At 45.0% G+C, this 467810-nt stretch overlaps 4 protein-coding genes across 6 annotated transcripts; 1 reads left to right on the top strand and 3 right to left on the bottom strand.

Annotated features, from left to right (window-relative positions):
* Positions 1-17849: 17849 nt before the first annotated feature.
* On the bottom strand, positions 17850-20454 carry LOC117352065. The gene is given in 3 exon segments (XM_033928106.1): positions 17850-18576; positions 18579-20302; positions 20399-20454. Coding segments are annotated over 2 exon segments (2193 nt in total). The 5' UTR covers positions 20290-20302; positions 20399-20454; the 3' UTR covers positions 17850-18094.
* Positions 20455-85559: 65105 nt separating this feature from the next.
* Positions 85560-141513, top strand: IRF7 (interferon regulatory factor 7). 3 transcript variants are annotated; one of them, XM_033928107.1, is made up of 10 exons: positions 85560-85618; positions 88472-88542; positions 98023-98185; positions 107713-107932; positions 112129-112247; positions 116275-116326; positions 120886-121128; positions 123162-123554; positions 140335-140453; positions 140541-141513. In XM_033928107.1, the coding sequence occupies exons 2-10, from the start codon at positions 88526-88528 to the stop codon at positions 140724-140726; spliced, it is 1512 nt and encodes a 503-aa protein (XP_033783998.1). In that variant the 5' UTR covers positions 85560-85618; positions 88472-88525; the 3' UTR covers positions 140727-141513. The 3 variants fall into 3 exon arrangements, with proteins under 3 accessions (XP_033783998.1, XP_033783999.1, XP_033784000.1); XM_033928108.1 differs by having other exon boundaries at positions 120889-121128; XM_033928109.1 differs by lacking the exon at positions 120886-121128.
* Positions 141514-170670: 29157 nt separating this feature from the next.
* Positions 170671-442975, bottom strand: PHRF1 (PHD and ring finger domains 1). The gene is given in 19 exon segments (XM_033927921.1): positions 170671-171599; positions 177087-177215; positions 180897-181157; positions 191841-191920; positions 202149-205324; positions 205326-206394; positions 213973-214124; positions 325420-325539; positions 342098-342285; positions 343781-343899; positions 352945-353074; positions 362442-362617; positions 368213-368307; positions 383208-383326; positions 402842-402925; positions 408928-409154; positions 422607-422702; positions 431697-431808; positions 442841-442975. Coding segments are annotated over 18 exon segments (6456 nt in total). The 5' UTR covers positions 431785-431808; positions 442841-442975; the 3' UTR covers positions 170671-171452.
* An 11377-nt stretch (positions 442976-454352) lies between these two features.
* RASSF7 (Ras association domain family member 7) lies at positions 454353-463877 on the bottom strand. Its single transcript, XM_033928666.1, has 5 exons — positions 463726-463877; positions 461052-461929; positions 457991-458159; positions 457049-457156; positions 454353-454445 (listed from the first exon to the last, which is right to left on the bottom strand). The coding sequence occupies exons 1-5, from the start codon at positions 463826-463828 to the stop codon at positions 454414-454416; spliced, it is 1290 nt and encodes a 429-aa protein (XP_033784557.1). The 5' UTR covers positions 463829-463877; the 3' UTR covers positions 454353-454413.
* Between the last annotated feature and the right edge of the window lie 3933 nt (positions 463878-467810).

The raw sequence follows: 467810 nt of genomic DNA on the forward strand, positions 1-467810 counted from the left end.
AAGATTTATGAGTAGATGTAATTAAATAATTGAAAAAATGGGAATGATGAAGAATTGAGTGCTGGAATGTAGCACACTTAGATGGAACTTTGGTCTTCTAAGTACAGTGCGTTCTCATTATTTGTGCATTTCAGATTAACAATTTTGTTTATCCGTGGTTGCATGCATTGTGACCACTATTTGCACCATGTGTTCGCATATTCGTGGTCCTCCAACCTTAGAAAAAAAGCTTTGTTTCCTTTCTTTTTTACTTCTGGCTTTGACTTTGCCTCCAGAAACGGCCACCAAGCATCAAGGGAGTGAATTAGAAACATAAGAGAGCACGTGACAAGCCTAACAGAATGAGTTACAAGCATCTGTAGGTATAGCTCCAAAGAGAATGGCCACCCAGCATCAAGAGAATGATTTACAAGCATCTGCATGTACATCTCCAAAGAAGCTTGTCATGTGTCTGAGTTATAAAATATATGTTTTAGACATGCTTCATTCTAGCAAATCTGTTTCTGCTGTTGGCTGTGATTCAGTGTGAATGAATCTACAATCCAATCCATCTGGCAAAAAGAGGAAGATATTTGTTGGTCTATTTGTGAAGCTGCGCCGGAAAGTTCCAAAATAATATCTGTAGTTCAGAATCAGTCAGTGGAAAACATACAGCAGTAGCTAAATTTGTGGATAGTAGAAATGGTGAATGAAAAAGAAAGCACAGTGGACAGCATTGTTGTCAGGATGAAAGCCAGAGAGATTTACAAATGTCACCCAGGTGCAGGAAAATGTGAAACCCTTTTCTGTGAATTCAGGTTGGCTAGTGCATTTTAAAAAAACGATATGCACTAAAAAAATGTAAGCCTTTCTGGGAAGGCAGGTTCAGCTGACAACGAAGCTGCTGAGGAATTTAAAACATACCTGGTACGTGCCAGAGGAGTTATTCAATGTGGATGATACAGGCATGTTTTACAAGCAGACTGGAAAACAGACATATATAAAGAAAATGGCAGCAAAAGCCCCAGGCTTCAAGGCATCTAAAGATTGTACCACCTTGCTACTGTGTGCCAATGCCAAGGGTGAATTCAAATGCAAGCCTCTTCCGGTCTACAGAGCCCAAAATTCTTGCACACTTAAAGGAAAGAACCTGAACTACATGCCAGGGCGGGCATCAACGTGGGAAAAAACTGTTCAATGACATGAAGGAATGTGATCCCATGCCGGAGTTCAATTCAAGCGTCTGACAAGCTCTGCGTTTGCCCCTTACACTGAGACACTTAAGGATTTGAGAAGAAAAGGCAAGCAGACAAGGCTGGCACAGCTTTTTCAGTCAATAGGTTGCGAGACTCATGTACTATGGAGCTGCATGCCTATACCTCTCCAGAGGTTGATGTATCAGAAGTTGAACTAAGAGAAGCAAAAGAGGCGACCTTGGTCCTCAGTCTTTTTATTCATTCAAGACCCGACACATACGTGTTTCAGCCATATGGCCTGGTTCAGGGGTCTTATCCTCAATGAGATGCACTTTGTTTTCAAATCTCCTGTTACAGTGAAACAATCTAAATGTAAATAAACGAATGGTGGTTTGAAAGGATGACCTTTAAAAGCTAATCAGCTGTGCATGAGAGCAATGCTGTATCTCCACTAACCCCTTCTTCCTTATGCTTTTCCTGTAAATGTACCCATTTTAAAATTAAGTGTTCTACTTGTGTATTTATTAACAAATAAATCAAAATTTGTCTATCTCTTCTTTAAATTTGAATTTTAAAATCCAAACTGACCCAGTCCCTGACCAGTCCATATTTTGGGGCTTGAATTGTATGGTGCATCAGGGTGGTGTTGACTAAAATCCAGGACTGGTCCTAAATCTCCCTCTTGGAGCTGATGATTTGGCAGCTTTTCAATCTCCCTCTTGGAACTGGAACAACCTCACATGATGCAGCAAGCTTCATACTTTTAACAGTGATCTCGAACATGGAAGTTTTAAAAATAGAGGATCGCTCCCAGTCTTGGAAGATGATACATGAGGATATGTATTTATTTTTTAAACATTTAAACAACTCTAGCTCCATCAGTAGTGGCTTTGTAAAGAGACAGAACCTTTAAACGGTCATTTTGGTTTTCAAGTTCTTTTTTTGGTTTGCTTCAGTGTCAAGAAATGGACAAGTGCTCAGTTCACACCACTGCTGGGTAACTTGGCAGCTCTGTAATTAGAATATTTAACATTTGATGGCTCTGAATAGCTATGGAGGATGTAGGCCAGGAGTGTCAAAGTCCCTCCTTGAGGGCCACAATCCGGTCGGGTTTTCAGGATTTTCCCAATGAATATGCATGAGATTTATTTGATTGCACTGCTTTCATTGTATGCTAATAGATCTCATGCATATTTATTGAGGAAATCCTGAAAACCCGACTGGATTGCAGCCCTCGAGGAGGGACTTTGACACCCCTGATGTAGGCGCTTGTATTAGAGACAAGCCGGTAATAAATTTCCAATTTGCTCTTGAGTTTTAGTTCACTTGTCTTAGACCAGTGATTCCCAACCCTGTCCTGGAGGAACACCAGGCCAATCGGGTTTTCAGGCTAGCCCTAATGAATATGCATGAGAGAGATTTGCATATGATGGAAGTGATAGGCATGCAAATTTGCTTCATGCATATTCATTAGGGCTAGCCTGAAAACCCGATTGGCCTGGTGTTCCTCCAGGACAGGGTTGGGAACCACTGTCTTAGACAATTGTCTGCGCTCATACCAGGCTCTGTGGAAGTCCCTATCAGTATCCTGTAGCCACAGCCAAGGTTGGCAGTGTTGTCTTATAATATGGAACAAATTTGCTCTTTTTTGTATCATAATTAGACATAGGTTTATACTTAACTAGTGTTTAAGCCCGTTAGATTAACGGGTGCTAGATGTCTCCTGCTTTTGAACCTGGGCAGGGGCAGAGGCAGAGCCGGGGCGGGAGGGAGTGACGGTGGGAGAGCAATTTCAAAGCTTCAGCAGCGGCGGCTCCTTGACCAATCCGCGCTTACAACGTCCCCACACTTGTGGTCTGTCTGGCTCCCCCACCAAAGCCCTTCGCAGCGGCAGCCCCTCCCGCATCCGTCCCCGCGTCCCAAGCCTCTCCGAAGGCCGGCTCCCACGAAAATGGTACCCCTCTGTCCAAAGCCGCGGCGGAAGCCTCCCTCAAGACACATTTCAAATCTGACATATTGTAATCACAAAACAGAAAATAAAATTATTTTTCTTACCTTTTGTTGTCTGGTCATTATTCATATCATGTAGGGGTCCCAGGCTATGGTTGGCTTTTGATAACTCGCTTGCCAGGGCCCCTTCTTTCTTCTTCCCTCCCTCCATCCCTGCAGCTGAAGACTGGCACCTCCCCCCAGTGGTCTGAGACAGGAGGGAGCAGTTAGGACAGGGTCTGAGGGCAAAGAGGGGCTCAACAGCACACAACCACCTTTCCTTCCCTCCCTCCATCAGGTGCTCCAGTGGTCTGAGACAGGAGGGAGCAGTTAGGACAGGGTCTAAGGCTAAAGAGGGGCTCAACAGCGCCCAACCACCTTTCCTTCCCTCCCTCCATCAGGTGCAGTGAATCCACCAATGTTAAAAGGAGCCGCGTCGAAATCGGAGGCCTGCCACTGCTGTAGCACGTTCCCCTCTGCCTTGGTCCCGCCCCTTCTCTGACATATGGGACCGCGGCAGAGGGAACGTGCTACGGTGGCGGCAGGGCTCCAATTTCAAAGCAGCTCCTTTTAACATAGGCGGAGCTGAACTGTACCTGATGGAGGAAGGGAAGGAACGGTGGGCCAAATTTCGGCAACGGCAGGAATTGTTTTGCGGGCCAAGCACCGTGAAACTTTGTTTCTTTAGGCAGCCCCGGTTGTTTACTTGGATTCAATGTGAGCCGGGTGAGGAAGGCCGCCGCAGCCTCGCGGCTAGGTAGGGGGACAACAATGGCGCTTATGCTCAAGCCCCCGCCGCAGCTCCTCTCTCGATCCTGGTGCGGTTCGAGAGGGGAGTCGTGGCGGTGGCTTGAACATAAGCGCGATTGTTGTCCCCCTACCTAGCTGCGAGGCTGCGGCGGGGTTTCCATGGCAACCCCATCACGGATCTCAGTGTAGGGCCGGGTCTGGCGGCGCCATGTAGTGCGGAAGCGGGAGGCGGGACCTCAGCACAGCGCCACCGGCCCCCAGGAGCTCGAGGCCGGCTGCGGACATGCCTGGCGTAGCATGGTGCAGGAGGAACAGTGATCGGTGGAGAGCAGGTGATGACAGTGATAGGTGGCGCGAGGTGGAGAGTAGGTGATGACGTAAAATGTGCGCATGCGAACTCGTGTTTTCGGGACGGATCAGGGAACACGTTTTTTTTAGTGCGCATGCGCGGCCTAGCATTTTATTATATTAGATTATACCCTTTATTTCTCACCAGCTACAAGAAAAATATCTCCAGGTGAACCAACACTAACTCCCCCTCCTTCCAACATCTGCAAAGGACTTTGTCCTCAGGTGCAAGGAGAAACATGGTTCTGCTGCTGTTCAAACTGAACTCCCCAGGGCTTCTCAGGTACTTTATCTCTGTTCTGAACATTTGTGTGTTGAGCAGAAACATCTTCTTTTTTTAAATCACCAGTCTGCATTTTAAAACTTTTACTCAGATGATTTCTTGAAAGTTCTTGAATCAATTTGTTATGCTGATTCTAAAAATGACTTCCATTTTGGCCTATCACGTCAGTTTTTACATATAATAAGAAGTCACGTTTTCACGATTTATTGCACAATATAGAAATATCACAATCACAATATAGAAATGAAAAGAACAGCACTGGTAATGCAAGCGTCTGAGATAAACAACACTTCCAAGGTCACACAATAACTAGCAGCAACAGTTGTGCCAGCCTAAAGGCTTACAGGTCTGTATTGAGAAATTTCCCTCCAACAATACTCATTACCTTCTGGCATGGCAGTAAATCTTTGAAGTAAAATTGTGAAAAAAAAACTGTACGTGATAGAAAAAAACTAAGAATAGTTCTGAAATCAGCATAAAAACGTGAGGTAATATCACATATTAGTTTTCAGTCATCTGAAATCATGCAGACTAGTGTAATGGATGAAAGTATAGCAGAAAGAACATAAGGGTTACCTGGGACTTGGAGGACGGGAAGTGGCAGGCTCTACATTCATGTTGCCTGTTTGTGAATCAGTTAAAAAAAGTGACAACTCTCAGCCATTTGAAAGCAGGTGATAAAAGTGAAATGAGGTATACAGTGTTCCCCCGCAAATCGCGGACTCGCTGATCCGCGGTCTGCTTCGACTGCCTCTTCCTGTAGTAAAGTCGGGCTACACCAATCAGGAGATGCTTTGACACGCAGCTCCTGATTGGTGTAGCCTGACTTTACTACAAGAAGAGGCGTTCGGAGCAGACCGCAAGTGATTTTCTTCACCCGCCGGCGCTCCAGTTGCCCTCTCCTGCCTCTTGACAGGCGAAAAACCGCATTTGCGGTTTTTTGAAATTCATGGGGGTTCCTGGAATGGAACCCCCACAAATTTTGGGGGAGTACTGTAGTCACATTCTATTTTTCAGTGTTTACATTTGTTAAGTATTTGATAGTCTGTCTTTCAACAGAGCAAGCAAATAAAAACAGCATGTAATAGAAGGAAAGAAAAGAACCACATCGTAATTGACAGGAAAGCAGAAGCAGTAAAATAGAAACATAGAACATGACGGCAGAAAAGGGCCACGGCCCATCTAGTCTACCCACACTAATGGCCCACCCCCTAACTATCTCCATGAAGAGATCCCACATGCCAATCCCATCTTTTCTTAAAATCTGGCACGCTGCTGGCCTCAATTACCTGTTGTGGAAGATTATTCCAGCGATCAACCACCCTTTCGGTGAAGAATGACAGTGGAGAGATAAAAACCACCTGTGAGGCTACCATCTCCCTATTCCCGGGCATGCCTCCCCTCCACCCTCCCACCCCCAGCCTATTCCATGTCACTCACTCTCACCAAAGCAGATGTTTTCGCAGGTCAGCATCACTAATAATGGCTTATGGGCTTTTCCTCCAGGAGCTAATCTAAAGCCTTAAATTCAGCGTTGCTAATTGCCTTAACCACACCTTCCAGATTCTATAGCTTAGTTATGTGTTGAGTGAAAATATCATTTCTTCCCGGTCCTCCTCATCTCTCCGGTCCAGTCCAGACACTTGGTTTGTCCTCTTTTGCTAGCAGTTGGAGATTGATGTAACCCTTGCTAGCCTAAAGTAGTCAATCCCAGGGTTTTGTTACCCTGAATAAATAAATTTTAAGGGGTCCAGGTTGGGACCAGTATCTCTACTCCACTGGCATTCAGTCAAGTAGTCCAGCCCAGAACGCGCGCATCTCCGACATCTAGGCCTAGGCACTTACACCAGCCCTATGGGTTCAAGTTTATTATAGCGTGATATACTGCTTTAAATACCAAAGCGGTTTACAACATACTAATTTAAAAAAAACAAACAAAAAAAGAGAATAATTAAAAACAAGGGTAAGGACATATAGACCCAAAAATTCAGTTGGCAACACATGGAACAGGAGAGAAATGGGCACTTACACCAGCTCTGTGGTTGGCATAAATACGCCTAAAATATATGTAAGTATTTCACTCCATATGCTAGTATTCTATACTGGAAAGTAGGTGCCAAGTATAGAATTACCCCTTATGTAACTCCTTCCCCCACACTTTTACAAAGTCACACGACAACAGCACTGAAGCCCATTAATTTCCAATGGGCTTTGGTGTGATTACTGCAGGCTGCTGCGCTAATCGGGAGGGTGGGAGGGATAGTAACATAGGGGTCCTTTTACAAAGGCCGTCTTTTACTAAGGTGCGCTAACCGATTAGCACACGCTAATTGCTAACGCGTGTCTGTTAGTCTATGGATAGAAACATAGAAACGGGTAGAAAAGGGCCACAGCCCATCTAATCTACCCAGACTAATAGCGTGCCCTAATTCGATTAGCGCGCTTTAGTAAATGAGGGGGTTAGTTGTGGTAAAGAGTAGCCTTTGCATGCCCGTACCTGGTTTTTCCCCATGTGCTAAGGTTATTTTTGCTGCAGCAGTAAAATGGACAGTTTTCTATTTTTTTTTTTTGTATTAAATAATGTCACCATTAGTGTGTGTGGTCATTTAAAAAAATGTTACCTTTTTAGCAGGAGGAGAAATATTACCTTTTGGTTAGAGCTACAGCCTCGGCACCCTGAGGTTATGGGTTCGAATCCCGCACTGCTCCTTGTGACCCTGGACACGTCACTTAATCCCAATTGCCCCAGGTACTTTAGATAGAGTGGGAGCCCACCGGGACAGTTAGGGAAAAATGCTTGAGTACCCAAATAATTTGTAATCCACATAGAATTGTAGGATGTGCGGAATATAAACAATAAAATTTACCAATACCTATTTTGCAGGTGTTGAGGGTTCATGTGGCAATCCTGCATTAATCAGTTAGATTGTGATAATGTAGCTGAACATAAGCAATGCCTCCGCTGGGTCAGACCCGAGGTCTATCGTGCCCAGGAGTCCGCTCAAACGGCGGCCCAACAGGTCCAGGACCTGTGCAGTAATCCTCTATCTATACCCCTCTATCCCCTTTTCCAGCAGGAAATTGTCCAATCCTTTCTTGAACCCCATTACCGTACTCTGCCCTAATACGTCCTCTGGAAGCGCATTCCAGGTGTCCACCACACGTTGGGTAAAGAAGAACTTCCTAGCATTCGTTTTGAATCTGTCCCCTTTCAACTTTTCCGAATGCCCTCTCGTTCTTTTATTATTTGAAAGTTTGAAGAATCTGTGCTGATTAGCATTGAAACATCCCCTTTCTGCCCCCCTCCCCCTCTGCAGAAAAATTAAAAATTTTTTTAGCATGCAGTTAATGCTCACCAATTTGGCATTTACCGCACGACCCATAATATGCCATTTTAAGCTGCGGTGAGCATGCATTAGATCTTACTGCAGCTTATTAAAAGGACCCCATAGTAAATGATGGCAGATAAAGACCTGTATGGTCCATCCAATTTGCCCAAAAGGCAGCCAGAGTTGAACTGGCTGCTCCATGCAGGTTACCTCCCTCTATGTCCTGTTTAAAGTGTGAAGGCCATTTCAGCTTTGCTTTTCTTCCAGCCTCATTATCTATAGCAACTCATGGACCAGAACCCAGCCCACCAAGTGCTTTTTTCCTGGCCCTTGGAAGCTTGGCAAGTCTTGTGGTGCTTGCAGTGGGATCCTGGCTTCCCTACCGCAGCTCAGCTCTTTGGAAGCATGAGCTGATCAGTGCTGGAAGTTCAGGTTGATCTCACAGCTTTAAGTCTTTCAAGACGTGAAACCACGAGGCCAATCTGAACTTCAGGCACCACGTGGCTCAAGCTTGCAGAAAGCCAAATCGTGCTGAGGAAACAGGAATCCTGTTTCTTCTGCAGCCGAAGCCAGATGAAGGTTAGAAAGGGGGGGGGGGATGATGCACCATTGTATTTTGCTACTGTTTTGAGAAAACACATGGCAAAAATGACGGTACATGTTTTTCAATATATCACACAAGAAAATGAACGAATAACTTGGATAATCTGAAACTCGGGAATCAGTTAAACAAAGTGTGGAGAAAGAAGACTCATATAACTGCACCCTCCCATTACCAAAGTAATATAAGGGTAGGGGCAAAAAATACCATCATGCGTCAGAAAAAAACTCCACACAGCCTGATACACCACATTTTGTCTGATTCCCCAGTTTCAGATTATCCCAGTTATTTGCTCATTTTCTTGTGTGATATATGTGATTTTAACTCTTTTTTTGGGGAAACACTTGGTGCATGTTTTTGGTCATCCAAATGTTACAAAATATAAAATGTGGCCCCCAGTAAAAAAAGGTTGGACAAGCCTGCTCTGTAGGGTTTAGTGATTACAGGAGCATATATACCACAGTTGCCCATCGCGTGTCAATCACGCAACAGCACCGTTTATAGAATCGTGGCTTTGTGAAAGGTAGGTGCCGGAAATGTAGGCCAGAGTTTTCAAGGCCTACATTTTACATGAATCGCAGCTGCAGAGGTGCTTTATGATGCCTTACGCCACTTCTGGTGTTAGGCATCGTAATGTGCCTGTGTAGCCATGATGCAGGAGCCTTTTATTTTTAGGTGCCTACATTTTTTTTAAATGCTATTATTTGTTTTTAAATGGCATTATCCCAGGACAAGCAGGCAGCATATTCTTAACGCATGGGTGACGTCACCGACGGCGCCCTCGGTACGGACCTTTTTAACTAGAAAGTTCTAGTTGGCCGCACCCCGCGTGCGCGAGTGCCTTCCCGCCCGACGGAGGAGTGCGTGGTCCCCAGTTTCTTCGTTTCCGCGGAGCGAAGAAGACGCGTGTGTTTTTTCAACGGCCGTTGAACTCACTTTTTTGCCTTCCCGCTTGCGAATTTTTTCTTAATTTCTTTGTCTTTACCTTCGGGTTTCTTTCCTTTCGATTTGCAAAAAAAAAAACTTTGATTTTTTCTACCCTTTTTTCATTTTGCCCCGGCGGGGCCTGTTGCCATTATCCAGGCCTCGGGGTTCGATTTTGCGGAGGCTGTTTTCCCCTTCATGCCCCCGCAGGTCGGTTTCAAGAAGTGCCAGCGGTGTGCACGCCCGATCTCCCTCACTGACCCACACAATTGGTGTTTACAGTGTTTGGGGCCAGAGCATCGGGCGGACTCCTGCACCCGCTGTGCCACTCTTAAAAAGCGGACGCTTAAAAACCGACAAATTCAACAAAATCTCTTGTTCGGCACCGGGTCGACGATGGACTCCTGGGCATCGACAGCGGTACCACAGAAATCGGCACCGTCTACTTCGACGACGCCCGACCCCACATCGGCGCCGCTGGCGCAAGGTAAGCCGGCTAAGAAGCCTCCCCCTTCCCTCGAGCGCCCACCAGCCACAGTGGCGACACCGACCCTGCCGGCCTCGCGCCGATCCCGAAAGCGCTCTGTCCCGATTTCGGTGAGTGCCTCGTCATCGGCCTCCTCATCGCCGGGACGTGGAGCGGCACCTAAGGAACCGAAGAAAAAGAAAGCGGTTCCGGTGCCTCCCCTGGATGTCCGAATTGCGGCCATCCTCCAGGGTCAACTGCAAGACCAGCTGAAACGTCAGCTCGAGCAACTGTTGCCTACTATCCTGGCACCGCTCCTTCCGGTACCAGACCGGCCCGAGCCCCGTACCGAGCCACCGGTATCCACCCCATCGGTACCTATTAATACCTCCATGCCGATTCTCTCGGCCCAACATCTTCAGGCTGCCACTGCTGATCCTTCTCGGGACCGAGCGGAGCACCATTCTTCCCGGGACCGGGACCGACGCAGGTCCTCTTCTCCCGGTACCGTTTCGGTACGCTCTGGGAAATCTTTGTCCAAGACTCACCATACCGAGCCTTCCACCCCGGTGTCGCGTCATGCACACCCAGAGGTCCGGGACCCAGACTTGTGGGAAGAGTCCCCTCCCGGTACCGAGGAGGATCTCTCCTCCTCTGATGAGGATCCCTCAGCTCCTGACACCACCTCCAAGCCTGAGCAATCCTCCTTCTCTAAGTTTCTCAGAGAGATGTCTGCCGCCCTATCTCTCCCTCTGGAGTCAGACTCCAAGAAATCCCAAGCCTTTCTAGAGGCTCTGGATTTTGAGCAACCTCCCAAGGAGTTTCTTAAACTACCCGTGCATGACATCCTACGGGAGACCTTCTATAAAAATTGGGAGAATCCCCTTACAGTGCCTGGGGCCCCCCGCAAGTTAGATAACCTCTATAGGGTTATCCCTATTCCAGGATTCGATAAGTCACAACTCCCCCATGAGTCTCTCTTGGTTGAATCCACCTTAAAAAAGACTCAGGGCTCCAGTGTCTATGCCTCCACCCCTCCTGGCAGAGAGGGTAAGACCATGGACAAGTTTGGCAAGAGGCTCTATCAGAATGCCATGCTGGCCAACAGGGCGAACAACTATTCCTTCCATTTTTCATTTTACATGAAACACTTGGTCCAGCAGCTGTCCGCTCTCCAAAAGTATCTCCCAGAACGGAAGATCCCGCTTTTTCAACAGCAAATCTCTGGTCTCCTCCAATTGAGAAAGTTTCTGGTCCGCTCGATATATAATTCCTTCGAGCTTACCTCCCGTGCCTCTGCCATGGCTGTAGCCATGCGCCGCCTGGCCTGGCTGAGAGTCTCAGACTTGGACATTAATCACCAGGATCGTCTGGCCAACGCCCCTTGTCTTGGGGATGAACTGTTTGGAGAATCCCTGGATTCCACCACCCAGAAACTCTCTGCGCATGAAACCAGGTGGGACACCCTGATTAAACCAAAAAAGAAGGCTCCGCCTGCACGACCTTACAGGCCTCAAACCTCATACCAGCGCAGATTCTCAGCCAGGCCACTCAATCCGCCTTCCCAACAGTCTCGGCGGCCACGGCAGCAACATCACCAGGCGCAGGCTCGTTCTCAATCCACTCAACCTAACAAGCCTCTGCCTTCTGCTAAGCCGTCTCAGCCCTTTTGACTCTTCTCTCCAGGGCATAGCCAGTCTTCCACCTTCGTTACCTCTTCCACAGCCAATCGGGGGTCGTCTCCTCATATTCTTCAGCCGTTGGGAGGTCATCACATCGGACCAGTGGGTCCTCAACATCATCCACCACGGCTACTCTCTCAACTTCCAGACTCTTCCTCCGGACAACCCTCCCGTAGAGTCTGCTTCTCACTCATCCCAAATTCCCCTCCTCCTGAGGGAGGTTCAATCCCTCCTTCTTCTCAATGCCATCAAAGAGGTACCTCCAAAACAAAGGGGTCAGGGATTCTACTCCCGCTACTTCCTGGTACCCAAAAAGACGGGGGACCTCCGTCCCATTCTCGATCTCAGGGACCTCAACAAACACCTCGTCAAGGAGAAGTTCAGAATGCTCTCCCTTGCCACGCTCTACCCTCTTCTTTCTCAACACGACTGGCTATGTTCCCTGGACCTCAAGGAGGCCTACACTCACATCTCCATCAATCAGAATTCTCGCCGCTACCTGCGATTCCAGGTGCACCACCGTCACTATCAGTACAAGGTGCTTCCCTTTGGCCTCGCCTCATCTCCCAGGGTATTCACCAAGTGCCTTATAGTGGTAGCGGCCTTCCTCAGGTCTCACAACCTCCAAGTGTTCCCCTACTTGGACGATTGGTTGGTGAAAGCACCTTCGTCTCAACTTGTGCTACAGGCTACTCATCACACCATCTCTCTCCTCCATCTCTTGGGGTTCGAGATCAACTACCCCAAGTCGCATCTGCTTCCCACCCAGCGACTTCAATTCATCGGAGCAATTCTGGACACCACACTAATGAGGGCTTTCCTTCCCTCCGATCGTCAACAGACCCTGCTCCACCTCTGTCGTCAGGTCCTCATGCACCCCACCATTCCTGCCCGGCAAATGATGGTCCTCCTGGGTCATATGGCATCGACAGTTCATGTCCTTCCTCTGGCACGTCTCCATCTCCGAACACCTCAATGGACTCTCGCCAACCAATGGTCACAGACTACGGATCTTCTTTCCCATCCCATCTCTGTGACATCATCTCTTCAGCAATCTCTCCAATGATGGTTGAACTCTTCAAATCTTTCCAGGGGTCTACTCTTTCATCCGCCCCCTCACTCCATGACCATCACCACGGATGCCTCCCCCTATGCTTGGGGAGCCCATCTTGGAGATCTACGCACCCAGGGTCTTTGGACCCCACAGGAGCGACAACATCACATCAATTTCCTGGAACTCAGAGCCATGTTCTATGCTCTCAAGGCGTTCCAGCATCTTCTCTGCCCTCAGGTTCTTCTCCTGTGCACAGACAATCAAGTCGCCATGTACTACATAAACAAACAAGGCGGCACCGGATCTCGCCTCCTTTGTCTCGAGGCCCTACGCATCTGGACCTGGGCCACGGCCCGCAATCTCTTCCTCAAGGCGGTCTATATCCAGGGCGAACAGAACTCCCTAGCCGACAATCTCAGCCGCATACTTCAACCTCACGAGTGGACACTGGATCCTCCAACACTCCACTCCATCTTTGCTCGCTGGGGCACTCCGCAGGTGGACCTCTTTGCAGCACCTCACAATCATCAGCTGCCCCATTTCTGTTCCAGACTCTTCTCTCCTCATCGTCTGGCCCCAGATGCATTCCTGCTCGATTGGAAGGATCGGTTCCTGTATGCCTTCCCTCCACTTCCTCTGATGTTGCGGACCTTGTTCAAACTCCGCAAGGACAAAGCCACCATGATTCTCATCGCCCCTCGGTGGCCACGACAACACTGGTTCTCCCTCCTGCTCCAACTCAGCTCCAGGGAGCCCATTCCTCTCCCTGTGTTTCCTACTCTACTTACACAGCAGCATCAATCTCTACTGCATCCCAATCTGTCTTCGCTCCACCTGACAGCTTGGTTTCTCTCGGGCTGACCTCTCCAGAGAATCTATCTCAGCCTGTCCGTCTCATTTTGGACGCCTCCAGGAAACCGGCCACCCTCCAATGTTACCATCAGAAGTGGACCAGGTTCTCCTCCTGGTGTCTACGGCATCATCAGGATCCCACCTCTTTGGCGGTGGAATCTGTACTGGACTATTTGCTCTCCCTGTCCAATGCTGGTCTCAAATCTACCTCCATCAGAGTCCACCTCAGTGCCATCACTGCGTTCCACGAGCCTATCCTCGGAAAACCCCTCACGGCTCATCCTCTGGTTTCCCGGTTCATGAGAGGTCTCTTCAATGTCAAACCACCTCTGAAGCCCCCTCCTGTCGTCTGGGACCTGAATGTGGTTTTATCAGCACTCATGAAACCTCCATTTGAGCCTCTTGCCACAACTTCGCTCAAATTCCTTACCTGGAAGGTGCTTTTCCTGATTGCCATCACCTCTGCCAGGAGGGTTAGTGAACTGCATGCACTGGTCGCCGATCCACCTTTCACTGTTTTTCACCATGACAAGGTGGTCCTGCGCATCCATCCTAAATTCCTTCCAAAGGTGGTCTCCGCTTTTCACCTCAACCAGTCCATTGTGTTGCCTGTCTTTTTCCCTAAACCCCATTCTCATCCTGGGGAACAGGCGCTGCACACGCTGGATTGTAAGCGTGCCCTAGCCTACTACCTTGACCGTACCAGGGCTCACCGCTCATCTCCTCAGCTCTTTTTGTCATTCGACCCTAACCGTATAGGTCGTCCTGTCTCCAAACGAACGCTTTCCAATTGGCTTGCTGCCTGTATTGCGTTCTGCTATGCTCGGGCCGGTCTCTCACTGGAAGGTGCTGTCACGGCACACAGAGTCCGAGCTATGGCTGCTTCTGTGGCTTTCCTCCGTTCCACGCCCATCGAGGAAATCTGCAAGGCGGCCACTTGGTCCTCAGTTCACACGTTCACTACTCACTACTGTCTGGATGCCTTCTCCAGACGGGATGGACACTTCGGCCAATCTGTGTTACAAAATTTATTTTCCTAATGGCCAACCATCCCTCCTCCCTCTTTGTTAGCTTGGAGGTCACCCATGCGTTAAGAATATGCTGCCTGCTTGTCCTGGGATAAAGCACAGTTACTTACCGTAACAGGTGTTATCCAGGGACAGCAGGCAGATATTCTTACGTCCCACCCACCTCCCCGGGTTGGCTTCTTAGCTGGCTTATCCTAATTGGGGACCACGCACTCCTCCGTCGGGCGGGAAGGCACTCGCGCACGCGCGGTGCGGCCAACTAGAACTTTCTAGTTAAAAAGGTCCGTACCGAGGGCTCCGTCGGTGACGTCACCCATGCGTTAAGAATATCTGCCTGCTGTCCCTGGATAACACCTGTTACGGTAAGTAACTGTGCTTTTTCCACTTAAGTTAGGCGCTGGCAGGGTGCCTGCCGGTATGTAACTTAAGGAACCATTTATAAAATATGGGCCTATTTGTCTTCAGATTAATGATGTTTTTACTCCAGTTTATCTATCAGTTTTAAAGTTAGAACATTGTATATTATCTCTTGTTCACTCAAATTCCCTGATCATTTTGTCGTTTCAGGTTGTAGGAATCTCCTAATTTTCACTTGGAAGCATCATGGCTCGAGTTCCTTTCCGAGGTGTGTAAAATTCTCCCTACTGCCAGCTGGCTGTTGCTACTGCGTCCTTGTGTGTGCAGTCTCTGCAAAGGTGGCCCTGGGGCGCTGCTGCTCAAATATGTTTCTTGGCCAATATTTTAATCCCTTTGAGGTGGATGTACCAAAATATGACGTGAGTTTGGAAAGGTGAACTTTACAGAAAACAGCACAAATTTGGCTTTTTGTGCTGTCTTCCACAGAAACCCTCTTTTCTGAAGTTGCTACACAAAACTGGGCTTTTGCAATTGTACATTTTTATGCGTGGAAGTTTAAATTCTGCATTAATGAACTGCTACGATGCAAAGCAATTCATCTGTGTATTCATTAGGGGCTGGATGTAAAGATTCATTGGGTTAAGCTAGATATTGAAGCTGCTTTGGAAACTATAAGGCATACATTTTATTGCAGCAATTAACCTGACTTGTTGGTGGCCCCTGTGGGCTGGGTTGGGAGTGTCCCCCTGTGCTTCTGCCTCATCTGGCTCTGGGGATCAGTATCACAACCATGACCCATAGTGGTAGTCTTCCTGTACTGCTGCTAGGAGGCACCTTAAATGAAATGATCAGTATTACTCAAATGACACATGTTTAATGGTAATACATGTCCTGGAATTAGCTATCCCAGCCATGTCTTGGACTCATTTGGAGCGACCCCAACCTACTCATACAGTCTTTGTTCTAATAAGGTCACTTAGTTGAGTCTCTGGCAAGGCTCGGGAGGAGAGCCTTGAAACCTAGTTGTACTAGGTGGTCTGCAAGGTAACAGAATGATCATCTTGTGTGAACGTATCAAAAATTCTCTAGCAGATCCATGATCCGCTTCTGTTCACTCTCTCGAAACTCCAGGCTTTTCTCATCACCAATATTCCGAGGCTGTAGCTCTAACCACTGCACCACACACTTCCATGGCCGATCTTTGTTGCTCTTATTTATTTATGTTTAGGCCTGCACTGCATTACCTGCTCTGACAGACAGCATGGGTATCCATGCTATTTGGCGCTGCGGGTGATGTGGTACCATGTAGTAAGGGCCAGAGTCTATAAACAGCACCGCTCAGCATGGTTGTCAATCAACTGCTAGGCATTCTTAGGTATCACTAGACATCCTAGATCAGGGGTGTCCATACATTTTGTCTTGCGAGCTGCTTTTAAAAATGGCCAAGTCAAAATGATCTACCAATAATAAAATTTTTAAAAAAACACAAAGCACACTGTAAGCAGAGAAAACGTTAATTATCATTTGTATTCGGGGGGGGGGGGGGTTTCAGAGGTCAAGGCAGATGACTTTAAAATATGCAATGTCACCTCATCAAAAACTATACAAAAATAATAATAATAATAATAATAACTTTATTCTTATATACCGCCAACAATCAGCTCAGTGCTGTCCTCCTGTGGCCATTCCTCAGAATACAGGTATAATCGCTTAATCATTGGTATAAATTTACAGCAATGTTCACTGCACCCCACCTTCTCTGTCCCTCCTCAGACCGGCCAGCTAGCTGGAGGTCTTCTACCTTAAACATTCTGGAATTTATTTTTACCTCTCGCTTATCTATTAAAACATACAAAGGGCAGTAGAAGGATGACAAATGTTCAGTATATTAACTCCTTGCTTATAACATCTTAGAGACATGTATTTTGGAGGCATTGTGCCACAACTGCCAAATTGCCCAGATCCAGAAGGGAGATCATAGGTCAGTTCTGGGTTTCTGACAGCCTTATCCTTGATGTCTTTGATTTTCAGCACAAAGTTCAGTGGGTAAAAGCAGGGACTACGAATCCCATAGTGCGTTAGGATGGAGGTTCAAAACCAGGACTGGCCAAAAAGGCTCCAGCCTGGAACTGGGAAACTTGGTAGCCCTGGGGGGGTCGCTTACCAGCCTTTAGGGAAGACTCCACAGCTTCTGCACAGCCATCCTGAGGGTTGGTCTAGCGAGTCTCACATGACCTTGGATTTGCTGCTCAATCTCAGGTCGACCAAACTCATTCAGTCCTGAATTTTATCCCACTACTTGCAGGGACTTGTTCTAACTGTCTACTGCTTTGTCTTGAGGAAATCAGACTGGCATTCAGTGGCGATAAAAGGTGGACTGGATACATTCGTTAACTAATCCAGAGAGGGATGGAGACTTTGAATATTCTTGTGTTTCCATTGCATTTGAACAGGGTCTTACAGGACTTATCACATTCATACCATTTAAAAGGTTTCTCTTCATTATATTTATACTTATTACATTCAGAACATTAAAGAGGTTTCCCTTCAGTATGTGTATTTATATGATATTGCAGAAACAAAGCATGTCTGAAATGCATATCACATTCAGAACATTTAACGGATTACTCTTCAGTGTCTTTATACTTATAACTTTTAGAACATTTAAAAGGTTTTTCTTCAGTGTCTTTATATTTATCACATTCAGAACATTTCAAAGTTTTGTCTTCAGTGTGTATCTTTATACATATGACATTCAGAACATTTAATAGGTATCTGTTCAGTATGTGTGTCTTTATACTTATGACATGAACATTTAAAAGGTATATGTTCAATCTGTATCTTTATACTTATCACAAAAAGAACATTTAAAAGGTATCTCTTTAGTATGTGTCTTTATATGATATTGCAGAAACAAAGCATGCCTAAAATGCATATCACATTCAGAACATTTAATGGGTTTCCCTTCAGTGTCTTTATACTTATCACAATTAGAACATTTAAAAGGTATCTCTTCAGTATGTGTCTATTTTATTTTATTTTTTTAATCTTTATTCATTTCAAATCTTAAATCAAGTACAATATTGGGCTAGGTTTAGCCACAGCCATGCCTGGCACAAGCCGAGCTTTAGGGCTAGGATTGTGACATACCCTCACCTTTAAGGGTTGATTGTCCCTGCCTGTCAGGGACGTGTGGCCCTCATCCTGCATCCTAGATAATGTGTCTACATTGGTGCTTAGTTTGCCTAGGCGATGCTCAGTATCGTTTCCGGGGTTTATTAAACCTTTTCCCCTGGCTTAGGGCTGATGGGTCTGGGTCCTCAAAATCCTCAGGCCATCTTAAGATTGGAGTCTCATATTGCCCTTCTGAAGCCCTATTGTCATGAATTTTTGGACTTTCTGACCCATCTATCCGCTGAGCTAAGGCAGCTATAACCTGCGTCATACCGCCTAACTCCTCCTTTTTCATTTGGGTGATCTGCTCCTTTAATTCACTCAGGTCCTGCTCCATCTCCTTAAAGATGTCTAGGACCTTCTCGAAGTGTTGGGCATGCTGCTCCAACCGTTCTCCTTGAGCCCCTGTATCTTCAAGCTGGCCGGGCAACAATCCTGGGAGAGGGCTACCTTTGGATGCTCCTACCCCAGTGGATCCAAACCCTTGTTGCCCCCTTCTTGTGTCAGGGAGGTGTTCCCACTGTACTAAGTCAGGGTGCCAAATCCTTTCACATATTACCTGGCTACCCGATCGCCTACCCATATTTGATAATCCGTATCTCCTTGGTTTACTAGGAGTACGGCCACATTACCCCTATAATCTGGGTCAATAACTCCTGCCGAGACATCAATTGACTGGTTCAAAGCTAACCCAGATCGAGGGGCTATTCTAAGATAGGCCCCTGGTGGTGGTGATACTTGAATATCTGTTCGCACCAGGGCCCTCCCTTTAGTAGGGATGGTCTGTTCTTGGGCAGCATACAAATCATAACCCGCTGCCTTCGAATACGCTCTCGTGGGGGCTATGGCTTTATCTGAGAGCGGGGCCCAGCGAATAGTCAGCCTCCAGCCCTTAGCCTTTGGTGTTTTAAATCGTCTTCTCCTCACGGGAGAGGAGGTTGCTCTCCTCACCACCCGACTCCCCAACACACATTTCTCTGCGCTACTTTTCCCTGTTGGAATCGTTATCTGCGATAGGGCCAGCCAATCCCTTCCCAGGATTAATGGATAGGGGGCTGTTTCTAACACTGCAACCGGTATAGGGATTTTCTTCCTATCATACTCTATTGTCACATTTCTCAAAGGGTATTCCCTGGATTCCCCATGAATGCAGGTGATAGGCACCCCTTTATTTCCTCCACTCAGGTCCTCGCCCAAGTCATCCCAAAGTTGGGCAGAGGTAACCGATTGCTCAGCCCCCGTGTCAATAAGAGCCAAGACCTCTTTACCTGCCACGGAGACGACCAGACGATATTCCTCGGGAATCCTGACTCCCTTTCCTTGGATTGCTATCAGGTCTTTTCGTAGCCTACAAGCTCTTTGAGTATGCCCAACCTTCCCACACCGATAACAGGTGAGAATCTTTCCTGACACCGGTTCCTTAGGTTTGACATACCCAGAGGTTTTCCCCGGTTGCCCTGGGCCTATGGTTACCCTTGGTTTTTCCAGAGTCTGCACAGAGGTTGCTCGCTCCTCTTCGGCAGCGCCTTGGGCATCTAAATATGCCTCCGCAACCTCCAGAGTCTGGATCAGGGTTTTACAGCCTTGTCTCCTGACCCAACCCCTCAGACTTTTAGGGACTGACTCGAGGAATTGTTCTCTAATGATTTCTAGAACCAAGGCCCTGGGGTCCCCTAACCAAGAGTATAGCCATCGTTCAGCCAGTTTGGATAGTTTCTGCACCAGTGCCTTAGGTCTCTCCTTCTCTTGCATTATGGTCGATCTAAATCGCTGCCTATAATGCTCTGAAGTATAGCCTAAGTATTCCAAAATATGGCCTTTAACTGCCTGATAATCATTGGCTAATTCTGGGGCTAGGGTCTGAAAGGCTGACAGTGTTTCACCTGCAAGGCAGGGTAGAAGCCTAACAGCCCACTGACCCTGAGGCCAACCAGCAGCAGTAGCTACCCTCTCAAAGGCGGACAGGAACTCATCTGGAGCATCTGCCGGCGTTATTTTACAAAGATTAAGCATCGCAAGAGGGTTAGCTACCCCTTTAGTTTGCTGAGCACCACTCAGTCCAGGCTCACTGCCTGTGTCTGGCGAGGGTCTTTGCAAAAGCTGCGACAGTACCTTGGTTTGCTCCCCCATCGCCAATACCATCTCGTCATGCTGTCGCCTTGAAAGTTCTTGCGACCGATACCATAACTCTTGGTTGGCTTTAAGCACGGCTTGTAAGTCTTCACTCTGCTTCTGTCTCTCGGCGGTTAGGAAAGCCATCAGCTGCTGCTGGTCCATCCTGCCTTAGTGCCTAGAATAGAAGCAAAAAGAAAAATTCTCCAAGTGCGGTACCTTACACCTGCACCTCTGTCTCCCTCACCAAACCCCTTTACCGAGGTACTCTTACCAGAGTGATTGGTGAGTCTACGCCTGGGTTTGTAGGCCTCCTTGGCCTCCAGTCGCTTGTCTGCGTTTCTGTCCTCACAATGCACACCGGCTCCTCGCATACAAGGTCAGACTCTTCCGGAACGTCTCCGCGTTGTCTCCGCTATGCTGCCAGGATCCTCTCCTCTCTCCGAAGACTTCGTTTCCCCAGCTAGCGTGAACCACCAAGTCTGGAACCAGCTGCTTCCGGACAGGAACTAAACAAACAAACTAAAACAACAAGCTAAAAAAAAAAAAAAAAAATCCACAAAGTTTCAAACTTTTTTTTTTTTTTTCCAAAGTTCACCTAAATGTCCAGCAGGAGGCGCTGTATCCCACTCCTGATACCAATTGTGGCGTTGCCGGTGCTCATGTATGGATTTGGCTCCGGTCAATGCTCACGATAGCGCAACTCCGACGTGCTTCCCATAAAAGATGGAAGTCCTGCTGGTCACCGTCCAATATATAAGGACAAAACATTCAAAAACAAGTCAATTCAAAGTTCATTCAAGTCCCCTTTTATTGTGGAGATAAGCTTGGAGTAGACTTCAAGTCAATCTTTCACCAAACCATAAATAAACAGGTAAAACAAAAAACCAGAGCTGGAAACTAATCCGTGACAGCTCTCACCTTCATGCAGGTCATCAAAGTCAATGAAAGCCAACAGTCTTGAATTAGCTGCTTCAGAGGAATTTCCCCATAAAGAGGAATTTCCTTCTTCTAATATTGCGTCTACAACCCATAGCTACTTCTGAGGACTTTCCCCTAAGGAAGAAATTCCTCATAATACCCTATAGTCCACCACCCCTAACTGCTTCAGAGGAATTTCCCCATAAAGAGGAATTTCCTCGCTTTTGTGTCATTTCTACCACCCCTTAGCCCCTTCAGAGGACTTTCCCCGTAAAGAGGAATTTCTTGCACTGCTCGCACATCCACCACCCCAAGCTGCTTCAGAGGAACTTCCCCATAAAGAGGAATCCCCTTGCACTGCTCTAGCGTCTACCACCCTTAGCAGCTTCAGAGGACTCTCCCATAAAGAGGAAATTCCTCACTCTAATATTGCGACTATCACCCCTAGCTGCTTCTGAGGACTTTCCCCGTAAAGAGGAATTCCTTGCACTGATCGCACATCTACCACCCCAAACTGCATTAGAGGAACTTCCCCATAAAGAGATATTTCCTCGCTTTAATATTGCGTCTACCACCCATAGCTACTTCAGAGGAATTTCCCCATAAAGAGGAATTTCCTCGCTTTGGTGTCATGTCTACCACCCCTAGCCCCTTTAGAGGACTTTCCCCGTAAAGAGGAATATCCTCTCACTCTGGTCTTACATCTACCACCCCAAGCCGCATCAGAGGACTTTCCCCGTAAAGAGGAATATCCTCTCTCTGCTCTTGCAGAGAAAATTCCCAATAAAGAGAAATTTCCTCGCTCTAATATTGCGTCTACCACCCATAGCTGCTTCAGAGGAATTTCCCCATAAAGAGGAATTTCCTCGCTTTGGTGTCATGTCTACCACCCCTAGCCCCTTTAGAGGACTTTCCCCATAAAGAGGAATATCCTCTCTCTGCTCTCGCATCTACCACCCCAAGCTGCTTCAGAGGAACTTCCCCATAAAGAGAAATTTCCTTGCTCTAATATTGCGTCTACAACCCATAGCTACTTCTGAGGACTTTCCCCTAAAGAAGAAATTCCTCATAATACCCTATCGTCCACCACCCTTAACCGCTTCAAAGGAATTTCCCATTAAAGAGGAATTTCCTCGCTTTGGTGTCATGTCTACCACCACTAGACCCTTTAGAGGACTTTCCCCGTAAAGAGGAATATCCTCTCTCTGCTCGCACATCTACCACCCCAAGCTGCTTCAGAGGAACTTCCCCATAAAGAGGAATTTCCTCGCTCTAATATTGCGTCTACCACCCATAGCTACTTCTGAGGACTTTCCCCGTAAAGAGGAATTCCTTTCACTGCTCGCACATCTACCACCCAAAACTGCATTAGAGGAACTTCCCCATAAAGAGGAATTTCTTTGCACTGCTCTAGCATCTACCACCCCTAGCAGCTTCAGAGGACTTTCCCCATAAATAGGAATTTCCTCACTCTGCTCTCGCATCTACCACCCCAAGCTGCTTCAGAGGAACTTTCCCATAAAGAGTAATTTCCTCGCTCTAATATTGCGTCTACCACCCATAGCTACTTGCTGTTTCAACTCCTCCGAGTGCTCTGGTAGCTGAATTGGCTTCACAACTCCTCCTGCTGAGTCGACTCCCGAACTCAGTTGGTCAGAAGAGGGAACACCCCGTGACGTTCTCTCCTCCATCTGCTGCTCTAACGCCCCAAGACGACTTGGAGGACTCCACTTCTCCGGAGATATCTTTGTTGCCTTGTTGATCGTGTCCAACGCTGGAGGAAGACGTCCATCAGGCCCGCAGCTGCTGCCAAAGTTTCATCGAGCAAAACACGACGCTTCACCATCTCGAAGATAAAAGCAGCCCCGGAGCTTCCGTGGTGTCTTCTTTTGGCTCTTAAAAGAGCCTTTGCTTAGATTCTAGCTCTTTTAGCTCTTAAAAACAAAGATATCTCCGGAGAAGCGGAGTCCTCCGAGTCGTCCTGGGGCGTTAGAGCAGCAGATGGAGGAGAGAACGTCACGGGGTGTTCCCTCTTCTGACCAGCTGAGTTCGGGAGTCGACTCAGCAGGAGGAGTTGTGAAGCCAATTCAGCTACCAGAGCACTCGGAGGAGTTGAAACAGCAATTGCCTCTACCACCCCAAGCTGCTTCAGAGGAACTTCCCCATAAAGAGGAATTTCCTCACTCTAATATTGCGACTATCGCCCCTAGCTGCTTCTGAGGACTTTCCCCGTAAAGAGGAATTCCTTGCACTGATCACACATCTACCACCCAAAACAACATTAGAGGAACTTCCCCATAAAGAGGAATTTCCTTGCACTGCTCTCGCATCTACCACCCCAAGCTGCTTCAGAGGGACTTCCCCATAAAGAGAAATTTCCTCGCTCTAATATTGCGTCTACCACCCATAGCTGCTTCTGAGAACTTTCCCCGTAAAGAGGAATTCCTTGCACTGCTCGCACATTTACCACCCCAAACAGCATTAGAGGAACTTCCCCATAAAGAGGAATTTCCTCGCTTTGGTGTCATGTCTACCACCCCTAGCCCCTTTAAAGGACTTTCCCCGTAAAGAGGAATTTCCTCTCTCTGCTCTCGCATCTACCACCCCAAGCTGCAACAGAGGAACTTCCCCATAAAGAGGAATTTCCTCAATCTAATATTGCGTCTACCACCCCTAGCTGCTTCTGAGAACTTTCCCCTGTAAAGAGGAATTTCCTTGCACTGCTCTATCATCTACCACCCCTAGCAGCTTCAGAGGACTCTCCCCTAAAGAGGAAATTCCTCACTCTGGTCTTACATCTACCACCCCAAGCCGCATCAGAGGACTTTCAACGTAAAGAGGAATTTCCTCACTCTGCTCTCGCATCTACCACCCCAAGCTGCTTCAGAGGAAGTTCCACATAAAGAGAAATTTCTTCGCTCTAATATTGCGTCTACTACCCATAGCTGCTTTAGAGGAATTTCCCCATAAAGAGGAATTTCCTCGCTTTGGTGTCATGTCTACCACCCCTAGCCCCTTTAGAGGACTTTCCTCGTAAAGAGGAATATCCTCTCTCTGCTCTCGCAGAGGAACTTCCCCATAAAGAGAAATTTCCTTGTTCTAATATTGCATCTACAACCCTTAGCTACTTCTGAGGACTTTCCCCTAAGGAAGAAATTCCTCATAATACCCTATAGTCCACCACCCCTAACCGCTTCAGAGGAATTTCCCCATAAAGAGGAATTTCCTCGCTTTTGTGTCATTTCTACCACCCCTTAGCCCCTTTAGAGGACTTTCCCCGTAAAGAGGAATATCCTCTCTCTGCTCTCGCAGCTAACACCCCAAGCTGCTTCAGAGGAACTTCCCCATAAAGAGGAATTTCCTCGATCTAATGTTGCGTCTATTACCCATAGCTGCTTCTGAGGACTTTCCTCATAAAGAGGAATTTCCTCGCTTTGGTGTCATGTCTACCACAACTAGCCCCTTTAGAGGACTTTCCCCGTAAAGAGGAATATCCTCTCTCTGCTCTCCCATCTACCATCCCAAGCTGCTTCAGAGGAACTTCTCCATAAAGAGGAATTTCCTCGATCTAATATTGCGTCTACCACCCTTAGCTGCTTCTGAGGACTTTCCCTGTAAAGAGGAATTCCTTGCACTGCTCGCACATCTACCACCCCAAACTGCATTAGAGGAACTTCCCCATAAAGAGGAATCCTCTTGCACTGTTCTAGCGTCTACCACCCTTAGCAGCTTCAGAGGACTCTCCCATAAAGAGGAAATTCCTCACTCTGGTCTTACATCTACCACCCCTAGCTCCTTCAGAGGACTTTCCCCGTAAAGCTGAATTTTCTCACTCTAATATTGCGATTATCACCCCTAGCTGCTTCTGAGGACTTTCCCCGTAAAGAGGAATTCCTTGCACTGCTCGCATATCTACCACCCCAAACTGCATTAGAGGAACTTCCGCATAAAGAGGAATTTCCTTGCACTACTCTAGCATCTACCACCCCTAGCCCCTTCAGAGGACTTTCCCCATAAAGAGGAATTTCCTCACTCTGCTCTTGCATCTACCACCCCTAGCTGCTTCTGAGGACTTTCCCCGTAAAGAGGAATTCCTTGCACTGCTTGCACATCTACCACCCCAAACTGCATTAGAGGAACTTCCCCATAAAGAGGAATTTCCTTGCACTGCTCTAGTGTCTACAAGTTTAAGTTTCAAGTTTATTAAATTGTTTGATTAAACGCTTTTCCAATTTCAAAGCGTTTTACATAAAATAAAACAGAATTTAAAATGGACTCACTTATACATAATATTCTACTAAACAAACAAGGGTTACATCCTTTAGACAAGAAGAAAACTGGAAACAATGGGAAAGCGGGGAAGAAATACAATATTTGTTAAAAGAGTACATAAAAGGGAAACAAATTAGGGAAATAAGGTGAAAAAATAAGAGACCAAGAAAGGTCATAAGAATGAGTATTTATAGTCTATATTTAAGGGAAAAGAAATTAACTGATATTATTGTAAAAGTAAACTGTCAGTTAAAGGCTTCTTTAAAAAGAAGACACTTTAAGTTCTTTTAAAATATTTGCAAATCTTGTTCTAATCTTAAGTACAAAGGGAGAGAGTTCCATAACATTGGTGCAGTAACGGAGAAAATTGAAGCACGGCGGGTTCCGATAACTTTTAAAGAGGGAACATTTAAAGTAGATTGTGAAGCTGATCTGAGAACTCTGGACAAACTATATGGAATCAGGAGCCTATCTATGAAAGCAGGTGTCATCTACCACCCCTAGCAGCTTCAGAGGACTCTCCCCTAAAGAGGAAATTCCTCATTCTGCTCTTACATCTACCACCCCAACTGCTTCAGAGGAACTTCCCCATAAAGAGGAATTTCCTCAATCTAATATTGCGTCTACCACCCCTAGCTGCTTCTGAGAACTTTCCCCGTAAAGAGGAATTCCTTGCACTGCTCGCACATCTACCACCCCAAACAGCATTAGAGGAACTTCCCCATAAAGAGGAATTTCTTTGCACTGCTCTATCATCTACCACCCCTAGCAGCTTCAGAGGACTCTCCCCTAAAGAGGAAATTCCTCACTCTGGTCTTACATCTACCACCCCAAGCCGCATCAGAGGACTTTCAACGTAAAGAGGAATTTCCTCACTCTGCTCTCGCATCTACCACCCCAAGCTGCTTCAGAGGAAGTTCCACATAAAGAGAAATTTCTTCGCTCTAATATTGCGTCTACCACCCATAGCTGCTTCAGAGGAATTTCCCCATAAAGAGGAATTTCCTCGCTTTAGTGTCATGTCTACCACCCCTAGCCCCTTTAGAGGACTTTCCTCGTAAAGAGGAATATCGTCTCTCTGCTCTCGCAAAGGAACTTCCCCATAAAGAGAAATTTCCTTGTTCTAATATTGCATCTACAACCCATAGCTACTTCTGAGGACTTTCCCCTAAGGAAGAAATTCCTCATAATACCCTATAGTCCACCACCCCTAACCGCTTCAGAGGAATTTCCCCATAAAGAGGAATTTCCTCGCTTTTGTGTCATTTCTACCACCCCTTAGCCCCTTTAGAGGACTTTCCCCGTAAAGAGGAATATCCTCTCTCTGCTCTCGCAGCTAACACCCCAAGCTGCTTCAGAGAAACTTCCCCATAAAGAGGAATTTCCTCGATCTGATATTGCGTCTACCACCTCTAGCTGCTTCTGAGAACTTTCCCCGTAAAGAGGAATTCCTTTCACTGCTCGCACATCTACCACCCAAAACTGCATTAGAGGAACTTCCCCATAAAGAGGAATTTCCTTGCACTGCTCTAGCATCTACCACCCCTAGCAGCTTCAGAGGACTTTCCCCATAAATAGGAATTTCCTCACTCTGCTCTCGCATCTACCACCCCAAGCTGCTTCAGAGGAACTTTCCCATAAAGAGTAATTTCCTCGCTCTAATATTGCGTCTACCACCCATAGCTACTTGCTGTTTCAACTCCTCCGAGTGCTCTGGTAGCTGAATTGGCTTCACAACTCCTCCTGCTGAGTCGACTCCCGAACTCAGTTGGTCAGAAGAGGGAACACCCCGTGACGTTCTCTCCTCCATCTGCTGCTCTAACGCCCCAAGACGACTTGGAGGACTCCACTTCTCCGGAGATATCTTTGTTGCCTTGTTGATCGTGTCCAACGCTGGAGGAAGACGTCCATCAGGCCCGCAGCTGCTGCCAAAGTTTCATCGAGCAAAACACGACGCTTCACCATCTCGAAGATAAAAGCAGCCCCGGAGCTTCCGTGGTGTCTTCTTTTGGCTCTTAAAAGAGCCTTTGCTTAGATTCTAGCTCTTTTAGCTCTTAAAAACAAAGATATCTCCGGAGAAGCGGAGTCCTCCGAGTCGTCCTGGGGCGTTAGAGCAGCAGATGGAGGAGAGAACGTCACGGGGTGTTCCCTCTTCTGACCAGCTGAGTTCGGGAGTCGACTCAGCAGGAGGAGTTGTGAAGCCAATTCAGCTACCAGAGCACTCGGAGGAGTTGAAACAGCAATTGCCTCTACCACCCCAAGCTGCTTCAGAGGAACTTCCCCATAAAGAGGAATTTCCTCACTCTAATATTGCGACTATCGCCCCTAGCTGCTTCTGAGGACTTTCCCCGTAAAGAGGAATTCCTTGCACTGATCACACATCTACCACCCAAAACAACATTAGAGGAACTTCCCCATAAAGAGGAATTTCCTTGCACTGCTCTCGCATCTACCACCCCAAGCTGCTTCAGAGGGACTTCCCCATAAAGAGAAATTTCCTCGCTCTAATATTGCGTCTACCACCCATAGCTGCTTCTGAGAACTTTCCCCGTAAAGAGGAATTCCTTGCACTGCTCGCACATTTACCACCCCAAACAGCATTAGAGGAACTTCCCCATAAAGAGGAATTTCCTCGCTTTGGTGTCATGTCTACCACCCCTAGCCCCTTTAAAGGACTTTCCCCGTAAAGAGGAATTTCCTCTCTCTGCTCTCGCATCTACCACCCCAAGCTGCAACAGAGGAACTTCCCCATAAAGAGGAATTTCCTCAATCTAATATTGCGTCTACCACCCCTAGCTGCTTCTGAGAACTTTCCCCGTAAAGAGGAATTTCCTTGCACTGCTCTATCATCTACCACCCCTAGCAGCTTCAGAGGACTCTCCCCTAAAGAGGAAATTCCTCACTCTGGTCTTACATCTACCACCCCAAGCCGCATCAGAGGACTTTCAACGTAAAGAGGAATTTCCTCACTCTGCTCTCGCATCTACCACCCCAAGCTGCTTCAGAGGAAGTTCCACATAAAGAGAAATTTCTTCGCTCTAATATTGCGTCTACTACCCATAGCTGCTTTAGAGGAATTTCCCCATAAAGAGGAATTTCCTCGCTTTGGTGTCATGTCTACCACCCCTAGCCCCTTTAGAGGACTTTCCTCGTAAAGAGGAATATCCTCTCTCTGCTCTCGCAGAGGAACTTCCCCATAAAGAGAAATTTCCTTGTTCTAATATTGCATCTACAACCCTTAGCTACTTCTGAGGACTTTCCCCTAAGGAAGAAATTCCTCATAATACCCTATAGTCTACCACCCCTAACCGCTTCAGAGGAATTTCCCCATAAAGAGGAATTTCCTCGCTTTTGTGTCATTTCTACCACCCCTTAGCCCCTTTAGAGGACTTTCCCCGTAAAGAGGAATATCCTCTCTCTGCTCTCGCAGCTAACACCCCAAGCTGCTTCAGAGGAACTTCCCCATAAAGAGGAATTTCCTCGATCTAATGTTGCGTCTATTACCCATAGCTGCTTCTGAGGACTTTCCTCATAAAGAGGAATTTCCTCGCTTTGGTGTCATGTCTACCACAACTAGCCCCTTTAGAGGACTTGCCCCGTAAAGAGGAATATCCTCTCTCTGCTCTCCCATCTACCATCCCAAGCTGCTTCAGAGGAACTTCTCCATAAAGAGGAATTTCCTCGATCTAATATTGCGTTTACCACCCCTAGCTGCTTCTGAGGACTTTCCCTGTAAAGAGGAATTCCTTGCACTGCTCGCACATCTACCACCCCAAACTGCATTAGAGGAACTTCCCCATAAAGAGGAATCCCCTTGCACTGTTCTAGCGTCTACCACCCTTAGCAGCTTCAGAGGACTCTCCCATAAAGAGGAAATTCCTCACTCTGGTCTTACATCTACCACCCCTAGCTCCTTCAGAGGACTTTCCCCGTAAAGCTGAATTTCCTCACTCTAATATTGCGATTATCACCCCTAGCTGCTTCTGAGGACTTTCCCCGTAAAGAGGAATTCCTTGCACTGCTCGCATATCTACCACCCCAAACTGCATTAGAGGAACTTCCGCATAAAGAGGAATTTCCTTGCACTACTCTAGCATCTACCACCCCTAGCCCCTTCAGAGGACTTTCCCCATAAAGAGGAATTTCCTCACTCTGCTCTTGCATCTACCACCCCTAGCTGCTTCTGAGGACTTTCCCCGTAAAGAGGAATTCCTTGCACTGCTCGCACATCTACCACCCCAAACTGCATTAGAGGAACTTCCCCATAAAGAGGAATTTCCTTGCACTGCTCTAGTGTCTACAAGTTTAAGTTTCAAGTTTATTAAATTGTTTGATTAAACGCTTTTCCAATTTCAAAGCGTTTTACATAAAATAAAACAGAATTTAAAATGGACTCACTTATACATAATATTCTACTAAACAAACAAGGGTTACATCCTTTAGACAAGAAGAAAACTGGAAACAATGGGAAAGCGGGGAAGAAATACAATATTTGTTAAAAGAGTACATAAAAGGGAAACAAATTAGGGAAATAAGGTGAAAAAATAAGAGACCAAGAAAGGTCATAAGAATGAGTATTTATAGTCTATATTTAAGGGAAAAGAAATTAACTGATATTATTGTAAAAGTAAACTGTCAGTTAAAGGCTTCTTTAAAAAGAAGACACTTTAAGTTCTTTTAAAATATTTGCAAATCTTGTTCTAATCTTAAGTACAAAGGGAGAGAGTTCCATAACATTGGTGCAGTAACGGAGAAAATTGAAGCACGGCGGGTTCCGATAACTTTTAAAGAGGGAACATTTAAAGTAGATTGTGAAGCTGATCTGAGAACTCTGGACAAACTATATGGAATCAGGAGCCTATCTATGAAAGCAGGTGTCATCTACCACCCCTAGCAGCTTCAGAGGACTCTCCCCTAAAGAGGAAATTCCTCACTCTGGTCTTACATCTACCACCCCAAGCCGCATCAGAGGACTTTCAACGTAAAGAGGAATTTCCTCACTCTGCTCTCGCATCTACCACCCCAAGCTGCTTCAGAGGAAGTTCCACATAAAGAGAAATTTCTTCGCTCTAATATTGCGTCTACCACCCATAGCTGCTTCAGAGGAATTTCCCCATAAAGAGGAATTTCCTCGCTTTAGTGTCATGTCTACCACCCCTAGCCCCTTTAGAGGACTTTCCTCGTAAAGAGGAATATCGTCTCTCTGCTCTCGCAGAGGAACTTCCCCATAAAGAGAAATTTCCTTGTTCTAATATTGCATCTACAACCCATAGCTACTTCTGAGGACTTTCCCCTAAGGAAGAAATTCCTCATAATACCCTATAGTCCACCACCCCTAACCGCTTCAGAGGAATTTCCCCATAAAGAGGAATTTCCTCGCTTTTGTGTCATTTCTACCACCCCTTAGCCCCTTTAGAGGACTTTCCCCGTAAAGAGGAATATCCTCTCTCTGCTCTCGCAGCTAACACCCCAAGCTGCTTCAGAGGAACTTCCCCATAAAGAGGAATTTCCTCGATCTGATATTGCGTCTACCACCTCTAGCTGCTTCTGAGGACTTTCCCCGTAAAGAGGAATTCCTTTCACTGCTCGCACATCTACCACCCTAAACTGCATTAGAGGAACTTCCCCATAAAGAGGAATTTCCTTGCACTGCTCTAGCATCTACCACCCCTAGCAGCTTCAGAGGACTTTCCCCATAAATAGGAATTTCCTCACTCTGCTCTCGCATCTACCACCCCAAGCTGCTTCAGAGGAACTTCCCCATAAAGAGGAATTTCCTCGCTCTAATATTGCGTCTACCACCCATAGCTACTTGCTGTTTCAACTCCTCCGAGTGCTCTGGTAGCTGAATTGGCTTCACAACTCCTCCTGCTGAGTCGACTCCCGAACTCAGTTGGTCAGAAGAGGGAACACCCCGTGACGTTCTCTCCTCCATCTGCTGCTCTAACGGCCCAGGACGACTCGGAGGACTCCACTTCTCCGGAGATATCTTTGTTGCCTTGTTGTTCGTGTCCAACGCTGGAGGAAGACGTCCATCAGGCCCGCAGCTGCTGCTAAAGTTTCATCGAGCAAAACACGAAGTTTAGATTTACGCTTCACCATCTCGAAGATAAAAGCAGCTCCGGAGCTTCCGTGGTTTCTTCTTTTGGCTCTTAAAAGAGCCTTTGTTTAGATTCTAGCCCTTTTAGCTCTTAAAAACAAAGATATCTCCGGAGAAGCGGAGTCCTCCGAGTCGTCCTGGGGCGTTAGAGCAGCAGATGGAGGAGAGAACGTCACGGGGTGTTCCCTCTTCTGACCAGCTGAGTTCGGGAGTCGACTCAGCAGGAGGAGTTGTGAAGCCAATTCAGCTACCAGAGCACTCGGAGGAGTTGAAACAGCAATTGCCTCTACCACCCCAAGCTGCTTCAGAGGAACTTCCCCATAAAGAGGAATTTCCTCACTCTAATATTGCGACTATCACCCCTAGCTGCTTCTGAGGACTTTCCCCGTAAAGAGGAATTCCTTGCACTGATCACACATCTACCACCTCAAACTGCATTAGAAGAACTTCCCCATAAAGTGGAATTTCCTTGTACTGCTCTAGCGTCTACCACCCCTAGCAGCTTCAGAGGACTCTCCCCAAAAGAGGAAATTCCTCACTCTGGTCTTACATCTACCACCCCTAGCTCCTTCAGAGGACTTTCCTCGTAAAGAGGAATTCCTTGCACTGCTCGCACATCTACCACCCCAAACTGCATTAGAGGAACTTCCCCATAAAGTGGAATTTCCTTGTACTGCTCTAGCATCTCCCACCCTTAGCAGCTTCAGAGGACTCTCCCCGTAAAGAAGAATTTCCTCGCTCTGGTCTTACATCTACCACCCCAAGCTGCTTCTGAGGACTTTCCCCGTAAAGAGGAATTTCCTCGCTCTGCTCTCGCATCTACCACCCCAAGCTGCTTCTGAGGACTTTCCCCGTAAAGAAGAATTTCCTCGCTCTGCTCTCGCATCTACCACCCCAAGCTGCTTCTGAGGACTTTCCTCGTAAAGAGGAATTCCTTGCACTGCTCTCGTATCTACCACCCCTAGCTGTTTCAGAGAACCTTCCCCGTAAAGAGGAATTTCCTCACACTGCTCTCAAAAGAGCATATAGTGCATATAATAATCCAGCAAAGAGAAGGAAAAGGCATAAGGCATTTGAATAAAGAATAATAAAACATAAAACAATAAGCGAAAATATTTTAAAATTATGCAATATCATCCAGTAATTATATATACTCTTTCTTAGACAAGATGATAATAAAGATAAGGAGATCTTATAACAATGTTAATCAACTAGGTAAAAAGCTTAACATGATTAATCCCGGCATAATCTATCTAGCTGCTCTTTATTAATTGGTCAAGTTTTTTTGAGTCCAGAAAACTACGAAGGTGTTCCGTTGCAAAATATACATATTTGTTTCCTGCAAACTTTATCACACATTTACAAGGTTGCTTCCATTTTTTTTGCCTCTTCCCTCATGCTCAGGAATAATTTCATCCGCTCTTGAGTGGATTTAGTAACTTCGGGGAAATTCCAAATTTTTTCTGAAAAACAAATTTTGGGAAAAATGGAAATAAGTTTTCATTATCTTGTTTAAATCCTGCTCAAACACCAATGAAACAATCATAGTGCCTCGATATTGAATTTCTTCCTTAGAAGTCTCAGGAAGGAAAATTATGTTCTTACCTGTTAATTTTCTTTCCTTTAAGCGCAACAGATGAATCCAGAGACCAATGGGCTAGCACACATCTACCAGCAGGCAGAGATAGAGAAACTTATTAACAGGTGGTCCTATTGGCTGGCACTCCTCCTGTATCTCCAGTATAGCTCCTTGCCCAAGCATCCGTAACCATCAATAGGCATAGCATGTAAAAAACTTCTTTCCCATAACAAATCTCAAAAGGCAATAATACAGAATACAACCTTCCATAAGAACAAACTTCAAAAGTTGCAAAATAAAAAACCCACAGACAATATCCAGAAAGGTTGAGGCTCTGGATTCATCTGTTGCGTCTAAAGGAAAGAAAATTAACAGGTAAGAACATAATTTTTCCTTCCTTAGCAGATGAATCCAGAGACCAATGGGATGTAGCAAAGCAATCCTCAATCTGGGTGGGAAGCAAATGCAGCCTCCGTAACAATCGAAGCACTAAACGCATCCACCGCATGCACCACAACATCCAACCGGTAATGCTGAGATAAAGCGTTCTCAGAAGACCAGGAAGCCGTGAGACATAACTCCTCCAAGGAAAAAACCCCTGGACAGAGTCCAAGCAGTAACCATCGCTCTGGCGGAATGGTCATGAAATTCTTTCACCAACCGCTCCCCTGCCATCAAGCTAGGGAAAATAATGTCCTCCTGGACCCATCGAGCAATGGAGGCTTTAGACGCCGCCATATGTTTGAGGCGTCCCTTGAAGAATACAAAAAGGTGATCTAAACAACTAAAAGTCGTTAGAAACCTAGCTCACGGAGAACGCTACGCACTTTCAAAAAATGCAATAAAGAAAAGCACGTCTCCCCATTTCTCCGCCCAGGAAGAAGGAAGGAAAAGTGAGAGTGGCATAAAATAATGTATGACCTCTCCTTAGAAAGAAAACGTGGTACAGACCGAACTGACACCCCAGAATTTGCAAATCAGAAAGAGGAATCCCCGCCGAACAAGGCCTCAGAAAACCACCGAGCTGAAGCCATGGCCATAAGAAACCCCATGTTCAACGGCACAGCCTTTTAGAGTGTAAAAAGACAAGGTTGAAATGAAGCCTTTCGTAAACTGCGAAGAAGAACCGGAAGACTGTACCCCAGATAGGGCTTCATAAGAGGTGTACGAATATACTGTACTCCGTTGAGGAACTGAACTACATGAAGCTGAGAAGAAAGTGAAGAGCGAGATACCTACCCCTTGTAACAATCTAAGATCAGCACTTGATGCTGGAGTGAAGTGAACGCTAAGCACTCGGCAATCCACATGTGCCAAAAGAGAAACAATAAAAAACAGAGAACTCTGGAAGGATGCAAAAGTTGAGAAGCACGCAAGAAAGGAAAAACCTCCAAAATGAAGCATAAGCCACAGGAGAAGATGGCTTCATCGCCTGGATAAGAGAAAAAAACCTGCCTCGCATAACCCTTACACTTCAGCCATGACTTTGCAAAAGCTAGGTCGTAATATCAAAGTAGGACGAATATCCAGGTTGATTGGACCCTAGGCGAGTAAATCCGGAGATACCAGGAATCTCAACAGATCGGCTTTCGAAGGCCCCACAGATCCGCATAACAAGGATGGCCCCGAAAGCGAGCTGGCAAATTCATCCAATCATCAGCCAGGGGAAAACACATAAAAAGAGAAATCAGAGGTGAGAAAGAAGCAACGCTGCCACCCCCTCTGACCACCACTCCCTGCGTCTGCTGAGGAAGCTAGGAAGGTTTGAATCTGAGACGAGGCCATAAGGTCTAGTTCTAGTTCCATACAAAGCAAATACAAGGACTGATCAAAAATTCCCAATTTTCAGGATGTAGAAGATTTTGCCACTACTACAACTACTAATCATGCTTTCTAAAGCACGGAAAGGCGAACACAGCGCTGTACCTGTCAACCTACAATAGACGGTCCATGCTCAGATTTTCTGGAGAGAAAGTCTATCCAAACCCTTTTCCTGTCCTGTAAAATGAAGCACTGACAGAAGATGAGATTCCACCCATTGAAGGAGAACAAGTACTGTACTCGCCAACTGAGCACATTACATACCTTCTTGGCTGTAGAGAAATACCACTGTCTCAGCCCTGTCCAAAAAGACCTTTTATAGTCATTCTGGGGGAATGGGCTAAAACTCCTGAAACGGTAGCCTGACCATGCTTCAGTCCAGAAGAATGAACGAGTATGGAGCCTCCTCTTAATACCAGACTCCTTGCGCTGAGGATTGAAGGCACGGCGCCCCCTAACCCACCAGCCTTGGTGAATTTGAGCCAGTCCAGCAAAGACCGGGGCATGCGTTTGAAAAATTAATCTCACTGAGCCACCAACTTATAATGAGCGATGCTCGAGGAGCCTACGAGATACTACAATTGGAGCCTTGAAATACTGGGAAACACAGGAACAAAAGTAACTGCTGGAGCGTTCTCATGTGAAAGCAAGCCAATGTTTGCAGTAGCATCACCACCCTTGATCCAAGAACCTGTACAGAATCCCATACTCATGTTCTAGGTGACTGAAGAAGGCAAACCTGAGACCGTAATCTGTCTCCCCAGACTCTGGGAAGAAACCCATTCCTCTCCTACGTGAACAATAGCCCCTGATATTCCAAGTACAGGAGAAATGAGCTCTTTGGAAAAGTGAAGATTCACATCCAAAGAATTGAAGAAAAGAAGTTCAAATAAAAGAGAACACCCGTTTGTGTCTGACAAATCCATCTGGCTGGAAAACATCCAAATCAAGCAGTCTTCTAAGAAAGAAAGAAAGCTCCTTTTCCGCGAGAAAGCCGAAAGAGCTGGCAGCGGAAGTAACGACCCCTACAAAGTGAAACAGAGGTCAGGGAACGAGCTGGAGAAAACCCGTAAGTTCTGATCAGAATAAAGGAACACTCCTGAGAACCAACTGGTCACACAATGGAAAAAATGACTATGATGGAATTCTGAAAACCGCCTGTAAGCTGCTTCAAAATCCAACCACCTTTAAAGGGGAACCTTTTTTTTTTTTTTTTCAGTAACCAAGGCGGCCCAGGGATGGCAAAAGGTTGTACACCCCTGCTGAAAACCCTGCCACGCTAGAAACAGCAAAAGACAGTCGTGCCCGCAGGAAAATGCGAATAGCCAGTATGCCCCAAATGTACAGTAAGAATTTCCACAGCGCTACCAGAAACACTTAGCGCTGCACATTAAGGAAACAGGCAAATCTACCTAAACTCACCCTTTGGAGACCGTGATAGAGATGAGGAGACACCCGAATGAAACACAGGGTACTCGCCTTCAACCAACATAAGTCACACCGTGATTTGCCTGCTACCGACCCAGTAAGGAGGAAATCTGAAACTGGGTGGTTAAACAGAGAGTAGATGCTCTCTCTCTCTCCCAAGCACCTGCAGAGACTCCCAAAGAGTCAACTTAATTGGGGGAAAAAAAAACTCAGGAGATCTCCACACACTGAGCTGCACCGTCTCAGCAATGCACAGAACTGCCATAACCTCCAACGCATCTGACCCCGAAGGCATAGAAGCTGCGTCAGACGCTAATAAAAGTCCGCTGCCAGAGAAACAAACTGAACGCTGTGGCACTCCCACCAGCGCAGGTGTACAAGCGTGAGCCTCATGCTCCCTGCATGACAGCGGTCCCTAAGAAACAGTTAAAATAACTGACCAGCGGGATAAAATAAACCGAGCCGCAGCAAACACTGACTCCCAGTCAGCCTTATGGAGAACGCTAACCACACTGCGGCGATCTCGGCAGTGCACGATAACAAGCGTGAGACTATGTCACGGACAAATGTGCCAGCCCCAACTAACCTCGCTGAAAAATCATACCCGGAGCCAACCGCCAAGAAATCCGACACGGCTGGTGCCTACAGACCAGAAAAGCAACGTCGCTGAGACACAGCATGAAATCCGCGACATGCACCTCAGAAGAAAAAATAAAGCACGCGGGAAGGCAACAGCTCCTACCACGGTATCTGAATTATATACCCGGAGCCATCAAGCCCTTCTCACACATTCCTCGCCTCCCCAAGTCAGCGTTTTCTAAAATAAACTAGAAAATCCGCCGTTCAAAACCACTAACACAATTGCACAGTTCCAACAACGTGAGTAATCAGATACTAACAACCTCGCTTGCAGGGCCGGCAGAAGCCGGTTGTAGAGAATGACACAGTGACAAAATTCATCACCATTCCCGTCCCCACGGATAACTGCGGTAAACCATCTTCATGTCATTCTCTAAGGAGAGAGGGAAGAATCAGAGTATGAATGGCCACAACCACTGACCCACAAGCTTTGCTTTGAAGAATGCTGGTGTAGAAAGACTGAGGCTGAAATAGACACTAGAAAATGACATGGGATTATTTCCCGCGGTTATCCGCAGGGACGGGAACGGTGATGAATTTTGTCACCGTGTCATTCTCTAGCCGGTTGCTCAGCACTAACAGGGCATAAAGGTTATTCAGCAACTATGGGTTTTTTTATTTTTTAAGGGAAAGAAGAAAATTAGAGACCAAGGTAGACCCTCTATCACTGGAGGGAGGGTGAGGCAGGGACCTGGGGGGGAGGCCCAGATATAAATCCTAAAGCCGGCACCGTTCAGCTGGACACCCCTGTCTCACTGAAGAGAAAATCTCAACAGGAAAATGAGAAATGTTAGCTCACTGAAGAGAAATCTCAACAGGAGAAAATAATTTTCCAGTCACAGCCAGAATTCAGGAGCTAGTTGAATAGTGACCATCACCTGCTGGGAGATAGAGCATACTAAAGATACAGGAGGAGTGCCAGTCAATAGGACCACATGTTAATCAGTTTCTCTATCTCCGCCTGCTGGTAGATGTGGGCTACCCCATTGGTCTCTGGATTCATCTGCTGCTGTTGCTAAGGAATACCAGTTACATTATGTAAATCTAATTCATTAGGGTGAGAATTTTGTGATTTCCATGGTAAGTAATATATTTTATTTATAGGTGGCATACATTCAGGTGAAATTTTTAATGTCTCCATTAAATATCTTTTAAAAGCTTCTGTAGGTGTACCCAAGGTTAGCTTAGGAAAATTCAACATTCAGTCTTCTATTAAAGTTTTCCAAATTTCAATTTTCGTTAAAGAAAAGTTCTATTTTGAACCATGGTAGCAGAAAGATTTTAGTGAAGAAATTTCTTTGTCCACTAATTCAAATTTTCTGTGCATTTCTAATTGAATATTTTGTACAGAAGATAAATCGTCCAATTTAATTGATACCTTAGAGATGTCTTCAGATGATTTCGTAGCCGCTGCTTCAAGTCTCTGAAGGCTCTTCTTAATAGTTCTAAGACTCACTGTCGCGGAGTCTATGTTCTCATTGGCCCCAGTAAAGAGAAGGAAAAGGCATAGGGCATTTGCATATATAGACAAGCATCATAATACATAATAACGTCAAAGGATGATACCCCATACCCAGCAAAGAAAAGGAAAAGGCATATGCATGAGCATATATAGAGAAGCATCAAAATACATAAGGTCAAAGGAGCATATAGTGCATATGAAAACCCAGCAAAGAAAAGGAAAAGGCATATGCATGAGCATATATAGACAAGCATCAAAATACATGTCAAAGGAGCATATAGTGCATATAAAAACCTAGCAAAGAAAAGGAAAATGCATAAGGCATGTGCATATATAGATAAGCAACAAAAATACATTCCGTATTTTTCGCTCCATAAGATGCACTTTTTCCACCCCCAAAGAGGGGGTAGAAAAGTGGGGGCAACTTATGGAGCGAATACTCTTTCCCCCCCTCCCTCCCGGTACCTTTTTAAAGGTGTGGTGCTTTCCTGCTGGACGTCCTTTTTTGGAAGCAGAGCGGCACGATGCAGAAGCGCGACATTTGAGCTTCCTGCCTGGTCTCGCGTCGCACAGTGATTGGCTGATTTCAGTTCTCGATGAGAAGACAGTAAGCACATAGGTCGTGCTCCTACTTCGCGCCGCTCTATTTCCAAAGACAGCAATCCAGCAGGAGAGCACTACAACTGTAAAAAGGTACCGGGGCGGCTTCGGACTGGAGGCCGATGGCGTCACCTGCTGTCAACGTCGGGTGCAGGTGGCATCGGGCGGGCTCATTCGCTGTGGGCGGGCAAATTCGGATTCGGGCGCGCTCCTTCGGCGTCAGGTGCGGACGGCTTCGGTTTCAGGTGCGAGCGGTTAAGGTCGGACTCCTTCATTGCGGGCAGCTTCTGACTGTGGACTGCAGCCGGGCTGCTTCAGCTGCTGGCGGCTTCAGGTGCAGGTGGTTTCTGACTTTGGGCTGTGGGCGGCCAGCTTCGGGTGTGGGCGGCTTCGGATTGTGGGCTGCAGGCGGGCTGCTACGGGTACAAGCGACATCGGGCATGCTCCTTCTAGCGGGCTGCTATGGGTATAAGCGACATCGGGCATGCTCCTTCTAGCGGGCTGCTACGGGTACAAGCGACATCGGGCATGCTCCTTCTACCGGGCTGCTTCGGGTACAAGCGACATCGGGCATGCTCCTTCTACCGGGCTGCTTCGGGTACAAGCGACATCGGGCATGCTCCTTCTACCGGGCTGCTTCGGGTACAAGCGACATCGGGCATGCTCCTTCTAGCGGGCTGCTACGGGTACAAGCGACATCGGGCATGCTCCTTCTAGCGGGCTGCTTCGAGTACAAGCGACATCGGGCATGCTCCTTCTAGCGGGCTGCTTCGGGTACAAGCGACATCGGGCATGCTCCTTCTAGCGGGCTGCTTCAGGTTCAAGCGACATCGGGCATGCTCCTTCTAGCGGGCTGCTTCGGGTACAAGCGGCTTCGGGTGAGCTCGTTCTAGCGGCCGGTTTCTGACTAAGGGCTGCAGACGGGCTACTTCAGCTGATGGCAAATTCGAGCGGGCGACTTTTCTGCGGACGGCTTTTGACTGTGGGTTGCGGGCAGGTGCGTCTTATGGACAGGTGCGTCTTATAGATTGAAGAACACGTCAAAGCAGCATGTAGTTTATATAAAAACATTACACACATGAAGCATAAGGTATAGTCATACCTAAAACAACATTTAAAAATCCAAGTATAAAAACCCAGCAAAGAGAAGGAAAAGACATAAAACATCTGCAAATATAGACAAGCATCAAAAATACATACCTTATTTTTTGCTCCATAAGACACACTTTTTCCACCCCCCAAAAGCAGGTAGAAAAGTGGGGGCGTCTTATGAAGGGAATACACCTTCCTCCCATCCTCCACCCCTGGTACCTTTTTAAAGTTTTGGTGCTCTCCTACTGGACAGCTGTCTTTGAACCAGAGCGGCACGCCGTAGGAGAGCGACCTTTGCGTTCCTGCCTGGTCTCGCATTGGTCAGTATTGGCTGATGTCAGTTTTTGATGAGAAGGCAGAAAGCACAAAGGTCGCACTCATCCTTCGTGCTTTTCGATCTATAAGACACACCTATCCATAAGATGCACCAGCCTGCAACCCACAGACAAAATCCGCCCTCAGCGAAGGAGCCAGCCAGAAGTCGCCCACCCACACATGAAGCTGCCACCAGCCGAAGTAGCCTGCCCTCAGCCCACAATCAGAAGCCGCCTGCAGTGAAGGAGCCCGCCTGAATCCAATCACACCCGAAGCTGCCCATACACAGCCCACAGAGAGAAGCCGCCCAAAACAAAGGAGCCTGTCCGAAGCCGCGAGCACCAGAAGCAGCCCGCCCGCAGCCCTTAGTCAGAAGCCTTCCACAGTGAAGTAGCCCGCCCAAAGCCGCTCGCCCCCGAAGCCGAAGCAGCCCGCCCGCAGCCCACAGTCAGAAGCTGCCCGCAGCCGATGCCGCTAGCAGATGAAACAGCCCACCTGGAGCACACAGTCAGAAGCCGACTGCAGGGAAGTAGCCGGCACAAAGCCGCCTGCACCCAAAGTTGCCAGTAGCCGTAGCTGCCTGCTCGCAGGAAACAGCCAGAATCCACCCGCATCCAATGCCGCCAGCAGCTGAACAGCCTGCCTGCAGTCCACAGTCAGAAGCCGCCCACAGTGAAGTAGCCCGCCCGAAGCTGCCTGCATCCGAAGTCCCCAGCAGCCGAAGACGCCCACCCGCAGCTCTAAGCCGTCCCGGTACCTTTTTAAAGTTCTGGTGCTCTCCTGCTGGATGGCTGTCTTTGAAAGCAGAACTGCGTGAAGAAGAAGTGAGACCTTTGCGCTTTACTGCCTTCTCATCAAAAACTAACATCAGCCAATCAATGAGCGACACGAGACCAGGCAGTAAGTGCAAAGGTCGCGCTTCTGCTTCGCGCTGCTCTGCTTCCAAAGACAGCCATCCAGCAGGAGAGCACCAAAACTTTAAAAAGGTACCCGGACGGCTTCGGACTGCGGGCGGGCGTCTTCAGCTGCTGGGGACTTCGGGTGCGGGCGGCTTCAGGCGGGCTCCTTCGCTGCGGGGCAGCTTCTGACTGTGGGTTGCAGGCGGGCTGTTCGGTTGCTGGCGGCTTCGGGAGTGGGTAGATTCTGACTGTGGGCTGCGAGCGGGCAGCTTCGGCTACTGGCAACATCGGGTGCAGGCGGCTTCGTGCCGGCTACTTTCCTTCAGTCGGCTTCTGATTGTGTGCTCCAGGTGGGCTGCTTCATCTGCTGGCGGCGTCAAGTGCGGGCAGCTTCTGACTGTGGGCTGCGGGCGGGCTGCTTTGAATTCCGGCACAGGCGGCTTTGAGCGGGCTACTTCGCTGTGGAAGGCTTCTGACTATAGGCTGCGGGCGGGCTGCTTCTGGTGCTCGCGGCTTCGGACAGGCTCCTTTGTTTTGGGCGGCTTCTCTCTGTAGGCTGTGTATGGGCAGCTTCGGGTGTGGTTGGATTCAAGTGGGCTCCTTCGTTGCGGGCGGAGGGTGGGCTAGATCGACTGTTAGCGGCTTCGGGAGCAGGCGGGTGACATCACTGCGGACAGTCTTTGACTGTTGACTGTGGGTTGCGGACATGTGCGTCTTATGAACATGTGCGTCTTATGGACAGGTGCGTCTTATAGATTGAAAAACACGGCAATAACGTCAAAGCAGCATGTAGTTTATATAAAAAACATTACATACATGAAGCATAAGGTATATTCATACATAAACTAACATTTAAGAAAGCCAAGTATAAAACCCAGCAAGAGAAGGAAAAGGCATAAGGTATATGCATATATAGACAACCATCAAAATACATAATGACATCAAAAGAGCATATAGTGCATATGAAAACACAGCAAAGAAAAGGAAAAGGCATATGCATGAGCATATATAGAGAAGCATCAAAATACATAAGGTCAAAGGAGCATATAGTGCATATGAAAACCCAGAAAAGAAAAGGAAAAGGCATATGGCATGAGCATATGTAGACAAGCATCAAAATACATAAGGTCAAAGGAGCATATAGTGCATATGAAAACTCAGCAAAGAAAAGGAAAAGGCATATGCATGAGCATATATAGAGAAGCATCAAAATACATAAGGTCAAAGGAGCATATAGTGCATATGAAAACCCAGCAAAGAAAAGGAAATGGCATATGCATGAGCATATATAGAGAAGCATCAAAATACATAAGGTCAAAGGAGCATATAGTGCATATGAAAACCCAGCAAAGAAAAGGAAATGGCATATGCATGAGCATATATAGAGAAGCATCAAAATACATAAGGTCAAAGGAGCATATAGTGCATATGAAAACCCAGCAAAGAAAAGGAAAAGGCATATGCATGAGCATATATAGACAAGCATCAAAATACATAAGGTCAAAGGAGCATATAGTGCATATGAAAACTCAGCAAAGAAAAGGAAAAGGCATATGGCATGAGCATATGTAGACAAGCATCAAAATACATAAGGTCAAAGGAGCATATAGTGCATATGAAAACTCAGCAAAGAAAAGGAAAAGGCATATGCATGAGCATATATAGACAAGCATCAAAATACATAAGGTCAAAGGAGCATATAGTGCATATGAAAACTCAGCAAAGAAAAGGAAAAGGCATATGCATGAGCATATATAGAGAAGCATCAAAATACATAAGGTCAAAGGAGCATATAGTGCATATGAAAACCCAGCAAAGAAAAGGAAATGGCATATGCATGAGCATATATAGAGAAACATCAAAATACATAAGGTCAAAGGAGCATATAGTGCATATGAAAACCCAGCAAAGAAAAGGAAATGGCATATGCATGAGCATATATAGAGAAGCATCAAAATACATAAGGTCAAAGGAGCATATAGTGCATATGAAAACCCAGCAAAGAAAAGGAAAAGGCATATGCATGAGCATATATAGACAAGCATCAAAATACATAAGGTCAAAGGAGCATATAGTGCATATGAAAACTCAGCAAAGAAAAGGAAAAGGCATATGCATGAGCATATATAGAGAAGCATCAAAATACATAAGGTCAAAGGAGCATATAGTGCATATGAAAACCCAGCAAAGAAAAGGAAAAGGCATATGCATGAGCATATATAGAGAAGCATCAAAATACATAAGGTCAAAGGAGCATATAGTGCATATGAAAACCCAGCAAAGAAAAGGAAAAGGCATATGCATGAGCATATATAGAGAAGCATCAAAATACATAAGGTCAAAGGAGCATATAGTGCATATAAAAACCTAGCAAAGAAAAGGAAAATGCATAAGGCATGTGCATATATAGACAAGAAACAAAAATACATTCCGTATTTTTCGCTCCATAAGATGCACTTTTTCCACCCCCAAAGGGGGGGTAGAAAAGTGGGGGCATCTTATGGAGCGAATACTCTTTCCCCCTCTCCCTCCCGGTACCTTTTTAAAGGTGTGGTGCTTTCCTGCTGGACGTCCTTTTTTGGAAGCAGAGCGGCACGACGCAGAAGCGCGACCTTTGCGCTTCCTGCCTGGTCTCGCGTCGCACAGTGATTGGCTGATTTCAGTTCTCGATGAGAAGACAGTAAGCGCAAAGGTCGTGCTCCTACTTTGCACTGCTCTGTTTCCAAAGACAGCAATCCAGCAGGAGAGCACCACAACTGTAAAAAGGTACCAGGGCAGCTTCGGGCTGGAGGCTGACGGCGTCACCTACTGCCAACGTCGGGTGCAGGCGGTTTCGGGCGGGCCCATTTGCAATCAGAAGCCGCCTGCAGTGAAGGAGCCCGCCCGAATCCAACCACACCCCAAGCCGCCCATACACAGCCCATAGAGAGAAGCCGCCCAAAACAAAGGAGCCTGTCCGAAGCTGCGAGCACCAGAAGCAGCCCGCCCGCAGCCCTTAGTCAGAAGTCTTCCACAGTGAATTAGCCCGCCCAAAGCCGCCCAAAGCCGAAGCAGCCCGCCCGCAGCCCACAGTCAGAAGCTGCCCGCAGCCGATGCCGTCAGCAGGTGAAACAGCCCACCTGGAGCACACAGTCAGAAGCTGACTGCAGGGAAGTAGCCGGCACGAAGCCGCCTGCACCCAAAGTTGCCAGTAGCCGTACCTGCCTGCTGGCAGCAAACAGTCAGAATCCACTCGCATCCAAAGCCACCAGCAGCTGAACAGCCTGCCTGCAGTCCACAGTCAGAAGCCGCCCACAGTGAAGTAGCCCGCCTGAAGCTGCCTGCATCCGAAGTCCCCAGCAGCCGAAGACGCCCACCCGCAGCTCTAAGCCGTCCCGGTACCTTTTTAAAGTTCTGCAGCTCTCCTGCTGGATGGCTGTCTTTGAAAGCAGAACAGCGCGAAGCAGAAGTGCGACCATTGCAATTACTGCCTTCTCATCAAAAACTAACATCAGCCAATCAATGAGCGACACGAGACCAGGCAGTAAGTGCAAAGGTCGCGCTTCTGCTTCGCGCTGCTCTGCTTCCAAAGACAGCCATCCAGCAGGAGAGCACCAAAACTTTAAAAAGGTACCAGGATAGCTTCGGACTGCGAGCGGGCGTCTTCGGCTGCTGGGGACTTCGGGTGAAGGTGGCTTCAGGCGGGCTCCTTCGCTGCGGGCGGCTTCTGACTGTGGGCTGCAGGCGGGCTGTTCGGTTGCTGGCGGCTTCGGGTGTGAGTAGATTCTGACTGTGGGCTGCGAGCGGGCAGTTTCGGCTACTGGCAACATCGGGTGCAGGCGGCTTCGTGCCGGCTACTTCCCTGCAGTCGGCTTCTGATTGTGTACTCCAGGTGGGCTGCTTCATCTGCTGGCGGCGTCAAGTTCGGGCAGCTTCTGACTGTGGGCTGCGGGCGGGCTGCTTCGAATTCCGGCGCAGGCGGCTTTGAGCGGGCTACTTCGCTGTGGAAGGCTTCCGACTATAGGCTGCGGGCGGGCTGCTTCTGGTGCTCGCGGCTTCGGACAGGCTCCTTTGTTTTGGGCAGCTTCTCTCTGTAGGCTGTGTATGGGCGGCTTCGGGTGTGGTTGGATTCAAGTGGGCTCCTTCGTTGCGGGCGGAGAGTGGGCTAGATCGACTGTTAGCGGCTTCGGGAGCAGGCGGGTGACATCACTGTGGACAGTCTTTGACTGTGGGTTGCGGACATGTGCGTCTTATGGACAGGTGCGTCTTATAGATTGAAAAACACGGCAATAACGTCAAAGCAGCATGTAGTTTATATAAAAAATATTACATACATGAAGCATAAGGTATATTCATACATAAACTAACATTTAAGAAAGCCAAGTATAAAACCCAGCAAGAGAAGGAAAAGGCATAAGGTATATGCATATATAGACAACCATCAAAATACATAATGACATCAAAAGAGCATATAGTGCATATGAAAACACAGCAAAGAAAAGGAAAAGGCATATGCATGAGCATATATAGAGAAGCATCAAAATACATAAGGTCAAAGGAGCATATAGTGCATATAAAAACCTAGCAAAGAAAAGGAAAATGCATAAGGCATGTGCATATATAGACAAGAAACAAAAATACATTCCGTATTTTTCGCTCCATAAGATGCACTTTTTCCACCCCCAAAGGGGGGGTAGAAAAGTGGGGGCATCTTATGGAGCGAATACTCTTTCCCCCTCTCCCTCCCGGTACCTTTTTAAAGGTGTGGTGCTTTCCTGCTGGACGTCCTTTTTTGGAAGCAGAGCGGCACGACGCAGAAGCGCGACCTTTGCGCTTCCTGCCTGGTCTCGCGTCGCACAGTGATTGGCTGATTTCTGTTCTCGATGAGAAGACAGTAAGCGCAAAGGTCGTGCTCCTACTTTGCACCGCTCTGTTTCCAAAGACAGCAATCCAGCAGGAGAGCACCACAACTGTAAAAAGGTACCAGGGCAGCTTCGGGCTGGAGGCCGACGGCGTCACCTACTGCCAACGTCGGGTGCAGGCGGTTTCGGGCGGGCCCATTTGCAATCAGAAGCCGCCTGCAGTGAAGGAGCCCGCCCGAATCCAACCACACCCCAAACCGCCCATACACAGCCCATAGAGAGAAGCCGCCCAAAACAAAGGAGCCTGTCCGAAGCTGCGAGCACCAGAAGCAGCCCGCCCGCAGCCCTTAGTCAGAAGTCTTCCACAGTGAATTAGCCCGCTCAAAGCCGAAGCAGCCCGCCCGCAGCCCACAGTCAGAAGCTGCCCACAGCGAAGTAGCCCGCCTGAAGCTGCCTGCATCCGAAGTCCCCAGCAGCCGAAGACGCCCACCCGCAGCTCTAAGCCGTCCCGGTACCTTTTTAAAGTTCTGGAGCTCTCCTGCTGGATGGCTGTCTTTGAAAGCAGAACAGCGCGAAGCAGAAGTGCGACCATTGCAATTACTGCCTTCTCATCAAAAACTAACATCAGCCAATCAATGAGCGACACGAGACCAGGCAGTAAGTGCAAAGGTCGCGCTTCTGCTTCGCGCTGCTCTGCTTCCAAAGACAGCCATCCAGCAGGAGAGCACCAAAACTTTAAAAAGGTACCAGGATAGCTTCGGACTGCGAGCGGGCGTCTTCGGCTGCTGGGGACTTCGGGTGCGGGTGGCTTCAGGCGGGCTCCTTCGCTGCGGGCGGCTTCTGACTGTGGGCTGCAGGCGGGCTGTTCGGTTGCTGGCGGCTTCGGGTGTGAGTAGATTCTGACTGTGGGCTGCGAGCGGGCAGTTTCGGCTACTGGCAACATCGGGTGCAGGCGGCTTCGTGCCGGCTACTTCCCTGCAGTCGGCTTCTGATTGTGTGCTCCAGGTGGGCTGCTTCATCTGCTGGCGGCGTCAAGTTCGGGCAGCTTCTGACTGTGGGCTGCGGGCGGGCTGCTTCGAATTCCGGCGCAGGCGGCTTTGAGCGGGCTACTTCGCTGTGGAAGGCTTCTGACTATAGGCTGCGGGCGGGCTGCTTCTGGTGCTCGCGGCTTCGGACAGGCTCCTTTGTTTTGGGCGGCTTCTCTCTGTAGGCTGTGTATGGGCGGCTTCGGGTGTGGTTGGATTCAAGTGGGCTCCTTCGTTGCGGGCGGAGGGTGGGCTAGATCGACTGTTAGCGGCTTCGGGAGCAGGCGGGTGACATCACTGCGGACAGTCTTTGACTGTGGGTTGCGGACATGTGCGTCTTATGGACAGGTGCGTCTTATAGATTGAAAAACACGGCAATAACGTCAAAGCAGCATGTAGTTTATATAAAAAATATTACATACATGAAGCATAAGGTATATTCATACATAAACTAACATTTAAGAAAGCCAAGTATAAAACCCAGCAAGAGAAGGAAAAGGCATAAGGTATATGCATATATAGACAACCATCAAAATACATAATGACATCAAAAGAGCATATAGTGCATATGAAAACACAGCAAAGAAAAGGAAAAGGCATATGCATGAGCATATATAGAGAAGCATCAAAATACATAAGGTCAAAGGAGCATATAGTGCATATGAAAACCCAGCAAAGAAAAGGAAAAGGCATATGCATGAGCATATATAGAGAAGCATCAAAATACATAAGGTCAAAGGAGCATATAGTGCATATAAAAACCTAGCAAAGAAAAGGAAAATGCATAAGGCATGTGCATATATAGACAAGAAACAAAAATACATTCCGTATTTTTCGCTCCATAAGATGCACTTTTTCCACCCCCAAAGGGGGGGTAGAAAAGTGGGGGCATCTTATGGAGCGAATACTCTTTCCCCCTCTTCCTCCCGGTACCTTTTTAAAGGTGTGGTGCTTTCCTGCTGGACGTCCTTTTTTGGAAGCAGAGCGGCACGACGCAGAAGCGCGACCTTTGCGCTTCCTGCCTGGTCTCGCGTCGCACAGTGATTGGCTGATTTCAGTTCTCGATGAGAAGACAGTAAGCGCAAAGGTCGTGCTCCTACTTCGCACCGCTCTGTTTCCAAAGACAGCAATCCAGCAGGAGAGCACCACAACTGTAAAAAGGTACCAGGGCAGCTTCGGGCTGGAGGCCGACGGCGTCACCTACTGCCAACGTCGGGTGCAGGCGGTTTCGGGCGGGCCCATTTGCAATCAGAAGCCGCCTGCAGTGAAGGAGCCCGCCCGAATCCAACCACACCCCAAGCCGCCCATACACAGCCCATAGAGAGAAGCCGCCCAAAACAAAGGAGCCTGTCCGAAGCTGCGAGCACCAGAAGCAGCCCGCCCGCAGCCCTTAGTCAGAAGTCTTCCACAGTGAATTAGCCCGCCCAAAGCCGCCCAAAGCCGAAGCAGCCCGCCCGCAGCCCACAGTCAGATGCTGCCCGCAGCCGATGCCGTCAGCAGGTGAAACAGCCCACCTGGAGCACACAGTCAGAAGCTGACTGCAGGGAAGTAGCCGGCACGAAGCCGCCTGCACCCAAAGTTGCCAGTAGCCGTAGCTGCCTGCTCGCAGCAAAGTCAGAATCCACCCGCATCCAAAGCCGCCAGCAGCTGAACAGCCTGCCTGCAGTCCACAGTCAGAAGCCGCCCACAGCGAAGTAGCCCGCCTGAAGCTGCCTGCATCCGAAGTCCCCAGCAGCCGAAGACGCCCACCCGCAGCTCTAAGCCGTCCCGGTACCTTTTTAAAGTTCTGGAGCTCTCCTGCTGGATGGCTGTCTTTGAAAGCAGAACAGCGCGAAGCAGAAGTGCGACCATTGCAATTACTGCCTTCTCATCAAAAACTAACATCAGCCAATCAATGAGCGACACGAGACCAGGCAGTAAGTGCAAAGGTCGCGCTTCTGCTTCGCGCTGCTCTGCTTCCAAAGACAGCCATCCAGCAGGAGAGCACCAAAACTTTAAAAAGGTACCAGGACAGCTTCGGGCTGCGAGCGGGCGTCTTCGGCTGCTGAGGACTTCGGGTGCGGGTGGCTTCAGGCGGGCTCCTTCGCTGCGGGCGGCTTCTGACTGTGGGCTGCAGGCGGGCTGTTCGGTTGCTGGCGGCTTCGGGTGTGAGTAGATTCTGACTGTGGGCTGCGAGCGGGCAGCTTCGGCTACTGGCAACATCGAGTGCAGGCGGCTTCGTGCCGGCTACTTCCCTGCAGTCGGCTTCTGATTGTGTGCTCCAGGTGGGCTGCTTCATCTGCTGGCGGCGTCAAGTTCGGGCAGCTTCTGACTGTGGGCTGCGGGCGTGCTGCTTTGAATTCCGGCGCAGGCGGCTTTGAGCGGGCTACTTCGCTGTGGAAGGCTTCTGACTATAGGCTGCGGGCGGGCTGCTTCTGGTGCTCGCGGCTTCGGACAGGCTCCTTTGTTTTGGGCGGCTTCTCTCTGTAGGCTGTGTATGGGCGGCTTCGGGTGTGGTTGGATTCAAGTGGGCTCCTTCGTTGCGGGCGGAGGGTGGGCTAGATCGATTGTTAGCGGCTTCGGGAGCAGGCGGGTGACATCACTGTGGACAGTCTTTGACTGTGGGTTGCGGACATGTGCGTCTTATGGACAGGTGCGTCTTATAGATTGAAAAACACGGCAATAACGTCAAAGCAGCATGTAGTTTATATAAAAAATATTACATACATGAAGCATAAGGTATATTCATACATAAACTAACATTTAAGAAAGCCAAGTATAAAACCCAGCAAGAGAAGGAAAAGGAATAAGGTATATGCATATATAGACAACCATCAAAATACATAATGACATCAAAAGAGCATATAGTGCATATGAAAACACAGCAAAGAAAAGGAAAAGGCATATGCATGAGCATATATAGAGAAGCATCAAAATACATAAGGTCAAAGGAGCATATAGTGCATATGAAAACCCAGCAAAGAAAAGGAAAAGGCATATGCATGAGCATATATAGAGAAGCATCAAAATACATAAGGTCAAAGGAGCATATAGTTCATATGAAAACCCAGCAAAGAAAAGGAAAAGGCATATGCATGAGCATATATAGAGAAGCATCAAAATACATAAGGTCAAAGGAGCATATAGTGCATATAAAAACCTAGCAAAGAAAAGGAAAATGCATAAGGCATGTGCATATATAGACAAGAAACAAAAATACATTCCGTATTTTTCGCTCCATAAGATGCACTTTTTCCACCCCCAAAGAGGGGGTAGAAAAGTGGGGGCATCTTATGGAGCGAATACTCTTTCCCCTCCCTCCCTCCCGGTACCTTTTTAAAGGTGTGATGCTCTCCTTCTGGACGTCCTTCTTTGGAAGCAGAGCGGCACGACGCAGAAGCGTGACCTTTGCGCTTCCTGCCTGGTCTCGCGTCGCACAGTGATTGGCTGATTTCAGTTCTCGATGAGAAGACAGTAAGCGCAAAGGTCGTGCTCCTACTTCGCGCCACTCTGTTTCCAAAGATAGCAATCTAGTAGGAGAGCACCACAACTGTAAAAAGGTACCGGGGCGGCTTCGGGCTGTAGGCAGACGGCGTCACCTGCTGCCAACGTCGGGTGCAGACGGCTTCGGGCGGGCCCATTTGCAATCAGAAGCCGCCTGCAGTGAAGGAGCCCGCCCGAATCCAACCACACCCGAAGCCGCCCATACACAGCTCACAGAGAGAAGCCGCCAAAACAAAGGAGCCTGTCCGAAGCTGCGAGCATCAGAAGCAGCCCGCCCGCAGCCCTTAGTCAAAAGTCTTCCACAGTGAATTAGCCCGCCCAAAGCCGAAGCAGCCCGCCCGCAGCCCACAGTCAGAAGCTGCCCGCAGCCGATGCCGTCAGCAGATGAAACAGCCCACCTGGAGCACACAGTCAGAAGCCGACTGCAAGGAAGTAGACGGCACAAAGCCGCCTGCACCCAAAATTGCCAGTAGCTGTAGCTGCCCGCTCGCAGCCCACAGTCAGAATCCACCCGCACCCGAAGCCGCCAGCAGCTTATCAGCGCGCCTGCAGCCCACAGTCAGAAGCCGCCTGTAGCGAAGGAGCCCGCCTGAAGCCGCCCGCACCCGAAGTCCCCAGCAACCGAAGCTGCCCGCCCGCAGCTCGAAGCCGTCCCGGTACCTTTTTAAAGTTGTGGTGCTCTCCTGCTGGATGGCTGTCTTTGGAAGCAGAGCAGCGCGAAGCAGAAGCGCGACCTTTGCACTTACTGCCTGGTCTCGTGTCGCTCATTGATTGGCTGATGTTAGTTTTTGATGAGAAGGCAGTAATTGCAATGGTCGCACTTCTGCTTCGCGCTGTTCTGCTTCCAAAGACAGCCATCCAGCAGGAGAGCACCACAACTTTAAAAAGGTACCGGGACGGCTTAGAGCTGCGGGCGGGCGGCTTCGGTTGCTGGGGACTTCGGGTGCGGGCGGCTTCAGGCGGGCTCCTTCGCTACAGGCGGCTTCTGACTGTGGGCTGCAGGCACGCTGTTAAGCTGCTGGCGGCTTCGGGTGCGGGTGGATTCTGACTGTGGGCTGCGAGCGGGCAGCTACGGCTACTGGCAATTTTGGGTGCAGGCGGCTTCGTGCCGTCTACTTCCTTGCAGTCGGCTTCTGACTGTGTGCTCCAGGTGGGCTGTTTCATCTGCTGGCGGCAGCGTGTGCGGGTAGCTTGACTGTGTACCTCGGGCGGGCTGCTTCGGCTTCGGGTGGCTTTGGGCGGGCTATTTCGTTGTGGAAGGCTTCTGACTATGGGCTGCGGGCAGGCTGCTTTAGGTGCAGGCAGCTTTGGACAGGTTCCTTTGTTTCGGGTGGCATCTGTCTGTGGGCTGTGTACGGGCGGGTTCGGGTGTGGTCGGATTCAGGCAGGCTCCTTCGCTGCGGGCGGCTTCTGACTGTAGGCTGCATGTGGGCTACTTCGGCTGACGGCAGCTTCTGGTGCCGGCGGCTTTGGGTGGTCTGCTTTGGCTTCAGGTGTGGGAGGCTTCCAACTGTGAGCTATGGGCGGGCGGCTTCTGCTTCGGGCGGAATCCTTCAGGTGCGGGCGGTTTATGACTGTGGGCTTCGGGCGGGTGGCTTCGGTTTCGGATGCGAGCGGGTTCAGACGGGCAGATTCTGACTGTGGGCTGCAGGCGGGCGGTTTTGGCTTAGGGTGTGGGTGGCTTCGACCGGGCTCCTTTGGCATCGGGTGTGGGCGGCTTCTGACTATGGGCTGCGGGCGGGCTACTTCGACTGCTGGCGGCTTTGGGTGTGGGTGGGGACTTCAGGCGGGCGAGCACGGCGACTTTTGACTGTGGGTTGCGAACGGGTGCGTCTTATAGATCGAAAAACACGGTAAAAACATCAAAGGTGCATGTAGTTTATATAAAAACCATTACATACATGAAGCATAAGGTATATTCATACATAAATAACATTTAAAAATCCAAGCCTAAAAACCCAGCAAGAGAAGGAAAAGGCATAAGGCATTTGCATGTACACACAAGCATCATAATACATAACATCAAAGGAGGATAAAATGCATATAAAAACCCAGCAAAGAGAAGGAAAACGCATATGTAGATGGTGTAGATGGGCTGGAGTAGGTTTTGATGGAGATTTCGGCACTTGGAACTCAAGCACAGCACCGGGTAGAGCTTTGGATTCTTGCCCAGAAATAGCTAAAAAGAAAAAATTTAAATTAAATCAGGTTGGGCAGACTGGATGGACCATTTGGGTTTTTATCTGCCGTCATCTACTATGTCACTATGAGGATGTAGTATATATAAAAATCCAGCAAAGAAAAGGAAAATGCATATGGCATGTGCATATATAAACAAGCATCAAAATATATAATAACCTCAAAAGAGGCAAACTTGCCCAGTCTGTCTGTATATGGCCGTTTGGGGGAGGATAGGCTGGAGAGGGCTTCAATGGCTGGGAGGGTGTAGATGGGCTGGTGTAGGTTTTGATGGATATTTCGGCACTTGGAACCCAAGCACAGTACCGGGTAGAGCTTTGGATTCTTGCCTAGAAATAGCTAAGAAGAAAAAAATTAAAAAAATTTAAATTGAATTAGGTTGGGCAGACTGGTCTTTATCTGCCGTCGTCTACTATGTTACTATGAAAATGTAGTATATATAAAATCCCAGCAAAGAGAATGAAAAGGCATAAGGTATGTGCATATATAGACAAGCATCAAAATATATAATGTCAAAGGAGCATATAATGCATATAAAATCCCAGCAAAGAGAATGAAAAGGCATAAGGTATGTGCATATATACACAAGCATCAAAATACATAATAACCTCAAAGGAGGATGTAGTGCATATAAAAAAACACTAGATACAAGAAGCATAAGGTATATCCATACATTGCACAGCATAAAAATGCAAGTCTGAAAAACCAGTGAGAGGGCAAAGGAAGCCTGGAAAAGCATCATGGGAAGGGGTCAAACTGCACGTCCTTAACAATCTGAGCTCGGACCGATCCTAATGCTTTTCCCTCCCTTTGCCGAGACTAAAAGCGGCACCGACCTCAGGGCAAAAGTTTTGCCGCTAGTCTCGGCATAGGGAGGGAAAAGCATTAGGATCCGTCAGGAAGATCCGTCAGGTCCGCTTTTTACCCCTTGCCTCAACGCAATAGGAACAATATGGAAAAGCAAGAAGCATAAAGCATTTCTATGGATAGACCCGCTGGAAATACAGGGAGAAAAAAAAATAAAAAAAAGCCGTAATAAAAAAACTAGAAAACACAGGGATTTCTGGTACGGGACAACGCGTTAAAAAAACCGAACTTATAAAACAAAATGTGAATGAATACTTAAACACACTATGCAGGAACTGATAAAAAAAAAAAAAAAATTGGCAACCGTAAAACTGTTTGACTTTTTGACTGGAAAACTGAACAAAACCGCGAAAGACAAAGGCGCGCGCCGCACAAAATTACAGTTTTTAGGGGCTCCGACGGGGGGTTTTGTTGGGGAACCCCCCCCCCCTTCCAGTTTACTTAATAGACATCGCGCCGGCGTTATGGGGAGTTTGGGGGGTTGTAACCCTCCACATTTTACTGTAAATTTCACTTTTTCCCTAAAAAACAGGGAAAAAGTTAAGTTTTCAGTAAAATGTGGGGGGGTTACAACCCCCACAACGCGGCGCGATGTCTATTAAGTAAACTGGCGGGGTTCCCCCCCCCCCCCACGCCCCCCGTCGGAGCCCTAAAAACAGTAATTTAGAACGGCGCGCGCCTCCGCGCTGCGCTCAATTGTCTGGGCGAGTCTTTGTCCCGGAGCGCTTTTGATCTGACACCTACTTAAACATACCATGAAGGAACCCAGAAAATTAATAATAATAAAAAAGAGAAGCGTAAAACTGTTTAACTTTGACTGGAAAACTGAACAAAACCGAACCGGAAAAAAATACTTAAACGTACCATGAAGGAACCCAGAAAGTTATTATTATTAATAATAATAAAAAGACAAGCGTAAAACTGTTTAACTTTGACTGGAAAACTGAACAAAACCGAACCGGAAAAAAAATACTTAAATGTAACAATGAAGAAAGTTAATAATAATAATAAAAAGACAAGCGTAATAAAACTGTTTGACTTTGACTGGAAAACTGAATAAAACTGTACCTGAAAGTGTCGAGTCGAAAAAAGAAACCCCAAAATGGCACAACTGTGGAACACACTTAATGAGACGCGCCGGGGGGGGGGGGCAGGAAAAGACCCACCAAATAGGGAGTATAAAAAGGCAAACGACGAGAAAAAGACCCGCGGGCGAGAAAGCTGGGGTTGCACGGCGGAGGGGGGGGGGCATGAAGAGAGGCCATACCTGAGACATGCAAAAGTCACAGAACATCAGCGAAGCCGCGAGCAGAGCTTTCGCCCGAGCGCTCGAGCAGCAACGCGCAAACTCCTGACTAAAAGCGAAGTGGCGCGAGCGCTCGGGCGAAAGCTCTGCTCGCGGCTTCGCTGATGTTTTTTAACCTTGTGCTCGAGGTCAAGCGGTCACGTGACGTTTCGAGAAAAGGCGCCAAAACTACAATCGAGAAAAACAAGCTCCCAAAAGGAAGGGGGACAAGAAACTAAATAGAAGAGAAAATTCTAGAACCTACCCTAATCTGAAAAAAAAGAAAGGAAGGCCTAAAACACCCCGAGGGCCACCAGCCTGAGTATTAATGGAGTTGAGGTGAGAGTTGGGATGTACTAAATGCAGGGTGCAGGTGAGTGGGTAAGAAAGCTCTGCACGAGCTCAATGAAAAACATACCCAATGCTGTGCTATACTGAACATCCCTTATAGAAAAAAAAATCATGAAGGAGCCGGTGGGAGGAATATAAGGGACATATTATGAGAGACAAAAATGGGCAAGAACAGAAAAATAAAAAAATTTGGCAACTGTGGAATTGCGGCTTCATATAAGAAACATAGGCCAGGGTTTTAAGGCCTACATTTCTGATGACAATTGTGGCTATGAAGGCGCTTTATGATCACTAATGCCACTTCCGGTGATAGCCTCTGGCGATAGCCATGCCTGCAGTGGCATTACGCGTCCTACAGCACCTTTCTAGATGGGAGAATGGCAGCCATTTTGAAGGCACCCTTTGGCGCCTCCGTTTTTTTTAAAGTCAGTTCTTAATTGGTTTTAATTGAGGCTGTCAATTACTCTGCTGTTTCTCACCAATTAAAACAATTAAGTTAGGCGGTGGTAGGATGTCTATGGCCGCCTAACGTAGAGCGCCATTACTAGAATCGGGGCCTATCTCCTATGCTGTGAAGAGCACCCGTCCCAGAATGCCCTTTATAGGATACCTTTCAGCGCTGATATTTTCTTGGTGCTGAATTTTCAGTGCCATTTACTGAATCCGGCTCAATTTGTCCAAAATTATCCATTTAGAAGGGGGATGGGATTCACAGAGATAGGCCCTGATTCTAGTAATGGCGGCCATAGACATCCTACCACCATCTAACAGTTAGGCCCATATGCTCTTGCGTCTTCATTATTTTAATGCAATGCTATTGCTTTAGGATGTTATGGAAAAAAGAATAATGCAGATAGCTTGGATATTTTTAGTTTTTGTGGACTTGAATCTGTTGGGTTCATGTTACTATTTTATCTTCTCTGTAGGTTAGACAAAGCAGTATTTCCTAAAATATGGGAGAATCCTCAGCATGCAGCACAAATATTAGCAGTGGTCCTACAATTTCAATTCCACTGCTGCATTTCATTTTCAACCGAAATGATCTTGAAAATGCTACTTAATCATGTCTTTTTCTCTGAGCTAATGCTGGAAAAGTGCATTATATTCTCTTTAGAGTCAGGCTTTCATTTTAGTTGAGTAAATCATGAGCCATTAAAGATGGATGCAATTCTTAGTATCGACTAAAAGCTTGACTGCCTGATCGTCCAGCACCTGCCCCGTTAGGTTGTCTAGAAAAACCTATAGTTGGAAAAACTGTGTGAATTGAAGTTTTTCCCATGAATTTCATTGTGCGTGATCAGAAAATAATTTTTAAAAAATATTTGTAAAGCCTATTCTGGGGTTGCTCAAAGCCACTGAATACATAAAATCTAGCGGTATTTTATTAAATGAACCTTCCATGTCTGCTCTTTATTGTGGAAAATAACAGAAATGTAACTTACTTTGCTAATACCTAAACACACGCATTTTGGCAAACAACAGTTTCGTTGTGGCAAGCAGGTACACCGAAGCATGTCAGTGGGAGACTTGGTTGGACCTGAACCACATTTCCTGTTTCACGCTCTTGGCATTACCAATGAATGATTGGCAAAGCCAGTGGACAGTGTGGTCTGAAGATCCAAACTTCCGTACCACTGAACAGTTTGTCAATACCATGAAGGTGGTTAATGACACAGCCGAGCGTGGTGTTCAACTGATAACCGATTCTGCCAGTGGCATCACCACAGACTCAGTTCAGCATGAGGCCTTGTTGCAAGGAATTAAACAGCATCACGGGCCTTATCGTATTTCAAGAAGATATTGAGGACTGCCTGTCAATCATTCCAGGGCGCGAGTTACAGAGCCACGCCATGATAGGCGGTTGAAATGTAGGCCCAGAAAACCCAGGTCTACATTTCAGCCGCTAGACCGCAGCAGCTGAGCGTGGCAGGGGGATTCCCCAAAGCCGCAGTTCTGTAGGGCACCGGTTAAAAAATCGCAGATTTGGGAAGTCCCTACCGTTCAGCTGATGGGGGAGCGGCCAAGGCAGGGAACCCCCGAACCCCACCACAAGTCAGCCGGCAGGAGAAATTCCCACTTCCTCCTGGTGACTAGCGGTGAGGTGGGACAGGAATCTTCTCTGCCCTGTCCTAGCCGGCTCTGCATCTCCCCTCCTGCTTCCTGGACCCTGGATCTGTCACAGGCCTCCGTAAGCCCTTGTGGTCCAGTGGTGAGCTGGGGCAGGAGTAATCCTCTTACGCTTCTGTCTTGCTACTGAAAAGGCTGCTGCAAGTTTTCACCCTTAGAGAGCTTACAATGAGTTTTCACACTGCTTTATCGTCTATTATTTAGAAAATATGGTTTTAATTTGCAGTTTCTTAGTTTCCTATCTTTTTTGCTTTTAGGTATGAATACAAGTAGAAGTGAAACGAGTAAAGATCACTCACTAAAGTCCTCTAGGAGAAGCATGCCGTGCTTAGCCCAGAGCCAAACGCATCCTCAGAACCTGAACAAACACTCTTCGTGGCTTCAACCCAATTGGATCTCACCGCAGCCCCTCAGTGCAGAATCACCTGAAATACATGCAGAACAGGAACGAGGTAGAGTGATTTTTAACCATACAAAAAGCTTCATTTGTACAGTTAACTAATGGGCATTAAGCCCTTAATGTGTGGTTAATGCATACTAACAGGTTACCACAGAAATGCGTTAAAGCGTTTTGCAATATTTTTCCTGTTGGCATGCATTAACACACGTATTACTGATTCTGAAAATTATTCTTTGGAGGGGGCATGCCCAAGTTAGAAAATGGGCATTATTCTTGGCTTATAGACTCTCTCTTGTAGGTCTCCACCATCAGCTGCCTTTGTATAGATAGATAGAGAGGAGCCAACTTTTCAAAATTATTGGGGGGGGGTGCTAAACCTAATGGAAATTACCTCTCCCTGGACACAGTCAAGGAGTTTGTTCAATATTAGGGGGGGGGGGTGCTCAAGCACTCACAGCACCCGCAGACTTGGCTTCTATAGATAGCTAGATCAATAGATATTTGTATAGATATAGATAGAGAGATATGAAAGATATATATATATTGGGTTTAGCACCCCCCCCCCCCCCAATAATTTTGAAAAGTTGGCTCCTCTCTATCTATACAAAGGCAGCTGATGGTGGAGACCTACAAGAGAGAATATATATATTTTAATTTACACAGTGATGTAGTAAGTGGGGGACGACAGACTGCCCTGGGCGCCGTCTTGGTGTGGCGCCAGCACCTTTCCTCCTCTCCGTCCCCTGCTCCTTCCCACTCCTCCCCCGCCTCACGCGCACCTTCAATTCACCCCCCACAATACTTCTAGCTCTTCGCCGGCATGAGCAGCAGCTCTAACCTTCTTATCGTGCCAGCCTCGTCACTCCCCTCTGACGTCACTTCCGGGTCCAACGACTAGGAAGTGACATCAGAAGGAGAGCCGATGCTGGCACAGGCAACGAGTTAGAGATGCTGCTTGCACCAGGGAAGCATGTGCGGCGGGGGTGGAGAAGAGGGCGACAGGAGACCCCACCACCCCGGGTACCTCCCACCCTCCCTATGCCACTGTATATATATATATACTTGGTTTTCTGTAGGTGTTTGCACTGGAAGTTGGTTTTGCCTTCCATACAACCCCCACCCGGAAGGAAGCAGTAGATGAAACATGGACGTGTTTGGATTTTTTATAATACGTGTCTCATTTTTATATGTAAAATTTGGACAAAATGTAAAAATTTTAGTCTATGGACACGTTAACGGTTAGCGCATAACACACCTTAGTAAAAGAAGGGGTTAGTGATCTATGAGCTGTCAGTCCCTCAATGTATTAATCTTTCAAAGAAGTAAGATACAGACTTGCTATGTACAGAATTTTGTTTCATTTTGTTGCCAATCTTATAGAAGTTTCATAATAGCTTTGATTGATGGATTTCATTTCTTCCGTAATCTGGCCTGAACTGCCCCTCGAGAACATTAACGATCGAATGAATTAAGTGTGTGTGGTTAATTTTTAATTAGGAAACATCAAGGAGGAATGTTTTAACAAATAATGTTTTACTGTGGATAGGAACAGTAATGGTGACGTCAACAGCAGAGGATCTAACTACACCTCACTAGCTTCCTGTTGAAGGTTCATAAGTTGTCAAGTCCTGCAAAATAGATAACCAGCTAGATCAGGGGTATCAAAGCCCCTCCTCGAGGGCCACAATCCAGTCAGGTTTTCAGGATTTCCCCAATGAATATGCATGAGATCTATTTGCATGCGCTACTTTCAATGCATATTCATTGGGGAAATCCTGAAAACCCGACTGGATTGCGGCCCTTGAGGAGGGATTTTGACACCCCTGAGCTAGATGGAAAAAAATTAAGCGGCTGAATTTGTGTTGTTTGATATTAATGTTTTTCATTCTAGATAAAACGTAATGATATTTGGACGTTTATACTCTTAAAAAAAAAGGCCAAAGCTTTCTTTCCGTACCATGGACAATTTTCCCATTGAATTTTGGAAGACAGTGTAAGGCAGTGGTTCCCAACCCTGTCCTGGAGGACCACCAGGCCAGTCAGGATTTAGGGATAGCCTTAATCAGATTCACATGCTTGTCACCTCCATTATATGCAAACCTCTCTCATGCATATTCATTAGGGCTATCCCAAAAACCCGACTGTTCTGGTGGTCCTCCAGGATAGGGTTGAGAACTACTGGTGTAAAGGATTTGGAAGAGAAACAAGGGGCATAAACCTATAAGGGATATCCTGAATCTTGGAATAATATGATCTATCGCAACCTTAGAAATAATAACACATTATGCTCCCTAGAGTATTGGTAAAGAAACAAGAGTAAATACTTCTTTATTGATATAGGGTGGTAGATGCTTGGATGACCTCCTGGTGGAAATTATTCTTTCAGGAGAAACACAGAGCCATTGAAAAATGAAGGCAAAGAAACAAGAATAAATACTTCTTTATAGGTATAGAGTGGTGGATACATGGGTGACCTGCTAGTGGAAATGATTCTTACAGATAAAAAAAAACTATGGCCCAGATTTTATAAAAACAACACTGATTTTCTAGGTACCAATAGGCACCCATACCTCCGTTAAAAATGCTATCCAAACGGCGTTTTTAACAGGGATTTCAGGCACATATAGGCACTTTAAGCCTTTGAATGCCAAAGTAGGCATGGCCAACGCCCGAAGTGGTGTTTGGTGGCTTAAAGTGTCTACGTAGGCACGATTCACATGAAGATAGGCACTGGAAATGTAGTCCAGGAAAACCCTGGTCTACATTTCTGGTGCCTATCTTTCACATTGGCGTGATTCTGAAGCTGGCACTGATGCGTAATTGACACGTGATAGGTAGCGGCTTATAAGGTGGCCACCAATATTGGTACTAGTTTGAGACTACAGGCCTGTGTGGCCTATCCAGACTACTCATCCATGCCATCTGCTCTCTCTTTCATTCCCTTAGAGATCTTATGGCTTTTTATATATTTATGGGAACTCCCGTCAGCTTCTATTAGTTCCAGTGGATTAGCATAGTAAAATGTAGAAGATATTTGAGTACCGGAGCCTAAGGGTCTGATTTGTAAAAGGTTTAACTTATGCATTACAGTGGGGCAATTATGTGATATAAAACAGGTCTTTGTGATCCACTTTATAAAGAGTGATTCCCATCGTAACAAACTAGGAGAAAGTAGTCTATGAATCATGTCTTGGTATATTTGACTGGTTGCCTTAGCAGCTGTAGAGGGAGCTCCAGAGATGTCATGGAAGCAGTCACACGAGACAAGTTTTAATGGGCAATCAAGTACTCTTAGCCACGGACCACTTGCCTGCAAGTTTGAGGGCTTTTCTCACAGATTTACTGTTTTCAAAGTGCAATCCCTTGAGCAAAATATTTAATGCGGGGAAAAAAGCAATGTCATGGATGATGGAGATCGGCCGTGTTCCAAGTTTTTCTATCGCACTATTTTTTCTTGCAAACTTTCATCCCTTAACTTTTTGACTCTGTACTTTACGGGGTCGATGCGCTGATTTTGCCAAACTGAATATGCATTTCAAAGCTGGGGCTGAGGATCCAAGCACAAGAGGACAACTAGGGAGCAAATGAGTTTACGCTGCTCTTTGGGATCAAGATTTTAGACAACTATTCTTGGTATCTATGTCATACTTGGAGTTCAGAAGACATTTGAAGACTTATGGGGTCTTTTACTAAGGCGCGCACTAATTGATTTAGCACACGCTAAATGCTAATGCACCCATAGAATATAATGGGCATGTTAGCATTTATCACGCTAAATCGGTTAGCGCTTTAGTAAAAGACCCCTTTATTTATTTTCCAGATTTTGGGGTAAAATTAATTTTCTTCATTGTTCTATTAGTGATATAAGTTAATCTTTTGTAAACCGCATAGATCCTTATGGTCTATAAAATCAATTTTTATGTTTTATGTTATATTTAATAAACTTTTTCAGGCTCAGATTCCACTGGAGTCATGATGCAATAACCAGCAAATGTTCTTTTGCAGGAACCTCATTATCCTTTTTTAATGTGAATTTACAGAATAAGGAGGGAAAACCTCTTTGTGCATCTTAGAGTCATGACATCAATGCATTGTGGAGTTGTTCTATAAGTGTGTGGTCAAAGTCTACTCTATAATGGCAACTGGTTGCTCAGATTTCAGTCTAGAATACTAATGTGTCCTGGTATTCGTACACCTTACATTTATGGGCTCACAGTTACAACAGCCATAGACCTGCATCTCAATGGTGCGACCTCACCTTGAGCATTGTGTTCAGTTCTAATCTCCTTACCTCAAAAAAGATATAGTGGCACCAGAAAAGGTTAAAGAAGAGCAATCAAGATGATAAAGGGGATGGAACTCCTCTCGTATGAGGAGATTAAAGAGATTAGGATTCTTCAACTTGGAAAAGAGACGGCCGAGGGGAGATAGGATCGAAGTCTACAAAATCCTGAGTGGTGTAAAATGGGTTCAAGTGGATCGATTTTTTTACTGCATCAAGATTTACAAAGACTAGGGGACACTCAATGAACTTACAGAGTAATACTTTTAAAACCAATAAGAAGAAATATTTTTCACTCAGAGAATAGTTAAGCTCTGGAATGTGTTGCCAAAGGATGTGGTAAGAGCGGTTAATATAGCTTGTTTTAAAAAAGGTTTGGAAAAGTTCCTGGAGAAAAAGTCTTTAAACTGCTGTTGAGACAGACATGGGAGAAGCCACTGCTTGCCCTGGAATACTGCTACTATTTGGGTTTTTGCCAGGTACTTGTGACTTGTGATTTGGAATCTCCAATTCCTGACCTTGCATAACAAATTAGCAATATACACATCGGCCACATGGCCCCTTCCTACTTGTACTCCCCCTCTGGACTCAATCGGAATCTCTCTATGTCGTAATATTTCCCCTACATTGCATCCCCGACAGTAAGCAAACCTAGGAGGGTCTACTAGGTCAGGAATAACCTGTAGCACTGACCAGTGTCGTCTAATTATTTGACATATCTTGTAACTATCTACAGAATAAGGAAGAACACACACCGTACAGTTACTGTCTCTCCCCCTATTAGGCTGCAATAACCACTCACGATGACAATTACCGGCCTGCTTCCAGGCCTTCTTGATTACTTTGTGAGGTTATCCTCTTTGTAAAAACCTATCATACATTTTTTCGGCCTGTCTATGAAATTCCTGATCTTCTGAGCAAATTCTCCGCAACCGGAGAAACTGCCCCACTGGTATACCGTGACGGAGGGGTTTCAGATGGAAACTTTGAAATTGTAACAGAGAGTTTCTATTCGACTGCTTACTAAACAGAGAGTTTTTTCTTACACCTTGTTGTTTAATTACCTTAAGATCTAAAAAGGATATACTCTCTTCACTGCTATTGAACAAAAATTTAATGTTGTTATCAAACCTGTTCAACTCTTCCATAAATAGATGTAATTGAACCCAAGATCCTGTCCAAAAAAATATCATATCATCAATATATCGTTTCCATAGTGAAACCCCTTCGTACAAGGTAGATCTATATACATACTTCCTTTCAAATTGGATCATATATAGACAAGCTATTGATGGGGCAGCTGCTGACCCCATAGCTACTTCCTTTATTTGAGCATAGAATTGTTGTTCAAAACAAAAATAGTTACATCGGATTATAATGTTCACTAACTGTCCAACAAATACTACTTTCTACTTTGATATACCTATCATGTCCAGATAGTAGCTAGCCACTTCAATGGCTGCCTGCTGGAGAATTTTTGTATATAACGCAGCTACATCAGCTGTTACCATCACTGTATCTTCTCCTATCTCCCCCATATCCTCAATTAACCGCAAGAAGTGAGAAGAATCCTGGACATATGATTCAGCTTCAGATACATATTTCTTGAGAAAACCATCAATATACTTAGATAGGGGCTCCAATATGGACCCAATACCAGCCACTATGGGTCGACCAGGGGGATTTAGTAATGATTTATGTATCTTAGGAATAAAATAAATCAGAGTGGCAACAGGCTGCTCCTTACTGAGATACCTATATTCCTTCCAACTAATCAAATTACTATTTCTTGCAGACGTTAATATATTAGAAACATAGAAACATAGAAGATGACGGCAGAAAAGGGCTACAGCCCATCAAGTCTGCCCACTCTGCTTACCCACCCCCTGTCTATGCCCTAATGACCCAATTTTCTTATCTTGACCCTCATTGGGATCCCATATGGGTGTCCACTTTTGTTTTCAATTCCTGTGTTGGATCCCTGTGCAACTTTAAATAAAAGTCCTCATTAGCCAGCTGATTATCAGCCTCCCATTTATATTGTATATAGTCCTGGAGGACAATGCCTCCTCCCTTGTCCGCTCTCTGAATGATAATGGACTGGTCATTTCTCAATGAATATAGGATCTGAAGCTGTTGTTTAGATAAATTATAGTTCGTCCGTGATAATTGTTGCTCCATCCTCAGTAAATCAGACATAACCAATCGTTCAAATGCAGCTATTGACACATCTGGGGGTCCTGGAGGAATCCATTTAGAGTTTGTATACACCATATGTTCATCAATATCACATTCCTGATGATATTCCTTGTCCTGAAAAAATGATCGTAACCGCAGAGTACGAAAAAAATGAAACAAAGCTACACGGGCATCAAACCTGTCATATCGATTGGTGAGAACGAATGACAGTCCTTTGAGTAAAACCTTTTCCTCTTCATAAGATAACAACCGAGAGGACAAGTTAAACACTCCCATATTCATTTGCGCGCGTTCATTTTCTTGGGTTTGGTTGCCCTGGTTTCTTTGGGTTTGATTGTCAATGCTTGTTCTTCCTTGTCTATTGGTTCTATCTGTAAAAAAGACGAAGACAACACTGGGGCATTCGGTTGTATTGATTTTTGTTTAACCGCAGCTGAATCTTCTTCACTCGAAGATTCACTCGTGGACATATTAAACACCACTTTCTTGCCCACCTGTCCGCTTCTATGGATTTTTGGTTTTTTATTCATACAACTGTAGACATATCCTTTTGTATAACCATAAAGCTCTATGACATCATAATGCCGGTGTAAAGAGCCTTAGCCTATAGGAAGACGAGATGCAAATGTTAATAGCCTTAGCCAATAGGGAGAGGAGGCGATAGTAGATGCTGTGGATGGGCCATTTGGCCTTTATCTGTCATCATGTTTCTATGCATATTCATTGGGTAAGTCCTGAAAGCCTGATTGGCTACTTGTGTCCTGAGGACTGGGTTGAGAACCCCTGCTTTAGAGAAATAAGATGCTATCTTCTATTGTGCAAGTGACTAGACTAGCGAGATATGCACGTGAATGTGTTTAGCTATGTGCATAAATGCCAACTATCCACCTAGGCTCATATTTGACAGGTGGGCATGTACATGAGCAGAGGGCAGGTGGATAATGAGTGGGGCAGACACTTACAGATCACCATAAGTTACACATGCTTCTCTAGCATTGAATGAAAGTATTCGCCCTAGCTTAACTGCTTACACGTATACACCTGGTACTCTAGAGTTCTAGAAAGAAAGGAGGTGTCTACGTTCCTTTATGAGAGAACAGCAGAGCAGATCACATAATTAAAATAGGGAAACAGGAACTCCAGTTCGTGAACAGAGAAGAGACGGAGGGAACAGCGGAAGGAATGGAAGCACTCCTTTTGAGAACTGTTCAACTCTTGCAGTAAGAGACACATGATTTTTCAACTCTTACCATGAATAAGATAACATGATAAATACAGGGGTTCTCCCGAGCACAAGACTTTGAATATTGGAAGCAATTATTTTACAGGTAATGCGGTGTCTTATTGGGAGCCAGTGAGAGTCCGTAAGTAGAGAGGTAATGTGAGCAAATTGCTTTGCATTATGAATGAGTTTAATAGAAGTATTTTGAATATTTTGGAGACTGCAAATTTCTTTGTATCTTAACCCTATGTATAGGGAATTGCAATAGTCCAAGCGCTGAATGATTAAGGAATCTACTAGTATATTTAAAGCTGAGAGAAAAAAGGCACAAGACAATCAGTCAGGTTTTCGATCTGGGTTTAGCACTGAAATGATCATTGCATCACTGCTAGATTTCCTTCATACCTTATTCAGTCAAGGCACAAGTGCACTAGTTCTGCAATTAGACTTAAGTAGTGCCTTCGATTTGGTCGATCATGCTCTTCTGATTGACTGTCTGGAGGTCAATTGGTCTTTCAGGCAATGTGTTGAAATGGTTCCAGGATTTTTGAGTAAAAGATCATATCAAGTCTCTATTGACAACAAACATTCCTGCAGCTGGGTAAACTCTTGCGGAGTCCCGCAGGGCTCTCCTCTATCCCCTACATTGTTCAACAATTACCTTGCCTCATTGGGGAACTTACTGCAAAACTTAAAAGTTAAATTCTATATCTATGCAGACGATATCACGATAGTTATTCCCCTTACTACCCTGACTTCTGAGACAATGAATCAACTATCATCCATTCTAAAGCAAATCGAATTCTGGATGACAGAATTCAAATTGAAACTCAGCTCAGACAAAACCAAATTTTTCCTGGCAAGCCCAAACGACAAAATTAAAGACACATCAATCTTCTTGAATGGTCAGGTTTTCCCTATTGACCATTCCATAAAAATTCTGGGAGTGACTCTGGACCGCCACCTTACTCTAAACGTTCACACAGATTTACTGGTTAGAAAATGCTTCTCGATACTATGGAAACTCAGAACCATCAGAAAATACTTTGACGCATCATCATTCCACCTATTGGTTCAATCTTCCATCTTGAGCATGCTCGACTATTGCAACGCCATTTACTTAGGATCTTTCAAAAAAACCATTCTAAGACTCAGAGTTATTCAGAATTCAGCAGTTCGACTGATTTTTGGGCTGAAGAAATGGGAACACATTAGTCCCTATTATCAAAAACTTCATTGGCTGCCCCTGGAAGCAAGAGTTCTGTTTAAAATTTTTCTGTCTTTGTTACAAATCAATATTTGGTCTGGCCCCCACGTACCTGGTTTCCCAATTTAATCTGGATAGTTCTATTAGGCTCACACGTAGAATTCATCTGTTCACCTATCCGACAATAAAGGCCTGCCACTACAAAAGATTCCTAGACAGAACGCTCGCCTTCCAGGCAGGCAAATGGAACGATTGGCTGGGTAAAATTATCACGCATTCCTCATTCTACCTCAATTTTAGAAAATCTGTAAAAACGAATCTGTTTAATCGAATTGTAACCTAAGAATTTTTATAAACTTTCCTTTTCTTCCTTTCTGTAAGCTTGTATGCGATGTCTTTGTATTGTGACCACTTCACTGTTTGTTCAGCTCCTTTCGTTGTAAACTGCCTCGAATCATCATGGTTTATATTTAATAGCAATGCAGTGTAAACTCTTCGCTGATTGTCCAGCACATCTTGTTGTAAACCGCCTCAAACTTTCATGGCTTTGGCGGTATCTAATATAATAAAGTCCTAAGCGCGCTCCCACCTGCGTGCGCCCGTTTTCTGTGCGCTGTAGGGCACCGCAGGTAGGAGTGCGCATGCGCAAAAATCCCCCCCCCCCCCGAGGTGATGTAGGCCGCAGCGGCTGTCGGTGGCTGCAGGCCGCAAGGGCGGATGTCGGCGGCTGAAGGTCGCGGCGGCTGGCGGCGGCTGTAAGCGGCTGTCAGCGGCTGTGGAGTCCTTTGCAGCCCCCCCCCCTTCCCGCGGTCCCGACTATGAACCTGGTGATTCCAGCAGTGTGTGCAGCAGTCTACACACGCTGCTTCGGGCCCTTCTACTGCCCTGATTTGCTCTTCCGCGTCTCTGATGATGTCATCAGGGACGTGCCAGAGTAAATCAGGGCAGTAGAAGGGCCCGAAGCAGTGTGTGGAGACTACTGCACACGCTGCTGGAATCACCAGGTTTGTAGTCGGGACCGCAGGAAGGGGGGTGGCAGTGTCAGTCTTGAAACTGTTCAAAGGCCAAAAGCATAGCTTGGATGAAAAGTAAGCTTCTGGTTATCAGGGCTACAGAAAGTTTGATAAGAAACTATTTTAGAATTTATTACCAAATCAGTTACTATTGAACACTTTTTCTACCATTGTCTTTTGGAATTTATTTTTGTTGTTGTGCAAAGATCTGCAGTGAATTTTGCCATTAATAGTGAATAACTCACTCAGCAAAAACATATTTTGCTGCTCATGTCACATTGCCTGATTCATTAATTTATTTTTATTTTTGCTCACAGTTCAGTGCAGGCAGCATTCTAATTTTGAAACTGACTCAAGATGAATGGATTTGGTCCCATTTTGTTTTAGTAGATGGGGGGCGTGTGCAGAAATTTAGGTGGATATCTTTTGGTGACTTTTTGGGAATTAAATCACTGTTTCCCTATGGGGAGCAGGCAAGGGCTGGTGGTGGACAGCCGAGGAAAAAGAAAGAAAGACAGAAATACAGAAACAAGCTAAGGAGAGAGAGAGAAAGAAATAAAGACAGATACACACACATATATTCTAGCACCCGTTAATGTAACGGGCTATAAGACTAGTATAAGAATAAAATTATTATTATTATATAGAAGTGTCCAGTTATAGGAAGAGGGCAGAGGAATAAGCTAAAGGTTAACGCAGCTGACTGGGACCAGGCTCCAGGCCCAGGCTCCAACCCCTCACCAGTTTCTTGTGACCTTGATCAAGCCACTTAACCCTCTATTTCATTGGCACTGGAAACCTCAGCCTGGGCCTGGCATGGAAACTCTCACCCTGGTGGCAGCCCTTCCCCATCAACCTGTCATAGCTCGGAGCATGTACACGGAGAGCGAGTTATAAAAATGCAGCCCCCTCTCCCCATTGTCCATGTCCAGGTTCCACCTTAAGTGAATTTCTTCAGAAAGTTGGTAAATAAATTCTAATAAATAACTGTGACGTTGTTGTTGGACAATAGCATATACAGTATAATACAGGTGTTGTGACTCAAAATGATGTTTGGGGGCAGAGTTACCCATCTTCCTGCAGTGTGAGTAATTCCGTGTGTGTCTGGAAGTGAACCCAGGTCTTCATTTTTACGCTCTATCTCACTTTCAGATTTTAAGTTATCCTAGGGCAGGGGTAGGCAATTCCAGTCCTCGAGAGCCGGAGCCAGGTCAGGTTTTCAGGATATCCACAATGAATATGCATGAGATCTAAGTGCATGCACTGCTTTCAATGCATATTCATTGGGGAAATCCTGAAAACCCGACTGGATTAGACCCTCGAGGAGGGACTTTGAGATCCCTGTTCTAAATCATCCACTTATCTTCAAGTAACTCTTCAATTTGCATCCAATCTTGGCTAAGGACCTGGATTGGCCACTGTTGGAAACAGAAAGAAGATACTGGGCTCTCCCAATATGGCGATACTCGTATATTCAGTGGCATTATCTGTTAGGTGCCACTCACTGAATATCAAAGTGGGAACTAAATAATTGGAGTTAACTGGATAGCAGCTGCTCCTACCTGCTACCAGAGCTTGGGCAGGCAAGCAAGAGAAAGGAAGCAGCAGGAGAGAGAGAAAGAATTAGAGGGAAGCAAAGCAAGAACAGAAAAGTGCATGAGGGGAAGAAGAGGCAGGAGACTAAAGGGGGAATCGGCGAGAGTTAGCTCCACCCACCCCCGACATCGACTACCGAAGCTTCTCCTTAAAAGGGGCGCAGCCAAGCAAGAGGATGGAAGCAGCAGGAGAGAGGGAAAGAGTTAGAGGAAAGCAAGAGAAATGGGCATCGATATGGCAAATGAGGTTCAATGTGGATAAGTGCAAAAATCTCATGCACGAATACAGGATGTCCGAGGCGGTACTTGGAGAGACCTCCCAGGAAAGGGACTTGGGAGTTCTAATCGAGAAGTCCATGAAGCCATCTGCACAATGTGCTACGGTGGCAAAAAGGGCGAACAGAATGCTAGGAATGATCTAGAAAGGGATCACAAACAGATCTGAGAAGGTTATCATGCCACTGTACTGGGCCATAGTGTGCCCTCACCTGGAGTACTGCGTCCAGCACTGGTCACCGTACATGAAGAAGGACATGGTACTACTCGAAAGGGTCCAGAGAAGGGTGACAAAAATGCTTAAGGGGCTGGAGTTGCCGTACAGCGAGAGATTGGAGAAACTGGGCCTCTTCTCCCTTGAAAAGAAGAGACTGAGAGGGGACATGATCGAAACATTCAAAATGCTGAAGGGAATAGACTTAGTAGATAAGGGCAGGTTGTTCATCCTCTCCAAGGTGGGGAGAATGAGAGGACACTCTCTCTAAAGTTGAAAGGGAATAGATTCCGTACAAACGTAAGGAAATTCTTCTTCACCCAGAGAGTGGTAGAAAACTGGAACGCTCGTCTGGAGGCTGTTATAGGGGAAAACACCCTCTGGGGATTCAAGAAAAGTTGGACAAGTTCATGCTAAACTGGTGAGACTGGACTCATTTGGAGCACTGGTCTTGACCTTGGGGCTGCCACGTGAGTGGACTGCTGGACAGGATGGACCATTGGTCTGACCCAGCAGCAGCAATTCTTATGTTCTTATGTTAACTCTCCTAATAATGGGCCCATAATTTTTATCCTGATGCCACATTATTTAAAAACCGCATTCACTAGAAAAGCTAATTTGAACTAGAATATAGACCTTTCCCTTTTCATTTCCCTTGAAAACATCCCTGCTGCAAGTTCTGCTTTCTGAAACCAGACAACTTTCTTTTCACAATAAATGATCCTTATGAAAAACCCAAGAGGGTAACAATGGAACTCATTCAAGAGATAGTACCAATGAGCCACTGAGTGAACGAATTCCTTATTCTAGTTTCAGAAAATGAAACATGTTAGGCTGTCTCATTATTCAGTCACATTTTTAAATAATAGCTATGATTGATTAAATATCTAGAAATAGTTTCTAGTCAACTCTTCTTTTCTCCCTCCAGGACAAAGAGCATGTCTTTTTTAAACTAGCCTGCTCGTTCAAGCCATGTTTCAAACTGGTAAGGAGTATTAGAGTCGCCAAAGCTTCGGCCTTAGCTGTTGTCCATTTGTGTATCTTTTAGAAACATTTCTAATTCAATTCCCTTTAAAATCATGTTTTTAACTCTTCTTTAATTTCAAACAAAGCAAGACATTGCAAGAAATGCATAAAACAAAGTCTCCAGCACATGCTGATTTCTCTTGTATATTCTGTGTAAATATCCTGAAAACTGGACTGATTGTGGGGTCACAGGACAGGTTTTATGTATGTATTTATTTAGTTTAGGTCCTGATTCTATGAAAGACGCCTACAGTTAGGCGCTTCGATTGGTGCACCCAGCTGATCTAAGGGCCTAATTTAATTTTTGAATTGACGTTGATAATTGAAAGCGCCATTAAAAATTAAATTGTGACATATTAATTTGCCTATAGGCGCCTACCACTTCAAGGTACATGGCAAGTAGGCATGGTTAGAGGTAGATTCGGGTCAGAGTTTAAGCATGGATTGAGATAGATGCCGGTTTGGTGTCTACCTTAGGTGCACTCATTTAGGTCAATAAAACCCTGGCCTAAATGGAGTGCACCTAAGGATTTTAAAGCTTCTCAGATACATAAGGCTCCTCCCACAGGAGGGGCCTTAAACAACCTGGTCCACTCACAGCCTTAGGCCCCTTCCTGGTGCATCCCAAGATGCTCCGGGGAGGGGAAGGCCCACCATTTTGAAAAGTAGGCATCCCTCCAGTCATCCATCTAAAGTAAGGTAAGTGGAAGAAGGGGGTTGGGGGTGTTGCATGGCGATAGGAAAGCGTGGGCATCTCTCCTGCTGCCGAAAGGGGTTGAGGGTTTGTTGGTTGGAGGCGAGAGAGATTGAGCATCTTTCCTGCAGTCGGGGGAGGTGTGTTGGTTGGGCAGGAGACACTGGGCATCTCTCCCACTGCGATGGGCACAGGCAAATTTTGTTATTCTTCGCTACTCTCCGCCAACCTCATTTGAATGAGCATTTTTTAGAAACTGACTCACCTTTTTAAAATTGCTATTATAACGGCTGCGAAAGCAGCCTATTGGTTTTTACACATTTTTTTGAGAATCTAGGCCTCATTCTCCTAGGACAAGCAGGATGAGTCAGCCACATATGGGTGTTGTCCCAACACCTCCCAATTTGCGGATAAGCTCTCCAATAGCTCAGAGAGATTTTTTTTTTTTTTTTTTTTCTCTGAGCATGTGCAGTGCCCGGGCCCCACTGGGCATGCCCGAGCCCTACCCATTTCCCCCTGCTTCCCCCTAATCCCCAGTCTTTAGTTTCCGCCCGTTCCCATCGGTCGGATTTTCTACAGCTCTCCATTACAACTTTTCTACTCATCAACTTGAAGATGCCTGAATCATCTAAAGAAACAACTGGGATGCAGGAGGAGGATGAACACACTGGATCCTCACGAATTGTGCGCCCACTGATTGGATCCGGCGCTCGAGGTTTCTGTGTGGCTTGCATTGTGCGCACATGTCACCACGTGCACGCAAGCTAAGGAAGAGGGCACTGAGAGACTTCATGAAGAGAAGTGAGGCCCGAGAATCTCCCTCCAGCAGCCATCCTCATCGGAGCGTAGCAGCGGGGGATCCACAGACGAATCCGGTGAGGAGCCTCCAGGACGTCCTGGCTCAGTCAACCCCCCCGACTGCAACTTGCCCGGTCGAGAAATCTCTCCCGGAAGTCCTGCATGCTGTCGCTAGCCGTCGGCCCCTGCAGGAAGCCGATAGGAGTCTCACCAGACCGAGAGATCTCTCCAGGAGTTCCTGCATGTTGCTGCTGACAGCCAGCCTCCGCAGGGCATGAAGAGAAGTGAGGCCCGAGAATCTTCCAGCACTCCTTCTAGACTGAATGTGGAATAGGCAAGTATGAATTCTCACATGCAAGTACGATTTGTCACTGTTGACCAGTTGGTTTCTCACTGTTCATTGATTGTCATTGACCAATTTCACTGTTCTGTGAGTTAAGTAGGTCTTCCAGCAATCCTGTCTAGTCTGAAGGTGGAATAGGCAAGTATGAATTCTCATATGCAAGTACGAATTGTCACTATTGACCAGTTATGAATTGTCACCGTTGACCAGTTGGTTTTCTCACTGTTCATTCATTGTCATTGACCAGTTTTCGCCGTTCTGTGAGTTAAGTAGGTCTTCCAGCACTCCTGTCTAGTCTGAATGTGGAATAGGCAAGTATGAATTCTCATATGCAAGTACGAATTGTCACTGTTGACCAGTTAAGAATTGTCACTGTTGACCAGTTGGTTTTCTCACTGTTCATTGATTGTCATTGACCAGTTTCGCTGTTCTGTGAGTTAAGTAGGTCTTCCAGCACTCCTGTCTAGACTGAATGTGGAATAGGCAAGTATGAATTCTCACATGCAAGTACGAATTGTCACTTTGGACCAGTTGGTCTCTCACTGTTCATTGATTGTCATTGACCAGTTCACTGTTCTGTGAGTATTATTGCTCAGTTAACACAGCACTTTATCTAAAACCTTGTTTCCACAACCTTACCTGCTTTGCCTGATTACCCTGCCCGGCTCGGCTTCCACAGCCAGGCGAGGGATGCACAAAGCGCTAAGGCGCAGGTCCAGTCGGTACATCCCTCGGCTAGGGAGTCACCCATATGTGGCTGACTCATCCTGCTTGTCCTAGGAGAAAGTGTAGTTACTTACCTGTAACGTAGGTTCTCCGTGGACAGCAGGATAGTCAGCCACACAACCCACCCGCCTCCCCATACGGCCGACCCGGCCACAGCTAGGAACATCCTGGGGATTAGGGGGAAGCAGGGGGAAATGGGTAGGGCTCGGGCATGCCCAGTGGGGCCCGGGCACTGCACATGCTCAGAGAAAAAAAAAAAAAAAAAAATCTCTCTGAGCTATTGGAGAGCTTATCCGCAAATTGGGAGGTGTTGGGACAACACCCATATGTGGCTGACTATCCTGCTGTCCACGGAGAACCTACGTTACAGGTAAGTAACTACACTGTATCCTTCTACCTAAGCCTCTGGCCAACAAGATTGCCCGATTAAACCCAGTGAGGATGTATCATTCAGAGTGAAACATAGAATTTGAATGCACTGTGATAAGAAAGCTACCAAAAGACATAAGTGCCTTAAAAGTTTTGCAGTAGCAGTTGTTTAAAGGAGAGTTCCTTTTAATGCCATATTACAAATCAGGACAGGGTAGATCTAAGTCCTGAAGTGCAGCATGTTGCAGTAATATCTGTTTGAACTGTTTGACATAAGTGTAGGTGACAAAGCCACACAATTACAGTATTTGCCCAAAGATAGGCCGCGGCTTATACACCTATCAACCCCCCCCCCCTTTTCTTTTCTATCCTATCTTTAAATGGAGTTCCTTTCTTAATGAATGTCTATTCTATATTATACACTGCTTGGATCCTTTTTCAGGATGTTATGCGGTATAGAAAGTTTTTAATAAATGTGATCTGTGCTAATGACTTCAGCACCATCAGAGCATTCTGTACACCCCAACGCTGGCTCTATTCCGGCCTAATTGACTCTAGTGCCAGTGTTAGGTTTTGACTGTTACACCGGAGATAGATGGCTAAGGGGATTGAGCCTTGAAAAAGCAAGCTAGGCGAAACATGTCGGCTTTGATATCCCTTAATAGTGCTGACATCTCTAACCAAGAAGACTTAGCCATATTTTAAGCTAAGTATTCACCTTTATAAGAATTTATCAAATAACATAAATAAGATTAAGCTCTATTAAAAAGTAATAGACCCGATGACGAACCGACACATAAAGCTTAGGACGATGAGAAGTTTGAGTCCTGAGTGGTGCCACTGAGGGTCGAGAAAACTTGAACAAGGTGTTTTCATAGCCTTAAGAAAGTGTATATTCTGGCTATAAGATTGATTTGAGTATACTGGCACCTTGATAAACTTCTAAAAATAGTGCATTGATTTGATTTATTGAAAAAATGGCACTGGAAGAATCTGAATTTAGTATTAGGTTTTAAGCATCGACCCCCATCTGTGCTGTTTGTGCAAGCTTTGTGCATCAGCCAGCCCCTCCTCCCCCCCTATGTTTCTTCAAACAGGAATTGCTGGTCATATTTTGAAAGGAATGCACTCTTAGATCTTTGCCTGCTTCCTGTCAGTGTTTTACAGGACTGTCCAGTCTGGACTGGGTGGGTCAGTAGCTTTGTGCTGTTGAACTTCCTCGCAATCAGGTCTCGCTGCTCTTTAGGAAGGTAATCCCCTCTAAAGCTAAAAGTGATGACAAAATTTCCCCTGCACTGAAAATGAGAACAGGAATCCCCCTTTCTGAACAGTGGCTGGAAATGCTGACCAAAAAAAAAAAAAAAAGCTGATATGAAAACCCGCGCAAAGGAAACTTTAACTTTTGTAAGACACATACTTTCACTCTACGGTCTGTGGGTTTTTTTTCATGCATTCTTTAGAAGTGACCTTTCTTAGTTTCCCTTTTGGTCTTATTCCTAGATCTTTATCAGACATATTTGCACGTTGTCTGGGGGTTAAAGGTTTAAGGCTTGACTCAGATAATATCGAGAAGCGGCAAGAATCTTCACAAGTGAAATCAAACCCCCAAAAGAGAGTGGTGCTGTTTCACTCTAATGGTGTGGTTTGGGCACATTATTGTACACATGTCAGTGCTGATACTTCCAAGAGAGGATAGGCAGGAGCAACCTGCCAAACCTGACCTATGTAGTTGGAAATGCCAACCATGGAAAGCAGTGGCTTTGCATTTTTTTTTCTTTATACTTTAAATGCAGTACCCTGACTAAATCGAAAGTTAGAGATCTGGCAGATCATGTGATTGCCAGGAAAGGAAGTGTCAAACTTGCTAGGGCTGCTGCCTCCTCCTCCTCTGGCGGCTCTGATGCAACAGAGAGCAGAGACTTGGCTTGCAGAGCACAGTTATGGTCCTGCAGGGCTTTCAATGGGAGTTTCCTCTTCTGCAAATACACCTTCCTCGAACTGTGCTTTCTTTGGGTTGGCTGAGCACAAAACCCATTGAAACTGGAACCCAAACACAGGTGACGTTTGCACTATTCAGACCATAAAGGGAGCGTTCAGCCCACACATTCCTTGAAGACACAGAGCACATCCCTCGACCAGCACTGGACAGGTAACATTTACACAGATCCCTCTGTACTGGGCTTTGCAAAGAACCTGCAGCAGGACAATAAGGTAAAGGAGCAAAAGGCTTCAGGCCATCAGGTCAGGCAGAGCATTAGAGAACTTGCAGTTTATTTCTCTGTGAAGGATGGGATTGCCAGTCCACAGATGGGTTTAGCTAGAACTGACTATTCCAAATGCCATGAACATCCCTCAATGTAGGCTAAGGCTCTCATAGATTCCGTTTCTGACGCAATGGTTAGGTTGAATGATTTAAGAGGGAGTGGGAACCTTGATAAAGCCCTTTGAATCGTACGGGCGAAACATGTTGGTGAATCTACCCCCCCCCCCTGAATAGCGTCTTTGCACAAGCTAAGTACTTTTAGCATCTATTTATTTGAAAGGCTAAATGATTTCTTAAAACATTTAAAATAATATTCACACTGGATCCGATGACGAGTGGGAGCATAAAGCCCAGCACAATGAGATGGTTTGAGTGCGTGGTGGCCCGCTGAGGACCAGTAAAACCTATAAATATTATTGAATGAAGTATGGCAAAACTGTGAGATAACATCTTGCAGCTGCTTATCTTTATATGAACATCCCTCAGACATTTGGGGGGGAAAATGCAGATCTCTTATAGAAAAGAAGAAGAGTGGGCTCAGTCTTTAGGACTACAGGCTGAAATTCTATTTTCCCTCTTATTTTCTGAGGAAGGTTACAATGATTTAGGGTGCAGGCTTTATTTTTCCTGTGGCAGATTTGAGAAGGAATCTATCACAAAGACTTAAAACGCTTGCAGCTTATTCAAAACACGGCCATTAAGATCATCTCGGGCGCAAAAGAAATATGATCATGTTACCCCTTTGCTTCAAAATGCCCACTGGTTGCCTGTCCCACACAGGGTAACTTATAAAATCGCCCTCCTGACATTCAAAACTATGCAGACCAATACACCAGCATTCATAGACAGAGTTTTGATTCCATACGACCCTCCGAGATCTTTAAGATCTATTTCTCAATACAATCTTAACATTCCTTCTTTAAAAATTATTGGCACACGTCGCACCTCCACTTTTTCTGTGACAGCCCCTATGATCTGGAATGCTCTTCCTTTAGAAACATAGAAAGATGACGGCAGAAAAGGGCCAAGGCCCATCAAGTCTGCCCACTATAGACCCTCCCCTTAAGATTAGCTAGTGTTATGCCCTGACCCTCTTAGGGATCCCACATGGGCGTCCCATTTATTCTTAAAATCTGGCACGCTGCTGGCCTCGATCACCTGCACCGGAAGCCCGTTCCACCGATCAATCACTCGCTCCGTGAATAAATACTTCCTGGTGTCGCCGTGAAATTTTCCGCCCCTGAGTTTGAGCGGGTGCCCTCTTGTGGTTGAGGGGCCTCTAAGAAGGAAAAAAACTTAAAAAATTTTAAAAGCAACTTAAAGTGCTTTCTCTTTAAAGATGCTTTTAACTGAACTATTGTATTTTAGAGATTAATCTATACTTGTTCTTTTTTATATTTATTTTCCCAGTTCCTTGTGTGTTTACCTTATATGTTCCTCACATTTTCTACATCAATTGTATTTCCCCCCCCCCTTCCCTATTTGTGTCCATGGCCTGTTGATCCATAATTACCTAGTATGTATTGTTGACAGTCTTGAAGTTTTCATAGAAAAGTATGTTTCAATTGTTATATTTTTGTTTAAATGTTATTTTATTCCTTGTACAACGCTTTGTAGTATCGAAAAAGTGTTTAATCAAAAAACTGAATAAACAATATGCTATATATTCATTTTGTCCCAACCTGGAGAAGAGGATATTACTGTAACTCACAACAGCCAGTTAATACAATGTATATGCAGAATAATATATACATGAGGGGGGGGGGGGGACAGATAGGGAAAATGCTTGAAGTAAACAGCTTTGAGTAAAACTACAAAAAGGCCCAATCCCTTTCCCTTATTAACCTTTATTTCTGTTTATGCAGTGGATTGACACAGCAAGGGCGATCCGATCGCCAGAATCACAGCTCCAGTCCAGCCACGTTTACTGAATTTCTGCACTGCTCATGGGAAGGGGAGGGTCATTTTTAAAGGAAACCAATCAGTGAGATTGTAGACAAGCTTCAGCATTGTAGTCCTAAATGTTGGTCTGTCTTTGACCACTAATTACTCCGAAGCTCAGCAGCAAAGCTTACATAGGAGTGTGCACATTTCTGCACACTCCTATGTAAGCTTTGCTGCTGAGCTTCGGAGTAATTAGTGGTCAAAGACAGACCAACATTTAGGACTACAATGCTGAAGCTTGTCTACAATCTCACTGATTGGTTTCCTTTAAAAATGACCCTCCCCTTCCCATGAGCAGTGCAGAAATGTCTGCCATTATCACATGTGCTGTGCTGGAGTTTGCCATTTTCCATTTCAAAATCTAGAATGATAAGGGGCTATAGAGAAGTGAGACTTCATTACCAGCTCCTCATTACTACTTATCATTTCTTCTAGACAGCCCCTGCTCAAAAGAGCTTACAATCTAGTCAAGACAGACAGTGGTCCACCCTGGGTGCCATGTTGGTGGGGGTACCAGCACCCCTTCTCCCCTCACCACGCGCATCCCCTTTCCCTTCCTCCGTACCTCTAGTTATTCACCGCCACGAGTAACAACTTTATTTAAAAAATATATTACTCGCAACCATCCAACAATTCTGAGCGAGTTACAATCCAACATACTGTGGCGGGGTCCAGGACCCGCAAGCAAGGCCCCATACACCCACCACGAACGCTTAGATTCAGCCCCACAGAGTGCCAGTGCCAGTCCTTTATAGATATTTTCCAAAACAGAAAAACACTTTATTTTCCTCAGTATTTCTTCATACAGGGAAAGCAAAAACTCCAAAATAGCCCTGCCGCTCTCCCAAACAGTCCTTGCGGCCCTAAAATATAGCCTTCCCTTCAATAATGTCCCACAAGTTTAGGCTTTCATCATATCTCTCAAAATAAAGCAAAATTATTTCATTCAGACTTTGTCCACAGCCCCTAAACAGGTGACATAAATCCACTTTCCTTGTCTTACAGGCACTACTAGGCAAATCTGCCAACTGCTTTTAATAGCTGCAGTCTTTCAATGGACGCTCTCACAGGTGCCCAGCTCCACACAGCAAATGTCGGTGTGGGAACATACTCCACCCAATTACAGAATAGGGATCCTGTACTCCTCCTGTGTTCCCAATGGCTTAGTGACTCAGGACAGGGACAAACTCTGGGCGTCTGAAGCAGCCTGACTGGTAACTCGGGCTGAGGCTCCCAAGCACAGTACCGGGTAAAGCTTTGGATTCTCGCCCAGAAATAGCTAAGAAGAAAAAAAAAAAAAAAATTTAATTGAATCAGGTTGGGCAGACTGGATGGACCATTCGGGTCTTTATCTGCCGTCATCTACTATGTATGTTACTATGTTAAGTACAGGGATTCCCTCCCCCACTGCTGTCGTCAAATAGCTAATTAACCTCCCTTTTCGTTCTCTATTACAGGATCACTTGTTGCACTTTTAAACAGGAAGGTTTTACAGCTACTCAGCTCTATTCACACCTCCTATCCTCTGGTTCATAACTACATTCCATGTCATAATCTAAGGACTAGATTCACTAAGTGTACCGATCGGTTTGCGACCCGATTGTTCCCTGACCTGATTCACTAACTTGTCTCCCGATCTGATCTACGCATGCATATGAGGGAAATGGCATGCAAATTTTGGAAGGCAGTAATTCACTAAACAATTTCCCCAACACCGATTGGGCTTGCCGATCAGAAAAGAAGTGACTGCTGAAGACCAGTCACTTCTATCCTTGCCGACTCTCCTGCCCTTTAAAACTATGGGCTCGCAATGCCCCCCTCCTTGAACAAAAAAAAAGCCCCCCCCCCCCGCTGCCCGCCCCCTCCCCACATGCAAATTAATATGGCAGGACGGATGTCAACTCTCTCCTGCCATCGCGGGCCCAGCCCACCTCCCTCCCTCCCCGTACCTTTAGCTCAGCTGGCCGGGCTGTGCCCACCCCTTCCCCATACCTTTAAAATCTTTGGGAGCAGAAGGGGTGCTTAGTCCCTCCTGCTTCAGTTGCCTTGTCCAACGAGGTGGAGGAATTGGTCTGTATATTTTCCCAGCATTGCTTGGCTTGTTCCTCCCCTCTGCACTCAGCTGTAGAGATTTTATCTCTCTTGGGCTCCTGCTCTGCTGGCTGCAGGTCAGCTCTCCCAACTCCTCCCCTGTTTTTAACCTTGTGTGTGTCAGGCTGTAATACTGAAGGGTTAAAGGGAATTTTTCTTTCTGCAAGTTGGAACAAGGAATAATAATGAAATACAATAGAATCCTAAGCAGCTGCTGCTGCCTTAGGTCTTCTGATCTGCCCTTCTGCTGTGCATATTGCCTGCTTGTCAGACTTTATAATGTGTTTTTTTCTCTGGGAATAGGTATTGGCTTGTGAAGTAATGCCACTTATTTTACCTCATTGGAATGACTACGAGATGGCATTGTATGTTCCAAAACAGACAATATTTTTTATTGTTAGTATAAAGACTTACAAAATTACAGCAGCAAGGGCATAGTAGAAAGAAACAGATTGTCAGTTCAGAATATGCAATGGAGAGTAGAACTTACACTCATATGCTTAGCAGGGGGCTAGCAGTTCCCTGCAGCATAAGCAAGTGAATCTCTCTGGCTCTACCTGTGATGCACTGTTTTTTTTTTTATAGAGAAATTCTTCCTGCGTTCTTAAAAAGCACATCCCCGAACTCTGGTCATGTACTTTCCTATTAGTATAAAATGTATAACTAACTATTCCTCTCCCCAGTCCACGCCTCTCTCACTTCCCCCTCCCCCCCCCCAGGAGGGGGGCCCGAGCAGAAACAGAGAATTATTTGTGAACTTTCTTCCTCCAGCTCTGAGATCCTTATCACCTTGCAGATGCTAATTTGTGGTTTTACAATTCTGTGCATCTTCAGGATGGCGTCCTTGTAGATAGTCTTATGCAGAAAGTTGGCAAGGGTGACCTCCAGCACCCCAGCTGTGCTGGGTTTCCATAACTTGCTTCAGAGACAGGCCAGCCTGGGTAAGAGTTCTGTCTTGGTATCAGGCTCCTATATCTCATACTCCCTTGTCATCCTGCAGGGAATGTTGCTTGTTATAAATGTTTTATGGCTTTCCAGGGTGTCTGGTATATGTGAAGTCGTACAGCACTGATAACAGCTCAGCAGAACCTTGGAGAAGTATCCTCCCAGCAGGGAATGGAGACAGGAACTTTGCAGCAAAGGCAAGCTGGGTTAGCATTTCAAAGGATACATGTGTTCACAGACAGCAAGGTACAGGCTGGGCTAGGCTATGGGAAAATATAGGTCTGTAGTGTCCAGCATACACAAGTGAGGCCAGTATGTCCAGTTTATCCATCTCACTTGGCATAATGTGGGTTAGCAGCAGAGTCTCTGGATGAGACAGGATCCTGCTTGTCACAATACATAATTTAAAACAATACTTGTAGTACTATCAAACACGTGACAAAATTTATAAGGACACTGTGTTGTCATGAGCTGGCTATCATAAATCTTTAACAAAACAAGCCTCAGAAAGACAGGCAGGAAAACTTAGTGCACGCCAGACAATTCAAGCCAAACGGCTAGAGTTCAAAAATCATAGGCTCCTCTTGTGTCCGGGTGGAATCACAGTAAAAAACTCTGAAATTTGAGAAAACCTGAGCTGCACCCGGGCACAGTCAATAAATCACAGAGCTACAAGACAAAACAGTGCCTAACGTGTGGTGAGACAAAAACAAAATACAAAACCAAAAACAAACATACAAAAAAAGCCAAGTACTTAGAACATAAGAATTGCCGCTGCTGGGTCAGACCAGTGGTCCATCGTGCCCAGCAGTCCGCTCATGCAGCGGCCCTTATGTCAAAGACCAGTGCCCTAACTGAGTCTAGCCTTACCTGCGTACGTTCTGGTTCAGCAGGAACTTGTCTAACTTTGTCTTGAATCCCTGGAGGGTGTTTTCCCTTATAATATCCTCCAGAAGAGCGTTCCAGTTTTCTACCACTCTCTGGGTGAAGTAGAACTTCCTTATGTTTGTACGGAATCTATCCCCTCTTGTTCTCTCTACCTTGGAGAAGGTGAACAACCTGTCTTTATCTATTTAGCTGGGAACAGTAGAAGCTTCCCTTGGAGAGGCTTATCAGCAAGCCCTGCAGCATCAACATTTTAACAGATCAAGGCCTCAGTCCACTACTGCACTTGGTATGATCCTCTGAGTTCTCTCTAAAACACTTCAGGCGTAGCTATTACAGCCTCCAGATACTGCTGTGGCACAAATGGACCAGGGCCCATATTCATTTTGGCCCTGCCCAAAATCTCCACTTTCACAGGTTGAATGCCCAGCCAAAATATAATAAACCCTTTCTCTACAAGAGCCTTGTTTTGCGCACCCGTGCTGCTTCAGGAAAAAGGTTCAGCTCAAACAACAAAAAAGAGCATCTCTTTTGACACCACAGTCGTTGTGTCAGAAGAAATGTTCTTTTTTCTTGTTTGAGTTGAGCCCTTTTTCCTGAAGCAGCACGGGTGTGCAAAACAAGGTTCTTGTAGAGAAAGGGTTTATTATATTTTCTACCATTGGCCGGAAGTGCAACCTATGAAAGTGGAGGAGTGAAGTGGAGAGTTTGGGCGGGGCCATTTGGCTTGAGTTGTCTGGCGTGCACTAAGTTTTCCTGCCTGTCTTTCTGAGGTTTGTTTTGTTAAAGATTTATGATGGCCAGTAGCTCATGACAACATAGTGTCTTTGTAAATTTTGTCAGGTGTCTGATAGTACTACAAGTAGTGAACTTTTTGGTGACAAAATTACCTTATTGACAGTTTTTTGCAAGTTAATTTAAAACAATATCATAAAGCCATAAAAACAATAACATTTCATAAACTATAACAAAACAATAATATTCTTCATAACTCAGTCATTTACCAAAACAAACATACACAACACAATAAAAAAGATTCAGTAAAATAATTCCTACTCAATCATTTACCAAAACATTTCTGGAAGAGCAAAGTTTTAACCAATTTCCTGAACTGAAGTAAACTGGTAGTATTCTTTATATCCAATGGTAATGCATTCCACAATATTACACCCTGCACAGTTAATAAAGCATGCCAAATGCCAGTCAACTTTATCTGTTTAATAGATGAAACCTCAAGACTGATCTTATCTTCAGATCGTAAAGTACAATGAGGATGATATATCTGCAGAAGAGAGCTAAGTAGAATTGGACATTTGTCCTTCAACAGCTTCGAGATTATACAAACCATTTTTTAAAAATTATTATTTTATTTATAACAAACCATTTTAAACTCTATGTGATAAGCAATAGGCAGCCAATGAAGATCACACAAGATAGGTGTAATGTGATCAAACTTAGATATGCCCACAATTACGCAAGCTGCCACACTTTGAGCCAACTGTAATGCTTGAATCATATACTTTGGCAGGCCCAAATAAAGTAATCAAACATAGGTAGAGAGAGTGCGCTAGATGTGGTGTATTTAGATTTTAGCAAAGCCTTTGACAGTGTTCCACACAGACGTCTAATAAATAAAATGGGTGCTCTTGGGATGGGGCCCAAAGTGACAGGCTGGGTCAAGAACTGGTTGAGTGGAAGGCGACAGAGGGTAGTCATCAATGGAGATTGCTCTGAGGAAAGGGATGTTATCAGTGGTGTGCCTCAAGGTTCTGTTCTTGGGCATATTCTTTTTAACATTTTTATAAACAATATTGCTGAAGGGCTGTTGGGTAAGATTTGCCTCTCTGCGGATGATGCCAAAATCTGCAATACAGTAGACACCTAGGATGGTGTAACTCTGTGTTCTTCAACCGCCGGTCCACATTACGATCAATGCGACGTTGTCTTCGGCTGGCTCCCTCTTCCTCAGTGCTGCTGTGCACAAAGCCGTGGGCTTTGTCCATTTAAGGTTATAAAAGTCTCTATCATATCTCCCCTCTCCCGCCTTTCCTCTAAAGCAGTGTTACATATCTCGGTCTTGGAGTACCCCCTTGCCAGTTAGGTTTTCAGGATATCCACAATGAATATGCATGAGAGAAATTTGCATATAATGGTTGCAGTGTATGCAAACCAAGTTTATGCATATTCATTGTGGATATCCTGAAAACTTGACTGGCAAGGGGGTACTCCAAGACCGAGTTGAGAAACACTGCTCTAAAGTATACAGATTGAGATCTTTAAGTCTGTATCCATATGCCTTATGACGAAGACCACACTCCATTTTAGTAGCTTTCCTCTGGACCGACTCCATCCTTTTTATATCTTTTTGAAGGTGCGGCCTCCAGAATTGTACACAATATTCTAAATGAGGTCTCACCAGAGTCTTATACAGGGACATCAATATCTCCTTTTTCCTACTGGTCATACCTCTTCCTGTGCATTCTAACATCCTTCTAGCTTTCGCCGTCACATTTTCAACCTATTTGGCCACCTGAAGATCATCATACACAATCACACCCAAGTCCTCCTCTTCTGTCATGCACTTAAGTTCTTCAGTCCCTAAACTGTACTGTTCCTCGGGTTTTTACAGCCCAAATACATGACCTTGCATTTCTTAGCTGCCAAATTTCAGACCATTCTTCAAGCTTCATCAGGTCTTTTTTCATTTTAGTTACATCAGTGTTCTTCAACCTTTTGACACCTAGAACATTGGGCTAAGTCTTGGGCCAGACCCCGCCTATCTCCACCCCAGACCCCGCCTCCATAATAGTACTAATTGTAACACCATTTTTTCCATTCATTTTTCATATACACACAATATAAACATATTAACAACACATAATGGTTAACCACAAAATTAACCTACACAAAGCTCTCTGTGTGTTTCTAACATAGATAATCCCATGCAAATACGGGATCAAAAACTAAAAGTACTAATATATACAAACAAACCCTAAGATGCAAGACTGCATGCAGTACAATCCCAGAAGAAAACAAACAAATGCTTTTCTTCCTGAACAGTGCAAAATACAGACAGCAGATGTAAATCAATCATTAAATTCAAAAATAAAATCATTCCCCCTATTGTTGTTTTCTCCCTCCCTCCATGCTATGTCTTTCCTTCTGGCCTGCTCCCGCCTGGCCGTTTTATGCCACCCCCGGTGTTATCTTTGGGCTGGCTCCCTCTTCCTCAGTGCTGCAGTGCACAAAGCCATGGACAACGGCTCCTTGTGCGTCCCGCGCCTCATCTGGAAGCCTTCCCTCTGACGTTGCAATGTCAGAGAGAAGGCTTCCAGTTCAGGCGTAAGAGCCTCTGCCCACAAACTGCTTATTGATTAAAGACTTGGTAATTTGTACATCATCCCTGCAGTTCTCTTTTTTGTTTGATGTTGACATACAGTATTACTGCAGTTCTGTAGGAATTTTTGCTTGTGTTTGCCTAGAGACATTTAAATACCTACTTGGAGTAAATGTGCATGAATCGAGTCTCTTTTCATTTGAAAGGAAGCTCTGGAATGAGAGGGCATAGGATGAAGTTAGGCTCAGGAATAATTAAGGAAATACTTTTTTCCAGAAAGGGTGGTAGATACGTGGAACAGTCTCCCAGAAGAATTGATGGAGACAGACTGTGTCTGAATTCAAGAAGGCGTGGGAGAGGTACGTGGGATCTCTTAGACAGAGGAAGATATAATGGTTACTGCGAATGGGCAGACTGGATGGGCCATTTGGCCTTTATCTGCCACCATGTTTATTTGTTTCTATATTCAAAAATTTTCCACCAACAGATAATCTCTTAACCTTCTTAGCAAATGAAGTCTAAAAAAGATCTTGGAAATTAACTTCAACATGTTCCTCACAACTGCGTCAGCTCTTCCGCTGACGTCATTTCCAGGTGGAGCACATAGGAAGTGATGTCAGAGGGAGAGCCTCCGAGGTCGAGAGGAGCACATTGAAGTTGTTATGCGTGGCGGTGAACAACTATGGGGTAGGGAAGTGGGGGCAAGGGCATGAGCATGCAGTAGGGGGGATCGGGGAAGGAGTGGGGGGGAGCAGAAACAAGGGCGGGGGCAGGGTGCCTCTGCCCCGAGCTCCCCTCACCCTTGCTACGCCACTGAAGATAGACAAACATGCAACTTCAATTCTGAAGGCTCTGAAAAACAAACTTAGAGGCCCTTTAACCAAGCTACAGAAAGCACGAATGTGTGCTTACTGTGCTGCCAATCAAAATGGCTTAGTGCATCCCACAGTAAGTTGCAAATGTTACCCACATGCTAAAAAAATCTTTTTTTTATTTTTTAGCCAAGGAGGTGTGGCTGGGAGTTTCTGTGCTAATCAGTTAGCACAGCTACAAGTTTCAAGTTCAAATATTTCAAAGTGTATTATAAATTAATACAAATTAATATATACCTACAAAAATCCGATACAGGCACAAAAGGAAAGGGGGATGAAGTACAATAATTAAAGAAAAAGAGAACCCTGCATAAGGGTGCACTAAGGTCACTTTGTAAAAAGGCCTCTTAATGTGTACCAGTGCATGTTAAATATTTTCACAGCTTATGCATTCTCCTTTGGTCGCTTGTGTTCTTCTTTTTATTGGAGTGTCTGGCACTTCAGCTATTTTCAACTCCTGATCAGCTCGCAAATCCATGAGGATTTTGGGAGCCTTGGTCATATACCGTGAGGGAAAGTTTTAATCAATGGATGAGAAGCCTAGTGTCTAAAACAGTGGGATGAGAATCAGGGAAGTCAGCAATCAAATCTCACTGACAAATCTCATTTAAAATAAAGGAATAGCTTAGACTTTGGACAAGGAAATACCTACCTATACCTGAATGCAACTTGCCAAAAGCTGCCACCAGAAAGATGTACAATAAGGGTCTGATTCTGTATAGGACGCCCAGTGTCAGCAGTCGCCTGAGCAGCTTTTGAGAATCTCATACAGGCGCCCTATACAGAATCGCATCTGTCCTAATGGACAGACACCTAACCCCATCTAACCACCCCGATTCTCTAACCAGTGTCCATGTCACAGATGCCATTTAGAGAATCGCATTGCCGCTGAGCTGATCACAACAAGGGAATCTCCCTGAAGGGAACCCCACTACAAACCAGCCAGTAGGAGGGATGCCCACTCCCTCCTTCCAGCACCCCCAAGCCCCCTCCTGACATTGTCCACGGCAGGAGAGATGCCCAATCTCTCCTGCCGGCACCCCTCCAACATCCCCGGCAGGAAGGATATCCACTCTCTCCCGCCGCCACCCTTGAACCCTCGCATACTCTCCATGGCAAGAGAGATGCCCAATCCCTCCTGCAAACCCCTAAACAATCTCCAGCAGGAAGGATGCCCACTCCCTCCTGCTGGCAACCCCCCAATATCCCTGGCAGGAGGGTTACACACTCCCTTCTGCTGCAGGCTTTTTTAAAATGTGCACAGAACACACACAAGAGCTGTGCCTATAAAAAAAAAAGCCCTCCCCATAGCAGGCTCCCCCCCCCCCCCCCCCCGACGGCCCACCACCATACAAGCCTGGTGGTCTAGGGCCACCTCCCCTCCAACATTCCCTGGTACCCATCTGCAAGAAGCTTCCCCCCTGACAGCCTCCCACCACACAAGCTTGGCGGTCTAATGGGCCATTCACCCCCTCCAACCCCCCCCCCCCCGGGTACCTTTTTTTAAAAGATTGGCAAGAAGAGTGCTCACTCACTCCTTTAGGTAGACTCATCTCTTCAAAATGGCAGGCCTTCCCCTTCCCAGTGCATCCTGGGTTGCACTGAGAAGGGGCCTATGGCCCCTTCCCGGTGCACCCTAGGATGCACTGGGAGGGAGGGGTCAGGTGCCTGGGCCATTCAGGGCCTTAGTCCCCTCCCTGGTGCAACCCAGGATGCACCAGGAAAGGAAAGGCCCACCATTTTGAAGAGGCAGGCCTGTTGGTGGGAAAAAGTGAGCACTCCTCCTGCTGGTCTTCTTAAAAAGGTATGAAAGGGGGTCAGAGCCCCGGCCCAATAGACCACCAGGCTTTTTTATATAGGTGCAGCTGTTGTATGTGTGTGGTCTAGAGTCCTCATTCTCATATTTTCCATTGGTTCCTGCATTTCTTCTAACATGACCACTTCAAAAACTTGATTATAGACAAAAAAAATAGTATTATTAAAGTTCTGCGTGTCTGCCTTCCCCTCTCAGGCTTTCTCCTGGTTGACTCTGAGGCCTTGCTCTTTGCAGCTGGTTCCATCATTTTTAACTTACTTCCCAAGCTCCCCATCCATTTTTGTTATTTGTGTTCCGTTTTTGTTGTCCGTTTTCTTTGCTGTCTATCTTTTTTAGATTCTTCTGAGCTTCAAGAAGCATGATCTGTCCATTACTTGTCTAAAATTCTGTGTACACCTGGTATACAAAGCTATGCAAAGAACAGTTCTAATACTTCTTCAATAAATAAATAAATTGAAGCTGCTTGCTGGAAGTGCTTATAATCAGAAATAAGAAACTGACAGGATTTTTATTGTTCTATAAAGGAGAACATCCACAGAACAAGCTAATCCAGACCACAGCCAGAATTTTGCTGTAACATGGCAGGAAACAACAGGTGAGCTACTTCCAGGAGAATCGGCTGAACATTCAAATCATTATTACATTACATTAGGGATTTCTATTCCACCATTACCTTGCAGTTCAAAGCTGATTACAAAAGAATTATCAAGGAAGTATTACAAAAAGATCTTATCAAAAAGAGATTTGGTCATTTTCAACGAGAATAAGAAGTGAGTATGGCTATTTGTTTAGGATAGTTGGCTTTAGTGAGAGGCGGTGTTTGATACTTGTGCTGTTATTTCTTTTTCAGGGATTTCTTGAAGAGTATGGTCTTTATTTATTTTCTAAAAGTTTTGTAGTCTAGGGATGCCATCAGTAGATTGGCGATTTGGTTGTCTAGTTTGGCAGCTTGAGTGGCTAGTAGGCCATCATATAGTTTTTTTCCGTTTGATTTCCTTAATTGGGGGGTATGAGAATGGGGTGTGAGTTTTCCTATGTCTGGTTGAGGTGCTGTGTATGAGGCGGTTGTAGTTTGGACTGTCTCCGTATAAAGTCTTAAATAGTAGACAGTAGAATTTAAATTGTATTCTTGCTGGGATTGGAAACCAATGCGATTTAAGATACGCTTCTGCAATGTGGTCATGTTTCTTCAATGAGTAGATGAGTCTTAGTGCGTGTTTTGGATTGTTTGTAGTGTTTGTTATTGTTGCAGGGCAGGGGAGATAGAGGATATTACAGTAGTCTAGTAGGCCTAGTATTAGGGACTGTACTATGAGCTGGAATTGTGTTTTCTCGAAGAATTTCCGAACTTGTCTTAAGTTTCTCATGACTGAAAATGATTTTTTTATTGTTTTATTGATTTGCGGTTGCATGGTACAGCATCTGTCAATTGTTATTCCTAGTAATTTTAAAGTGGGTTGTATGGGGTAGTTGATTGCGTTGATTTCAATGTTGGTTATGGTTGGTATTTTGTTGTTTTCGAGGAGGATGAATTTAGTTTTGTCTGGGTTCAATTTCAGTTTGTGATCTTTCATCCAGGTCGCTACTGATTTTAGTGTTTGGTGTATTATGTCTGTCATGGAGGGTTTTGGTTGATCGAAGGGTATGAGAATGGTGATGTCATCTGCATAGCTGAATGAGGTTATGCCTTGTTTATCCAGGTGGGAGCTGAGGGAGGCTACATAGAGGTTGAAGAGTGTAGGAGATAGAGGGGATCCTTGGGTAACTCTGCAGGGGTTTGACCAAGGTTCAGATTTTTCTTTGTATGATTTTCTCTATAGGTTCTTGATTTTAGGAATCCTTCAAATCACGAGTATACTTTATCTGTGATACCTATTGTATCTAGGATTTGTAGTAGGATGTTATGGTCCACCAGGTCGAATGCAGAGGTCAGGTCTAGTTGTATGAGCATCATTTTTTTTCCTGTGCTGAGATGTTGTCTGGCTGTGTCTAAGAGAGATCCTAGTAGTGTTTATGTGCTAAAGTTGGTTCTGAAGCCGGATTGTGTGGGATGGAGTATGTTTTGGTTTTCTAGGTAATTGGTGAGGGATTTGGCAACTAGTCCTTCTATTATTTTGACATAAAGTGGAATAGAGGCAATGGGTCTGTAGTTGGATGTTTGGTCTATTGGTCCTTTAGGGTCTTTGAGGATCAGGGTGATGATGATTTCGCTGAGGTTAGTTGGGTAGTGGCTGCTTATGAGCGTGATTTGTATCCATTTTAGAAGAAAAGCACGGAATTTTGTGCTGGATGTTTTTAGGAGATATGGTGGACAGTTGTTGAGGTCACAGGATGCATGGCTGTATTTTTTGTAGTATTTGTTGAATTCAGGCCATTGAATGTTAGGGGAATTGAGACCATATTCTGTCTGCTGCAGTTGAATCTCTATCTGTGGGGAGAATTGAGATTTATATAAGAGGGGTAGGGGTGTCATTGAGGGTAGCTCTTGCATTTGTGATTTTATTTTGGAAGTGTTCTGCTAATAGAGTGGCTGCTAGTCTTACCCTCAAGCTAGGAATCCAGGCACAGACTGAGTCTTTTGGGAGACCACTGCATTTAGACCCTGAATCCCATCTGTAGGTATTGCTATTGGGAGTGACTAGCTGATTCCCTTCCCCAATAGTGAGGAATGTGAATGCCTCTTCCACAGTATCACAAGCCACATCTGGAAACAGCATATAGTTTTATTATTTATATTCCACCTTTTATACAAGGAGATTATAACAATATATACATACGGTCTGTGTCTGTATATGGCCATTTGTTGGAGGATGGGCTCGGGAAGGCTTCAATGGCTGGGAGGATGTAGATGGACTGGAGTGAGCTTTGACGGCAACTTCAGTAGTTGGAACCTAAGAACAGTACTGGGCAGAGCTTTGGATTCTTGCCCAGAAATAGCTAAGAAGAGGGAAAAAAAAACCAACAAATTTTTAGATTGAATCAGGTTGGGCAGGTCGGGCAGGTCGTTATCTGCCGTCATCTACTATGTTACTATGTAATTAAAACAAACAACAAAATCAAGACAAAATCAGCAGGTCTTATACATGGGTTAAGATTTTAGTTATACAAGTAAAAGATTCTTTATTCGAAATCCTTGGGACCAGGCATATTTTGGTTTTTCGAATGATTATGTTAAGTCAGAAAAAGACAGACCATAAAATTGCCACCAAACTTTTTTTAATTTCAAAACAAGGCACACATTAATTACTTTGAACACTTTGTTGAACTGGCTGACATGTCCCTGCTTCAAACTTTCATGTAGGACAGATATAAAATAAAATATAGCAGTACACATCCCAGCAATTTTCCAACACTGACAACAGCTGATGAATGAGCACCATGTTGTTTATGGAAGGAGTGTGCACGACTGAGAAAAGAGTCACACTTTTCACAAAGGACCCCTTTTACAAAGCTACTATCACAACTTTGTAAAAGGGGCCGAAAGAGTGCACATTACACTTCAAGGTTTTTAAACATAAACTTATTTCAAACAGTCTTTCTTAGCCAAAAACATCTACCATTCATCATCTTCTGTATGCTTTTGGCTATCTGACGATGGTGCATGAGCAGTGGTAGTCTTTTTAAAGACTTCTCCCTGCGTCAGCTGGTCACACATTTTCACCAAATCATCAAATTTCCAGTTTAATAAAAATTTGATTAGATTGCAAAATCGTAATTCAATGCGATTTACAAATAATGATAAAATTGGGGTAAAAAGAAAAACACTTTTATCAAACCAGACAGTTAAAACAATTTTAGATCAACCAACCACATAAGGTAAAAAATAAATAAAGAGTTAAATACATTTATAAACAAATAAAAAGGGCAAGGAGATGAAACAATAGCGTGGGGAAAAGGTTACCTGCTCAATTTTCATCTATCATCATTACTAGTACTCTAACACACTTCCTGAATATATAAAATTTGCATAACTCAGTTAAAAGCGTCCTTAAAAAGCCAGCTTTTCAGGAGACTTTTAAACTTGCTAAGTAATTTTTCTTCCCTTATATTGATTGGGAGCGAATTCCAGATTTGAGGGGCCATGAAGGAAAAGATCGTGTCTCTCCTTGAATAAATGAGTCTCAGTGAAAGGACTAAGAGGAGAGATTTCTCTTCCGATCTTAAGAATTTTGTAGGAATATAAGGGATTAGAAGCCTTTCTAAGAATGCAGAAGCTTTATTCGTTAAAATTTTGTGTGTAAGTAGCGCTATTTTATATGTAATTCTATGATTTACAGGTAACCAATGCTGTTCCTTTAGAAGGGGAGTCACATGATCAAATTTTTTCTTTTTAGTAATTATTTTTATTGCCGTGTTTTGTAGGATTTGTAATCTACGTATTTCTTTGAAGGTTATTCCTTTGTACAAAGCATTGCAGTAGTCAATTTTTGATATGGCTAACAAGTGTATTAAAATGTTCAGAGATGATTCATCCAGAAATGAGGATAGTGATCTTATCAACCTTAACCTATAGAAACAATTCCTGACAAGTGAACTTATTTGCATACAAGAACAGGGGAAACAAAACCACAAAACTCAAAAGAGCAAAACCAAAGTGGAATTGTCCAATCAGAATGGTGCACAAAAAAAGTGTCTTTCAACTCATCTGATAGATCCAAATGCCTTTTTTCATCCAAATTGACTCAATGGGTCATTGAGTCAATTTGGATGAATAAAGGCATTTGGATTTATCATTTATTTTGGATGAATAAAGGCATTTGGATCTATCAGATGCGTTGAAAGACACTTTTTTTGTGCACCATTCTGATTGAACAATTCCACTTTGGTTTTGCTCTCTCAAGTGAACTTATGCTTAAATCTTTTATTGATTTTCAATTTAAATTTCAAGTATTACACTTGTACAGAAAGCAATAATAGAATAGATATTAAATACAATGTAAATATAACTCATAAGTTAATGAATTTACAATTTATGCTCAAGTCCTCAATTTAGGATCCAAGAATCAAAGAAAAAATGGCGAAACAATAAAAAAAAAATACTAATAATTACATAAGAAACTGAAAGCTATAGCGCTGAAATGAGGTCATCAATAGTCAAATTATAGGGCTCAAAGATTGCTTACATTCAGACGAGACATTGCCACAAAGTTTGTCAGTTGGGATGGTTCAAAAAACACATACTTAAGAGTACGGTAACACACAATACATTTACACGGATGTCTCAAATAAAAGGTCGTACCCCAAAGATATAACCCCAGGTTTCAAAAGAAGAAATTCACGGCGGCGCCTTTGCGTCTCGCGTGCCAAGTCTGGAAACATTTGTATTTTGTGACCAAGGAAATCTCAAGTGAACTTATTTGGTCATAGTAATTCAATTTCTGGTCCAAAAAGACCCCGAGTATCTTTACCTTAGTGACTTCTTTAAGCGTACTTTTATTGATATTTATGCTGGCTCCTAATTTCTGTCCCTCCCTACATGGGAATAGCATAACCTCTGTTTTAGATGTGTTTAAAGGCTAACTTGTTGTCATGTAACCATTTGGATATTTTCGACAATTTCATATTAACTGCTGAAATTTCTTCAGCTGAGTTTGGATCCAAGGGATGCAAAAGTTGGACATCATCAGTGTAGGCAAATAGTGTGAACCCAATTGATTGGCTAAGGGTTAACAGAGGAGCCAAAAATACATTAAAAAACAAGGGAGATAAGATTGATCCTTGCGGGATCCCAAAACTAGTTGCAATTGTATTTGAGGATGCATTATTAAATGTCACTTTTGAAGATCGTTCTGAAAAATAGGACTGAAACCATTGGAGAACAACATCAGTTATTCCCAATGATCCGAGTCTACTTAGAAGACGATGGTGATCTATAGTGTCGAAAGCTGATGATAAATCTAGGGATATATAAGAAGAACCGATTGGTGATGATCCCAAACATAGAGGACAGAGGATGTCAGGCCAATTAGAGAGTTTTCGGTCGAATGATGTTGTCGAAAGCCTGTTTGATGTGGATGCAATGTTCCTGTTGGGATTTTTCCTCCGGTGTTCACAAGGTGTTCATCATCACTACTATCCTCAAGTTTGACGTTATTTAACACCATTTAATGCTCAACAGTTGTCAATATTCAGCACTTCATTAATATCGGCTGCCTCTAACTTATTAACATTTTCAGGTGATAGACTTCTGGCACAACAGTGAGGTTTGATATCATCAATGTTTCATCACTGACTTGGAAACCTTCAAAGTCTTCCTCTATAGGTTCATTTTCATCGAATATTGTTGATGGACAAAGTTTATGCCAAGCATTTTGTAATGCTGATCTAATTATATCTTTCTAGGCATTGCAAGTAGCGGAATAGAAATCACTAATGTAATGTAATGTAATAAATGGCATCCTTAAGAATGAACTCCTTGAGAAAGTCTTGAATTCTTAGGCCTCTGGTAATTGCATCAAATATGCAATTAAGAAAACTGTCTTTATACTTGCTCTTCACACAAAGAGAGACGGCTGAAATGCAGGCCCAGAAAACTCTGGCCTTCATTTCAGCTACCTATCTTTGCCTGGGGATCCTGAAATTAGACCGCAGCTTACCATCAGTTGATTGCGGCAGGGGAATCTCTGATTAGCTGAGCTGGCAGGACTCACCGAAACCTAGGAAGAGGGATGTCCTCCATACTCAAAATCAGCAGGAGAGATACCCACTCCCTCTTCCTGATAGCCACACTAAACTCCATAAGAATCAGCTAAGGTCTGTGGAAGAGACGACAAAAAACATTTTGGTGTGGGATTTTTTTTTTTTTTGTTCACAGTGTATTTTAGATACAGGAAGAATTTGTATGTTCCAGGAGAGCTCACATCTGTGTTCTGAAATTAAGGAGTTAAAATGGGGATTGAACCTAGGTCTCAGCTCACTGTTCTTTGGGCTATTCCATCCGCTTGCTTGCTGCTTTCTTAGGAATGGCCATAATAAGTGGAGCTGTCATAGAGCCTGGTATCTATTGTCACTGTCACCTCTTTGGGGGAGGGAGGGGGTCAGTGGCCACTGATGGATTAAGAGTGTCATGCCTTAATCCTTCCAGTGGTCAGCTGGTCAGTTAGGGCACCTTTTTTTTCTCTAGACCTTTTTTTCTGTTCTATTATTGCTGGAAAAAAAGTCAAGATTGTAAGCTGCTCATGTGTGCTCAAAAGTTTTCAAGTTTATTAGGATTTTATATACCGCCTATCGAGGTTATCTAAGCGGTTTTTACAATCAGGTACTCAAGCATTTTCCCTATCTGTCCCGGTGGGCTCACAATCTATCTAACGTACCTGGGGCTATGGAGGACTGAGTGACTTGCCTAGGGTCACAAGGAGCAGTGCGGGGTTTGAACCTACAACCCCAGGGTGCTGAGGCTGTAGATCCAACCACTGCGCCACACACTTCCAACATACCCTCATGAGATTTAGACGAACTGAAGAATTAAATGTCCCTATTTTGAGTTTTGAAAATTGTGACTTAGACATTTTTGCAGGTAAAACGTCCATCTGCCACTCTGTGCTTCATTTGAGATTTTTTTCTCTTTTGAAAGTGAGAGCCATAGTAGATGCTTGCAGATAAAGACCTACTAGCATTTATTATTTCTAAAGCGCTGAAAGGTGTACGCAGCGCTGTACATTTTAACATACAATAGACGATCCCTGCTCAGAAGAGCTTACAGTCTAATTTACACAGGACATTTCAGGGTTGGGGAGATTATGGTAGATGAAATGATACAGTGGGTAAAGGTATCTAAGAGCAGTGAGTGGGAGGTAGGAGTTAAAAAAAGTGGGCTTTCAAAAAAGTGGGCTTTTAGCTTGGATTTGAACGCTGTTAGGGAGGGAGCACGATGTATTGATTCAGGTAGCCTGTTCCAAGCATATGGCGCTGCAAGAAAGAAGGGACGGAATCTGGAGTTGGCAGTGGAAGAGAAGGGTACAGATAAGAGGGGCTTGGCCGATGAACGGAGATCATGGGGAAGAGCATAGGGTGAGATAAGTGAAGAGAGATTTGGGGGGGGGCTTCAGAGCGAATGCACTTGTAAGTTAGCAAGAGGAGTTTAAACTGTATTTGGAGATGGACGGGGAGCCAATGAAGCGACTTGAGGAGAGGGGTAATATGAGAATATCAACTCTCACAGAATACGAGTCCCGCAGCAGCATTTTGAACGGATTGAAGAGGCGAGAGGTGGGCATGTGGGAGGCCCGAGAGAAGTACATTGCAGTAGTCTAAGCGCAAGGTGACGAGAGCATGGACAAGGGTTTTGGTCGTGTGTTCAGAGAGAAGAGGATGGATTTTGGTAATATTATAGAGGAGGAAGCAACAGAATTTGGCAGTCTGTTAGATCTGAGCAGAGAAGGAGAAAGAGGAGTCAAAGATCACCCCAAGGTTGCGAGCCAATGAGACAAAGAGGAGGATAGCGTTATCCACTGAAATAGAGAAGGGCAGGAGGGGGGAGGCGAGTTTAGGTGGAAAGATAAGGAGTTCAGTTTTAGCCATATTCAGTTTGAGATGGCGGCGAGACATCCAAATGGCAATGTCGGACAGGCAGGCTGAAATTCGGGCCTTAAATTCCATAGAGATATCCGGCATGGAGAGGTAGATCTGGGAGTCATCAGCATAGAGGTGATAGTGAAAACCATGAGAGGAGATCAGCATACCAAGAGAGAGGGTATATAGGGAAAAGAGGAGAGGGCCCAGGACAGAGCCTTGGGATACGCCGATAGACAGCGGGATGGCAGTGGAGGAGGGTCCACCTTAACATACACTGAAGGTATGACGAGAGAGATAGGAAGAAAACCAGGAAATAGCAGAACCCGGGAAACCCAGCGAGGACAACACGTCGATGAGGCGGCAGTGATCAGCAGACAGATCGAGAAGAATGAAGATAGAATATAGTCCATTGGATTTGGCCAGGAGAAGTTCGTTATAGACTTTAGCAAAGGCATTCAGTAGAGTGAAGAGGGCAAAAGCCTGATTGAAGCAGGTCAAGAATATTATGAGAGGCAAGGAAGTCAAGGCAATGGCGGTGAACAGCGCATTTGAGTAGTTTGGAAAGGAAGGGGAGGTGGGAGATAGGGTTGGAGGGGGACGTATTGTCAAGCGAGAGCTTTTTAAGTAGGGGCATAACTACAGCATCCAATCTGCACAACAATCACATTCATTATCAATTTATGATTAAACCAATAATAAATATGGTATAAATATTTGGAGTGGAGGAGTGGCTTCAATTCCCACTGCAGCTCCTTGTGACTCTGGCAGGTCACTTAACACTTCATTGCTCCCTGTAAGTCACTTTGCATAAACCACACAGAAAAATCCCATCACGCTTTCTTTGCCATTTCTGGGACGTGGACTGTAGGAGTCCATCTGACACTACTATGACTTTTCCACGCTTTTGTCATGGTCCATGTGATGACTTAACAGCTTCTGAAAAAGATCCAATATAGCTACTGTATAACTGCTATAAATAGAGCCTTTTTTATTTAGCCTCTCATTCATGGAATAAGAAAGGAGGAGAATTTAAAACTGGTTTTAGCTGCAGGACATACTCAGTTCATTGATGAAGTGATAAACTGACCAGTTTGATGGTATGTGGGATCTTGAAGCAAATGTAATTTAGCGCTGTCCCATCTGTGAAATGGAGTTCCTGTTCCTCAGTTAATGTATTTGTAGATTGTAAAGTGCTGAATATTAATTTAAATTTGCAACCTATGGAATATATTCAGACATCATCCTTTATTTATTTATCTTTCTATGAAGCTGCTTTTAATTCCAAACTCCAACCTGCCTTCTAGCGCCAATATCTATCTGTAACTCCCCCACCAGAGCACCTTCTTGTGCAATTTGTCTGTTTTGACTAGATTGTAAGCTCTTTTGAGCAGGGACTGTCTTTTCATTGTTTTGATGTACAGTCTAGTATTTAATGGCTCAGTGATATTGTTTGATCTTTTTCATTTCCCATATAAAACTTTATTATAAATAAAGCACACTGGGAAGTAGAGTATTAAGCTCTGTTTCCTGCTGGTAACTTTTCAGTGGTTTCTGATTTCAGAAGATACCCACGGCCACTCTTCTTGCCATGGTTGATTGAACAGATTGACAGCAACAATTATGAAGGGTTATATTGGGTAGATGAAAAACACACCAAGTTTCATATTAAATGGAAACACAAGTCCCGGAATGACTACAACCCTAAGGACTCTGAACTCTTCAAGGTAAGCCAAGATTCTGCTTGATTTCCTACTCCAAATCTCGGATTGCCCTGATATATATGGGAAAAACGAGCCAAAGACTTTGAATTTCTCCCAAGTCCCGCAAAGCACCTTTCTATGCAAACACCTGTCCCAGCATAATGAAAAGTGCACTTTAATAATAATAATAACAATTTATATAGAAACATAGAAAATGACGGCAGAAAAGGGCCAAAGCCCATCAAGTCTGCCCACTTTAATGACCCACCCCCTCGACTTTACCCCCTTAGAGATCCCACATGCTTATCCCATTTACTTTTAAAATCTTGCACGCTGCTGGCCACAATCACCTGCAGTGGAAGTTCGTTCCAATGATCAACCACCCTTTCGGTGAAAAAATACATCCTGGTGTCGCCATGAAATTTCCCCTCCTCTGATTTTTAGCGGATGCCCTCTTGTGGCCAAGGGCCCTTTATGAAAGAAGATATCATCTTCCACTTCGATACGGCCTGTGATATATTTAAATGTCTCAATCATGTCTCCTCGCAGGACCGTGAAATTCTATGCGGTTTACAATGATTAGAAATGTTACAGATTGAATGGAATAAACAAAGTACATAGTAACATAGTAGATGACGGCAGATAAAGACCCGAATGGTCCATCCAGTCTGCCCAACCTGATTCAATTTAAATTTTTAAATTTTTTCTTCTTAGCTATTTCTGGGCAAGAATCCAAAGCTCTACCCGGTACTGTGCTTGAGTTCCAACTACCGAAATCTCTGTTAAAACCTACTCCAGCCATTCCCCACCAAACGGCCATATACAGACACAGAGCATGCAAGTCTGCCCAGTATTGGCCTTAGTTCAATATTTACTATTATTTTCTGATTCTAAATCTTCTGTGTTCATCCCACGCTTCTTTGAACTCAGTCACAGTTTTACTCTTCACCACCTCTCTCGGGAGCTCATTCCAGGCATCCACCACCCTCTCCGTAAAGTAGAATTTCCTAACATTGCCTTTTAATCTACCACCCCTCAACCTCAAATTATGTCCTCTGGTTTTACCATTTTCCTTTCTCTGGAAAAGATTTTGTTCTACGTTAATACCTTTCAAGTATTTGAACGTCTGAATCATATCTCCCCTGTCTCTCCTTTCCTCTAGGGTATACATATTCAGGGCTTCCAGTCTCTCCTCATATGTCTTCTGGCGCAAGCCTCCTATCATTTTCGTCGCCCTCCTCTGGACCGCCTCAAGTCTTCTTACGTCTTTCGCCAGATACGGTCTCCAAAACTACTTTTAGTTAACTGCTGCTCTCTGAGCCTACTTTTTTAGCTTGCATAAATCCCCTCTCTGTAGATTGTGCGTGACAGTATATGAACAGTACCACAAAAGATTCCTCTAAATGCCCCACAACTATCTGTATAGTGCCAGGACAGTGTAAGAATAGAATGCCCAGCTATACATATAGGCCCGGATTCTGTACAGGGCAACCGGTCTCAGAAGCCAATGGGTGTCCTATACAGAATCATGCCTAAAGTGAACCCGATTCTCTAACTGACACCCACTTCCTCCCTCTAGCACCCCAAACCCACTCCCGATGTTACAGATGCTGGTTAGAAAATTGGGTTGTAAGTAGACGCAGCCACTAAGCTTATCACAGCAAGGGATCTCCCTGCCACGATAGGTTTACTGTCTGTCCATCCCCCCTCAAAATTAACACGGCATGAGGAATGCCCAATCCCTCCTGTCTGGACCCCCCCTGTAGATCACGGCAGGAGGAATGCCCAATCCCTCCTGCTAGAACCCCACCCACCCCCTAAGATTCCAGTTAGCCCAGGTACCTAAGGCCCCACCCATGGCAGGGGCCTTAGGCATGTGGGCCAGTTGGCCCTGGTGCCTAAGACCCCTCCTATGGGCAGGGCCTAAGGCACCTGGACCAATCAAGCCCTTAGGCCCCTCCCTGGTGCATCCCACAATGCACTGGGAAGGGGCAGGACCGCCTCATTTCATACAGAGGTAGGCCTGCCGGCTGGAAGGAGCAAAGACCTGTCCAGCCGGCCTTCTTACAAGGTTAAATGGAGGTCGGGGGGAACCAGGGGGGTCCTGCTGCAGCGCAATCTACAGGGGTTGGGATGGGTATGGGGTGGGCATCTGTAAGACGCGTCTCTTGTAAGTAGACTATATCCAAGTGGTAACACTGAAGTGCTGCCAATATTTTAGACCGTTTAATCGGCAAAGTTATACCCCCCAAAGTCCAAGAGGCAAGTCTAAATGGAGTACTCATATCAGCTAGGGCGAAGATAGAAAGCCCAGCCTCCCCTAGGGCAACAAGTCTCAAAGAAAATAGCGACAGAAAGGAGACAAGTGGAGGGGGCCAAAAGTCTAGTTTCATAAGGGAAACAGAAAAGAGATGCCCTCGGTTAGTAAAAGGACAGGGGCAAGACTCCCCGAAGCCATCCCCGGCAGAAGAAAACAGAGGAACACAAAACAAAAAGGGCACAAAGCAATAATACCAGTAATCCCAGAAGCCAAACAGAAGGACGAATGAAGGAGGACTGACCCACCCCCCAAAACCCAACCCAACCCACCCCAACCCAAAACCCCACCTCCCCAAGCTAACCCCCCCCCATGCTCCCAACAGAGAATGCTCGTCCCGTCCCACCAAGGCAGGCCAAAGCATCGGAGTCATGTTCTGATGTGAGCAGGGCCCCCAGTCCCCCCACCCCCACCTACCCAAGAAAGCCCACAAGCTAAGGCCAAACACCAGAAGCAATTCCCCACACTCTCACAAACCGAATCATCCACTGCAAACACACACTTACAGTTCCTTCCTAGCAGGGACACCCAAAATCAGCCAAATACACTCCAGCAGTATGTTGTAAAGTAGAATACCAAGCCTCAAGAAGCCCACAAGGAGCCACCACAGCCCACCAAATACCCAGACTCAATACAAGTGCCCTCCCCCCACAAGCAATCTCCCCCCCCCCAAGTGAAACAAACCTCAGGCATACCAAACGTAATCATTCATACTCCTAGGCCAGGGGTCTTCAAAGTCCCTCCTTGAGGGCCGCAATCCAGTTGGGTTTTCAGGATTTCCCTAATGAATATGCATTGAAAGCAGTGCATGCACATAGATCTCATGCATATTAATTGGGGAAATCCTGAAAACCCGACTGGATTGCGGCCCTCAAGGAGGGACTTTGAAGACCCCTGCCCTAGGAACTCCAAAAGCCCACAGACATACAATGAACAACAGCAAGGGCTCGATATCCAGAGATGGCAGTAAGTCCCAAACAAATCATATAGACCACACCGCTGGTAAGAACATCCAATAACCGGGCCCCAGAAAGAAAGTCCCCAGAGGTCCAGGATTAACAGCTACTACTTCAGCCTGATCGTCCAGGTAGGCCTGGGTGGCCTCGACAGTGTCATAACTCTTCCACCCGGCGCTCGTCCAGATCTTCAGGAGTGCCAGGTAGAGCAACGTGAAGCGTTGCTTTCGGTCGAACAAAGCTGTACACACCCTCGAAAATCGCCAACGTCGTTCCTGGAGAGCCAGGGAAAAATCCTGAAATAGCCGGATCGGGGTTCCCTCATAACTAAGAGTATTTCTTTTCAATTTGTAGTGCTGCCTTGTGGGCAGAATTATGGACCTTGAGAATAGTCACCCTGCCGAGTCGGTGTGCTCGATCTAGCCACAACGGAAGTTCCATTTGTAGCCAGGATTCGAGGGTGGACAGAAGACGAAAGTTGGGGACCGCCTCCGGTAAGCCCACCAAGCAAAGATCATCCTTCCAGGAGCTATTCTAGATCCTCGAGTTTCTTGGCTTGGCATTGTATTTGTTCTCTGAGAGACAGGAGATTCGCTGCAGATGAAGTATGCACATCCTCTACTAGAGCTACCCGAGTTTCTAGCTCGCCAGTATGTCGGATAGTCTCGGTTAATAGATTCCAAACAAGTGAGCTATCCCGACAATTGTTCGAATTGGGAGTCCACCGACGATGAAAGCACTTCAATGTGTGAATCTGAAAGAGGGAGCAAGGAACACCACTCTGCCGCCATCTTAGCGTCTAGTTTCTAAGTCCTCGAGTCCTTTTCCTTGTCTTTTCTCCTTGCCTTCCCACTCATATCTGGGCTTAAATGGTAGACAAACCTGTCCATGCACTGTCTCAAGCACGATTCCTTCGATATAGGCTCCAAGTGAGGCAGGGAGAGGCGGGATACGACTCGGTGCCCCGGAACCAGAGCAAGACACGTCCTGCTCTGTTCAGCATATCACATGACTCCTCCTTCAACATATTTATAAATGACCTGGAAATTGGTACGAAGAGCGAGGTGATTAAATCTGCAGACAATATGAAGTTATTCAGAGTGGTGAGGACACAGAAGGATTGCAAAGACTTACGAGACTACATGCTTGAGGAATGGGCCGTGAAATGGCAAATGAGGTTCAACATGGATAAGTGCAAAGTGATGCATGTCAGTAACAAAAATCTTATACACAAATGCAGGATGTCAGGTGCAGTACTCGGAGAGACCCCCAGGAAAGAGACTTGGGAGTACTTCTAGACAAATCAATGAAACTGTCCACGCATGCACAGTGGCGGCAAAAAGGGCGAACAGAATGCTAGGAATGATTAAGAAGGGGATAACAAACAGATCAGAGGTTATCATGCCCCTATATCAGGCCGTGATGCACCCCCACCTGGAATACTTCATCCAACATACATGAAAAATTACATAGTACTGCTCGAATGGGTCCAAAGAAGAGCGACAAAAATGGTTAAGGGATTGGAGGAGTTGCCGTACAATGAGAGGCTAGAGAAACTGGGCATCTTCTCCCTTGAAAGAGGAGACAGAGGGGACATGATCAAAACATTCAAGATACTGAAAAGAATAGACTTAGTAGAGAAAGAGAGATTGTTCACCCTCTCCAAGGTAGAGAGAACAAGAGGCCACTCTCTAAAGGGGATAGAATCCGTACAAACGTAAGGAAGTTCTTCTTCACCCAGAGAGCAGTAGAAATCTGAAATGCTCTTCCAGAGGTTGTTATAAGGGAAAACACCCTCTAGGGATTCAAGACAAAGTTAGACAAGTTCCTGCTGAACCAGAACGTACGCAGGTGAGGCTGGACTCATTTAGAGCACTGGTCTTTGACCTAGGGGCCACCGCGTGAGCGGACTGCTGGACACGATGGACCACTGGTCTAACCCAGCAGCGGCAATTCTTATGTTCTTATGATTCTAGACTCACTTTCAACGCGCAAAAATGTACTGTTGTTAGAAGCTGCTTTCAAAAATTCAGAATGATCAGATCACTATCAAGTATTCTAGAACCATCTTTATTAAATATACTGATTCATTCACTTGTAATGGCGAAAACTGACTACTGCAATTCTCTATATAAAAGTATATTCCTGAAAGAAATTCGGTGTCTTCAACTTATTCAAAATACCACTATTAAGGTTATTAGAGGATCTAAGCAATACGAACACGTTACTCTGTTGTTGATAAAGGCACATCGGCTCACTATCCCCCATAGAATAACATATAATCTCGCCCTGATAACATTTAAAACACATAAAACGAACAAAGCAGCATTTATAGATAAACTGATTATCCCTCATGAACCATCTAGAACACTAAGATCCTCAAACCAACATCTTTTTTTTGTTCCCTCATTGAAAATAATCGGCACTCGCCGTACAACAGTATTTTCTGTGACTGCTCCCACAATTTGGAATTTTTTACCCTTACATATTAGATCAGGAACTAACTTAGAGAAATTCAAAGGCACCTTAAAATGTTTTTTTGTTCAAAGATGCCTATGAACACTAGATACTCTTTCCTGTTTAAAGATTTCTGAATGTGCTACTCGTCCCTTACAGTCTCTTTTCTTTCTTTTAAAAGAAATACAGCAGCATAATATGTACTTATTCTTTAAAGAATCAAATGAGTAGGACATCAGCATGGAAACTATAAGTACTTTTTTAATTTTAATCTTAATCCTCTTTTTTTCCTTCATTCAAAAGATCATTAATATTAATCTGGATCTTTATTTATTCTTCATATTAAACTATCTACTTTTAAACAGATTAATTATTCCTAACATTAGCTCTTTCTATCAATTAATTTTCTTCATAATTTTTTTTCTTTTTACTAAATTGACCCTACCCTTATGTACAAACCTTAAATGTTTTTTTGTTTGTTTTTTTTTAAATTAATTTTATAAATTGTATAAATTGTATTTCTCCCTTTTACCTACTTGTTTCAGTTTGTAATAATAGAGTATAATGATTAGTCTGTATAATAGTCTTATTTGTATTTGTATTTGTCATCCCTGGCTTTTACAATTATGTAATACTCATTGAAATATTGGATATTGCGTAAAATCAAAATTTAATAAACTTGAAACTTGACTTGTTTTCTTTCATAACTTTCTTGTAGTTCCTTCCCCCTTCCCATGTATAATCAGTATGGTTCGTCCTTAGTCTGTAGACATCTTAGTCTTAAATTATTGTACCCCTTATTTTTATTAATATTGTACTCTTGCCTAGAATTTTGATAGGCGTGTAATCAAATTTTAAATAAACTATGAAAGTATGGCAGGGCAGAAACCCAGGAAAGGAGCTGGAGGTGGACCCTAGAGCCTGGGAGGAGCCATTCCAAGGGCAAAGTACAGACATTGAGTAGGAAAAGGATGCCTGCCTTGGAGGCTGTGGCATAGATAAGGGGGGGGCACCCCCAGATGCCGTCCTGGGGGAGGCGCAAGAACCTTTCTTCCTATCTACCCTATACCTCCTTGGATCTTTGCTGGCTTGAGCAGCATCTTCAACCTGCTGCTCATATCGGCCTTGGCTCTGCCTCTGAAATCAGGAAGTGAAATCAGAAGAAGAGTCAAAGCCAGCGTGGGCAGCAGGTTGGAGATGCTGCTTGTGCCTGCAAAGAGTTAGAGGTAGAGGGAGAAGGAAAGTGGCACACATGGCAGGGGGGTGGAGAGGAAGGCAGGAGAGTGCCACCACCCCAGACAGCTCCTACCTTCACTACACCACTACCTGGAAGGTGATGAAGGTGAGAGGAAAGAGAAGCATTGGCCTTACCCCTGAAATTAAGCCCTAGTTGCCAGCGGCATCACTTCCCCCCCCCACCCCCGACCCTTCCATCTCTCCCTCCCATGCGAACCCCGACTATGAGCCGAAATACCTGGAAACAAATGGCAGTGTCGGCAGCATAGGCTGGATCGCGGCTTGCCCTTCTCATGTCTGGGTGTTCCTCTGCCGCATCACAGATGATGTCATCAGCAACACGGCACAGAACGGCCTGGTATGAGAAGGACAGGCCGTGATCCAGCCTATGCTGCCGACACTGCCGTTTGTTTCCAGATATTTTGGCTCACAGTCAGGGTTCGCATGGAAGGGAGAGATGGAAGGGTCGGCAGAGGGCGCATGGGGGGGCGGGGAAAGCGCTGCTGCTGGCGACTAGGGCTTAATTTCGGGGGTAGGGCTTATATTAAGACCTACCCCGAAAATCATGCTAGGTCTTATTTTCAGGGAAACACGATATGTAATATGGCTCTGCTTCTCCATAGTGAAAGTAGCTAGTGTTAGGTCAGAATATGCGTGCTGCTGTTGGCTGTGTCCAACCCAGAAACAAGAAGTAATAGCAAGGCTCTGACGGAACTTTCTGTTTGTGGGTTGGACACAGCCTGCGGCAGTACTCATGCCAATGATGACAAAGCAACCACTTTCAGAATGGACTAGAGTTTTCTGGTAGAACTGGGGGAGAGCACTGCAGAGCGGGAAAGGAGCACGCAGGGTGCAGGAAAAACAGCTACTGTTCTACTCTTCCCCATGCATCTCTACCTCACTCCTCTCTCTCTCTCTCTCTTTCTATGCCCAATTTTCCTCTTTCTTCCTTTCCCCATGTTCACCATCTCTTTCCCTCTCACTCACACACTCATGACCAATAATTCTCCCTTTTTTCCTCCCTTCCTCCTCTGTCCCAAGTTAATGCCTCCTTTTCCCCCTCCCTTCTGTGTCCCATGTTCATGCCCCCCTCATTTCCTTCTGTGTCCCGAGTTCATGCCCCTCCTCCCTGCCTTCCAGCCTTTGTTCCAAATTCGTGCCCCTCCAATGTCACAATGTGCTTTTCTCCTCCCTCCCTCCCTCCCTTTCTCCCACAATCATGTCCCCTCTCTCTTACCTGCTCATTCCAGGGCCACACTTGCTCCCTTCAGAGACATCTACCTGAGCTGCTCATTCCTGCCTTCAGCCGCACAGGGACGCACTGTGGGCAGCGCCTCTTACTCGCTGCACATGGCTGACCCACAAGTCTTCCCTCTGACGTCAACTCTGACATTGGAGAGAAGGCTTCCGGGTCAGCCACATGCAGCATGCAAGAGTCGCTGCCCACGTCCCTGTGCACCTAAAGGCAGGAAGGAGCAGCCCAGCAGAATGGCCCTGAAGGAGGTAACTGGGATCCCTTGCTGACCCAGAAGACTTCCCTCCAACGTCAGCTCAGACATTGGAGGGAAGCCTTCCGGGTTGGCTTCGGAAGAGGGGGAATGCAGGAAGGAGGGCATGGGTGGTGGCTTCGGCGAAGGGGGGAAGGCAGGAAGGAGGGCATGGAATCCCCAACAGCAGCCATTAAGGAGGAAGGGGGTGGAAGACCCACGCAGTGCTGCATACCCCCTAGCAAGTGGCTTGCGTATGTACCACGTGTTAAGAAATTCTGGTCTACATAATAAGGTGTATGGGGACGGACTCAAACATCTCAATATGTTTAGTTTGAAGGAAAGGCAAGAGAGGGAAGATACGATAGAGTCATTGAAATATCTGTATGGCATAAATAAGCATGAGGCCAGTCTCTTTCAATTGAAAAGAAACTCCAGAATGAAAGGGCAAGGGATGAAGTTAAGAGGTGATAGGCTCAGGAGTAATCTAAGGAAATTCATTTTTACAGAAAGGTTGGTAGAGGTGGTGGAAACAAAGACTGTGTCTGAATTGAAGAAAGCATGGGACAGGCAGGTGGATCTCTTAGGGAGAGGAGGAGATAGTGGATGCTGTGGATGGGCCATTTGGCCTTTATCTGCCATCATGTTTCTGTATGACTAGAATACAGCAGTTACGTGTGTGTGTGTGTTCACATACATGTGTAAATGATTAGGATATGGCATTTCCATGTGTACTTGCTGCTTACATCTAGGCAGCTCCTTATAGACTTAACTCATTTAGTAGCCAAGTAGATCTGAAAATGCGCATCGAAGGGAGAGACTGCAAGAAATGGATCAACATTTTGAATCTGCAAGGCATTTTCTAGTGACCCAAACTGGGTTTTATCAGAGACAGGATGCTGGGCTTGATGGAACCTTAATCAGACCAAGCTTGGGTTTATGTTCTTTTGTTGCATTAAGGTGATTTCCCCATGAGCTATGTCACAATAATACAGTGAAACAGTTTGCAATTTAATGTTGAAGAGTTACAGTTGCAAACTTGCAGGTTGGTTGATAAAGTACCAACATGTTATCTCTTCTTTTCTGTCTGGGTCACAGGCTTGGGCCATTGAGGGAGGCAAGTACAGTGAACAGTGTGAGGATCCTACCCTGTGGAAGACCAACTTCCGGTGTGCCTTGAATAGCATCACCGTGAATAAGAAAAAAGTGATTACAATAGTGGTGGATAAATCATTGGACCTGCACGATCCCCATAAGGTGTTTCAGATCAACTGTCCGCAGGATTCTGCTGTTGCCGCCTCTTCTTATTTCCTTGAAAGTAAGGCTACCAAAGAACTAGGATGGCTTTGGGTCAAGCAACTGGAAAGGGGGCTTGCCTCTAGGGGTGTCAGACCTGTGTAGTTGCATAGAGCAGTTTTGTGACTTTCAAAGGGCACAATGATGATAAACACTCCAGGCGGAGGGTTTGAGTTTAACCATAAAGTAATATAAAAATCAGTGTTACTGTAAAAAATAACTACGAAATGTAAAATGTTTTACTTGACAGAATGAAATTTAGTCCAGATTATAAATGAACCACTTAACTTACTAAACGAGCCTCAGAACCATCTAGCTGACACAACTAGAGCAACAAGCCACAAAGGGCTGCAAAAGTTAAATCATAGGCTCCTCTGACTGGGAGAACCAAGTAAAAAACTCAAGGGCTCAAAGGACCCACTGAGAAAAACCTGGGTTAACCACCACCGGTCGAGTGAATCTATCTTCAAAAATTGTCCCAAAATAATCCAGGCAAACACAGTATAATAGCAAATACAAAAACCTCAAAACATAAGAAAAATATAAGAAAAAAGCTCCAACAGTACTTAGCTTTAGATGGTTGCAACCATGCTATCAGAAATCCATATGTGAAAATCAACACGCTTTTCTCACATTTGTAATCCAGTCAAGCATCGGAGCTACTTCTGGTCTTCCCCCTTCAACAAGAGCCTTGTTTTGCTGCTTCAGGAAGGGTCTGATTTTAAAACAGGATACCTATATGACAGGTCCAAAAGAGCACATATTTTATTCTTATCTTTTTGTTAACCGCACAGAAGTGCGAGGTAGTTATAACAATCTAACAGAAAGCCACAGCATGGTGGCTGAAACGTCAGTTTCTACCTGAAAAGAAGCAGCAAGACCCAGAAACCTGCTACAAGAATAAACAATTTATTTCCAAATAAACTTAGCAATACTAATCGATAATAACAAAAACTAGGTTTGATATATATTTCTTCAATATTTTTAATCACACAAATAAATCAAACAAACAATTGAATGAAGAAAAAACGAGACACTCAAAGCTCTCACCACCACCATTTTAAAGATATACAAAGGTGGGAACTCAAATCATCACAGCACTTGGAGAAAACCTTCAAAAGACTATATTTAAATGTGCCTAAGAATACATCTTCACAGAGGGTGCAGGACAAACAAACAAAGAATAAAAATTACACTCTTATAACATAATAAACTCAGACTGTCAATCCACACTTAGCCACTGTAAAGTTTTCATAAGACCCTATATAGATCTTGGCATCAGTTTCTGTTCATAAGATGTTTCAGCAAACTGTCCCAAACTGTGAAAGTATACAGTAAGGATTATACTTTTTGCATCCAGGAGGCAATGTTATAATCTTTTGTGAACCGCATAGAACTTAGCGGAAATTGCAGTATAGAAGTGAATTTTTAACATAAGCAATGCCTCTGCTGGGTCAGACCTGAGGTCCATCGTGCCCAGCAGTCTGCTTCATGTGGCAACCCAACAGGTCCAGGACCTGTGCAGCAATCCTCTATCTATACTCCTCTATCCCTTTTTCCAGCAGGAAATTGTCCAATCCTTTCTTGAACCCCAGTACTGTACTCTGCCCTATTACGCTCTCTGGAAGCGCATTCCAGGTGTCCACCACACGTTGGGTAAAGAAGAACTTCCTAGCATTCGTTTTGAATCTGTCCCCTTTCAACTTTTCTGAATGCCCTCTTGTTCTTTTATTATTCGAAAGTTTGAAGAATCTGTCCCTCTCTACTCTCTCTATGCCCTTCAATGGCAGGATAACTTCTTTCGTTCTGGTTGTAATACCCTTCTTGATTATGCCTAGCATTCTGTTTGCCTTCTTAGCGGCCACTCTGCACTGTGCCGTCTGCTTCATTGTCATGTCCACCATTACCCCCAAGTCCCTTTCTTGGGTACTCTCATTTAATAACATCCCTCCCATCGTATAGTTGTACCTCGGGTTTCTGTTTCCCACATGTAATACTTTATATTTCTCAACGTTGAACTTCATCTGCCATCTCGTCGCCCATTCCCCTAGTTTGTTCAAGTCCCTTTGCAATTCTTCGCAGTCCTCTTTAGTTCGAGCTCCACTAAATAGTTTGGTGTCGTCCGCAAATTTTATTATCTCACACTTCATCCCTGTTTCTAGATCATTTATGAATATATTAAATAGCAGCGGCCTGAGCACCGAGCCCTGCGGGACCCCACTCGTGACCCTCCTCCAGTCCGAGTAGTGGCCCTTCACTCCTACCCTCTGTTTCCTACCCGCCAACCAGTTTCTGATCCATCTATGTATGTCTCCTTCCACCCCATGGTTCTTCAGTTTCCGGAGTAGGCGTTCATGGGGCACCTTGTCAAAGGCTTTTTGGAAATCTAAATATATGATGTCTATGGGGTCTCCTTCGTTCATCCGTTTGTTAATTCCTTCGAAGAAGTGCAATAAGTTCGTTAGGCACAATCTCCCCTTGCAGAAACCATGTTGGCTGGTTATCAGAAGTTTGATTCTTTCAAAATGTTCATCGATGTTTTCTTTTATCAGTGCTTCCGCCATTTTCCTCGGAACCGAGGTCAGACTCACCGGTCTGTAGTTTCCTGGTTCACCTCTTGATCCCTTTTTAAAGATGGGCATAACGTTGGCTATCTTCCAGTCCTCCGGGATCTCGCCTGTTTTCAGGGAACACAGCAAAATATTTTAAAAACATGACTAGCTGGGATTGAAAACTGGAGATGTTTCCCTCCAAACCTGCCTTGTAGTGTCTACCCACTCTAAACACTGCTGATAACAGAATTATGCAGAGGGAAAATACAATATTTTGTACCAGTTTAGGAAATCTCTCTAAAGCAGTACTTCAACATGTCAGCTAGGCCCCAAGGCTTGATATTCGCTAGCATAACTAATGTGACCATACGTCCTGTTTTGAACGGAACCATCCCTTTTTCAGATCCTTTGCCCCGTTGTCCCCACACACAGCTTCGGGATGCCAAAATGTCCCGTTATTAGAGACGGCATCCTGAAGCTGTGTGTGGGGACAACGGGATAGGTGATCGTGGAGAATGGGCTCTCTCCCTGCTTCCCTGCCCGCTGCCACAACAAACGCAGGAAAGGCATGTACAGGCGCCGGCCCAGAAGCCTTCTCCCCAACGTCAATTCTGATGTCAGAGAGGAAGTTCCAGGCCAGCCAATTGCTGCCTGGCTGGCCTGGAACTTCCTCTCCAATGTCAGAATTGATGTCAGGGAGAAGGCTTTTGGGCCGGTGTCTAGACATGCCTTTCCTGCAGTTGTTGCAGTGGGCAGAAAGCAGCAGCGGGCAGTGGCGGCAGACCAGGTGGGGGAGCAGAAGAATCGGCGGTAGCCTTCGGAGGGAGGGAGGCAGACAGACAGGCAGGCTAGCTTCGGCGCGGCAGGGAGAGAGGGAGGTAGGCTGGCTGGCTTTGGGGAAGGGGTGGGACAAAGGCTGGAAGGCAGTGAGGGGGACATAGAAAGGAGGGAGGGAGGAAGGAGAGAAAGAGGCAGAGAAAGGAGGGGATTTGTAAGTAGAAGAAAGACTAGAAAAGAAAGGCCTGGACCAAAGGGGAAAAACAGGAGGCAGATGCAGGACTATGGGAGGTTCAGACAGAGGGGGATAGACCCTGAGGAAGAATAGAGAGTTCAAGATCATAACAGAGGTGGGAAAAGAATGAAAGAGAGATAGATAAAGAAAGAGCAGATGTACAGTCAGAAGGAAGTGCAACCAGAGACTCATGAAATCACCAGAGAACAAAGGTAGGAAAAATGATTTTATTTTCAGTTTAGTGATCAAAATGTGTCAGTTTTGAGAATTTATATCTGCTGTCTATATTTTGCACTATATTTGTCTATTTTTCTAGTTACTGAGGTGACATTGCATATTTTAAAGTCATCTGCTTTGACATCTTTTAAAAAAAACCGAAACTCGTAAATAATTAACGTTTTCTCTGCATACATTGTACTTTGTGTGGTTTTTTTTTTATTTTTTAAATTTTATGGTTACCATTAAGATATTATGTGTACATGAAAAATGAATGGAAGAAATTGGGGGTGGGGTTGGGGCGGGAGTGAAAATTAATAGATGTCCCATTTTGATGAAAAAAAATAAATGGTCACGTTACGCATAACCCTAGTTTACCCAGTGTACATCAGTCTTGTTTTTATGTTAATGTTGTGTTTCTTGCTTTGGGGTTTTCAGATCACAATGGCCTAAACAGTGAGGAACATAATGATGATGAAAATCTCCGTATTAGTCCAGACCATATACAGACTGTTTTCAAAAGTGCCATGCCTCAGCCTGTCTGTCTAATGGACCAGGTATTGGAATCATCAGTTTACATTTCTTCAATGTCTTTAAGAAACACATACTGTGGTGCTTCTGATTGCCTGAAAGGCCTCTGTTGAACTCTTTGGACTTAGTGTCACATTGTTAACCATAAGGTGTAGTTTCCAAGTGACTGCTAGAAGGGGCAGATTTTGTTCATTTGTCCATCGGTGTTTGTCCTCCTAGTTCAGTTTCCATCACCATCAGAATCTGCTCTACACTCTCCCTATTCTTGTTGTATGAGAGATTGAAACTGAAACAATGTAAGATATTAAGAACATAAGAGTTGCCATACTAGGACAGACCAAAGATCCATCATGCCCAGTGGCTAAGCCAGTGTTACATTATGGTGTTTTAATCCTGATGTCCCATAAGTTTTGCACTTATCATTTCTGTGTATGAGTATGTGTGAAGTAGTGCTGCCCGATTCACGATTCACCGATTCACTTTGGGTGAATCGATTCGAATCGATTAAAATAAATAAATAAATAAAAAATCGGCCTCCCAATTTGGTAACTGACCCTCCCCCCTTAAAGCAGGAGCAGCAGCGCTGCCTCTTGCTGGTCGGCCGCTGCCACACCTGCTTTAGAAGGCGAGAGGGGAGGGCCAGTCGGGAAGTGCTGGTGTCCAGCTTCCCCCCTGGTCTCCCGCTGGTGTCCGGCTTCCCCCCTGGCCTCCCACGCACGATTTACCTACTAGCAGCAGCCTGCAGAGAAGATCGCTGGGGCTAGCGATCTCTGCTATAGACCTATAATGATCTCTGCTAGAGGTTTTCGGAGCTGTTTCCTCTCCTGCGTCCCGTCCTTCCTCTGATGTCAGAGGCAGGATCGTGGCAGAGGAAACAGCTCCGAAGACCTATATCAGCTTGCAGAGATCGCTAGCCCCAGCAATCTTCTCTGCAGGCTGTTGCTAGAAGGTAAATCGTGCGCGGGAGGGCCAGGGGGACACGCAGACCTTCCAGGGAGGGGGGCAGTTCTTCTGGGGGGGGGGGCGGTGGTACAGGCCTTCAGGGGGAGGTTCAGGCCTTTAGGGATGGTGTGCAGGCCTTCAGGGGTGGGATGCAGGGCTTCAGGGAGGGTACCGGCCTTCATAGGGGGGACAGACCTTCAGGGGAGGGGGGCCCTGGTGTAGAAGTACACGGAGGGAGTGAGTGAAGGAGGGGTTCAAAGAGATGTGCATATGCTGGATTTGGGGGGGGGGGGGGAGAAATGTGTCTAAAAACAGAGGAGAGAGAGAGATAGTGGACAATGAGATTTAGAGAACAGAAAAGGAGAGAAGTTGGACACAAGGGATGGTGTGGAAGGGATAGAGATACTGGATAGGAGGGTAATTGGGAGAAGAAAGGGCGATATGGTGGACCCTGGGGTGGTGGGGAAGGAGGGAGAAATGCTGGATGAAAGGGTAGTTGAGAAAAGGTAGATCTGTGGATGGAGACAAAAAAAAGGAAAGATGCCAGACTTCCAGGAGATGGAAGGGAAGGATAGAGATAGAAGATGAATGGTTAGCACAGAGAAAGAAGAAAGAAGGAGACCCTAGCAAGCAAGTTATTAGAAGACAACCAGAGCCTGGGACCAACAAGATTTGAATAATGACCAGACAACAAAAGATAGAAAAAATACTTTTATTTTCTATTTTATGATTACAATATGTCAGATTTGAAACATGTATCCTGCCAGAGCTGGTGTTAGACCGCAAACCTGAGCTAGGATTTAACAGAGAGAGGAGAAGTCTTTTTTGTTTACACAACAGCACCAGTGTGGTTAGGAGAAGGCAAAGGGGGTGAAGAGGCTATAAAATAAACCCTCCAGGATGTCTGGAAAAAAACCATCCAATTGGGCAGGAAAATTGAATCGAAAAATCGATTGAATAGGCTGAATTGAATTGAAATTTTTTTTTCCTGAATCAGGCAGTGAAACAAAGGAAAACAAATTATGGAGGCTAGATGTAAAACATTCATTACTTTTAGGAGAACTGTACCTTGTGATTATTGTAATGAAAATGATAATAGTACTGTTTATGGTAGTCACCAGGAGCCACAGAAGAGGTAGACCTTTGCAGCTGCTCTTCTAAATGTCTCTCTTAAACATAAGATTTGTATGGGCAATTCTATAATCTAGGCTCCATGGGAGGCAGTCAACGCCAGGGCTGTTTCTGGCCACCAGCCATGGATTTAGCCAGTCAAGTTGATATTCAGCTAGGCCAGCTGAGGCCTAGCAGCCAAAGGCAGACCTGCTTTTTAGGTGGGTCTAACTAGCCACATTCCTTGGCCATCAAGCTGCTGAATATTGGCAGAGACTGGCTTTATCAAGAGACAAAGCCAGTTACCAGCCAATCTGCCAAACAGGACATTCAGTGCAAAATAGCCGGTTGTCTCCCACTGAATATCGGCCGATAGGTGTTTAGGTAAATGTCTTGAAGACCAGCACTTACCCACATTCATGCTGGCAGGGCTCCAAATCGTGGTCTGCAAATAGCTGCTTAACTCACATAGTATGTCCTTGCACAGGGGCACAGCATGGGTAAGAATCCCACTTATGCACATAACTTACTGTAAGCTATATGTGCCCCGGCTGCATTTAGGCACTGCATGTATGCCAGCGCTCGGCTGATGAAACTACAGATGCCTGAATGTTATGCCAGCATTTGGTAACAGATTCCATTTTAGAATAGCCGTCTACTACATGGCCTAGGCCCTAGGGTGTCTGCATGGATGACTGAATTTAAATTAAAACTTATCTCACAGAAAACTAGATTATTTTTTTTCAACTCCACATCAGAATTGAACCGAGATTTCTTTGACTTTGAACGCAAGAACTTATCCTATTCACTCTAACAATAGAATATTGGGAGTGATTCTGGATCAGAATCTAAACATGGAAGATCAGGTGGATGCTTTGATATCTGAGGGTTTCCACACATTGTGGAAATTATGCACCATTAAAGCATATTCTTAAGCAACTCTCCAGACTGGTATAGGCTTCAATGATGGGTAATATCTCATCATAACCAACAGGTGGAGACAGACAAAACTTTGGAATGGTACTTAATAGGTTACTCCCTCTAATTACCTCAGTCTGCCTTACAGCCAAGCAAAACTATGCAAAAACCAAATATAAACAAAAAAAAAAACAAGACTCCGAACAGGAATAATAACTAATGCTGTTGGAAAATGTAAAGGAGAGATCCCTGCAGCAAAACATCAGCTCACCAGCTACACCAGCTGAGCCACAGCTGCTGTTCTTTTATCTCCCCGGCCCTAGTAAAATACTAGAACCCACAGAAAAAGCAAAAACTGCATGCGCAACCCCCGCAAGGACAACACGACAACAGACAGGGTGGGGTCTTATACCGGTCTGGAGAGTCTAAAAGAATGAAAATTGGCAAGTAAGAACCTAATTTCTCCTTTTGATGTCTCATCTTTTAGGTTATTGGTTCAGTCATTGGTTCTGAGCCAGCTGGACTATTGTAAAGTTGTTTACTTTGCTGGTTACCAAAAAAATCTATGTAGATTGCGCATTATTCAGAATGCTGCCATTCATTCGACTGATCTTTCATCTGAAAAAGTTTGATTATGTCACCCCTTTTTCCATAAATTGCATTGGTTGCCAGTCAAGGCTTGTGTGAAATTTAAATCCGATTGCATTTCTTATAAGCCTTGCACATAACTATCTAGTAGATTTGTTCACATTTGTAAATTCAAAGCACTCTCAACGCACGCATGCTGTATTTCCCTTTCCTTCAGTCAAAGGTTGTCAATATAAAAAATATCATCAACATCTTCTGTCGTTTCAAGCTGCAATATGGGATGGTGATTTGAATTCTCTAATAGCGACCTCTGGCTCATATCAGCATTTTAGGAGACAATTGAAAACGTTTTTGTTTACAAGATTTTTAGGAAATTTAATGTATTGTATTCAACTGTATATGTGCAGATTTTTATTCTGTTTTGTAATCTGGATAGAACTTAATGGTATTGCGGTACAGAAATAAATTTTTATATTATGTTTGTGTCCATTACAGAGACCCATAGAAGAGAAAATGCAGGGCATGAGCCTGAGAAATCACTTGCCAGGTAAACATGTGTTTGTATTTTTTGAAGGAATGCCGAGGAGGAAGAGAAAGTGCTGTGCTTCAGGTTGCTGTCTTGATATGTGGGCAGTGAGTCCTAACACAGAACCCAGCAGATTCCCTTTTGCACTTACTCATATTCAACATCATAATATTCCATTAACAGAGACTGATGCAGAAAGAGGATATGATGTCGTGTTACTCTGCGTGATCTCTGCTAAGGAGAAAATAGGAAAGAAAACAATCTGTGGATTTTAAAGGTTGAGAGAGAAGAGCAAGTATTATGTAACTCTCATCCATGATGTGGCATGTATGGAACATTGCAGGGTCATTTTCCAGAACTATGACATTTGCAACAAAATTAGTGGCTGTTGCATGTGGATCTTGCAGCATTTCACAAATAAAAAGCCTTTCCGTTTGAACATTGTGCAGAAATTTACATGTGCTGTTTCTGTGAACATCAATCCAAAAAACCCAACTGGAAAAAGGTGAAAAAAAATACTACTAGGAAAATCTTTCCCCTATTCTAAATAGGGCAGTAACGGTAGAAACCTGACAACCCAAAAGAACTGATAACGGTGTAACAAATATGATTAAAGTGAAGGAGGTCCTCACTCAGTCTTCACAACTCAAAACGGGGGGGGGGGGGGGAGGGAGAAGACCAAGCCCTCCAGCAGAGTTGCCACTTCAGTAAACCCACAAGGGTAATTACTTGTGAAACATCCCAGAACCTCTCCTATAATAACATAGTAAATGGCGGCAGACGAAGACCCGAATGGTCCAATCAGTCTACCCAACCTGATTCAATTAAAAAATTTGTTGGGTTTCTTTTCTTAGCTATTTCTGGACAAGAATCCAAAGCTCTGCCCGGTACTCTTCTTAGGTTCCAACTACTACATCATCCCAGCCATTGAAGCCCATCCTCCACCAAATGGCCATAAACAGATACAGACTGTGCAAGTCTGCCCAGTACTGGCCTTAGTTCTGCAATATTTACTATTATTTTCTGATTCTAAATCCTCTGTGTTCATCCCATGCTTTTTTGAACTCTGTCACCATTTTCTTCTCCACCACCTCTCTCGGGAGCGCATTCCAGGCGTCCACCAACCTCTCAGTAAAGAAGAATTTCCTTACATTGCTCTTGAGTCTCCCACCCCTCAACCTCGAATTATGTCCTCTGGTTTTACCATTTTCCATTCTCTGGAAAAGATTTTGTAGTATGTTAATACCTTTCAAGTATTTGAATGTTTGAATCATATCTCCCCTGTCCCTTTAGTGTAAGTGAATACAAAGTGAAATAACTTAGGGTCTAGTGAGGGTTTTTGGAGGAGGGATGTAACTATGGCATGTTTCAAGACATCAGGACCTGTAGCAGTGGAGAGCGAAAGGTTGAGAATGTGACAGATGGGAGGGATTACAGTGGGAGCGATGACTCCGAGTAGGCGGGTAGAAATCGGATCCGAGAACAGGTGGTGAGTTTGGAAGAGGAAAGAAGGTGAGCAATTTTTTCATAACTTCAGAAAAGGAGGAAAGGTTGGTAGCGGTTGTTGAAGGGAGGTTGGCAGAGTGGAGAGCAGATGCCATATGGAAGGGGCAGAGAGAGGGCAGACAGTGGATGGTTGGAAGAGAATGATGAGAATATGAGGAAAGCAGAAACCAGACAACAAAGGTGGCTGGGGTTTCTGAGTCATTTGTTGCTTTGAGCATTGTTCTTCCTTTTTGGCCTGGAGTTATGGAACTGCTAGCCTTCTTCAACACAGATTCTACAAATAGTGATTGATGTTGGAGTTGTGGTTTGCCAAATCCTGGGCAAGACTGGACTCTGTACAAATAATCTAGTTTCCTTGGAGCCATAGGAACTAGAAGTGGTGCTTTCCCAATTTTCAAACAGTGTTTTCCTTAATTTATAAAAGGGAAGCTTTAGACAATCCTTTGGTATCTGCTTGTAGTCCAAAGTATCAAAGAGTTCTGCCCTTGGTTCAGACTCTGACTCCATCTTGACCAGGACAACTTGACCCATTTGTCTAATAAATCGTGTAAAGGAGAATCTCTCCAGAGGTCTCCTTTTTCACTTGCTCCCTCATCACAAGGTACTCACGACAGATGCTTCTCCTTACACTTGGGGGACACATCTGGATGACCTTCAGACCCAAGGTATTTGGACTGCCAGGGAATGGAAGTTTCACATCAATTTCCTTGAGCTCAGAGCGATGATTTATGCCCTCAAGGCTTTCCATCATCTTCTCTGTCCTCAAGTCCTCCTCCTTTGCACTGACAATCAAATAGCATTGCCGACAAACTGAACACATTTTTTGAGTCTGTATGTACCAAAGAGGATTTATCCAATATACCAGAAGCCGACAGGCTATACACAGGAAGTGAAGACGGGAAACTGACAGGGTCGACGGTCAGTCTATAAGAGATATGCATACAGATTGATAGGCTTAAAAGCGATAAATCCCTGAGATCAGACAGCATCCACCCAAGGGTAATCAAGGAACTGAAAGGGGTTATAGCTGTACTGCCAATCTGTCGATCAAATCAGGAAAGATTCCGGAAGACTGGAAAGTGGCGAATGTTACGCCGATCTTCAAGAAAGGTTCAAGGGGAGATCCGGGAAACTACACACCAGTGAATCTGACTTTAGTACCGGGAAAGATGGTAGAGGCACTGATAAAGGACCGCATCATTGATCACCTTAACGGATACAATTTGATAAGGACCAGCCAGCACGGCTTCAGCAACGGAAGATCTTGCTTGACAAATTTACTGCACTTTTTCGAAGGAGTAAATAGGCAGATAGACAAGGATGACCCGGTAAACATCGTATATCTAGATTTTCAGAAGGCATTCGACAAGGTTCCCCATAAATGTCTACTTTGAAAAATTGTGAGCCATGGAATCGAGGGTGAAATAATCACATGGATTAAAAACTGATTGATAGATAGGAAACAGAGAATGAGGGTAAATGGACAATGCTTGGACTGGAAAAGCATCACGAGTGGAGTGCCACAGGGTTTGGTGCTTGGACCCGTGCTCTTCAACATATTAATAAATGACCTAGAAATTGGTACGACAAGTGAGGTGATTAAATTTGCAGACGATATAAAGCTATTCAGAGTAGTGAGGACACAGAAGGATTGCGAAGACCTACAACGAGACATAAACACTCGAGGAATGGGCCATGAAATGGCAAATGAGGTTCAACATGGATAAGTGCAAGGTGATGCATGGTGGTAACAAAAATCATATGAACGAATACAGGATGTCCAGTGCTGTACTCGGAGAGAGCCCCCAGGAAAGAGACTTGGGAGTACTTGTGGACAAGACAATGAAACTGTTCGTGCAATGTGCAGCGGTAGCAAAAAGGGAGAACATAATACTAGGAATGATTAAGAAGGGGATCACAAACAGATCGGAGAAGGTTACATGCCGCTATACCAGGCCATGGTGTGCCCTCACCTGGAGTACTGCATCCAACACTGGTCGCCATATGTGAAAAAAAACATAGTACTACTTGAAAGGGTCCAGAGAAGAGCGACAAAAATCGTTAAGGGACTGGAGGAGTTGCCGTATAATGAAAGGCTAGAGAAACTGGGCCTCTTCTCCCTTGAGAAGAAGAGACAGAGGGGACATGATCAAAACATTTGAGATATTGAAGGAGATTGACTTAGTAGAGAAAGAGAGATTGTTCACCCTCTCCAAGGTGGAGAGGGCACTCTCTAAAGTTAAAAGGGGATAGACTCAGTACAAACATAAGGAAGTTCTTCTTCACCCAAAGAGTGGAAGAAATCTGGAACGCTCTTCCAGAGGCTGTTATAGGGGAAAGCACCCTCCAGGGATTCAAGAAAAGGTTAGATAAGTTCCTGCTGGACCAGAACATACGCAGGTAAGGCTAGACTCTAGTAGGGCACTGGTCTTTGACCTAAGGGCCGCCACATGAACAGACTGCTTGGCCCGATGAACCACTGGTCTGACCCAGCAGCGGCAAATCTTATGTTCTTATTGTAGAAATGAATAACGTACATAAATAATATACCAACTAGTACAGAGAAGTCTCAAATTGCAAGGTCTTTGCATGTATAAGAAGTTTTGAAAAGATCTCTTGAAAATATTTGTCTAATCATCCTATCAACCCAGTAGTCGTAAGCATGTTGTACCCTACACCAGGTTTCATATGAGACCGTTTCAGTGGTATCTAAAGGATCTCTGGTGCCATTACACCCAGCCTCTATCAACCGAAATCTCATTAGTCCAAAACAAAAAAGCTGCTCTTCATTGGTCGATCGAACTGGGAAAAACCAACTCAGTATACAGGTTAATAATAGTGCAGATTGATACGGCACTCAGAGCACCACCGGGTCAGTATACAGGCTGGTGAAATGCAGGCCCCTTCGCTACAGTTTCTCCTTTATCAGCTGATCAAGTCTAGCTCTCTGATACTGATTTAATATGGTAAGGAAAGCCTCATTCTTTACATTTTGGACTACAAAAACTGTAAAATAAATGAATCTTAAATCAGTGTCTGGGAAGAATTTGTTCATCTTATGTTTCCTTTCTCAGCAGAAACTCAATTGCCAGAAATGCTTCTGTCCAGTAATCATCAGAATGGCCACAATGTGTGTCCCTTTCAGAGGTCAGGAATGTCTGGCCCAGGGAATGTCTCCAAAGAGAACAAGTATCACCCCATGGAGACACAGAGACCATTGACAGAATACGGCACACTCCAGAATGGCATTTCTATGCCAGACGCATTTTATCCTCAGGCACCTTCTCCACAGTTCCCAGGCCAAACCCATTGTCCAGGTCAGTAACACTAAATCTTTCTCTTTGCATCCACTTGTCAACGCAGGAGGATATCACAGTAGCGTCATTTCAAAACTCAACAGATCAGTTTGCATGTGTCCAATAGAGAGCCCCTCTGCTGCAATCATAGAACCAGTATGCTCTGCTGAGTGACCCTCTACTGAAGGTGAAAAAAAATCTCTTCTGGCATGAAAAAAACCAGATTTCACTTAGAAATTCATGGCTGGAAATACTGTATTTCAGGGTTAGAATTAAGAGCGGGCCCATAGTCTGCCTCTTCCAATTTATCTTCATGCAGACCTGAGGACAATGCCAATGTGGTCTTTTGGTGGTCATTGGGAAACTATACATTAAAGGAGGTTAATGTCCTGCCACCTAATTCCACTTGAAAATATTATTTGTAATATTCCTACCATTTATTTTGATTATATTAAAAAACAACAAAAAAAAAAATCATCAAGTGACTAAGTCAATCTTAAAGCTAAACTCATAGTGTAAAGTCTGATTTATGAACTGAGATTTGCAACCTATACAATATGGGAGATTAATGCCTTTTGAAACAACCCCACTTGAGTCATGTTATATCTGTTGCCAAAGCAGATGGAACTAAAGAACAAATGACTTTGGATAAGACCTGCTAAGGATACCTCTCAAAAGCTTGTAGATACATTAAGTTAGCACAATAATAACTTTAACCTAATTTCCACATATCCAGGTAGGATAATCAGGGCAGGATTAAAGGGTAGGCCAAGTAGTCACATGCCTCAGGCCTGAAGAGTTCAGGGGGGCCCATAAACGGAAACAGCCCAGAATACTGGAATAATTGACTAAATCAATCCTCCTCAACTAGATACAGGTGAACCCACACACTGTCACGTACCTGCCGACCAAAAACGTCAAACGAAAGAAACTGTATGACAACCTCATAGCTACTAGAGCTGCAAAACTGGACCACCAACTCTCCAATCTACTAATCACAACCATAGACTTCAAAACCTTCAAAAAAGAAACAAAAACCCTACTATTCAAAAAAATAATTAAACTAAACTAACACAACCAGACTTGACCCAAGCACCACCTGCAACACTCCCTGATCCTTACCATCTTAGTAAATTTCCAGACTACTTCTTATGTATCTCCAATTGACCTAATACCTCATATGTAATACTGTAAACCGCCTTGAACCGCAAAGTAATGGCGGAATAGAAATCACTAATGTAATGTAATGCTGCCTGCTCTGAAGATGTTAATGTACCTGATTCCGGGCCCAGCTCCAGAAGTCCAAGTACTGCCTCCTCCTGCTATTTTCATTATTCAGTGCAACTGAACTCAGTTTTCAAAAGGCCATGAACAGTGGCTCCTACACATTATGGCCAATCCAGGTCACTAGTACCTGGCCAAAATCCAAGGAGTAGCAATATTCCATGCTACCAATACAGGGCAAGCAGTGGCTTCCCCATGTCTTTCTCAATAACAGACTATGGACTTTTCCTCCAGGAACTTGTCCATACCTTTCTTCAAACCAGCTACGCTATCTGCTCTTTCCACATCCTCTGGCAACGCGTTCCAGAGCTTAACTATTCTCTGAGTGAAAAAAAATTTCCTCCTATTGGTTTTAAAAGTGTCTCCTAGATTTTTGACTGAGTTAAAAATCGATCCACTTGTACCCATTCTACTCCACTCAGGATTTTGTAGACTTCAATCATGTCTCCCCTCAGCCATCTCTTTTCCAAGCTGAAGTGCCCTAACCGTTTTAGTCTTTCTTCATACGAGAGAAGTTCCATCCCTTTACCATCTTGGTCGCTCTTCTTTGAACCTTTTTGTAGTGCAACTATATCTTTCTTGAGATAAGGAGACAAGAACTGAATGTAATACTCCAGATGAGGTCACACCATGGAGTGATACAAGGGCATTATAACATTCTCCAGGACAGAGTTGGGATCCACTGACCTAAGGGATGAATGTAAATTAATAAAGCTCTGAAATGTATTCTCCCTCTCTAATGAAAGCTGATTATCTTTTTTATCTTACAGTAAACACCTTCCTTTTAACTCTTGAAGTCACTGTGCTCTACAGAGGGAAAACAATGATGCAGCAACAGGTAAACAGCCCCTGTCTGCTGAGTTACAATGCAGAGTCTGACCTGAGCTTCAACTACAATTCAGCAGTAAGCTTCCCGAGCCCTGAAAGCTTGCCAGATCAGAAGCAAGTGCAGTATACCACAAAACTGCTACAGAATGTGGAGCCAGGACTGCTTCTAGAAGTGGATCAGGAAACACACAAGATCTATGCAACGCGCATGGGCAAGTGCAAGGTGTTCTGGGCATTTTCCAAGCAGTTGGAGAACCCAGCACAGGATCCAGAATCTAACATGTTGCAGAGGGAAGAGAGAACCCAAATTTTCAGCTTCAATCAGTTCTTGATGGGTGAGTCCAGAAATATTTACTTGAAGACATATGTGTACGAGGGGCCGCTGAAAGGTTCTCAACCCAACCAAGAACAGAATGATGCGGAACCATGAAATGTACAAGTTATTTCACACTTTTCTTGACACTTTTTGTTTCAATGATATGAAAAGAAACAAAGAGTGTCAAGAAAAGCGTGGAACAATTTGTAAGTTTCATGGCTCCACATCATTCTTTTCTTGGTTGGGCTGAGACCTTTTCAGCAGTCCCTCGTAGACCAACACAAGAAGTATGCCTATCTTAGCACATGAGATATGTGTGCTGATGAGGGAGAAACAAGGAGTTGTGGAGAAGGATGGAATCAATCCAGTCATTGGCTATATGAAAAGGGCAACAATATAAAACCTTAATTTTAGACTGTTAACGCTTATAAAGAAATTATGATCTGTAAGGTGGGTGAATTGTCAGTCTGCAAAATACCATATTTTTCGCTCCATAAGACGCACCTGACCATAAGACGCCCCCTGGATTTAGAGGAGGAAAACAACCCCATACTCCTTGCCAGGCTCTGTACCCTGTCCCCCCTCCCTGCCAGGCTCTGTATCCTATCTCCCCTCTGGTGGAGGGTCAGGGCAGGCAGGCCTAGTGACAGACAGGAAGGCAGGGCTCCCTCACTTTGAGGCAAGCAGGTAGGCAGGGGGATAGTGTTTGCAGAGCTACAAAGCATTCATTTTTTAACCCAAGGCTAAAAAACGAACACACAGCCCTGCAACCCTTTTAAACAAAATATTTGCATTACCCTACAGAAAAATAAAAGCATTTTGCTTAGCCAAAAATTAGCAATAACAAATTAAAGTGTCAACACTTTCAAATTCTTTTCTTTCATTAATAACTATAGGAAAGAACATTGAAATATCTTATTATTTAAATGCCATGCTTACCTAACAAACCAATGTACAATGCGGTTTGATCAGAGCTGTCACAAGAAATTGTTCCACGTCTCTGGGGTAGCAGCCTAGGATTGGGGCAGCCAAAGAACACCGAGCTAGAGTTGAAGCTGATGGCTCCTCTGTGGCTGAGGACATGCTGGGGCACCAACCTGTCCAGGGGCAGCACCAGCAGCTGGTAACATATGGTACTTCCATTGAACATGTCTCCAAGTGAGGACCTGACCTGTAACTCTCCCCAGTTCCACTCCAAAAAAATAAAACAAACACACGACCACCCTGCCCTCTTAAATTTTATTTTAACATACGGGTTTCTAAACAGACTAAAAAAAAAAAAAAAGGTCTACTTGTTGAAAGGAAATCAAAATGAAACGGGCACGAGAAAGTTTGCTTGCAGTCTCTAATGGCGGTGAAGGATGCCCCCGCCGAGAATGAATTTCAGAAAGGCACAAACACAGTTGGAGGAAAATGAATCTTCCAAAATAATAATAATATTACATTACATTAGTGATTTTTATTCCGGCATTACCTTGCGGTTCAAGGCGGATTACAGAAGAGGATTTCTGGACATGTCAAGAGGTGTTACAGAGTAGAGCGGGTTGCTTCAGACGATTTAAATGTTTAATACGGTGTTAGTAGTCTTCATGGATTTTTTGAATAGCAGGGTTTTTATTTCTTTTCTGAAAGTTTTGTAGTCTGGGGTCACGATTAGTAGATTGGAGAGTTGGTGGTCTAGTTTTGCTGCCTGTGTGGCTAGTAGGCCATCGTACAGATTTTTCCATTTGATGTCTCTGATTGGAGGGTATGTGAATGGTGTCTGGGTTCTCCTGTGTCTGGTTGTGGTAGTTTGGATTAGGCGGTTGTTCAAGTAGGCTGAGCTGTCACCATTTATGGATTTAAATAATAGACAGTAGAATTTAAATAGTATTCTTGCTTGAATTGGGAGTCAGTGTGAGTCGAGGTATGCCTCAGTGATGTGGTCATGTTTTCTTAGTGAATAGATTAGTCTCAGGCTGTGTTTTGTACTGTTTATAGTTGTTTTATCATTGTTGCGGAGCGGGGGAGATATAGGATGTTGCAGTAGTCAAGGAGACCTAGGACTAGGGACTGGACCATGAGCTGGAATTGTTTTCTGTCAAAGAATTTTCAAACTTGCCTTAGGTTTCTCATGACCGCAAATGATTTCTGTATTATTTTGTTGATTTGTGGTTGCATGGTGCAGCATATGTCTATCGTCATTCCCAGAAGTTTTAAAGTGGATTGAATGGGGTATGTGATTGAGTTTATTACTAGGTTTGTTATGGTTGGGATTTTATTTTTTTTCCAATAAGTATGAATTTTGTTTTGTCTGGGTTCAGTTTTAGTTTGAGGTCTTTCATCTATCTTGCCACTGTTTCTAGAGTTCTGTGTAGTATGTCTGTTGTGGTGGACGTTGTCTGATCAAAAGGACGGAGAATGGTGATATCGTCTGCATAGCTATAGGAGGTTAAGCCTATTTTGTCACAATTATCTTTAAAAAAGTAAAAATCAGGACAGCACTAATGAATGAAAGCTTGGCCGGGACCTGCCCCTCCCCCTCTCTCAGTTCCGGGTCAGCTAGGGCTGCTCTTTATTAGTTAATTGGTGGGCGGATGGGAGTTTGGTGCTGTGCGTGTGTATGTAAGGGGAAGATCTGGCTCCTTGCCTTAGAGACACAGAGCTTCTTTGCTACTGTCTCAAGTTCAGCTGTTTCATCCCCAGTTGCTCACCTCATGGGCTGGGTGGAGAGTGAAGCTGATCAGCAGCACGGCAAGAAGAGTGAGCACTTGCGGTAGTGGGACGACTATATAAAATGGTGGCTTTTCCTCCTTCCTTCATGGAGCAGCGCGAAACAAGGCAGGAAGTGAAAAGTTTGCACCTGCCCTCTGTGCTGCTCCGACTCTGCTGCTGCCGCTCAGGAGTCAGCCGGAGGGAAGGGCAGGAGGCTGAAAGCTCCTCCCCTACAGCGCTGGACCGCCGTCTCTTTGCCACGCTTAACTCTCTACCTAAAGTGCCCCCGCCTCCCATCCCCTCTTTGCTGTCCCCCCAGACAATGGCAGAGTTCTTCTGCGACAAGATTCACAACATCTATCTTGAATTCTCAACAATGTTGTCTCCCCCCGCCACCCCTTCCATCTGTCTGCTCTGTCGACCTCCCTTCAACAACCCTTACGGGGTTGATGGTAAGTCTAGAAGAGGTATACAAGCAGAATGATAGGCTTAAAAATGATAAATCCCCGGGACCGGATGGCATCCATCTGAGGGTAATCAAGGAATTGAAAGGGGCTATAGCTGAACTGCTTCAACTAACAGTCAATCTGTCAATCAAATCAGGAAGGATTCCGGAAGACTGGAAAGTGGCAAATGTTATGCTGATCTTCAAGAAAGGTTCGAGGTGTGATCCGGGAAACTACAGATCGATGAGCCTGACCTCGGTACCGGGAAAGATGGTAGAGGCGCTAATAAAGGACCGCATTATTGAGCACCTTGACAGACACGATCTGATGAGGATCAGCCAGCACAGCTTCAACAAAGGAAGATCTTGCTTGACGAACTTGCTGCACTTCTTAGAGGGAGTAAACAGGCAGATAGAAAAAGGCGACCCGGTCGACATTGTATATCTGGATTTTCAGAAGGTGTTCGACAAGGTTCCGCATGAACGACTACTTTAAAAAATTGCGAGCCATGGAATCGAGGGTGAAATACTCAAGTTGATTAAAAACTGGCTGGCGGATAGGAAACAGAGAGTGCGGGTAAATGGACAATTCTCAGACTGGAAAAGCGTCACCAGTGGAGTGTCGCAGGGTTCGGTGCTTGGACCTGTGCTCTTCAACATATTTATAAACGATCTGGAAATTGGTACGACGAGCGATGTAATTAAATTTGCAGACGATACTAAGTTATTCAGAGTAGTGAAGACGCAAGAGGATTGCAAAGATCTGCAATGTAAGATAAACATGCTTGAGAAAAGGGCCGCGACATGGCAAATGAAGTTCAACGTGGATAAGAGTAAGGTGATGCATTTGAGTAACAAAAATCTTATACACGAATACGGGATGTCCAGGGCATTACTTGGAGAGACACCCCCCCCCCCCCCGGAAAGGGACTTGGGAGTGCTGGTCGACAGGTCGATGAAGCCATCCGCGCAATGCATGGCAGCGGCAAAAAGGGCGAATAGTTTGCTAGGAATGATTAAGAAGGGGGATCACTAACAGATCGGAGGTTTATCATGCTGCTGTACTGGGCCATGGTATGCCCTCACCTGGAATACTGCGTCCAGCACTGGTCGCCGTACATGAAGAAGGACACGGTACTACTCGAAAGGGTCCAGAGAAGAGCGACTAAAATAGCTAAGGGGCTGGAGGAGTTGCCGTACAGCAAGAGATTAGAGAAACTGGGCCTCTCCTCCCTTGAAAAGAGGAGACAGAGGGGATATGATCGAAACATTCAAGATACTGAAGGAAATAGACTTAGTAGATAACATAGTAACATAGTAGATGACGGCAGATAAAGACCCGAATGGTCCATCCAGTCTGTCCAACCTGATTCAATTTAAATTTTTTTTTTTTTTTTAATTTTTTCTTCTTAGCTATTTCTGTGCTTGGGTTCCAACTGCAGAAATCTCTGTTAAGACTTACTCCAGCCCATCTACACCCTCCCAGCCATTGAAGCCCTCCCCTGCCCATCCTCCACCAAATGGCCATACACAGACACAGACTGTGCAATATTTAATATTATTTTCTGATTCTAAATCTTCTGTGTTCATCCCACGCTTCTTTGAATTCAGTCACAGTTTTACTCTCCACCACCTCTCTCGGGAGCGCATTCCAGGCATCCACTACCCTCTCCGTAAAGTAGAATTTCCTAACATTGCCCCTGAATCTACCACCCCTCAACCTCAAATTATATCCTCTGGTTTTACCATTTTCCTTTCTCTGGAAAAGATTTTGTTCTACGTTAATACCCTTCAAGTATTTGAACGTCTGAATCATATCTCCCCTGTCTCTCCTTTCCTCTAGGGTATACATATTCAGGGCTTCCAGTCTCTCCTCATACGTCTTCTGGCCTCCTATCATTTTCGTCGCCCTCCTCTGGACCGCCTCAAGTCTTCTTACGTCTTTCACCAGATACGGTCTCCAAAACTGAACACAATACTCCAAGTGGGGCCTCACCAATGACCTGTACAGGGGCATCAACACCTTCTTCCTTCTACTGACTACGCCTCTCTTTAAACAGCCCAGCATCCTTCTGGCAGCAGCCACTGCCTTGTCACACTGTTTTTTCGCCTTTAGATCTTCGGACACTATAACCCCAAGGTCCCTCTCCCCGTCCGTGCATATCAGCTTCTCTCCTCCCAGCATATACGGTTCCTTCCTATTATTAATCCCCAAATGCATTACTCTGCATTTCTTTGCATTGAATTTTAGTTGCCAGGCATTAGACCATTCCTCTAACTTTTGCAGATCCTTTTTCATATTTTCCACTCCCTCTTCGGTGTCTACTCTGTTACAAATTTTGGTATCATCTGCAAAAAGGCATACTTTTCCTTCTAACCCTTCAGCAATGTCACTCACAAACATATTAACATAGAAACATAGAAATTGACGGCAGATAAGGGCCACGGCCCATCCAGTCTGCCCACCCTAATGACCCTCCCCTGCCTTTACTTTGCGAATAGATCCCACGTGTCGATCCCATTTGGCCTTAAAATCAGGCACGCTGCTGGCCTCAATCACCTGAAGTGGAAGACCATTCCAGCGATCAACCACCCTTTCGGTGAAAAAGAATTTCCATGCAGTTTCCCGCCTCTGATTTTCCACGGATGTCCTCTTGTTGCCATGGGACCCTTGAAAAAGAAGATATCCTCCTCTGCATCGATGCGGCCTGTGAGATACTTGAACGTCTCGATCATGTCTCCCCTCTCTCTGCGCTCCTCGAGCGAGTATAGTTGTAATTTATCTAACCGTTCTTCGTACGGGAAATCCTTCAGTCCTGAGACCATCCGGGTGGCCATTTTCTGGACCGACTCCAGCCTCAGCACATCCTTACGGTAAAGCGGCCTCCAGAATTGCACACAGTATTCCAGGTGGGGTCTCACCATGGATCTATACAGAGGCATAATGACTTCAGGCTTACGGCTGACAAAACCCCTGCGTATGCAACCTATGATTTGTCTTGCCTTGGAAGAAGCTTGCTCCACTTGATTGGCAGCCTTCATATCCTCACTGACGATCACCCCTAAGTCCCGTTCTGCTACCGTTCTTGCTAGGATCTCACCATTAAGGATATAAGTCCTGCATGAATTTTGGGTACCCAGGTGCATAACTTTGCATTTTTTGGCATTGAAGCTGAGCTGCCATGTCTTAGACCAGGTTTCTAGTAAGAGTAGATCATGCATCATATTGTCGGGCATTGAATTTTTTTCTATTGTACTTTTGCCCACTATATTGCTTAGTTTGGCGTCATCGGCAAATAATGTTATCTTACCTCGGAGACCTTCTGCCAAGTCCCTTATAAAGATATTGAATAGTATCGGGCCCAAGACAGAGCCCTGGGGCACCCCGCTGATCACCTCTGCCATTGCAGAGGGGGTGCCGTTCACCATCACCCTTTGAACCCTACCTCCAAGCCAGTTCCCAACCCACTTCGTCAATGTGTCGCCCAATCCTATGGAACTCATCTTGCTTAGCAACCTGCGATGAGGTACGCTATCGAAAGCCTTGCTAAAGTCCAGGTATACGATGTCCAGGGACTCTCCAACATCTAACTTCCAGGTCACCCAGTCAAAGAAGCTGATCAGGTTGGATTGGCAGGATCTCCCCTTAGTAAATCCATGTTGACGGGGATCCCGTAGGTTCTCTTCATTCAGGATCGTATCTAATTGGTGTTTGACCAACAGAGGTGACAGGAAAGCTAGACTCGGGAGAGTCTCTAGACATAGTGTACTTGGATTTCAGTAAAGCTTTTGACAGTGTCCCGCACCGCAGATTATTAAACAAGATGAGATCGATGGGGTTGGGTGAGAAACTAACTGCATGGGTCAATGATTGGCTGAGTGGAAGACTTCAGAGAGTGGTGGTCAACGGCACCCTCTCTGAGACATCGGAGGTGACTAGCGGAGTGCCGCAGGGATCAGTCCTGGGACCATCCCTTTTCAACATATTCATAGGGGACTTGACCCGGGGGCTTCAGGGTAAAGTAACACTGTTCGCTGACGACGCCAAACTGTGTAATATAGTAAGTGAAAGCAATCTCAAGGATAGTATGACGCAAGATCTGATCACGTTGGAAAACTGGTCCTCGACATGGCAGCTGGGCTTCAACGCTAAGAAGTGTAAGGTCATGCATCTTGGCAGTAGAAATCCATGCAGAACATACACCTTGAATGGAGAAGCACTAGCTAGGACTTCAGAAGAACGGGACTTGGGAGTTATCATCAGTGCAGACATGAAGGCTGCCAAACAAGTAGAGAAGGCCTCATCCAAGGCAAGGCAAATGATGGGATGTATCAAGAGAAGCTTCGTCAGCCGCAAACCTGAAGTCATCATGCCACTTTACAGATCCATGGTGAGACCTCATCTGGAATACTGTGTGCAATTCTGGAGACCGCATTACCGTAAAGATGTGCTTCGAGCCGAGTCGGTCCAGCGGATGGCCACTAGAATGGTCTCCGGACTCAAGGGTCTCTCATACGAAGAAAGACTGGGCAAATTGCAGCTCTATACTCTAGAGGAGCGCAGGGAAAGGGGTGACATGATTGAGACATTTAAATACGTCACAGGTCGTGTCGAGATGGAAAACGACATATTCTTTCCCATGGGACCCTCGGTCACAAGGGGGCACCCGCTTAAACTCAGAGGAGGGACATTTAGTGGTGACACCAGGAAGTACTTCTTCACGGAAAGGGTGGTGGATCATTGGAACAAACTTCCGAGGCAGGTGATCAAGGCCGCCAGCGTGCTCGACTTTAAGAATAGATGGGATATCCACGTGGGATCCCTACGAGGGTCGAGCTAAGGAACTAAGTCATCAGCACTCAGACTTAATGGGGTGGGTCAGTAGAATGGGCAGACTTGATGGGCTGTGGCCCTTTTCTGCCGTCATCTTTCTATGTTTCTATGTTTCTATGATGAGAGTTTCCATTAGTTTGCTCACTATTGATGTGAGACTCACTGGTCTGTAGTTTGCCGTTTCTGTCTTGGAGCCTTTCTTGTGGAGTGGAATGACGTTAGCCTTCTTCCAGTCCAACGGGACCCTACCTGAACTAAGGGAGAGGTTGAAGAGCGCTGACAGCAGCTCCGCCAAGACATCACTTAACTCCCTGAGCACCCTGGGGTGCAGGTTGTCCGGTCCCATTGCCTTGTAAACCTTGAGCTTTGACAGCTCCTCGTATACACTGTTGGGCGTGAATTTGAAATCGCTAAATGGGTCTATTGAGTCAGCCCTTGTCTGTAGCTGAGGTCCATGCCCTGGCGCTTCTCGGGTGAAGACAGAGCAGAAGTATTCATTTAACAGTTGGGCTTTTTCTGAGTCCTTTTCCACATAGTCTCCGTCTGGTTTCCTTAGACGTACTATTCCCCCTGAGTTTTTACTTCTGTCACTGATATACCTGAAGAATAAGGTTATTAGTTTCCATGCAGTATACCTGGCCCTGCCTATTCCTCCTCCTCCTCCCAGCCTCTCCTACTCACCTATCCCCCACCTCACTACTCTATCCAACCTCCTGCTCTGTTCCCACCTAGTTTCTGACAAACCCTCTTCAAACCACCTACTTACCAGCTCTGATCCCACATAGCCTCTGACTAAGCAGGATTCAAACCCACAATCTCTACATTGAGTCACAGTGCTTTAGCCATTGAGCCACAGGATTGGCCCCAGCACCGAACCCTGAGGGACTCCACTAGTCACCTTTCCTTCCTTCGAGCGACTTCCATTAACTACCACCCTCTGGCGTCTGTCCGACAGCCAGTTTCTGACCCAGTTCACCACTTTGGGTCTTAACTTCAGCCCTTCAAGTTTGTTCAACAGCCTCCTATGAGGAACTGTATCAAAGGCTTTGCTGAAATCCAAGTAAATTACATCTAGCATATGTCCTTGATCCAGCTCTCTGGTCACCCAATCAAAAAATTCAATCAGGTTCGTTTGGCACGATTTACCTTTTGTAAAGCCATGTTGCCTCGGATCCTGTAACCCATTAGATTCAAGGAAGTACACTATCCTTTCTTTCAGCAACACTTCCATTATTTTTCCAACAACTTAAGTGAGGCTCACCGGCCTGTAGTTTCCTGCTTCATCCCTGTGACCACTTTTATGATTAGGGACCACATCCGCTCTCCTCCAATCCCCAGGAATCACTCCCGTTCACTTTCTCCAAGGTCGGGAGAACGAGAGGGCACTCTCTAAAGTTAAAAGGGGATAGATTTCTTACAAACGTAAGGAAGTTCTTCTTCACCCAGAGAGTCGTGGAAAACTGGAACGCTCTTCCGGAGGCTGTTATAGGGGAAAACACCCACCAGGGATTCAAGACAAAGTTAGACAAGTTCCTACTGAACTGGAAGTTACGCAGGTAGGGCTGGTCTCAGTTAGGGCACTTGTCTTTGACCTAGGGGCCGCCGCAGGAGCAGACTGCTGGGCACAATGGACCACTGGTCTGACCCAGCAGTGGCAATTCTTGCATTATGTTATTATGACACTTTCTTCCTTTCCTGAAGTTACAGAAGAGGAAACTGCTCACATTCTCTCCTCCTCCAAACCCACCACCTGTTCCTCTGATCCGATTCCTTTCTGCCTACTCGGATCCATCACTCTCGCTGTGATCCATCCCATCTGTCACATCTTCAACCTTTCGCTCTTCACTGCTACGGTTCCCAATGTCTTCAAACATGCTGTAGTTACCCCCCTCCTTCAAAAGCCCTCGCTAGATCCTATGTCCCCTTTCAACTACCGCACTATCTCCCTCCTCCCCTTCCTAGCTAAACTACTCGAACTTGCTGTTCACCGCCGTTGCCTGGACTCACAATATCCTTGACCTGCTTCAATCGGGATTTTGCCCTCTCCACTCTACGGAAACTGCCCTTGCTAAAGTCTCTAATGACCTATTCCTAGCCAAATCCAATGGACTCTACTCTATCCTCATTCTTCTCAATCTGTCTGCTGCATTTGACACTGTTGATCACCGCCTCCTTCTCGACACGTCTTCGCTGGGAATCCAGGGTTCTGCTCTCTCCTGGTTTTCTTCCTATCTCTCGTCGTACCTTCAAAGCTCTGTCCTGGGCCCTCTCCTCTTTTCCCTATATACCCTCTCTCTTGGTATGCTGATCTCTCATGGTTTTCAATATCACCTCTATGCTGATGACTCCTCTCCACACCGGATATCTCTGTGGGAGTTCATGCCCGAATTTTAGCCTGCCTGTCTGACATTGCTGCTTGGATGTCTCGCCGCCATCTCAAACTGAATATGGCTGAAACTGAACTCCTTATCTTTCCCACCAAACCCACCTCCCCCATCTCGCTGTTTTCTCTGTGGATAACACTATCCTCTTCCCTGTCTCGTTGGCTTGCAACTTTGGGATGATCTTTGACTCCTCTCTCTCCTTCTCTGCTCACAATCAACAGACCGCCAAATCCTGTCGCTTCCTCCTCTATAACATTACCAAAATCAGTCCTCTTCTCTCTGAACACACGACCAAAACCCTTGTCCACCTCATCACCTCGCGCTTAGACTATTGCAATGTACTTCTCTCGGGCCTCCTGTGCGCCTGTCTCACACCTCTTCAATCCATTCAAAATGCTGCTGCACAACTCATATTCTGTGAGAGCCGCTATTCTCATATTACCCCTCTCCTCAAGTCATTTCATTGTCTCCCCGTCCATGTCCAAATACAGTTTAAACTCCTCTTGCTGACCTACAAGTGCATTCGCTCTGAAGCCCCCCGCTATCTCTCCTTACTCATTTTCCCCTATGCTCCCCCCCTATGATCTCCGCTCATATGCCTTTCAGCACTATAGAAATAATAAATAGTAGTAGTAGTAGTAAGGGGGGAAGGGGGTTTATGTATTTGCTCCATAAAACGCACCCTTATTTCCACCCAACTTTTTTGGGGAAGAAAAAGTGTCTTATAGAGCGAAAAATACAGTATATGAAAATGCAGGAATCAGTCCCAGTTGATATTAGATGACAGCAAGAGTCAAGCTAATCTTCCAGTTTTACAGTGTGTGCTACTTGATGACAGAGCAGTGTATCGCTAGCTGTGTGCCATGGCGCTTTAGTGTGCCTCTTGAAATTTCAGGTGTTCGCGAGATGGTGAGGAGAAAGAGAGGTGCCAGCACCAACTGACTGGCAGCTCAGGGCCTGTGTGGAGGGCCTTTGCGTATGCACAGAAGTTGACGTGATGAGACCACACATGCGCGCGATGTCATCGAATCAAAGTTGTGCACTTCCGGGATGCTGCTACATTTAGTGTGCCACAACTTGACAAAGTTTGCGGGGCACTGGCATAGAGACTACACTTATTACCCCACCCCCTTTTTATGAAGCCGCATTGGGCTTTTTTTATTGCTGGCTGTAGCAGTAAAAGCTCCAATGCTCATAGACTTCCTGTGAGCATTAGAGCTAATATTGCTTCTTAAATTTGTGGATGATATTAGTTGGGAGGAGTTGCATTCACCTTAGAAGACAATGGTCATAGATCAGAAAGATGAACTTCAAAAAGGTACTAGGAAAGAGTCCAAAATGTATAAATATAACCTGGGAAATTACTAGCTTGGTAGATTGATGGGAACTCAGCAGCAACCAACTATTACAAAAAATGAGGAATGTGAAGTCATTTTACAAAGCATAGAAAATAGAAATGTCAGGGGCCCCTTTTTCACCCAAGCTGCATCAGGGAATCAGCAACAGTTTTGGTAGCCTCTTTGCCATTGAGAAATTTGAAAAGTGATTTAATGTAACACAGAGGTGGATAATCTCATTTCCATTATAGTGTTTTGCTTTACTCTACAATAGGGAAATATCAAGATTTATTAAAATATTTGGTATTCGGTGGAGCATTTTCCTAAGCACAGCTCAGAACAGGTAACTGTCATGGTTATGCATTTTTGACTGAGGTTTAGTATTTTTGAAAGAAATATTATGTCTGTTTTGATTGAGAGGAAATCTAACTATGAAGGACTGTGATTTTGTTGGTTTTCTGATTTCAATTACCCCAATATTAACTGGATAAACATAACGCCAAGGAGATAAAGTTCCTAGATCTAAAAGAGGACAGCTGGACAAAAATCACCAGACCCTGCAAAGTCAACTTCACTGTTCCATCTTCTGTTGAACTGAAGAACTAATTTGCAGCCCTAGAGGTAGAAGAACAGGAAAAAGCAGAGCTCAGAAATTTCAAAGCTGCTGGGGCAGTAGCCAATTAGAGGCAAAAGATAGTGGTGGTCGGTGCTTCCCTTCTGAGAGCTACAGAGGCACCCATCTGCCAACCAGACATAATGTCAAGAGAGGTGTACTGTCTGCCTGGTTCAAAGCTTCAAGATGTAACATAATGTTTGCTGAGACTCATCAAGCCGAAAGGCAGTTATCCTATGCTGCTTATCCATGTTGGTACAAATGATACTGCTAGGCATCCCACTGAACCTATCAAAAGTGACTTTATATATAGCCCTGGGACACAGGCTGAAGCAAATAGGTGCACAGGTGGTGTTCTCGTCGACCCTTCCTGTCTTAGGTAAAGGACAAATGAGAGAAACTTGCATCATGGAGCTGAACGCTTGGCTGTGTGGATGGTACAGATGTCAACATTTTGGATTCTTATTCCATGGAATGATTTTCCTAGACCTGCTCAGCAGGTATCCATCTATCCAAGAAGGGACGGAGAGTCTTCAGTAACAGAAGAGGGCTTTAAACTAAATTTACTGGAGATGAGAATAAAATGTCCTGAGGTAATTAATAACTCTCAGGAATATAAGACATCAAATACCATTATTGAAATGAGACAAAAGGGTGGTAACTGGAAAGCCTTATATACTAGTATGGGTAACAAAATTCCAGATCTAGAAGCTCTAATAGCTGAAGCTGAATTGGATTTAGTGGCAGTCACGAAGACGTGGTTCACAGAGAACCATGATTGGGATGTAGTTATACCTGGCTATAATCTACTCAGGAGGGATAGGGTAGGTAAAGTATGAAAGTAACAGAATTGCAAGATATAGAGGGTAAAGAAGCACTGTGGGTTAATCTGAAAGGAGGGAATCAAAAGAAATGGACAAGGATTTAATCAAAGATATTCACAAGGTAGCTAAGACAGGGGAGTTCTCCGCACATTATCAGTAGCCCGTCTCCCTATGATGAAACCCGAAATAACCTTTTGTAACTGGGCCAATAGAATCTTGGTATAGATCTTGTAATTGGTTCCCAACAAAGAAATGGGTCCATAAGACCCACACTGCTGAGGGTCTTTCCCCGGTTTCAGGATAAGCGTAACCGCTGCCAATCGCCAGGAGTGAGGCAAAGGAGTTATAAGTCCTAACCAATAAAGGCGCAATCCACCTAGGAAAACACTAATAAAACCGGTTCCTATACCTGGGGCCTTTGCATTAAACTAGTCTTTAATAGTCTTCATCACCTCCTGTAGAGTTATAGGATGAGACAGCTCATTAGCCTCTGCTTTAGATATACAAGGAAGAGGTGACCGAGCCAAAAACTCCTGAATAGAGCCCTCATCTGGTAAGGTCTCTGGCACATATAACTCCTGATAAAAACCAATAAATTCCTGTTGGATCTGGGAAATATGCGTAAAGACTTCCCCCGAGGCACCCCTAATCTCACCAATATATTGTTGTTACCATTTCTTGTGCAATTTATGGGCCAGAAGACAACTAGTTCGATCATTAAATCTAAAATATTCTTATCTGTTATCTCAGCTAATTCGAAATCATAAAGTTTTCACTTAGCTTCATGAATCTCTGGATGATGGAGCTGCAAATTTCCCAAATGCTTTCCCTCCTGTTCCCAATTCGCTATTTGTAAACGTTTAGTTTCCTCTCCGTTCTTCACTCGATTAAGGTGAGATTGATAAAAAATAATATTACCCCTCATAACTACCTTAAAGGTTTCCCATAAAGTGAGAGGACCACATCCGGAGTGTCATCAATATCCAAACAGGATTTTAGCTGACTTCCCAGCTGGGTAACATTATCAGGGTCCATCAAAAGAGCCTCAGATAGTCGCCAATGACCCCTCTACCACTAGATCAAGAGTAACAGGTGAATGATCAGACCAGGAGCCCGAGTGGATCTCAGCAGATTCCACCAAACTCAGAGTCCTGCGAGTACCGAGCCAAAAATCAATTTGCAATCCATACAGAATAAAATCACAAACTAAAAGACATACATTAAATAGAATATTGTACAGAGTTACAATAGTCTTTCTGCATAGTCACAATATGAATGCATTCAAACTGTTGAGTACCATCATTCTTCACTTTAATAAACTATTTACCTGTTCAAACCTAATTCAAACCACTGTTGTGTATGTACAGAGTCACGAAGGAGATAGTCCCTACTTGAATGAACTTACAATCTAATCATTCAAGACAGACAAACAGGACGTCAGGGTAGGGGTTACAGTTAGTGGAGGATGGTTAAACTGCTGGCTGGGGTGAATAGGGTTATGAGTTGAAGGCAATCTCGAATAGGTAGATTTTCAGCCTACTTTTGAACAGGGAAGGGGCGTGATGCATGATTCAGATAGTCTATTCCAGGCATACAAAGCAGCAAGATGAAAGGAATGAAGTCTGGAATTGGCAGTAGAGGAGAAGGGTACAGATTGTAGCCACCACCAGGGTCTCTAACCAGAGAGCAGCGCCCCTGGTGGTCACAGCAAAAACTGATCTAGGCGCTACTCAGCAAGGAGTCAGCCCTGCAGGGACCAAAATAAAGTAAAAATTAAACACAAAATTCTGATTGCAAGAAAGTTCTTAATATGGTTTTAAAAGGCCGAATGTGCCAAAGCACCTCAATCAATTCAAGTTCAACAAAATAAAGCAATAGGGAAAATTCCAGCACAACTTTCAGGATTTTTCCTTTCAAACCCAAAAACTTCACTTTTAGCATAAACAGTTCCTTCACTGGATTCTGTAAAGTTCTCTTCCCTAGCCTGCCCAAGGCAGGATGCATGTAAGTTCAGCTCCTAAGTGTATCGGTCCCAAGCTCTTAAACATTCAAAAGAAAAAAAAAAATTATGGAAGCCTCCAGCTGCCACTAAAGCACTGCTGGGGCCGGGAGAATTGCCTTATGTAAAGCTCAATAATCAGCTCCAAAAAATGCCCACCCAGATAGTGGCAAACCTCTCCCTCAAACAACAAATCCCAGCTTCCTTCAAGCTTGGACTGAAAAATGTAAAAATCAAAACACACAGTTTCTTTTCAATTTCTTGTGCAGGTACCAACCAGTGCCCAACCCCCACACTAAGTCCAAACAAACACTTGGGGGTTTTCAAAACTGGGTCCTTAATGCTGCCACTACAAATATCACAGTTCTGGCAGTAAATTGTAAAGAGAAAAAACTCAGCAAAAATAAACAGTAGCCAGTCTTCCTCAAAAGAGTGTCCAAAACACAACCATTCCAAAAGTCCAGCACCGCCTTTAGTACTGCTTAGCAGCTAAACTTACATCCATTAGCTTGGTACTTGTAAATGGTTCCTCTGTAGCCAGCTTCTCCTGCAGCTCCACCGGCTTGCCTTGGACTAGGGCTGCAAACTCTGATGTGGACCCAGCTTCTTCCACTTCCATGTCTAAGGCATTACCCTGGCCTGAGCCTGAAACCTCCTCCTCAGGAGGAGACCTGTCTCTTCTCTCTAACCTCTCCAACAACCTAGTGAAATCTACTGGCTTTTGTTGTGGGGAGCCATGCCCTGCCCTGGCTAAGCTGTGTCTCTCTAGGGCTCCCCCGGTGGACACTAGGAAAACTGCATGGCTTCCTACAAACAGGACCAAGTTTAAAACCTACATTTTTAAGACTACTAAAAGGTATGGAGTGACTGTCCTCCAATTCTGGGTCTGAGAAATCATCAGACTGTTCTATCTGGGACTGTGGTCTAGCCTGCGGAATCCCCTTTTTGGGCTACCTCCCACCTTTCCTAACAGATTTCACTGGGAACACAGCAGGCACGGAGCCTGACTGGTCACAAGATACAAGCAACTTATCTGAGGAACAGAGTTCTCAGGGAGACATATAAGGAGAGACACCAAGGGGCTGCAAAATTAACACTGTATACTAATGATAAGTTTATTCTATATTTTATTGTTACTCGCTTAGTATGCAATAAGCGATTCATCAAATTTAAATAAAACTTGAAACACACTTGTTTACTTTTTCCAAAAATACAAGGACTAGAATAAAGCTACTAAGTAATACATTTAAAACAAATTGGAGAAACTATTTCTTCAGTCAGCATAAATTTCTTGCCGGAGAACATGACAAAAGCTTCTAGCATAACAAGGTTTAAAGAAGGTATGGACAAGTTCCTGGAAGAAAAAGTCCATAAATCATTTTTATGTGTACTTGTAGAATATTGCTTATTCCTGAGAAAAGTATCATAAAATCTGTTTTATTCTTTTGTGGGCATGATGGTCTGTCCCAGTATGGCAATGGACCATTATTCCAGATCCTGCCTGGAGTCATGGAATTGGCTAGATGAGCTTCTGTGGTCCCTTTGAACCTTCAGAAGGAAAAGCCGTGAAAGAACAAGTGGCAGATTTCCTGGGATAAGAGTTTAGCTTTATAAGAGATATTCAGATGGTGCCATGTCTGTGCTAACTCTTTTTTTCCCCTTTCCTTAGAATTAAGGGATTATAAAGCTGGCCGTCAAAAGTCTCCCGATTACACCCTCTACTTGTGCTTTGGACAGTCCTTCTCTGAGCAGAGAGCGAGAATAGAGAGGAAGCTCATCCTGGTGAAGGTACATAACAAAGCATCCTCATCACCTCATTTCAAAGCGAGAAAGTCCTCTTCTTGACTGCTCTTGTCTTCTTTTGTACTTTTCCAGATTGTACCACAATTCTGTGCTCAGGTGCATGATCTGATCCAGAGAGAAGGTGCTTCGTCTCTGAACAGCGAGAGCCTCAGTCTGCAGATCTCTAACAGCAGCAACAACAGCCTATATGAACTCATTGACTCCTGCGACTTAATGGACATAGACTTTTCCCAGTTTGTCGGCCTTCTCTCTCGCTAGGACACTGTGTGTGTTTTGGTGTCTCAGGATGATGGATTAGCTCCTTTCATCATTGGCTTCAAACATTTTTCTTTCAAGTCCAGCTAATCATGAAGCTGTTTTGATCCCTGCTAATGCCAAGGCCACTAATCTCTACTTTGTATTGTATCCAGGTTTAAGGAGGTTCAGCCCAAGCTCAGTGGAGAAATGTTCTTTGTTGTTTTAATTGGTACTTTATTGCAGCGTGAGTTCCAGTCCCGGGACAAGTCCGTTTCTAGGTAGGAGCTGCTACAGGGGGAAAATCTAGAGCCCCTGGGGCATCCTCAGAGTAATATGCTAAAAGAGAGCATAAAGGCCAAAATAGCTCATCCAGTCTGCCCAGTAAGGTATGTAGGGTTATAACTGACATTTCTTACTCTTTGTGACTCTGTGTAGCGCTGCTTGCGTCAATAGAAATAATTAATAGTAGCAATATTTCATGCAGAAGCTGTTGACCAACAAAAAGGACAATCAGATAAAATTAGAGGAACAGGAGAGATCAGGAAATCAGGATGCAGACGAAAAAGATACACCAAAAAATAAGGAACAAAGGAACAGAAAAGATACACCAAAAAATAAGGAAGAAGGGAACAGAAATGAGGGACCGGCAGCCCAAATAGGGGATGGTATGGGGAGCAAAACATATGTAAAACCAGCAGAGAAAAGAAAAGACCAGGACTTAAATTGCTTGTACGCTAATGCAAGGAGCCTAAAGTCCAAAATGGGAGAATTAGAAGCCATAGCCATAAAAGAAAACCTAGACATCATTGGAATCACGGAAACATGGTGGAACGAGGATAACCAATGGGACGTAGTACTGCCAGGGTACAAACTCTATAGAAGAGACAGGACCAACAAGAAGGGTGGAGGAATAGCACTATACATAAAAGACACCATTCCCTCGTCCGGAGTGGATATAGAACCAAAGGCGGAAGGACTGGAGTCATTATGGGTCAAATTACCAGGAAAAGGTGGCCTTGACATAAGATTGGGTCTATACTATCGTCCACCTGGACAAACGGAAGCAAACAACAAAGATCTGGCGGCAGAATTGAGGCGGGAAGGCAACAACAGGAATGTGACAGTAATGGGAGATTTCAACTACCCCGGGATAAACTGGAGTATTGGAAACTCAAACTGTGCGAGGGAAACAGAATTCTTAGAGGCTGTGAGGGACTGCTTTATGGATCAGCTTGTCAAGGAACCAACAAGAGGAGATGCCACTCTTGACCTAATCCTCAATGAATTAGGGGGACCTGCAAAAGAAGTGGAAGTAGTAGGACCACTAGGAAACAGTGATCACAACATGATCCAGTACAAATTAGGAGTAAGTACAACAAAAGGGAAAAGAACCACAGTGACAACGCTCAACTTCAAGAAAGGGAACTATGATACTATGAGAGCAATGGTAAGAAAAAAACTTAGAAACAGCTCAAGGAAAACAGAAACTGTAGAGCAAGCCTGGTCTCTATTCAAGGGCACAGTGCAAGAAGCACAACATATGTACATCCCCATATTTAGAAAAGGGTGCAAAAAAAACCGAACAAAAGACCCCGCATGGATAAACAATGAGGTGAAGAAAGCGATAGGAGACAAAAAAAAAAAATCATTCCGGAAATGGAAAAAGGACCAGACTGGGGAAAACTGGGATGAACACAGGAAAGGCCAAAGAGAATGTCACCAAGTGGTTAGGAGAGCGAAAAGAGAATACAAAGAGAGACTGGCCAGGGAGGCAAAAAACTTCAAATCATTCTTCAGATATGTTAAGGGGAAGAAACCGGCGAGGGAGGAAGTAGGACCGTTGGATGATGGAGATAAAAAGGGAGTGATAAAGGAGCAAAAAGAGGTAGCTGACAGGTTAAACAAATTCTTCTCGTCAGTCTTCACAAGCGAGGACACATCCAATGTACCGGAACCCGACGTGATCTTCCATGGTGATCAAGAAGAAAAACTGTCGGCAATAGAGGTGAGCCATGAGGATGTCCTCCAACAGATAGATAGATTGAAAAGCGACAAATCACCAGGCCCAGACGGAATCCACCCTAGGGTACTAAAAGAACTAAGAAATGAGATAGCGGAAATACTCCAACGTGTTTGCAACCTATCCTTGAAAACTGGAGAGATACCGGAGGACTGGAAGATAGCAAATGTTACACCTATCTTTAAAAAGGGGTCAAGGGGAGACCCGGGAAACTATAGGCCGGTAAGTTTGACATCGGTTCCAGGCAAGATGGTAGAAGCACTGATAAAGGACAGCATCTGTGAGCACATTGAAAAAAATGGGCTGATGAAAGCGAGCCAACATGGCTTCTGCAAGGGAAGATCGTGCCAAACAAACTTACTGCACTTCTTCGAGGGGGTAAACAGCCATTTGGACAAAGGGGAACCTGTAGACATCATCTACCTTGACTTCCAAAAGGCCTTTGACAAGGTACCCCATGAGCGGTTACTTAGGAAGCTGTGGAACCACGGGGTGGAAGGGGACGTACACAGATGGGTCAAACACTGGTTGGCAGGCAGGAGACAGAGGGTTGGAGTGAAGGGTCACTACTCGGGCTGGAGAAAAGTCACGAGTGGAGTTCCGCAGGGGTCTGTACTTGGACCGCTGCTGTTCAATGTATTTATTAATGACCTGGAAACGGGGACGAAATGTGAAGTTATAAAATTTGCGGATGACACTAAACTCTGTAGAAGGGTCAGAACTACGGAAGAGTGTGAGGACCTACAAAGAGACCTAAGCAAACTGGAGGAGTGGGCAAATAAATGGCAGATGAAATTCAATGTAGGGAAATGCAAGGTCATGCATATAGGGAGAAAGAACCCGATGTTCAGCTACCAAATGGGGGGATTAGTATTAGAGGGAAGTAACCTTGAAAGAGATTTGGGTGTACTGGTGGATACAACAATGAAGTCAACGGCGCAATGCGCAGCAGCCGCAAAGAAGGCGAACAGAATGTTGGGTATTATTAAAAATGGTATTACGACCAGAACAAAAGAAGTCATCCTGCCGTTGTATCGGGCAATGGTGCGCCCACACCTGGAGTACTGTGTTCAGTATTGGTCACCGCATCTTAAGAAGGATATGGCAATACTTGAGAGGGTCCAGAGGAGAGCGACACGAATGACTAAGGGCATGGAAAACCTTTCATACACTGAAAGATTGGAGAAGCTGGAGCTCTTCTCCCTGGAAAAGCGGAGACTCAGAGGAGACATGATAGAGACCTACAAGATCATGAAGGGCATAGAGAAAGTGGAGAGAGACAGATTCTTCAAACTTTCAAAACATAAAAGAACAAGAGGGCATTCGGAAAAATTAGAAGGGGATAGATTCAAAACAAATGCTAGGAAGTTTTTCTTTACTCAGCGGGTGGTGGACACCTGGAATGCGCTTCCAGAGGATGTAATAGGGCAGAGTACGGTACTGGGGTTTAAGAAAGGATTGGACAATTTCCTGTTGGAAAAGGGGATAGAGGGGTATAGATAGAGGATTATTACGCAGGTTCTGGACCTGTTGGGCCGCCGCGTGAGCGGACTGCTGGGCACGATGGACCTCAGGTCTGACCCGGCAGAGGCATTGCTTATGTGCTTATATGCAGGCCTTTGTATTTATTGTTGTAAAAGCCACTCTATGGCAGGTGTAGGTCCAATGATTGCCGGGCTCCTGGTATATGAGCTTTGGCTAAGTACTGTTGCTTCTATAGTTAATATGAAATAGGGGAAAACTCCCTGGGTAGTTGCCAGATCTTAGATCTTCTTCCAAGTGAGCTGAAAGCCAGAAAGCAGGAAATGGCTGGACAGCATCACTGGGATTGGAACTACGTAGATTAGGAGAGCAAATGTAAGAATAGAATTGAGGTTGAAAGAAGTAGCAAGATTTTGGTAGCTTGTTAAACGATGCACAGTGAATAAATTGGAAGCCATATCTCTGGTTTCACAGCTCGGTGCTCTCATCCTTATCACACACTAACAGTTCCCTACTTTTCTTCTGGAGAAAGAGGGATTTCTGTATTTATTATCTTTTTTCTTTGGGCAGACATGAGCAGGACTCAGCCTGCTTCTATGATATAGGCAGATCTTGAGAGCACCTCAACATTTTAAGGGGTCCTTTTACTAAGCTGCAGTAAGCATTAATGTATGCGCTCTGCGGCTTAAAATGGCATACTGCGGGGCGCACTAAGGCCTCCCATAATATGTTGCAAATATGCGTACATTACCCATGCACTAAAACTTTGTTTTTTCAATTTAAACAGAAGTATTTATTGAAACTCAAGAACAAAACAACCAGGAAAATAAAGCACATGACACATACCGTACAATAGCAGTGCCATTACCAAGGAACTCTCAAGTTGACAAAATGAACAGTAGTCAGATAACAAACTTCTGATATTGTTAGTTTTTTAGAATAGTTATACAGAGAAAAGAAGAAAAAAGAGAGATCCCACCCTGCACCCCACTCCCTCATCCACCATAAGCCAAGACACAGAAGTAACCATGCACAATCTTAAGGTATACAAAGCTGGCTATTTGAAACTGAGGGAGGGTATCTGGGGAGCAGGAAGTGAACATTAGCACATGCTAACTGTGCGTGAGCCCTTACTGCCTATAAATGTTGGTTAATGGCCACGTGAAAATGGCAGCATTAGCGCATGACCTTTAAATTGGAAAATTGGCCATTTTCTGGATACGGTAGAACTGGCCTTAGCGTGCAGGGAAAAAAAATCACATAAGGGCCCCTATATAAACAAACAAAAAAAAGCTGACTTTAGAGAGAGATTTTGTTCAATTTTGTCTGCAAAAAGCAACTTTTCCTACAAACCATTCCGGTTTAAACCCCCTGAGCTGTATCTGTTGCTGGGGACTTAAAGTCCCATAAAATTCCTTCCTTGTATAGTGTTCATGGGCCTATTATTGTAGATTTGTTATTCTTACTGCGTTTGGCTATTCTTCTGCTACCACCAGTAAATAGTGTTTTTGGAAGAAAAAAGAAAAAGAGGTACAGGAGTACTTCCTAAGGCAGGAGCTCGTAACCTTATGCGATGGACCCTTTTGAGCTTGTAGTGAAACTTACAGATCCCTTCACAGAAAAATGCATGTAAATGCAGAAAACAGAATACATAGATAGATATGGATTATATTAACATGGAAACCAAATAGTAGTCAAAATATTTAAAAAAAACCCAATGGATTTCATATTGAAAGTGATTTAAAGTGTGTTTTCCGAATCCTTAAATTGGCTAGACAAGAGAAAGTTTGCAAACTGGAACAAGCCTGCTTTTGTCAATGGGGATTGAGCCCCACATAGGCTGTAAATTAGACGTTCCAGAGGCCTCTCCCTAAGCATCACAAGGTCTTACCTTTTGGCCTCACATTTTGGTTTTACTTATCTAACTTGCCCATGTTTACACTACTTTGTCTCTGAATCTCCCTGCAACAGCCAAAGATCTTCAACCGCGCCTCCCCCCTTCTCAGTTAGTAACTAAGGTCTAGATTCACTAAGCAAACCGATCGTGTACCGATTGGTTTGCAAGCCCTTAGCGACCCGATTTCCCTCTGACCCTATTCACTAACCTGTGTACTGATCCAATCCGTGCATGCAAAGCAGGAAGAACGCGATTCACTAAACTTTCTTCGGCTCACCGACTGGCTGGCCGATTAAAAAACAAGCGACTAGTGAGCCCCCAATCCTCTGATCAATGTTGGCGTTGCCAAGGAGCAAAGGGTTCCTTTCTTCATATATGGTGGGAGTGTGCGAGCCTGGTCCCCCAAACATTGTCTCAGATGGTGGGAGTCGCCTTATCCCATACTCCACAAAGCTGCCTATTGGGATTGACTAATATATGTGAGACCAATTGGCAGACCAAATTAATGCGGTGGGACTTAGCTGCTGGTAAATGTCTCATTGCAACTCATTGGAAAAAGACATCAATCCCTACAGTGAACGATTGAAGAGTGAAATTATCTATGTTGGGGAAAACGGAATTATATGTGGCCAAACGCAGAACCTCTTATATAGCTTCCTTGCATACCTGGACTGTTCTTTCCCAGAAATTAGATCTTTTATGAGAAGGGGAGGGGGAAACTGGATATTTGAATTATGGTTTGTACTTGGAGGGGAGTGGGGAGGGTTATTATTGGAAGAGATTACATGAGAATTAGCAGAGAGGCTGGATTATTGGTAAAATTATATATATGGATAGAATTGTATCTCACATTGTTATCTGTGTTTTAGAGATTGTACTATTCTATTTTGTACCATTCTCTTTTTTGTTGTTTTTATTACTCAATAAAAATTTATATGCTGGGGAAACCCCCCCCCCCAAAAAAAAAGCGACTGGTGAGGACCAGTCGCTTGAGCTAAAACTCTGCTCTCTGCCCCGATTCTCCTGCTTTGGCCACCCTCCTCTCTGCCGCCCTTCCCCACAGTGCGAGCCTGTGGTTTTAACCCACAACTTTAAAGCAGAGCTGCCCTGCGGGGAAAGGCGGCAGAGAGCAGGAGAGTCTATAATTATGCCTGCTTAGCTGTGAGGACTCACCGGGGCTGAGTGAGCTTGAGCGCCACTAACCCCAGGAGAAAAGTTTTTATGCTTCACGGGAATTGTTGATGCAGGCCAGGACTTCTGAGGGCTCAGATGAACAGGCAGAACAGTAAATGCATGCGCAGACCATCGACAGGCAAAGAAGATGGTCTATGCATGCTTTGGGATCGCTACAAAGCGATTTGTGCAGTCGGATGGGGGTGTGCCTCCGATTGGCCCCATTTGAATATTCTCCCTTTGTGAATTGCTTGGCCTGCTGTGGATCGGCCACAGATAGACAGGTTAGTGAATCTAGCACTAAGGAAGGAAAACATTCTTTTTCTGTGTATGTGCATGTTACTGTGGCCAAGGTCTGTGCCCTAGTTTGGGCTGGGGAAAGCAAGAGTATGCTGATATTTTTAAGGGAGTCTTTACAGCTTTTTTTCTTTATCAGCTTCCTTTTGCTCTGACATGCCATCTCTGTGCACTGTGGAGAGATAGCCACAAGTCTCTGCAGGCCAGACCCCTTCATGCCCCTCCCCATGCAGGAGAGACTAGAGATTGTCATGAATACTATCTACCTGTAACCAGAAGCTCCATGATCACAACAGTTCTGTGGTACGGAAATGCTTTTACCATCTCCGTATAATACAGTCTCTCAATACTCTTATCCACTCATTAGTTATCTCTTGTCTGGACTACAACAATGCCCTTTACAAAGGAATTACTAAAAAAGAAATCAGGCGCTTGCAGATAGTCCAGAACACAGCCATCAAAATTGGATCATGTAACACCTTCACTGGCTCCCAATTTTGCACTGTATCACCTATAAATTAATGTTGGTGACGTTCAAAACCAGACAAACTGGGCAGCCAGAATTCATCACTAGACTTCTTATACCCCACTGCTCTCAATGTACGCTCCGCTCATCCTGCCAGAATCTATTCACAGTCCCATCACTAAGGTTTATCAATACTATGAGAAATAGTATTTTCTCTGTCACTACTACCACACTATGGAATTCCGCGCTGGCTTATATACGAGAGATTAATTAGACAAATTCAAATCCAGCCTAAAAACAATGCTTTTTGAAGATGATTTTGCAGTGCAACTGTCTTTTTAAAGATGCCTTCTTAACCAAACAGTATAATTTTCCTCAGAGCAGTCCAACTGCTTAGGACTAACACAATGTCCATCTATCCTTTTGTTTTTTTCCTTTCAAAACATTGTGGTTCTCCCCCTTTCTTTTGTGCCAGTCCATATGTCTACCCTAAAGTCCAGTTTTAGCATCTTGATGTAAGTATGTTATTATGTCCTATCTGTTTACCCTTTTTATGTAAGCCGCTTTGATATTTGAAAAGGCGTAATATTAAGATTTTAAGAAACTTGAAAACTTTACTGGGTCAAGAACTGGTTGAATGGAAGACGACAGAGGGTAGTGGTCAATGGAGATCGCTATGAGGAAAGGGAGTGTGACCTCAGTACCGGGAAAGATGGTAGAGGCGCTGATAAAGGACCACATCATTGATCACCTTGACGGACACAGTCTGATGAGGACCAGCCAGCACTGTTTCAGCAAAAGCAGATCTTGTTTGACGAACTTGCTGCATTTCTTCGAAGGAGTAAACAGGCAGATAGACAAGGGCGACCCGCTCGACATTGTATATCTGGATTTTCAGAAGGCATTCGACAAGGTTCCACATGAGCGACTACTTTGGAAAATTGTGAACCATGGAATCAAGGGTGAAATACTCATGTGGATTAAAAACTGGCTGGAGTATAGGAAACAGAGAGTGGGGGTAAATGTACACTACTCGGACTGGAAGAGCATCACCAGTGGAGTGCCGCAGGGCTCGGTGCTTGAACCCGTGCACTTCAACATCTTTATAAACAATCTGGACAGTGGTACGACAAGTGAGGTGATCAAATTTCCGGATAATACGAAGTTATTCAGAGTAGTGAAGACACAGGGGGATTGCGAAGATCTGCAACGCGACAATCAAGCTCTAGAAATGGGCATCGACATGGCAAATGAGGTTCAACGTGGATAAGTGTAAAGTGATGCATGTCGATGATAAAAATCTCATGCACGAATACAGAATGTCCGGGACGGTACTTGGAGAGACCTCCCAGGAAAGAGACTTGGGAGTTCTGATCGACAAGTCGATGAAGCTGTCCGTGCAATGTGCAGTGGCGGCGAAAAGAGCAAACAGAATGCTAGGAATGTTTAAGGGGATCACAAACAGATCGGAGAAGGTTATCATGTCGCTGTACCGGGCCATGGTGCGCCCTCACCTGGAGTACTGTGTCCAGCACTGGTCGCCGCACAAGAAGAAGGACACGGTACTACTCAAAAGGTTCCAGAGAAGAGCAACTAAAATGGTTAAGGGGCTGGAGGAGTTGCCATACAGTGAGAGATTAGAGAAACTGGGCCTGTTCTCCCTTGAAAAGGAGACTAGAGGGGACATGATAGAAACATTCAAGATAATGAAGGAAATAGACAGAGACAGATTGTTCACCCTCTCCAAGGTAGGGAGAACGAGAGGGCACTCTCTAAAGTTAAAAGGGGATAGATTCCATACAAACGTAAGAAAGTTCTTCTTCACCCAGAGAGAGTGGTGGAAAACTGGAACGCTCTTCTGGAGGCTGTTATAGGGGAAAACACCATCCAGGGATTCAAGATAAAGTTAGACAACTTCCTGCTAAAACCAGAACATACTCAGGTAAAGCTAGTCTCAGTTAGGACACTGGTCTTTGACCTGGAGGCCGCCACGTGAGCGGACTGCTGGGCACGATGGACCACTGGTCTGACCCAGCAGTGGCAATTCTTATGTTCTTATTTCCTTAATATTACTTTATGTAAAACTTTCTCCCCAAAAAATGTGGGCTTGATGGGATTTCCTTGTTGATTTATGATTAATTTAAGTTGTATATATAAGTTTGTATTTCCATTCCTGTATACTTGATTGATATATTTGAAAATTTCAAAGAAAAAATAAAAAATAGCCTCATTGGGTCAGACCAATGGTCCATCAAGCCCAGTTCTCACTGTTCTCACAGTGGCCAATCCAGGTCACTAGTACTTGGCCAAAACCCAAGGAGTAGCAATATTCCATGCTATTAATACAAGGCAAGTAGTGGCTTCCCCCATGTCTTTCTCAATAACAGACTATGGAGTTTTCCTCCAGGAACTTGTCTAAACCTTTCTTAAAACCAGTTACGCTATCCGCTCTTACCACATCCTCTGGCAATGCGTTCCAAAGCTTTCCCTGCAACTTCATTAAGTGTCCCCTAGTCTTTGTAATTTTTAACGGAGCAAAAAATCAATTCATTTGTACCTGTTCTACTCCACTCAGGATTTTGTAGACTTCAATCATGTCTCCCCTCAGCAGTCTCTTTTCCAAGCTGAAGAGCCCTAACCGTTTTAGTCTTTCTTCATACAACAGGAGTTCCATCCCCTTTACCATCTTGGTTGCTCTTCTTTGAACCTTTTCAAGAACCACTATATCTTTCTTGAGATGAGGAGACCAGAATTGAATGTAATACTCCAGATGAGGTCACACCATGGAGCGATACAGGGGCATTATGACATTCTTAGTCTTGTTAACTATCCCTTTTATTAATAATTCCTAGCATCTAATTTGCTTTTTTGGCCACACATGATATCCAGTTCATTTTCTTAGGTACTAAGCCCCAAGGTGGACTCTAGCATCCGGTAACTGTGATTCAGGTTATTCTTCCCAATGTGCATCGCTTTGCATTTGTCCACATTATATTTCATCTGCCATTTGGACGCCCAGTCTTCCAATTTACTAAGGTCTGCCTACAATTTTTCACAATCTGCATGCGTTTTAGCAACTTTGAACAGTTTACTGTCATCTGCAAATTTTATCACCTCAGTCGTCATTCCAATTTCCAGATCATTTATAAATAAATAGCACCGAGACAGGAGCCCAAATCCAGTGAGATCAGTTTTGTGAAATCTCGGTCCTTCTCCAGGATTTTCTTCTGTGAACACAGAACAGAAGTATTTGTTTAGCACATTTGCTTTCTCCTCATCACTCTCCATATATTTGTTCCCAGCATCTTTTAGCCGGGAACAAATATGTTACTATGTTACTATGTTCAAGGGACCGGGTTTGGGCACCTACAGGTGTGTACAGTTAAGTTTATTCACATCTGCAGCAGAGGACGACTTTGTACTGCCTCCACCTTTTATTGTTAAGACGATACATCGTACTGCATTGTGGTTATGATGGTCCCAACCAGCAGCCTCTGCTCTAGATTTTACTTTCAAGTTTAATATAAATTTGATTGATCGCTTATTCAAAACTCTAAGTGATGTACAAATCAGTAAAATTACAAAATTTAGGGGACAACAAAGCAGACGACACAAACTAAATCTTTGTAAGACATTAAAAACTAATATTACAAACATATTAAAACAAAAGGAAAGAAAGGGAAGAGAAATACAAGTTGTTTGATAGTAAATAAGACATATATGGGAAACAACACTGGGAAGGGAGAGATCAAGTACTTCAGAGAAGTAAAGAAATGCAATTGAAATAAAGCTACTTTGATTTTAGTTGAGTGCCAAGGTATGCGGATCTGAACACTGCACTGCACGTTATACACTTTGATGTTAAGATAGATGAGATATAGCTAAGTTTCCATTTTTAGATTGATTTTTCTATATTTAAAGACAAATAGCCTGTGTGGTATATATTTTTAGCTAAAATTTAATGCAAAGACATGCAAGGTCATGCATTTGGGCTGCAAAAACCTGAAGGAACGGTACAATTTAGTGGGTGAAAAACTTACCTTATATACTCAATATAAACTGATCTGAATATAAACTGAGGTAGCCTTTTTCCCTCCAAAAAAGGAGGGAAAACCAAGATTACAAATTCGGGTATGTGAGTGTCATTTGTCATCCCCACCAGAACACCTGGCCTCAGTCACATGCAGAAAACAGAAAAAAAAAAGCTCTTTTCAAATACAAACCCACAAACTAAAAGTACTATTGTATACAAACAAAACCCTAATATGCCAGACTCTGCACACAGTACACCACAAAAGAAATAGAAAGAAATGCATTTTTTCCGTTACAGTCCAAAATATAAAAACAACAGATGTACCTACGTGGTGTAAATGCACATGAGTCAAGTCAAGCTGGGATTCTATAATGGAATCTTAACTTCAAAAGTCATATGTTCTTGGAATGTATATCCTGCACAATCTACAATCCCAATTAGTTACAAATTCTATCCTAATGACCACCGCTTGATCACTAGGGATGCAGGTAGGCCCAAATTAGTTTGTTAAGGTGCATTCTTCTTTGTATCAGCACAGAGTACACTTGTGTATGTATAACACTTAAGAACATACGAATTGCCGCTGCTGGGTCAGACTAGTTGTCCATCGTGCCCAGCAGTCTGCTCACACGGCGGCCCTCTGGTCAAAGACCAGCGCCCTGAAACTAGCCCTACCTGCGTACGTTCCAGTTCAGTAGGAACTTGTCTAACTTTGTCTTGAATCCCTGGAGGGAGTTTTCCCCTATAACAGACTCCGGAAGAGCGTTCCAGTTTTCTACCACTCTCTGGGTGAAGAACTTCCTTATGTTTGTACGGAATCTATTCCCTTTCAACATTAGAGAGTGCCCTCTCGTTCTCCCTACCTTGGAGAGGGTGAACAACCTGTCCTTATCTACTAAGTCTATTCCCTTCAGTACCTTGAATGTTTCTATTATGTCCCTTCTCAATCTCCTCTGTTTGAGGGAAAAGAGGCCCAGTTTCTTTAATCTTTCACTGTACAACTCCTGCAGCCCCTTAACCATCTTAGTCGCACTTCTCTAGACCCTTTTGAGTAGTACCGTGTCCTTCTTCATGTACGGTGATTAGTGCTGGATGCAGTACTCCAGGTAAGGGCGCACCATGGCCCAGTACAGCGGCATGATAACCTTCTCAGATCTGTTTGTGATCCCCTTCTTAATCATTCCTAGCATTCTGTTCGCCCTTTTCGTTGCTGCCGCACATTACGCGGACGGCTTCATCGACTTGTCGATCATAACTCTCAAGTCTCTTTCCTGGGAGGTCTCTCCAAGTACCGCCCTGGACATCCTGCATTCGTGCTTGAGATTTTTGTTACCTACATGCATCACTTTACACTTATCCACGTTGAACCTCATCTGCCATGTTGATGCCATGTCCCATAGAGAGTTTCCTATATTGTGCATATTCTCTTCCTAATTGTGGCATTAGTGGACAATAAGACATATATTGTCCTGGAATATTGTGGGCAACACATCGCCAATAAAGTGTAGTAAAATAATCTCTTTCCTAAAACATCATCATGCTGGCATTGCATGCCTGCAAGAAACTAAATTATCAGATCTTGAGCACATTGAATTTGTATATGGCAGCTCACAATAGACACATACCGTATACATTATACTCAAATATAAAACAAGGTATCCCTTTTCTCCCCAAAAAGGAGGAAAATAGGTTGAATCAAATATAAGACCGGGGACGGGGTGTTAATATTCATATGCCCTGCCAGGATCTGTGCCCTGTTCTCCCTCACTCCCTCCCCTGCCAGGCTCTGCACCCAGCCACCTCCCTGCCCTGTATCCTGTCCCTCCTCTCTCCTGGTGTCCTGTAGACCACCACCAAGCCTGCCGTATGACATGGTGAGCCGGAACAGGAGGGATCCCTTCCGTTTCCTGTCACGACCGATTCTGCCAATTTTTTTTTTTTTTTTAATCTCCCTCCCACATACCTTATTGTATCCCTGGTGGTCCAGAGGTATACCAGGCAGCAGCAAACTTTCAGTGCTCCTGCCCTGCACTGAGCCCCTCCCTGAATTGTTGCCTCGAGTTCTCACGACCCAGCGGTGTACCAGGCATGAGCGAGCTCTCTATGCTTTTGCCTGGTGCTGAGTTGCTCACTGAATGGCTGCCGCAAGTTCTCACGAGTCCTGCGAGAACTCGGGACAGCTATTCAGTGAATGGCTCAGCGCAAGGCAGGAGCAAGAAAAGCTCTCTGATGCCCGGTACACCACTGAACCGGGAGCATGAGGCAGTCATTCAGCGAGGGGCTCAGCGCAGGGCAGGAGTGTGGAAAGCTCGATCCTGCTCAGTACACTGCTGGACCACCAGGGATTCAAAAAGTACGCGGGGGAGGTAAAATAAAATTGGCACATGGCTGGGACAGAAGACGGGAGGAATCCTTCCTGTCTCGGCCAACTCCACCAGACCATATGGCAGACCCGGCGGAGGCCTGCAACAAGTCCGGAGGGGTGTTTGGGTGGGCAATCACCCGAATATAAGCAGAGAACCCCATTTTGGGGCAATTTTTTGGGCCCCAAAATCTGTTTATATTCCAGTATTTACGGTAGCTCACAGGATACTATTGTTAGAGCAAAAGTATCAAGTGGCAAAACATTATGCACAGTACAGTATCCCACTCCAGTAGCATTGACTGTTACACAATCATCTTTAAATACATAGTAAGAAGTGATTTATGTATCAACAATATAAATATTATCGCTATAGCAATAAACCTAGACTCGTGAAGCAGGTCGCTAAGTTGGAGGGGTATGAGATACATCCTAGTCTTAGGGAAGCTATTGTATCTAGTCATTTTGAGCATCTGTATGCTGCTGCTATGGAATCTAGTGGTCTGGTTGTTAGACGATGCAGGGATACCCTGCATTAGCAATGCTTGAGTAGCCTAACTTCCCGCTGACCATCAGGCTAATTCAAAAAGTGATTAAGCCAATGAGATCAGGGACAATTCCAGGCCCCAATGGTTATGTCAGATTTCTATAAGTTACTGGCTCCACAGCTATGTGCTCCAATGGAAGCTTATTAGTCTGAGGCTATATCATGTGGCTCCTTGTCACCATGGACTAATGAAGCCTTGATTGTGCTTGTTTTGAAGCCAGACATGTCAGGATTGGATCTGGAGTTTCGTGCAATTTTGCTTTTAAAATGCAGATATTAAAATCGTGCCCTGTGTACTAGCAGACCAATTGGTGACCCATTTGCTGGCTGTAATTTGTGTGGAGCAGGTGAGTTTTGGGTGGGGGAGGCATTTGGTAGTCAACTGCATAAAATACTCTTGGCTATTTCAAAACTTCACTGAACCAATATCTTGAATCTGGATACTGCCAAAGCTTTTGAAAAAGTAAACAGGAACAAGTTTTTCAGTTTATAACTTAAATGGGTATAGAGGGTTGCAGTTTAAAGGCAGTTCAGCATCTACTATAATAAATTGTGTGTAGTTTCCATCTTTTGTGATGGGTCATGGCCCCTTGCATTCTTCCACCAATAAAATATTGGCATTAATAGATTATATTTTGTTAACCCTCACTCATCTGCAAGTGTACTTGATGAGGGCTGTGGGTGTGGTGGATGAGTTTAGCTTCTTAGCTGGTTTGAAACATAGAAACATGATGGCTGATAAAGCACAGTTACTTACCGTAACAGTTGTTATCCAGGGACAGCAGGCAGCTATTCTCACATATGGGTGATGTCATCCACGGAGCCCGGATGCGGACAGCCTCGCAAGCAGACTTGCTTGTAAAAACGTAGAAGTTTCGAGTCAGCTGCACCGCGCATGCGTGAGTGCCTTCCCGCTCAGCGCTGGGCGAGTCTCCTCAGTTCAGATACTTAGCAGAGAAGCCAACCAGGGGAGGTGGGTGGGTTGTGAGAATAGCTGCCTGCTGTCCCTGGATAACAACTGTTACGGTAAGTAACTGTGCTTTATCCCAGGACAAGCAGGCAGCCTATTCTCACATATGGGTGACCTCCAAGCTAGAGCAAACAAACCAAAACTGCAGATTTGTACACGGTGCAGGCAAATTTTATTTTGACAAATAAATCTTAACTAAAAACCTTTTACCAGACAGGGTTGTTTTGTTTGTTGTTTTGTTTGTTGCTTTTGACCTCCAAACTAACCAGAATCGGATGGTGGGAGCATTGGCAACTTAGGAGAATAAATTTTGTAATATTCTCTGGCCAAAATGGCCATCCTGTCTGGAGAAAACATCTAGACAATAGTGAGAAGTGAAAGTATGAACCGAGGACCAGGTAGCAGCTTTGCAAATTTCCTCAATAGGTGTGGATCTGAGGAAAGCCACCGAAGCTGCCATTGCTCTGACTTTGTAGGCAGTGATTCGACTCTGTAGTTATAATCAATCTGGCCATAGCAGAGATACAAGCAGCCATCCAGTTGGAGATGGTATGCTGAGAGATTGGATGTCCCAACTTCTTTGGATCGAAGGAGACAAAAAGTTGAGGAGCAGTTCTGTGTGGTTTGGTGTGTTCCAAGTAGAAGGCCAAAGCACGTTTACAGTCCAGAGTATGAAGAGCTGATTCTCCAGGATGAGAATGAGGCCTTGGAAAAAACACTGGAAGTACAATAGATTGGTTGAGATGAAATTCTGAAACCACTTTAGGTAAGAATTTAGGACGAGTACGGAGAACCACCATGTCATTATGGAAAACTGTGAAAGGTGAATCAGCAACTAATGCTTGCATGTTGCATATTGCAGCTCACTGTCTCGTCGAGCAGATGTGAAGGCAATGAGAAACACCACTTTCCAAGTGAGATACTTCAGATGAGCCATAGACATCATCAATTGAGCAAAAACAACATTGAGATCCCAAACCACTGGAGGCGGTTTGAGAGGAGGTTTGACATTGAAAAGTCCGTTCATGTATCTGGAAACCACCGGATGAGCAGAGAGGCGTTTCCCTTCAATAGGCTGATGGAAAGCAGCAATTGCACTGAGATGGACTCAGATCGATGTAGACTCGAGGCCAGAGGTGGAAAAGTGCAAAAGATAATCTAGAACAGAAGATCAGGAGGAATCTTGAGGCTCCTTATCGCGAGAGATGCACCACGTAGAAAATCTAGTCCATTTTTGGTGGTAGCATTGTCTAGTGGCAGGCTTCCTAGAAGCCTCTAAAATGTCTCATACAGATTGAGAAAACTGAAGAGTTATGTTGAGAGGTACTAAGATGTCAGGTGTAGAGACTGCAGGCTGGGATGAAGCAGAGATCCTTGACTCTGTGGAAGCAGAGATGGAAAAACTGGTAGAAGGTATGGCTCCCTGCTGCTGAGTTGAAGTAGAAGGGAGAACCAAGGTTGTCTCTGCCACCGAGGAGCTATCAGAATCATGGTGGCATGATCGTTCTTCAACTTGACCAGTCTTGAGAATGGAAGGAATTCATACAGGAAAAGATTTGTCCATTCCAGTAAGAAAGTATCAGCCTCAAGGCGATGAAGAGAATATATCCTGGAGCAGAACTGGGGCAGTTTGTGGCTGTGGGGAGCTGCAAAGAGATTGATCTGAGGCGTTCCCCACTGCGAAAAAATGTGATGCAGAGGTGAGGAAATGAGTGTCCATTCATGAGGTTGCAGAAAATGACTCAAGTTGTCCACCAAGCAATTTTTCGCCCCTTGGATGTAGACAACTTTGAGGAAGTTGTTGTGGCAGATTGCCCAGTCCCAAACCTTCAGAGCTTCTTGACAAAGGGAGGAAGATCCTGTCCTCCCCCTATTCGTTAACATAGAACCTGGTGACTTGGTTGTCCGTCCAAATGAGGACTACCTGGTCCTGAAGAAGATATTGAAAAGCTTTGAGAGCGTTGAAAATCGCACTGAGTTCTAAGAGATTGATGTGAGACTGACGATCCGTACTGGTCCAGTGGCCTTGAGTACGGAGACCATGGAGATGAGCCTCCCAAGCGTAGGTAGAGGAATCTGTTGTGTGGACCTTCTGATGGTGGTGGTGGGGGGGGGGTTTGAAACAGCAAGCCTCTGGAGAGATTGGAAGAGAGCATCCACCAGCAGAGAGACTGTCTCAAGGAAGGAGTGACTGCAATGTGTTGAAAAAGGAGGTTGCAAGCCTGCGTCCACTGAGGAATTCTGAGGTGAAGTCTGGCAAAAGGAGTCACGTGTAATGTTGAGGCCATGTGACCTAGTAGTACCATCATGTGTCTCGCTGAGATTGAAGAGCGGGAAGACACTACATGACAGAGTTGAAGGAGAGTTTCCAGACATTGTTGCAGAAGGAATGCTCTGAGTTGGATAGTGTCCAGAACAGCTCTGATGAATTGTAGATTCTAAGAGGGTTGTAGTTGGGATTTTGGAAAGTTGATTTTGAATCCCAAACTTTGTAGGAATCACGTAGTCCGTTGGATCGCTACAATAAACCCCTGAGATGTGGAATCTTTGATGAGCCAATCGTCGAGGTAGGGAAATACCTGAAGACCATGGTTCCCTAGAGCTGCTGCTACCACTACCAGGCACTTGGTGAACACTCTGGGAGATGAAGCCAGGCCAAAGGGTATCACTCTGTATTAATAATGCAGATTCTCCACCCGAAAACTGAGATATTGACGGGAGGCCAGATGAATGGGAATATAAGTATAAGCCTCCTTGAGATCCAGAGAACATAACCAGTCATTCTGATCTAGAAGGGAATAAAGGGACGCCAGGGACAACATGCAAAATTTTTCTTTGACTAAAAACTTGTTGGGAGTCTTGAGATACAGAATGGGTCACTGATTGCCAGTCTTCTTCAGAACAAGAAAATAATGGGAGTAAAAACCCTGTTCTGCTGTTCCAAAGGAACTGGTTCAATGGCACAGAGACGAAGCAGAGCTTGAGCTTCTTGAAGAAGGGCGCTCTGGGATGGACTGGAAGGATACTCTCTTGGAGGAAGCTCTGGTGGAACCTGAGTGAAATGAAGAGAGTATCCTTTCCGGATGATGGACAGCACCCAGATGTCGGATGTAATTGTTTCCCGTCGGTGATAAAAATGATGGAGACGACCTCCAATGGGGGGAAAAGAGGACAGAAACAGAAAGGTGGAGGTTATGCTCTGTTTTAAACAGTCAAAAAGGCTGCGCAGTCTTAGGTGCAGCAGAAGGTTGAGATCTGTTGCTTCTGATTCTGCTGTTTTTTTGGGAGGTGGACAAGTGTAAGGAGCCGGTCTCAGAGCAAAATGCCTCTGGAAAATTGGAGGACGTCATGCAGGCTTGTCAGGAGCTGACTTAGGCTTTTATCTGATAATGGAAGCAAAAGATTTTTCATGTTCAGACAATTTCTTAGTGGCTGCCTCGACAGATTCATCGAAAAGGTCATTGCCTGCACAAGGAATATTAACCAAGCGGTCCTGAAGATTAGGGTCCATGTCAATGGTGCGAAGCCAGGCCAGAAAGCGCATTGCTACAGAACAAACAGTCACCCTGGCAGACAACTCAAAGGCATCATAAGAAGACTGGAGAAGATGTAATCTGAGTTGTGACAGAGTACCTATGACTTCTTGAAATTTGAAGTGCTTCTGTGTATCTATATAGCTGAGAAATTTAGGAAGAAGATCAATGAGAAACTTGAAATAAGTGACAAAATGAAAATTATAATCGAGGACTTTGGAGGACATCATAGCATTTTGGTCCAAACTTGTCCATGGTCTTTCCTTCCTTACCAGGAGGAACGGTAGCATAAACTCTGGAAGGATGGGATCTTTTCAAGGAGAACTCCACAAGCAGGGATTGGTGAGACAACTGCGAATTATCAAATCCTTTGCAATGCAGAGTTTTATACCTGGAGTCCAATTTTCCTGGAACAGCAGGAATTGCATAATGAGTCTCGAAGGATGCTCTTTAGAAGAAGAGCTATGCCTCAAGGAAGGCCTCGATTGATGATGAGAGTGGTGCTTGGAAGCAGATCTCGAGGATCGAGGAGACTTCGCCCGGAGATGGAAGCAGACGTTGCTACCAAGGAATGAACAGGGCTAGAAGCTGTAAATCGAAACTCAGGAGGCTTGGTGGAGGAATCTCGAGGCACTCCCAAAGACTCTGTTCCTTGCATGGAGTGTGAGGATTCCTGTCGAGGCATTTACAAACAATCTACTCCTTGCTTAGAGTGCATAGATGCCAGACCAGACACTTGCAAAGACTCTGCTCCCTGCATAGAGTGTAAAGGTTCAGCACGAGGCATGGGTAGAAGCTCGACCTCGTGGGAGTCTGCAGAATGCCCAGGCTGGATTAGAGTAGCCAGCTTCGGTCCCATTTTGGTTAGGAACTGAACAAATTGCTGCTCTAACATGGTCTGGAAGGAAGCCGGCAAGGATGGATCCGCGTCTGGAACCGGACCACCTCCTACGGCTGGAGGTTCCAAAGTGGCAATGGAAATGTGCTTCGACTTGGAAGTCTTAGCAAGCATGAGGACCACCACTGGAACTTTCTGCTGAGCTATCTGACCTGAGGATCCAGGGGAAGATACAGCAGGTGTACTCGAGGAAAGAGCCGCAGCAAACGAGGAAGGTTTGATGAGGCTCGAGATCGGCGTTGTGGTGGCAGGAGGACCCTCAGTAGAAGATGGAACTGAGGCGCTTTCGAAGTCGAGGGTGTGACTTTACAGTCCATCCCGAAAAGCTTCTCCACTAAAATTTGATGATGTTTAAGGGCTTGAGGTTGAAGAGTAGCACAGCGCTCGTACGACTTCGGTTGATAGTCCGGCCCAAGGCACTTGAGGCATCAACGGTGTGGGTCTGTGAGGGAAATCGCACACTGGCACTGGCTACACTTCTTGAAACCCGTTGCTGGCCGGGACATAGGAGGAAAAATAGTCGCAGTACAGTCAAAGCCCATGGGCTGTGGCTGAGAGACCAGCCCCATCAGTCGAACGGAAGAAATTTTTTTTTTTTTTAAACTAGAAATAAAGAAAAGAACACAGCAATTCATAAGGAAAATAAACACAAACCGCAGTGAGAGAAGGAAAGAAGTAACAAAGTTAAACACAGAGAGTCAAAGACGGACTTCTCGGCTCCGCGGAAAACTGAGAACTGAGGAAACTCGCATGGGCAGTGTGGCTGACTCAGAACTTCTACATTTCTACAAGCAAGTCTGCTTGCGAGGCTGTCTGCATTCGGGTTCCATCGGTGACATCACCCATATGTGAGAATAGGCTGTCTGCTTGTCCCGGGATAAAGGCCAAATAGCTCATCCAGTCTGGACTTTAATCTTCAAAAATAAGTAGCTTTGTTGGAGACTTAGCATCATTGTATATGCTTAACTTTACTCACTTTCTTATTGCTATCTCCAAACTGAGAGTGGTAATCTTTTCTTCTTTTTTTTTTTTGTCAGGTAAAATTGCCCTTTGTAACATGTGCTTCAGTGGCTTTATGTTCTGCAAATGTTGCCACATCTATGAAGGAACATGACAACTTGTGAGCACGTTTGATAATTGTTTATCTAGGGAATGGTAAGAGAACAAAATTCCATTTGATTAGGTATTCCTGCCAAAAGGAAATGGAGGTTTGGGAATGTTGAACATTAAACATTTTCCATGGCTTGTGTTATGTACCACATCAATGATTGGTTTTGTAATTTATCTTTCCCATACCCCTAAGAAGCTTTGTTTGAGCAAGACTTATTTCAGTTATACTTTGCATGTATCAGCAGCAACCTAGAGCAATGATTCCCAACCCTGTCCTGGAGGACCACCAGCCAATCAGGTTTTCAGGATAGCCCTAATGAATATGCATGGACAGTTCTGCATGCCTGTCATCTCAATTATATGCAACTCTCTCTCATCCATATTCATTAGGGCTATCCCGACAACCCGACTGGCTGTTGGTCCTCCAGGATAGGGTTGGAAACCACTGGCCTAGAGCAGTGTTTCTCAACTAGGTCCTGGAGCACCCCCTTGCCAGTCAGGTTTTCAGGATATCCACAATGAATAAGCATGAAAGAAGTTTGCATATACTGCCTTCATTATATGCAAATTTCTTTCATGCATATTCATTATGGATATCCTGAAAATCTGACTGGCAAGGGAGTACTCCAGAACCGAGTTGAGAAACACTAGCCTAGAGGACTTGTTAAAATACCATTTCATAAGCCCAAGTGGAGTACCTGGCAATGGCTATGCAAGTTCCATGGTCTCAGGTCTTCATCTTTGCCTCTCTTGCCTATTCAGGGCAATGAAGATTTTACTCCTGGCCTTAGTCCTATGTTTAGAATTCAAGCCACTAAAGACCTTTTATACCTTCATCAGGTGGGAGACATTGAAGATGGAATTTGATCTTTCACTTAGCAACATATATGTACTGTATATCTCCAGTTGTAATACTATGTGGCTTCTTTACCAACGCTCTTGATAACACAAGTTATGGCACTTTAACAGAGGCACTCCAATTCCATTGAGGTATCATCATAAGTATTTGCAGGGGAAAGTTTTGGAGATTGATTACACACCATTAGCAAATAAATGGGGAGGAGCATCATGTTTCTCTTTCCAGGGACTGACTTAATAGATGTTTGATGTCTACTTGAGCTGTAGCTCCAAATACCTTGTTCTGGGAAATGAATTATAAAATGCTTATTTGTATGTATATTTCACCCTTTAGAGCCTATAGAACATTCTTTCAAGCTGATAGTGTTCGTTTAAAGTGTAAGTAGTCACCAGATAACCTTGAATATATGTTCTGGACTTGCCCTGTAATTGCTACCTTTTGGAGGCAGATCTATGTTCATGTGCCTACTGTATAGTGATGACACCACTTATGCTTTTTGATAAATTTGAGAGAGGGTTTCTTGCGCCACAAAGATTTAGTGGATTCCTAAAGTGAGTGGTACTTTTAGGGAGAAGGTCCATTTTGCAGAACTGGATGTTACCTGACTCTCCTACTTTGGCCAAGCTTAGAAAAGAGACGGCTGAGGAGAGATATGATTGAAGTCTACAAAATCCTGAGTGGAGTAGAATGGGTACAAATGGATCGATTTTTCACTTCGTCAAAAATTACAAAGACTAGGGGACACTCGATGAAGTTACAGGGAAATACTTTTAAAACCAATAGGAGGAAATTTTTTTCACTCAGAGAATAGTTAAGCTCTGGAACGCATTGTCAGAGGTTGTGGTAAGAGCGGATAGCGTAGCTGGTTTTAAGAAAGGTTTGGACAAGTTCCTGGAGGCAAAATCCATAGTCTGTTATTGAGAAAGACATGGGGAAGCCACTGCTTGCCCCGGATCGGTAGCATGGAATGTTGCTACTGAGTTTTGGTACTAGTGACCTAGATTGGCCAGGCAATAGTGTAGCCTTTAGTCTCTGTTAGGGTTTAATACAAAACAGTGTTTTAGCCTAGATTAGTGTTTTAGGCTGTATTTCAGGGCATAATATCAGTTTAGGGCACAAATAGCTATTGGGGAAAGGCTCTGGTGTTAATTTAATTCCCTCTCGCCCACTCCAAGGCAGAGCTTTTTGATTTATAAGCTCTTCAGGGCATTACTTTGGTAGGATTTTTCTGCCCTTTCTTTCCAGGTGTAAGTACTTCTGCACCACAATATGGCTGGGAAACATCATATCACCGAAGCTGCTGCTAAGGTTACAACTTGTCTCTGTGCAGACAGAAAATGTTACCCAAGCAGAGGGAATGGCTACATGTGCAAACTGTCTTCAGCTTGAATCTCTCATGAAGGAAGTAAAGGCACTGAAAGAGGAGGTGGCAAGACTGAGAAGCACCCGTGAGAATGGGAGGTACATCGATGAGAATGGGAGGTACATGAGGCATCAAAGATTTACAGCAATGGGGAAGAAGAGGCTGTGCTTAGGGAAGACAGCTGGACCCAGATTACGGAATGCTGCAAGATTGATACTGACTCCCCCTACCCCCCCCCCCCCCTTTGAACTGAAGAACCGGTATACTGCCCTGGAAGTGGAGCAGATGAAAGCATCCCAAGGAGAGGAGGGACCAAAGCTTGAAATCCCCAAAATTACTGGATCCGTGACCACTAAGAGGCGTAAGGTAGTGGTAGTTGGCGATTCCCTTCTGAGAGGTACAGAAGCATCCATCTGCAGATCAGACATGATGTCACGCGATATTCTGTCTGCCTGGTGCCAAAATCCAAGATGATACAGAGCTTGCAGAGACTCATCAAGCCTGATGACTATTATCTGATGCTGCTCATCCACGTTGGCACTAACGATACTGCCAAATACCCCTCTGAATATATCAAAAGCGACTTTGTGGCTCTGGGAGAGAAGGTGAAGTAGTCAGGTGCACAGGTGGTATTCTCGTCCATCCTCCCTTTTGAGGGTAAAGCCAGGGCAGAGAAGATCACATCCTGGAGATGAATGCGTGGCTATGTGGATGGTGTTGTCAAGAACATTTTTGCTACCTGGACCATGTGATGATTCTCCAAGGGCTGCTGAGCAGGGATGGTGTGCATCTATCAAAGAAGGGAAGACGTGTCTTTTGGCAACAGGCTGGCTAATGTACTGAAGAGGACTTTAAGCTAGAAGTGATAGGGCAGGGTGATTAAAGCCCTCAGGTATAAGCTCTCAGGTAAGGGGAATGGGGGCAATGTCTGGAAGGCTCCGGGGGTTGGCTTTGGGGGAAAGTAACCTCGAAAAGGACTTGGGAGTGTTGGTGGATACAACAATGAAACCAACGGCACAATGCGCGGCAGCCTCAAAGAAAGCAAACAGAATGTTGGGTACTATCAAGAAGGGTATTACAACAAGAACGAAAGAAGTCATCCTGCCGTTGTATTGGGCAATGGTGCGCCTGCACCTGGAGTACTGTGTCTAGTATTGGTCACCGTACCTTAAGAAGGATATGGCAATACTTGATAGGGTCCAGAGGAGAGCGACATGAATGATTAAGGGCATGGAAAACCTTTCATACACTGAAAGGCTGGAGAGACTGGGGCTCTTCTCCCTGGAAAAGTGGAGACTCAGAGGAGACATGATAGAGACCTACAAGATTATGAAGGGCATAGAGAGAGTAGAGAGGGACAGATTCTTCAAACACTCAAAACATAAAAGAACAAGAGGGCATTCGGAAAAGTTGAAAGGGGACAGATTCAAAATGAATGCTAGGAAGTTTTTCTTTTCCCAGCGCATGGTGGACACCTGGAATGCGCTTCCAGAGGGCGTAATAGGGCAGAGTATGGTACTGGGGTTCAAGAAAGGATTAGACAATTTCCTGCTGGATAAAGGAATAGAGGGGTATAGATAAAGGATTACTGCACAGGTCCTGGACCTGTTGGGCCGCCGCATGAGCGGACTGCTGGGCATGATGGACCTCAGGTCTGACCCAGTGGAGGCATTGCTTATGTTCTAAGGCAGTATATACTAATGCTCGAAGTATGGGAAACAAGATTCTGGATCTAGAAACTGTGATGGAAGAAGAGGAGTTGGATATAGTGGCGATCACGGAGACGTGGTTCACGGAAAGCCATGACTGGGATGGGCTATAATCTGTTCAGGAAAGATAGGGTAGGAAGAAAAGGAGGGGGAGTAACATTATATGTTAAAGATCATATTAAACTCAGGTTCTTCTAGTGCCATATCTTCAATTAATCAAACCAAAGCACTATAAATGAATGAACACAGGTGCTTACTTCATATATCAATGTAGTAGCTAGGAAATAATTTCTTTCCTGCTAAACAAGCAACCATATTAGATTTTTTCTGACCCTCAGTGGCACCACTCAGGACTCAAACCTTTCATTGTCCTGAGCTTTACGTGTCTGCTCGTCACTGGGTCTAATAATCTTTTTCTTAGAGCTAAATGTTTTTTAGACTTTTTAACTTTTTATATTTATATTTTTATACTTAGCTTAAAGCTGTGGCTAAGTCCTCTTGGCTCGAGATGTCAGCGTTTATAAGGGTAAAGAATTGGCGGTTACAGTGGTAGTCGGTGGTGAAGAGAGATGAAGCCTTGAAAAAGCTATTTAGGCGAAACATGTCGGCTTTGACATCCCTTATAAATGCTGACATCTCGAGCCAAGAGGACTTAGCCACAGCTTTAAGCTAAGTATAAAAATATAAATATAAAAAGTTAAAAAGTCTAAAAAACATTTAGCTCTAAGAAAAAGATTATTAGACCCAGTGACGAGCAGACACGTAAAGCTCAGGACAATGAAAGGTTTGAGTCCTGAGTGGTGCCACTGAGGGTCAGAAAAAATCTAATATGGTTGCTTGTTTAGCAGGAAAGAAATTATTTCCTAGCTACTACATTGATATATAAAGATCATATTAAAGTCACACAATTGCAGGATCTGCAGGGTAAGGAAGAGCCACTGTGGATCAATTTGGAAAGAGGGAATGGTGAATATATTTACATTGGTGTGACGGCAGAACTAGACAGAGATTTAATAGTAGACATTCAGAATATATCTAAAAAGGGGAAAGTTTTACTAATAGGTGATTTTAACATGCCAGATGTTGATTGGGGTATCCCTATTGCAGGGTCTTTTAGAAGTAGGGAGATCCTGAATTCTCTACAAGAAGAACTGCTCCAGTAGTTGGGAATGGAACCCAAGAAGGATGGGGTCATGTTGGACTTAGTGCTTACAAACGGGGAAAGTGTTTCTGATGTTACAGTGGGTGATCATCTGGCATCCAGATGGTACATAGAAACATAGAAAATGGTACATAGAAACATAGAAAATGACGGCAGAAAAGGGCCACAGCCCAACAAGTCTGCCCACTCTAATGACGGTTTAATATTAATAAGGGTATAGAGAGGGTTCATTCAAAGCAAAGGATCTAGAATTTTTTAAAAACTAACTTTGGATGGGGATTACGACAATGAATTGTCTGGATGGGGATGTCTGGAGGGGAGTGGAAATGCAGTGGGCAAAACTGAAAGGAGTAACTGTAAGAGTGACAAACCTTTCTGTGAGGCAAGTAAGTAAAAGTAAGAGGAAATGAAGGCTCCTTTGGTTCTCTAAAGTAGTAGCTGAAAAGGTAAGGAATACAAAGTTAGCTTTCATAAACTACAAAAGATGACAGAAAGAGGAAGACAGGCAAAAATATCTGGAAAAGTTGAGAGGTCTGGTTGTGTGGTCAGGAAAACAAACATGCAAATGGAAGAAAAAATAGCTGACACAGTACTACAGGGAGACAACATTTTTTAGATATATCAATGATAGGAAGAAGTGCAAAAGTGGCATTGAGCGACTCAAAGTTGAAGGGGAGAAATATGTAGAAGCTGATAAAGGAAAGGCTGAATTGCTTAACAGATATTTCTGTTCTGTGTTCACGGCTGAATTGCCAGGAGTGGGACCACAGAAGACAAATAAGAATAGGGATGGAGGAGTGGTAGACCCTGATCGATTTTCGTTAGGAACTAGCTAAAATAAAAATAGACACAGCGATAGGGCCAGATGGTTTACATCCGAGGGTGCTGAAAGAACTTAGGGAAGTTCTGGTGGCTCCGCTGACTGACCTTTTCAATGAGTCTCTAGAGTCGGGAGAAGGGTGGATGTGGTCTTCTCTACAAAAGTGGAAGTAAGGAAGAAGTAGGGAATTATAGGCCGATAAGTCTGACTTCTGTGGTAAGCTTTTAAAACAGAGAATGGTGAAGTTTCTGAAATCCTGTGGATTACGGGAATGGAGGCAACATTGATTCAATAGAGGTAGGTCTTGCCAGACAAATCTGATCAATTTCTTTGACTGGGTGACCAGAGAATTGGATAGAGGATGTGCACTAGATGTAGTGTATTTAGATTTTAGCAAAGCCTTTGACAGTGTTCCACACAGATGTCTAATAAATAAACTATTGAGCATGTATGGTTGGGCAGACTGGATAGACCACAGTTCTTCAACCGCCGGTCCGCAGGAAATTTTTGCCGGTCCGCACAGGACCGGCAAGATTGACTCATTTGAACTTCCTGCCGGTCCACGCAGGACCGGCAAGATCAGCATCGGAAGCGTGCGCTGGGCCGGAGAGATCTTGGGGAGCCTCCGACAGTGGCTTTCTCCCCTCTCTGCAGCTCTCCTTTACTTCCCAGCGCAGCGATTCACGAAGGCAGCCTCGGGGCTTTTGCTGAGTCGCGGCTGCCTCTGATGATACAACTTCCTCTTTCCTCAGAGGCGGCGTGACCCAACAAAGGACCCGAGGCTGCCTTCGTGAATCGCTGCGCTGGGAAGTAAGAAGAGCTGCTGGGAGGGGAGAAAACCACTATCAGTCTGGGAAGCTGCTGGGCAGGGGAAAAAAGGGACAGCTGCTACTGGAAAGGGAGAAGGAGAGATGCTTCTGGGAGGGGAGGAGGGAAAGGAATCTGGGAAGCTGCTGGGCAAGATAAAAAAAAGGGACAGCTGCTACTGGACAGGGAGAAGAAGAAGGAGAGATGCTTCTGGGAGGGGAGGAGGGAAAGGAATCTGGGAAGCTGCTTGGCAAGGAAAAAAAGGTACAGCTGCTACTGGAGAGGGAGAAGGAGAGATGCTTCTGGGAGGGGAGGAGGGAAAGGAATCTGGGAAGCTGCTGGGCAAGATAAAAAAAGGGACAGCTGCTACTGGACAGGGAGAAGAAGAAGGAGAGATGCTTCTGGGAGGGGAGGAGGGAAAGGAATCTGGGAAGCTGCTGGGCAAGGAAAAAAAGGGACAGCTGCTACTGGATAGGGAGAAGAAGGAGAGATGCTTCTGGGAGGGGAGGAGGGAAAGGAATCTGGGAAGCTGCTGGGCTAGGAAAAAAAGGGACAGCTGCTACTGGAGAGGGAGAAGGAGACGGAGAGATGCTTCTGGGAGGGGAGGAGGGAAAGGAATCTGGGAAGCTGCTGGGCAAGATAAAAAAAGGGACAGCTGCTACTGGAGAGGGAGAAGAAGGAGAGATGCTTCTGGGAGGGGAGGAGGGAAAGGAATCTGGGAAGCTGCTGGGCAAGGAAAAAAAGGTACAGCTGTTACTGGAGAGGGAGAAGGAGAGATGCTTCTGGGAGGGGAGGAGGGAAAGGAATCTGGGAAGCTGCTGGGCAAGGAAAAAAAAGGGACAGCTGCTACTGGAGAGGGAGACGGAGAGATGCTGCTGGGAGGGGAGGAAGGGAAGAGAGTTACTGCTGGACAGGAGGAGGAGGGAAGGGAGAATGAAAAAAGGAAGGAAACAGCTGGCAGAGAGATTAGAGGAGGGGAAGGGGAGACACAGGCATGAGAAAGTAGAGAGATTGATGATAGGAAGGGGTCAGCAGAAAAATAAGCAGAGGGACAACGATGATAGATCTGGTGTAGGAGAGATAAAAATGAAGAGAGCAGAGAAGCTGGAATGAATCATGTAAATAGGAGAGAGGGGCACAAGCTGGATGGAAAGGAGAGAGGGACATAGAAAGAAGACAGATACCATATGGAAGGGGGAGAGGACAGATAGTGGATGGAAGGGGCAGATGCTGGATTGAAGAGACAGAGAGGGCATACGCTGGAAGGAAGAGAGTGAAAAAAAGATTGAAAGCAGAAACCAGAGACGACAAAAGGTAGAAAAAAATAATTTTATTTCTATTTTGTGATTAGAATATATCAGATTTGAAATATATATCCTGCTAGAGCTGGTGTTAGACATAACTGGGGACTGCAAAACCCAGGCAGTGCTTCTTTAGCTTTCAGCTGGCTTAGGGCGCTCTCTGACCAGGGGGCAGTTGCCCTAGTTGCACTCCCCTAAAACTATTCCTGTCATGTGTTACTTCAGTATTCTGTTAGCATGATATTTCTGTGTAGCATTCTGTAATAATTTGGCTTGTTCAGTTTTCTTGATAGTAGAGGGGATATATGTGAAGGGGAGGTGAGACAGGGGTTTTGTTGATCCTTGCTCTGAATTATTTGTATTTATAAAATGACAATTCTACAGAATATTGTTTCTTTTTATACTTTAATAAAATACATTCAATATAAAATCATAACTGAGGCTTGTGTGGATGGGATCAGATGATTTGTGGGGCCGAGCTCGCGGAGATGGGGCGGAAACGGGATTTTTAAATTTTAGTCCTAGTAGTTTGCCGGTCCACAAAATAATTCTTTTTTTTCTGCCGGTCCACGGGTGTAAAAAGGTTTTAGAACACTGGGATAGACCACTCAGGGTCTTTTATCTGCCATCATTTACTATGTTACTCTTGCAGGCAGGCTTGCTTGCAGAAGAAATAACTGATTGGGGCAGCAGAGAGGAGGGAGAAGGAAGAGGTGCTGAAAACTTATCAGTATTTCTTGCAACAGTCTAGCAGAGCAGATAGAAGACCATTGTTTCAGCATACCATCTCTATTGCACTGGATATATATTTGGGTAGGACTGTAGTCAACAATACAGAGTTTCCAACTGGCATCAGATTAGCACAAGCCTCACTCCTAATACTTTTGAATTAGGGTCTCAGATATCACACCAAACCTCTTGCATTCCTGTCAAGGTTACTGGAGAGCCAATACATACAGGACCCATTCCTTGTACCTTTCTATACATCTCTCATCAGAAAGCCACCTCGCATACATTGTCCTTTGTCACTCTATCATCAGGTGGTCTCTTTTTTTGCATATTCTCAGATCATACAAGGATTTTCCTGTACTCTGCATAGTAACTGTCATCCGTAATATATATCGAAAGAAGGTAAAAAAAAAAAAGAACAATTAGCTGCATGGTTAAAACCATTCAAAATAGCTTTATAAAGTGTCACAATTCTGTTTTCTGTACATCTGATGTCTCATTCTTCATACTTCTAGTTACAAATGCGTAATTTTTATCCTTGTTCCAGTTCTTTTTCTTTCTCTTTTAAAGGCAACTCAACACAAAACAACCATCAACAATACCCTATTTACAGAGAGGTACAATATAACATAATCATTGCAAAAAAGAATAAAAATAATTTCCTTGGTAACAAGATACTTGTTTAAGATGTAAAATAAGAAAATTCACATCTTTACTTCAAAAAGAGAAAGAACTGGTAAAGATAAATGTAGAACTCACTTTTTCTGATATCACAAGTCATTATCCTTCTTTCCTCCCCCCCTCCCAAAAATTTTTAACAACCCTCCCCAGGGATTCAAGTATCAAGGATTAAATGATGGACTAAGGAATTGGTTCTAGATGCAGTTCATATTCCCATAAATTAAACCACAAAGAAATAATCTAATTTTAAAAAAAAGAGCTTTAACAAGATAGGTATAGAATTCAAACCCACCCTGAAAAATGCAGGGGCCTCGGTTTGAAAATGAACCATGTGTTTCCCTATGCAGTTAAAACTACCAACTGAATTCAGAGTGGTGTTAGTTAATCCCAAGTTTGGAAAGTCTACTCCTGTCTGGAAGAGCTGCAGTCCGGATTCTGCTCCACAAACAACGGTCAATGGGGAGGAAGACGATGAGCCCCTCCCCTCTCCGTGTTAGTTGTATTTTATCAAAGTAACCAGGCAGCAGCTTATGCTGGTGTTTGATGCTCAGAATCTTGATCCTCTTCTGGCTCTGGCCTTTTATATTTCCTCATGTGTTTGTAGCGCTCCACATATGCCTTCACCAGGTTTGCCACCTTTACAGGGTTGATTTCTCCACTTTTGCTGTGACAGATCTGCAGGAGAAACATAAATCAAATACTGTTTCATCACATCTAACTCACTAAGAATTTGTGTACAGACAAAGGGCTAGATTCTAATAACACCGCCTAACTTAATTGCTTTAATTGGTTCAACTGGCATAGTAACTGACTGGCACCATTCTCCCATCTAAGGAGGTGCCTTGCATTGCCTAAGTCCATTATGGGCAAGGTTAATTCTGGAAGTGGCGTTAGGCACCTCTGTAGACGTGATTATTGTGAAAGGTAGGTGCTGGAAATTTAACCCTTTAAAACCCTGGCCTACCTTTCACGTAGCCACGATTCTGCAAATGGCGCCTTTGCATGACTGACACACAAATGGCACTCTGTTTGGAGGCGCCGACCAATAACAGCACCATTTGTAGAATCTAACCCGCATTTTGTACTGGGTTGTAATTAGACTAAATGGTGCTATAAGATATGTGATTTCTGTGCAATAAAATCCAAGACCCAGAACTGAACCATGAATCTTGTCATTTACTTATTAAATTTGCATAATCATTTGAGACAATGGTACTAACAATTTAAGGCAGGAATTTTCCAAGGACTGCAGGTGACATCATTCGACAAAGCCCCAGCACGGATGCTGCCAACCATTCCACAACTTTTAGAAGCCTTTGGCAGCACTGAATGTACCGTATTTTCACGCATATAACGCGCGCGTTATACGTGGTTTTTACAAACCGTGCATAACCTTGCGTGTACAAAATTTTTTTTACATAGTTTCCCCCCCCCCCATCACCCGGAAGGAGCGCTCACACTCCCACCCCGAAGGACCGCTCGCACCCCCACAGCCTCCCCCCCTCCCCCATGGAGAAGCTGTCTACCTTGTTTCCGGATGCCAGCCCAGCTGCTTCCTCTTCAGGCGGTCCCGCCCTTTCTCTGATGTCAGAGAAAGGGCGGGACCGCCTGAAGCGGAAGCAGCGCAGCAGGGCTCAGAGAAGGGGCAGGACCGCCGGCAGAGGAAACAGCTGGGCTCGCTGGCATCCGGAAACAAAGTAGACAGCTTCTCCATGGGGGAGGGGGGAGGCTGTGGGGGTGCGAGCGGTCCTTCAGGGTGGGAGTGCGAGCGCTCCTTCGGGGTGGGGGTGCGAGCGGTCCTTCAGGGTGGGGGTGCGAGCGGTCCTGCGGGGGGGTGAATCGGACGTCGGGGGGGGGGGATCAGGCTTTCAGGGTAGGGACAGGACTTCAAGGGGGAAAGGAGAGTCAGGGCGGGCGAAAAGAGAGTCGGGGTCTCCAGAGGAGAGTCGGGCAGCATGCGCGGTATACGGGTGTGCGCGGTATATAAAAATTTCTGTACATAAATTTGTGTTTTCCGCGCGCTATTCCCGTGTGCGCATTTTACACGGGTGCGCGTTATCTACGTGAAAATACGGTACATGCATGTGGACCTTCTCACCTGCCTCATCTGCGTAGGACCAGGCAGTTGAATACAACTCCTAGGGGAGGTAGGAAGTATGTGATAATATGTGCCCTGCTGTTCTCATGGAACACCTGCTACATATGGATAATTTTGCTTACTCTGAGGATAAGCAGGACTGCATATTACCACAGATGGGTATAGGTGTTCTCCGAGGACAGTAGGTATAGCATAGTTAAAAGACAGGGAGAATTATAGGCTGGTTTAGATGAAATTCTGAGATGACCTTTGGGAGGAACTTTGGATGAGTACGAAGAACTAACCCTATCATGGAGGAATGTTGTTAGGTGGCAAGTCTGTGAGCACGGAGTTTATGTGCCAAACGCAGCCTTGGATGCCCTGACGCAGCTTAGCGAAATGCTGGCTGGCCAGACGGCTTGGGCTGAGCAGACTTGCAGTGTGGAGTTGAATTACAGTAAGAGGTGTTCGGGGGAAGAAAGTAGTTTGGATGTAGAGAAGCGACAGAGAAAGCTAAGTATTGATGATGACTCTTCTATGACATTTCAAACTGGCATGCACTCATACACAATTCTTGTACTTTAGCAGGAAGCAATTTTATGGTCGCTCCCGAACACAGCTGCTAGCTAAAAATTTTTGTGCTTGGCTCATAACGCACTTGTGGAGCGGCTGAAAAGTTTGGCTCCTATTACATTACATTAGTGATTTCTATTCCGCCGTTACCTTACGGTTCAAGGCAGATTACACAAGAATTGTCATGATGCTACGAAATACATTTGCTGGATTACATGAGAATTGTCATGATACTAGTAAATGCCTAATGAGTGGTTTGAATATTTTTTGATTTGCTATGTAGAGAGTGTTGTGGGTGAATCTTGGGGGCGGGTCTGGTCCTGTTATAAAGGTTTAATGTATTTTTTTGAAGAGTAGGGTTTTTGTTTCTTTTTTGAAGGTTTTGTAGTCTGTGGTCGAGGATAGCAGATTCGTGAGTTGCTCTGGTGACTAGAAGGTTGTAGTACATTTTTCTTCATTTGACATTTTTGGTAGGTGGGTGTGTGAATAGTGTGTGGGTTCTCCTGTGTCTGGTTGAGGTAGATTGAGTTAGTCGGTTGGGCTGTCTCCGTTTATAGCTTCAAATAGTAAGCAATGGAATTTGAAGTGTACTCTTGCTTGTATTGGGAGCCAGTGTGAGTCGTGGTATGCTTCTGTGATGTGGTCATATTTTTTTTTAGAAAGTAGATGAGTCTTATTTTTGTATTGTTTTATCATGGTTGCTGGGCAGGGGAGATATAGTATGTTGCAGTAGTCTATTAAGCCTAGGATTAGAGATTGTACCAAAAGTTGGAATTGTTTTCTGTTGGAGAATTTTTGAACTTATTTTAGGTTTCTTATAGTTGTAAATGATGTTTTTATTATTTTGTTGATTTGTGGTTGCATGGTACAGCCTCTGTCAATCAGTACTCCAAGGAGTTTTAGCATGGGATGAATGGGGTAAGAGATCGAGTTTATTACTATGTTTGTTAAGGTTGGGGTTTTGCTGTTTTCTAGGAGGATGAAGTTTGTTTTGTCCGGGTTAAGTTTTAGTTTGTGCTCTGTCATCCATGTTGCTACTGTTTCAAGTGTTTTGTGCCTATCATGGTGGGCTCCGGTTGGTCGAAAGGAAGGAGACTGGTGATGTCATCTACATAGCTGTAGGAGGTTAGGCCATGTTTGTCTAGGTAGGAGCTGAGGGAAGCAATGTATAGGTTGATCCTTGGAGTACTCTGCAGGGGTTGAACCACGGTTCTGATTTTTCTTTGTTTGTTTTAACTCTGTATGTTCTGGATTGTAGGAAGCCTTTGAATCATGATAGTACCTTGCCTGAGATTCCTATAGGTTCTGGATGTGAATTTTGACATTCTGATTTATTCACGTATTTATAGTCTTAAAAAATTTCTTTAAAATTTTTTAAGACATTGAAATATTGAACAATTAAATTATTGAAAAATTAAATAAATTAAGATTAAGAAGTTTTGCGGAACTGATGGAGGAACGTGTTTTTTTTGCTGATGAGGTAGCTCTGAATTATGCCTGCATGAACGTCAATTAACAACGGCAGGCTTGAGTCTGAGGCTTTTTTTTCCTCCTGTATAAGATCCTCACAGCTTTTGATGTATTTTTGCATTTAAACCCTAAGGGCTAGTGTTTTTAGCGCATGCACACGCTACCTGAAAAACTACCGCCTGCTCAAAAGGAGGCGGTAGTGGCTAGCACACGGCATTTTAGTGTGCGCTATTCCGCGCGTTAAGGCCCTAATGCATCTTTGTAAAAGGAGCCCTAAGTGGTTGAGCCAAACATAAGCTATTAACTAAAGTGAATATAATTTATTCCTTTGCTTGGGAACAAGATAATTTAGTTCAAGGGTTTTGTTTTTAATAATTTGTCCCTTGAGTTTGTGGAGGTGGCGTGAACCCCACTATTTACCCTTCTCCATTGAGAATATTGACCATTTAAACCCACTCTCTGTTTTCTGTCTTTCAACCAGTTATTAATCCATAAAAGGACATTAACCTCCTATCCCATGACTCTCTAATTTTCTCAGAAGACTTTCATGAAGTACATTGTCAAATACCTTTTGAAAATCCAAATACACAATATCAACTGGTTCACCTTTATCCACATGTTCATTCACCCCTTCAAAGAAATGCAGTAGATTGGTGAGGCAACATTTCCATCAACTAAAACCATGTTGGCTTTCTCTCATTAATCCATGCTTATGTATATGTCCTGTCATTTTGTTCTTTATGCATTTTGCCCGGCATCGTCAGACTCACCAGTCTATAATTTCACGGATCACCTTTGGAACCTTTTAAAAATCGGTGCCACATTGGAAAAGACCTATTAGGCCTTGCATGGCATTTTATTTACATAACTGATACTGTGCCATGAGAATTTGGATGCAGTTCTTGGGATCCCAGACCCTTTTCCAGAAATGCTTCTGTTGGAGATATTTTTGTTTTAATTTTGGAGATTGGTTATAGCTTGTTTGCTTTGCTGGAGGGCTGTGTTTTATATGTTCATTGTTCTTGGTTATTGAATTTATTCAGCTTGATTACACTATTACATTAGTGATTTTTATTCCGCCATTACCTTGCAGTTCAAGGTGGATTACAGAAGAGGATTTCTGGATATGTCCAGAGGTGTTACAGAGTACAGTGGGTTGCTTCAGAGGCTTGAAATGTTTCATACAGTGTAGTTAATCTTCATGGATTTCTTGAATAGCAGGGTTTTTATTGGTGGTCTAGTTTTGCTGCCTGTGTGGCTAGAAGGCCATCGTACAGTTTTTTTCCGTTTATGTCTCTGATTGGAGGGTATGTGAATGGTGTCTGGGTTCTCCTGTGTCTGGTTGTGGTAGTTTGGATTAGGCAGTTGTTCAAGTAGGATGGGCTGTCACCATTTATGGATTTATTCATTAAATATTTATTGATTTTCAGTTTAAAGTCAAGTATTACACTTGTACAGAAAGCAACAATAGAAGGTACATTAAATACGTTGAAATTATAAGTCATAAAGGTAACAAAAATTTTTAACTATTTATGTTCAAGTCCTCAACTTAGGATCCAAGACTTAAAAAAATGCCTGTACAGAGGTATTGTCTTGCAGTGCCCATTAGTGTTCCTAGTAGGGTCTCCGTGCTGTAGTTGGCTCTGAAGCCCGACTGTGTGGGGTGGAGTACGTTGTGATTATCTAGGTATGAAGCTAAAGTTTTGGCTACGAGACCTTCCATCAGTTTGACGTTCAGTGGGATTGAGGCTATGGGTCTTATGCTATGTCCACCAGCAAAGGTATGACACCTTGAAATCACAAAATTTGTTTCTCATCCCCTATTCTGACATCTGCAGTAACATTAAATGCTTCTCTATTTACAAAACAAAGAGTGATAAAAGACACTGGATTATCCCCATCTGAATATGAAGACACTAAAGGAACACTGGCAGAATACAAGCACCAGGTCCCTAATGATGAATCCAACTGTGTTATTAGCTTCTCTCAATTCTACCGTCTAAGAAGTTAGATCAAGCTCAAGAGTTCTTTTCCTGTTTTACCTTCTGTACAGCCTTTCGCAGAATATCCTTGTATTCATCCTTAGTGATCTCCCTCTTTTGATAAAAAGGTTTTATGGCAAGTTTAACTTCTTCGACAGCCCGCTCCTGTATGTGTAGTTTCTTCAAGTACTGCAAAGATAGGAAAAAGCACACTCAGTAAACCAAAGATAAAGGAAACCCCCCTGAAATAATGGATTACCAGCTGTAATTGGTCTTTATAATCAGTAAAGGTAGTCTTATGATGGCTCACAAAAGCAGAGCAACTATAAGAAACCACAACACTAGTAGTGACCACGAGTTCATTAGTACAAAAGGCTTTGCAAGCTTTTTCCTACAAAAACCATCACTAAGACTATAGTACTATGCATTGACGTGTGAGAAATCTGTATGCAGAGATCTTGACTGAGGGGCTATTGCAATGGCTGTTCTCTTGGGACCAGAAAGGGGTGTAACGAGTCCATATTCAACTGACCTGGTGCTGAGGTTTCATTTTGAAGGTAATACCCTTCCAAACCCTAGACCATTTGTTACGAGTACTTAAGTTGTCTAATCTATTGTCAGGGGAGGTAGGTATGGAAGATAATAGAAAAAAAAATAGGAGAAAAATGGATAACGTTTACCTTTAGGAATTGGGGGTAGGTTAATTAATGACAGACCCATGATTGGGGATTTGGTTTGTGATGAATAAGTAGTTTGTCTTTTGTAGAGGACATTGGAATGGGAGGGGAGTTTGTCATGTTGAAAAACTATAAAAACTAGAGGTGGTATGCACATATTGTATTATTTTTAGAGTGCAAGACTTTTTTTTATTGTTGTGACTTTGATCTTATATTTTGTTTTTCTTAGAATTGTTTCAATAAAGACTTCTGAAAATTAAACAATTTTTTAAAAGAAAATGGGAGATAGCAAAAATAAATTACTTCCAAAAATATCATATTTGGGTCAATATAAATCATGTATATACTTTTTACATACTTCTGTGATTTGCAGGTGTAGATAACCACATTAACACATAAACAACAGTAGAAATCCCAGTTTTAAAAATTATACAAATTATGAATACATGCATGTGACAAAATAGCACGGCTTGGGTATGAGTAGGGCAAAATAGGCACATTCACCATTCACAGATCTGCAGCTGCTCCCAGATATCTGGGGTTGTTTTTCTTGTAAGTGCTCATTTCAGGCTTTGTTCTACTTGAAGAATTAGGGAATTAGGGGAAGATGCCCTCTTAATCCCTATTTATATCCCTCCTCCCCCCCCCCCCAAAATCCACTCTGCCAAATGATTACAGGTCTTGTAATCATGTATGTTTCTAAAATGCCATACATACACTTCCACATGTTGGCACTTAAACTGACATGTATGTTGCCGTGTTGGCCCCGTTGACAATTTACATGTTGACACAGCATGTAGCCGGTGCACACACTTCCACTGCTGCACGTACAGGCAGTCTCCAGGGTTCTGTTTTTTAAAACCCTAATTAAGTTGAATTTTAATTTGCTGTATAGTCCCTATATCTAAACTGCTGCACAATCTCATATGTCCAAGTATTTAAAGCTACTGTATAATCTTGTATGTCCAATTCACTCCATTGTGAATGTTTACTTGTAAACCGTTCTGAGCTACTGGGAGGACAGGATAAAAATCTAAATAAATAATAGTATTCTTCCCACCGTCTCCACCTCACCACACCCAACATTACTCCCTCTCATCTCTCTCTTCCCCGTGCATCTCTACCTCACTTCTCTTCCACCACCATGTCCAATAATTCTCTCTCTCCCTATGCCCATCAATTCTCCTCTTTCTTCATCTCCCCATGTACACCATCTCTTTCCCTCTCACTCAGACACCCAATTCTCCCTTCCTATTCCCTCCCTCACCTCAGCATCTCTTTCCCTCCATTCTTCCATCCTATCACTAATTCTCCCCTCCCTCCATTCTGTGTCCCAAGTTCATGCCCCCACCCCCTTGTCCTTTGTCCAAAATTTGTGCTCCCTCCTATGTCCCAATGCGACCCTCTGTCTCCCTCCCTCCTTTCTGTGTCCCAAATACGTGCCTCCCTCCCGTGGGTCTTTACCTTCTTCTGGCTGGCTCCATCCCCCTTCCAACCGCAGTCATTTCTCTACACAAATCTGCGGGCAGTGGCTCCTATGTGTGTCCCGTGGCTAAGCGGAAGCCTTTCCTCCGACGTCAGAGGGAAGGCTTCCAGTTCAACTGTGGGATACATGTAGGAGCCCACAGCTTTGTGCACAGAAACGACCGGCTGAAGGAGTAAGGAACTGGCAAGAAGGTAAAGACTTGTGGGAGGGAGGCATGTACTTGGGGCACGGAATGGACAGAGGGAGAGGAGTGCATTGGAATACCAAAGGACCCCTGTTGATAAATACGAGTCCAACGTAAGTTGGATGCTCGTAAAACGGGGACTACCTGTATTTTAGAAAACATTCTATATTAGTTAATCCTTTTCTAAAATATTAGTGGAAGCTGACACACCTCAACCTGTCCATCTCAATTAACCAAGCTGCTTATCTTTAGCAGTTCATCAAGGATATAGGCCCATATGCTCAAACCTCACCGTGCCTTTAGCGATTGACACTAAACCAGTTTTAGCCAGTTTAGCATTGAAGTATTTCAGCTACTGATGCCCAACATGGCTAACTGTGGTCCTTTCTGTGATTTGTAGCTGCATCTAATAGTCATGTAGATGGATTACAACAAGCTCATCAATATTAAAATGAGCACTCTGATTGATGCCCAGATGATGCACAAAATGAAGCATCGGTTTTTAATGCTCTGAAATCTCTGACAGGTCTGGAGGCATCGGTAGTGTTAAAAAAAGTGCAGTTTAAAAATTTTTAATGGGCACAGATTAAAACATGCACAATCTGTTTCCATTTAAAAAAAAAAAAAGTCATGCTGGGAGAGCCGAATCTTATTGTAGGATTGCACTGAGCCTTTTGACTGAAAATGGCTCATTTCATTGGAAATGTAGTTTGTCAACCAGAAAATTCAAAATTTGGGTAATTTTCAGTTATAATAGCACATTGCTTCTATTTCGAAGCTTGGATTAGCTTCCTTCTGAAATGGCTTCTACACAACATATGTTCCTGTTTTCAGTGAAGATCAACTTAACAAGGGTCTATATTTTTATAACCATTGAAAAAATGTTTTGAAGTTGTTGTGAAGCTATTGCTACTGCCTTTTCTATGCTGTGTTGCTTCTGAAGTGTTAGAAGAAAGGCCAGAAGCTTCCTATTTACCGGCTGCTGCTACAGCATTGGGTGGTTGGGTGAAGGAGGGAGGGGGTTGTTCAGGACAAACTCTACTGCTTCAGAAACGGTGGAAGGAGGTGGGTTGTCAGAACCGGCTGCCTGCTGCTTTGGGAAAGAAGAGAGGGAGGGAGATTTGTGGCTCCTGTGATGCTTCAGGTGGGGGGGGGGCATCACTTTGGACATTGTCTGAGAAGCACGGGAGATTTTTTTTTTTTTGGCAATAATTTTTTTGCCAGTTGGTTTAGAGTGCGGTTATTTGAATACTAATTTATTTAGCTTTATTACGTTGGTTGCTCCATGGAACTTCCAGCTAAGGCACCATATGGAGAAATCTTTATGCACAAAATTTTCCATGTTTAAAGGGTTTTGGATGATGTATTACAGAACTGTATGTTTCTAAGGGTTTGGAGGCTTCTGTTCTTTAAAGTTCCATAGTATGTTTGTGCCAACGATTCTGTTTTCCTTTCCACAAGCTGTAGGATATTAAACCCTTTGCCAACTACTAAACTTGTGCCCGTCACACTTAAGTTGTTACCTCTTCGTTCTTCATCTTCTCTGGCGCTTGTTTGGGAGGCTTGCCCTGGTTTTCGCTCTCTCCTATAGATGCTGCCTCTGCTCCTGGCTCACAAGCAGTCACCAGGCAACCTGGCTCTGGAATTAAGCCAGCACCTGCAACGCCCGTGAGCAGAGGGACACTGCCCTGCATGAAAAACTGAACGGTGGGCTCACTGACTGGTGCATATGGTGGGATACTCACTGGCAGAGGCAGGGCCAAAGGTGAATTTTGGGTAATAACCTGATGAAGGATGAAAAACACCATCAGTGTTTTCAGTTATAACAAATGATATGCATGTAAGCAGTCCTAATTTATTACCAAGGTTGTATATCACAAACTTAGCACCCAAATATTTATACTCATTGGTACCAATCCCCCTGAGATTTTATTACCAGTGGGGCAAAGAGCCAGCAGATCACCATGGCCCCAAAAAGTCATGTCCCATTTAAGGCCACAAGAAACCTATCAGGGTGCTAGGAGGAATGTGAATTTGTTTCCTTTTATTTTAAATCATTTCAGAATAGGAAAACCTTCCCCCCTCCCCCACATATACCTAAAATATTCAACCACAGACATTCAATATCTTTGATTAGTAGCTTTGATCAACTTCCGTGGGACATTTCATATGTTTTACCAACCCTCCATTCTCTCAGCACTTGTACATAAAATCTTCCACCTCTGCAACTCTCTTAAACTGCTTATATCCTCTCCACTACTAATGTTCACTGCATGTGTCTAAATTTTGGCATTTCTATTTGCTTCTTGCTTTTATGTGCTCATATTTCAAACAAACTGATTTTGTTCATTAAAACTACCCACCAATTATATTGAACCCACCATTTCAATATTACCCTATGAACTGATAAGAGAGCTTTTGATATTTGTTTCCCCACTCTGGAACTTCCTAATTCCTAACATCAGTAGACTATATGTTACTCCTCTTCTGAAAGAAGCCCACTGGCTACCCATTACACACCGTATCACTTATAAAACCTTAATGCTGGTCTTTAAAATCAAACTCTCACGTCTTTCACCTTTTCCAGGTGGGGGCGTACCATGGCCTGGTATAATGGCATGATAACCTTTTCAGATCTGTTTGTGATCCCCCTTCTTAATCATTCCTAGCATTCTGCTTTCCCTTTTCACCACTACTACACATTGCATGGACAATTTCATTGTCTTGTCTACAAGTACTCCCAAGTGTCTTTCCTGGGAGGTCTCTCCAAGTACCACCCCGGACATCCTGTATTCGTGCATGAGATTTTTGTTACCGACATGCATCACTTTATACTTATCCACGCTGAACTTCATCTGCCATGTCAATGTCCATTCCTCGAGCCTGATTATGTCACGTTGCAGATCTTCGCAATCCCCCTGTGTCTTCACTACTCCGAATAACTTCGTATCGTCCGCAAATTTAATCACCTCAGTCGTTGTACCAATGTCCAGATTGTTTATAAAGATGTTGAAGAGCATAGGTCCAAGCACCGAGCCCTGCAGCACCCCACTGGTGACACTCTTCCAGTCTGAGTATTGTCCATTTACCCCCACTCTTTGTTTCCTATGCTCCAGCCAGTTTTTAATCCATGTGAGTATTTCACCCTCGATTCCATGGCTTGCAATTTTCTGAAGTAGTCATTCATGTGGAACCTTGTCAAACGCCTTCTGAAAATCCATATATACAATGTCGAGCGGGTCGCCCTTGTCTATCTGCCTGTTTACTCCCTCGAAGAAGTGCAGCAAGTTCGTTAAACAAGATCTGCCTTTGCTGAAACCGTGCTGGCTGGTCCTCATCAGACAGTGTCAGTCAAGGTGATCAATGATGCGATCCTTTATCAGCGCCTCTACCATCTTTCCCGGTACCGAGGTCATCCCTAGAGAAATTCAAATCCTCCCTTAAAGTGCTCCTTGTAAGAACATTTTAAATTTTACTTAGTTCATGTCCTTGGACGGACTTGTTGTCTCCTCTTCCTTTTGTGTTTTCCCTCTCTCCTCTTTTTCCTTTAAATGCGCCTGTGTCATGTTTAAACTTCTCTATGGAATATTTGGTCCTTTGGTTTCTTTATACTGGAATACCCTTAGATCTTGCCATTTGAGGAATACACCGAGATATAAATGACTGTTTCCTTCCTTCAGAGGAATTAAATCGGCCGGAAAACTCAGTCAATCTTTCGCTTATAAATTGGTAGAAATGTAGAATGGGCTTTCTGACTCTGTCAGATTAATAGGTCAGTTACAATTTCGTAAAGTCCTAAACACTTTATTATTTACACAATATTTGAACAATTTACCTAAAAGATTCAACGAATTGATTGCTCTACAACACTTATTTTCTCTTATGCTTTTGTTTGCTTTTTTTGCTGGTCTTTAATTACTTGTAAACTGAGTCGAGCTCCGCTGGGAGATGACCCGGTATATAAATCAAAGACTAGATTCGATTAGATATTGTAGTTCTCCCCTCTCCCTCTTGTACCAGTTCGTTTAATTTTGTTTTGTCTGTCCTTTTGACTTGATTGTTGATTTTTTGTTCTCCCTTTGATTTTACTGTACATCCACCTTGAAATCTGTGATATAAAGTAGTATAACAAATTTTTAATTAACTTGGAAACTTTTCCATCACTTGAATCAGCTGAATCTATAGTTTCACAGACAGCAAAGTTACTTTTTGTGGCAGGTGTTCTCTGAATCCTGGAAATATCTTCTGAAAGCTTTTGGCAGGCCAACTGCACATGTACAAGTGCCTTCTTGCCTGCCTGACTTGCCCAGGACCTGCAGTTGTGAAAAAGCATACAGAATGCAACTCCTAAGGGAGAACACATGTCTTGCTGTCCTCGGAGAACACCTACTGTTGGTGAGTAACTTTGCTTTCTCCATAAGCATGACTAGGGTTACCATATGTCTGGGTTTTCCCACACATGTTCTCTTTCAGCAGTCCATCAAGCATCTGGGCGGCTTTTCTACAGGCAGCTTTTTGTCCGGGTTTCTGCCATTGGGGGGGGGGGGGGAAGGGGAAAGGATAGTGGCTGTCATCATGGCAAATCTAATCAAAACTCAAATGGCAAAGAAGATGCACAGCAAGTACCAGGTCAGTTCAGGTCATGCCGGTCACCTGCCGTGCGGCAAGCTGATTGGATGAACGGGCCCTCCTCTTTCCTCCGAGTCTGACTTCATGCACAGTGCATGTTGCCGGCAGATGCCAAGGCATGAGGAGAGGCCATTGCAAAGGAAGCCAGGAGTCGACTCCTTCTCATAGGCTGTTTCTCCTTCAAACCCAGTGCCCCCTCCTGCCCTCAGTAATCTGATCCATGCAGATTCCCAGCTTGCTAGTCTCTAGTTAGTTGCACAATGCCTCCGGTGATGCTGGTAGACAGATCACGGATGATACGGCAGCTAGTAGTAGGTGGTGTAATGAGGATACATTTGTTTTTTCCACACTTTGCTGAATAAGAACATAAGACTAGCCTTACTGGGTCAGACCAATGGTCCATCAAGCTCAGTAGCTCGTTCTCACAGTGGCCAATCCCCAAGGAGTAGCAATATTCCCCCCCTGTCTTTCTCAATAAGACTTATAAAAATAATAACTTTATTTCTTCTATACCGACACAATCTTGCGACTTCTAGGCGGTTTACAGTGAAGAAAGCTGGACAATCAGCAAATTAAAGAATACAGTGGTACCTTGGATTACGAGCATAATCCATTCCAGGAGCATGCTCGTAATCCAAAATGCTCGTATAGGAAATAATGGAATCTTGCTTTGATATGTTCCCACCCCCCACCTTCCCCCCCTCCCCGAGGCCAGCAGCGCTGCTCCCCACCCCCCACGAGAACCGGCATTTCTCCCCCCGAAGGCCCCCCTCGCGATCCGGCACCCCCTCGCCGCCATCGTGCACCCCCCCACCGCCATCAGGCACCCCCCCACTGCCACCTGAGATCCCCCAACCCACCCGAACCCTCTTCTTACTTCCAGTGTAGCCTCCGCATCGGCACCGGCACCAGCATGTCCTGTGCCCAAAAATCTGCTTCCTGTGCCGGGCCTTGAGCATGCGCATGCTCAAGGCCCGGCACAGGAAGCAGATTTTCGGGCACAGGACATGCTGGTGCTGATACGGAGGCTACACTGGAAGTAAGAAGAGGGTTCGGGTGGGTTGGAGGATCTCAGGTTGTGGCGGGGGGGGGGTGCCCGATGGCGGCGGGGGGGGGGGGGTGCCGGTTCGCGGAGGGGGGGGGGCAGCTCGTACAGTGAGGCAAGCTGGGGTTACGAGGCACCAAGTTTGCGAATGTTTTACTCGTCTTGCAAAACACTCGCAAACCGGTGCACTCGTAAACCGAGGTACCACTGTACAAATAGCGAAGATGTCACTGAACAGTCAGCGAATTACAGAATACAATTAGTAAAAAATACACTTATTTCTCAAAATTATCAGCATGGTGTTAATAGTTTTAAAATGGTGTGTGATTAGGAGATAAATGTATCGAACAGTGCTGTCTTAATTTCTTTCCGAAATGCGCCATAGGTCAACCTGGCTTTGTTGATGTAATTGTCTAGCCAGTTATGCTGTTTACTAGCTTGAAACTTAAGAGCTCTGTCCAGAAAGGACTTGTATTTGCAATCAGTGATCTTTGGATAGGCAAAAAGATCGCAATTTCTGGTTATCCTAGTGGGGATGTGTAGCTCGAAGAGATAGGTAGGGGCCTCCAGGAAATTGTCCAAAATATTCTTAAAACCAGCTACGCTATCCGCTCTTACCACAACCTCTGGCAATGTGGGATAATTTAGGGTTTCTGAGGACTTGTTCTCCTCAGTCGCATAATCTTGATTATACGTATATCTATGTTATGGTTCTATTATGTGATTTTGTGATACTTATTTATGGTTCTATTTGTTTTACAGCAATATTTTGCCCCTGAAGCAGCCCTTGCCAGGTGAAACACAGCTATGTGTGGCTTGATTTTATATTTGATTCTCCAATAAAATATCTTTTATGTTCCATGAATGTAATATACAATACTTAATAGTCTGTCTTTGGCATTTTGGGGACACAGACCATAGAAATCGGCCCCAGAAATTTTAACTACTGGAGTTGCCAATGAAGCCCACTCCAGCCTACTTGAACGGTCTTGTCATTGTGGGACACAGACCATAAATGTCTGCTCAGCACTGTTCTCATTCAAAATTACTAGCGTTTCTGTTGAAGCTCCCTCCAGCCCACCCTAAGCAGCATTGTCATATATGGGACACAGCAGGAAAAAGAAACCTTGCAGAGAAATTTAGACAATATGTTTCTAGGCATTTAAACTAGAAGGTGGGGGTGGTGTAAGTAGGAAGGACAATTATAGAGAGCACAAGAAAAGATGTGATAGTAGTAAAGATTGCAACATAAACAATATCAGCAACTCATTTCTTAGTATTGCAACAGAAAGTGAAACAAAATAAAAATCCATACGAAAAAGGAGATTACTGCTGAAAAATAGCTGGAAAGCGATGACCACAAATGCTCGCAGTCTAAGCAACAAAGTTCATGATCTGCAAGCCCTGATGTTAGAGGCAGATCTAGATATTGTCGCTATCACTGAGACATGGTTCAGTGAATCACATGGATGGGATGCAAACATACCAGGATATAATCTTTTTAGGAAGGACAGAGATGGTCAAAAAGGTGGAGAAGTAGCTCTATATGTAAAGGTCAATATCCAAGCGACCGAAATGCAAGGGACCTGGGGAGAGGAAGAAGCGATATGGATCGCTCTGAAAAGAGAAGATGGAACTTCTATCTACATGGGTGTAGTCTATAGACCTCCAACTTAATCACAGCAAATTGATAAGGATCTGATTGTGGATATCCAAAAGTTTGGAAGGAAAGAGGAGGTGCTGCTGTTGGGAGATTTCAACCTGCCGGATGTGGACTGGAATGTTCCGTCTGCGGAATCGGAAAGTAGGAGGGAGATTGTGGATGCCTTTCAAGAGGCTCTGCTCAGACAAATGGTGACGGAACCTACAAGGGAAAAAGAGATATTGGACCTGGTCCTCACAAATGGAGAGAGTATCACTAATGTTCGAATGGGTGCTCACCTGGGAAGTAGCGATCATCATACGGTTTGGTTTGATATAACGGCTAAAGTGGAGAGCGGCGGACTTTAATGCAACGGGAGAGTACCTGAAGAAAGAGCTGTTAGGATGGGAGGACATAAGAGAAGTGGAAAGACAGTGGTCTAAGCTGAAAGGAGTGATAAATATGGCTACGGACCTTTACGTGAAGAAAATCAATAAAAACAAGAGAAAAAGGAAGCCGATATGGTTCTCCAAACTAGTGGCGGAGAAAATAAAGGCGAAAGAGTTGGCGTTCGTGAAATATAAAAAAACCCAAGAAGAGGAGTGCAGAAAACCCAGCAACGGCAATTTTTATGTTCTTATTCAGTTTTCTTGATAGTAGAGGGGATATATGTGAAGGGGAGGGGAGACAGGGGTTTTGTTGATCCTTGCCCTATATTATTTGTACTTATAAAATGGCAATTGTACAGAATATTGTTTCTTTTTATACTTTAATAAAATACGTTCAATATAAAATCATAATTGAGGCTTGTGTGGATGGGATCAGATGGTTTGTGGGGACCTAGCTCACGGGGATGGGGCAGAAATAGTATTTTAAATTCCAGTCTTATGAGCTTGCTGGTCCACAAAATAATTATTTTATTTCCGCTGGTCCATAGGTGTAAAAAGGTTGAAGAACACTGGTCTATACCATGTCATTACCAGACAGAAAATTATACTTATCTGGGGTTTCCAGTTGCCAGCCATTTTCCCAAGGCAGGATCCCCAAATCCCAAGAGTATACTCCCTCCTGATGACATTTGGAGTGAAACCCGAGTCGAGGGATCAGGTTTTGGCAGCTTCGAGTGTGCACTGGCGATACTGGGTGTTCACAGTTGATTTTTTTCACCTTTTGAGCAGAGGGAATCTGATTTGAAATTAGCCGCCTCGTCTCTAGATAAGTATAATTTTCTATCTGGTATATACGATGGTGTTATCTGGGATTGTACTGTGGCAATGATGGTCCCAGACAGTAACCTCTGCCTTTGATTTTAATAGAGTACTGAGGTTTGCAGATCTGAGCACAGTCTAAATACACAGAAAATTGATAGACAGCAAAGTTTAAAGTTAAATGTATATAAGTTATGAGTTAAAAAAAAAAAAAATCATTTAAAGCCTACGTAAAAAAGAAGAAGCCTCAAGAATGCATGGAGTCCATTGACAAATTCTGTTAACAATGATTAGCTGGATTATTCTCCCGATTTCTTATTTGATTTACATATCCAGGGAGCGTGGGCGGGTGGGCAGAGGGGTATTATATTTTGATGTTATCATTGATCAATAAGTTCAATATGATTTTCACTATATGTCTGAAATAATGCTTTTTGTTTTTGTTCTTGTATTGGTGTGGGAGGAAGGTGAAAATGTTTTTGAAGTATTTCTATGATTGATGTAAATTCAATTTTGAAGTTAATTATATGTATATGTATATTTTAATGCACTGTTTTGGAATGAAAAATTAATAAGGATTTATAAAAAAAAAAAAAAAAAAAGAGAGAGAATGCAATTCTCAACAAGCAGTACTAAGTCTCATCAGACTCTTCTGATAAGAGCCCTCCTGGGAAGTCAGGCAAGGCAATAGTCAGAGAAAAACAAGTCACAAAACTATACCATGCTGTGCTTAGACTCACCTGGAGCCCTTTCAGGCCTGCAAGTGCAAGCACCACACTACATCATCTAACCACGACTTGCCACATGCAATACCATTCATTTTCTAATTAGAGATCCTCTGTGTTCATTCTATACCACCCTCTCCGTGAAAAAGAATTTCCTGATATTACTCCTAAATTTACCACCTCGCAATCTCAATTATGTCCTTATATACTTAGACCAGATATACTATCAGATATACTATCAGATCGACAAACTTAAAAGTGACAAATCCCCTGGACCGGATGGAATTCACCCGAGAGTCTTAAAGGAATTGAAGGTTGAAATCGGAGAGTTATTGCAAAAACTTGCAAACCTGACAATCAGAACTGGACAGATACCGGACGACTGGAGGATAGCGAACGTCACCCCAATTTTCAAAAAAGGATCGAGAGGGGAACCGGGCAACTATAGACCTGTGAGTCTTACGTCTGTCCCCGGCAAGATGGTTGAAGCACTGATCAAGGATAGCATAGTCCGGCACTTGGACGCACACGACTTGATGAAACCCAGTCAACATGGATTCAGGAAAGGGAAATCATGTTTGACGAATTTACTCCAATTTTTTGAGACCGTGAACGAGCAAATTGATAGTGGGAAGCCGGTGGACATAATATACTTGGACTTCCAGAAAGCGTTCGACAAAGTTCCACACGAAAGACTTCTCAGGAAACTACAAAGCCATGGCATAGAGGGGGATATACAAAGATGGATAGGCAAATGGCTGGAAAACCGAAAGCAGAGAGTGGGCATAAATGGGAAGTTCTCCGACTGGGAGAAAGTGACTAGTGGTGTACCCCAGGGCTCGGTACTTGGGCCGATCCTTTTTAATATTTATATCAATGACCTGGAGGAAGGAACATCCAGTGAGTTCATCAAGTTTGCAGACGATACAAAACTATGCCGGGCGATCAGATCGCAGGAGGATAGAGAGAAACTCCAGAGCGACTTGTGTCAGTTAGAAACATGGGCGGAGAAATGGCAGATGAAGTTCAATGTGGAGAAATGCAAGGTAATGCATTTAGGCAATAAGAATAAGGAATACGAGTATACAATGTCAGGTGCAACTCTGGGGAAGAGTGAACAAGAAAAGGACCTGGGTGTAATGATAGATAGGACCCTGAAGCCGTCGGCACAATGCGCGGCAGCGGCAAAGAAGGCAAATAGAATGTTGGGCATGATAAAGAAAGGAATCTCGAGTAGATCGGAGAAAGTTATAATGCCGCTTTATAGGGCAATGGTCAGACCACACTTGGAATACTGCATCCAACATTGGTCTCCCTACCTAAAGTAGGATATAAAACTGCTGGAGAGGGTGCAGAGACGAGCAACAAAACTGGTGAAGGGTATGGAGAAACTGGAATACGAGGACAGACTTATAACACTAGGATTGTTCTCCCTTGAGAAAAGGAGACTGCGTGGGGATATGATCGAGACCTTCAAAATACTGAAAGGAATCGACAAAATAGAGCAGAGAAGATTATTTACATTGTCCAATTTGACACGGACTAGAGGACATGTAATGAAGCTAAGGGGGGACAGGTTCAGGACTAATATCAGGAAGTTCTGCTTCACTCAGAGGGTGGTTGACGCCTGGAATGCCCTCCCAGAGGAGATTATTGCGGAATCGACCGTCCTAGGCTTCAAGAGCAAACTAGATGCATATCTCCTTAAGAGAGGCATATAAAGATATGGTGGACTATAAATTACGCCAGGTGTACACCTGGCAGGGCCTCCGCGTGTGCGGATCGCCGGACTTGATGGACCGAAGGTCTGATCCGGAGATGGCAGTTCTTATGTCCTCTCGTTTTACTGTTATCCCTTCTCTAGCTTGCTCCATTCCCTTATTATTTTATTTCTTTCATTTTCTATTCTGTATTACATCCATCTCTGACATATTGGTCTTTCCCATTTAGCTTTTTCCTCCCTTTCTTTTCTATCAATTCAAATTTTACCCGTTTTCTCGTATTGCAATCCTCCATCTCCTTCTTTTCACTTTTCATCTATCAACTTTCCATCTCCTTCTCCCACCCCTAGCTCTCCCAGATCCCTTCTCACGCCTTGTAGGGCCTCCTAATTCCTTCTATCTTTCCTCTACTCCTCATTGCAGCATTTTTACTCAATATACTTACTATCCCTCCTCTAATTCATCTCCTTGACACTCCCACATGACTTCTCCTACATGGTTCCCCCATTCCCAGTTGCTCCCCTCTCTCTATCCACCTTTTAGACCAGCATCTCTTTCTCTCTATCCATCCATATCTTTGTGGCCTGACATCTGCCTATTTCTTCCTTTCACACAGTATCTCCCTGTGCCATCTTTCTTCCCTCCCTCCATACACCTGGGGGCCAACATCTCATCCTCTCCCTCTTCACCCCCGGGTCCATCATTTTTGTTTTTCCTCCACTTCCTTCCCCCTGTGCTCCAACATCTCTTCCTCTCTCATCTATTTCCCTCCTTGATTAGGGATAGTAGATTAAAAGAAAATTTGGAGATTGAAGGGAAACTCTGTTGAGGTGAATCTGTTCATCTTGAGATTTCCCCCACAGATTTGTTCCTAATCTGGGAGTTGTACCCAGACATTACATTTTTCCCAGAGTCTTATAGTGAGCATTAGTTTCAATTATGTTTGAGTTTGGATTTAACATGTTGAAATTTTACTGTATTTTTTCAGCATTGTTATAAGTTGACAAAAACATGACTAAAAGACTAATGCATTTTGAATAAGTGGTAGTTAGAAGAAATCACAAAAATCAGATCAGACATGTGTGGGTGATGAAACAAAGGGCAGAGGATAGCTCCAGCTGCAGAAAAGGACTTTCAGCCTCTCCAGAAAGCTCTGGAGGCACTGAGCGTGGTCTTGCTTTCATCACTTGTGTGAATCTGCTCTTCAGAGAAAAAGAGAGACTCCTAGACTTCACTTCAACCCCGTCTTCAAGATTTTCTCTAGCCTCTGGTACCATGTAACATGGTTGCGTTTTACTGAGAACATTCACATTTATTTATTTTAAAAATTTATACACCGCCTAAACCTAGGCAGTTTACAATAAACATATATAATAAACCCAATAAACAACAATAAGACAAATCATTCACTGTACAACCCTCACACTCAAATACAGTCCATCTAACTACTGTTGGAACCCATTCTACTTCAGAGGAAGGAGATTAATTATACTGTACCTGATTTAATATTGGGTTCGACATCTCTGTCACCTTCCAGGGCGCTTCTCTGGCTCTCTGCTGTTTGTAGAATGGCACCCCTAAAACAGACATCTCAGATCAGAGATAAATGCAATATGACACAGGAACACAATTTTTTTTTAACTGAAAGGCAACTGATTTTACATCTAACCTCTATAAACAGAAGAAATTGTTTTAAAGAAGCAATAAAAAAATAAGCCCCCCCCTCAGAAAAAAACATTTGCTTTTATGCTATCCCGAAAGCTACCCTAATCTAAATTGGGACACCAAAAAAAGGTTTAAGGCATAGACGACTTGCCTTTTTCTTTGGTCCCTTCAGATCACATGCAATGTGAAGCTGGGTTACTGGGTTAGATGGACCATTCGTCTGACTCAGTAAGGTTATTATGTTCTTATGTTCCCCTGATTGAAAGAGTGAATCTGTGCAGTTAGGATTCCCCAGAAGAATTGTTTGCACTCAAAGAATGTAAGATAAATATTTCTGTGCAATTTGAACACATCTGAACAGGCTCTTTTTGCTGCAAAAAGCTCAGAATCTTATTTATTTAAAACATTTATATCAAACTGTTTCTTATACCCTGCAATTACACAGGTGCCTTAGGTTTTTTGACCTGTTCCTGGGGTTATTTGGTACGCTGATTCAGAAAACTGCATTGGATAGACCGCATCAGCTCTAGTTTCTTAGATATGATGACACAAAGTATCTTTGCTTTTTATGCCTTTGGGATAGTAGGGCCAAATATGAACATTGGGCAAAAACAAGATTGGCCTCTGAGGGAATATATAGTGCTTGGAAGACAAAATGCAATCAATGAACCTTTGGTAGCAGGAGAGAAAATCACACTGCCACCCACATGAAACAATAAAGACGGTTCATGCATTGAATACATAGCACATACATTACCTGGACTTACCATGGAAAAACTCAAGGCAGGAATTTTCGATGGTCCACAGATCAGACAACTTATAAACGACTTACATTTCATTGTATCAGTGAATGAAACTGAATCATGTGCCTTGCCTTCATTTGTTCTTGTAGTGAAAAACTTTCTTGACAACTACACACAATTCAGTAGAGGATATGCTCTTTCATTTCAACAGGCTTGGCTGTAACATGAGTGTTAAAGTCCATTATCTGTACAGTCACTTAGATCGCTTTCCAGAGAACCTTGGTGGCTTAAGCGAAGAGCAAGGTGAAAGATTTCACCAAGACATAAACACAATGGAAGCCAGATATCAAGGAAGATGGGATGAACACACGACGGCAGACTATTGTTGGAATTTTATGCGGGATTGTCCTGGCAGATCCCACTCTCGGAAGTCTTACAAAAGGAGCTTCTTGGGAGTCGAATGACTGGAAAGTTTGTATCATAAACTTGTGCTTTTGGAATGAAATAAGTAGATTTTCATGTTGTACACTGTTTCTTTAATTTTGAATATGTTTTCTTCATGCTTACATAAGAACAAAAGAATTGCCACTGCTGGGTCAGACCAGTGGTCCATCGTGCCAAGCAGTCCGCTCACGCGGCAGCCCTCTGATCATAGATCAGTGCCCTGAGACTAGCCCTACCTGAGCACGTTCCAGTTCAGTAGGAACTTGTCTAACTTTGTCTTGAATCCCTGGAGGGTGTTTTCCCCTATGACAGACTCCAGAAAAGCGTTCCAGTTTTCTACCACTCTCTGGGTAAAGAAGAACTTCCTTATGTTCGTACGGAATCTATCCCCTTTTAATTTTAGAGTTTGCCCTCTCATTCTCCCTACCTTGGAGAGGGTGAACAACCTTTCCTTATCTATTAAATTTATTCCCTTCAGTACCTTGAATGTTTCTATCATATCCCCTCTCAATCTCCTCTATTCGAGGGAGAATAGGCCCAGTTTTCGCTGTATGGCAACTCCTCCAGCCCCTTAACCATCTTAGTCACTCTTCTCTAGACCCTCTTGAGTAGTACCGTGTCCTTCTTTATATACGGTGACCAGTGCTGGACGCAGTACTCCAGGTGAGGGCGCACCATGGCCCAGTACAGCGGTATGATAACCTTCTCCAATCTGTTTGTGATCGCCGCCTTTATCATTCCTAGCATTCTGTTCGCCTTTTTCGCTGCCCCCGCACATTGCATGGACAGCTTCATCGACTTGTCAATCGTAACTCCCACGTCTCTTTCCTGGGAGATCTCTCCAAGTACCACCCCGGACATCCTGTATTCATGCATGAGATTTTTGTTACCTACATGCATCACTTTACACTTATCCACATAGAACCTCATCTGCCATGTTGATGCCCATTCCTTGAGCCTGATTATGTCACCTGATTTTTTTTATGGGCAAACAGAGTGAATCTGTATCTCAAAAACTAGAGCTGACAGGAGGAGAAAGCTGGTGCCATTTTTGGAATCATCAGGTAAAATATACTCAAAAACAGCTCTAACATTTGAGGCCAGTGTTATCAGCAAGAAATCAATGCGGCTTACATAAGATTAATAAGGATTCATAACAATAACCTCAAGGATCAGTTAATGTAGAATTCATGTCTTGGATTACAGTGAGATTAGATAAGAACATAAGAATTGCCACTGCTAGGTCTGACCAGTGGTCCATCGTACCCAGCAGTCCGCTCATGCGGCGGCCCTTAGGTCAAAGACCAGTGCCCTAACTGAGACTAGCTTTACCTGTGTACATTCTGGTTCAGCAGGAACTTGTCTAACTTTGTCTTGAATCCCTGGAGGGTGTTTTCCCCTATAACAGCCTCCGGAAGAGCGTTCCAGTTTTCCACCACTCTCTGAGTGAAGAAGAACTTCATTATGTTTGTACGGAATCTATCCCCTTTTAACTTTAGAGAGTGCCCTTTCGTTCTCTCTACCTTGGAGAGGTCCAAGCACTGACCCCTGCGGAACACCACTCGTGACCCTCCTCCAGTCCGAATAGTGGCCCTTCACTCCTACCCTCTGCTTCCTTCACGCCAACCAATTCCTAATCCATCTATGTACGTCTCCTTCCATCCCATGGTTCTTCAGTTTCTGTAGTTCATGGGGTACCTTGTCAAAGGCTTTTTGGAAGTCTTAAGTATACGATGTCAATGGGGTCCCCTTTGTCCATCCGTTTGTTAATTCCTTCGAAGAAGTGCAATAAGTTCGTCAGGCACGATTGTCCCTTGCAGAAGCCATGTTGGCTTGTGGTTAGAAGATTATTTCTTTCTAGATGCTCCTCGATGCTATCTTTTACTAGTGCTTCCGCCATTTTCCCCGGAACCAAGGTCAGACTTACTGGTCTGTAGTTCCCCGGGTCACCTCTCGATCCCTTTTTAAACATGGGCGTAACATTGGCTATCTTACAATCTTCCGGGATCATGCCTGTTTTCAGGGATAGATTACAGACTTGCTGTAGTAGTTCCGCTATTTCCTCCTTTAGTTCTTTCAGTACCCTAGGGTGGATTCCGTCCGAGCCCGGTGATTTGTCAGTTTTTAATTTGTCTATCTGCCTGTGCACATCTTCGAGGCTTACTTCCATGGATGTTAATTTTTCTGCTTGGTCTCCTTTGAAGATTTGTTCAGATTTCGGTATATTAGATGTGTCCTCTTTTGTAAATACTGACGAAAAGAAAATGTTTAGTCTTTCCGCCACTTCTTTCTCCTCCTTCACCACTCCCTTCCTATCTCTATCATCTAGCAGTCCCACCTCCTCCCTAGCCTGTAACATAGTAACATAGTAACATAACATAGTAACATAGTAGATGACGGCAGATAAAGACCCGAATGGTCCATCCAGTCTGCCCAATCTGATTCAATTTAAATTATTTTATTATTTTCTTCTTAGCTATTTCTGGGTGAGAATCCAAAGCTTTACCCGGTACTGTGCTTGGGTTCCAACTGCCGAAATCTCTGTTAAGACTTACTCCAGCCCATCTACACCCTCCCAGCCATTGAAGCCCTCCCCTGCCCATCCTCCTCCAAACTGCCATGCACAGACACAGACCGTACAAGTCTGCCCAGTAACTGGCCTAGTTCAATCTTTAATATTATTTTCTGATTCTAAATCTTCTGTGTTCATCCCACGCTTCTTTGAACTCAGTCACAGTTTTACTCTCCACCACCTCTCTCGGGAGCGCATTCCAGGCATCCACCTCCCTCTCCGTAAAGTAGAATTTCCTAACATTGCCCCTGAATCTACCACCCCTCAACCTCAAATTATGTCCTCTGGTTTTACCATTTTCCTTTCTCTGGAAAAGATTTTGTTCTAAGTTAATACCCTTTAAGTATTTGAACGTCTGAATCATATCTCCCCTGTCTCTCCTTTCCTCTAGGGTATACATATTCAGGGCTTCCAGTCTCTCCTCATACGTCTTCTGACGCAAGCCTCCTATCATTTTCGTCGCCCTCCTCTGGACCGCCTCAAGTCTTCTTACGTCTTTCGCCAGATACGGTCTCCAAAACTGAACACAATACTCCAAGTGGGGCCTCACCAATGACCTGTACAGGGGCATCAACACCTTCTTCCTTCTACTGGCTACGCCTCTCTTTATACAGCCCAGCATCCTTCTGGCAGCAGCCACTGCCTTGTCACACTGTTTTTTCGCCTTTAGATCTTCGGACACTATCACCCCAAGGTCCCTCTCCCCATCCGTGCATATCAGCTTCTCTCCTCCCAGCATATACAGTTCCTTCCTATTATTAATCCCCAAATCCATTACTCTGCATTTCCTTGCATTGAATTTTAGTTGCCAGGCATTAGACCATTCCTCTAAACTTTTGCAGATCCTTTTTCATATTTTCCACTCCCTCCTCGGTGTCTATTCTGTTACAAATCTTGGTATCATCTGCAAAAAGGCACACTTTTCCTTCTAACCCTTCAACAATGTCACTCACAAACATATTGAACAGGATTGGCCTCAGCACCGAACCCTGAGGGACTACACTACTCACCTTTCCTTCCTGCGAGCGACTTTCATTAACCACCACCCTCTGGCGTCTGTCCGACAGCCAGTTTCTGACCCAGTTCACCACTTTGGGTCCTAACTTCAGCCCTTCAAGTTTGTTCAACAGCCTCCTATGAGGAACTGTATCAAAGGCTTTGCTGAAATCCAAGTAAATTACATCTAGCATATGTCCTCGATCCAGCTCTCTGGTCACCCAATCAAAAAATTCAATCAGGTTCGTTTGGCACGATTTACCTTTTGTAAAGCCATGTTGCCTCGGATCCTGTAAACCATTAGATTCAAGGAAGTACACTATCCTTTCTTTCAGCAACACTTCCATTATTTTTCCAACAAATGAAGTGAGGCTCACCGGCCTGTAGTTTCCTGCTTCATCCCTGCGACCACTTTTATGAATAGGGACCATATCCGCTCTCCTCCAATCCCCAGGAATCACTCCCGTCTCCAGAGATTTATTGAACAAGTCTTTAATAGGACTCGCCAGAACCTCTCTGAGCTCCCTTAGTATCCTGGGATGGATCCCGTCTGGTCCCATCGCTTTGTCCACCTTCAGTTTTTCAAGTTGCTCATAAACACCCACCTCCGTGAACGGCGCAGAATCTACTCCATTTTCTCGTGTAACTTTGCCAGACAATCACTGTCCTTTTCCAGGATTTTCTTCTGTGAACACAGAACAGAAGTATTTGTTTAGCACATTTGCTTTCTCCTCATCACTCTCCACATATTGGTTCCCAGCATCTTTTAGCCTAGCAATTCCATTTTTCATCTTCCTCCTTTCACTAATATATCTGAAAAAATTTTTGTCTCCCTTTTTTACATTTTTAGCCATTTGTTCTTCCACCTGTGCTTTTGCCAGACGTATCTCTCTCTTGGCTTCTTTCAGTTTCACCCTGTAGTCCTTCCTGATCACCTCTTCTTGGGTTTTTTTTATATTTCACGAACGCCAACCCTTTCGCCTTTATTTTCTCAGCCACTAGTTTGGAGAACCCTATCGGCTTCCTTTTTCTCTTGTTTTTATTGATTTTCTTCACATAAAGGTCCGTAGCCATTTTTATTGCTCCTTTCAGCTTAGACCGCTGTCTTTCCACTTCTGTTATGTCCTCCCATCATAACAGCTTTCTTCAGGTACTCTCCCATTGCATTAAAGTCCGTACGTTTGAAATCTAGGACTTTAAGTATCGTGCGGCCGCTTTCCACTTTAGCCGTTATATCAAACCAAACCATTTGATGATCACTACTTCCCAGGTGAGCACCCACTCGAACATTAGAGATACTCTCTCCATTTGTGAGGACCAGATCCAATATCGCTTTTTCCCTTGTGGATTCCGTCACCATTTGTCTGAACAGAGCCTCTTGAAAGGCATCCACAATCTCCCTACTTCTTTCTGATTCCGCAGACGGAACATTCCAGTCCTCATCCGGCAGGTTGAAATCTCCCAACAGCAGAACCTCCTCTTTCCTTCCAAACTTTTGGATATCCACAATCAGATCCTTATCAATTTGCTGCGATTGAGTCGGAAGTCTGTAGACTACACCCATGTAGATAGAAGTTCCATCTTCTCTTTTCAGAGCGATCCATATGTTAATAGATTAGGCCATTCTTCTAACTTTTGCAGATCCTTTTCCGTGTTTTCCACTCTCTCCGGGGTGTCCACTCTGTTACAAATCTTGCTATCATCCGCAAAAAGGCTAACCTTACTTTCTAACCCTTCAGCAATGTTGCTCACAAACATATTAAACAGAATCAGTCCCAGCACTGATTCCCGAGGCACTCCACTAGTTATCTTTCCCTCTTCCGAGCAAATTCCATTAACCACCACCCTCTGGCATCTGTCTGTCAACCAGCTTCTAATCCAGTGCACAACTTTGGGCCCTAACTTCAGCCCATTAAGTCAGTTTAAGAGCCTCCTATGAGGAACCATGTCAAAGGCTTTGCTGAAATCTAAGTAAATTACATCTAGCGCACGTCCTTGATCCAATTCTCTGGTCACCTAATCAATGAATTAAATCAGATTTGTTTGGCATGTTTTACCTTTGGTAAATCCATGTTGACTTGGATCTTGAAATCCATTAGATTCTAAGAATTTCACTATCCTTTCCTTCAGCGACGTTTCCATAATTTTTCCAATAACTGAAGTGAGGCTTACTGGTCTATAATTTCCTGCTTCATCTCTGCAACCACTTTTGTGAAGATGGACCACATCCGCTCTTCTCCAGTCCCATGGAACCTCTTCTGTCTCTAAAGATTTATTGAACAAATCTTTAAGAGGACCTGCCAGAACCTCTCGAAGCTCCCTGGGATGGATCCTGTCCGGTTCCATAGATTTGTCCACCTTCAGTTTTTCAAGTTGTTTATAAACACTTTCTTCCATGAACGGTGTGGAATCCACTCCATTCTCAGGTATAACTTTGCTAACCAATTGCAGTCCTTCTCCATGCTTTTCTTCTGTGAATACAAAACAGAAGCACGTTTGCTTTGTCCTCATCATTCTCCACATAGTGGTTCATACCTACTTTCAGTCTCGTAATTCCATTTTGTCTTTCTCCTTTCACTAATATCTCTTTTTTATATTTATAGCCATTTGCCCTTCCGCTTTCGCCAGACATACGTATCTCTCTTGACATCTTTCAGTTTCATCCGATATTCCTTTCTGTACTCCTTGAGGTTTTTTTTTTATATTTCACGAACGCCAATTCTTTTGCCTTTATTTTTTCCACCACTAGTTTGGAGAACCATATCGATTTCCTTTTTTTCTTATTTTTTTATTTATTTTCTTCACAGAAAGGTCAGTAGCTCTTTTTATTGCACCTTTCAACTTGGACCACTGTTTTTCCACTTCCCTAATGTTTTCCCATCCAATCAGCTCTTTCTTCAGGTACTAGAGTCTGCATGTTTGAAATCCAGGACTTTGAATTTTGTGTGACCATCCTCCACTTTGGCTGCTATATCGAACCAAACTGTATGATGATCGCTACTTCCCAGGTGGGCTTCCATTCGGACATTAGAGACACTTTTACCATTTGTAAGCACCAGATCCAGTATTGCTTTTTTCCCTCATGGGTTCCATTACCATTTGTCTGAGAAGAGCTCCTTGAAAGGCACCCACAATTTCCTTACTTCTTTCTGATGCCACAGATGGAACTTTCCAGTCCGCATCTGACAGGTTGAAATCACCCAACAGCACCTCCCCTTTCTTTCCCAACTTTTGTATATCCATAATCAGATCTTTGTCAATTTGCTGCAATTGAGTCAGGTCTGTAGACAATACCCAAATGGATACAAGTTCCATCTTTTCTTTTCAAAATAATCCATATCGCTTCTTCCTTTTCCCAGGCACACTGCATTTCAGTCACTGCTGATATCTGATATATTAGCAGGAAGGAGGCCAGAAGCGCCAAAATCATCCATCCTGCCCTTTTGACAGAATTAGTAGAGTCAGAGAAGGGTGCGCAAAGCAAGGCTCCAGAATACCACCAGTCTCAGTAAGGCCTTCCCCTCCGCCGAAAATTGGCACATCAGCGCAACTCCCGCAGAGAGAAGGCTCTGCTCCAAGATGGATGCTGGTGTATTTCCTGTCAAAAACCCAGCCATCTCTGACTCAGCCGTGGGATTCACCACAGGGGAGCCATTACATACCCCTAGAGTACCAGAAGTCAGTGAAGCATATCATGCAATTCCTTTGCCTGTTATTAAAAAATGTATCACGGGCAGGTCAAGTGGCAAGACTCAAATCAAAAGAGAGCCGAGAAGTACTGTGGTTCCTCTAGGGCCAAGACTGCACCCCTCCCCCCCCCGGTCAAAAATGCAGGAAACACTGTGGGAGACAGCGTAGGAAAGGAAGCAGCAAAAAACACACTCACTGCGATTAGAGGCACACACATAGTTGGTTGCTCTTTTTTCCTGGTGATGCCTCCAGTCCCTCTGGATTTAGAACCATTTTTAAATTTAATGTGAGGAGGGAGTTAGGAGTGCAGGATGATCAAGATGGCGCTACAGGGGATGGGTAGAGAACTGACACAACCTAATCCTCTTGATCAAGAGCCAAAAACAGGAGATGGACCAAACCACGACTTGCAGGCCACACTAGGCATCAGATAAAATCAGGAGCAGGAGAGAAACCATTCATCTCTGCCTGCTGGTGACAGACTATAATTGCTAACCAGTGAGCCTACCATCCTATATATGACAACTTTGGTATTCTCAATCTCTGTCTGTTGGTGGATGGACACAACTCACTTGTCTCTGGATTCATCTGCTAAGAAAAAAAGTGACTGGGAAGGCTGCAGAAGCAAAGAGAAAATGAGACCAAAGGAGGAAATAAACAACAACAAAAACAGAACAGTGACCATCTCTGGAAACATATAACTAAAGTCATGGATCCAGAATGTTGATAATAGCTGATTTTCAAATCAAAACTGAGTTAATAAATTCCCTACTTTGTTTGTTATCTAATCTACAATGTTCCAACCTCCTGTGTCATAAAAATGAACTTAAAAGTGTTCTATCAATTGCTTTTAGAGAGGCTGTTTTCAGTGACTTTAGTTATGTTTTTCAAAAGACTGTCACAAAATGACAATGAAATAGCAGAATAAGAAAAAGCACATATGCCCTTCAAATGTGGGGCAATCAAGCTTCTTTTTATTATTCATGGACCCAACAAGGGTCTATCAGGGTCAACTAATTGAATTCCTTATGCTTAAAATACAATCCAGAAGCACCAAACCATAAATGAAATCCTTTCTCCAATGAAAAAAACAACAACAAAATCAAAAGAGAGACTGATCTGTACTGATCTAGGAGCAATCCAAATTGTCAGATATCACTTTTCAGGCAATTGTGGGTGCTTTCTTCTGGACTGTGTTTCAAACATAAAGGAATTCAATAGGTTGACCCTGACAGCTGGTGGGGCTGAAACATGGCCCATGTTGGGGCCATCACCAATAAAAAAGAAGTTTGACTGCCCCATACTTGAAGGTCCTTGGAGTTTTTCTTGTTCTCTCTCAGACCTGTACTTGACTCCCTCTCCTCACTGATTGACAATGAAATAGTAGGTAGATATTCTTGATTTTAAATGATATAGTGGAGCACTCAAATACATTAAAATTATGTGTAGAGAAGAATCTAATATGTATGTCAACCTGTAAATTAAAATCTAAACTATATGCTATTAGCTGAAGACAACCAAGTTGACTTTTGTAACTATTAACAGCTTGTGAGGGAAAGAGGGCATTTATACTGTGTACTCCATGTGTCCCCCCCCACCAACCCCCCCCAGCAAAATTCCTAAACACAAAAAAATTATCACCAGAAACAGTCACAGCTAGTGCATATTTAAGAGACTATAAAACTGCATGCTTACTTGGTGTTTTTTCTGCTGCTGCTGCTGCTGCAGTTGCTGCTGTTGGGTCACTTTCTTCATCTTGTAAGTTCCAGGTAACTCTCTTCACCAGTGATTTCGATTTCAGCACAGGTTCCTCAGAAATGGACTGCGGTTTTAACTTCTTTAAAAGCTGGTCCACTTTGCCTTCCTCGTCCTCGTCCTCCTCCTCTTCCATCATAGAGGTTTCCTCTTTAACTTTCATTGCTGTGATCTCTAACGCTTCCTCCTCCCACTCCATCATTGACGTCTCAGAGGCTACTTCTTTCTCCTCAATTACTGTAGTCACTATAGTTTTCTCTTCAGCACTCATCACTGTAGTTGTTAATGCTGCTTCCTCCTCATCCATCAGTGCAGGCTCTGCAGTTTCTCCCCCCAAACTCATCAGGGTAGGCTCTGTAGCTTCGCCCCTGATATCTATCAGCACAGATTGTGTTGCTTCTCCCCCAAGGCCCATCAGCACAGGCTCCACAGCTTCTCCCCCAAGGCCCGTCAGCGCAGGCTCCATAGCTTCTTCCTCGAGGTCTGTCAGCACAGGTTCCACAGCTTCTCCCTCAAGGTCAGTCGGCGAAGGCTCTACAGCTTCTCCCTCGAGATCTGTCAGCACAGGTTCCATGGCTGCTTCTCTGAGCTCCATCAGCGCAGTCTCTGCAGTTTCTTCCCCGGGACTTGTCAGCATAGGCTCCATGGCTTCTTCTCTGAGGTCCATCAGTATAGTCTCTGCAGCTTCTTCTCCAAGGCCCATTAGCACATGCTTTGCAGCATATCCTCCAAGATCCAACTGTGCAGACTCTGCAGCGTACCCCCCAAGGTCTGACTGCCCAGGCTCTACAGGATACCCCCCGAGATCTGATTGCCCAGGCTCTGCAGTGTACTCCCCGAGGTCTGACCGCCCAGGCTCTGCAGTGTACTCCCCGAGGTCTGACCGCCCAGGCTCTGCAGTGTACTCCCCGAGGTCTGACCGCCCAGGCTCTGCAGTGTACTCCCCGAGGTCTGACCGCCCAGGCTCTGCAGTGTACTCCCCGAGGTCTGACCGCCCAGGCTCTGCAGTGTACTCCCCGAGGTCTGACCGCCCAGGCTCTGCAGTATACTCCCCGAGGTCTGACTGCTCAGGCTCCGAGGCATACCCCCCAATGTCTGACAGCCCAGGCTCCACAGCATACTCCCCGAGGTCTGACTGCCCAGGCTCCACAGTGTATCCCCCAAGGTCTGACTGCTCAGGCTCCGCAGCATACCCCCCGAGGTCTGACTGCTCAGGCTCTGCAGCATACCCCCCGAGATCTGACCGCCCAGGCTCCACAGCGTATGTCCCAAAGTCCAATCGCATAGGCTCTGTAGGGTACCCCTCAAGATCCGATCCTGTAGGTTCCACAGTGTACCCCCTAATATCTGACTGTGCAGGCTCTGCAGCATATCTTCCAAGGTCCAACCCTGCAGGCTCCACATAGTACCCCTCCAGGTCTGATCCCATAGGTTCTGCAACGTACCCCCCAAGATCCAACCCTGCAGTTTCCTCAACGTACCCCCTAAGGTCTATCTGCGTAGGCTCTGAAGCATCCTTTGGTTCTATCAGCACATGATCCACAGCATCCCCATTCACATCAAATAATTCAGACTTTTCTTCTTCTTCTTTTATATCTAGTATTAGAGTTTCTGAGGCTCTCTCTTTATCCTCTCTCACTGTGGGGGGGGTTTCAGGTAAGGCTTGAACCAGATCCACATCTTTCTCATTTATCCAAGTCTCTTCCTTCTCTATAGTGCAGCCTGCCACAGGTTCATATTCAATATCACTGTTAGCACTTTTAAGACCTCCCCTGACTGGGATGGAATCATACAGGCTATCAGCATGAGTTGAAATATCATCTATGAGTTCCCACTGTGTTGGGCTGACAAAAGGCTCTGGTGATCCCTGAGAACCTATGCTCCCTGTTTTGACATTGTCATCTGTGAGTATTTCTCTGATTCTTTCCCTCTTCATACTCTCTTTTAAGTCTTTCTCTTCTACAAGTGCCACTCCACTGGCTTTCTGTTTAGATTTTGCCTGTTCCTCTGATGGGTGCCACATCTGAAGCTTTGTACTTGAGTGCTTTACTGTGCTATCTATGGAAATGCCAGCAACTTTCCTACGATGAGGGGAGTAGTATTGGTTTTTTGAGCCAGTATATCTTTCCTTGGTATGAAGCCATCTATCTCTGGATTTTGCTCGTTTGTACTCCCGAGAGTGTGACCTTGAGTGAGGTCTCCTTCTATCACGGGACCTGGATCTCCATCGCTCTCTACCCCTGGAGCCACTCTCTCTTTTATCATAGCGGTCATGGCTGCGATCTCGTTTGTGCTTTCGTCTTTTAGCTCTCTCATCACTGCTGGACCATGAACGCTCCCTTCCTCGAGAATGGGACCTTGACCGTCTTTTTTTTTTCTTTCTGCTGTAGTAATGGTCAGGAGAGGGACTGCCTGATCTTGACCTTTTTCTCTCCCAGTAAGAGGAACTTTTGGACTTCTTGTCTTTAACTTTCTTCTTCTTATAGCGTTCCCTACTACTGGAACTGGAATGCCCACTGGATGCCCTGTGGCCCTTGGATTTATATCTGGCCTTTTTGCTGCGATCCTCATCTGTTGACCAAGATGCTGACCTGGAACTCCTCTCTCGTGACCGTGATCTGGATGGAGTTTTTCGCTGTTTCTTACTAAGTGATTTCTTTTCTTTCTTGGGTTTCTTCTGGCTGCGGGAACTAGAATTGGAGCGAGAACGTGAGGATGATTCTGTCCTTCTATGCTGGTGTTTTTCTGTTGCTTTCTGCTGTGTCTCTTTACCTAGTGAAACCTTGGGATTTTGTTCAGCTTTCACACTAGTGTCACCAGGCTCTACCGCTTCATGAAATGCAACAGCATCCTCATTGATTTTTGCTTTCCAGTGCTCTAGCTCTAGCTCTGGGGTTAGTCTGACGGAACGTGTCGTACAGGAGGCAGCAATGTGATTATTCTCTTCATCTGTGTTATCATTCTCCACTTTTATCACTTTTTCTGCCATTGTTTCCATGTTTCTTTCAATAATTATCTGCTTGAGTACAGAATCACTACGAAGCTCTGTGGAACGTGGTGGCGATGGTGAAGGTGCATCAGAAAAAACAGGACCCAATCTGGACACGCTTATTTTGGGCATTGTGGTAAAAAAAACGGAAACTACGAAATGTACCAATCTTGGCACTGTTTGTGGGAACCTCTGCTTGTGGTTCAGTCCTTTCAGGGCTACTGTGTGCTGAACTAGAGTCAGATCCTGTTGGATCAAAAGGGTCATAAATTTCACTCTTAACAGGTTTTGCCTTTTTGCTGCTGTTGACACAGGAAGGACTAGAGGGCTTTTGTTGTACTTTGTCTGTGTTACGTAAGGGATCATATGAACTTGGACTGAACAGACGACTGGAATGGCCTGCATTCCCACTAATGGTTATCCGAAAGCCCCCACCACTTTGTGCCTCCAAAACTCTAGATCCTCCTGACACATGGGATGCTGCACCACCACTGGCACTGATATTAGTGAAGGTAGAGCTATCTCCTGCATGACTGTGTTGCTCCTGAGACTCTCTGCCACTTGATTTGTTGTTTTGGACGGTGGTGAATCGTGAGGGCTGGCTGCTGTCCCCTTTACCAGTCAAATGATTTATACAAGAACTAGGGATACCAACACTGCCTGTCCCGTTGGCAGACTTTGGGTGCTCTCCACTTTCATCTCGTTTAATCTTTGGTATCCTGGGGAGTTCAGAAATGTCAAGTCTGACTGAAGGTTTTGATAGGTGTCTAGTAGGTGAATTTTTAACACATGAGATAGTATTGTGGGTTGGGGTAGCAATAGGAAGAGAGCGTGAAGCCTGCTTGCTGTCTCCATTAAATCGAGGTGTTTCAACCAACTTTTTCATGCTTTCAAAATTCTGAAATGGGGGAACACTAGAAACTATTGCATTGTGTAATTGTTCAGCTGCAGTCCCTGACGATCTTGCCATAGGGTTCAAAGCTCGCTCTAGCCCTCGGGGTAGAAACAGGCTTGGTGATGATGTAATACGGCTCACTGAAGCAGGTTGGGCCTGGGCAGGTGGGAGCACCAGTTTTGGGCTTTCTGCAGTCAACGTGCTCATGCCTACTCCTGAGGGCATTGGTCCCGGGTTGAAGTAGTACCTCTGTGTTTCTCCATTCCGAGATTCATTTGGTAAGCTTTTGTGAGACAGACAGGCTGGAAATACAGACAATTTGAAAAACAACGTTAGTTTAAGTGGTACTGATGTAAAGAAAGTATAAAGAATTTCAAAATATGAACTTAACACAACATGCCAAACTATTTTCTACCCACTTGCTTATTCTTGAGGCTAATTTTAAACAAAAAATCATCCAATTTACAGTACTCTAAGGGAGAGGTGTTGCTAAATTTTGAACAAACTGATTTCACATGTTTTATATAACACTTTAAAGTAGTAAGAAAAAGAGAGAAAAAGATACATGGGTCAATGGAGTAACAATTTATTTACGAAGGGAGCAGGACCTAGGAAAATTCAAAAGTAATGTAAAACTTTTCTTTTTAAAGATGCCTTTGATATTTAATTTCTTAATACCCAGGTCATTATTTTATTCTATTAATATGCTTTTATTTTTTGTTCCCTTATGTACCTTTCCTTTTTTGTTCTACTTTCCTATATTAAATTGTATTTCATTATCCTTTTTTTACCTTATGTTATGTATTTGATGAGTTAATTTTTAACCTATTGTATTGTTCTAAGTTTGTATTGTATTGTTTTGTATTGTTCCCCTTTGAATGTATTTTTAATTGTTCATCGCTTAGAACTATGATTAAGCGATTAATCAAAAGAATTAATAAACTTGAAACTTGAAGATCTAATTTAATAGAGAACGAAAAGGGCTTATGTGTATTTATAAAGTACTAGCACAAGTCCTGCAGAAATAGTGCCTAGATTCTCTATGCTGACATTTACGCTTAGAAGCATATTGTATAAACGTGTATGTAAATCAAGACTCTGCCCGTTTTTTCCCAAACTGTACCCTTGAGCAGCCTACTCTATGTATGCATCTACAGTCAAGTGAAAAAATTAGGACACCCTGTGAAATATTCAGTTCTTAACAAATGTTCACATATCGATGTCAAATGTTTTTATTATTTACCTCTGGAAAAGAAAGTGATGCAATTGCAGGTAAACAACAAATATTTTCCTTAATTTACTCATGAAACAAAAGATATCCACAAAAATGTGTATTCTAATAAATTAGGACACCCCTACATATCTTCCCACATAAAGTGGCTCAAATCACACACAGGAGCATCACATCAGGTGCACATGATTAGAACATCGTTACTCAGCATTTTGAAGGAGGTTTACCCCACGTAAATCTTAGATATTTAGTTTGATGTGCTCATGACTGCTGCGGTGAGTGAACACTATGGCGAGATCAAAAGAGCTGAGTCCTTCAGAAAGAAGATTGTAGCAGCTTATAAGTCTGGTAAGGGATTTATAAAGATCTCGAAAGAATCTGACATTAGCCATTCCATGGTCTGGAAAACAGTGTACAAGTAGAGGACTTGCCAAACAACTGCCAACATGCCCAGGTCTTGCAGTCCAAGCAAGTTGACCCCCAGAGCAGACCGCAAGATGCTAAAAGAAGTCTCCAAAACCCCTAAAATGTCATCATGGGACCTAAAGCAGGCTCTTGCTATTGTTGATGTGAAAGGGCATGCCTTTACAATCATAGAGAGACTGCACAAATGGGAGGTGTGCAAGGAGGAAACCTTTGATCTCTAAGAGAAACATCAAGGCCAGATTGAAGTTTGCCAGAGAGGAATTCTGGAATAATATTCTATGGACAGATGAGTCTAAAATTGAATTTTTGGACACCAGAAAAGAGGACATGTTTGGCGTACACCAAATACAGCATTCCAGGAAAAGAACTTCATACCAACTGTGAAGCATGGAGGTGGAAGTGTCATGGTTTGGGGATGTTTTGCTGCAGCAGGACCTGGCCAGTTCACCATCATAGAATCTACCATGAATTTTACCGTGTATCAGAGGGTGCTTGAGAAACACGTGGGACCATTGGTAAGAAAATTAAAGCTAAAGTGGAACTGGACCCTGCAACACATCAGTGACCCAAAACATACCAGTAAATCCACCAAGGACTGGCTGAAAACTAAGAAATGGAGAGTCCTGGAGTGGCCGAGTCAAAGCCCTGATCTTAATCCCATTGAGATGCTGTGGGGTGATTTGAAACAGGCTGTACATGCAAAAAAAACCCTCAAACATCTCACAGCTGAAAGAATTCTGCATTGAGGAGTGGGCCAAACTTTTCTCAGACCAATGTCTGGTAGATGGCTACAAGAAGCGTCTCACTGCAGTTATTTCAGCCAAAGGGGGTAACACTAGCTATTAGGGTGTCCTAATTTATATCTTTTGTTTCATGAGTAAATCAAGAAAACTTTTTGTGTTTACCTGCAATTACATCACTTTCTTTTCTAGAGATAAATAAAAAAAGATTTGACATCGATATGTGAACATTTCTTAAGAAAGAACTGAATATTTCAAGGAATGTCTTAATTTTTTCATATGACTGTACTTACGTTATGAATATTTTTAGGTATCACAGTTTCATAAGAGTGCTTTTAAATGTGAAAAGGGTTATAAAATTATCTCCATTAGGTTCACTAACAGAAAACAGGCACAAGTTTAATTTTATACTATTGCTGTTTGAGAGTGCAAAAGGATAAGAGGAGGCTGACTAATGAACTGCACACTGCTATATGAAGAATATAATAACAAGCAGACGAAACTAAAGTGTGAATTGCTATGTAGGTAAAATCTACAGCTATAATGTTCTAATTGCAGTTCTGCATAATATATATAGCTGAAAACTAAATTATTGATTTGTACCAGGAGTTCTCTGTGAACAGTACGATTCACCCTCACAACTTGGGTGATGTCCTGGCCCAAGAAAGCTTCTCCACTCATCAACAAGCTTTTGAAAACCTTAATTAATGCACATGCTCGTCAGTTCTCACCTACTATTGTTGCAAAGGGACTGCTTTAAATATTTATTAAAACTTAGAGTTCAATTTAACTCCTTGGGGAGGAAGGAAGGTATGCGAGGACTTGTATGCTGCTGCCCATGATGAACACTTGCTACTGGTTAATTAACTTGGGCCTTTCCGATCCGATCCGTGGGCAATCCGTGGCCAAGTCTTGCCAGGCGACCAATTCACTCAACAGTCCCCATGCAAATTATTTGATCGGAGGCACGCCCCACACCGACCGTATGGATCGCTGCTGAGCGATCCTGATACATGCGCAGACCATCTTCTCCGCACAAGTGAGGTCAAAACAGGGGGGGCTTTAATGGAACAGAACATGGCGACAGAGAGCAGGAGAGTCAGCAGAGCTTGCCTTCTTGTGCTTTTTGCACAAATGAGATGTGTTTAAAATGTTGGTTTACTGGGATTTCAGGGCACAGAGGGCAGGACAGTCGGCAAGAACATGAGCGACTGGTCCTCAGCAGTCGCTTCTTTTTGGATCGGTCAGCCCAGTTAGTGTTCCTTCTTCTGTTTAGTGAATCGCTGCCTTCCTACTTTGCATGCCATTTCCCCTCATTTGCATGTACGGATCGGATCAGGCAGAAGGTTAGTGGTCAGGACACGATCGGTAAACTTAGAGAATCTAGTCCCAGGTTTCCTCTAAGGACATGAAGGATAGCAAGTCTTCACATCTTGTTACTCCCTAGCTACAGTGTGCCTTCAACAAAAAAGGGGTTATAAACAACATGCAAGGTACTGAAATAGGCAGACCTTTTTTTTGTGGCAACTAGCTTTTTTCAGATTTTTCTCTTTGTTTTGGAAGAGCAGCCCAAAATGAGAACAGAGGATTCTAATCCCTACAGAGATTCTGAAGGACAAAATGGCCAAACTTATAGTTACATCAGGAGCCTCTTTCTAAGCAGTAATGAAATGTAAATGTATAGTGAAAAGTCCATGTTGAACCTGCAAATTTCTTTCATGGGGACTGGCCTCCTGATACCACCATTGCTGACATTATGAGCCTTCACGTGACCTTTCAGAGTCCAGCATGCCTGATCATAAGTAAAGGAAATGCAGACTATCAGTCAATTGGACGGTGTGGTTTTGGTAGCAGCAACTCCTGATTTGTTAGGATCAAAAGAAACAAAAAGCTGGGTAGACTTTCTAAGGATTTTAGTCCACTCCAAATAGAAGGCTTAAAGCCCTTTCACCTTTATGGGTATAAGTAAGGTGACCATACGTCCCGTTTTGAACGGGACAGTCCCTTTTTCACATCCCCTGTCCTGTTATCCCCACTCACAGCTTCGGGACGCCCGAAATGTCCCGTTTTCAGAGAGGGCGTCCAAAGCTGTGAGTGGGGACAACGGGACAGGGGATCGCATTCTGGATTCAGGCCCCGCTGAATCTCCCTCCCTCCTATCTCTCCCTCCCGTCCCTCCCAGCGAGTTGACAACCTCCTTCCAATAGCGTCAGCAGCCGCAGCAAGCTAAACAGGCTGCTTCGCGGCTTCTCCTGCCGGCGAAGGTCACTGATGACGTCATCAGTGACGCGGCTTGGGGGGAGTTGGTGGTACAGAGTGGTCATGAGGCAAGACGTTTCCATTTCAGCTGTAACCAAAGAATGACCGAAACTGGATTTTAGGTCCCTTTTAGCACTGAAATAAAATCAAAATCCAGTTGGCCTCTGTACAGCACTATTAAAACACAGAACCACACAGCAGTGACAGACCTGAATAAAAATCTGAGCCAAGTCCAAAAATTTTATAGCTTTGATTCTAACTACAGAAATGTGGTATAATAAGGTGGAGGTTGCTGATCTTATAAAGAAACATGCATAGGGAGAGGTATGGCCAGTAGGAAAAAGGAGGTATTGATGCCCCTGTATAAGACTCTATTGAAACCTCATTTAAAATATTGTGTACAATTCTGGAGGCCGCACTTTCAAAAACATATAAAAAGGATGGAGTCAGTCCAGAGGAAGGCTACTAAAATGGTGTGTGGTCTTCGTGTTAAGGCGTATGGGGACAGACTTTTAAAGATCTCAATCTGTATACTTTGGCAGAAAGGTGGAGATATGATAGAGATGTTTAAATACCTACGTAATATAAATGTGCAAGAGTCGAGTCTCTTTCATTTGAAAGGAAACTCTGCAATGAGAAGGCATAGCATGAAGTTAAGAGGTGATAGGCTCTGGAGTAATCTGAGGAAATACTTTCTTACAGAAAGGGTGGTAGATACATGGAACAGTCTCCCAGAAGAGGTGGTGGAGACAGAGACTGTGTCTGAATTCAAAAAGGCCTGGGATAGGCACGTGGGATCTCTTGGAGAGAGAAAGAGATAATGGTTACTGCGGATGGGCAGACTAGATGGGCTATTTGGCCTTTATCTGTCGTTATGTTTCTATGCTCACTCCTGTGACTGATCAGCTCTGCAGAAAGATGAAGACTGAAGGAGTCCTAAGCAACAGAGGAAGACAGAAAAGGATGCACACATGTAGGAGTGGTTTTTTTTGTTTGTTTTTTTATTAAACTTCTCAGTCAATTGAAGCTGGAGAAGCTTTCCCATACTAGGCTTTGTAGTGACATCACCCATGCTGAGAGCTTGCTATCTTGCTTATTCTTGAAGACCTTAAGTACATACTGTATCAGGTTTTTCCATGTAGTACCCACTGTAGTATCTACAACTGTGTATAGTATCAATTAGCAGATCTTCCAGAGTCAGGACTATGCATCCATCTTAAAACGAAAGTACCATAAACAGTTCTATTTAACACATTTTGGTGCCCTTTTACTATGCATTAAAATTTTGCATTTACCATGTAATAGTAGCAAAGATTAATGTAGTAAATACAGCACAATATCTCTTTTTATTAAGTATTGGGAGTGTGTCAGCATCTTTCCATACAATTGACAGAGCAATAGTATACTTAGTAAACCATGTCGAGCTCTATCCTTATAGAGAAGATGCGGTATATAAGCTTAAGGTTTAGTAGTTTAGGCCTAGATTCACTAAACTCACTTATCATGTCCCGACCAGTCTGCAATTGTTCCCCGACCCGATTCACCAACCTTCTGCCCGATCAATCATGCAAATGAAGGGAAATGGCATGCATAAGTAGGAAGGCATCGATTCACTAAGCAGAAGAAGAAACACCGATTGGGGTTGCCGAGCCGAAATGAAGCGACTATTGAGGACCAGTCGCTTACTGTCCTTGCTGACTCTCCTGCTCTCTGCCGCCCTGAAATCCCAGTATTGAGATTATAAATAAAAACTGTACATATGCATACTCCTTCCTTTTTATATATTGTGCAAACTGGTCGGGACATGATCGGGACAATTTATCTGTTATTTAAAAGTGCAGTGCGAGCCCGTGGTTTTAACCCGTGTGTTCTGTTCCACAATCTGGTTGCACAAATTGAATTGATTCCGTAAAATGTCCACTCGTGGGGCCAGCAAGTAAACTGTAACCACCCCTCCACCTCTGTTTTAACCTCGCTTGTGCGGAGAGCAAGTGCATGCGCGGATCGCATCTACAGTGGTGCCTCGCATAAAGGATGCCTCGCACAGCGAACGCTGCACACAACGAACTTCATGTCATGATTCATACAACAAACTTCGTTTCACACAACGAAGTCACCCGAGCTTCCACGATCGCTGCCGATGTATTGCATCCTTCCGCGCAGGCACTGCAGGCAGTTGTTAGTCACTGCGCTTAACGCGTTTCACATAACGAACTTTTCGCATAACAAACTTGCTCCTGGAACGAATTAAGTTAGTTGTGTGAGGCACCACTGTACAGCCAACGAGGATGGTCTGTGCGTGCGTCTTGATCGCTATGCAGTGAACCGTGGGATCACTATGGGGCTTGCCTCTGATTAGATCATTTGCATGAGGAATCTGTGGTGAATCGGTCACTCGGCCAAGAATCGCCCAACAACGATCCAGATCGGTGAGTTTAGCTAATCTAGGCCTTACTTCTCCTTACTTCATTCAAGGTTATACAAAGGAATTTACCAGCACCTATTGAGGTGGGGTTAACTGCTCTGTGTTATCTTCTGTGATGGCAGTTAACAATCAATATAAATGCAAGGCACAGTCAATGTCCATCCATTGCCCCACTTCATTCAATGTGCTTAACAAAGGAATTAGCACATGCTAAGCTTCAAGCCACCGCATTAACTGTTAGTGTGGCCACACGCTAGCAGCACATGCTAATTCTTGCAATAATTGCTTAACAAGTTTTGTAAAAGGGGCTTTTTGTATGGTAACTATAGAGTTTTTATCAAATAGCATTTAAGCCCCTTTAACAAGGAAAATAGGCAAACCAAAATTCACCAAATATAACTGTGTTCTACCATCTACTTTTTATAAGGAGGTGAAAGTCTCCCCACTCTTCTAAGGGCTTGAATTGCTAATGCTTTTCTTCTAGTGTTGGTCTCTGGAGAAAAGCTCAGCAATACAAGAATGAACACATGCCATAACTTCATCAAAGAATGACTGCCTTCTCTGCTGAATATTTCTGGTCTTCTAATCTCATATTTTAATATTCTAACATACTTACGTCCTAGTTATCCTAAAATTTCTAGTTTCTTTATATCACAATTTAGGTCAATCAGTATGTGATTTGGATTTAGTGCTCACTTCTCTATAATAAGCTTACTTTCACTCTGAAAATGTTCAAGTAATCCAAAATTACAGAGCCATTAGTAAATTATAAAAATGTAGGAGGAGGAAAAGAGCTTACTAATATTCTTGGCCATTAAAGAGCCATCTCTGCTGATGACGATGTCTGAGCTGTCCATCATAAGGAAGTTCTGCCCTGTCAAGATACTGCCCAACAGGTCTGGCAGGGGCGCTGTCTCTGCCACAGGTTCACGGATCGGAGCAGCAACACTTCTGCAGGTGACAAACAAGGATGGTTTTAATTTCCCCAACATTATTAAATTTCGAACTGTACAAGGGTAGACAACATATTCATCCTTTAGTGGGATCATCATCTTTAGTTTTTTTTCAGCTGAACTCTCAAAAGATACTTGTATTAGGGACACCTTATTCAGAAATAAATGTAAGCCTAAGGATGAACATGGTCGAATTTAGGGGTGAATGACACGAAAAGGACCTCATAGCATTTGATGAGAATGTAGACACCCAGGTACAACTTTGGGATTCCTCAGTTAGGAAGAGTCCTTAATCAGTTGGTTCCTGTTAAGAAAATTTAAAGGCCCTTATATCGATGGAGAGAGTTATAGCATCTTCTAGAGCATCATTGGAGCTGATCTATATCTGTAAAATTCAGCACGTACAGTATTTAAGATGCATTTGAGATAGTAAGAGACAGTATGAGCTAGCACTTCAGGATACAAAGAGATTTTATACAACAAACTGAAATTGGCTAGTAATTTTCTGTGAGAACTTTTCCCTCATCGAGTTGGACACCTAGATTAACATGATAAAAGATAGTGCCTACTTTGGAAATAAAATCAAAGCCCTGTGAGTAGGGTTCCCAGATGAGGAATGACCTGTTTGGTGAGGGTCTGTGCAGTTCTAAAGACTGGGATGACTTTGGATTGGTGACTGTAGAAGAGATGTCATGTTTATTAAGCAATTTTGATACATGTCCAATGTTGCTATAGGAGAAATATGAGATATATAAGGATCATTGCTTTTATCTGTCTTTTATAATGTGAATTAATGTGGATCGTATTAAAGGATAACAGCAGAGAGAGGCTGTCTGCATAGGCAGACTATAAAGTCCACCTTGGCCTGGAAGCATTAGGAAGACCAAATCAAAAGCTTACAACCAACCCCAATCAAGTATTGCAGGAAGATAGATCTGACAAGAAGCAAACATGATGCGGCCACATTTCAGTGAATGCCTGAATCCGAGATACAACATCAGGTATAAATAGAAAGATCATGTACTGGATTTCAATCAATTATATAACATCAAATTTAAAGTGTTAAAAAGCAACAAACAAAAACCACAGCAACTCTGAAAGCCGTCATAGAGAAATACAGTAAAACCTTGGTTTGCGAGCATAATTTGTTCCAGAAGCATGGGTGTAATCCAAAGCACTCGTATATCAAAGCAAATTTCCCCATAAGAAATAATGGAAACTCAGACGATTCGTTCTACAACCCAAAAACTTTAATACAAAATACTATACATACTTGTATTGCAAGACCTCGCTCATTTAGAACAGTCACTACACTCCTGCAGCGTCAGAGAGAGAAGAACCATCGGCTCAGCTGTGATGTGTGTATACTGTATGTACTTGTATTGCAAGACATTGCTTGTATATCAAGTTAAAATTTAATAAAATGTTTTGCTTGTCTTGCAAAACACTTGCAAACAAAGTTACTTGCAATCCAAGGTTTTACTGTACTGTAATATGCTTTACCTCCGATGTAGGTGCTTGCCAAAATGTGGCTGCATCGGGTCTGCTGCTTGTCAATAAAATTAATTTTCCTGCCATACTTTATTTATTTGTTCCATTATTTAGCTCATCCTTCCAATAATGCCCAGAATGGGTTACAAAGTTACACACATAATAAGGTTAGACACATAGCTCTAATACTGGTTGTTGTCAGTTGTTGGATTTTAATTTGGACTTCCTGCTGCTGGTTTGTATTAAAAGATGTGACTTTGGATATGGAAAAAAAAAACAAAAACAACACATCCCAGTAAATTTAAAGCAAGAACTAAGAAAACTGAAAGATGGTGGAAAAATAAAGATAGTAATGAGTATGAGAGTTATATGATTAAATTGGCAGAATATAAACCACTTTGTGAGAATATTTATAAACAATTCTTAAATAGGCCTAAGGAATTGTTTCATACAGTTAGATATTTTGATGTATGGTGGCAGTACAGTACTTCCAATGCTAACTAATGCCCTGACGTTGAAGATGCACGGTATCTGGCTAATAATATGAACTGATGTCTCTACGTGTAACCATCCCTTCTCTTCAAAATCACAGGTCTTTGGAACGACCTCACCTCCCCGTTGCGGAACCTGAGCTCCCTTCAGTTATTCCGCAAACAACTGAAAACCTGGCTTTTCAGCAAATTGTAACTCTATCCTTCACCCCCTTTCCCCCCCCCCTTCTTCATATACATTCATGTAATCCTTTTTTTCCTTCCTCTCTACCTACTATTTTAAGTTCTTGTAAACCGTGTCGAGCTCCATACTCATGGAGATGATGCGGTATATAAACTTAAGGTTTAGATTAGATTAGATTAGATTCAGTAAATGGAGGACAGACATTGGAACTGTTTCGTGAGGTGAATGTTATGCTCTTCCCCTGGAAACAAGGTCATAAGCGCCTGTTTCCAATTTCTATTAAAGATGCCATCCTGCAGTCGATCAGTAACATTAAGATCCTTGGGGTTATTTTCGATTGCAAACTTACCTATCGTGAACATATTAGTAGTATTATGAGATCTACCTTCTTTAGACTACGTCAAATTCGTTCAGTTTCTAAATTCTTATGCCCCAAGTCACTTAATACACTAATTCATTCCCTGGTGATTTCAAAAATCAACTATTGCAACGCGCTATTTAAAGGAATTGCCCATAAAGAAATCCGACATTTACAGATCGTTCAAATTGCTTCAATTAAACTCATAAGGAAAGCTAAAAAATTTGACCATGTGACACCACTACTTAAGGAAGCGCATTGGCTTCCAGTTGCGCACCGCATAACATATAAATTAAGTCTACTGACTTTCAAATCTCTTTTCTATAAAACTCCCGCTTTTATTCATAGACTATTGATTCCCTATACATCAACAAGATTACTCAGGTCTACTGACCAACATCTTTTAATAGTTCCCTCACTTAAAATTATAAACATATGGCAGCAATTTATTTTCTCCGTCACAGCTCCCCAAATATGGAATTTACTCCCAATTCACATACGGGAAGAACATAATTTAGATAGATTCAAGAGCAAATTAAAATGCTTTCTTTTTAAAGATGCATTTGACAACTAGAAAATTAGATTAGGTGAATCAACTGAATCTTAGTCCTTAATTTCCTTGAAGCTCACTGCTTTCCCCTTTCCTATTGTTTTTTCCCTTTACTCGTCTTATTTACTATCATTAACTTGTATTTCTTTCCCTATTTTTTCCTTTTGTATCATATGTTTTGTCAAGTCAGTCGTATTTATCTGGCTTGTTTCCCCTCGATACTTGTAATTTACTATTTTACTGTTTTGTACATCGCTTAGAATTTTGAATAAGCGATTAATCAAATCCATAATAAACTTGACACTTGAGCACGTTGCTGGCTTCGACTACTTGACATGGAAGACCATTCCAACGATCAACTACTCTTTCAGTGAAAGAAGTACTTCCTGATGTCGCAATGAAGTCTCCCACCCTTGAGTTTGAGCGGATTGTCAGCACTGGTAGGAAACTCCAACTCCTTTCCAGCCTGGCTCTCGTTCTGCCTGCTCTCGGACCCGCCTTCCTTGAGCTCTCCCTGCAGCTCCTCTCCCAGGTCTCCTGATCGTGAAACCTGATCTTTCATTTAAGCAGCGCCAAGCCACACCCCCTAAGCCAGGGCGGAAAAAATGGATAGGGCTCTTCATACTGTTGAGCAGGCTTCACTTCCCTGCTTCTAGCAGCTGTCTGACTTAAAAGGACATGCACCCAACATGTACTAGTGCAAATCCTGACTTTTCATAGGGACAAACCCTGATCTGGCACAGGTTTTGTCACAGAGCTTATGTACATTTTTGAAAGCATGAGGGTTTTTAGATTTACAAATTAGCAATAACTCTAACTTCCGACTTCCAGTTTCATTCCCCCCCCATTCTCGTTCTCCCCACCTTGGAGAGGGTGAACAACCTGTCCTTATCTACTGAGTCTATTCCCTTCATTATCTTGAATGTCTCGATTACTTATGGTCTGTACAATTAGACTGTTTCATGTAGTCAATATTTGTATTAGATTTGTATACTTTTCTTATTTAATTTTGTAAAACCAATAAAATATTTAAAAAACAAAACAAAAAAAAAAAATTGTGTAAATTCTGCAGGTCGCACCTTCAGAAAGATATAAAAAGGATGGAGTCAGTCCAGAGGAAGGCTACTAAAATGGTATGTGGTCTTCATCATTTACCTTGATTTCCAAAAAGCCTTCGACAAGGTACCTCACGAAAGACTGCTTAAGAAGCTATGGAACCACGGGGTGCAAGGGGAGGTTCACCAATGGATCAAAAACTGGCTAGCAGACAGGAAACAGAGGGTTGGGGTAAAGGGCCATTACTCAGACTGGCAACGGGTCACGAGCGGAGTTCCGCAGGGGTCGGTGCTGGGACCGCTCCTATTCAATATATTTATCAACGACCTGGAGGCGGGAACAAAATGTGAGCTCATTAAATTTGTGGATGACACCAAACTATATAGCAGGGTTAAAACCAAGGAAGACTGCAAAGATCTCCAAAAGGATCTGACGACACTGGAGGAGTGGGCCAAAAAGTTGCAAATGAGCTTCAACATAGGGAAATGCAAGGTCATGCATGTGGGGAAAAAGAACCCGATGTTCACTTACAAAATGGGGGGATCACCGCTAGGGGTGAGTAACCTAGAAAGAGACCTGGGAGTGATGGTAGATACAACATTGAAATCGTCAGCGCAGTGCGCCACAGCCTCAAGGAAAGCAAACAAAATGCTGGGTATCATCAAAAAGGGTATCACGACCAAGACGAAGGAAGTCATCCTGCCACTATATCGTGCAATGGTGCGCCCACACCTGGAGTACTGCGTCCAGTACTGGTCGCCGTACCTCAAGAAGGACATGGCGGTACTTGAGAGAGTCCAGAGAAGAGCAACTAAGCTAATTAAGGGAATGGAAAACCTCTCGTATACTGACAGACTGAAGGAGCTGGGGCTGTTCTCCCTGGAGAAGCGGAGACTTAGAGGTGACATGATAGAAACCTTCAAGATCCTGAAGGGCATAGAAAAAGTAGACAGGGACAGATTTTTCAAATTATGGGGAACCACAAGTACAAGGGGGCACTCGGAGAAATTGAAAGGAGACAGGTTTAGGACAAACGCCAGGAAGTTCTTTTTCACCCAGAGGGTGGTGGATACATGGAACACACTTCCGGAGGCTGTGATAGGCAGAAACACGTTACAGGGCTTCAAAGAAGGTTTGGATAGGTTCCTAGAGGACAAAGGGATTGAGGGGTACAGACAGGAGTAGAGGCAGGTTATAGGGATAGGAGTAAGAGGTAAGTTATAGAAATAGTCAGGGATCACTGCTCAGGCAATAGGCCTGAAGGGCCGCCGCGGGAGAGGACCGCTGGGTGAGATGGACCTCTGGTCTGCCTCAGCGGTGGCAACTTCTTATGTTCTTATCGTAAGGCGTATGGGGACAGACAAAGATCTCAATCTGTATTCTCTGGAGGAAAGGCAGGAGAGGGAAGATATGATAAAGACATTTAAATACCTACATAATGTAAATGTGCATGAGTCGAATCTCTTTCATTTGAGCGGAAGCTCTGGAATGAGTGGGCATAGGATGAAGTTAAGAGGTGATAGGCGCAGGAATAATGTAAGGAAACACTTTTTTACAGAAAGGGTGGCAGATGGATGGAACAGTCTCTCAGAAGAGGTAGTGGAGACAGACTGTGTCTGAATTCAAAAGGGCCTGGGATAGGCACGTGAGATCTCTTGGAGAGAAAAAGAGATAATGGTTACTGCAGATGGGCAGACTAGATAATAATAATAATAATAATTTGTCTTTTGTATACCGCTATACCAAAAGTTCAAAGCGGTTCACAACAAGGGAATAATACATACAATCAGTGAATATAAAATACATAAGAATAATCAATAAAAGAATACATCAGGTAAAAGCATGGAAAGTTAAACAAGGACCACAATTAAGATGTAAGCATGTCGAACAGACGTGTCTTTAGGGATTTTCTAAAATCAAAGTAAGAAGTAGCCTCTAATATAGATTTTCCAAGCCATGTATTCAATCTAGCGGCCTGGAATGTTAGAATTCTATCGAAAAACTTCTTATATTGACATGATTTTAAAGCAGGATAATTAAATAAATTTATTCTACGTGTACTCTTATTGGAGTTGTTCAAAGGAAGCTGAGAAGCAAGATAATCTGGTAGCATCCCGAAGATTGCTTTGTAACAAATACAAGAAAACTTGAACAAAACTCTGGACTCTACAACCCACACGAAGGAAGTCATCATGCCGCTGTACCGCGCAATGGTGCGACCGCACCTGGAGTACTGTGTTCAATACTGGTCACCGTACCTCAAGAAGGACATGGCGGTACTCGAGGGAGTGCAGAGGAGGGCGACTAAACTGATAAAAGGTATGGAAAATTTTTCATACGCCGACAGGTTAAAAATGCTGGGGCTGTTCTCCCTGGAGAAGAGGAGACTTAGAGGGGACATGATAGAAACCTTCAAAATCCTTAAGGGCATAGAGAAAGTGAATAAGAATAGATTCTTCAAACTGTGGGGAGCCACAAGCACTAGGGGTCACTCGGAGAAATTGAAAGGGGACAGGTTTAGAACAAATGCTAGGAAGTTCTTTTTTACACAGAGGGTGGTGGACACATGGAACGCGCTTCCGGAAGATGTGATAGGCCGGAACTCTGTACATGGGTTCAAGGAGGGTTTGGATAGGTTCCTGGAGGATAAAGGGATAGAGGGGTACAGATAAAACTGAGGTAGGTTATAGAAGTGGTCAGAAACCACTTCACAGGTCACGGACCTGATGGGCCGCCGCGGGAACGGACCGCTGGGCAAGATGGACCTCGGTCTGACCAAGTGGAGGCAACTTCTTATGTTCTTATGTACTGGCAACCAATGAAGTTTTTGGTAAAAAGGGGTGATATGCTCCCATTTTTTAAATCCAAAAATGAGGCGAACCGCAACGTTCTGAATCAGTCTCAGTTTTTTTGAGTATTTTTTTGTAAGCCCCCAAATAGATAATATTACAGTAATCCAAAATACTCAAGATAAATGTCTGTACCAGCAGACGGAAAGAAGGTTCATCTAAAATTTTTTTGATGGTGCGGAGCTTCCATAAAGCACAGTTACTTACCGTAAAAGGTGTTATCCAGGGACAGCAGGCATATATTCTCACATGTGGGTGACGTCATCTACGGAGCCCCAGTGCGGACAGCTTTTCAAGCAAACTTGATTGAAGTTTCAAGTTTGCTACACTGCACCACGCATGTGCATGCCTTCTTGCCCACTAGAGGGCGCATCCCCACCTCGTGGTCCTCAGTTCCATAACCAGCAAAGAAGCCATCCCCGGGGAGGAGGGCGGGTTGTGAGAATATATGCCTGCTGCCCCTGGATAACACCTGTTACGGTAAGTAACTGTGCTTTATCCCAGGACAAGCAGGCATGATATTCTCACATGTGGGTGACCTCCAAGCCAACCAAAAAAGGGCAGGTGGGAGGATGGCAATTTAGGAAAACAGGTTACGTAACACCGACTGGCCAAACCGGCCGTCGCTTCTGGACAAAGTGTCCAGACAGTAGTGGGAGGTGAACGTATGAACCGAAGACCAAGTGGCAGCTTTACATATGTCCTCCACAGGAGTAGACCGGAGGAAAGCAACAGAAGCTGCCATCGCCCGGACCTTATGCCCCGTGACTCGACCATGGAGCGTGAGATCAGCCTGAGCGTAGCAAAAAGAAATACAAGCAGCTAGCCAGTTGGACAAGGTGCGCTTTGAAATAGGATGTCCCAGCCGATTAGGATCAAAGGACAAAAGCAATTGAGGAACCTTCCGATGAGACTTGGTACGTTGGAGATAAAAAGCCAACGCCCTCTTACAGTCCAGCGTGTGAAGCGCCGCCTCACCAGGATGAGAGTGGGGCTTCGGGAAGAACACCGGAAGAACAATAGACTGATTGAGGTGGAAATCAGACACAACCTTAGGTAGAAATTTAGGATGGGTGCGAAGAACCACCTTGTCATGATGGAACACAGTAAAGGGCGGGTCCGCAACCAAAGCCTGTAGCTCACTAATCTGACGAGCAGACGTGAGCACAAGTAAAAAGACCACCTTCCAAGTGAGAAACTTAAGAAGAGACTTGTCAATAGGCTCAAAAGGAGGTTTCATCAGCTGAGCCAAGACCACATTAAGATCCCAAACTACCGGAGGAGGTTTCAGAGGAGGATTAACATTAACTAAACCCCTCATGAAACGAACCACCAGAGGATGAAGAGAGAGAGAGAACGTCCCTCTAGATGCCGATGGAAAGCAGCAATAGCACTGAGATGCACCCGGATGGAAGTCGTCTTCAGCCCAGACTTGGACAAATGCAACAAATATTCCAGAACCGAGGACACCGGAACCAAACTCGGATCCAGATGATGCGAGGTACACCAGGATGAAAATCTGGTCCACTTCTGGGAATAACAAAGCCGAGTCGAGGCCTTGCGCGAGGCTTCCAACACCTCCCTGACCGCCGAAGTCAGGGGGAAAGGAACCAAGCCGTCAGATGTAATGACTGAAGATTGGGATGCAACAGCGAACCCCGACTCTGAGACAGCAGAGAGGGAAAAACCGGCAGAAGTAGAGGCTCCCTGGCACTGAGTTGAAGGAGCAGGGAATACCAGTGCTGACGAGGCCAACGAGGCGCGATGAGAATCATAGTGGCTCTGGATGACTTGAGGTGAACCAACGTCCTCAAGATCAGAGGAAAAGGAGGAAACGCATAAAGGAATCTCCCTCCCCAGTCGAGAAGGAAGGCATCTGCCTCGAGACGGTCCTGGGAGTAAATCCAGGAACAATAGAGGGGCAGTTTGCGAGTCTCCGGGGAGGCAAACAGATCCACCTGAGGAGTCCCCCAGCGGTCGAAGACCTCGCGCAGGACTCGGGAGTTTAGCGACCACTCGTGCGGCTGGAGAAGACAACTGAGTTTGTCGGCGAGACAATTCTTTTCTCCCTGAATGTAAACCGCCCGCAGGAAGATGTTCTGGGAGGTCGCCCATTCCCAAAGACGCAAGGATTCCCGGCACAGGGACCAAGAGCCCGTTCCCCCTTGCTTGTTTACATAATACATTGCCACTTGGTTGTCCGTCCGTACCAGGACCACCTGATTGCGCAGCAGATGACAGAACGCTCGAGCTGCCAGAAAAATGGCACGAAGCTCCAACACGTTGATGTGACAAAGACGGTCCTCCGCCGACCATAGCGCTTGAGTCCGCAGACCGTCGAGGTGAGTCCCCCACGCGTACTCCGAAGAGTCCGTGGTCAGGACCTTGCGATGTGGAGGGACGAGAAAGAGCAAACCCCCGGAAAGATTGGAAGAGTTGGTCCACCAACGGAGCGATCGTCTCAAGGAAGGAGTAACCGTTACCGGAAGGGAGAGTGAGTCTCGATCCTGACGCCACTGGGAGGCCAAGGTCCACTGAGGGAGTCTCAGATGCAATCGGGCAAACGGCGTGACATGAACTGTCGAAGCCATGTGGCCGAGTAGAATCATCAGCCTGTGTGCAGAGACGGAGCGCTGCAGCAAAATCTGACGGGCCAGTCGAAGCAGAGCCTCCAGTCTCGACGAGGGAAGGAACGCACGAAGGCGAACCGTGTCCAGCACGGCCCCGATAAACTGAAGGGATTGAGCCGGGCACAGCTGCGATTTGGGAAAATTTACCTCGAACCCCAGACGTTGAAGAAAAATGATAGTCTGTCGGGTCGCTGAGATAACCCCCTCCCGGGATGAAGCCTTGATCAGCCAATCGTCCAGGTAGGGGAAAACCTGAAGCCCTTGAGATCTCAGGGCAGCCGCGACCACCACCATACACTTCGTGAAGACCCGAGGAGACGAGGCCAGCCCGAAGGGGAGGACGCGATACTGGAGGTGCAACTCCCCCACCTGGAACCGTAAGAACTTGCGGAAGGCGGGATGCACCGGAACATGAGTATATGCTTCCTTTAGGTCCAGGGAGCACATCCAGTCCCCCGATTCTAAAATCCTCCTTATGGGAATCAGGCATGACTCAACGCCGACTCCACCAGCAATGACTGGTGAGACAACTGCGCTTTATCGAAGCCCTTACAAGGGACTGTGCGGTACTTAGACTCCATCTTAGATGGAACTGCTGTGACTGTAAGAGGGGAGTCCAAGTTCCTCAGGAAGGTCTGGTGTAGAACCTTGTTAAGAGGCAGCCGGGGAGTCTCTCTGGGAGGAGAGGGCAAATCCTGCTCCTCCAAAAATTCCTTCGTGTATTGCGACCCTGACGCCAGATCAAGGTCCAAAGCCCTCCCCATATCAAGCACAAATCGTGAAAAGGAGGAGGGCTTTGAAGGTGGCGAGGGAGAACGAGATGCCCTCGTCGCCAAGAAGGAAGGGGAAGCCTCACGGGAATAACGAGGTTCCTTCCCCGTGCCCGAACCCGAACCCCAAGAGGCCGCACCAAGCGACCTCGACAGGGTCGGGGACCGGCCATGCCCCGAGGAACCCCTGCGGGAAGTCCCCGGGGTATGGGGAACCGAGGCACGCCCCTTCCGTCTCGGCGAAGAGTCCCTCAAGTACTCAACCTCGGAGGAACGGAGAAGCCTCGGATTATCGAGGCGAAGCTCGGAGACCCGAAGGGTCTCGGCCCCGGTCGGCGGGGAGCGACCGCGTCGTCGAGGAGAGACCCGTTGACGCTTGGGTTTCCTCGACCGGCGTTTCGCCCAAGGCCGACCCGAGGGCGAGGAGCCCCGGGAGGACCTCGACGAGGACGAAGAGGAAGAGATCCTCCGAACCCTCCGCACCTTGTCCTGAGGCCGCACGCTCGGCTCAGGCTGGTCAACCAAGGTCGAGGGCAAGGTCGGGGCCGAGGCCGAAGCCATCCCGGGGGCCGAAGTCGAGGGTACCGAGACCGAGGCCGCCGACGCCGGGGCCACCGAAGGCACCGGGCACCGGACAGCTCCGAGGTAATGAGCGCACGGAGTAAGTCCTGAAAGGCCGGCACCGCCATCATGGCAGGTAGATCCAGGGCCGGCGGGTGCTCCCTCGAGGGCGACCTCGGTCTCGAGTATTCCCGCGGGGCACCCGACTTCGACGCTCGGGGCGGGGCCGAGGACGACCCACCCGCCCCCGTCGATGAGCCTGAGGATGGCTTCTTCGAGGCTGGAAGAGAAGGAGGACTTACCCTTCGTCGACTTCGGGGTCGAGGACACCGGGTTCGACGAAGCGGGCTGTCGGGGCGAGGTCGAGGGAGACGAGGCCGAGGTCAAGGCCTTCCCCGCCACGGTGTCCACAGCAAAGAGCTCCGCCATCCGAGCGCGACGGCGGCGGAGGGCCCTGGTTTGAAAAGTAGAGCACCGAGTACAGGAGTCTGTCGGGTGCTCAGGACCCAGACAAAGCAAGCACCACCGGTGAGGATCGGTGATCGAAAGGAGACGATCGCACCGGGTGCACTTTTTAAAACCCGTCAAGGGACGGGACATGGACACGAAACCCGGCCGCGAACGAACGAGGTCCTGCGGCCGCGGCTACCGGGAGCCCCCGGAGCCGAACGGAAGAAAAATAAAAGTTTTTTTTTGTTTGTTTTTTTTTCGACGAAAACCGATACACAAATAAATAAAAAAACAAAGTAAGCACAGCGACCGAGAGGGAAACACTCAGCCGCGGTGTCAGAAGGCTAAACAAGAAGAGCACAAATTCCACAGGGCTTCTGGCTCCGCGGAAAAGACTGAACTGAGGACCACGAGGTGGGGATGCGCCCTCTAGTGGGCAAGAAGGCATGCACATGCGTGGTGCAGTGTAGCAAACTTGAAACTTCAATCAAGTTTGCTTGAAAAGCTGTCCGCGCTGGGGCTCCGTAGATGACGTCACCCACATGTGAGAATATCATGCCTGCTTGTCCTGGGATAAGACTGAGATACATTTCTTAAACAGTAGATCTACATGTTTTTCCAGAGTCAGATGTTTATCGAGAGTTACACCCAGTATTTTTATTGTTTGTTCAATATTGTATTCCCGCCCGCCCACTTGAATCATATTTTCTTTTATCTTTTCGTTAGGTGTAGCTAAAAAAATTTGGTTTTTTCAGTATTTAATTTTAATTTAAAAGCGGTCATCCAAAGCTCGATCTGATTTAAAGTATTTGCTAAAAAATTAATAAAATCAGGTGACACATAGGTTAACAGTATAACCACAGTGATGTCATCTGCGTAAATATAAAAGTTGAGCTTTAGATTTTGCAGCAAATTACCCAACGAAATAAGATAGATATTAAACAAAGTCGGGCCTTTATCTGCCATCATGTTTCTAGCCTGGATGAATTGTGAAATTTTCCTTGACTGATATGACAACTGCTTCATACTGGAAGTAAAAAGATTCCAGCTTCAAAAAGGAAAAGAGGGAAATGTAATTTTATTGTCTGACGATGCACCATTACATCCTAAGGCAGGGGTAGGGAACTCCAGTCCTCGAGAGCTGTATTCCAGTCAGGTTTTCAATATTTCCCCAATAAATATGCATTAAAAGTAGTGCATGCAAATAGATCTCATGCATATTCATTGGGGAAATCCTGAAAACCCAACTGGAATACGGCTCTCGAGGACCGGGAGTTCCCTACCCCTGTCCTAAGGCTAAAAGCTTAGAACGAAAAAAAGGTGGATTCAATTAAACTGGATTCAATTAAAGAAAAGTGCCTTTTCTTCCTCCAAATGTGACATCTGTAATGCAGCCAATGGATCAAGGAGTTTATTTATTTTTAAAACTTAAAGACCGCCTAAGTCTAAGCCAGGGATCTCAAAGTCCCTCCTTGAGGGCCGCAATCCAGTCGGGTTTTCAGGATTTCCCCAATGAATATGCATGAGATCTATGTGAATGCACTGCTTTCAATGCATATTCATTGGGGAAATCCTGAAAACCCGACTGGATTGCGGCCCTCAAGGAGGGACTTTGAGATCCCTGGTCTAAGCAGTGTACAAATATCATACATACATAAATTATAAAAACTTAAACAAGACAACATAAAATACTACAATAAATTCAAATCAATCTTTTCTAATTTTCTCTCAAAACAACCCCCCCCCCCAAAAAAAAAAAAATTAAACCTGGATCAAAGAACTCACTAAACTTAGAGAAAAGCATTTACAAACAATTGTCTTTTTAATAATTTCTTAAATGGCATGCGACCCTTAAACAATCTCATCATGACTGGTGTAGAGTTCCAAAGATTTTTTTCCAGTAACGGGAAAAATTGTTATTCTAGATTTTACATAGCAAATCCAGTCTTCCTTTAAGGTAGTTAGTAACATCCTCTCCCACACACACAGATCGCAAATCTCTCGCTGGCTGATAAACTTCCCACAAATTTTGAAGACAAGTGGGAACAGAAAAGTACAATATCTGGTAAAGGTCTACATGTTTTCTTTGTCAATCCAAGGTAAAGCAGATTGCAGTAATCAACCTGAGTCAACAATAATGCTTGAACAGAATGAAAATCTGCGGGCAAGAGTATTGGTAATTGCGCATATTCTCCTTGAGCTGCTCTTAAGATATGCTTCCTCATGGAAACGACTTTACAAGAAACAATTGTTACAGATACTTCTACTGGCTGATATTGATGATGAATATGGTATGATCCAATTCATATAAGAACTGAATATAAAACATTGTTCATATATGGTTACTGGTGCTTGGAAATCCAAAACTGGATATCCTCGGGCGGCCGATCTGGCATCAACTATAAGCTAAAACCCCTGCGGATCCTCATATTGTGACCCAGGTGGATGGGGGTGGAGAGTGAAAAACACAGCGGGCTCCCTGAAGCCCAAAGGGCTTCAAAGCCTGCACTCAAGCCTCCAATAAATCAGAAGGAGAGCCTGCTCCCAGGAAAATGGCCACAAATTTCCAAGATGCACAGAGCAGGATGCCTCAGCAGTTACAAGTGGGGGTTGCCCTGCAAGCTGCAGACCACTCACGCAGAATCTGTGTCCTCTCCCAGGCAGAGTAGCCCCAAATTGGGGACCTCTAGGCACCTAAGCCTCATGAGATGGATAAAAAAACATCTGAAAATAATAAAACTGAACAGAGCAGATCAGAACACACCTTCTCAGTTCATTTGCAGAAAGAAAAACTGAAGAAGATACTAGATGTCATTGACATTCTTCTGTAAAAGTTTGCAACCAGATGATATTCACCTAAAGTAGTGGTTCTTAAACCTGACCTGGGGGACTCCCCAGCCATTCGGGTTTTCAAGATATCCCTAAAGAATATGAATGGGCGAGATTTGCCTTTAAAGTAGATAATAGGCATACAAATTTCTCTCATGCTTATTCATTAAGAATATCTTGAAAACCCAACTGGCAGGGAACCACTGACCTAAACTACAGACTCCTACATTTATGTTACAGAATAGCAAATCACTCGGACTGGACATTATAAGAACAGCCTTACTAAGTCAGACTAATGGTCCATCTAGCCCAGTATCCTTTCTTCATGGAGGCCAATCTAAGTCACTAGTACTTAGAGAACTGAAAGAACTAAAAATGTAACTTACAGAGCTATTTAGTAATATATAATTTATTGTTCAAATAAAGTGTGATACTGGAAGTCTTAAGGATGGCCAATGTAACACCAATTTTTTTAAAAAGGCTTCTAGAAGAGACCTGGGAAATTATAAACTGGCGAGACAGACTGGTGCTAGACATAATGATAAACTATTATAAAGAATATAGGCCCTCCTTTACAAAGCCATGCTAGCATTTTTAGCGACGGCCACGGCGGTAAAAGCTCCGATACTCATAGGATTTCTATGCCATGGCCAAGGCTAAAAACACTAGCGCAGCTTTGTAAAAGAATATATATATATATTAATGGGAAAAAAGCCAACATAGATTTAGCCAAGGCAAATCTTGCCTCATTAATCTACATTTCTTTGAAGGACTAAATAAACATGTGGATAGAGGTGAGCAAGGTTGTTATTGTCTACTTAGATTTTCAGAGTGCATTTAACACTTTACAACTGCCTCTGTCCTGATTGGCCTCATCTTTCTCCAACAACTGGGTGGTCAGCAAGCAGATAGATCTCCCCCACCTCTGTTGCAGTCTACAGCTAGGCCCTCCCCCTGCTGCCTCTGACTGGCTGTAATCCCTCCCAAGCAAGGTGGTCAGCAAACAGATAGATCTCTCCATCCCCCACCTCTGTTGCAGTCTACAGCTAGGCCCTCCCCCTGCTGCCTCTGACTGGCTGTAATCCCTCCCAAGCAAGGTGGTCAGCAAACAGATAGATCTCTCCATCCCCCATCTCTCTTTCAGTCCACAGTTAGGTCCTCCCCCCGCTGACTCTGACTGGTTGTCTGTAGCCCCTCCCAAGCAAGCATTTAGGTGACCTCTCTAGCTTTGCTTTTAATTTGAACCCTCTCTGGGTGGTGGGTGCCGCCAGTGCGTGACATGCTCCTTAGTTTGCCCTTCATGCGCCTCCTTTGGGTGCAACCATATTTTTGATTCCTCTTATTGTATAGCTCTATTTGCTTTCTCTGTTCCTCTCCTTATGGCTCCTATTCACAATCTGCTTCCAATACCCACTCTCCCCAATCTTATTCCCTTTCCCCTCCACACCATAAGCCCTCAATATTATCCTTTTCCTATTCCCTCACCAGCCATCTTGTTATCTACCTTATTCACTGCACTCAAGCTCAAGCATTCTCTCTCTTCCATTCATCCATCTCCTTTCTCTTTGAGCCCCTCCTGTCTTCGTCATTGCCGTAATTATTCCCCTTTGCTTCGACGCACTCTCTTACTCCTTCTTCTGCTCTCTGCTGGGGATGTGAATCCAAACCCTGGCCTGCCACACCAGCTGCTGCCCAATGTGTGTAACCACCCTAACCTTATACCTATTCCTCTCCTTCAATTCTCTTCTTTCCCTTTCTCATGCCCTATGGAATGCTCATTCTGCCTCCAACAAACTGCCCTACATTCATGACCTCTATCTCCCAGTCCCCTCCACCTGCTTCCTTTCACTGAAACATGGATTTGCCCTGAGGTCTCTACTGCAGCTTCTGCCCTCTCCCATGGTGGCAACCACTTCTCCCATACACCTCGCCTTACTAGTTGAGGCGCAGGTGTTACATAAGAACATAAGAAATGCCTCTGCTGGGTCAGACCCGAGGTCCATCGTGCCCAGCAGTCCGCTCACGCGGACGTGTTGGGCTTCTTCTCTCTCCTTTTTGCAGATTTCAACCTCTTCACCCTTTATCCCACAGCCTTTCCACATTTGAAGTCCACTCCGTCCGCTTATTCACTCCTTTACCGCAGATAGCGGTCAAATATTGCCCACCTAACAAGTCTTCTTCCTCCTTTCTCACTGAATTTGACTCCTGGCTTTTGGGCTTTCTTAAGTCATCTTCTCCTTCCCTCATTCTTGGGGACGTTAACTTTCACCCTGATGATCCCACTGACAAGTATGCTGTATGCTGCTAAGTTTCTTGCCTTAACCTCCTCATTTGACCTCAAACTTTAGTCCACAACCCCTACTCATCAGGATGGCCACTGCCTTGACCTTGTCTTTTCCTCCAACTGCTCTCCCTCACTGTTCCCCCATCTCTGATCACCATCTGATATCCTTCAACATTACTCATCCTCCCCCTCCACCACGCCCAGTCACCTCCAAGAGCCCCCCCCCCCCCGCCATGCCCAGTCACCTCCAAAAGATTTTGAGATCTTCAAGCCCTTGATTCTTCCACACTCTCATCCACTGTTTCACCTCTCTTTGCCTCTACTATGTTATTTAAGTCTGTCCATGAGGCTGTCTCGTTGTACAATACTATTCTCTCCTCTGCTCTGGACACCCTTGCTACCCCCATTTCTTGCTCTGTCAGGCATACCAAACATCAACTTTAGCTCACTCCTACTGTCCGTTACTTACGTTCTTGCACCCGCTGTGCTGAGTGCCTCTGGCTCAAATCTCGCACATGTGCTGACTTTCTTCACTTTAAATTTATGATGGCCTCCTTTAATTCTGCACTTAACGGGTCAAGCAAGGCTACTACATCCAACTAACTCCCTTTCTTCCACCCCTCGTCGTCTCTTTGCCACGTTTAACTCCCTCCTCAAAGTGACCCAACTTCCAACCCTTCCTTCACTCTCTCCCCAGATTATGGCTGATTATTTCCATGACAAGGTCCGCAAAATCGCCCTCGAGTTCATTACAAAGTTGCATCCTTCTCCCCTACCTACCATCCACTCTCCTGAACTTCAACCTCGCACCTCCCCTTCATCCTTCACCCAAACAGCTCAGGAAACTTCTCCTGTCTGCCCCCCCCCCCTCTCCCCGTCAACTACTGCAGACTTTTCTGCCTTCTCTGTAATCACAGAGGAAGAAACTGCACAACTTCTGTCTTCAGCCAAGCCTACTACATGCCCCTCAGACCCTAGTCCCACCCCTCTACTCTACCCCATCTCACATATTGTTATCCCTCTCAAATACCACATTTTCAATCTATCTCTTTCCACTGCAACTGTCCCTGCTGCCTTCAAGCATGCAGTGTTTAAGTCGCTTCTCAAAAAACCCTCGCTGGACCCCTCTTGCTCGTCCAACTATCGCCCAGTCTCCCTTCTTCCGTTCCTATCCAAGATACTCGAGCGTGCTATTCTCCATCACTGCCTTGACTTCCTTTCAACTCGACAGATTCTCGATCCTCTACAATCTGGTTTTCGCCAACACTCCACAGAGGCTGCCCTCACTAAGGTCTGCAGTGACTTGTTCATGGCCAGATATAAGGGCCTTTACTCTATCCTTACCCTTCTTGACCTGTCTGCTGCCTTTGATACTGTAAATCACAACTGACTCCTTGATATGCTGTCGTTTGGATTCCATAATTCTGTCCTCTCCTGGTTTGCCTCCTACCTTCCACCCATGTACTTTTAGTGTATGTATTGGTAAGTCTTCTTCTGCTGCTACCCCGTTAACTGTTGGCGTACCCCAGAGTTCTGTCTTAGGACCTCTTCTCTCTCTACACTTCTTCCCTCAGTGCCCTGATCTCCTCCCATGGCTTCCAGTATCACCTTTATGCTGATGACTCCCAGCTCTACCTCTCTACACCTGAAATTTCACCTAAAGTCCAAGAAAAAGTCTCTGCTTGTTTGGCTGACATTGCTGCCTGGACGTCCCATCATCATCTGAAACTAAATATGTCCAAGACTGAGCTGCACCTCTTTCCTCCTAAACCCTCTGCTCCTCCTCCTCCTCCTTTCTCCGTCTCTGTAAATAATACTGTCATTGTTCTAGTCTCCTCTGCTCGCAACCTTGGAGTCATCTTCGATTCTGACCTCTCATTTTCTACGTACAGTGGTACCTTGGTTTACGAGCATAATTTGTTCCAGAAGCATGCTCGTAATCCAAAGTACTCGTATATCAAAGCACATGTCCCCATAGGCCACAATGTAAACTGAAACAATTCGTTCCACAACCAAGGTTTACTATGGTGGCCCAGGGGTGGGTGGGTACCTGTCTGCAGGTGCTGCAGCCCTTGCAGTGTGGTGGTTTCCTTTCCCCGGGGTCCCCGTGCGGCTCTCCTCCCTCTTCGGCGATGCCTTTGCCGTTAACCAGCGCCTCCCGGCTTCCAATTCAAGCTGGCCATCCTCCAGGCGCATGCGCAGGACCTCTGCACTCCCCCATCAAGCCAACGCTTGAATCGGAAGCCGGGAGGCGCTGGTTAATGGCAAAGGCATCGCTGAAGAGGGAGGAGAGCCGAACGGGGACCCCGGGGAAAGGAAACCACCACGCTGCAAGGGCTGCAGCACCCACAGACAGGTACCCACCCACCCCTGGGCCACCCTAGTGAGTGCTTGTTGATCGGGGAAGTGCTCGATTTGCGAGTCAAAAGTTTGCTGAGTGTTTTGCTCGTCTTGCAAAACACTCGCAAACCGGGTTACTCGCAAACCGAGGTTCCACTGTATATCCAACATGTTGCTAAGACCTGTCGCATCTATCTCTTCAATATTACCAAAATTCGCCCCTTCCTATCTGAGAACACTACCCGGAGCCTTGTCCAAGCTCTCGTAACCTCACGCTTAGATTACTGCAATCTACTCCTAACTGGTATCCCTCAGTGTCGCTTCTCCCCCTCGCAATCTGTGCAAAACTCTGCTGCACGACTCATCTTCTACCAACCTCACTACTCTCATGTCACCCCTCTCCTTAAATCATTTCACTGTCTCCCTATCTGCCATCGTATATAGTTCAAGATTTTATTGCTGACCTACAAGTGTGTTCATTCTGCTGCCCCTCAATATCTTTCCTCACTTCTCTCTCCTTATACACCTCCCAGAGAATTCCGTTCCTCAGATAAGTCACTCTTAACGTTACCCTTTCCTTCACTGCCAATTCCAGACTTTGTTCCTTTCATCTAGCTGCCCCTATGCCTGGAATAAATTACCTGAGTTTGTCCATCAAGCCCCTTCTCTTGTCTAAAAGCACACTGAAAACCTACCTTTTCGATAATAGCTTTCAATCCTTAACCCTACTCCTCTGATCTCCAACCCAGCCAGCTGATTAACCGTTCCCCTTAACTATATCCATGACATCTTGTTTGTCTGTCTTGCCTGTTTAGATTGAAAGCTCTTTCGAGCAGGGACTGTTTTCTTACTCTTTATGACTGTACAGTGCTGCGTGCGTTTGGTAGCACTATAGAAATAATAGTAGTAGTAATACAAACTCATGAATGACTCCTGAGGAAATCAGAAAGTCATTGGATAGGAGATAATGTTCTACTGTGGATTAAGAACTCGTTAAAAGACAGAAAACAGAGACTAACTATCTACCAAGCTATCTAAACAATCGCAAATCTGGAACAACACATCCAGACCAAGGATAACAAAGGCACACTTTACCCACTCCCCAGTCAAAGGCATACAAAGCAAAAAAACTATATGACAGACTATTAGCAACCCAAGCAGCAAGACTAGACCACCACCTCTACAATCTGTTGACCACAATGACCAACTACAAAACATTCAGGAAAAAACTAAAAACTATGCTATTCAAGAAATTTGTTAATTGATCTAATTAAACCTTCCCGACTACCCAGATCCTAATGCATTTCCCAACTACCAACCTTGTAATCTCCCTGGGAATGCCCAGGCCAATTCTTTTGTAAACCACCTAGAACTGAAAGGTATTGGTGGGCTAGAAGACACCCAATGGAGAAGGATAAACAGTTTGGCTCCCCAGAAGTCTGTGATAGGAGGGCTACTGCTTTTTAACACATGTATTAATTATCTGGACACAGGGATAACAATTGAGATGATTAAATTTGTTAACACCACAAAGTTATTCAAAGTTATTAAATCACAAGAGGATTGTGAAAAATTGTAAGATGACCTTATGAGGCTGGGAGATTGGGCATCCAAATGGCAGATGAAATTGAATGTGAGCAAAACTACTATAGCTACATGATGCAAAGTTCCACATTTGGAATCACCTTCCAGATAAAGGATTTAGGCATTATCAATGATACACTGAAATTTTCTCAGTGAAAGCAAATAGAATGTTAGAATTATTAGGAATGGAATGGAGAACAAAACTGAGAATATTATAATGCCTTTATATCACGCCATGGTCTCACTGTACCTAAATGCTGAGTGCAAAAAAAAAAAAAAAAAGATTTAGATGTTCTATAACAGTGGTTCCCAACCCTGTCCTGGAGGACCACCAGGCCAGTCGGGTTTTCAGGATAGCCCTAATGAATATACATGGAGCAGATTTGCATACTTGGCACCTCCATTATATGGAGATCTCTCTCATGCATATTGATTAGGGCTATCCTGAAAACCCGATTGGCCTGGTGGTCCTCCAGGACAGGGTTGGGAACCACTGATCTAGAAGAAACAAAAAAGGATGATGAAAATGAAAAAAGGGGATGGAACAACTTCCCAACAAGGAAAGGCTAAAGAAGTTAGGGTTCTTCAGTTTGGAAAAGAGATTGCTGAGAGGAGATAAGATAGAGGTCTATAAAATACTAGAAATAGCAGAATGGGAAGACTTGAATTGCTTGTTTCCTCTTTCCAAAAATACAAGGACTAGAGAGCAAGCAATGAAGCTACTAAGTAGCAAGCGAAGTTACTCACCTGTAGCAGTTGTTCTCTGAGGACAGCAGGAGATATATTGTGCACATTGACACTTTAGTTTCAATGTTGCATTGGTACACCCATGTTTCATCACCGGTGACTCCCCAAGGGACATAGGCGGCAGTTGGAAATGACTCCAACCACTTGGTCACATATGTTTATTTTTTATTAGAACTTGTTATACTGCTTCAACATATGACAGATCTAAGCGGTTTACACTAGAAATATTTTATGGAAAAAAACTCCATTAAAAATAGGAAAGTAAGAGATAGGATACATATAGCATAATGTTATAAGAGGTTAAAAAAATGTTTTCTATACTGACCCAAATGTCCACTATCCATCACACTCCCCAAAATCATGCCGCTGAATTAAGTTCAATCAATAAATATGGGAACTATCTGATAAGGACATGTCTGTTCCAAATGACTCCTTAAAGTAGGTGGTCTTTAACCTAGTTCTGAATGCCTTTGTGGTTACTTCTACTCTAATATCCTGTGGTAGGTGATTTCATAATTGGGGACCAATGAAATAAAAGGCTTTATTTCTTGTAGATTCTCGTTTGGCCCTCTTTGCTGAAAGGAATATCAGCTTAAAATCCTGCATTGATCTCAACATTCTGCTAGGAGAGTGAAGTATTATTAAAGAATGTAAATATTCAGGTTGCTGATGATACAGGACCTGATGAACTAGAGTTCATTTGATCATGTGATGCCCCTTCTACAGAATGCCCACTGGTTGTCAATATCCCATCAGATTACTTATAAAATAATCTTGCTTTGTTTTAAAATACGACAATCAAACTTACCAGCATTCCTAAATAAACTCTTAATACCATATAAACATAAGAACTGCCATCTCCGGATCAGACCTTCGGTCCATCAAGTCCGGCGATTCACACACGCGGAGGCCCAGCCAGGTGTACACCTGGCGTAATTTTAGTCACCCATATCCCTCTCGTAAGGAGATGTGAATCTAGTTTGCTTTTAAATCCTAGGACGGTGGATTCCGCAATAACCTCCTCTGGGAGAGCATTCCAGGTATCCACCACTCGTTGAGTGAAGCAAAACTTCCTGATATTTGTCCTGGACTTGTCCCCCCTTAACTTCAGTCCATGTCCTCTTGTCCGTGTCACATTGGACATTGCAAATAATTTTTTTTCCTGCTTTATTTTGTCGATTTCTTTCAGTATTTTGAAAGTCTCGATCATATCCCCTCGCAGTCTCCTTTTCTCAAGGGAGAACAATCCCAGTCTCTTAAATCGTTCCTCGTATTCCAAGCTTTCCATACCTTTTATTAGCTTTGTTGCTTGTCTCTGAACCCTCTCCAGCAGTTTTATATCCTTCTTTAGGTTGGGAGACCAATGATGCACACAGTATTCCAAGTGTGGTCTGACCCTTGCTCTATAAAGCGGCATTATAACTTTCTCCGATCTACTTGTGATTCCTTTCTTTATCATGCCTAACATTCTATTTGCTTTCTTTGCGCTGCCGCGCATTGTGCCGACGGTTTCAGGGTCCTATCAGTACACCCTGGTCCTTCTCTTGTTCGCTCTTACCCAGAGTTGCACCTGACATTCTATACTCGTGTTCCTTGTTCTTTCTGCCTAACTGTTTGGTTGGGAGCATCTCTGTAGTGTAACCCGCGGGTTTTCTCTCTGGGTAACCGCCGACATTTTGGACCTGAATATGTTATATGTTATATTTTTTTTTATTTGATTTCATTGATTTTCTGATTTGGTGTATTTTGTTCTCCAGGAAGATATCTCCTTCTGATGAAGCAACGTGTGTGAAACATGCAGCGTGTACAGGATGAGGAATAATTTTGCATTTTTAACTCATTGACTGTTTGTCTTTCACTTGGGGAAGTTAATCCAGGCACAGCAATGCTGTTTTTGTTACCACCAGCAGTCTTGCCCAAGCAGTGTGATTATCTTGTGTCAACTAGCAGCTTGCTATGAGATAAGTTCTTATATTTTCAATAGTCTGATGTGCTGCTACACTGTAGAGAACGACACGGGGAAAAAATTGGGCCCCGTCCCATCCCCGCAAACCATCTCCCTTCTGTGATCCTATTTTCCCCATTTCTAATATCTCCCATCTGTATCTGTATACTCCCTCCTGTGTCCAGCATTGCTCCCCATATACCACCCCCATGTATCTCCCCTTTATGTCTCTGTCCCTATGCCCCCATGCTGTCAGCTGATGTTTGTTTTTGCCTGCCTAATACAGTTTTCTTGCACTCTATAAACTTTATCTGACTGTTAATAGAAAATCAACACAAATACTAACCAGCAGAGGATTGAAGCAGTATCGATTGATGTTTGTTTTTTTCCAGCCTGGTACAGTTCTCTCCTAAGAGGGGGTCACCTCTTCCTCTTCAGAGTTTTATATCTCTGAGCTAAATTTTTGTACAACGGGTCCTCCTCCGGGGTTGTGAAACTGTTACAAAGTCAGTCTGTTTTGGTTTATAGTATAGTGCTTTTTCTGACTTTTGGTTATATTATTCCTGCTTATAGTGGAAACAAAGATGGATGCAAGGCAGAAAGTGAAGACAGAGAGAAAAACAGTCAATGGACAAGAAGGCCCTAGAAACATAGTTAAAAGGAAGGAAGGAGGGATGAGGGTCACCTCTCCCTCTTCAGAGTTTTATATCTCTGAGCTAAATTTTTGTACAACGGGTCCTCCTCCGGGGTTGTGAAACTGTTACAAAGTCAGTCTGTTTTGGTTTATTGCATCCATCTTTGGCATTAACTTAACATTCAGTTTTTCCATTTTTCTGCTTTTTTCTCAAAATCTACTTTTCCATGTCTTACCTTCCCTTCCCTCCCTATTTCCAAGGTCTGACATCTCTCTCCTTCCCTTCTTTCTCCCCAGTGTAACATTTCTCTTTCCCTTCCTCCTTTCTGCCCCCTGCAGTCCATCTCCCTTCCCTTCCTCCTTTCTGTCCCCCCTCCCTGTCCAACATTTCTCTCTCCTTTCCACCAGTACATTTTTTTCTCTCTTCCTCCTGCATGCTTCTCCTCTGATCCTCCTTCCCTCAACCACGTAACACCTCTTTCCCTCCATGAGTCCAACTTTTCACTATCTGCCCTCTCCCTCTTCCCCAATGTAACATTTCTCCTTCCCTTCTTTCTGCCCTCCCCATCTATCTCGCCCTCTCCATGAGTCCTACACTTTCTGCCTCCTGCACGCTTTCTCTCTCTGTCCTTTCCTCTTCTCTCGAGGCATCCCTCCTTCCCACCCCTCAACCCAACATGCTCTCTCCCCATGCATCATGTCACTCCCCCCTCCAGTGTGTAGCATCTTTCCTTTCTGCCAGGTCCAGCAGCACCTCTTCTCCCTTTCTTTTACCTCCCCCCTGTTCAGCAGTACCCCTTTCCTGCTTCCCCTGTCCAGCAGTACCTCTTCTCCCTTCCCTCCCTCCGTGTACACCAGGGCCCTCCCTAGAAAGTCTGCCCCCAAAAACGGCCTGGCCCCTCCCCAAAGGCCTGCATGTTCCCCCCCTTCTTTGCAGCATCCTTCGGCTTCCCGCTCTTACCTTAAGATAATTCGGCAGCCTGCAGAGAGGATCACTGGTGCTGAAGCGATCCTTGCAGACTGCCATCAGCCTTAGCAGCACGTTCCCTCTGCTGCGGTCCCGTCCCTCTGACATCAGGGGCAGGATAGTGGCAGAGGGAACGTGCTTCTGAGGACAACAGCAGCCTGCAAGGATCACTACTGCACCTGCGATCCTCTCTGCAGGCTGCCAAATTATCTGAAGGTAAGAGCAGGAGGCCAGGGGGAAGCCGGAGGATGCTACAAAGAGCGGTCAGCACTAGTACAGACAACACTAGTACAGAGTAGCTGGTGGGCCGCATGCAGCCCATGGGCCGTGAGTTTGAGACCGCTGCTCTAATGTATACATATTCAGGGCTTCTAGTCTCTCTCTGTTCTTTTCGTCTGTATTTATGAATGAAGACACAACCAACATACCAGAACCTGAGCAATTCTTCAATGGAAATCAAGCAGAAAAATTAACATCCATGGAAGTGAGCCTTGAAGATGTGCGCAGGCAGATAGAAAAACTAAAAACTGACAAATCCCAGGGTCCGGACGGAATCCATCCAAGGGTTCTGAAGGAATTAAAGGAGGAGATAGCGGAACTACTGCAGCAAGTTTGCAACCTATCCCTGAAAACAGGTGTGATACCAGAGGATTGGAAGATAGCCAACGTCACGCCCATCTTTAAAAAGGGATCAAGAGGTGATCCGGGAAACTACAGACCGGTAAGTCTGACCTCGTTTCCGGGGAAAATGGCGGAAGCGCTGATAAAAGAAAACATCGTTGAACATTTGGAAAGAAACGAACTTCTGATACCAAGCCAACATGGTTTCTGCAGGGGGAGATCGTGCTTAACTAACTTATTGCACTTCTTCGAAGGAATCAACAAACGGATGGACAAAGGAGACCCCATAGACATCGTATACCTAGATTTCCAAAAAGCCTTTGACAAGGTGCCTCACGAGCGTCTACTCCGGAAACTGAAGAACCATGGGGTAGACGGAGATGTACATATAGGTGGATCAGAAACTGGTTGGCGGGTAGGAAACAGAGGGTAGGGGTGAAGGGCCACTACTCGGACTGGAAGAGGGTCACAAGTGGTGTTCCGCAGGGCTCGGTGCTCGGGCCACTACTATTTAATATATTCATAAATGATCTAGAAATAGGGACGACGTGTGAGATAATAAAATTTGCAGACGACACCAAACTATTCAGTGGAGCTTGGACTAAAGAAGACTGCGAAGAATTGCAAAGGGACCTGAACAAACTAGGGGAATGGGCGGCGAGATGGCAGATGAAGTTCAACGTTGAAAAATGTAAAGTACTGCATGTGGGAAGCAGAAACTTGAGGTACAACTATACGATGGGAGGGATATTACTGAATGAGAGTACACAGGAAAGGGACTTAGGGGTAATGGTGGACATGACAATGAAGCCGACGGCACAGTGCGCAGTGGCCGCTAAGAAAGCAAATAGAATGCTAGGTATAATCAAGAAGGGTATCATAACCAGGACGAAAGAAGTTATCCTGCCGTTGTATCGGGCGATGGTGCGCCCGCATCTGGAATACTGCGTTCAATATTGGTCGCCGTACCTCAAGAAGGATATGACGATACTCGAGAGGGTTCAGAGGAGAGCGACACGTCTGATAAAAGGGATGGAAAACCTTCCATACGCTGAGAGATTGGAGAAACTGGGTCTCTTTTCCCTGGAGAAGAGGAGACTTAGAGGGGATATGATAGAGACTTATAAGATCATGAAGGGCATAGAGAGAGTAGAGAAGGAAAGGTTCTTCAAACTGTCAAATAATAAAAGAACAAGAGGGCATCTGCAAAAGTTGAAAGGGGACAGATTCAGAACAAATGCTAGGAAGTTCTTCTTTACCCAACGTATGGTGGACACCTGGAATGCGCTTCCAGAGAATGTAATAGGGCAGAGTACGGTACTGGGATTTAAGAAAGGATTGGACAGTTTCCTGCTGGAAAAGAGGATAGAAGGGTATAAATAGAGGATTCTGCACAGGTCCGGGACCTGTTGGGCCACCGCGTGAGCGGACTGCTGGGCATGATGGACCTCAGGTCTGACCCAGCAGAGGCATTGCTTATGTTCTTATGTTCTCATACGTCTTTTGGCGCAAACCTCCTATCATTTTTGTTGCCCTCCTCTGGACCGCTTCAAGTCTTCTTACGTCCTTTGCCAGATAGGGTCTCCTAAACTGAACTGAATACTCCAAGTGAGGCATCACCAATGACCTGTACAGCGGCATCAACACCTCCTTTCTTCTACTGGTTACACCTCTCTTTATACAGCCCAGTATCCTTCTGGCAACAGCCACCGCCTTATCACACTGTATCTCTAGAGTGGACTCTGATTTTCCATAAGCTAAGGATTGAGAGATGTTTCTAAATTTCATTCAGTAGTTCAGGGCTGCATTTTTCCCTGCTTTGACTATGTAATAGCCTTTTAGTGGGATCAAAGAAGCATCTGAGAACCCTATAAGCTGCTCAAAATGCCACAGGTAGAATCATCACTAGTAATGGGAAATTTGACCATATAACTTCGGCTTTAATCTCACGTCACTGACTTCCAACTGATTAGAGAATCGTCTTTATGCGTCTCTGCCTAACTTACAAACCTCTTCATAAATTAAACCGTATTTTTCGTTCCATAAGATGCACCTGACCATAAGATGCACCCTAGATTTAAAGGAGGAAAACAAGAAAAAAAAACATTCTGAACCAAATGCTCCCTGCCAGGCTTTGTACCCTGCCCCCCCTCTGGTGGTCTAATGGTAGGCTGGGACAGGGCATAGGGCAGGCAGGCCTAGTGACAGGTCCAGTGCTGTATTGACATCACTCCTAGCTGGAAGCTTTTCAAAACCCAGACAAAGTGCTGGGTTTTGGAAAGCCATCCGGATGCCAGGACATGTCCTCCAAAGGAGGACATGTCTGGTAACCCTACCCCCACAGTTTGCAGCCTTAACTCTTCTCAATGGAATAGCCAGCTTCTGGAGCGCAATATAGGGGATACACAATCAGTCAGATATTGTGGGCCATGTGATTATTATGTAACAACTGATTTAGGGTAAATGACCATAAATAAACACAACAGACACTCCATGAAAGCAGCTGCCAAAGCACTATTTTTTCTTGTCTTTTTAGTAACTTCTATTCATCTCATTTCTTCTCTCTCCATGTCACCATCTTCCTCCTGCAGCCTTATCTGTCCTGTGTAACAAACATATTCCTTCTATATCTTGTTCCTTTCCTTCCTTCTGTTTCTACATCTGCCCTCTCATATTCAGCATTTTCCTTCTGTGTGTGTCTTGTCCTGCATTTCTTCCTCTTTCCCCCTGTCCCCACCTCTCCCCCCTGTGATCAGCATTGCCCCTTTGTGTCTCTATCCCTTCTTCTTCCATGCCACCATCTCATGTCTCCCTGTCCATTCTTCCCCCTCTCCCCGGGATAAGTATATCGCACTGTTGCTTTCCACCCCTAAACTCCCTCATGGTTCAGTATGACTCTCTCCCGGGTCTCCAGTGTCTTTCCCCTTCTCTTCTATCCAGCACGGAAGGAAGGAGCGGGCTTGGGGGAGCCACAGTGCAGCAGCCCATGTGCTGTTCTGCTGCATGCCCACCGCCCTCGTCGTCCAGCCATCCCCTTCTCTGAGCAGTGTGCGCTAAACAAAATCCTGGGGTGGCTGCACGCCACTTCCGCCCGGGTATCACTCGGTCACTGCTGTCACTCACCAGCGTCGTCTCCCAAAAGCATCAGGGTCAGTCATACGTGCGCATGGGGAGGCAGTGGCAAGGACTGGACAGCGGGGGCCACCGGGCATAGAAACGCCTAGGCGAAGAGCCAGGACTCGTGGCAAGTGTCCAAGGAGCTTGAGGTGGAAACAGCTGTGCCGGCGGGTGGGCTGGTGGAGCTAGCTGCCAAGACAAGAGCTGTTCTGAACGAAAAGATCGCAATCTGGCTCAATCGCAGTTCCGTTATCTTCCAAGCAACCATCAGAATGGGGGGGTGGTCTTCCTAAGAGCTCAGCACTCTGGGAGTGTCTAAGGCTGCCGATGGAAGCGCTGGATTACAAAAAGGTACTAGGTATTCGCTCCATAAGACGCACCCTTATTTCCACCCACTTTTGGGGGGGGGAAGTGCATCTTATGGAGTGAAAAATACGGTAGCTCTCCCGACAATTTCAGTTCAAGACTACTATTTTCCTTCGTGCCTCTGGGGTCTTCATGAGTGTACCCACTGTCTCTCTTGATTTGGTGCTTTTGTTAATTATCACCAATTGTTCATTGCCTATTGTTTCATTTAGTGCTGTGTAAGTCTATTGTAATCTGCCTAGAACTTTGGATAGTTCAGAATAGAAATGTAGAAAATAAATAAATAGTGTTTGCCAATGGCCACTGCCATCCTATTTGGGTCAAAAGAAACAAAAAGCTAGTTGAACTGTCTATGGGCTTTAGTCTGCTCCAGATAGAAAGCCAAGGCTTGCTTGCAGTCCAAAGTGTGCAGTGTACGTTTGCCAGGATGGGTATGAGTGGGAAAGAATGTTGGTAGAACAATTAACATTTTTGCCAAATCGTGTCATACTATGTTAACCATGCTTTGTGATAATATGTTTGCCGTAATAAGCTCACCGTATCATGTTCTGTCATATTATGTTTTACCATGCTTTGTTAACTATGTTTTGCCATTTCTGTCCGACACTGCTTGCCATGCTCTCTTCTACCATGCAGTACCTGAGAGCGTGGCACAGGATTTAGAGCTCCAGCCTCAGCACCTGAGGTGGGGGGTTCAGACCCACACTGCTCTATGTGACCCTGAACAAGTCACTTGGTCTCCCATTGCCCTAGGTATATTAGATAAATTGTGACCCTGCTGGGACAGACATGGAAAATGCTTGCGTACCTCAATAAATCCATGTAAACCGTTCTGAACTCCGCTGGGATAACGGTATACAAAATTGAATGAATAAAAAAAGATTATGTAACTGGTAAGCTCTTTTCCAGTAGATAGGGGAGACATTCTAGACAAGCAGCCAGTATCCCAATGGCCATGTGCCATATGTAGAAGAAATCCAATCCAGATTTTTTCTGTGACGTCAGGGTGCTTTCTAACTCTACCTATAGTTAGTACAGAAGCACCAAGAGCCACCTTACAAACCTGTAGACATCCCCATGGCAATGAAAACCATAAACAAGTGTTCTGCTCAAGAATAAACTTGAAAACAACAACTGGAAACAGGTAACAAATGCAAAGAAGCTCAGAAATTACCCCTGCATAAAAGAGTGGCATATATACAGAGTTTTCCCAGCCCAAGGGCTAACTAACATCCAAGAATCAATTTGGAGAAGCAGAAACAGACAGTAGGTAGGCGCAGGAAGGACAGGGCGAGAGTCTAGAATGTCACTACTATCTACTGGAAAAAGCTTACTAGGGTAAGTACATAAAGCACAGTTACTTACCGTAACAACTGTTATCCAGGGACAGCAGGCAGCTATTCTCATATGTGGGTGACGTCATCCATGGAGCCCAGATGCGGACAGCCTCGCAAGCAGACTTGCTTGTAGAAAACTTAGAAGTTTCGAATCTGCCACACCGCACATGCACGAGTGCCTTCCCGCCCAGCACAGGGTGCGTCTCCTCAGTTCAGATAGCTAGCAGAGAAGCCAACCAGGGGAGGTGGGTGGGTTGTGAGAATAACTGCCTGCTGTTCCTGGATACAACTGTTAGGTAAGTAACTGTGCTTTATCCCAGGTTAAGCAGGCAGCCTATTCTCACATGTGTGTGACCTTAAGATAACCAAAATGGGATGGAGTGTTGGCAACTTAGGAGAATCATTTTGTAATACTCTCTGGTCAAAATGGTCATCCCGTCTGGAGAAAACATCCAGACAATAATGAGAGGTGAAAGTATGAAATGAGGACCAAATGGCAGCTTTGCAAATTTCCTCAATAGGAGTAGATCTGAGGAAAGTTACTGAAGCCGCCATGGCTCTGACTTTGTGGGCTGTAACTCGACTCTGTAGATGCAGTCCAGCTTGGGCATAGCAGAAAGAGATACAAGCAGCCATCCAGTTGGAGATGGTACTTTAGAAATTGGATGTCCCAACTTGTTCGGATCGAAAGAGATAAAAAGTTGAGGAGCAGATCTGTGCGGTTTGGTATGTTCTAAGTAGAAGGCCAAAGCACTTTTACAGTCCAGGGTATGAAGAGCTGATTCTCCAGGATGAGAATGAGTCTTTGGAAAAAACACTGGAAGTAAAAATGGACTGACTGAAATGAAATTCTGAAACCACTTTGGGTAAGAATTTAGGATGAGTACGGAGGACCACCTTGTCATGATGATAAACTGTGAAAGGTGGATCAGCAACTAAAGCTTGCAGCTCACTGACTCTACGAGCAGATGTGAAGGCAATGAGGAACATCACTTTCCAAGTGAGATATTTCAGATGAGCTGAAGCCATTGGCTCAAAAGGCGGCTTCATCAATTGAGCAACAACAACATTGAGATCCGAAACCACTGGAGGTGGTTTGAGAGGAGACTTGAAATTGAAAAGTCCTTTCATAAATTTGGAAACTACCTGATGAGCGGAGAGGGGTTCCCCGTCAATAGGCTGATGGAAAGCAGCAATTGCATTGAGATGGACTCGAATAGATGTAGATTTGAGGCCAGAGGTAGATAAGTGCAGAAGATAATCCAAGACAGAAGACAAGGAGATATTTCAAGACTCCTTGTCATGAGAGATGCACCACGTAGAAAATCTAGTCCATTTTTGATGGTAGCATTGTCTAGTGGCAGGTTTTCTGGAAGCCTCTAAAATGTCTCAAATAAGTTGAGAAAACTGAACAGGAGTTATGTTGAGAGGTAACAAGCTGTCAGGTGGAGAGACTGTAGATTGGGATGAAGTAGAGACTCTTGACTCTGTGTAAGCAGAGATGGAAAAACTGGTAGACGGTATGGCTCCCTGCTACTGAGGTTGCCTGAGCCACTGAGGAGCTATCAGAATCATGGTAGCTTGATCGTTCTTGAGCTTGACAAGAGTCTTGAGAATGAAAGGAAATGGAGAAAAAGCATACAGGAAGAGATTTGTCCATGCCAACAGAAAAGCATCTGCCTCGAGGTGAAGAGGAGAGTATATCCTGGAGCAGAACTGAGGCAGCTTGTGATTGTGGGGAGATGCAGAGATCTATCTGAAGAGTTCCCCAGTGAGAAAAAATGTGATGAAGAGGCGAGGAATTGAGTGTCCATTCGTGAGGTTGCAGAAGACAACTCAACTTGTCCGCCAGACAGTTTTTCTCTCCTTGAATGTAGACAGCTTTGAGGAAGGTGTTGTGAAGGATTGCCCAGTACCAAACCTTCACGGCTTGGCAAAGAGGGAGAGATCCTGTTCCTCCCTGTTTGTTGACATAGTACATGTCGACCTGGTTGTCCGTCCAAATGAGGACTATCTGGTCGTGGAGAAGATGTTGAAAAGCTTTTAGAGCATTGAAGATCGCTCTGAGTTCCAACAGATTGATATGACACTGACGATCCATGCTGGTCCAGTGGCCTTGAGTACGGAGACCATCGAGGTGAGCCCCCAAAGCATAGGTCAAGGAATCTGTCGTGAGGACCTTCTGATGAGGTGGCGTCTGAAACAGTAAACCTCTAAAGAGATTGGAAGAGAGCATCCACCAGTGGAGTGACTGTGATATGTCGAGAAAGTGGTTCGCAAGCCTGCATCCACTGAAATGCCAGAGTCCACTGAGGAATTCTGAGGTGAAGTCTGGCAAAAGGAGTCATGTGAACGGTCAAGGCCATGTGACCAAGTAATACCATCATGTGTCTTGCTGAGAGTGAAGGAAGGGAAGACACTTTGTGACACAGCTGAAGAAGAGCATCCAGACATTGCTGAGGACGGAATGCTCTGAGCTGAAAAGTGTCCAGTATAGCTCCAATGAACTGTAGATTCTGAAAGTACTGAAGATGAGATTTGGGGAAATTGATTTTCACTCCCAAGCTCTGTAGGAACCACATAGTCCGTTGGGTTGCTACAATAACCCCCTGAGATGTTGATTCTTTGATGAGCCAGTCGTCCAGGTAGGGGAATACTTTAAGACATGGTTCCTTAAAGCTGTTGCTACCACTACTAGGCACTTGGTGAAGACTCTGGGAGATGATGCCAGGGCGAAGGGTAGCACTCTGCATTGAAAATGCAGATTCCCCACCAGAAATCTGAGGTACTGACAGGAGGCTGGATGAATAGGAATGTGTAAGCCTCCTTGAGATCTAGAGAGCATAACCAATCATTCTGATCTAGAAGGAGAAAAAGGGATGCCAGGGACAACATGCAAAATTTTTCTTTGACCAAAAATTTGTTGAGAGCCCTGAGATCCAGGATGGGTCGCAGATCGCCAGTCTTCTTCAGAACTAGAAAGTAACGGGAGTAAAACCCCTTGCTCTGCTATTCCAGAGGAACTTCCTCGATGACATGGAGATGAAGCAGAGCTTGAGCTTCCTGAAGAAGAAGGGCGGTCTGGGTTAAATTGGAAGAATACTCTCTTGGAGGAAGCCCTGGTGGAATCTGAGTGAAATGAAGAGAGTATCTTTCCCTGATTATTGACAGCACCCAGAGGTCGCATATAATGGACTCCCGTCAATGGTAAAAATGATGGAGACGCCCTCCTATGGGGAGAAGAGAGGACAGAGGCAGAACGATGGAGGTTATGCTCTGTTTGAGACAGTCAAAAAGGCTCTGCAGCCTTAGGTGCAGCAGAAGGCTGAGGTTTTTGTTGCTTCTGCTGCTGTTGTTTCTTGGGAGGTGCTCGAGTGTAAGGAGCTGTCTTTGGAGGATAACGCCTCTGGTAGGAAGGAAGAGGTCAAGAAGGCTTTGGCTTTGGTCTGACAATAGAAGCAAAAGATTTTTCATTTTCAGATCAATTCTTGGTGGCAGCCTCTATGGATTCATCAAAGAGGCCATTGCCCTTATAAGAAATATTAACCAGACGATCCTGAATATTGGGATCCATATCGATGGTACGAAGCCAGGCCAGGCAGCGCATCGCTACCGAGAATGCAGTGACCCTGGAGGAAAGTTCAAAAGCATCATAAAATGACTTGAGAAGATGCAACCTGAGTTGTGCCAAGGTAGCAGTGAATTGCTGAAACTCCAAATGTCGATGTTGACCAAGGTCTTTAGAAAAACCAGGAAGAATATCAATCAAGTACTTGAAATAAGTAGTGAAAATAAAATTATAATTTAGGACCCTGGAGGCCATCATCGAATTTTGATAAAGACAACGGCCAAACTTATCCATGGTGATACCCTTTCTTCCAAGAGGTATGGTGGCATAGACCCTGGAAGGATGGGTCCTCTTCAATGAAGATTCCACAAGAAGGGATTGGTGATATAGTTGTGAATTCTCAAAGCCCTTGCAATGTAGAGTTCTATACCTCGATTCCAACTTGCCTGGAACAGCAGGAATCGCATAAGGAGTCTCGAGGTTTCGTTTGAAAGTTTGAGACAGAAGCCTGTTAAGAGGAAGCTTGAGAAACTCTGCAGGAAGCCGAGGCATACTCATTTCCTCTAAATACTCCTTAGAGTACTTAGAACCAGCAAACAATTTAAGATCCAGATCCTCAGCCATTTGCCGGAGGAAGATGGCCTCAAGAGGGACTCGAAGACCTGGAGGCGCCTTTAGTGGAAAATGAAGGAGAAGCCTATCTGGAGTATTGGTATCCTAGTGAATAGACAGACTGGGATGAGGCATTGGAATCAGCTGAGTCCTCAGGTTCTTCTATAGGTGTCCTGGATCGAGGGGTTGGAGGCCTTGAAGAGCTGGAAGGCCTGGACAAGGAAGGCTTCTCCCTGGAAGAGGATCTGCGCCTCGATGAAGGCCTCGACCGATGACGAGAGTGCTGCCTGGAAGCAGGTCTCGTGCAAGGTTGAGGAGACTTCGCCCTGTGCCTCGAAAGAGGCAATGCCTTTGGTGAGGGTATAGGGCTGGAAGATGTAGATCGAAACCCCATAGACTCAGTGGTTTGGATCGAGGAATCTTGAAGCACTCCCAAAGACTCGGCTCCTTGTATGGAGTGTGAGGATTCCAGTTGAGACACTCACAAAGACTCGACTCCTTGCATAGTGTGTTAGATTCAGCTAGAGGCATAGGCAGGGACTCGACCTCTTGTGAGACTGCTTGAGTGCCCAGGCTGGACTGCAGGAAGCAGAGTTGAGGCAGTACTGTATTTGCTCAGTAAATGAATAAATTCCCGCTCTAAAATGGTCTGGATAGTAGCCTGTAATTGTGGATCCGAGTCTGAAACTGGATCACTTGCTGAGGCTAAAGGCTCTGAGGTGGCAAAGGAAGCATGCTTCGGCTTGGAATGATGCTTGGATAGCTTGAGGACCACCGCCAGAACCGTCTGCTTAGGTATCTGACCTGAGGTAAGCTCAGGAGAAGACTTGGCAGATTTACTCGAGGTCAAGGACGATCCTAACGAGGAAGGTCTGATGAGACTCAAGGTCGGAGTTGTGGAGGCAGGAGGACACCCTGCAGAAGGGCTGACCGAGTCGGAGGTCGAGGGTATAGCAGAAGAGTCCATCTTGAAAATCTTCTCCACTTGAACTTGACGTTTGAGGGCTCGAGGTTGAAGAGTAGCACAGCGAACGCACGACTCAGGGCATTGGTCAGGCCCCAGGCACTGAAGACACCAGTGGTGTGGGTCAGTCAGGGAGATCGCTCACTGGCACTGGCTACACTTCTTAAAGCCCATGACTGGCCGGGGCATAGAAGGGAAGATAGCCGCCGCAAAATCGAAGTTTGCAGGCAACAAAAAAAATAAGATGTTTTTGGTTTTTTTTTTTTTACAGAAACGAAAAGCACAGCGATCCGGTAATAAAGAAAATAAAACACGAACGGTGGTGAAGAGAAGGCACGAAGCAAACTAAATTCAGCGCAGAGCATCAAAGACAGACTTCTCAGCTCCATGGAAAAGTGAGAACTGAGGAGACACGCCCTGTGCTGGGCGGGAAGGCACTCGTGCATGCGCGGTGCGGCAGACTCGAAACTTCTAAGTTTTCTACAAGCATATCTGCTAGCGAAGCTGTCCGCATCCGGGCTCCGTGGATGACGTCACCCAGATGCGAGAATAGGCTGCCTGCTTGTCCTGGGATAATTTCTTTCTCCAGTGCTATAGGGGAGACATTCTAGACAAATAAGACATACCAAAGCAGTCCCTAAATGCCAGGGCGGGCTAATTGTGCCAACTCAAAAAACTGAGGACCTGAAGGCAGAGTCTTGTCTCGCCGCTACATCCATTCCATAATATTTGGCAAATGTGTACAAAAAGGACCACATTGCTGCCATGCTGCACTAACTTCGGCCCACGAAGAAACCATAGTCCTAGAAGAATGTGCATTAATGGAAACGGAAGAAATACAAAGAAATACAATGTAAAGTGAAAATAAAATTAACATTCCAAATTACTTAAAGGATATCACCTTAAACAACGTATAGTTAGTCCACAATAATCGGAGACGTAGCTGAAGAAAAAACTAAAATAAGACATCAAAGAAAATAAGTATCAGGCAAACTAAAGAGGTGATCTGACTGCTCATTTTCAGTTTTCATTGTATTTTTTCCTTTATTGACTGGTAATCATTGTCAATTGTTAAAAACATATAAATAAATAATTAAAAAAAAAAAAATAGAAACGGAAGACTAAATCCTGGCCAGAATATAGGCTGACAAAATGGCCCTCAGGTTTCATCTGGAAATGGTGGCCTTGGAAGCGGAAGCACCCCGCTCAACAGAATGAGTCAGCACAAACAGAAGGTCAAAGAGACAAAAGTTGTTAGTGACCTCCAGGTAGCGAAGAAGCACTCTGCATACATCAAGTTTCTTCACAGGGTGATCTTGTGGCCTGGAACCAGTAGACTGAAAAACAGGCAAACTCACCTCCTGATTAACATGAAAGCCGATATCAACTTCAGCAGGAGAAAAGGAACCGTGCGCAAGGAAGACCAGACACCGAGAATCGGTAGAACGGAACTTGACAAGAAAGAACTTGAAGAAACAGCGACCAGAAAGAGAACCTGAAAAGTCAAGGCCAAGAGAAAAGTATCCCGAATAGGCTCAAAGGGAGCAATGGTAAAAGCCAAACAGCACCTGGTTGAGGTCCCACAAAGGGAATAGTAGTTTATTCGGTGGTTTAATGCAAAGAGCCGCTTGCAGAAATCTGGCAATGGCAGGGCAAGACACCCAAGACTAAGGACGGTCTTGTGCTCTGAATCAAGAGAGCCCAGCCACTTGGACATGAAAGGATGCCATATTGAAGCCTGTATCTAGACCAGCCAGAAGAAAGGCGAGAACCACCTAAATCAGAGCAGAATACGGCTCCATCCGTTCCTGGTCACACCAATGCTGGAAAATCTGCCATGCCCCAGTGTAGGCAAACATAGTAGTCGACTTGAGAATCGTGGCAAGAGCTACCTCCGAAAATCTGCCATGCCCCAGTGTAGGCAAACATAGTAGTCGACTTGAGAATCGTGGCAAGAGCTACCTCCGAATAGCTTGTGTGCACTAAATCTGCACATGCAAAAGCCATGCTGTAAGAGCAAAGCGACCCGGGTCCTCCATTGAAATCAGATCCCGAGAAAGCAGGTCCGGAAGGGCGTGGAATTGAAGGCTGTAACCTCTGCAAAGACACTTCAAATCTGCATATCACAGCTTGCGAGGTCAGTCCAGAGCCATCAGAATGATACGGCCCAAAAGAGTCTCTATTCAGCGAATGACTCAGCTTATCATGAGCCAGGGAGGAAAGACATACAGGTAAATCCCCTGAAGCCATGGTGGCACAAGAGCATTGAGATCTGTGTTGTTGGGCTCGGATCTTTGACTGAAGAATTGAGGCGTCGTCATGCCCTGTGCCATGGCTACGAGGACGAAGCAAAGCCAATCCCTGCGCTGCACAATGGTTTGGAATGCTGCTGAGGACAGCTCTCACATGCCCAGATCCAAAGTCTGTCTGCTGAGGGAGTCAACTGGAACATTGTTGACACCAGCCAAAAGTGCTGCAGAAAATGTCTGCAGAGGATATACCGTCCATAGAAAGAAGGTGAGCCTCCTGAGTCAGAGAGGTTTTCTCAGTGCCTCCCTGGCAAGGGACACAGGCTACTGCCATTGCACTGTCGGATAAGACTCCAATCACTTGGCCCTCCAGAAACTTCTGTAATCGCACCAGAACCAACCGCATGGCTTCCAGCTCCAACCTGTCAATCGACAATGTCCAATGGGAGAGATTCCAACCTTGTTGGATAGGACGGCTAGTACAGTGGGCTCCCTACTCAAAAAGCTGTCATCTGTCATCACTATGACCCAAGAGGGAGATCACACGCTGGCACTGGCTACACTTCTTAAAGCCTGTGACTGGCCGGGACATAGAAGGGAAGATAGCAGTCGAAGCCCAGAGGCTGCATGGATGTCAGACTGCTCTGTCCGGAGCACACAATTCAACCAAGGCCCTCCAGAACGGATCCAGAGGATCCACTGTATGGAAGCTCATATTAGATAGTCATCCAAGTAAGGGTGTACTGGCAGACCCGTGTTCCATAAATAAGCTACCACGAGCAGCATCACCTCGGTGAAGGTATGAAGTGCCTCTTAGGCACTTTTAACTTCTTTTCTGTCCATACACATAATATCCTTTTACCCACACGCTATCACATCATCTTTCATCTTCTGTACCTTTTTTTCTCTTCTCTTCTTCCTTTTATTCTTTTTGAATCCCTACCCTATCGTTATTTCCATAAATGTTTCTCCTTTGATCTTTAAAAAAACCAAACTGTAGTTCGACCCCCCTACCCTTCTGTACCAGTTGGTCTGTATGTCGAGTTGTTCACCCCATTTAACAGTTAGTCTACAAATTGTAATAGTATATGTGTACATTTTAATGACTTATTATTGTACTTCGTTTAGCAAAACAAAATAATCGATATCAAATTTTTATAAAAACTTAAAACAATGATTTTTTTTTTTTTAAACATGAAACTGCAAGCATGTGCAGTGTGGCTGGAAACATTGGCATGTGCACATAAGTTTCCATGAGATCCAAAGAGGTGAGGACCTCTCCCGGGGCTACCGTAGCAATGACAAATCGCACTGCCTCCATGTGAAAGCATGGAACCATGAAAGCCGCAATTACGCACTGGAGATCCAGAACAGGCCCTCAATCATTGAAGCATCTCTTAGGCACGATGAAGTATATGGAATAGCCGCCCGAGCCCGAGAGATCAGGCGGCCCTGACTCTCTATAGCTTGACTATCCAAGCAAGCATTACACACTGGTTTGCACCTTGAATGCTGTGGCAGGTCAACCTGCGGGACAGGGCACAAACAAGAAGCCATCAAGTCCAATGTGAAGCCTGACCCAAGAATATCCAAGACCCAGAGGTTGGATGAAAGGTGAGTCTAGGTTAGCAGGCAACTGAGAATCTGCCTCCTATCCATAAAGGGACAATATATTGGCCTGATGTCATTGCACCTTTGTGTGTGAAATGGGAGGCAGATGGCTGGAAGCGCCTGCAGTAGGAGTACTGCTGCCTAGAGCTCTGGGAAAATCTTGGAGAAATGGCAATTTGAAACGGGCAGAATAACCGGAGCAATGAACAATTAGAGCGACCAGAAACTTTAAAGAATCTGGGTCTGCAATCATGCAGAGAGATAGGACGATGGACCACTACAAAATTTATGAGGTCAGCCAGTCTCTTGTCAAATAAAAACTTCTCCTTAAAGGAAAGTTTAGCCAAAGTAGCCCTGTAAGTAGATTGAGCAAGTCATTGTCAGATCCAGAGCATCCAGCAAGCAAAAACGGAGTACTCCAGTACTTGCATAAGAAACCAAAAAAAGGTGAGGAGGAAGCTTTACAGCCTCAGTCTCCAGAGTGGCTCAGCCAAGACAGACAGGTGTGAGTGACAAAAGATGCTGTCAAAGCAGTCTTAATGTCTAAAGCAGTTGAAGCAAAAGCTCCGGAGGACAACATTAAAATAAATACACCTTGTGGTCCTGCACATCTGTAAGTACCACACCGCCTGCTCTGGGAAAAGAGGTGCTGGAAGTCACCTGTGCAATTCAAAAGTCCACCCTAGGTTGACCCAGAAGCTGCTGGCTCTCCTTTGTCAGCAGATAAAAGTGAGACTTTGCCCATGCTATCTTAAGAACTCCTTCCAGAGAGACATCTCCGAGATTAAGAAGATCATTGCAGGGTGCCAGGGAAAGGCAGAAGACTGGGAGCACACAAAGCCAGGAAGAAAAAAAGTGGACAGAGCTGGCTAAGAGACCAAATTCAACTTCTGCAGAGATGTAGAAATAAGATCTGGCAAAGCCACTCTCAAGGACTACAAGGAGCCAGAATACAGTTCCTGAACTTCTGTGCCCTGAAGTGCTGTGCTGGAGTATAAAGGGCCAGCGAGCTGGTCATCATCTGAAGGATCATCCAGAACAGGATCAGGTAGCGATGAAACAGCGGCAGATTTGCCCATAGAAGAAATGCCACTTAGAGACAGAGCAGAAGTGGAATGGGACTGCGCAGGGAAGTACGCCTGCTGCGAGATGCATTCCGCAAATATGCCATAAAGTCTGCAAATGTCTCCAGGGCTCCTGGGGCACAGAGTAACCTGAGATGATGAAAGAACGCAGTTCTGAGGCAGTTTTGGAGAGGCAGGGAATTTTTGAAAAAAAGGTCACTAAAAATCCACAATGGAACTCCTAAGAAATTTGCTCCATAATCGCAATTTTTCATAGATAGTAAATATTAAAAACAGCTATTTTAGGATTTTTCAGGTAAAGGAACACAGGGGGACATACAGAAACCTTCAAAACTGTGAAATTCAGACCCTTCCTATTCACCTCATAGGCTGCACAGCCTTTACTCACTGTGATCTGTGCTGAAATACTGAAAATGTGCTACAGCCTGCAACAGCTTTCTTACAGTGGCTGGAATCAGAGAACCACTGCCTCGTGCTTAGAATGCTTCCATGAACCTTCATAAGCTGGGTGAGGACAACGCCAAAGTTCTAGGATACTGTCTAAGGTTTGATTGGGGACTTTATTTTAAAAAAAAAAAAAGCAAATCTCTCATAAACCAAACAATTAGAGGCTGTACAGATGGGCTTCCATTCCACACGGCGGTAAATGCCAATTGGGAAAGGGGAAGGGATTTTGAGGTACTGCCTTACTGTGGTTATATGCAGGTACTTATTTTGTATCTGGTAATGGGGTAATCCTATACTATTTAAGTGAACAAGCTCTGACTATGATCTTAAAAGGATTTTGATGAAAAGGGGTCAATCTACAGTTTTTATTGCAACAAAGCAATTTAGCAAGGTCTAGAGTTCAACAAAATTCATTTGGAGGATGTCCAATATGGGATTTTACAGATGTTCCCACCTCCCCCTGCAGCCCATTAGTCAGACAAAGAAGCTTAGTCAGACAATAGGCTGCAGGGAAAACCAGAATTGAAGTTTGCTAAGCAGGTTGCTAAGGCACTCTCTTTAGCTACAACTCCCGCCTCTCCCTACAGCCCACTGGTCAGACATAAGAATATAAGATTTGCCGCTGCTGGGTCAAACCAGTGGTCCATCATACACAGAAGTCCGCTCATGCTGCGGCCCTTAGGTCAAAGACCTGTGCCCTATTTGAGTCTAGCCTTACTTGCGTATGTTCTGTTCCAGTAGGAACTTATCCAACCTTGTCTTGAATCCCTGAAGGGTGCTTTCCCCTATAACACCCTCAGGAAGAGCGTTCCAGATTTCTACCACTCTCTGGGTGAGAAAGAACTTCCTTAGGTTCGTATGGAATCTTTTCTCCTCTAACTTTAGTGAGTGCCCTCTCGTTCTCTTCATCTTGGAGAGGGTGAACAATCTCTCTTTCTCTACTAAGTCAATTCCATTCAATATCTTGAATGTTTCGATCTTGTCCCCTCTCAGTCTTCTCTTTTCAAGGGATTAGAGGCCCAGTTTCACTAGCCTCTCATTGTACGGCAACTCCCCCAGTCCCTTAACCATTTTTTGTTGCTCTTCTCTGGACCCTTTCGACTAGTACTACGTCCTTTTTCATGTACGGCGACCAGCGTTGGACACAGTATTCCAGGTGGAGGTGTACCATGGCCCGGAATAACGGCATGATAACCTTTTCAGATCTGTTTGTGATCCCCTTCTTAATCATTCCTAGCATTCTGTTTGCCCTTTTCGCCACTGCCGCACATTGCGTGGACGGTTTCATTGACTTGTCTACAAGTACTCCCAAGTCTCTTTCCTGGGGGCTCTCTCAGAGTGTAGCACCGGACATCCTGTATTTGTGCATATGATTTTTGTTATCGACATGCATCACCTTGCACTTAGCCACATTGAACCTCATTTGCCATTTCACGGTCCATTCCTCAAACGTATTTATGTCTCTTTGTAGGTCTTCGCAATCCTTCTGTGTCATAAGAACATAACAACATAAGCAATGCCTCCTCTGGGTCAGACCTGAGGTCCATCGTGCCCAGCAGTCCACTCATGCGGCAGCCCAACAGGTTCAGGACCTGTACAGTAATCCTCAATCTATACCCCTCTAACCCCTTTTCCAACAGGAAATTGTCCAATCCTTTCTTGAACCCCAGTACCGTACTCTGCCCTATTACGCCCTCTGGAAGCGCATTGCAGGTGTCCACCACACGTTGAGTGAAGAAAAACTTCCTAGCATTCGTTTTGAATCTGTCCCCTTCCAACTTTTCTGAATGCCCTCTTGTTCTTTTATTTTCCAAAAGTTTGAAGAATCTGTCCCTCTCTACTCTCTCTATGCCCTTCATGATCTTGTAAGTCTCTATCATATCCCCTCTTCCTCTTCTCCAGGTAAAAGAGACCCAGTTTCTCCAAACTCTCAGCGTATGAAAGGTTTTCCATACCTTTTATCAAACGTGTCGCTCTCCTCTGAACCCTCTCAAGTATCGCCATATCCTTCTTAAGATAAGGCAACCAATATTGTCTCACTATTCTGAATAATTTTGTATGGTCTGCAAATTTAATCACCTCGCTCGTCATGCCAATTTCTAGTCGTTTATAAATATGTTGAAGAGCATAGGCACAAGCACCGAACCCTGTGCCACTCCACTCGTGACGCTTTTCCAGTCCGAGTATTGTCCATTCACCCCCACTCTCTGTTTCCTATTCACCAACCAGTTTTTAAATCCACGTGAGTATATCACCCTCGATGCCATGGCTCGCTATTTTTTGAAGTAGACGTTCATGCGGAACCTTGTTGAATGCATTCTGAAAATCTAGATATACGATGTCGACTGGGTCACCCTTGCTTATCTGCCCATTTACTCTTTCGAAGAAGAGCAGTAAGCTTGTCAAGCAAGATCTTCCTTTGCTGAAGATGTAGTGGCTGGTCCACATCAGTTTGTGTCTGTTAAGATGATCGATGATGTGGTGCTTTATCAACGCCTCTACCATCTTTCTCGGTACCGAAGTCAAACTCATTGGTCTGTAGTTTTCCCCACATCTCCCTTCGAACCTTTCTTGAAGATCGGCGTACATTCGCCTCTTTCCAGTCTTCCGGAATCTTTCCTGATTTGATCGACAGATTGGATATTAGTTGGAGCAGTTCAGCTATAACCCCTTGATTACCCTCAGATGGATGCCGTCCAGTCCCGGGGATTTATCATTTTTAAGTCTATTGATCTGTCTGCATACCACTTCTAGACTGACCATCATCTCTATCAGTTTCCTGTCTTCATTTCCTGGTTATAGCCTGTCGGCTTCTGGTATATTGGATATATCCTCTTCAGTAAATACATATTCAAAAAATGTATTCAGTTTGTCAGTGATGGCTTTGTCCTCCTTTAGTACTCCCTTTATTCCCTGGTCTTCGAATGGCCCCACTGTTTCCTTTGCGGGTTGTTTCCCCCTTAATATATTGAAAGAACGACTTAAAGTTTTTGGCCTTCTTTGCTATTTTTTTCTTCGTAGTCTCTTTTGGCCCCTCTTACTGCTTTATGGCACTTGCTTTGATGTTGTTTGTGCTTTTTCCAGTTTTCTTCCATTTTTGTCCTTTTCCATTCCTTAAACGAAGTCTTCTTGTCTCTGATCACTTCCTTCACTGCTACTGTGAGCCACGCCGGTTCCTTGTTCTTCTTCCTCTTGGAACCCTTGTTGATACACGGTATATATAAATTTTGCGCCTCTGTGACTGTGTCCTTAAAAAAGGTCCATGCATGCTCTAGCATATTTACAGTGCTTATCCTCTTCCTAATCTTCTTTCTCACCATGACACCATTCCTAAGGAAGCTTAACCAGCCAATAAGCAGCAGGGAAAAACAGAGCTGAAGGTTGCTAAGCAAGGGATGATGCATCATATCCTATTGCTTGTCTCCTCTGCAGCTTATTGGCTGCCTAAGGAAGAAAACTTGCAGTGTAACTAAGGGGTTCTGAGGGAAACAGAGGCTAAGGGAAGAGATATGGAATGTAAAAAGGAGAACACAGCTAAAGTTAATACAAGCTAGGGATGGAAACCAATACAAACACATATTGGTCAGACATTCCTAAAGAAGCTTAGCCAGCCTGTCTCCTCTGCAGCTTATTGGCTGCCTAAGGAATGTCTGAGGAATACACTAACAGAACAGAAGCCAGAAGAGCTGCAGTGTAGGTAAGAGGTTGTCAGGGGAAGAGATATGAAATGTAAAAAGGAGAACAGAGCTGAAGTGAATGCAAGCTGGGGGGAAGGCATGCACAGTGATATAAAGATAACTGCAGCCCATTGGTAAGACATTCCTAAGGAAGTTTAGTCAACCAATATGCTGCAGGACTTAAGGTCGATCTCATAACCTATTGGTCCTGTCTCCTATGCAGCTTATTGATAACCACTTGCCTCACTTTTCTGAGCAAAGCTCAGTCTCCCAAGGTACTGGTAGATTAAATTACTTGTTTTTAGAATGTTTTTATTATTAGGTTATGGTCTTTTATGTTTGAATTCTTTTAGTTTATATGTTATTTATTATACAGTATATGTAAATTGTACTTCGCTAAGAATTTCAAAATTATGTGGAATATAATTATTATAAAATAAATAAAATAAAGTAGCATGGAGTAGCAGTTCCCTTAGTGGCCCAAGAACCTAGTTCCCCTGGTTCTAAGGCCACTATACCACTGCAGTAACAACTAGACTACTCCTCCAGTGAGGTGAGCATTTATAATAATGGATTTTAACTAGCAAGAAAAAGGATCTAGAACCTTGCAGTCAACACTGAATGGCAAAACTTCTTCCATTTAAAGTTATAAGACCTCTTAGTGGAATCTTCTGAAAATGAGCAGAACTTGGAAAATACCCTCATGCATTTGAAGGGATGCAAATTCTAAGCTCTCAACATCCAAGCTGTGAGGGCTAAGCATTGCAGCTTGAGATATACAGTCATGCGAAAAAATTAGGACATCCATGAAATATTCAGTTCTTTCTTAAGAAATGTTCACATATCGATGAAATAGAAACATGATGGCAGATAAAGGCCAAATGGCCCATCCAATCTGTCCATCCGCAGTAACCATTACCTCTTCCTCTCTCTAAGAGATCCCATATGACTATCCAAGGCTTTCTTGAATTCAGACACCGACTCTATCTCCACGACCTCTACCAGTAGACTGTTCCACGCATCTACCACCATTTTTGTAAAAAAGTATTTCCTCAGATTACACCTGAGCCTATCACCTCTTAACTTAATCCTATGCCCTCTTATTCCAGAGCTTACTTTCAAATGAGACTCGGCTCATGTGCATTTACGCCACAAGGTATTTAAATGTCTCTATCATATCTCTCCTCACCCGCCTTCCTCCAAAGTTTACAGATTGATATAAGAACATAAGAATTGCTGCTGCTGGGTCAGACCAGTGGTCCATCATGCACAGCAGTCCGCTCACATGGCGGCCCTCTGGTCAAAGACCAGCGCCCTGAGACTAGCCCTATCAGCATATGTTGTTTTTCAGCAGGAACTTGTCTAACTTTGTCTTGAATCCCTGAGGGTGTTTTCCCCTATAACAGCCTCTGGAAGAGCGTTCGTTTTCAACTACTCTCTGGGTGAAGAACTTCCTTACATTTGTACGGAATCTATCACCTTTCAACTTTAAAGAGTGCCCTCTCGTTCTCCCTACCTTGGAGAGGGTGAACAACCTGTCCTTATCTACTAAGTCTATTCCCTACCTTCAATGTTTCGATCACGGCCCCTCTTTTCCCTCTGTTCGAGGGAGAAGAGGTCCAGTTTCTATAATCTTTCACTGTATGGCAGCTCCTTCAACCCCTTAACTATCTTAGTCACTCTTCTCTGGATCATTTCGAGAAGTACCGTGTCCTTCTTCATGTACGGCGACCAGTGCTGTACGCAGTTCTCTAGGTGAGGGCACACCATGGCCCGGTACAGCGGCATGATCACCTTCCCCGATCTTTTTGTGATCCCATTCTTTATCATTCCTAGCATTCTGTTTGCCCTTTTCGACACACAATCATAAGTCTCTCTAAGTACCGCCCCGGACATCCTGTATTCGTGCATGAGATTTTTGTTACCAACATACATCACTTTACACTTGTCCATGTTGAACCTCATCTGCCATGTCGATGCCCATTCCTCGAGCCTGATTATGTCACGCTGCAGATCTTCGCAATCCCCCTGTGTCTTCACTACTCTGAATAACTTAATATCATCCGCAAATTTAATCACCTCGCTCGTCGTACCTATCTCCAGATCATTTATAAAGATGTTGAAGTTTGTTTTCATATGCCTTATGACAAAGACCACGCACCATTTTAGTAGCCTTCCTCTGGACCAACTCCATCCTTTTTATATCTTTTTGAAGATGCGGCCTCCAGAATTGTACACAATATTCTAAATGAGGACTCACCAGTCTTATACAGGGGCATCAATACCTCCTTTTTTCGACTGGCCATACCTCTCCCTGTGCATCCTAGCTTCCTACTTTTCGCTGTCACCTTTTCAACTTCTTTGGCCACCTTAAGATCATCACATACAATCATACCCAAGTACTGCTCTTCTGTCATCCATATAGGTTCTTCACCCTCTAAACTATACTGTACCTTGGGTTTTTGCAGCCCAAATGCATGACCTTGCATTTCTTAGCATTAAATTTTAGCTGCCAAATTTCAGACCATTTTTCAAAGCTTTACCAGGTCTTTCTTCATGTTATTCACACCATCCTGAGTGTCTACTCTATTGCAGATTTTGGTATAATCCACAAATGGGCAGATCTTATCAAACAGCCCTTCAGCAATATTGCTTATAAAAATGTTAAACAGAACCTTGAGGCACACCACTGGTAACATCCCTTTCCTCAGAGCGATCTCTATTGATCACTACCCTCTGTCGCCTTCCACTCAACCAGTTCCTGACCCAGCCTGTCAATTTGGGACCCATCCCAAGGACACTCAGTTTATTTATTAGACATCTGTGTGGAACACTGTCAAAGACTTTGCTAAAATCTAAATACACTACATCTAGCGCACATCCTCTATCCAATTCTCTGGTCACCCAGTCAAAGAAATTGATCAGATTTGTCTGACAAGACCTACCTCTAGTGAATCCATGTTGCTTCCGGTCCTGTAATCCACAGGATTCCAGAAACTTGACCATTCTCTGTTTTAAAAGCGTTTCCATTAATTTGCTTACCACAGAAGTCAGACTTATCGGCCTATAATTCCCTACTTCTTCCTTACTTCCACTTTTGTAGAGAAGACCACATCCACCCTTCTCCCGACTCTAGAGGCTCATTGAAAAGGTCAGTCAGCGGAGCCACCAGAACTTCCCTAAGTTCTTTCAGCACCCTCGGATGTAAACCATCTGGCTCTATCGCTGTGTCTACTTTTATTTTAGCTAGTTCCTAACGAAAATCGATCAGGGTCTACCACTCCTCCATCCCTATTCTTATTTGTCTTCTGTGGTCCCACTCCTGGCAATTCAGCCGTGAACACAGAACAGAAATATTTGTTAAGCAATTCAGCCTTTTCTTTATCAGCTTCTACATATTTCTCTCCCCTGCACCTTTGAGTCTCACAATGCCACTTTTGCACTTCTTCCTATCATTAATATATCTAAAAAAAAAGTCTTGTCTCCCTGTTTTACCGTTTCAGCTATTTTTCCTTCCATTTGCATCTTTGCTTTAGTGACTACAAGAGCAGCTTCTCTTAACTTTTCCAGATATTTTTGCCTGTCTTCCTTTTTCTGTGATCTTTTGTAGTTTATGAAAGCTAACCTCTTATTCCTTACCTTCTCAGCTACTATTTTTAAGAACCAACGTGGCCTTCTTTTCCTCTTACTTTTTTGAAACACAAAAAAGTTTGTCACGCTTACAATTACTCCTTTTAGTTTTGCCCAATGCATTTCCACTCCTTCCAGACATTCCCATCCAGACAACATAAGAACATAATAAGTTGCCTCCGCTGGGGCAGACCAGAGGTCCATCCTGCCCAGCGGTCCGCTCCCGCGGTGGCCCATCAGGCCCACTGCTGAACAGTGGTCTCTGGCTAATTTTGTAATTTACCTCTAATCCTGTCCCTATAACCTTACCTCTACTCCTATCTGTACCCCTCAATCCCTTTGTCCTCTAGGTACCTGTCCAGTCCTTCTTTGAAGCCCTGTAGTGTACTTCTGCCTATCACATCCTTCGGCAGCGCGTTCCATGTATCCACCACCCTCTGGGTGAAAAAGAACTTCCTGGCGTTTGTTCTAAACCTTTCCCCTTTCAATTTCTCCGAGTGCCCCCTTGTACTTGTGGTACAACAATTCCTTGATGCTATTTCCCATCCGAACAATGGCAGGAAGGATGCCCACTCACTCCTGCATTGCCGACCACCCCCAACCCCCACGGCAACAAAATGGCAGGGGGGATGCACACTCCCTCCTGTCAGAAAAGGTCCCCCCACGCCAGGCGCTCCCCCAAACATCCCCTACACTCCCTCTTCACCCCCTGAAAAAAAAGGCAGGAGGGTTGCCCACTCCCTCCTGTCACTGAAAGTCCCCCGAACCACCAAACGCACCCCTCGAACCCCCCTTACCTCTTCAGAGAAATTGGAGCAGGAGGGAAGCTCAGCCCATCCCACTCTTAGTCCCGCCAGTCCAAAATGGTGGGCTTTCCACTCCCCAGTGCATCATGTGATGCACGGGGAGGGGCCTAAAGTCTTGATTGGCTCAGATGCCTGAGCCAATCAGAACCTTTGGCCCCTCCCCCTCATATCCCGGGAAACAGAGGGAGAGGCATAAGGCCCTGATTGGCTCAGACACCTTAAACGCCTAAGGACCCTCCCAAGGGGGGCGGCCTTAGGTGTCTGAGCCAATCAGGGCCTTAGACCCCCCTCCCAGTGCATCACGATGCAACGTGGAGGGAAAAGCACACTTCGCAGGGCTTTAAACTAGGTAAGTTGGGGGAGGGGACCTACTCATATACTGGGGTGGAAAGGAACTATCCTGATGGGATGAGTCGACACTCAGATTCCGAGGTAAGGACCCAATATGCAAACAGTTCTCTTGGAGCCACACAGACTCAGTCAGGAATAGCCTTACAGGGACTCAGCAAACACAAAGTGTGGAGGGCCATGTATGTTAATGCACACAGTTTAGGCAATAAAATTCTAGAACTAGAAACTGAAATAAGGGATGCCAACCTGGACGTGGTGGCAATATCCGAGACTTGGTTCACTAACGCACATGGGTGGGATATGGCTATACCGGGGTACAATCTACTTCGTCAGGACAGAGAGGGCAGGTTAGGTGGAGGGGTAGCACTATACATTAAAGAAGACATCAAAACTACCAGGATCACTGAAGTCAAGTATACCAGGGAGTCCCTCTGGGTTAACCTGGCACGAGGTAGTAAAAAATGCCTGTATCTTGGTGTGGTATACAGACCTCCAAGACAACCGGAAAACATGGACGCAGAATTAATTGAAGACATAGAGAATATAACTCTACGGGGTGACACTGTGCTGCTAGGGGACTTCAACATGCCTGATGCAGACTGGAACACATTTTCAGCAGCAACCAGCAACAGCAGGAGGCTTCTGAACTCCATAAAAGGAGTACATCTCAGACAGATGGTAACGGAGCCCACTAGGGCCCAGACGATCCTAGACCTGGTACTCACAAACGGGGAAAGCATCTCAGAGGTCTCGGTAGGAGATACGCTAGCCTCCAGCGACCATAACATGGTATGGTTCAACATTGGGAAAGGATCCCCTAAATCAATTACAAAAACAAAGGTGCTCAAATTTTGGGGCGCCGACTTCGCACGTATGGGAGATCACGTTCATCAGACGCTACAGGACCAAGCAGAGACCGGCAATGTGGAAACTATGTGGTCGTACCTGAAATCATCCATACACGAAGCAACTAATCGCTACATAAAATCAGTAGATAAACGGCAAAGAAACAACAAACCCCAATGGTTCACTGAAGAGATCTCACTCCTCATTAAGGAGAAGAAAAAAGCATTTCTTTCCTACAAACGCACCCAGAGAAGAGAAACTAAAGTAGAATATAAGACCAGATCTGCAGCGGTCAAAACAGCAGTTAGGGAGGCCAAACGTCGAGTGGAAGAAACTCTGGCAAAAAACATTAAAAAAGGGGACAAATCCTTCTTTAGGTATATCAGCGATAGGAAAAGGAACACAGACGGTATAGTACGCCTTAGACAACCGGACGGAAACTACGCGGTGGCGGATTCAGAAAAAGCAGAACTACTAAATGAATATTTCTGCTCAGTCTTCACCTGCGAAGCACCGGGACACGGACCACAGTTGATGATAATATAAGACGTGGATGACCCGTTTCAGAATTTTGAGTTCACTCCTGGGGACGTCTACAACGAACTGGCAAGGCTAAAGGTAAACAAGGCCATGGGACCGGACAATTTACACCCAAGAGTGCTCAGAGAATTGAGAGATGTCCTGGCAGAACCGTTGGCGGTGCTCTTCAATCTCTCACTAAGTACGGGGAAAGTTCCGTTGGACTGGAAAACAGCCAACGTCGTTCCTCTACATAAAAAGGGTTGCAAGGCTGAGGCTGCGAACTATAGACCGGTAAGCCTCACCTCAATAGTGTGCAAACTCATGGAAACACTAATTAAGTATAAATTAGATACGATCCTGAACGAGGGAAATCTCCGGGATCCCAGCCAACATGGATTCACCAAGGGTAGGTCATGCCAGTCCAATCTAATAAGCTTCTTTGACTGGGTAACAAGAAGACTAGACTCAGGAGAGTCCTTGGACGTCGTGTACCTGGACTTCAGCAAAGCGTTTGACAGCGTCCCACACCGCAGGCTGCTGAACAAGATGAAATCTATGGGATTAGGAGAGACTCTAACTGCATGGGTTAAAGATTGGCTTAGTGGCAGACTTCAGAGGGTGGTGGTCAACGGTACCCTTTCTAAAATGTCGGAGGTGACCAGCGGAGTGCCACAGGGTTCGGTCCTGGGCCCACTCCTCTTCAACATATTCATTAGGGATCTGACTCAAGGGCTCCAAGGCAAGGTAACCTTATTCGCTGATGACGCCAAACTATGCAATGTAGTAAACGGCTATAATCTTCAGGATGCTATGGAGCAAGACCTGCGTACTTTAGAAAGTTGGTCCTTGATCTGGCAGCTGGGCTTCAACGCCAAGAAATGTAAGGTCATGCATCTCGGCAACGGAAATCCTTGCAGAACTTACACCCTGAATGGAGAAACTTTAGCCAGGACTACGGCAGAACGAGACTTAGGAGTAATCATCAGTGCTGACATGAAAGCAGCCACCCAAGTGGAGAAGGCTTCATCTAAAGCACTGCAAATGATAGGTTGTATCAAGAGAAGCTTCGTCAACAGGAAACCTGAAGTCATGATGCCACTGTACAGAGCCATGGTGAGACCGCATCTGGAATACTGTGTTCAATTCTGGAGGCCACATTACTGTAAGGATGTGCTCAGAGTTGAATCGGTTCAGCGGATGGCCACCAGGATGGTCTCGGGGCTAAAGGGTCTCCCGTACGAAGAAAGACTGAGCAAATTGCAGCTCTACACTCTCGAGGAGCGTAGGGAGAGGGGAGACATGATTGAGACATTTAAGTACATCACGGGACGGGTAGAGGTGGAAGATGATATCTTTCTTCTCAGGGGACCCTCGACCACAAGAGGACATCCGCTCAAGCTCAGGGGAGGGAAGTTTCGTGGAGACACCAGGAAATACTTCTTCACGGAGAGAGTGATTGAGCATTGGAACGAGCTTCCAGTGCAGGTGGTCGAGGCACGCAGCATCTCAGACTTCAAGAACAAATGGGATACCTATGTGGGATCCCTACGAGGTCATGCCAAGGGATAGGGTCACTAGGACTGAATGAGCGGGTCAGTAGAGTGACAGTATAATTACAATTATTCTTTAGGGGGTCAGTAGACTTAAGAGGGTGGGTAAATAGTGTGGGCAGACTTGATGGGCTATGGCCCTTATCTGCCGTCATCTTTCTATGTTTCTATGTTTCATTTTGGAATGGCGGAGCAGGACTGACTGAGCTTCCCTCCTGCTCCAACTTCTCTGAAAAGGTACGGTGGGGGTGTCAGAGGGTGGGGGGAACTGTTCTGGGGGACCTCCAGTGGCAGGAGGGAGTGGGGATTCCTCCTGCTGTTTTGCTGCCGGGGGTGGGGGGGAGTCATCATGGCAGGAGGGAGTGGGCATCCCTTCTGCCACTTTTTCTCGCATGGGGAGGTGAAGTTGGCATGGCAGGAGGAAGTGGGCATTCCTCCTGCCGTTATTTCTAGTATGGGTGCTGGTTCGTCGGGGAGGGTCTTCATCAGCGGGGGATGGGTGCTTTTTCTTTTCTAATGGGGCAGATATTGTGCTTGTGTAACATTCACAGCATCTGTGCCCATTAAAAAAAAGGTTAGACAGGTAAGTGGAGGAAAAGACCATAGTATGCTATTGAGACAGACATGGGGAAAATCACTGCTTGCCCTGAGTTTTTGCCAGGTACTGGTGACCTGGATTGGCCACTGTGAAGACGGGACACTGGGCTAGATGGACCATTGGTCTGACCCATTAAGGCTATTCTTATGTTCTTATAGTATTCATGCCTGCGCATTCAGAGCTTGACAAAGGCTTATAGAAATAGAACACTGAGTAGCATCAATGCAGGGCCCCATCAGATGACATCACTCATATGTAGCAAGTGTTCTTTGAAAATGTTAAAACAAATAGGAGAATATTTAGTCACTCACTGCTAGATTCTATAAACAGCGCTTACATTAAGCACCTTAATTGTAGCTGCCTACTGATGTCCAAGTTCGAGATCCACACCTAACTTATTTTTGAATCGGCTTAATTGAAGTGTTAATTGAGCACAGTGGTTTTCAACCAACCAAAAATACCCATTAATTAGAAAATGTAAGAGTTCAGCGCCAAACTCTTAGGACTCCTAGCGACACCTAACTGGAGGCAATTTCTCATGCCTAAAGATTCCTATATTAAAAAGTAGGCGTGGTTGACTTAGGCATCACCAAATTAAGTGAATGAAAAGCTGGCCTAACGGAGCGGCGCCTATGCCTAGCAATGGCTAAGACCACTTAGGAGTCGCTAGGTGTGATTCTATAAACAGCACTGTTTTTTTTATTGACCACTCAGTGCTGTTTATAGGATCTGGCCCTCAATGTATAATTAAACTGTAGAATAGAGAATGACACGGTGGTTGTTATCTGCGGCTAGCCGCAGGTAACTCACCAAAACGGTGACCAAAATAAAAAGGTCACCGCGAGATCGGGGACAAGGCCCTTCACTGCCCTGTGGAGCGGTGAATGGTGAGCATGCGTGGTGACTGAGCGTGCAGTCCAGCAGCCCCCTCTCTCCCGCCGGCCATGCATCTCCCTCCCTCCCTTTCCCTTACCTTCTCTTGTGGCGAAACTGGCGATTTCTAAAAGGCTATGCGCTGTATTACAGCTGGAGCCTTTAAGTCGCATCACGTTGCCTGCTGGAAAAGTCTTCTCTGACGCAACTTCCTGTTTCTGGTTGCATCGGAAGAGACTTTTCTAGCAGGCAACGCGATGCGACTTCAAGGCTCCGGCTGTAATACAGCGCATAGCCTTATAGAAATCGCCAGTTTTGCCACAAGAGAAGGTAAGGGAAAGAGAGGGAGGGAAATGCACGACTGAACGGCGGGAGGGAGCTGCTGGACCGTGCGAAGGGTGCTGGGGGTGGAGAGAAGATGCTGAAGCAGCCGGAAGGGAACTGGGGAAGAAATAGAGGGGAGAAGACGCTGGGAAATGGGGAAGAGAGAGTAGGGAGAAGACGCTGGGAAATGGGGAAGAGAGAGTAGGGAAAAGATGCTGGGAAATGGGGAAGACAGAGTAGGGAGAAGACGCTAGGAAATGGGGAAGAGAGAGTGGGGAGAAGGCGCTGGGAAATGGGGAAGAAAGAGTGGGGAGAAGTAGTAGTATTGTTAGATCCACATTCTATAGATTATGGCATTCGCTCCGTTTCCAAATTCCTTTACCCAAAATCTCTAAATATACTAATTCACTCGCTGGTGATTTCAAAATTAGATTACTGTAATGCGTTATTCAAAGGAATTGCTCTAAAAGAAATTTGTCGTCTACAGAACATACAAAATGCCTCAATTAAACTCATAAAGAACGCAAAACAATTTGATCAAGTGACTCCGTTACTTAAGGAAGCGCATTGGCTTCCAGTTGCTCACCGAATAACGTACAAACTAAGTCTACTAACTTTTAAATCTCTTCTATACAAATCACCTTTTATTTATAGAGTATTGATTCCCTATACTCCCTCTAGATCACTTAGATCTATTGACCAGCATCTTTTGACAGTTCCTTCTTTTAAATCTATAAATACACGGCGACATTCTATTTTTTCTGTTACAGCCCCTCAAACGTGGAATCTACTTCCAATTTATATACGAAAAGAATCAGGTTTGGAGAGATTTAAGAGCAAACTAAAATGCTTTCTTTTTAAAGATGAATTTGATAGCTAATATAACTAGAATGTAGGACTAGATTAGGGTTTTCTATTAAGCCCTATGCTTTAAACTTTCTGTTTTTTATTTCTTCCCCCTCCCTAATGTTGTTTTGCCCTTATATGTTTCCTTTACTATTTCTTAAAATTGTATTTCTTTACTTACTCCCTTCCTTCTGTATCATTAATTTGTCTTGTCAGTCATAGAAACATAGAAATAGACGGCAGATACGGGCCATGGCCCATCCAGTCTGCCCACCCCAATGACCCTCCCTATCTATCTCTGTGAATAGATCCCACGTGTCTATCCCATTTGGCCTTAAAATCTGGCACACTGCTGGCCTCAATGACCTGAAGTGGAAGACTGTTCCAGCGATCAACCACCCTTTCAGTGAAGAAGAACTTCCTAGTGTCACCGTGCAGTTTCCCGCCCCTGATTTTCCACGGATGCCCCCTTGTTGCCGCAGGACCCTTGAAAAATAAGATATCTTCTTCTACCTCGATGCGGCCCATGAGATACTTGAATGTCTCGATCATATCTCCCCTCTCTCTACGTTCCTCGAGTGAGTAGAGCTGTAACTTCCCTAACCGCTCCTCATATGGGAGATCCTTGAGTCCCGAGACCATCTGGGTGGCCATTCTCTGGACTGATTCCAGTCTCAGCACATCCTTACGGTAATGCGGCCTTCAGAATTGCATACAGTACTCCAGGTGTGGTCTCACCATGGATCTATACAATGGCATAATGACTTCAGGTTTATGGCTGACGAAACTCCTGCGTATGCAACCTATGATTTGCCTTGCTTTGGATGAAGCTTGCTCCACTTGATCTGCAGTCTTCATGTTGTCACTGACAATCACCCCTAAGTCTCTTTCTGCTTCAGTTCTTGTCAGGATCTCGCCATTTAGGGTGTAAGCCTTGCATGGATTTTGGCTTCCCAGGTGCATGACTTTGCATTTTTTGGCATTAAAACTGAGTTGCCAGGACCTAGACCAGCACTCCAGTAGAAGTAGGTCATGCATCATGTTGTCTGCCATTGAATTTTTGTCTGTTGTGCTTTTGCTCACTACATTGCTTAGTTTGGCATCATCGGCGAATAATGTTATTTTACCTCGAGCCCTTCTGCCAAGTCTCTTATATAGATGTTGAACAGGATCGGGCCCAGGACAGAGCCCTGTGGCACTCCACTTATCACCTCCGACATTTCGGAGGGGGTGCCGTTCACCACTACCCTCTGAAGCCTACCTCCAAGCCAGTTCCCAATCCATTTGGTCAATGTGTCGGCCAATCCTAAAGAACTCATCTTGCTCAGCAACCTGCGGTGTGGTACGCTATCAAATGCTTTGCTGAAGTCCAGGTAAACGATGTCCAGGGACTCCCCAACATCCAGCTTCCTCGTCACCCAGTCAAAGAAGCTGATCAGGTTGGATTGGCAGGATCTCCCCTTAGTAAATCCATGTTGGCCGGGATCCTGTAGATTCTCCTCATTCATGATCCTAGCCAATTGGCGTTTGATTAGAGTTTCCATTAGTTTGCTCACTATTGATGTGAGACTCACTGGTCTGTAGTTTGCCATCTCCATCCTGGAGCCTTTCTTGTGGAGTGGAATGACGTTAGGTGTCTTCCAGTCCATCGGGACGTTACCTGTACTAAGGGAGAGATTGAAGAGCGTGGATAGCGGTTCCGCCAAGACATCACACAACTCCCTGAGCACCCTGGGGTGTAGGTTGTCAGGCCCCATTGCCCTGTTAACCTTGATTTTTGACAGTTCGCAGTAGACGCTGCTGGGTGTAAACTTGAAATTACTTAACGGGTCAACTGATTCAACCCTTGTCTGTAGCTGAGGGCCGATTCCCGGCGCCTCGCGGGTGAAGACTGAGCAGAAGTATTCATTTAACAGTTGGGCTTTTTCCGAGTCCGTCTCTACATAGTCTCCGTCTGGTTTTCTGAGACGTACTATCCCGCCCAAGTTCTTATTTCTGTCACTGATGTACCTGAAGAAAGATTTATCACCTTTCTGGATGTTCTTCTTCAGATACCTTCTTCAGGTATATCAGTGATAGAAGAAAAAACTCAGGCGGGATTGTACGTCTTAGGAAACCAGACGGAGACTATGTGGAAAAGGATTCGGAAAAAGCCCAACTATTAAATGAATACTTCTGCTCAGTCTTCACCAGAGAAGCGCCAGGGCTCGGCCCTCAGCTACAGACAAGGGTTGGCTCAGTTGACCCGTTTAGTAACTTTGAGTTTACGCCCAGCAGTGTCTACGGTGAGCTGTCAAGGCTCAAGGTTAGCAAGGCAATGGGGCCGGACAACCTGCACCCCAGGGTGCTTAGGGAGCTGAGTGATGTCTTGGCGGAGCCACTGTCCACGCTCTTCAACCTCTCCCTTAGTACAGGCAGCGTCCCGTTGGACTGGAGGACGGCTAACGTCATTCCACTCCACAAGAAAGGCTCAAAGATGGAGACAGCAAACTACAGACCAGTGAGTCTAACATCGATAGTGAGCAAACTAATGGAAACTCTAATCAAACACCAATTAGATAAGATCCTGGATGAGGAGAATCTACGGGATCCCCGACAACATGGATTTACTAAGGGGAGATCCTGCCAATCCAACCTGATCAGCTTCTTTGACTGGGTAACGGGGAAGCTGGATATTGGGGAGTCCCTGGACATCGTGTACCTGGACTTTAGCAAAGCATTCGATAGCGTACCACACCGCAGGTTACTGAGCAAGATGAGTTCTATAGGATTAGGTGACACATTGACGAAATGGGTTGGGAGCTGGCTTGGAGGTAGGCTCCAAAGGGTGGGGTGGTGGTGAACGGCACCCCCTCCGAAATGACGGAGGTGATTAGTGGAGTACCACAGGGCTCAGTCTTGGGCCCAATCCTATTCAACATCTTTATAAGAGACTTGGCAGAAGGGCTTCGAGGTAAAATAACATTATTCGCCGATGACGCCAAACTGAGTAATGTAGTGGGCAAATGCACAACAGACGAAGATTCAGTGCCCGACAACATGATGCACGACCTACTCCTACTGGAGCGATGGTCTAGGACATGGCAACTCAACTTCAATGCCAAAAAATGCAAAGTTATGCACCTGGGCAGCCAGAATCCATGCAAGTCTTATACCCTTAATGGCGAGATCCTAGCAAAAACGGTAGCAGAACGAGACTTGGGGGTAATCGTCAGTGAGGACATGAAGTCTGCCAATCAAGTGGAGCAGGCTTCGTCCAAGGCAAGACAAATCATGGGCTGCATACGAAGGGGTTTCGTCAGTCGTAAGTCATTATGCCATTGTATAGATCCATGGTGAGGCCCCACCTGGAATACTGTGTGCAATTCTGGAGGCCGCATTATCGCAAGGATGTGCTGAGACTGGAGTCGGTGCAAAGAATGGCCACCCGGATGGTCTCGGGACTCAAGGATCTACCATACGAAAAACGGCTTGACAAATTACAGCTATACTCGCTCGAGGAGCGCAGAGAGAGGGGGGACATGATCGAGATGTTCAAGTATCTTACGGGCCGCATCGAGGCGGAGGAAGATATCTTCTTTTTCAAGGGTCCCACGACAACAAGAGGGCATCCGTTGAAAATCAGGGGCGGGAAACTACGAGGTGACACCAGGAAATTCTTTTTCACTGAAAGAGTGGTTGATCGCTGGAATAGTCTTCCACTACAGGTGATTGAGGCCAGCAGCGTGCCTGATTTTAAGGCCAAATGGGATCGGCATATGGGATCTATTCACAGGGCAAAGGTAGGGGAGGGACATTAAGGTGGGCAGACTAGATGGGCCGTGGGCCCTTATCTGCCGTCTATTTCTATGTTTCTATGTTCTTTGCTAGAGACTCCTCCATGCGGAATTTGGCCTCCCTAACTGCTGCTTTGACGGCTTTTGACTTGGCCAGATATTCTACTCTAGAGTCCTGTTTCCCTGATTGTTTGTAAGAGATGAATGCTTTTTTCTTCTCTTTGATGAGGTCCGAGATCTCCGTAGAGAACCACTGTGGCTTGTTGTTCCTACTCCATTTGCTTACTGATTTAACATAGCGGTTTGTTGCTTCCTGTATGGTGGCTTTCAAAGTTGACCACAAACTTCCACGCTGTCGGTTTCTGCTTGGCTTTGTAGCGCCTGGTGAACGAAGTCTCCCATGTCTTGGAAGTTTGTGTCCTTGAATTTGAGGACCTTGGTCAGCGTGGTAGATTTCGTGAAACCTTTCCTGAGATTGAACCATATCATATTGTGGTCACTGGAGGCCAATGTGTCACCCACCGAGACCTCTGTGACACTTTCTCCTTTGGTAAGTATCAGGTCCAGTATTGCCTGATCCCTTGTTGGTTCCAATACCAGTTGCCTGAGTCTTGCTCCATTCAAGGAGTTTAATAGCTTCCTGCTGCTGCCGGAAGCAGAGGAAAGTGTGACCCAATCCACATCAGGCATGTTGAAGTCACCTACCAATACTGTGTCCCCCCACAAGGTGATATTCTCTATATCTCCGATTAATTCCATATTGTATTTACATTGTCTGTTTCCCTTCAACTATTGTAATTTAATATTTTATACTTTGTACATCGCTTAGAATGTTAATAAGCGATTAATCAAATATTTAATAAACTTGGAAACTTGGAAGAGAGAGTGGGGAGAAGACGCTGGGAAATGGGGAAGAGAGAGTGGGGAGAAGACGCTGGGAAATGGGGAAGAGAGAATGGGGATAAGATGCTGGGAAATGGGGAAGAGAGAGTGGGGAAAAGACGCTGAAGGGAAGAAGACAGAGATGCTAGACTATGGGGGAGCAGAGGGGAGAAGATGGATGTCAGACCAATTGGGGGGGTGAAGGGAGAGGCACAGTAACAGAGCAAATGGAACACGCAGAGAGATGGCAGACAGTGGATGGAAGGAATTGAATGAGAAGATATGGGAAGCAGAAACCAGACAACAATGGTAGAAAAAAAAATTATATTTATTTATTTAGCTTTAGGATAAAGTAGTATATTAATTGTGTTTATAAAAATTTATAAACAAAGCCCTGCCAGCTGAACATCTCTTTCTCTAGTTCAGCAGCCAGAACTTAGATTTATAAGGAAGGAATAAGCTAAATATTGCAGTTCTGAGGCTTGTATGGATGCTGTGGAGATGGGGTGGTGAAAGGGACGGCGGGGACGGGGCGGTAAAGGAGATAGCGAGGACGGGGCGGTGAAGGGGATGGCAGGGACGGTGTGGTGAAGGGGATGGGGCAGTGAAGAGGATGGTGGTCCGGGGACGGGGCTGACAGGGACAGAATTTTTCCCCGTGACATAAGAACATAAGAATTGCTGCTGCTGGGTCAGACCAGTGGGTCCATCATGTCCAGCAGTCCGCTCACGCGGCAGCCCTTATGTCAAAGACCAGTGCCCTAACTGAGATTAGCCTTACCGGCATACATTCTAGTTCAGCAGGAACTTGTCTAATTTTGTCTTGAATCCCTGGAGGGTGTTTTCCCCTATAACAGCCTCCGGAAGAGCGTTCAAGTTTTAAACCACTCTCTGGGTCAGGGGTGGTTAACTCAGGTCCTCAAGGGCCAGAATCCAGCCAGGCCCCCAGGACCTCCCCAATGAACATGCATTGAAAGCAGTGCATGCAAATAGATCTCATGCATATCCACTGGAGAAATCCCAACCCGACTCTGGCTTTCGAGGACCGGAGCCGCCCACCCCTCTACTCTGGAATTCATTGCCTCAGAATGTGGTAAAACCAGTTAGCTTATCAGAGTTTTAAAAAAGTTTAGACAAGTTCCTAAAGGAGAAGACTATAAGCCGTTATTAAGATGGACTTTGGAAAAATGCCCTGCTTATTCCTAGAATAAGTAGCATAAAATCTACTTTACTCCTTTGGGATCTCACCAGGTGATTTGTAACCTGTACTGGCCACTAGGCTTGATGGATCTTCAATCTGTCCCATTATTGTAAATATCTTTCTATTAAAGAAATCTGCCAAACAATAAAACACAAATGGCTAAATCAGTGTCTCGCAAAATTTTCCAGCCGGTGGCACACTAAAACTAGTGCCCTGGCCAAAAGGCACCCGGAAATCGATGCGATGATGTCATGTGCATGTGTGACATCATCACATCAACGTCCACGCAAGCGCGGAGGCCTGTCTTGCCATGATCCCACCGTTACAGGGATCTGGGAGGTGCGTGGAGAAGAGGAGAGACGCCGGCCAGGAGGAGTCAGCTGTGCTGGCTGACTTCCTACAAGTCGTGCCTCTCAGGCACGTCCTGTAGGCAGGCAGCCAGAGTGGACAACTCTCCTCCTTGTCAGTGTGTCGTGGCACACCAGAAATCTCAGGAGGCACATTGGTGTGCTGCGGCACACAGTTTGCAATACACTGGGCTAAATAGAAAAACTTGTACATGCTCCCGGGGGGTGTGGGGTGTTTAATAATTTATCTACCTCAGTAGGAAAGAAAAGTTTAAAAAAAAAAAAAACTATTTTCTTTTTCAATATTGTCCCCTGATAGCGCCATACAATTCACCCACTTTTCCTGCAATGATTTTAACTCCTTTGAAAATAATTCTTCTGTTTGACCATCAAACCAGGATGTCACAACTTCCTTGACATCATCACTTGAAAACCGCTGTCCACAGAGAGATTTCTTCAAAATCTGGAACAGGAAATAATCCGAGGGAGCCAGATCAGGACAGTAGGGTGGATGGTTCAGCTGGTGAAACCCATATTCTTGGATAGAAGCCTGAAATTGTCGTGTCATGTGCACCGACGCCTTGTCATGAAGAAACAGCACACTGCTGTGAGTTTTCTTTATCGTTTCTCCTTGATTGATTCCCACAAATTGATCATTGTGTTGGCGTAACTCCCCCCAGTTCAGGTTGTCTTATGTGGCATGAACTCCAGAAGCAAAAGTCCTTCATCATCCCAGAACAGTTACCATGACTTTGCCTGCAGATTTTTCTGTCTTGAACTTTTTGGGAGTGGGAGATGACTTGTGCTTCAATTGCACTGACTCCATTTTGGATTCAGAATCTCTGTGATATACCCAAATCTCATCTCCAGTTACCAAATGATGAAAAAAAAAAATCACTTGGTCTTCATGGAGCATCTCCAAGTTCCCCTGACAGCACTGGAGCCTCGTGACATTTTGACATGGCGTCGACATTCTTGGAACCCATCTTGCATCTGTTGGACATGACCAACTTTTCATGAATTATTTTCCAAACTGTACCTACCGAGATGCTTATTTCTTCAGCTATTTGGAAAACCTTAATTTGTCTGACAAAATTAAATCCACAACTTTCTTGCACATTTCTGTGGAAGTTGCTTCCATATGCCATCTAGTGTAAGGACCATCTTCAATGTACTCTCTACCCCAGTTAAACTACTTGGTCCAAAATTTTGTAGGATGATGGGGCAGACTCACCAAAAACTGCAGTCATGCGCTCATGGATTTCCTTTGGCTTTTGCCCTTCTTTTGTGAGAAATTTTATCACTTAACAGTGCTCCAAATCTAGCAGTTTCTTGCTTGATTTGCGCGAGGACTCCTAACATTCCAAGAGACAGGATGTTAGGAATCACACTGAGCTGCAACTATGCATAAGTAACCTTTTGACATGTCACAACATGCACACACTTGTTTCAACCCGCTTGCTTCTTTCTTTCATACTCAGGTAGATAAATTATTGAATGACCCTCGTATTACTAAACAATAAATGCATTGAACATGTTAATTTACCTTACCCCACACCCACCCCACCGTCCCCTTCCATTATTGCAAGTCAAAAGGTAACAAGAGATACAGCACAGAACAAAAGTGTTCACTTCTAAAGATTAAGCATTCTGCTTTATGTATGTGGTATTACTGAGTTCCAAAGGAACTCCCAGATGCATTGAAACATCTAACCTTTAAGGAAAATCAAGTTTCCAACATCTAATTGCTCATACATTATTTGAGACATCATCAACAACCATTGTAATGATGATGGTGGTTCTGTTGACAAGTACGTAAGAATACATTTCTTTGCTAACAGTGATGCACGTTTCAAGAATCAACAAAACGTCTATCAAATAATATCCCAGGTGACAGATGAACCTGCTAGTGATGAATACATGAAACCAAAAAGCTAAAATCCTTGAACAAACTGAAAACATGTGACCCACACCCGCTTGGGATTGGGAACATTTTAGACATAGATCATTTTCTCAAATTGTCATCTTATAAGCCTGGTAAGGTGTGACATAAATCTCAATAAAAATTTATATTGGTGCTTCCAGTATGATATATTCCTTGTTATTGAACATGTGCCTCTAAGACACAATTTGAGGTGATCTCCCAATACCTCCTGGGCTAAATCCGCTTCCCATTTCAGAGCTGGCTGTCATAGTCCAATGCTGGGAAACTGCTCTGTAGATATTTATGATGACACTGGAGTGGCACGTGGAGTTGTAAATCCAGGCTAAATGCCTCCAGCAATATTTCTTGTAACTCTGAAGTTAGAGCAGCACATCCAGGGAGTTCATATAATTTTTCAACTGTAAATAAAAGAAAGTATCTGATGGTTGTAAATGAAACTCAGACTTAAGGTTGAAAAGTTTTTAAATTGTCCATTATCATATAGCTGACAAAAATATTACAAGCCTTTTGACTCAAATTATAAGGCTTTACCCAAGAGTCCAATGGAAAGTCTATTTCCATGAATAGGCAACAGAGGTGATGCCATATAAGAACACTGGTGAAGTTTATACAGCCACCTTCAAGTCTGTTGAACAGGCTGATAAATAACATGCAATTTCTACACAGAAGAGAGACATGCAGATGTTGCATGGTCCTTTGCTACTTTTTCCAACTGAGTATTAGAAAAAACTGCTGTACCTCAAAACTGATCATTAATGTGACATATATGGCAAACCACGGAGAAAAGACCATCCTCCTCCCTTGGAGTCATGACTCTAGTCAATGGCATTCTAGTCTTCCTACCATTCTAAATATATTTAATCACATATTACATGTTAAGCTGCTTTTCATTTCTAGTAGTAAGCATTTGAAAAGTGTACAACCACTTAAGTATCAAAATCATATTATATTAATGACATGTTTATACTTGACATTTGATATCCTCCAATAGTGACACAATATTGACAGAGTACAGGGTGTTTAAACTTAGGGGAATGAGGATTCTCAAATACGTATTTAATAGAGAACTTAGCCCAACTTAAAGGAAAAGTACCCAACCACATTTGCCTGACAGACTGCTGGAAAGAGGGAGCTTAGGACTTCTGCAGATTCCACTGAATACCAAATAAACTCTCCAATGCCCTGCCAAAAGAGTTTTGGGGTAGAGTCAAAATCAGCAGGTCATTTGCAAAAGCTATATTTCAGTCTGACCAACTGTTACCCCTTCTTTAATGTCCATAAAAGTGGCTAAGTAAAACAGAAATAATAATGGAGAAAGTACACAACCCTGTCATGCCCCTTGATGGATTGGAATCAAAGCAGTTAGTGTATCGTTCACCAATATCGAGGCCTGTGGGTCAGCATACAAAATGTTAATTGCATGATAACACAAACCGTGGATGCCCACATATTTTAATGTTTCAAAAACATATGACCGATGTACTTTAGCAGTATCTGAACCTCCCAACATTCCTGAACACTTTCAAGTCGACATTAGAGTTGTGGCCAGTAGTATTTTAATATAGACTGATGCATTCTAACAAAGACCACCTGCTCAGCTCCTATTACAATTGGTATACACACTGACAACCTACTTGCTAGATCTTAATATCTACATTTATAAGGGAAATTGATCTATGAGAGTATTGGTATTGAGATAGTTACCAGGCTTATATATCGTGATAACTGCCCCATTTAAAAAAGAAGAGGTGCCAAGGTCCTCAAATTTACCTATGTAGCATTTTATAAAACCCTGGGGCAAATCCATCACTGAAACATATAAATACATCATCAAAGTCTACAATTTTTTCTGTTAGCGCCCCCTCTCTTTGGAACAGTATTCCAAACTACCTATGCAAAAAACTTACACTAACAGACTAAGTTGAAATTAAAGACATTTCTCTTCCTTGACGCTTTTGAAACCTAACTCACCTTTTAAGGACGACCTAGTACCTAGAAGGAATCTTAATACCTGCTCCCCTCTCCCTATTGTTTTTTCCCTTTCATGTTTTCTTTTTCTTTACATATTGTAGTTCTAGCGGCCTGTCTTTCCCTTTTGTCTCTGTTTGTAAAAAATTTTTTTAGTCTTTTAAAGTTAGTATTTTCCCTAGTGCTGTTGTGTGTTTTTAAAGTGTATTTTAGTTAATAGATGGTTTTAACATTTTTGTACACCGCCTAGAAGGTTTAATTAGGCGGTATAAAAAATTTTAAATAAACTTTAAACTTGTTTTAGGAGTGTGAATTTTTTTTTTTTAAATGATTTCTCTCTCCTTTTTTATGCGGCAATTAAGGTACTTGAGTGCTGATTCTCACAATGTTCCTCTGAGAAAATGGCTATCTTCTTATATTAGTTTACCGGGATCAAATCTCTAAATGTACTATAATCATATAAAGAAACCGGTATGGAGTATTTTCAAATCGTTTCAATGAATTATGAGTATGCCTCAGCCCCACCACTCCACCGCTGTGCTAGCTCTTAGCTGCGGCGAGATTTATGTGGCACTTCATCATTGGCCACTCATAGTCATTTTAAATCTGCTAGTCTTGTTTTTTAATTCTTTTTTTTGTATCTTTTTTATGTGTACCTATAAAACCATCTTAGCTGTAAGAATCAAATGTACTTAATTGTACTTAGCTTTAAGTAGCATAGCTATATCCAGCCAACGCCGGGGAGTTTAACCCAACATGTTTCGCACCATACAGGCGCTGTGTCAAGAGTCTCCCGAGGTGCAGCGTGTCATCCGACTTATTCAGTGTAGCTACTCTAGACACTGAATGAGTCGGATGACACGCTGCACCTCGAGAGACTCTTGACACAGCGCCTGTATGGTGCGAAACATGTTGGGTTAAACTCCCCGGCGTTGGCTGGATTTAGCTATGCTACTTAAAGCTAAGTACAATTAAGTACATTTGATTCTTACAGCTAAGATGGTTTTATAGGTACACATAAAAAAGATACAAAAAAAGAATTAAAAAACAAGACTAGCAGATTTAAAATGACTATGAGCGGCCAATGATGAAGTGCCACATAAATCTCGCCGCAGCTAAGAGCTAGCACAGCGGTGGAGTGGTGGGGCTGAGGCATACTCATAATTCATTGAAACGATTTGAAAATACTCCATACCGGTTTCTTTATATGATTATAGTAGATTCTCACAATGTTGGCAGCACAGAAAAACTGAGATAATCCAGAATTATTGCAACATCTACTTCTGCTTGTCTCGAATAAAGGCATGTAAAATGGGACAACATAATTTTTGTTATTTCTTCTGTTTGGTTTCAGAGGCTATGATGGTCATCTAATAAGCCCGAAATATAGCAATCCCCCTCCCACCAAAAGACGGGGAGGGGCATAATAAAAAAAACATCTAAGTCCCCTTTTGGCCTAAGGCCCTAAACGTTGAAAGCAGAAGCATGGAAAATGTCCATTATCAAAAAAAATGCCTCTACGTTCAGCTGTTTAAACTCCCACACCACCACTACGTTTACATTTACCACATATAATGAACCCAAAAAAAGCCTAAGTCCCAAATGCCCAATACAAGAGCTTTTAGGTGAAGAAGGAACCAGTCCTTCCCCTATAGAGAAGGTGGATAGGGACAGATTCTTCAGACTGAAGGGGACAGCAAATACGAGGGGGCATTCTGAGAAACTGAAGGGAGACAGGTTCAAAACAAATGCAAGGAAGTTTTTTTTCACCCAAAGGGTCGTGGACACTTGGAATGCGCTACCGGAGGAAGTGATCAGGCAGAATACGGTACAAGGATTCAAACAGGGATTGGATGGATTCCTGAGGGATAAAGGGATCGTGGGATACTGAGGGAGGAGCTGGGATGTAACACAAGTATAGGAAGTTAATCAGGTAATGAGTATAAACTAACCTGGTCGTGCATGTGCAAGACCGGAGGGCTAGGACTTCGATAGGAAGGCAGGACTTAAATGGGAAACCAAGGTGGCAAGGGAGCCCCTTCTGATGATTCAGACAAGTCTTGACCTGTTTTGGGCCGCCGCGGGAGCGGATTGCTGGGCAGGATGGACCTGTGGTCTGACCCGGCAGAGGCACTGCTTATGTTCTTATGTTCTTAAAAGCTGGATTCTGTAATTGGTGTGTCAAAAAGAACACTGGTTACAGAATCCACCCCCACCCCAGCAACGATGGCGGCAGGAGAGATGGCTCATCTCCCCTGCCACGATAACGATCCCAAAGTGCCATCAACCGCGGCACTTCAGATCGCTATCGCAGCAGGACAGATAGTCAATTTCTCCTGCCATGGTCCATCACACCCCCCCCAACATGACCGGGGAAGGAGGGAGCCCAAGCCCTCCTGCCTGAAGAACTGCCACCCTCCCCGACATGACCTATTCCACAACACATTGTTCTTGCACAGCCCTCAGGCCATCTATATTAACCATGTGTTCAGCAGAAAATAAGAGAAAGAGAAAAGCTGTTAAGAGCTACAATTGAAGTTAAGAAAGAGCTTATTGCTAAGCATGAAAGCGGTACACATGTGGTTGATCTCTATGTTTGGGATGCCTAAATCGACTGTACGATTTTGTACGATTCTGAAAAATAAAGAAGCTATTAAAGCAGCTAATGTGGCCAAAAGGGTTACTACACTGACCTCTAGGAGATCAAAAATTATGGAAGACATGGAAAAACTGCTCTCTACTTAGATTAATGAAAAACAGCTTGCTCAGGATATGATTTCTGAGAATCATTTGTGAGAAAGCCAAGGTTCTTCATGATGATCTAGTGAAAGGCCTGCCTGATATTACTGATGAAAGGAGGAGTTTAAAGTCAGTAAAGCGTTGTTATGCACGGGGAGGCAGCCAGTTCTAATCTGGAAGCAGCTGAAAAGTTTGTAAAGGAGTTTAAGGAGTTTGCGATCAGTGAGGGCTATGTTTCGAACCAAATGTTCAATTGTAACGAAACTGGCATCTTTTGGAAAAAGATGCCCAGGCGAACATACATCTCAAAGGAAGAAAAGTCTGTAAGAGGGCATAAGCCAATGAAAGACAGTCTTACTCTGCTGGTGAGTTGTAATACTAGTGGGGACTGCACGATCAAACATCTCCTCGTATATCATTCAGAAAGCCCACGGGTCTTTAAGAACAATAACATCATTAAGAGCAAACTTAATGTTATGTGGAGATTGAATGTGAAAGCATGAGTTACCAGGCAGTTCCTCACTGAGTGTAAAGGCTTACCTGCAAAAAAAAAACCTCCCGATAAAGGCTCTCCTTGTCCTCGACAATGCTCCTGCATATCCACCAGGGCTGGAGGATAACTTGGTGGGTGAATATAGCTTCATCAAGATAAAATTTTTGCCCCCCAATACCACTCCTCTTATACAGCCCATGGACCAGCAAGTGATCTCGAACTTCAAAAAATTGTACACCAAAGCTATGTTCCAGAGATATTTTGAAGTTACAAATGAAACAGAACTTAATCTCCAAGAGTTCTGGGAGGTTCACTACAAAATCCTCCATTGTCTAAGAATCACTGAGAAAGCATAGAGGAAAGTGTCTTTGAGGACGCTGATCTCTGCCTGGAAAAATCTCTGCCATATCCATGGGTTTGGAAGTCAACAAAGAGGATGTTAACGAGTTAGTGGATGATCACAGGACAGAGCTGACAACGGAAGAGCTTCAGCACCTCAACCAGCAGCAACAGAAAGAAGTAGCAGAAGAAATTTCTTCAGGGGAGGAAGAGGGAGATGCAGGTACCATAGCCACTGCTGAAATCAAGGATCTGCTCAGCATGTGGTCAAAAATACAGGCAGTCGTAGAGAAGTGGCACCCCGATAAATCCCTTGTTAACAGGTGTGTTAACTTATTCAATGATAACATCATTACAGATTTTGGTATCACCTGCAAAGAGGCAAATCTTACCTGACAGCCCTTCAGCAATATTGCTTATAAAAATGTTAAAAAGAACAGGCCCAAGAACAGAACCTTGGGAATATGAATGTATGCATCATTGAGATCTAGGGTGGCTAACCAATCGTGTTGTTTCAGCAAGGGAAGAATTGCTGGAAGGGAGATCATTCTGAACTTTCCCCTCTTGAGGCAGGCATTGAGAGGGCTGAGACCTTGCATTGCCTTGGGAATTTGGAAAAATTTTGAATACCACCCCCGATTTATTTGAAGGAGTGGTACCTTTTCTATAGCATTGTTCTGGAGAAGAAGAGACAACTGCTGCAAGTTGAGACAAAGATGGTTTTTTCTGTTACATAGATCTTTTTGGACCCCTGTTAGGTTGCACAAGTTAGATAATTCTAAATCTAATAGATGCTGGCACTGTCATTTAGAAAAAACAAATCTCCCAAAACCCCAAGAAAAATAACTAGATAAGGGGGAGAGACAACCCAAAATATATCTGCACTACTACCATACAAACAACTTGATAAAGAAATTTAGAGGAATTGAGAGAGCCCTCAGTCACACAGCCTCTCACAGGGAAATCCCCAGAAGTGTTGGCTGTCACTGGCTTACACCCAGAAAGGGTTTTAATTGTGAAACATCCCTGGGCTTTCTCAGTGAAAATTTTGTGATAAATCTACACACAAATAGTGCTGTAAGTGAAAAAATCAATCAAAAACACACTCAACAGAAAATAAATGAAATTGTCTCTACCCCTTATCCAGGGGGCCAAAAAAGGTCAAACGTCCAAATCCAACTGTGCAGAAGCCAACTGGAAGTACTTAGCTTCTCTATGGATAACACAGCCAGCAGATAACGAGTTCGTCCTATGGGATTCCGTTTCGGGGGTGAACACCCCCTTCTTCAGGAACCAGCTAGGCTGTGCTGTAACCCCCAAATCTTCGGGCTACGATGATTGGCAAAGGAGAAAATGGCGCTTGCCCGGGATGGACGCCTCCATTTAAAACTGCATACGCAAGAAACATCACAAGATTGACGTGTCACATGACTAAACAAACTGCGGGGAAGAAAACTTGCCTCCCTGCGCAAACTCAGAGTAGAAGATAAAGCATTAAAACAAAAACAAGCGCTATTTTCTCGTTTGCCAATCATCATAGCCTGAAGATTTGGGGGTTACAGCACAGCCTAGCTGGTTCCTGAAGAAGGAGGTGTTCATCCCCGAAACTGAATCCCTTAGGACGAACTCGTTATCTGCTGGCTGTGTTATCCATAGAGAAGCTAAGTACTTCCAGTTGGCTTCTGCATAGTTGGATTTGGACGTTTGACCTTTTTTGGCCCCCTGGATAAGGGGTAGAGACAATTTCATTTATTATCTGTTGAGTGTGTTTTTGATTGATTTTTGTACTTACAGCACTATTTGTGTGTAGATTTATCACAAAATTTCCACTGAGAAAGCCCAGGGATGTTTCACAGTTAACACCCTTTCTGGGTGTAAGCCAGTGACAGCCAACACTTCTGGGGATTTCCCTGTGGGAGGCTGTGTGACTGAGGGCTCTCTCAATTCCTCTAAATTTCTTTATCAAGTTGTTTGTGTGGTAGTAGTGCAGATATATTTTGGGTTGTCTCTCCCCCTTATCTAATTCTTTTTCATGGGGTTTTGGGAGATTTGTTTTTTCTGACTATTTTTCCTCTCCCATTTTTTTCGGGTTCTATTTATATTCAGGCACTGTCATTTAGACATTGAGACACTGGATCATCTGTTGTTCTATTGTCCTTTGATACTTAGCTTTTGGAGGTCAATATGGGGTAGAATTAATAATATTTTGGAATCATCAATTCCTCTAACGTATGAGGCAGTCATTTGTGGTAAAATATTACATTAAGTCCCCTATAGATCAATATAAAGGCCATCTTTTCCTTATAAAGACTAGGACAGCCATTCAGATAATCACCTGAAACTGGAAAAACTTTGATCATTTAAATTTTTCTTTCTGGTGGGCAAATCAAGCAGGAGAAACAAGGAAGATCTCTCTTAGAGAAACAGAGTCTGAGAGCAGGGTGAAAACATTAAATGTATAAAACCTGCCATATGAAGAAAACACAGAGAGCTAAGACTCTTAGTAGTACATGAAGAATTGAAAAAACAGCCTCCATGAAGGTGAAGACTGCTACTCAGATGGGACTAGAGAATCTCTCCTGGTCCTTTATGCGGAGGAAACATGTCCCAGCACGGTCCTGGGAACACCAAAAATGTTCCCCAAATCAGACATATTTATTAACCTGTCCTGGTGAGTGATGATAAAACAGATACTCAATTGCAGACCAGATCTGTAAAAACCAGATCTGCAAGAACAGGTACTGAAAACATAGACACTGTACGTGTAAGCAGAGAAATTGAAAAGCGGCTGCTACATGGAATGTGTGAACAAATGTATGCCAATGAAAATCATTAAGGCAGTATAGGAATTTAGTAAGCCCATTTGGCTAACCGGTCCCTAGCCTTGCCCACTCTGCCCAGAAAGAGAGGCCTACACACTCGCCGGTAGAAAGAACTCCACCAGGAGGGAAACAATGACACATGCTGACTGTTTCAAAAGGTGTGTCAAAAGTTCCCGTAGATATCACAGAAGCAAACAAACCTTGAGCAGATAACTACAAATCAAGGAAAAGAAAATCCTTAGGGAAGGAAATGACTGTACAGAGTCAACTTCCAAAGTAATGCTTTTACAGACAGTTCCCTAAGGGATCTGTAAAAACCTTATGTTCTTTTTTTTATTTTATTGAACCCCACAGAAGGGAAAAAAAGAACATGTGATGAAGACGCACCCACCGGTTCAGAGAGATATGGAGTGTAGTTCCAAAAGACACCCCTATCCTCTCAGAAAGTCAATCCCAATACAGTCAGGAAGTCGATGTCGAAGGCCGAATACAGCTTAATAACTGCAAAGCCTTCCCATACTGGAGCAACACCGACACAGGTAACTGCAACGACAACTGGCATCACATTAAGCACAGTTACTTACCGTAAAAGGTGTTATCCAGGGACAGCAGGCAGATATTCTTAACGCATGGGTGACGTCACCGACGGAGCCCCGGTACGGACCTTTTTAACTAGAAAGTTCTAGTTGGCCGCACCGCGCATGCGTGAGTGCCTTCCCGCCCGACGGAGGAGAGCGTGGTCCCCAGTTAGGATAAGCCAGCTAAGAAGCCAACCCGGGGAGGAGGGTGGGACGTAAGAATATCTGCCTGCTGTCCCTGGATAACACCTGTTACGGTAAGTAACTGTGCTTTATCCCAGGACAAGCAGGCAGCATATTCTTAACGCATGGGTGACCTCCAAGCTAACAGAGAGGGAGGAGGGATGGTTGGCCATTAGGAAAATAAATTTTGCAACACCGATTGGCCGAAGTGTCCATCCCGTCTGGAGAAGGCATCCAGACAGTAGTGAGTAGTGAACGTGTGAACTGAGGACCAAGTGGCAGCCTTGCAGATTTCCTCGATGGGTGTGGAACGGAGGAAAGCCACAGAAGCAGCCATAGCTCTGACCCTGTGGGCCGTGACAGCACCTTCCAGTGAAAGACCGGCCCGAGCATAACAGAACGCAATACAGGCGGCAAGCCAGTTGGAAAGCGTCCGTTTAGAGACAGGACGACCTAGACGGTTAGGATCGAAGTTCAGAAAGAGCTGAGGGGACGAGCGGTGAGCCCTGGTACGGTCAAGGTAGTATGCAAGGGCACGTTTACAATCCAGCGTGTGCAACGCCTGTTCCCCAGGATGAGAATGGGGTTTAGGGAAAAAGACAGGCAACACAATGGACTGGTTGAGGTGAAAAGCCGAGACCACCTTGGGAAGGAATTTAGGATGGGTACGCAGAACCACCTTGTCATGGTGAAAAATAGTGAACGGTGGATCGGCGACCAGTGCATGAATCTCACTAACCCTCCTGCCAGAGGTGACAGCAATGAGGAAAAGAACCTTCCATGTTAGAAGTTTGAGCGAAGTTGTGGCAAGAGGCTCAAAAGGAGGTTTCATGAGGGCTGATAAAACCACATTCAGGTCCCAGACGACAGGAGGAGGCTTCAGAGGTGGTTTGACATTGAAGAGGCCTCTCATGAACCGGGAAACCAGTGGATGAGCCGTGAGAGGTTTTCCGAGGATAGGCTCATGAAACGCAGTGATGGCACTAAGGTGGACTCTGATTGAGGTAGACTGGAGGCCAGCATCGGACAGGGAAAGCAAATAGTCCAGTACAGTTTCCACCGCCAAAAAGGTGGGATCGTGATGATGCAGTAGACACCAAGAGGAGAACCTGGTCCACTTCTGATGGTAACATTGAAGGGTGGCCGGTTTCCTAGAGGCATCCAAAATGCGACGGACGGGCTGAGACAGATTATCTGGAGAGGTTAGCCCGAGAGAAACCAAGCTGTCAGGTGGAGCGAAGACAGATTGGGATGTAGTAGAGACTGATGCTGCTGCGTAAGTAGAGTAGGAAACACAGGAAGAGGAATGGGCTCCCTGGAGCTGAGCTGAAGCAGGAGGGAGAACCAGTGTTGGCGAGGCCACCGAGGAGCGATGAGAATCATGGTGGCCCTGTCCCTGCGGAGTTTGGATAATGTCCGCAACATCAGAGGTAGAGGAGGAAAGGCATAGAGGAACCGATCCGTCCAGTCGAGCAGGAATGCGTCTGGGGTCAGACGATGAGGAGAGAAGAGTCTGGAACAGAACTGGGGCAGCTGATGGTTGTAAGGAGCTGCAAAGAGGTCCACCTGCGGAGTGCCCCAGCGAGCAAAGATGGAGTGGAGTGTTGGAGGGTCCAGAGTCCACTCGTGAGGTTGAAGGATGCGGCTGAGATTGTCGGCCAGGGAGTTCTGTTCGCCCTGGATGTATACAGCCTTTAGGAAGAGACTGTGGGCCGTGGCCCAGGTCCATATTCGGATGGACAGAGGAGGGGAGATCCGGTGCCGCCTTGCTTGTTTATGTAGTACATGGCGACTTGATTGTCTGTGCACAGGAGAAGCACCTGAAGGTAGAGAAGGTGCTGGAAGGCCTTGAGAGCATAGAACATGGCTCTGAGTTCCAGGAAATTGATGTGATGTTGATGCTCCTGAGGGGTCCAGAGTCCCTGGGTGCGTAGATCTCCCAGGTGAGCTCCCCACGCATAGGGGGAGGCATCCGTGGTTATGATCATGGAGTGAGGGGGTAGATGGAAGAGTAGACCCCTGGAAAGATTGGAGTAGGTCAACCACCATTGAAGAGATTGCTGAAGAGACGATGTCACAGAGAAAGAGGATCCGTGGTCTGTGACCATTGGTTGGCTAGAGTCCACTGAGGTGTCCTGAGGTGGAGTCGAGCGAGAGGAAGTACATGGACCGTCGAGGCCATGTGGCCCAAGAGGACCATCATCTGTCGAGCTGGGATGGTTTGATGAAGGAGCACCTGACGACAGAGGTGGAGCAGGGTCCGGTGTCGGTCGTGGGGGAGAAACGCCCTCATCAAAGTGGTGTCGAGAACTGCTCCGATGAATTGAAGTCGCTGTGTGGGAAGCAGATGCGACTTGGGGTAGTTGATCTCGAACCCCAGGAGATGGAGGAACGAGATGGTGTGTTGAGTGGCTTGTAGCACAAGCGGAGACGTAGGTGCTTTCACCAACCAATCATCCAAGTAGGGGAACACCTGGAGGTTGTGAGACCTGAGAAAGGCCGCCACCACAATAAGGCACTTGGTGAACACCCTGGGCGATGATGCGAGGCCAAAGGGTAGCACCTTGTACTGATAGTGGTGGTGCTGTATCTGAAATCGGAGGTAGCGACGTGAATGCAGATGGATTGGAATGTGAGTGTAGGCCTCTTTGAGGTCCAGGGAACATAGCCAGTCGTGTTGAGAGAGAAGAGGGTAAAGCGTGGTAAGGGAGAGCATTCTGAACTTCTCCTTGACCAGACACTTGTTGAGGTCCCTGAGATCGACCCCTTTGGTCCGGAGGCACCTCTTCGATGGCATTGAGAAGAAGGAGGGATTGGACCTCCCTCAGGAGGAGGGGGGTTTGGGAGGAGTGAGAAGCAGACTCTATGGGAGGAATGTCTGGAGGAAGAGTCTGGAAGTTGAGAGAGTAGCCGTGGCGAATGATGTGGAGGACCCATTGGTCTGAAGTGATGACCTCCCAACGGCTGAGGAAGAGTTGGAGGCGACCTCCGATCGGCTGAGGAAGAGGCAATGATGTTGGGAGACTGGCTATGCCCTGGAGAAAAGAGTCAAAAGGGCTGAGATGGTTTTGACGGAGGTAGAGGCTTGGCAGGTTGGTGAGACTGAGAGCGAGCCTGAGTTTGATGTTGTTGCCGATTTCGGCGCGGCTGCTGTTGAGGCGGGTTGAGAGGTCTGGCCGAGAACCTGCGCTGGTAGGAAGACTGCTGTCTGTAGGTGCGAGCAGGTGGAGTCTTCTTTTTAGGTTTAATCAGAGTGTCCCACCAGGTCTCATGTGCGGAGAGTTTCTGGGTTGTGGAGTCCAGGGACTCTCCGAAGAGTTCATCACCCAGACAAGGTGCGTTTGCCAGGCGGTCCTGGTGGTTAATGTCTAGGTCAGAGACTCTCAGCCATGCCAAACGGCGCATAGCCACCGCCATGGCAGAAGCGCGAGAGGTCAGCTCAAATGAGTCGTAGATGGAGCAAACCATGAATTTTCTAAGTTGGAGGAGGCTGGAAATATGCTGTTGAAAAGGAGGGACTTACGTTCAGGAAGATATTTCTGTACGGAGGAGAGCTGTTGCACCAGATGCTTCATGTAGAAGGAGAAGTGGAAGGTGTAGTTGTTGGCTCTATTGGCTAACATGGCATTTTGGAAAAGGCGCTTACCAAATTTATCCATGGTTTTACCCTCTCTGCCAGGAGGGGTGGAGGCATATACACTGGAACCCTGAGATTTTTTTCAAGGTGGATTCCACCAGGAGGGACTCGTGGGGCAATTGAGACTTGTCAAAACCTGGGATTGGAATAACCCGGTACAAGCTGTCTAACTTACGAGGGGCTCCAGGAACCGTGAGGGGAGCTTCCCAGTTTTTATAGAAAGTTTCCCGTAAGATGTCGTGGACGGGCAACTTCAGGAACTCTTTGGGAGGTTGTTCAAAGTCTAGGGCATCGAGAAAAGCTTGAGACTTTTTAGAATCAGACTCCAAGGGAATGAAAGAGCTGCTGACATCTCTCTAAGAAATTTGGAGAAAGAGGATTGCTCTGGTTTTGAGACGGTGTCGGTCATGGAGGGTTCTTCATCGGTTGATGAAGCATCCTCCTCGGTACCGTGAGGGGAGTCTTCCCACAAGTCTGGGTCCCTAACGTCTGGGTGTGTACGTTTGGACATCGGTGTGGAGGGCTCGGCATGGCGGGTCTTTGAGAGAGATTTGCCTGAGCGCACCGAGGCGGTACCGGGTGAGGAAGACCGATGTCGTTCCTGGGACCGGACAGGGGCGGCAGCATCACGGGTATGTACTGTAGGTGTTTCTGCCAAGAGCACTGGCATGGAAGTATTAAGCGGTACCGAGGGGGTCGATACCGATGGAACGGTGTGGGGCTCGGAACGGTGTGGGGCTCGGACCGGTCCCGTACCGGAAGGTGCGGTGCCAGTAATGCCGGCAACAGTTGTTGGAGCTGTTGTTGCAGCTGCTCCTGTAACTGTGTTTGGAGTATGGCCGCGATGCGGTCGTCCGGGGGAGGCACCGGTACCGCTCTTTTCTTCTTCGGTACCATAGGTGCCGCTCTACGCTCCGGCGATGAGGAGGCAGATGATGAGGCACTCACCGAGATCGGAGCGGAGCGTTTGCGGGGCCGGTGCGGTGCCGGGAGGGCCGGTGTCGCAACCGTGGTAGGAGGGCGCTCAAGGGAAGAGGGAGGCTTCTTAGCCGGCTTACCTGGGCCCAACGACCCCGAGGAAGGATCCGGTGGTGTCGATGTCGTTGGTGCCGATTTTTGTGGTGCCGTCGACGTCGCAGCCGGTTCCATGGCAGATCCGGTACCAAACAAAATATTTTGCTGGATCTGTCGATTTTTTAAAGTACGCTTTTTAAGCGTAGCACAGCGGGTGCAGGTGTCAGCCCGATGCTCTGGACCCAAGCACTGGAGGCACCAATTGTGTGGGTCGGTGAGAGAGATCGGGCGTGCACACCGCTGGCACTTCTTAAAACCCGGTTGAGGGGGCATGAAGGGAAACACGGCCTCTGCAAAATCGAATCCGGAGGCCTGTATGATGGCAACAGGCCCCGCCGGGGCCGGCCTGAAAAAATAAAGAAAACTCGACGAGTTTTTTTTTTTGAAAACAAAAGTAAAGGGAATCCGATAATAAAAAAGGAAAAAATTTAGAAAATACGCGAGCGGGAAGGCAAAAATTAGTTTTTCAACGGCCGTTGAAAACACATGCGTCTTCTTCGCTCCGCGGAAACGAAGAAACTGGGGACCACGCTCTCCTCCATCGGGCGGGAAGGCACTCGCGCATGCGCGGTGCGGCCAACTAGAACTTTCTAGTTAAAAAGGTCCGTACCGGGGCTCCGTCGGTGACGTCACCCATGCATTAAAAATATGCTGCCTGCTTGTCCTGGGATAATAGGATTTGTCAAAATTAGAGGAAACTTCTGTGAAAATGCTACCGGTATCAAAAACTCAACCAGATCAGCACCAGAAGAGACGGTGTCGACATGGCTGACAACCCAAACAACTGGAAACAAAATTGAACATGTCAATGTCGACATGAGTATCAAAATGGATGTCGACATGGATCATAGATGTCGACATCAACACGGGTGTCGACACCGATCAAAGACGTCGACATTGACACAGGTCAACAGGTACAGTGAAATATGTCGATACCGACAGAAGTTGTAGACATGACAGAAACACTGCTGAAAAGAAATCACCAGTACCAATGGATGCAGCGCCGGTACTATCGTACTACACTTCAGAGATGAAAATGCTGAATTCAAGGCACACATCATTAAAGGAAAAGGAAGAAAAATGACACTGGTACCCTTGGCCCATGACCAGTACCATCGGTGTCGCTCCATGCTTCCAAGATGAGCATGCCCATATCAAGGCAGTCATCGTCATCGAAGCCAGAGATGGGGCTGAAAAGAGGTCAGCAGGACTTGACTCACTGCTACAATGACCAAGGTCGGCAGGATTGGAATTACTGCTACAATGACCTGAAGCCCAAGGAAGAAAGGAGCACCAACTACCAAGAGTAGGATTGGGCCCGTCAAAATCGGTGCGGACTGAAGGAGAGTATGCCGGAAGTATGCTGGGCACTGGATAACTGACGTTGGCTGGTGCCGGATTCTTGGCGGCGCTGACAGAAAATTGCTTCTGAAGAATCTACATGAAAATGTGCTGAAGAGGAAAAAAGCAAGGGAAGAAATAAATAGGCAAGGCTGAGATCCCGACATCACTATAATCACAGAAGGTTGCCGATGAAGACAAGTTCCACAACAAAACAACCACGTGGAGGAAAACTAAGCAGGAAAAGCCTGCACAGAACAAGAGCCATGAAGTGGGGAGAAAACAATATGGTAATCCATAAGGCCCCACCAAGCCAAACTGACAACGGTTAAGAAAAAAAAAAAAAACCTATAAAAGTTTATTTGGTATATAAATTTTTTTTTTTTTAAACTAACGATAAAAGAAAAGAAGAAACTGACTAAAAAGTCAGAAAACCGCAAGAGCGGGAAGGCAGCGAAAAGAAAAATTTTTCAACAGCCGTTGAAACGTGACTTCTTAGCTCTGCAGAAACTAAGAAACTGAGGGACTGTGCTCCAGGTGTAGGGCATCCTGCACATGCTCAGTAAGCTAAAAACTTACTATAGCCAGGGGAGTACACCGACACACAGGCTCAGTCAGAGGACTTCACGAACAAGTGTGCCTGCATATCCCCTGCTTGTCTCTGAAGAACGTAAGGTTTGGCAGCTCAGATTCCCTCGTTCACCGCCCCCCCCTACAAATTAAAATAATAATAATAAAAACAAAAAAAAAACAACAAATTTAAGATTGGCAGGAGAGATGCCTATTCTCTCCTGCTGCGTCGCACAATCACCCGACACTGCTAATCCCCCACACACACACTTAAAATATTTTTTTTTAAACCCAACCCAAATTGAAGTTCAGTAGGAGAGAAGCCCACTCATTCCCGCCACCAACCCCCCCCCCCCCCCCCCCCCCCCCGGCAGCAGGAGAGCGAAGCACCCCTGAAACCCTCTGGCAGTAGGAGAGGTGCTCCTCCCCCATCCCCGGCCGCCGACATTCCCCCATGTCTGTGACAACTCCCACCCCGTCACCCCTCTAGGATACACAGGGGAGGGGAAGGCCCACCATTTTGAAGAGGTAGAACTGCTGGGCAGAGGGAGTAGGCATCCCTCTTGGCCAGTCATAAGTAAGGTAAGGGGAAGAGAGCGTCATCGGAGGAACGGGGGGGAGAGAGTGCATCTCTCCCACTAACGGGGGGGGGGGGGGGGGTGCGTTACTTGGCAGCAGGAGAGAGTGGGCATCTCTCCCGATGCCAGGTAGGGTGTCAGGGGGTTGTTGCTTGGTGGCGGAAGTGAGCATCTCTCCTGTAGCAAGGGGGGGGGGGGGGGAGGTGAGGAGTTGCTTGACTTCAGCAGCTCGATTTTGTTTTATTTGGGTGGGGTTGGTTGTTTTTTATTTTTTGGCATTTATTCTGTGCATGTGCCCATCGCTATCACAAGCAATGGGCACATGCAGATTTTACGAATCTTCACTACCCTCTGCCAACCTCATTTTCATGAGTGTTGTTTGGAGAATGGCTCACTTTTTTAAAATCGCTACAACAATGGCTGTGATAGCAGCCCATCATTTTTTAATGCAGATTTTTGAGAATCTAGCCCTCCAAAAACATGAAACACATGTCTATAATGATGTATCATTATAGAATACAAGGCAGTTTCAGACTGGAAGACACCAACCCAGAGCCTTAGCAACTAGAAAGATGATATGTTTATGTTTATTAAGAACTTTATATACCGCATAACAGCCTAAAAGGATCAAAGCGGTTTACAATACACAATTCATATTCATCAAGAAAAGAACTCCATTAAAAATAGAAAAGGAAAGATTAAGAACAAAGTTAAAAAGTGTGGTAGGATGGGAAATTAAAGTGTATTTGCTAAATATTCTGTGCTTAAATTTGCCATTAGAGAGGAGAAATGTTAATTAAGCCTTGGAAATTAAAGAAAGTGTTTCAACAAGAAATACTCTTGGAAACATTACAGAATTAATATTAAAAGACAATAAGTTGAGAAGTATTATTTTGCATTGGTTTTAAAAACTGATAAATATATGCTACACTTTACAGAAACAAATAGTATATCTGGAAATATATAAAAGAGGGGAACAGTGTGTAAAGATAAGAAACCTGAACACAAACAAATCTACTTGGAAAACGTCAAAAATTACTCGTAAAGCTTGAACATCCCTAAATGAAATAAATTTTAAATAAGGAGAAAACACTTGAAATGTACTTTTGTAAATTAAAACCCACCATAGTGCTTAGGCATCAAATCATTAAGATTTCAAATAATGCTTGAAAAAATTTGAATGGGTACTTAAAAGTATATCTGATGAGGCAACTATTTTGCCAAGTTAAAGCTATTTAGACATACCTTCTAATTCTTGAGTACAGATAAGACAATTTAAGTAGGACTTTTAATCTGGTACTGTTTGTCTTGCATAGAAGTGTTGAAGATATGATTTTTTTTTTAGGATTATTTTATATTTTTTGTCTTACATTTGTATTGGTTATTTAATATTATGATTGTTTTATTTTTTAAGTTTGATTTTTGAATGCTTTAATAATTAAAAAATTAATGGCAATAGGGATTTAGGGGAAGCTATAGTCTAAGTACAAATGATCTCTTACAGACATATGCCAAAGAAAGCTAAAATACTAGTATTGACCCAGGAGCCACAAACTGTCCAAGCTAAGAGGACAGTATGGAAAACATTGGTAGAAAAAGATAAGCAAGAACTGACTCAAATTAAACAAGAAACAAATGATTTATTTTATATGAGAGCAGCAACTTTTATACAATATAATAAATACAAATGTTATAAATGGTGTAATAAAAACTTGTAAACTACTGGCAAAAAAGTTTAATAATCAAAATAAACACTATAAATGATCAAATGACAAACAGATGAACTAGTAGGAGAATTTGCCAGATTTTTCATGAAGTAATAGTCAGCAGAAGAGAGGTGTGATAAGACTAGGGAGAAATTCTTTAGAGATATTCATCTCCCCAAATTAAGCGAAGAACAGACAGCACAGTTGAGTGAACCTATTAAAGAACAAGAGATATTATCAGTCATCAGGAACTTGCAATTAGCCAAGTCCCCAAGCCCTGGTGGACTAAGGTCTTATATAAATTTGGGCTGGGAAAAATTCTTCATATATATTAGATTACAGCATTATATCACAATCCTAATCGAGACTTTTGATAAAGAGGCATATATCAACAGAAACACTTCTGAACAGAGGCACTAGGCAAGAATGCCTACTATCTTCCTCCTTTCTATCATTCTAATAATACTGGCAATGAAAGTGTGCAACTTCAAAAATTCAAAGGAACGAATTAGATGAATGTAAAGTAAAGATAAGTCTTTCAGCAGACCATATTTATTAACAACCACAAAGAATTTTTTAATATGAGGCAAATTCTCCTGAATTATAAAATTCTACAAAATCAAAATTAATTTCAAGAAACCAAAAGCATTATCTATGGATACTACATTAACTACCCCCTCTTTATATGAAATCTATGCCTTAGTAAAATAGATTCTATTACCAAAAGCACTATATCCAATGCAAATGTTTGCAGTATAGATTCATGAATGATATAAAACTTAAATATTCTGATCATTAGGTTTATTTGGACAAGAAAAAGGCCTTCTATAGGTATCACCAAATTAATCAATGGGAACATCATGTAAGCCTGTTAATATTGGATTTCATAATATACAATGTGGCCTATTTGATACAGTTTATTCATGAGTAGATTGTAAAAAAGACAAATATTTAGACTTGCAATTACAGAAAACATAATGAAGCTGTATGGTTGGGAAGATTGAATTTGTAGTATTACTAGCAAAAATGAAGTTGCAAGTACTTAAAAAAAAAAAAACTTGAAGAACAGATGCAGCATCTAAATCTGTATTTATTAGCATATCTGAAGAGCAAGTACTATTATATAAATCTCTAAGTAAGCTGTGTAAAGAATATAATTAAATCTGAAGATGGTCAAAGGTTATCTGATATTATGTCACATAGTACCTGGTACAATGATGGAAGTATTGGGGAAAAAGGGAGATTCATTTAAAAAATAAGATTAGTTGAACAGCAGTCTAATAAGCTATATACAACAGAATAACTTAGAAGGCATTTAATCCACCGTAAAGCCTGGTAAAAAAAACAAAAACTTAGAAATGCAATTTAAAATACTAGACAGAATATACATCACCAAAGAGAAAGAACAAATAGAGAAATTATGTCTTACCTCAAAATTTTCTTTCCTTTAATCCTACCAGACCAGTTTAAAACTAGTGTTTTATGTCAACTGACCAGCAGATGGAGACAAAGATACAAAGTAGGTCTGCGCAAGTCATTCCCTTAAGTATGCAGAACAAGACAGGAGATGCAAGACTTGCAGGCATACAACAGCTAATAGGAAAAAAGTAAGGCACTAAAAGAACAAATCCAAGTGGTGTAAAATATGAGAAATTTATTAAACATTATACTCAACAACTATGCCTTCATCAGGTGTCTTACACCTTATAGATGGCTAAAAGTTGTGTACCAGTTTACCAAAGAACAGAGGCAATTTCTTTTAACACAGTAAAATAGAAACTCAAGCCAACACAGTGCATTTGTCACCAGAACAATGTCTCCAAGAACAGATACTCCTTAAGGGTACCATGCAACTTTTGAATGCTCAGTTTTTCAAATGACCAAGCGATGGTTCTCAAGTTTACATATCCGGTCAAATGTCACAATCATTTGTTATGTTTACCAAGAAAGTACTTACTGTACTCTGACACAGTTCTCCAGCTGGGTCATGAGGTGCCTAAAATTCCATTGAGATATGTTAGAAGTACACTGAACGGAGAAGTAAGAAGAAAACAGGAGAACAATTTAGAATGGAAGTGTGCTCATTAATATTTAAGAAGGGAAGGTTTCTGGACTAGTCTGCTGGACTAAAGGAATGAAAATTATCAGGTAAGACAATTTTTTTCTTCTTTAGAATCCATACTAGACTAATATAGAACCATTGGGACATAGCAAAGCAGTCCTCAATGTGGGTAAGGAAAGAGAAGAATTATCTGAAGAGCCTCAGGGTATGCAACTTCTAGAACTTCCAAATTGCAAAGGGTTGAAGAATAAATACAAGGGATGATATTACAATTAATCAATGCAACTGTAGATTCTTTAGCCCAGACCAGGGAATTTATTTTCCAGATAATATACTTCTTGTCCCAAATGGAGCTAAATTAATAGGTTTCTTATGAGTACTAAAGAGTTTCTCTTAAAGAGATTATCTGTTTACCTTAGAGCATAAAATACTCATTCTCACAATACTGATTCCTTGTTGTAGCTCCCTAGACAAGAATTCTTAATCTTCCTTTGCCTTCTTAACTCAGGTTCTCATTAGGACCTATTGAAACTGGATTGCAAAAGTTGTGTGGTCACTAGTACAGCTTCAAGGCTTGACGCTGCCTAGTTTAAGTCCAGGAACTTAAACTAAATTCTCTCATTCATTGGTCCTCAAGAATGCTGACTCATGAAGCTAGAATAGCCTCCAGTCATATCAAGTGGTGCCCAAAATTTTTTCACATTGAACTCTGTCCAGCACATCCACTGATCTAGTGATGAAAACAAACCACTACCCCTCTTTAGGACAGAATGTATGCTTTCAACTTGTTCATACATTTGAGAGAACTGTAGCAAGAATTTAGGATCTAGGTGATTTTATCTAAACTACACTGAATTTTCCTCTGCTGACAATAACAAAGCTAAGGAAGTAGGTGGGTTGTAAGAAAATATATTTTCTTACAACCCACCTACCTCTTTCTTAGCTTTGTTATTGAACTGCAGGTCCCAAAAGCCAATGCCAAGGCAGGAAGGCACCAGCACGTGCGTGGTATAGGCAGTGCTTAAAATTTACACTTGTTAACTGTATAACTGTATATATACCTGCTATCCTCAAAGGACATCCGCTTTGCTTTCTCCGAGAACAAGCAGATATAACATTCTCATGTGTGGGACTCCCAAGCTGTCAGGAATGAGCCTGGTGAATCCCAAGGGCTGGAGAGAAAGTTTGCGCATAGGAAGAGAATAAATTTTGTATAACTGCATGTCCAGACCGACTGTCCTGTCTGGAATGGTTCTCCAAACAGTAGTGGGAAGTGAAGGTATGGACTGAGGACCAAGTGGCTGCTTTACAAATGTCCTCAGTGGGTGTAGAGTGAAAATGGGCTACTGAAGTCACCATAGCTCGAACATTATATGCAGTGACACAGCCTTCTAGCATCAGTTCGAGTATATGCAAAGAAGATATATAGCAAAGTAGAGATGGTTCTCTTGGTGACAGGAACTCCAAGTCTGTTAGGTTTGAATGATAAAAAGAGCTGAGTGTAAATTCTGTGAGGTTTGGCTTGATCCAGCTGGGTCATGAGGTGCCTAAAATTCCATTGAGATATGTTAGAAGTACACTGAACGGAGAAGTAAGAAGAAAACAGGAGAACAATTTAGAATGGAAGTGTGCTCATTAATATTTAAGAAGGGAAGGTTTCTGGACTAGTCTGCTGGACTAAAGGAATGAAAATTATCAGGTAAGACAATTTTTTTCTTCTTTAGAATCCATACTAGACTAATATAGAACCATTGGGACATAGCAAAGCAGTCCTCAATGTGGGTAAGGAAAGAGAAGAATTATCTGAAGAGCCTCAGGGTATGCAACTTCTAGAACTTCCAAATTGCAAAGGGTTGAAGAATAAATACAAGGGATGATATTACAATTAATCAATGCAACTGTAGATTCTTTAGCCCAGACCAGGGAATTTATTTTCCAGATAATATACTTCTTGTCCCAAATGGAGCTAAATTAATAGGTTTCTTATGAGTACTAAAGAGTTTCTCTTAAAGAGGTTATCTGTTTACCTTAGAGCATAAAATACTCATTCTCACAATACTGATTCCTTGTTGTAGCTCCCTAGACAAGAATTCTTAATCTTCCTTTGCCTTCTTAACTCAGGTTCTCATTAGGACCTATTGAAACTGGATTGCAAAAGTTGTGTGGTCACTAGTACAGCTTCAAGGCTTGACGCTGCCTAGTTTAAGTCCAGGAACTTAAACTAAATTCTTTCATTCATTGGTCCTCAAGCATTCATTGGTCCTTGGTAAGCAAGGGCATGTTTGCAGTTTATTGGTGTGGAGAGCTACTACACCAGGGTGAGAATGCGGCCTTGGAAAGAAGACAGGTAGAACTATGGACTGGTTGAGATGAAATTCAGCAACAGCTTTTAGGAGGAACTTCAGATATGTTCGGAGAATAATCCTATCACAGTAGAATCTTGTGTAGGATGGATCTATCAGTGCCTGAAGTTCACTGACCTGACATGAAGACAAAGGCTATGAGGAACACTAGTTTCCAAATTAGATGTTTGAGTGAGCAAGTCAAGCATGGTTCAAAAGGAGTATATCTACTTCTGCTACATAATTATTACTGTTGGTATTTTTTGTACCATACTAAAGACTTCTTTTGCGGAGCCGCACTGGTGGCTGCTGATGCGGTGTCGCTCCGGTGCCCATGGGGATCTGGTGAGCACTGGGGCAGCAGCGGTTGCTGCACTGCAGCTTTGTGTAGGGGACCCTCCCTCATACCATTATATGATGTTGAATGTCATCTGGTCATTGATATCCATTGCTCTTCTCTGTTTCTCTTACTTTAAGATGCCACTGCATACCATATGGTAATTTCCTACACTCCTATCACATATTTACAGTGCTTATCTTCTATAAATACAGACAAAAGTATAATTTTATTATATCTGTTAGTAAGAATGTTAGATTAACATCCTCACCAATAATATGCATACAGTATATTTTCCATAAATACTAAGGGACTCAATACCCTATAAAAATAATCATCCTATAACAAAAAACTTTATTTTATTTTTTAACAAGAACATAAGAACTGCCATCTCCGGATCAGACCTTCAGTCCATCAAGTCCGGCGATCCGCACACGCGGAGGCCCAGCCAGGTGTACACCTGACATAATTTTAGTCATCCATATCCTCTATGCCTCTCGTAAGGAGATGTGCATCTAGTTTGCTTTTAAATCCTAGAATGGTGGATTCCGCAATAACCTCCTCTGGGAGAGCATTCCAGGTGTCATGTCGTTGCATGAAGCAGAACTTCCCGATATTTGTCCTGGACTTGTCCCCCCATAGCTTCAGTCAATGTCCTCTTGTCCGTGTCACATTGGACATTGTAAATAATTTTTTTTTCCTGCTCTATTTTGTCGATTCCTTTCAGTATTTTGAAAGTCTCGATCATATCCCCTCGCAGTCTCCTTAAGTCGTTCCTCGTATTCCAAGTTTTCTATACCTTTTATTAGCTTCATTGCTCATCTCTGCACCCTCTCCAGCAGTTTTATATCCTTGTTTAGGTTGGGAGACCAATGTAAGACACAGTATTCCAAGTGTGGTCTGACCATTGCCCTATAAAGCGGCATTATAACTTTCTCCGATCTACTCGTGATTCCTTTCTTTATCATGCCTAATATTCTATTTGCTTTCTATGCCGCTGCCGCGCATTGTGCCGACAGTTTCAGGGTCCTTTCTATCAGTACACCCAGGTCCTTTTCTTGTTCACACTTACCCAGAGTTGCACCTGACATTCTATACTTGTGTTCCTTGTTCTTTCTGCCTAAATGCATTACTTTGCACTTTTCCACATTAAACCTCATCTGCCATTTCTCCGCCCATTTCTCTAACTGACACAAGTTACTCTGGAGTTCCTCACTATCCTTCTGCAATCTGATTGCCTGGCATAGCTTTGTGTCGTCTGCAAACTTGATGATCTCACTGGATGTTCCTTCTTCTAGGTCATTGATGAAAATATTAAATAAGATGGGCCCAAGTACCAAGCCCTGGGGCACACCGCTAGTCACTTTCTCCCAGTCTGAGAACTTCCCATTATTCCCACTCTCTGCTTTCTGTTCTCCAGCCATTTGCCTATCCATCTTAGTATATCTCCCTCTATTACATGGCTTTGTAGTTTCCTAAGAAGTCTTTCATGTGGAACCTTGTCAAACGCTTTCTAGAAGTCCAAGTATATTAAGTCCACCGGTTCTCCACTATCAATTTGTTTGTTTACGGTCTAAAAAAATTTTAAGTAAATTCGTCAAACATGATTTCCCTTTTCTGAAGCCATGTTGACTGGCTCTCATCAGGTCGTGTGTATCCAAGTGCCGGACTATGCTATCTTTAATCAGTGCTTCAACCATCTTTCCAGGGATAGACGTAAGACTCACAGGTCAGTAGTTGCTCGGTTCTCCTCTTAATCCTTTTTTGAAAATTGGCGTGACATTCGCTATCTTCCAATCGTCCGGTATCTGTCCAGTTCTAATTAAAAGGTTGCCAAATTTTTGCAAAAGCTCTCCAATTTCAACCTTCAGTTCTTTTAAGACTCTCGGGTTAATTCCATCAGGTCCAGGGGGTTTGTCACTTTTAAGATTGTCGATCTTGTAGTATATCTGGTCCAAGTCCACTCTACTGTGGTGAGACTGTCCTCTATTACTCCTTTGAACACTTTCACTATTTCTGGCGCCTTCCTTTGTAAAGACAGATGCAAAGAGATCCATTTAAATTTAAATGATTGCCTCTCAAACAAATTTTATAAACTTATTGCATGGTCAGCAGCAATAAAACGTAATGGAGTTGTTATTCTTGCTAAACATAGCCTTCAATTCTCAATTAATCGTCAGTCTAACGACTCACAAGGTAGATGAATCTCCTAATCAGGTTAATTTTCTTCTCATCAATATCTACACGCCTAATATAAATCCTCCAGACTTTTTTAAGGAAATGAATAAGGAAATAGCACTAGCTGAACACGCAAAAATCATACTGGGTAGCAATTTTAATCAAATCCAGGATTCCATCTGTACAGAAAATCATCTTAATTATAAAATTTCAAAAGTACAAATAAAAATTAACATTCTAAAGCAAACATTTGGTCAAGCTGACCCATGGAGACTCACACACCCCACTAATAGTAAACACACTTTCTTCTCCCACCTCATAGTAGCTTATCACGCATCGATGATATCTTTATTACCCAATATTAAATATAGCAATATTCATGGGGGACAGTGTGGTGCAGTGTTTAAAGCTACAGCCTCAGCACCCTAAGGTTGTGGGTTCAAACCCACGCTGCTCCTTGTGACCCTGGGCAAGTCCTTAATCCCCACATTGCCACACGTACATTAGATAGATTGTGAGCTCGCCAGGACAGACAGGGGAAAAGGCTTAAGTACCTGAATAAATTCATGTAAATCGTTCTGAGCTCCTTTGGGAGAATGGTAGAGAAAATTGAATGAATGAATAAATTCACAGCCGAACCTATTAGACCATTCTCTAATATCCTTACCAAGACAATATTAATCAGAAAAAATCTAGACTCCCTTGGCATTTCAATTCAGTTCTTGTCCAAGACATAGGATTTCACAAACTTTATTAAAGAAAAAATGAACGATTACTTTAATTTATACCCCACAGCTGAATATAAAATTTCCACTTGTTGGGATGTGTTCAAAGCAACCCTTAGGTGTCATAATTAGCTATAAAGCAGGTAAAAACAGAGAAAATAAAAAAGTAATACTAGAACTTGATAACCAAATAAAAATTCTAGAATCACAATACATTTCAGATAATTCATCTACATATTCTAACCTATTTCTAAAATATAAATATAAGTCTATTCTAACTAAATAAGCTCTACATAATGATGGAGAATTCAATAGATGGAACCTAAGCACAGTACTGGGTAGAGCTTTGGATTCTTGCCCAGAAATAGCTAAGAAGAAGGAAAAAAAAAAATTGAATCAGGTAGGGCAGTCTGGATGGAGCATTCGGGTATTTATCTGCCATCATCTACTATGCTACTATAATATGCATACACAAAACTCTAGATTTTATGCAGAAGACAGTAAACCTACTCACACATTAGCTCAATATCTTAAAAAAAAAAAAATAAACAGAACTTGAGTCTCTCAAATTACTGACTTCAATGGTATTTCATATTTTTCCATTCCAATAATTTTCTGAACAAATGAAGCACTCGGCTGTTTCTTCATCCCAAAATTCTGATTTAAATAAAGATATATCTCAAAGAAATCCTTAATGCCATAAAATCACTCCCCAGAAATAAAGCACCCGGTAATGACGGATTTACCAGTTTTTACCAGGCATTTTGCTGATATACTAGTCCCCAAACTAGGTTTTGTTTTTCAAACCCTCCCAAATGAAAAAGGTCTGGGCTCTTTATTTGAATCAGTCATCCTCAAACCATAAAAAGACAACAGTAAAGTAGAAAATTATTGACCAATTTTCCTTAACAATATCAACAATAAAATATGTCAAAAGTCATTGTTACCAGATTACAAAAAAATCATACCAACCCTAATCCAGATGAATCAAAATAGATTACATAAGAACATAAGAAATGCCTTCACCGGATCAGACCTTAGGTCCATCTAGTCCGGCGACCGGCACACACGGAGGCCAAGCTATGTGCTCCCTGATGGAGATCCTGTTTACCCGTATCCTTCAATGTGATTCTCAAGAAGGTGTGCGTCCAATTTGCCCTTGAATCCCAGAATGGTGGTCTCCGTCACAACCTCCTCCGGGAGAGCATTCCAAGCGTTCACCACTCGCTGTGTGAAACAGAACTTCCTGACATTTGTCTTTGGCCTGTTGCCCCTCAGTTTCAGCCCACGTCCTCTTGTCCGAGTCACATTTGACAATGTGAGCAACGGTGTTTCTTGCTCTATCTTGTCAAAGCCCTTTAGTATTTTAAAAGTCTCTATCATATCCCCTCTCAGTCTTCTCTTCTCGAGGGTGAACAAACCCAGTTTTTCGAGGCGTTCTTTGTAGTCCAAATTCTCCATTCCTTTTACTATCTTCGTGGCACGTCTCTGCACCCTCTCCAGCAGGGTTATGTCCTTCTTTAGATAGGGAGACCAGTGTTGGACACAGTATTCCAAGTGTGGTCTGACCATTGCTCTGTAAAGCGGCATTATGACGTCCGCCGATCTACTCGTGATTCCCTTCTTTATCATGCCCAGCATCCTGTTTGCTTTCTTTGCCGCAGCTGCGCATTGAGCCGACGGCTTCAGGGTCCTGTCTATCAGTACCTCTAGGTCCCTTTCTTGTTCGCTCTTGCCCAATGCTACACCTAACATTTTATATTCATGTTCTTTGTTTTTCCTGCCCAAGTGCATCACTTTGCATTTTTCTATATTAAAATTAATCTGCCACTTTTCCGCCCATTTCTCTAGGTGGTTCAAATCTCTCTGGAGTTCTTTGTCCTTTTTAGACCCAACTGCCCGACATAGTTTTGTGTCATCTGCAAACTTGTTTATGTTACCTGTTGTTTCCTCTTTCAGGTCATTTATGAAGATATTGAATAAGATGGGCCCAAGAACCGAGCCCTGGGGCACACCGCTTGTCACCTTCTCCCAGTCCGAGAACTTCCCATTTATGCCCACCCTCTGTAATCTGTTCTTCAGCCATTTACCTATCCATCTTAGTATATACCCTTCTATTCCATGGCTTTGTAGTTTCCTCAGAAGCCTTGCGTGCGGAACCTTGTTGAACGCTTTCTGGAAGTCCAAGTATATTATGTCGACCGGTTCTCCGCTGTCTATTTGTTTGTTCACCTTCTCAAAAAATTGAAGTAAATTCATCAAACATTACTTCCCCTTCCTGAAGCCGTGTTGACTTGCTCTCATTAGGTCGTGATTCTCCAGGTGTTGCACTATGTTATCCTTAATCAGTGCTTCAACCATCTTCCCAGGAACCGACGTAAGACTCACATGTTTATAGTTTCCCGGTTCTCCCTTTGATCCCTTTTTGAAGATTGGGATGATATTCGCTATATTCCAGTCATCTGGTATTCGCCCGGTTCTAATTGTCAAGTTAGCTAGGGTTTGTAACAGTTCTCCGATTTCTACCTTAAGCTCCTTTAGCACTCTTGGGTGAATTCCATCTGGTCCGGGGGATTTGTCACTTTTTAGTTTGTTGATCTGATAGTATATCATGTCCAGATCCACATTCACTGTGGTAAGGCTATCCTCAACTTTTCCCTTGAATACTCCCCCCTGTTTCAGGCACTGATGCAGTGTCCTCCTTGGTAAAGACAGACGCAAAGAATGAATTTAGCCTATCTGCAATCTATTTGTCTTCCTTGATACTAGGCTTTTTTAGAATATCCTTACTTTAGAAAATTCATAAAGAGAAACCTTAATAGCAGTATCCTTAGAAGCTGAAAAGGCCTTTGATAGAACTGAAAGGGAACATCTCTTCCATACTCTAAATTGATTCAGTATAGTCCCAAATTTATAAATATGATCAAAATACTTTATAATTCACCCCAGACCCCAATATCTGCAAATGGTACAAGGAGGGTTCAATAACAAAAATAGTCTGAAATTTTGCAGCTAAAATTAAATGCTAAGAAATGCAAGGTCGTGCATTTGGGCTGCAAAAAACAGAGGGAACGGTACAGTTTAAGGGTGAAGAACTTATGCGCACGACGGAAGAGGGGGACTTGGGTGTGATTGTATGTGATCACCTTAAGGTGGCCAAAGAGGTTGAAAAGGTGATGGCAAAAGCTAGAAGGATGCTAGGTTGCATAAGGAAAGGTATGGCCAGTAGGAAAAAGAAGGTATTGATGCATCTTTACAAGACTCTAGTGAGACCTCATTTAGAATATTGTGTACAATTCTAGAGGCCGCACCTTCAAAAAGATAAAAAAAAAGGATGGAGTCGGTCCAGAGGAAGGCTACTAAAATGGAGTGTGGTCTTTGTGATAAGGCGTATGAGGACAGACTTAAAGATCTCAATCTGTATACTGTGGGGGAGAGGGGAGATATGATAGAGACGTTTAAATACCTATGTAATGTAAATGCGCATGAGTTGAGTCTCTTTAATTTGAAAGGAAACTCTGCAATGAGAGAGCATAGGATGAAGTTAAGAGGTAATAGGCTCCGGAGTAATCTAAGGAAATACTTTTTTACAGAAAGGGTGGTTGATACATGGAACAGTCTCCCAGAAGAGATGATGGAGACAGAGACAGAGACTGTCTGAATTCAGAGAGAGAAAGAGATAATGGTTACTGCAGATGGGCAGACTAGATGGGCCATTTGGCCTTTATCTGCCGTCATGTTTTCTATGTTGCTGCTCAGTTGCTGCTCAGTGGAATTCCAACATTCCAAGAGACAGGATGTCAGGAGAGTTCTCATGCGAATCAAGTAAGAAACTGCTGGATATGGAACACGATTCAGTGATAAAATTTCTCACAAAAGAAGGGAAAAAGCCAAAGGAGATCAATAAATGCATGATTGCAGTTTATGGTATGTTTGCTCCACTATCCTACAAAGTAAAATTTTGGAGCAAGTAGTTTTAGTGGAGTAGAGAGCCCACTGAAGATAACCCTCACACTGGACAGACTGTGGAAGCAACCTCCACAGAAATGTGCAAGAAAGTCAATGATTTAATTTTGTCAGACAGATGAATTAAGGTTTTCCAAATAGCTGAAGAAATAAGCATCTCGGTAGGTACAGTTTGGAAAATAATTCATGAAAAGTTGGTCATGTCCAAGGTTAGTGCAAGATGGGTTCCAAGAATGCCGACGCCATGTCAAAATGTCACGAGGCTCCAGTGCTGTCAGGGGAACTTGAAGATGCTCCATGAAGACCAAGTGAATTTTTTTTTTCATCATTTAGTAACTGGAGATGAGATTTGGGTATATCACAGAGATTCTGAATCCAAAATGGAGTCAGTGCAATGGAAGCACAAGTCATCTCCCACTCCCAAAAAGTTCAAGACAGAAAAATCTGCAGGCAAAGTCATGGTAACTGTTCTGGGATGATGAAGGTCTTTTGCTTCAGGAGTTCATGCCACAGAAGACAACCATGAGTTATGTCAACACAATGATTGCTTTGCAGGTGTCCATCAAGGAGAAAAGATGAGGAAAACTAATGGCAGGGATGATGCTTCTTCACAACAATGCATTGGTACACATGCCACAAAAATCATAGGCTGCCATCCAAGAATGTGGGTTTCAGCAATTTAACCATCCACCCTACAGTTCCTGACCTGGCTCCCTTTGATTATTTACTGATCTGAGTTTTGAAGAAATCTCTCAGTGGACAGCAGTTTTCAAGTGATGAAGATATCAAGGAAGCTGTAACGTCCTGATTTGAAGGTCAAACAAAATAATTCTTTTCACAGGGATTAATGCAGGAAACATGGATGAATTGTATGGAGCTATCAGGGGACTAATACTGAAAAATAAAACAAATTAAAAAAAAAAATCTTGTTTTTCCTACCGAGGAAGATAAATTATTGAACACCCCTTGTATATTCATTATGTTTCTAGATTTTATCTGCATCCTCTTCAATATGGTCCCCACAGAGGCCATCACCTTTATAACTGACATGAGACGTGCCTGCAATGAAGTCTTCAGATCAGGAAACCCAAAGCCAAATTGTTCTGTGTATTGCAATTAGTTCTACAGAAGCTCGGGATATGACGTCAAATGCATCAGAAGTGGCTCTAGCCATGTACGTACTTCCTGGTAGCAAGCAATTTCTTAATCAGACATTGAAAAGATTTTAGGTGGTCTGAAGGAAGGTGTTGTTTAATGTGTAGTAACTGCTTCATTAAAGACTTTAAATAGATGGATTATTGGACATGTAGAAATTATAGTCCATTATTCTATTAGTAAACGGTATAGGAATTGATATACTGCTTTTCCTGTCTGGTCACAATCAAAGCAGTTTATTGGGGCAAAGAAGTGTTAAGTGACTTGCCCAAAGTCACAAGAAGCTGCAGTGGGAATTGACCTCATAACCTTAGAGTGCCAAGGAAGCTGCTCTAACCACTAGGCAACTCCTCCACTTATGAGCATAGATAGCTGGAAAACACGTCTACAAATTTATACAGGGTTCTACTCATTCTGCCTGGTGGTGTGTTGCTATGTATGCAAGATGCATTAGGGCACACTCCATCAACAAAAACTGATGTTGCAGCTGAGATTTATCAAAACCAGGACACGTCTGAAGTCTATAGAGAGTCCATTTTACAGGGAGCTACTGGTATGGTAAAAAGTATCTCTCAGTTTTTAAACAGAGCATCTTTCATGACATTCTTTAGGCAATTCCTCATAATCTAAGAGTTCCATTAACTCTGCACAAGTCTCCTCCTCAGACTCCATCTTAATAGGGAGAGCCTGACCCATCTGGCACACAAAACTTGTGCAAGAGTAGTTTTCAGGAGGAGATGATTCAAAGTATTCTTTTCTAGCAGACCATGAAGGAGAGCGTCAAGGTTAAGTGTTGAAAATGCATTGAGGAGTGTTGAAGTGAAGCAGGTGAATAATAATAATAACAGCTTATATACCGCAATACCGTGAAGTTCTATGCGGTTTACAAAGATTAAGCAAAGGTACAAATTGATTGAATTTAAGAGGGGAGGAAGGAAGAGGGTTAATAGGACAGGAAATCCATTTTTGAGGAGAGAGTGATCAATAGAACAAGTTAATCGCTATAGAGGGGAGAGAGAAGAGAGGATCAGTTGTCTAGATACTTTAGGAACAGGGATGTTTTCAGACGTTTCCTAAATTCCTCATAAGTAGTGGGTGAAAGCAATTGTTCTAGGTCTTTACCCCATGATGCTGCTTGGTGCGAGAGAAGATGTTCATGGTGTTTTTTCAGTTTACAACCTCTCACTGGGGGGGAAACGAAGTTGGAATGTGAGCTTCTCTTGTGTCTGTTGGCTGAGAAGACAAAAAGGTCAGTTATATATTTAGGGGCAAGTCCGTGTAGTGCTTTGAAGCAGAAGCAGGCAAATTTAAACTTTACGCGCGCCTCCATTGGCAGCCAATGCAGCTGCCGGTAGTAGGGTGTCACGTGGTCAAACTTCCTCAGCCCAAAGATCAGTTTGACCGCTGCATTTTGCATCAATTGTAAACGCTGCATGTTTTTTTTGGGAAATTGCTAAATAGGCGATGTTACAGTAGTCAAGTAGACTCAGTACGAGGGATTGGACTAGGGTTCTGAATGCTGCTGTATCGAATAAGCTTTAATGGATCTGAGTTTCCAGTTGCTGCTGCTGCTTCGGTAAGTGAGGTGGGTCCGGGAAGGCAGACCATGGGGGGGTGGGGAGGTGGACCCAGAAGTATGTGTGGGCCTATAGGGGCAGGATCCATCAGAGGAGGTGGTGGATGGGGGGGGGGGGAAGAGAAGGGGGAAAGAAAGAAGGGAAGAACAGATGTTGGACCTACAAGTGGGGGTGTGGGATGATAGTGAGGTGGGAAGGGAGACAAAACTATTTTTACATTAACTCTCAAGCAACCATAAACTACAGTTATCTGGCAACCACCAGTCCCTACAGGTGCCGGATAACTGAGCGTTTACTGTACTTTCCCTGGTACAATGAGCATTTATTTGTTTGTATTTATATCGCATCCTCCCAGAAGAGCTCAGAACGGGTTACAAGTTTACATACATAATAAAACATAAGAGAGTATAGTAATGTAATGAGAGTATAGTAATGTGATGTTATATGTAGGTACTTTCTCTGTCCTTAGTGGGCCCACAATCTAAGTTGTGTGTACCTGGGGCAGTGGAGGGTTTTGGGAATTGAACCCAGTTCCTCAGTTTGGTGGACAGGAGGCTTTAGTGGTGCTGTTTTCTCTCTTGCTGTTCTGGAAGTGCCCCTAGTCAACATTTATTTAGTTGATTCAGTTATTGTAATTTGGGCAGGTCTATGACAGAGGTGCATACCCATGGCTTCACATCTTGTATCTTAAATTTTACTCAGTTAGTACCATTTGGCACCATTACCATGGAATTTTTGAGGTAGATTGTCTTAGGGGAGCTCAGCATGTGATTTTCGGGCCTCCTTCCGCCAATCTTCCAGCTTTAAAAGTTGGTTCAATGGGGAGGGGGTTGCCCATATGCTACATTTTGGATACTGGCACTCGTGTTTCTCTGCTCAGCTCTGCTTTCTCATTTCTATATTGGGGGGCGGGGCATTTAAGAGACTGGAGACTTCCTGGTTGAAGAAAGTCTTGCTTTTTTAAATGTGTGGAATTCTAGTGAATCTGAGCTGGGAGCTGTAATTTCTGAATAAATTAGATCTTAGTTTCTCTATTCTAGTAAATTCTTATGCTACATGTCTTCACGGAAGCATTAAATATTAGTTTCCCCCATTTGTCTTTTAGTTTTCTGTATAAGCTTTCTCTTCTTGTCACACTTTAGATATTTGTAGAAAGTTTTTTTTGGGGGGGGTCAGACTTCTGGAGAGCAGTGTGGCATAGTAGTTAGAGCTACAGCCTCAGCACCCTGATGTTGTGGGTTCAAACCCTGTGCTGCTCCCTATGAGCCTGGGCAAGTCCACTCACTGCCCCAGGTACATTAAATTGTGAGCCTATCGGGACAGATGGGGAAAATGCTTGACGTACCTGTATATAAACCACTTTGATTGTGGTTGTATAACTACAAAAAAGTGATATGCGTCCCAATCTCTTTCCCATTATTGGTTTTCAGTTATTAATATCCCTTCTGTTTCTTTTCAAATGGGAAACGCTTTCTACATAATTTAAAACGATCCTGGGCTTCTGAGCTGTTCCTAGAAAGTTCTTTCCCCTCAGCAGTATAACTCATTCTCCTGCTTTAATGAAATGTTCACGTTTTGTTTTCTTAGTCCAACTTCTTCATCTTAGTTTAGGACTGACTAATGTGGTTCTATTTTTTTTCCTAGGTCCCAGGTTGGAAACAACAGGAGTTTGTCCTTTTAGGAGAATACTTTTGTAGTTTCTTCCCTTGCAAGTTTTGTTGCACACTTAGTTTTCTCTGTAGCCAAATGGTTGACAGTATGAGGTAGCTTCTAGGGTATTGCAGCTTTAAAGCTCGTATGTCTGTAAATCATCTTTTTATCTATCTTCAGATGATTTTCTAGGCCAACATCTAAACTGGTTAATATTAGTGTCAGAGCTCTAAGGTTTTGCATAGCTTAAAGTCATCACTTCATAGGAAAGACTCCTCAGGAGTTCTCTTTCTTTCTTGTTTATTCTTCTCTTTGAAAAATTTTTATAATAGCTTTCTATCGGCACTGTTATCCCAGGACAAGCAGGCAGGTATTTTCACTAGTGGGTGATGTCATCCGACAGAGCCCCGATACGGACATCTTGCAAGCATGTCTTGCTTGAAGAAACTCAGAAGTTTCGAGATGCCCGCACCGCGCATGCACCAGTGCCTTCCCGCCCGATGCTCCGGGCATGTCTCCTCAGTTCTTTTTCTTCCGCGGAGCTGAGAAGTCTATCTTCAATTTGCGCCCATTGAATCTCTTTTTTTGCCTTCTTTTTTGTCGCGGGTTGAGTTCTTTTGGCTCTCCTGTGCATTTATTTCATTCTTTGATTTCTTTTTTAAAAAATATATATATATTTTTCCTTCCGATACCGGGTCGGCCGCGTGGCTGGGGCCCTGCGCCTTCGACCTTGCGGCGGAGCTTTTCCGGCCTATGTCCCGGCCGATCACCGGTTTTAAAAAGTGTAGCAAGTGCCAGCGCGCGATTTCGCTCACGGACCCTCATCGACGCTGCTTACAGTGTCTGGGACCGGATCACTTCCCGAAATCGTGCCGGCCTTGCTCCACTCTGACGGCGAGAGCATTTAAGCGTCGCTGTCTGCTGTGGGAGTCCATGTTCAAGATGGAAGCTTCATCGGATCCTGCAGCTTCGACATCGACAGGTGCTTCGACTCCTTCTGCGAAGCCCTCTGCCTCCACGGCTGCTTCGGGCCTCCTGAAACTGGCGTCGTTCACACCGGTTTCGGCCCTGGCTTCGGCGCCGGTGCCTTCATCCGTCTCCTCGGAGCAGGTATCGACCCCGACAGTTCCTCCGGTGGTGCTCAAGGTGCCGAAGACTGGCAAGCAGAAGCACGTAGCACCCAAGGAGCGCGGAGACCGTGCGGAAGGGCCCCCTTTTGGTGCGGATCCCTCCATATCGGCTTCGTTGTGGTCCATCCTGGAGGCTCAGTTCGTGGAGCTCATGCAGACCATGGGGCCTTGGCTGATTGCCACCATCCAGGGTGACCTTCCAGCTTCGGCTTCGAGGGGCGGACCGCCCCCTCCTCCTCGCCGCACTACCTCGTTACTCGGCGAGGAGGAGCGGCGAGCGGTGTCCGGGTCCTCGAGGAGGTCCTCCGTTAGCGCTGTACCTCCTTTGGAACCGATTTCCACGAGGAGGGCCTCCCTTAGTGATATGCCTCCCTTGGAGCCCATCCCCTCGAGGAAAGCCTCGTTTAGTGACCTGCCTCCCTTGGAACTGATTACTCCGCCCCATGACTCAGTGTGGGCATAGCTCCAGATCATGTCTGCCGGTGTATCATTTCCTTGAGTGATAGGTATCGGTAATGTTCCCTGGAGGATGATTCATGCATCTGATGAAATCGCTTTTTCATAAACAACACAGAACTATTTTGTTTCTTTGCCTCCATCTACTGGTCAAAAGACATAACTCACAGGTTCTGTACTTGTCGAGTATGGACAATATGGAAAGAGGGCATCTGTATAAAAACAGGTATACATTTACGTACCAATTACACACAGAAAGGGCAACATTCCATCTAAGTGCTATTATGATAGTATTCTGTAAGAAAAGTAGCTGCTTTCCTTTATAGAACAGGTACCACACAGATACATTGTTATAGAATTACCTTCACAGGAGGCAATTCTATAAAGTGGGCACCAACATTTAGATGTCAAAAATGCAAGTAAATGACCAGAACACTGGCTTATACATAAACGTGTGCGCACATACATTCATAAATGTCAATATTTGACTTACATGCTATTCTATAACAAGCCTAGATTTGATAGTGTGTAGTTTGAAAATGGGTTCATATATAGGCAACGACTGGGCGGAATGCAAAATTACGCAAAAATATTAACATATGTTTTTCAGAAAACTAGGTATGAGCATTTACAACAGCTCTATAACTGGCTAAATGTTTGCACCTAAACATATTGTGACAAACCCACTGCCAACCCTGGCTTTGTCTCAGGGAAAAGTAGAATTAAAACACGGTCTCTGGTCAGAAGAGCTGACCAGGTTAGCAGCAAAATTCTGGAATTGGTTGACTGCCCCTCAGACAGTGAGACAGAGCAGGATAGGTATGAGCCTAGTGTCACTAAGGATCTATAAAAATACATAGAAACATAGAACATGACGGCCGAAAAGGACCACGGCCCATCTAGTCTGCCCACACTAATGGCCCACCCCTTAACTATCTCCATGAAGAGATCCCACATGCCAATCCCATCTTTTCTTAAAATCTGGCACGCTGCTTGACACAATTACCTGTTGTGGAAGATTATTCCAGCGATCAACCACCCTTTCGGTGAAGAAATATTTTCTGGTGTCGCCATGAAATTTCCTACTCCTGATTTTCAACGGATGCCCTCTTGTTGCCGTGGGTCCTTTAAGGAAAAAGAGATCCTCTTCCACCTCGATACGGTCTGTGACATAATTGAACGTCTCGATTATGTCTCCCCTCTCTCTGCGTTCCTCGAGTGAGTACAGCTGCAACTTACCCAGTCGTTCCTCATACGGGAGATCCTTGAGTCCTGAGACCATCCTGGTGGCCATTCGCTGAACCGACTCAACTCTCCGCATATCTTTTTGATAATGCGGCCTCCAGAATTGTACACAGTATTCCAGATGGGGTCTCACCATGGATCTGTACAACGGCATTATGACCCCGGACTTACAGCTGACGAAACTTCTACGGATACAGCCCATGATTTGTCTAGCCCTGGATGAAGCTTTCTCCACTTGATTGGCAGTCTTCATGTCTTCGCTAATGATCACCCCCAAGTCACGTTCTGCTATAGTTCTTGCTAGGATCTCACCATTTAGGGTATAAGTCCTGCATGGATTTTTGCCAAGGTGCATGACCTTGCATTTTTTGCCATTGAAACTTAGTTGCCAAGTCTTTGACCAATGCTCCAGCAGGAGTAGGTCTTGCGTCATACTGTCGGGCAATGAGCTTTTGTCGGGCACTGTGCATTCATCTGTTGTGCGGTTGCCTACCATGTTGCATAGTTTGGCGTCATCAGTGAATAATGTAATTTTACCTCGAAGCCCCTCAGCCAAGTCTCTTACGAAGATGTTAAATAGGATCAGGCCCAAGACAAGCCCTGCGGCACTCCGCTGATCACCTCCGTCGTATCGGAGAGGGTACCCTTTACCACTACCCTCTGAAGTCTACCTCTAAGCCAGTCCCTAACCCATGCGGTTAATGTTTCACCCAGTACCACCGAACCCATCTTGCTCAATAACCTGCGGTGTGGGACGCTATCAAACGCTTTGCTGAAGTCCAAGTACACGATGTTCAGGGACTCCCCTATATCCAGCTTTCTTGTTACCCAGTCAAAGAAGCTGATCAGATTTGATTGGCAGGACCTTCCCTTCGTAAAACCATGTTGATGGGGATCTCATAGATTCTCCTCGTTCAAGATCGTATCCAATTGGCGTTTGATTAGTGTTTCCATAAGTTTACTCACTATCGATGCGAGACTCACCAATCTATAATTCTCAGCTTCTGTCCTGCATCCCTTTTTGTGGAGTGGAATGACGTTAACCATTTTCCAATCCAACGGGACTCTTCCTGTACTTAGGGAAAGATTGAAGAGCACGGATAACGGTTCCGCCAGGACGTCACTCAACTCCCTGAGCACCCTGGGGTGTAGTTTGTCCGGTCCCATACCTTTGTTCACCTTGAGTCTTGATAGCTCCTCGTAGACACTGCTGGGCATAAACTCAAAATTTCAAAACGGGTCTTCTAAGTTTTCCCTCGTCGGCAGCTGAGGGCCGGATCTGTGCAGAGAGTTAGGAGGGGTAAGAGAATATACACCCTTCTAATCTGAAGTTTGGGCTATACTCTCACAGAAAATTTAACTTGAACTGTTGTGCTGTTTCATCAACTCAGCAGAAGGTGCCATACCAGAATAAAACTACTAAAAAGCCTGTTAAGGTTTCAGGGGAGAAATGGGAGTTTGGCCCTTTAAGGAATCCTCAGTACAGGCAGCCCAAGAAAAGCCAGGCTCAGCTCCCGAGAGAGCTACAGTGCTTCCCCCTCCCTAGGAAAGAGGGGTGGGGCCATGACACGCTTAAAGATAGAGCCCTGAATCAGTTGCAGGGGAGGCAGGAAGGTGAAGGGAGGAGCCATTCTTTTCAGCCATGGAAAGGGCATGATGTAGAGATGGATGAGGAGGAGCAGACACAGTTGCCAACCAGAAAGCCCAGGTGAGGAAGAGGCTATGGACATGTCAGACCTGCCAATGGAACTAATACTACCACAGGACTGCATGGAAGTTGGTCCTTGAGTTATAGGGTAAAAGAACCTGTTTTTTTCTTGAAAGTAAGAACTATGTTTTTCCTTGTTCCCTGCATGAAAAGGCAGGTGTTTTAATTAAGGGAAAGAATCCATTTGTTGTTTGAATGTTTTTTCTTTTTGCCAAGAGACTGAGTTACCAGTATTGTTTTACTTGATTTATTTAAGTGTTTGCACTGCGAAACTCACTGTGCTGCGTTTCTCCACCTGTATAGAAAAATCAGTGGTAAAATCACAGATCCTATAATATCGTAGAAACTGAGATAAAGGCAAACTGCTATTCAGTTATGCTGGGTGCATATATCATAATAAAACCCTTAGCGCGCATGCACACTTTAATCTCCGTGCTTTGTGCTACCGTACCGCGCATGTGCAGTACAATAATTCGCCTGCTGCCGATCACCCCTGCCTGCATCAGCTGATTTCCTGCCTTCTGCCCTGATCTCCGACACCAGCTGACTTCCTGTCTTCTGCCTATGCTGCCAGGACGCCTCTTCTCCTCACCCCCGGACCGGCAGCGTCAGCAGCCGCGGTTTCATCAAGCAGTCGCGAGGCCTTTGCTAGGCCAGCCCACTTCGATAATGCGAGGCGGGCCGGCCTAGCAAAAGCCCTGAGGCTGCCCAGGTTAGTGGATGCTGGACAGGGGGAGCAGGGAAGGGGGAAGGTAAAAGGAAGGGTGAAGGGCTACTGCTGGACAGGGGGAGCAGGAAGCAAAGAAAGAAAGGCCTCAGCGCCCCATTGTGCTTAAAGTTTACACATCTATTCTAGCACCCGTTAATGTAACCGGCTTAAACACTAGTACTAGAATAATCAAGCAAAGCAGTTCTATCGGTAGGTTTAGTATAAACTGTGGTATGGAATTGCTGATCTTCCCTTATAACATCCAGAAAGTTTATTGTAGTAGAATGAGCTTTTAATTCAAATTAAATAGTAAGGTGGCATGTATTCAAATAATCCACGAATGACTTTAAAACCATCCATTGTATCATTCCACAGCAAAAAGATGTCATCAATAAAATGGCCACCAAAATTTGATGTTAAAGCCCAAATAAGTCCAGCACTTTCACTTGAAATTCACTAAAACTTCTTTTCATCCCCTCCATAAAAGATTTTTACTATACACAAAAAGTAAACTTCGCCGTAACTGCTCCAACCCTTTGGAACTCCCTACCACAGCAACTCCGCGATGAACGACTAGATAAATTTAAGACAGGCCTAAAAACTTTCCTATTCCGTGATGCTTTCGCTAATATTTAGACTCATTATGTCTCTTCTTCTTATTTCTTCTAAATTATTTCTCTTCTTCTTACCAGCAACAAACCGCTTTGATAAAGCGACCCCACCCCTTGTGTTCTATCAAAACCCCACTATCTCCTTTTTCTTCTCAAATATGTAACTTATCCCCTCCTCTCCCCTCACTCTCCAGTTTGTCCTGCAATGTCATTCATGTTCACATTATACTACTAATACACCTATTTTATTTAAGTCTTTCTATCTTTTAAATTTATTGTTAACCGGCCAGATATTAATTTGATGGTCGGTATATTAAAATTAATAAAACTTGAAACTAATGTTGGATCGAGGTCTGGGTTTTGTTATTGTACATCCCCCAGATTTTTTTCGCCTGCATGTGGCATTGCATAAGTTTATACAAAAAATGCAGTTAAAGGTTTTTTTCCCAAGAAAAGGAAGATCAAGATGGTATACAAGTGGAGGAAGCTACACTAAGAAGTACAAGTTCTGTCTAGCCAGACGATATCGATATGCAAGGTGAAATCCACATGGGTTCCCCTGGGTCAGATGGACCCTATGATTCAAGCATTTAGAGAACTGGTGACAGTGTCACTAAGGGAGCTTGAACAGAATTGGGTTTTTGATAAACAATGGAATAATATTACCCTTGAAGAGAAAGTGGGGCTTGAACTGCTATGTGCAAATGAGGGGATCATTTTAAAAGCAGACAAAGGCGGGGCCACGGTTGTATTAGATAGCTCAGCATCAGCTTCAGGATATAATGGCTTATCACAGACTGGACCGAGACCCTACGGTCCACTATTTCCTTCCTGGGGAAGGAAATAATGGACTGGATGTCTAAATATTATAAAGAAGGGGTTTTGACTTCTAAAGAATACCAGTTTTTGGTGGAGAAATTTCCAAGGGTCCCAAGGATCTATTTTGTACCAAAAGTGCATAAGACTTTAGATTGTCCACCAGGGAGACCAATTGTAAATACCCAACAGTCGGTATTGGAACCTCTGTCGAAGATGCTTGATTTTTTTCTATCTAGTGAGACGGTGAAGATAAAATCTTTCATTAAAGACTCTTCTCACTTTTTGAGATTACTGTACAGTTTAGATATAGATACCCAAGCTATCAGGATGGTGACACTAGATGTCACCTCGCTCTATACTCAGATCCCTCAGCTCCAAGCATTGGAAATTATTGAAGAGGTTTTGGATGGGCGACCCTCTCCCCAGCGGATTCCTACAGAATTTCTGATGAAGTTAGCCCAATGGGTAATTCAAAATAACTATTTTCAGTATCAGACTGATTTTTTTGAACAAACCCAGGGAGTGGCAATAGGGGCCACTTTAGCTCCTTCAGTGGCCTCCCTATACATGGCAAGATTTGAGGAGTGATTTGTGTATGGATCAACTTTTTTAATATCCCGTTTTGGGTGCGTTTTTTAGATGATTTTTTTTTCGATATGGCAAGGGTCTCAGGACCAGTTACAGTTATTTATTCAATATCTTAATTCTGTAGATCAATACAGTAAATTTATGATGACATGTCACCAATCCACGATTGAGTTTCTGGATATTAGAATAAACACAAAATGGGGGTTTTAATACGTCCATTTTTAGGAAGCCAGTAGCACGCAACATCTTGTTACACTTCACAAGTTTCCACCCCTATAAATTGCGGTTTAACTTACCCATCAGTCAATTTTTGAGAATACGGAGGGTAGAGACCTTTAAGGACCAAGCAGTGGTTTTGCGCCAGAGGTTTGCTGATAGGGGGTATCTGAATAAGGCCATTCGTCAAGCTTATGTACGGGCACAATATGCTCAGAGAGAACTCTTGTTGAAGGAAAACATACAGGTGGGGGAGGATGGAAAACTAACACGTGTTCTCCCTTATTCACAAGCAGCCTTGAAGTTAGTTAATATGTAATGAAATGTAATGTAATTTATTTCTTATATACTGCTAAACTCCGTTAGGATTCTAAGCGGTTTACAGAAAAAATAGACAATAGGGTGCATTAAAATTATAAGTAAAATATCATGAAAGATTTCTGGCACATTGTAAGGGTTCATCCCCCGTTGCAGGATTTATCGAGAATAGCATTTTCGAAAGGGAGGACATTGGGGCAAAGGTTTAATTATCAAAAATTTGGAGAAAGGCAAGCAATAGATAGGGAGGAACATGTAAAGTGTGGGAGATGCCAGTGGTGCACTAAGACCATTGAGGGGGATTGCTGGCAAGTTCCAGGGAGGAATATAGTTTTGAAGTCTAAGGCTTTTAATAACTGTTCTAGTGCATATATGATCTATGCAATTGTCTGCCCATGTGAGTTAATCTATATAGGATGCATAAGCAGGCCGGTAAAACTATGGTTGACAGAGCATAAATTGCGGTTAAATACTGAATGCCTTCAAGCTCCTATGGTCTAACACTGGATCAGGAAAAGGCACTCAGTGGACGAATTGTGATGGCGAGTTATCGGGAGTATCCAACAGGGTTGGGGGAGAAAATATGGAGAAAATTCTAAATTAAAAAGAACAGCGATTAATCTATCAGCTGGATACTGAAAAGCCATGGGGTTTGAATATGGAGGAGGAAAGGGCGTCTTTGATAGGGCTTCATCCAATAGGAGGCAGGGGATGTCAGCTGTTTAGAGGAAGTGTATTAAAGTAGAAGAGTAATACGCCGCTGCCATCTTACTCTTTAAGAGTTCTAGGAATCGGATGGCATTAGCAACCGTGGTGAGTTATTTTGGGCTAAAGTAAAAAATTAAAATTAAAAAATAAGTTAGGAGTTACAGGTTAATGGATAGTATTAACTGTTTCTCTTTTTTAGGGGGACCCTTGATAAAGCGCTCCAGCGAAACATGTCAGGTCATTCCCTCTCGGGTCACGCATAAGATAAGTGAAAAACTAATTATGGCAAATTCAAATTTAAAGTTTATTTAAAGGTCCTGTGAATGTTATTTATTGAATGCATCCTAAATTAATTTATTGAAAATATATTTGAACAAATAGAAAGAAAGTTTGGGCCGATGATGAAGAGCCATGTAATTCTTCCTGCTTGAAGTTCTTGCTAAGCGATGGAGTGGTGGGTCTGAGGCTGGTTTATTAAATTAACAATATCCAGCACAAGATCAATAAAATGACACTATAAACCAATGTGCTTGAATTGAGAAACTGTATATACCAGGGATCTCAAAGTCCCTCCTTGAGGGCCGCAATCCAGTCTCCCCAATGAATATGCATTGAAAGCAGTGCATGCACATAGATCTCATGCATATTCATTGGGGAAATCTTGAAAACCCGACTGGATTGCGGCCCTCAAGGAGGGACTTTGAGACCCCTGGTATATACCCATCGCTGCTCAAACTGAGCCATTAACAGATTTGAAAGAGAGAGCGCAAAAGATGCCCCCCCTAGCTATTCCAGAAACCTGCTGAAATAATAATTCTTCATAGCCAGAGTTGTAAGTTCAATCAAAAATTCTATAGGGATAAGGTGTGGTCAGTGTCTAGTCTCTAACATCTCCCTCACTACAGCTAAAGCCTCATGTTGGGGAATACAGGTGTGAAGGGACCAAATGTCCAAAGTGGCCATCAATCTAGTATAAAAAGCTCTGAAATATGAATGTCAATAAATCTATAAGAAGGAATATCTTTCTTTCATTATGGGTCTCAAAAAGATATCTATTTATTTACATACTTGTTATTACTAATACTAATCACTTATATAGCGCTGAAAGGCATAGGCAGCACTACACATTTTGCTCGGAAGAGATTACAGTCTAACTTGGACAGACAGACATGACACAGACTCCCGAGCAGAGACGACCGGACGCCCTGGAGGGTGAGACAAATGTTTATATTCAGCAGCTGTTAAAAATCCTTGTTCTTTGCCTCCTTTTAAAATGGATAGCAATAGTGAAAAAAAAAACTCATGTGAAGTATCGAATAACTGGGAGAAAGCTTCCTGCATATAGTCCATAACAACAGTGATGCCTCCTTAATCAGCTCACCAAATTATAATGGAGAGACGGGAGCTCAAATTCAACCAACTGTCTTGATCCTTTAAATGCCTCTTAGTTCTTTCCAGTTTATCCAATTCTGCATAAATTAAGGCTTTAAACCCAGCTCTGTCCACAGCTTGTGTTATTGTGCTGGACTTAGTTTGATTTCCTATTACTACTACTATTTTCTATAGTGCTACTAAATGTACATAATAGATTGTGAGCCCGCGGGACAGAGAAGGAGAAATATTTAGAATATCTGAATGTAAGCTACTTCAAATAGAAGCAGAGTATAAGAAATGTAAAGAAATATAGGTATTTTCTCTGTCTCTAGTGGGCTCACAACCTAAGATTTTGTATCTCAAGCAATGGAGGGTTACCATATATACTTGAATATAAACCGGCAGGGGAGGGGCATTATATTGAAGTGCTTTGCCTTGCACCCAGCCCTCCTTTCCTCCTTCTCTTTTTACCCAGCCACCAATACCCACTACAGGCTTGCCTGAAGCCCTGGTAGTCCAGCAGTGAGCCAGGACAGGAGCAATCCCTCCCACATCCTATCCCAGCCGACTCTAAACAACCCCGCCTCCCTGACCTCTGGTGGTCTAGTGGTGAAGCAGGGCAGGAGTGATCTTCCTATGCTCCTGTCCCATAAGAGTCGTGATCAAAAACGCCTGACGTTTGTTTCCACTGCAGTCTCGCGAAACTACAACAGGAACTTGCAGGACACATTTCTGATCGTAAATCTCATGGGCCAGGCGCATAAGATTGCTCCTGCACCGCTTCACCGCTAGACCACCAGGGCTTTAAAGTTAAGGTCTACAGGGATCATGGAGGTGGAAGAGAGGTGGGGTGGTTTAGAGTCAGCTGGGACAGGACGCGGGAAGGATTGTTCCTGTCCCAACTCATCGCTGGACCACCAGGGCTTCCGGCAGGCCACTAGAGGCCTGCAAAAAGTCCAGGTGGGGGTTGCAGACCAGAGGACTTGAATATAAACCGAGACCCCCATTTTTGGGCATTTTTTGACCCAAAAATCTTGGTTTATATTAGAGTATATATGTTAAATGGCTTGCCCAGGATCACAACCTGCTGCAGTGGGAATTGAACCCAGTTCTCTAGAATCTCAGTCCACTGCACTAATCATTAGAATACTTCTCTATCTTTTTAATGGCATTCTTTACTCTGAAATTTTACATGATATTAAAAAATAAAAAATAAATAAGTCACATGGGCAAGCAGCAATTTATGTCCATCCCTTTCACTATATGAATGGGACAATTGTATATTCTTTTACTCATCTTGTCACCTACTCAACAATGTGTTGGAGATCTGATGCTGTGGCTGGTGGGTCTTAAAACCACCAAAGACTGCACGCGGCCCACTGCTGTGGTAGAGCTGGCAGCCATCAAAAACTAAAGACATTAAGAGCTTCAAAACTACTCATGGCTTAATCTACTAGTTGCTGAAGTAGCAACCTATTGGTTACAGCAGAAAATAAAGAATGACAGGGGGAAAAATGTGTCCCCACGAGCTCGGTATCCAGCCCCATGAGCTCAGTCCCCAATTCCACCCCTGCAAAACATCTGATCCCATCCAACAAGCCTCAAATAGTTTTATACTGAACTTATTTTATTAAAGTATAAAAAGAAACAACATTTTGTACAATTGTCATTTTATAAATCAAAGTTCTGGCTGCTGAACTAGAGAAAGATGTTCAGCTGGCAGGACTTTGTTTATAATTCTTTATCAACACAACTAATATACTATTTTATCCGAAAACAAAAATAAAAAGAAATAGAAATGTTTTTTTCTACCTTTGTTGTCTGGTTTCCTCTTCCATATGCTCTGTTACTGTGCCTCTCCCTTCCACCCCCCCAAATTGGTCTAGCACCCATCTTCCCTACGCTCCCCCCATAGTCTGGCATCTGTCTTCTTCCCTTCCATCTTTCCTTCCCTCCCCAGGTGGTTTTTAGCATCTCTCCTCTCCTTTCCTCCCCTCACATCTGGTATCTGTCTCCCCAATCCAGCATGTGCCTTTTTTTCCTTTATTCCCTCCTTCCATCCAGTTCCCTTCAGTGTCTGTTCCACTCTCTCCTACCCACTTTCCTTCAGCGTCTTCTCCCCATTCTCTCATCCCCATTTCCCTTCAGCATCTTCTCCCCACTCTCTCTTCCCCATTTTCCTTCAGTGTCTGTTGCTCTCACCCCCTCCTCTCTCCACTTCCCTTTAGAACCCTTTGCGCGGTCCAACAGCCTCCTCTCTCCCTCCCTTTCTTCCCCTTATCTTCGCTGGCGATTTTTCTTTTTCTCTCAACAAGCAGACAGAGCCTTTAAGTCGCGTGCGGCTGCCAGAAACTTCTCCTCTGACGCAGCTTCCTGTTTCCGATTGCGTAAGAGGAGAAATTTCCACCAGCCGCACATGACTTTAAAGCTCCAGCTGCTTGTTGAGAGAAAAATAAAAATTGCCAGAGAAGGGGAGGGTAGGAGATGTCCAGACCGCGATTGGGAGGAAGGAGGGAGGGAACTGCTGAACTGCGCAAGCAGAGATTTTGTGCACGTTCCCTCAAGGGGACAAGGCCATTCACTGTTCCACAGGGCTGTGAATGGCCTTGTACCCACGGCAACCAGGTTTATTTTGGCCCTGTTTCTGCGGATTACGCGTGGCTATCCGCTGGTAACAGGCACCGTGCCATTCTCTAAAATAAAACTTAGAACAGGGAAACTGGGCTCAAATCTTACCTATGCTCTTCATAATTTTGGACAAGTCACTTAACTCTCCCATTAATCAAGTGCAAGCTTAGATTGTGAGCCCTCTGGGGACACAGCATAATTTAGTTGATATGCTGCTTTTCACGCTGGAGGTCCAAGAAGGTGGTTTATATTTCACAAATGTTTTGAGTAAAAATAAAATGTTCTATACAACAAACTGAGCTAAATTCAGGTATGCTACTTGTCTTGAGTTACTACAGAAAAGCTGTGTGAAGTAAAGCCAAAATTCACCTCCCCTATCCCAGCATGTGCATAAGGAAGGATTACAGCAGGAACAGACAACAGTAGCATTTTTATCACAGCCTGAGCTGCTGCTGGTCTCCTGTCTCATAGAGATTTGAAAGATTAGTTTAAAAGAGGGTACAAGTGAGGCCTGAGAGAAATGATCAGGATGTGGGGAGAGAAGGCGGCACGGTATGAAAACATATGATGAAGAATGAGAAAATCAGCTCTGTCCTCATTGACAGAAGACATGGTAACAGCAGTTAGCATATCTGGGTTTAAAATAGGTTTGGATAAGTTCTTGGAAGAAACGTCCATAGTCTGTCTGCTATTGAGATAGACACTGGGGAAGCCACTACTTGCCCTGGGATTGGTAGCATGGAATGCTGCTACTATTTGTGTTTCTGTTAGGTAATTGTGACCTGGATTGACCACTGTTTAAGCAGGATACTAGCTTAGATGGACCATTGGCTATTCTATTTTTTTTTTAAGTTTTGGAACTCAAAGCTGGAACAAGTGATAAAAACATTTAATGTGGAAGGGTTAACCCTCCCTCAAAAAAACCCCAAAAAGGTTTGCACAAATTCCTGTAGAAAAAGTCTAGACCTGAGGGAAGTCATTGCTTATCCCTAGCATTAAGGAGCATGGAATCTTGCTACTTTTCGAGATCTACCAGGTATTTTTGACCTGGATTGGTCACTTTTAGAAACAGAAGTGAAAGTTAAAAGGGGTTAGATTCTGTACAAATGTAAGGAAGTTCTTCTTCACCCAGAGTGGTGGAAAACTGGAATGCTCTTCCGGAGTCTGTCATAGGGGAAAACACCCTCCAGGGATTCAAGACAAAGTTAGACAAATTCCTGCTAAACCAGAACGTATGCAGATAAGGCTAGACTCAGTTTGGGCACTGGTCTTTGACCCAAGGGCCGCCGCAGGAGCAGACTACTGGGCACGATGGACCACTGGTCTGACCCAGCAGCGGCAATTCTTATGTTCTTATATGCCCTGACCAAGGTAGGGTAACTCCTATATTCTCGTATAAAAGAAAGATGGTGAAAGGCATATTTACTAAATCTTATGTATCCCACCTTATACCACTGCCACTGTTTCCATCCTAACCAGAAAGTCAGCGGTACAGCTCTAATACCACACTTTTTTTTATGCAAAGAATTTCTGCTCATAAGGTACTGTACTATGATACATTTTATTAAAATTTTATTTTTACTTATGCTCTACTTTACCATATAGTGCTATGCCCCCTTGCTACCCAAAACCAATCTACTCGATCATTTCTGGATAATTTATATCCATCTATTACAGTATACCATTGCTTATTATCCTTCACCAAGATTTTTTAAATCTTACTCCATTACTATAATTTAATATTGGTCACTCAAACTTACCCCATCCTATTTTAAGCCTCTTGCATTTGAATAGAGAATACTTAAGCAATCTGCTGTCATCCAGTATGTGTACTAAACTGGACTATTTGTCTTGGTTTGCCAGAATCATCGTTTTCCTTTTGAATGAGCTTACCTTGATAGTCCCACAGAAATAGGTCTGGCTACTGGCTGATGAGACCGTAAGGCAGAGCGGGAGAGGATTCGTCGCTTGGCGCTCAGAGGAGAAGCTGGGCTCACAGGATGTTCTTCATTACTGTCAAAGAAATCAAAGCCAGTCCAGCTCATTAGCAAGACCAAACACTGCAATTGGTGCACTACAAAAAAATGGAGATTTCAACAGCCTGTTCAAACTTCATTACTACCCAAAAATTGGCAAGTCCTCTGTTTGCTCAGTGGTCCAAAGTTATTAAGTCCATTTAAGGTGATCTACCAGTTATATATCTGCAGATTTCAATTAATGTTTTCCTCTCACTTGAATCAAATTCAGAACATGAACATGAAGCATTTGCATGTGTTGAACCATAGGATATGGTGGCAGATAAACACCACAAAGCTAATCTGGTCTGCACACTTTCCCTACTTAATGCAATACTACAGATCCTGTAAAAGCTCTAAGCTTCAGCCTTACTTTCTCACCATTATTAAGGGTTCTCTAAGCTTGTCCTACACCTTTCTGGATTCAAATATGATTCTTCACATCAACACCATGATCGAAACATTCAAGGTACTGAAGGGAATAGACTTAGTAGATAGAGACAGGTTGTTCACCCTCTCCAAGGTAGGGAGAACGAGAGGGCACTCTCTAAAGTTATAAGGGGATAGATTCCGTACAAACATAAGGAAGTTCTTCTTCACTCAGAGGTCGCTCCTCCGGAGGCTGTTAAAGGGGAAAACACCCTCCAGGGATTCAAGACAAAGTTAGACAAGTTCCTGCTGAACCACAACGTACGCAGATAGGGTTAGTCTCAGTTAGGGCACTGGTCTTTGATCTAAGGGCCGCTGTGTGAGCGGACTGCTGGGCACGATGGACCACTGGTCTGACCCAGCAGCGGCAATTCTTATGTTCTTATGTGACCCTGTGCCAGTCACTTAACACTCCATTGCCACAGATTCTTTAGTCAGAATGTGAATCCACCGGGACAGATAGGGAGAAATATTTGAGTACCTGAATGTTAATCACTTAGGCTATAAGTGGTCTATAAATACTAAAATAAAATACCTTCAGCAAAGAAAACTGCCCCATCATATGTTAGCTGGCAGTTTACCTAAAATCCTGAAAAGGAACACACTATCAAGCACAAACTCTAACCAAATTCTAATGGTAAGGTTCTCTCATTCTCAACATAAATATCCCATAAATAGCTTACTTTAAAGAAATCAGAAGAATTTGAGCTCTATTGAGCAGGGATTGTCTTTTAAATGTTTAATGTACAGCGCTGTGTACATCTGGCAGAGCTTTAGAAATATGTAGTAGTGAAAAAAGATTAGGTTCTTACCTTAGCTAATCTTCTTTCTTGTAAATTTACACTCTATTCCGGGACCAGTGGGTTATTTCCGTCTACCCACCAAGACTTTGTAGGAAGCCTCAAACTTCAGAGACTTAAACCCTATCCCTCCTACCTCATCACTGTCCCTGTCCCTATAAGCATCAGTCTTAAAACAGCCAGGAACCTCTGTGGAGGATAAGAAAAAGAGAGAAAGAGGGGAACGGAGAAACTCACCGACAAATAAGTCTATTCTGCTCATATCAACAAATGCAGCAATGAAAAACGAGAGAACAGGTCATTAAACATTAGAAACCTGAATGACAAAATAATGCTATAAGAAGACACAGCCTGCACTATCAGAAGGAGGTGACTAAACTAGAGACTCCCCAAAAATAAGTGCTAAACCTATTCAGATGGCACTCTTATAAAAGCTGGTCAGAAAACATAAATCCAGTTTACCAGTACTTGTAAAGGCAGACAATCAGCAAAGAATGGGGTGGGCTCCCAGAATAAAGTGTTGATTTACACAAAAGAGGATTAGCAAAGGTAAAAGTCTAATCTTTCATTCTTGTACAATCCCACTTTATTCTAGGACCAGTGGAATGAAACAGAGCAGTCCCAGAAAATCAGGGTGGGACTGATGAGCCTGCTACCAACACAGAAACACCAAAAGCAGCATCCTGCTTGGCCGCCACATTGATCCTGTAAAATTTGGCAAATTAACGCATGGATGAGAAAATGGTGTGAGGAAGAGGGATTTCTCTTCGTGAGGAACTGGACAACGTTCTGGGGAAAGAACAAGCTTTTCAAGAAGGATGGTCTACACCTGAGCAAGGCGGGAACCAGACAACTAGCAAATAACGTCAGAAGTGCGATAGAGCAAGCTTTAAACTAAGAAGAGGGGGAAAGCCGACAGTCGACCTGGTATCGACGGTTCGGGAAACAGTACCCAATGAGGGTACTGAGGGGAAAGATTTTGGGGATGACACAAGTGGCAAGCAACAGACTATGAACAAACAAGGGAGTCAGATGAAGCGAGAGGGGGCCAGGATGAACATACTGGAAGGGGAAGTCAAAACGGGATTGGATGTTGAGAGAGAACAAGAGGAGGACAATAGGAACATGCCACAAGGGGAAGGCAATAGGAATCTACCACAAAGAAAGGCCAAAAGAGACAATACTCAGGAGTTGGCAGGCCAGGAAGGGGACAAAATGAAGAATGAAATGCAAGATGAAATAGAAAGGAAGAAAAAATGCCAGGACTTGAACTGCATGTATACAAATGCAAGGAGCCTAAAGAACAAAATGGGGGAACTAGAGGTCATGGCCAATAATGAGAAACTAGACATCATAGGGATCACGGAAACATGGTGGAACGAGGAAAACAAATGGGACATAGTACTGCCAGGATACAAACTCTACCGAAAAGACAGGACTTACCAGAAGGGGGGAGGAATAGCACTATACATAAGGGATACAATTCACTCAACCACTGTGGACACAGCAGAGACAAATGCCCAACTGGAGGCATTGTGGATCAAAGTACCAGGAAGCAACGGAGCCGAGATAAAGATGGGACTGTTCTACCGTCCACCTGGGCAAACTGAAGCTGAAGATACAGAAATGGTAGCCGAGCTGAGAAGGGAATGCAAGAACCCAAACACCATAGTTATGGGAGATTTCAACTATCCTGGGATAGACTGGTGTCTCGGAAACTCAAAATGTGCAAGGGAAACGGAGTTCCTGGAAGCAGTACAGGACTGCTTCATGGAACAACTAGTCGAGGCACCAACGAGAGGATCAGCGACTCTGGATCTGATCCTCAATGGGCTGAAAGGCCCCGCGAAGGATGTGGAGATCATAGGACCACTAGGAACCAGTGACCACAACATGATTCAGTTCAAAGTGCAAGTAGGACTACCTATGGGAAAGAGAACCAAGGCAACAACATTTAACTTCAAGAAAGGGAACTATGATGCCATGAGACAAATGGTGAGAAAAAAGCTCAGAAACAGCTCCAAGGAAACGCGGACTGTGGAGCAAGCCTGGTCCCTATTCAAGGACACAGTAAACAAGGCACAAAACCTATATATACCAAGATTTAGGAAAGGTTCCAAGAAAAATCAGACAAAGGACCCTGCATGGATAACCAGTGAAGTAAAGAAAGTGATAGGAGACAAGAAAAAATCATTTCGGAAGTGGAAAAAGGACAAAACTGAAGGAAACTGGAGAGAGCACAGGAAGCAACAAAAAGAATGTCACCGAGTAGTCAGGAAAGCCAAGAAAGAGTATGAGGAGAGACTAGCCACGGAAGCAAAAAATTTCAAACCATTTTTCCGATATGTGAAAGGGAAACAGCCAGCGAGGGAGGAGGTGGGGCCCCTGGACGAGGGTGACCGGAAGGGAGTGGTGAAAGAGGAAAAAGAGGTGGCTGGTAGGCTAAACAAGTTCTTCTCGTCGGTCTTTACAATAGAGGACACATCCAGTGTGCCAGAACCGGAAAAAATCTTCAGGGGAGATCAGGAGGGGAAACTATCATGCATGGAGGTAAGCCTCGAAGACGTTCTCAGGCAGATAGATAGATTAAGAACGGACAAAGCTCCGGGCCCAGACGGGATCCACCCGAGAATACTAAAAGAGCTTAGAGACGAAACAGCAGAATTACTGCAGCATATTTGCAACCTGTCCTTGAGAACAGGGGTAATCCCGGAGGACTGGAGGATAGCGAATGTTACACCGATCTTCAAAAAAGGATCGAGAGGCGACCCGGGAAACTACAGACCGGTGAGTTTAACCTCTGTTCCGGGGAAGATGGTCGAATCAATGATCAGGGAAGGTATCAACGAGCATATAGAAAAAAATAATCTGATGAGATCGAGTCAGCATGGTTTCTGTAAAGGCCGATCATGCCAGACAAATCTACTGCATTTCTTTGAGGGGATAAGTAAGCAATTGGACCAAGGTGACCCAGTAGACATTATATATCTGGATTTCCAAAAAGCCTTTGACAAGGTGCCCCATGAACGCTTACTGAAGAAGCTGTGGAGTCACGGGGTGGAAGGAAACGTGTACAGATGGATCAAAAATTGGCTGGCGGACAGGAAACAGAGGGGCACTACTCTGACTGGATAGGGGTCACAAGTGGTGTTCCGCAGGGGTCAGTGCTGGGACCGTTGCTGTTCAATATATTTATTAATGATCTAGAAACGGGGACAAAGTGCGAAGTTATCAAATTCGCAGATGACACAAAACTCTCCAGCAGGGCCGGAACTGTTGAAGAATGCAAAGAACTGCAGAGCGACCTGAACAAACTGAGTGAGTGGGCAAAAAAATGGCAGATGAGCTTCAATGTGGAGAAATGTAAGGTCTTGCACATAGGGAAGGGGAACTACATGTACAGCTATACGATGGGAGGGAGGGTACTCGGGGAAGGAAGCCAAGAAAAAGATCTGGGGGTATTGGTGGATAACACAATGAAGCAAGCGGCGCAATGTGCAGCGGCCTCAAAAAAAGCGAACAGAATGCTGGGCATTATCAAAAAAGGTATCACTACCAGAACAAAAGAAGTTATCCTGCCACTGTATCGAGCAATGGTGCGCCCACATCTGGAATACTGCGTCCAATACTGGTCACCATACCTCAAGAAGGACATGGCAATACTCGAGAGGGTCCAGAGGAGGGCAACGAGGATGATAAAGGGTATGGAGAACCTTTCATATGCCGAACGGTTAGACAGGCTGGGGCTCTTTACCCTGGAGAAGCGGAGACTGAGAGGGGACATGATAGAAACTTATAAAATCATGAAAGGCATAGAGAAGGTGGAGAGGGACAGATTCTTTAGACTAGCAGGGACAACTAAAACAAGAGGTCATTCAGAAAAACTGAGAGGAGACAGATTCATAACGAATGCAAGGAAGTTCTTCTTCACTCAGAGGGTGGTGGACACCTGGAACGCGCTTCCCGGAGAGGTGATAGGACAGAGTACAATTCTGGGGTTCAAAAAGGGACTGGATGACTTCCTGGAAGCGAAAGGGATAACAGGGTACAAATAGAGATTTACCTTACAGGACATTGAGTGAACAGGGTATGGGTATTTTAAGTTAGGTAGGGAACACTTTCAGGTCATGGACCTGGGGGGCCGCCGCGGGAGCGGACTGCCGGGCACGATGGACCCCTGGTCTGACCCGGCAGAGGCAACGCTTATGTTCTTATGTTCTTATGTATGAGGTGCTACCAAAAAATTTGAGGAATATGAACAGCGCACGTGAACTGGATATAGTATGCCCTTTCGCTGCTATAGGTGTTTAGCAGTATGCTTTGTGAATCAGTGACACAACAGGCATGCAGCTGGGTGGTTGTGTTGTTTTGTTCTGTGCAATTTTGTAAGGTTGTATTTTAGTGACTTGGCGGATTTCGATATGACAGATTTTATTGAGCAAAGAATCTGCATCAAATTTTGTTTTGAACTTTTAAAAAAACTGCTATAGAAATCCATCGTAGGCTCCAGGAAGTCTTTGGAGATAATGCCATGTGTCAAAGCAAAAACTTTCTTTAATACAAACACTTCAAGGATGGATGAACATCTGGTCCATGACGATGACCATTCCGGATGACCATCAACAAGCACAACACCGGAAACCATAGCAAAGGTTTGTAAGACTGTCCTTGCAGATCGTAGGCAAACTATTCACGATGTTTGTGAGATAGTAGGACAGTTATATGGGACGGTTCAATTAATTCTGTCAGATGAATTGAACATGAGACGCATTTCTGCAAAATTTATGCCAAGACTGCTAACCGGTGAACAGAAGGCCCATCGCGTTTCTGTCTGTTCAGAACTTCCAGAAACATTACAGTAATTATCCCAGGACAAGCAGGCAGCATATTCTTAACGCATGGGTGGCGTCACCGACGGAGCCCCGGTACGGACATTTTTCACTAGAAAGTTCTAGTTGGCCACACCGCGCATGCGCGAGTGCCTTCCCGCCCGACGGAGGAGTGCGTGGTCCCCAGTTTCTTCGTTTCCGCGGAGCGAAGACGACGCATGTGGTTTCAACGGCTGTTGAAAACATCCTTTTTGCCTTCCCGCTCGCGTTATTTTCTTGTTTTTTCTCTTTTTCCCTCTTCAGGTTCTCTTTTTTCTTCAATTTAAAAAAAAAAATCTCTCGATTTCTCTATTTTTTTTAATCCGGCCCAAGCGGGGCCTGTTGTCACCATACAGGCCTCCGGTTTTGATTTTGCGGAGGCCATGTTTCCCTTCATGCCCCCTCAACCGGGCTTTAAGAAGTGCCAGCGGTGTGCACGCCCGATCTCCCTCACTGACCCACACAATTGGTGCCTACAGTGTTTGGGTCCAGAGCATCGGGCTGACACCTGCACCCGCTGTGCCACTCTTAAGAAACGCACCTTAAAAAATTGGCAGATCCAGCAGAACATCCTTTTCGGTACCGGATCTGCTATGGAACCTGCCGCGACGTCGACGGTACCGCAAAACACGGCACCGACCACTTCGACGACGCCCGATCCTTCCTCGGGGTCGCTGGCACCAGGTAAGCCGGCTAAGAAGCCTTCCACCTCCCTTGAGCGCCCACCTGCCACAGTGGCGACGCCGGTCCTCCCGGCCTCACGCCGACCCCGTAAACGCTCCGCCCCGATCTCGGTGAGTGCCTTGTCATCGGCCTCCTCATCGCCGGGGCGTGGAGCAGCACCTATGGAACCGAAAAAGAAAAAAGCGGTACCTGTGCCACCCCTGGATGACCGCATCGCGGCCATACTCCAAGACAAATTGCAGGAACAGCTGCAGCAACAACTCCAGCACCTGTTACCGACCCTATTGGCACCACTTCTTTCGGTACCAGACCGGCCCGAGCCTCGCACCATTCCACCGGTGTCTACCCCCTCAGTGCCACTCAACACTTCCATGCCAGTCCTCTCGGCTGAACCACTCCGTTCTCGGCCTGTGGTACAGACCCGCTCTGAGGCCGATCCTCCTCGGGACCAGGAAGGGCACCGGTCTCCCCGGGACCGAGAACGACACCGCTCTTCCCGGGACCGGGATCAGCACCGGTTTTCCTCTCCCGGTACCGTCTCAATGCGCTCTGGCAAGTCTCTTTCTAAGACCCGCCACACCGAGCCTTCCACTCCGACATCTCGGCGTGCGCACACTGACATCAGGGACCCGGACTTATGGGAAGAATCCCCTCCCAGTACCGAGGAGGACGCATCGTCCATAGACGAGGAACCCTCAGTGACCGATACCGCTTCCAAGCCTGAGCAATCCTCTTTCACCAAATTCCTCAGGGAGATGTCGGCGGCTCTTTCTATTCCTTTAGAGTCCGACTCCAAAAAGTCCCAGGCCTTTCTGGATGCCTTAGACTTTGAACAACCTCCCAAAGAGTTCCTCAAGTTACCCGTCCATGACATACTGCGGGAAACTTTTTATAAAAATTGGGAAAATCCACTCACTGTCCCCGGAGCTCCTCGTAAACTTGACAGCCTATACAGGATCATCCCAATTCCGGGTTTTGACAAACCTCAATTACCCCATGAGTCTCTCCTAGTTGAGTCTACATTAAAAAAACTCAGGGCTCCAGTGTTTATGCCTCCACCCCTCTTGGCAGAGAAGGCAAAACGATGGATAAGTTTGGCAAACGCCTTTATCAAAATGCAATGCTAGCCAACAGGGCGAACAATTACACATTTCACTTCTCATTTTATATGAAGCATCTCATACAACAACTATCCGCCCTACAAAAATACATCCCTGAACGCAAAGTTCCACTCTTTCAACAACAAATTTCCAGCCTCCTTCAACTGCGGAAATTCATGGTGCGCTCTATTTATGATTCATTTGAGCAGACCTCCCGAGCGTCTGCCATAGCTGTTGCCATGCGGCGTCTGGCCTCGTTGAGGGTATCTGATCGTGACATCAACCACCAAGACCGCCTAGCTAACGCACCCTGTCTTGGGGCGAAATTTTTGGGGAGTCCCTGGATTCAACCACCCAGAAGCTCTCAGCACATGAGACCAGATGGGACACTCTGGTAAAACCTAAAAAGAAGGCTCCACCTGCTCGTCCTTATAGACCACAGTCCTCTTACCAGCGCAGGTTCTCGGCCAGGCCTCTCAACCCGCCCCAACAGCAGCCTCGCAGACCTCGTCAACAACAACACACTCAGGCTCGCTCTCAATCTCACCAACCTGCCAAGCCTCTTCCTCCGTCAAAACCATCTCAGCCCTTTTGACTCCTTTCTCCAGGGCATAGCCAGTCTTCCACCATCATTACCTCTTCCTCAGCCAATCGGAGGACGTCTCCAACTCTTCCTCAACCGTTGGGAGGTCATCACATCAGACCTGTGGATCCTCAACATCATCCGCCACGGCTACTCTCTCAACTTCCAGACTCTTCCACCAGACAACCCTCCAATAGAGTCTGCGTCTCACTCCTCCCAGTCCCTTCTCCTCCTAAGGGAGGTCCAATCCGTCCTTCTTCTCAATGCCATCGAAGAGGTTCCCACAGACCAAAGGGGTCAGGGATTCTACTCCCGCTACTTCCTGGTTCCCAAGAAGACAGGAGACCTTCGTCCCATCCTCGATCTCCGGGACCTCAACAAGTGTCTGGTCCAGGAAAAGTTCAGAATGCTCTCCCTGGCCACGCTTTATCCTCTTCTCTCTCAACACGACTGGCTATGTTCCCTGGACCTCAAAGAGGCCTACAGTCACATTCCAATCCATCTGAATTCCCGTCACTACCTCCGATTTCAGATTCAGCACCGCCACTATCAGTACAAAGTGCTATCCTTTGGCCTCGCATCATCGCCCAGGGTGTTCACCAAGTGCCTTATTGTAGTGGCGGCCTTTCTCAGGTCTCACAACCTCCAGGTGTTCCCCTACTTGGACGATTGGTTGGTAAAAGCACCTATGTCTCCACTTGTGCTACAAGCCACTCAGTACACCATCTCCTTCCTCCATCTCCTGGGGTTTGAGATCAACTACCCCAAGTCACATCTACTTCCCACACAGCGACTTCAGTTCATTGGAGCCGTTCTCGACACCACTCTCATTGAGGGCGTTTCTCCCCTCCGACCGCCAACGGACCCTACTCCACCTCTGCCGTCAGGTGCTCCTTCATCACTCCATTCCAGCTCGGCAGATGATGGTCCTCCTGGGCCACATGGCCTCGACGGTCCATGTGCTTCCTCTGGCGCGACTCCACCTAAGGACACCTCAATGGACTCTAGCCAACCAATGGTCACAGACCACGGATCCTCTTTCTCATCCCATCTCTGTGACATCGTCTCTTCAGCAATCTCTTCAATGGTGGTTGAACTCATCCAATCTTTCCAGGGGTCTACTCTTTCATCTTCCCCCTCACTCCATGATCATAACCACAGATGCCTCCCCCTATGCATGGGGAGCTCACCTGGGAGAACTTCGCACACAGAGACTCTGGACCCCTCAGGAGCGTCAACATCACATCAATTTCCTGGAACTCAGGGCCATGTTCTATGCCCTCAAGGACTTCCAGCACCTTCTCTACCCTCAGGTTCTTCTCCTGTGCACGGACAACCAAGTCGCCATGTACTACATAAACAAGCAAGGCGGCACCGGATCTCCCCTCCTCTGTCAGGAGGCCATCCGCATCTGGACCTGGACCATGGCCCGCAGTCTCTTCCTCAAGGCTGTCTCTATATCCAGGGCGAACAGAACTCCCTGGCCGACAATCTCAGCCGCATCCTTCAACCTCACAAGTGGACTCTGGATCCTCCCACACTCCGCTCCATCTTTGCTCGGTGGGGCACTCCTCAGGTGGACCTCTTTGCAGCTCTCACAACCATCAGCTACCCCTTTTCTGTTCCAGACTCTTCTCTCCATATTGTCTGGCCCCGGATGCATTCCTGCTCAACTGGACGGATCAGTTCCTCTATGCCTTTCCTTCTCTGCCTCTGATGTTGCGGACGTTATTCAAACTCCGCAGGGACAAGGCCACCATGATTCTCATCGCCCCTCGATGGCCTCGCCAACACTGGTTCTCCCTCCTGCTCCAGCTCAGCTCCAGGGTGCCCATTCCTCTTCCTGTGTTTCCTACTCTACTTACACAGCAGCATCAGTCTCTACTACATCCCAATCTGTCCTCGCTCCACCTGACAGCTTGGTTTCTCTTGGGCTGACCTCCCCAGAGAATATATCTCAGCCTGTCCGTCGTATTCTGGATGCCTCCAGGAAACCGGCCACCCTCCAATGTTACCAGCAGAAGTGGACCCGGTTCTCCTCTTGGTGTCTGCTTCATCATCACGATCCCACCTCATTGGCGGTGGAAACCGTACTGGACTATTTGCTCTCTCTCTCCGACGCTGGCCTCAAGTCGACCTCAATCAGAGTCCACCTCAGTGCCATCACTGCATTCCATGAGCCTATCCTCAGAAAACCTCTTACGGCTCATCCTCTGGTTTCCCGTTTCATGAGAGGCCTCTTCAATGTCAAACCACCTCTGAAGCCTCCTCCAGTTGTCTGGGACCTGAATGTGGTTTTATCAGCACTCATGAAACCTCCGTTTGAGCCTCTTGCCACAACTTCACTCAAATTTCTTACATGGAAGGTGCTTTTCCTCATTGCCATCACCTCTGCCAGGAGGGCTAGTGAGCTGCATGCACTGGTTGCCGACCCCCCCTTCACTGTTTTTCACCATGACAAGATGGTTCTGCGGACCCATCCTAAATTCCTTCCCAAGGTGGTCTCGGAATTTCACCTCAACCAGTCCATTGTGTTGCCTGTTTTTTTCCCTAAGCCCCATTCTCATCCTGGGGAACAGGCATTGCACACGCTGGACTGTAAGCGTGCCCTTGCTTACTACCTTGACCGTACCAGGGCTCACCGCTCATCTCCTCAGATCCTTTTGTCCTTCGACCCTAACCGTCTGGGTCGTCCTGTCTCTAAACGGACGCTTTCCAACTGGCTTGCTGCCTGCATTGCGTTCTGTTATGCTCGGGCCGGTCTCTCACTGGAAGGTGCTGTCACGGCCCACAGGGTCAGAGCTATGGCTGCTTCTGTGGCTTTCCTCCGTTCCACGCCCATCGAGGAAATCTGCAAGGCTGCCACTTGGTCCTCAGTTCACACATTCACTACTCACTACTGTCTGGATACCTTCTCCAGACGGGATGGGCACTTCGGCCAATCTGTGTTACACAATTTATTTTCCTAATGGCCAACCATCCCTCCTCCCTCTCTGTTAGCTTGGCGGTCACCCATGCGTTAAGAATATGCTGCCTGCTTGTCCTGGGATAAAGCACAGTTACTTACCGTAACAGGTGTTATCCAGGGACAGCAGGCAGATATTCTTACGACCCTCCCACCTCCCCGGGTTGGCTTCTTAGCTGGCTTATCTTAACTGGGGACCACGCACTCCTCCGTCGGGCGGGAAGGCAATCGCGCATGCGCGGTGCGGCCAACTAGAACTTTCTAGTGAAAAATGTCCGTACCGGGGCTCCGTCGGTGATGTCACCCATGCGTTAAGAATATCTGCCTGCTGTCCCTGGATAACACCTGTTACGGTAAGTAACTGTGCTTTACATACCCTCCCTATTCGCTTGACCTTTCGCCCTGTGATTTTTTCCTATTCTCCAAAATGAAATTATGACTGAAAGGGTGCTGTTTTAACACGATTGATGAGATCCTTTCCTCTAAGGTATACATATTCAGGGCTTCCAGTCTCTCCTCATATGTCTTTTGTCTCAAACCTATCATTTTCGTTGCCCTCCTCTGGACCGCTTCAAACCTTTTTGTGTCCTTTGCCAGATACAGTCTCTAAAGCTGAACACAATACTCCAAATGGAGTCTCACCAACGACCTGTACAGGGGCATCAACACCTTCGTTCTTCTACTGGTTATGCCTCTCTTTATACAGCTCAGCATCCTTCTGGCAGCAGCCACAGCCTTGTCGCACTGTTTTTTCACCTTTAGATCTTCGGACACTATCACCCCAAGGTCCCTCTCCCCATCCGTGCATATCAGCCTCTCACCTCCCAGTATATATGGCTCCTTACGATTATTAATCCCCAAAATGCATTACTCTGCATGGAGTTCAATGCGGTTTATAAAAGATTAATCAATAAACAAATCTGGATGATCTAATTGATTATCAATTTTGAAGAGAGATATGTTTTTAATTGACTTCTGAAATGTAAATAGGAGTGTGATGTCAGAAGAAAATGACAGAAGACCTTGTCATGAGAGGCCGCTTGAAAGTAGCTTAAGGACAAAACCCATATGTCAGTCCTGAACATCCTTCAGAACCACTCCCCCGCCACTGGGGAGAGAAGTGCGCTTGGTGACCTGCGCCACCAAGGAATCCACCTTCACGGAAGCAAAGCGCTTGTTAAAGGCATCTGCCATGGGATAAAGCCATACCGTGGCATGAGCACATTTCAAGGGATCCTCAGGAGTTTCCCAGATTTCTGCAAGAATCCGAACAAGGTCAGGGAGATCAGAAAAAGAGGTTGATTGCGGCTTCTGGTCACTCACAAAGGAAAATTCTGCAGTGATAGGCTACTCAAACTGTAGCTTTAATTCCAGGAGAGATTCAGAGATCAAATCCACAAGCGTGTGCTTGAAAAATCTGCGCACAGTGGGATCCTCCCCCAAATCAGGGGCTCCGCACTGATCCGGGTCCGCCAGATCTACCTCATCTGCGGCTGCCGCAGTGGCCCCCTGTAAAAACAGAGGTATGGAAAGCGTATCTGGCACAACCGCAGGCAATACCAGCTTACCTGCTGGCAGCCCCAAGGGGAAGCAAGAGAAAAGACCTTGGTCCATAGGAGCAGGGGTCTCTGTGACCGGCACGGATGCCAACGGAAGGGAAATAGGCAGAGACCTTTTAACCAAATAAAGCATATTAAAATCCAGGGAAAGCTCATCCTCTACAGGGGAAGCCTACCCCTGCGCACCAGTTTTGGACTGTTTGGAGGATTTACAAAGTTTATCTCACGAGACACATTTGCGTTTCACCGTAGCATCACCTGCGCACTCCCTAGGGCTATTTTTGCAGGAATCAGGGCTAGAAGACCCTCTTTGGAGACTGAAGGCAGCGAATCCGGGCAAGCCTCACGAGCCACAGCGCATGTGGAACATGACTGCGCATCAAGACAGTGAAAGATAAAGAAACTGATATGAAAATCTTCTCAATCAAAACTATTGTTTAGAAAAGGTCCTCCAGGCTTAGCCATGCTTTCAAGATTATTTTTATTACCCTCCATTTGTTTTTTTCCCTATATGTATCTATTTTCTTTAAAAATTGTAGTTCACCCTCCTTCCTTTTTGTACTGGTAAATATTTGTACGTATACACTGTATGTTTATTTGTATAAATTTGTTTTATTGTTTGTCTCCTAATTTTAAACTGTCATATGCATTGAAGTATCTGACAACAAATTTTTAATAAACTTGAAACTAAATATATATCAAAGTGCATGTTAATACTTATATCATCATATCTATAACCTCAGGGTCTTCAGTAAGCCAGCTGGGTCAACAGACTCAAACCGGTTAAGCTCTTCATTAGTCCCGTTGGTTAGTTTTGTGTGCGGCCATATTCACACAGACTCGCAGCGTTTACCCCGTGAGTGGCTTTTGATATAAATTCAGAGTTTTGCCTCTTAAATTTGATCATTTAATAAGAGTTTCAATTAATTGAATCAGCGGGGATGCCGAAGTGCTAAATTTCAACAGTTGTTTTTAAACTGTTAGTTGTACAAATATTAATACGATCTGTTTGGCTTTGCAGTATTTTGCTTTAAAAGCTCAGCTACTCCCTGAAGAAAGGGCTGAAACGGATGTTCCGTCGGAGAAGTGATGCTGCTAAACAAGCTAAGTACACATAGTTTTTGTTGAGTATTATGAATTAATGGAATACCAACGTGGATTTATAAAAGTAAATTATAAAGCACATGCTACAAAAGGAATGAATTAAATATTATTGAAAACAAAAAAAGAACACAAAACTTACCAACAGGACTAATGAAGAGCTTAGCTGGTTTGAGTCTGTTGATCCAAGGTTATAGATAAGTATTAACTTGCACTTTGATATATACTGCGCATCAGACAGCCATCCACCACAAATGAGGCATGAATTTGTGACATCCTGCCCTGGGAAGTTGTCTATGTGGTTTTCTTTCAAAATTAAGCAGGCAAGTATAAAAAATAACTTTAAAATGATATCTGGAATAATCCACGATGGCCACAGAGGGTGCCTCTTTTGAGTAAAAATAGCCCAGGAAAAGCACAAAGAACTCTCAACAATGTTGATTTTAGGAATTTAGGGGTGGGTTGGGGTGGTAGGGCATGCAGGGAAACCACCCAAAACCCTCTTTTTTAAACCTCCCAAAATCGCTGATTCAAGCTGTCAGCTTGTACTGACAGAACCATGTGCAGACTGGAAAACATAAGAATTGCCGCTGCTAGGTCAGACCAATAGTCCATCCTGCCCAGCAGTCCGCTCACACGGCGGCTGAAACAGCTCACAGGGAGATCCTCTGCCTCAGGTAGCTGAAAAGCTGGACATCGTGTACCTGGACTTTAGCAAAGCATTCGATAGCGTACCGCACTGCAGGTTACTGAGTAAGATGAGTTCTATAGGATTAGGTAACACATTGACGAAATGGGTTGGGAGCTGGCTTGGAGGTAGGCTCCAAAGGGTGGTGGTGAACGGCACCCCCTCCGAAATGACGGAGGTGATTAGTGGAGTACCACAGGGCTCAGTCTTGGGCCCAATCCTATTCAACATCTTTATAAGAGACTTGGCAGAAGGGCTTCGAGGTAAAATAACATTATTCGCCGATGACGCCAAACTGAGTAATGTAGTGGGCAAATGCACAACAGACGAAGATTCAGTGCCCGACAACATGATGCACGACCTACTCCTACTGGAGCGATGGTCTAGGTCATGGCAACTCAACTTCAATGCCAAAAAATGCAAAGTTATGCACCTGGGCAGCCAGAATCCATGCAAGTCTTATACCCTTAATGGCGAGATCCTAGAAAAAACGGTAGCAGAACGAGACTTGGGGGTAATCGTCAGTGAGGACATGAAGTCTGCCAATCATGTGGAGCAGGCTTCGTCCAAGGCAAGACAAATCATGGGCTGCATACGAAGGGGTTTCGTGTGTTGTAAGCCGGAAGTCATTATGCCATTGTATAGATCCATGGTGAGGCCCCACCTGGAATACTGTGTGCAATTCTGGAGGCCGCATTATCGCAAGGATGTGCTGAGACTGGAGTCGGTGCAAAGAATGGCCACCCGGATGGTCTCGGGACTCAAGGATCTACCATACGAAAAACGGCTTGACAAATTACAGCTATACTCGCTCGAGGAGCGCAGAGAGGGGGGACATGATCGAGACGTTCAAGTATCTTACGGGCCGCATCGAGGCGGAGGAAGATATCTTCTTTTTCAAGGGTCCCACGACAACAAGAGGGCATCCGTTGAAAATCAGGGGCGGGAAACTACAAGGTGACACCAGGAAATTCTTTTTCACTGAAAAAGTGGTTGATCGCTGGAATAGTCTTCCACTACAGGTGATTGAGGCCAGCAGCGTGCCTGATTTTAAGGCAAAATGGGATCGGCACATGGGATCTATTCACAGGGCAAAGGTAGGGGAGGGACATTAAGGTGGGCAAACTAGATGGGCCGTGGGCCCTTATCTGCCGTCTATTTCTATGTTTCTATGACTTTGAGTCTTCTAACTGCTCCACCGACTGGTCCTTCATGGCCGAGTTATCTCTGCCACTCTTCAACACGCTGTACAGACACCTGGCAGAGGAATGCAGTCTGGTTCCAATCCCAGGTGTGCCTCCACGGAACCACACAGCCTGCACTCAACCCACTAGCAGACGAACCTGAGGTGAGCAAGCTCCCAAGGGAATGGTCCCTGAGCCTCGATATGAAGTGCAGACTGTCCAGGTGGTCTACTGACAAGCAGGGAACCCCTCCAAAAGTCTGAGATCTCCCACAGTCAGAGCTGTCTCCGCAGGGAACCTCCACAGCATGGGGGTGAAAACCGCAAAGGCAAAGACTGAAATTACACAAAATAAAACACGAGCAGAAAAGACAAGCTCCTACAGTCTGGCTTGTAGGAAGAAAAACTGATGCTTACAGGGACAGTGATGAGGCAAGAGGAGGAGGAGTTTAAGTCTCTGAAGTTTGAGGCTTCCTACAAAGTCCTGGTGAGTAGACGGAAATAATCCACTGGTCCCAGAATAAAGTGGGATTGTACAAGAAGTAGTAGTAGTAACTTAAGAGATAAATCAGATTAAAGCTTGATTATTCTTTCACCTGTCAAATGGATCCAGTTCATATGGATCTCCAAATACTGAGAGTGAAGCTGCTCCAATATCTGCTCTCAGGCAACCAAGTGAGGGCTCCACTGCTCTCTGTACTGCAGGGATAGACACACCACGTACAGGTTTACACAGCCCCAAGGTCTTAGCGATACGGGAACGCACTGTCACATCTTTTGCTGGCTGCAGAGGGGAGAGAGGAGTGAAAGTCAGTGTCATGGCATCTAACTATCACCATGTAAACAGAACATGAAGTCTGTGTGGAATTGCATCCAAAGGTCAGCAGCCATAAGGAAGGCCTCAGTAAAGTCTGTGCACAGTAAGACAATGAGAATCCTTGGAGCACTTACATTTAAAACTGCTCCTTTATGTTTGCTTTCTTTGCATACAAGTTAATTTGTTCACAACCTGGAGATGAAGGCTAGGAAGAGACTCTATCCTAGCAAATAAGTGTTAAATAGCCCTGAGTAGAGCAGAATAACTGCCAAAGAATGCAAAGCTTTAACAGATTCTCTTACCAGCTGTGACATCAGAAGACATTAGGGCAATTCTGTCCAATATCAGCTCATGAAAGTCACATTTAAGGCTCAAAGTATTCATGCTATGTCTATAGGACAGTCACAAAAATATCTTCACTTTCCCTAGTGCCTTGTCTCTAGAGCAGGGGTGTCCAATGTCAGTCCTCGAGGGCCGCAACCCAGTCGGGTTTTCAGGATTTCCCCAATGAATATGCATGAGATCTATTAGCATACAATGAAAGCAGTGCATGCAAATAGACCTCATGTATATTCATTGGGGAAATCCTGAAAATCCGACTGGACTGCGGCCCTCGAGGACCGACATTGGACACCCCTGCTCTAGAGACTGCACTTAAAGAGTCTTGAGACATACTATTGTTTCCTTGAAAAGAGAACACCTTTGTGGTGACAGTACCCATACTTATTCATCAGCAGACTGAATTCCTAGCTTCTGGGGGTAAAAATATCTCTAGCCTTGACTCCCACATACAGTACAAGTCAGTGTGTCGCCCTCTAACTTTCCATTAACTGTCAGAGATTCGTAAGTAGTGAGTTTCTTTAATCCTGTACACGTGGATCAATCCAGGTCATAAATATTTGGCAGGCCACTAACCTTGATTGCCAGGAAGGTGCAAGTGTAAGCGTATATAGGCCTCTGCTTCTAATCTGGACTTTCAGCTTCCTAACACTGACTTCTCCTCTAAAGCAGAATTTAGGTTCTGTACATCTGAGAATCTGACAGTCTCTCTAACCCATTTTTATTTCCTCATTGTATTAGTGCAACGGTAATGGGCAACCTAGGAATATCTTCAGTCATATGCTCTCTCACCTAATTAACTTTCAGGCACATATTAAACTTCATAATCATTGTACACTTGTTGAGAGAAATAAAAAGGAATAAAGATTAAAAAAAACAAACAAAAAAAAAAACATATTTCAATAAAAAAAGATTTAAACTAAACTTCATAATCATGATCATCACACAAACATCATATAAAAATATAGGTTTGTGTGGCTATCACGACCTATTGTTTTGCTTTGACTGAAGTGGCTCTTTCCTGTCCCCAAGAAGCTGCTGTTCTAGGCGACCATCTAGTCTTGCCTAGTGGTTGAGCTGACCCCGATATATTCCCTGATGCAGTTGTTACAACTGTACCCACCTTTAGTTTCTTTGCCTTCTTCCGTCGCCTGCGTCTGCCAGACTTTTTCCCCTTACTCCTACTCCTTGTGCCACTCTTTGTTCGAGGTTTTTTTTTCCCTGTACGTTTTTTCTTTCTTCCTGAAGAGACAAAAATAAAAGTTATTAAAAGTTTCCAGTTATATAAAAGATAAGAAAAACAGCTTATACTATTGCATATGCCTTTCAGTGCTAAAGAAATGATAAATGCAATTTGGTTAGCTCTCAAAAATTGAAATGAGATCAGTTGAGGCACATGGAGGTTAATTCTGTAAAAGAAAGTAAGTGCTTACTTTCCTTTACAAAATATTAGTGTGCAGGGCAAATACGTGAGTATATTCTAGGTGCAGCTATTTATACATCCACAGAGCCACTGTTGCATGGGACCTAGCTCGTCACCATATTTCCACAAAGCTTAACGTTTTCACTTTCTAATGCCACCCCACCCCGACTCTGGTGTTCAGCATAACTGGTTTGCTACTGTATTTTCAAGTTTTTGTTTTAAGTCTCGTCAATATCATGAGGGGCCTTTTTTTCCTACGAGTTAGGAATTTTTGGTCCTTTCTAGGTTTCCTTTCTTTTCTCGTTGGCTCAATTTTGATCTTTTGATCTCAGTAGGCCAAAAACACCCAGTTGATTATTTACCAACATTGAGTCATTTGATTTTGCTATAACTATTTTTCCCAGACACATCCCATAAAAAAAAATCACCAGAGTCTTTAAGAAACGTTCCCAGTCAGCAGGACTATATCCATAACAGATAGTAATAATAATAATAACTTTATTCTTGTATACCGCATTACCATGGAAGTTCTATGCGGTTAACAGATGAAGAGACTGTACATTTACAGCAAAGTTACAATTTCGTTAATGTTACATTTACAATTTTAGATGATACATATTCGGTCAAGTTACCTTTACATTCTAGACAATAAATATACGGTGAAGTTATTTTGGCAGCTAGGATATATTTTCGGAGTAGTTACATTTGCTATAAGCTCGATACAGCGGCGTTATAGATGGTGGTGTTACATGAGGCGGTAAAGGTTTAGGGGGGAGAGGTCAGAAGAGGAGGAAAAATCAGAGGAATTTGACAAAAAGGTAGGTTTTAGTTAACTTCCTGAATGTTTGATAGTGGGGGGAATTGAAGATGAGAGTAGAGAGGCATTTGTTCCATTTGCCCGCTTGGAATGCTAGTGATCGGTCAAGGAATTTTTTGTAGAGGCAGCCCTTCAGGGAGGGGAAGGAGAACAGATAGGTATTTCGAGTACGAGAGGGGCCAGTAATTTCAAGGTAGATTGGTGAAGAGCCTGCTAAGGTTTTGAAGCAGAGGCAAGCGAATTTAAAGGTGATTCTTGCCTCCATCGGCAGCCAGTGGAGTTTGGCGTAATAGGGACTAACGTGATCGTATTTTTTGAGGCCGAAGATGAGGCGGACGGCAGCATTTTGTACTATTCTTAGACGTTTGATGGTGTTTTTATAGGCTCCTAGGTATATGATATTACAGTATTCCAGTTTGCTTAAGATTAATGATTGGACCAGTAAACGGAAGGAGAGGTGGTCAAAGTGGTGTTTGATGGTGCGAAGTTTCCAGAGGGTGCAGAAGCATTTTTTGCCCTGGGCACTGGTATGGTCTTCGAAGGTTAAGCATCTATCTAGGATGACTCCAAGTATTTTTATGGAGGGGTTGATAGGATAATCAAGGCCGTTCAGTTTCATGGAGGTGTTTGTTATTTTATGGGTAGGGCTAGCCAGGAAGATTTTGGTTTTTTCAGTATTCAATTTTAATTTAAATTGTGAGGTCCATAGTTCTAACTTGGTGAGGATGGAGGATGTGAGTTGTTCCGTTTGTTGGGTGAGTGAAGTTAGGGAGATGATGATGGTGATGTCATCGGCATAAATGAATGATTTAAGGTTTAAGTCGGCTAGTGTCCGTGCAAGAGGTGCCAAGTAGATGTTAAAGAGGGAGGGGGATAGTGGGGAGCCTTGTGGGACTTCGCAGGAATTATACCATTGATGGGAGAAGGTTCCATTGCTGTGGACCTGATAGGTACGGCTAGTTAGGAAGCATGAGAACCAGTGTAGCACTTGGCCGGAAATGCCGATGGAATCCAGGCAGCGGAGCATGATATCGTGGTCGACCAGATCGAAAGCGCTGCTTAGGTAAAAGGACTTGGTAAATCCTTCTCCAAGGTAGGGAAAACGAGAGGGCACTCTCTAAAATTGAAAGGGGACACATTCCGTACGAACATACAGAAGTTCTTTTTCACCCAGAGAGTGGTAGAAAACTGGAACGCTCTTCTGGAGTCTGTCATAGGGGAGAACACCCTCCAGGGATTCAAGACAAAGTTAGACAAATTCCTGCTGAACCAGGTAGGGCTAGTCTCAGCTAGGGCGCTAGTCTTTGACCAGAGTGCCGCCGCGTGAGCGGACTTGCTAGGCACAATGTACCACCGGTCTGACCCAGCAGCTGCAATTCTTATGTTCTTATCTAAATAAAGTTAAAAAAAAAAAAAAAAGATACCAAAAGGGGAGGCTGCCTACCACTAGACCTGCCCTGTACCCTGTTCATGGCCTAGCACTAGACCACAAGAGGGGGAGGGGTACAGGGCAGGGCAGTGGGACAGGGTACAGAGCCTGGCAAGGAGGGGGGACAGGGTGCAGAACCTGGTATATTTTATTAAATATATTAGTACACAATTTGGTTCAGAATGGTTTTTTTCTTGTTTTTCTCCTCTAAACTTAGGTGCGTCTTATGGTCAGGTGCATCTTATAGTGTAAAAAAAAAATACGGTAACTTCATGGAAACTTATCTGCTAGAAAACGCTGAAACAGAGTAGTTCACAGAATATTTCGTAAAACTTGACGTAATGGACAAGATCTTATTTGAGAAGGTACAGTAGGTCGTTCCAAATTGCTGTTAGTAAATAGGAGCAGGAATGAACAATTTTACTGCTAATGCTCTGGAAGTTATATCAAAAGCATCAAAGACTGATTGTGACATAAATTTCCTGGTCTCAAGGAGATCATGTATGGTCTGTTGAAAATCAGGAAGCTGGTCTACAAGAACGAACTGTTCTAAGTGAGACAGGTGTTGAACTAAGTGCTTGAAACAGAAAGTCATATAGAAATTGTAGTCGAGGATGTGGCTTGTAAGCATTGTATTTTGAAATAGCTTATGGCAAAACCTATCCAAAGTATGACCTTCCCTACTTGGAGTACTGACATATGTTCTGGGACGACTTCTTCACAACAGACTACCAAGAGAGATTAATGCTGCAATTCAGGCTTATAAAGTCAGGACATGACTGTATCCTGAAATGGAATTCAATTTTGACAATGCCATTGGAATAAGTAGAGGAGACTCCCAGTTTTTCAACATGGATTCTCGCATGAGATCAAGGAGTGGGAGTTTTAAATATTCCTTCGGGATTTGCTCAATGTCAAGTGCATTGAGAAGTGCAGCTCTTGGTTCCAGTTCAGATTCTATTTGCACAGGAAGAGCTTGAGACATTCTAATTATGAATATGGTAAAACAAAGGTTCTCTGGAGATGGCATACGCCTAGGCAGAGGAGGAGTTGGATCTGATGAAAGCCAATAGGACTCTGAAACAGAATGTTGTGGGTCAGATTAATCCTGAAGGGATAGATCGGTGTCCTTTTGCTCTTTGACTGGAGAATTAAAAACTGCACCTCCAGAAGGAGCATGACGCTGTGTGGTATGGTGGCTATGATGATAATGCCAGGAAGGACTCCTATGTCTCCTTTGATGATGGTCCAACATAGATGATGGGACCTGGATTTGCATCGAAGAGACTTAGACTTAGTACCATGAGGCCTCATAGAGCCATGCTCGGGCTCAACCGATACAAGCAGTTGGCTTTGATTGGTCTTAAACCATAACTGGTTTTGATGAAGCAGCTCATGAACTTGGTCCTGATTTTAAGTGGCGGTACCAAGGGTGTTGATGGTACAGTTAGTGCAGTGTGTCAAGGCATTGGTGACCTTGATGTAGAGGCTTGCCTCAGAGGAGCCACTTCCTGTAATGATGGAGAGCGAGACTGCTGATGATGACATTTGCACAGGAAGAGCTTGAGACATTCGATTTGGCATGCATCAATTTACTTGATGCTAGAGATGCAGGCATCATGTGGCGAGGAGAAGCATGGGAATCCTGAAGCCTGTTTACTAGATGGTGTTAGCAAAGGTACCGAGGAAGTTGACGCCGAACGATACAGCGATTGTGGTGCAGACTTCGATGTGGCCTTTTCAACATCAGATATGAAGGATATCCTTTCATGAATCTTGGGGGTCCAAAATGTTTCTACTGCTGTAGACGTCAAGCCTTCAAAGAGCGTTTTTGTAACTTTGAACAGCGATGACAAGTGTCTATTTAGTGCTCAGGACAAAGGCACTGAACACACCAATTATGCAGATCAGTGACTGATATGGCTGCTGCACAGAGAACATCTCTTGAAGCTGCAAGAAGGCTTCAACATCGAAGGAAAAACTGCCAATGCGAGATCAAAGGAATCAATTTTTCCTCCGAGGGTCGATTGATTAGTGACTGAAAAAGAGTCAATGCTTCCACTCCAGCTGGAGGATCAAAGGCTGAAAAAATGGGAAGAAAAAATTTTTCAAAGAAACTCCCAAGAAAATAAAATATTAAGGAAAAAGAAAAGAAATGAAGAAAATGAACCGGGAAAGGCACAAAAAAAAGAGAAAAAATATAGCATATTTGGGGAGACTAATGACACACGTCTTCTTAGTTCCGCGAAAAACTAAGAACCGACGATCCCTCGAGTCAATATCAGGCAGGAAGGCATTCGTGCATGCATGGTATGGGCAGTCTCGAGACTTCTAAAGTAGTTAAAGTAAAAGTACATTTTTGCACTGTCTGTACCAGGGCTCACCCATTTTGTGAAAATAAGCTGCCTGCTTCCCCGGGGATAAAAAATGGTTCCAGATGCTTGCTTCTTCAGGCTACTAGTCAGACTTTGTTAAAGTCTGAGACCCCTGACCCCCACAGCTCCTCGCATGTCTTCGGACCTCCGGGGGACAACATCCACCTTGTGGTCCTGCATATCTTTAAACACCACATCACCTGCACTGGGAAAATAGGTGCATGTAGTCACCTGTGCAACCAAAGAATCCACCCTAGGCTGACCCAGAAACTGCTGGCACTCTTATACCAGCAGATAAAAACAAGACATGGTCCACGTTACCTTAAGAGCTCCTTCCAGAGCGAGACACTGCTCTTAGATGAAAATGCTTATATCAGGGTGCCAGGGAAAAGTGAAAGACTGGGAGTGTACTCCACAAAGCCAGGAGGAAAAAGTGAATAGAGCCGGCTGAGAGATCAAATTCAACTCCAGCAGACTCAGAAATAAAATCCGGCAAAGCTGCTCCTGAGGACACCAAAAAGCCAGAATTGAGTCCTTGATCTCCCATGCCTGGAAGCGCTGCAGTAGAAAAAAAAGGACCAGCAAGCTGATCATCATCCGAAGGATCACCCAGATCAGGATCAGGCAGCGCTGGAACAGTGGCGGACTAAGAAGATATGTCTACAGAAGCTTAGAGACAGATCAGAGGCAGAGTGGGACTGCACACGGGAAGAACGCCTGTTGCGAAATTCATTCCACAAATATGCTATAAAGTCTGAGAAGGCCTCCGGCTCCTGGGGCATAGAGTGACCCAGAGATGACTGAAGCATGCATTTTTGAGGCTGCGCTTGCGCATGGAACCAACAGCAGTGCTGAGCCCCGAAAACAATACAGTCTGCCCCACAAGCTAGCCGAGCATTTAGTCACTTGCTTATCAGGGGAGAGGCTAAGCCTTACAATGCCGCCCATCCCAGCTGCGCCATGCAGCATGTGGTGCAAAGATGCTCCAAAATGCTAAATTTGCACAATTCTGGCAAGAATTCACTTGAGGAGAGCCCAAGGATTCCATCCCAACAAGTTTTGTGCAAAAACTGCTGTTTTGATGAAGCAGGGAGCTTTAGAAAAAAAGATTGCTAAAAATCCAAGATTGTTGCCGCTAAGAAATTTTTGCAAAAATCACACTATTTTTCACATTCCAAAAATGATGATTTTAGGATTTTTGAGGAGGGGGGAACACAGGAGGACATGCAGAAACCTTCAAAACATCGAAATTCAGACAACCAACCCCCCCAGGCTGTGAAAGCCTTTACCTCACTGTAACCTGTGCTGGAAATGTGCTGCAGCCTGCCTCAGTTCTCTTACAGTAGCTGGAATCAGAGAACCACTGCCTCATGCTGGGAAAGCCTCCTTCATACTGATCTTCAGGCTGCCAGTCAGACTCCATGTCTGACTATACCTCCACCCTTGCGGACCAATTGATGTACTCAGGAATGGACGAGGTGCAGAATGCACCGGCACCCTGCAAGACACCACCGAGTCTCCTAGGTATACCCAAAAGCCTATGCCAAACTTCGCCCAACAGTAGGAGAAGTGGAGATGGCCCAAACTCCTTAGAAGCAGATGCAGGTTGGCTGACAGGTACCTCCAGGGATTGGCCTGTCAGCTGCAGACCGAAGTCTGTATGTTCTCCATGCAGGCAGAGCTGAAGAATAGCTCAGAGGACAAGAAATCCCACAAAAGAGATGAAAAACACTGAATAAAATAATAAAAAGAAGAGAGCAGAACACACAGACTCCAGCTGGCACCCATGCAGAAGAGAAAAACTGCAGGTGGAGTTACCGAGCACCCTGAAGTAGAGAAGACAGAAAAAATCAAAATTGGATGCCTTCCACATACGGCACGCGGCCAATGGGACACAACCCACTTTTCTAGAATGTCTCATCTATTGCACTGGAAAGTTAAATTCCACCTAGGAAAGATTTATTTGCAGAAATAAAAACTGGAGGGGACTCTGTGTTCCTCATCCAAGTGGGAGGAGCAGAGGAAATATGATGTGTGGTTTTCTGCAAGATCCAGTTCAAAGGTTGAGATAAAACACCTATTGTATTGACTCCAGAGGGGACATAACAGAACTAAAGTTATCATTGTTAGACAAAGCTATAATAAAAGAATTACCGTATTTTTCGCTCTATAAGACACACCTACTTATAGAGGAGGAAAAACCAAGTCAAAAAATTCTGAACCAAATGGTGTACCCTGTCCCACCACCCTGCCCTCCCTGTATTTCATAAGCATTTCTAAAAAAAATTGATGAGTTTTCCTATGCCCTATGAAGGTGCATAATTCCCATGAATACTAAAATAGTTAATTCTGGGTGGTACCGCTGAGGTTGTGGATCAAATTTCTATCTAATGGTTTGCCTGTTCATATACAATGCATGCCCTTTTTCAATAAATTAGGAATAAGGCACTCACTTTATTCAAATGTTTGGAGAAAGAGACAAAAGTATATCATAAACTCCAATATATATGCTATTTCATTAGAGCCTGCTAATTAAGAATTAGGTATATAGAAATTGAAGAGAATACATGAAACAGAACATTTCTTAAAACAGAACCAAGTAAATCAAAATTAGAAATGATATCAACAACAAAACAAAGCAAAGCAATTTCTCTGTGGTGCCCCGTGACATATGTATTGCAATTTTATATCCGCTCCAAAGGTTGGAACTTTTATATCTTTGTGGACATGCATCCTTTATGGAGCGAATATAACAACCCTCCGGGTACCTTTTTTCAATCCCAGCAGTCCAGCGCTGTAAATGGCAGGAGCTTTCCGCGCTCCCGCCCTTCCCTCGCTGGACGGCTGCCCGAGTCATGATCTGTTGTGGCAGAGCAGCGCACAAGGCAGGCGTGCCTGCCTGGTCCCGCACAATGCCGCTCCTTGAATGTCTACCGTCAGTTCTTACGGGACCCAGAAGAACTGATGCCAGCCATTCAAGAAGTGGCGCAGGACCAAGCAGGTGCACAAAAAGCTCACGCCTGCCTTGTGCGCTGCTCTGCCACAACAGATCAGGACTCAGGCAGCCGCCCAGCGAGGGAAGGGCAGGAGCATGGAAAGCTCCTGCCGATTACAGCACTGGACCGCTGGGATAGAAAAAAAGGTACCGGGAGAGGGGAGGGGGGGTTGTTATATTCGCTCCATAAGATGCACCTTATTTCCACCCACTTATTTTGGGGAAAAAAGTGTGTCTTATGGAGCGAAAAATATAGTATTTTGCACATTAATAAAAACTAGATCTCAAGATTTGTTTTCTGGACTTGCTAGACTGAACTAGAGGTCTGCACGGGGATCACGGAAATCCCGCGGGAAACCCCCTAACCCACGGGAATCCCATGGGGACCCCTCTCTAGCCAACGGGACTCCCACTGGAATGGAATGCTTTGGAAGCAGGGTTTGTCCATATAATATAATGGACACGTCAGCCTTAGTAAAAGAGGGGATTTATAAGTTAATTACCTGAACAGAAAACACAAAAAGGGTTCCACCAAAGAGATTCCACAAGGAAAACAGCAGCGCAAACACAAAAGAAACTGTGGAATTGATGATCCTGTCAGAAGTAATTGCTACTTTTTATGGGGACGGGCGGGGATGGAGGTAATTCCTTGCAGGGATGGGTGGGGACAGAGAGGATCCTGGCGAGGACGGGTGGGAACGGAGAGGATCCTAGCGGGGATGGGTGGGATTTCTGTTCCCGCGCAACTCTCTAGACTGAACATCAGGACTGATGCCGTATCAAATGAGACCTTCAAGAAAATATTTTACAACAGAACAGCTAGCAGTAATCAGCCTTCCCTTGTGTTCAGCCCTCCAAAAAAGCAAGTTACATGCTTCTATATTTGGAGACATCCATGTATGTGCCAGACCCTCTCAGCCATTGCAGTTCTTGCTTCCCCAAATGAGGTCTGGAGAGCTATTAAAAGACATATGAATGAAGGGTTCTCAGAAATAAGCCCTGAAAGTGTACAGAATATAAGCTATTTTAAAATCTATTCCTGCCCTTTTAGGATATACACACTTTTTTCAGTAGGTTTCGTCCAAGCCAGATTTTGGGGCTCCATGCAATTAAGCAAATTTTACAAAGAAAAAACATGAGTACTGCAGAATTCCATTAGCCAAGAGGCAAAAGCAATAACAAAAATTGACCTACATTTCAGCTCATCAATAGATCACCAAATAACTTATGATAAATTTGGGCTATTACCTGGTTTTGCTATCTGATTTGTAGTTGATCTAGATGCTAAGGGTCTCTGATAAACAGCTGTGTTCAATCCTGCCACGACAGTTTCAATCGTTTCATCCAGCAGAGAGGATGTTAAATAGTTCGGGACATGCTGTACAAAAAAAGGTACAAATTTATCAGGCATGTGGGCACGTCCACCAGCATCACAATAAAATATTTAGCACCCAGACAACTACAACAGCAATACAACCTGCTTCAAAATACACTGCTTCTACCAACGCTGAAGAAAGGAGAAATTAGGTCCTTACCTGCTAATTTTCTTTCTTTTAGTCCCTCCAGACCAGCACAGAAACGGATGAGTTTACGTTGAGCAGGTGAAGACTGAAACACTGACTTTGGCTACAGTACAAGTGGGCTGTGCAGTCCCTATTACACTCAGTCTTAACAAATAGCCAAGCAGAAAAATAACTAGGTTGAAAAACAAACATCCCAACTCCACACTCACATGGAGAAAATAAATGGAGAACACTGCTGGAACAGGAACTTTTCAGAAAATGTCCCACAGTTCGTCAGCTAAACCAGCCAAATCAAATACCGCTGCTCTTTAAACTCCCCAAAACACCACCACCAACAAATCCCATAGAAAAAACCCGATCTCTTCACGAAAACACCAAACTAAATGACTTGGCGGGGTCTGTGCTAGTCTGGAGGGACTAAAAGAAAGAAAATTAGCAGGTAAGGACCTCATTTCATCTGCTGTCCTGGGACAACTTTTGCTTTGAATTATCAGAAGCTGTGTAGCAGAGGGGGAGAATGTCCATAGGTGCAGTTTGCCTCATCTGCTTGTTGTATGATTTGGGATGAACAATATATTGGCTGACTTGCTAGGAGTTATGGGGAGAGAACTGCAGAGGTCAGAGTATGATAAACAGATGGGATGGGGTGGGGGAGAAACAAAGAGAACATAAGAATAGCCAATTCCAGACTTTGTTCCTTTCATCTAGCTGCCCCCTATGCCTTGAATAAATTACACGAGTCCATCAAGCCCCTTCCCTTCTTTAAAAGTAGGCTGTAAACCCACCTTTTTGATATAGACGTCAATCCTTAACCCTATTCCTCTGCCCTCCAACCCAGCCAACTGTATCCATGCCATACTGTTGCAGAAGTTGTCCTGCTGTGGAAACCAAGCTGCCTTAATGACAGATTTTAAATTACTCCCCTTTATTTTTATTTTACTTGTTTTTGTTATTATTTGAGTTTATGAGAAAATCTTAATATTTTATCTATTTATTTTTCCCTACGCTCTGATTCTCTTTCTGCTCTTATTCTCCTCTCTTTCTTTCAATTTGGACTCAAGATTGCTCTTTTTTCTCTTATTTGTACAAAGTTCTAATTATTATTATTATTAAATATAATTTAGAACGTAAACCGCTGAGGTCTGTAATGTGGTAATGCGGTATAACTAATGATATAAACATAGCATAACATACTGTTTTTGTCTGTCTTGCCTGTTTAGATTGTAAGCTCTTTTGAGCAGGGACTATTTTTTTACCCTTTGTGACTGTGCAGTGTTGCGTGCGTCTGGTAGCGCTATAGAAATAATAGTAGTAGTAGTAATAATTTCTCCTTCTTTAGCATCCCTCCAGACCAGCACAGAAATGGATGGGACATACCAAAGCAGTACCCATCATGGGTGGGACCCCCGAAGGGCCACCACAAGCACACACTCAATGAACAGCGCGTCCCGACGGTAGTGTCGAACAATGGAATGGAGAGAAGACCAACCGCAGCTTTACAGATATCCACCGGATGCACAAGAGAAGATTCAGCCCAAGAAGCTGCTTGACCCAGAGTAGAATGAGGCTTGAGAAATTCAAGCACAGGCTTCTTTTGGAGAAGGTACGCCGAAGCGATAGGCTCCTTGATCCAGCACGCAATGGTAGCTTTGGAAGCAGTGTCCCCTTACGAGGACCTGCTAAGAGGACAAAAAGACGATCCGACTTATGGAACTCCTGGGTCCATTTAACATAAGAGCGAAGAACCCTATGGGCATCCAACTTGCATAACTGCCTCTGCTCCAAAGAGTCCTTCCGACTACCCATGACTGGGAGGACCACAGACTGGTTGACATGAAACGGTAAAACCACATTCAGAAGAAAGGAGGGATCTGGCCGCAGCATGACCCACTCCCTAGAGAACTCCAGGAAGGGAGGCCTACACGAAAAAGCTTGCAGCTCTGAAACACGTCTCGCAGAAGTAATGACCACCAAGTAAACCACCTTAACAGTAAGGTCCTTCAACTTACAGGTGCCGAGAGGATCAAACATAGGACGAACGAGCACGGAGAGGGCTAAATTGAGATCCCAGGCAGGAACAGACAACCAAACTGGAGGCTGTAGCAATTTCACAGCTCTCAAGAACCGAATCATATCCGGAGAAGAGGCCAAACGCTTGCCATGCAAGAGACAGCGAAAGGAAATCTGCACCCAAAAGAAATAGCAGGCAAGGACCCGTTCCTGCAAGAAACTCCAGAATGTGAAGCAAAGCAACTCGAAAAGGAACCATGCTACGCATGGAATACCAGTCCTCAAAAAAGACACAAAACACGAATATAAGCCCTAGAGGTAGAAATTCTCTGAAACTCAAAGCATTGAGAACACCTTCTCCGAATATCCCCTCTTTTTTAAGAGAGCCCTTTAAAGTGCCAAGCCGAAAGACAAAAGGGACCTGGATCAAACACTGAAATGGGACCCCAAGTCAGAAGATCAGGCGAGAAAGGCAGCAAGAAAGGATCTGCCACTAGCAGATGAACCAGATCCGCATACAACAGGCGCCTGGACCAATCTGGAGCTACCAGGATCATGCAGTCTGCATGCCGGGCAATCCAAATAAGAACTCTGCCCAGAGGCCACAGAGGAAAGACATACAGCAGGCCATCCAATGGCCAAGCCTGAACCAGAGCATCTAGCCCCTTGGCCTGGCAAGTCCTGTGCCGACTGAAGAACCTCAGCACTTTGGCATTGACACACTGATCCCAAGCATGAACAATGAAGGCTTCCAGCTAGAGACACCACTCATCAGGATCCAACGCATGACAACTTCAAAAATCTGCTTGGACGTTGTCCACACCGGCAATGTGGGAAGCCGAGATGTCCCGAAGATGAGCCTCCGCCCACTCCATGAGCAGAGATCTCCAGCACGATCAGATGACTCTTGGTGCCCCCCTGACGATTGACATAGGTCACACTGTAGCATTGTCTGAGACTCAAACTGACTTGCCCTCCAGCATGGACTAAAATTCCACCAAAGCTAGCCAAATGGCTCTGATTTCCAGAACATTGATTGACCAGGATGCCTCCACCGGAGTCCAGCTGCCCTGAGCCAAGCAAACGAGACAATGAACAACTCAACCAAAGAAACTGGCATCCTTGAGAAGCATTGTCCACTGGGGCTGATCGAGACTCACTCCCTGAACAAGATTGGAAGACTGGAGCCACCAGAGTAGGCTGCACCGAACTAATCCCCAGAGTGGGACCAAAGAGTCCAGATCGTGAATCTGTAGCAACCACTGCCAAAGAAGCGCATACTAAAGAGGAAGCATGTGAGCCCGAGTCCACCGAACCACGTCCAAGGTGGCCACCATGGACCCCAAGACCTGCAGAAAGTCTTGTGCCAGCGGGCAATGGCAATCCATCAGAGAGCAAATTTGCATCTGCAATTTGCACACCCTGGCCCTGGAAGGAAAACTCTCCCCCAAGCTGGTGTCGAAAAGCACGCCGAAATACTCCAAGATCCGAGACAGAGTCAACCGATACTTGGGCAGGTTGACCACCCAGCCCAAGGACTGGAGAAACTCCACAACTCGAGCCGTAACCCAGGAACTCTCCTGCAATGATTTTGCTCAAATCAACCAATCGTCCAGATAGGGGTGCACCAGAATGCCCTCCTTGCGCAAGGCTACTGCCACCACAACCATAATCTTGGTTAAGGAGTGCGGCGCTATAGCTAGACCAGAGAAGAAGCACATAAAACTGATAACGCTCTCCCAAAATTGCAAAGCATAGGTATCATTGATGAGAGGCCCAAATGGAAATATGCAGATAGGCCAGTCAGAAATTCCCCAGGCTGGACAGCCAGATCAACAGATTTCAGGGTTTCTATGCAAAAAGACGGAACCCAGAGAGCTCTGTTGACACATTTTGAGATCCAAAATGAGCCAAAAAGACACCTCTTTCTTAAGTACCACAAAGTAAATGGAGTACCTGTCAGTGTGACTCTACTGAGGAGACACCGAGATTACTGCTTTGAGGTACAGCAACCTGAGCAGTGTCTGCCACAAAGCCCTTCTCTTCCAAGTTGCCTGACAATGAGAGGAGAGGAAACGATCTGGCAAAGGTCAGGAAAACTCCAGAGCATAACCATCCTGAATCATTTCTAGTGCCCACTGTTCCGTTGTGATCTCAGCTCATCCCGGTAAAAATCCCACAACCAGGCTTCGACTGGAACCGGGAGAAGGACCCACGAGTCATTGGGCTGGACGGGCGACAGAAGAGTTACGATCAACCCTGCAGGTCCCCCGAAAGGACTGCATGCATTGGCTAAAATTCCTCTCGAAGGAAGAGAGGTCACACTCCAGCCAGGGTGGTACCTACGAAACTTATTCAAACATCCCCAGACAGAACCACCTAGCGAAGCCAGGTGAGGTCAGTCCTCCGGCAACCGAGGCACCTTAAGAGTCACTCAAGGCCTGAACCAGCTTATCCAACTCCTTCTCGAAGAGAAAGGAGCCCTGAAAGGGAAACTTACTGAACTTAGCCTTAGACACTACATCTGCCGACCAACTCTGAAGCCACAAGATATGGTGGGTCATTACACCCAGAGCCATGGACTTGGCTAAGGCATGTAAACGATCATACATGGCATCAGAGAGATAAGAAGCTCCCAGCTCAATCTTAGCTATTTACTGATCCACTAAGGACTAGTCAGCCGTCTCGCTGTAAAGAACTTTCTCAGACCACCGGAAACAAACCCGGGCTACCAGACCGCCACATTAAAACTACATAAGAATAGCCTTACTGGGTCAGACCAATGGTCCATTGAACCTAGTAGCCCGTTCTGACGGTGGCTAATCCAGGTTACTAGTACCTGGCCAAAAAAACCCAAGGTGTAGCAATATCCCATGCTACCGATACAGGGCAAGCAGTGGCTTGCCCCATGCCTTTCTCAATAACAGACTATGAACTTTTCCTCCAGGAACTTCGAACTGCGGCAGGGAAACGATGTTCCTAGAAACAATAGGGGACTGCTTCCTAGAACAAATGGTGGAAGAACCAACAAGGGGTTCCGCAACCTTGGACTTAGTCCTCAATGGCTTAACTGGGAGAACATTAGATGTGGAAGTCAAGGTCCCCCTTGGGACGAGTGATCACAGCATGATCAATTTTAAAATTGGCATTCGGAAGAGGAAAAGAGCCAAGACCCAAACCACAGCCTTTAACTTCAAAAAAGGGAACTATGACGGCATAAGAGTCATGGTTAAAAAACGGCTCATGAAAAAGACACCCGGAATCAAAACGGTCGATCAAGCATGATCCCTACTAAAAAATACCATCACCGAAGCGCAGAATCTCTACATTCCGCAGATATCCAAAGGAAGGCGAAACAAGAACAAAGGAGAACCAACTTGGCTAACTAAAGAGGTGAAAGATGCGGTAAGGGATAAGAGGGACTCGTTCAAAAAATGGAAACGGGAACACACAACGGAGGCCTGGAACAGTCATAAGGTCGACCAGAAGAAATGTCACAAGGTGGTAAGAGACGCCTATGAGGAAAAGATAGCGGATCGCCGGAATAGATGGACCTAGGGTCTGATCCGGCGAAGGCGTTTCTTATGTTAAATCATGTTTTTATACCATGAGAATGTTACGGTCAATTAGGGGACTATTTTTGGAACAGAATTTGCATACTCTTATCCATGCTTTACTGATTTCCAAGTTGGATTATTTTAATATCATATACATGGACATTGCAATCTAAGGAGATTACAAACAATTCAAAATACTGCAATTAAAATACCAGGCTTTAAGAAGAAATTCGACAGGGTTTCACCTTTATATCTAAAATTCCATTGGTTGCCAATTCATTCTAGGATACAATTCAAAACACTAACTCTAGTTCATAGGTCCTGTATCATCAGCAACCTGAATATTTACATTTTTAATAATACCTTACTCTCCTAATGTTGAGATCCATGCAGGATTTTAAGCTGATACTCCCTTCAGCAAAGAGGGCCAAATGGGCCTTTTATTTCATTGTTCCCCAATTATGGAATCATCTACCACAGGATACACAGGATATTAGATTAGAAGTAACCACAAAGACATTCAGAACTAAGCTTAAGACCACCTATTTTAAGGAGTCATTTGGAACCGACATGTCCTTATCAGATATTTCCCATATTTATTGAGTGAACTCGATTCAGTGGCATGACTTTTGGGGAGTGTGATGGATAGTGGACATTTGGGTCAGTATAGACACTTTTTTTTTAACCTCTTATAACATTATGCTATATGTATCCTCTCTCTTTACTTCCCTATCTTTAATAGAGTTCCTTTCATAAAATATTTGTATTGTAAACCGCTTAGATCTGACATATGCTGTAGCGGTATAACAAGTTCTAATAAAACAAACATATCAGTGACATGGTCTCAACTCAAAGGAGGCTTGACATGCCTGTCCAGTTCCTGGGAGGGTGAGCAGCCCTTACCATCAGGGGCACGGAAGGTATTGATGACAGACATTTTAGTGTTTTTGATTATATGTCTTGAGGGGAAACAATGCAGATGCTTCTTGGCCTCCTCCCAACAAATGGCACTAGAGTCCCTCAGTGGCAATGAGAACGATAACAAATCCTTCCTCACTTTCAGGAAGGGTGAATGCTATCGACACTCAAAAGCAGGGCTGTGGAGTCGGTAGATAAATGTTTCGACTCCAGGTACCCGAAATTTCCTCCGACTCCTCTACTCCGACTCCACAGCACTGGTTAATTTTCAGATCGTTAAAATGGAATGTCAAGTTGAGAGAAATGAGCATTTTCGACACCACCTTCTTTTTGCATTTAATCAAGGTTCTAAGGCTGCAGAAGCTGCTCACAACATTTGTGCTGTGTATATAGTGGGTGCTATAGCTGAAAGAATCGCTCGTGATTGGTATGCCAAGTTCAAAAATGGAGTCGGTAGATAAATGTTCCGACTCCTCAGTTTTTTGTACTTCTGACTCCGACTCCGACTCCAGGTACCCAAAATTTCCTCAGACTCCTCGACTCCGACTCCACAGCCCTGCTCAAAAGTCGAGAAAAATGGAGGCCCTCTTGATACTGATACATTCCTAGTGTCCAGTGCAGCTCCAGAAGCCATAAAAAACGATGCCTCGGATGGTGGTCAATGGACTGGACTTCTCAGCACCAAAAAGAGGTATTATGATGGGGCCCCAGGCACCATAGGCATCAATTATATGCGTCCATTAGGCATATGATCCTACTGCACTAATGGCACTTCTTTAAATCACCATGAGTTTTCTAGAACGTGTCAGCAAACATAGCTGAGATGAAAAAAATCCCGACTTGTATGGTCTGTGTCCTGCATGTGGCAATAGAAAAAGAAAATCCAGCATGGAGGAGCAGAACCCAATGTCGGACAGACTTGCACAGTCTGTGTCCTGCACATGGCGAGAGACAAGTGAAGGTTTAACAACTCCAGTGTAGTGATCATTTTACTGTCACAACTGTGAGTGGGGGAACTGTGCAGCTTTGCAGGGAGGGGAAGGCATATTGACTGGTAAGTTGAGTACACCATGATGGCATGATGGTGACTTCATAACCAGCATTTAAACATGGGTGGCCTAAGCCTACATAGAGTGATGGGTGAGGTTCTGATCTTTTTCTGCTGTCATTTACTGTGTTACTGTGACTAGGTGCAGAAGGCTTAAGGAGGCCTAATGAGTTGCTGAAAATAAGTCGACTTAGAACATAAGAACATAAGCAGAGCCTCTGCTGGGTCAGACTAGAGGTCCATCGTGCCCAGCAGTCCGCTCACGTGGTGGCCCATTAGGTACAGACCTGTTACATAATCCTCTATCTATACCCTTCTATCTAAAAAGAAGAAGTGGAGCATCGATCCTATATGAGACAGTTGCACAAACTGGCAAACCAATAGAACACCATGAACTGCAATAAAAAAAAGAAATTGTGCAAACACAAGCTGTGAAGCTAATCTGCACAAAAACACAGAACTAACCGGGTAAGGTGTAATGATGGCAGATGAGACGATGCATGCATGTGTGCAGAGTAGGCCCACTTCCAAAAGTTCTGAAATGAAACACTGGGAAGTGTTTACAGCAAATAACTTCATCAGATGGTGTTACTCAACAGTAAGAATATTGTCATCCTGCTTGTCCTAATCTAATCTACAGTGTTCTCCTGTGAATTTGCGGACTGCTCCGACCGCCTCTTCTTGTACTAAAGTCGGGCTACACCAATCAGGAGCTGCATGTCAAAGCATCTTCTAATTGGTGTAGCCCAACTTTACTACAGGTAGAGGCGGTCAGAGCAAACTGCAAGTGATTTTCTTCACCCGCCGGCACTCCAGCTGCCCTCTCCTGGCTTTTGACAGGCGAATCCTGGAACGGAAACCCCGTAAATTTCGGGGGAGTACTTTAATCTTCTATTTGTGCATCGCTCATACCTATACAGGCTCAAGGCGACTTTAAAGAGAGGAGAGAGGGGAGGGAAGAGGATGGAGAGGGGGTAATAGAGAGAGGGGGGAGGAGGATAGGTAGGAGAGGAGAGATGGAGTACTTAGAGAAGTATAGGTGTAATATGTGCCTTTCCCCAATTTTCTCCTTGAATTATTACTCCTGATTAGCAATCGCTTGCACAAATGCACAGAATTCTAATTTTATAACTACTTTTATCTATTAAATCTTTGACCTATTTGGCTTTCTCTTTGTGAATTATTTATGATGACATTTTTGACTTATGTAATTGATTTATTGAGGTGACTATTAACCTCAGAATTCTATTTACCTATCTTTAGTATATACCCTAATGTGACAATGCAATTGAGATGTGAACTTTATTGGTTAAATGCATCAGGGTAGTTTTTGCCTATTCAGGAATGAAGAATGCTTCACATATTTAAGAAGCAGCAATAGACACTGGAGAAATTAAAATTGAGACTAGTCATGTAGGAAATCAGGAGTCACATTACTACTGTGGTTCCCAAACCTGTCCACAATAAATATTCATGTGAGAGATCTGCAAGTAGTGGAAGCAGTGCATTTAAATCTCCCTCATGAATATTTTAAAAAGCTGACTGGGGTGTCTTCCAGGACTGGGATTGGGAACCACTGCACTACTACAAGAGAACAGGGTGGTCTTCTTAACACATTCCAAGGTACCAAGCTGCCCATTCAGATAGCACACACTTCAACTCAGATCCACATCATCTGAAGACCAATACCTGAATTCTTTGTGCTGTTCGAATGCGGTGTTGATTCACACTTGCCCGAACTCTCTCACTCTGGCGAGTTCTAGCTATTGCACGAGTTCTCATGCCATTAATCCGAGATCTACTTGTGGATGGGGCCACACGAAGCTGGGGAATTATAGCTTCTTCGTCGCTTAAAGAGTCTGCATCTGTACCATAAGAGCAGAATAAGAATACATCATACTACCTGAAATAGCCTCTGCAAAAGAACTCCATCCATATGATACATTGGTTCTCAAACTCTCAAACCTGTCCTGGGGAACCACCAGTCAGTTGGGTCTTCAGAATATCTCCAATAAATATGGATCAGAGAGATTCACGGGAGCTAGAAAACATTCAGATCTCTCTCATATAGATTCACTATGGGTGGTGCCCTAGGTTAGGTTTAAAAACTACTGATATAGTAAATGTCTCTGATGCTGAACAAGACATTCTTTTATTGCCTCAGAGCAAATCATCTGTGCTCTGGAATATAATTTGTTCATAAGTTTTCTGGGCATATAAACTTAATCATGGCTGAATTAAAGAGCAATGACTACCTGGCACTGAAAAGCTGAAGCTTTTACTCTATTTCTCTCCCATTAAAAACAAGGACTGCAGCTAACTGCTAGGTTACTTCCCACTGCACATTCAAGGCTGACCTTCAGCCATTTACCGTATTTTCACGCAAATAACACGCACCCGTATAAAACGCGCACACGGATATAGCGCGCAGAAATCACGATGATTTGCACAAAAACTTTGATATACCGCGCTCACGGGTATACCGCGCATGCTGCCCGACGCTCCTTTCGCCCGCCCTGACTTTCCGTGCGCTGTCCCGACTCTCCGTTCACCCCCCCTGACTTCCGTGCACTGTCCCCCCTTGAAGGTCTGTCCCCATCCTGAAAGCCTGATGCCCCCCCCCCCGACGTCCGATACATCCCTCCCCCCCCCCCCCCGAAGGACCGCCGACTCCCCAACAATATCGGGCCAGGAGGGAGCCCAAATCCTCCTGGCCACGGCGACCCCCTACCCCCACCCCGCACTACATTACGGGCAGGAGGGATCCCAGGCCCTCCTGCCCTCGACGCAACCCCCCCTCCCCCCCAAGAACCTCCGACCGCCCCCAGCCGACCCGCGATCCCCCTGGCGACCCCCACGACCCCCCCACCCCCCTTCCCCATACCTTTGGTAGTTGGGCCAGAAGGGAGCCCAAACCCTCCTGGCCACGGCGACCCCCTAACCCCACCCCGCACTACATTACGGGCAGGAGGGATCCCAGGCCCTCCTGCCCTCGACGCAAACCCCCCTCCCCCCCAAGAACCTCCGACCGCCCCCCAGCCGACCCGCGATCCCCCTGGCGACCCCCACGACCCCCCACCCCCCTTCCCCGTACCTTTAGTAGTTGGCCGGACAGACGGGAGCCAAACCCGCCTGTCCGGCAGGCAGCCAACGAAGGAATGAGGCCGGATTGGCCCATCCATCCTAAAGCTCCGCCTACTGGTGGGGCCTAAGGCGCGTGGGCCAATCAGAATAGGCCCTGGAGCCTTAGGTCCCACCTGGGGGCGCGGCCTGAGGCACATGGTCGGGTTGGGCCCATGTGCCTCAGGCCGCGCCCCCAGGTGGGACCTAAGGCTCCAGGGCCTATTCTGATTGGCCCACGCGCCTTAGGCCCCACCAGTAGGCGGAGCTTTAGGATGGATGGGCCAATCCGGCCTCATTCCTTCGTTGGCTGCCTGCCGGACAGGCGGGTTTGGCTCCCGTCTGTCCGGCCAACTACTAAAGGTACGGGGAAGGGGGGTGGGGGGGTCGTGGGGGTCGCCAGGGGGATCGCGGGTCGGCTGGGGGGCGGTCGGAGGTTCTTGGGGGGGAGGGGGGTTTGCGTCGAGGGCAGGAGGGCCTGGGATCCCTCCTGCCCGTAATGTAGTGCGGGGTGGGGTTAGGGGGTCGCCGTGGCCAGGAGGGTTTGGGCTCCCTTCTGGCCCAACTACCAAAGGTACGGGGAAGGGGGGTGGGGGGGTCGTGGGGGTCGCCAGGGGGATCGCGGGTCGGCTGGGAGGCGGTCGGAGGTTCTTGGGGGGGAGGGGGGTTTGCGTCGAGGGCAGGAGGGCCTGGGATCCCTCCTGCCCGTAATGTAGTGCGGGGTGGGGTTAGGGGGTCGCCGTGGCCAGGAGGGTTTGGGCTCCCTTCTGGCCCGATATTGTCGGGAAGTCGGCGGTCGTTCGGGGTGGGGGTGCGAGTGGTCCTGCCGGGGGGGGGGGGGGATGTATCGGACGTCGGGGAGTCGGCCGGGCAAGAGGGCTTGGGCTCCCTCTTGCTCCGATCGTGGATGCGGGTGTGAGCGCGTGCGAGCGGTTGTTCGGGGTGGGGGTGCGAGTGGTCCTGCCGGGGGGGGGGGATGTATCGGACGTCGGGGAGTCGGCCGGGCAAGAGGGCTTGGGCTCCCTCTTGCTCCGATCGTGGATGCGGGTGCGGATGGGAGCGCGTGCGAGCGGTCGTTCGGGGTGGGGGTGCGAGCGGTCCTGCTGGGGGGGTGAATCGGGCGTCGGGCGGGGTGGGAACTATGTTTTAAAACTTTGGTATACCGCGCTCACGCATATAGCGCGCGAGGGGTATGCGCGGTAGGTAAAAACGCGTATAACGCGCGCGTTATATGCGTGAAAATACGGTAACTGTGCCTCATGGTAACAGGAGACCATCATGTGATTCTCCTTATCTTCTGCTTTCTCTTTCTCTTAATTATATTGTAAACCACTTTCATGTTAAATGAAGACCAGTAAAGCAAATTTTTTAAAAACATATATAGCCTGAATTCCCAGCCTATCCACTAATGCATGTCTCCAAATAAAATATAATACGGTATATAAAATTAAAAAAATAAAACAAAAAGAACAAAGGTAACACCTTTTTTATTGGACTAACTTGGTGCATTGTTTGATTATCTTTCAAAGGTGACTTCTTCAGATCAGAAATAGGCAAATGAAGGAAGGGGGGTAGGGTGGGTGAGAGAGAGGCATGGGAAAGTGACTGAGAAAGAGACAAAGGCATAGATTCACTAAACCTTCAAACCGTGTGCGATCCATTTGGCATGCCAGCCAACCATGTCAGTAAAGGCCTGCATGCAAATGGGGACGATAGTTAACATGCCCCCCTATCCAAGGCCAGAGCGATCTCCGCTCATGCGCAAACCCTGACAGTAGTGATAGGATAAGCAGCCTCCTATCACTGTTGTCAGGGCTCAGTCCAGTCCAGATCTCTCTTGCCTGCACCCAGACTCTCCTGCTCTCTGCCGCTGTTTCCTGCAGTGCAAGCCCGTGGTTTTAAAGCGGCAGCGAGCAGGGAAGAGAGATCGGGCACCGGCCCGACACACTGTCCCTGCCAGACCGCCTGACCCGACCAGGAGTGGGCCGGGGGGGATGGGTGAGGGCCATGCCAGTCGGGGGTGGGGGGCGGCCATGCTTGGGGGGGCACTTTTGACAGGCTTACCTGTCTTTTATTCATTTTCTTTTATGGGGCAGATATTTTGCGTGTGTAACACACGCAAAGTATCTGTGCCATGGAAAAACAATGAACAAAAAGGACAGGCAAGCCTGTCAAAAAACCTGCAGACCTGTCGATAACTCAAGTTACCGACAGGTCTGCAGCAGTCGGGTTTGTAGTGAGTAAAACCCAACTCAAAATAGCCAAGCAATTGTTAATGAATCAATCGCTTGGCTATTTTGCATGGGGTTTTGCTAATTTGCATGGGAGGATCGGGATCGGATGGCTACTGCCTTTAGTGAATAGTGCAGGAGGGAAATTTGATCACAAAGGGCTCACAAACCGATCGGTACACGATCGGTTTGCTTAGTGAATCTAGCCCAAAGGCCTAGATTCACTATACTTACCGATCTTGTAAGGACGATTGCAAAACCAGTTTTACTGGGTTTGCGATCGTTCCCTGACCCGATTCACTAAACTGCTACCCGATCAATTTCCTATCTATCCAATCCAACCCATGCAAATAAGTCTCACTTCGATTGTTGGAAAAATAAAGGAAATGTTGCTGAAAGAAAGGATAGTGAAATTCCTGAACTCTAATAGGTTACAGGATCCGAGGCAACATGGCTTTACAAAAGGTAAATCGTGCTAAACGAACCTGATTGAATTTTTGGATTGGGTGACCGGAAAGATGGATCGAGGACATATGCTAGATGTAATTTACTTAGATTTCAGCAAAGCCTTTGATACGGTTCCTCATAGGAGGCTCTTGAACAAACTTGAAGGACTGAAGTTAAGACCCAAAGTGGTGAACTGGATTAGAAACTGGCTGTCGGACAGACGCCAGAGGGTGGTGGTTAATGGAAGTCGTTCGGAGGAAGGAAAGGTGAGTAGTGGAGTCACTGGCACCGGTACGTCCTGCGGGTTGGTGCTGCATGCTGGTGCCAGATGGGGTAAGGGGGTTGTTTGGGCGGGCGAAAGATGTCGCTTCCAGCAAGGGGGGGAGGTGCCTTCATAGGCAGGAGTGATGCCGATTCAAGTGGGTGATTACCTGTCAACTTTGACAAGTCCTTATGTCCCTCCCTGTTTATTGTGCTCTCTCAATTATCATAAATTGGTGATGATCCTGGAAGAAACAGCCTGCTAGGAATAGACAAGAAATGGTGCATTCTTTTTTTAGCCCCCAGCTTGTGGAACTTACTGCTAGAGCCGAGATTGGAACTGTCCTATAAACAATTTAGAGCAAAACTTAAAACTCACTTATTTTCACTAGCATTCACTAATTCTTGGTGCCAACAATGGTATTAGGAAACTCATGGATGGTATGATTGTCCCTTTAGAATAAATCAAAAACACAAAACTTTGGAACTGATGCTCTTGATGTAGAGGTTTTAATTAAAGTCTTCACAATTAAAAGCAATGCAGTGCAAAAAAAAAGCCTTCACTGATAAAAACGATGCAAATGTTGTTAAATCCATATAACACCCAGTAAAGAATGTGGTGTGATTTGAATCGCTTTTATTTGTGAAGATTTTCTTTTTTTTTTTTTTTTTTTAAATTGTGCTTATTGAAAATTGCAACAGACTGTACAGCCAGCAACAGTGCAGATTTAAACAACATTATGCCATACAAAGAGTCCAGCAACGAAAAGAGCAGAACACCTATGAACCTAGGCTGTTCACCGGTTGGTAGATGCTGTTTATTTGTGAAGACTTTCATTAAAACTTTTACATCAAGAGCTTCGGTTCCACAGTTTAGCGTTTGTTTTGGTGCCTCCTTTTTTCTGTTGAATGATTTGATGATTCTCTTTGTTTTATTTTGGGGCCTTTAGAATGAATGACACTCCTATCCTATGTTGGAGTTAAAATAAAATAAAAAAGAGAATAGAAATGGAATTGTAAATTGCCTTGATTTGGTTGTTACCAAGACTTGCAATACAGCAAACATGATTATGCATTCTCCAGTGCTAGACTCTAGTACACTCATGAAAATACAATAACATTTAAAGTGCTTTCTAACATATGTTTTCTATTTCTCATTCAGTTTCCCTTTTTTTCAGCTCTCCTTCCTCCATGACCTACTAAAAACACAGTGGAACTTCACTACTTAAATAATGCTCAAAAATCATCTGAAACATTAGAAATGTATAAAATATTTCATTTACTTCTCTTATTGGAAAGTGTGATAATCTGGAAGGATGGTTCACTAAAGCTTTTTCTGCCAGAGGCGAAAGATGAACCTAGACTCCCCCCCAAAAAATTACAAAACTGTCAAGTAATTACCATTACTGGGAAGGTTTTCTGCTTCACACTGAGGACAGAACCATTCATCCACAGGTACTGCACTAAGAGGTGGCATCAGGCATTCCATGTGGTAACTGCAGAAAAACAAAGCACAATTGTATTGTTAGCAGAGTTTAAAAACTGATTCAGAGATAAAACTCAGTATGGATATCTTGGAGACTAGAGCACTGGAGACTGTATGTCTTTAAGGGTCACATTGTATTCGAGCTAGAGAATGACACGGGGGGAAAAATTTGTCCCCATCTCTGCCCCATCCCCACGAGCTCGGTCCCTGTCCCTGCCCTGTAAACCATGTGATCCTATCCGCACAAGCCACAAAGTATAAAAAGTAACAATTGTCATTTTATAAAATCAGGGTTCTGGCTGCTAAACTAGAAGAGATCTTCAGCTGGCAGTCTTTCGTTTATAAATGTTTATCAGCACAGCTACAAAGCACAGTTACTTACCATAACAGGTGTTATCCAGGGACAGCAGGCATATATTCTCACATGTGGGTGACGTCATCTACGGAGCCCCGATGCGGAAGCATTTTTAAGCAAACTTGATTGAAGATTTAAGTTTGCTCTGCTGCTCCACGCATGCGTGCCTTCCTGCTCCACTAAGGGGTGCATCCCCTCGTGGTCTCCAGTTCACTTAACTAGCCAAGAAGCCAACCTCGGGGAGGTGGGCGGGTTGTGAGACTATATGCCTGCTGTCCCTGGATAACACCTGTTACGGTAAGTAACTGTGCTTTATCCCAGGACAAGCAGGCATGATATTCTCACATGTGGGTGACCTCCAAGCTAACTGAAAGGGGTGGAGGGAAGTTGGCAATTTAAGCAAATAGATTTCGCAATACCGATTGGCCGAACCGGCCATCGCTTCTGGACAGTGAGTCCAGACAGTAGTGGGAGGTGAAGGTATGAACCAAAGACCACGTGGCAGCCTTGCAGATTTCCTCAATAGGTGTGGACCTGAGGAAAGCTACGGAGGCTGCCATCGCTCGGACTTTGTGTCCCGTTACTCGACTATGCAGCGCGAGACCAGCCTGAGCGTAGCAAAAGGAGATGCAATCGGCCAACCAGTTGGACAAGGTGCGTTTGGAAACTGGGTGACCTAACCGGTTTGGGTCGAAGGACAAAAACAGTTGTGGGACTTTCCGGTGTGACTGAGTACGTTGGAGGTAAAAGGCCAACGCTCTCTTGCAGTCAAGAGTGTGGAGCGCCACTTCTCCGGGGTGAGAATGGGGCTTGGGAAAAAACACAGGTAAGACAATGGACTGATTGAGATGGAAATCAGACACTACTTTAGGTAAGAACTTTGGGTGGGTGCGGAGTACCACCTTGTCGTGATGGAATACCGTGAAGGGTGGGTCCGCTACCAGAGCTTGTAGCTCACTAACCCGCCGGGCAGAAGTGAGCGCGAGTAGGAAAATTACCTTCCAAGTGAGGAATTTTGGATGCCATTTGTCTAGGGGCTCAAATGGAGGTTTCATTAGTTGAGCCAGAACCACGTTAAGGTCCCAAACCACCGGGGGAGGTTTGAGAGGGGGGTGGACGTTCAGCAGACCCTTCATGAAGCGAGAGACTAAGGGATGGAGCGAGAGGGCTTTCCCTTCCAGGGGCTGATGAAAGGCCGCAATCGCACTGAGGTGTACTCGAATGGAGTTGGTCTTTAGGCCGGAATGAGATAATTGAAGTAAATAATCCAGGACCAGAGGGACGGGGACCGACACCGGGTCCTGGCTGTGGGAGGAGCACCAGGTTGAGAATCTGGTCCATTTTTGGGAGTAACAGGTTCTCGTCGAGGTCTTTCTAGAGGCCTCCAATATCTTCTTGACTGATTGACACACGGGGAGAGCAATCAGGGGGAGAGAAACCAAGCATTCAGATGAAGAGATTGAAGATTGGGATGTAACAGCGAACCTTGACCCTGTGATAGTAGAGAGGGAAACCGAGGCAGAGGTAGTGGATCTCTGACGCTGAGTTGAAGTAGAAGGGAAAACCAAGGCTGGCGTGGCCAGCGAGGAGCAATCAGGATCAGGGTGGCTTGCACCGTTTTCAGGTGGACCAGCGTCCGCAGGATCAGGGGAAATGGCGGAAACGCATACAGAAACCTTCCCTCCCAGTCGAGGAGGAAGGCGTCGGCCTCGAGCCGGTCCGGGGAGTACATCCGGGAGCAGAAGAGAGGCAGCTTGTGGTTGTGAGGGGATGCGAACAGATCTATTTGAGGCGTCCCCCACCGTTCGAACACCCATCGTAGGGTCTGAGAGTGTAGTGCCCACTCGTATGGCTGGAGAAGGCGGCTGAGTCTGACCTCCAGACAGTTTTGTTCTCCTTGTATGTACACCGCTTGAAGGAAGGTGTTGTTGGAGATTGCCCATTTCCAGAGGCGCAGGGCTTCCCGACAAAGGGACCAAGACCCTGTCCCCCCTTGTTTGTTTACGTAGTACATCGCTACCTGGTTGTCGGTTCGGATGAGAACCACTCGGTCGTGGAGCAGATGTTGAAAAGCTACAGCTGCGAGATAGATGGCCCGCAGCTCTAGCACGTTGATGTGGCAGCGACGGTCCTCTGCTGACCACATCCCTTGAGTGCGTAGGCCGTCCAGATGGGCTCCCCAAGCGTACTCCGACGAGTCCGTGGTGAGTACCTTGCTGTGGGGTGGGGCAAGGAAGAGCAAATCTTTGGAAAGATTTGAAGAGTCGGCCCACCAGCGGAGCGATCGTTGCAATGAAGGAATCACTGTCACGGGACGGTCGATCGGGTCCCGGTCTTGACGCCATTGAGAGGCCAGGGTCCATTGAGGGATTCTCAGATGGAGGCGGGCGAAGGGTGTGACATGGACGGTGGAGGCCATGTGGCCCAGGAGGGTCATCATCTGTCGAGCTGATACCGAGGTCAGCAGGGAGATCCTTCGACTCAGACTTACTAACGCCTCTAGGCGCGGAGGGGGGAGGAAGGAACGGAGGCGAACCGTGTCCAGCGTGGCCCCGATGAACTGTAGGGACTGCGAGGGGCGTAGTTGGGATTTTGGGAAGTTTATTTCGAACCCCAGACTTTGTAGGTAGGTAATAGTCTGTTGGGTCGCTGAGATAACCCCTTCCCTGGACGGGGCTTTGATTAGCCAGTCGTCCAGGTAGGGGAATACCTGGAGGCCCTGGGAACGTAAGGTTGCTGCGACCACCACGAGGCACTTGGTGAAGACCCGAGGTGATGATGCTAGGCCGAAGGGGAGGACTCGGTATTGTAGGTGCCAGTCCCCTACCTGAAAACGCAAGAACTTGCGGTGAGCGGGGTGCACTGGGACATGTGTGTACGCCTCCTTCAGATCGAGGGAGCAGAGCCAGTCGCCCATGTCGATCAGGGGGTAGAGGGTCGGTAGGGAAAGCATCCGAAATTTTTCCCGTACCAGGAATTTGTTGAGGCGTCTCAAGTCTAGTATTGGGCGTAGGTCTCCCGTTTTTTTCGGTACCAGGAAGTAACGGGAGTAGAAGCCCTTTCCCCGTTGATCGGGGGGAACCTCCTCCACTGCTCTTAGGCGAAGGAGGTCTCGAGCTTCGGAGAGGAGCAGGGGTAGCTGCCTCCGGTTCGGAGGGCAATTCCTTGGAGGGTTGTCTGGAGGAATGGCCCGAAAGTTGAGAGAGTATCCTGATGAGATCACACCAAGGACCCATGCATCCGACGTGACTTGTTCCCAGCGAGGGTAAAAGGCTTTGAGGCGACCCCCGATGGGAAGGAGGCTTGGGACTATGGCGGAGGGGGCCCGCCCCCTTCCGCGCATCTCGTCAAAATGACGGGGATGGTTTGGTAGTCGCAGGCGGTTGGGACATGGGTAGAGCCCGATGGTGGGCCTGCGGGCGCCTGGGTGGAGGCCGCGAGAAGGCGGGAGTGGATTTTTGTGGGTATCGGTGCGGACGGGCCTTGAACGGCCTGGACGCGGTCAGTTTAGGTTTTTGCCGGATGAGGGAGGCGAACGAACGTTTGTGTTCGGAGAGGCGTTTTGTAGCCGCCTCGATAGTGTCATCGAACAGTTCTTTTCCCACGCAGGGGAGGTTAGCCAACCGGTCCTGTAAGTTGGGGTCCATGTCGACCAGGCGCAGCCAAGCTAGTCGGCGCATGGCGATAGCAAAGGCTGCCTCTCTGGAGGAGAGTTTGAAGCCATCGTAGGCCGCGTGGAATAGATGGAGGCGCAGGTTGGAGAGGGACTCTAAAAGCAGGCCAAACGCTCCTTGCTGGGAGGCCGGTAGGTCAGTCTCAAAGGCTCTCAATAGTCCAATGAGGTGTTTGAGGTAGGATGTGAATGTGAAAGTGTAGCTTTGCACCCTAGAGGCCATCATTGCGTTTTGATATAGTCTCCTGCCGAACTTGTCCAGGGTTCGGCCTTCTCGGCCTGGGGGGACCGCTGCTGAGACCCGGGATGGGTGAGCCTTTTTCAAGGAGGATTCTACTAGCAGCGACTGGTGGGAGAGCTGTGGTTGTTCGAATCCCGGGTAGGGTACTGTGCGGTACTTGGCCTCCATTTTGGAGGGTACGGCTGTGACCATGTAGGGGGTCTCCAGGTTCCTGAAGAAGGCCTGTTGGAGTACCGGGTTAGGAGGTAAGCGAAGGGACTCTCTGGGCAGTGATGGCATGTCCAGCTCCGCCAGGTACTCCTTAGAGTATCTGGAGTCGGACTGGAGGTCTAAGTCCAAAGCGTGGCCCATGTCCTGGATAAAGCGAGTGAAGGATGGGCGAGATGTTCCCGGGGCCCCGTGCGGGGTCGGTGAACGAGACCTCCGTCGGGTGGAGAAGGATGGGGAGGATTCCCTCGAGTATCGAGGTTCCTGCTCCGATCCACGCTCCGAGGCCGGGGAAGCACTGTGAGAGTGTTCCGGGGTTGTCGATCTTCGGCGTCTCGAGGAGCCCCTCGGAGACGATGCCGGGGTTCGGGGTATCGATCGATGTCGAATCGGTGACCTCGACCCGGACTCCCTCGGAGAATACCTGCGACCTCGGGTCGGGGTCCCGGTCCGAGGGGGGGTTCGGAGGATGCGCGGGTTGGAGAGTGATAACTCAGCCACCCTTAGTGGTCCTGTACGAGGTGTAGGAGAACGGCCTCGTAGAGTTGGTGAACCTCGGGCCTTCTTGGAGGTACGGCGGTTCGAGGTTTCTGTCGTTTTAGCACGACGTTTTGCCCCTCGGCGGTCTGCGGAGGGAGAGCGTCTCGGGCGCCTCGGCGAGGAGTCCGAGGAGGATGGGATGCGGCGAAGATTGCGCACTTTTCCCCGAGGTTGCTCGATGCGAGGTTCAGGCTGGTCTGGCACATGCGGGGTCGAGGCTGATTGAAACTGGGCCATTGCAGCGGACAGCTCCGACGAGATCATCGCTCGGAATAGGTCCTGGAAGACGGGCACGGACAGCATCGAAGGCATGTCCACTGCCTCGGTGCACTCCACTGGGGGCGACCTCGTATCAGAGTATTCCCGTGTGGTGGAGGCACGGCCCGAAGGCTTGGAGGGCTTAGCCGGGGCAGTAAGCATGGGGCTTCCGCCATGCGTCGACGTTGTCCCCGAGGCTGGCTTCTTCGATGTTACGGAACCTGAAGAGGGAAGAGGGGACTTACCCGGGGCCGAGGCTTTCTGTTGTCCCGAGGACTTCGGAGTCGAGTCTCGAGGCGATGCCGAGGTATTCGGGGCCGAGGTCAAGGCCGGGGCCGAGGCCGGGGCTGACCTCGAGGCCGTGGTGGAGGGTTGGTCCGGGGTGAAAAGGTCCGCCATGCGGGCTTTTCTTCGACGGAGGGCCCGGTTCTGGAAAGTAGCGCACTGGGGGCAGGAGTCGGTTGGATGAGCCGCCCCCAGGCAGAGGATGCACCGGCGATGCGGATCTGTGATGGAAAGAAGTCGCTCACACCGGGTGCACTTTTTAAAGCCGGTCAAAGGCCGGGACATTAAATCGAAAGTAGCCGCGGCTCGATTAGCCACGCGGCCACGGGGACCCGGAAGCCTCCGGGTCGTCAAAAACGAAGCAGGAATCAAGTTGAAAAGTAAAGAATTCGCACACAGCGACTTAATCGAGGAAAAAACAATAAAAAATCACGGTGCTAGAAGGCAGTTGGGGCAGAGCCTGAAAAACACGACTTCTAGGCTCAGCGGAAAATTTTGAACTGGAGACCACGAGGGGATGCACCCTCTAGTGGAGCAGCAGAGCAAACTTAAATCTTCAATCAAGTTTGCTTGAAAATGCTTCCGCATCGGGGCTCCGTAGATGACGTCACCCACATGTGAGAATATCATGCCTGCTTGTCCTGGGATAATCAATAAGTCAAACACATCCACAAAGGTCCTTAACTTTAAGGGCACTAACTTCAAGAGCATGGAAGATTTTGTCTATGAAGCACTGCAAAAACAGGACACAACAGATAGCGTGGAGGTACTGTGGTCAGCTCTGAAATAATAAACCCCAATGGTTCTCCGCGGAGATCTCGGAACTCGTAAAACAGGAGAAGAGAGCATTTGTAGCCTACAAACAATCACAACAACTGGAAGCTAAAGAAGCCTTTCTGGTGAAATCCAGAAATGTTAAAAACAGCAGTCAAGAGATGCCAAACTCCGGATGGAAGAAAATCTAGCTAACAATATTAAAAAAGGGGATACATTTTTTTTCAGGTATGTTAGTGACAGAAAAAGGAACACAGACGGGATAGTGCGCCTAAGAAAACCCGACGGTAACTATGTAGAATCGGACTCCGATAAAGCCGAACTACTCAATAAATACTTCTGCTCAGTCTTTACCTGTGAGGCGCTGGGATCCGGTCCAAAGCTGCAGACAAGGGAGAGCTCAGAAGACCCGTTCTTGAACTTTGAATTTACCACTGGCAGCGTCTACCAAGAACTATCAAAGCTCAAAGTGAACAAAGCCATGGGACCGGATAAACTGCACCACAGAGTGCTTAGGGAATTGAGAGATGTCCTCTTCAATCTTTCCCTAAGCACGGGAAGAGTCCCATTGGACTGGGAAACAGCTAACGTCATTCTGCGCCACAAAAAGGGATGCAAGTCGGAGACTGCAAATTACAGACCAGTAAGTCTCACATCAATAGTGTGTAAACTTATGGAAACGTTGATTAATCACAAATTAGATACGATCCTGAGCGACGAAAGGCTGAGGGATCCCCTCCAGCATGGATTTACAAAGAGAAGGTCCTGCCAATCCAATCTAATCAGCTTCTTTGACTGGGTAACAAAAAAGCTAGATATGGGCGAGTCCCTGGATGTCGTGTATTTGGACTTCAGCAAGGCTTTTGATAGTGTCCCACACCGCAGGTTATTGAACAAGATGAGTTCATTGGGACTAGGAGAAACATTGACTGCATGGGTTAAAGACTGGCTCAGTGGCAGGCTCCAGAGGTCAATGGTACTCCCTCCGAAACATCTGAAATGATCAGTGGAGTGCCGCAGGGCTCAGTCTTGGGCCCAATCCTATTTAATATCTTTGTACGGGACCTGCCTTAGGGACTTTGAGGTAAAATTGCATTATTTGCCGATGAAGCTAAACTGTGCAACATAGTGGGCAAAAGCACCGTGCCAGACACTATGACGAAGGACCTGCACTTACTAGAAAAATGGTCCGCAACTTGGCAACTGAGTTTTAATGCCAAAAAGTGTAAGGTTATGCACCTTGGTAGCAGAAATCCATGCAGAACTTACACCCTGAATGGTGAGACCTTAGCAAGAACTGTTGCAGAATGGGACCTAGGAGTAATCATCAGTGAAGATATGAAGACTGCCAATCAAGTAGAGAAAGCATCATCCAAGGCTAGACAAATGCTGGGTTGCATCCGTAGAAGTTTTGTCAGCCAGAAGCCCCATGTTATAATGCCATTGTACAGGTCCATGGTGAGACCTCATCTGGAATACTGTGTTCAGTTTTGGAGGCCACATTATCAAAAGGATGTGCTGAGAATGGAGTCGGTTCAGCGAATGGCCACTAGGATGGTCTCAGGCCTCAAGGATCTACCAGAAGAAGAACGTCTAGGTTAAGTTGCAGCTATACTCTCTCAAGGAACGAAGAGAGAGGGGAGAAATGATAGAGACGTTCAAATATGTTACTGGCCGTATTGAGGTGGAAAAAGACATCTTTTTCCTTATAGGACCTACGGTAACAAGAGGGCATCTGTTAAAAATCAAGGGTGGGAGATTTCATGGTGACACTAGGAAGTATTTCTTCACCGAAAGGGTGCTTGATCGTTGGAATAATCTTCCACTTCAGGTAATTGAGGCCAGCAATGTGCTCGATTTTAAGAAAAAATGGGGTAAGCATGTGGGTTCACTTCGAGGAAGTGCTTAGGGGGGAGGGTTCTTAGAGTGGGTAGACTTGTTGGGCCGATGGCCCTTTTCTGTTGGGCCGATGGCCCTTTTCTGCTGTCATATTCTATGTTTCTATTTTAGGCCTCACTACCACCATCTATTACTATCATGACCATAGGAAATCAGTTCTTCTGATATCCCTTGATCTATCGGCTGCCTTCGATATGATTGACCATGACTTACTTCTCAACTGCCTCAAAGATAGCGGGATAACTGATTCAGCTATTCTCTGGTTTTCTTCCTACTTTGCTGATAGGAACTTTCAAGTCCACTCCAAAGGAATCTCTTCTGCCCCAATCTTTCAAACTTAGGTGTTCCACAAGGTTCTATCCTTTCCCTACTATTATTCAATATCTTCTTAGCCCCGTTTCTGACATTAGCTCAATCTATCGGATTTATTCCATTTACCTACGCTGATGACATTCAACTCCTTCATCCACTCAACCTGGCCAATATCAATGACATTCAAGAAATCAATTCTAAACTCGACAAAATCAGCTCTTAGCTCCGAACTAACAGACTTTCACTAAACTTTGCTAAATCACGAGGGATTCTATTCCCATATAAAAAAATAAAGACTCCTTAATCGGACAAATATCCATTGACTCAGTTCCCCTCCAAATTGAACCCAAACTACTAGGAGTCACTTTTGATAAAGATCTTACTTATCACAATCATATTAGTTCCCGAACCAAAAACTGGTTTTATTAACTCCGCTTAATTCGATCTATAATCTCTGTTGTAGAACCCACCTCGATCCAAATTCTAACTCACTCAATCATCTCACACATAGGGCTCCTTTTACTAAGCTGCGATAGCATTTTTAGCGCACGTTAAAACCGCGCTATGCGACTAGAACTAACACCAGCTTTACCACGGCATAACTCAAAAAGAAACCCGTCAATTACAACTAATCCAAAATACTGCGATCAAACTTATCTATAAGGCCAAAAAATATGATCATGTTACCCCGCTTCTTCGAGAGTTACACTGGCTACCAGTCTCTCACAGAACATATAAAATTCTTCTTCTAACCTTTAAAATTACAACCTCTCACCTTCCTGCTTTTCTTGACAAATATCTCATCCCACATACCTCTCCTAAGGCCCTTAGATCTACAAATCAGAACTTACTGACAGTACCCTCTATCAAGGACCTCTACTATACTATAAATTCTATTTTTTAAGTAGTCGTACCCTCACTCTGGAATGCAATGCCACTTTATCTTCGCAGTGAAAATTATCTTAATAAATTCAAAACCTTAAAACTTTCCTTTTCAAAGATGCCTATCAATAATGCACTTAAGAACCTATTAAAGGAGAAAAAAAATGATTTTAACAAGCGACATCCCCATCTTCTTTCTGTTACTTCCTATCCCTCTATCCTCTTTTATTGTTTATTTACATATTGTAATTAAAACTTCTCTATTCCCCAGTTCCTTTCATTTCTAATAAGTCTCATTTTGTCTTAGTCCTAGTTTTACCCCATCTTTATTTTATTTTAACCAAATTTCTATATTAGATTTTTCCAATTTTTAATATTGTAAACCATCCAGATACATGTTATAGTCGGTATATCAAGCCATAAATAAACTTGAAACCAAGACATCAGTTGCAGCTAAGATCATTGGAAATTTTATCATTGAGGCAACATATAGCATACAATATTGAGACATTAGGGAACTGGTAGTGGTAAAGTGAAAGGAGCAGTGTGAAATAACTCAAATCCCCTTTGGGTTTTTTATCTCAGGGATTTTTCTTTTAAGTTCTCCTTTGAGTTTTATAAGGAACTAGTGTTTAAGCCATTACATTAACGGGTGCTAGAATAGATCTGTCTGTCTGTCTGTTTCTTTATCTCTCTCTCCTTGGCTGCTGTCTGTGTCCTTCCGTCTCCCCCCCCAGAGCAAAGCTGTCTTCCCCCAACACACACCTCCCCCAAAGAAGCCCCCTTTCCCTCTCCCTAAATGTCTCTCCATGGCCCTCTTCTGTCTTCCCCCCCAGAGCAAAGCTGTTTGCCCCAAGCACACCCCTCCCCCCAAAGCAGCCCCCTTTCCCTCTCCCTGTCTCTCCATGGCCCCTTCTGTCTTCCCCCCAGAGCAAAGCTGTCTGTCCCCAGCAATCCCGAGATGTCTCTGTTCCCATGAGCTGAGCAGGGGGAAAACTCTGGAGCGGCGGGGCTCCTTTGTGCATCCCCTTTGGCTGAAGCCCTCAGGAGAAGACAATGAGCATTCTGTGCACAGCGATCGCGTCGATTAGCTGCTTCCCCTTCTGGCCTGCTCCTCTTCAAAGCAGCCTGCGATCGTGGTGGCCAGCTTTAGCGAACCTCGCAGGCCGCTCTTCAACTCGGTAGCACGTTCTCTCTGACGCGATCCCGTGTGTCAGAGGGAACGTGCTACTGAGGTTGGAGAACGGCCTGCGAGGTTCTTTAAAGTTGGCCACCATCGCAGGCTGCTCTGAAGAGGAGGATCAGCGGCAGCAGCGGCAAGTGAGGGCAGGAGGTGTGTTCCCTGCTGAGGACACGGGCAGGGAGAGAGCTTGCCTGTGCTTCCAAATGGTGAGTGAGGGCGGGAGGAGGGGAGTGGCCAGAATGTTCCTTGCCGCCGGGTTCTAAAATGGAACACAGCCACGGATCACACACCACAGCGGCAGGGATAACGCTGTTTTAACAGCGCATGCGCCGGTAAGCTTTTATTATATAGGATATGTGAATTTATTTATGTGCAAAGTGTGGTTATATAAATGGTATTTATAAATGTATGTAATTTTAAAAGTTTGAAAAATTGATTGTTTGACAATAAGGGCTCCTTTTACAAAGCTGCGCTATCGTTTTTAGTGCATGCACTGGATTAGCGCACGCTACCTGAAAAACTATCGCCTGCTCAAGAGGAGGCGGTAGCGGCTAGCATGTGTGGCATTTTAGCGCGTGCTATTCCGCACGTTAAGGCCCTAACGCACCTTTGTAAAAGAAGCCCTAAATTTATTAGAAATTGCCCAAAAGGCTTCTTACTGATATTGTATTGTAAACACAAGCAGAAGCCATTTTAGTAGGTTATAGCCCTAGTTTGTATTGTCTACTTAGAAAAACGAGTCGATAAAATAAACAAAAAACACGCTAGTGTAATTGCTGTAACTTCTTAAAAGTCCTCTTAGAACTCCATATTCCTTATACTTTAATCAGTGAATAGATTGTGCTCAGAGACATGGAGGAAAAAGGGGACAGAAAGTCCCCAAAAACCTCACCACCCAATCATTACAAAACTTCCACCCTAACACACTTTTATATGTGCATGACTTGAAAGATTGCATTATTGAAAAAGCACTTATCTTTTGTATATAGTTCTTTGGCCTCAACTTGCCACGTTTCAAAATTTCTTCAGGAAGCCAAATGGTTACAGCGAAAGACTCTTAAGTCTTCCAGAATGGGTGTCAGTCTCTGGTCTAGCTTGCAAATTCAGCTTTCAGTAAACTTCCGATATCTGCTGAAAGCTGAATTTGCAAGCTAGACCAGAGACGGACATAATCTACTCCTGCCAAAAGAAGCTGGGGAGGGGGCTCTACAGCCTCACTTTCCAGAGTACGCAGGCTGGACAAGGGCATGTGACAAATGATGCCGCTGAGGCAGCTTTGACTCTCAAAGCCACTGCCTCAAAGAGTCTCCCGAGAACCATATTCACACAGCGGTCCTGCATGTCCTTGAACACCATATCACCCTCACTGGGAAGGGAGATGTGCTTCGTCATCTGTGCAACCAAAGAATCCACTTTAGACTCAGAAGCAGCTGCTGGCACCTCTGCTGCATAGGGTTGAAATGGGACATAACCCTCACCACCTTGAGAGTGCTATCCAGAGAATCCCAATGCTCCGAGATCAGAACGCACATATCAGGATGCCAGGAAAAAGCAGAAGATTGAATTCATACTCCACAAAGGAGAGAGGAGAAGGTAGAAGGAGCCAGCTGAGTGACTAAAATTCAACTCCTGCAAACTCACAGAAATGAGATTAGGCAAAGCAGCACTTAAATAAACACAGAACCATGGGATCATCTTCAGGATCTAAAGCCAGAAAGGATCTGACATAATAACCAAAGGGTCTAATGCAATCGAGCTCTGCCATGGCCAGACGAGAGGGATCCTGAAAAAGGAGCTCTGCCACTGGCCCAACTGGGCTAAAGGAAAGAGATGTGCCTGGGTCCAAAGAATACATTGTTATTTGTTTTTGCTTTATGTATGTTTATATGGAAACTCCAGGCGGTATACAAAGTTTTTTAGGTTCAAACAATTTTTATTGATGCAAGCAACAGCAAATATAACAGCAGAGCACCTCAAGGGTGCACAACACTGACAATAATGCATCGTATACAACAATATAACAAGCAGTTACAGAAAAAGAGTAACAACAACTAACCCCCCCCCCCACCACCATCCTAATCTACATAGGGCAAGCAAAACCAGTGGTGGGTGGAAAGGCACTCCGAGGCCCTGGACTCTAATGAGCCCCGAAGATGCCACACCACCTCCTCCCCCCACCAAACCCCACAATCAATCCGTAAATAAGTGCCTAAAACCATTCAATACCCCCCACCTCAACTTCCCAACCCCCCTCACCCCCCAGTGGTACTCTCCACCTCGCCCCACCAGTACTCACCATTACTCTCCCATCCCTACAAACTGAGCACCCTGGTTAGGATACCCATCTTAAAACCGCATTGCGACCCTTGGGATGCAAGGATTGCAGATATGGCTCCCAGATAGTCAAGAACATCATCTTTCACTTCCTATAGCCCCTCCGGCATCTTGCGCCTCCCAGATGGCCAACTGATGCAACTAGTTCCGCCAATGCCAAAACTTCGGAGGGTCAGGGACCGTCCAGCACTGAAGAATACGTTTCCGGGCCAGTAAGCTCATCTTCCTACACAGAGCCCGATGCCCCTTAGGCAAATGGCCAAAAACCTCGGGCAATTCTAAGACCAAGTGGGCCGGAGAACTGCACAAGGCTCTCCCAATTAACCCTGATATGGAAGAGATTATTCGCCTCCAGAAGCACTGGATAATGGGGCAGGACCAAAAGACATGTCCCAAAGTGTGTCCTCCCCCCCCCCCTCCCATCCCACATTTATGACACAGTGGGGTAATACAAAGTTTTTTAAATAAATTGTCCAGAGAAGCCCAAAAAAATTCTGGTGAAAAGCCACACTATGAGCACTGCAGGGCCCTGTTGAGGCATTTGCACTGCGCCAAAAGAGTTCCCAGACTCGGAATGCAGGCAGTTGGCGCTAAACTCCAGAACGGCCTCTGGGTGAGATATTTTTCCCGACAGCAAGGACCCAGGCCGGCTCCCCAGAGTACGCAGAGGAGTCAAAGTCCAAAGCTTTCACCCACTCGCCCAGCATGCTACGGCACATGGTCGCTGATCTGGCACTAATCCAGCGCAATCAATGCACACATTCAGCAGATTAGGGGCTGAGGAGGGTATTGAAGCAGAAATAAAACTTTGAAAAAAGGATTGCTGAAAAGCCAAAATGGCCATCGCCCTAGATTTTGTGCCAAAACAGCAAAAATAAACAAAACCTGAAAATAAAAAATATCGATTTGGGGTCTGGGGAGGTGAGGGACCTGAACCCCACCCTCAAAAACTGTGAAACATGCCTTTAAACACGTTTACTAAGCCACCCTTAAAGTTCCCATAGGAAATAATGGAGGTTTTTTTTTACTCACAGTTCCAGCAGTGCCTGTCTGTCAGCACAACTGAATGCTGGAAAAGTATTTTCTGCCTCAGAAACTGCTCCAAATGACCAGAGTTGAAGATCTTCGGAATGCCAGTCAACCAGACACCAACTATGGTCTCTGCCCCCACAGATCCTTGCCAAACGGTTGGAGGTGGAAAAGGCAGCCTACACCTTGAAACCTGGGTGGGTTTCACTTCAGACGCATACAGCCTATCCATAAAAACTGTTGCAAGGTCAGTGGGTAAGCGAACTCCCAGGGGAATGGACCCCAAGTCTAGAAAGGGTGGCACACAGCAGGCTGGCTCCACAGATCCACCAGTGTTTCTTTGTGCAGTAGCAGTCCAGCACCGTAGGACTGCATCCTTTCCTCCAACAGGGGACCACCGGAAAGGGGTCTTAAGGCACTGAAGCCACCGAAAACTTTAAGAAAAAATAAGAAAAAGAAGCAGAGCAACTGCAAAAGACTTCTGCATGGATTGCTTGCAGAAACTGAAACTGAATATAGCTCTAGCTCTCAGTCTAAGGGGGAAGAGCATGTGCTCAGAAAAGTTTGGATTTCTGCAACTCCTGGATTGCGGGTTGGGATTAAACACCTAGAATATGGAATCCAGAATGGACGTAACAGAATTGAACTTGAGTTTGAACTATTTTGCATTAGTATAGAACGATCACCATTCACACCATGTACTGATCTCCTCTAAAGCACTGAGTGACTCCATTTACACTCTCCACTAATAAAAGTTTTTCTATATTATCTCAACCTCATAGTTCTGGACAGCTTACAAAAGAATCAGGGTCTAACCATCAATAAGTATACATATTAGCTCACAATCAATATAGGGAACTCTGCACAAACTAACAGAAAAAGATACTTTTCCCATCATGACACTGTAAAGCCCACCAACTCCTGACAGATCTTCTTACCCAGAATCACAGCCATCACAGAGCAGCAGACGATCTTCTCTGTCACTTCTGCCACACACCTGACAGTTTGTTATATCATCCTCTTCTTCATCCTGAGCTGTTCTACTTTCAATAGGAACCTGTAACATATAAGAATGCTATTTATTTAGCTGTTACTGCCTTGTCTCTCAACCATCCACTTTGCCAATGTAGAGAGAAGACATAAAATTCTCTTTGCACCCCTTACACACTAATACTGATCAGGGTCAGGGAGGAAGGGACAAGAGAGGAAAAGATATGGTACAAGCAGATGCTGAGTGGACGGAAGAAATAGACATATGTTGGTAGGTAGAGAGGAGATACTAGTCTACAAGGTGGATGGAGGGGAGCAAGCCACGTGGGTTTATCAAGGAGATGAGTGAGAGGAGGATAGTAAGTGTAGAGAGTAAAAGTGCTATAATGTGGATTAAAGGAAAAATAGAAGGAATTATTAGGAGGCCCTGGAAGAAGCGAGAGAGGAACTGGGAGATTGAAGAGGTGAGAAAAGGAGATGGAAAGTTGATAGGTAGTCAAAAAGTGAAAAGAAAGATGGAGGTGAGAAAGTGGGTGAAATTTGAATTGACAGGCAGAAAAGAAAGGGAAGAGCAAGTTAAAAGGGAAAGAACAATAAGTCAGAGACAGATGTAATAAGGAAGTGGAACAAGACAGAGAAGGGAAAATGGTAAAACTAGAAGACATGAATTGAAGTTGTGGGGTGGTATATTTAGGAGTAGTATCAAGAAATTCTTTTTCATGCAGAAGGTGGTTGATGCCTGAACACTATCCCTAAATGGATAAACAAATCTTAAATGGTTGCATGTATGTTTGATGTGTCATGTGTTGCTTAGATGGCAACTGCAGCTGTGACTAAGTCCTGTACGATCTGTTCCCATATATAGCAATCTTATTTAGGATAGGATGCGCAAGAGATGATTTAACTGAAATTCTGATAATTATGAAAATAAGGACAGTGCTGAGCAGACTTTTATGGCCTGTGTCCTGCAAATGACAAGATGGATCAAATAGGCTGGAGTGGGATTTGATGGCAACTCTAATAATTGGAACCTAAGGACAGTGCTGGGGCGAACTTCTACGGTCTTTGTCCCAGAAATGCCAAAGAAAGTCTATCAAGTACTTTCTATCACATTCATTGTAGTGGTAGTGAATGTGACTGTTGGACAAACAATACATGGACCATTCCCACTCTATTCCTGGACTAGCAGGACGTAACAGAGCAGTCCTGGAGAGTCAGGTGGGACTGATGAGTCTGCTACCAAGAAAAAGGAACCAAAAGCAGTATCATGCTTGGCCACCACATCGATCTTGTATAACTTGGTGAAAGTATGCAAGGAGGACCAGGTAGCAGCCCTGCAAATCTCCTCCAAAGAGATCACTGATGCCTCTGCCAAAGAGGACAAGATGTCTTTGGTAGAGAAAACAGGGCAGACAGGCAGGAGAGAGTTGGGCAGGAAGAGGAAGCAGGCGAGCAGGAGAGAGTCGAGCGGAGAGAAGAGTCAAGAGAAAGTGAAAAAGAGTAAGAGAAAGCAGCAGAAAGTGAGGGGCAGCGGCGAGAGGTCGCTCCGCCCATCCCTGACATCATCTACAACAGATTCGGAGCTTCCCCTTAAAAGGGGAAGGGCCAACGGCGCTCAGCCATTCGGCACTCGCCTTAGCGAGAGCGCCTTTGCGAAGGGACAAGTCACTGCACTGAAGAAACACCAGGGAAGGACACCTACACAGGAAGTACCACAAGGGCAACAGGACAGACACAAACAGCAGATAAATAAACACAGCAGTCGCAGAGGACATACACAAAAGAAATAAGGGTAGCAGGTATATAATTAGGAGAGGGACTGCACAGTAACAACACCAAGGACACTACACAGATTCCTACACAAGGAGAAGCCACTTCAGACAACACTGAGACATAGCTCGTACGCAGCGTGAGAAGGCATATAGGGAAGAACAAGAAGCATAGAAGACCTGGGAAACAAGGAGAAGTCACTTCAGACAACAGATCGGCAAATAGACAGCAATGGAAGCAGCAGATGTTGAGCTACCCAGTTTTCTGCACCGTTTGTCATATGTATGACTACCTCCCCTCTGGGAGGCACTCAATGCGAGGAACTGGAGGGCCTGAAGAAGCAAGTCAGACTACTGGAGGGCAGAGTACTAGAACTAGAAGCACTTCAAGCAGTTGAGGAAGAAATCAGAGAAGCAGAAAATATCATGAAAGAGAGGTACATTGAGGATGAAGTCAGGGAGTTAGAGAAGTTCATCGAGAAGGCATACAGAGAGGCCATGGAAAATAACCAACAACAGAGAAACTGCCAAGATACCCCTACAGTGAGTGAGGACCACCTGGAGGACAATCACAAGAAAGGAATAGATATGACAGCAGCAGGACCTGGAAACATCGGATGGAACCCACAGTGCAACCCAACGCCGGGATGAGGAAATATGGAAGTGCACCGAGGATATGGACCTGCAGCAAAAGCGACAAGAGAAGACAGAGATGACAGCAATCGTCGTGGGGGGACTCCATCAACAGACAAGTCGACAACTACATAGCGGGAGGAAGAAAGGATCGGCTGGTGACTGCCTACCAGGAGCCAAGATGGAGGATATAGTGAGCCGCATCGACAGGCTCATAGACAGTGCGGAAGGGGTAGATAAGGCGGTGGCGATCCACGTTGGGACAAACGACATGAGCAACAGGAACTACAGCAGGGAAACACTGAAAGCTGGAGATTAGAATGCCGAAGGTAGTGTTCTCGGATATCTTGCCAGCACCCAAGGCCGACGGGAAAAGGCAGACGGAACTGCAAGCAGTCAACACACAGATGAGACACTGGTGTGAGGAAGAAGGATTCTACTTCGTTTGCAACTGGACGACATTCTGGGGGAAGAGAAAGCTATACAGGAAGATTGGACTCCACCTCAGCAGAGACGGAACGAGGCTACTTGCAAGCAACATTAAGCAAGAAATTGAGAAGTTTTTAAACTAAGAAGAAGGGGAAAGCCGACAATCGACCAAGAGTCGATGGTTCAGGAAACAGTACACCCAGAGGATACCATGCCAGAAAATTGCAGGGAAGGCTCACCGGATCATAGGTAAGATAAAAATCCCAACAGATTGAAAGGGACAGAAGCAAGGGAGACAGAAGGAGGAAGGAAGTGCAAGAAAGAAACAAGCCGCAAACTTAAGTGTATGTACACAAACGCAAGGAGCCTAGAAGGAATAAAATGGGGGAATTGGATGCTATGGCACAAAAAGATAACCTAGACATCAACGGCATCATGGAAACATGGTGGAACGAGGACATTGTCTGGGACACTGTACTACCAGGATACAAGCTATAACGCAGAGACAGAGTAGGACAAAAAGGTGGGGGTATTGCCCTATACATGAAAGAGGGAATCGAGTCTACCAGAGAAACAAACAATAAGTTAGAGTCTCTATGGGCCAAAATACCGGGAACAAATGGAATAGATACAAAGATCAGCATCTACTACCGACCTCCAGGGCAGTCCAAAGAGACTGATGGAGAAATGACGGACAAGATTAAACACGAATGCAAGGGAAGAACACAGTTATCATGGGCGACTTCAATTATCCGGGGATAGATTGGAACCTAGGCACCTCCGGGTGCAGTAGGGACACCAAGTTCCTGGATGCTGTAGGCGATTGCTTCCTGGAACAACTGGTCAAGGATAATACGAGATGAAATGCAATTCTGAACTTAATTCTAAATGGACTATGAGGGCCGGCACAAGGTATACAAGTAGAAGGGACACTGGAAAACAGTGACCACAATATGATCCACTTCAACCTAGACACAGGAACAAAAAAATCGCCAACAAACTGTACACATTTTTTGCGTCTGTATTTACCGAAGAGGATACATCCAATGTACCAGAAGCCAACAGGCTATACACAGGAAATGAAGACTGAAAACTGACTGGGTCAACAGTCAGTCTAGAAGAGGTATAAGACAGATTGATAGCCTAAAAAACGATAAATCCCCAGGACCGGATGGCATCCACCCGAGGGTAATCAAGGAACTGAAAGGGGTTATAGCTGAACTGCATCAACTAATAGCCAATCTGCCGATCAAATCAGAAAAGATTCCAGAAGACTGGAAAGTGGCGACTGTTACACCGATCTTCAAGAAAGGTTCGAGGGAAGATCTGGGAAACTACAGACCAGTGAGTCTGACTTCAGTACCAGGTAAGATGGTACAGGTGCTGATAAAGGACCACATCATCGATCACCTTGATGGACACAAACTGATGAGGACCAGTCAGCACTGCTTCAGCAAAGGAAGATCTTGCTTGACAAACTTACTGCACTTCTTCGAGGGAGTAAATATGCAGATATGCAAAGGTGACCCAGTTGACATTGTATATCTAGATTTTCGAAACGCCTTCGACAAGGTCCCGCATGAACGTCTACTTCGAAAAATTGCAAGCCATGGAATCAAGGGCGATATACTCACATGGATTAAAAACTAGTTGGCAGATAGGAAACAGCGAGTGGGGGTAAATGGACAATACTTGGACTGGAAAAGCGTCACTAGTAGAGTGGCGCAGGGTTCGGTGCTCAGGCCTATGCTCTTCAACATATTTATATAAACGACCTAGAAATTGGCATGACAAATGAGATGATTAAATTTTTGTATGATACAAAGTTATTGAGAGTAGTGAGGACACAGGATTGCGAAGACCTGCAACATGACAAACACGCTCAAGAAATGAGCCGTGACATGGCAAATGAGGTTTAAAGTGGATAAGTGTAAGGTAATGCATGTCAGCAACAAAAATCTTATACACGAATACAGGATGTCCAGTGCGGTACTTGGAGAGACCCCCCAGGAAAGAGACTTGAGAGTACTGGTCGACAAGTCAATGAAGCTGTCTGCGCAATGCGTGGTGGCAGCAAAAAGAGTGAACAGAATGCTAGGAATGATTAAGAAGGGAATCACAAACAGATCGGAGAATGTTATCATGCTGCTGTACCGGGCCATGGTACGCCCTCACCTGGAATACTGTGTCCAGCACTGGTTGCTGTACATGAAGGACACAGTACTACTCGAAAGGGTCCAGAGAAGAGCCACTAAAATGGTTAAAGGGTTGGAGGAGTTGCCGTACAGTGAGAGATTAGAGAAACTGGGCCTCTTTTCCCTTAAAAAGAGGAGATAGAGGGGACATGATCAAAACATTCAAGTTAATGAAGGGAATAGACTTAGTAGGTAAAGACAGTTTATTCACCCTCTCCAAGGTAGAGAGAACTAGAGGGCACTCTCTAAAGTTAAAAGGGGATAGTTTCCGTACAAACATAAGGAAGTTCTTCACCCAGAGAGTGGTAGAAAACTGGAATGCTCTTCCAGAGGCTGTTATAGAGGAAAACACACTCCAGGGATTCAAGACAAAGTTAGATAAGTTCCTGCTGAACCAGAACGTACGCAGGTAAGACTAATCTCAGTTAGGGCACTGGTCTTTGACCTATGGACCACCGCGTGAGCGGACTGCTGGGCACAATGGACCACTGGTCTGACCCAGCAGGGGCAATTCTTATGTTCTTAGACCACCAGAGGTGAGGGGGGCAGGTTACAAGGCAGGGCAGTGGGACAGGGTGCAGAGCTTGGCAGGGAAGGGGGGACAGGGTGCAGAGTCTCGCAAGGAGTGTGGGGTTGGGGGCAGAGCCTGGCATTGAATGAGGGGGGCTGGGTGCACAATTTGGTTAAGAATGTTTTTTCTTGTTTTCCTCCTCTAAATCTAGGGTGTGCCTTATAGAGCAAAAAATACAGTGCCTGCATTTTGCCATATGGGCCAGTTAACTCATTTCCCTTAAATGAGAATCTTGGGATTGTCCCAAATACAGAGATGAGTAGTAATGACATCTGATATCCACCAGCCTGTCCAGATCTTTTATTGCTAACTTAGTAGAATGGATAGATTCTCTTCGCTTAGTCTCAGGAGGACCGCCTATAAAAGCAGCATTATGTTGCACATGTGGTACTTCTCTAGCAACAGCCAAGGAGGCGAAAATGATGCCCACTTTTCAGTGAGCCATATCGAAACATAAATGCGGTGTAGTAGCCATAAAAACGGGAGAATTTCACCTCAACTGTTGATATATCACCTTTCAATTTCAATTTCTTTTAGACTGATGTGTGGGGTGGAGTTGTTCCATAAGAATTTAGTACAGAGTCAATTTTCTTATAAGAGGCTAATTTTAAATATACAGGTAACATGCTAAGTACATGATTCACCACTGGTGCTACAATCATGTGAGTCGCAGAGGTTACCGATTTCAGGATGTACTCTGTATTGTAATCAACAGTCTCTGCTATGGTGGGCCCAAAATAGATGCTTAGGTATTTAAGTTTTTGCGCTCGCCCACTGAAGACCTAGCTCTTTAATGTCACTGTATATCTCTGGGCCAGTGCTCTCAAACTCAAACCCTTTGAAGGGCCACATTTTAAATTTGTAGGTATTTGGAGGGCAGCAGAAAAAAAAAAAAGAAGACAAAAGGGCACTCTCTAAAGTTAAAAGGGGATAGATTCCATACAAACATAAGGAAGTTTTCTTCACCCAGAGAGTGGTGGAAAACTGGAACGCTCTTCCGGAGGCTGTTATAGGGGAAAACATCCTCCAGGGATTCAAGATAAAGTTAGACAAGTTCCTGCTGAACCAGAATGTATGCAGGTAAAGCTAGTCTCAGTTAGGGCACTGGTCTTTGACGTAAGGACCGCCGCATGAGCGGGACTGCTGGGCACAATAGACCACTGGTCAGACCTAGAAGTGGCAATTCTTTTGTTCACCCTCCCCTCCAGCATGTTGCACCTTTCCTTTCCTTCCCTTTCTGCCAGGTCCAGCAGCACCTCTTCTCCCTTCCTTTTACCTCCCCCTGTCCAGCAGTACCCCTTCTCTCCCCCCCCGTCAAGCAGTACCCCTTCTCCTTTGTCCAGTAGTACCCCTTCTCTGCTCCCCCTGTCCAGTAGTATCCCCTTCTCCCTTCCCTGCTCCCCTTGTCCAGTAGTACCCCTTCTTCCCCCCTGTCCAGCAGTACCCCCTGTCCCTTCCTTCCACCCCTCTTCCCCTGTCCAACAATACCTGTATTTTGCAGCCACAGTCTGTACACTATCGCGCACACTGGGCAGGAAGAGAGGCTTCAGCGCCAGCTGACTTGCAACTTCCTGCTGCTGTTGTGTAATGCCGGGACTTCTGCCTTCAATAAGATAAGCGAAGGCAAGAGTCTTGGCATATGTGACAGCAGCAGGAAGTTGCAAGTCATCTGACGCCAGAGTCTCTTTTCGTGCCCATGGTGCGAGATTGTGTACAAGACCGCAGGCCACAAAATAGTACCTGGGGGGGCCACATGTGGCCCATGGACCGCGCGTTTGAGACCGCTGCCCTACACTTTAATAGGTAATCTTACCCCCTTAGGCTAAAATAACTGCAGTGAGATGCTTCTTGTAGCCATCTACCAGACATTGGTCTGAGGAAAGTTTGGCCCACTCCTCAATACAGAATTCTTTCAGCTGTGAGATGTTTGAGGGGTTTCTTGCATGTACAGCCTGTTTCAAATCACCCCAAAGCATCTCAATGGGATTAAGATCAGGGCATTGACTCAGCCACTCCGGAACTCTGCATTTCTTAGTTTTCAGCCAGCCTTGGAGGATCTACTGGTATATTTTGGGTCATTGTCGTCTTGCAGAGTCCAGTTCCGCTTCAGCTTTAATTTTCTTATAGGATGGTCTCATGTTCCTCAAGTACCCTCTGAACTGTTTTTTTCTAGGGAAATATACCCTGCCTGAGAAGTGTATGTATATTCAAATCATATAGGAAAAGGGTCCTAAAAAATTGCTTATAAAAAAAAAAAGAGTAATTTAATTTCTTCACAGTTAATTATCCCTGATTTTGCTCACAGCACTCAAACTAGAAGGGTTGGAATTTGCTGACCTCTGCTGGCTGTCCTCCAGCTTGAAGCATCAATTTTAAGCCACCCTTGCAAAACTTTTCTTAAGATTTCTATCTAGTTAGAACATGTTCCCCCTTCTTTCTTTTTTCTCTAGGTGTTCTATAGAGGCCACTCAGGTGAAAGGTTTCTCTTTCATTTGCTTCTGTACACATTTTCTTCTTACAAATTCTCTCTCTTTCTTTTATTTAGGCCCAGATTCTCAAAAATTTAACACAGTCGCTAAACTACTGACAGTTTGGCCTGCATGCATTTTAGCAGCGGATTATCTCAGTCTTTAGCGAGTTTTCTAGCAGTTTCTCTTCAACACTGAAATGAACACTCCAGTAGATTCTTAAAAATCACATAGTCATTCTCCAAGAGCGGTGTCAGCTTTTGGTGACAAAATCTCTCACAGCCAATACTCCCCCCCCCTCAATTCCCCTCGGAAGCGGGAGAGTTGCCCACACTCTCACACCACCACGCAACCTTCTCCCTGTGCCTCCAACAACCCCCCCTTACCTTATTTTGAGATGGCTGGCTGGAGGGATAAGAATAACCTTGTAACCTTGCTGGGTAAGACCAATGGTCCATCAAGCCCAGTAGCCCATTCTCAAGGTGACCAATCCAGGTCACTAGTACCTGGCCAAAACCCAAGGTGTAGCAATATTCCATGCTACCGATACAGGGCAAGCACATTTTTTTCAAATGGCTTTCTCAAATTGAATAATTAAGTCTGGGACTGTAATCTGTATTTATATAATGATTAATTTTTTATATGGAAATTTTTTTTTGAATTTTTTTTTCCTTTACTTTATTCATTTTTCCATCTTACATCAAGTACACCGACTAGCCCGCCTGCTTCACAGGGCTTTAAACTAGGTAAGTCGGGTGAGGGTACCCATTCACATATTAGTGCAGAAAAGAATTATCCTGATGAGGTGAGTCGAAACTCCGCTTCCATGCCAAGGTAAGTACCCACATTGCAAACAGTTCTTTAGGAGTCACACCGACTCGGGTAGGATACGCCTCACAGAGACTTAGCAAACACAAGATATGGAGGGCCATGTATGTCAATGCACACAGTTTAGGTAACAAAATTCTAGAATTGGAGGCTGAAATAAGGAATGCCGACCTAGATGTGGTGGCAATATCTGAAACTTGGTTCACGGACTTACATGGGTGGGATATGGCTATACCGGGCTACAATCTACTTCGTCAGGACAGAGAGGGCAGGTTAGGAGGGGGGGTAGCTCTATACATTAAAGCGGACATCAAAACCACCAGGATCATAGATGTCAAGTACACCGGGGAGTCCCTCTGGGTAAATCTGGCAAGAGGCAGAGAAAAATGCCTGTATCTAGGTGTGGTATACAGACCCCCAAGACAACTGGAAGACATGGACGCAGAATTAATTGAAGTCATAGAGAATATCACTCTACGAGGAGAAGCTGTACTGCTAGGGGACTTCAATATGCCTGATGCAGACTGGAACTCATTTTCAGCGACAACCAGTGGTAGCAGGAGGCTCTTAACCTCCATAAAGGGAGCACGTCTCAAACAAATGGTAACGGAGCCCACTAGGGCCCAGGCAATCCTTGATCTGGTACTCACCAACGGGGAAAGCGTCTCAGAGGTCTCAGTAGGAGATACGCTAGCCTCCAGCGACCACAACATAGTATGGTTCAACCTTAAGAAAGGCTTCCCTAGATCAAACACGAAAACAAAGGTACTCAATTTCCGGGGCACAGACTTCGCACTCATGGGAGATTTCGTCCATCAGACGCTGCAGGACCAAGCAGAGACCAATGATGTAGAAGCTAAGTGGTTAACACTGAAATCAACCATACATGAAGCAACTAGCCGCTTCATAAAATCAGTAAATAAACGACAAAGAAACAATAAACCCCAATGGTTCACCGCGGAGATCTCGCACCTCATTAAGGAGAAGAAAAAAGCGTTTCTCTCTTACAAGCGCACGGAGAAAAGAGAGGCAAAAGTAGTATATAGGACCATGTCTACAGCGGTCAAAATGGCAGTTAGGGAGGCAAAACTTCGAGTGGAAGAAATTCTGGCAACAAACATTAAAAAGGGGGACAAATCCTTCTTCAGATATATTAGTGACAGAAAAAGGAACACAGGCGGGATAGTACGCCTTAGAAGACCGGACGGAAATTACGTGGAAGCAGATTCCGATAAAGCCGAACTACTGATTGAATACTTCTGCTCAGTCTTCACCTGTGAGGTACCGGGACACGGTCCGCAGTTGAAGGCAACACAAAACACAGAAAACCCGTTTCAGAATTTTGAGTTCACACCAGGTGAAGTTTACAGTGAACTGGCAAGACTCAAGGTGAACAAAGCCATGGGACCAGACAATTTGCACCCAAGAGTGCTCAGAGAATTGAGCGATGTCCTGGTGAAACCGTTGGCTGAGCTATTCAATCTCTCCCTAAGTAAGGGGAAAGTTCCCCTGGACTGGAAATTAGTTAATGTCGTACCACTGCATAAAAAGGGTTGCAGGGCAGAGGCTGCGAATTATAGACCGGTGAGTCTCACATCAATAGAGTGCAAACTCATGGAAACACTAATTAAAAGTAAATTGGACACAATCTTGAATGAAGGGAATCTTCGGGATCCCAGTCAGCATGGATTCACCAAGGGTAGGTCCTGCCAATCCAATCTCATCAGCTTCTTTGACTGGGTAACAAGAAAGTTGGACTTGGGGGAGTCTTTGGACGTCGTGTACCTGGACTTCAGGAAAGCTTTTGACAGTGTCCCACACCGCAGGCTGCTAAGTAAGATGGAATCGATGGGGTTAGGAGAGACACTAACTGCATGGGTCAATGATTGGCTGAGTGGCAGATTTCAGAGGGTGGTGGTTAATGGTACCCTCTCTAAAACATCGGAGATGACCAGTGGAGTGTCGCAGGGCTCGGTCCCGGATCCACTCCTTTTCAACATATTCATAGGGGATCTGACTCAAGGGCTTCAAGGTAAAATAACACTATTCGCCGATGACGCCAAACTATGTAATATAGTAAGTGAATGCAGTTTACAGAATTATATGGCGCAGGACCTGCTTACATTGGAAAGTTGGTCCTCAACCTGGCAGCTAGGCTTCAATGCTAAGAAATGTAAGGTCATGCACCTCGGAAGCGGAAATCCATGCAGGACGTACTTCTTGAATGGAGAAACTTTAACTAGGACTTCAGCAGAACGAGATTTAGGAGTAATCATCAGTGCAGACATGAAAACTGCCAATCAAGTGGAGAAGGCTTCATCTAAGGCAAAGCAGATATTGGGTTGTATCAATAGAAGTTTTGTCAGCCGAAAGCCTGAAGTCATAATGCCGTTGTACAGGGCCATGGTGAGACCTCATCTGGAATACTGTGTGCAATACTGGAGGCCACATTACGGTAAAGATGTGCGCAGAATTGAATCGGTTCAGCGGACGGCCACCAGGATGATCTCGGGGCTCAAGGGTCTCTCGTACGAAGAGAGACTGAACAAATTGCAACTCTACACTCTCAAGGAACGTAGGGAGAGGGGAGACATGATCGAAACATTTAAGTACCTCACGGGACGTGTCGAAGTGAAAGATGATATTTTCTTTCTCAAGGGACCCTCGGCCACAAGAGGGCACCCACTCAAACTCAGGGGCGGAAAATTTCATGGCGACACCAGAAAGTATTTCTTCACAGAGAGAGTGGTTGATCACTGGAACAAGCTTCCAGTGCAGGTGATCGAGGCAGACTTTAAGAATAAATGGGATACACATGTGGGATCCCTACGAGGGTCAAGATAAGGAAATTGGGTCATTAGGGCATAGATAGGGGGTGGGTAAGCAGAGTGGGCAGACTTGATGGGCTGTAGCCCTTTTCTGCCGTCATCTTCTATGTTTCTATGTATATCAGTTAAAACTTGTATACATCACTTGAATTTCTTCCTAATATCATCTTAAATACATAAATTTTTACCCTCCCCACAAATATTTTAATCCCCCCTCCCCCTACGTATAAATGTTCTTTCAGTGGAAAATGATGTCTAATCCTTGCAATAATTTGTCAATGGCCCCAAATCTTTTTAAAATTATAATTCCCTTTTTGTATGGCAATTATTCTTTCCATTTTGTAAATGTGGCACAACGAATTCCACCAGAAGGTATAGTTAAGTCTACTGTAATTTTTCCAATTACTGGTGATATGTTGTATGGCGACTCCTGTCATAATCAATAAAAGTTTATTATTGCTTGATGAAATTTGACTTTTTGTTCTCATTGACATACCGAACAGAATTGTATCATATGATAATGCTACAGGTCGACTAACCCAGAAGAGGAGGTTAGAAAGATTGTAGCAAAAGAGAAGAAACTAAAGACTGAAGCACAGGGAAAGGAAATGAAGATAAGAAAATACCAGGATCTAAATTGCATATATACTAATGCAAGGAGCCTAAGAAACAAAACCATGGCCAATGAAGAGGACATAGACATCATTGGAGTCGCTGAAACATGGTGGAATGAGGAAAACAAATGGGATACAGCACTGCCGGGGTACAAGCTCTATCGCCAGGACAGGTCAGGACAGAAAGGAGGTGGAATAGCCCTATACATAAAAGAAAGCATACAATCTACAGCAGAAACGACTAACAAGCTGGAATCGCTATGGGTTAAAATACCGGGAAGGAAAAGGCCTGAAATAAAGATGGACCTATACTATCGTCCACCCGGGCAAACCGGAGATATCGATGAAGCCGAGATGAAGCGAGAATGCAAAAGCGGTAACACGGTTATTATGGGAGACTTCACCTACCCCGGGATAGACTGGAGTCTTGGAAGCTCAAGATACGCTAGGGAGACAGAATTCCTGGAGGCTACACAGATTGCTTCATGGAGTAACTTGTTAAAGAACCGATGAGAGGAAATGCCACTCTGGATTAGAGGTCTGCACGGGAACGGGGATCGAAGGAATCCTGCGGGTCCCGCAGGGATCCCCCCTGGCCCACGGGGATGCCCCCCCTGGCCCATGGGGACGTCCCCTTGGCCTACGGGACTCCCATGGGGATGAAAATAGGCGTACCTAAATTCTGGCAATGCAGGCATGCAGCTGAGACAAGTCTGGCGTCACGGCAGAAACAGCCATGCTGAGCAGTAAGCTCAGCACATACACAGCTGAAAGCCTTGCTTGCTTATTGGTCCTGTAGCATGGCGGGGCAGGATCAGCAAACAAGGCTCTCAGCTGTGTACGTGCTGCTTGTTTTCTCTATGGCTGCAGACCTCCCTTCTTTGGGGCACCAGACCTCCCTCATACAAAGGCCGGGAATGCAGTAGGGGATGCCTCGGTAGGCTGGACTTCATCACGGCACCGGCTCACTGCTCAGCCACTGGGAAGCCAGATTTGGTCCTGTTCTGAGTAGAGGACTCTTTGGGTGAGGGGAGGAGGGGCTTGTTTGCGCCATCGTGCTGGCTCACCATTCTGCCGGCAAAAGCACAGAGTCTGTCTCATTCTAGGGGGAGAAAACCTAGCAGGGACCTGGCTGAACCACAATACTGGCTTCTAGAAAGTACAATGGATTGGGAAGGGTCTAGCAGTGTGTGGCACCATTTGGACCCATGTAGACTTGCACTGCCATTCTGATGCTGACATGAGGTCCTTTTCTATCCAGCATCTTCCCTCTCCTCCATTTCCATCCAGCATATGCCATCTCTCTCTCTCTCTTTCTTCTTTCCATCCAGCATCTGCCCCTCCCCCTCTTTCCATCCAGCATCTGCCCGTCTCCTGCTTCTGCCCAGCATCTGATCTGTCTCCTCTCTTCCTCCTTTCTGCCCCGACATCCGATCCATCATCCACCCTTCTTTCTCCCCCTTCCATCCAGTATCTGCTTCATTTCTTTCTCCCCCTTCTATTCAGTGTCTGCCCCATCTTTCTCTTTCCTCCCTTCCATCTGCATCCTCCCCCTCTCCTCCTTTCCATTCAATGTCTTCCTCCCCTCGCCTTTTCTTTACATCCATCATCTGTCTTTTTCTCTCTACCCAGGCATTCCAGCTTATCTTATCTTTCCCCTTTCATCCAGTGTGTCTGATCCCTCCCCCTTTCTATCTATAGTCTATCTCCTCTCACCTCCTACATCCAGTATCTACCCCCTCCCACCTGACACCTCAGCCGCCGCCAGATTGATGCAAAGCCTTCCCTCCAATGTAAGCTCTTGACTTCGGAAGAAAACTTCTAGGTCAGCTACATATGGCATGCTGCCTCCAACCCCTACTGTTATCTGGACTCGAATGAAGTGGTGGGAGGGAGTGCATTCTTGGACACAGAAGTCATGAACTGGGGAGAGAGGAAGGGAGGGAATAGAAAGGGAGAATTGAGCATGGGTGTGTCAGTGAGCAGGAAAGAGAGATGATTGTGTACATAAGGCGAATGGAAGAAAAAGGAGAATTTTTGGTCGTAGGGAGGGAGGTACAGAATATGATAGGGAAGAAAAAGATGACAGTGAGAAATGTGGTGGCAAGGGAACAATGGGACAGATTAAAGGGATGCAAGAGGGAGGAATGTTGGACAGTGGTGAAGGGAATGGAGGGAGAGATGTGGCATGGTGCTGAAGGAGGGCAGGCACGAAAGATGAGAAAGGGATAAATGCTGGACCATGGTAGGAGGAACCAATGGACAGCAACAGAAGAATTTACAGAAGATGGGAAAGTGGAAAAAAGAAACCGGGACCAACTTGATGGAAAAATAAGTTTCCAGACAACAAAGGTAAAAAACAGAATTTATTGACTAAAATGTTAACTTTGGGAAATGTATATAGCAGATGTCTTTGTATTGTGTTCAAAAGAAAATGAAATGCATTTCTGGTTTTATTTCTACAGTGTTGAAGTACTTGCTGACCCTTGCTGTGACTGGTGGGGAATCCCAAGCACCGCCAGCAAAGGACCTTCTCTAGACACGGCCAGAACTCCCCTCCACTAAGCACAGCAGTCGCTGGCAACATCCATGAGCTACTAAGTTTCCAGCATCTGTGACTCAGGGACGCTACTGCTGCCTGCCAAGCTTGGCAAAAGGGACCCCCAGCCAACTGCAAAGGAAATCCTCAGCTGACAGCTTGGGGGGTTCTCATCAGCTGAGTATTTATATTTTATGTTTACATTAGAGGTTCTGGTAGAAACCCATTTACAAAGTATGTATTCTTCCCAATTAATATTTCCAAATTCATAAAGTCTCTTTGCTTATTTGTAAATGGGTCTCTACCTGAGCCTTTAATTTAGTAGCATAATTAAATAACTATTTCTGAAGTTTATAGGGACGGGCGGAGATGGAGGGGATTCCTCGCGGGGACGGGTGGGGACGGAGGAATTCCTCACGGGGACGGGTGGGATTTTTGTGGGGACGGGTGGGATTTCTGTCCCCACGCAACTCTCTACTCTGGATCTAATACTAAATGGGTTAAGGGGACTTGCAAAGGAAGTGGACGTAGTGGGACCCTTGGGAAACAGCGATCATAATATGATCAAGTTCAAGGTTGAGGTTGGAATACCGAAAGGAAAAAGAAACATAGCGACAACTTTTAACTTCAGGAAAGGAAGCTATGAAGCAATGAGGGAAATGGTAATGAAGAAACTTAGGAACACATCCAAAAAATGGCAAACGGTAGAACATGCTTAGTTTTTTTTCAAGGACACAGTGAGCGAGGCACAAAATCTATATATCCCTAGATTCAGAAAGGGGTGCAAAAAGAGTAGAACAAAACACCCGGCATGGATAACTAAAATAGTGAAGGAAGCGATAGGCAATAAGAAAAATTCATTCAGGAAATGGAAAAACGACAAAACTGAGGGGAACTGGAAAGAGCACAGGAAGTATCAAAAAGAATGTCACCGTGTGGTTCGAAAAGCCAAAAGAGAGTATGAAGAGCGGCTAGCCAGGGAAGCACGAAATTTCAAACCGTTCTTTAGATATGTTAAAGGGAAGCAGCCGGCTAGGGAGGAGGTGGGACCGCTGGACGACGGTGACAGGAAGGGAGTGGTGAAGGAGGAGAAAGAAGTGGCAGAAAGACTTAACATGTTCTTTTTGTCTGTATTTACAAATGAAGACACAACCAACATACCGGAACCTGAGCAAATCTTCAATGAAGATCAAGCAGAAAAATTAACATCCATGGAAGTGAGCCTTTAAGACGTACGCAGTCAAATAGAAAAATTAAAAACTGACAAATCCCCAGGTCCGGATGGAATCCATCCAAGGGTTCTGAAGGAACTAAAGGAGGAAATAGTGGAACTACTGCAGTAAATTTACAATCTATCCCTGAAAACAGGCGTGATCCCAGAGGATTGGAAGATAGCCAACGTTACGCCCATCTTTAAAAAGGGATCAAGAGGTGACCTGAGAAACTACAGACCGGTGAGTCTGACCTCTGTTCCGGGGAAAATGGCAGAAGCACTGATAAAAGAAAACATCGATGAACATCTTGAAAGAAACGAACTTCTGATAACCAGCCAACATGGGTTCTGCAAGGGGAGATCGTGCCTAACAAACTTATTGCACTTCTTAGAAGGAATTAACAAACGGATGGATAGAGGAGACTCCATAGACATCATATATCTAGATTTCCAGAAAACCTTTGACAAGGTACCCCATGAACGCCTACTTCAGAAACTGAACAACCATGGGGTGGAAGGAGACATACATAGATGGATCAGAAACTGGTTGGCGGGTAGGAAACAGAGGGTAGGAGTGAAGGGCCACTACCCAGACTGGAGTGTCCCGCAGGGCTCGGTGCTCGGGCCGCTGCTATTTAATATATTCATAAATTACCTAGAAACAGGGATGAAGTGTGAGATAATAAAATTTGTGGACGACACCAAACTATTTAGTGGAGCTCGGACTAAAGAGGAAACATAGAAGATGACGGCAGAAAAGGGCTACAGCCCATCAAGTCTGCCCACTCTGCTTACCCATCCCCTGTCTATGCCCTAATGACCCAATTTCATTATCTTGACCCTCGTAGGGAGGACTGCGAAGAATTGCAAAGGGACTTGAAACAAACTAGGGGAATGGGCAACGAGATGGCAGATGAAGTTCAACGTTGAGAAATGTACAATACTACATGTGGGAAGCAGAAATCCGAGGTACAGCTATACGATGGGAGGGATGTTACTGAATGAGAGTACCCATGAAAGGGACTTGGGGGTAATGGTGGACATGACAATGAAGCCGACGGCACAGTGTGCAGCAGCTGCTAAAAGAGTGAACAGAAAGCTAGGTATAATCAAAAAGGGTATTACTACCAGAACGAAAGAAGTTATCCTGCCGTTGTATCGGGCGATGGTGTGGCCGTATCTGGAGTACTGCGTCCAATATTGGTCGCCATACCTTAAGAAGGATATGGCGTTACTAGAGAGGGTTCAGAGGAGAGCGACACATCTAATAAAAGGTATGGAAAACCTTTCATACGCTGAGAGATTGGAGAAACTGGGACTCTTTTCCCTGGAGAAGAGGAGACTTAGAGGGGATATGATAGAGACTTACAAGATCATGAAGGGCACAGAGAGAGTAGAGAGGGACAGATTCTTCAAACTTTCGAAAAATAAAAGAACAAGAGAGTATTCGGAAAAGTTGAAAGGGGACAGATTCAAAACGAACGCTAGGAAGGTCTTCTTTACCCAATGTGTGGTGGACACCTGGAATGCGCTTCCAGAGGGTGTAATAGGGCAGAGTACGGTACTGGGGTTCAAGAAAGGATTGGACAATTTCCTGCTGGAAAAGGGTATAGATGGGTATAAAGGATTACTACACAGGTCCTGGACCTGTTGGGCCGCCGCGTGAGCGGACTGCTGGGCATGATGGACCTCAGGTCTGACCCACCAGAGGCATTGCTTATGTTCTCTTGTCCAAGCTGAAGAGCCCTAACCGTTTTAGTCTTGCCTCATACAAGAGGAGTTCCATCCTCTTTACCATCTTGGTTGCTCTTCTTTGAACCTTTTCTAGCGCCACTATATCTTTCTTGAGGTAAGGACACCAGAATTGAACGCAATACTCCAAATGAGGTCACACCGTGGAGCGATACAAGGGCATTATAATATTCTTAGTCTTGTTAACCATCCCTTTATTAATAATTCCTAGCAACCTGTTTGCTCTTTTGGCTGCCGCCACACATTGGGCGGAAGGTTTCATTATATTGTCTATGATGATACCCATATCGTTTTCTTGGGCGCTAATCCCCAAGATGGACCCTAGCATTCGGGAACTATGATTCAGGTTATTTTTCCCAATGTGCATCACTTTGCATTAAATATCATCTGCCATTTGGACGCCCAGTCTTCCAATTTCCTAAGATCTGCCTGCAATTTTACACAATCCGCATGCGTTTTAAGAACTTTGAACAGTTTAGTGTCATCTGCAAATTTAATCATCTCACTCGTCGTTCCAAAATCCAGAGCATTTATAAATAAGTTAAATAGTACTGGTCCCAGTACAGACCTCTGTGGCACGCCACTGTTTACTCTCCTCCGTTGAGAAAAATGACCATTTAACCCTATCCTCTGTTTTCTATCCGATAACAAATTCCTAATCCACAACTGAACTTTGCCACCAGCCAGCTGGCCTGCCTCTTCAAAACAGCCGACCTTCCCCTCTCCGGTGCATCCTGGGAGACGCCTAAGGCTCTGATTGGCCCAGGTTGTTTAACGCCCCTCCTATGGGTGGGGCCTTATGGTGTCTGGGCCAATCAGAGCCTTAGGCCCCTCCCCGGATGCACCAGGATGCACTGGGGAGTGGCTTAAGGCTCTGATTGGCCCAGGTTGTTTAAGGCCTCTCCTTTGGGTTGGGCCTTATGCGTCTGGGTCAATGAGAGCTTTGGCCCCTTCCCCCTTGCATCCCAGGATGCACCGGGGAGGAGAAAACTCACCAGTTTGAAGAGGCGGGCTAGATAGCCAAAGGGAGTAGCCATCCCTAGGGCTAGTCCTCTCAAAAAAAGTAAATGGGGAGGTTGTCGGAGGCTCGGGGAGGGGGGTTGTGTGGCAGCAGGAATGCATGGCTCGTAGCCAACTCTCCTGCTGCCGAAGGAAGTTCGGGAGGGGTGTTGGTTGGATGGGTAAGATTGGGCATCTCGCCCACTGTTTTTTCTCATTTATTCTGCGCATGTACCCATCACTGTAACCAGCGATGGGCTCATGCAAATTTAGTGAGTCTCCACTACTCTCCACCAACCTCATTTGCATGAGCATTTTTTTGAGAATGACTCGCTTTTTTACCATCACTACTATAATGACTGCAACAGTAATCCATCAGGTTTTTTTACATGGTTTTTTTTTTTTTTTAGATCTAGCCCTTAATGAATATATACTACATTGTATAAATTGTTTTTGTTATCTCTTTTTTAATATTTTGCATCACTGAATAAACATCAACATCTTCACTGTAATTGCAGCTCTTAAGATCCAGCTTTTTAATTTGATTTTGTGACATCCAGGGAGACCTTGATTTGACTGTGCACTTACTATTTTTTGCCTCCTTCTTTCATTCTATTTTCTGATTTTTTCCTTTGTTTCATTAATTGGCGTTCTTTTCACTTTCTATTGTAAACCGCTTTATGTATCGAGACAGGTGGTATAACAAATGAAATAAATATAACAAAAAAACCAAACAAACCTTACCTTCTTCAAGATACTGCCACCAAAGTGAGCACGAATGCAAATACAACTGAAGGTAATGCGATCCACTGGGCAGGAGCTGGCATTCTACAGGAAAAGAAATGCAATTCTGTAATCCCACATTTCAGCAACCATTCCTAACTCGAAATGCTGCTGCTGTACCCAAAAGGGGGAGGGGGAAGAGTCATGCTGCTGCACCCAATTAGGGGGGAGGGGGAAGAGAAATGCTGCTTCTGCTGTACCAAATTGGGGGAGGAAAGAGAAATGCTGATGATACTGTACTCAATGGGGGGAGGGAAAGAGAAATGCTGTTGCACCTAATTGGGGAGAGAGAGGGAAGGAGGGAGAAGGAAGATCAGGAAAAGGAGGAAAGAGATGCAAAGACCATGGGAGGGAGGGAAAGGAGATACGATACCATGGAATGGAAGAGAGAGATGTCAGGGCATATGGGGGGGGGGCAGCAGGGCCAGATTAAAGGATAGGCCCAGTAGGCACAGGCCTAGGGCCTGAAATGGTCAGGGGAGTCCCGCCAGTGCTGTGCTTTGGGGCCTCAACCTTGCTGGATTCGCTGGTAGCAGCAGCCTCATCATCATCCCAGGCGCCCCCCCCAACCCGATCTGACCCTCCTATCTCTCCCTCCTTCCCTCATCAGTGACGTGCCAGAGGGAATCATGGCAGGAGAAAGCCCTGAAGCAGCCTGCTTAGAGTAGAGCAGTGCTGTTTAGAGTCTCGTGATGGAAGGGAGGGAGAGATAGGAGGGTCGTGGGGGGGGGGGGAGATAGTAGCAGTCTACCCCGGGTGCTCGGCCTGGCATCATGAACTTCTTCGGCTAGCAACAGCATTTACAATTCACTGCTGTTGCCAGCTTCAGGCCTTCCTCTCTGCTGGGTCCTGCCTACTTCTGTTTCTATGAAGGCAGGACCCGACAGAGAAGGCCCGAAGCTGGCAACAGCAGCGAATTGTGAATGCTGCTGCCTGAAGAAGTTCATGACGCCAGGCCTTGGGTGACAGAAGGAGGAAAGGGAGCAGAGGGGGGAGAGACTTGCTGCACCCAACTGGAGGGAGAAAGAAGATGAGGGAGGGAATAAAAAGAGATGCCAGGGATTGGAGGGAAAGAGGAAAGTATGCCAGATCAAGGGAAAAGGAAGGGGGAAAGGAAGGAGAAGATGTCAGAGCATGGAGGGGGAGGGAGAAATGGAAGAAAAGGAAAGAAGTGAGATGCCAGAGAATCAGGGAAGGGAAGATACCAGACTGTGGGGTGCGAAGGAAAGAAAGAAGAGAGAGTTGCCAGAGCATAGGGGACGGGGTATTGACAGAGAGAGAAAAATGGAGAGGTGGCAATCATGTACAAAGGAGAAGAGAAGGGGCACAGGATAGACAGTTTATTGAAGAAGCATAAAAAGAGAAATAGCATTGCCAGCTCACTCAAGAGAAACCTCAACAGGAGAAACAGAATGGCAGTCTCACTGAAGAGAAACCTCAACAGGAGAAAATAAAGTTCCAGTCACAGCCAGAATTCAGGAGCTGGGAGATGGAGAATACTGGATAAACAGGAGGAGTGCCAGCCAATAGGACCACCTGTTAATCAGTTCTCTATCTCCGCCTGCTGGTAGATATGGGCTATCCCATTGGGCTCTGGATTCATCTGCTGCTGTTGCTAGGGAAATGACAATTTTGCATGAGGTAAAACTCTTTATAGTTTATAAATCTTTCTTTTTGGCTAAGTCTTAATAATAATATTGTCATTTATAGCTAAAGACATATGATCAAGAAACTTTTATTTTACTTTTGTGATTGTGATAAACATACCGAGAGCCTCAAACTAGTACCTGGCGGGCCGCGAGTTAGAGACCACTGGTCTATAGCCACAAATTACATATTATATGCAAAATTATACAAATGTCAACCAACTTCTTAATTTGTATTTAATTCTGTAAACGTAGTACATTTCTTGGGTCTTGATATTTTGTCTTTTGTGGCACTTACAAAATAATAATAACAGTTTATATACCACAGGACCGTGAAGTTCTATTCGGTTTACAAAGATTAAAAGATGGTACAAATTGATTGAACTTAACAGAGGTGGAAGAAAGTGGTTAATAGGTGAAGAGAACCGTTATTGAAGAGAAAGAGTTGTACGGGTCAGTTGTCTAGATACTTCAGGAACAGATATGTTCTTTGGCGCTTCCTGAATTCCTCATAAGTAGTGGGCAAAAGCTACAATTTTTGCCTCAAAATTTGTTGCAATAGAGTCCTTGGGATCTCCTAATGTAAATTCTTGCACCTCAGGAGGCAGTTATAGGGGAAAACACCCTCCAGGGATTCAAGACAAAGTTAGACAAGTTCCTGCTGAACCAGAACATACGCAGATAAGGCTAGTCTCAGTTAGGGCACTGGTCTTTGACCTAAGGGCTGCCACATGAGCGGACTGCTGGGCATGATGGACCACTGGTCTGACCCAGCAGCGGCAATTCTTTTGTCCTTGTGTCACGTGCTGTGTGGGGAAGGCGATAGTGCGAAGCTCAACCTCACCTCTGCTTAAGCAGATGACCAAATGCTCAGCTAGCCCGTCGAGGCAGCCTTCTCTTTTTTTCAGGGCTCAGCACAGCTGAAGATTTCACACAAACTGATGTGGACCTTCCGCAACTCAGGAAACAAAGTGAAGTCATCTAAAAGTGACTCTGTGCCCCAGGGGTCTGGAGGCTTTCACAGACTTCATGAACTATCTATAGCAGGCATTTCAGAGCAGCCATTCTTTGCCTGCACATTCCCACTCCACCTCAGACTTATCCCTTAGCCGGCACTGCTCCGGAGGGCATGGCTTCATCGAAGTCTGCCGAAGTTCCAGGGCAGGCTGCCCTTGACCTGGGATATACTTATGATAATGACCAGCTTGCTGACCCCTTGTTTTCAGGTGCAGCCTGGGGATCCGGGGCTGTATGCTGGATCTTCTGATCCCTCAGAAGCTTTAAACCCAGGGGATAATTCAACGGTTCTACATTTATTTAAGTCTGTGACTTTGCCAGACTTCATTTCGGAGTCTATGGAGGAGTTGAAATTAGGTCACTCAGCCGGCTCCATCCACTTCCTCTTTGTGGCTATGTGGTGTGTATTTGAAGTCCTCCTCCTTTTCCTGGCAACCTGATATGAACATTCTGATCTCAGAGAAGGGAGACTCTCCAGAGTACTCTTAGGGTTGCGAGGGCCATGTCTCATCTCTATCCTATGGCGAGAAGTGCCAGCAGCTCCTTGGTCAGCTCTTTGGTAGCACAGTTGACTAAGCGCACCTCCATTTCTAGTGAGGACAACAGAGGGGGAAAAAAAAAGCTTCGACCATCACTACACCTTAGTACATAACCACAACCTAGTCTACCAACAATTCACGAGAACACACCACTTGAACACATGAAGGGGGCTTTGCCCTAGCATCAGCAATTCTTGATGACATCACATGCCTGTGGTTTCAGCCTTTGCCTGAAGAAAAAAAAAACAAAAAAACACACCGACTTTACTTTTAAAGGAGCCGCCTTTAACTCAATCAACTGTAGCTCAGATATTTATATGAAGACAGGAAAGAGAACACGATTAAATAGAAACATAGAAGATGACGGCAGGAAAGGGCCACGGCCCAACAAGTCTGCCCACTCTAATGACCCACTCCCTAAATTCTTCCCTGAAGTGATCCCACATACTTATCCCATTTTCTCTTAAAGCCCAGCGTGCTGCTGGCCTGAATTACCTGCAGTGGAAGACTATTCCAATGATCAACCACCCTTTCGGTGAAGAAGTACTTCCTGGTGTCACTATGGAATCTCCCACCCCTGAGTTTCAACGGATATCCTCTTGTCACCGTAGGTTCTTTAAGAAAAAAGATATCCTCTTATACCTCAATACGGCCCGTGACATATTTGAACGTCTCAATCATGTCTCCCCTCTCTCTGCGCTCCTCAAGTGAGTATAGCTGCAACTTACCCAGCCTTTCCTCATAAGGGAGATCCTTGAGTCCTGAGACCATCCTGGTGGCCATTCGCTGAACCGAGTACATTCTCTGCACATCTCCAGAATTGTACACAATATTCCAGATGAGGTCTCACCAAGGATCTGTACAACGGCATTATAACTTCGGTCTTCCGGCTGACGAAGCTTCTTCGGATACAACCCATCATTTGTCTAACCTTGGATGAAGCTTTCTCCACTTGATTGGCAGACTTCATGTCTTCGCTAATGATTACTCCCAAGTCCCGTTCTGCTGTGGTTCTTGCTAAGGTCTCACCATTTAGGGTGTAACTTCTGCATAGATTTCTGTTGCCAAGGTGCATGACCTTACACTTTTGGGCATTAAAACTTAGTTGCCAAGTTTAGGACCAATGTTCCAGTAAGAGTAGGTACTGCGTCATGCAGTCTGGCACTGTGCTTTTGCTTACTATGTTGTATAGTTTCGCGTCATGGGCAAATAATGTAATTTTCCCTCGAAGCCCTTGACCAGGTCCCTTACGAAGATATTAAATAGGATCGGACCCAAGACCGAACCCTGCGGCACTCCACTGATCACTTCTGACGTTTCAGAGAGAGTACCGTTCACCACCACCCTCTGAAGTCTACCACTGAGCCAGTCTTTTACCCATGCAGTTAACGTTTCTCCTAATCCCATCGAACTCATCTTGCTCAATAACCTGCGGTGTGGGACACTATCAAAAGCCTTACTGAAGTCCAAGTACACGACGTCCAGGGACTCCCCCATATCCAGCTTTTTTGTTACCCAGTCAAAGAAGCTGATCAGATTGGATTGGCAGGACCTTCCCTTCGTAAGTCCATGTTGATGGGGGTCTCGTAGATTCTCGTCATTCAGGATCGTATCTAATTTGTGTTTGATTAGTGTTTCCATAATTTTACACACTATTGATGTGAGACTCACCGGTCTGTAGTTTTCAGCCTCCATCCTGCATCCCTTTTTGTGGAGTGGAACGACGTTAGCTGTTTTCCAGTCCAATGGGACTCTTCCTGTACTCAGGGAAAGATTGAAGAGCGCGGATAACGGTTCCGCTAGGACATCACTCAACTCTCTAAGCACCCTGGGATGTAGTTTGTCAGGTCCCATAGCTTTGTTCACTTTGAGCCTTGAAAAGGAGATAATTTTCAGAGACAGAAAAACAGACAAAAAAAAGAAGCTGACACACCGCTTCTGGAAGGTTCTTGCTAATAATAGGAAAGTAACAACATCTCTTCAACCGTGGTTTTAAGTTTCTCTACACACTCCATGCCTCCACCCATTCAGGCTTGCGCAAGGTTTTACGCCTTGGCTGGGTAAGCTTTAGGGTAGCGCATACGCTCTTCTCTCCAGTTTGGCTTGTCTCACGGGCCCGTTGGACATCAGGAACGCAGGCGCATAAGGAAGCAGAGCAGCATGAGTGGCAAAGAGGAGTAAAACAGAGTGTGTCTCGCGTGCAGTAGCAACAGGCAGCATGGATCTCCGGCAGTTGCAGGGTTGGTCACCAAATCGGCCAGGCCGATTTTTTTTTTTTGAAAACAAACGATTTGAAGCGGAAATCGGGCAGCACTAATCCAGACTCAAAGCCCACTTCTTTAAAGATATTTTCAATCTGAAAGTCCAACCCACCTTCTAAGCACCAATATCTGTCTTATCATTTCCTCTGTAATTCCCCCACCTGAGCCCTTTGTACTGATGCACCTTCTTGTCCAGTTTGTCTATCTTGAATAGATTGTAGGCTGCTTTGTTCAGGGACCGTCTCTTCTGTGTTTTGATGTATAGCACTGCAAATGTCTAGTAGCACTATAGAAATGATTAGCAGTAATAGAAGCACAACAAAGGTAGAAGAAAAACATTTTATTTTAAATGTTTTAAATGGAATACGGCTAAAAATTAGCAAAACTACTGTTTAAATTTTCCAAATAAAACTTGCAGAATTTGCTCATTTTGGGTGAAAAATTTTGAATTTTTGTGCGCAGAATTCCGCCAGGAGTAAACTATAAAATATTAGTGTTTGCTCAACAAAAAATGCTTAGCTATGAAGAATTCTATTAGATTTTAATCTATCCAATCATTGAATGCATAAGAAAAACTTCCATACCTTGGACCATTCCAATATGCAGTCAAGACAGAAGTAATGGGCACAGTTCTCGGGTGTCCCCACCACCTGGTCCCTGAAGACATTGAGGCAGATGGGGCAATTTTCTGCATCTTCATCAGAGCTCAGAGCTGCACACTTTGCTGACTTGTTATCTGCAGATTCCACATGTTCACCAGTGTCTTCTGTTTCTTCCTCAGCACCATCATCGTCATCATCCTCTTCAAAATCTGAAGAATAGAATAATGTCATTTTATTTTTCCACTTCCTGACTTAACCATAACCTGTGAATAGTTAAAATGATTTTAAGTTGTCTTTCCCTCCATTCTCCTGATCTCACCTGACATCTCATCCTATATAATAAAACGCTAGCCGCGCATGCGCACTCAGACCTGCGTGATCTGTAATCCCTGATCTGTAGGTCCGTGGCCAGAGTACATATGCGGCAGAAGATCGGGAAAGCACAGCACAGCCGGCGACTCCCCCCCTCCCGCCCTCACTCACTGCCCCCTCCCGCCCTCACTCACTGCCAAAACCACCACCTCCTCCTTCTCGCCGGCTCACCCGCTTTTCAATGAAGAGAAAAGCCCTGGCTTTGCTGTCTTCTGTCCACTGCGGCCCGCCCTCTCTGACTACTTCCTGTTTCCGCTAGGGTTGGCCGCAGTGGATAGAAGACGCCGCCGATCTCCGTTCCTCCGGAGGGGAGGGGGGAGGGGGGGTCTGGGAGGAGAGGGATCGCGGCCACTCAGCGCACCCAGCGAGGAGCCCAGCGACTTTCCGCTGCCCAGGACCCGAGTCATTTGCCGCCCCCCCCCTCTTCCCTTACCGCGGGCCCGACTGGCGATTTAAGCAGTGTGTGCATCAGTCTTCACATGCTGCTTCGGGCCCTTCTACTGCCCTGATTTGCTCCGGACGTGCCAGAGTAAATCAGGGCAGTAGAAGGACCCGAAGCAGCGTGTGAAGACTGATGCACACGCTGCTTGAATCGCCATGTGTAGTCGGGCCCGCGGGAAGGGAAGGGGAGGGGCGGCAAAGGACTCGGGCCCGCATTTGTAGTCGCGACTGTGGGAAGGGAAAGGGGGTAGAGGAAACGCTAATGCTGCTGCACAGGGAACTGGTGTGGGGGGAGGGAAATGGAAGGGGGAGGGAATGCTGCTTTGCACAGACAGACAGAGGGAGGAAGAGAGACAGAAAGACAAGAAGAAAGACACAGGGGCAGGTGCACAGGGAACTGGTGTGGGGGGAGGGAAATGGAGGGGGAGGGAATGCTGCTTCGGACAGACAGACAGAGGGAGGAAGGGAGACAGAAAGAAAAGAAGAAAGACACAGGGGCAGGGAGATATACAGAAAGACAAACAGACAAAGGGGGCCAGGGACAGAGACAGACAGAAAGAAAGACAGCGGGAGTCGCATCAGGAGGGGTGCGGGATGCCGCAGAGGGAACTTTCCAATGGGTGCAACTGGGCGGCTGTCGGGAGCCTCTGATCAGGGGCAGAGCAAGGTAAGTGTATCATAGGGATAAGAAGGAGGAGGGGGGGAGAAAAAGGAAGGGACGCCTACTGCTGGACAGGGGGAGAAGGAAAGAGGTGCTGATGGACAGGGGGGTGAAGAAAAAGGAACGGAGGCCTAATGTTGGACAGGTGGAGAAGGAAGGTGCTGCTGCACAGGGGGGAGGTAAAACAAAGGGAGAAGGGCTGCTGCTGCATAAGGAGAGCTGTGAAGGGGTGGTGGTTGACACAGGAGAGGTAAAAGGAAGGGAGAATGGACAGGGGGAGCAGGCAAGGGGTAGTGATGGACAGCCAAGGAAAAAGAAAGACAGAAAGAAAGAAAGCGGCTAAGGAGAGAGAGAGAGAAAGAAATAAAGAGAGACACACACACATATATTCTAGCACCCGTTAATGTAACGGGCTATAAGACTAGTATTAATTATATTTCTTTTTGTTGTCATTTCTATTGTTAAAACTTTTTCAGATTTAGCTTGTGCAAATTACATACAGATATTTTCTTGTTCCTAGAGAACTAACAATCTAAATCTGTAGCTGAAGCACTGGAGACATGACTTGCTAAGATCTCAAGTAACATTAGTGGGATTTGAATCTGTGTTCTAACCATCATGCTACTCATCCACTCCTGTGCCCATTTCCCACTCATTATGTTTATTTTGATCCAATCCAGCTAGAAAAGAGGGTTCTGTTGAAGAGTGATAAAAGTGGATATAGCACAATTACTTACCTGTAACAAGTGTTATCCAGGAACAGCAGGCAGATATTTTCAGAGATGAGTGACATCATCCACAGAGCCCTAGTATGGACAGTGCAAAAGTGTACTGTCATTTTAAACTTCTTCAAAAGTCTCACCGATGCCTTCCCACCTGACATTGGCTCACGGAACCATCAGTTCTGTAAAAAAATACTAAGTAGCCAATTAGGGGAGGTGGGAGGGTTGTGAGAATATCTGCCTACTGTCCCTGGATAACACCTGTTACAGGTAAGTAACTGTGTTTATCCCAGGACAAGCAGGCAGCATATTCTCACAGATGGGACTCCCAAATTAATACGAAAGGGATGGAGGGAAGTTGGCATCTAAACAAAGAATAAATTTTGTAGAACTGCTTGGCCGAACCGACTATACAATCTAGAATGATTCTCCAGACAGTAGTAGGATATGAAAGTATAAATTGAGGACCAGGTTGCTGTTTTACAAATGTCCTTATGCTGTGCTGTGACACGACTTTCCAGCAACAGCCCAGCCACAGCATAGCAGGAGATGTAGTCCACTAACCATGTACAGATTGTTCTCTTGGTTACTTGAGTTCCTAGCCTGTTAGGATCGGACAGGAATAGCCGAGTAGAAATTCCATGAGACTTGATCCAATCCAGGTAGTAAGCCAAAGCACGTTTACAGTTCAATGTGTGGAGTTCAGCTTCACCAGGATGAGAATGTGATCTTGAGAAGAAGGCAAGTAGAGCTATATACTGGGATGGGTACAAAGGACAATTCTGTCATGATAGAATATTGTATAGGGTGGATCTATGACAAGTGTTTGAAGTTTATTGTTTGGGTAGTCAATTCAGAGCGGTTTACATGAGCTTCAGTAATGGTGTTACGATACATGAGCTACGATATATGAGCTTTAGTAATGTGTTATTATATAGAGTATTTCTGTAATGGTTATCCATATATGAGCTTCAGATGGTGTTCTTTGAAGGTTTTGGTGCTTTTGGGCATCAAGGTATGGTGCATTTACATATCCTCTCAGCATGAGTGGTCTTAATTTGGAGCTGCAAAATTTAAACAGAAAGTCTTTTGCATCTTGGGACTTCCGGTGACATCATCGATGCAATGAAGCGTGATTCTGGAGCTCTGTCTCTCCAGGCAATAATTAGCTTCTAATTAGCAGTGAGAAGGATCGATTTTGGCGTATACGGATGTTTGGCCACTCGATGGCTTCGATCAATAAAAAAGCAAGGCCTGACCTGCACACCTATGCCTACCAAATGACAGTCCAGATGGTAGCAGCCTCCCCATTCCAGGAGAACGGCACATGGTGAGGATGCAGAGGGCCAACGGGGCAGATACAGTGGAGGGCCTGGTTTCTCGAACGGAGATGCAGGGCTGGTTTGACGATCTTATGGCAACTATGGTATCTATGCAACAGGAGCTGCATAAAGATGTGGACGCTCTCTGGTGCAAGACATGGGCCAACGCTTGGAGGAATTTCAGGAGCATGTAAATTGACCATGACGAGGAGCTGCAACAACTGCAACAAAAAATGCAATGGCTTGGAGGATAAGTATGAGGAGCTGCTGCTGAAACAGGAGGATGGTGAGAATTGGGCCCAGCGTTGTACTTGGCGGCCTCGAAGTGTACCTGAGCAGCAGACGTTGGCAGTGGAAGAGTTGATGCGGTTCATCTGTGAGAGGTTTTTGTGCACCACTGATCCAGAGCTGGAAGTACCTCGCATAGAGTTTGAGCAGGTTCACCATGTGGTGGGGGCCGCTGCTGTGAATTGCCCCCGTGATTTAATTGTTTGTTTCCATCGCTTCCCCGTGAAGGAATGGGTGTTGGCGGTGGCACACAAACTAGGTCATGTTGACTGGGATGGTGCCAAAACTGAGATAAATATGGATATGTCCGTTATCACCCTCCGTAAGCACCGTGAGTTTCGGGAGGTCAATAAATGTCTGTCAGCTAATAATGTGCATTATATATGGGACTATCCGTTTGACATATCTTTTGCCCTGCAGAATCAGTCGCACAAGGTGGCAACTCCTGGCGAGGCTCAGCAGCTGCTACAGGAGGCTCAACTGTGGACTGATCAGGAGGTTTCATCCTGGCTATCTCAACCTGGACAGAGTGGCCCCCATGCTCAACCACGATGGAGGTGGGGGGAGAAGTCTGGCCAGCGTTTGCACCATCAATCTGACACGGTAGCACATGAAAGGACTGTTGTATTTTCAGGACCTAGTTTTGAACAGATTGTGCCTGGTGCATCAGCACTAGCAGTATAGTGCTTACTGTTGCATGTTTGCAGTGTTAACTTTATTTTCACGAATGACCTGAGCCATGGGGGGTGGGGGCTTATGCACTTGCCTAGTCCTGCTGGCCTCATCCGGGCTTGGAGGGATATAGCTGGATCGTCAATGCATGATCCTACCCTGCTGGTCTGGAGAGGGCGAAGGGTTTAGTTCTTTGTTCTCGAGAAGGAAGTTGTTTGACTGTGTGGGGGATGGGAGGCGGGGGTGGAGGGATGTTCTGTGCAGAAAAGATGACTGACTGCTTGAGGTGTGAGTGGTTCGGGGGGTTGTGTGTGTATGGTCGGGGTACTGAAGAGTGGGGGGCTCAACTGGGCGTCAGTTAATTGCAGCTACAGCTTCTAAAAAGACAAGCGGTTATGAATCGGGGTGGGGTTATTCAAGAGACATTTAAAACGCAAATATGAACATTTAGCTCATCATAAAAACTGTCCCCATGTTATCCTAGCGTTGGAAATATCGCCTGGTAAAAAAAATTTGGGTGGGAATCTTTAAAGCATGCCACCTATCCCCTGAAATACATGAAGTGGTAAAGGATAAGCATGGCAGATTTGCGGTATCCGTAATACACAATAAAAGATCATGACAAGAAAGAGATTGGAGCTCCGAAACTCTCTGAGCCAACGTGACAGCCATAGGGAAAGCAGTCTAGATAGTGAGATCCATCAAGAACGCCTGCTCCAGAGACTCGTAAGGCAGGCAAGCCAGGGAGCGGAAAACCAGATTCAGATTCCATGTCGGATAAGAGAGGCACACAGGACGCCTAAGACGAACCGCGCCCCATAGAAAACAGACTACGTCTGGATGATCCACCAAAGAACCCTTCAAGGCAACATGGCCCAGGCAGGAGAGGCCTGCAATCTGAATCCATAGGGAAACCACTACAAGATCCTTTTTCAGGCCATCCTGCAGAAACTCCAGCACCTGAAGAATCTAGGGATGGCTGGTGCACCAAGGCTGGTACTGAAGGGATACTTTTCATGTGTCTTGCAGTATTCTTTCAACTGTGTTTGAAGTTGTAAATCCAGACTAAATCCAGACATTGTTTGCCTTCTCTTGCTGATATATTACAAGGCCATTGTATGTTTGAGAGATGTGTTTTCTTATTCTGTTGTGAAGTAAATTTAATTGTTTTCTTAGCTGTATTTGTAAGAAAATTTAGATAAGAGGCTCTGACCAAAGCACTTCTAGACCTTGGTCTTAGATAAGTAAAGGATTTGTTATTTCTTTTAAAGTTGCATGCGATATATCTGGTTGGGTTGCCACAGCAATACGCACATAATATTCGACACCTACAGCAAGACTACTTGTCAATGACATTATTACTGACCCAATTTCTATAGAGCGAGGCACTCGACAGGGATGCCCACTGTCGCCCCTACTATTTTTGTTGTACTTGGAACCATTTCTTCGTACAGTGTCTCTGGATCCTGATATTGTGGGTGTGGATTTTGGGAACCACTTGCTCAAAGTGTTAGCCTTTGCGGACGATCTCCTCTTTTTGCTCACGGATCCCCATCATTCTGTCACGCATCTATTGCAAGCGATTGACAAATTTAAATTCTATTCGGGTTTTACGTTGAATTACCAGAAATCTCTGGCATTGGCCAGCCCAATGACACTGCAGCAGACATGGAGAGGCCACTTCCCATTTACATGAGCCGTGGCCTCGATTCGCTATCTGGGGGTTTGGATTCCTAGAGACCTTAGGTCCCTGTACAATTGCAACATCACCCCACTGCTTCATGACACCTCACACCATCTGCAGAACTGGTCCACTTTCCCCTTATCGGTGGCAGGCCGGGTAGCCCTCTTTAATATGGTGCTCTTTCCCAAATGGTTGTACCGATTTCAGGTCCTGCCTCTGCTCTTATCCTATGCCCATAACACACGATTAATGAAAGATTTACAACATTTCCTCTGGGGTGGTAAGCAACCCCGTATGACATTTCTTCGGATGTGTCTGCCTAGGGATAGGGGGGGCTATGGTTTATTAAACATACGTTGGTATGCTATGGCTTGTCAGATGAGACATATTAATGATTGGTTTAGAGGGACCTCTGATTTTTCTGCTACACCACTGGAGCTATCTTTGTTGGCACCGTTTCATGTGAGCTATTACTTGCATGTGGCGGATCCGAGGATGCGTCCTTTGGTATCACACTATCCGATATTTGCGCCAGCTCGGCGAACTTGGAAGTGGATTTGTACAACTGCTAAACTGTCTGCTGGGGTGTCATTATATTTACCTATACAGGGCAATAGAGCTTTTCAGGCGGGGTTGCAGAATGCCGCCTTTCCTAGGTGGAGTGAAAGGGGACTTCAATATCTTTTTCACCTGTTTTCGGAGGAGGGGAGCCTGGCAACATTTGCGGAGCTACGACAAACATTTGACTTACAGCCTACTGATCTATTTGCCTATTACCAGATTCGACATTATATTGTCTCTACCAGTGACCTTTCTTACTGAAGACAGCAGGGATGCTCTTTCGGAACTTTTTAGTCTCTCCGCCCAACAGCGGATTCCACTACGGTTTCACATGGTGGGGATCCGAGACTGTCAAACGGGCACCAATCTGGACATCTTAGCGACAGCATGGGCCGAGGACCTGCAGTGTACCTTAACAGCCCAGCAGCTACAGCGGGTATTGAAGAACATTCAAAAGGTGTCTCCTAACATAACCCACTGGGAACTGCAATTGAAATTTCTTCTGAGACTTTATATTCCACCGGAACGTGCTGCCCGGATGGGAATTACGATATCTCATTCCTGCCCGAAGTGTAACCATGCTCACGCTTCTTTGAGTCATATGTTTTGGGCATGCCCCAAAATTCAACAGTTCTGGAGACACCTTGGACGCTATACTACGTTGCTTTGGGGGAGGCGTTGGCTCCCACAACCGAGGGCGCTATTTGGATTTTATAACATCGCCACGCCCAAACCCAGAGTGCTTTTGCTGGGGAAGAAAGCTATCCTTACCAACTGGCTTTCGCCTGATCCTCCGACCTATGCACAATGGAGATCCCTGATGATAATTCATGCAACGCTGGAGCGGAGACTGGGGGGAGACTTGGAACATGGCCCGGATCGTAGATTTTGTCAGACTTGGGAATGCTTTTGGCAGGACCTTACACCTCGTGCTCGCAGTAGACTTTTGAACCTTTAAGTTTAACTCAGACTCTCAGCTTTTGGCATGGCTCTGGACCCCCTGGGGTGGGGGAGGGATGGGGGGGAGGGGGGTTATGTTTGTACTGTTAATTATGACTGATGATATTTCTGGTACTTGCCTGTTATACTTAAAATAATAAAAATCATTTGAATATAAAGTTGCATGTGATCTGTGTCCATATATGGTTTGCATTTACGTCATATGCTGATGACCCTTACCCATGTAAAATGATATAAAAAGAGATACAGAATATTCAATAAAGCAGACATGTTTGGGAGATATAGGCGTCTGTTTTCTCTTAGATATTGTCCCCGGATGCATCTGCTTGTCAAATGACAGAGTGTGTACGACCATATCGGGCCTTATCCTTTTCAGGTACCACTGCCAAGCTTTCACGCAGGCCACCACCGTGGACTTCAGTTTGCAGTGAAGCAACGTAGCTATCACTGCAGAAGAATAGCCCTGGGCCATCAAAGCCACGCGCTCAAGAGCCATGCCATAAAACTAAAGCAGTCCGGGTCCTGCAGAGCGACTGGCCCCTCCGGATGAGCCGAGGATGGCAGGGTAATTACAGCCCCTGGCCCCGCCGGAGCCACACCAGGTCAGCATACCACGGTTGCCTCGGCCAATCAGGAGCCACCAAGATTACCAGCCTCAGGTGTTCTGCAGCAGACACCCTATCATGGGCTACAGAGGGAACACATACAGAAGACCCTACTGCGTCCAGGCCATCACTGCCGGCCTCTCAACGATGACTGAAAAACTGATCGGCCTTCTTGTTCACCATGGTCGCCATGAGATTGAACACTGGTGCCCCCTATCAGTGCACTATGCATTCAAACGCTTTCTGGGAGAGAAACCACTCTCCAGGGTCCAGTGTCTGGCGACTGAGAAAGTCTGCCTGAACGTTGTCCAAGCTTGCCAGGTGAGCCGCGGAAAGCGCAACCAGGTGTCTTTCTGCCCAGCAAAAGAGCAACCAGGCTTCCACGCTCAGGGAGGCACCACACCCATGCAAACATCACCCCCTTCATGGGCCACAGCACATGTGGAACACGGCTGTGCATCTGACAGCCATCTGCCGCAAACAAGGCATGAATCTGTGTACAATTCTGTAGGCCACATTACCAAAATGATGTGCTGAGAGTTGAGTCGGTTCAGAGAATGGCCACCAGGATGGTCTCAGGACTCAAGAATCTTCCATATGAGGAACAGCTGGCTAAGTTGCAGCTATACTACTCGAGGAACGCAGAGAGAGGGGAGACATGATTGAGACGTTCAAATATGTCATGGGCCGTATCGAGGTGGAAGAAGACATATTTGTTCTTATAGGACCCATGGCAACAAGAGGGCATCCGTTGAAAATCAGGGATGGGAAATTTCATGGCGACACTAGAAAATATTTCTTCACCGAAAGGGTGGTCGAACGCTGGAATAATCTTCCACTACAGGTAATTGAGGCCAGCAGAATGCCAGATTTAAAAAAAATATGGGATAAGCATGTGGGATCTCTTCATGGAGGGACTAGTACACACCCAACTGATGGACTATCTTAATCAGTTCTCTCTTCTACACGAAACCCAATCCGGTTTCAGATCTTTATTCAGCACAGAGATAGTAATTGCAGATATTTTAGACAACCTGCGCCTACTGTTTAGCAGGGGCCTCAATGCATTGGTTATGCAATTCGATATGAGTTCAGCCTTTGACCTAATAGACCACAGGAAAATGCTAAAATGCCTATACGTCATTGGTATCAAAGACGAGGTGCTGAACTGGTTTTGTGGCTTCCTTACATCCCGCATCTATCAGGTACGCTTCAATTATGAGCTTTCAGATACCTGGAGCAAACCATCCGGTGTGCCACAAGGGTCACCATTGTCTCCATTGCTATTTAACGTCTACATGTCCTCACTGAGCTTGCAATTAACTCAGCTGGGGATAAAACTATTCAGTTATGCAGATGACTTTACGATTATAATCCCATTTGTTGACTCTATCTCGGAAACTATTCCCAAGGCTTCAGAAGCCATAAACATGATGGAGCAATGGATGACAAACTTCAAGCTCAAACTTAATTCAGAAAAAACAAAATTCTTCATTACTTCACCACATCCGTTTGACATCAAAACACCTCTATGTATCAATGAACTTAATCACCCCATTCAGCCCACCATAAAGATACTAGGCGTATCCCTAGATCAATGCATTCGATAGTGTACCACACCGCAGGTTACTGAGCAAGATGAGTTCTATAGGATTAGGTAACACATTGACGAAATGGGTTGGGAGCTGGCTTGGAGGTAGGCTCCAAAGGGTGGTGGTGAACGGCACCCCCTCCGAAATGACGGAGGTGATTAGTGGAGTACCACAGGGCTCAGTCTTGGGCCCAATCCTATTCAACATCTTTATAAGAGACTTGGCAGAAGGGCTTCGAGGTAAAATAACATTATTCGCCGATGACGCCAAACTGAGTAATGTAGTGGGCAAATGCACAACAGACGAAGATTCAGTGCCCGACAACATGATGCACGACCTACTCCTACTGGAGCGATGGTCTAGGACATGGCAACTCAACTTCAATGCCAAAAAATGCAAAGTTATGCACCTGGGCAGCCAGAATCCATGCAAGTCTTATACCCTTAATGGCGAGATCCTAGCAAAAACGGTAGCAGAACGAGACTTGGGGGTAATCGTCAGTGAGGACATGAAGTCTGCCAATCAAGTGGAGCAGGCTTCGTCCAAGGCAAGACAAATCATGGGCTGCATACGAAGGGGTTTCGTCAGTCGGAAGTCGGAAGTCATTATGCCATTGTATAGATCCATGGTGAGGCCCCACCTGGAATACTGTGTGCAATTCTGGAGGCCGCATTATCGCAAGGATGTGCTGAGACTGGAGTCGGTGCAAAGAATGGCCACCCGGATGGTCTCGGGACTCAAGGATCTACCATACGAAAAACGGCTTGACAAATTACAGCTATACTCGCTCGAGGAGCGCAAAGAGAGGGGGGACATGATCGAGACGTTCAAGTATCTTACGGGCCGCATCGAGGCGGAGGAAGATATCTTCTTTTTCAAGGGTCCCACGACAACAAGAGGGCATCCGTTGAAAATCAGGGGCGGGAAACTACGAGGTGACACCAGGAAATTCTTTTTCACTGAAAGAGTGGTTGATCGCTGGAATAGTCTTCCACTACAGGTGATTGAGGCCAGCAGCGTGCCTGATTTTAAGGCCAAATGGGATCGGCACATGGGATCTATTCACAGTGCAAAGGTAGGGGAGGGACATTAAGGTGGGCAGACTAGATGGGCCGTGGGCCCTTATCTGCCGTCTATTTCTATGTTTCTATGTTTCTATGTAATGCCTAACCATGAAAGACCAGGTGGACTCCTTAATCAGAAAGGGTTTCTTCACTCTCTGGAAACTCAGATCCATTAAAGCTTATTTTGATACGTCGGCATTCAGAACCCTGGTCCAATCCCTCGTACTAAGTCAACTTGACTACTGTAACATCGCCTACTTAGCCATTTCCCAAAAAAATATGTGACGTTTACAACTAATACAAAATGCAGCGGTCAGACTAATCTTCGGACTAAAGAAATTCGATCATGTATCACCCTACTACTGGCAGTTACATTGGCTACCGATGGAAGCACGCATAAAGTTTAAATTCGCCTGCTTCTGCTTTAAAGCGCTACACGGACTTGCCTCTAAGCCCCTAAATACTTAATTGACCTTTTCTCCTTCTCTGCCAACAGACACAAGAGAAGCTCTCATTCCTACTTCGTTTCCCCCCCAGTTAGAGGTTGTAAACTGAAAAAACACCATGAACACCTTCTTTCACATCAAGCAGCATTGTGGGGTAAAGACCTAGATCAACTGCTTTCGCCCACGACTTATGAGGAATTCAGAAAACGTCTTAAAAACTCAACTGTCCCTAAAGTATCTAGACAACTGACTCACTCATCTTCTTTCTCCTCCATAGTGATTCCTCTGTCCTATTAATCTCTTTCTCCTCAACAACGCATTTCCGGTCCTATTAACTCTCCTCTTCTCCCCTCTTAAATTCAATCAATTTGTACCTCGCTTAATCTATTGTAAACCGCATAGAACTTAACGGTATTGCGGTATATAAACTGTTATTATTATTATTATTATTCATGGAGGAAGTTAGGGGGTGGGTCATTAGAGTGGGCAGACTAAGATGGGCCGTGGCCCTTTTCTGCTGTCATTTTCTATGTTTTCTATGTTTCTAATCTATCCCATCTTGACCTGAGGAGGCCATTTGTTAAGTTTGGAGCAAAAACAAAGCTCCTAACTATAGAAAATATAGTTTTATTCAAATCGGTCGGGAAAAATCCAAGATGGCTGCCACGGGTGCAGATTTTGCAATAAAATAGCCCAGGAAAGGAACAAGAATCCCTAAAAAACAGCGATTTAGGGATTTTAGAGGTAGGGAGTGATAGGATATGCAGTGAAACCACCCAAAACCCCCTTTTTAAGGCCCCCCCAGAATCGCTAAAACAGACCGTCAGTCTGTTACTCACTGCTCCATTGTGCTGAATGGGAGAAAATGCAGGCAATGCTGGAACAGCATGTAGGGAGATCTAAAGCCTCTGGAAGCTGGATTTCAAGTCTTCCGATTGCCCCATCGGCCCGAACACCATGGCTGGTGACCTCCACCACCCTCGGATACATAGCACAACCACCTGGAAGAGGCACAAAGTCCGGCTCTGATCCCAGTCGCACCTCCACGGAACCGATCAGTCTGCATTCCACCCACTAGCAGACAAACCTGGAGTGAGCTAGCTCCTGATATCGGAGCCCCAATCTGACCTGCAGGCTGTCCAGGGGGCTTACTGCAGGGCAGGGAACCCCCCCCCCCAGAAGCAGATGTTCTCCAACAGTCTGCAATCTCCCGCCGCAAGGATGTCCCCGCATGGAACCTCCACAGCACAAGGGCAAACCCACAAAGGAAATACCGAAAAGATAACTGAAAACTAGGAAAAGAAAACACAAGCAGAAGAGAATTATTTAGTGTGGCTGGCATGTAGAAAGCAAGACTAGGGTCCAAAGGGCATGCTCCAGAATATGCTAGCAGAGGGAGGAGTTAAGACTTCAATCATCTGAAGCTTTATACAGTGCCTGGCAGCTAAGAATGCATAAAACCCACTGATCCCTGAATAGGAAACAGAAGATATGGGGCTCTGAACATCATCATTATTTGACAATGCAAATTAAGAGGGAACTAGGAAGATAAAAATTAAGTGCAATTATAATAGTTCATAGTTTTCACAGTTTAGTATTAATAGCCATGTGCTAATTTTCCCCATTAGTATGCCCTTCTGCCACCTATTTTGTAGGCAGTAGGGACTGACACGCTAAAGGGAAAGGGACTGGACTTGTATACCACTTTTTTGTAGTTACACAACCACACTCAAAGTGGTTTACATATATTCAGGTACTTATTTTGTATCCGGGACAATGAAGGATTAAGTAACTTGCCCATGGTCACAAGGAGCAGCTCTGGGATTTGATCCCAAAACCTGTTGGTGCAGAGGCAGCAGCTCTACCACTAGACCAATCCTCACCTGCACCAATCTGTTAGCACACATCAATACCCACACACTAAATAATTAGTGCAGAAAATACCCACTCTCTACCCCCAGCGCTAAAAATTTTAGCACATGAATACTGCATGCACAGCCAAATAGCGCAGGATGACTCGGTGTGCTTCATGGTAATGCCAAGTCAGCGTTTACTGCAGTTTTGTAAAGAGCCCCAAGGGAGCTCATAAGGCAGCAGCTATAGAAAAGTATCAACCATACTCGGAAAAGCCTTTCCTTGGCTCTGAAAATACAGTTCCAAGTTGGGCCTAGTACATCATCCATTTGTGTGGCCAATTCATCTTGCTTTTTAGAAAGTCATAAGCTTCCAAGCTTTCAAAACATTGAGTGTTAAGAAAGACAATGCCCCTACCAGAGCCATCTTCCATGCCTTCAGCTTCCACTTCACTGACTTCTTCAGCTTCATCATCATCATCTGTGTCATTGCCTGAGCTTCCACTGCTCTCCTCTGTAGAATGAAAAAAATGAAAAACATGTCACTTAATTGCCCTATAATCCACCTACAACTGCTCTATCATTTCTTTCCTAATACACAACATACACTGACTCATCCATCTGTCCAGTGTAATGTCATGAGTAATGAAGACAAACCCTGCAACACTCATCCATTTATACATAAAACACAGAGAGGAACAAAACAGACTATGTGGAAGCTCATTCTGCACATGTGACTTAAAACCAGATCTATCACTAGAAGGTTCATTAGAAAGCGAAGGTTCTAGACTAGACAGTGACTCATTCCCATGGCAAACTGTAGAAAAACCATGAAAATGGGTAAAAATTTCATCTATTTACCGCCAGTGTGGGAACAAAGCTAAGATCACAGCTCCCCAATATCCCACCATCTATATATTCCACCCATCACGAGTCTGGTGGCTCCAGCCCCCCAACCCCCTTCACTTGCAGGTCTGGCAGATCCAACCGGCTTCCCTCCCTCTCTGGCACTGGCATATACCTTGTAGGAGATCGAACTAATCTCTACACAGGCCTGCTTGACAGAGCTCATGGCCTTCCCTCTGCCGGGCTTCTTCTTATGATGCAACTTCCTTTCTCTGCAAAAAGAGGAAGTTGCATCATAAGAAGGAGCCTGGCAGAGGGAAGACCGTGAGCACCGTCAAGCAAGCCTGTGTAGAGTTTAGCTCGATCTCCTACGTAGTATGTGCCAAGGAGGGAGGCCAGCTGGACCTTCCAGACCTGTGAGGGAGAGGGGGCTGAACCCGCCAGACCTGCAAAGGGGGCTTGGGGGGAGCTAGAGGTGTCAGCCCCGAGGAAAAGAGAAAGCGAATACAAAGCAAACCAGATACTGGGGCAGGAGAAAAAGGCACAGGAGAGGGAGCTGCGACTGGAGGAAAGGGCACAGGAGGGGACTGGAGCTGAGCAGACTTGGATCGTCGAGAGGATGAAAAACGCCAATATCTGGAAGAACTGGATATACGATGGAGAACAGGATCTGCAATGAGACATACTGATGTTCTTATGCATGGAACATCAGCACGGTACCAGAGATCCAGTATTGGTACCACAGGACCTTGTGGACTTATACTGAGACTGGGCTGGTACCGATGGAGTCAGTATCGGAGCAAGAAGTTTGAACATGTCACTGACTAGGAAAACCGCTTCGAGCTTCTCACGGTACCAGAGCACCGGTATTGTTTAGCATTCTGCCGGTACCATCAGTGTCTTGTATGCACACCTCGATACAGGAGAGGCCAAACATAAGGACAGTCATCGCTTGGTCGGCATCAAGGGACTCGATGCAACAGTCACCTGCGAGACCTGTTGGAAAGATTGTAACTTTTTTGCTGGCTTATCCAATGTTCCCCGACGCTGACACCGATGTTGATGCTTTCAATGTTGAAGGCTGTGATGTTGTCTCGGTGTCCATACTGTGCCATACTGGTGCCAAACAACTTTTCTTGATGAAGCTTTCAACTCTTAATAGAGCAATGGTCAGACCACACTTGGAATACTGTGTCCAACATTGGTCTCCCAACCTAAAGAAAGATATAAAACTGCTGGAGAGGGTGCAGAGATGAGCAACGAAGCTAATAAGAGGTATGGAGAACTTGGAATATGAGGAACGACTGAAGAAACTGGGACTGTTCTCCCTTGAGAAGAGGAGGCTGCGAGGGGACATGATCGAGACGTTCAAAATACTGAAAGGCATCAATAAAATAGAGCAGGAAAATAAATTATTTACATTATCTAACATGACACGGACAAGAGGACTTGGTTTGAAGCTAAGGGGGGACAAGTCCAGGACAAATATCAGGAAGTTCTGCTTCACGCAGCGAGTGGTAGACGCCTGGAATGCTCTCCCAAAGGAGGTTATGAAGGAATCCACTGTGCTAGGATTCAAAGGCAAATTAGATGCACATCTCCTTACGAGAGGCATAGAGGGATATGGGTGACTAAAACTACATCAGGTGCATACCTGACTGGGCCTCCGCGTGTGTGGATCGCCGGACTCGATGGACCATGGGTCTGATCCGGAGATGGCGGTTCTTGTGTTATGTTTTTGCAGGGTAGAGCACCGCGCACAAAATTTGACACAGTGTTCCTGACCAAGACACTGTAAGCACCAACTATGTGGGTCAGTGACAGAAATTTGCTGTTGGCACCTGTAACACTTTTTAAACCCAGTCAGTGGCCAGGACATCAACGGAAAAACTATGTTAGCCAAATTGAATTAAATGGCTGGGGAAAATGAGGAGGCCTCGATTGGAGAAGCCCGTGAGGTGAGAACAGCGAAGAAAAAAAATATCCTAAAATACGCAGAAAAAATACGAGCAAAAAATATGCAGGTGGGATGGCAAAATTTGAACAATATTCAAAAAAATACGACTTCTTAGCTCCACGGAAAAATAAGAACTGAGGAGCTGCGAGCGGTGTTGGGCAGGAAGGCACTTGCACACGCGCAGTGCGGGCAGTTCGGCAACTTTCTCAATTTCTTAAAGTGGCGATGCACTGTCCGTACCAGGGCTCCGTGGATGACGTCACCCACATGTGAGAATATGTTGCCTGCTTGTCCTGGGATAAATAAATATTTCTCTATTTGCTCCATGTGGTCCCTGTTGCTTAGCTGTGGATAAAAGGAATATTTTGATTTTTGGCACTCTCTTAGGTTCATTTTACCCTAGATTTAGGCCTAGATTCACTAAACTTACTGACGATCGCAAAACTCGGCTTCGACCTGATTTACTGAAATGCTGCCTGATCAATCTAATCCAGGGGTGCCCAATACGTCGATCGCGATTGACCGGTTGATCGCTCAGGCGACCCTGGTCGATCGCTGAACCATGCGGTTTCACTTCTGAGCTGTCCGTCTTTCTCTCTGGCCTCCCGCACATCCCTTTACCTAATTTTAGCAGGGAGCAGCCTGCAGAGAGGATCACCAGTACTTTAGCGATCCTTGCAGGTTGCCATAGGCCTCAGGAACTGTCTTCCCTCTGCCGCGATCCTGTCTCCGACGTCAGAGGAGGGGCGGGACCGCAGCAGAGGGACAACAGCTCTTGAGGCCTATGGCAACCTGCAAGGATCACTAAAGCACTGGCGATCCTCTCTGCAGGCTGCTCACTGCTAAAATTAGGTAAAGGGATGTGCGGGAGGTAAGGTAGAAACACGCAGGCCTTGCCTTCGCGGGGGGACGGTGAAGACCTTCGGGGGGGAGACTGTGAAGGCCTTCGGGGGGGGACAATGAAGGCCTTCAGGGAGGGGGACGGTGAAGGCCTTCAGGGGGAGGGGATGATGAAGGCCTTCAGGGGGGGGGAACGATGAAGGCCTTCGGGGGAGGGGACGATGAAGGCCTTCGGGGGGGGACGACGATGAAGGCCTTCAGGGGGGGACGACAATGAAGGCCTTCAGGGGGGAACGATGAAGGCCTTCGGGGGGGACGGTGAAGACCTTCGGGGGGGACGGTGAAGACCTTCGGGGGGGGACGGTGAAGGCCTTCGGGGGGGACGGTGAAGGCCTTCGGGGGGGACGGTGAAGGCCTTCGGGGGGGAGGGTGAAGACCTTCGGGGGGGGACGGTGCAGGCCTTCGGGGGGGACGGTGAAGACCTTCGGGGGGGGGGGACGGTGAAGACCTTCGGGGGGGGGGGACGGTGAAGACCTTCGGGGGGGGGATGGTGAAGACCTTCGGGGGGGGACGGTGAAGGCCTTCGGGGGGGGGACGGTGAAGACCTTCGGGGGGGGGGGACGGTGAAGGCCTTCGGGGGGGACAATGAAGGCCTTCGGGGGGGACAATGAAGGCCTTCAGGGAGGGGACAATGAAGGACTTCAGGGGGGGACAATGAAGGACTTCAGGGGGGGACAATGAAGGACTTCAGGGGGGGACAATGAAGGACTTCAGGGGGGGACAATGAAGGACTTCAGGGGGGGACAATGAAGGACTTCAGGGGGAGGGGACGATGAAGGCCTTCAGGGGGGGGGACGATGAAGGCCTTCAGGGGGGGGGGACGATGAAGGCCTTCAGGGGGGGGGACGATGAAGGCCTTCAGGGGGGGGACGATGAAGGCCTTCAGGGGGGGGGGACGATGAAGGCCTTCAGGGGGGGGACGATGAAGGCCTTCGGGGGGACGGACGATGAAGGCCTTCGGGGGGACGACGATGAAGGCCTTCGGGGGGACGACGATGAAGGCCTTCGGGGGGACGGACGATGAAGGCCTTCGGGGGGACGGACGATGAAGGCCTTCGGGGGGGACGGACGATGAAGGCCTTCAGGGGGGGAGACGATGAAGGCCTTCAGGGGGGGGACGATGAAGGCCTTCAGGGGGGGACGATGAAGGCCTTCAGGGGGGGGACGATGAAGGCCTTCAGGGGGGGATGATGAAGGCCTTCAGGGGGGACGATGAAGGCCTTCGGGGGGGGGGACGATGAAGGCCTTCGGGGGGGGGACAATTAAGGCCTTCAAGGGGGGGGGAGACGATGAAGGCCTTCAGGGGGGGAGACGATGAAGGCCTTCAGGGGGGGAGACGATGAAGGCCTTCAGGGGGGGAGACGATGAAGGCCTTCAGGGGGGGAGACGATGAAGGCCTTCAGGGGGGGGGGGACGATGAAGGCCTTCAAGGGAGGGGACGATGAAGGCCTTCGGGGGGGGACGACGATGAAGGCCTTCAGGGGGGGACAGTGCAGGCCTTCAGGGGGGGACAGTGCAGGCCTTCAGGGGGGGACAGTGCAGGCCTTCAGGGGGGGACAGTGCAGGCCTTCAGGGGGGGACAGTGCAGGCCTTCAGGGGGGAAGGGTGAAAGCCTTCGAGAGGATGGTGAAGGCCTTCAGGGGGGACGGTGCAGGCCTTCAGGGGAAACGGTGCAGGCCTTCAGGGGAAACGGTGCAGGCCTTCAGGGGAAACGGTGCAGGCCTTCAGGGGAAACGGTGCAGGCCTTCAGGGGAAACGGTGCAGGCCTTCAGGGGAAACGGTGCAGGCCTTCAGGGGAAACGGTGCAGGCCTTCAGGGGAAACGGTGCAGGCCTTCAGGGGAAACGGTGCAGGCCTTCAGGGAAAACGGTGCAGGCCTTCAGGGGAAACGGTGCAGGCCTTCAGGGGAAACGGTGCAGGCCTTCAGGGGAAACGGTGCAGGCCTTCAGGGGAAACGGTGCAGGCCTTCAGGGGAAACGGTGCAGGCCTTCAGGGGAAACGGTGCAGGCCTTCAGGGGAAACGGTGCAGGCCTTCAGGGGAAACGGTGCAGGCCTTCAGGGGAAACGGTGCAGGCCTTCAGGGGAAACGGTGCAGGCCTTCAGGGGAAACGGTGCAGGCCTTCAGGGGAAACGGTGCAGGCCTTCAGGGGAAACGGTGCAGGCCTTCAGGGGAAACGGTGCAGGCCTTCAGGGGAAACGGTGCAGGCCTTCAGGGGAAACGGTGCAGGCCTTCAGGGGAAACGGTGCAGGCCTTCAGGGGAAACGGTGCAGGCCTTCAGGGGAAACGGTGCAGGCCTTCAGGGGAAACGGTGCAGGCCTTCAGGGGAAACGGTGCAGGCCTTCAGGGGAAACGGTGCAGGCCTTCAGGGGAAACGGTGCAGGCCTTCAGGGGAAACGGTGCAGGCCTTCAGGGGAAACGATGCAGGCCTTCAGGGGAAACGGTGCAGGCCTTCAGGGGAAACGGTGCAGGCCTTCAGGGGAAACGGTGCAGGCCTTCAGGGGAAACGGTGCAGGCCTTCAGGGGAAACGGTGCAGGCCTTCAGGGGGGACAGGCCTTCGGGAGAGGAGGACCCTGGTATAGAAGGGAGGGAGGGTTCAAAGAGATGTGCATATGCCGGACTTTGAGGGGAAGAAATAATGGGTCTAAAAACAGAGGAGTGGGAGAGAGATGGTGGACAATGGGATTTAGGGAGGGAAGGAACAGAAAGGGAGAAAAGTTGGACATAAAGGATGGGGTGGAGGGGGGATAGAGATACTGGATAGGAGGTTAGTTGGGAAAAGAAAGGGAGAGATGGTGGACTCTGGGGTGGTGGGGAAGGAGGGAGAGATGCTGGATGAAAGGGTGGTTGAGAAAAGGTGGATCTGTGGATGGAGACGATAAAAGGGAAAGATGCCAGACTTCTAGGGGAGGGAAGGGAAACGGAAAGGAAGGACAGAGATAGAAGATGGATGGTTAGCACGGAGGAAGAAGAAAGAAGGAGACCCTGGCAAGCAAGTTATCAGATGACAACCAGAGCCTGGGACCAACAAGATTTGAATAATGACCAGACAACAAAGGTAGGAAAAATTATTTTATTTTTAATTTAGTGATCAAAATGTGGCCATTTTGAGAATTTATATCTGCTGTCTATATTTTGCACTATGGCCCCCTTTTACTAAACCGCAATAGCGTTTTTTAGCGCAGGGAGCTTATGAGTATCAAGAGCAGCACAGGGTATTTAGCGCAGCTCCCTGTGCTAAAAACTGCTATCACAGTTTAGTAAAAAGGGAGGGGGTATATTTGTCTATTTTTATATAGTTGTTACTGAAGTGACATTGCATAAAGTCATCTGCCTTGATCTCTTTGGAAAAAAAAACAAACCCCAGAACATAAATGATAATTAACATTTTCTCTGCGTACAGTGTGCTTTTTCAAATTTTATTGTTGGTAGATCATTCTGACTTGGTCATTTTAAAAGTAGCTCGCAAGCCAAAAAAGTGTGGGCACCCCTGATCTAATCTAATCTTCTATATCTGCATTGCACATACCTAGGCAGGCTCAAGGCAACTTACAAATAGAAGAGAGAGGAGAGGGAAGGGGGGAGAAAAAGAGGGAATTTTGGTGCACGGGAAGATCTGAGAAGTTAAAGGTGTCAAAGAGGTTAGTTTTCATTTTTTTCCAGTTTCCGGAATGTGGTGTAGTTGGGTTCTGTTCTGGTCGTTTCAGTGAGGTCATTCCAGGTTTTCATGGAGTGAAAAATTTGCTTGTATTGGAGATTCTTCATTGAGGGAAGGCTTAGTAGTATCCTGTTAAGGGGTCTGTGGGAGGTAGACCATGCCTTTGAGAAGAGTTGAATGAGTGGAGCTGCTGAGTTTCCATGAATTATTTGGTATAAGATGCATGAAGTTTTAAATTTTATTCGTGATGGGATGGGTAACCAGTGAAGTTGCCTGATGAAGGCTGATAGTCGTATTTTTTCAGGTTGAAAATTAGTCTTACAGCTGTGCTTTGTGAGTTGCATTTTATGGATCAGTACGCTGTCGATTCCCATGTAGGCAGAGTTACAGTAGTCCAGCTGTGATAGGTTCATCGACTGTACAATCAGAGCAAAGTGAAGTTGATGAAAGTATGCCTCATGGTGAAGAGGGATTTTTTCAGAATATTAGAGATTTGGGCTTCCATGGCTAGTGTGGAATTAAGAATGCAGCCTAGGATTTTGGAGGTTTTATCTACAGCGAGGGGGTGGCCTGAACAGAGAGTGATGCTTGTCGGTGCCGTCTGTTGGGCTGTGTGGAAGTATAGGATTTTGGTTTGGTTTAGTTTCAGCTTGTTGATTGTTGCCCAATTTTGGATTCTTTTAAAATTGATTGAGACTTTGTTGGTGACATCTGTTGTCAATCTCCTATCCAATCTGATCCAATCCATGCAAATTAGTAAAACCCCATGCAAAATAGCCAAGTGATTGATTCACTAATAATTGCTTGGCTATTTTGAATTGGGTTTTACTATCCTAAAACCCGACTGCTGCAGACCTGTCAGTAACTGTGTTACCAACAGGTCTGCTGGTATTTTGACATGTCTGCCTGTCTTTTTTATTTTTTGTTTTTTTTTCCATGGCATAGATATTTTGTGTTTTACACACGCAAAATATCTGCCCCATTAAAAAAAATGAATATAAGACAGGCAGAGACCTGTCAAAATAACCACCCCCTTACCTCCCCCCACAAATGGCAGGAGGGATGCCCGGTCCCTCCTGCTATCGGCGCTATCAGTCCCGTCCTCCACTGCACGACCGAACACTCCCCCTTCAATACCTGACTCCCCCTCCTCCGACAGCCCACCGAACACCTGACCTGCGCTTAAAAATATGGCAGGAGGAATACAGACTCACTCCTGCCAGTGAACACCTACTTCTGCTCCCACTCCCAGTACTTTGAAAAGTTGGAAGCAGGAGGGGTGCTCAGTCCCTCCTTCAGCGCAGCAATGATGACCCTAGGCCACGCCCCAATGCATCATCTGATACATGGGGAGGGGCCTAAAGCCCTGATTTGCTCAGACACCTCAGGCCCATCCCAAGGGAGGAGCCCGAGGTGCCTAAGATAATCAGGGACTTCCTTAGGGAGGAATCTAAGGAAGTCCCTAATTGGTTCAGGTACCTCGGGCTCCTCCCTTGTGCATCAGATGATGCATCAGGGCGTGGCCTAAGGCTGTCATTGCCACGCAGGAGGCTGGAGGAGCAGGAGTGACTGAGCATCCCTCCTGCTTCCAACGTTTCAAGGTACTGGGAGTGGGCGTCCACTGGCAGGAGGGAGCAGGCATTCCTCCTGCTGTTTGTTTTGGGGTGGGATAAAGGAGCGCCGATGGCAAGAGGGAGTCGGCGTCCCTCCTGTCATATTTTTAATCGCTGTAGGGGGAGTGCCGATGGCAGGAAGGAGTCGGCATCCTTTCTGCTATTTTTTTTAAAGCGTTGGGGGGAGGAAGCTTCTCCTGTCACTACTGTCAGGTCTCTGCCCCGACTCAATCGCTCACTGAGTGATTGAGTCGGGGAGTTTGTATGCAAATGATTTGCATGCAAACTAAATAGTGAATCAATCCGTGTTTGAAAATCAGCCAGAGAATCAACCAACAACGATTGAGTCGCTATTGTTAGTGAATCTAGGCCTTAGTGCCCTTATTTACATCTATACTACATTCTCCAGAGGGGGAATGTCACAGACTTGTCCAGAGTCACAGAGATAGGGACACAATTCAAATTAAATTAAGAACTAAGAATTAATATCTGAGATAGGATCCTGTATTCTATGCAAAGAAATGCTTGTAATTTACCACTGATAATTGCTGGTGTCTGCCTCGTCCCTTTTCTGAGAGCAGTGTTTCTGATAATCTGTTCATCCTGACTGTCCTCGTCATCCATTGCTCGGCATTGGAAAACAAGTCACTGCAAGAAACAAGAATTATGTGAGAGTCTTACCCTGTATCACCAAGAAACCAGAACTGCATGAAAACCACCTCTACTTTTTAGATGGGAGAAAAAATTAGGATCTCTTTCTGGAAGACACTGGCTCATCTTACCATGTCAGCATCCATTTAGCTCAGGGATCTTAAAGTCCCTCCTTGAGGGCCGCAATCCAGTCGGGTTTTCAGGGTTTCCCCAATGAATATGCATTGAAAGCAGTGCATGCACATAGATCTCATGAATATTCATTGGGAAAACCCGACTGGATTGTGGCCCTCAAGGAGGGACTTTGAGATCCCTGATTTAGCTCAATCAACTTTTTTCATTATGGACTCCAAATAAAATACTAGAATATTAAAAAAGTACTCTTCACATTTATGCTAGGTACACTGTCCCATCTCTTATGTTAATGTCCCAATTAGCATAACTATTGATGTTCCATATGGAACAAAATATGTTCAATTTTCTCTTTAGACCAAAAATCACTTTTAAAAAAGGATTATATATTAAGATCATCCAACCTAGACATTCAGATTAGAGAATGACACGGTGACAAGAACATAAGAAACGCCTTCACCGGAACAGACCAAGGTCCTACGTGGTTCCTACATAGCTTGGGATTCAAAATCAACTTTCCCAAATCCCAACTTCAGCCCTCTTAGAATCTACAGTTTATCGGAGCTGTTCTGGACACTATCCAACTCGGTGGCAAGTCTAATGCGCGCAAGACAAACGCGCGCTGACAAATGCGCGAAGACAACTCAGTGCATGACAATTGAGCGAAAAGTCAAGTGAGCGCATAGACAAATGAGCGCTAGACAAGAGCCCAGACAAACGAGCACAGAAAAAAACCGTGGACAAATGAGTGCAAAGACAAATGGGAGCAGACAAATGAGCGCAAGCCTAATGCAAGACAAACACGTGAAGACAAATGTGCGAAGACAACTCAGCACGACAATTGAGCGAAAAGTCAGCTAGCGTCTTTGTGATTGGTTTCATCGGAAGAGCCTGCCCTCCCTTCACTAGCATCTTTGTGATTGGTTTCCCTTCAATAGCATCTTATTGATTGGTTACATTTACTCCTTTTATACTTGCTCCGAACAGTCCACCATCCTTTCGCTGCCTGACTGTGCCTGTTATATAACTTGCTATATAACTGGTATTTTTCTTGCGGGGATTTCACTCGCCAAATTCGGATTTCACTGCGACACTACTTAAAATTTTCTTCATTAGCAAGGTATATTTATATTTTCATTTACTTTTTATATAACATTGCGCGCAAATTTCGGTAGCTCAAGTTTCGTTCAAAGTTTCGGTAAGAGATCCCTGCATTAAGATCCTGCACGCTATTGTTTGGTGACGGGTGCTAAACTTAGAATAATGTAAATAACAGAACTTAATGAATGTTAGACTCCTCTAGAAGGCATTTGATTATGAACTGGAAGACAAGAGGGATGAATCGGGTGAGCTTGGATCAGAGGAATATATACTATAGCACTATAACAGGGGTTGTCAAAGTCCCTTCTTGAGATCAATGAGGGACTTTGACAAAAGCGCATGGCCGGCGCTCGCTTGTCTTGCGCTCAGTTGTCTTGCGCATGGTTGTTATGCTCATGCTTTTTACTAGAAATCATTCGCGCTGAAGTGTCTTGTGCTCAGATGTCTTGCGCTCACTTGTCTTGGCGCTCGCTTGTCTCGTGCTCACTTGTCCTTTCGCTCACTTGTCTTTTACCCGTTTGTCCTCGCGCGCAACTGATTATGAACCATCCAACTCAGAGCATTCCTTCTTCAACAACGTCTGGATGCTCTTCTTCAGTTCTGTCACACAGTGTCTTCCCGCTCTTCACTCTCAGCGAGACACATGTTGGTACTACTAGGTCACATGGCCTCCACAGTTCACATGACTCCTTTTCCCAGACTTCACCTCAGAATTCCTCAGTGGACCCTGGCATCTCAGTGGACGCAGGCTTCCGAACCACTCTCTCGACACATTACACTTTCATTGAGACAGTCTCTCTGCTGGTGGATGCTCTCTTCCAATCTCTCCAGAGGTTTGCTGTTTCAGACATCCCCTTATCAGAAGGTCCTCACGACAGATTCATCGACCTATGCTTGGGGGAGCTCATCTCGACAGTCTCTGTACTCAAGGCCACTGATCCAGCATGGATCGTCAGTGTCACATCAATCTGTTGGAACTCAGAGCGAGCAAGAACGTGCGCTGGTAGGGCTAGTCTCATTTAGGGTGCTGATCTTAGACCAGAGGGCCACCGCGTGAGCGGACTGCTGGGCATGATGGACCACTGGTCTGACTCAGCAGTGGCAATTCTTATGTTCTTATCTTCAATGCTCTCAAAGCTTTTCAACATCTTCTTCACGACCAAGAAGTCCTCATGTGGCAGGCAATATGGACCCCACTTCGCATGTGGAAAGCTAACTTAAAGCAAGACTCTGTTTGCTGGAACTGTTTGAAAGAGGAAGGAACTCTTGATCATATGTTATTTCATTGTACTCTAGTCCGCTCTTTTTGGACCTACGTCTGGAACACCATACAATCTATTACTAACTGCTCAGAAGAAATCTCTATAGACATTGTAATCCTTCGCTCTCAACACCCATGTTTCACACAATCAAATTGTCCACCCAAACTCATTGATACCATGTTGGTGACTGCCCTCATGCACATTCTAAAAAATTGGAAATCACCCTCGCTATTAGATTATACCTTTTGGTGGAACTCTCTGAGTATGTATCATAGATTTGAATCCTACGCATATGAGAAGAGAGTTACATTCCGAACCTGCATGAACTTGAAATACAACAAATCTCCATGGTCATTCTTAGATTCCTATGTACGCTCATCTTCTTAGACACTCCTGTTATCCTTTTCTTCTCCTCTCTTCTCTCTTTCATTTTTCTTTCCTTTTTCTTTACTGCTCTCTCTCATCTTTATCTTATATATCCCTTACATACATTTTTAATAATTTGCTCCTATACAGTTAAACATAGATTTATATATTTTATATACAGAAAGCTTTATTTTGTTTCTATGTACTTTAAATGATTCTTGTATCCTTTAAAATACTTAATAAAAATTATTGAACTTAAAAAAAAAAAAAAAAAAAAAAAAAAAAAAAGAAGTCCTCATTTGGATGGACAACCAAGTCCAATGAATGTGGGCCTTAGACCCCGCCCCTGATGTACCTGAGCCAATCAGGGCCTTAGGCCCCCTCCCCGTGCATCACATGATGATCAGAGGAGGCTGAAGGAGCAGGAGGGATTGAGCACCCCTCCTGTTCCCAACCTAAAGATACGGCTGATGGAAGGAGGGAATGGGCATCCCTCCTGCTGGTTTTTTTCAGGAGTGGGGGAGACATTTGCCGGCAGGAGTGAGTGGGCATCCCTCCTACTGGGGGTTTTTTTGTTGTTTTTTTTCCTTTGGTGAGCTAGGTTCGATGGCAGAAGGGAACCATAAGGGAACAAAAAAATTGTTACCTGCTGAAGCCAACAGGCCTTTAATGAATGCTTCTTTGGAGTAGATGTTCAGACCCCAAATACTGGATACACTAATTGTGCGGGTCAGTGATGGAAATATGCTGTTGACACCGACAGCATTTCTCAAACACGCTCAATGTCTTAGACATGGAAGGGAAAATTTGAGCGGCTAAGTTAAATCCATTTTTTTTATGAAAAAGAAAAACCACCGCACAAATCGAGACCCCAGATCTCAAAGAGGACTGAGGAAAATAAACAAAGGGAATGAAAAGTTTTTTTCTTTTCCCAAGACTAAAGAAAGAAATATGAAGAAAAATAAAACAAAAGAACTTATGAAACTATATTTCACAATCAAATGCAATGAGGGAAGGCAACGCAGCACTAGAAAACAATTTTTTCACTCCGCGGAAAACGAAGAACTGAAGTACTGCAAGCCCTCATCGGGTGGGAAGGCACTCAAACATTGCCGGTGCAGGCAGTCTAAAAGACTTTTCAATGTCCATACTGGGCTCCAGGGATGATATCGCCCACATGTTAGAATATGCTGCCTGCTTGTCCTAGGATAATATATTTTACAGAAAGAATGGTGGATACATTACACCTCCAGCACTAAAACAATTGGCTTTTAAGTGAGCACGAGATCTATAAGCACATGAAGTGCCACATTTAGACAATTTGATAATGAGTACTGGGACTCTCAAAATGAATGGCAAAGTGCATAAAAGAAATATCATTTGTCCTAGTGGAAGCACAAGTGACCTTGGAGCCAGTCAACCCATCTGGCAGGCTGTAATTTGTTAGAATTAACTAGCAGTTAGGTCAGTTTTGCACAACAACTTTTGTTTATTGATTTTTGCATATTTGCGGTATGGTTTTTATAATAAGTTTTTGTACTCAGTTTAGATTTTAGGATAGGCAGATTAGACATGTGCTAAATAAATAAAAATAAAAAGGATAGATTTTAAATTGATCATAAAAGGTGCCAATACTCAAAAATAGTGGAGGATTAGTCTAAGAATTAATGCAGTGGCCTGAGGTTTGATTCCCACTGAAGCTCTGGGCAAGTCACTTAACACTCCACTGCTTTAATTGTAACCAAAAACAGTTGGTATTATCAAATCCCATCCCCTTACATCTAGTAACAATATAGAAATTATATTTATTTATTTCAAGCACTTATTATCCGCCTAACACCTAGATAGTTTACAATAAAGACATCCACAATCACATAAAATGATACATATACAATCATCAAAACCAAACTACATAACAATAACAGCGACCAGCTACTCCTTCCTCTACATGAACACCTCTGGACCATGGGCTATCTCCCTTAACAGAATGCCTGCACAAAGAAATAAGTTTTTAACAATTTCTTAAACATTAGACTATTACCGTACTGCACAACTGCAAATGGCCTGGTATGGCATTTCACGTAGCCGGATCAGCCACTGAAAAAGCAGACTCGATTGTATTCGCATAATGTACCACTGGCATAATAAGCAGCAATACCATTCTGAATTCAAGAAAACCAGGGCGATCACCCAAAGCCCCACTTCCCATAACCAGACACAGAGCTCAATCATCAAAACAATCCATTTCCTTCTGCTGGCAGCAAACTTAAGACAGTAAAACGCTTACATCTACTGCTATAATTGCACAGAAAAATAATTGGGGAAGGAAAGCACCACTGTGCTTTCACTGTGCACCACTGTGCTTTCACTGATGGAGAAAGCAGCACAGTTATCTGAAGAACTGGGCGTAGAAGACAAACGGATGGTTAGAGAGGTGGAAAGTTTGTAACGGCATAAAATTTAAGAAGCAGGATGGCGAAAAACAAGACGCGGATGAGTTTGGTGCAGAAAGTTGGGTCATGGAAGTGTTGCCATCAGTCTTTGGTATATATCAGTGGTTCCCAAACCTGTCCTGGGGGACCCCCCAGCCAGTCAGGTTTTCAAGATATCCCTAATGAATATGCATGAGAGAGATTTGCATATAATGGAAGTGACAGGTATGCAAATCTCTCTCATGCATATTCATTAGGGATATCTTGAGAACCTGACTGGCTGGGGGTCCCCCAGGACAGGTTTGGGAACCACTGGTATATATGAACCGTATATACCAGTGGTTCCCAGTACCATACCCAGTGGGGGTACGGTAGAGAAATTAAAAAAAAAAAAACCCAGTGGGGGAGTTTTTTTTTTTTTGTTTTTGTTTTTGCTACGAAGCCATGTTAGTGGCTTTATCACACGCAACTTTTTAGCGCGCACTAACCCCCGCGCTAGCTGAAAAACTACCGCCTGCTCAAGAGGAGGTGGTAGCGGCTAGCGCGGCCGGCAAATTAGCGCACACTATTAGGTGCATTAAACCGCTAATGAGGCTTCGTAAAAGGAGCTCTAGGCCTTAGATTTATATACCGTATCATCTCCTGAAGTAGGGGCTCGACTCGGTTTACACAAGACTTCAATAAATAAGGAATCAGTTTAACTAACGTGAATTACTAAATAAAAGACAATTAACACTATTTAGTACCATTTCCCCAAAAGAGATTCTAGCCATTTAACCATTTTCACATGAACACTGTAAAATATGGAAATTATCTATGTAGCTCTTATATTCTTTGAATCTTCTTCTAGGACTATCAGAAGATGTTTGAAGCAAATGAAAACTGTGAGTTTTTGTCATTTCTGAAGAGGTTTAAAAGACATCAGTCCCCTCTCTGTTCTCTGCCTCCCATGCTTTTCCACTCTTTGCCTCACTTACATGCCACCCTTCTCAACTCGCTATCCTTTTTGACTTTCTCCTTCTTGGCCAATATTGACAACTAAATCCTAAGGTCCCAGGTCTCAAAAGTACCGAAAGCCACAGGCCTCCTATTTTATCTGCTACAGCCTCTACCATCCTGTTTTCATGAAAACTGCAAGTGCTAGAGAAGAAATAATTTGAGGAGGTGGGGGGGATTATGCAGAGAGCTGGAGCAAGCAGCTGCTCTCTGCTGAATGAGATTTGGGGCACATGACATGGCCACTTCTACTGACCAGTGCTCAGAATCTTACTTGGGGAGAACAGCCAAGGATTGTGTTGAGAACTCCTGCTCTACTGGCATACCAGATGCTGAAACAGAACAGCACTCCACTCACTGTCTATAGCAGTGGTTCCCAACCCTGTCTCGGGGGACCACCAGCCAGTCGGGTTTTCAAGATATCCCTAATGAATATGCACGAGAGACATTTGCATATAACACAAGTGACAGGTATGCAAATCTCTCTCGTGCATATTCATAAGGGATATCCTGAAAACCCGACTGGCTGGTGGTCCCCCAGGACAAGGTTGGGAACCACTGTCTATAGGCTTCCAGCTACTTGCTTGCCCAAGGGTTTCAGTTTATTAGAGATACTGAAGAAAGACCTGGCAAAACTTGAAGAATGGTCTGAAATTTGGCAGCTAAAATTTAATGCTAAGAAACATTAAGGTCATGCATTTGAGCTGCAAAAACCCATGGGAACGGTACAGTTTAGGGCAGGGGTGTCAAAGTCCCTCCTCGAGGGCCGCAATCCAGTCAGGATTTCCCCAATTTCAGGATTTCCCCAATGAATATGCATAAGATCCATTTGCATACACTGCTTTCATTGTATGCTAATAGATCTCATGCATATTCATTGAGGAAATCCTGAAAACCCAACTGGATTGCGGCACTCGAGAAGGGACTTTGACACCCCTGGTTTAGGGGGTGAAGAACTTATGTGCACGATTTGGGTGTGATTGTATGTGATGATCTTAAGGTGGCCAAACAGGTTGCATAGGGAGAGGTAATGCCAGTAAGAAAAAGGAGGTATTGATGTCCCTGTATAAGACTCTGGTGAGATCTCATTTAGAATATTGTGTACAATTCTGGAGGCCGCACCTTCAAAAAAAATATAAAAAGGATGGAGGCAGTCCAGAGGAAGGCTACTAAAATCTCAATCTGTATACTTTGGCGGAAAGGTGGAAGAGGGGAGATATGATAGAAATGTTTAAATACCTAAGTAATATAAATGTGCATGAGTCGAGTCTCTTTCATTTGAAAGGAAACTCTGCAATGAGAGGGCATAGCATGAAGTTAAGAGGTGATAGGCTCCGGAGTAATCTAAGGAAATACTTTCTTACAGAAAGGGTGGTAGATACATAGAAAAAGTCTCCCAGAAGAGGTGGTGGAGACAGAGACTGTGTCTGAATTTAAAAGGGCCTGGGTGGGATAGACACATGGGATCTCTCGGAGACAGAAAGAGATAATGGTTATTGCGGATGGGCAGACTGGATGGGCCGTTTGGCCTTTAACTGTCGTCATGTTTCTAGCTATGTTTCTATGATTATGGCGGTAGAATAAAGCTCACTTCTTCATATCTCCAGTTAAACATATGTAGCCAGTTGAGTCTCCTTTCCCACCTTTCCATTTCTCACAACCCTTTGTCTTCCTCCCTATCTTAGGCCTGGCTCACTGCCCCTCACTCTCCTGTTTCACACTTATTCTGGCCTCCCTTTCCTGCCCCTTTCTTAACTTCACCCTACATCTCTTCTGTTACCCTCTTTATCTCTCTCCATTTCTCTTCAAATCTTTTCTCCCTCCTATCCTGACTAGAAGTCCCAGAGCAGAAGGAGCCTCAGCCTCTATTTGAGTAAAGAGCCACTATTGTAGCCCATGGAGACCAATTTGAAGGTGCATACAAACACTCTAGACCAGTGGTTCCCAACCCTGGATTGAGCAGATTTGCATGTCTGTCACTTCCATTATATGCAAAACTCTCTCATGCATATCATTAGGGCTAGCCTGAAAACCCGATTGGCCTGGTGGCCCTCCAGGACAGGGTTGGGAACCACTGTTCTAGACCCCCGTGCCAGCATTTACATTTTAAAACAGAAGTGCTCATCTAAAGCAGGTCTCGACAAACTTCTTTAAATCCAGCTGCCAGTTTGTGAGCCCCCTCATTCTATAGTCTCCTTGTCTCAACTAAAATTCAAGAGTGGGGCATCTTCTCAGAGATCTGCAGTTGCATCTCTGGGCCCCTATTTACCAAAACTATTTCCATTCTGTCTTCATAGGAAAATAAAACTTAACAAATCAGGTTCCTTTCGCAAAGCTGCAGCAGAAGCCAGCAATGCTCTCCTCCTCTCCCTCCCAAAGCATGCTATTAATAGCATACCAGAGCTCCTCCTCTCAGTTGTGCCAAAGATGATTTGCAGTAGTCTCGATTATCCAATGTGAACTGGACTGAACCACTGTCAAGATATGTGAAAAGTCAGATAATACGGAAATCAATGGTAACCCCTCAAACAATGCATATACAAAGTCAGTAAAAACAGGATCTTGGGTCACAATGGTGCTGTTTTGCAGTAAGTGCAGGATCCCTGGTCCAAAACAAATTGTCTCAGGTATGAAATGCCCTCTGTGCTAGCCTGTAAAACAGAAAGAGAAGCCGTGCTTCTTAATGGCAATAAAATGACGTAATTGGGGTGGGGGTCTGTTGGATATGTCAGATGTTTGGTTTAGCAAAGATCAGATAATCGAGACTGGATTGTACTTCTCTCATCAAGCCCACAACCCTCTCCTTCCTCAGCCATCTCTTTCCCCATTCTCCTTTTGAATCTTATTCCTCCCCAACCCCACTTCATTCTACTTTTGAAACTTGCTCTTCTTCCACCCCTGTCCTCCTTCATTCGTCTCCTCCTCTTCCTCAACACCATCTTCCCTTCTTGATCCCCTTGTTTCAAATACATTCTTCTCTAGGTAATCTCCCATGCAGGTGGTCTCTTGAAGAGTAGAGCTTATTTCTCCCCTTTGCTTTGATTTCTTTTTTTTTTTTTCAGTTTAAATTTCCTCATCCCCAGTTCTCCCCTCTCTCCCCCCTCCTTCACCCCCCTGAATTTACAGCACTGTGATATATATATTCTGTTATCTTCATTTTATCATAATTTTACATTGCTATTTATTCCAAACAGGTCCTGTCGGACATTACCTACAAAAATGTACATCTTATATTTTTGCTCAGCAAATTGTATTTCTATACCACTGCTCTCTTTATTTCTTCTGAATATTTGCATATTGTATTTCGCTGAATGTCCAGCACTCTTGATTGTAAACTGCCTAGAAGTCGCAAGATTGTGGCGATATAGAAGAATAAAGTGATTATTATTATTACTATTATTATTATTTAACCTTCTAATCGTCTTTTTCCTCTTTCTTCCTCTCACTCTTTTCTCCTTCACTCTATTTTCTTTCTTGATGAATGTTCTCCCTTCCTCCTTTGTTGTCCCAATGCTCTTTCCTCTTGCAGCAGCTGAAACATCATCCACTCCGCAGCGTAACTCAAGTTTGTGTTATGCATTGCAGAAACTACAGACCTGAGATGAAATCTCTGCGCTCACTGAACGACTTCCATCTAGTACTACCTGGACCACATCAGGAACAACTTGAGTCCACACATTACCAAGCATTCTACTTTACAGGCCCATCCTCCTGGAATTCTCTTCCTCTCTCTATCCACAGTATTCTTTCTCTTAAGGAATTCAAAGTTGCCCTCAAGACTTAGCTATTCACCCAAGCCTTCTCATCTACTTAGCATGAGAACATGGGTTTCCGACACATTCATATTATTCCATGCAAAATCACTATCCTTCTAGCCCTGTCTCTACACTGTGTCTTGTGTGAGTGATATGTTTCTTTCCCATCTACATGATGGCGTTGTCTTGTGTGAATAATACGCTTCTTTACTATCTACATAATGGCGTTCTTTTCCTTTTCCCCCTAAAATTTTAGATTGTAGCAGTACAATAAATAAATAAATGAACATGCTGTATACCATACTATGCTGTATGACTTAAAGTTGAGCTGACACAGAAAAACTTTCAGCAGTAGCAGAAATGAACAATAGAAAGATAAAAGGAAACTCAAGGGAAGAAAATGACAGGTGCCTGAGATTTGTCAAGCTCTGAACTAGAGTCCCTGGGAGAGAAGGGGGAAAGCAAGAAAGTTAGAGTATGTGCACATACTCATTGTGGGAGAGTAGGGGGGAATAAAAGCCCACTCTCCCTTCAGCTCTTGCCCCATAATTTCTCACTAGCTTTGCACCATAAGAATAGCCTTACTGGGTCAGACCAATGGCCCATTCTCACGGTGGCCAATCCAGGTCACTAGTACCTGGCCAAAACCCAAGGTGTAGCAATGTTCCATGCTGAGGATCATACTTAAGACATTCAAAATATACTGAGGAAAAAATAAACACAAATATTTAGCAGGCTTCAATAAAGCAAAAGAAGGTTCAAACGTCCCTAGACAAAAGAAATTCAAGGGCAAGAGGTTACAAGAAGCTCGGAAAACTTTTTACTTAAAGACAGGAGATGACAGAATTCAAAAATGCTTTCATGAATGCGCAAAGCAGTTCCCTTTCAGTTATCTGCTCTTGAAGCTGAAGAGCCCCAACCCATTTTGCCTCTACACTTCTATTTTTCTTTTTTAACATTAGCCATTTCTTTCTGAATTGCTCACATTTTATCTGGGTTTGTTTTTTTCAACTACCCTGTCCATCGTCCTCTTCCTAACCGTTTAAGCCTCTGGACCTACACAATGCACGAGAGAGTGGAAGTCCGACGACATGAGATCGTGAAACTTCGCCTCGGCCAGGCCGCTCCTCCTACCTACATGTCCAAGGCCCCGACTCGTCCCTCCCTCGGCAGAGCTCGACCAGGCCAGGCCGCCGCCGCCCCCTCGCGCTGCAACTCCAACTCTCGGCGGGCCCGGGGAAGCCGTACGTGACGCAGCCGACGGAACGCGCAGCTCGCGCTCTAGCTCTCGCTCGCCGCAGATCCGGCCAGGCGCTGGAACCGGAAGAGAGCCGGGCTGGCGGAAGCGGAAACGTCGTCACCTCGCGCCTCAGGGAGAAGGCGGGGCTTGGCCACATGAGCTCATTCCGCACTCAGCCCGAGGAGCCCAAACGCTCCACATTTAGGAAGTTAGCTGGTTGCGCTCCCTCCGATGGCCATAAGAAAGATAAACTGGTTAGTTTCGAGTTGCCAAAATTACTACATCCAACCCACATTGTCCTTCAGACGACACACTCAAAGGCTCCCAGACCTGAGCGCCACTAAACAGGAACTCGAAACAAAGCCCCATCTCACGAAAAAAGCCAACTTGACATTGCCGCACACACCAGAAAAACTTGGCATCGCTCCCTCTGGTCAGACACCTTCAACATCAATTGGGCTCAAGGCAAACACAAACATCAACCCCAAAACCCCGACAAAAACAAATCGAACCCACCACATTCTGGAAAAAAGCAGACTTCGCAATCAAATCCTTTGACCCCCCCAAAGAATTTGTAACCCAATGGCGCACTCTAAGCAAAACAATCCTAGACGAGCTGGCACCAGTATACATGAAAAACAGAGTCTGCAGGCCATCCGACAAATGGTTCGACACCAGACTTTTCCAACAGACGACTGGAGAAGAAAGAACCAAAGTAGCATGGAGAAGCCTAATAAAACAATACAAGATCAAACTCAAGGAGAAACGAAAAGCAGGTAGGCTTGAAAGTCCAAGATACAAAAAAACTATTCAAAAAACCTCACATAACTAGCCCCACAAGGAAACCACCCACCCACTAGCAGACCACTTCAAAAACAAGATCACTACCATTAGGACCACCTTCAACAACACCCCGAGCCACCTTGCAACAGGAGAAGCCACTGCAGCAGACAGGACCTGGACCGACTTTCCATCAGTACAATGGCCTGACATGAACCAACTTTATAAACAGTACTGTCAAGCACCATGCGACCTGAACAACTGCCCCACATATCTGATAAAAATTTAGAGTTCGTCTCATGCAATGGGTACAAACTACACTCAGAGAAGGTCAATTCCCACAGGACCTTGGCGACATCATATAAATCACCCCAATACCAATATACGTTAAACTAATAGGAGGCCTAGTTGCACAATACCTCACAAACTACCTGGAAGACCACAACCTACTTCACCCCTCACAATCTGGGTTCAGAACCAACCACAGCACGGAGACACTACTAGGAACTCTCCTAGATACATCCCAACAGCACCTAAGCAAAGGCAGAAGGATGTTGATAATTCAACTTGATCTCTCCGCAGCATTTGACCTGGTAGACCACACTATACTACTACAAATACTAGAAGCCATAGGTATCTCAGGCAGGGTACACACCTGGTTCCAAGGATTCCTTAAATCAAGATCATACAGAGTAAAGGGGGAGAGTGGTGCAGTGGTTAAAAAAAGCTACAGCCTCAGCACCCTGAGGTTGTGGGTTCAAACCCCCGCTGCTCCTTGTGACCCTGGGCAAGTCACTTAATCCCCCCATTGCCCCAGGTATGTTAGATAGATTGCGAGCCCACCGGGACAGAGAGGGAAAAACCTGCTCGAGTACCTGAATAAATGCATGTAAACCATTCTAAGCTTCCCTGGGAGAACGGTATAGAAAACTGAATTTTAAAAAAACAAAAAAAAACCCATCTTAAATCAGACTCTTGGTCTAACTCCTGTGGCGTTCCCCAAAGGTCACCATTATCTCCAATGCTCTTCTACCTCTTTATAGCCTCCCCTTTATAGTCTAGATAAATCTACACATAATATCATTCAGCTACACAGATGACATCACCATTCTCCTCCTCTTCGACCCACCAGCCCCCACCTCAATAGAAAAACTGAAAAAAAAACACTAGAAACAGTGGAAAAATGGATGATAGAACACAGATTAAAGCTGAACTCAGATAAAACAAAATTTCTATTGCTTGAAAAGCACAAAACCCCATCCATAACAGAATTAGAAATAAACGCTACCAAATACCCAATACAGTCCACCCTAAAACTCCTCGGAGTGATGATAGATGCTGCACCATACAAGTTCAAATCAACAAGACCATCCAGAAAGCCTTTATAGTCATGCACAACCTGCGAAAAATAAGAAAATTCTTCGACAAAGAGCAATATAGGCTCATAGTCCAATCCCTAGTCCTTTGGACCTTTGGATTACTGCAACATCCTCTACCTGCCGTCCCCCGCAAACATGATAAAACAATTATAGACAGTACAAAACACAGCCCTCAGACTGATCTATTCACTAAGCAAATATGACCACATCACCACCGCATACCTAAACTCACACTGGCTACCTATACAAGCATCCTCCTAGTCCAGTCCAGACCAATGGGTTATGTCCCTTTAACAGCAGCTGGAAGCAGAGCAATTAAACTTTCTAGTGACTTGCCAGGTAAAGGTCTACAGTCTATGGCCCTATGGTTACAGAACAGAGAGTAGAGTCTCCCAGGAATCAGACTATGGTACTTCCCCTGGTGGCAAAGGGGTTTTCCTCAGCTCTATAGTATCAAGTCTTGGCTTCAAGATAGAGAACATAAGAATTGCCACTGCTGAGTCAGACCAGTGGTCCATTGTGCCCGCTCACGCGTTGGTCCTTAGGTCAAAGACCAGAACCCTAACTGAGACCAGCCCTACCTGCGTACGTTCTGGTTCAGCAGGAACTTGTCTAACTTTGTCTTGAATTCCTGGAGAGTGTTTCCCCCTATAACAGCCTCCGGAAGAGCGTTCCAGTTTTCTACCACTCTCTGGGTGAAGAAGAACTTCCTTACGTTTGTACGGAATCTATCCCCTTATAACTTTAGAAAGTGCCCTCTCGTTCTCTCTACCTTGGAGAGGGTAAACAACCTGTCTTTATCTACTAAGTTAAAAACACAGTGAAAGCTGCATACTGGACTCCGTGGAATGAGAGAGAAGGCCCAGGTGAGCCCCAAGTGGCCGCAGCCCATTCCTCTGAGAAGTTTTATCTTGAAACCTGCCTCCAAGTACTGGGAGTTGCAAGCCTGCCTCTGGGAGTTAGTGATAGACAGACAGTAATTGTAGTTAATGCAGGACGGATGGGAGAAGCCAGACTGGAAAAAAACACAGAAGCCTCCCTGAATTTTATTTTGTATCTAGTCTATACAGCTTCCACCCAAAACCCTTTTCTAAATGGATTCAGGCTGCCTTCACACTGAGGATAGTGAGTCAGGGATTTTCTTTATTGATTTGTTTCAGTTAGGTTAGTAGGTACCCTGGAGTAGTGCTGCTCGATTCAAGAAAAAAAAATTTAGATTCGATTCAGCCTATTGAATTGGTTTTTCGACTCGATTTTCCTGCCCAATTGGGTGTGTGTTTGTTTTTTTCAAACATCCTGGTGGGTTTATTTTACAGCCTCTTCACCCCCTTTGCCTTCTCCTAACCACACTGGCGCTGTGGTGTAAACAGAATAAACAAACAAAAAAGACTTTTCCTCTCTCTGTTAAATCCTAGCTCATGTTTGTGGTCTAACACCAGCTTTGTCAGGATACATGTTTCAAATCTGACATATTGTAATCACAAAACAGAAAATAAAATTAGTTTTTCTACCTTTTGCTGTCTGATCATTATTCAAATTTTGTTGGTCCCAGGCTCTGGTTGTCTTCTGATAACTTGCTTGTCAGGGTCTCCTTCTTTCTTCTTTCTCTGTGCTAACCATCCATCTGCCATTTCTGTCCTCCCCTTGCATTTCCCTTCCCTCCCCTGGAGGTGTGGCATTTTTTTTTTTTTTTTCGTCTCCATCCACAGATCCACCTTTTCTTAACTACCCTTTCATCCAGCATCTCTCCCTCCTTCCCCACCACCCCAGGGTCCACCATCTCTCCCTTTCTTTTCCCAACTACCCTACTATCCAGTATCTCTACCCCCCTCCTCCACAACATCCCTTGTGTCCAACTTCTCTCCCTTTCTGTTCCTTCCCTCCCTAAATTCCATTGTCCATCATCTCTCTCCCTCTCCTCTATTTTTAGACTCATTATTTCTTCCCCCCAAAGTCTGGCATATGCACATCTCTTTGAACCCCCCCTTCCCTCCCTCCCTCCCTCCCTCCATGTACTTCTACACTAGGGCCCCGCCCTCCCCTGAAGGCCTGTCCCCCCCCTTGAAGCCTATGCCACCATCCCTGGCCTGTCCCCGCTTTGAAGGCCTGTCCCCCCTGAAGGCCTATGCCACCATCCCTGGCCTGTCCCTTCTTTGAAGGTCTGTCCCCCCCTTTGAAGGCTTGTCCCCCCTTAAAGGCCTGTTCCCCCCCCTTAAAGGCCTGTCTCCCACCTTGAAGGCCTGTTCCCTCCTTGAAGGCCTGCAACCCCCAAGGCCTGTCCAACCTCCCACTCCAAAGGACTGCACCCCCCCCCCCCCCGGGAAGACGTCCATGTTCCCCTTGGCCTCCCCGCACCATTTACCTTCTAGTTGAAGCTTGCACAGAAGATCGCGGTTATAGCGTCTTTGCAAACTGCTTTGAGCTGTTTCCTCTGCTGCGGTCCTGCCCCTCCTCTGACATCAGAGGCAGGATCGAGGTAGAGGAAACAAAAGCAGTTTGCAAAGAAGCTATAACCGCGATCTTCTGTGTAGGCTGCAACTAGAAGGTAAACGGTGCAGGGAGGCCAGGGGGGAAGCCGGACACCAGGGTGAGAAACCGGACCCCAGGAGGGTGGGAAACCAGATGCCGGGGGGTAAGCCGGACGGCAGCACTTCCTGACTGACCCTTCTTCCTCGCTCTCTAAAGAAGGTGCGGCAGCGGCCGGCCAGCAAGAGCAGTGGTGCTACTCCTGCTTTAGGGGGTGAGGGTCCGAATCAGGAAGCTAAATTTTTTTTTATTTTAAATCAATTCGAATCGATTCACCCAAAGTAAATCAGAGAACCGATTCGAATCGTGAATCGAGCAGCACTACCCTGGAGTTCCTGAGTTGGTGAGCTGATTCTAACTGACTGTGAAGTCATGGACCCAACCAAAGACAACTGCAATGTTTCCAGAGACTTTTGTAGACTGATAACACGATGTGCACACAAATGTAGTAGGTCATATTTATTCCAGCAAAACACACCACAGATCTGAGTATTTATTTATAAATGTGCATTGTAGTATACTTACCTGAAGGGATACCTGTTAAAATGTGAATCTGTTGACACCTGTAAAGGGAAACAAAGAGAAGAATTTCAGAACAAAGAATCAAAGCCTTAGTGAAGAGAATTGAATATATACATATATATACATATATATAGGAAGAATAGTTTTGTACTTATCTTTAAAAGCTGTTAATGGCAGCATTGAGTTCCAGTAGTTGAATTACTGTGGGGATGAAGCAATAATTAAATTTTGGGAGTAAGCTTATGAAACTGTTCATAGGTCATAGAAGTTAAACGGACCATTGAACTTTTGCCAACTTTAGGGGGTAAAGTCACATCCTATCACTTTTGTAATTTGCCCTAAAGTAACTATCTATTGGTACCCATGTGAAGAGCTTACCTGATGCTTTGTCTTCTAATCCTAATAAATATTTAAGTTCTCTTTCTTGTTGAATCCCTTGGTTGTGTGGAGTTATTTGGGAACCTTACCATCAATTTATATTTAGAAATAATTGCAGCAACAGGGGGTCCACACAGAGCTCATTTTGAGGGGGTTGTAGAGGGTAGTGGTAAAGTGGCAGAGTAGTTTGAAGCGTTGTGGGGCAGTGGAGCGGGTAGTTTATGGTGAGGGAGGGTTAGGGCAGTTGGAGCTGGCAGTAGTGCCTACTTGTTCCTTTTCCATCCTTCAAGGGCTGTATTTAAGATGGTGGTTTTTATTAGTTATGTATTTTTTTAAACTGATGCTGAACTTATAATAGTTGTGAGTTTTGGGCTATTGTATTTCTTAAATTCTTATGTCTGTCCAAGCAGGCAAATGGAATCAATGTTTAACCAGGTCAATGTCTTCATCTTCCCATGCTAATGTCATTTGTCTCTGAACTGTTTGCGGTGTGTAAAACTAAAGTTGTTGCTAGTATAGCCGGGTCCGTTTGAAAGGTGAAAGCCGACTCACTAGGTGCCATTTTAGTTTATTGGGGGGGGGAGCATACAAAGCCGCACGTGCGTAAAGTCACGCCCCTCCCTACGGAAGAGCGGCCTCCAAAGCGCGCGAGCCCCACCCTTCGCTCCGCTCACGCCTGCGGTACGTGCACGCTAACACTCAGGCGATGGACTCGGCGGGACACTACCATCTGCTCCCTGTCGGCGGGGAGGGCAGAAGAACAGCTGCTTCGCACGAAGCTGAGCCGCCTCTTTACCTAGTCCTTCTCGCCTCGTGCACAGGGAAGGTCCAGGAGTCGAGCTTCCCCGCAAGCCACCTCAGTGGGCTCTTCCTAAAACAAGACGTGCCGAAATGAACGCGCCCATCCCGACCGCAACTCCGTAGCTCCGCCCCGAGCTTCGGCCGATTGGCGGCGGGGCGGCTCGGGCGCGCCGCGGATTGGCTGCGGCCGCCGTTGCGCGAGGTGGGCGGGGAGGGCTGAAGTTGGGTCCCGGGTCCCGCGGGCTCGGCGTAGTCGTCGTCCTGCTCTTCCTCCTCCGGGAGCAGACGAGCCACTGACTAACGCACATTGTGCTGCTGCAGACCCTCCACTGTGCGTGTGACAGCGGCTAAGCTGCTTCTCGGCTGTCGCCAGACGCCCCTTTCGGGGCTGAAGAGACCCCGCGGATCCGCCTGCAGGTAAAATCTGGCCTCTCCCCCTTTCCTGCATCGCGCGTAAATGACGCTCCGCTCTTCTGCCTTCCCTTTTGCACGTGTTAATGGGGGGGCTGAGGGGGAGGAAGACGAGGCACCTCTGGGCTTTTGCTCTTAAACCAGTCACTTTCTCTCCAGTTCTGCCACTGACTTTTCCTTTGCAGTTCCAAGGCAGAGTTTCCTGTCGGTAGGAAAGAAGAGCCCAAAAGCTGGTCTGGACCTCAACAGCAAGAGACCTTCAGGTGCGCAAAGGATGATTACTACCCAGTTGGGCACCTGCTTGCTTTCCTTCCACTGCTCAAAATGGCCACCAGGCATCTAGGGAGGAGAGGCAGCACCTCTTCCCCCACTGGCATCTCAGGGCCTGCCTGGAGGGCTTTCACCACCCAACACTTTCAATCCCAGAGCGCCTAATAGGCAGAAACAAGTCTCTTTCTGCTGTCTTCCCATGTTTCCCCCCAGTTTACAATATTAACTTCTGAGCTTTTACTTAATCTACCTCCCTGGCATGTTTTATGACAAAAACAGCACCATTGCCATGTCTTGCTACCTTTACCAGTTAAGACCCAAGCGGGTTGTTCCCAGAATTAGGGTTATTTTATGTTTGGGTTTCCATAGGCATGTCTTCTTTTAGGGTTACCTGTCCAAGAGGTTTTCCTTTATGGAGTGGAAGGGGGGGATCATTTGTCCTGGTTTTAAAAATCCATCGCTCCCAACCCTGGTGTATCCACTCTTTAGGCTCAGCATAATACACCCACCCTCTCCAGTCTCCATCTGTCTCTCTGCTTGGGTGACCAGCCCCTCCCACCCACTTCCTCAGCAGTCCTCCAAGTCTCAGATACATTTAGGGCAGTACTTGAGGACCTACTGCTGGCCCACTCCTATAATGCATACAGGCAGAACATGGCAGGTCAGCAGTAGGTGCCTCAATCACAGCTGAAGAGGGAGGAATAAAGGGAAATATTGGACTACATGAGAATAAAAGATGCTGGAAGGATTAAGGCAGGGGTGTCAAATTCCCTTCTCAAGGACAGCAATCCAGTTGGGTTTTTAGGATTTCCCCAATTAATATGCCAAGATCTGTTAGCATACAATGAAAGCAGTGCATGCAAATAGATCTCATGCATATTCATTGGGGAAAACCTGACTGGATTGCAGCCCTCGACGAGGAACTTTGACACCCCTGGATTAAGGCATGATTTTCAGTGGTCACTAACCCCCTCCCAACTGCAAAAGAGACAGTACATACCAGTTTGTACAACAGCTTCGGATGTTGGGATCTTGGAGTAGCCTAATGGTCAGGGCAGTGGACTTTTATGTTTATTAAAATTTGATACACCAGTGATTTACATTATTAGTAAAATTTAAAAAAATATATAACATGAATGCTATAAAAATTAGGATAGCACAACTATTTCAATGCCGCTCTCTCTTCTTAATAAATTGCTTTAGTCAAACTATCAGGGCTTCAGACATGCCATTTGGTCACCACACAATTTTTTGTGTTTGCTTGGTTGCCAAAATTCTTCTCACTGGCTATGGCTTCTTCGCTAGCCCCTACTCAATATGTTTCACAATTTTTTGTTTTTTTTAAAGTGCTTCATTATATCTCAAACTTATTAAAGTGCTTAATATCAATAACTTAACCGTTATAAAAACTGGTTAAAACTTATCTTATTATATTCTTTTTCTTGATGATCTTATCTCATCGGGAAAGGGACCTGTCATATCCGACATGTTTCGCCGACAGGCTGCTTCAAGAAAAGGTCCCCCCTTCACAACTTATTCTGCACCACAAATTTCTATGTGGATCGGGATGGTGCAGAATAAGTTGTGAAGGGGGGACCTTTTCTTGAAGCAGCCTGTCGGCGAAACATGTCAGATATGACGGGTCCCTTTCCCGATGAGATAAGATCATCAAGAAAAAGAATATACTAAGATAAGTTTTAACCAATACCTGCAAGCATAAGGGCTATTCTTGTGGTGTACAGTAGGTTTTGGGGAGCTCATCTATAAAGGCGTTATTGGTGAGAGATGTACCTGGGACTGTTTATAGAACTTTCACTACTGCACTTCCTAGGGTGTCCCACTGCTCTGTGATGTCGGTGGAGCCAGTCTACTATGAATGCTGGCCCCTCTTGTATCAGAATAGCTTATTTGTGTGCATTTTACTTTGGGACAAACCGAAAACAAAAACATCTACCAAATGTTCATTCTGTTTTGAAAATGGTCACATACTGATACAGGATTTTTGGTGGTTTACAACAAAACAGCCAAATTCGGATTAGACATATCAAAAATACCTCTTCACATCTAGTTAGAAAATTCTGCACTCAAAAGAAGTATTGCTTCCTACTCTTAAGCATTTTAACTTGTTCTATTTTGTTCCATACTCTGATTATAACCTCCCCAAATGGCTAGCTCACCAACCACCAATGCAGAGGTAGACCAACTTTTGGTCTAACCCAGTATGGCAAGCATAGGAGCCAGCTCTGGAGGTGTTGTCTTTCCCCCAGTATGCATATCTTCTAGGATCAGTGGCCCCAGGCACTTTTTGCATCCTCTTCTCCCACTGTGTACCTCTTGAAATGTTCATCAGCGTGAAAAGCATCTTCCACCTGCTCATGCTGGCCTTGGCTCCTTTCTGATGTCACTTCCTGGTCATGGGAGCAGAACTTGAGGTCAGTGTGAGCAGCAGGTGGCATGTGGGGGCACATGACAAAGCACTGCCTGGCACCCACCTCCCTTGGTCCATCACTGTGGGTGAACCTTTTCATAAAACAGTGGCTGCAGTACAGGTCATAGGTAAAAACTAGAACATTTATTAAAAAGGCAGAAGCTAAGCAATGCTCAATGCACTGTAAGAGTAGCTTTTGCCTTCTCAATTCCCCTCCATCCTAGCAAGTTTCTATTAATTTATGTATTTCAACCTTAGACCACTAGGGGTCAGATGAACATTGGTTTACAAGCATAATTCATTCCAGAAGCATGCTTATATATCAAAGCGAGTTTCCCCATAGGAAGTAGGAAACTTGTTTGATTGGTTCCCCACTGGCACTGCTCCACCTCACCCCACCACATCCCAAAAAGACCCACCTCCTGAGAGCGGGAGCCAGAAGGCCTTGAGCATGCACATAGAAACATAGAATATGACGACAGAAAAAAAGGGCCTTCGGCCCAACAAGTCTGCCCACACAAGAACCCTCCCCCCTAAGCACTTCCTCGAAGTGAACCCACCTTTTCTTAAAATCGAGCACGTTGCTGGCCTCAACTACCTGAAGTGGAAGATCATTCCAACGATCAACCACCCTTTCGGTGAAGAAATGCTTCCTAATGTCCAGCCCAGGCAAGAGGCAGGATCGTCTGACACCGGCACATCCTGCGAGTTGGTGCCAGTGCCAGTTTGGGGTGAGGGCTCGCAAATCGAGTCAACGCTCGGTTTGCGATGCACGATTTGCTTTAGTGTTTTGCTCATCTTGCAAAACACTTGCAAACCATGTTACTCGCAAACTGAGGTTTGACTGTATATATATATATATATCTCAAAATACACCAGCAATAAAGTGTAATATAGATTTAAAAAGAAACTGTGTGAGTGTTATGTTCCTCTTGTGAGCTTTCCATGATGTTGGTGAGCAAACAAATGCTATCTAACAAATCATTTAAGCTACTGATCTCAGGGGCACGTGATTGAAAGAAATGTTGTTACTGTATGGAAAATTAGTTAACACATGCAAACCTGTCAAGTTCCACTCTTGAGAAGAAGGAACTCACAGTCCATTGCTCATTCTCATGTTTACATCTGATTTTGACATCCACAACTCTTTAGTGCCTAGTGGATGAGAAACACGTAGGATCAGGTCTTAGCATCATCAGCAAGAATGGGCTTCAGGCCTCAAACCTAACCAGCATTCTATCCTGATTCTGAGTAAAACAAGTGAATTAAAAACAAAACATCCTAACAACTTTAGGTCAAGAGGCTGGGTCCAGCTGTTCCAGGCAAACTGCCTGTTAAGTGCAACTGCAGGCAGAGTTGTGCCTATCTCATATCTTGGCAGTGGGTCCTTGGCAGCCCAGACATTGCCTAGAAGCACAGCACAGTGGCACTTCAGCAATGGAGTACAATTATGGTAACTTTGGGCTGGATGGATGGTACAGAACATTTTCTGAAAGGCACAGTGTGAAACTTCTTGTTTCAGGATAGGATTAGCTTATGTGTACAGAGTCCCTTAAGAAGCCTAAAGTTGTGTCCTGTGCACTTTAAATGCCAAGCAAGAGGCTGCCTGCATTTCTCCAAACTCTCAATACCTAGATTTTCTCATCTGTGTTTTCAAATATCTTACTGTTAAAAAGAAGAGCACTGAGCCTACAGTGTTGAGGGAAAAAAGAATTGTACTTTTCTTCCTCATCCGTAAAAAAAAGCAAAGCAAAATGAGAAATTCCACAGAATAAAAAGCATTTATTGAAATTTTGTTACATATTGTCCATTTGTTGGCCTTTTTAGCTCCAGGTGCTCTGTCTTGATGAAATGACTGTAAAACATATGATAAGAGACAAGTTAAGGCAGGAGGGGGAAAGGGACAGGCTACACACTGAGCAAATACTGAGGCAAAGGAGGTCAGTAACAGAGCTGAGAGAACAAGATTCGAGACAAGAGGACGAAACCAAAGTGAGAAAGCTGGTACTGGCTTCACCGTGCATGAGCTGGAGATTAAAAGGGCTTCCATGGAGAGATCCAAATGGACAACTCGTTATCAGCAAGGAAGCCAGACAGCTTACTTCAGGTTTCTTTTAAAACACAGCTACAGAGTTGCCAAAAAGGATTCCTATGCAGTTGTACCCCTTCCTAACAAAAAGCCTCTGAGCACACAAGTTTCTAATCTGAGCTTTTCACAAAACTGCGTAACCAATGAGCATGCAAATTACTGCCACATTAAAAAGTGTGTGTTGTCGAGAGAGAGAAAAAAAAAAAGCACTAGACACTGGCAGGAATCTGAAGCTCATAGTCAAAATGTCCTTCCTTTCAGTGAGACATTATAAAAGCCCCATTGCTGATGACATCAGTGATGCAGCAGATGGAAGGACCCGGCAGGAGAAGGCTGCGAAGCAGCCTGTTTAGAGTGCTGCCGACGCTGTTCTGTGGAGGGAGGTAGGTCTCGTGGACGGAGGGTCAGCGGGGTTCAGACGGGAGGGAGAGATGGAAAGATAGGAGAGTCAGCAGGGGTTCGGCTGCACAGCCGGGGGAAGTGCTGCTGCCGGAAAATCCAGGGACTAGGGCTTATTTGGGGGGGAAGGGTGCCCCCACTCTCCTCCCCACCCCTGCACATGTGCCCCCTTCGCTTTCCCTGTATCACTTATTTGAGGGGAAGGGTGCCCCCACTCTCCTCCCCACCCCCGCATATGTGCCCCCTTCGCTTTCCCTGTATCTTTTTAACTTCTCTAGCGTGAGCAGCAGAGTCACGTTGGTGTCAGCTCGCCCTTCGATGTCACGTCCTAGGTGCAGGTCCCAGAAGTGACATCAGAAAGAGAGCCGATGAGGCAAGAAGAGGAGTGGGTGATGCTGTGCCGTTAGGAAGACCCCTCCCTCCCCGTACTATGCCACATCGCTACCTTATTTACTCAATTCATAACCGCTCACCCACAAGATCTGAACACACCATCTAGTACATGGGGCACAAACTTGATTCCTTCTTTCCTCCAGTTTAACAACTCTTCATTAGCTTTTCACAGCATTTTTCTTACAATTAACATTAAAAAGTCCATTAGGGTAATAACCCTAATCTTCCACTAGAGCAGCTCAGAACCTTCACCAGCAAGATACATGTTTTTCCACTAGAGAGTATGAGACATGCAAAGCAAGTAATACAATATAAAGGACCTTCATTTTCAATTTAAACCAATTGAACCTTAATTTGAACAACTACAGAAGCTGTGTTTTCAAAAACTCCTTAATCACTGCTCTGGTTGCTGTCCAAACCACAACTTGTTTTAAGATTTGCTAGAGGTAAGTATGTGGCTCCAAATGTAAGCATGATTAAGGGTGGTAGTTTGACCTTAAAAGGGTCCTCGGATAAGGGAAGGGGCAAGAATGAGAAATGGGGGCTCTGGGTAGTAGAGAAGGAAGGAAAAGCTCACTTTCTAGGGCTCACTTCCTGCAGTTTAGAAAAACTTAAGGCCCCAAGTCTGCATTAAGTATACCACAGTGAGCAGACAATTCCAAAGGAAAGCGTTAACATTTCTCCACCAAAATATATACCATATTGGACATTATTTTCCCTGATTTTCTCTAGCAACTGAAAATGAAGGTCCCTAAAAATATAGCAAAGCATCAATATAGCACGGAAGCACCAAGGCCTAGTGTTACCCTGGGAGAATGGCTAACTAGCAACACCACAGCAGAGACACCTGCAGTCTTCAACTGTTGGTTCAGTTCCCCGAAAACCCCAGAAAGTAGCTTCCACAGCTCATGCTACATTACTACTCCTGAGGCCGCACTGTGCTGTAAGATCAAATGCTCAGTGTTTCTCTCAAGTGGATATGTACTCTAGAAAGGCTTCTCCCAATTCACATAGTGCCTCGTTCCTGACCAATTCTGTGGGCCATGTTCTGGATGTAAACCAGCTGCATGGCAAGATCACAGTTTGGCACCAGCTTCAGATTAGGAGTCCCCAACAGAGCAACTTGCTTTTCACATCACTGGTCTGCAAAAGCAAGTAGAGACATGGGGGAGGGTTGGCTAAAGTGGGTGGTAGAGAGGGAGATTCTTTACCCCCTTCTTAAGGTACTCTTCCACAGGAAGGAGCAGTAGGTTTGAACAAGGCAGCAGCACCAATACGCCAACTGCAGCGAGAGCCAATAAGACTGAAAAGAGACAAGAGCAGCAGCAGATTCAAATGAACTGCTGCTGGTTTTTTGGTTTGGGTTTTTAGTTACATAAGGGCTGGCATGAAGAGGCACAAGTGAACAAGGAAGGCTGCTCCCACCATACAAGTAATAGAGAACCCCAGTCTAGCGAGAGAGCCTCCTCCAGTCATGCAGCTGCGAGCACCCTCATTCCATTGCTTTATTCCACAGTTGCTTTGGCATTGCAGAGCTGCTTCACAAGCCAAGGCCCAGCCTGCTCATACATACACACCCTCAGGGGTCAGGCCCGACACCAGCGGGTTCTGAAGCCTGCGTGGATTGCCAAAGAGCTGCTTCACAGAGGAGCGAGGAGGAGAGTCTGCGCTTCCGAACCGACTGCCTGGGGATGAAAACCAAGAAGTTGAATCAATCGCAAGCCACAGTTCCAACCCCATTGCATCGGATTTTCAGAATAGCCCAAATAAACAGTCACGCAAATCTAACTCACGAATATTCATTGTGGATATTCTGAAAACTCGATGAGACTGGGGGGGTTGGACACAGTCACTAGTTGCTGAATGTCTATGAGCAAATCATGTTAATTTAGGAAAATACCAAACAATCCGTACTATTAAGGAGGGGGGAAGCTCTCCAAACTCCAGAGTATGAGAGAGTTGATCATATCTGGGCTACCTGAGACTCTGAAAAAACTAGCAAGCCAGCTCTTCCCTTTCTGCCATCATGAGGTCAGCACAGGCCAGCCTTAAGAGTCTAACATCCTATTACCAACCCACTGAGCCTTCTAGACTGGACTGATGGAGTAGCCTGAACAGCTGGGGGATCGATTCCCACTACAGCTCCTTGCAACTTGGGCATTGTCCCAGGTACAAAAGAAGTACTTGTGTACAGTCCAATGAGTAAGGTGGTCTATTAAGTTCCCCATTAAGCACATATTGCCCTCTTTCCCTGCACTAAATGTTCCCTTTAAGCTGTAGAGCCTCACCATTCCTGAAGTGGGTCTTTCCCAAACATACCCGTGGCTGCTGGCCTGTCCTCTCCGACACCACTTCTTCCAGGGCAGATCCAGCAGCCGCAGGTCTGTATGGAAAAGTCCCGCAGCCGGTCTGTTTCGTTTTGCCACTGCTCTTATCCCTCCCTTAGTGCATCACCCTATCCATCTGACACCTGAAACTTGATTAGGAGCAGCTCCAGAAAGCAGAAGCTGTGTTCTAACCTGCATTCCCTTGACTAGCAGGTGGGGGGTGCTCTATGGTATCTGACTGCATTCCCTCTTCAGATCGAGGCTGCAGGGCTGTCACTGTAGCTCCAGTCTGCAGGATAAACTGCTGCAAGTTGCACTGCCTCAGGTCCTTGTTCAGCTCCTCAAGTTCCAGATTTTTAGTCTAGAAACACAGAAATAGAAGAACTTTACACCTTGCTCCTGGAGGAATTCCATTACCTTTGCAATGGATATTTTCTGTATAATTCCCCAAAGGGAAAGAGGGAACAACAACCATTCCTCCCCCCCCTAGTTTGCCCTCCTGTTTCCCCCTTCCATACCCTTCCCCACAATCAGAGAAATGAAAAGAAGAAAAGTGTCAGGCTGCATATTCCTCTGCCATTTGGCTAGAATGCAGAATTTGAATTGCAGGGAATCCAATGCAGTAACCCAATGCAGTGACTTTCTTCTCTGTTTGTACTGATGTCAAAGGGGTTCAGCTATTGGGAGCTGTTATACTCTGAGGAGGGAAGCTATGGTTGGGGGGGGGAGTAGTCTGGAAGAACAATTTCAGGAGAGCTATAGGATTTCAATTCTGATTTAGGGGCAACCAAATGACAAAGGAAAGACTGAAGAAATTAGGGCTCTAAAGTTATCTCTTCTCCAAGCTGAAGGGAGATATGAAAGGGCTATCAAAATCAGAAGTGGAGTAGAAAAGGTATGTAAATCACTTGTTTATTCTTTCCAAAATTACAAAAAGACTAGCGGGCACACAATGAAGCTACTAAGTAATTCTTCACTTGACATATAACCAAGTTCTGGAATTACTTTCCAAAGAATGATAAAAGCAGTTAGCTTAGCAGGGTTTATAAAAGGTTTGGACAAAATCATGAAAGTTCATGTTTTGTTTCAAGTTATTATTTTAGGCAGACAAATCTAATCAATTTCTTTGACTGGATGACCAGAGAATTGGATAGAGGGATTGCGCTAGATGTGATATATTTACAATTTTTGCAAAGCCTTTTTGACAGTGTTCCACAAAGGTGTCTAATAAATAAACTGAGTGCCCTCGGGATGGGCACCAAAGTGACGGACTAGGTCAGGAACTAGTTGAGTGGAAAGTGGCAGAGGGTAGTGGTCAATGGTGATTGCTCTGAAGAAAGGGATGTTGCCAATGGTGTGCCTCAAGGTTCAGTTCTTGGGCCTATTCTTTTAACATTTTTGTAAGTGATGTTGCTGAAGGGCTGTCGGGTAAGATTTGCCTCTTTGCGGTTGATACCAAAATCTGCAAAAGAGTAGACACACCAGATGGTGTGAACATGAGGAAGGACCTAGCAAAGCTTGAAAAATGGTCTGAAAGTTGGCAGCTAAGTGGGGTCATTCCATGCCAAGTGGTCTAGGGCTCCTTACCTCACCATCATGAATCTTACATGACACAGCCAAACTCTGGTAAAGTTTAAGATCCACCAATAGAATACTTATGGAGATACGAGTCTAGCTCTTTGATACCACAACTATGTACAGCATTCTCTGCAAAAGTTTTGCAAATTTGAGTCAAACTATCTCCCTAGTTATACAAGTAAAGCAAATAAAACTTGGCGATCTTGTATAGCTTTTTACGGATTATTCAATAGAACTAATGTGAATTTTAAGTTTTTGAAACTGGTGTACCTAAAAAGCCTTAAAGTGGACCAAAAAAATGGATGCGCTAAAAAATGTCAAAGTTTATTTATCCTTCTGTGGCTCCTGTAATAATGAAGCTATCCCGTAAAAGTTTGTCTATTTTGTGACATGATTACGTTCTCAAATATACAATTTCAACTTATAAACTAAATCTTGTTACTTTATAAATTTGACTTTAAAGTTTGTGATTTTTCAATAAACATCCAAAATAGGGTATTTTAAACCAGCTCTATTAGAAACAGCAAGTTTCAAACCCCTTGAAAAAAGTTGGTTTTGTTTATCAATGCAATCAAACGGTGCCTGAATAAGGGTCAAAGGTCATAGAAGTGTCTGTGGTATGGCATACATTAACATCCAAATATGGAGCTCTTCAAGTTGTACTTGTTATATGACTGTTCTTTTGCACTGTTAAATAAGGAAAATAATGGATTGTGTTGGTCCATGGTGGCATTGTTACTACCAGTTTAAGAAATTTGAACCAGCAACTTCATCGCCATAGGGGTCATGCCCAATAGTAATTTCAGCTCTGTGCCGAGCGGGAGATCACTACTGGACCAGCATGGAATTGAAAGGTACGTGGGGAAGCGGGAGGGAGCTAAAAATTGTCACAGTCGGCTGGGACAGGAGGGATCCCTCTTGTCCTGGTCTACCACAAGACCACTAGGGACTTCAAATGGTACGCAGGGGAGGGGAGGGAAGTAAAAAGTTTTTAGAGTCGGTGGGGACAGGAAGTGGGAAAGATCCTTCCTGTCCCAGCCCACCGCTGCATCACCAGGTCTTTTGACAGGCTCGACAGAGGCCTACAACAGGTCCGGGAGGGGGGAATGATAAAACAGGCATGGGTGCTTTACAAGCAAGCGGGAGTTAGGAGTTAAAAGCAATCTCATAAAGAAAAGCTTTGAATACTACCAGAGATGGAGCTTGACATTCAGACTGACAAGGCCCTAAGCTGTAGTTTGTCTATATGCAAAACCTTGTCATGAGATATCACGTAACATCTGAGCAGAGAACAAAGAATGTTGAGAACTGGAGATACATATTTAGAGGTGGACATAGTAGGCTTGCTTCGTGAATATGAATTTGAAATATATGAAGTCAGCAATAGGTCATCTACAAAGCACATGCTGGAAAAGCCACTCCAAGACTGTACGATACAATACAAGAAGCTGCCTTTTCAACTGACAACTGCCTATTTCTTTGTTCACTTCTTTACATTTTGCTTTTCTGCATTTTAGAGAACAGGTGTGGCATAAGCACCGAGGTGACCCGGTTCCATGGCTTATTACCCACAATAACTAACAGCATCACAGACAGGTCAGGTTAGTACCTGAACTACAGAAGTGGTGGTGGGAGATCAAAGAGACACTTTTGTCAACACTGACTCTATATTTACCTGAAGGTTCCTTTCTGCCTCCTGGAAAGCCCGTTCCACATTCATGAGGTTGCTTTCCAGTTGCAAGCTGTGACTTGTCTTCGTCTCCAGCTCCTTCTTCATCTTATTCAGCATCTCCTGCAGCTCAGCAGGACTTGGGCCAAAGGCATCCTTCAACCTCTTGGAGCTCTCCCATTGGATCTCTCCTCCCAGTATTTCTATTTTGGCAGTCAGTTCCTGGATTTTGTGCGTATAATCCTGCATCTTCTTGTGCAGCTGCAATCTCTTCTCCTCACGCTCCTTCTCCGAATCTTTTTCCACACAGAGCTCATTCTGCCAGAAATCCTCCTCACCTAATTCGGCCTCATTCTGCCGCACCAGACGCTCTAAGTATAAGATCTCATCCTCCAGACTTGCGCTCCTGTCCTGCTCCTGCAATTCCGCTCCCAGAGAGTCACTGTGCTGTCCCAGCATGTGCAGCTTCTCCTGCTGCTTCAACACCATTTTCACAAAGTCCTCTTTGGTATGTTGGTTGCTAACAGAGGTATCTAATGATTCTGGGCCATTTCTTTGCCGTTGCTTCAGTCTGTGCTTGGTGAGAAGTTCACTGGAGTCCCTCGGGCCCAGGTTGAAGGTCAATGCCTTCTTGGGTAGCTCTGCTCTTCCTGGTCGAGGTTTGGTGGGCAGGCTGGCCCGGACAAATGTCCTTTCTGGAGGCTCTGCGACACCATCTGATGAAGGCCTCTCTATAAGACTAGGGCCTGTCCGGCGGAGTAAAAACTGAACATCATTAGCATACTGTCCACATTTGGCCAGAAATTCCAGAGGACGTTCATGAGGAAGTAGCTGCCTCTCCTTGTCCCGTAGGGTCTGGATAAGAACATAGCGTCCAGTCTGACCTGCAAAAACAAGAAAGCTGTCAGTTTTAAAAAGAAAAGGAAGAAATAGCATTGTGTATATTTTGTTTCCCCATAAAGAAAAAACACCCCGAGAATCACCATAGAATCTTCCTAATGCATATACACCCATATCATTGATACTTAAGAGAGAGCCCGGCTTCCCTGGGAAAAAACCTAAAACACAAAAACACGATGGCAGATAAAAGGCCAAATGGCCCATCCAGTATGCCCCTCCATAGCATCCCACATGGCTGTCCTATGCTTTTGTGAATTCAGACACAGTCTTTGTCTTCATCTCTACTGGGAGATTATTCCAAGCATCTGCCACCCTTTCTGTAAAAAATGTATTTCCTTAGATTACTCCTAAGCCTATCACTTCTTAATCTCATTCTATGCTTTGGAGTCTCTTTTCAATTGAAAGACTTGCCTCATGCACATTTATACCACACAGAGACATTTAAATACTTATATTTCCCCCCTACTGCCTTTCCTCTAAAGTATACCTATTGAGATCTTTGCGTCTGTCCTCATATACCTTATGACGAAGACCACTGACCATTTTAGTAGCCTTCCTCTGGATCAACTCAAGTGTCAAGTTTATTTAAAATTTGATTGAATTGCTTAATTCTAAGCAATATACAAATAATATAAAATGGAGAACATAAGTATGATTATGAATAACAGACATAATAAAATATATACCAAAACTCAACAGACTGACAAACTGACTTGAATGGGTAAAGGGGTAAGAACTACATTAGAATAGGGCAGGAAACAGAAATGGTAAAAACAACTTGGAGGAGGAAGTCTAAATTTGATGGATTAGAAGCTAAAAGTAAAGATAGATAAGGACTGGGCTGACTAAGAGATCCTACTTGATATCTTTTTGAAGGTGTGGCCTCCAGAATTGTACACAATATTCTAAATGAGGTCTCACCAGAGTCTTATACAGGGGCCTCAATATTACTTTTTCCTACATGACAGAAACCCACTTGGAACTTCAGAGGTGACACTTATAGGACCAGGTTAGGTTGTGAGTGAACTTCCACCATTTCTCTTCACTAGTTCCTACCCTTTAATGCACTTTGAAAATACAAAAAAATAAGAGAAAAATATCAACAGAAATGGAACTAGTGAAGAGAAATGGTGGAAGTTCACTCACAACCTAACCTGGTCCTATAAGTGTCACCTCTGAAGTTCCAAGATTCCTTAACCTATTTATTATCTACTAGAATATTACTGTATAAGCTGAAGTAATTACTATTTGGTTTTTTAGCTTATCTTGGAAATACTTTGAAATAAATGTGCCTTTAAAGTTCTATTTAGAAACCCACTAGGAACATCTGTATACTTATATATATATATATATGGTTCAAACCCACGCTGCTCCTTGTGACCCTGGGCAAGTCACTTCATCCCCCCCATTGCCCCAGGTACATTAGATAGATAGTGAGCTCGCTGGGACAGAGGTAAAACTGCTTGAGTACCTGAATAAATGCATGTAAACCTTCAGAGCTCCTAGAGAAAATTGAATAAATAAAAACATTTTTCTCAATCATGAGCTTGTCAAAGCTCACAATTGAAGGCAATTTAGTAATTAACGCCCTCCCCCCTTTTACCAAGCCTTTAGGGGTTTAAGGGGCTTCGGGGCTTGGGAAGTTGGGCGCCTCTTCCACAATTTCCCCCTCTCTGACATGGCAGCATTTCAAGCCCACCCCCATTTCCCCACTATGGCCTATGGCTTTGACTGGCTGTAATGCGCATGAGCGGTGTAGGGAGGTGGAAGAGCCACTTACCGACGGCCTGGGCCAGGGCGATCACCACTTCCTGGCACGAGGTTCGCTCGGACACGCCGCACACCACACGCTGCACCCCGTCCACCCACACCTTCAGCTCCATGGCCGCCGCCGAAAGGAAGGAAGACGGGCCGGGGCCGGAGCTGGGCTACCTGGGGCTGCTCTGGGCTCCGCCTCCCGTGACTCAGCTGCGGCTCGAAAACACCTTGTGGGGCGGTGGAGAAGCCAAGGGACGCCCAGGGGCAAGAAAATCTCCTCCTCCTTCACCTTCACCGAGGCAGACGCGCAGTTTAGGGCTGCCCTGACGAGGGCAACGACTTCTTTGCTTTGCTCCAACTCCCTTTCCCCACTCAAGCCGCTGTTGAGCCCCATTAAAACAAAAGTCCAACAGGGTCAAAGGGAGCCATGGGCCAGGTTCCGGTATAAAACGCCTGCATTAGGGGTCGTTTGTTCAGTACAAATATATTTGTAAGACTAGTAACATAGTAGATGACGGCAGATAAAGACCCGAATGGTCCATCCAGTCTGCCCAACCTGATTCAATTTAAATTATTATTTTATTTTATTTTTTCTTCTTAGCTATTTCTGGGCGAGAATCCAAAGCTTTACCCGGTACTGTGCTTGGGTTCCAACTGCCGAAATCTCTGTTAAGACTTACTCCAGCCCATCTACACCCTCCCAGCCATTGAAGCCCTCCCCTGCCCATCCTCCACCAAACGGCCATACACAGACCATGAAATCAAAAAGCTTGTGGTGGCATTTAGCAATGAAGTCAAGTAACAACTTATTCAAATCAATGTCAACAAACAACCCCGGCCCATGTATCCCTACAATAATAAAGCTCTGGTTGATTATCCCTCACTCCAGCGGCCCTTTTATTTATTTAATTTGTTGTCACTCCGGACCTAATCCTTAATGGGCTAAGAGGACCTGCAAAGGAAGTGGAAGTAGTGGGACCGTTTGGAAACAGCAATCACAATACGATCAAGTTCAAGGTTGAAGTAGGAATATCGAAGAGGAAGAGAACCACAGCGACGACTTTGAACTTCAAGAAAGGAAACTACGAGGCGATGAAAGTAATGGTAAGAAAGAAACTTAGAAACAGCTCAAAGAAATCACAGACTGTAGAGCAAGCCTGGTCATTATTCAAAGACGGTGAGCAAGGCGCAAAACCTGTATATCCCCAGATTTAGAAAAGGATGCAAAAAGAACTGAACAAAAGACCCGGCATGGATAACTAAAGAAGTGAAGAAAGCAATAAGAGACAAGAAATATTCATTCTAGATATGGAAAATGGACAAAACCGGGGAGAACTGGAAAGAACACAGGAAGCATCAAAAAGAATGTCACGTCGTAGTCATTAGAGCAAAAATATATAAGAACATAAGAAGTTGCCTCCGCTGAGGCAGACCAGAGGTCCATCTCACCCAGCGGTCCGCTCCCATGGCGGCCCATCAGGCCTATTGCCTGAGCAGTGGTCCCTGACTATTTCTATAACTACCTCTTGCTCCTATCCCTATAACCTATCTCTACTCCTATCTGTACCCCTCAATCCCTTTGTCCTCTAGGAACCTATCCAAACCTTCTTTGAAGAGAAGCTAGCCAGGGAAGCGCAAGATTTCAAACCGTTCTTCAGATATGTTAAAGGGAAGTAGCCGGCAAGGGAGGAGGTGGGACCGCTGGATGATGGAGATAGAAAAGATGAAGGAAGAAAAAGAAGTGGCGGATAGAGTAAACATGTTCTTTTCATCAGTATTTACAAAAGAGGATACATCCAACGTGCCAGAAACTGAAAAAATATTCACAGGAGATCAAGCAGAAAAATTAACATCAATGGAGGTAAGCCTCGAAGACGTACATAAGCAGATAGATTAAAAAGTGACAAATCTCCGGGCCCAGATGGAATCCATCCTAGGGTTTTGAAGGAATTAAAGGAGGAAATAGCAGGTTTGTAACCTATCTCTGAAAACAGGCGTGATCCCGGAGGATTGGAGGATAGCTAATGTTACGCCCATCTTTAAAAAAAGATCGAGAGGTGACCTGGGAAACTACAGACCGGTAAGTCTGACCTTGGTTCTGGGGAAAATGGCGGAAGCACTGATAAAAGAAAGCATTGATGAACATCTAGAAAGAAACAAACTGATGAAAACAAGCCAACACGGCTTCTGCAAGGGAAGATCGTGCCTAACGAACTTATTGCATTTCTTCGAAGGAATTAACAAACAAATGGACAAAGGGGACTCCATAGAAACATAGAGTATGACGGCAGAAAAGGGCCAACGGCCCAACAAGTCTGCCCACTCAAGAACCCTCCCTCCCTCAAGAATCCATCTATTAAGCATTCCTCTTGAGCGACCCCATCGTATACTTGGATTTCCAAAAGGCCTTTGACAAGGTACTCCATGAACGCCTACTACGGAAACTGAAGAACCATGGGATGGAAGGAGACGTTCATAGATGGATCAAAAATTGGTTGGCAGGTAGGAAGCAAGGGTAGGAGTGAAGGGCCACTATGACTGGAGGAAGGTCACGAGCGGTGTTCCACAGGGGTTGGTATTCGGACCGCTGCTGTTCAATATATTTATAAACGATCTAGAAACAGGGACGAAGTGCGAAGTAATAAAATTTGCAGATGACACCAAACTATTTAGTGGAGTTGGAACTAAAGGAGACTGAGGATTTACAAAGGGACCTGAACAAACTAGAAGAGTGGGCGACGAGATGGCAGATGAAGTTTAATGTAGAGAAATGTAAAGTCTTGCAAGTAGGGAAAAGAAACCTGAAGTACAGCTATACGATGGGAGGGCTGGTAATGAGTGAAAGTACCCAAGAAAAGGACTTGGGGGTAATAGTGGACAAGACAATGAAGCCGTCGGCACAGTGCACAGCGGCCTCTAAGAAGGCAAATAGAATGCTAGGTATTATTAAGAAAGGTATTACAACCAGAACAAAAGAGGTCATCCTGCCATTGTATCTGACGATGGTGCACCCACATCTGAAATACTGCGTCCAATATTGGTCGCCGTACCTTAAAAAGGATATGGTGATACTCGAGAGGGTTCAGAAAAGAGCAACGTGATTAATAAGAGGTATGGAAAACCTTTCATATGCTGAAAGATTAGAGAGACTGGGGCTTTTTTTGCTGGAGAAGCGGAGACTTAGAGGGTATATTATAGAGACTTACAAGATCACGAAGGGCATAGAGAAAGTGGAGAGGGACAGATTCTTTAAACTTTCGAAGACTACAAGAACGAGAGGGCATTTGGAAAAATTAAAAGGGGACAGATTCAGAACCAATGCTAGGAAGTTCTTCTTCACCCAAAGGGTGGTGGATGCCTGGAATGCGCTTCCAGAGAGGGTGATAGGACAGGGTAAGGTATCGGGATTCAAGAAGAAAAAAGGGATAGAAGGGTATAGATAGAGGATCACTATACAGGTCCTGGACCTGATGGGCAGGATGGACCCCTGGTCTGACCCAGCGGAGGCACTGCTTATGTTCTTATGCTGTTCTCCCCAAAGAGCTCAACAGGTTACAGGTTACGATTTCCCATAATTACAGTACAAACGTTTCCATACAAGTTTTTATCCTAACTCATGGGCAGGGGAGTTAGATGAAGTTACAAATTCAAAAATCACGTAATCTTCAAAATCAGAGCTTCAAATCTGCCAGTCTTGCTTGATAAGTTATTAATTCCTTGCAGCCTATTGAGGTCTCTGAGATCGAATGAATAGCTCCTGTTCTCTATCCCCTCTCTGAAGGTTATTAATATACGAAGTACTGACATTTTTTTTCACATACAGCCCCCCTCCCCCCCCCAAATTTGGAATTTATTACCTATCTATGTATGAGAGGAAACCTCATTGGAAAGATTTAGAAGTTCACTGAAGAGAATATGATGTCCCGTTATCAACCACAAATGTCCCTGCGTTCTACAGGTGCTGCATAGTTGAAAACAAAGGCCAACCCTAAACATATAGACATGAACGCTATGACTGTTACATGTGCAGGAGTTAAACTGTGGAACGGCCTTGTTGGTCAGATTCAAAAATGTTGAAGACTCAATTGATTTATACTACACAGAGTA

The sequence above is a fragment of the Geotrypetes seraphini genome, chromosome 19 (genome assembly GCF_902459505.1).
Source record: "Geotrypetes seraphini chromosome 19, aGeoSer1.1, whole genome shotgun sequence".
Lineage (NCBI taxonomy): Eukaryota > Metazoa > Chordata > Amphibia > Gymnophiona > Dermophiidae > Geotrypetes > Geotrypetes seraphini.

Coding starts and splice junctions, on each gene's coding strand:
- IRF7 (XM_033928107.1), top strand. Junction 107,933..112,128: donor CTCTTCTTATTTCCTTGAAA/GTAAGGCTACCA, acceptor TGGGGTTTTCAG/ATCACAATGGCCTAAACAGT. Junction 121,129..123,161: donor AGGCCAAACCCATTGTCCAG/GTCAGTAACACT, acceptor TTTATCTTACAG/TAAACACCTTCCTTTTAACT.
- RASSF7 (XM_033928666.1), bottom strand. CDS start 463,828: ATGGAGCTGAAGGTGTGGGTGGACGGGGTGCAGCGTGTGGTGTGCGGC. Junction 461,930..463,725: donor CGCCCTGGCCCAGGCCGTCG/GTAAGTGGCTCT, acceptor TTGTTTTTGCAG/GTCAGACTGGACGCTATGTT. Junction 457,157..457,990: donor TGCTAGTCAAGGGAATGCAG/GTTAGAACACAG, acceptor TTTCATCCCCAG/GCAGTCGGTTCGGAAGCGCA.